Consider the following 493,518-nt stretch of genomic DNA (forward strand, 5'->3'; position numbering starts at 1 on the left):
AATTTTTGATAAAGTACAAAACTGCAGATGTTTACAAAGGACAAACAAAGCACAACTCCGTAGTGCACGAATGTCAATTGTAAACTGACTGGCAAAAACCTGCGACGCACCGCTGGTGCAGACGCCTGACGCCTCAGGATCAAACAAGTATCAAACGTGTATTGAACAGTTAAGGAATGACTGCAGAACAAAAGTCCTTCTTTCCTAGTTTGACTCATTGAACATTTTTTAATTGAAAACAGATTAATGTGAAAGAAGATAACATTCACCAAAAGATGTGCACAAAATAATAAAATTGCTAAAAATAATTGCTAAGTTTTAGATTTATTCTCAGTAAAACCTATTTCTAGCTCTAAGCTACTTGAATTCCTGTCAGAGATTTTTTTTCTACAAATACCGTAGATTCCGGACTACAGAGCGCACCTGATTAAAAGCCGCTGGCTCTAATTTTACAAATAAAATCAATTTTTTACTTGTAAAGGCCGCACCGGATTTTAGGCCGCACCGGATTTTCGGCCGCAGGTGTCCCACGTTGTAATATGAGATATTTACACAGAAAGATATTACACGTGAGGATTTTTTAACTTTTAATTAAATCCATATGGTAACAAAAACAAATACATATTGCAAATGCTTTTTTTCGAACCGTGCCCGTAACGCGGCTACTTTTAAATATATGTTGCGTATACTTCTTTACTGAACAACATTCCAATATCTCCTAACGACTGGTAAAAAATATATATACTGCAGCCTACCAGGAAAAGTTATTGATCGCCTTTAACTTAAAAGCAGCGTTTTCGCTCCGCCGCTCGACCCCCTCCTTCCCGTTTATCGCAAACTGGTATCCCACAAGACGCGGCAAAACCGGGTGTGACGTCATAGCATCCCGCGATGTAGTACAGAAAACAAATATAGTTAAAACTCTTCTAACTTTAACTAGAAAATGAATTACTAAGCGAAAATATTATAAACTAAATAACTGCCATAAAGGCAGCACAATGCTTTTCTTCGAGTGTTTTCCATGTTGATGAGGGTGAGTACAAATGACTGATTTACAATAATTTAATTGTGAAAGTGCGCTTGATTTATCGTAAAATTTCATTGGGCCTCTGTGAACTACTCATCAATTTTATTGGTCTACTGTTACGAGGCAAAATGTTTACAAGGCGGCATGAAAAAAAATAATACATTAGCCGCTCTGTATTAAAGGCCGCAGAGTTCAAAGCTGTTCAAAATGTGGGAAAAAAGTAGCGACTTAAAATCAGGAATCTACGGTAGGTTTTTGGTTATGCATGAGTAGGCTTACTTTTTTATTATTATCACTGGGGGGCAATGCACCACTTCTAATCATCCAATGTGCCACTTTTGGCGCATGCGCCATAGGTTGGTCATCTTTTGATGCCCTGACCGATCAGGAAACTAACAACTTCTGCCTTAAGTATACCTATGCATTGCCTCTTCCGCCATCTGTGGCAGAGCATTCCATGGATACGTACGTTACTGAAACAACACTAAGTGGTTAAGGAAGCATACAGTGCATTGGCCTTCATCATTCATGAGATTGAGTTTAGGAGCCAAGAGGTAATGTTGCAGCTATATAGGACCCTGGTCAGATGCTACTTGGAGTACTGTGCTCAGTTCTGGTCACCTCACTAGTGGAAGGATGTGGAAACAATAGAAAGGGTGCAGAGGATATTTACAAGGATGTTGCCTGGATTGGGGAGCATGCTTTGTGAGAATAGGTTGAGTGAACTCGGCCTTTTTTCCTTGGAGCGACGGAGGATGAGAGGTGAACTGATAGGGGTGTACAAGACGATGAGACATTGATTGTGTGGATTATCCACAGGACTGAAGTGGCTAGCACGAGAGGGCACAGTTTTAAGGTGCTTGAAAGTAGGTACAGAGAAGATGTCGGGTAAGTTTTTTATGCAGAGAGTGGTGAGCGTGTGGAATGGGCTGCCAATGACAGTGGTGGAGGTGGATACGATAGGGTCTTTTAAGAGACTCCTGGACATGTACAGGTACATGGAGCTTAGCAAAATAGAGGGCTATGGGTAATCCTAGGTAATTTCTAAGGTAAGGAAATGTTCAGCACAGCTTTGTGTTCTATGTTTTCTATGTTTCTATGTTTTCTATGTATTTTCCACATATCAAAGATCTTACAGAAGTGTATAGTAACTACATCAATGTACTCCCTTCATCAATATATTTTGTTACCTCTCATTCAAGTAAATGGTGAATGTTCCATTGCATTCTTGTTTTGCATTTTGTGGATAGTGGAAGGGTTTGGAAATGAGAATCACACCCCTGCTCGTGTAAGTTCCGTGTATCAGTAATGGCTTCAGTTAAGTTTCTGATACATGGTGAGCCCAAGCACATTTATGGTACTAGTTACGTTGTGGGTCATGTGATTAAATTTAAAGGATAGTTGATCACATCTTGTAGCATGTGAAAACAGGCTGCTTTACTGAGAATCCGGGAATGGGATTGAACTGTGCGATCATCAGCATACATCCATTTTTCTGACCTTTCCCCGGGATACTTGGAAAAGGCCAGGGCTAGTGCACTGCCATGTGTTTAAAGAAGGCCTGGAAGATCATCGGGCACACCAGTCACCCCAACCATAAACTCTTCCGGCTGCTTCTGCCTGGCATTAAAGCCAGAACCAACAGACTATGGGACAGCTTCTTTCTACAAGCCATTAGACTTTTAAGTTCACCTGTCTGTACATTGCAATGGAGTCATTACACAAAGATTTTTACCCTCTCACGTTGTGGGACGGATGTAAGATTTTAATAAATTCAAATTCAAATACCTCAGTCATGAATTAAAGCTGAGACTATTGGCTTCCATCAAGCATAATCATCTTTACATGAGGCATGACAAGTCCTTAGAGAAAGTCCAGTCGGTTTTCTGCTGGCTCTGTTTTAATGGGGCTCTTTGATGCTCAGTCAAATGTTGCTTTGGATTTACATCAAGCCACCCTCAACTCAGCTCCTTCGTCCACTTGTAAAGCAAGAGCAAGAGCCAGGTGTCCCAGGCTCCTGTACCTCCTCCCTGATGGCAGTGTCGAGAAGAGGGTATGTCTCAGATTCAGAGAATCCTTAATGATGGATGCCATTTTCTTGAGGCACCACCACTCGAAGATGTCCTCAATGGAGGAGGGCGTGGGGAGGGAGGCTTGTGCTCAAGAGAAAGCTGGCTGAGACAATAATCCTCTATGGCTTCTCGTGGTCATGTACCTTAGAGTCTCCACACCACTCAACCAGCCAATCTATCTCGCTCCTGTACAGCTCCTCCTCATCGCCTGCGATTCTGCCAATAGCAGTGGTGTCAATGGAGAATTTGCAGACAACATTTGAACTGTGCCAAGATACATAGTAATGAGTGTAGAGAGAGTAGAGTTAACTACACATTCTTGAGGTGCCTCTGTGCTGATAGCCAGTGAGGAGGAGATGCTATCATCAATCACTACTGACTGTCTCTCTGAAGGATCCAATTGCAGAGGGAGGTAGAGAGGCCCATCTTTGAGCTTGGTTATTGGTACAGAGGGAGTGATGGTGTTGAACACCGAGCATCAATAAACATTAGCCTGACATAGGCCTTGTGGTTGTCTAGGTGCTCCGAAGCAGAATAGAGAGTCAGTGAGACCTGTTGCCGTGGTAGGCAAATTTTAGTGGGGCAAAATCCTTACTCAGGCAAGAGTTAATTCAAGGCATAACCAACTTCTTGAAGCTTTTCGTTATGGTAGAGGTGAACACGACTGGGCAATAGTCATTGAGGCAGCTCACCCTGCTCTTCTTGGGCTCTGAAGTGAGCCGAATTGGATATATGTTCCAGGCTGTTCCCAACATAAAACTCAGAGTCAAATTACATTTAATAGCAATTATAATTTGATTATTCAAACAATGTGATTCACGCTTTAAAAATAATCCCATTTAACATTAGCCTTATAACCACGCTAAGGGGTATAGATTACTTAATCGGGCTTTTTGATGCCACATGCTATTGATGCAGAGAAATATTTGGCATAATGTCTCAAGAAAATGGGTTGGGAACTAGCCCAAAGACTGAATAATGCAATGTGGATTGCAAATTTTACTCCTGAAATATGTCTTACATTAGCAGTATTTTCAAGGAAGTCCACAGGCAATATTTTAATATATTTTACAAATTATGTCCCATGATCAAGACTTGTGGCTGCCTCGACAATTGGTTCTCCCTTGTCTTCTGTTGTTCATACGCCTCTTTCAAAATCTTCACTCGGTTCTGTAAGAAAGAAGAGCCAAAAGCAGATTGAACTCGGCACTCACAAGTCACGACTGGGCATCTATCCCCAGGGCCACATCAGGAAAGAGTGGGATATTCACCCTCTTTAACCAATTATTCCATGTAATACATCCATTCCATAATGTACTGCAACTCTACTTATTCACTTCTGCTTTACTTTCTTGATCATTTTATACAATAACATCACTTCATGTCCTGGAAGCTCTCAGCCTTGGCAATTTAAGAGAGAGTTTTCCAGGTTTTCCAATATTTCTGAGCTGAAAAACTGTTCCCTAATGTTTCCCTTTGGTCAACAAAATTAGATTCAACTCTAGTTTTAAGAGTAAATGTCTACATTTTGGGCTTCCTCCACCAGAGAAAATAATTTCTCTGAATCAATAGACAATAGACAGTAGGTGCAGGAGTAGGCCATTTGGCCCTTCTAGCCAGCACCTCCATTCACTGTGATCATGGCTGATCATACACAATCAGTACCCCGTTCCTGCCCTCTCCCCATATCCCTTGACCCCGCTATCTATAAGAGCTCTATCTAACACTCTCTTGAATGCATCCAGAGACTTGGCCTCCACTGCCTTCTGGGGCAGAGCATTCTACATATCCACCACTCTCTGGGTGAAAAAGTTTTTCCGCATCTCTGTTCTAAATGGCCTACCCCTTATTCTTAAACTGTGGCCTCTAGTTCCGGACTCACCCATCAGCGGGAACATACTTCCTGCCTCCAGTGTGTCCAATCCCTTAATAATCTTATATGCTTCAATCAGAACCCCTCTCATCCTTCTAAATTCCAGTGTATACAAGCCCAGTCGCTCCAATCTTTCAACATATGACAGTCCTGCCATTCCGGGAATTAACCTTGTGAACTTACGCTGCACTCCCTCAATAGCAAGAATGTCCTTCCTCAAATTTGGAGACCAAAACTGCACACAGTACTCCAGATGGGGTCTCACCAGAGCCCTATACAGCTGCAGAAGGACCTCTTTACTCCTATACTCAATTCCTCTTGTTATAAAGGCCAGCATGCCATTAGCTTTCTTCACTGCCTGTTGTACCTGCATGCTTGCTTTCATTGACTGATGTACAAGAACACCTAGATCTCGTTATATACATGTTGATTCATCAGAATTATTTTGGAGACTAAAACGTTAGATTATGAAATCATGTCCCATAAATTTGTCCGGTATTTAAGTACGGAGGTTAAAGGGCACTTAAGTTGGGCATTGAAGATGTTAAAATGATTTAATCAAGTATGATTCCAAGAATTTTGCTGAATTGGATTTAAAGGCATAGAGTTTGCTTCAAAGTTTCACTGCTCCAACCAAACCAGCAAAAGTTAACATTGCTGATATCGTGAAAGTAATGCAGGAACACATAGAACTAGAAGTGTAAAATTATGTTAAATGAAAATGCCACACCCATGTTTTGCAAAGCCCCTCCAGTTCCTTATACCACCTGTGATAAGGGAGCCAGTGAGCTAGATCACACAGAGACTGAAGGAATTCTCTCTAAGGTTGCATGGAGCTCATGGGAAATGCCAATGGTCCCAGTAGCCAAGAAGAATGTGTCTGTCAGCATCTGTGGTGATTTTGAGGTCACCATCAACCCAGTACTGAAAGTAAATCAACACCCTCTGCTCAGGATAGAGGATACTTCTGTAAACCTTTCTGGAAGAAAACATTTCAGCAAGGTGGACTTCGCTGACCTATAGATGGAGATGGAAGATCTCACAATCCAAATGCTCACCAGAGGGTTTATCGCTATAATAGGCTTATTTTTGGACTTGCATCTGCACCTGCACTCCGTTAGAAAGCAGAAAGTGCTGCAAGCCTGTCCAGGTGTTCAGTTTTACCTGGATGGCATCATTGTTACCAGTGAGGTTGACAGGGAACATGTCCAGAATCTCAAGATAGCATTAAAAAGATTCGAAGATTATGAATTCAGGGCATGACTCAACAAGTATGAATTCTTTAAACCAGTGATTCCCAACGGGTGGGGTGACATGCCCTAATGGGGTATTAGGGGAAATAGTAATCATCGGAGGGCGTTCAAGCTTCTTGTGGAGCCAGTAAGTAGCACTCTAACTTGAAGCATGAGACCTAACTGACTGTTAGTAGAGCAAAAGGACAAGGCACTGGAACACAGGAAGATCCCATACCTCTGCAGACGGTGAACTCTCTCGTCACAACACATCTGAAACTCGGCAATCTCATCTAACTGAATGCACATTATTGGAGGTGCATGAATTAGCAACCAGGGTGCACAACAGTTCCTCTTGAGTCAAGGCACAGAACAAGTTCATGCAATTTAACTGTTGGTAAGTCAAGTACACCCTCTCAACTTTCTCTGCAGGTCTATGGAAAACAGATTGCACAAGATACAGCACTGGTCGAAACCAAACGGTGAAAGAGAGACAATCAGTGAGCCTGCCAATCCCGAGGGTTCCTCTTGAAGCATTCAAAGAAACATCAGCTTTATCTGTGCAGACAAGAACCATCTTTGGGGATTATGAGATCTTAAGTGATGGATCAATCATGCTAACTGGAATAATATAAAGGTAGCTTACTGAACACTAGCTCTATCCTGCCTAACATTTAGATTCCAATCTGAATCCTTGTCAATGTAACTTTCACTGTTGCGATTGTCTTCATCTTCACCTTGCTGTTCTTTTGCATGCCGCTACCATCATTCCATCCATGTCAACTTGCTGTCATCATCAAAATCCAATAGGCATTCTGCATTTGTGTTAATTTTTTCATTTTAATTTAGCCCCATTAACGATGGGTAAATACGTATGGTGTGACCTTTATGGGTCTGAATTCTAATCCTACTAAGAAACAGAAACTACAGAAATTGCATCAATATAATATTGTATACCTGGAATACGGTTTTATTCCATTCCCATCAGATCAGCAATGCCCCATATATCTTACTTGAATTACTGTACTGTCTAATGAAGCCATGAAACCATCAAGATTACAAAAACACTTCCATAAAAGACACCCTGAAAAGGCTATTTATGGTATTACTCAGTTCCAGAAGATGAGAGAAACATTTGAAAAGTGTTGCACACTCAAGTCATTTGCCAAGGAAGCTAGAATTGACCTTGATGGTGGTCTCATTGCTACTTATAACATTTCCAAAATGATAGCAAAGTATGGAAAATCTCATACAAATGCTGAAAGATTAATAATGCCTGCTGTATCAGAAGTGCTCACCACTATTCTCAAAAAAGATACCAGTATCTTAAAATCAATGCCTCTGAGTAATAACTCTGCAGCTCGTCGTATTGACAAAATGAATGAAGGCATTGAATATCAACTATGCACAGAGCTAAAAACAGAGTTTGGGATACAACTGGATGAGTCAACTGTGCAAGACAATGAGGCATTGCTAATGGCATATGTACGGATTATCAAAAATGGACAAGTTTATGAAGAGATTCTCTTCTGTAAAAAGTTGAAAGCAAATATCAATGGAGAATCAATCTATGATGAGCTCAGAACATATATTGAGAATAAAAGTATTCCGATTAAGAACGTGATTTCTTGTGCAACAGATGGAGCACCGTATATGACAGGTCACCGTGCTGGTTTAGTGCCATTTATGTAAAAAGAAATTCCAAGTCTGTTTGCAATCCATTCATCGTCAACATTTCGCAGCCAAAAACCTCAGCCAGCAACTTTTTTCAAGCAAGACTCTTGCAATATCTGCTATCAACAACATTAAAGCTCATCCATTAAATAGCAGAATATTTCATCAGTTATACCACGATAACAATGAAGAGTTTGAACACTTGCTTCTTCACACTAAAGTGCATTGCCTGTCAAAAGGCTGCTGCTTAAAACGTTTTTTTGATCTTTTTGACACTGTGGTTAAATTTTGCTCAAAGTGGTCAAGTGTTTGGGAAACATGACTGAACTTCTACATGGAGATGTGGCAAACCTAGCCGATCTATATAACAAAATGAACTTTCTATATATGCAACTGCAGGGTGAGAAATTCAATTTAATCCAGGCAAAAAGTGCAGTGTCCACTTTTATCAGAAAATTGGAAGTATATAAATAATACATTGGAAGAAGAATATTCTCAGTTTCCCTGCATGGAGAGTATGGCGCTCTCTTTCACAGACTGTGATTTGCAAGAGTACTGCTGACGCCTGCAGTCTCTGAAGAAGGATTTTCAGAATCAATTCAAGGACTTGAACGATCTAGAAATTCTGAACTGAGTAATTACCCGTGTCTTTGCAAGGTGGAAGAACAGGAAGAGAGCTTGCAGGAAGAAATAATCAAAATTTAGAATTATGAAGAAGCAAGCATGCTTTTCAAAAATGTCAGCTTTTGTGGTATGTGGCTATGCTGCCATAAGAAGTTTCCTGGTGTTTGGAGAAGAGCCAAACTGCTCTTCATTGTCTTTCCATCCTCCTACCCTGTTGAAAAAGGCTTCAGTGTTGTGAACCACATACTCACAAAAAAACAGAAGCTGCTTGGATATTGTTACACGTGGGGACTTAATAGCTTTTGCTGTCACAACTTGAACCAAATATTTCAACTTGTTGGCCAGAAGAAAGTGCAGTCTAATCAAGGACAAGGGAAACAGACCAACCAGTTGCCTTGTTTCCCCCCCCATTTTGTGGGCTCTGAACTGCTCTGGGACAGGCTAATCAGAGCAATTGAATGTCGACACAAGGAACTTCAGATAATGACCTGCTAAATCTGAGCCCACTCTCAGAGGAGTAGCTACTTATTGTGTAAAATGCCAGACCTACCAGAGAAGCGATCTGCAATCTCATTAGACTCTGTCTGGGTTGCCTCATTTAACTAGTTTGGACCAGTCAGAATTGAAAGACACAAATACACAAGGCTGGGGTGGACAGAACCATGAAACAATGTTGGTTGTAGTCCTGTAGAATGGCCAGTAAGAAGGTGACCCAGGTAGGTCAGGTGACCTTGAGCCAATACGATGGAGATCCAATGGTTCAATTGATGAGGAACAGTATAACAGTCAAGAGCTCCAAGTACACAGGGGAGTTAACTCTCCAGCAACCATTGCAGAAAAGGAGGACCACCACGGACATGTGGAGATCAGGACCAGGAGGAATAGACTCCTTCCCCAAGTTATACCTTTTCTCTTCATTGACTGTTCATGGAGGGTCAGGGATTCTAGTAGGGTGCACACAGATAGTTAGTTTGTGAACCCACATGCTTTTTAGTTGAGACAATTGAAGTCATTTGTCGGTACATACAGATTCTCTGGGCCTCACTGATCATCATTACAAGGGGTGATTCTTGCAACAAACTCCTGCTAAAAGCCATCAAGCTCAAGGATCATATTGATATCGAGCGTACAGATACTGTGCGAGCTAGGTTTAAGGACAAATAAAAATTCAAAGCAGAATCATTTTTCTCATGTTAGCATATGGTAGATATGTCTTTGCCTGATATTAACTAAGTCTGGTCTTTCAATTCATTGCCCTCTCTTTGAAGCACTAACAACTAATGATTACTATCTCCAAGCTAAGAAGTTACATTTGGTTTGTCCAATCAGCATCCCTTTACGTACACCATTGATTTGTAGCCATCTCTAGTGAAGTCATCATGGAAAAAATTCTTACCTATGTGCAAGTGACCGAAGTTCTTACTGGTCTTGGGACATTGTATTGAATTGTAATCTCTGCATTACAGGTCAGTGCCGTCTGTTGGGAAATTGGAATGATAAATGGAATAAATAGTTACATTTTCAATTTTCAGAATCTGTTCATACCTAGAGGCATGTTACGTTCATTACAAAAGGTTTGGAATGAAAAGGCCTTTCGACTTCTGTCCAGAAGACCAACCCTACATTAAGTTAGCTTGTCTCATCCTAACAGCATCCCAGCCTTGGCTTTGTCGTTGGAACTTTCCTCTTCCTGAACAATTTAAGCTGCCCTTCCTCCAAGCCAACACCCTCTAAGATTGAACCAAAAATTTCAAATGCAAACTATACGGAGCTTTTAACAACCTTTGTGTTCCAATCCACTTTAGTTAAAGACTATTAAAGAAATATTTCAGCTCTATTTAAATGATCTTTTGCAAATGATCAATGGGATTCACTTATTTTTGTATATGGACCTTTAAGTGCCTTGCTCATAAGAACTACAGGAACTGTGATTTTGTAATCAATGTAAAGATACTGACAAATATTCCTGTTTCAGGAATTTGCTGTTGGGTATCTGAATGACGTGCCTTGCCCAGCAGAGGTGACTGAGTGTAACTAGTGCCCCAGTACTGGAGATGTTGACCTGGGACAGGATGCAGACATTAGTTTACATCACTCCAATGATCTTGAGGGATCCTGTGGTATCTGGGTTGGTATCGTTTTTCCGGTCTCTTGAGATGCTTGTTGTAGGTAATCCAATTCATAGAAGCTCAAAGGAGAGCAAAGATCACTGACGAGAGTTAGAACAGTGCACCACACACAAAGTTCTGGAAGAACTCAGCAGGCCAGGCAGCATCTGAGCATAATGAGGTGGCCTACAGGAAGAAGTCATCTCTTTGACACAGTGGTGTCAAGAAATGTCAGAAAAGCAAAGGAGCTGGCTGTGGATTACAGGAAGAATGGAGATGGGCTAACCCCTATTGACATCAAAGAGTAAACAGCTTTAAGTTCCTCGCCATCCACATCACCGAGGACCTCACGTGGTCTGTACACACCAGCTGTGTGGTGAAAAAGGCACAACAGCACCTCTTTCACCTCAGACGGTTGAGGAAGTTTGGTATGGGCCCCCAAATCGTAAGAACTTTCTACAGGGGCACAATTAAGAGCATCCTGATAGGCTGCATCACTGCCTGATATGGGAACGACACCTCCCTTAATCGCAGGACTCTGCAGAGAGTGGTGCAGACAGCCCAGCACATCTGTAATTGGGAACTTCCCATAATTCAGGACATTTACAAGGACAGGCGTGTAAAAAGGGCCTGTAGGATAATTGGGGACTCAAGTCATCCCAACCACAATCCATTCCAGCTGCTATCATCCGGGAAACGGTACCACAGCATAAAAGTCAGGACCAGCAGGCTCTGGGACAGCTTCTTCCACTAGGCCATCAGACTGATGAACTCACGCTGATTTGGGTGCACTTTATATTACATTGACTGTTCTATTTATTATAAATTACTATGATTGCAGATGGCACATTTAGATGGAGACGTAACATAAAGATTTTTACTCCTCATGTATGTGAAGAATGTAAGAAATAAAGTTAATTCAATTCAATCTATGGAAAAAAGTACAGTCGACATTTCGAGCTGAAACCTTCAGCAGGACTGCTGCCTGCCCTGCTGAGTTCCTCCACCATTTTGTGTGTGTTGCTCGGATATCCAGCATCTGCAAATTTTCTCTTGTTAGAGGTAGAACAGTGTTCTTTGACAGGTGTGATGTCTTTATCTTAAATTAGTTTCTTCATTTAAGAGCAATCTAGACATCCCAATGATTAATTCCGTAAAAGTCTAATCAGGCTACAAAATGGCCAAGGGTATTTAAGGGTTAGTAAAGAGGAAATGAATATAACAGAAAATGTTAAAAACACTTAACAGGTCAGGCAGAATCTGTAGGGAAAAAAATCAGGGTAAATCTTTCAAGCTGAGGGCCCTACATAAGAATTTGGTATGAGAGAAATTAAAGGATGGATGGAAAAGCTAAAGGAAATATTGGTAATATAGTAAGGCCAAATTTGCCATGGGGATAGGCACTAGAGGTCATCGGTCAATGGGTAAATGGTGGTGGGGATGGCGGGGGGGAGGGGTGGAACTGAGAATATAACCAGAGGAATGTGGAAAGTTGCAAATTTCCGTACCTGGACGTTCCCAGCAGTCAGTCAGTGCTAAGGCAGAGAAAACAATTGAAGCAGTATTACAGTTGGAATACTTACTGAAGAGGCAGCCCGTTCTGGTACCAGCAGTGAAAACCAGTTATCTGAAATCTCTTAATCTCTTCAGATACAGAAGTGAAGGAGTCATACTAAGTGTTGCACTGTTGGTCCCTTGACAGTTAATAACAAATTCATTTTTGTCTGCACTGCTATAGAAAAGAGAAAACAAGGCTCTTCAAGGGGATGCCAGAGGTCAGAAAACCTAACTGCAGTCGAGATGAGATACCATTTCCCCTGGAGCATGATAGATTAGGGGAGATTTAATGCAGGTGTTTTGATACAGTCTGATGGAATGCTTTTACCTCTGATTGCACAGCCATGGACACCATTTTAATACTGACATTTAAACAACAAGGAGAACATTATTTTAAAGTTCGACACACAGAGCCTGGAAGTACCCAGAGAATTGCTGAAGTAGATACCATTACTTAAGAGAAAATTAAATATTTAAAGCTAATGCAGTAGGAAGACATTAGAGCAACAGATGGAGAATGCTATAGAAAAGATCAAACAGAACTAATGGGCTGACAGGCCTCCTGGTTGGCTAACATGCATTTAAAATGGTATAGATAAGTTAGAGACACAAACGACTGCAAATGTTGGAATCCGGAGCAACAAACAATCTGCAGACAAACTCAACAGTTCAAGTAAAATCAGTGAACGTCACAGGAATTGTCAACATTTTGGGTTGAGACTCTGTGTCAGAACTGGGCCTGAGGCAAGGTATAGGATAACCTACATGGGAAAGATGTAACACAGACAGTAGAAAGGGGTTCAATGCATTTTTATAAATCAACACAGGAACCACCAGGGTTCTCAACCTTTTTATGCCATGGGCCCTTACCATTAACTGAGGGATCAGTAGACCCTAGGCGGGGAACCTCTGGTTCAGACAGTCCCTCTCTCCCATCTGTAATTTGCAAGATTTTCCATATTGAAGACAAAAGACAATCCCTAGAGCAAGGGTGATTGGATGCATGAACCTCCATTTGCTACACTTGCTTGGTTCCCAGTGGGAGACTCCTGGATTCCATGAGGAGGTTTAGAATCAACAATATTCATCACTGCGGCAAAGTGGATAGACTACCCACTGGCCTAGAACCAGGGTCTCTCCACCCTCTGTCACCCGAAGTTAAAAGGGGAAATTTGTGAATACAGTAATCCCATCAGGTCGCCATTGTCAATGAGACACTGACACAGTGAGAGCAGATGCCACTTACCCCATTCTCTATAAATGCACACTGTTGCATTCTGTCCTCCATTCCTTTAGTGCATACAGTCTCCATGAGGGAAAATCCAATCTCATATTCCCTGCCTTGTGTTAGTTCCTACGGAAAGAAGAGATTGTGAAGTCATTGCATACTGCCAGCAGTGCCCCTCCCCCAGTGAATCAAGTTTGTTAATAAACGTTTGCTTTATTTTCTTCAATGGACTGATCTGTTCACCAGCTGAGATTTTTTTCCAGAGGAACAGTATTTTTAAAAATCTAATAACTTTATTCCACAACATGAGCTTCCACACTACGGAGGGTAAAATTCCCTCCACATTTCTTCATCAGATATTTCCAAGGCAGGCATAGCACAGGTCAGATTTGGAGTAAAGGTCCCCATGCTTCCCTTCCAAACACGACAAATAAAGCAGGGAAAAACACAGGGTGAAGTTCCAACTACAGTATGTTGCTTATCAAATAGTTCTGGGGCAGATGCTGCAGATACAAACTAATACTGTCCCGGCAGCTCCACGTCCATTAAAAGCAGACCATTGGTCCTTTTGCTCTATTCCATCACTGTACTTTCCCATCAGTATCTCCATTAATAGCCTTCTTGGCATTATACTGGTCCACATACAATGCCAGGATCTGGCCCATGGTAGGTCTGTTGCCCACTGCCCCCCACTCCACTTTCCATGAGCTTCTATTATCCTTCGTCTCCAGAATCTTCAGGGTAGATCTTTCACTTATGTAGCTGAAAGGTGTTCTGACCAATGAGCCAGTTGATCTGCACTTTGATGGTCTTGCTTGATGAGGAATGTTGTTCACCCCAGGCTGTTCTCAAGTAAAGAAACAGGTCCTGTTTCTCCAGATGTCCACAAATCAATTCTGTCTGTAAGTCAGAAAGTACATAAGTATCATTTGATAAGGTAACCATACCTCCATTGTTAGTGGAGAGTGAGAGAGAAAATTCACACTGCCATTTGTAGGAACTAGGAATGTGTACATACATTGGTCTTGTGAATTTAATAATATTATAGGAGTTCATCAGTTAAGTTCTCATGACCTGTACAAGAGAGTATGCATGCTCTTCCTCTGTAACAAGTACCACTGTATCATTGATATTTGCCTGAACGTGCCTCGTTTTGACATTGAATCATGAGCAAGGCATCTGTATGGTCCAGTCATCCCATAGTACCGCTCCAGTTTCAGAAATGGTGGAGGTGTTATCCTTTCCTCCCACTGCGCACAACCCCCCATGCTATCCTCAGCACTGGGAGGCTTTCATCCAAAATGCTGACAACTTCTTGTTGTAGCATAATTGCCCTCTCTTACATTCTATTCCCCAGCTAATGAAGACCGGCATCCAACATGCTTTCATTACGACACTATCTACTCTTACTGCCACCTTAAGGAGATCATTAGATTTGTTCACCATAGCCTCTGGACTTGTTTGGCAAAACTACCCTGTGCACTTTGTACAGGGGCAGTGGAGACATTGTCTCAGATCATTATGGCCTGGGTTAAAGAGCAGGTGCCTATTCTGTTTGGATTTAGCATATCTGCTGACCTGTAGTGTTAAACAAACTCATTTCTGAGTCCTTAAAGGTACAGCATCCTGCCCGATGCCAACACCCAAGGCCTGAGTCGACGTGGTAGTAGTATCCTGCAGTAAGATACAGCCCAACTCAAGAACAGTGTTTTGGGTTTTCTGGTATAGAAATAGAAAAGAGGCAGTGGTGGGTGACACAGGGAGGGGAAGGACTGCATTAGACTATGCCCCACCACCATTATTCTCAGATACGTGCTTGTCCAGAATGATGTCCATTAGAAATCCTTCGGAGATTCTGCTCCATGGGGAAATCAGTATTGCTCCTTGCATTCACTGGGAGAATAGAGTTTCACCCTATTACTGTGTTTCTGTAAGAGTTTTCAGGCCTGTGCCACGGGCTTCAAACTGATATGTTGACAAATTTACAAATAACAAATTTAAATGCACCAGAAGACATTCAAAATAAAAACAGAACCTCTGAACAGAAAAGTAGCAATTCTGAATAAAAATAGAAACCAGCCGAAAGCAGATTTACATTTGAAATTGAACTTCATCCATTGTCACACTGCATAAAACAGAAACGACATTTCCCCAGCTCCCAGCCCCTCCATCTGCCTGGACCAAATTTGTCCCTGGATGTGTGAAAGTTTATAAAACTTGATTTCTCACCAGAGTGCTGAAGGAAAAGCAAACCAGTTTAGTGAACAACTCTTTATTACTGCTCTATAGTTAACACTGGGGAGTGACTGTAACTAAATCTGGGAAGTACAAGTTCATACTTGTTTCTGATGTCCTTGAAGGCTGATTAGTTTCTGAAAGAAGCAGCTGATACACCTGACTGGGTAGAAGCTTCTCAATTGTGTCAGGGCTGCCATCAGCAGGGTATATTCTGGCTGAATGGATTTAGAGGTTGGGGCTACATTTGTGACTAATAAAAGCTTATTTAGAGTTAACTGAACATTTTCCTTTTGGTCCCCTCTTCAGTTGAAAAAGACCAGGAATTATTTGGATTGTGCTCAGAACAGGTTACAAATTAAGTAATAATCAGTGCCCTGTTTACATCACATGACTCCAGTGCCCATTTTAAACAGGCCAATGGCACAAAACAGGCATGAACTTTAAACACCTGACCAAAGAGCATTTCATCTTTGGGCAGGCCACATCCTCGCTGATAATTAGGTGGGAGTGGTACCAACTCTAACGTGAAGCTTTCACTACCATGAGCAGCCAGGGAACCTGGCTTCACGGCTTTCCCTTGCCTCTGGCCAGGTACAAGAGAACACCATGGCCTGCTGACTTGAACCCAGCCGCCAATCCCGAAGCTTTAAAAATCTTTGTGAATCCAGTTTCACAATCCAGTTAGTTCAATGGCATTTCTATACCTTCATCGCGATGCAGTACGTTCTCATGAGCTTATAGAGGTTCTCCTGGCCAGACCCTGCATTGTATTTGTGGATGGCAGCTTGCAGAGCATCCTTGGATGTTGGTGTCCTTTGGATCGGGCTGCCGTGCCCCACTGCAGCCACAGCGATGCACACAAGGGCAGAAAACCAGGATCTCATCCTGTCAGAGGCCTCCTGTGTAAAAGCCCAGTCAAAACTGCTGCGACACACCAGCAAAGGCTTCCTTCTACTAAGTTACATATTGGTTGCTGAGGTTAATTATTATCCCTGACCTTGAATATCTCTTTGATGGCAAGGATGACCAGCTCTGTTTGCTTTTCAGATTGATTCTGTGTTCTAGTCCTGGATGGCTCTCAACCAAAACAAACTCCTGTTGGTGTCTGCCCTAACAATCTTTTTCTTAATCTATTTGTGTTTAGAAACTTACAAACAGGGAATAAAGGTAAGCAGAAAAGCTCAGCAATGAATATTAATGATCAATCACTAACTGGGAGTTGCTATTTTACCACTTGGGCTTTTCAGCTCTAGCGTCCATAATTTTAACCTGTTGTGAATCCACTTTCACGGTTCCAGCCATTCAGTGATCTCCTCACTCTTCTAACTGATGACTTTCTGAAGTCAGTTTTGATCGAGCATTAAGTACTTTGCTGTAGACTACAGTTTAACTGCACATGATCCAAAGAAATCCTCCACTAACTTCAATGGCAGCCATGACATCCAAACCTTGGGGAAAGGTAGACTTGTTTCTCTACTGGGGTTCTAACGTTTCTGTCATTTATTCTTTTGGGTTTTTTTTTCTGTTTCGTGGATGTTTGTGAAGAGTAAGAATTTCAGCCTGTGTATTGTATACATTCACCAATATTAAATTGAACTGTTTAACACTTCGTGTCTGTTGTTTTCTATTATGGCTACCAAACTGCAGAGAGTTTGTATAGATAATCAAAAGAACTGCAGGCACTGGAAATACACAAAAAAGCAGGAAACACTGAAAATGCACAGCAGGTCAGGCAGCATCTGTGGGAAATGAAACAGAGTTGGTGTTTCAGGTTAAAGTCTCAGCGGGGAAGGTGATCACTAGAAAGTGGGCTGACCATTTTGTATTGAAATTGAGAGGGTTCCCATTTTCAAGAATTTGGAATTTTTCATCTTAGTGATCCGTGGATAGTAACGGTAAAGTCCTGGTTATCCAGCACTTCATTGTTTGGCACATTCTTCCAACCAGTACTTTAAACCTCCAGGCAGTAGGGAGGGAGTTCATGGATTGGGATCAGGACAGTGCTGAGTGAAACCCTGGGCTGTGCTGCTTGTAAACTGATACTGTGTTAGCCAGCATAATGGATCAATCAACACCAGGTAAGTCCAGCAAGTGCTGGACCTTTACTGTAATCCTTTAATTTCATTCAATAACCAACACAGATCTGCAAAACTGTGCAGTAACTGCAGCTCCTATTCACTGCAAGGGGATTGGAATGAAGAACCCTATGAACAGGGAGCAGTGAGCACACCTCACAGCGAGAGGCAAGGCAGCTCATTGCTACGATTTGAAGAGGTTAGTAGTCACGTTCTTAGGTGTCTTTAACTTCATTTAGCTCTTTTCTAGGCCCTCCTCTGAGGACTGGGTTGGCTCCTCTCCTGATATTTATCTTATCCAGGAAAGGATTCAGTAAAGCCATTTTGCCAAGCTCGGTTAAGGTTGTCCCTGGCTAATGTCGTTGCTGAACTCACCGAGGGATGAACATTGTGGAATAGCCTTAAATAATTAAAATCTGGGTTTTTTTCCTGTGAGATTAATAATGCCAATCAATTTTCACAATAATTGTGGAATTCTGACTTGGCCAACCTATTTCTGAAGCTAAGAATTGTGTGTGTTATTTGCTGACCGTTCTCTGAAGTTCTCTGGAAACGTGACATTGCTGAGAAATACATGGGGGTGAAAACACTGAATGGGCATCCTCATTGGTGGGTCAACTGTTGATTATAAATTTGACAAATTATGCAGATGGACAGTTGGATCATATCTCAGGAGTTACAGAATGAGTTGAACTAGGTAAACAAATTGGCAAAACAGTAACAGATGAGATTTAATGCAAACAGCTCCTAAGGTATTGCACTATGAATGAACCCTAGATAGCACAATTTGCAAATTATGTTGAAATAGAAAAAAATTGAAGCTGAAAAAGATCTCGGAGCCCTACAGATCTGATGCTAAATATGTCCAAGAAGTGCAGAGTGACAAAGCAAGTAAAAAGCCAAAAGGAAAGTCCTTGTCAAAAACACAATGATCCAGTCATACAGGGCTTTGATCAGACGTGAATTCATATTGACTGTGCAGAGATTAGAGAGATATGTGACACCAGAGGCAGGGCAAAGCATGCCCTGACCCCTCAAACACAATATCAGTTGTGAATTAGTAAGTCAGATTCCAGGTTTTTAATTTTGGAAATGGATAAATGTTCATTATTGACACCAGATAGCAATGAACCAAATCCTCCCATTTGCTTAGGTCATGGACAATCTAGAATAGAAATCTCAAAGTATTTGGGGAGACACCACCAAAGATATCCCTGCAAAACGCCTCCAATTCCACGAACCAATATCACCTCCGAGACCACATCCTTGCACTGAGGCTTTGATCAAGCCCATCCAGCTCCAGAAGACAACAGACTCCAGAAGCAGGAACTCACTCACAGCATGAGATTTCGAGAAGGATAGAGAAAATGCTTGAGGTCTAATCGAAGACTCTAACACCCTTGCAGGATGACAGGTATCCCTGGCCCACGAGCATCCACAAAGAGAAGGTGCTGAGCATCGTGAATCTCTCTGACAAGAGCATTCAGAGGTCAAATAAAAACTTTCATCGTCCTGAAGGCACTCGCCAACCTGCCTTCGCGAGCAAATCCTCCACTGGAAGAGTTTGTAGATCCCACATAGGTCCCTCAGCCACTTTCGATAGTAATTCCATGTTCGACAGTTAACCACAGTTTGATATTGAGGGTGTGTTTTCAGTAAACTACATCTTGAAGGCTTCCTGCGCTCAATAGCATCCTGCACCATGGGAATCCTGATGGGGCCTTGTCCCACTCACTGTCCTCTGACATTTATTAAACATGGCCAATTCTCTTTAAACAGACATCCTTGGTGACCTTCTTTGCAAACTGTAATGTATTATCTCTAGCTCTATATAATTGCTGATGTTAATATCTCATGTGTTAACTTTTTCCACCTGTATGACACTGAGCATTCTGTGAGACAGACAGTGTAATGGTACTGATTATTTATTACTATTAATACTTATTAATTTATTATTTTTTTAAATATTTATTAACACCAAAAACATTCTCAAGGAAACTTGACTTCTTCTTGTTGGTACCTTACCATCTTTCAGTAATGTCAGCCTTTGTACATCTTCTCTGTATGCTGTTATCTTTCCACCCAAGTTTTAGAGGAGCTTTCACACCATCTGATTCTATTGTGAAGATAGATGCAAAGTTTTCATTTAATACAAGCCCTCTCTTCTGTGTCTACATCTGTGGTTACATATGCTGCTAACTAGTGGGGCAGGCGGAGGGTTGATGCTTGCTGCTGCTTGTGTGTGGGAGGGGGGAGTAAGGGGGCTCTTGGCTTCTAAGGTTTTTGCTGTCACTCATTCTTTAGGGTATGCCTGTTTTCATGGATGTCTGTTGAAGAACAAGAATTTCAGGTTGTATATTGTATACATACTCTGATATTAAATGGAACGATTGAACTAATAACCCTCTATTCCGGTGACTTTCTCTTTGGTCTCCCTTCCTTTCGTTCCCGTTTGGCCAGCAGCAACTTTGTCAGGTTTCACTCAATCCTTTGCTGAAACTGTTTCCCTGACCAAGTAGCTGCTTCTGACACTCTGAGCTCTGTAGGGACTGCTGCACACTATGCACAGCCACCATTAGCTTCTGCCACCCTATTCTCTGTCCTCTTCTCCTAACCCAGCTCTTACTACAGTTGCAGGAGTCCACACCATAGCTGTTGAGAATAAAGGGTGCATAGAGAAAGTACTCTGGAAACTACAAGACACAATTAACCTGCAATATTGGAATCACTGAGTAAGAGACTTCTAGTTCACTCATAGTTTTGCTGCCGAAAGGATCATTTTAACAACTTATCAGAAAAACAACATCGAAGGACTTGAACCAGAAATGTCTTGCCCTAAAGTGTATGCATGAGCAGCTGAATCAGGCTGCCACCAGTGTTATCGTATGACATCGTATTCATGATATGGATGATCATAAGTTGAACTTCCTACTGTCATCGGTAGGAGTCTAGGGGTTTCAATAGGTCTTCAGGAAAGTGTCCCGTTATGATTATGAACACTATGTCCTGCTCTCAAAAAAGTCTATGTACAATAAGTGGTGTCCTTCTTATTCTCCTATCTTCCACCTTTTCTGCATGTAGTTCCTCATCATCAATTATGATAGAATGGCTCTTTTTTAGTTATTGAAGGTCAAAGAAAAAGAGATCTTTATTGAGCTTAGGATTCAAGAAACAGATCCAGAAGACAGGAGCTTAGCAACAACACAGGAAACTTGCATATTTGTGTGTATAGGTGAGTCACTGTTTATGTGATGGGGATCCCTGTAAATGATGCTTCATTCAGCTGAAACTAAAGTTTAACCCGCTAATGACTAGCTCTGCAACCCTTTGCAGAGAAAGAGAATCCCACACCATGAATGTGATGGAATAACAATGACAAATTAAACTTACATTTCAGCTTTAACAAGAGTGGCCTTTACCTTGAAGACAAAGCACTCTATTAATGTGCAATATTGCAGCCCTGTGGATGACCAATTCCAGGCCAGAGTTGCCGCAGGAGATGGAACATCAGGATTTCACTGAGGCAGTTGTATAGACGGAGGTCTCTGTTGTTGAGCAGTCGCACCCTCTCTCTCTTTCTCTGACGATAGTGGGAGAGTTCGCTGCTGATCCTCAAGATGGAGAATCCCGGAATAACAAGCGACGCAGCAGACTGTGACATAGTAACAGTGACTCTCGTTCTCCTCTTTCGCTGTGAAAATGGGTGAAATCACTCTGTCCCTTGATAGTGGGGCACGGTGAACTGTCAGGTAAACAATAATTTTTGTTGATTGCAGGTCATGGTCTCTCTCTGGGTGTTTTGCTGTTGTTTGGTGGGTGGTGTATCCTGATGCTTTTTGCTGAAGTGGGTGGGGGGAAGCTTGATGCATTGATGCTATTTGTGCAGGGGAGGGGGAGAACTTTGGGGTTCTAACATTTGGCTGTTGTTTATTCTTTTGGGGTTCTTCATGGGTGTCTTTGAAGACAAGTATTTCAGGTTGTACACTGTATAAATTCTTTGATAATAAACTAAACCATTTGAACCAATTGTGGTCGGACATGAGACGGAACATGATAGTGAGAAGAGCTTAGGAGACAGTCAGTAATAGGCAAAGTAAGCCAGGAGTTCCCTTTACACACAAGAGATTCCGCAGATGCTGGAAATCCTGAGCCACACACACAAAGTGCTGGAGGAACTCAGCAAATCAGGCAGAATCTATGGAGAGGAAAAAGTAGTCATTATTTCAGGTCAAGACCGTCTGTTAGGACTAGAAAGGAAGGGAAAGAAGCCAGGTTAAGAAGGTGGGGGGAGGGGAAGGAATACAAGCTGGTAGGTGGGAGGTGAAACCAGATGAGTGGGTGGGAGAGTGATGTAAGAAGCTGGGAGGTAAGAGGTGGAAGAGGTAAAGGACTGAAGAAGAAACAAACTGGGAGGATGAAAGGCCATGGAAGAAAGGGAAGGAGGAGGGGCACCAGAAGGAAGTGATGGGTGGGTGAGGAGAAGGGGTGAGAGGGTAAATAGAATGGTAAATGGAAAAAGAGAGAAGGGAGAGCGGGAGGGATTGCCACAAGTAATTACCACAGGGAGTCAATGTTCACGCCATCAGGTTGGAGGACTGCTTTAATCTGGAGTGACAAACAACCTGCTGAGGGAACTCAGTAAGTTGAGCAGCATCCGTGGGAGGAAAGGAATTATCAACATTTAGGATCAAAACCTGCTGCAGTGTTTTTTAGTTAAAGAGAGGTAGTATGAAGAGAAATACAAATGAAAAACCCTCTTTTATGCATTTATCTAGTGAAAATCTACACTGTCAAAACCAGGACATCCGACCACTTTGAAAATCTATGCTTCACTGTAGAAACAAAAACAATCTCCAAGAATATAAATGTTTCCTCTTCTCAGACAAAGCTTATATGAAGTCAATTGAGAAAAAAAAGATCAGGGCTATCTATGCCTAACGTTACAGGGTCACAGAGCTTGGAAACAGGCATTTAGCCCACCACGTCCCCACTGATCAGTAAGCACCTATCAGCATTAATCTTACTTTCCAGCATGTGTCCCATGACCTTCAGTGCCTCAGTGATTCAAGTACTAGTCTGGACACCTCTCAGATATGGGCATGGCACATTAGCTCCTAGTCCAGTTAACCATGCAAAGTCCTCCTAGATTGTAGCCTGGTGCCAAGTTGGGGAAGCCATCTGAAGGCTTAATGTAGTCATACTTTACAGTTCCTTTGTGATCCCTGGGTACCACCTTACAAACCCGTGGTTCGATGCAGGAAGGCTAGATGATGTGAAATGTGGAGTTTCCAAGAGAAATTTGAGAAGATTCTAAATAATAAATCTGCTAGCAAAATTGAACCTATATTAATCATGGCTGAATGTATGGTTGGATAGAACATTTCTCCGGAGGAAGAGAAAGCAGAGAGCGGTTGCCGCTGACAACCAGTTGACACCTGTGACCCCGGAGGTTTAAAGTGATCACTGATCATTTAAGATGACATCGCCTGGATGTTTAAATCAGAACCTAATTCTAAAGGATGCAAATGAAACCAAACTTAGAAAGATGGAACATAATGAGAAGATGGTGACAGATTTCAGGAAGACATGTGAAGTGGGGGGTCATAGAGCAGATAAAAATGCAGAGACTTTTGTATCCTCCTCAGCCACGTGTACATACCGGAAGACTGGAGAACGCTAATGCTTAGGCTTTAACTTTTCTTTAAGAGGTGCTTCAAGGATAAACCATGGAACTATAGGCCAGTGAACCAAACATCAGAGATGGGAAATTCTCTGGACAAGATGCTGGGAGAGTCATCTATCTGTATTAGGAAAGGCAAGGACAGATTAAGGATAGTCACTATTCTTACTGCATGGGAAATTGTGTCACACAGATTTAATTGAGTTTTTTGAAGAAGTGACTAAGGGGTTTGACAAGGGCAAGGCAATAGACATTGTCAACTGGAACTTTAGCAAGGCTTTTGACAAGGTCCCGCGTAGTAGAAGGCAAGGGGTGGTAGCGGAGAATCTTTTCAGTTAGGTGACCTGTGGTGTGCCGCAGGGCCCCTGTTGTGGTGAAGTGTGCTAATCATTTGTATAAGAGTGTAGGTGACATAATATCTAAGCTTTCTGGTGAAAGTGAGATTGTCTAAGATTACAATAGGATCTTCATCAAATGGGAAAGTGGGTAAAGGAACGCTAAATGGGTTTAACTCAGACATGTGCAAAATGATGCATTTTGGAAATTTAACCAGGCCAGCATTTACACAGTAAATGACAGGGCCTAGGAGAATGTTGTAGAACAGAGACCTAAGGATACAAGAGTCATAGTATGTTTATTATTTAAGTATGTATACTATATACAATCCTGAGATTCATCTCCTTACAAAATGTCAACAAAATAGAGAGAGTACAGAGGAGATTTACTAGAATGTTACCTGGGTTTCAGCACCTAAGTTACAGAGAAAGGTTGAACAAGTTAGGTCTTTATTCTTTGGAGCATAGAAGGTTGAGGGGGGTCTTGATAGAAGTTTTTAAAATTATGAGGGGGATAGATAGAGTTGACATGGATAGGCTTTTTCCATTGAGAGTAGGGGAGATTCAAACAAGAGGACATGAGTTGAGAGTTAAGGGCCAAAAGTTTAAGGGTAACATGAGGGAGAACTTCTTTACTCAGAGAGTGGTAGCTGTGTGGAATGAGCTTCCAGTAGAAGTGGTAGAGGCAGGTTCGATTTTGTCATTTAAAAAAAAATTGGATAGGTATATGGACAGGAAAGGAATGGAGGGTTATGGGCTGAGTGCGGGTCAGTGTGACTAGGTGAGAGTAAGCATTCGACATGGACTAGAAGAGCCGAGATGGCCTGTTTCCGTGCTGTAATTGTTATATGGTTATAAAACAAAAAAACACAGAACAAAGAAACCTAATCGAATTCATTAAAAAAAAGGAAAGTCACCAAACACCCAATGTGCAGGAAAAAAACAAATCATGCAAACAACAAAAGCACCTGGAGTTTACGAAAATGAATCCACAACCATGAAGCAGCCATGTTTGCAGTCTCAGCTCAGCACAGAGACGGGTAAACCTCACACAGCAGTGAACTGAACTGACCCGACCCTCGCCTCCGGCCCCAACACCCTGACCTTTACAATCTGGCCTGGCGCTTAAATCATCCAAACCTAGGGCCATTCCTCACTCTTGGATCCACTTCAATTCACCCTTGAACCTTTATTCACACCTTACCTGATCTTTTCAATTCAGCCTGGCACTTATATCAATTCATCCTTGGTTCTTTCCTTGCTCTTGAGTCCAGGCTTGGTCCCCACCACCTTGACTCTGCCTCACCTCAGTTTTAGAAACATAGAAAACCTACAGCACAATACAGGCCCTTCGGCCCACAAAGCTACCGCATAGAATTGCCTCCATGTCTGCTCCAGCTATGGGCAAATATTGGTTCATTGCCCTCTCTCAGGCCTGGGCCCCATCACCTCAATTCATGCCATGCCACAACCATCCTGCAACTTGGAGACTTCAGTTCACACTGCAAAAATGGCAGGTGTACAGGCGGTTCAAAAGCTCAACTCCAAAAGGGAAGTTACAGGCTATTGATTGCAGTGATTGTTTACCAGAAGAAGTGTGATTAATGAACCAGTTAGTACAGTACAGGCTCTTTATTTTGTTTGCCAGCAGTAAGTAGCCACTGAGCTTCACCAGAACAGATTCGAACCATCAGAATCAGAATTACAATCAGGTTCACCGTCACAGTCATACATCAAGAGATTTGCTGTTTTGCAGTGTATTACATTGCAAGGCATAAAAATCACTGTAAATTTCAAATAAACAGTACAAAAGAGGAATAACGAGGTGGTGTTCATGAGTTTGTGGACGCTCAGAGATCTGATGGCTTGGAAGCAGTGACACAGGTAGACAGTGAGAATAAAAACGAATGGCACACTTGCCTTCAATGGACAGGACATTGAGTACAATAGGTGGGATGAGCTGGACGAGCTGGAACGAAGGGCTATTTCTGTGCTATATGGTGCTGGGACTCCACGAGATGTGCAAAGTGGTTCATTTGATAACAAACAAAAATTGAGAGGTGACATAAAGGGCACAGGATACAATTTCAAAAGGAATTGGAACAGACTCATCAGGCATTTTCTCATAATCTTCAATTCCAACACCTCCTGCAATCTGCTCAACAGGCTTGCAGGCAAATATGTCCAAAAGATACAGAACGTGATCTCCAGTGGTAGATGCTTAACTTTCCCTCAGGACCCCGGCCCTGTGGCGGTCTGGAAGCAGAGGATACAATGGAGGAAGCTTGTCTCCATGATGCCAGGTCTGCCTGTAGGCGGGCAGAGTGTGTGTTATTCACAGGGGTGAAGAAACAGCAAGCAGATGTAATCCTGTTTGCTTCTCATCTCCTCTCAACAAATAAAGAGCCATAACGAAAGCACTGTAGGAAAGAACTGTACGCAGTGTTGGAAACCACTTTTTTTAAAGAATACTTTTTAACAAATTCATGTATTTTCCCACAATATCTGGTGCTACAGCGCCACTCATTGGCCGAAAGCGGTACAGCAGTTAATGGTTTCTCACCTTCCTCATTTTTCATTGGCTAAGTATTAGCACATTATCCATGTGATGTCATTGTTTTAATTATGTAGACTATAGCTAGTTCATTGTCCATCTAAAGAATTTTCCTTAACTTATCTATGAAAGTGATGGATTTTTCAGAGGTGCCATCTTGGCTTCTTTGCTTCTATATCCTCTTGTTTCAGCTCTTTATTTAGTTTGCTTAGTATTTGTATGTTTAATTGTGCTCTATAAAAACCCAAAATCTTGGAATTAAGACTGCTCGTCATTCCTGACTCCCAGAAGAATCCTAAGGATCAGAAAATAGACAGAGATCCAACAGCAGAGTGACTCCTATACCTGAGCTCTCCACTTTCCAGGACTCAGCAGTGGGATGTACAACACACCTCGCCATCCACTTCACTTCCAATCCTCATCGCACCTGCCCCAGTGAGGCACTGGGAAATACTGGCACTAAAAGTATACGTATGGCACAGTATCATCATCAGCTCATTGCCAGACGACAGGGTGATAAAATAATTAAGAATTATGATTATATAAAGCTCTGGGTGTGAAAATGATAAACATGAGGATTTCTGCAGATGCTGGAAATCCAAAGCAACACACACACACACACACACACACACACACACACACACACACACACACACACACACACACACACACACACACACACACACACACACACACACACACACACACACACACACACACACACACTTGGAGAAACTCAGCAGGCCAGGCAGCATCCATGGAAATGAATAAGCAGTTGACGTTTTGGGCTGAGACCCTTCTTCAGGACTGGAAAGGAAGGGTGAAAGTGCCAGAATAAAATGTTGGGGGGTGGGTGGGGAGGAATGAGGATATCTAGAAGGTTATAGGTGAAACCAGGTGGGTAGCAAAGATAAAGGGCTGGGGAGGAAGGAATCAGATAAGAGAGGAGAGTGGACCATAGGAGAAAGGGAAGGAGGAGAGGACTCAGGGGGAGTTGATAGGCAGGTGAGAAGAGGCATGAGGCCAGAGTGGGGAATTGATGAAGAGGAGTGGGAAGGATTTTTTTTAACCACAAGGAGAAATCAATATTTATGTCATCAGGTTGGAGGCTACCCAGATGGAATATAAGGTGCTGCTCTTCCACCTAGAGGGTAGCCTCATCGTGGCACAAGAGGAGGCCATGGACCAACATGTTGGAACAGGAATGGGAATTGGAATTAAAATGTTTGGCCACCGGGACGTTCCATTTTTGGCGATAGAGCGAAGATACTCGACGAAGCCATCTCCCAGTTTATGACGGGTCTCGCCAACGTACAGGAGGCCGCATTGGGAGATGATAGCAGTAGATTTGCAGGTGAAGTATTGTCGCACCTGGAAGGACTGTTTGGGGCCCTGAATGGAGGTGAGGGAGGAGGTGAATTGGCAGGTATGGCACTTGGGCCGCTTGCATGGTGTGTATCTCTCTAATCACCTTTTATTATTGTTAATGATTTTTAAACACTCTGAATCGCAAGGGGTTTGAGATTGCAGCCCTGGTTACGGATAATGGATAATAAATAATTGACATACAAGTCAGGGTTTGCAGGCGATTGTGCTTCCAAAGTTGTTTAAAGCGGTATTTTATCAAGAGGAGATACTGCTGAAACGTTGCCATTCTCAGTCTTTCTCAGTGTTTCTCTCTTGCAATTTCTGTATGCTTACATAAAATCTCACAGCCAGAAGGAGATGATTCACTTCATCACAACCGTACTGCAAAGAGCTCGCCAATTCCCTTGTTTGGAAGTTACTCTTGAATCTAATTTTATCAATCTTTCTGCACTCCAAATCATAACTCATGCCATCAAAAATGTTGCAGATTACTTTAAACTTGTGTCTTCTTGTACGATCCACAGTTAATCTCTACTTCAAAACCCTTTAGCTTCTTAGGTAACTTCTTAGTCATGCCAGTTAGACCATAAGACAATAAGATATAGGAGCAGAAGTAGGCCATTCAGCCCATTGAGTCTGCTCCACCATTCAATCATGGGTTGATCTAATTCTTCCAGTCACCCCCACTCCCCTGCCTTCACCCCATACCCTTTAATGCCCTGGCTAATCAAGAACCTATCTATCTCTGCCTTAAATGCACCCAATGACTTGGCCTCCACAGTCACTCATGGCAACAAATTCCACAGATTTACCACCCTCTGACTAAAGTAATTTCTCCACATCTCTGTTCTAAACAGACATCCTTCAATCCTGAACTCATGCCCTCTTGTCCTAGACTCTCCTACCACCGGAAATAACTTTGCCAAGTCTAATCTGTTCAGGCCGTTTAACATTCAGAATGTTTCTATGAGATCCCCTCTCATTCTCCTGAACTCCAGGGAATACAGCGCAAGAGCTCCTATGTGTTCCTCATACAGTAACCCTCAGTAACTCAGGAGAACAATCCTAGTCATTCCATACGACTGCAGCTTCTCGTTCTTCAGTAAAATTCTGGTCAACTTTCCCATTGATGGTTCTTGCAGAAAGTCATGAAGCTTGAGACCCAGGGAAGCATGGCAGTAGATGGAGTGTATTCTGTGTCCTGTCCGCTATCAGCAGTGTTCCACAGGGATCTGTTCTGACAGCCCTGCTGTTCCTGATTTTCATAAGTGACTTGGATGAGGAAGTGGGCAGGTGGGTCAGTAAGTTTGCAGATGACATGAAGGTTGGTGGTTAGTGCAGGAAGTTGTCAGAAGTTTACAGAGTTGGGCAGAGAAGTGGTAGGTAGAGTTCAATCCAGGAAGTATAAAGTGATACACTTCCAAAGGTTGAACTTGAAGTTCGTGTATAAGGTCCAGTACTGGTTACTGGAGTCCAAGTCCATAGATCCCTCAAAAATGCTGCACAAGTTAAAAAGGCATATAATGTGCTGACCTTCATTAGCAGGGAGATTGAGTTCAAGAGCTGTGAGGTAATGTTGCAGCTCCATAAAACCCTGGTTAGAGTATTGTGTTCATTTCTGGTCACCTCATTATAGAAAGGATGTGGAAACTTTAGAGAGGGTGCAGAGGAATTTACCAGGGTTGTACCTGGTATTAGAGAACGTGTCATATGAAGATAGTTTGCATGAGCTAATGCTTTTTTCTTTGCAGCCACAGAGGATGGGAGGCTACTTGATAAGATTATGAGAAGCATAGATAGAGTGGACAGTCAGCACCTTTATCCCAGTGTGGCAGTCATCAATACCAGAGGGCATGTATTTAAGGTGAGTGGTGGAAAGTTTAGGGGAGATTCAGAGGTAGGTTTTTTTAATAACAGAAAGTGGTAGGGATGCACTGCTGGGAGTAGTGGTAGAGGCTGGTACAGCAGGACAATTGAGAGACTCTTAGGCAGGTACATAGATGTAAGAAAAATGGAGAGCTATGGGCTGTGAAGGAGAGATTCTGGAGAAGGTTTATATGACAGCACAACATTGTGAGTCGAAGGACTCATACTGTTCCATGCTCTATGTTCCCATATCCTTTTGATCACAACAGACTCAATGTAGTAGAAATATATAAATATGAATAAAAAGCCATAACTCCAGCAATAATTGTACAAATGTGATGCCTTTATTTTTGGGAAAAGACCGTTTAACTTTTTAAATTTATATCTGAGCAGAGTAATAGCTGATCAAATTTTACATGATAAGATAAGCTACAGTACAGTTAAATTTGCTTGAAATATCAAAGTGAGTATCAAAAGGAAAAAGCAAAGGGAAATAAAATCATCTCCCTAATCTCTCCCATCTCGCGTATGCTGTGACGTTGTCTCTGCCCCAGATTTTATATAGAGTGACGAATATTTGGAGACAGAAGGGGCCTCAGGCAGTTGCATTGGAAACACAAAGTACCAGAGCATTTCAAATAATGCAGGGAAGAAAAGCAAATGGCTGCATGTGGAGCAGATGATAAAGCAAGGATCATTTACTTGGACAGTTTACAAATTGCTGTAAAGAAAAGAGAAAGCAGTAATTGGCCATCTGTTTTATCTGTCTAAATTTAAAAAATACCCTTCAAATTTATGATACATTCCAAAATCGATGGCATCTTGGTGATTTAAGGTCACTGTAGTAGTGCAATGTAGTAATCAGAGCTAATTACCACAAAACTACAAAGTAAATGATTACATGGTACCTTTTTGTGATATTAATTGAGAGGGGGATATTGGCCAAGGAAACCAGGCAGTTGTCCTTTAATTGTTCTGTAAGATCTCTTGATTGTAAGATGGTGCTCTGACAAAGCAGCACACCTGCAGTACTGCACTGGATTGTCAAATTAAACACATCTATTAATTACTCAAACCTTGGAAGTGAAGCTTGAGCCCTAACCTACTAATTCAACAGCTAGTGTTGCTTAAGCTTACACTTTTCATTAACCCTTTAATCCTCCTTCCATTAAATTTCTTGGAGGGTTTGACCCATAGGCTCATTAAGTAATCTCTGCATTCCAGGAGTTAAAGAGATTTGCATTCCCTGGAACGTAGATGCTTGAAGGTCGATTTGATCATCTTCCAAGAGGAGACAGAAGGTGGTTCCACTAATTGGATGGTATCAGACAAGTGAAAGTCATCTAAAAATTAAAGCCAGTGCCTTTTAGGAGTGAAGCAAGATGCAATGTTGCAGGCAGATGGGGAAGATATTTGCAACTCTTCCAAGAATGTGAATCAATGTCAGGTCAATTATTTAAACCTGACAGCATATCTAATTTGCCAAAGAGATTACAGAATACGGCAAAAAGTATATTTATGAAAATCAGTCATCCCTCACAAAATAATACAAGCTGCTGTGCTGGATTTATACTTCACACTGCAGACAACTGGCAGAAGTATATTTAGCTTATTCAAACTCTTATTTGCAAAACCCGTGTCCAGGCACCCACAGCATACTACACAAGGTGATTAGTTTCAATCGGGTTAGTGTCTCCCCTTTGGTCTTTGAATCCCAGACTCAGGGTCATCCTCACCTGTAGGTCCTGGGGTCTCACTGCAATCCCAGCTTCTCCTGCAGTTCCAGGTGTCCTGTTTAATGTCATAAGAACCATTTCTAAGACCTGTTTCTAAGACCCAGCTCCCTGCTTTTCCTTCTGTTCTCCAATGGGACGATACCACATCAAAATTCTGGTCTTGGTCTGAACCCTTTCAGCCTCCTCACCCCATTAAACCATAAGGCATTAGATATAGAAGCTCTCAAGCCTGATCTATTTCCCTCTCAGCCCCAGTCTCCTGCCTTCTCCCCGTATCCTCTCACACATTAACTAATAAAGAATCTATCAAACTCCGCAATAAATATACCCAATGATGTGGCCTCCATTGGCATTGAATTCCACAGGCCGAGAGCCATCAAACGTTTTTCATATGACAAGCCTTTCAATCCTGGAATCATTTTCAGGAACCTCCTTTGAATCCCCTCCAACGTCAGCACATCCTTTCTTAGATAAGGGGCCTAAAACTGCTCACAATACTCCAAGTGAGGCCTCACCAGTGCTTTATAAAGTCTCAACATTACATCCTTGCTTTTATATTCTAGTCCTCATGAAATGAATGCTAACATCGCACTTGCCTTCCTCGCCACAGACTCAACCTACAAATTACTATTTAGGGAATCCCACACAATCCTGCTCCCTTTGCACATCAAATTTTTGAATTTTCATTCCATTTGAAAATAGTCTCTACTTTTTATTTCTCCTACCGAAGTGCATGACCATACACTTCCATACATTGTATTCCATCTGCCACTTCTTTGCCCATTCTCCTAATCTGTCTAAATCCTTCAGTAGCCTTTCTACTGCTAACTCAAAACTACCTGCCCGTCCACCTATCTTCAGATCATCCACAAACTTGGCCACAAAGCCAAGTCCTTCCATCATCCAAGTCCTTGACATATAACGTAAAAAGTAACAGTCTCACAGGCCCCTGTGGAACACCACTAGTCACTGGCAGTCAAATAGAAAAGGATCCGTTTATTCCCACTATTTGTCTCCTGCCAATCAGCCACTGCTTTATCCATTACCTTTCCTGTAATACCATAGTCTCTTAATTTGTTAAGCAGACTTTTGTGTAACACCTTGTCAAAGGCCTTCTGAAAATCCAAGTGCACAACATCCACTAATTATCTGTCGTCTATCCTGCTTGTTATTTCTTCAAAGGATTCCAATAGAGTTGTCAGGCTAGATTTCCCCTGGAGGAATCCATGCTGACTTTGGCCTATTTTATCATGTTCCTCCAAGTACCCTGAAGCCACATCCTTAACAATCAACTCCAACATCTTCCCAACCACTGAGGTCAAACTAACTGCTTGTAGTTTCCATTCATCTGCCTCTCCCCTCCATTGCAGATGGATTATACACTGCTACAGTATCTCCTACATTTTCACCATGATCAATAGTGTAGTGTCCCAGTTAGTGGGAATGAACCATTCAGATGCAGAGAGGCATGGAACTGATTACTCCCGATAGTTCATGCAAAGGTCTACTTCTCCATGTGAATATCATGGCCCGACTTTATCATTTAGATATTTGTCTGTCTTAATGCTAGGCCTTTGGTTATTAACATAGAAACTGCTAGCTCTTCTGCCTGTTGTTGGGACCCAAATGCCTTTGGAGATGCTTTAGAGTAGAACCACTGTTTCTTATCTTACTACAGACTTCTCAGGCCTCTGAGGCTTTGAGTCCGAGTAAGGTGAACCAAGGTTCCAATTTACGGCTCTGCTTAGTAAAGCTGAGAAAATGCTACATTAGGGTTTTATTTCATAAATCATAACAAATGTAGTTCCATCCAAAAGTCATGCTTATTTGACAGAATCATGATTGTTATCAATGGCTTCTGAAAACAATTTTGGATTCAGAATCCTAAGGTCAACCAACCTTGGAATTACACTCAGTGGCTGCTCTATTAGGTACACCTGTCCACCTGCTCGTTAATGCAAATATCTAAGCAGCCAGTCATGCGGCAGCCACTCAATGCATAAAAGCATGCAGAAATGGTCAAGAGGTGCAGTTGTTGTTCTGGAATGGGAGAGGAAATGTGATCTAAGTGACTTTGACCGCGGAATGATTGTTGGTGCCGGATGGAGGTGGTTTGAGTATCTCAGAAACTGCTGATCTAGGATTTTCACGCACAACAGTCTCTGGAAGTTACAGAGAATGGTGTGATAAACAAAACATCATAGTAAGCAGCAGTTCTGTGGGTGAAAATGTCTTGTTAATGAGAAAGGTCAGAGGAGAATGGCCAAACTGGTTCAAGCTGACAGTAACCCATGTGTTCCAAAGGTGATGTGCAGAAGAGAATCTCTGAACACACTACATGTTGAACCTTGAGTCAGATGGACTACAGAAGCAGAAGACCACAAATATACACTCAGCGACCTCTTTATCAGGTACCCCCGTAACTAATAATGTGGCCCTGAGTGTACACTCCGTTAAGTAAGTAGCTGTCAATCTCCTTGCTTAGAAGTTCCTAAATGTTCTACAGAACTCTGCAGCTTATTAACTATCTTTGTATGTGATGATCTTAAATGCTGGTCGCGGCTGTCCACGGTGTATTCTTCAATAGCTGTTTTAACCCTTTCACTACCATAAAGCATGAGATGATAAATAGTCTATACTTGTTTCTGTTTCTAAACAAAAGCACAAATGCTCTACTGACTGTACCACTGGACTGCCCTCTGCCTTACATTGGTGACTATTTAGGTTTGAACAGCAATCCCTAGTTGCAGATTCTGCCACATGAAGAAACGTCCTCTCCTCACCCGTTCTATCAAAACTGTTTATAAAGCTCCAGCACATACATAAAAGCTTTCCGTATACAGAAACTGGCCATCTAGCCATTACAGGCTTTGGTCTAGTAAAACTTTGCTGAAGTCCTTCCAATGATTTAACATCATTCCTTAAATTCCCAGAAACAATGATGTGGTACATCTTACACCAGATATGATCAGTATGGAGAACACTCATTGCTGCCTTCCCAGAAACTGAAGCATAATGTCCAACCTACAGCCTTTGTTCATAATCTCAGAATCAAGTTTACTATCGCTAATATACACCTTGATATTTGTTCTTTTGCGGCAACAGTACAGTGCAACGCATATAAATGACAATAAGAATACTTTAAAAAATAGTGCAAATAGAGCAAAATAGTGAGGTAGGCTTCATGAACTGCTCAGAAATCTGATAGCATAAGGGAAGAAGTTGTTCCTAAAACGTTGAGTGTGTGTCTTCTCCTGACCCTCCTCTCTGACGGGAGTAATACGAAAAGGGCATGTCCTGGGTGGTGAGGCCTTCATGATGGATACTGCCTTCTTGAGGCATCACCCTTTGAAGATGTCCTCAACGCTGGTCCAGTGAAACAAGGACCAAACTCCAGAGCAAGTTATCTGGTAAATTTAATTAACAATAACTAATGTGCACCTATTCCTGCCTGACTATTCAGTGCTATGAATATCTGCCGGATCACACTGCAGACCTTTAGGATTCGCAACACAGCTGTACTGCTATTTCTGCTTGACTGCTAAGCTTATACCTTTTCATGGCATGGAGCCCCTCACAGAATGAGTGTGAAGACACCAGAGTGTGTGTGGCCACACATATTGAAGATATGCTCTACCTCACCCCTGCCTTTCTTCCTCACTTCTGTGGCTGCCGTGGAGTGCACAGTTGCAGGCTGGTACCTTTGTGCCACAGCACCCAGCAGCAACAGAGTGCAGGCAGCTGTTGTCGGAAACCGTGAAGTTTGTTTTAATGTAGCAATCAATCACATTAAAGTTCTGACAAATTTTAAAAGGCAATTTTCCCCAAATTTGCATGCCTTAATTGTCATTTAGCTGTAAATACTGCACACATTTAGCATACCAAGTAAGGATGAACTTTAAAGCAAATCTCTATGACAAGCCAAGGAAACAAACTAAAACAAATTTAGGTATTTATTTTATTTATTGAAATACAGCGTGGAATAGAACCTCCCAGCCCTTCCATCCACGCTGCCCAGCAACTCGCAATTCAACCCTAGCCTAATCACAGGACAATTTACAATGACCTATCATTGTAGGGAACTGGAACACCAGGGCAATTCCACGAGTTCACGGGGAAAATGTACAAGCTCTTTACAGACAGCGGTGGGAATCTCCTCATAAAAACAAAGATATTTATCCAGAAAATGAAATGAGTGAAGGATTTTATATATAAATTATATGTATAAAATCAATTTCAATCAGGTATCCAGGTAATCACCAAATTTCATTGGCTGGGAGTTCTCCTTACCTAGTCCATTTTTGCTGGCTTTAATATTGTCACCATATGCAGCCTAAAAACATTATTTGACTTGGCAGTAACACTAGTTATCCACTACATTTCCTCCAGCTTATTTCCATGCTAATTTATGAGAAAGATCACATTCTTAGCTGTTAACAATATTGATTATTATAACCATTATAATTAATGGCAGTATTCTGGAGTTATGTGAACATAGCAGATATTAATGCAAACAAGAACCAGTATTCATGTCTTAATGTGGATAATAAATTGCAAGCAGTAAATTGAAGTTAAAAGCATGCCTTTGCATGCTCACAGACTAAGAGATACGGTTTGGAAAATGGTGACCATGAGATGTTCACATATGTATCAGCCAAACATTAACACAATGGAGTTATGTTAATTGGCTTACATCAAACCAGGCAACATGCCCTGATGAAAGGCCAGGGCCCAAAACATCAACTGTACTCTTTTTCATAAATGCTGCCTGGTGAGTTCCTCAGCATTTAGCATGTATTACATGGTTAAGTTATTTGCTCCATTATGTCTTGAGTTCAAGCTGTTACACCAGGCTGATGTTGTCACAGATATAGTTGCAATTAATAGCTGTTCTCAGTGTCAGCCCTGACAACGCTAACCTCAGGCACCGGGCTCTGTGTCTTAAGAAGTTTTTAGAATACCTGTGCTAGTTAATTTGTCCCAGCAGGTGTTCGAATGTTCAGAGGTGTCTGCCACTGTAAGTATGTAATTCAAAGGAAGCATCGGCAACCCGAACTATTGAAGTAAACAATGTCATTGTAATTATTGACATTGTATTGTATCACCCACTGTTACCTTTGATCTTAAGGGTATTAAAATGTGAGTTTGTGAGACTCTATTATGAGTGTCTCCACAAGAATGCATGCTTGTTGTGATGAATAAACACTTCTATATCACCAGCTTCAGTGTCTCTCCTGTGACTTTGATCACAGTCACACTGATCATCCCACAAAGCTCATTAGATATTAATTGGGTGCTTTCTATTCAGACAAAGAAGCAGAACTCTCTTTGCGAAGATATGGCTATTTGCTGTTTTCTCTCCCCCAGAACAGAAACCAGAAACATTTTATAGATGATGGCTGGAAAGGGCTGCTGTTTGTAATTGAGAAGCCGGTGGTTGCTGCAAGGACATCTGTGACACTTTAAACAGAACTATGCATATTTAAAGCAACTCCTGGGAACCAGATACGGAAACGTACTGATCTTTTCTCGCTTTAAATTGATTTATTTCTTCCTTATTCCATGATAGCTCCAATTAGCAAGGTAATGTTGAAGTGAACAAAGAATGGTTTATCACACAGCACGAAGGCTTCCAGTCCTCTATCTCCATTGATAATGTTTTGTCATCTCACTTCGAATCGCCAATTTGGGAGTGTAGATGAGGTTAACACCTCAAAGCAGTGCCGAGGGAATGCTGAATTGTCAGTGGTATCACCTTTTAAATGAGGGAATATACCTCATCCTTACCTTTCCAAAATGTGAATTTTCAGTTTCAGGGAAATGTCAGAGATATACTGGAAATGGACAACATTCAATAGAAGTCAAATAACTTTGAGTAACGTCAGGTATAAAATGTTTTAAGTGCAGGCTGAAAGGAACAACTCTCTTAGCCAACTTTCCACCACAGGGATTATCCCTGTGTCACTTCAGAATCTTTGATAGATTAATTGATTGCAATGCAACACACACAAAATGCAGCAAGTTCGGCAGCATTTATGAAAATGAATAGTTAGTCGACGTTTCAGACCAAGGCCCTTTTCATGACAATGATTAGTTAACATTTTCATTATCAGTCAATTTTAATCAGGGGTGCTGAAAAATATGACTTATTTCCAGTGTATTTTTATTTGCTTTTATATTTATACTTACTGCATTTTTAATGCTATATCAGATCCAGAGTAAGAATCATTTTGTTCTCTTGTACACTTGTGTACTGGAGAATGACAGCAACCAGTCTTGAATCTTGAATTTGTGGGATCATCCTGTAGTCTACCCTACAGTAGGTGTTTTTTTCAACTGCCTAACAGGCAGTTCAAACAAAGAAATTCAATGTTTGTCAAGTGCTTCAAACCGGTGCTTTCTCAAGTCTTCCTTTCTAAATATTCCTGGCAATTGAATTCAGGCAAAGAAGAGGTTAAACTCAGTACCAGATTTAGAGGAAAGATTCAGTCATTCCTACTTGTAACAAATAAAAAGGAATCAATTTTCAAGAAAATTCCAGGTTTAAAATAAATATAAAGATGTGTGGTTAAGCTAATTTTTAGCTCCTCCCCTATGCCTGGCTCATGTGATTTTAGATGAACGGGTACCCTGTGCAGTATAAAAGAACAGTGACTAAGGTAAGGAATGTGTTCTTAATCTTAAATACAGAGAGGTCTTAAATGTGTGCCTTCTCAAAGGTAAGCTTTACTAGTCAATTGCAAATGTAAGAGTTGTTTAATTTTCCTGTCTCTAATCTGCTGTCCTATCTGCAGTGAATTCTAACAGATTTAGAACCATGGGGGATGATGAGATTGCAGCCTTGGTTGTAGATAATGGATCTGGGATGTGTAAGGCTGGATTTGCAGGCGATGATGCTCCCAGGGCTGTATTTCCCTCCATCGTGGGACGCCCTCGACATCAGGTAAAGTTTCACTTTGTCTTTTGAGTATAAATTAATTCATTTGTGCTCTGGACCTGAATGTGTGGCTAATAGAGTTTCGGGCACATTAATCTTTCTTTCTCATTTCTGTTATTGATTTAACACTTCAGATGTGTAGATTAACATTCTAGAATCTAAATTTCACTATTATGGTTTTCTAACATTGGTATTAAATGCTAATATTTTTTTAAAGCCTAGAAGCTTAGAAGTGATGCTTTCAAAATGCTGATCTTCTGTGAGAAATGGATCAAGAATAGCATGCTTATTTAATTAGAGAGGAGACTTGAACCTAGACCAATATGCATGACTCTTCACTACTTTTGAAAATGTCCAGAATTTAACAAAAAAAAAATTCAATTGTCAATTGAGCTATTATAGGATTGGGTAATAAATTGCTTCTACACTCCCTCCCACCTTGCCCAAAATCTTATTCATCAGAAGATGTGAAATTCTGGGTTGCTAGGAGACCTGAATGGTGCTTGCTGTCTACAATTAGTACCACATTTCTGGGCCCAGTGTTCCTTAAAGGCCAACTCTTGAAAATGGAGGATCTGAGAATTTAAAATTGTGTTGCTTTTATTCTGGTGCAAGTTGAAATTAAATAAATGTTGATGAAATACATTTTTCTTCGTACTGTATTACATCAGATGGAAAGAATTTTCTTGTCCTGTTTTCAATTGGGTCTTCATATTTCTTGATTATAATTTTTTAAAACTTTTTTTATTGATGGCACAAGATTACCCAAGGTGCTTGCGTTATGAATCTCTCTCATTACCTGCAAATCAATAGATTTTGCTTCCAGCGACTCCTGTGCACCAATATGGTTCTTTATTTCATTTTTTTACATTGTGTTTGTATCAAGAGTTTTGATCTGCACACTCAAACATGTTTGTGTTTACTGGCCTCCAAGGTTCAAATCAAAGTTTGCAATTTATTTTTTTTAAATTTTGGGATGGTGTCTAAACACCTAGGCTATAAACTAGAGGATACAGGAGTTTAAATCTAACATTTAAAATACATTTACTTTTAAACTGTCTACTCCATGCTGGGAGCACCCCTAAACAAAAGAAACCCTGCTTAATTTTAAATGCAATTCTATTTCCCTGACTTTCATTTGCTGATTTGTGAAGTGACAAAGTAAAGAATTTGCCTGTTGCCTTCTCAAGGTAACAATATTTGTGGAAGCTGTCCATTTGACTTTGTACTTAGATTATATATACTAGCCTTATTATTATTATTTATTATTTTCAGGGTGTTATGGTGGGAATGGGTCAGAAAGACAGTTATGTTGGTGATGAAGCCCAAAGCAAGAGAGGAATTCTGACCTTAAAGTATCCAATTGAGCATGGAATTGTGACGAACTGGGATGATATGGAGAAGATCTGGCACCACACCTTCTACAATGAGCTGAGAGTTGCCCCAGAGGAGCATCCTGTTCTCCTCACAGAGGCACCTCTGAACCCCAAGGCCAATCGGGAGAAGATGACCCAAATCATGTTTGAGACATTTAATACACCAGCCATGTATGTCTCCATTCAAGCAGTGCTATCCTTGTATGCTTCTGGGCGCACTACAGGCATTGTATTAGACTCTGGCGATGGGGTTACCCACACAGTGCCCATCTATGAGGGCTATGCCTTGCCCCATGCCATTCTACGGCTAGACCTGGCTGGCAGGGACCTCACCGACTATTTAATGAAAGTTATGACTGAACGTGGATACTCGTTCACAACCACAGCTGAGAGGGAGATTGTACGAGATGTAAAGGAGAAGTTGTGTTATGTGGCTCTTGACTTCGAGGCTGAGATGATGATGGCTGCTGCCTCCTCATCCTTGGAGAAAAGCTACGAGTTGCCTGATGGCCAAGTCATCACCATCGGCAATGAGCGTTTCAGGTGCCCAGAGGCTTTATTCCAACCTTCTTTCCTAGGAATGGAGACAACTGGGATACATGAGACCACCTTTAATAGTATCATGAAATGTGATATAGATATCAGGAAGGATCTATATGCCAACACGGTATTGTCTGGTGGATCCACTATGTACCCAGGCATTGCAGATAGAATGCAGAAGGAGATTACAGCCTTGGCTCCTAGCTCAATGAAGATTAAGATCATTGCTCCGCCCGAGAGGAAATATTCAGTCTGGATTGGAGGTTCCATCTTGGCCTCTCTCTCCACCTTTCAGCAAATGTGGATCACCAAGCAGGAGTATGATGAGTCTGGACCCTCTATAGTCCACCGCAAATGCTTCTGAGTTTAATTGAGCTGTGTTCTATGTAGAACATTTTCTTCAAGCTGCTAACTTTTTTTCTCTCTATGCTGTTTGAAATGTGTATTGATATCTATCTTGTAGGCAGGTTTTCCAGTTTGTGCCTAGAGGTGTCTTGGTTTAGTCCCATCAAAAATTGTATGCACCCTTGCAAATCTTTCTATTATGTGCTGCCCCTGACATGTTTGGCTGATCATTGGCAGTGCAAAATTGTTAAACCAACTCCTTCATAGTGTACACAATTGGAACCAAGGGTTTCTAAGTCACCTTGGGCAACTAACATTTGCTTGAGAGCTTTTTGTAATTAGTCATGATCGCTATGCAGTAAAGTGAGAACTGAATTTTGTTCTTTTGAAAAATGTTAAGTAATGATTTGAAATTGTCCAGTACCAGTTTCATTGTATTTCCTGTTTTAAATGTATACTTTGTTCCTCGCATCTCCATGAGCTTGTTCAAAGTGTACGTTGTTGCTGAGCGCACTTCAAAGTGTGCTCATTGTAGACTTGCATTTTAGGGAAGGGGTTCAGAGGTGAAGTAAATGGGGACAATTTGCATTTGGCTGTCTCAGAGCTTTCGGCACATCGGCTTTCATAAATCAAAGTACTGAGTACAGGAGTTGGGAAGTTTTTTGGTATTGGTGAGGCCTGATTTGGAGTATTGAGTGCAGTTCTGGTCACCTACCACAGGAAATATATCAACGAGCTTGAAAGAAGGCAGAGAACATGGCGAGGAATTTCTTCACTCAGGGATGTGAGTGTAGAATGAGCTGCCAACGCAAGTAGATGCAGGGTCAATTTCAACACTTAAGAGAAATGTGGCTAGGTGCATGGTTGGGAGGGTTTGACACTGTGACATTTATTTTCTACCAGAACTGGTTTTCTTTGCATCCATATTTATTAAATCTTTTAATCAATGGCATAACTTGTATTTACTTTATCCTTCACTTGCCTTGAATCTTACTGAATCTCCTAAAGAAGGGAAGTGCAGTCTGCTTTGTCAACCAAGCTATTGATGTAAATGGTCTAATGAATGTTGTACTCCCGTTAAATATTGTACAAGCTTTGCTCTTCTAGGCTGCCAGTTTTTGACTCTTCTTCCAAATGTGTGTTTTGATGGCCTTTTTGGATGTCCAAATCTGAACTAATCTGTACAAGTTATTATCAAAGTATGGAACTCTATATAACACAGTAAATAAATCTTAAATCACACTTTGCTCTTGTTTATTTTCCTCCTTCCCAAGTCACTACTGGTATGATTGAAACAACAATGGAATTTGTAAAATGGGGTATTTATTTGATCCATTACCCAAATTTGATAGTGTAATGTATTCTGGAGCTGCTTTGTGTAAATGACAACTACTTCTCTCTCAGTTAGACAACAGAGTCCACCTTATCTACTTTGAGTGACTTGCTGAAGATATACAGCAGAATGATGTTAGATCTTCCTATGATGACCATTTATAGCTGACTGAATCCTCTGGACAGTAGACATTCAGGAGCTTGGCTGCAAACTTTCTCCCAACAAATGGCAGGGATTGAACCAGTGGTCCAGGCCACATTTTCCCCATCTGCATGGGACTGGAATCCATGATTTCTGATTCATCTGTAGAGTAACTCAAATTTGCACTAAAATGAAACTGGGATGCTTGATTAGCACTCTTTAATCATTCTTCACTTTAGGGGATATAAGGCTCTTCTTAAAGTTTGAAGAGCACAGAATTTGGCCCATCTTGCCCATGGTCTTCCCTGGAGCATAGAAGAATGAGGGGTGATTTGATAGAGGTGTATAAAATAATGATGGGTATAGATAGAGTGAATGCAAGCAGGCTTTTTCCACTGAGGCCAGGGGAGGGAAAAAAAACAGAGGTCATGGGTTAAGGGTGAAGGGGGAAAAGTTTAAAGGGAACATTGGGGGGGCTTCTTCACACAGAGAGTGGTAGGAGTGTGGAATGAGCTGCCAGATGAAGTGGTGAATGCAGGCTCACTTTTGACATTTAAGGAAAAACTTGGACAGGTACATGGATGAGAGGGGTTTGGAGGGATATGGCCCAGGTGCAGGTCAGTGGGACTAGGCAGAAAAATGGTTTGGCACAGCCAAGAAGGGCCAAAAGGCCTGTTTCTGTGCTGTAATGTTCTATGGTTCTACGTCTATCTACATGAGCCCTGTTTACCTGCAATAAGCCCATATCCTTGCATAGGAAAATTACAAGGTACCTCTCCTAAAGACTTCTGAACATTACAAGTATCTGCCTGCACTACCAGCTCCTGGCAACTTAGCCTAACTGTACATATCCCTTTCCTGGTCTTTTATTTAACCAACTTTACTGGTTGATGGTAGGAATCATATATTTAACATCAAAACAAATGTATTTAACAATCAATTTCCCTTTGCTATCATGGGTAGAAAATTCCAAACGGTTCCTTCTCTCAGTATGAGCAGATTACTTCTGGCGGGCTCTGAATGGCTGCCCCTCTAATGTGGATACCCAGCCCTGTTTCATATCAATGTATCAACCTTTTTTAAAGTACTGTTTTTTTAAAGGAAAATTTAATTGAAACATAAAAGTATCTCTCACTCTTCTAACCTCCCTTCCACAGCAAAACTATTTTCCCCTTCCACTTCTGCATCCACCTCGTCCCCTACAAATTGGGGGACAAACTTTTCATTACACTCTGTCTCAATTATATCATTATTGGGTGGGGCAACTAAATCTGTGCACAATATTCCAAAGGTGGTCTTGTCGTGGCTACTTAACAATGTTCTACTGCAATTATACTCTTGTCCTCAAACGACCTTGTAATTCAAAGCCATAAAGTCCTCTGCCTACCTAATTACTTGTTGTACCTGCATGCCAGCTTCCAGTGATTTGTGTGCCAGGGCATCTTTACCATAGTGGCCTGCCTTTTTATTTGCTGTGTACTCTGTCACTTTGCCTTCTCCTATTCATTTTACCTGTCTGTGGTCTACTGCAGCTACTCTGCACCTTCCTCACAGCTCATATCGGATTTTCTTTGCATCATCAACCTTGGATATATTATCCCTGATCTCACCATCCAAGTCATCAATGAACAGTGTAACCAGCTAGAGCCCTTGGACTGATCCCTGTGTTGCCTCACTGAATACAAAATTGTACCACTCATCACCCTGCGACTTCTGCTTTTGGTATAGACAGCCATCCAAAAAAACATTGCAATCCACTGGAGCAATTGGCAGGTCAAGCGGAGTCAATGGAAGGGAATGGGGGAAGACTATGCTGCCCAGAAAAATAACCTTCTGATCCTTTAGCCTTGTCCTAGTTTTTGTGATGTCTTAAGGATCAAGATTAGATAAACCATACTCAGCATAGTTGAGCGCTCACCTAGCATAGGCAAAAAAAAAAACACAAGATAAATTGGGAGAAATTTCTTGAATGTACCTTTCTGGGTTCCTTAAATGATCAAAGCCAGGATAATGAATTGTCTCAATACTGTTAATATTACCTAGTGTGTTAAAATTAATTATTTATATCCTGGCCAGGAGCTTGTACACCTCCCATTTAAAGGTAGGAAATGACAACACACAAACCTATTCAATAATTTTTTTCTTGATAAAAGTGAGTTTTACACAGCTCAAGCATACGATCCTTGAAGTCTTTTTACACAGGAATAAGTGTTAGGGAATTATTTGTGTAATCCAGCCACAACCACTCAACCTCCAGATGCATGCTGCTGAAGTAAAGATTCGCACTGGCACACACTGTGGCACCCTGAGTTGTTCCTTGGCTAAATAAATGCTTGGATCTGAATAGAGATCTTCTGCTGGAAGAGTAGGTTGAAGAATTAACTGTAAAAGAATTAATCTCTGTGCTCAGATGGATGGGGCGAGATTGAAGCAGACTGTTATACAGGCTGAATAAAGTCATTTAAAAGGATGTCTGGAATCCAATGTTTCCAGTTTATATCCACCCCCCCCCCCCCCTGTAGCACTGTACCTTTTCCCCAAAGTGCATCGGGGTTATTTATAGAAATCGCTGGCTGCATTGTTGTAACATTAGAGGACAAAATGAGAAAAGAATGGGGCTCTGTTTCCTTTTTTCCCCCAAAAAATAAATAGGCTTTCTTGATGTGAGCAAGTGCAAGGACAGAAGCCAGAAGCATCCTCTCTGTTGTGCTGAGTAATTGAGCCTGGCATGACCTTGATCTTGGCAAGCATCACTTCAGTGTAAATAAAATCACATTGGGAGTCAGTCAGCACTTTCTGATGGCAACAAGCACTGGGTACAAATTAATAGTCTGCTCACCATCTGTCCCTCAGTAATTCAACCTGCAAAGTCTATTTTAAAGTGTTGGATTACAGATAAGTTATGCAATGGTATCTGCTCTTTCGTTTGGTTCCTACATTTTACTGCAAAGCAAAGTCATTACAAGGCCATTTGAAAATAAAGCAAACCATTCTCCTTTTTAGCCTCTTCTCTCCTGACGACAAAGGAAATCTAATGTTTCACTCCAGGTTACTACATTTCCTCTCCCAAGCTAACAGCGGATGCTGAGAAGCAAGTTAATAATAACTTATTGTTTATCCTAATGCATAATCTTCTCAACCTTAATGTCTTCTAAACTTTCTCAATTTGTTCTTGGTATTAAGGTGACACAGACAAGGCCACTTCTATTGCTCATATTTTGCATGATGAAACTGAGAGTTAATGATGGATCTCTTGTGTGGGTGAGACCCAGCAAGCCAGGGGTTACCAACCATTTTTATGTCATGGGCTCCATCCATTAACTGGGGGGAGGGGGAGGTGTCCATGGACCCCAGTTTGGGAACCCCTTCAGTAAGGAAATAGGTTCTATTTCTTGAAAGGCGTTATTGAAGCAATCCAGCACTACTCTGCCACATCCTGAACAAGAATTAGCAGTCTCGCAGAACATCTTGAGGTAAGTTCACTTCCTATACAGTTTGTCCTTCATGTTAACAAACTTGGTAACGAACTGACAGCCCAAACAGTTGAACCTGGAACAATATCGAGTTAATTGAGTTCAGCAATTTCACAGGATGACTCTACCTCCCATATTTATACCTCCTCTGTACACATTTTTTATTACTCTTCCCCCAACCATCAACTTTGATCTTGAACGTGCAGATGCTGGAAATCTGAGCAACACACACAAAATGCTGGCCACCTTATAGAAGCCTATAAAATTATGAGAGGGATATATAGGGTGGAGAGCCAGAATCTGCTCACAAGGTAGAAATGTCAGGAACTACAGAATATGGATTTTAAGGTAAGAGCAGGGAAAATTTATTTTACAGAGAGAGTGGCAGGTCCTACAACGGGCTGCCAAGTGTGGTGGTGTTAGATAGACACATAAACATGCAATGAATGGAAGCTTATGAGCTATACTTTATTAGGAGTTTGAAGCGATTTGGCATGTCAACAAATACACTCAAAAACTTCTATAGTTGTACCGTGGAGAGCATTCTGACAGGCTACATCACTTTCTGGTATGGAGGGGCTACTGCACAGGACTGAAAGAAGCTGCAGAAGGTCGTAAATCTGGTCAGCTCCATCTTGGGTACTAGCCTACAAAGTACCCTGAACATTTTTAGGAAGTGGTGTCCCAGAAAGACAGCACCCATTATAAAAGCCCTCCAGCACCCAGGGCATGCCCTTTTCTCACTGTTACCATCAGGTAGGAGATACAGAAGCCTGAAGGCACACACTCAGTGATTCAGGAACAGCTTCTTCCCCTCTGCCAACCAATTCCTAAATGGACATTGAAGCTTTGGACACAACCTCACTTTTTTTATTGTACAGTATTTCTGTTTTTGCACATTTTTTAATCTATTCAATATATGCAATTGATTTACATGTTTATTTATTATTATGTTTTATTTTATTTTTTTTTTCTCTCTCCCTCTGCTAGATTATGTATTGCCTTGAATTGCTGCTGCTAAGTTAACAAATTTCACGTCACATACCAGTGATAATAAACCTGATTCTGATTTTGATTAATGGACAGAAGGAACTGGTTTAATTAGGTGCCATTAGCTTAGTCAGTTCAGCACATCATCGTGTGGTGAAGGGCCTGTTCCTGTTCTGTACTGTTCTACGTTCTATTACCATTGGTCTGCTATAAAATGATCTGCTGTTAGTCTCACTTCATTAGTTAACATGTAACTCCAGTCCAAGATTATATGATGGTTATTAATGTTCAGATGTATAAATTATTTTGTATATCAGCTTTAGAAAGATTATTTCAGAGCTTGACTGAGTAAATGTAGGGATGATGTTTCTCCCAGCTGAGCAGCCTCAAACCAGGGATCACTGTCTCAGGCAAGAGAAAATCTGCAGATGCTGGAAATCCGAGCATCCCCTTTTCCCTCTCTCACCTTATCCCCTTGTCCACCCATCGCTTCCCTTTGGTGCTCCTCCTTCTTCTTTCTTCCATGGCCTTCCGTCTCTTTCACCAATTTACATCCCATCTCTTTAGTTCATCCCTTCCCCTTCAGGTTTCACCTATCATCTTGTGCTTCTCTCTCTCCACTCCCCCACCTTTTAAATCTACTCCTAAGCATCTTTTCTCCAGTCCTGCCAAAGGGTATCAGCCCAAAACATCAACTAAGAAACAGAGAAAACCTACAGCACAATACAGGCCCTTCGGCCCACAAAGCTGTGCCGAACTTGTCCTTACCTTAGAGATTACCTAGGGTTGCCCATAGCTCTCTATTTTTCTAAGCTCCATGTACCTATCCAGGAGTCTTTTAAAAGACCCTATCGTATCTGCCTCCACCACTGTCGCCGGCAGCCCATTCCACACACTCACCACTCTCTACATAATAAACTTACCCCTGACATTTCCTCTGTATCTATTTCCAAGCACCTTAAAACTGTTCTCTCTCATGCTAGACATTTCAGCCCTGGGAAAAAGCCTATGACTATCCACATGATCCATGCCTCTCGTCATCTTATACACCCTCATCCTCCGTCGCTCCAAGGAGAAAAGGCCGAGTTCACTCAACCTGTTCTCATAAGGCATGGTCCCCAATCCAGGCAACTTCCTCGTAAATCTCCTCTGCACCCTTTCTATGGTTTCCACATCCTTCCTGTAGTGAGGCAACCAGAACTGAGCACAGTACTCCAAGTGGGGTCTGACCAGGGTCCTATACAGCTGCAACATTACCTCTTGGCTGTGCTTTTCTCCCCTAGATGCTGCCTGGCCTGCAGGGTTCCTGCAGCATTTTGTGTGTATCACTCTCTCAGAGTAAGTGGCAGAATGCAAAGCAGTGGGTTGTGAATCTTTGGATCTCTCTAACCAACAAGGCTATGTAGACTTGGTACTTGATTTCATTCAGAGCAGAGTATGAATGTTAGGGAATCAAGAACCAGTGCAGGAAAATAGAGCCAAGGCAGAAGATTTGTCAGAGCTTGGTGAAATGTCAGATCAGGTTTAAGGGGTATAAATCTTTGTTCACTTTAGAAGACATTTGGATAAGTATATGGATGTGGTGGGGAGGAGTGGTGTTCGAGTGATATACAGTAGGTCAAAAGCAGGCAAATGGGATTACTTTGGCAGGCACCATGGCTGACATGAATAAGTTGGGCAAAAGGACTGATTTTCATTATGCATTACTCTATTTCTTATGTTGTCATATAGAGAGCTGTGATAAACGACATTTAAAATTAAGGTGACAAATGGAATTTTCTGTCTGACCTTGATTCTGAAAAGGACTCCACACAGACAGCTGTAACCACCTGCTACAGGAACAGAAAATGAAGGCCTTGCTGATGTGTAACAGTGGAGAGAATTCCAAAAGCTAAGGTCAGATGATGCTGGAATAATATTGTATCAAACCTCCTTACCTCTGAAATCTCCACCACACGAAAACTCACTGAGAGGTGTACTCTCCCAGTGCAACTCCTTTAATTGAATCACTCTATCACAGATAGATATCCCTGCAACCATCAAAACCCTAAACTGTGGAATTCCGGCTACCTATCTTTCCACATTTAGGAAGCTCCTTGAAGCCTCCTAGAAGTACCTTGAGTAGATGGGAGTGCAGTGTTGTAATTGCAATCAGATTAACCTTGGAATCTCCGGAGAGCAGAAGCTCTAAACTGAAATGCAAACAGATTGCTGGAGGAGCTCATTAGATCAGGCAGCATCTGCAGAAGCAGAGGGATGGTTAACATTTTAGCTCGAGATCATGCACCAGGGTCTCAACACAATATGTCAGTAATCTCTCTGCCTCCACGGCAGCTTGTCTTGCTGAGTTCCTCCAGTAATTTGTTTTTTGGCTTCAGATCAACCAAGATGCTGTTAAGTAAAAGAACAGGGAGACCAAGGTGCACACTTCTGCTCCTCGTATGCTTGTAAGCACATTTCCTTATCAGCTTGATGCTCTGGTACAATGCTTTAGGACAATTAAGTGCATTAAACCTGCTATGGAGATTTTATTGTTTTAATGGGCAACTCCAAGCTCCTCTGTGCTTTTAGAATATCCCTTGAGACATTGGGAGATGGGGGAGGAGGAAAGAAGCCATTTAGTTGTAATAAATCAGAAGACCATAAAGCCATAAGACAGGATCAGAATTGTCCATTCAGCCCATCAAGTCTTCTCTATGATTTAACTTGGCTGATACTTCCCCCCTCAACCGCATTCTTCTGCCTTCTCCCAGTAACCTTTGAACCCCATACTAATTAAGTACAGATTAACCTTTTATTAAAACAGATTTTAATTATACCCAATAACTTGGCCTCCACTGTCAGGTGTGGTTGTGATTTCTACAGATTCAGCACTCACTAGCTAAAGAAATTCCTCCTCATCTCTGCTCTAAAGGTTTGTCCTTGTACTAGTCCAAGACTCTCCCACGAGTGGAACCATCCTCTCCACTCTGTCTAGGCCTTTCAATATTTGGCAGTGTTCAATGAGATCTCCTTTAATTCTTCTAAACTCTGCAAGTGGAGGCCCAGAGCCATCAACTACACCTCATATTTTCTTTCCCAAGATCATTCTCATAAACCTTCTCAGGACCCTCTCCAATGACAGTAAATCCTTTCTCAGATCCAAAAGGTCCAAAACAGCTCTGAATACTCCAAAGCTGTTCACTATACTCTAGCCAATCCCTTAAAACCCCTCAAAATTACTGTACGTCTTTCTATTCTAGCCCTCTTGAAATGACATTGCATTTGCTTTCCTTACTACTAACTCAAGTTAACATTTAGGGAATCTTGCCCTATGACTTCCAAGTCATTTTGCACTTTTTATTTCTAAATTTGCTCCCCAATTAGAAAATAGACCAGGCCTTTATTCCTTTTACCAAAGTGCATGACCATATTATACCTATACTGTAATCCATCTGCTACTTCTTTGCCCATTCTTCTAATCTGTGAAGTCCTTCTACAGATTCCCTGCTTCCTCAACTATACCTGCCTGTCTGCCTATTTATGTATCATCCAGAAGCTGTCCACAAAGCCATCAATTCTGTCATTAACAAGTAAAGCAAAAAATAGCAAACCCAACACCAATGCCGGCAAAACACCACTAGTCACCAGCAGTCAACTGGAAAAGGTCCCCTTTATTCCCGCCCTTAGTCTTCTGCCAGTCAGCCACTCTTTTGCATGAAACACTGTCGAAGAAAAGCATCTACATGAAACACTGCCGTAGAGAATCAGCATCCATCATCAAAGAACCTCACCACCAAGGCCATTCTCTCTTCTCACTGCTGCCATCAGCTAGAAGGTACAAGAGCCTCAGGATTTGCACCACCAGGTTCAAGGACAATTACTACACTTCAACCATAATGCTCTCAAAAAAAAAGAGGACAACTTTACACTCATCTATTGAGATGTTCTCACAAGCAGTGATCTAGCTTTAATTGTTTTTTAAACCCTCATTATTTATGTTATTTATTTCTATTTGCATTTGCACAGTTATCTGTCTTCCATGCTCTTGCTTTTTCATTGATCCTATTTACAGATACTGTTCTATAGACTTGCCGAGTATGCTGCAGGAAAAAGAACTTCAGGGTTGTATGTGGTGACATGGATACACTCTGAGAATTTTTTTTACATTGACCTTGACTTTATTGCTATGCTAGTATATTTCCTGTAATACCATGGGCCCTTTCCTTGTTTAGCAACTCAAGTTATAAGGCCTTTTGAAAGTCCCTGTAAACAACATCCACTGACTCCTTTGCCTAATCTGCCCGTTATTTCTAAAGAAGTTACAGAGAATTATGTGCTGAATGCAGAGGCTAGTGAGCTGGTAGGCGAGAACAAGAGGAACCCTATCCCTGGTAGGGTGGCGGGAGGATGGGGTAAGGGCATATGTGCACAAAATGGAAAAGATGCAGTTGAGGGCAGCATTGATGATGGAGGAAAGGAAGCCCCTTTGTTTGAAAAAGGAGGACATCTTCTTCATTCTAGAATGAAAAGCCTCATCCTGAGAGCAGATGCAGCAGAGACAGAGGAATTGAGAGAAGGGGATGGTGTTTTTACAAGCAATAGGGTAGGAAGAGTCAGGGTAGCTGTGAGCCTGAGCGTTTATAATAGACATCAGTGGATAATCTGTCTCCAGAGACAGAGACAGAGAGTCAAGAAAGGGGAGGGAGGTGTCAGAAAGAGACCAGGTAAATTTGAGTGCAGGGTGGAAGTTGGAGGCAAAGTGGATGAAGTTGACGAGTTCAGCATGGGTGCAGGAAGTGGCACCAATGCAGTCGTCGATGTAGAGTAGAAAAAGTGTGGGACGGTCACCAGTGTAAGCTTTGAACATAGACTGTTCCACATAGCCGACAAACAGGCAAGCATAACTGGGACCCTTGCAAGTGCCCATGGTGTGGTGAACTAGATATACCTGTCTGACTGCTCCTGTGGCTCCTCCCACAGACCCTGCTGACTGCTCCTGTGGCTCCTCCCACAGACCCCTGTATAAAGGCGACTGTGGTCTGCTGCTCTCCCTCATTTTCCCAGGATGTAGTGTTGTTTGTTCTTCCAGTCAATAAAAGCCAATATCTCACTTCCTAAGTCTCAGCGTGAGTTATTGATGGTGCATCACATGCTACTCCTTTCGTTTAAAGGAATTGGGAGGAGCCAAAGGAGAAATTATTGAGAGTGAAGACAAGTTCTGCTAGGCAGAGGAGAGTGGTGGTGGAGGGGAACAGGTTTGGTCTGGTGTCCAGGAACAAAGCAGAGACCTTTGAGGCCTTCCTGGTGGGGGAATGGAGATGTAAATGGACTGGACATCAATAGTAAAAATAAGGTGATGGGGGCCAGGGAACCTGAATCATTGAAAAGCTCCAGAGTGTGTGAAGTGTCATGGATGTAGGTGGGAAGGGACTGAACCAGTGAAGGATAAAACAGAGTCAGGGTATGCAGATATGAGTTCAGTGAGGCAGGAGCAAGCCAAAACAATGGGTCTACTGGACAAACAGGTTTGTGGATCTTGGATAGGAGGAAGAAACAGGAGGTGCAGGGTGCCAGAACTATAAGGTTGGTGAGGGTGGATGGGAGATCCCTAGAGTTAATGAGGTTGGTGATGGTGTGGGAGACAATGGCCTAGTGTTACTTAGTGGGGTCCTGTTCAAGGGGTGAGTAAGAGGAGGTGTCTGAGAGTTGGTGCTGGGCCTCAGCAAGGTTAGAGGTCAGTACGGCAGACTTCTACAGCACCCATCTTATCTGGAGAAGTTAGGATTGGTGTGGAGGGAGTGGCGAGCCGAGCGTTTGGAAGGAGTGAGGTTGGAATAGGAGAGAGGAGCGTTGAAGTTGATGTCCCATTGGCAGTTGGCAATGACAAGGTTCAAAGCAGGCAGAAGACCAGGGCAGGGTGTCCAGGAAGAGAAGGAGAGTTAAAGATAGGAGAAGTGGTCATCGGTGTGGGGTGGAGAGTCCTTGCCAAAGAAATAGGCTCACAGACGGAAGCGGCGGAAGAAGAGTTCAGCGTCATGGCGGGCGCGGGACTTACTGAGTTGTGGGCACAGAGGGTGAAGCCCTTACTGAGGACAGAACGTTCTGCCTCAGAGAGGGGCAAGGTCAGAGGGAATGGTGAAGAAGCAACACGGATGAGAGTTGGGATCAGAGGGGGGACGAAGTCTGGTAGTATCTGAGGGGAAAGGAGGTTTGGGGTGTTCAAGGATGGTAGGGTGAGAGGAAGACGGAGTTATCCAAAGACTCAAGAGCTGGTGGTGGGACCTGAGGGAGACAGGATTGCGGAGTGGTGGTGAGGGAAGGGTTTCCAGCAGCAGCGGGATCTCCCATTTTAATTCCACTTCCCATTCCGATATGTCTATCCATGGCCTCTTCCAAAGTCATGATGATGCCACACTTCGGTTGGAGGATCAACACCTTATATTCCATCTGGGTTGCCTTCAATCTGATGGCATAAACATTGATTTCTCGAACTTCCATTAGTGACCCCCCCCCCCTTCACCATTTTCCCATCCCCTTTTCCCTCTCTCATCTTATCTTCTTGCCCGCCCATCGCCTCCCTCTGGTCCTCCATCCCCCTTTTCTTTCTTCCATGGCTTTCTGTCTCTTTCACCAATCATCTTCCCAGCTCTTTACTTCATCCCTCCCCCTTCAGGTTTCACTATCACCTTGTGTTTCTCTCTCCCCTCACCACCCCACCCCCATCTTTCAAATCTACTCCTCAGCCTTTTTTTCTCCAGTCCTGCCGAAGGGTTTCGGCCCAAAACATCGACTGTACTCTTTTCCTAAATGGTGCCTGGCCTGCTGAGTTCCTCCAGCATTTTGTGTGTGCTGCTCGGATTTCCAGCATCTGCAGATTTTCTCTCGTTTCCCCTTTGACATCAGCCCATTTTCTCTTGTGCCTCAAAGTATCCCAAAACGTCATCCGTAATAAAGGACTCTTAACATCTTAGCAATGACTCAAGTCAGGCTAACTGGTCTGTTTCATGGAGACATTACTCACTCTGGACACACTGGATAAGTAGGTAAGACCCGAAGGCTTAGCGATTTACAGGATGGACCAAACTCCTGATTTGCAGAGGGTTTTTGAGCCAGATGCATTGAATCTCCAACAGGAATAAAAGAAGCAAGAGGGCACGAGTGCTGCGGAGGCAAAAGCAAGATGAAAAAAGGACTACATCAAGGAGGGTCCGTCAGGGAACGTGGACTTAACTAAGGCACAATAGGACAGAAAACAGTAAAGCAGAGAAACAGGCCCTTTGGCCTATTATGTCCATGTCAGTCATGATGCCAAAATAAGCAATCTCTTCTGCCTGCTTATTAACCAAATTCCTCCATTCGCAGCATACTTACATGTGTATCTACAAGTTCCTTAAATGCCATTATCATATCTGTTTCTATCACTACCGTAAGGCACCAGAAAAAGTCATGCCCTCATATCTCCCTTAAACTTCCCCCTGTCACCCCAAGCGCACATGTTCCAGAATTTGACATTTTTACCCGAGGAAAAAGATTCTGTCTACCCTACCTATGCTTTTCATAATTTTCTAAATTTCTACCAGGTCTTCCCTCAGCATCCGACTTTCCAGAGAAAACAAGTTTGTCCAACCACCACCCCTTATAGTTCATACCCTCTAATCCATGTAGCATCCTGGTACATCTCTTCTGTACCCTTTCCAAAGCCTCCACATCCTTCGTGTAATAGAACAGCCAAATGTCTACAAACTGGCCGAAGTTCTACAAGCAAATGATTCCATAAAATGGTGAAGGGATAATGATCAAATAAAGGATTTTAATTGTGTATTTTAAAGGATAAAATATGCCAGCATGCCACAAATTCTCTTGTTCCTCTTCTATAACTATTGGGGAATATTTATAATTACCTAAGAATGCAAATGATTTAACATCTTACCCTAAAGATAGTGCTTCTGGCAGTCCAATACCCCTTCAGTATGCCAGTCCAGACCAAAGGTTCCCAACTTGTGGTCCACAGACCCCTCAGTTAATGGTAAATGTCCATGACATTAAAAAAAAGTTAGGAACCTCTGCTCTACAGTGTGTGTACAAGTTTCTGGTGAGCTTTCAGCCCATGAAAATCTCTTCTTCGCAGTGATTAAAGAAACACATGCAATCTCTTAGTTTGGTTTCCATAGATTGAGTTTATTAGCAGTATTACAGATGCAAACTTGTATGATTTACAGTTTGGTTATAGTTTATAATGTTGATAATATCCAGCGAATATATATAGAAATAGATCTCCATTTTGCAGTTTACATTGTTAATTCCTAGAAGAGAAAGAAAATAGAATAATTAAACATAATCACTCAGCAGATTGTCTCATCCAAAGAGTTGGTTCCAACTTGCTCAACAGGTAAAATGAACAAGCAGGCAACCCATTCATTGATGAACATTTTAGTAATGATATCTGGAGCTTTCCATATTCAATTTAAAGCTGACTTCCTGAACAGCTATCAAATACGAGAACCAGGTTTAATGTTTAATGAAAGCCCAGCAGAGAATATATCCAGAGGGAATTGGAAGCTAAAGGTGCATTTTTCAGTTTATTCTTTCCTTTGACTCATCATCAAGTAGAGAGACCCTTCTTGTCAGCTCACTTTCTCAACCACAGCCACTGCCACCCCTCCATCCCTTCTCCTGACACCTTACCCCATCTAGTCCTTTCGTGGTTAGCTGCCAAAATTTCCACACTGACTCTAAATATGTAACCATCCTAAACTAGGGATGTCAGCACCATGCTAATAAGGTCTAATCTGAGTCCACCACTCCTGCCAAAGGATAAGATCTCCCTTGGGTTTCTGTTTATTACCCACGCACTGGGGAAAGATATTTCCAATAGTGGGCGATGGAAGCAAAGCCATCTTTTATTGTCAATTCATGGGAAAAACTGAGTATTTAACTAAGGGCAGAGAGAGCTTAAAGAGCAGACCACATATTGTTTGACTAGAGTCAAGCAATCCAGGATGTATTAGATTCCAGTTTCTCACCGCAGAGGTTGATTAATGAATCTGCTGAACTTCCAACAACAACTTAATTATTTAAAGTGACAGTTTTTGCTATTTGCTGCTGTAGCAGTCACAATTTTTAATTTAGAGTTCAATCACGTGGCAAATTTATTTTTCTTTCAGACAATGAAATGGATAGTCACAGACTTTTCTCACTCAAGGCTCTTCCAACCTGCAGGGATGGGAGATTCGCCTGATTGGGTAAGGGCAAACTCAATGTTGGGTCCAGTGGGAATAGTCAGAAAGAGTGTCTGAACCCACTTAAAGTAAGCCACCTTTTTCAAAGGAGGTAAGAAGATAGTTTAAAAGAAAAGGGTAAATATAAAGACAGCTATAAAACAAAACCAGAAGTTCCAGGGTATCTCACCATTATAGCATTAACAATATCATTCTTGTTGTGCCTGAGAGCTCGTACAGCTTTGCCTCTTGAGACATTTGCCTGGGCCATTACCAGCTCTATATCTCTAGCTTCCAGTCCCGTTTCATCCAGCTGAAATTTAAGCACATGGCAAAGGTTATAATGGTCCAATCAGAAAATGTTCAAGTCTGGGCAATATATATAAAAAAAGGCTTAATCATCATCATATTGCTGTTAATTTGATGCAACTACATCAAATTGGTTACAACAGTAGCCATGCCCATAATGCACCTCACTTGTGAAACAGTCATAAAGTTATAGAAAGATGTCTCTTTAGAAGAGGGATTAGGAGGAATTTCTTAAGCCAGAGGATGGTGAATTTGTGGAATTCATTGCTTCATATGACTGTAGAGGCCAAGCCACTGGGTATATTTAAAGTGGAGGTTGATAGGTTCATGATTAGTCAGGGCTTCAAAAGTAAGTGAAGAAGACAGGAGAATGGGGTTGAGAGGGAAAATAACTCAGCCATGATCAAATGGTGGAGCAATTTCAATGGCCTAATTTTTTCTCCTACATTTTATGGTTTTATTATGGTCAATCCTCTTCATTCTTGGGTCCTCCCTAACAAGGATTACTGCCAGGCTGGAATAAGCACCTTCTGTTATTTCCCAATGACCCTGGGGTTCACTTTGTTTGTTGTGCAGCACAGGAAACCACATCATCCAAACTGAGTCCTGTTTCCCCCTCTTACCTTCATCTAAGGGAATCCAAACCAGCAAAATATGCCACAGCAATGAATTCAAGTCCTTTGAGAACTGTATACAAATGGAATGTGAGCTGCAGTCTTTCTCTTTTAACTCTCATCTGACAGCATGACACATTACAGTTCAAGATAAAGAAGGTGGTAGTGTTGGGTCTCTTAAAGAGCATTAAGGAGCATAAATTCCCCCTTCCCAGGTCCTGATGTGATATACCCCAAGTTATCGAGAGAAGCAAGAGAAGGGATTGCGGGGGCCTTAACCAATATCATCTTGTCCACGGGCAAGGTCCTGGAAGACTGGTGAAAAGCTAATGTTGTTCCATTATTCAAGAAGGATCATCCTGGAAAGTATAGACCAATGAGTTTCTTGTCAGTTGTAGGGAAGATATTGGAGAGAATTATTAGGGATAGGATTTATGAGCATTTTGAAAACCATGGTCTCATTAGGGAGAACCAGCATGGTTTTGTGCAGGAAAAGACTGTCTTACTAATTTGATTGAGTTTTTTGATGAGATGACAAGGGTGATTGATGAAGGTAGGAGTTGTGGATGTTGTCTACATGGATCTTAGTAAAGCGTTTGACAAGGTCTCTCATGGGAGGCTCATCCAGAAGATTGAGATACATGGGATCCATGGTGAACTGGCCGTTTAGATTCAGAACTGACTTGCCCACAGAAGACAGTGGGTAGTGGTCAAAGGGACTTTTTCCAGCTGGAGGTCTGTGATTAGTGGCATTCCATAGGGATCTGTACAGGGACCACTGCTCTTTGTGATGTATATCCATTACCTGGACAAAAATTTAGATCAGTGGGTTAGTAAGTTTGCAGGTGATACAAAGATTGGTGGTGTTGTAGATAACGTAGGAGACTGGCAAAGAATGCTGCACGATATAAATCAGTTGCATATTTGGGCAGAGAAATGGCAGATAGAGTTTTACATGGCCAAATATGAAGAGACAGTACACTGTTAAGAGAAAGAGCCCTAACAGTTTTTATGAGCAGAGGGATCTTGGAGTCCAAGATAATAGTGAAATTGGCTACAGAGGTTGATTAGGTGGTTAAGAGGGTATATGGCATGCTTGCCCTTATTAGTAGAGGAATCGAGTTCAAAAGTAATGTTGCAGCTTTATAAAACTCCAGTTAGGCCACATTTGGAGTATTGCATACAGTTCCATCACCCTTTTATAGGAAGGATGTCGAGGCTTTGGAGACAGTGCAGAGGAGGTTTACCAGCATTTTGCCTGGATCAGAGGGCACGTGAAACTTGGGTTGTTTTCTCTGGAATGGCAGAGGGAAGATCTGATAGAGGTTTATAAGATTATGAAAGGCATAGTTAGAGTAGACAGACAATATCTTTACCACAGGGTTGAAGAAGGTCTAATTCAAGAGAGCATGCATTAAAGGTGAGGGGGCAATTTCAAAGGCGATGTGAGGGGTAAGATTTTCTTTTCTTTTTTTTTTAAACACACTGCGAGTGGTGGGTGCCTGGAATGAGCTGTCTGGGTGGTGGTAGAGGCAGAAACTTTGGAATCTTTTAATGAGATGTTTAGATAAACACATGAAAGTGAAGAATATGGAAGGATATGGACATTGTGTAGGCAAATAAGGCTTGTTTAGTTAGCCGTTTGATTACTAATTTAATTGGTTCGGCATAACAATACTCCTGTGCTGTACTGTTCTATAGTCTAAGAATTTATAAGACAGAAAAGGCTGCAGAACCAAGTCATTTATTTTCAATCTCCTGACACCCTTGTGAACTCTATCATTTTCTCCATTTATCTAACTCAAAACAGAAAATACTGGAAACACTCAGCAAGTAAAGTGGTTTGACATTTCTTGGAACAGAAATAAAATTAACATTTCTAGTTGAAGACCCTTCATCAGAATGTTAACCTGAAACTTTTACTCTTTTCTTTCTAGATGTGTCACTTGACCTACTGAGTATTTTCAGCATTTCTATTTTCATTTCAGAATTCCAGTCTCTGCTTTTTTTGATTTTTCCATTGCTTGACTGCCTTGAGTCTACTTGTTCGCATTATGTTGATGTCTTTAAATAGTTAATTAATTTTGCAGTCAAATTTGACAGGGTATTAATCATCCCCATCCTGAGTCCTTTCTTCTTACTCCTAAGTTCCTCAGTTTTAATGAGTCCTTTAAGATTTAACTACCTTTCATAGTCAGCACATTAGAAATGATCAAAGGATAATTATGGGAACCATTTGGTTTCAAAAACTCATTTTAGAATTGCATTTTACATTAGACCTTCAGTTAAGAATATCAAAGTAGAAAGATGCAATTGTGACTGTGAGGTAATAAGGGTAACAATAACAGAGAGTGCTGGACATACTCAGCAGGTCAGGCAACATCCATGGAGGTAGAATCAACACCAAACTGAACTCCTTTCATTAGGAAGAGGAAGGTACATCAACTCCGTTTCTGTTTCTAAAGATGTTGCCTGGCCTTCTGATTATTTCCAGCATTGTATACTTTGACTTCCAACAACTGTAGTACTTTGATTTTAGGTATTATCTGTAGAAGCTCAAAAAGGCTGTCATGTCACAATACTATTCATATGACTATATCTCCATTGTTCATTCTTTCTCATGTGGTACTAAGCTAATTTATGTCATTGCTTACAATCATTCTGCATAGAATCTACCTTTAGTATGCTAAAGTAATAATAATATAGGTAAAAGCTACAATAAAGGTCAGGAGGAGGTTATATAATGGTATTTTTCCCCGAGACACTTGTGATGTGAGATTACTATACATTACAAAAGTGGGAAAGGAAAGAGTGATACTGGTTTGTGTCCTAATGACTGTAATGGTCGACGTTTGAACACAAAATGATGCAGAAGCATTTCACCTCCTCTTCCTCGCTCTCCTCCTTAATACTATGTGTTGGAGTTGTTTCAGGGATCAAAGTTGCGTGTTCAATAGGAACTTTGAACTTTTCAGCAGCAGCTTTATGAGCCTGTTGGGACAGATCTTCAATCTGGAAAAAGAGAAAACAGGAGAAAGACTTGTGTTTACATAGCGCCTATTAGGAACCCAAGATTTCTCCAAGTACTTTTGTAGTTTCGTCAATATAAATAAAACATCAACTTACGCACAACATGGCGATAAAATAAATCTGATTTTGAAGACACAGTTTATAATAATAAGGTTATTGGAGAGGGCACAAACAAACTCTCCATTTTTTAAATTAGCATCTTGGGATCTTTAATGGCCCCTTTGGAGTTCCGATTAATGATTGCAATAGGAATTATTGCACTAAAGTTTAGCCAGAAGGTTCACAGATGCAGTTCGGAAGACTGACGTTGTAATTCTAACTCAGTGATGAATCCGCTACCAACCATTGCACCTCTGCCCTCTACAAAGGTGGACACTGATCCACTTTCTTAGCTTAGTAATTTCTCTGCATCCCATTTCAATACAACAATCACAGGGTTTGATTGTGAAGATACAGAGATGATGCTGGATAGCAGCATCAAAATAAGGGGTTGGCTATTCAGGGCAAATGAGAAGTACTTTCTTTCATCCAGTGGGTAAAGAATCATTGGAATTCACTGACTAGCAGGCCTGTAGAGCTCAGTCACTAAAAGGTTTTGGATACTGAAAGAATCAAAGGATGTAGAACTAATAAAAGGAAAACAGTGCAGAACTGAGAGACTAACCTCGCTCTTATTGAATGGCAAAGCAGTTATAAGAGGCCACTGACCTATTTCTTACTAGATTTATGGGCAATCCCACCCTCAGCACCTCAACCAAACAACCAGAATAAAACAGTCAAGACTGAGGCTGGCGTTTCTTTGATAGATGAAGTTCTTTAGAGTTATGGAACAAAGACTCAGAGAAGTTGACAGTTTGGCCACGTTTTACTCCACTGGCAGCACAAGCTCGAATGAATGAAAAGTGCAGCTGTATACCCAGGTTCTCCCCCATTTCACTGAAGTTCCCAGGACAGTTACAAAACAGAGCTCGTACAAGGTAAGGTTTTCTGTCACAATTTGTGACAAGTCCAAATACAGAGCAGAGCCTCCCGTATATCTAAGCCCCACGTTTTAATTAAACAGTTGGCATTTGATGATACTAAAGGACCCAATTATTCACAGTTACGAATGGATCCTTACCTTTGCTTCCCCAAAGACTATGTAGATGTCAGACACCGGACTCTTGAAAACATCTGGTTTCGTTATAACAAACAAGATGTTTTTAGACTTTCTGATTGTGATCCTTGTTACACCATGTACCTGTCGCAGACCGAGCTTGGACATAGCCTAGGAAAGAATTTGTGGGGTGGGATGGGGTGGGCAAGTAGGAGAGAGGAAATGAGAGTCAGAAACAGAAACAAAAAATAAGCGAAAGAAGGAATAAATAATGGAGTGAAAGAGAAATAACGATGACACATGGGTAGATCATACGTGATCATAGGAGAATATAAAAGGGCAAAAAAGAGAAACAAGAAGCAACAGTGAAGGGCAGTAAGGGGAAGAATTAGATGGAGGCAGTGAGATGGGGCCATTGTAGAGGGAGGCAGAAAAGATGAGGGAGCAGTGAGACAATAAGAGGCATCAAAATGGAAAGCAGCATATCACAGATGGGTGAAAAAAGTGCATAGAAGAGAAAAACAGTGAGAGAAATACAGAGGGACAGAGAAGGGCGAGAGTAAGGAAGAAGTGAAAGATAAGAGGGAAATGATTAATTACAGGTCAAAAAAGAGCAGAGTAAGTCAGAGTGAGAGGTAATATTTATTACAAAACATTTTTTAAATCCATATGCAAATTGTTATTTGTTCAATAACTTTCCTCTTGGCATTTGATATGAAGTATTGGTTGGTGGATTCAAAAGTCATTAAGTTCTGAGACCAACATGCAGCTCAACTTGCATTGATCCATGTATTGTGGGTTATATATTCAGGATGAAATCCTGGCAGAAAACCTCTAGTCTAGACCATCACCCAAAACATTGTATTTTGTTGGTAACTATGAAATTCAAAGAATCCCCTTTATTATCCTAGGTGCTTCTTCCAAGACTATGTTTAGCGTGGAGAAGTAATCACTCAGGAGATGAAGACTAAGAATACCTCATAGCCAGAGAGTTGATGGAGGTACCTGAGCCATCGGCTGACAGTGTAATTCTGTGAGTAAGCCTATCTAACCATATGAAGGTATATCTCATTTCACGTGACTACACTTCCATATCTAGGTTCATGCCAAACAAACCCATGGAAATTCTCAAAAAATGTAAACCTTCTCCTAGGTCTTCCAGTATTAATGACAAGGTATTTAGATAGATAGATAGATAGATAGATAGATAGATACTTTATTCATCCCCATGGGGAAATTCAACTTTTTTTCCAATGTCCCATACACTTGTTGTAGCAAAACTAATTACATACAATACTTAACTCAGTAAAAAATATGATATGCATCTAAATCACTATCTCAAAAAGCATTAATAATAGCTTTTAAAAAGTTCTTAAGTCCTGGCGGTAGAATTGTAAAGCCTAATGGCATTGGGGAGTATTGACCTCTTCATCCTGTCTGAGGAGCATTGTATCGATAGTAACCTGTCGCTGAAACTGCTTCTCTGTCTCTGGATGGTGCTATGTAGAGGATGTTCAGAGTTATCCATAATTGACCGTAGCCTACTCAGCGCCCTTCGCTCAGCTACCAATGTTAAACTCTCCAGTACTTTGCCCACGACAGAGCCCGCCTTCCTTACCAGCTTATTAAGACGTGAGGCGTCCCTCTTCTTAATGCTTCCTCCCCAACACGCCACCACAAAGAAGAGGGCGCTCTCCACAACTGACCTATAGAACATCTTCAGCATCTCACTACAGACATTGAATGACGCCAACCTTCTTAGGAAGTACAGTCGACTCTGTGCCTTCCTGCACAAGGCATCTGTGTTGGCAGTCCAGTCTAGCTTCTCGTCTAACTGTACTCCCAGATACTTGTAGGTCTTAACCTGCTCCACACATTCTCCATTAATGATCACTGGCTCCATATGAGGCCTAGATCTCCTAAAGTCCACCACCATCTCCTTGGTCTTGGTGATATTGAGACGCAGGTAGTTTGAGTTGCACCATATCACAAAGTCCTGTATCAGTTTCCTATACTCCTCCTCCTGTCCATTCCTGACACACCCCACTATGGCCGTGTCATCAGCGAACTTCTGCACATGGCAGGACTCCGAGTTATATTGGAAGTCTGATGTGTACAGGGTGAACAGGACCGGAGAGAGTACGGTTCCCTGCGGCGCTCCTGTGCTGCTGACCACCGTGTCAGACCTACAGTCTCCCAACCGCACATACTGAGGTCTATCTGTCAAGTAGTCCACTATCCAATCCACCATGTGAGAGTCTACTCCCATCTCCGTTAGTTTGTGCCTTAAGATCTTGGGCTGGATGGTGTTAAAGGCACTAGAGAAGTCAAGGAATGTAATCCTCACAGCACAACTGACCCCCTCTAGGTGAGAGAGTGATTTGAGCAGCAAATACGTGATAGCATCCTCCACTCCCACCTTCTCCTTATACGCAAACTGAAGAGGATCCTGGGCGTGCCTGGTTTGTGGCCTCAGATTCTGTATAATCAGCCGCTCCATGGTCTTCATAACGTGCGACGTCAAGGCAACAGGTCTGAAGTCATTCAACTCCTTTGGTTGTGGTTTCTTCGGTACCGGGACAATACAGGATGTTTTCCACTGTCTGGGTACTCTTCTCTGCTCCAGGCTCATGTTGAAGATGCGCTGTAGTGGTTCTCCCAGCTCAGTCGCACAGGCCCTCAGTAATCGTGGGGAAACTCCATCCGGTCCAGCCGCCTTGCTGGTACAGATCTTCCTCAGTTGACCTTCCACCTGTGCAGCCGTAATCCTGGGCGTGGGCAAGGTCTCCTGTGAGTGGCTATTTTCCTGTGAGGGAAGTAAGCCTGGTGTGGATTTCTGCGGTGAGGATGAGATTGAGCTGTCGAACCTGTTGAAGAAGTTGTTCAGCTGGTTCGCTTTCTCCACATCTCCACTTATGTTCGCCCCCCGCTTTGCACTGCATCCGGTGATGATCTTCATCCCATCCCACACCTCCTTCATGCTTTTTTTCTGCAGCTTTTGTTCTAGCTTCCTCCTATACTGCTCCTTTGCCCCCCTTATCTGTACTCTGAGTTCCTTCTGAACTCTTTTAAGCTCCAACCGATCACCATCTTTAAAGGCCCTCTTCTTCTGGTTTAGGAGGCCTTTGATGTGACTAGTGATCCAGGGCTTATTATTGGGATAGCAGCGAACAGTTCTAACAGGGACAACTGCATCCACACAAAAGTTAATATGGCTGTTCACTCCACATACTGATAGGTGCATGTTGACAACAAATCTGAACACTTGTGTCTAACTGCATGCCTATCCACACAGCTACACAACATTGTCTCTGCCATGGCCACTGCCATTAAGCAAGGTGTCAGTGCACCCCGGGTTGGGAACCCCTGGGCTGAGGGCACAGTTTGACTCACCTTTCGTGCCTTCTTTTCGCTGCGGCTCTGTTTAGCTTTACTCACAGGCTCGTCACCAATCCCCACCGCTTGCGCCAACTGTGACTAGAAGTAATGTTTTTCCAAAAAAGAAAAAGAATGAATTATACTTAATTTTCATAGACATTGATTATCATCCCATGGATGTAGACAAAGTAGCTTTGCTGTACCAACACAAACCATTCCTGTTTAGATATAACAGGAATGGGGGTTAAATATAGCAAAAAGTACTGTCCTCCACTGAGGCCATAGTCACTCTCAGGGCAGCTACAACACAGATGAGTCAACCCTGAACCCCATTGTTCCTTCTTGTCTCCCACAGTGATATGGACTGCCATATATTATCGGCAATGTGCACCACAGGAGGAAGAACAGACACATACATATTCACATGTTTAACTTGCCTATTTACAGAGAAAGATCAGAGTGAGTTGGGGATCCCCAAAGACACCAAGAGAAATCGGCAAGACTACTAAACACACATGCGAGATCTTTGGTTTTATTAATGCAATTAAGTCATGATAAACTTTTAGAAATCACCAGTTAAGGCACAGTTGGAATTTTGTAGCCAATAGTCAGCACCACACTCAAAAAAAAGTTATTAAAGATTTGGAACAGAAGTGCAAAGGAAATATATTGAAATGGAGTGATGGATCAATGGCTGTGAATAAGTTTACACAGATATCCTTTAGAAAAGTTCAAATATCCAAATAAATCCAATTGCTGCTCATAAATATATGTGTGTGTCACACTTGGCTTCTGATGTTCAGTTCCATTGATTTTTAATCCGGTTACACGAGGACAAGTTTCTATCCCAAATCTGATTCAGTTACAGGCTCTGCTCATGTATCTGCTTTATTTCCTGCCAGCTTCTTAAAAGATTAATTCATCTTCGGCATCTTGGAGGGATGCTTAGCTCAGTTCAGCAAGGGCAGTTTGGCAGTGATTCCTCCAAGATTTTATCCAATTTCTTTCTGAAAGTTATATTGAATCTACTTGCCGCAGCGATTCAGACAGTACAGGTTAGATCATAGAAGCATTTTATGCAAAATGAAAAATTCTTTTCATTGATTTTCAATCACCTTGTATCTGCACCAGACTATTATTGACACTTCTTGATCTTGGGAATAGTTTCCTCCTGAGTTAGTATTGCAACCTTCTGAAAGTCTAACAGATCTATATCTTTGTATCCTCTTTAGACACAGGCAAAATGCCAGAGGGCTGAAGGGCAGAGGTGCCAGTGTTGTTCCTCTGTATGAGAAGGGCAACTGGGACAAATCGGCCAAGTATAGGCTGGTGAACTTTACATCAGTGGTGGGGAAATTACTGTAGGAGATCTTCAAGGATAGAATTTATTTGTATTTAGCAAAGCATGGACATATAAAGAATAGTCAGCTGGGGTGACGCTGCCTCACAAATTTGATAGAGCTTTTCGAATAAGTGATGAAAATAATTGATGAAATTAAGGCAGTGGAAGAATTCCACATGAAATTTTGTAAATCATTTGACAAGATTCCTCAAATTAGGCTAGTCCAGAACATTAAAGCACATGGAGACTTGATAAATCGGGTTCAAAATTGCTTTGGTCATGGGAGACAGAGTATTGGGCAAAGGGATGTTCTCTGACTTGAAGTCAGTGACTAGTGCTGTTCCTCACGGATCAGTGCTGAGACCTCTGTGGGAACGTGTATCAAAAGTATAAATAAATGTGTGCACTGTCAGATTGGCAAGTTAGAAAGTGACGTGAAAACTTTTGGCATTGTGAATAGCAAGAAAAGTTATAAAAGGATATAGCAAGTTAGACGGTGGTTCAGTGGAAATTTATGCAGAGAAATGGCAGATGGAACTTAATAAGTGGAAAGTGATGCACTTTTGGAGATCAAATACAAAATGAGAATATGGAGTAAATAGCAGAATTCCTCAGAGAAATAAGATGCAGAGGGTATTGAGGTTCAAGTGAATTGCTCCCTGAATGTGACAACACAAGCAGAGACACAAGGTGATAAGGATTATGTTTTGCTTGCTTACATTCATTGATCAGGGCATTGAGTATAAAGGTTGGGAAGTCACATTGTAGCTGTGGTAAACTTTGGTTAGGGCAAATTTAAGACTGTTTTATGTAATTATAGTATTTTGTCACACTGTAGGTAGGATATAGAGGGTTTGGAGATGGTGCAAAAGCAGTTCACAGGATAGTACCAGGACTGGATTGTATTAGCTACAAGGAGAGGATGGACAAACTTGGCTTGTTCTCTTTGGAGCATCAGGGGCTGAGGGAACACCTAATAGAACTTCATAAAATGATGAGAGACTTTGAAAAGGTGGATAGTCCGAATCTTTCTCCCCAGGGTGAACAAATCAAATACCAGAGTGCATAGATATATGGTGAGAAGAAAAGTTTAAAAAAAAAGATTTCCAAAGCATGTTTTCCCACCTCCGCACCCCCCCCCCCCCCACCCCCAAGAAATGTGCCTGGGAGCTGGTAAAAACAGATACAAGAGCAATGTTTAAGAAGCATTTAAACAGACACATGAACAGACAGGAAATTAGGGATATGGACCATGTGCAGGCAAATGGGCAGAGTTTAATTTGACATCATGTTCTGTCAGACACAATGGACCGAAGGGTCTGTTTGTTTGCTGAGTATTTCTATAGTCACACAAATCTCACCTTGATTTTCTCTGCTCTTTAAAAAATAAGCTTTTGTTTTCTCACATTTTTTCCTGTAATAAGAAACTTTAACCACCCTGTATGATTGGACCATAAAACCACAAGACATAGGAGCAGAATTAGGCCTTTCAGCCCATCGAATCTGCTTCACTATTCCACCATGGCTGATTTATTTTCCCTCTCAACCCTATTTTCCTGCCTTCTCCACATAATCTTTGATGCCCTGATTTATCAAGAATCCATCAACCTCTGCCTTAAATATATTCAACAACTAGGCCTGCACAGCCATAGTGGCAATGAATTCCACAGAATCACCACCCACTATCTAAATAAATTCCCACTCATCTCTGTTTTAAAGGGGCATCCCTCTATTCTGAGGCTGTGCCCTCTGGACCTAGATTCCCCCTCCTTAAGAAACATCCTCTATCTAGACCTTTCAATATTCCAATACATTTCAATGAGCTCCTCCCTCATTCTTCTAAACTCCAGCAGGTACAGGCCCAGAGCCATCAAACATTCCTCACATGTTAACTCTTTCATTCCAGGTATCATTCTCGTGAACCACCTCTGGACCGTCTCCAATGCCAGCACATCTTTTCTTAGATAAGGGATTGAAAATTGCTCACAATGCTCCAATTGCAGTCTGACCAGTGCCTTATAAAACCTTGGCATTACATCCTTGCTTTTATATTCATTTTTGTGATGACTAGAATGCTAACATGGCATTTGTCTTCCTTACACTGACTCAACCTGTAAATTAAACTTTAGGGAACCTTGCGCAAGAACATCCAATCCCTTTGCACCGCTGATTTTTGAAATTTCTCCTCATTTAGAAAATAGTCAACTCCTTTATTCCTTGTACCAAAGTGTAAGGCCATGCACTTCCCTACACTGTATTCCATCTGCCATTTCTTTACCAATTCTCCTAATCTGTCCAAGTCCTTCTGCAGACATCCTACCTCCTCAACACTACGTGCCCCTCCACCTACCTTCCTATCGTCCACAAACCTGGCCACAAAGCCATCAATTCCATCATTCAAATCATTAACATTAATGTGAAAAGAAAAGGTCCCAATACCAACCCCTGCAGAACACTGCTAGTCACTGGCAACCATTCAGAACAGACCCCCTTTATTCGCACTCTTTGCCTCCTGTCAATCAGCCAATCTTCTACCCATGCTGATATGCTTCCTGTAATTCCCTGGGCTCTTATCTAGTAAAGCAGACTCAAGTGCAGCGCCTTGTCAAAAGCCCTCTGAAAATCCAAGTAAACAACATCCACAGACTCTCCTTTGTCTATCCTGCCTATTATTTCCTCAAAGAATTCAAACAGATTTGTTAGGCAAGATTTCTCCTTAGGAAATCATGCTGACTTTGGCCTATTTTGTTATGCATCTCCAAGTACCCTGAAACCTCATCCTTAACAATAGATTCCAACTTCTTTCCAGCCACTGAAGTCAGGATAACTGGCCTACGATTTCCTTTCTTCTGCCTCCCTCCCTTCTTAAAGAGTGGAGTGACATTTGGAATTTTCCAGTCCTCCAGACCCATTCCAGAATCTAGTGATTCTTGAAAGATCATTATCTAATGTCTCCACAGTTTCTTCAGCCACCTCTTTCAGATCCCTAGGATATAGGCTCATCTGGTGCAGGTAATTTATCTACTTTCAGGCTTTTCAGCTTCCCAAGCACCTTCTTAATAATAGCAACGAGATTCACTTCAGCACCCTGACACTCTCAAATTTCTGGCATTCTACTAGCGTCTTCCACGGTAAAGACTAATGCAAAATACTTATTAATTTCATCTGCCATTTATTGGTCCTCATTACTACCTTTCCAGCAATATTTTCCAGTAGTCCAATATCCACTCTCATCTCTCTTTTACTCTTTGTGTATCTTAAAAAAAACTTTTGGTATCCTCTTTTATATTATTAGCTAGCTTACCTTCATATTTCATCTTTTCTCTCTTTATAGTTTTTTAGTTGCCTTGTGTTGTTTTTAAAGGCTTCCTAATCCTCTATCTTCTCATTAATTTTTGCTAAATTATTTGCCTTCTCTTTTTCTTTTGTTGCCTTAGAGTTCCTTTTCACCCACAGTTGCCTCACATTCCCTCCGTAATCTTCTTTACTCCACTGTAATACTGATACATCCAATTTTAGCTTCTCCTTCTCAAACTGCAGGATGAATTCTATCACCATTATGATAACTGCCTCCTAAGGATTCCTTTACCTTAAGCTCTCTAATCAAATCTGGGTCATTACATAACACCCAAACCAGAACTGCTGTTCGCCTAGTGGGCTCAACCACAAGCTGCTCTTAAAAGCCAATTTATAGGATCCAGCACCAATCTACCTGCATATTGAAATCCCCCATGATTATTGTAATATTGCCCTTTTTATATACCTTTTCTATCTCCCTTTGTAATTTGTAGCCCATATCCTGGCTACCATTTGAAGGCCAGTATTTAACTTCCATCAGGGAGTTTTTACATTGCATAGAACCCTCATCACCAGTTAATCCTAAGAAATCTTTGGAACAATTAAGTACAAAGTTAATAAATATTGCTATCCTTTGTTTTTTGATCGAGCATTATTCCAATAATGTGAAAAATAAAGAATTCTGCAATTGATAGAAATTAATTTCTGTTTCCAGCCATTTTAATTTATCTTTTTATGGATGTAGATGTCAAGAGGAATATTAACATTTATGTCCATCCTAACTGTTCCTTGTAAAAGCATCTTTACGCCAGCCACACTGATGGTTTGAAATCACATTTAGGCTGGGTTGGTTCAGGCAGATGATTTCCTCCCTGAAGGAGCTTTATAAATCAGGCTGGTTTTCACAGCAATCCAATAGCTTGTTCTTATAACTAATAAGACCAGATTAATTTTCTGTTAAAAGCCTAGCATAAAGGTGGTCAGGTAAAAATTGAAAATTAATTGCAAATATAAGGTGAGGTATGAGTACCTGGATTTAGAACAATAGCACATGGAAACAGGCCCTGTGGTCCAAATGGCTCAGGCCAATCAAGGTGCACCACCCAGGCTAGTCCCATTGTCCAACTGGCACATAATCTTCTAAACCTTTCTAAGCCATGCACATGCCCAAGTGGCTTTAAAAAAAATTATTATTGTACCTTGGCCTTGTCAGTCCACTTCCACTGGAGCCCAGGACCTGAGGTAGGGGGTTCAGCAATGTTGGCCCCCACCCTCCCCAGAGCCAGTTAAATGCAGCAATCTCCCACTCCAAACGTCAAACAATGATTACATCAACATTCACAACGTCTCTGCAGCACATTTCCAAGGTGTTGCATAACAGAGACGTGGAGTAGCCATTTTGTGTAAAACTCTTTAATGGATATTTCCACAAAAATAGTGGATCCCAGATGCTTCCACCATCCAGATCTCATGATTGACCTGTAAGAGTTTCCATGAGATGAACCCAGGCCTCATATCAAAATTCCCTAAGTTTTGGGCAAGGTCTTCATACAATTAGTAATCAAAACAATGCAAGTAAAGCATTCACATTAATGTCTATACCACACACCTGTTCTTGTCCAGCTAGTGGAACGGAAACCTCCGGCTCCTCAAGCTCAGGGACCGAATCGTCACTGTCTGATTCATTGCAAGACCCTAGTAACACAGAATAGCAGCAGTAGTGAAACTAGGTCATTTTAAAAAAAGGTCTTAAGAAAATTAAAGATAATTTTAAATAGTAAATATATCACCAATTTACCCCAGGTAGAGGTAAACCTGAACATTAATTTATGTCTCATTTAATCCATATTGTAAAATTTTGTAACCTTTAACCATTGGGATTGAGGAATACAGGGAGAAGCAACCTCATCATCTGCTTGGAATAGTTAATCGAAATAGCAACATGCTTTATCAAAGCAGAACTTTATTTAAATACAAAATACAAGACGGTATTTCCAGTGTTCTGCCAGCCCTTTGAGAGCCTTGTAAAATGGTTGCCAGTGAATATCTCCAAAAACTAGACAATCTCTATTCTTAACATCACCCCACCCCCCCCCCACCCCCCCATTTGGTCAAAGATACAAATGCCTGAAAGAACATACCACAAGATTCAAGGACAGCTTCTACCCACTGATAGAAGACTATTAAATGATTCCCTAGTCTAATAAAATGACTCTTGACCTCACAGTCTACCTCATTCTGACCGTATATCTTATTGTTTACTTGCACTGCACTTTCTCTGTAGCTGTCACACTTCATTCTGCATTGCTATTGTTTTACCGTGTTCTGCAGCAACGCCCTGTGTAATGAATTGATCTATTGGACAAGATGCAAGACAAGCTTTTCATTGTATCTCAGTACATGTGACAATAATAAACCAATACTAATAACAAATATATTTTTTCCTCTAAGCAAAGCAGATTTGATCTAACCTTGGCCCAGAAGCTACCTGAGGCTTTCTGGTAGTGAATATGATTGGTGCCTTGCTCGGCATCTGGAGGGCTTGTCCTCGATCTCGGGCAATAGAAAATTTCTCTCATTCAGCTGCAATGACCATTCACTTCCAGATGTGAAGAGTGAAAAAAATCCTAATCTCATTGTACCTTCAGTCTGGGAAGAATGATCCTTTCACCTCTGAAGATCAGGTCACCTTGAGCATCCACTTCATCTTTTAGGTGGTAATATGACTTGAGAAAAAGTCAACCCATGTTATCTCTTTTCATCCTGTCTGACCTTCTTGACTTCCTGCATTACTTTCTGAGAGATTAGAAGTTGCTTGTCCCAAATTCAATATAGTTCAAGTAGCTTTTGTCCTTAAAATAGATGTATTGACTACTTGGATATCTTGTCTAGATAGCGTCAAATTTAGAAGCTGTCATATATCCTCATGCATTCTCTGTAACCTTATTGGTGCTGTAATGGGTTTTACTCAGGAGTGCTTTATGATCACTGTGCACACATATGCGTGTTTTCCTGAAAGTGCTCCAGAACAGAGATCACTACACAATAGGTTCCTACACAATGTTTTGCACAATCAGCACAGCTTTCAAAAGAGCTATGTTCTAAGAACTTACAGTTCAATTTTATATTCCTTTCCTCGTATTTTCTACAGGTTCACTTTGCTGAGTTCTAAAGTGTCCCCATTCTTCAGGCATGCTACTTTTTTTTTAATTCTTGTGGATCTAACACTATTCGTACAGCTTTGTTAGCCTTGGTTATAATTAGGTGCACGAGCAGGATATACTGTGGCTGTTGGCTACATCAGAAATGGTCATGCTTGATCTTAGGCCCAGTGCTCAGAGATCAAAGGTTGATGAAGAAGGAAACCTGCACAAACACCCTCAGACCACAGCCCTCAAAAGCAAACTGAATATGTTCTATCTTAAACAATGAGAGCAGAATGTTTTAAGATGTTCTTTTGTTTCAGTAAGCTAATAGGGCTGTACAAATAAAATCACTGTCCATTGGTTTGATTCATGTCTCATGCAACTTGCATATAAATCACTCTCTAAGTGATAGAGTGCGCAGAGTTGGATTAAGGTTGGCTCTGGTGCAGAGGTTCCTCCCAATCAGAAAGCCTGAGCCATGGTCATCCTATAAACTTCAGAAGGTAACCTCCTCATCTGCAATATTGGAATATGGCCTTTATCAACAAGGTCAACATTTATTCCAAGATGATAATACAGCGTGAGCTTGCTGGTACAGGGCATTTATGAATCATAGTGATGTGGAACTGAAGTCGCATTGAAAGTGATAGAATATGGAAAGAGACCATCCACTCTGTCCATATCAACCTTCAAAAACCCATGCACTGTAATACCACTATTTTAATACCTACCCCTCCAGTCCCATCAACTCCTATCTGATTTTACCACCCACCAGCATCCTAGGAGAAATTTAAAGTGGTCAATTAACTGACCAACTTGGTTTTGAGAGGAAACCAGAGTATCTGGGGGAAACTCACATGGTCTCGGGGGGAAATAAGAACTGCATACAGAGAGCATCAGAGGCCAGGATTGAACCTGGGTTTCTGGAGCTGAGAGACAGCAGAGCCACTAGCTGTGGCTCCCGGTAAGAGACTGCATGAGGACTGGAGGCTTCCTTCCCTAAAGCTTCTCTGTTTTACCTCTGTTGACAGCAGTGGTCTCAAAAGCCCGTTGCTTCGATGGAATCTGTGCATCCGTGGATTCCGATTTAACAGGGTCCTCTTGGGGAGGGATTCTTTTCCTAACATCTTCGAGTGGGATCGGGAACGGCAGCTCATTCTCACTGGAGGAACTGGAATCTGATGGACTGAAGGCTTGACGGGTGCGACAGATGGGTTTTGTGTCCAAGGACTTGATCTCTGCTTGGATGGAGTCCAGATGATCAACCCCAGGACACTGCTCCAATTTCTCAGGGATCTGTGGGACTACAAAAATACATCTTGTTAAGTTATTGCTACATCACTTGTTTACATTGTAGTTACATTTCTGTGTTCGGAGCAGACATTGTGGGCTGAAGGGTCTGTTCCTCTGTTTCACTGTTCTGTGTTCTATTGCGAGTTAACTTGATTACTTCTGACTAATCGTAATTGTAACGTATGCCACTAAATGGGATACTACCAAGTGTGAAAACAACAGGAGATAAAGCCTGAAGGAATGGACACCAACGTCTGACTTTGAAAAGTGGCCAAGTTTAGGGTTTAAACTCAGGCATGCAAACAAGTCACTGTTTTTCACGCCCTGGGGATGCCGCATGGACATCTCAGAGTGATTTACAACCAATGAAGTTAAAGCTCTGTTGTAACATGGGGGCACTCTGCAGCAATTAGCATAAAGCAAATTTCCACAAACTAAGCAAAACAGAGCAATATCTTTTAGGTGTTTATTGAGGTAACTATTAAGCAGGCTATTACAAAATCTTTGGTGCTTCTCTATGACTTATGTTCTAGGTCCAAGAGAAAAGGCAGATGGAACTTTACTTTGATGAATTATCTCAAAGAGGAGATCTCCAACCATCACCTCAGTACCTCATTGAACCTCCATCTCAGATGATGTGCTTGAGCACGCAAGTGCCTGAGGTTAACCTCTCAATTCGTGAGAGGCATGAACTGCTTCTGTTTTTGGAGGTGACTTCCAATACCTCAGTGGAACATTTCTTCATGTGTCGGCTGCTTCTAGAGTGCTTTTCATTACTGAGTATAAAATTACTGGGAATTTTCTTGAGGGAAAAGTCCAAAATATCTGAAGCACTCATTCCACGTTCCCTGACAAAGTTTTGAGAAGTAGACATTTAAAAAATTTGCAGCATTTATTCTTTGGACCAAACGCTCACTTCCGTGAGGAATCAATGTATTGAATCATGGTGGGTATTCTGTGACTTTCCTCACGCTAGAAATTTCCTCCAAAACAGTCAGTGCTCTAACTGTTGATTGAAAATTAGGAAAATAAAATAATTTGCATAAAGGGTTCAAGGACTATGGCTTAAAGGTGGTTAAAGTACAGAACAGTCATGATATTACTGAAAGGTAGAACAAGCTTGAGGGAATGAGTAGTATGCCCTTGTTCCCATTATTGACAAATTCAAAAGGTATGCATTGTGGTTTATCTTAGTAACAGCAAGAGAGCATGTATAGTTACAAATCTGATTCTAAAATAAGTGTACACTTTTATAAAACAAATAACAAAAATAGTGAAATACTATGGAAAGGTCTAATAGTTATATGGCATCACATCGCATTGTTCAGACTTGAATTATCTGACATGGTAATTATGTGCTCACGAGAATTCTAATTTAACACAGCAATTTTGGTTGATGGAGCACTAGCTAAAAGGACCAATCAATTGTTCATCAAAAAGTATCATGGAAAATAAAATGGCATTCTGACTTAAGTAACTGGGATCTTAATGATCTTTTTGATGAAGAACAGCTCCAATATCTGCATGAAGGAGCACTGGACCACAATCTTTTGATGTAAGGAAAAAGAGATTTTTAAAGATTAGCTGCTTTTTTACATGTACATCAAAACTTCAAAGTGTACAGTGAAATGCATTGTCTGTGGCAACGACCAACATGGTCCAAAGATTGTGCTGGGGGCAGCCCGCAGGTGTTGTCGTGCTTCCAGCACCAGCATACACAACTCGTTACCCTAACTGTACACTTTTGGAATGAGGAAGGTAACAGGAGCACCCAGGGGAATCCCGTGCAGTCACAGGGAGTACATATACAGTCCATGCAGACAGTGGCAAGAATTGAACCCCGACTGCCAGCACTGTAAAGCATTGCACTAACCTTTGTGCTACCGTGCCACCAATGAAGGGATGAATTACATAACTTTAAGTGTTAGGCAGATAGCAAGTTTGTAATTCTGGCAGATGCAAAGGATATTAGGAATGGTGAGGGTGGAGCCCTGTGGGAGAGGTGTGGGACAGGTGGCAGAGAGGGAACACCAGGGGCAGGGGTGGTGCACCCAGCCTGAGACACTAAGCAATGTAATTTGATTCCAAACAGTTGGATTATTGATCATTACAAAATGTCTCTCTGGTGCATCCCTTTTCCCAGTTATGATTTCCCTCTTCCGACTCCCTTCCCACTCTCCATCCACAACAGAGACCCATATCAGAATCAGCTTTATCATCATCACATATATCATGAAATTATTTTTTGCTTGCAGCAGCAATGTAGTGCAATGCATAGGATGACTACAGTACTGAGCAAAAGACTGAGGCACCCTAGCCATATATATATATATATGCCTAAGACTTTTGCACAGTACTGTATGCAAATCAAGCAAGCAAAATTGAGATAAATGAGAGAACCAAAATGTTGAGAAGGAGAGAGATTCATTTTGGGTTGCAGTCCAAATGGATTAGCTTCATTCTCAGCATTTTAATGCAACAGAAACTTTACCTGGTTGTTTGGCTTCCAGATCCATTGCATCGGACAGCTTAAACTCTTCTTGGCTTTTTTCTTCCCCTGGTGCTCTTTCAGGTGGAGCAGCATGTTTTGAAAAGCTTTCTTGGTCCTGTTGTCCTGATGTCAGTTTATTTGATGAGGAAGATACAACAGCAGAAAAGCCATCATTATCCAGTTCAGAGCAGGTTGCAGGGGAAGCTTTATCTAAGCAGGGAAGGTCTGCAGTGGAATGGATGGGTGCAGAAGCTAAATCAAATTCTGATGTTGAACTTGCTGAAGGAATTTTATTCAGTGTTGCATGAGGACACAAAAGAGGTCTATCTGGAGCTTTGCAAGATGCATTAAGCAATACATTAAATTCTGGTCCCTCTACCAGTGAATGACTAATGCAGGAAAAATTTTCGGAATGATGCAAAGTATCCAATTTTTTATCCTGAGAGCTTTCTCCAGTCACATTTAGTGACATGTGGGGATAAGTATCACCCTTTTCTTCTCTATCACTGCCGACAAAGCAAATAGGTTTTTCATCTTGACATGGAGTCTCCAATGATGCACCATTGCCTTTTTTGTCACAATACAATTGTTCAGTATTTTGTGCGACAACAGGAGTATTAGATTCAGTCTGGTTTATATCCGAACTAGAATGTGAGTCTATTTCTAAATCAGCAACACTTTGGGTGCAGCTCAATTTTTCAGGTTCATAGTATTCACATGAATCTAACATATCACTTGGCACCCCCTTGTCTCCCTTACTTTCTTTTAGGTCAGTGGGCACCTTCTTTGACAACTCTCCTGACACCACCACTTCTTTTAAAGCAACCTCATCTGCCCTACAGTCCTGAAGAACATCTTGCAGTCGTTGACAGACAGGAGAGATGGAAGAAGACATGCAAACAGGCTCTGATGGAAGAATTACATGGTCACAGATCTCAACATCCTCTGACTTGGAAACTTCTGATATTAAGTTATTGGATTCATCAGTGGAAAGGTCAAGTTCAGCTTCAGGTGTAAACTCCGGTACATTAGAGGATGACACTGCCTCATAAACATCCATTTCTGTATTTGGTTCTGCAGCTAAAGTGTGGCTATTAATATCATCTACTTTTTCTGATCCACCCTTTGAAACATCGTGAGTTACTGAAGTCACATCATGATGAGTGATATCTGTGAGATCATCAGGAGTTCCTTGATCAATTATCTCTGTAACATTATTGATGGGGCTTTGAGGACACTTAAGACATTCATCAGTTGATTCTCCTGTGGAGGTAGGAAGACCCACTCCTTCTGCAGAAACTGAGACTCCAAAATTGTGATGAGAAGGTTTTGACACAGGTTCACTGATGTCCTGTTGCTGATCATCCACTATTGGAGCTTGGTCTGGGAGATCAAGTTGATTATTAATGTTCTTTTGTTCAGAGTGCAAATCCTCCAGCTGGCTAACATTGTTATCTGGTGACATTCCTGAGAGATTTGTCTGACAGGGGTCAAGGAGATTTAGCTGACCATCTTTGCTGTTTTGAGGGATATCTGAAATGTCTTTGTGTTCACTTTCTGATGCTGAGTTTATTACTTTCAATGGGCAAACATTATCTTTCAGCTGGGTACCAGCTGGCTCTATGTTTTGATTATTATGATTTGATATTGCCTCTAGAACTTCTAATGTGCTTTCATTATGTCCTTCCAAGTGGGGGAAGGAACCTATTTCATCAGCACTATCTTCTGAACTCTTGCTCATGTTCTCTTCTACATTTGTGTTGTTTGCTGTTGCTGAATCAAATGTATTTGGTTTCCCACTGTCTGCGACTTTTGAATCACCAGTATCTATTGATGTGCCTACTAGATCAGTTTCTTCAGATGCATTGGTAGAGATCTTTGCTTCATTATGTGGTATGATTTGTGCCAAATCATTTATTCTCTGATTTCCACTTAATGACATGTATGTGAATTTGTCATCTTCATCACTATTATCTTCACTTGACAGAGCACCCACAGTCTCCAAATTATGAGCAGCATCTTCCAAAAGAGCGTCAGTGACCTCCGTTTGATCTTTAACATCTTCTAGCCCTGAGTCCTTGGGATCATCCTTCAGTAATATTTCAGAGAACTTGGTTTGACCTTCATCTGTTACTTCATGACAATTATTTTGTAACAGGCTACTGGGCTTCTCTATCTGGGAACTAAGGTCTCCTGAAATCTCTGATACTTTAGTGGAGCTTATTTGTAGAGTATCTGAGATTTTAGCAAAATCGCCATCTAACACTTTGTCTTGGCATAATACTAAACAAGTAGAATCTGATCTACTATCATCTGGTTGAACGTGACTGACTTTTATTTGTTTATCTTCTATTACTTGCAGAGACTCCACATCTTCAACCTGGTTAGTATCACTTCCTATTTTGACATTACCAACCTTTTCTTGACTCTCCTCCTCCAATGGAAGAGTACCCATGCCTTCAAACCAGTCAGATTCCACCACTGGCATTGTGTTGCTGAGTTTCATTATTGCAGCAACATCTTCAATTATTTCTTTGTTGTCCTTACATGATAAACTGACTTCAGAGTTATCATCTTCTCCTGTGCCAGAAACCTCTACCTTGTCAGTGTCAGTGCCACTGCCTGAGTGGCTGCTTAAGACTAGCTCAGTGCACTCTCCGGTTGACATATTGGCAGCATCTGATATACATGCGGCAATCTCACCCGGTAATGTTTCCGATAATTCTACTTCACTTTCACCATCACTGAGTATCGTTTTCACATTTCCTAATTGGTCAGTATCCTCACTTGAGTTGCTGTTGGATAATTCCAGTTGACCAACAGAGTCCTCTTGGAGTTTGTCCAAGGTATGATTTGCACATTCTGTAATGACACCAGAAATGTCCAAATTGCCTGCATCAACATTTTCTGAAATATCTTTCACCATTCCATTAATGGTCTTTGGTTGAAAAGAAACATCTTCTGATACAGCTTTGGAAGTTTCCAGTTGCCCATCCATACAAACATCTGGCACATCGACACCTATAGATCTACTGGCATTATCTTCTGCCGAGAGGTGAGAACCATTTACTTGTTTAATAACATCTATTACACTGTCTGCACCTTCTGGTTTACAAGCACCATCTCCTGAATGGATACTGGCTACTTCCAACTCTCCAACAAAATCCCCAACTTCTGATGTCTGGATCTCTGACATAATGTGATCTTCTGGAAGTGCACTGGGGGCCTCCAGTTTCCCATGTCCATCTCTGAGTGTTGTCTCTATGGTCTGTAACTCAACAGAATCAGGTTTTGATTTACTGCTAGAAATCTCTGTGTGATTACTGTCATCTTTTATCACCTGATTCAAAAAGGTATTGGGAGTATTCTCTAATGACAAGATCACACTATCCACTTGATCTGTGTTGTCAGCTAAGCTTTCTAAGAGCCCTGTTTGGTCATCATTCTCTTTGTCTGTAGAATCAAAATCTTCTGCTTTATCAGCGACATTGTTTTGCAGAATATTAGAGGGTTCTGCTTGCCTATCAATATCTTCAAGAGGTGTAGAGGGAAGCTTGATCTGATTATCACAATTGTCTGAGTTGTTTACTGGATGTGTGCCCTCTTCTAAACTGGAACTCAAGACCTTTAACTGGCTGACAGCAGTTATAGTTTGAACATTCCAGAACCTTACAGGGTCAAAGCATTCTTGTGATAGGGGGGCAGAACACAATATGGGATCATTTCCGAATATAGAGTTTGAACTTAACTCGGGATCTGGCAAATTAGGTTGATCAATGTCAACATTTTGTTCGGGATTAAAATGTTCTTGGCTTTCAACGGTACAAGTTTCATTTCCCTTTTCAATTTCAACCTGTTGATCTTCAGGTTGCTGATTTGATTGATCTGACAATGCATCTGAGTAACTAGATCCCACCTTGGTGGAGAGCAATTGAGGTGAATCTAATGAGGTGATATCCTGTTGCATGCTCACATCTGGCAAAGGACTATTAAGTTCATCTGTAGATTTGGCATCTTTAGCAGGGGTAATAGATTCAGAAATTTCTGGTTCACTGGCCATGTCATAATCATCAGTTTCTGATGAAGATAATTTTTTTAATGATAGAGATATTGGGTTGCTTGTAAAATCTTGATGATCCTCGTATGCTGAATCCCCATTCACTGAAGTGTCCCCAGGAACAATGTTCATCATTTCTGTTGGTGCAATGTTGAAAGTTTCATTATGTTGCTCCTCCAGGTTATTTTCTCCAAGGTTTCTTGTGGGCGTTCCAGCTATTTTCCCTGTACTTGTTAAATCAGAAAGATTATTGAGGCCAGACTTCATTTCAGACTGGCATGCGCCTGGTAAGGAATGAGATACCTCCTGAATTAGTTGTCTGTCACTCACGCTCTCATTAGTGGCTTCACAAGGAGGCAGAGTTACATCTCTAAAGCCCAATGCAATAACATTTTCAGATCCCATCTCTGGTTTGCTTTTAGGTACTATTTCCAGAAACTCTTCAGCATGAAGAGAGACATCACGTTCCTCAACAACACCATCCTCTGAGGAAGCTAGTATAGAACAAGATGACTTTGGTCTGAGATAATCTCCTTCGACGTCTGAAGTTTGTGATTCACTTGGAGGGGAGGACTCAGCTGTGTTTAAAATGGCTGATTCTAACTGGAAATGACTGACATCAGATGATTTTTCAGTTTCTTCAAAAAAAGTAGGCTGATTGTCAATTTTCTTATAGACTGACTCCAAATCCTCACTGATACTATTGATATTTGTGGAATCTATGGATTTCCCAATCAAATACTGACCACCTTCACAGAGTTTTTGTATGGTGAACACAGAATTGTTGTTTTCAGAATTTGATTCACTTGAGCTGATGTTTGGTACATCAGCATCACTAGCCAGGTCAACAGGCACATTCAAGGACATCTCAGAATTGGGTCCTTTGTTCTCATCATCTCCAGACAGTGTGCTGATAATGTCATTGTGGTAATCATCAAATTTATTCATACCTTCAGGTAAATTAGAAGCTAGTTCAACGTCAAGTTCATCTTTATTCGAGTCCTTTTCCAAATGAGATGTGAGACTTGTTGAATTTGATTCTGTGGGTGAATGCTCCTTTACATCCTGAGACAAGGCTAGTGTCTCACTACAACCATCTGATTGAGTCTGTCCAAAGGCGGGCAGAGATTCCAGCTCTGATAGTTGGTCTTCACAAGGTTCCAGCTCACAAGTCATTTCCCCAGTCGCTGAAGAGCTAAGCAACAGATCTTCACTGTGCAAATCAGTTGAACACATCTCATTTTCGTCAGTCTTCACCACTATCTCTGAAAGATTCTCTGGGCTTTCTTTAATAGACTCAGCCAATGGCATTTGCTGCAACTCACCTGGCGCACTGAGAAATGGCAATGACCTGCCTTCTGACAATGTATCTGTGTGTAAGTTGTGTACAGGTAATGGAGATTGGGCCTCATCCTCGCTAGTGGAGTCTATGCCTTCAGGTTCCTTCCTGCAATCCTTTTGCACTTCCGTTACAGAACTTGGTTGTTCTTCACCTTTGCCAAAATTCACAGTCTGCAGCACTGATGCCATGTCACGCAATTTCATACTTGTAGTGCAGTAGGGCCCACATGCTTCAGAGTCTGATGTTGATGTCGCTGAAGACATCTCTACCTCACTATCATTGTCTGAATCAACAGATTCACTTTCTGGTCTTTCAGTGTGTTCTTCATTGGCTCCTGATGGTAGGTCATAGTGCTCTGCAGTGATTCTCTCATCCTCTCCTTCAAGCGATGCAGAAGCCGATGATTCTGACGTGGTGTCTTGAAATGCAAATGATTCATCAACTCCTGCAGTGATAGAGTTTTCAGAAAGTGAGTAAAGGAAGGATACTGAACTGTCTTCATCTTCATCTCCAACGTCACAGTTTACATCAACAGCATGTTCACCTTTATTGACATCACCATAGTCATTTGGTTCATTACAGGGAATAATATCACCATGATCCTGTAAAACGGCCTGTTCTGTTGGGGCCACGGCAGGCAGTGATGTAATTTCAATAGACTCTGCCTCAAAAATAATACTGCCTTGAAAAGATAGCAATGACAAAGGCACCATCCTCTCATTATCAACAGCTTCGTATGGAGATTGGGACATCACACCAGTCTCAACTTCAGGGCCACTTTCTACGTCTGACATTTTAAATTTAATGGATGATTGTTCCCCTGGAATACAATGTGCTGAAGCTAATGGAATAGAACTTTCAATTTCATCTTCTACTTCAAGAAAACTGTCATATACAGAACTAATAAAAGTTTTAGAAATGTCCTTGACTGGGTCATCCAATGCTAAATTGAGTTGACTAGAGGTTACAGGTACAAATTGCATATTAGGTTCTTTCTCTGTTCCTATGCCTCTTTCTTCTTTTAATGAGTCATTGCAATCTTCAGCAAGTTCCTCAGAGGAAGCAAGAGGAGCATTAGTAGTGCAATCATTGTTCTGTTTCCTACAAACATATTGGTCCTTTTCTGTCTTAGAGGTGAGCAAATAGTTATGTTCTGAGTAAGTTGTGCTATCATCCATGTTAGGTGACCCATTATTTACATCCATCTCTTCCACTGAAGTACATTCCAACGCAGAAAACAAATTACTGTCTTTTAATTTCTGACAAGAAAAGTTGCCAGGTAATCCCACTAGTTTTGTGCTTTCTTCCTCAGTTTGAAGATGAACAGGATTAGACTCAAGCTGCCAAGAAACCTCATGAACATTAGCGTTTAATTTGGGTGCACACATTCCTATTGGGTTGTCTTCATTACTAGGTATTGTTGCAATATTTTCACAATTAGATTCATCATCACTGAACTCCTCCTTGCATTTTGACTCTGATTTGTCTTCTTCCTCCTGAGGAATGGATATTGGATGGAAATCATCAGAAGTGATTGTACAATTCTTTTCCTCATTTGTAATATTCTGTGTTGGTGAGTCTGTTAACTCTGTGCCAACATCACAGTTTGTCATATCTGATTGTTGATTCATATTATTAGCCTTAATTAATCTAGGACCTTTACTGGAAATGTCCTGATCTTTAAGAGTTGCATTTTCTTGTCCATTGTCATCACCTTCATCATCAGTATCATCTTCACCATCTTCATCAACACCATATGCATCTTCACCCTCTTCATCAACACCATAATCATCCTCACCATCTACATCAACACCATAATAATCATCATCATCAACATCATCTTCACTAGTTTCAAGATTTTCATTGTCAAATGCTAAAGGAGCAAGGTCATCTTGTGTTTCAGTAAGGCACCTTTCAGTTGACTCCTCTGTGGAGGTCCAAATTTCCTCATCAATGATATTATAAGGAGCATTAGCAAGAGGCAGCACTTCATCAAGCTGCTCTTCATTGAGTTCCTCTGCAAAAGCAGACAATGATTCGACATAGCAAGCAGATACTTCCATTGTTTCAGCTTCCGTTAGTAAGTTTGGGGAGCAAGACAACGGTGTGTTTGGGGTCCCTGATGATGTCCAGCTACCTCCTTCTGCGGTTCTGTATGATCCTGAGGGAGAGGTTGGTGGAGAGCAGATGCCCTCACTTCCTTCACTCTCCAGGGCTTCAACAGGCTCCTCATGTAAGCCAGTTGTCAGATAGGAAAAGAACTTCTGGGCGCCACTTGCTAATTTTACTGGAGTGGATGGTGCAGTGAAGAAAAGATCTGGATCTGTGGCACACATATGGTCCACAGCACTGGAATGCACAGGCAATTCTTTGGTGGGTTCCAAATAACACAAAGGCATATCAGTGAGTCCTGTGGTTGTAACTTGGTCCTGAGTTTGTGAAGGTTCAGTCTTTACATTTTCAGCCCTTGATTGCACAGTCAGTACGTGGAGTGGATCTATAGACACAGGATGTTCACCTCCAGTGTCTGAAAGCTGCTGATGTTCTGGTGCTGGTGAACACTCAGCACTACCACTCATGCTGTTGAGAGGGTAATTGACAAGACAGAGTGTATCATCAGCAAAATCTTTTCCATTATCACCTGCTTTCAGTACATCCTGGTCCATTTCTGCACATGCTGTGTCTTTTGCAATGAAAGACAACTGAACGGATGTGTCTGTTTGTATGCTGGGCAGATCATGATCTCCCTCCACCTCCAAAGTGCCCATCTCTGCCCCCCTGTCTGCTTTGGTATCTATCAGTTGTGTGTCTCCATCTGGTTCTTCCCTGGATATTGTGCCTGTGTCTGGAGTGCTGCTCACCTCTGACACTCCCGAGGACAAGCCCGCACTGGCCTCCAAGCTGGCCCGTGTGGTGGAACTGAGAGAGTCAGTAGAGGCCGATGAACCATCCTGTAAGCCACTGTTAATGTCTCGAGCTTCCTTTTTGGATATCCCTGAGCCAATATCTGCAACGATAAGCTGGGCACTGTCAGAAGTGCTTAGTCCAAACATGTCCACCATTTCTCCAGCCACATCCATATTGTGCTTGGCTCCTTGGCCTTCATTTTCTGAAGGGCTCCCCTTGATGCAAGATGCGTCTGTGGACGACTCAGGATATGAGTGATCAGCGTCCGTATCGCAGCTCGCTCCTTCGGGCTGAGGTCGGGCACCTTCATCAGCGGGGCATTCAACAGGCAGGTTTTCAGCAGCATGATCCAAAACAGGGCTGGCAGTCAGTACCTCGCTTTGTTCTGTTCCCGTGGACCACTTTGAGCTGTCAGCAAACTGCATCAAGTACGATGAGTCCATTGTTGGGGAGTCTTGGGGTGAAGTCAGCTCTTTCGGGGTAATGATGCCATGGGAGGAGCCACAGGAAACATCAGGAGAAAGATCTGCAGATTTGACAAAAGGAAACAAGAAGTGAAGGCAGATGGATTGCATACAGAACAGAGCAGATAAAAGAACTTGCCACACAGCTCCAGAAGTATAGGTTCTGTATTGTACTCTCACCCTGATGGGAGAACATGCAAGTCCACACCATTTACCCCAATCTCCTCCTAAAACCCAAAGAAGGACACTGAATTACCTCAAGTGTAGGTGGGAAGCAGGCAAATCTAGTAACAGGACAGGTTACAGGGAAATAAGTTTGTCAATAGGACTGATGCCAATGTTCTGGAATGTCCTTCTATATCATGAAAAATGTGAACATATGAAAAACATAGAAATCACTGTAACACTTTGTTCTGCATCCTGTTACTTTTTTTCTATTGTACTACCTCAAAGCACACATATGATAAAATTATCTGTATGGATGAAATGCAAAACAAAGTTTTTCACAGTAGCTCTGTACATGTGACAAAATGAACCAATTTTAACATGTAGAGTAAAAATGTTTACAATATTTTTATTAGACTTTTGTTCATTACATTTTATCCTGCATTACCAATCTCCATTTCTCTGCACTTTCATAGGGCACAGATCAGTACACCACAGGAACACTGCTTACAGCTGTGGTAATTTTCACTTTCAAACCCACTCAATTTCTCTCGGAATGTCCCTTTGGGCATGCTTCCATCAGTAGGACTTGATTAGACATCTTTGTTTAAAAAAGTAATAAGAATGAGTCATTTCTTATTCTTATCCATAAGCCTCTAGAATCAACAATCAATAGACTTTCCCCAGGATGCAAACAATTATTAGGCTAATTCACTATAAGATGGGGTTCAGCAATAGTTTTAATAGGCACTACAATTTGCCCCTATCCAGGTAAATAGTAGATTTGGAGTAGAGCTGTTGAGAATAAAATTGAGTTATTGTAGGATGAGATCGAATGGGTGTTGGAAATGAAGGTCCTGGTCTCATCAAGAAGTTAAACCTTGACAAAGCAAGATGGTGCAAATCCAAAATAAAAATGGAAAATACTATAAATTCTCAGCATGTTGGACAGCATCTGTTGAGAGAGAAGCAGAGATAATACTTAAGGTCAATACATTTTCAGGAAAAGGAATGAGAGGGAACGTTCTTAGAACAACATCTTCTGGAGTCAACCAGACAGAAGACATCAGAGGCACTTATTAGAAGACAGAACTTGCAGAGAAAGGTGTGAATGTTTAAAAGCAGTAATCTTGGAACTTGCTAGTGAGTTTCATTTAACTTGGCCTTAAAAGAGGCACATTTTCAAATTGTTAATAATTGATTGACTAATTAGGTAATTTAAAACAGTCAATTTAAAGAAGGTAGGTTCAAGTGGAGTGGGGGAGTAGAAATAACAGTATGGAGATATGCTCAGGTAAGGTTTTATTTTATTATTGACCCTAAGTCCTTGATTCAGTGTTGGTGGGATGGTTGGTCAGTAGAAAGTTTTATCTACAGATTGTGGGAAGTCAGGGAACCTTTTGGTCTCACTAATGATGCTGCCAGTAGGAAGTGCATGCAGATGCAGCTCTTGGCAGTCTGGGTCAAGGAAGTGGAGCTGGAGCTTATCAACTAGAAAAACTGTGAAATATTGTAAATTAAACTTTTGCTGAGGTGGTCACACCTAATGTATAGATGTCATACAGGTGGGTGACCACCAGGAGTGGTAAGACAAATCAGCGCAGGGCTCTGTCATCATTCCTGTCAGCAAAAACTATGGAGTCTTTTAAAGAAGTAATACAAGATGTAAACATAGGGGAACCAATGTCAGTTCTGTATTTAGTTTTCAGAAGGCCTTTGCTGCTGCAATGAAAGATTGTGCTGGAAGCTAAAATTCACTCTTTTGGAATTGCATACCAGATTTGAATGGGTTAGAAGGCAAGATGCCTACCAAGAAACAGAGCACTGATGGAATGGTAAATATAGGGAAGAAAACCTTTCTCCCTATCTACTTTCCATTGATGAATAATTCCAGTCTTTCCACAAAAGTGACATACTTTATGCCTGACCTCATCTCACTCCAATTATGTAATTGACTGCAACTAAAATCTATTTAGATTTTTTTCACCATTCAATAAGGTCATGGCTAATTTGTATCTTAACACCATCACCCAAATTCCATTCCATGTAAGAACCAGGCTAAAAATGTGCCCATCTCATTTTGAATATTTTGCCTTTGCCTGGTTTGTTCAGGGGGGCACTTCACACAAAACTGAGAGACGAGCTCTCCTGAGCAATCCAGTTCTAATTTTAAGAATATGCTACTTGGCCTTAGAAACAAATGGTCCTCTCTACCTACCTTGTCAAATCCTTTGGTTCAATTTAAGCATGGCTATGAGATAACCCTACAACATTATACGAACTTAATATATGAATAATTTAATGTCACAATTTAACACTTAGTCCCCACAGATTTCATTCTGTTCCAGTTAATTCTTGCTAAGATGAGGAGCCCTGAAGTGTATACAACTTCAAAGCTAATCACAAAGAAGTTCCTTGGGTATGGTGCACAGAGTTTATCAGAGTGGTATCAGGGACAAGAATACCATCGAACAGAGGATAAAAAACAAGCTGTTAAGAAAGTGTCAAGAAAGAGAATTTATTTTACTTTTCGATATTTTACTTTTAAATAAATTATCATGTTTTGAATTTGCACCGCAATTATCCAATATTAACTTCCTGCTTTAGTGAACTAATCACTTATCTTTACATCCACTAATATTATTAACCCATTGAAAATCTGTCTTTTGGCCCGGATCAGTCCCTCTCTGGCACTGTAACATCCTGTTACAAAAAAAGGCAAGTCCTTCAATTTTAGAAAAAGGAATATATAATATAAATGAGAAAGTCTGCAGATGCTGGAGATCTAAAGATGCTCCAGGTCTGGCAGCATCTACGGAAATGAATAAACAGTCAACATTTCAAGCCAAGACCCTTCTTCAGGACTTTGGGAATGTAATATATTTTTTTGTTTGGAAATTAGTTGCAAGGAACAATCAATTTAAAATGGTTATTTAGGAAGAGGGGGGAAGGAGATTGGAGGAAACGTCTTGGCCTCCCTCAGCTTGGAGTGACTTCCTAATGAATCTTAGATTTGTAGAACCATAGAACAGTACAGTACAAAAGATGGGCATGCAGAAAATTGTGCTAATTTGCTGGAAAGGATTTTTTTTTCTTTGTCCCATGGTTTGTTTCACAATAAAGCATATTTCTTAAATAAATCCTAGACAAAAATTTAAATGTGTAATACCTGAACCTAAAAGAGAAATAAAACTCCTTTATATATGCTGGCAAGTTACCCACAGTTCTGCTAGTAGCACATCAAATAAGACCATAAAGACATAGGAGCAGAATTAGGCCATTCAGCCCATCGAGTCTGCTATGCCATTTCATCATGGCTGATCCCGGATCCCATTCAACCCTATACACCTGCCCTCTCACCATATCCCTTAATCCTGACCAATCAGGAATCTTAAAAAGACCATGACATGGGGAAAGTTCTATTTGTATGTGTATTTATTACAAGCCCATTACAGAAGAATGTTGTGTGATTACTAAATAAAAATCCAAAATCAGTTGGACAGAACAATTTTAAACCAGGAACAAAGCAGCAATCCTTAACTGGACAGTCAAATAGTCACATCTTCATGAAGTTTGAATACAGATACAATTGAAATACTCATCCTAGCGAGATAGGCTCTCGCGTCCATTTTCCACGTTGCTTCTACATTGACACCACCCTTTATTTAGTTGTGGAGACTTTGGGCTCCTGACCTTCATTCAGGTGTGGACCAATGGGTCCCATATCAACCAATCGATGTCTGCATCATTAAGTATGTGCTATGTATGCCACGCGTTGTACAATGTATTAGTTTTAATCATTTCTGGGATTCTGGTAGTTCTCAACACAAGTCTTTATTGGTTGTCCCACTGAGAGGATTGTACTGAGAAGTCTCCTTGACCTACTGTTGCTTTTTACTGTAAAGACTCCTACTGTGAGGAAGTTGCAGGATTTACAATATACTAAATCCTAATCAATATATATATGATTTAGAAATGTATCATTCCAATATTATTGGATATATATTTACAAGTCCTACAGTATATTTACAGGTAATATATTTCCAAGTCATGATGTGTGGTGGTGTTCCCAGAGAAACATAAAAAAATGGAAGTAGGACTAATCCATTTGACCCCTCAAGTCAGCTCTGCCCAACAAACATGATTATTGCTGATCTGACTCGGCACATAATGGTCTTGATCTTCTCAAAGGTGGAGACCAGGGTTTGAGAATTTTTGTCAGGGTAGTTTGAAAAGTAACTCAATTGCATCGTGCTGATGGTGTTTACTGCAGTGGAACAAATCATTAAAGTGGTAAATGGCTACCTTATTCTGGGCAATGCCACACTCCCTGAGCATTGTAGGATATACAGTACACTTCTGCAAGTGGAGTATTGCTTCATACTCCTGACTTGCAGATGGTGGAAAAGCACTAGTGAATCTCTCCCTATAGTGCTGACCTGCTCCTGCACCCTGTGTATGTATGTGCAACTGAAGTTCTGATCAATGGTCATCCCCAAAATACTACACGGAGGGGATTCAGTGATGCTATTGTCATTGAATGTGAAGTGTAGGTGTTGAGAATCTTCTTTGTTGGAGATGGTCCTTCCCTGATGCACTTGTAACATGAATATTAATAGTTGTGCTACTAAAATATAAGAGCATGCAGGGGCATCCTTTAAAGATACAAACTCATAATGTTCTTCTTCAGTACACACACTTGGTGAGGTATTTCAGATATTTACCAATTAGCTCATAACAGACCCAATGTCAAGCCAAGGAAAATCCAGCACTTAGAGACCATTGGTCAAAAGTCACCTGCACTTCACATTTTACTGTGTTAAAAGGTGCATGTACTTTATCCTAAAATATAACATTCAGGAAGAAATCTATCCAATTTGATTAAATTTATATTATCGTCTTAGAGTCATAGAGAAGTACAACACTGAAACAAGCCCTTCAGCCCACCTCGTCCATGCTGAAACCATTTGACCTGCCTACTCCCATCGACCTGCACTGGACCCATAGCCCTCCATACCTATCCAAACTTCTCTTAAACATTGAAATCAAGCTCGCATGCACCACTTGTGCTTGCAGCTCATTCCACACTCTTGCAACCCTCTGAGTGAATAGCTTCCCCTTGTGCTCCTATTAAACTTCTCACCTTTCACCCTCAACCCATGACCTCTGGTTGTAGACCCACCCAACCTCAGTGGAAAAAGCCTGCTTGCATTTACTCTATCTATACCCCGTGTAATTTTGTATACCTCAATCACATCTCTTTGTAATCTTCTACATTCTAATTTGAATACAGTCCTAACCTATTGAATTTTTCCTCATAACTAAGGTCCTCCAGAGCTGGTAACAGCCTTGCAAAATTTTTCTTCACTCTTTCAACCTTGTTTACATCTTTCCTGTAGGTAGGTAACCAAAACTGCACACAATCCTGCAAATAAGGCCTCACCACCATCTGATACAACTTCAACATAGCATCCCACCTCCTGTACGCAATACATTGATTTATGAAGGACAATGTGCCGAAAGCTTGCTTTATGTCCCAATCGACCTGCGACACAACTTCCAATGAATTATGGGCCTATATTCCCAGATCCCTTTGTTTTATCACATGCCTCAGTGCCCTACCGTTCGCTGTGAACGACCTATCTGGGTTGGTCCTGCCTAAGTTCAAAATGTTGTACTTGTCTGAATTAAATTCCATCTTCCATTTTTCCAGTTGATGCAGATCCCTCTGTAGGACGTGATAAACTTCCTCACTGCTCACTTCCCCCCCCAAACTTGGCGTCATCCACAAATTTGCTGATTCAGTTAACTGTATTATCATCCAGATCATTGATATAGATGACAAACAACAAAGGGCCCAGCCCCGATCCCTGCAGCGCACCACCAGTCATAGGCCTCCAGTCAGAGAGGCAACCATCTACTACCGCTCTGTCTTCTCCCACCGACTCAATGTCTAATCCAATTTACTACCTCATCCTGAATGCCAAGTGACTGACCCACCTTGACCAGTCTCCCAAGCGGGACCTTGTCAAATGCCTTAAAGTCCATGTAGACAACATCCAAGTAGTCACCCGTTTTCCTGGTAACTTCTTGAACTATCTTGCAAAATAACACATTCCATGGATCTAACTAGTTATCCACTGAAACATTTTCTTCTGCAGGTGAGTTTTGATTTTGCCTACCTTTAAGCACTGGCTACGTCCTCAGCTTTGACTAGTCACAAAAATGTGTCAGGGGAAACAAGGAATACAGGAAACAAGCAGAGTAACTCCATTATAGATATCCTCGGTTCAGCATAAACTCAGTTACATAAATCCATCCTTTACCTCCTTCTATCATAGTTGATGATTAACGTACAACTTTGATCCTCCCCTTTTTGCAGCAAGGACAGATGGCTGGCTAATTAGAGGATGAGTGGAACGCTATCTGTTTGCATTATCAGATAATGCAGCCATGCCAATTCCGTTCAGCAGTCTGGGTTCAGAAAGAGCTACTGCAGTGTGTTGGCTGCAGCGCGAGGAGGTAAGGGGCGGAGCTCCAGATGGCACCTTCGTCATCGACAGACCTCAGGGTATAAACAGATGGCACTGCCTCTGCAGCCAGGCCTGCCGATTGTCTGTGAGCTGATTCAAACAATGCATTGGGTGCAAAGAGCCATTCAAAAAGGAGCAAATGTCTCCAAGGACTGAATATATATTGAAAAATAACGATCTGTTCGGGAAAAACTCACAAGCGAGTATAGTGAGGCAAATACGTCATAATAGTAAAGGGTTCTGTAGGATTTTAAAGTGATTTCTTCCTGGTTCAGATTGTATGCCACACTGACAAGGTTATATGAAGGCAAAATGCTGCAGATGCTGAGAATTTAAAAGAAAAACACAGGGTACGCAGCTAATCAGGCCGCAGAACTTCCAAGGCATTTTGTAATTTATTTATTTATTATCATTATTATTTTTATTTTTTCTCTCTGCTAAATTATGTATTGCATTGAACTGCTGCTGCTAAGTTAACAAATTTCACGTCACATGCTGGTGATAATAAACCAGATTCTGTTTCTCAGCATTTCTGTTTATTACTGGCAAGGTTCATTTTTGTTTTCTTCTCTCCCTGATTAACGGTGGGCTTTTCTAATCACAAAATGCTCTGACCCATTGCTTGAAAGATTATCAAGACTCTGCTGTATAGCATGAGCTGCAATCACGTCTAGGCCCAGACTATCGTGGCAAGACGCTTCATCAACATGAGGTCAGACCAGCGGCTGCAAGAGGTTTTTTTCAGGAGATCTCACAAACTACTCCTTTTATCAGACAAGTAGATTTTGCTGGCCTGCCAGGAGTACTGGCAGAAGCAGATACAAAAGAAGCATTTAAGAGGCTTTCGAATGGGCATATGGATATACTGGGAATGGAGGGATATGGATCATGTGGAGCCAGAATGGATTTAGTTTATTGGCATTGTGTTCAGCACAGACATCCCAGTGCAGAGGGCCCGGTTCCTATAGCTTACATTGCACCAATTATTTACGCTATTATGTGTGCTTTTTTTTTATTAATACTTTTCTTCCTATCCCTCTGTTTCTCTGTCCATTCCTCTCTCCTTCATGTCAGCATCAAGCCTCCCCTCAAATATTCCATTGCTAACTGCTCAGCCACTCCACGTGGCAGCCCGTTCCTCATTCTAACACCCTCTGTAAGAAGAACAGCCAGCTGCATTCTCAAAGTAAATTTATTTTCAAAGTACATATATGTTACCGTATACAACGCTGAGATTTATTTTCTTGCAGGCATACTCAGTAAATCCAATTACCTTAATAGGGCAACAACCAGTGTGCAAAAGACAACAAACTGCAAATACAAATAAAAAGAAATAATAATAATAATAATAACAAAAAAGCAATAAATATCAAAAACATGAAATGATGTCTTTGAAAGTGAATCCATAGATTGTGGGAACAGTTCAGTGACGAGGCAAGTGAAGTTAACCCCTTTGCTTCAAGAGACTGATTGGTGAGGGGTAATAACTGTTCCTGAGCCTGATGATGTGAGTTCTGAGGCTCCTGTACCTTCTTCCTGATGTTTCTTCTCACTCACACCCATGTGTTGGGGGGTGGGGGGGGGGTCCCTGATAATGGTTGCTGCTTTCCTGCGACAGCGCTCCATGTAGATGTGCTCAATGATGGGGAGGGCTTTACCCATGATAGACTGGGCCATATCCACTAACTTTTGTAGGACTTTCCATTCAAGAGCATTGGTGTTTCCATACCAGGCTGTGATGTAGCCAGTCAATAAGTCCACCACACATCTATAGAAGTTTGTCAAAGTTATAGATGACATGCTGGATCTTCACTAACTCCTAAGGAAGTAGAGGCACTGTGTGTTTTCTTCATAACTGGATGTGTGCTGGGCCCAGGATAGATCCTCCAAAATGATATCTCCAAAGACTTTAAAGTTGGTGACCCTCTCCACCTCTGATCCCCCATTGAGGAATGACTCATGGACTTCTGATTTCCTCCTGCTGAAGTCAATAATCAGTTCCATGGTTATTGATTCATCACCAGCTCCTATATGCTGAGTCATCACCACCTTTGATTCAGCCAAAGACAGTGGTATTGTCAGCAAACTTAAATATAGCACTGGAGCTGTGCTTAGCCACGCAGTCATAAGTGTAAAGTAAGTTGAGCAAGGGACGAAGCACAGTCTTGCAGTGCACCTGTGCTGATGGAGATTGTGGAGGAGATGTCATTGCCAATCCAAACTGTTTGGGGTCTACAAGTGAGGAAATCGAGGATCGAGTTGCACAAGGAGGTATTGAGGCCAAGGTCTTGAAGCTCATTGATTAGTTTTGTGAGGATGTTGGTATTGAATGCTAAGCTGTAGTCGATAAAGAGCATCCTGATGTAAGCATCTTTGCTGTCCAAATGTTCCAGGGTTGAGTGAACATCTGATATGCTGATGGTTATCTAATATTTATGCCTTCTTGTTTTGCTCTCATGCATAAATGGAAACATTTTCTCACATCAATTTCCAACTCCACGGTGGATGTGTTTGAACTCATCCAACCTGCCAGTCAGATACTGTTTTCCTGATATTCACATTGAAATATAATTGTACAGATTCCATAAATCTAAAATGTTTAATGTGAGTGAGAGCTGCTGAAGGCTTTGGAGACTTCCTGTGATCATTACCACACAGTCTTTCTGTAGTAAATCAGCCACAGGCTGACTGTGGGCTAACATCGACATATCACGTGCAGTTTTCTGTAAGGTGTTTTATATCTACAGTATAGACAAGATTGGTCGTCCTTCATGTCAAAAATTCTGTGGTATCGTACTCTTTCTGGGAAATAAACTTTGCATGGTTTCTCCACTCTTCCAAGTCCATTGTGAGTAAATATTAAATAATATCAAAAAGTGCTTGAAGTTATCTCAATGAGGCCCAAGGTAGATTGGCAGACACCTTCACTAAGCACCTACGTACCAACTGCCAGAGAAAGCGAGATCTCCCACCCATTTTAATTCCCATTCTGACATGCCAATCCATGGCCTCCTCTACTGTCGTGATGAGGCCATGCTCAGGTTGGAGGAGCAACACCTTGTATTCCATCTGGGTAACCTCCAACCTGATGGCATGAACAATGATTTCTCAAACTTCCGGTAATTGCCCATTTCCCCCTTCACCATTCCCCATTCCCATTTCCCTCTCTCACCTTATCTCTTTACCTGCCCATTACTACCCTCAGATTCTCCTTCCCCTTCCCTTTCTTCCATGTCTTTCTCTCCTCGCCTATCATATTCCCCTTTCTCCATCCCTTTATCTTTCACCAATTGACTTCTCAGCTCTTTACTTCACCCCTCCCCTCTCCTGGTTTCACATATCACCTACTACCTTGTACTTCTGCTGAAGGGCCTCAGCCCGAAATGTCAACTGTTTACTCTTTTCCATAGATGCTGCCAAGCCTGCTGAGTTCCTCCAGCATTTTGTGTGTTGGTTGGATTTCCAGCAACTGCAGATTTTCTCTAGTGTGTGAAGTTATGGTAGCTCATCAGCCTGAAGTATTGACCCTGTTTATCACTTCATGGATCCTGCCTGATCCAACACTTCCTGTTTTTACAAACAAGAGAAAATCTACAGATGCTGGAAATGCTATTTTTATTTTGGATTGCAAGCATTCTCGCTGAATGTTATCTCTTTCGTCACGGATTCGAGCCCTGCCCAGAGAAGTGAGCACAAATTCCCAGCACTTCAGTGTAGGAATTCCCATGCAGGCAGAGGTGTGGTCTTTTAACTGTCATGTCATCTACACAGCTCCTTGGTGAATCACTTTCAAACACCAAAGGACTCTGACCACGATGATGGACACCATCCCAAGGTGAAGGTCAAAGTTGAGGCTCTGCCCCAGACTGAAGGATTTTGACGTACATGACAGGAATCTATCCCAAGGAAAAGGTCAAAGGTTAAGTGAGAGCATCATTCAAAGATAGTGATGTATTTTGGTAGGACTAATAAAACTAGTGTAGTTACAATGAGTGGTAGAGCCCAGAGCATATTGAGCAGAGGAAACTTTGTATATATTTTCAAGGTGGCAGTACAGACAGATAAAGTGGGGAAGATGGTATATAGGATTCATTATTTTCATGGCATATAAATTGAGAGCGGGAGGTTATGGTTCCACTTTATAGAACAGATTATAAGATTAGCTTTATGTGTCAAATCCGATCAGACCAGATCCAACATTGAACATTGGTTAAGCCACAGCTGAAGCACTGCATGCAACCCTGGTGGCCACACTACTGGAAGGACACAATTGTCCTGGAGGGGGATCATAGGAGATCCACCAGGATTGTGCCTGGGGTGGTGCATTTCTTGAATGAGGAGAGATTGGGTAACTTGGGTTTGTTTTCTTGTAGCGCAGGAGATTGAAGGGAGACCGGAGTGAGGTATTCAAAATTACAAGGGCATAGAAAGGGTAAAGAATGAGAAATTTTTTAGAAGTGCCCAGGACTAAACTGCACTATATAAGGCAAAGGGTAGCAGGTTTAGAGAGGATATGAGAAAGATTTTCTATTTCTATCAGAGGGTGCTGGAATCTGAAATGCACTATTTGACTGGGCAGTGATTCCATGTACTTTCACAACACTTAAAAGCACCCAGACAAACCCTTGATTTGCTAATGCTTGAAGGCTTTGGGCCAAATGATGGAAGACTGGATTAATGAAGTTAGGGATTTGGTGGTGAGCTAAGCCTCTACAACACTTGGGGTGAATGCAGCAGGAAAAGAAATAAATTGGAGTCAAAAAAAGAAACATAGTTAAGAAATTTGCAAATTCAACCTTTCACCTGAAGATACTAACCAGCTGCAGTGCAGTCTGATTTCATCAGTAACACGTCTATGGGAAGAAACAGCAGCAACTTGTCATCATTGTAAAGCAAGCAATGAGTGGTGATATTGTGCGAGCGGGAAGCTGACTTGCGATCGTCTCAGAGAGCTTGTTTTCAAGCCGCCCGGAAGGTAGCACTGTTCCAGTGTGTGTCACAACATGTGCTGAGTCCCCACCTTATTGAAATGCATTGCCACCTCTCAGAGATTTAATTAGCTCTGTGTTCTCGTGCAAGGAACATTCTGGAACAATCACAAAGAGAACTCCTGGATCACGCCATAATAGCTTGAGACATTATTGTTTGCCTACTTTTCGAAGAAAACAATTGAAAGGCACATCAGTTAAAATTGCACAGCCATTAGATTGGAGATACCCTCCAGCTGGGGGGGTTTAGCATAATCATCAGAGTGCATTGCTGGGGCAAATCATTGCCAATCGATGTGTCACTCATTCAGTGCAATATAAAATAAACAATAAGATTTATAACCACAAGCAAGAGAAAATCTGCAGATGCTGGGAATCTGAGCAACACACACAAAATGCTGGAGGAACTCAGCAGGCCAGGCAGCATCTATGGAAACAAGTACAGTCGATGTTTCAGGTCGAAACCCTTCGGCAGGACAGCCACACTTTTTTTTTCTCGGGCAGAGATTTGCTGTTTTCATCTGGTTTGTATGTGCATAGGAATTCAACATTACATATTGATATTACAATAGCAGGCTGGGCGAAACATTCCCCTTGCCCAGCAGGTACCCTACACAGAGGAGCTGACATTGAGATGCACACAAGTAAAGTGGCACCAGAGGGGAATGAATCATAAGGAAGGTGCAAACATCTGCACATTACCTGAGAGTGAATCACATCCCCAGAGCACGGCGTACATTGAGGGATGACACAGCAATACATGAACCATACCTCACCAGATGTGAGCAAACCACTCCCATCATCGTCTGCAGCTTGTACATTTACAGGAGCTGACGCTGCAACACATTTCTGGGCTGCAGCAACTTCGCTTTTCTCCAGTGTGTAATCAGAACTCTGCATCTGCAGGGGCCTCAGAGTTGAAATAGAAACCTTTCTATTGATTAACTGATGCACATTAAGCTTCTCTACTGCACTCAGAGAGGAAAAGCTTTTAACCCAATTACTGATTCTGCCTTGATGCGCTGATCTCACTGCCATTCCTGTCTATGATGACTGAAGGTGCAGAAATCATCCTGATGTTTAAAAAAGGCTTCTCTCACCAGGTTTCATCAGTGGAAGCATAGTGGGTAGAAGGAAACCATTTTGGCCCCTACTTTTCTGCCACATCTTTTCAAGTTATTTGGAAAAGGTTCCTTTCCACTATTTCCTTTTTTACGTGGAGCTTCAAATTTACCTTCCCAATTATCTAGCCAATTTTCTTTTAGTAGTTACTTTAGAATCAGCTGCTTACCCTGCTTTCCACCTATGCACCGCACCGAATAATCATTAAATAAACCCTGATCTCACCTGAATTTCTTTCATCAATTACCTTGTCTGGGTTCTCTGGTTATTGGCCAGCATGCCAGTGGAAATGGTTTGGACTTGTAAGCATTTCCAATGTATCTTCAATGCTTTGAGGACAATCTCGGATTGTTTCTTCTCCTCTGTCTTCCCTGGTGACATTCTAGTGATCTCTTTAGCATCCTTTCCAAGATATTGACATACATTCAGTGTCCACTTTATTAGGTACACCTGCTCATTAATGCAAATATCTAATCAAATAATCATGTGGCAGCAACTCAATGGATAGAAGAATGCAGAAGTGGTCAAGAGGTTTAACGGTTCAGACCTAATATCAGACTAGGAAAGAAATGTGACCTAAGTGACTTTAACCATGGAATAATTATTAGTGCCAGACAGGGTGGTTGGAGTATATCAGAAACTGCGGATCTCCTGGAATTTTCACACACAACATTCTCTAAAATTTACAGAGAATGGTACTAAAAACACCCAGTGAGTGGCAGTTCTCTGGATGAAAACATATTGTTAATGAGAGAGATCAGAGGATATTGTTAATGAGAGAGACAGGTTCAAGCTGACTGGAAGGTGACAGTAACTCAAATAAACACACATTATAATAATGATGTGCAGAAGAGCATCTCTGAAGACACAACATGGCAAACCTTGAAGTGGATGGGCTACAGCAGCACAAGACCATGAACATGCATAAATACTTTATTAGGTACCTCCTCTACCTGATGGATGGATGGTTATTTTATTGATCCTAAAGGAATTTACAGTGTCATAGTAGCATTACAAGTGCACAGATATACAAATATTAGAAGAGAAGTAAGAAAGAATAAAAAAATAAGTTGCCTCAAACAGTCTAACAGGAGGGGGTCACCACTTCCCCAGCTATTGGTTGACTCATCATAGAGCCTAATGGCCGAGGGTAAGAATTTTTCCTATTTGATTCATTTAAAAGATGGCATCCTTGCTCTAAGATCACAGGAACTATTAGTTCTCTGCAATCCCTTGTAAATGTGGCCATTCCTAACTTGTAGGCCTCAGCAAATACTGTTCTGAGATCCTGTCGGAGCTTCTCTGTCAGGACCCGATTTAGATGAGGGAGCCTCCTTGCAAAGCCAACCTCACCATTGGGACAACTTTGAAAGAAAGAGCTCCGCCATTGCCCTCATAAACACACAAAACAGTTGTGGGGTTGTCAAGCTGAAACATTTACTCTTTTGTTTCTCACAGGTGTGGCCTGACCAGCAGGGAATTCTCCAGCATTTTCGGTTTTATGTCAGGTTGTTGACTTTTTCAAAATATTAGTAGTTAAGGCAAAAAAAATGACTTTGGTAATTACAATTACGATTCAGTAGCTAGATGAGTGAAGTGAGTGAAGAGATGGAGAAACACAGTATTCAAATATGATTAAAGCTATTAATTTTCACACAAGATAACTACCAGTGCAGAATGATTAGGCCAAAAATTGTTCCCCTCACTTGTCTCTAAGTATGTTCTTTTGCTCATCAAAATAAAGGATGCAGAAAGATGTTTAGGGAAGGGATTGCGTGTTCTGACACAATGCTGGGCCCTCAACCTTTTACAATTTACTGAACATCCTGGATCAAGGCAGTGAAGGTTTGCTTTTGAAATTTGCTGATGTCACACAAATAGGTCAGAAAGTGAGTTGTGAAGAAGGCCTGAGGAGGCCACAACGGGATATAGATAGTTTAGCTGAAAAAGCAAATAGATGAGGAGAGAAATGCATTTGAGCAGAAAAAGTGAAAAAGGCATATCATCCAAATGCAGAGCTCTAGGATGTGAAGCGGCGGGGATGTCATTGTGCACAATTCATAAATCTTTAGTTTTCAGGTACTGCAAGACACTAGGCAAGGTAACAGAATGTCATTGCTCTTTGCTGGCTGAACTGAATTCAAAAGGAGGCTATACTTCAATTATATTGGGTACTGGTTGAATTCTAGAACACAGAGCAATGCAGGATTTGGCCCACAATTTTGCAGCCATGCCTAGAATACTGAATACAGTATTTGTCTCCTATTTAAACACATGCATAGGAAGCTATTCAGAAGGTTATCAGTACAGAAATACAAGGATGAGGGGCCTGTTCCAGCACAGCACTGTACTAGACTAATATGTGAGCAGACTGCCTTGTGAAGAGATGTCAGACAGGCCAGCCTTATATTCAGTAGATGTTAGAAAAGTGAAGGGGAACGAATGAAAAAGTAAGATCCTGAGAGATTTGGGAAAGTGAAGAGGATGTTGTGCAAGCATTTGGAATAAAGGGTCCCTGTTTAAAAATGACATGCTGCCTATTATGCAAAATTTCAGTGTTTTTTAAACTCACTCCCTCAAAGATCAATGGAAACAGTCTTTCAGTAATTCTGAAGCAGACAAGGATGCATTCTTGATGAACATGGAAATAAAAGGTTGCAGTGATTTGACTTAATTAGATCAGCAGTGATCTTATTAACTGGCAGAGTAGAACTGAGGGGCTGAATGGTCTAAAGCTACTCCTGATTTATATGTTTATATGTAGTACAATCAACTAGTTTCAAATTTCTCTGCAATATCTTTGTTTTTGGGAATTGCAACATTTGTTCAGTCATTAATTCAATTATTCATTACTCTTTCCTGCTACAAACTAAATATTCTAACATTTCCTGGAATATTGTTCAGATTATTTTAGCATCTTTGTTATAATGCCAATTTCATGTTTAATTCCTTGTTTTTGTAATTAGAAATGAAGCACAGCGCAGGCATGCTGTCACATGACAAGATTCAATGACATTGTGTTAAAGTCATTCTAAGTAAGCAGTTTGATCACTGTTCTATTTGAAGTCTAAGGTAATCATCCTCTGCTATAGTTTAAATGGACTGAGCATCTCCAGGGGATAATACCTTGTAAGCTGAACCTGACCTTATATCAATAACACAACCAAAGAAGATAAAGACTCTGCCAGACCAAATAGTTAAAACTTCTGAAAATTTCAGATGTACCTTTTCAAAAACAGCAGTAGGTCATCAGGTAATGTCTAATGTTCTTACCCCACTCTTTTGCTTAGTGCCCACACACTTTAAGTAACAGCTAAACTTTAGTATCACTCGCTCTAATCTTATTCTCTTGATTGCTTAACTTATTTTGTGGGAAAGGGTAATAGTGGAAATAAATTAGAACCATAGAACATTACAGCACAGAAACAGGCCCTTTGGCCCTTCTTGGCTGTCCTGAACCATTTTTCTGCCTAGTCCTACTGACCTGCACCTGGACCATATCCCTCCATACACCTCTCATTCATGTTCCTGTCCAAGTTTTTCTGAAATGTTAAAAGTGAGCCTGCATTTACCACTTCATCTGGCAGTTCATTCCACACTCCCACCACTCTCTGTGTGAAGAAACCCCCACTAAGGTTCCCTTTAAACTTTTCCCCCTTCACCCTTAACCATGGCCTCTTTTTTTTTTTCTTCCCTAGCCTCAGTGGAAAAAGCCTGCTTGCATTCACTCTATCGGTACCCATCATAATTTTATACACTTCTATCAAATCTCCCCTCATTCTTCTATGCTCCGGGAATAATGTCCTAACCTATTCAACCTTTCTCTGTAACTCAGTTTCTGAAGTCCTGACAACATCCTTGTAAACCTTCTCTGCACTCTTTTAACCTTAATATCCTTCCTGTAATTTGGTGACCAAAACTGTACACAATACTCCAAATTCGGCCTCACCAATGCCTTGAACAACCTCACTATAACATTCCAATTCTTATACTCAATACTTTGATTTATAAACGCCAATGTACCAAAAGCTCTCTTTATGACCCTATCTACCTGTGATGCCACTTTTAGGGAATTTTGTATCTGTATTCCCAGATCCCTCTGTTCAACTGCACTCCTCAGTGCCCTACCATTTACCTTGTATGTTCTACCTTGGTTTGTCCTTCCAAAATGCAATACCTCACACTTGTCTGTATTAAACTCCATCTGCCATTTTTCAGACCATTTTTCCAGCTGGTCCAAATCCCTTTGCAAGCTTTGGAAATCTTCCTCACTGTCCACTACACCTCCAATCTTTTATCATCAGCAAATTTGCTTATCCAATTTACCACATTATCATCCAGATCATTGATATAGATGACAAATAACAATAGACCCAGCACTGATCCCTGTGGCACACCACTAGTCACAGGCCTCCACTCAGAGAAGCAATCCTCCACTACCACTCTCTGGCTTCTTCCATTGAGCCAATATCTAATCAAATTTACTACCTCTCCATGTATACCTAGCGACTGAATCTTCCTAACTGACCTCCTATGCGGGACCTTGTCAAAGGCTTTACTGAAGTCCATGTAGACAACATCCACTGCCTTCCCTTCATCCACTTTCCTGGTAACCTCCTCAAAACTCTAATAGATTGGTTATACATGACCTACCACACACAAAGCATGTTGACTCTCCCTAATAAGTCCCTGTCTATCCAAATACTTGTAGATCCTATCTCTTAGTACTCCTTCCAATAATTTACCTACTACCAAAATCAAACTTACTGGCCTATAATTTCCTGGATTACTTTCAGAGCCTTTTTTTGAACAACGGAACAACATGAGCTATCCTCCAGTCCTCCGGCACCTCACCAGTAGATACCGACATTTAAAATATATCTGCCAGGGCCCCTGCAATTTCAACACTAGTCTCCTTCAAGGTCAGAGGGAATACCCTGTCAGGTCCTGGGGATTTATCTACTCTGATTTGCCTCAAGATAACAAGCACCTCCTCCTCTTCAATCCATATAGGTTCCATGACCTCACTACTTGTTTGCCTTGTTTCTATTGACTCCATTGCCAGTTTTCTTAGTAAATACAGATGCAAAAAACCCATTTAAGGAATCGCCCATTTCTTTTGGTTCCATACATAGCTAACCACTCTGATCTTCAAGAGGACCAATTTTATCCTTTTGCTCTTTATATACCTGTAGAAGCTCTTTGCATTATCCTTCACCTTGACTGCCAAAGCAACGTCATGTCTTCTTTTAACCCCCCGGATTTCTTAAGTATTTTTTGCACTTTTTATACTCAAGCACCTTATTTGCTCCCTGTTTCCTATACATGTCATACATCTCTCTCTTTATCAGAGTTCCAATATCCCTTGAGAACCAAGGTTCCTTATTCTTATTCACTTTGCCTTTAATCCTGACAGGAACATACAAACTCTGCACTGTCAAAATTTCTCCTTTGAAGGCCTCCCACTTACCAATCACATCCTTGCCAGAGAACAACCTGCCCCAATCCACACTTTTTAGATCCTTTCTCATTTCTTCAATTTTGGCCTTTTTCCAGTTTAGAACCTCAACCCGAGGACCAGATCTATCTTTATCTGGTAAAGATCAAGTTGAAACTAATGGTGTTGTGATCGCTGGAACCAAAGTGTTCCCCTACACACACTTCCGTCACCTGTCCTAACTCGTTTCCTAATAGGAGATCTACTATTGCATCCTCTCTAGTCGGTACCTCTATATATCGATTTAGAAAACTTTACTGAACACATTTTACAAACTCTAACCCATCTAAGCCTTTAACAGTATGGGAGTCCCAGTCAATATCTGGAAAATTAAAATCCCCTACTATCACAACTTTGTTTCCTGCAGTTGTCTGCTATCTCTCTGCAGATTTGCTCCTCCAATTTTCACTGACTATTAGGTGGTCTATAATACAACCCCACTAATGTGGTCATACCTTTCCTGTTTCTCAGCTCCATCCATATGGCCTCGGTAGACAAGCCCTCTAATCTGTCCTGCCTGAGCACTGCTGTAACATTTTCCCTGACTAGCAATGCCACCCCTCCACCCTTCATCCCTCTGCCTCTATCACATCTGAAACATCGGAACCCTGGAACATTGAGCTGCCAGTCCTGCCCCTCCTGTTGCCAAGTTTCACTAATGGCTATAACGTCATAATTCCACGTAGCAATCCACGCCCTCAGCTCGTCAGCCTTCCCCACAATACTCCTGGCATTGAAATAGACACACCACAGGTTATTACCACCACACATAACCCTTCTATTAGTGACTTTGCATGAACTTTTAGCATCATTTATTTTCACCTCCATTCCACTATCTGCTCTTGGCACTCTGGTTCCTATCCCCCTGCAAATCAAGTTTAAACCCTCCCCAATAGCACTAACAAACCTCCCTGCAAGGATATTGGTCCTGTTGTAGTTCAGGTGTAACCCATCTCTCTTGTACAGGTCCCACCTGCCACAGAAGAGGTTCCAATGATCCTGAAATCTGAAACCTGAAAACCTGCCCCCTACATCAGTCCCTCAGCCACGTGTTCATCCTCCAGAGTATCCTATTCTTACCCTCACTGGTGTGTGGCACAGGTTGCAATCTTGAGATTACCTCTCTCAAGGTCCTGCTTTTTAACTTCCTACCAAGCTCTCTATCCTCACTCTTCAGGACCTCCTCACTTTCTTCCTACATCATTGGTGCCGATGTGTACCATGACATCTGGCTGATCACCTTCCCACTTCAGAATGCTGTGCACGCGATCAGAGACATCCCTGACCCTGGTACCCGGGAGGCAACAAACCATCTGGGAGTCTCTGTCATGACCACAGAACCTCCTGTCTGTACCTCTAACTATCGAGTCTCCTATCACTACCGCTCTCCTCTTCTTCCACCCTCCCTTCTGCACTGCAGAACCAGACTCGGTGCCAGAGATCCGGCTGCCACAGCTTGCCCCAGGTAAGTCATCTCCCCACCCCCACCAGCATTCAAATAGGTATACTTGTTGTTGAGGGGAATGGCCACAGGGGAACCCTGCTCTGCCTGCCCTTTTCCCCTCCCCTCGCCTGACGGTAACCCAATTACCTGTGCGCTGCTCCTTTTACACGGTTAGGGAATTGGAGACAAAGGGAGCAAATTATCAATATGGTTAAAGTTCTGGATATTTATATATGTTCAGGGAATTCGGGAAATTGCTAAAATGGAGCTAAGGGGTGGGGGCATAGTGCAGCAATGTAAAATGGCAGTGTTGGTGCAAAACAGCTAGTAGTGTCAGTGAGAAACTGAATCACTGGGAGGCAAATGTGTTTTGGCTTTTGGAATTTTCTAAGTTCAATTGCAGGTATTTCTCATTTATCCAAAAATAGCATCTCTGACTGAATTAAAGTACTCATGGAAAAGAATCAGCGAATTTTAGATAAGTATGGCAACAGAAAGTAGGGCACTTGGCAATAATTTTAGATCAACAAGGATTATTCCACTTTCAAGCTCACTGCCCATATCCTCATGCATTACAGCTTCAAATTCTCATTTACAATTACCACCTGAGAATTTCTGCCTTTAACAGCCTCACTGAGTTCCGTTCCCTAGTCTTCCTTGGTGAAAAATGTTTTCCTCAATTCCACTCTAATTCCATACCAATTATCTTGATCTATGTTCCCCAGTTATTGACCCCCTCAACTTGTTGTACACTCTTATCCCTCTTATAATTACGTTTGTAAATCTCCCCTCTGTCATCTTTCTTGTAAAGAAGTTCATTCCAGCATGAACGATTTGCTACTCCAGCACCCCGTGTATAGTACTGTGCAAAAGTCCTGGACACAAGTTTTAAGAAAAAAATGTCAAGCAAAGATTCTCCCAAAAGTAATGAATTGAAAAGTTTCTAAATATCAAAAAAATCACTATAAAGAGCAGTAAACAGTAAAACTAAGAGTTTAACTAAACAAATAAACCAAATCAAACCTTGAATAATACAAGGACACAGAACAGAAAACCTTGGTCAGAGCAGTCCAAACTAGGATCAATAATGACTGAGCACTGGGGGGGGCAGTATTGCCCCTTTAATACATCTCAGGGCATGAAAGAATTCATGCCATGCTAACTACCCCCAAAAAAGCAGACAAAACAATCAACCCAAAAAGTCAAACAAGTGTGCAAGTTAATGAGGGTCCAGTGCCAGACTAACGTCCCCTGACCAAATTCAAATTACACAAAGACATTAGAACATCAACCAAAAGCTATTAAATTTAACACCTGCAAGGTCATGGCGAGCTTTCGTGGAAATCAGAGACCGTTACAAAAACAGCCACTGTCTGAAGCAAAACAATCATTATATCCTGATTAGAGAATTAAAAACAATGAAACTGTAAAAAAAAACCACGATCTGTCAGAAACTATGATTAATGGCGGAGCAGACTCGATGTGCCAAATGGCCTAATTCTGCCCCTATGTCTTATGGCTTTACGTACACCTAATATTAGACAACTAAGTTCATAACACTGATCCACATCAACTAGCAATGGAGCTAGGTAACCTATAGCATATTCCTGATTCTAAAACCATGTTGTCTACTGTCCTTTAATCTAAGTTGGCACACTTTTGTGGATGCAGTAAGCTTTTAATTTTCTGATCAATCTCCCAATTGCTTATAAAGAGAAAAGTGGGGCTTTATCAAATCCCTTACTAAAAACAGCATGTGAAGAACAAACAGGTGACACCGTGGTAACGGATTGGCACTGATTGCCCTGGTCAAGGGTGTCTCAGCTTTGTGGGCTGTGACTGAAATATGACGAAATGGGTTTTACAGGGGATTCATGGAGGAAGGTGCAATACACATCCAGAGTCCCTCAGTAAGTAACAGTGGCACAGCTTCATACAGGTACTGGAGGGCATAACTTGCCCATAAAAATGTGTCCTTGCCCCAGCAACAGTCAATTTTCCCAAGAGGTGATGGATTTTGGCCTAGTGATAAAAGTCTAGAAGCTAAGAGTTCAAGCATTATTGCAGCAGTTTATGAATGTGAAATGGTGCCCAAGAGTACAGAATATGAGTGAAATCTTACCATAAAAACACTCACAACTATTCTTAAAACACATGAACCTCTCAGTCTTCTATGATGTGGAATAAAGTGTGGCTCCACTCTCACTGTTTGTGGTTGACTACATGTAAAAGCAAACCAAAAGAGCATTTTGATTTCTTTTGGCATATGAGGCAGTTTGAGAGGCTAAGTGAGAACAAGCATCTCCGGGAAGCCATTGCTCAGCATTATCTAAGCACTATCTGGATCATGTTTGCTGAAATATAATGTGCTATCTTGAAATGTTAAATCAATCAAACTGAACAGCTTTTTTACATTCATTCACCTAATAGGGAAATCTTATTCTCCTTAATTGTTGTATAAAGCAAAATGGGCATTTTGTGTGTATTTTTTTCTGTTTGCTGCTTTCAGTTAACGATATGAAAATGAGTGTTATTATGAATGAAGGTGCATTCCAATACATATATCATTCCAGCACTGTATTCCATCTGCCACTTCTTTGCTCATTTTTTTAATCTCACTAGACTCCCTTTTTCAATACTACCCACCCTCTCTCACCGATCTTTATATCATCCATAAACTTGGCCACAAAGCCATCAATTCCACTTTCCAAATCATTGACGTATAATACGTTAAGAAGCAGTCCTATCACCGATTCCTGTGGAACACCATTGGTCACCAACAGCCAACCAGCAAAGGCACTCTTTAGTCCCACTCATTGCCACCCGCCAGTCAGCCAATCCCCTATAATGCTTGTATATTTCATTTAATACCATGGGTTCTGATCTTGTTTAGCAGCCTCGTGTGGCACCTTGTCAAAGGCCTTCTGAATATCCAAGTAAACAACATCCACTGATTCTCCTTTATCTATCCTGCTTGTTATTTTTCAAAGAATTCCAACAGGTCTGTCAGGCAGAGGTTTCCATGCTCACTCTGGTCTATCTTATCATGTGTCTCACAGTACCCCCAAACCTCTTAATAATGGACTCCATTTTGGACTTAGTGGCCATTTCTGGACCACAGACCCAGCACACTTGCAGATTGACAACCTGCCTTATTGGGTTTTCTTTAAGAGTTTTGAATATGAGGTTCTGGATGAATTTGGATTTTGGTATAATCTTTAATATGATTCCTCTGGAAATGTTTGCATTGATGTTAAATGATTAAATAGCTTGTTCTATTACATTGTCTGAGTGATAAATATTGGCTAGAACTCCCACTCAGTGGAATAGTGAAGCTAGCAGTAAAGCACTGGTAATCATTAATGTACAGATCTGTAGTCTCCTCGGATTGAAAATGTGTGCTTAGTCAGTATATTGGGCTCTGTAAGGAGTACCTGAGTGTAGTACGATGAAATGGGCTAAGTGAAAGTATTACTAGGCTGGAGTATACGAAACAGTATTTAGTGAGGCCCTACTGCTTGTTATTGCCTATGTATTATTGCCTGTATAAAGGCCTTCGAATAGTATTTCAGTGAATAAGCTGATAATTTGGTGAGGTGTGTTGAAAATATGCAGCTATTTTTTCCAAAATGCAAAGGTAGCACTTAACTACCCAGCACTCTCCCATATGTGGTAATGGATGCCACGATGCTGGCCAAGGTGTGTATTTCCCCTCCTTGTCTTTGTATCTGCCACCTCTTCCACTGTTTCTCTCCTCTACCTCTGCAGCTTCCTTTTCTCTCTCATATTCTCATCTCCTAATCTGTACCGGCTCTTTCTCATCCACTATCCCTCCCCTTTTATCTCCTCTTTCTCACTGTCTTACTCCATTACTTTTCTCCTTTGCTTGTCTGATATGATTCTTTATCCTCTAGTATGATCTCTGCTTCAATTACTGTTCTTGCTCTTCCTGCCATTCTCCATCAAGACCTCGCCACTGTGTATGAACTTGATTTCCAATATCCATTATCCCTATAAATTTGCTTTTGGATCATCATGGTTAATGTGCAATTCAACATAGATAAAGCCCCTTCGGCCAAACAGGTCTGTGCTGATCAGGTGTCTTCCCAGCTAGTCCCAACTTCCTGCGATCAACCCACATCCTTCCAAGCCCTGACCCTGTCTGTACTTGTTCAAGTGCTTCTTAAATTGATACTATTGTACCATCTTCAACCACTACCTCTGGCAGCTCATTCCATATACTCACCACCCTCTGCATGAATGAACTGCCCCTTGGATCCATTTCACATCTTTCCCCTCTCATCCTAAACCTATCCCCTCATTTTGGGCTCCCTTTCCCTGGGGAAAAGACTGGCCCCGTCCACCTTGTCTCTGCCTCACATAATTTTTTAAAAAATCTGTAAGCTTGCTGCTCAGTCTCCTTTGTTCTGAGGAATGTGAAGACCCATCCTCATCAACCTCTTCCCTATGACTCAGATCGTCTAGTCCTGACAAAATCCACGTAAATCTTTTCAGCACTATTTCCAATTTAACCGTATCTTTCCTATGTGTGATGGACAGTTTGCAGAAATCCACCATGCCATGCAAAGCACTAAGTGCAGTCCTTATGCAGCTGTTCTGAAAAGTGAAGCTCACCTGAAACTCAACATGGACACCCACCATCCCCTGTGAACTTGCTGCGGTCACTCACTATCTCCTGGGAGCTTACCATGGGAATATTCACTATTTCTATTGTGATTCGCTCCAGCTATCCACCATTTCTGTGTGAGAGAGACACTCCCACAACTGTTATGCTGCTACCTCTTGGCCCCAGAGGCTCAGGTTCGATCTTGACCTTGGGAGTAACCTGTGAAGAGTTTTTGATTGCTTTCCATGATTGTATGTGTTTTTTCCAGGTACTCCAACTTATGCTCACGTCCCAAAGATCCATTGGTAGGTTAATAGGATACTCTAAGTTACCACTTAGTGCAGGTTAACAGTAAAAAGATTCAAAAGGAAGTTGAAAGGCATGTGTGAGCGAGAATAAGTTACAGGAGTTTGGGAAATAAAGAGAGAGGTATGGGATGAATGAGATTGCTCCCACGGATTCAATAGTCTAATGTTGTTTTAAGCTAGGATCTCCTGCATAACTCACTCCCAACACTCATTATCCCCCATGTAACTCACTCCTGACATTCACTATCTCCACGTCAATCATTCCTGACTCTCAATATCTCGCAATTCTCATTGTCTCCGGCGTAACTCACTCCTGACACTCCCTTAACACTTGAGTAATTTACTCCAGGTACTCGCACTCCTCATAAGTGGCCAAGTGAGGGGGAAAGTGGATGGTTTGTGGGAGGGGGTATAGGTCATCAATTTCTCCAACATCTCTTCCCCCCCCCCCTTTCAGTTCCCCATCCTGTTTACCCTCAGTCCTTTTCACCTCGCCTACACATTCACTTCTCTCTAGTTCTGCTGCTCCTTCCCATAATGTCTTCTACAAGATTCCTCCTCCCTCAGCCCTTTCTCTTTCATCTGTCCATCCCCAGCTTTTATTTCATCCCCCTCCACCATCTGCACACCTCTTCCCTCAACTGACCTCTCCTATCACCTGCCAGCTTGTACTCCTTCCCCTCCCCTCATCTTGTTCTGTCTTCTGCCCCCCTCCTTTCCGGTCCTAATGGAGTGTCTCAGCCAAAATGTTGGCTGTTTTTACCCTCCATAGATATGCCTGACTTGCTGAATTTTTCTGGGATTTTGTGTGTATTGCTCACTAGATCAATAGATACTTTATTGATCCCAAAGGAAATTTCAGTGTCACTGTAGCATTACAAGTGCACAGATATACAAATATCCAAACATTGGAAGAGAAGTAAGTAATAATAAAAAATTAAGTTACCTTAAACAGTCTAACAAGAGGAGGTTATCACTTTCCTTGCTATAGGTTGACTCTTTATAGAGCCTAACGGCAGAGGGTGAGAATTACCTCATATAGCACTCTTTGGAGCAGCTGCAGTTATCTGAGTCTATTACTGAAAGTGCTCCTCTGTTCAGCCAAGGTGGCATGCAGAGGGTGAGAAACATTGTCCAGAATTGCCAGAATTTTCCATAGGGTCCTTTGTTCTACCACAGCCTCTAGTGTGTCCAGTTTGACTCTGACAACAGCCAGTCTTTCTAATCAGTTTATTGAACCTGTTGGCATCAGTGCATCACACCACTGCATTGAAGATTGTACAGGTGACAACAGACAAGTAGAACATGTGACAGAGGCCTACATACTCCAAAGGACCTCAAACTCCTCAGGAAGTAGAGGTGACTCTGGTCCTTCTTGTACACAGACTGTGTGTTGGTGCTCCACTCCAGTCTGTCATCCAGGTGCACCCCCAGGTACTTGAAGATCCTCACAACATCCACGTCCTCATCATCAATAGCAACAGGGATCAGTACAGATTTAGTCTTCCTAAAGTCCATCACCATCAGCTTGTACCATTTGACAAAGTCCTCCACCAGGGCTCTGTAATCATTGTCCCGTACTCCCTTTATACACCTAACTATTGCTGAGTCATCAGAGAATTTCTGCAGATGACATGGCTCAGTCTTGTATCTAAAGTCCAAGCTTTAGAAACATAGAAACATAGAAAATAGGTGCAGGAGTAGGCCATTCAGCCCTTCGAGCCTGCACCGCCATTCAGTATGATCATGGCTGATCATCCAACTCAGAACCCTGTACCTGCTTTCTCTCCATACCCCCGATCCCTTTAGCCACAAGGGCCATATCTAACTTCCTCTTAAATATAGCCAATGAACCAGCCTCAACTGTTTCCTGTGGCAGAGAATTCCACAGATTCACCACTCTCTGTGTGAAGAAGTTTTTCCTCATCTCGGTCCTAAAAGGCTTCCCCTTTATCCTTAAACTGTGACCCCTCATTCTGGACTTCCCCAATATCGGAAACAATCTTCCTGCATCTAGCCTGTCCAATCCCTTTAGAATTTTATATGTTTCAATAAGATCCCCCCTCAATCTTCTAAATTCCAGTGAGTATAAGCCTAGTCGATCCAGTCTTTCTTCATATGAAAGTCCTGCCATCCCAGGAATCAATCTGGTGAACCTTCTCTGTACTCCCTCTATGGCAAGAATGTCTTTCCTCAGATTAGGGGACCAAAACTGCACACAATATTCTAGGTGCAGTCTCACCAAGGCCTTGTACAACTGCAGTAGAACCTCCCTGCTCCTGTACTCGAATCCTCTTGCTATGAATGCCAACATACCATTTCCCTTTTTTACCGCCTGCTGTACTTGCATGCCCACCTTCAATGACTGGTGTACAATGACACCCAGGTCTCGTTGCATCTCCCCTTTTCCTAATTGGCCACAATTCAGATAATAATCTGTTTTCCTATTCTTGCAACCAAAGTGGATAACCTCACATTTATCCACATTAAGCTGCATCTGCCATGAATTTGCCCACTCACCCTGCATCCTCTTAGCATCCTCCTCACAGCTAACACCACCGCCTAGCTTCGTGTCATCTGCAAACTTGGAGATGCTGCATTTAATTCCCTCGTCTAAATCATTAATATATATTGTAAACAACTGGGGTCCCAGCACTGAGCCTTGCGGTACCCCACTAGTCACTGCCTGCCATTCTGAAAAGGTCCCGTTTACTCCCACTCTTTGCTTCCTGTCTGCCAACCAATTCTCTATCCACATCAATACCATACCCCCAATACCATGTGCTTTAAGTTTGCACATTAATCTCCTGTGTGGGACCTTGTCAAAAGCCTTTTGAAACTCTACTAGTTACATCTTCAAAAAATTCTATAAGATTCGTCAGACATGATTTTCCTTTCACAAATCCATGCTGACTTTGTCCAATGATTTCACCTCTTTCCAAATGTGCTGTTATTACATCTTTGATAACCGACTCTAGCATTTTCCCCACCACCGATGTCAGATTAACCGGTCTATAATTCCTTGGTTTCTCTCTCCCTCCTTTTTTAAAAAGTGGGGTTACATTAGCCACCCTCCAATCCTCAGGAACTAATCCAGAATCTAAGGAGTTTTGAAAAATTATCACTAATACATCCACTATTTCTTAGGCTACTTCCTTAAGCACTCTGGGATGCAGACCATCTGGCCCTGGGGCTTTATCTGCCTTTAATCCCTTCAATTTACCTAACACCACTTCCCTACTAACATGTATTTCCCTCAGTTCCTCCATCTCACTAGATCCTCGGTCCCTTACTATTTCTGGAAGATTATTTATGTCCTCCTTAGTGAAGACAGAACCAAAGTAGTTATTCAATGGTCTGCCATGTCTTTGTTCCCTATGATCAATTCACCTGTTTCTGACTGTAAAGGACCTACATTTGTCTTGACCAATCTTTTTCTTTTCACATATCTATAAAAGCTTTTACAGCCAGCGTTCTCTCATAATCTTTTTTCCCTTTCCTAATTAAGCCCTTTGTCCTCCTCTGCTGGTCTCTGAATTTCTCCCAGTCCTCAGGTGTGCCGCTTTTTTTTTTGCTAATTTATGTTTCTTCTTTGGACTTGATACTATCCCTAATTTCCCTTGTCAGCCAGGGGTGCACTACCTTCCCTGGTTTATTCTTTTGCCAAACTGGGATGAACAATTGTTGTAGTTCAACCATGCGATCTTTAAATGCTTGCCATTGCATATCCACCGTCAACCCTTGAAGTATCATTTGCCAGTCTATCTTAGCTAATTCACGTCTCATACCTTCAAAGTTACCCTTCTTTAAGTACAGAACCTTTGTTTCTGAATTAACTATGTCACTCTCCATCTTAATGAAGAATTCCACCATATTATGGTCACTCTTACCCAAGGGGCCTCGCACAAGATTGCTAACTAACCCTTCCTCATTGCTCAATACCCAATCTAGAATGGCCTGCTCTCTAGTTGGTTCCTCGACATGTTGGTTCAGGAAACCATCCCGCATACATTCCAAGAAATCCTCTTCCTCAGCACCCTTACCAATTTGGTTCACCCAATCTATATGTAGATTGAAGTCACCCATTATAACTACTGTTCCTTTATTGCACGCATTTCTAATTTCCTGTTTAATGCCATCTCCAACCTCACTACTACTGTTAGGTGGCCTGTACACAACTCCCACCAGCGTTTTCTGCCCCTTAGTGTTATGCAGCTCTACCCATATCGATTCCACATCCTCCAGGCTAATGTCCTTCCTTTCTATTGTGTTAATCTCCTCTCTAACCAGCAATGCTACCCCACTTCCTTTTCTTTCCTGTCTATCCCTCCTGAATATTGAATATCCCTGGATGTTGAGCTCCCATCCTTGGTCACCCTGGAGCCATGTCTCTGTGATCCTAACTATATCATATTCATTAATAACTATCTGCACATTCAATTCATCCACCTTGTTACGAATGCTCCTCGCACTGACACACAAAGCCTTCAGGCTTGTTTTTACAATACTCTTATCCCTTATACAATTATGTTGAAAAGTGGCTCTTTTTGCTTTTTGCCCTGGATTTGCCTGCCTGCCACTTTTACTTTTCACCTTACTACTTTTTGCTTCTACCCTAATTTTACACCCCTCTGTCTCTCTGCACTTGTTCCCATCCCTTTACAGGGTATGGTCAGGGCCACTGGACGGTGGTCATTAAAGACTTTCAGTTAACCCTTCTCGGGTACTGGGACCCTCTCCAGTCTGAGACTCGGATTGAAGATGTGCTGGAGAACTCCACTCAGCTCTCAACCCACTCCCTGAGGAGATTGGGGTCCACACCATCTGGTCCCAATGCTTTGCCATGTGTGAGCTTCCCCAGAGCCCTTCTCGCCTGCTCAGTAGTGAAGATAAGTCCATGACAACTCAAGGAGTTGGCTGAAATTGGGGGCCAGGGTGGGGGGTGAAGATCGGGATAATAGCAGTTGGTATGTGGAGGTGTGGATGGTGGATGCAGGGCAAGGAAGGGGTGTAGACAATGATAGCCTGAGTTTTTCATCCACGTGTTGAACTGGCAGGGGGAGGAGGGACAAGGGGAGGCGTTGGTGCTGAGGGAGCATTGGGTGCCTCGGCATCTGGACTGGTGAGGGGAATGTGGTCAGGAGGGCAGTTATCAAACCGATTGAAGAATTGGTTTAACTCATTCACGGCTGCATTACGAGGCTCTACAGCCACCTCTTTAGCCACCTTCCTTTACCTCCCTCTGCACATTTCAATTTCTCCCCGTCCCCTGATCTATAGGCTCTCTTTTTGTGATTAAAAGGAGCCTTTAGATCACTGGTGATCCATGGTTTGTTGTGAGAGAAATAGCAAACAGCCCTTGATGGTATTAGATTTCACAGAAACGAATGTAGCCTGTGATGCAATCAGTAAGAACACTGTTTCTAGCATCTGCAGAATCCCTTGTGTTTATCATTTCTGTCCAAAACAGGTGACCACTTATTTTTAATGGTAAACCTTTGTTCTAGATTTAGCCACAAGAGGAAAGATCCTCTCCACAAACACTTTGTCAGGACCTCTCAGGATCTTATATGATTCAGTCAGGTCACCATTCACTCTTCTGAAGTCCAGCAAGTCTAACCTGCCCAGACTTTCACATAAGCAACTTAGCCAAGATAGGAGTTCCTGTCCTCCATTGGACCAATTACTATTACCATTTTAAATCCTGAACTGTGATTTAATGGTTTGACTTCTTTAAAATTTAAAGCTTGTCCTGGTTTTACTTTCTATTGCATACTCAAATTGCAAGATTTTTATGTACATTTATCTTGCCATTGACAATCGACTTCAGTGAATATAATACTACTTTGTTTAGTCTTTCAACATAAGACTATGGGTCCATTCCAGAGATTATTCCAGTAACTTAAAAATTATTGACAATACATTAACATTCTTCCTTAAATAGGGAAAACAGTTCTACATCCAGAACTCCAAAGATGATCTCTTCAGGCCTGTACCTCAATCACACCTTTTTAATTTTATTTCACTATTCATAACTCGTTCAGGCCCTTCTCCTGTACAACTCACTCTAGACTGCCACACTCTTCTGTATGCCTATTCCAGACACACCCTATTCCCCGAGTTCCTTCAGATAGGAACAGAGTGACTTGTTCACTAAGTGAATTGCTGTAGTTTCAGCAATGCTGAGAATGGCAGTAACAGTGCATGAACTTCCGTGCCCAAGAAGTTAGTAAATTTCCTGCTCTGCGTTGCAGTGGACGTGCAGCACTTGGAGAAACCGCAGTCAGTGAGCAGACTTCATTCTTCAATGTTGTGTGTGCTCCTCCATGTAAATCGTATGTTCACATCCTTCTCACTACGTCCTTGCAATTGAAACTTAATCATTTCACTTAAAATCCAACATACTACTCCAGCATTTTACAACCATAAAATTTCTTATTCCACTCAGTATTTCCACTCTACTATCAACAGACTTCTAAATTCTGAACTATACGCCCTCTAACTGTTCTCTGTTCCAAATGAATCTTTCCTACAAACTTTCCAAGGTCTAGCAATGTTTTATATTCTGAGCTGCAACCCACCAGCTTAGCTGCTCAATGGTAAGTTTCTTAAAGAAGTATTCTTAATGTTGTGAACACATGCCCAGTGCAGTTTATAAGGACTAGCAGCCATTTTGTGCCAAGAATATTCATAAACACTGCAGATCCAATTTCAATCAGTGATTCACTGAATGTGGACAACAGCTCTTGCAAGTCACACTGAACTCTAGCACTGAGGATTACACCAAGTGTCTGGAAGACATTGTCCTCTACTAGTCTCCAACTACAGGAGAACCCACTTCTTAACTAACAAGATCCATGGAAACACCCTGGAAAACTTCCCATATCACAGGAGCTGCTCTTCAATGAAGACAGACGTTTGTGATGTAATGCAGATCTCCAGCACAGCCTCCGGCTGCCTGAATACCACTGCACTTCTGTCTCCTACAGGGATGACTGAAGAAAAGCAATCACTGCAATTTCCACTAGCTCCTCCAACTCCACTGACAGTAAAGGCCAACCATGGGCAGCGTCCTCTGAGCTTAATACCCTCAGCATCGAGATTCTGATGACACTCAGCCAGCTTCGGTGGCGGGCCATTATTGGTGTTTGGCATGCAGACGGATTTCCAAAACTAAGCACTCTCCTCTTGGCTCTGAGCATGACAAGCCATTTCCTAGAGGTCAGAGAAAAAAACTTCAAGGACACTTTCAAAGCCTCCTTGTAGAAATGGAAGACTGTCATGAATTGGTGGAAGTCCCTGGCTCATAACCAGTTGGAAAGGCACTGGCTGTCTTAAGTCCCTTCCACAGGAGAATGTGGAGGCTTCGTGCAAGCAGTAAAAGATGCACATAACGTCCCAAGCTAACCAACCAAGTGGTAACTTCACCACGTGTGGCCAAGGCCTACACAAGGTTCTTTAGCCTCTTCACAACCCACAGAACTATAACAAAACCAAGTTTTTCCAATGCCCTCAGGGACTTCCTATGAAGAAGATACATTTCGTTATTTCTGGGCTCTTTCTGCCATCTGCTTGTGCAGTGACTGCAGTACAATAGGTATTCGCTTTCCAGGGCCTGAGAGCCTTGTGCTAACCTTAGCTTTTTAGTACAGCAATATGACATTTCCATTGGGGCATATTTGTTTGTGACAAAATTAAACTTCTAACTAATATCCCTTGCTCAGCCTCTTGTAAACAAGAACCAGTCTTCAGTTCTTAATGTAAATTGCAAGCATCAGTTAGTTTTGAAGTTAAAAGCACAGCTTTGCAAACAATGCTGTTCACACAGCACAGGCTGCAGGCCCACAGCAGCTGAATGGCTGCTCAAGAGATACGATTTGCAAAGTGAGGTGACCACCAGGCTTCTTGTCTGTATTAGCAAAATGCAAGACAATAGGATTATGTCTCTTAGCACATCAAGCATGGACACAGACATAGCTTATCTATTAATAGTTGGGATATTTGTATATTCAGAGAGCCAGCCACCATGGCATTGAATTTGGGTGTCTTGAATCTCTGTCCCCAGAATCTTTTAGACCATCCATGTGAATTACTTTATCCCAGCAAACAAATCTTAGAAACATCACATGCAAATAATGTCAACTAGTAGCAAAACAATATAAATATTAGAAAGCATTGGGGATGGTTAGGAACGACAAGGGAAATGACAAAGGTGGAGTGACAGAAAGAAGAACTAAAATTCATTCCTCAGCCTGCACTGGATGACTCCATCTGTACTCATTGGTATGTTCTTTTAGTTTGTAAAATTTGTACCTTGGAAATAATTTGTACGTAGTTTATAGCTCTTCTGTAATTCAGAAATGTTTTATAAATCAGAAATCCCCTGTGAGTATTAAATGTTTGTTAAGAACTAAATTTAAATTTAAATGTGTACCATTAGAAATAAAATAAACTGTTTAAACTACTTCATTAACTGGAAGTAACCACTCCTTGGTAGGAAGGGTAGCCTAGCACCGGGTAGCAGTGTGTATTGACAGATAGACCTTGCCCAAGAGGCGGAACAGGGAAATAAGCAAGTCCTTAAATAGTAGGTGGGTACAGTATAATCTCCCTGTTGTGAGGGTACCCATAGATACCTGTATCAGATAGAGCTTAAAATCTTCTTTTGAATTTAGGACTTTGCAGATGGTGAACCCAATAACATCACAGTAGAAGGAAACATGGTAGATACTTTACGCCAGTAGCAGCCAAAAATGGCTGCTCCCTGGTTTTGTTCATCTCCATGAGATATTTTTCTGCTCGAGGAGGGCTACAGGAGCATTCTATTGTTTTCTAATGAAGGATCAATTATCCTTTCCATATTTACAGTGACATTGTTGAAGTAATAAGTGTTTGAATAGTTCTACAAACACTTTTACATTCATCTGAATTGAATGGCTTGGTGTTGACGTGGCTTTTTTTTGAAGGCTGGTACTTCTGAAAAGGCAGTACTCCCTCAGGCTTCTGAACACTACAGGCCAAGCTCTTGCGCATCCATGCCGATGGTTACCTATCAGATAAACTCTGTAGCAAAAATACCGATAAACTATTGCTTTTTTACTGATCTGAAATTGTTTAGAGCCAATAAAGGAATTTTAAAACTGCAGCCTGTATTGTAGCATGGGAAATATGGCAGCCAATAAACTTCATAAAACATCAAAGAGCAAATCTCCTTCAGTGGTTCTGTGAGAGACAGAACAGGACTGGGCATCTGTTCCCGTTTTGTCCCTCTGATTGCTGCAGGATATTTTACATCTTCCTCAGAGATCAGATCGATCCCTGCTCTGTCCTTATCCAAAGCTTGCACGTCCAAAAGTGTAGCACTCGCTCTGCATTACACGGAAATGTCGGCCTAGACAGAGTGCTCAATTCGCATGATTCATCCCGGCTTGGTGAGCCCTGAGATGAGAACATTACCTTCAAGCCAGGATGAAACGGCATGGAAAGGCATCTTTAAACCTTAGTCTGTTGGCTGTGGGCTCAGTTGTTTGGTCTGATTACGGCCTTGTATATTCAAAGACATTTGTGATCATCCTCGCTTTGTTTTACCATTCATTTTGCTCAGATTTCTGCCAGCTGCGTCAAACTAGAATTTCATTTTACCTAAGCTCCGTAAACAGTATTTGGCCTTCACTTCCACTGGGCTTCAGTATGTGCACTGTATTCTAAAATAGGCAGCCTTGAGTGTGTATTTACGAAGCTTATAAGTGTTACATAATCTGACACCACCACCTAGCAACCTTATACCAGAACCCACAGATTGAAGCTGTTCTATGTATAACTGTGGAAGCTGGCAGAGATTTATTTTTAATATTAATGATAAATGATTAAACCTAATTGTAGAAAGGCTCTGCATTTCAGTTTTAGTTGTTATTTGTATTCTAATAGTGATTTCAAAACCATTAAAAGCAGACTTCAATGAAGACAGATTTGTGTTTTTACCCTCCCCTTTAATAAAATGTCTATCACACGGTGCCCTGTTCAAAAAAAAATCTGCATTTCTACATCAGAAGGCAGGGGTGCAACGTTAAGATTGTTAAACAGCAATCCTCTTAGACTTTCTTATATATATTAAACCGGATCAAATCCTCACCCCCTCCACCGATTCACCCCACTGACTCACCTGGGCTTCTTTGCTTGGGTTGGAACTCCTGATGTACATTTGCTGCATCTTTCGTTGCATCCCCAGGCATTGTTGAGCTGGATCTCAGGATTAATGCCGTGGATTTGTTTAGGTAGAGCAGCCAGCTTGTGTCGTTTGATAGCTCTCCACCTCTTTACCAATGCTGTTGAGCTGGGGGAGGGGGAAGCAAGGAAGGTGGGGGAGAGAGAGAGAGACCGAAAGAGAGCAAATGTGTGCTGGATCCTGCGTGTGTATTTATGTGTGTGTGCTTGGGGCTGAGAGTGCTCTGCACCAGCATCCCTTCTGACAGTGCACTCTACTGTACTTAGCTGTGTCATGCTAGATGATGTCAGCAGGATTCAGAAGAAAATCAGGGTGTGTACCAGGCACTGCAGAATTGTAGAGAGAGAGAGAGAGAGAGAGAGAGAGAGAGGAAAAAGAGACAGCTTGCTTGTAATCAATACTGCAGAAAATAAAGCTACTTCTCAGGACTTGCATCCTATTGCATCAGTCTGATCTTTTCAAAAGTTAAAAGATAAAGCATATTTTGCTGTAATTTCTCCAGTGTCAGTCTTTGTTGAGCCTTTCATTCTTCGCCCCTCATTAAGGATTCATTTAGATTCAAGCAGTGTCTTTTTAAGAACCAGCAGGGGTGTCACTCGCAATAATCACCAAGGCACAAAGACCATCAGTGAGACAGCTGGGGAGGTTGGCATTTGGTGAAACGGGGATGGGGGTGGGGAAAGGTGCTGAAGATCTGGGGCCTGTGGAGAGAGACACGGTAATCTACAGGAGGGAGCTTTCCCTTCTCAAAGTGAAAACCCATAATTAATTTCTGCTCAGATAATAACTAAAAGGGATGATTTAGTTCAAAGGAAAGCTGAATGTTAGAAATCAGAAGAATGTATTTCTTTAAATACTGTAAGTAGGTAGTGGGCCTGTCAATAGTGGGAAAGAGGTGAGATGGTTTAATGTTTTAAGAAGGCATCCTCCACCAGACACACAGAAAAAAAATCTATTAAACTGTTAATACTTAACACCTTAAGACTATAAAGGGTAAATTTCACAAATGTGAGAGCAATCATGGAGGACAATTCATGAGGGACAAGATGTTAAATTGGGCCTGCTCCTGTTGTACGAGTTATACCTGTTCACCTGAGAGCAAGGATTCATAATTGTCGACATTGTCAAAAACATCCTGCAGATTTGGAACATTCATCGTATAGCCAAATATCCCAAACATATATAAAAACAAACGGTATCAAACAAAATGTGATTATTAATTCATACAGGGGAATTCTTTCTCATATACATGCCAATACTTATCCCTCAATTGGATCATTGAAACAGATTTAATGGTCACTTACTGCAGCTTCTTGTACATTATTATGCACAAATATTTCAAGAAAGACATGTTTAGAAAATTATGGTAATTAGCTATAAGGTACTACATCCTGAAAGGTGCTATGTGATTACAAATTCTTCAGAGCAAAATGGCTTTTGTTTACCAGCCTCTCACACCCCAACACTTCCCTCCATATTTCTTTTCCCTCATTTTCTGCCCTTCTCTCTGGATTGTAACCAAGCTGGCACAGCAGACAGAGCTGCTGCCACACACTTCCCATAACCCAGGGTCGTTCCTGGAAGTGTTCATTCCTAGCTGAAAGCAGTACGTCTAATTTAGAATTCACTCGCGATGTGGGCATTGTCGGAAGGCTATTTTTACTGTCCATTCTTTCTAGAGAATGTGAGAAGGCCTTTTGAATTGCAGCCATCCACTGGATGAGGATGGTTTAATTAAACTGCTGGGTTAAGAGTTGCTGGATTTTGATCTATTGATGATTAGGGAATGCAATCAGGCTGGTGTGTGACATGGAGAAAGTGTTTTCTTCAGCCTGTTGCCCTTCACAATCATATCATAGCCATAAAGAATCATGCAGTGTATTCAGACCCTTCAGCCTATCATCATAGCATGTAGGGTTGGCTGGTTTGATTCTCTAATGTTCATTGCAGAATAGTTATCTTTTTCATGACAAAACAACATATTGATACTCACATTACTGACAGCTGGTTCTTAAGACAGAATTCAGCTTTGAGGTGTGATCTAACCCCATATTCTACAGATTAGTAATAGTAAAAATACTACACAGATGGATTCTTATGCCTATGTCAGTACAATATAGTTTATATAGGAACAACCCCTTTACATTGTCTATTAACTGAGGGTAGTCCGTCGCGTCCAATGATGGCAGGCAGAGTTTTTAAAGTGGAAAAGCACTTGCGCTGGGAAAGTTCCACTCTCTCAACTTCAGAAATACGAGTCCAGTGGTATGAACAAGCGTCACAACTGGGGCCTTCCTTGGTTACAGTGGATGACCATGACGTCTTGTGTGCCTTGTCATGCCCTTCATTCTCTCTGGAGCACTGCAGTACCGCCTTCCAGGCCACTGGATCTCACTGAAGATCTTACTTGCCCTATCTGCTGGAGCTGACTTCGCGTGTTAGGATAGACATGTCCCTATCTCACTGGGGTATGAGGCTGCCGGCTACCCTCACCTGATTTAGACACCCCCCCCCCCCCCCACCACCCTTGTCGAAGCAGAGTACCAGGGTGTGGACGCTGCCACCCCAAACAGCTACTCAGCTACCTGGAGCCACAGGTGAGAGATGAATGTCCGGTGGGGACCACAGTTGAGTAAATGGACACAATAATCCCCTTCACTAGAGGGGCTTTCACCAAGTGCAACTAGAGTCCAATTGAAGTACAGCTGCCCTGTAACTCTAGCAATGTTAAAGTTGATGTTTTTCTTCTTCAGGCTAGATTTGTTGGGATTCCAAGATAACTTATTAAATTCTACAAGTCATGGTAAAGGTAGCCTTTTTGTCACATTACACTGAAGCTGGGATTTGAATCTTAGTTATAATGTGTTCTGCAAAGAAGTTTTTCTGACAGGACGTGAGTATAGTTCATTTTACTTTTGGGGTGGAGACTGATCAGTTAACGTCTTTAGCTATCCCAACAATGATCTTTGATGAGACAGCTGTCTGAGGATCCATTTCTACTGTACAGGAAAGTTCTTAGTGATGTGCTGGGGTAAACTGCATCCCTCAATGAATATCAACAAAAATATTTATTTTATTTGATTTCTAGATACTTAGCATGCAGAAGTTGTTTGTTTTATTTTGGATATTACAACTACAAGCACTGCTACAAAATCCCAATGCACTTTGAAATGAAGAACTCTAAGATCTCAAACTTTTCCACCCCATTTCAAAAAAAAAGTAGGAGTGGAACTTTTAACATGGAACATCTCTGTTCATTTCCTGATAGAAAATATCAATAGTCTTCAATGGCAAATGCTATTAATAACATCATTACCCTGAGGGTCATATTAACTTGAAGGTTAACAAGAAGGTTCATAGCAACTATATATTAACAAACACTGCGTGTGGCTTAGGTAGTCCAAAATGTTTTGTGCATCTCTTAACTCCTTTAAGGTGCCTGCATCATCTTCAAAACAGATCTGAATACAACTATTGAATATTGAGAAAGTAGAAACTGAGGAAAAATAAACAGTATTGTTAGTATTGTAATTGGTTCTGCATGTATGTTAGGAGAAGCAGCTTGCAAAAGATAAAGGTGGGTCAATTGAAAGCCAGTATTATATCAACAATAAGGAATTTCAGAAACTTAAAGAAATAATGTTAATCTGTCCTCATTGTAGAAGACAAATGAAAACTACTGAAAACATGGGGTAAACAGAATGAGGAATTTAAATAAGTTAATAGTAGCAAAGGAGAAATGAATGAACATGATAAATCCCCTGTATATGGGATTCAGAATGAAGAAAGACACAATCATGGTCTTCCACTCATTCTAGAGCAGGACTTTACTTTTGACTCCAGTCAATGTGTTTTTGTGCTGAGTCATGCCCCTGAATCCCTAGAGTTCATTTTGAAAATTAGTTATTTGAGACATAATATTCCTTTCTTTCTCTAAAGTGCCACTTCAGGATACAGTTTTCCACTTGTAGTTTTTACATGTATTGGGCACGGGGCATCATTACCAAGGTAACCATTTATTGTCTGTACCTGGTTACCCCCACCGCACCCCTGCCCCTGAGAGGAAACTGGCCTGTCATTCTTGCTGCTGCCCTAATGAAGGCTTTGCCATGAAGCTGTGTGATAGGGAAAGCCAGGGCTTACACTCACTGCCAATGAGGGAGTGGCAATATATTTCCAGGCAGTCCAGGAGGGGAACCTGAACGTGGTGTGCTTACTAGCTTTATCATTCTTGGTTTAGAGGCTGCAGACTTGGGTGGTGCTGAACAAGAAACTGCAGGTGCTTCCTGCCTTGCTGAATTTTTGAGTAGTTTGTATTTGTGTTTCATACTTCCAGCATCTGCAGCGATTCTGAAGTATGAGTGACAATGGTGCATGTGTTGGATGGTAGGTGTGGCAGCTGCACTGTACTATTAGTGAAAGGAAGGCATGCTTGGGGGCTCTGTCATGGGAACCTACTGAGTGTTGGAGCAACACTCCTTCAGACCTGTGTAAGCAATGGGAGGAGTCCACCACCTCACAAAGCAAACGGCCATCCTCCTCAACTGTTCCTTCTTGCCCCGTTCATGGACTTATTGGCCTTACAATATTATAAAGCCTTTTTCATTTATCTGATAATGCCTTTAACTCGTTAGCCATGATAGGACCACTTACCTTGTTTGGTTTTTGAGCATTTAAAAGGGGTAAAAATCTTTTAAACTATGTAGCAGTGTTTTAACTCTTTAAATGTTAGCTATTGTTTGTCCACTACCCTGTCTTAATGTAGTTTCCCAGTCTAACACAGCCCCCAATGCTTTTGAATCTTAGATTAGATTTAAACTAAATAATTTTCAATGTTCATGGAAAATTCTATCATGATGTGACCACTCATCCTAAAAGGTTAATTAGGAAGTTAGAAAGTTACTAATTGAGCTTTCCTTATTGTGTTATTTACATTCTTATATAGCCTCTTCCCAGTGTTGTTCCATGATATACTGATTTTGAAAATTGCATTTTATACTCCACGCTATTGTTAATTTCTTTACCAGATTAAAGTGTTTTATTATTTTAAAAAACCATAAGGCATAGGAGCAGAATTAGGTCATTCAGTCCATCGAGTCTGCTCCAGCATGGCTGATTTATTATCCCTCTCAAACTCATTCTCCTGCCTTCTCACCATAACCTTTGACACCCTTACTAATCAAAAACCTCTCAAAATCCACTTTAAGTACACCCAATGACTTGGCCTCTGCAGTGGTTCGTGGCAATGAATTCCATAGATTCACCACCGCCTGGCTAAAGAAATCCTCCTTATCTCTGTTCTAAAGGGACATTGTTCTATTCTGAGGCTGTGCCCTCTGGTCCTTGACTCCCCCATCCTCTCCACATCCACTATTCAATGAGAATCCCCCCTCAGTCTTCTGAACTCCAGCAAGTACAGGCTCAAAGCCATTAAGTGCTCCTCATATATTAACCCTTTCATTCGCAGGATCATTCTCGTGAATCTCCTCTGGAGTGTCTACAATACCAGCACATCCTTTCTTAGATAATAGGCTCAAATCTGCTCACAACATTCTAATCGCAGTCTGACCAATGCATTATAAACCCTCAGTTTATTATTCTTATTATTAATTATATTTTTATTTATTATGTTTACCTCTAATTCTGTAATTTATCAGATGCCCACAATGGTTTCAGGACTTATAAACAATTCCCTTGTTTTTTTTGTAGCATCACCCAATTATTTTCTAAACAGAGTTCTATTAATTTAACTGCCTTTGTCCATTTTCAGGACTGTCCATCATCCATTTCCATTCCGTCCATCGTCTCGAACAATCGAGTTTCATGAAATTCTTTATTCACAAGCATGGTTATTTTGAAATTGTGACTTGCAATAGACATTTACTGAAACATTAGTTTCTATCTGTTATGCACATTCAGAAGCAGTGCCTTTTAAGTATGACTTGATTTTATTTTCCCTAGGTGCCACAGTAGATAGTATTGTCCAATTACCTTTGTCATACTTTCTGTCTCTTCCAGACGTGCCACACAAAGCTGTTGTAGCTATTTGACATTCCACTTGTGGGTTTTAAAACTAACTTTCCTGAATACTTCCACCCTCTCCCCCATGTTATCGGTTTAAAGCCTTGACTATATAATTCACTAGTTTATTCTAAACCTGCTGTACAATCTGTTCACTATGACAGTTCGCCAATGACCCAACAGCGGTGGGCCTCATCACCAATAACAACGAGAAGGCCTACATTGAGGAGGTGGAAGAATTCAAGACCTGGTGCAAGCAAATAACTTCCTCAATGTCAACAAGACATAGGAGATGGTTATCGTCTTCAGAAGAACTCTCACCACTCACGCCCTCTTTACATTGGTAGCACAGCGGTGGAAACTGCGAGAAGTTTTAAACTCCTGGGAGTGCACATCTCACACAATCTCTCATGGTCGCAGAACACATCCTCCATAATCAAGAAAGCTCATCAATGCCTTTACCTTTTGAGAATGCTGAAGCTTGCTGGACTATGCACATCAACACTCATGACCTTCTACAGATGTGTAGTACACAGCATCCTAACACGCTGCATCATAGTATTGCGGCAGACAGTAAGGCTCTACAATAGGCAAATGCAACTGCCCAACATGTCATGGTCACAAGCCTACCCACCATAAAGGACATATACAGAAAAAGGCCAGCAATATCATGAAGGATCCCACCCACCCTGCTCAAGGACTGTTTGTCCTACACCCATCAGGGAGGAGACTATGTAGCATGCACACCAGGACCACCAAGCAATGAGGCTGTGAAACGGAGATACCTCTTTTCCCCTTATTAGGGAGAGAGAGAGCCTGTGGTATGTTGAATTACTGGGTGAACGAGTAGTCTTTGGAGTACTGTAAGTCTGTCTTTATTGATGCCTTGCTGCACACTTGAGTGCTGGGTGGGGGGGTGCTGATGCTTTCTTTTGCTGGTGGGGGAGAGGGGATCATTGTTTTACTACTGCTTACGCATGGGGGGGGTAGCTTTGGAGTTCTAACATTTAACTGTCATTCATTCTTTGGGGCACCTCTCTGTTTTTGTGGATGGTTGTGAAAGAAAAGAATTTCAGGATGTATGTTGTATACATTTCTCTGACAGTAGATGTACCTTTGAAACTTTTGATCAACACGTCCACCCACTAACTCATCCCATACCCCACCAGTCATAGTAGTGCCTGCTGCATATACGATCTATCTATATAAGCTAACTTATCTATTTATATTTATTGTATTGTTGAGCTGCATCTGATCCAGAGTAACGATCATTTTGTTCTCCTTTATACTTGTGTACTGGAAATATCATTAATCAATCCTGAATCTTGAACTCAAAAGCCATCTATAAATCAGTTGACAACACCGCTGTTGTTGGCAGAATCTAAGACGGCCACATGGATGCGTACAGAAATAGATAAGCTGGTTGAGTGGTGTTACAACAACAACCTCGCAAGACTAAGGAATTAATTATGGGCTTCATGAAGGGGAAGTTGGGAGAACACACACCAGTCCTTATTGAGGAGTCAGCAGTGGAAACAGGGAGTGGCTTCAAGTTACTCAGAGCATCTATCTTGGGCCTAACACATTGATACAATCATGAAGGTGGCATGCCAGTGACTATACTTTAGAAATTTTGGGCTATTTGGTAAGACTCTTGCAAACTTCTACAGACCTATAGCATAGAGCATTCTGACAGACGCAACACTGTCTGGTATGGAGACTCCTATGACCAGGGTTGAAAAAGCTGCAGCGGGTTCTAGACTTAGCCAGTTCCATCACAGGTATAAGCCTCCCCACTAATGACAACATCTTCAAAAGGTGTATCTCAATAAGGTAGTGTTCTTCTTTGGGACTCACACCATCTGGAAAATGCTTCTTCATATTAATTCCATCGGGGAGGAGGTGGGTCTGAGGACCCACACTCAGCATTTTAGGACAGCTTCTTTCCCTCCGTGAAATGTCTGAAATGGTCCACGTTATTCCTCTTTTTCACTATTTATTTTTGTAACTTGTAGTATATTTTATGTCTTGCACTGTACTGCCACAAAACAACAAATCTCATGATGTATGATAATGAACCTGATTGATATTTTTAATTTTCTTTAGTCATTATCACATTCAGTTTGCTAGTTACTAATTCTGTTCCTCTTAGTGTTTTAATCATACTATTTGTAACTTTGACATTATATTTGACCAGGAAATAAACATCAGACCACATCTTAATACAGAACCATGATGTCACCTCATAACACCACCTTCACCTGAGTGTGGTAAGTACCTGAAATGTACTGATAGTCGTTGAAGCAAGGTTGCTGACGGGATTTCAGGAATGTCTAAATGAGCACAGTATGGACCATATGCTGGGTGGTGGGATGAGTACAGGCGGGTGCCCACCTGTGGTGAATATGGACGAGTTGGGCTAAACGGCCTGTTTTTCTGCTAAGGGATTCTATTATTCTAATATGTCCCAACTCAGTACACACCTCAATTCCTCTGTTGTAAACTCTTAACATACATTTCTACAATGCAGATGGGGGAATTCCAGGTGGTTATTCTGAACTCCATAAGCATTAGGGCACTCAAGACTTTCCCTAACTACTCATCAGTCCTGTGCTCAAAATCCTCAGAAGGAACTGGCTTAACCAACTTAATGATTTTATAATTCTTGTCCTTGTCTTCAGTTCCCCATCTTAATTCTGTCATTTCTTCCCACCTTGCTACTCTCTGAGATGTCCGTCCACTTCCATGTCTGGCTTCTGATTATTCAAAATACAATTGCACCAAAACTGTGACCGATGCTTTCAGTTAACAGAGCTCAGGAATTCTCTGCCTAAATCTTTCCACCAACTTTCATCATTTCAAGCAATCCTTAAAACGTTCCTCTCCAACAAAGGTTCTGATCATCTATTCAAGTCGCTTCTTGTATCTCTGTCAAATTTTGTGTATCTGTCATTCACTTATCTGAAAAAAAATAAAGGAATTGGGGTAGGGGAGTGGTCCTGCTTCTGTGCTGCAGGAAATCAAGTCAATAAGAAATAAAGAATTAACATGACATACATTTCACTAAACAAGCTGCTTCTCTTTGGATACTAGCCTGCAAGTATTTGGTTGTTAACACTTAATTCAACCAGTGTTCTTACTTCAGATAAGATAATCAACCCGATCCTGCCTTCACCTGATGTTCAAATGTTTAAATGCACCTTTAAGTGGTTGAAAGGACATTGTAGCAGTGTGCTACACACAGCGCTGGAATAATGACACGCAGACGGTGAGTTACAGTTGCATAAAAGATTTATTCAAACTTCGCGACCTCGCTTTTAAGCCTTCCCGTTTCTGCCCTCCCCGGGCGGGAATGCATATTCACAGTCCCTTCCCGCGTGCGGGCTTTTCCCCTTGCTGGTGAAGAAGCCCTGGCGCCCTTTTTGGGGCCGGCTTCTCTGCTGGAGCGCGCCATTTTGTGAGCCGGTTCGAGTGCGCTGGGAAGTGGGTCACCACGTAACTCCCCCCAGAACTGGCAATACACCCCCCCAATGTCCACAGTCTGAGTCGGCCTCTGTTTGGGAGGTCTGCCTCTGCGCCGTGGTGCCTGAGCTCCGACTGGCTGCACCAAGTCCACATGGGCCAGTTTGAGTCGGTCCACTGTGAAAACCTCCTCTTTCCCCCCAATGCTCAGCATGAACGTGGACCCGTTGTTCCTGATCACCTTAAACGGCCCCTCATAGGGCCGCTGTAGCGGTGCCCGATGTCCGCCCCGTCGTACAAAAACAAACTTACAGTGCTGCAGGTCTTTGGGTACGCAGGTCGGGTTCTGCCAATGCTGTGAAGTGGGTATGGGGGCTAGGTTACCAAGCCTCTCACATAGTCTGTCCAAGACTGCTGTGGGTTCTTCCTCTTGCCCCCTTGGGGCTGGTATGAACTCTCCTGGGACGACCAGGGGTGCGCCGTACACCAACTCGGCCGACGAGGCGTGCAGATCCTCTTTGGGCGCCGTGTGGATGCCGAGCAGGACCCAGGGAAGTTCGTCCGCCCAGTTAGGCCCTTTCAGATGGGCCATGAGAGCCGATTTCAGGTGACGGTGGAAACGCTCTACTAGTCCGTTCAATTGTAGGTGGTAGGCAGTTGTGTGGTGTAGCTGTGTTCCCAAAAGGCTGGCCATAGCTGACCACAGGCTGGAGGTGAACTGGGCACCTCTGTCGGAGGTAATTTGGGCCGGTACACCCAAGCGAGATACCCAGATTGCACTCAGTGCTTGGGCGCAGGATTCGGAGGTGGTGTTGGTGAGCGGGACTGCCTCTGGCCATCTTGTGAACCGGTCTACAATAGTTAGGTGGTGCCGCGCTCCTCGTGACACTGGCAGGGGCACCACGATATCCACATGGATGTGGTTGAAACGCCGGTGGGTGGGGTGGAACTGCTGCGGAAGGGCATTGGTGTGCCTCTGCACCTTGGCTGTTTGGCACCGCATGCACGTTTTGGCCCATTCACTGACCTGCTTGCGGAGTCCGTGCCAAACAAAACTGTTGGAGACCATCCAGACGGCTGTCTTGATGGAGGGGTGCGCTAAGTTGTGAATGGAGTCGAAAACTTGCCGCTGCCGGGACGATGGGGCGAGGTTGGCCGGTAGCTACGTCACACAGTAGGGTCCTCTCACCTGGGCCTACGGGGAAGTCTTGGAGCTGCAAACCAGAGACTGCAGTTCCATAACTAGAAATCTCATCATCTGCCTGCTGCGCCTCCGCCAGCGCTGCATAGTCCACACCCTGGGTCAGGGCCTGGATGGTAGGTCTGGATAGTGCGTCCGCCACGACGTTGTCCTTTCCCGAGACATGCTGGATGTCCGTCGTGTATTCGGAGATGTAGGACAGATGTCGCTGCTGGCGGGACGACCAGGGGTTGGATGCTTTCGTGAACGCAAAGGTAAGCGGTTTGTGGTCCGTGAACGCAGTGAAGGGCCTACTTTCTAAGAAGTACCTGAAATGCCGGATTGCCAGGTATAGGGCCAACAGCTCCCGGTCAAAAGCACTGTATTTGAGTTTGGGTGGTCGTAGGTGTTCACTAAAGAATGCCAGAGGTTGCCAGCGACCCTCGATGAGTTGTTCCAGCACTCCACCGACAGCTGTGTTGGATGCGTCCACTGTGAGGGTGGTAGGGACGTCTGTTCTGGGGTGCACTAGCATCACGGCGTTTGCCAAGGCTTCTTTGGTTTTGACGAAAGTGGCTGCGGCCTCTTCGTCCCAGGTAATGTCCTTGCCCTTATCCAACATCAGGGTGAACAGGGGGCGCATGATTTGGGCTGCTGAGGGGAGGAAGCGGTGGTAGAAATTCACCATACCCACGAATTCCTGCAGGCCTTTGAGTGTGTTGGGTCGGGGGAAGTGGCAGACCGCGGGGTTGCCCCATCTTTAGTAATCCTGTGACCCAGGAAGTCGATGGCGTCGAGCCCGAACTGGCATTTGGCCGGGTTGATTGTTAGACCGTATTCACTCAGTCGGGCGTAGAGTTGACAGAGGTGGGACAGACGCTCCTGGTGACTACTGCTGGCTATGAGGATGTCATCCAAATAGATGAATGCAAAGTCCAGGTCACGTTCATGAGCCGCTGGAACGTCTGTGCGGCATTCTTTAGGCCGAACGGCATTCAGAGGAATTCGAAAAGGTCGAACAGAGTGATGAGTGCTGTTTTGGGGATGTCGTCCGCATGTATTGGGATTTGATGGTATCCCGGAACAAGGTCTACCTTGGAAAAGATCCTTGCGCCGTGCAGGTTTGCTGCAAAGTCCTGAATGTGCGGCACAGGGTAGCGGTCCGGTGTTGTAGCCTTGTTCAGTCTGCAGTAGTTGCCGCATGGTCTCCAGCCCCCTGTTGCTTTGGGCACCAGGGGGCACCATGTGCAGCTGAGAGTCCTCCTTTTGAGCAGGGCTTTGAATGCTGTGTATTTGCTGTCCTCCAGGGGTGACTGTATAAACTCCTGCACCTGGGCGGCTGTCTCCTGGTCGAGGGAGCTCACCACGTAGTAGTAATGTGTGGAATCCGAGGTTATCTGCCGAATGTGGAATTGGGCTTCTGCTTGTTGGAACCATAGGTGAGGTCGCAGCGTCCAGAAGCTTGGCAGTTTTAACGAAACTGCATGAACAGATGCACTGTGGTTCATCTTCGGTCTAAATAGCATTTGGGCTGTCGGGGTCACCAATTGTAGCGGTGTGCTACACACAGCGCTGGAATAACAACACGCAGATGGTGAGTTACAGTTGCATAAAAGATTTATTCAAACTTCGGCCTCACTTTTAAGCCTTCCCGTTTCCGTCCTCCCCGGGCAGGAATGCTGTAAGAGGCACATATTCACAGTCCCTTCCCGCGTGTGGGCTTTTCCCCTTGCTGGTGAAGAAGGCCTGGCACCCTTTTTGGGGCCAGCTTCTCTGTCAGCGCGCGCCATTTTGTGAGCCGGTTCGAGTGGGCTGGAAAGTGGGTCACCACAACATCACCATGACCAAAAGAGAGAACTCCAAGCCAGACTAAACATTTCTCTACCCGGCATCTTGTTAGAAAATGTATAGTCACTGAAGACCAAGACTGAGGACCTAAGGGCAAGATTGTTGTATTGGAGGGAAATGAGGAATTGCAATGTTTCACAGAGACATGGTTCACTCTGGACACACCAGATACATGGTACAACGCAAGAGCTTCTTGATACACCAGATGGAACGGACACGTAATTCAGAGAAGGCAAAAGGTGGGGCCCTGTGTTTCATGATAAATGCTTTCTGGAAGTAGCAGTCTCGTCGCACTCTTGTTCCCCCAATCTGGAACATTTGATGACCATTCTACTGACCAAGAAAGTTCTCCTCTGTGATCCTGACCAGTTTATATACCACCAAAGGCAGATGTTAAACAGAGTGATCGATGTATTGACTGCTGAGATTAGCAAACAAGGAACAGCCTAAACTGATGTCTTTCACATCTTTGTCAGGGACTTCAATCTGGATTGGTTGAAGAAATCTTTGCTCAATTATCATCAATCTATCACCTGCAATGCCAGGGGTTCCAACACACTCAACCACTGTAACATTATGATTAGGAATGCCAACTGTTCCTTGCCTTGACTGCATTTCAGGAAATCTGATCACTTAGCTGTCCTACCCTACCTGCATACAGGCAGAGGCTAAAGAGATAAAGACAACAAAGCAGTGGTTGTGGGAAGCTGAGGAACAGCTGTGGGATTGCTTTGAGTCAGCATACTGGACCATGTTCAAGGACTCAGAGGATCTGAACGAATACACCACAGTTGTTACAGACCTCATACAAACAGTCATAGATGAGGGTGTCCCCAAAAATAATTCAGTCTTTCCTAACCAGAAGCCCTACTACCAGTATTTCCACTATCAAAGTGTATGACCATGCATTTTCCAACATTGTACTTAATCTGCCACTTTCTTACCCATTCTCCTAAGTCCTTCTGCATCCTACCTGTTTCCGCAACATTACCTGCTCCTCCACCAATCTTCATATCATCTGCAAACTTGAAAACAAAGCCATCTATTCCATCATCTAAATCTTTAGAGACAGCATAAAAAGTGGTCCCAACACCAATTCCTGCGGAACAGCCAGCCAGAAGAGGATCCTTTTATTCCCACTTGCTGCCTCTTACCAATCAGCCAATGCTCTAACCAGGTTAGTAACTTTCCTGTAATACCATGGGCTCTTAACTTGGTGAACAGCCTCATGTGTGCACCTTGTCAAAGGCCTTCTGAAAGTCCAAATATACAACATCCACTGCATCCCCTTTATCTAACCTACTTGTAATCTCCTCAAAGAATTCCAACAGGTTCATCCGGCAGGATTTTCCCTGAAGGAAACCATGCTGACTTTGTACTATCTTGTCCTGTGTCATCCTTAACAATTGACTCTTCAACATCTTTCCAACCACTGAGGTCAGGCTAACTGGTCTACAATTTCCTTTCTGCTGCCTTCTTCATTTCTTAAAGAGTGGAGTGACACTTGCAATTTTCCAGTCCTCTGGCACCATGCCAGAGTCCAATTATTTTTGAAAGATCCTTTCTAATACCACCACAATCTCTAACGCTACTTCTTTCAGAACCCCAGGGTGCAGTTCATCTGGTCCAGGTGACTTGTGTACCTTTAGGTCTTTCAGCTTTTTGAGCACCTTCTCTCTTGTAATAGTAACTGCACCCACTTATTTTCCTTCACTCTACATCATCAGGCATACTGCTAATGACAGCATCCTTCAGGAGGGTGAATCCACAGATAGTATCCAGCCCAGATGGTGTACCTGACCGAGTACTAAAGACCTGTGCTGATCAACTGGCTGGAGTGTTCACTGAGGTCTTTAACTTCTCACTTCGGCAATTTGAGGTACCAACCTGTTTCAAGTAGACTTCAATTATACCACTACTTAACATGGAAACCTATCCCGTTGCACTTACATCCACTGTGAAGTGCTTTGAGAGGATGGTGATGAAGCCCATCAACTCTAATTCAGCTACTGTCACAACAGGTCAACAACAGATGCCATTCGTTGGTTCTTCACTCCATCCTGGATCAGCTGGACAGCAAAGATGCATTCATCAGGATGCTCTTCATTGACTACAGATCAGCATTCCATACTATCATCCCCTCAAAACTAATCAATAAGCTTCAAGTAATCAATACCTCCATGTGCAACTGGATCCTCGATCTCCTCACTTTCAGACTCTATTCAGTTCAGATTGGCAACATCCCCTCCACAATCTCCCTCAGCACAAGTGCACCACATGGCTGTGTGCTTAACCCCCTGCTCTACTCACTTTATACTTAGAACTGTGAGGCTAAGCACAGCTCCAATGACATTTATGTTTGCTGATGATACCACTGTCATTGGCCAAAACAAAGGTGGTGACTAATTAGCATATAGGAGGGAAACAAACTCTGGCTGAGTGGTGCCACAACAGCAATCTCACTCAATGCCAACAAGACCAAAATGATTATTGATTTCAGGAGGAGGAAACCAGAGGTCCTTGAGCCAGTGCCCATTGGGGAAAATCAGAGGTGGAGAGGCTCAGTAACTTTAAATTGTTCGGTGTTATCATTTCAGAGAATCTGACCTGGGTCCAGCACGTAAGTGCAAATATGAATAAAGCACATCAGTGTCTCTACTTTCAATTAGCCATGCTATCTAAAACTTTGAACTTCTATAAATTTGGGGTAGAGAGTATATTAACTGGTTTCATCATTGTCAAGTATGGAAACACTAATGCCCTTGTACAGAAAAGCTGGCAAAAAGATGATGGATATGGTCCAGTAAAGCCCTTCCCACCATTGAGCACATCTACACGGAGTGCTGTTGCAGGAAAGCAGCATCCATCATCAAGGATCCCCACCATTCAGGCCACGCTTTCTTCTCGCTGCTGCTATCAGGGAGATGATACAGGAGCCTCAGGACTCTCACGACCAGGTTCAGGAATAGTTATTACCCTTCAACAAGCAGGCTCTTGAACCAAAGGGAATAACTTCACTCAACTTCACTTGCCCCAATCATTGAAATTTTCCCACAACCTATTCAACACTTTTAAGATTCCTCATCTCATGTTCTTGATATTTATTGCTTACTTATTATTTTTTTCCTTCTGTATTTGCAGTTTGTTGTTTGTTTTGCACATTGGTTGTTGTCCATCCTATTGGGTGTAGTCTTTCATTGATCCTACTGTATTTCTTGAATTTATAGTGATTGCCCACAAGAAAATAAATCTCAGGGTTGTATATCATTATGTATATGTACTTTGAACCCAGACTAGGTAGAAGCTCAGTACATGTCTTGACTGAATGGAGATTTGAAGGTGTAAAAGGAATGAGGGAAACAAAGCAATAGAATTACTGGTCTGATAAATCTAAACAAAGGAATTTTTTTATTGCTCCAAAATACAAAAAAAAAATTCAAACTTCAGTCTTTAAAGTGTAGTTGACTTCTAATGATTTGGTCTTTTGAGTCTTAAGTACTGGTCAGCATTACTCATTATGTATAGAATTGGATAAAACAAAGGATTTTTGCTTCCACGCAAAGGGATTAAAAAGGTGAAATTGGAAATTATAGGGAGCTGGGTGCTCCAAAGCTAAACAGGACTGCATATGATAATGTAAACCTAGCAAATAAAATCTCTGCACCTCTCAAATATAAACTGCAGAACCAATGGACTCTTTTAATTTAAAATATAGTATGTACAATGAAAATCATTGACTCTACTGGTCTTTATCACATGCAATCCAGAAGGAACTTCTGTCTTCACAACCTAGCTTCAAGCAAGATTCACAGTGGAGAGACACTGATCCTTGTGCTTCACTGTGCCATTTCTTCAGCTATGGCTTTGCTTATTCTGTCCTTCAAGTATGCAACCTTCTGCCACTCTGACTTTAGTTCAAGCCAGTCATAATATGGCACCTGCGAAGAAAGACAGAACCAAAACATAACGAACACACATTATTTTCTCAACACCCAAGTATCATGCACAGAAGAAATTGTTTATCCATGGATTATTTGTATTCAACTTGAGGACTTTGTGCAGTTAATATATTAAATAATAGATACCTGATAGTTTTTTAAGCAAACAATTGGTGTAATAGAAACATAGAAAACCTACAGCACAATACCGGCTCTTCAGCCCACAAAGTTGTGTCGAACATGTCCCTACCTTAGAACTACCTAGGCTTTACCCATAGCCCTCTATTTTTCTAACCTTCACGTAGCCATCCAGGAGTCTCTTAAAAGACCCTATCGTTCCTGCCTCCATCACCGCTGCCGGCAGCCCATTCCACACACTCACCACTCTCTGCGTTTAAAAAAAAAACACCTACCCCTGACATCTCCTCTGTACCTACTTCCAAGCACCTTAAAACTATGCCCTCTCGTGCTAGCCATTTCGTGCTGGGGAAAAGCCTCTGACTATCCACACGATCAATGCCTCTCATCATCTTGTACAGCTCTATCAGGTCACCTCTCATCCCGCGTCACTCCAAGGAGAAAAGCCCAAGTTCACTCAACCTATTCTCATAAGGCATGCTCCCCAATCCAGGCAACATCCTCGTAAAGCTCCTCTGCACCCTTTCTATAGCTTCCACATCCTTCCTGTGGTGAGGCAACCAGAACTGAGCACAGAACTCCAAGTGGGGTCTGACCAGGGTCCTATATAGCTGCAACATTACCTCTCAGCCCACGATTAATGAAGGCCAAATTAAAGCACTGTAATAATTTATACAGTGATTAATATCTATATAAAAGCAAAATCCAGATCAGAACTAAATAAGGAGCTCAGATGAAACATTAAAAAAAAGATGCTGATAACCAGTTGCATTCAATAACTTACAAATAAAGGCAAGAATCTAAGAGAATGAATCACATTATTTACATTTACAACAAATAGGTGATTTACGTATTGGAACTCAAAGAAAAAGATCAAATCTAAAAGAACAACAAAAAAAAAAAAATCCTGGAAACATCGGTGGCCTGTAATTCTGAGAGACAACAGACAAGGTAACAATATGGCAGTAAATGTGCTTAACAACCAAGAAGAAGCAGTACTTAAAGTGGATCAGAAGCCACAGAAGAGGTGTCAAGTATAAAATAAAGTGCAGAAATGAGGATGAAGTGCTGAGAAAAAGACTAAAATAAACTAATTGTTAAATTGCTTAATATTTAAATATTCAATTATAAGTAGAAATGTTACAGAAAAAATTAAGAACTTAAAGAGAAAAAAGAGACTAGAAGGACAAATGTGGTCTGAAACCTTTACCACAGAAACTGACAAATATGAATTCATAGAGAAGACAGGAGACAAACAGAATGCCGCTGTTATAGTAGAGGGTGAGAAATTATTTTTAAAAAAGCAAAATTGTTTACTGTGTAGTATTAAGAGTCTGGGACTCACTATTTGAACTCTCCATTTGAGATTCATTAGATCTTTTAGCACCTGATTCCTGCCAGATAATATTAAGTTGTTCTAATACTTGAATTATCAATATTGATTCAGCCTTCCCTCATAATAAAAAAAGCCATAGTTAAGGTACAAAACCATTAGAAGCAATGTTAAAGCCCAAGAACCTGTAGAGTGTTAAAATATGTGCAAAGAGGACCCTTGATTGTTTTGATCCCATTTTAATACAGATAGCTCCTGTAATTCTGTTTGTGGCCAGTCTTTGTTTTCAAGGCATTTGTGGACATTATCCTTGCCAAACTTAAGCAACAGTTAATATTCTCCAATGCTTTTTTGATACCTCTCTCATGAATTATCGGCTAAATATTTTTGATTTTCCTCCTGTGCATTTTAGGAACTTTTAGAAAGATGGTTCACTCTCACTTCAGAGTTGGAGACTTACATCCACAACCAAGAATCCAGCAACATTCAAGTGCCGACGAGCCATTGTGAACCGTCCCAACAAATCTCGGCTTCGTGACATGTAATTTGGATATTCCCTAGCCATGAGCGCCAGTCTGTGAATTTAAAGAGATGTTCAGATAGAGACTGGAACTGCAAAACTTGCATGGAAACAACAATAAAGTAAATCCCCACAGAATGTATCACAAGTTGTCACAAACTATTCCACAATAACTTGTGCATTTGCTGATGTCTTTTACAGCATACTTACACACTGCTTAATTGTAGGCACAGCAGATTCCATGTTTGCTCCAATATTCAAGTCAGCATCACCTATGAGTACTGGGAAAATATAGAGCCAGTACTAACCTGAGATACATTGATTCCAACTGAACGGCGGGGGGGGGGGGGGGGGGCGCAGAGGACTCTAGGTGAGGTCTTATCAATACCCGATGCAACTTCAGCATAATCTTCCTACTTTTATATTCAATTCCACCAAGCAGTAAACAATAACAACAGGGACGGGTTGCACCTTAATAGGCAGGGGACCAGCATTCTGGCAGACAGGTTTGCCACTGCAACACGGATGTGTTTAAACTAAGCAGTGGGGAGAGGGGATGAACTGGAAATACAAGGATGGAGTTAAAGGGAAAGTGAAAATAAGAAAAGTTAAAAAGGACAACAGAATCAATGGAGTAGAAAGCTCAAGAAAAGATCATACAGTATGGCCAAGTGAAATAGGAATTGATATGAAAGGAGAGGGCAGTACCGAATTAAAAGTATTATATATGAATGCACGAAGTATAAGGAATAAAGTAGATGAGCTTGAGGTTCAGTTGGAAATTGGCAAGTACGATGTTGTGGGAATAACAGAGACGTGGCTTCAAGCGGACAGGGCCTGGGAAATGAATATTCAAGGTATACATCTTATCAAAAGGACAGACTGACTGGCAGAGGGGGTGGGGTGGCTCTGTTGCTGAGGAATGATATTCAGTCCCTTGCGAGGGGGGGGGGGGACATAGAATCTGGGGATGTAGAGTCAGTATGGATAGAACTGAGAAATTCTAAGGGTAGAAAAACCCTAATGGGAGTTATCTACAGGCCCCCAAACAGCAGTCTGGATGTAGGGTGTAAGTTGAATGAAGAGTTAAAATTGGCATGTCGCAAAGGTAATGATACAGTTGTCATGGGGGATTTCAACATGCAGGTAGACTGGGAGAATCAGAATGGTACTGGACCCCAAAAAGGGAGTTTGTGGAGTGCCTCCGAGATGGACTCTTAGAACAGCTTGTACTGGAGCCTACCAGGGAGAAGGCAATTCTAGATTTAGTGTTGTGCAATGAACCGGATTTGATCAGGGACCTCGAGGTAAAGGAACCATTAGGAGGTAGTGACCATAATATGATATGTTTTAACCTACAATTTGAGAAGGAGAAAGGAAAATCAGATGTGTCAGTATTACAGTTGAACAAAGGGAACTATGGAGCTATGAGGGAGGAGTTGGCCAAAGTTCAATGGAACAATACCCTAGCAGGGAAGACAGTGGAACAACAATGGCAGGTATTTCTGGGAATAATGCAGAAGGTGCAGGATCGGTTCATTCCAAAGAGGAAGAAAGATCCTCAGGGGAGTAAGGGGCGGCCGTGGCTGACAAGGGAAGTAAAGGGCAGTATAAAAATAAAAGAGGAGAAGTATAACATATCAAAGATGAGCGGGAAACCAGAGGACTGGGAAGCTTTTAAAGAGCAACAGAAGATAACAAAAAAGGCAATACGCCAAGAAAAAATGAGGTATGAAGGTAAACTAGCCAAGAATATAAAGGAGGATAGTAAAAGCTTCTTTAGGTATGTGAATAGCAAAAAAATAGTTAAGACCAAAATTGGGCCATTGAAGACAGAAACGGGTGAATTTATTATGGGGAACAAGGAAATGGCAGATGAGTTGAACAGGTACTTTGGATCTGTCTTCACTAGGGAAGACACAAACAATCTCCCAGATGTAATAGTGGCCAAAGGAACTAGGGTAAAGGATGAACTGAAGGAAATTTATATTAGGCAAGAAACAGTGTTGGATAGACTGTTGAGTCTGAAGGCTGATAAGTCCCCGGGACCTGATGGTCTGCATCCTAGGGTAATTAAAGAGGTGGCTCTAGAAATCGTGGACGCATTGGTAATCATTTTCCAATGTTCTATAGATTCAGGAACAGTTCCTGCTGATTAGAGGGTGGCTAATGTTGTCCCACTTTTCAAGAAAGGAGGGAGAGAGAAAACAGGGAATTATAGACCAGTTAGCCTGACATCAGTGGTGGGAAAGATGCTGGAGTCAATTATAAAAGAGAAAATTACGACACATTTGGATAGCAGTAGAAGGATCAGTCTGAGTCAGCATGGATTTATGAAGGGAAAATCATGCTTGACTAATCTTCTGGAATTTTTTGAGGATATAACTATGAAAATGGACAAGGGAGAGCCAGTGGATGTAGTGTACCTGGACTTCCAGAAAGCTTTTGATAAAGTCCCACATAGGAGATTAGTGGGCAAAATTAGGGCAAATGGTATTGGGGGCAGAGTACTGACATGGATTGAAAATTGGCTGGCAGACAGGAAACAAAGAGTAGTGATTAACGGGTCCCTTTTGGAATGGCAGGCTGTGACCAGTGGGGTACCGCAAGGTTTGATGCTGAGACCGCAGCTGTTTACAATATACATTAATGATTTAGATGAAGGGATTAAAAGTAACATTAGCAAATTTGCTGATGACACAAAGCTGGGTGGCAGTGTGAAATGTCAGGAGGATGTTATGAGAATGCAGGGTGACTTGGACAGGTTGGGTGAGTGGGCAAATGTATGGCAGATGCAGTTTAATGTGGATAAATGTGAGGTTATCCACTTTGGTGGCAAGAACAGGAAGGCAGATTACTATCTAAATGGAGTCAAGTTAGGAAAAGGGGAAGTACAACGAGATCTAGGTGTTCTTGTACATCAGTCAATGAAAGCAAGCATGCAGGTACAGCAGGCAGTGAAGAAAGCTAATGGCATGCTGGCTTTTATAACAAGAGGAATTGAGTATAGGAGTAAAGAGGTCCTTCTGCAGCTGTATAGGGCCCTGGTGAGACCCCATCTGGAGTACTGTGTGCAGTTTTGGTCTCCAAATTTGAGGAAGGACATTCTTGCTATTGAAGGAGTGCAGCGTAAGTTCACAAGGTTAATTCCCGGAATGGCGGGACTGTCATATGTTGAAAGATTGGAGCGACTGGGCTTGTATACACTGGAATTTAGAAGGATGATAGGGGATCTGATTGAAACATATAAGATTATTAAGGGATTGGACACCCTGGAGGCAGGAAGCATGTTCCCGCTGATGGGTGAGTCCAGAACTACAGGCCACAGTTTAAGAATAAGGGGTAGGCCATTTAGAACAGAGATGCGGAAAAACTTTTTCACCCAGAGTGGTGGATATGTGGAATGCTCTGCCCCAGAAGGCAGTGGAGGCCAAGTCTCTGGATGCATTCAAGAGAGTGTTAGATAGAGCTCTTATAGATAGCGGGGTCAAAGGATATGGGGAGAGGGCAGGAACGGGGTACTGATTGTGTATGATCAGCCATGATCACAGTGAATGGTGGTGCTGGCCAGAAGGGCCGAATGGCCTACTCCTGCACCTACTGTCTATTGGCTAATAACATTTGATTCACTTTCCCAATTACTTGTTGCACTTCCTCTCTGGACTTCTGCAAATTATGCACTAAGACACCCATATACTTCCTAATCTCAGTGTTCTGTAATCTCTCAACAGTTAAAAATAGTTAAAAATTTTCCCACTAAAATGGACAATTTCAGGTTTCCTTCGTCCGCTTACTTAATCCGTATTTATTCCTTGCTAACTCCCTCAAATCCTCATCACAGCTTACCTTCCACCAATCCTCATGTCATCAACAATTTTAGCCACAATGTTTTCATCCAAATTATTTATATAAAACATAAAATTGTAAAAAGTTGAAGCCTCAACACCAATTCTCCTGGCATATCACAGATTATATCTGACCAATCAGAAAAAGAACCACTTGATATTTATTAGCAACCAACTTTTACATCATGAGCTTCTATCTTCCTTAAAGATCTTTGAATCAGCACCATATCAAATGCTACTGGTCAAGAACAAATGGGCATCAATTTAAAGCAACTGGCAGAAGGGCTAGAGGATACATGAAGAAAACCATTTCTCATAGCAAGTATTCATCACCTGGTCTGCATGACCAATTGGAAATAAATTCAATTGTCAATTTCAAAGGAAAACTAGATAAATTATTGAGAGGAAGTGTTGAGAAGTGGGATTGAACAGACTGGTTTGCGGAGAGATAACATGGGGTGAATAGGTTGAGTAGCCTCCATCATTACAGCAACATTCTATTATTTTGGGGAACACTAAATTCCAATCAATATGCAGCTATTTACTGTCTCAGTGTATGCTCACTCTTTACCTCTTGGCTCCAGAAGGAAGGCTCATTGTCCCCACAGGTTGAAGTATGTGCAAGGCTGTGTACTCCTGGAGGGCAAGAGGCTTACTCTCAGAATCCATCAGAACTTCTCCATCTGCGGCCAAAGAAACCATAATTTTTTAATAGTAATAGTATTCCAATCAAGCTGACATGAAACCACAGCAGGATGGCATTCTGCTGGTAAAACCCTACTTAGGATTACAGGCAAAGGAGTTTCCTGCCATATTAACGCCTTTCATACTACTAAAGAAAGGAAGAAAGGATGTCAAAAAGAAAACAAGTCTAAAATCAAACATGAAATCTGACATTCAGTGTATTTGATCAATGGGCATCTCTATCAGCTATATTTAGTCACTATGTGAAAGGAAATATGGGTGACCATTGCATTACGACTGTTGGGATTATGGAAATTTACCCTTAAAAATTCACAAATTGCTACCCAAAAAATTTGATATACAGTGTAAAATTTAGTCTTACAAAATTTATGTTGGAAAAAGTAAACATAAAATGCAAGAGAAACAACAAATGTTGTCACTTTGTATTTTTATTCCCTCAAGACTCTGGACTCAAAGATTTGAAGATGACATCATCGCATTGATTGGGTTGACAGTCTCAGCAAAACCCCCTCCTTTACCACTCTCTGTCCAGTCTGAGGACACCTGATCAGATATCTCAGAGGGCAGTGTGCTGCACTCTTCATCTTGAAGCAATTTCTCTGATTACATTGTGGAGAGCCAAGACCCATGGCTGTCTAAAGTAATCCCTCAGCCTATACTCCACTTAAAACTAAGTCACCATACTTTAACCTATTAGCCCCTTGAACTCCTCTTATGCCCCCTTTCTCCCATGGGCCCTGATTTTTGAATTACATCCTGATATCCTCATTTGCTAAATATTTTCCTAATTCACAAGCCAAATGTTGGCTCAGTTGTTAAATTAGGTGGCGAGTCGCTTTGTTATCACTGAAGAAATGGTTTAATGAGAGACAAACTTCTCATAGGAATGCATTATGAACCAGAGTTCCATGAGAAAAGAGGTCTCACATTTCAGAAAATTACAAAGCAGCTTCTTTTAAGGGATGAAAGTACCTGTTATGTATAGGTTGCCTGTGTTTAAATAGGATGTTATTATGTTAGAAGGTGTAAAAAGCACAGGATGATTGTTAGGTTTAAGTTTCAGCAAAGTTTCACAAACTGCAACAGTCAAGTAAATATTATGTTGAGAAACGGGGCACACCAATTTATCAGGAGAATTTATAAGGTACCCCATGCAAGGCTTACTGAGAAGGTAAGGAGGCATGGGATCCAAGGGGATATTGCTTTGTGGATCCAGAACTGGCTTGTCCACAGAAGGCAAAGAGTGGTTGTAGACGGGTTATATTCTGCATGGAGGCTGGTGACCAGTGGTGTGCCTCAGGGATCTGTTCTGGGACCCTTACTCTTCGTGATTTTTATAAATGACCTGGATGAGGAAGTGGAGGGATGGGTTAGTAAGTTTGCTGATGACACAAAGATTGGAGGTGTTGTGGATAGTGTGGAGGGCTGTCAGAGGTTACAGTGGGACATTGATAGGATACAAAACTGGGCAGAGAAGTGACAGATGGAGTTCAACCAAGATAACTGTGAAGTGGTTCATTTTGGTAGGTCAAATATGATGACAAAATATAGTATTAATGGTAAGATTCTTGGCAGTGTGGAGGATCAGAGGGATCTTGGGGTCCGAGTCCATAGGACACTCAAAGCAGCTGCACAGGTTGACTCTGTGGTTAAGAAGGTGTATGGTATATTGACCTTCATCAATCGTGGAATTGAATTGAATTGAGAGGTAATGTTGCAGCTATATAGGACCCTGGTTAGACCTTGGAGTACTGTGCTCAGTTCTGGTCGCCTCACTACAGGAAGGATGTAGAAGCCATAGAAAGGGTGTAGAGGAGATTTACAGGGATGTTGCCTGGATTGGGGAGCATGCCTTATGAGAATAGGTTGAGTGAACTCGGCCTTTTCTCCTTGGAGCGAAGGAGGACGAGAGGTGACTTGATAGAGGTGTACAAGATGATGAGAGGCATTGATCGTATGGATAGTCAGAAGCTTTTTCCCAGGGCTGAAATGGTTGCCACAAGAGGACACAGGTTCAAGGTGCTTGGGAGTAGGTACAGAGGAGATGTCAGGGGTAAGTTTTTAACTCAGAGAGTGGTGAGTGTGTGGAATGGGCTGCTGGCAATGGTGGTGGAGGCGGATGCGATAGGGTCTTTTAAGAGGCTTTTAGATAGGTACATTGAGCTTAAAACAGAGGGCTATAGGTTAGCCTAGTAACTTCTAAGGTAGGGACATGTTCTGCACAACTTTGTGGGCCAAAGGGCCTGTATTGTGCTGTAGGTTTTCTATGTTTCTATGTAACAACTGGTTCACAACTAAATATTGCCTAGGGATTTCTTTAAGTGTTTGCACCTATCTTTAACAACTTTAAAAAAACAAATCAATTGCTAAATCTCTCAAAAGTAATCCATTTTGTTCTACCCTCTATTTATTTTTACTTCCTCATTGCAGGTATTTATTGTTCTCTTTTAAGATCCCAAACAAGCACCCTGTACCAAACTGCTCCAGACCTCTCCGCTTAGTGTTGTGATACTGTTCTTAAAATGAAGCCTCTCTATTCTTACGTATCTGAACTGGGAATAGGGCTTTGATTTAACAGCCTCTAATACATCCCTTGGTCCTGCATCATAATGTCAGACTAAGCTTGAGTTTAAATAGAAAAAGGGTTTTCGATCTGAAATGTTAAGTATGTTTCTCTTTCCAAAGGTCAGCTTTAAGGAGTTAAAATTATGTGTGTGGTGTGGTGGGGCGGGGTAGAGAGTAAAAGAAAAAACAATTTTACCAACTCACCAATAACCCAACCATACAATGTGCTGACATCACAGCGATATTTGGTCTGGTCTCCAAAGGCAGATTGCAAAGCTTCACATACACCACTACTTAGTGGGCTTGGCTTCTTCCTGGCTCTTGAGGTCCAGGCATCCAGGCACTGACTTGGCAAAAAGGGACCACTATAGTCAGAACATTCAAGTTGAGCTGTGGCATTGATATGTACCAACTTCAGTTTATAGTTCTCCCCTTTCTGTGGCCTGGTCCCTTCTGGTACCAACAGAAATACAAACAAATTAGCAAGTCAACAGGTTGCAATCCGACTGGAAACTGTTCCTCTAAGATATGATTGCAATCCACAGCTGATGCACACAACAAATTACTGTTGGCATCTATGGAGGGAAATGGACAAGAGAGTCCTGATGAAAGGTCCTGACCTGAAAAATCACCTGTCCATTGTCCTCCACAGGTGCTGCTTGACCCAATGAGCTCCTCCAACTCATTCATATGATGTTCCAATAGTTTCACTTCTGATAGTTGCAGGAAGAGTATTACTCTAGACACCAAGAAAGCTTTTTCTCTTGCAAAGGCGGCTACAACTCATTTACTGAATGATTTAATGCCCCATCTGAAGGTACCTTTGGTAATTTAAACACACCTGGCTGGCACTAGGAGCCTGCGTAGAACACAGACTCAATCTATTTTTAGCAAAAGGGAGAAACAACCTTTAATTTTCTTGGAATAGGAGAATTACTGTGAAGATTGTAAAAATCTATTAATGTAAAGGTTACACACTTTGCTTAGCCAATTCAACTGATGGTTTAAATTCTGTTACATCCATTTGCCACTTTTCACATATTTAATGAAGCGTTTTACAGCAAATGAATTACAATGGGTTGATACATTAACGAACAATTACTAAAAATGGGGAGGGGAGCAGGAAGATGGGGGAGAGGGAGAGGGTGGGTAATGGGTATTAGTCAGTTCAAAAGTCATAGGTCAGACTTTGGAACTGAATAACATTATGAGAATTAATTTGTACCTACAGTGCCTTTAAAAAGTATTCAGCCCCCAATCCTTTGTTCACACAAATAAGTATAACAACCAAGGATTTTGATCAATTTAATTGAAAGCTTTTAATTTTGAATCACATGTACAGTGAAACCCCAATCTTACGTGCCCCGATTTAACGCAAATTCGGTAAACACGATGAGTCATTGGACTCCATGTCCATCCATGTCAATCCATACTCTCCCTTCTCCAGCCTTGTATCTCTTTTTCCAATCAACTTCCCAGCTCCTGGCTTCATCCCTCCCCCTCCTGTCTTCTCCTATCATTTTGGGTCTTTCCCACCCCCTCCCACTTTCAAATCTCTTACTACTTCTTTTTTCCATTAGTCCTGATGAAGAGTCTCGACCAGATGTTGTCTGGCCTGCTGCGTTCCACCAGCATTTTGTGAGAGTCAGTGGACCTTCTTTTTTTGCTCAAAATGGAACAAACTACTAGAAACAGAAAATCTTTTCTGTGAAAGATAAGCTTCACGCACTTGATGCAATCAAGACTAAAAGTCAAACTCAAGTTGCACGAGACCTCGGGATACCGGAATCAACACTTCGTGTTTTGTGTATTAAAAAGCTTTACTAAAAATTAATTTGTGTTTTAATCTCTACAGTAACAAAAACGATTTATTCGCGGAATTCTTTAATTCAAAGGTAATTTACTTGCCAGAAGGTAAATGTGCAAAAAACGGGTCAAATAGGGTGAAAATTGGCGTATTTAAGGCTGTTAGGTCAACATTGGGTCAGTTTGAACGCTGATTTTCTTGAACCCTGATTTAGCACGACCCTGCCCAAACGATCACGTTTGAACGGGGTTTCACTGTATGATTGTAAAGCATGAAAAAATAAATTTTCAAAAACTGAAATGTCAACAGTTCAAAAGTATTCATCCCGTTTGCGCAGTATTTAGTTGAACCATCTTTGTAGCTATTATAGCCAGTAGTCTTTTTGAATGAGTCTCTATTAGCTTTGCACAATGTGGTGGACCAAGATTTGCCCATTCCTCCTTGCAAAATTGGTCAAGCTGTGCCATGTTATTTGGGGAGTGGCGGTGGAAGCAATCTTAGGGTCTTGCCAGAGATATTCGATTGGGTTAAGGTCAGGTCTGATTGGGCCACTCAATGTCATCAACTTCCTTCAATTAAAGCCAGTCCATCGTTGCTCTAGCAGCATGCTTTGGGTTGTTGCTCTGCTGAAATACGAACTTCCTCCCCAATTTAATCTTTCTGGCAGAAGCTCGCAGGTTGTTATCCAGAATCTCTCTGTATTTAGCAGCATTCATATTATCATCAATCCTGACCAGATATCCAGTCCCTGCTGCTGTAAAGCATTCCCATAGCATGATGCTACCTCCACCATACCATGGTGTTAACTGGTTGATGCACAGTATTAGAATTACACCATACATACCACTAAAAAAGCATATCTCTGCCCATAAAGATATGGAAGAAGGTTTTGTGGTCAGATGAAACTAAAGTGGGACTTTATGGCCTCAACATAAAGTGGTACATGTGACATAAACCTAATACTGCGCATCAACCAGGTGACACCATTCCTAATGTAAGGTATAGTGGAGGCGGCATTATGCTATAGAATGCTTTTCAGCAGCAGGGTCAGGATTGATAGGAAGATGAATACAGAGAGATCCTGGTTAAAAACCTGCTAGCCTCGGCCAGAAAGCTTAAACTGGGGAGGTCTTTTAGCAGGAAAATCGATCCCAAAGTATACTGCCAAAGCAACCACAGAGTGGTTTCAAATGAAAAAAAAATTGATGACCTTGAGTGTCTCAAGTCAGAATCCTGACCTTAACATGATCGAACATCTCTGGCAAGACCTCAAGATTGCTGTCCACTGTCACTCCCAAACTAATCTGATACAACTTGAGCAATTTTGGAAGGAGGAATGGGAAAATCATACTCCATTACATTGTGCAATGCCAACAAACTTATCCAAAAAGACTACTGGCTGTGATAGCTGTGAGAGCTAAGTACTGAGGAAAGGGGGATGAATTCTTCTGAACTGCTGGCATTTCAGTTTTTGAGTTTTTAGTATTTCATGCATTACAATTCTCCCTGTTTTGGGGGCTGTGCTGTGAAAACAGGAGCATGTGATCCACAAATAAAAATTCTCAGTTAAATTGATCAAAATCCCTGGTTGTAATACTCATTTATGTGAACTAAGTGTTGGGGGCTGAATACTTTTCAAGACACTGTACAGGTGTCCATAAGTCAGGCGCTCATAACCCAGTGACATCCTGTATTGGCACACTTCACGTGCCTACAACAACGATGAGCAATTAATCTGTTTTCCTACAATTATCTGAGATTAGGGTTATACGCAAATATAGATTAGGTGAGGATGGCAAGATCCTAACCCTAAATACACTGGTTAATAAGCAGCAATTAAAAGACAAATTCTAGCCTTTTCATTCTTTTCTCTGTTGTTTGTCTATAAGTGCATAGACATTCAAATGTACAATATTCAAACACAAGTTCTGAACTTGGGCCTTCAAGATATTCAACAAGAAGAATTTTAAACAAACGACTGAAGTGCAAGACTCACCTGTAATTCTTTGGTAGAAATGCGGTTGAAGTACATGATGGAGGTAAAGAGGATTAACCTGTTGTAATATACAAAGTGACCATACCAAATCAACCAGCAGGAATGGATCCATCTCCAACAGGGCACTGTTAAGTTTATTGTGAATCTGGAGACAAAAATAAAATTAGATCTTATTGAAAGTATCCTGTCTTCCACTGGTCCTGCCAACTGTTTCTAATGTAATGCTACTACTTCACAAAAAAATTTTAAAAGAATATTAACAAAATTACAATATACTTTCAACTTTTTGCTCACATTCTCCTGGATGCCAATAGCCATCGATACAGTGAACCAATCCGCATGTTTCTTTAGAAATCAGACTATCAGTGGATGTGGGCTTAGTGCAGACAAGTGCAGCTGAGGTAGAAGATCAGACATTACCTGATGGAATGGCAGGGCAAGCACAAAAGGACAAATGGTCTACTCCTGCTTTTATTTCTTATGGTGATACTAAACCATAATGGTGATCAATTAAGCTATATTCTGGCCCTGTTGATAACAGACAGAGTAGAGAGCAAACAAGAGCCAATTTTGTCCCTCATAGCCAAAGAAACCAAGAGTAAAGAGATCCGCTTTGGATCAAGAAATATTGAAGATTAAATAGTGAGGAGTTGGGAATAGCAAAGGAACACCATTATTTCGAAGTCACCCACCATTTTGACCCAGAAATTCATAACAATTCCTTCATTATTACTGGTTTTAAATCCTGGAACACCCTACCCAACAAGACTATGCAAAGAGCTTCACCAAGACTGCAATAGTTCAAGAATGTCATTCACCACCACCTTATCAAAAGGAATTATGCATGGACAATAAATATTTATCTTCTTATAATGCCTATATCCAGTAAATGAATAAATTAAAACTAAATTAGGTATCCAGCTGCAAAAATATCATTTTAAAGTTACAAATACAAAAGGCAAGGACAGCAATTAAGACAGCACTTCAGTTGTACAGAGCAATGTGGATAGATTGGCATTGGAAGAAATAGAGGCAACATTCACCAAAGTAGTGATAAGGCTCAGATGTTTATTTTATAAAGGCATTGCAAGCACAAAGTGGTGAAATCTTTTAATAGGAAACTATTCTTCTGGTGAGAGAATTATAAACACAGGGACATACAGTAAATTAAATTCAGAACTTGATCATGAAGAAATTATTTTAACACAAAGGGTAAATGAAATTCAGCATTCCTCCACCATCCAAGTTCCTACAACTGGATTGCAAGTCCTGAAATGCTGAATTTTTTTTTCAAAGAGACTAAATACAGCCATCACTGCTGAAAACAAGAACAATTTTACACAAGCGCACCTTCCACACTTCACTATAATACCAATCCCAGCTTTCTCACTCTGAGTAAAGTAAGCTACCACTGAGATACAGTTGTCCTAAAGATAATACATTCTCTCTCACCATCCCTACCTTAGCAAAGAAGGTCTCTCCAGTGGCTGGTTGATAATTAAGACGAGCGAAGGCCATGATGATGTTACAGAGCTGCACTTCAGTCATCTCGTCACAGTGCTCGTATACATACTGAATACAATAATGCAATACATTAATTTATCTGCACCTTTTCCAAACTTCAAAAGTCAAAAGCACAGAAATCAACAAACCTAGTCTCTAGAATGGTATTAGGTATTCTCCTTAATCTTCTTAAATACTTACTTTTCTACGTACACACCATGTCCATAACTCACTTTCAGGTATAATACTCTGTTATAAACCATCTGAATTTGATCGTAGCTCCCAAATAATTGAGTATTCCCTCCCAGAAATCCACTACTGTATACATAAACAAGTTGTATTTCTCAATTACGGTAGATACCAACCTCTAACTGCCTTTTCTTTGCATATACCATCCTTGTACAAATTTTCTAATTTACCAATCAAGACGGATTATATGACATTCTGTGCTTTTATCAAATAAAACAGTCAATAGAGAGGTAAACAAGATGTATGACATGTTTGCCTTCATTGGTCAGGGCACTGAGTGTTACAGTCAGAAAGTCATGTTGCCAAAATAAGCTGAACTTAGAGATTCTGGGAAGGGTACAGAAGAAATTTACATGCACATTGGCCAGATTAGAGGGTTTGCGCTATAGGAGAGATTGGACAAACTTGGAAAAGCCAGTTGTTTTCTCTGGAGTGTCAAGAAGCTGAGGTGAGGCCTGATAAAAGAATAACAGAGTGCAGATTAGTGTTACAGTACAGAGAAAGTGCAATATATGTAGACAGTAAGGTGCAAGGTCACAGCGAGGTAGATTGTGTGATCAAGAGTCCATCTTATTATACTAAAGAACCATTCACTAATCTTATAACAGTGGTACAGCTGTCCTTGAGATTGATGGTATGTACTTTCAATCTTCTGCTCAATGGGAGAGGGGAGCAAAGAGAATTTCCAGGGTGGGTGGGATCCTTGATTATACTGGCTAGCTTAACAAGGCAGCAAGAAAACACATTCCAAGGAGGGAAGGCTGGTTTTCATGATGTGCTGAGCTGTGTCTATAACTCTCTGTATGTTCTTGAGGTCATGGACAGAGAATTTGTTATACCAAGCTGATGTACATCTGGATAAGATGCTTTCCATGGAACAAGCCAAGGCACCAGCAAGCCTTCTTGGTAGTGACCTCAATTTAGTTGACAAGCACAAGTCTAATAGTGTCCTTCACCCTTAGGAACTTGAAACTCTCAATTTCTCTACCTCAGCACCATTGATGACGACAGGATCGTGCACTGGTGCATCTTGCTGAAGTCAATGACCTCATTTTTATTTATCTGACACTGGGAGAAAATTTGTTGTCATGACACCATGTGACAAGGCTTTGCATCTCCTTCCTGTATTGTGATTCATATGAAGAGACCAGAGAGGTATGGATCATGCGTAGGCAGAAGAGATTGAGTTTAATTTGACATCATGCTCATAACAGACATCGTAGGCTGAAGCAGTAGTGAATTAAAAAACACAAACACGAGGAAATCTGCAGATGTCCTGATGAAAGGTCTCGGCCCAAAACGTCTACAGTGCTTCTTCCTATAGATGCTGCCTGGCCTGCTGCGTTCCACCAGCATTTGATGTGTGTTGCTCGTAGGCTGAAGAGCTTGTTTCTAAACTATACTGTTTTACGTTCTAAAGGAGAAACCAGGAATCTCCATACAGGATTATGAAGCACATTGTCTTCAAGAGAGTCAATTTACATTTTACTTTCTCAGTTTAATTTTGGAAGATATGAATTAGCATCTAAAATGAGGGCTATGGGTAAGCCTAGTAATTTCTAAGGTAGGGACTTGTTCGGCACAACTTTGAGGGCCGAAGGGCCTGTATTGTGCTGTAGGTTTTCTATGGTTCTAAAATCGATAATTTTATTATGGCACCTGGCAAAGGGATGAATGCTCTCCAATCGAATTACGTACCTAAATTAAAATCTCAAAAGTTTATTGGTCACAGCAAGACATTGAAGAATATTATGCAAGGTAATATGTAACACATTATTAGCTGCTAAGTGTTAGGCAGACCCAACGAAGACTTTTAAGAGAACAGAAGATCAGGGTAAAGTAGGAAAATGGAAATGATCAAACTAGCTCCAATTTCAAAGTTAATAATTGCAACTTCACCTGTGCTAGAGCTTCAAACAAAGGTAGGTTGAGCCACTTCAGGTAAGCAAATGACTTTGTGCATCGCATGACATCAAGGGGACTCAACTCTGGTACTCTGGGGAGAAGTTCAGAGGCCAGCCGCTGGAAAACCTGCGTCTGTTGGAAATTCAGCTTTCCTGTGGAAATATAAGAAGCCAATATTAAACTTTGAGCAGCTATTATTTTTATTAAACTACTTTGTTTCTAAAAAGCAGACACTTTATTTTTTAAATGTTGCAATATGTCATGGTATTATGGGATGAACCCTTCCCCTTCCTCTTGTCAAAATAGAGTTTGAGTAGAATGTCGGTTCATGAATCTGGCGCTAGGCTTGCAAGCTTAATTACCTAGCAATCAGAGCTAAACACAGATTGCAAAGACCCACACAACGGACATTTCACTTGCATTTGGTTAAGTTTATATGATTTGGTCATTGATTTGCACTTACCATAAGCAAAAGCCATGTCAATCAGTAATTCAGTCTTGAGATCAAAGTACTTTTGCATGAAGTGGTATGACAGGGCACGTAGCAAGGGAACAGACCGCCGATTTTGAATTGCCAAGGCCAGCATCACTTTTCTTGTGTCATCAGGAGTGAAATGTTCAGCCAGTTCCAAGCACTGAAACATGAAGTTGACAAATGCACAGTGAAATTGCATATTCCATGTCGACTCAGAAGACTAAAACTTTTATAAACTTAGAATGATATAGCACCTTTCACAATCCCATGATACTCCAAAGAGATTTAAAAATGAAGTCTGCTTTATGAAGACAAGTGTTTTCGGTTGGAATCAAGTAAATAATGTGATTAACTGGTATTAAGCAATGGCCTACAAATAGCACTAAAACAAAGTCCAGATTAGCTTCTTTAGCTGGTCCAAGCATTGGGATAGTCTTTGTGTGTGGGAGATCATACAACCATATAACCATTACAGCACGGAAAAAAACTATCTCGGCCCTTCTAGTCTGTGCCGAACGCTTACTCTCACCTAGTCCCACTGACCGGCACTCAGCCCGTAACCCTCCATTCCTTTCCTGTGCATATACCTATCCAATTTTACTTTAAATGACAATACCGAACCTGCCTCTACCACTTCTACCGGAAGCTCGTTCCACACAGCTACCACTCTCTGAATAAAGAAATTCCCCCTCGTGTTACCCTTAAACTTTTGCCCCCTAACTCTCAACTTATGTCCTCGTTTGAATCTCCCCTACTCTCAATGAAAAAAGCCTATCCACGTCAACTCTATCTATGCCCCTCATAATTTTAAATACCTCTATCAAGTCCCCCCCTCAACCTTCTATGCTCCAAAGAATAAAGACCTAACTTGTTCAACCTTTCCCTGTAACTTAGGTGCTGAAACCCAGGTAACATTCTAGTAAATCTTCTCTGTACTCTCTCTATTTTGTTGACATCTTTCCTATAATTCGATGACCAGAACTGTACACAATACTCCCAATTTGGCCTCACCAATGCCTTGTACAATTTTAACATTTCATCCCAACTCCTATACTCAATGCTCTGATTTATAAAGGCCAACATACCAAAGGCTTTCTTCACCACCCTATCACATGAGATTCCACCTTCAGGGAACTATGCACCATTATTCCTAGATCACTCTGTTCTACTGCATTCTTCAATGCCCTACCATTTACCATATATGTCATATTTGGATATTTGGATTATTCCTACCAAAATGTAGCACCTCATACTTATCAGCATTAAACTCCATCTGCCATCGTTCAGCCCACTCTTCTAACTGGCCTAAATCTCTCTGCAAACTTTGAAAACCTACTTCATTATCCACAATACTACCTTAGTATCATCTGCATACTTACTAATCCAATTTACCACCCCATCATCCAGATCATTAATGTATATGACAAACAACATTGGACCCAGTACATATCCCTGAGGCGCACCACTAGTCATCGGCCTCCAACCTGACAAACAGTTATCCACCACTACATCTGGCATCTCCCATCCAGCCACTGCTGAATCCATTTTACTACTTTACTATTAATACCTAACGATTGAACCTTCCTAACTAACCTTCCGTGCGGAACCTTGTCAAAGGCCTTACTGAAGTCCATATAGACAACATCCACTGCTTTACCCTCGTCAACTTTCCTTGTAACCTCTTCAAAAAATTCAATAAGATCTGTCAAACATGACCTTCCACGCACAAATCCATGCTGACTGTTCCTAATCAGACCCTGTTTATCCAAATAATTATATATACCATCTCTAAGAATACTTTCCATTAATTTACCCACCACTGATGTCAAACTGACAGGCCTGTAATTGCTAGGCATATCTCCTGAGTTCTTTGAAGAAGCAAGCAAGAAGGTTGATATGGCAGGGTGGTAGATGTGGTATACAGTTGCAAGGAAAGGTTGGTGAACCCATTGCAATTACCTGTCTTTCTGCAGTAATTACTCATAAAATATGGTCTGATCTTCGTCTAAGTCACAATAATAGACAAACACAATCAGTTTAAACCAATAACACATGAATAATTGTATTTTTCATGTCTTTATTGTACACTTTGTATTATTTATAGTCCAGGCTGGAAAAAGTACAGTATGTGAACCCCTCTATTTAGTAACTGGTAGAACATCCTTTAACAGCAATAACCTCTACCAAGCGTTTACTGTGGCTGCTGATCAGATTTGCACAATGACCAGGAGAGAGTTTAGACCATTCCTCCATACAAAACTGTTTTAGTTCATCAATATTTCTGGGATACCTTGCATGAACAGCGTCTTCAGGTCATTCCATAGCATCTCAACTGGGTGGCACAAAATGCTGGAGCAACTCAGGACCCACAGCATCTATGGAAAAGAATACTGTTGACGTTTCAGGCCAAGTCCCTTCAGCAGGACTGGGTAAAAGGATAAATGCCAGGGGGGAGATCAGTGGGGAGGAACGAACTGACAAGGGAGTCGCATAGGGAGCAATGCCTGCGGAAAGCAGAAAGTGGGGGATGGGAGAGGAAAAGATGAGCCTGGTGGTGGGATCCTGCTGGAGATGGCGGAAGTTATGCAGAATTATATGCTGGACAAAGAGGCTGGTGGGATGGTAGTTCAGAGCAAGAGGAACCCTATTTTTGGTGGGTGGCGGGAGGATTAGGTGAGGACCCATCTTCACTTATCCTTGCAAGCAGAACAAGTGCTACAGCTGGCCCTACACCTTCTCCCTCACTATCATTCAGGGACCCAAACAATCCTTCTAGTTGAGCCAACACTTCACCTGCAAGTCTGTTAGGGTCACCTACTCTATCCAGTTCCCTGTATATTGGTAAAACCCAATGCAGATAAGGAGAATGCTTCATCAAGCACCTATGTTCCATTTGCCAGAAAAAGCAGGATCTCCAAGTGGTCACCCACTTTAACTCCCCTTCCCATTCAGACATCTCAGTCCATGGCCACCTCAACTGTCACAATGAGGCCACACTCAGGTTGGAGGAGCAACACCTTAAATTCCACTTGGGTAGCTTCCAACCTGATGGCATAAACATCAATCTCTCAAACTTCTAGTAATGCCTACCGCACCCTTCGCTATTCCCCATTCCCCTCACACACCTTATCTCCTTACCTACTTGTCAACTTCCTCTGGTGCTACTCCCCCTTTTCTTTCTTCCATGTCTTCTGTCCTCTCCTATCAGATACCCACTTCTGCAGCCTGTATCTCTTTCATCAATCAACGGCAGACAGAGCGGAGGTGCTCGACGAAGCGGTCCCCCAATTTGCGTCGGGTCTCGCCAATGTTGAGGAGGCCGCACCAGGAGCCTCGACAAAGCGGTCCCCCAATCTGCGTCAGGTCTCACCGATGTAGAGGACAGGATCTCCCGGTTGCCACCCACTTCAACCACCTCCACTCTGTCCGCCACAACAGACAGGATCTCCCGGTTGCCACCCACTTCAACTCTGCTTCACATTCCCATTCAGATATGTCCATAGATGGCCTCCTCTACTGCCATGATGAGGCCAAACTCAGGTTGGAGAAGCAACACCTCATATACTGTCTGGGTAGTCTCCAGCCACTTGGCATGAACATTGAATTCTCCAACTTTCGGTAATTCCCTCCCTCTCCTTCCCCCATCCCAGTTTCACTCTGCCTCCTCCTCCAGCTGCCTATCACCTCTCTCATGATTCTGCCTTCTTCTACTACACAGTGCTTTCCCCTTACATTCCTTCTTCACCTTTCCTGCCTATCCCCTCCCCCACCCCTTGATCTTTCCTCTGACTGGTTTTTCACCTGGCACCTACCAGCCTTCTCCTTCCCACCCTCTCCCCACCTTCTTTATAGGGCCCCTGCCCCCTCCCTCTTCAGTCCTGACGAAGGGTCTCGGCCCAAAACATTGACTGTTCATTTCCACGGATGCTGCCCGACCTGCTGAGTTCCTCCAGTGTGTTGTACGTGTTGCTTTGACCACAGCATCTGCAGTGCACTTTGTGTTTTCTGTCAGTAACCTGACTTCATGTGTCTTTTTTACAGGGCAGGGCATCTCCAATCCCAGCTCACTGATGGGAACACCTGACTCCAGATAGTTTTTGTAGAAGGCATTATCCCAAAGGATCACGTACTTTTTTGAACCTAGATCGTGATTGTTTAAATAGTGCAGTCAGTATCAATGAGAAGTAGTACACTTGTTTGTGTGTTATTAGTTTAGGCAGATTGTCTATTATTGTGACTTCATGAAGATCAGACCACATTTTATGAGTAATTAATGCAAAAAACTATGTAATTGCCAAAGGTTCATCAACTTTTTCTTGCAACTGTATATACACTTCAGTAAGACCTTTAATAAGCGTCTGCTTGGTAGACTGTTTCTGACAGTTAGATCAATGGGAATCCAGCAAGAGCTAATTGGCTGCACAATTGGCTTTATGGTAGGAAGCAGAGCGTGATGGTGAAAGATTGCTTTTCAGACTGAAGGTCAATGACCAGTGGTGGGCCGATTGTTATTTTTCACGTATATCAATAAATTGGATGACAATGTAGAGACACTTTTAGTAAATTTGCAAATGTCACTAAAATAGGTGTTGTATACACTGAAGATGCTCATTAAGAATTATCAAGAATCATCAAGTGCAGATGAAGGCAAATGGACTTTAATTCAGTTAAGGATGAGGTGTTTTATTCTGGAAAGACAAATCAGGATAGGGCTTTCACAGTAATCGGTAAGGTCCTAGAGAATTTTGCAGAATAAGGGGATTGAGGAGAACAAGTACATAGCTCCCTAAAAGTGAGGCCGTAAGTAGAGAGTGTGGTGAAAAAGGCTTTTTGCCCACTGGCCTTCAACAGCCAGGATGCTGAGTATGCTGCATTTGGAATATCGTGTTCAGCTTTGAACACTCTGCTATAGGAATGGTGCCATTAAGCTGGGAAGAATGCAGAAAAGATTTACAAAGATGTTTGCCAGGTCTCAAGGGACTGTGTAATGGAAAGAAAGCTGAGCAGGCTAGGATTTTATTCATTGGAGCATAGGAGAATTAGGGATGATCTTTTAGAGATGTACAAAATCATGTGGAGCATAGAGGATGTGAATGCACAGTGTTTCTTCCCCTAGGCTGGGGAATCAAGAACTAGAGGGCATAAGTTTAAATGAGGAGGCAAAGGTTTAGTAAGAACCTGAGGGGGCAACTTTTTTTTTAAACCCAGAGGGTGATCCTTGTATAAAATGAACTGCTAGAAGTGGTTGAGAAGGTACATTGCCAAAATTTAAAAGGCACTTGGACAGGCACATGGGTGGAAAAGGTTTAGAGGAATAAGGGCCAATGAGATTAGCTTAGATGGACACTGTTCAGCATGGATTGGTTGAGCTTAAGGGTCTGTTTCTGTGCTATATGACTAAGACACTGGGACAACTACATTTTTTGTCTTCCTTTGGTGCCATGGGATCCTTTACAACCAGAAGAGGGAGCAGACTGGGCAAGTTTCATTCTGAAAGCAGCAACCTCAACAGTGCTGTTTCCACAGCATTGTAGAAGTGAATTAAACACTTAAATCTCTGGGGTGGGACTTGCCAACACTGAGACAATGCTGACAGCACAACCAAGAACAAGGTCAATCTTGTACAAGGATGCTAGTTATTCCTATGTTGTTTATAACATACATTGAGTGAGTCCTGTATACCTTATCTTCCAGTTTGTCCATCAGTGCATCCGACAGGCGTCCAACCTTCGTCATTAACAAGGCCACAGTCTTTGCATCCGTGATCTCTGCCCACCTCAATTCCACATGTTTTATTATATCACTTAGCAACACCTTCTGTTGCTCTGACTGTGCAAAACTGGTGTAGTAGTCAAGAAGCGAAGTGAGATGTTTAAAAGTTAGCCGTCTCAGCCGCCAGTGGACCTCGTTTTCAATAGACTGAAGGACTGGGTTTTTAGCATCAATTCCGATGAAAAAGAGGCTCCTTAGCAAGCTGATCAAGTTCCCATTCCATACAATTGAAACCTGAAAAGAAAAAAAAGCAACATATAGACTGGCCTTGATTTGTTTTCCAGCATTTATGGTGGAAATATTCTCACTTAATTTGCGCTTGGCATACAATGTAGTTCAGTAACCCCACTCGGTACAATGGAAAAACAGGTGGGACACAGGAAGATGAAGATTCAGGTAAATTATACTTTTGGATAATTGACACAATCCTAGATGTGCAAGAACTTTTAAGCATGTTCACAGCTACGAAGTGTGATTATGACTGGAGACAAAAGAGATTGCAGATACTGGATTTGGCAGCAACAAACAACATGCTAGAGGAATTCAGTGGGTCAGACAGCATCTATGTAAGGAAATGAATGGGTAACATTATGGGTTAAACCCCTCATTTGAACTTGTCAAAATATTTCTAGGGTCAGGTTCAGCAGGAAGGGCCCAAGCCCCACAGAGCCTTACCAATCAGTACCCAAAAGCATTAAGAACACTCAAAGGATTGGCAAGCATAGGTAACTGTCTGCTTACTGTAATGGGCCAGATGAACAGAAACATTCTGTGGTCCATTTATATTGTACTTTGTTGATCAAGAGTAGGTTGACAGAATCATACCTTGGGTTGATAGAAGATCTGGAATCATCACTCACATTCAGAGCAGGTTGAGAAATTTCTAAGTCCTGACAACACAAGGGAATCATATGGGCCTGGGTCATACCCCTTTGTAGATCTTCCTCAAACCAGCAGTGCAAAAATAATTGATTATTGCCTGTGGCCACGTTACTAATTTGCTTCTCCACACCACTTTGTGGAGCAGTCTAGCAAGGGGAAATGCAGAGGGTCTGCAACCAAATGTTTCTACAAGTGAGAGAAAGAAATATTAACAGAGGAGGAAAAAAGGTTATGAAAAATCGTTCACAACCATTGTGTTGGTGCTAACTGCCTGCAAAATATTCAAAGTACATGTGGACCTTAAAAGTAGAGATTGGAGGAAAAATGCAGAAAAAATATGTAGCTGAGGTAATACAGAAGACAAAAATATAAGACATACACTCAGACCCTGCATAGCACTGATTTACATAGCTCTCCACCTCTGAGGAATGCATCCTCTGCATTAAATGGGGTCTGAGTGTGTTGAGGGAAACAAAGGAGAAGTAGTGGAGAAATTAAAGGTAGCAAAAGTTAATAAATCCCCTTGATCCGGTAACCAAATCATTTTAGGCTATCTGAACAGACTTACTGAGAAGCACACGGTTGTGATCTAAGATCCTAGGCCAGACAGAACAATGATGGTAAATTTCCCTCCCTTAGGGAAGGAAACCATATTTTTAAGATAACCCACTGGATTCATGATCTCCATTAATGATAATAAACTTTATTAGTCCACATTTATTAAATTAAAATTCTAATTTCTGTTCCCAGATCAACAATACATGCCTTAGTATACAGGTCCAGTGCAACCACTGCACTACTATGAAGGTGTTGTGCACATACATGAGAAAAAGTGAGGGACCAAGTGAACACAACTGAACAATGGTGAGAGTGAAAGTCAGTTTGGTGGAGTATGAAACTGTCCATCAGAGTGACTATTCACAGAATTCTTCAACCACAGACAGATCAGATTTCCATGAGTATTTACATTCCTAAAGCAAAAGCAATGTATGAAGATGAAGGAAAGGACAATAGAAAATGCTGGAAACACTCAGTAGGTTGGGCTGCATTTCTGGATAAAGAAGCAGGATTAGCAATTCAGTTAACAACATTTTAATATAACTCGAAATAATGAAGATAAAAAAGAATGACTTTTGCAGAGGGAAAAAAAATGTGGAGACCAAGAGAGTCTGAATGATGCAAGTGGTGGTGGTGTCAGGTGAAAGGTGGTGGTACAGGCTTATGAATATAAAAAGGGACATCTGAGGGAAAGATATGAATTAAATCTGAAATTACCAAGAGGACAAAAGAAAGCATGTTCACAATGTGGAAGACAAGGGAATATTGAAGAACAGCCAATATTGTTCCTTTATTTAAGAAGGGCAGCAAGGATAAGCCCAATAAAGACAAGCTAGTGAGTTTACTTCTGAGGTAGGAAAGTTCTGGAGAAAATTCTAAAGGATAGAATTTATGTAAATTTGTCAGTGTAGGCAGTAATCAGAGATAGTATGTTTTGTGTAAAAAAAAATATTGTATTTCGCTAATTAGGTAGATTTTTTTGATGAGATAACCAAGGTTATTGAAGGTAGGGCAACAGGCATTGACATGTGGATTTCCATCAGGCATCTGACAAGGTCCCACATGGTGTAATGTCTAGAAACATGAGATCCAAGGTCTGCTCTCTCACCTCTTCCTATCCCATCATCCAGAACCTCAAACTCTTTCCATTTAAGTTTGACCAATTTATGACGTGGACTGAAAAAGGCAAACATAGGTTGTGCAGCTGTTCTGCACATTGTTTTATTTATTATGCAAGGCAGACAATAAGCTTCCAGTTGCTTTTCACTATAATTCCCAATCTCACTCTAGCTTCATACAAACCCGAAGGACAGCTTCTCACATTCCAACTACTCATATTAAAATGTTCTGCACCTAAGACAATCTCAGATATTCTTATATTTCTAACATTAAGGTTTTTTATTCATCCCTCTTCTGGTTATTTCATATTTCATCCATCTTCTACTTACATCAACAGTCTTTATTACTCTTTCAGCTGGCACAAACACCACTCTGTCTTTCAACTACTCCAGGTCTGCAACACAGGCCTACTCTTTGGTTCTTTCCAACCCCACCATTATATAAAAAAACATTTTTTTCAATTCTGATTAAAATATCAACTCAAAAACTCAATTCTCTTTCTCAAGCACGTATGCTTCCTTACCTGCTGAGTGCTTTCATTATTTTCTATTTTTATTTTGTTCATTTTTGGATACTCTAGGAAGGACAAAGTTTATTGCCCACCTCTGGTTACCTTACTACAACAGAGTGACTTAATAAGCCAAAAGCACAAGAGATTCTGCAATTGCCAGAAGTCCAGAGCAACACACAAAACGCTGGAGGAAATCAGCAACTATGGAGAGGAATAAATAGCCGACTTTTCAGGCCAAGACACTTCATCAGAACTGGAAAGGAAGAGGGAAACCACCAGAATAAGGTGGTGAGGGGAAGGAGTACAAGCTGGTGAGTGACGGGGGAAACCAAGTGAGGAGGATAGTGGGGGGTGGGGGGGGGAGGAGGCAATTTAGGATTAATCATAAACACAAGCAATATAAAAGACAAAGCAAGTATGAACATCAGGTTCCCAGTATTCATGAAGAATATTTGACACCTTCATGCTCACTTTTTACTACTGGCTACATATACATTCTAGATTCGTATAAATTGGATGTAAATTCTTAAAACTATCATGCTTTAATTTCACCATGCCTGGATTATAATTCTGACAGTATATTACCCAAAAATTATTATTCCAGCTGGTGATACACTGACAACACAGTATTTCACTACATATAGCATCCCTGATGAGCCAAGTTTCTCACAAAATGAAAGTCACCAACCTGTCTGTCAATGGTGTTCAAAAGATGCTTGAAGCGCTCGTCCCCCATAATATCCTGTGAGTCCAGCTTCTGGCTTATCTTCAGGCCACAAATACGAATAAGCACTGAAGCTGCTTGGTTGCCAGTGATTTTCTGGTTACTGGGAATCTGTAGCAGCTCCTCTACAGTCTGGGCTAACTCAATCAGCTCCTTCATCTTTGTGTCCTCTGGATGCTGGATGAAGGGTTTTTCAGCAGCAGGAGACAAGTCAGTTTGGTGGCAAACAGCAGACCTGTGCACACCAGCAAACGGCACAGACGACCAGCACTGTTCAGGCATGATTCGCCTGCAGGTAGTTAGCACAGTAGCAGAGACTGGAACAGTGAGGAACGAAGCACTCAGGTGCCGGATGCACCTGGGTATGAGACGGGCTGTCATTGCCATTGCAAAGTGAACAGGTAAAAGCTCTTCAAACTTTATATCTCATGATACCTAAAGTTTAAAAAAAAGAAATTATGATGCTCATATTAAATACTTCTGTCTTCAGCAATGATTCATCCAGCTAAACATCGAACTCTGAAGCTAGTTACATCATTCAAGGAGAAACGGTACTCCAACAATGGCTTAACCAATGTGTTATAAAATTGTACCAAGACTTTAAAAAAAATCTCTAATATTCTAATATAGGTGGGCTATGATTCCACTGGAGGTGGTGCAGTGATTTACCAGGACATTATCTTGGTATAATGTCCTGATCATTCTCCACTGCACCACCTCCAATGGAATGATGTTTTCCTATATTAGTAATAATACATATACAGAAAACGCTACTCCAACAATGGCTTAACCAATGCATTCTAAAATTATACCAAGACTTTAAAAACTCTTGTATTCTGTGCCTTGACTAGTGAAAGCAAATGTCATGCATGTCTTCTTCACCACCTCATCCATCTGTATTGCTATCTTCAGGGTTCTTTGGACTTGCATACAAAGGGCCCTCTGGTCCTCAGTACCCTGTATGTGCCTTCCATTCATTGTGTAGACACTACCCTTGTTAATTCTTCCAAAGAGGATCACTTTGCACTTGTCAGGTTTAAATCCTATCTGCCATTGCTCTGCTAATCTTAGCAACTCATTATATATATTGCTGCTGTAGCCTACAACTTTCCTCCCCGCAATCAATATTACCATTTTGTCACCTGAAAACTTACTAATTAAACTTCCTAATTCATATTCGAGTCTCTACCGAAGGAGATACAAGGTGCTTCTTTCCTCTGCTACTCTGCAGGTCACCCTTGGGCAAGGTGTAGCATCTTCATAGTACCCCAATCAGGGTCACTTGAAGCCATGGGAGCAGGCAGTGGATGGTCATATCAGCAGTTGGTCCATATCACAAGTCCTGGTTATGCGACCACTGACACCAGGCAGACAGTTTCTGAGGGGTATTGATAACGGCTGGGGTCACTAATCTCGTAAAGACACTGTATAGAAGGCAGCAATGGTAAGTCATGTCTGTAGAAAAATTTGCCAAGAACTTTCATTGTCATGACACCATGATCACCCACTTCATAAGATGTGGCATATAATGATGATGAATTCATATCCATATTGTTATATATTTTAAGTGTTCCAGCAATGATCTCATTTATTTAGTATGGAATACTCACATACTAACAAAGGTTTCTAAGAATATTAAGATTTTTTAATTGAATTTGATGAACTGGTTCAGTTAGATTTTCATATATTTCATAAAAACATAAGGAATCTATCCAAAAGGGCTTGTCAGCCTAAATCTCCTTCAACTTCTACTCAAAAATGTTCCACTGAACTTGATGAAATTCCACTAATATCCAGAGCATGGCAAATAATCCTAAATTTCAGAAGGACACTGCAACTTAAAGAGTGATTTTAGTTTAAGCAATAGCCTAGCCCAGGAAAAAGTAGCCGAGAGGTCAGGATATTGAGAAACAGTTTACAGCCACAGGGGGAAACTGATGAAGTTGAAACCTACGCTCAATTAGTTTCCACTTTCCAAATTCTGGAATAAAGTCACTGCATAAAGCCCATAAGGTTGTTTTATTTTTATGAAAATAACATCAAACTGAAATTTCAAGTGCTATCAAAGAATGAAAAGTTGTTTTCAGCTCATCTACATTTATTGCATGATAATTAGCAGCAAGGTTCACATTGAAGATGTGGCACTTTATGTGATGATGAGTACAATCATTCGTTTGGTTTATCTTTGCTACATTTTACCATTGTGACTCAATAGATAGAACTGATCTGTAAAATTTTACCGTGTAAAAGGGTAAGGAGATGACACTGAATTTATTTAACACTAGAAAACTAGTGTCATTATACAGTAATTTTTTCCCCCAGTAATTGTCACAGAACCAACATATTCCACCGCCTTCCCCACATCTACCTTCCATGCTCCACGGATGCTGAATAGCTTTGAGCATATTCTAGTCTGGTCAGCTGGAAAGAAAGTGGTAAATGGAAATGGGTAAAGTTATCCGACTGGAAAAGGGGAGGGGGACAGGGTCCAAAACAAGATAAAGAATATACAATAACTGGAACCTTGGAGCATATGTGCACAGATGTGTAAAGTTCACCAGGCAGGTCAGTAAGGTGTTGAAAAGGTATTCAAGGTTACCCAAGCTATTGAATATGTAATCAAGAAGGGCGTGTTAGAACGATATATGACACTAGTCAGACAACAACACAACAGCCAAATTACAGGACAAATTGGGATTGTGCAAGAGACAACACCAGGAAGGCTCATGAGGATGTTGTCAGGATTGGAAAATTCTAATGTAGAAAGACAGGATGAGTTAGCTCTATACACTTTGGAAGAGAGGATGCAGAATGGAAATTCATGGCACAGTATGGTGAGCTTAATAGGAAGAATCTACTTTCCTTCATGAGAAGATCAAAAATGAGGGGACACAGATTTGAGGTAATTGAAACCTGGATTGGATTGTATTAGGTTTAAGGAGAGGTTGAATAAGCTTGGACTGTTTTCACCAGTGTCAGTAGCCAAGAGGCGAATTGATAGAAGTATATCTATTATGTCATGGTAGCATAAGGGTTAGTGCAACACTATTACAACTTGGAGCATTCTGGAGTGCGGTGTGTTACGCCTGTGCCCAACTCTGAGGGGCCGAGGCCCCCTCCTTTTTGAGAATCGCCAGATCGCTATTAATTCAGGTCAGGAGACCCAGGAAATGAGAGAGAGACGTTTGGAATGTCTTGGCCCCTCGGCGATACAAAGCTACGGGAAACGGCCATTGTCTCTTGGAGACGGAATTGTGTATTGAGTACTGTACTTCATGGAGGCCCTCAGGCAACGTGGGCTGGTTGGGGGGTGGCATCATTCCACCCTGATCGACATCTGAGACCTCGTGAGTGGGGATAAAAGAGGGTCTGTGGGAACAGCCCCTCAGACGCACCAGAAGAAACGCTAGAAATCCTGTAACAGCGTAATAGCGAAAGCCGGTGGAAAGCCACGTGCGTCCTTTTCCATTTGCCTCGGAATTGGTGGGCCTTGCCACAGAAGAACGGCTTTAGCTAACAACAAAGGAGAAATCAGCCCCAACGACTCTCGAAGGATTGACATCAAAAAGGGAATGGGCAAGTTTTAATCCGTCTCTCTCTCCAACCAAAAGCCGCAGCTTGAATGAACTTGAGTGACTTTTATATTTCCATCGGACAATACAATATCCCCTAGACAACGATAGAGTTATTTCTTATTGATTATTATTATACCTGCGCTTTTAGATTTAGTATTGATGACATATATTATCTGTATGGTTGCATTGATATTATTTTTGTGTATTTTTACCAATAAATACTGTTAAAAATAGTACCATCAGACTTCAACGGACCTCTCTATCTTTGCTGGTAAGTGACCCAGTTACGGGGTACGTAACAGGTGTTAAAAAGATTAGTTCTCCCCACGATCTCATGGGCTTTCTTTGGGTTCTCCAGTTTCCTCCCACAGTCCAAAAACGTACCATGAATTACAGAGCCATCAAGGTGGCAAAACAGCAACATGGGGACAAAATCCAGTCACAACTCTGCCACAATAACACATGCAGCATATGGCAAGGACTGCACACCATTGCTTACTTCAAGAGGAAATGCAACAGTACAGCCAACGTTGCCATCTCGCTACCGAACAAGCTAAATGTTTTATTACTCTCGATTCGAGGTTGATAGGACTCAACCCCCGAGGAGAGCCACCAACGAGGTACGTAGAACATTCCAATGTGTCAACAGCCACAAGACAGCTGCACCCCAGGGCATGTCCTCAAAGTGTGTGCTGAGCAGCTGGCTGGTGTGTGTTTATGAACATTTTTAATCTCTCCCTCTCCCAGTGTGTAGTGCCCTCCTGTTTCAAGTTGTCCATCATTGTTCCTGTGCCTAAGAAAGCGAGAGTAGCATGCCTGAATGATTGGCACCCTGTCGCACTCACTACAATTATAAGCAAATGCTTTGAGAGGCTAGTTAAAAATTATATCTGCAGCATGCTACCACCCACACTGGACCCCTACAATTCGCCTACCAAAGAAACTGGTCTGCCGATGATGCCATAGCCACAGCACTACACACTGTTCTCACTCACCTGGTGAAGAGGGATGCACATGTTAGAATGCTGTTCCTGGACTAGTTTAACACCATACTTACCTCCAGACTTGACAGGAAGCTGAGAGACCTTGACCCGCACCCTGCCTTGTGCAGCTGGATCCTAGACCCATTGGATTGCCAACAGGTGGGAAGGATGGACTCCCTCACCTCTGCCCCTCGACAAAGGTGCCCCCTCCCCCCGGTTGTGTCCTGAGTCTCCTCCTCTACTCCCTTTACACCCATGACTGTGCTGCCACACGCAGCTCCAGTCTCATCACATTCGTAGATTACACGACTTGAGCAGCTTTATTTCTAGTAGTGATGAGACAGCCTACAGACGAGAGTTTGACACCCTGACACAGTGGTGTCAGGATAACAACCTCTCCCTCAATGTCCAAAAAACAAAAGAGCTGATCGTGGATTACAGGAGGAACTGAGACAGACTCGCCCTGATCAACAGTTCAGTTCAGAGGGTGAGTAGCTTCAAGTTCCTTGGTATACACATCACCAAAGATCTCACCTGGACTGTAAACACCAGCTGTATGGCAAAAAAAAAGCACAAGAGTATCTTCCACCTCAAGCAAGTGAAGTAGTTTGGCATGAGCCCCCAAATCCTCAAGAACTTCTACAGGGGCACCATGGAGAGCAACTTGACTGGCTGTGTCACCACCTGGTTCGAGAAATGCATCGACCTTGATCAATGGGTACTGTAGAGAGTGGTACAGGCAGCCCAGCGCATCTGTGGATGTAAACTTCCCTCCATCAAGGACATTTACAGCATCAGGTGCAGACAGAACACCTGGAGGATCGTCAGGGAAACCAATCATGCCAACCATAAACTGCTTCAGCTGCTTCTATCCGGCAAACTGTACCACAGCATTAAAGCCAGGACCAACAAACTACGGGACAGCTTCTTTCTACAAGCCATTAGATTCATAAATTCATGTCTGTACATTGCAACGAAGCCATAATGCAAAGGTTTTTACTCCCTCACGTTGTGGGATGGATGTAAGATTTAAATATATTTAATTCAATTAGTAAGTCAATTAGCTATATAAATTGTCCTGTGTTGAATAGCTGTGCTGCTGGGCAGCATAGCTCATTGGGCCAGAAGGTCCTGTTCCGTTTTGTAGCTCCAAATAAATGAATAATAAGTAATGAGAGACACAAACAGGATAGACAGATTCTTTTTCCACAGGGCTGAAATGTCAAATACTAGAAGGCATATATTTAACCTGAGAGGAGATGTGCAAGGCAGTTTAATTTTACCGAGTGGCAGATGCCCAAAATCATGCTAGGAGGGGAGGTATAAGCAAATATGATAGTGATATTTAGGAGGCATTTAGACATATGTATGAATACACAGGGAACAGAGATATGGACTACATGCAGGCAGATGGGTTTAGTTTAGATTGGCATCCTGATCGGTGCAAATATGGCGGCCTGTAATAAATTATGGACACAAGAGATCCTGCAGATGCTGGAAATCTTGAGGAACACACACAAAATGCTGGTGGAACTCAGGTCAAGCAGCATTTATGGACGGGAATAGTCAATGTTCTGGGTCAAGACCTTTTATGAGGTTTGGAACGTAAGGGGCAGAAGCCAGAATAAGGTGGACAGAAAGGGAGGAGTACAAGCTTTCAGGAGACCAGAAGAGGGGATGATCACCCAAAACATCAAATATTTATTTCCCTCTATAGATGCTGCTTGACCTGCTGAGTTCCTCCAACATTTTGTGTTGCTCATATACTGAATTATTCTATCACCTCTATCAAATCTCTGTTTCTTCAGTTTAAAATTGCAACTGAAATTCCTTATCCCTGAACCACTTTGGTAATTTATTATTTTTACAATCTCTTAAGACTTTCACGTTTGATTATGTGAATTATACACAATATTTCGCCGTAGTCTGATTGGAGTAATGCTCCTTTTTGTTTCCAATATTTCGAAAGTGGCAACTAATTGAAGAGCGTGGGTTCCATTTTATTAGTTTCTCTCTTTAACACCCGGCTGTTGCTTAACACCCTGACCTCCTAGCCGCTCCTTCAGGCATTCCAGTTCAGAGGTTGAACCTGCCGTCTGAAACGCATAGTATCGCTCACGTCTTCACAATGGAACAGGACGCGGATATTACCAGAGAAGAACGGCGACCCTGGGGGAAATCGTGGGGGTGGAAAGGATGGGCCAGATCTCCAGAAAGAGGGTGGAAGTGGAGCTGGCAGATGCCATTGCGCCAGGGCTGCAGTGTCCCCGGGAGAAATGAGACTGTGGTGCTTTTTCTGACCGGTTAAAATGGCCAAGCTCCTCCACTTGCTGCCAAGCCCTGTGAACCACCCCCAGGTTTAATTCACTGAGGGTCAAAGCACCCAGATACTCACCCTCTTCCCCGAGTCCGGCATGGCCGTCCTTCAACGTCTCACGTCATCCGACGTGCGCACGGCCCTTACGCGCGGCGCCATGACGTAACCGGGAGAAGCACCGGGAATACATCACCGGAGCGGAAATGCAGAAGTAAATCGATATCACATTTGAAATAATAAACAAAAGATTCCGCAGAAGCTGCAAAATTCCAGCAACACACACAAACTGCTGGAGGCAAGTCAGGCAGCATCTGATTAAGGGTCTCGGCTTGGAACGTCGACTGTCTACTCCCCTCCACAAATACTACCCGATCTGCTGAGTTCCTTCAGCATTTTCTGTGAGATAGTTGAAATATTGCTGGCTTCTTCCCCAAGGCTTCATTTCGAATTTTCCAATTCTCTGAATGTGCTCATTAAACTAACTCCTCCCCAACCCTTCCCGGATATTCGCCGGTACAGAAATGCCTCAGTTCCGGCGGGCTAGCTTGTCTCCAGGTGGTCGAAAGATCATGGAATTTGAAAGGGGAAGTCAACTGCAGGAAGAACGCTACTGAACTAACAGTATACTTTGAGGTGAAAGAACAGTCCACGTTTTGTTCGAGACCCTGGTTCAGTGCTGACCGCTGAGCTTATCAGTTTGTTTAAAGGTTAAGCACCTCCCTGATGCAGGAATTCGACCCTCTCTCAACTTCCGCTGATGCAGCCCGAATCCATGACCACCACATACAGCTAGCTCTCTTGTAATAACGGAAACTTAAGCATAACATCAGTGTTACTGTTCTAGCCGCAAAAATGCATCTTCTGTGTCAGAGATTGTATAATCTTCTCGAATTGGACAATTTCTTATTCCTTTATAAATATTGTTAAACAGTCCTGATGAAAGGACTCAGCCCGAAATCTCGATCGTTCACCTCCCTTCTATGGACGTTGCCTGACCTGCTGAGTTCTCCCAGCATTTTGTTGTTGCTTTGGATTTCCAGCATTTGCAGATTTTCTCATAAGACCGTAAGAGGGTGTTGGTGAGCTGTCTTTTGAATCACTACACGTACAATGTGCAGGAGGAAATGAATGTTTAGGGTGTAGATCTAGTGGCAATCACACTGAGTTGCCTTTTCCGGAATATCAACTTTAAAGCAATTCGAATTGCTCTCTACAGCTAAAGTGGGGGGGGGGGGGGAAAGAAGGGGTCACACACACACAAACCTTCAAATATTGAGATAAACCACATAGAAGATATTTTGGTCTGTAGGATAAGAAATGCTTAGCTTTTTAAAAGAAAACATTCTTGAACATAATCATTTGACACATTACCTGAAAGGCATATTTCACTCATCTCTGGTCATTCAGACACTACTTTTCTATGACTCTGTGCCTTACCAGCAGAGCACAGCAACAGGCCCTTTGGCCCAAGTAGTCCATTCTAAACCATTTGAACTGCTTACTCCCATCGACCTGCACCCGGACCATGACCCCCACCATCCACATACCTATCCAAACTTCTCTTAACAACATTGAAATCAAGCTTGCATGCACAACTTGTGCTGGCAGCTCAGTCCATGCACTCACCACCCTTTGACTTAGGTTTCCCCTCATGTTCCCCTTACATGTTTCACCTTTCATCCTTAAGTCATGAACCTCAGAGGGAAAAGCCTGCTTGCATTTACCCCATCTATACCCCTCATAATTTTGTATGCCTCTATCAAATCTCCCCTCAATTTCCTACGTTCCAAGGAATAAAGTCCTAACCTATTCAATCTTTTCTTACAACCCAAGTCCTCCAGTCCTGGCAACATCCTAGTAAATTTTCTCCGTACTCTTTCAACCTTAATTACTTCATTCCTACAAGTAGGTGATCTAAACAACACATAATTTTCCATATTAGGCCTCACCAATGTCTTATACAACTTCAACATAACATCCCATTTCCTGTACTCAATTCTTTTGATTTATAAAGGCCAATATGCCAATTTTCAATCCCATCAATCTGTGCCACCACTTTGAATGAATTGTGGACCTGTCTTCCCAGATCCCTTTGTTCTATGGCACTCTTCAGTGCCCTAGTGTTCACTATGCAAGCCCTACCCTGGTAGGTCCTACTGAATTGCAACACCTGACACTTGTCTATATTAAATTCCAGCTGCCATTTTTCCAGCTGGTCTAGATACCACTGCAAGCTCTGATAGTCTTCCTTAGTGTCCACTACATCCCTAATCTTGGTGTCATCTGCTTATTTGCTGATCCAGTTAACCACATTATCATCTAGATCATTGATATAGATAACAAACTATAACAAACCCAGCAGCAATCCCTGCAGCACTTCTCTAGTCACAGGCCTCCAAGTCAGAGAGGCAACCATCTACTACCACACCCTGTCTTCTCCCACAAAGCCCAATGTCTCGTCAAATTTACTACCTCATCTTGAATGCCGAGTACTTACAATATACATTTCATACAGGTTATGATGCTTTGCAAACTTACATTTTATTAACACTTATTGAACAAGTCTAGATTTAGGTTTGAAGCCTGTGGAGAGAATGACACTTTACAATTATTGAGCTTTAACCTCATACTGACAGTCCTCTTAAATCTTAATCACAACTCTGGTCTCTGCTTCTATACAACCTTACAGCCACACTTTTTCCTCCAAATTCACCTATTCACACCAAATCACAGCAATTTAATGGAATTCCCTAAAGGATGAAGTGAGCCAAAGCAGAGATTGTGAGAAAGTGAATACATTTGACAAATTGTTTTAGGGAGCCCCAGGTCTGAGCACTTTTGGTTCCTTCCTTTAAAGCCAACTCTAGGCAATTCTCCAGTCTGTGATGAAAGACATGAGGCACCACTCCAAAAACAACTGCATAATGATAAATACGAGAGATTCTGCAATGCTGGAAATCCAGATTAAAACACACAAAGTGTCCTGGTGCAGCCTCCTCTTCATCAGTGAGACTCGACAGATTGTGAACTGCATTGTCAAACACATTTGGATGTGTTGTCTTTGGAAAGAGTCCAGAGGAGGTTCACGAGGATTATTCCAGGAATGAAGGGGTATTGAGGGGTGACCCTTTAGCGTAGAGGTAAGGAGGAATATTTTCAGCAAGAGTAGTAAATCTGTGGAATGCTCTGCCACAGACTGTGGTGGAGGTCACGTCCTTGGGTATATTTAAGGTGGAAGTTGATAGTTTCCTGATTGATCAGGGCATCAAAGACATGGCAAGAAGTGTATGGGGTTGAGTGGGATCCAGGATCAGCCATAATGGAACGGCAGAGCAGACTCCATGGGCTCAATGGCCTAATTCCACTCCCATGTCTATGGTCTAACCCACTGGTCCCCAACCATTTTAATTTCACTGCCCCTTCCCATTCTGACAACCAATGGTGGCCGCCTCTGCTGCCATGATGAGGCCACTGTCAAGTTGGAGCTACACCTCACATTCCATCTGGGTATCCTCCAACTTGACAGCACGAACATTGATTTATCTAACTTCTGGTAGTTTTACACCCTCTCCTCTCTTTTTCCAATCCGCATTCTGGCTCCCCACTTATCCCATTCTCTTCTCCACACCCACCCATCACCTCTCTCTGGGGCCCCTCCTCCCCTTTCTCCCATGGTCCATTTTCCTTGACCAGATTCCTTCTTCAGCCCTTTACCTTTTCCACCCATCAAGCCCTCTGTTTCTCCATTCATCACCTCCCCCACCCACCCCTTTTTCTCATCTGGCTTCACCTATCACTTGCCAGCTTGCACTCCTTCTTACCACCCCATTTTCTTCTTCTTGCTCTTCTTCCCCCTTCTGGTCCAGTCCTGATGAAGGGCCTCAGCCTGAAGAATCAACTGTTCCTTCCACTCCATAGATGCTGCTGGACCTGCTGAGTTCCTCCCAGCATTGTATGTGCTAACTGCACAATGAGCTACTTAGACAATACTGAACACTGCAATCAATGTTTAAACATTAAGGCAAAGCAAATGAGTCAAAACAATGACCTTTATTTCAGAAGGGCTGATTTTTAAAGAACAAATCTGGGCTCTGACCTGGAAATGAAATGACAGGAGATCTAGTGAAGGTGTATCAATCAATATCATAGAAAAATATACATCCATCATTAAATTTAAAATTAGCACAATAACGAGACATTTGAATTGAAGATGGAAATTTGTCGCAGATCAGTGGCAACAGAGACAATGGGATCATTACATCAGCAGCCAGATGTCAATGTAGAGAGCAGAGTCTTGCCTGTAAGGTGGAATGAAGGCCACCTTTTCATGTGCTTCAACCTTGATCTGATATATTGGCATTTTCTTTTCAAAGAGAAGGTGAGCAGAGGACACAAAATGACGTGCATGTACCTATACCCTGAAGTTAACTAGCTTGTGGCTGACCCAAAGCCATTGTCCACCGGAGGACCAGGAGTCACTCAGAGTCATAATCCTCCTGTTTTACTGCTCCAACTGCAGATGCTAGGTCATCTTCATTGCCTTTTAGTTTCTCACCTGTGGGAAATAAATTATCTAAATTAACACTCAATAATATATCCAAATCCAAGAATTAGCTTAAGGCAAACTAACTTATTAGCCAGCTGATGGTGTAGTGGCATTCGCACCAGACCTCGAGGCAAGTGGTCTTGGGTTCGAATCTGGCCAGATCTTTGCACATTTTCATCTGTGCTGATTTGAGCATCAAGCAGGCAACTCGGCCTCATAATAAACGGACAAATGCTAAGGAAACAGCAAGGTTGCAACCCAATATGCACCACAAGCCACAGAGAGAAATAATCAATCAAAACAAAATTATAACCTGCTTAATGGCATTTATACTCTTTACTAGTAGTTAAGCTGCCAGACTGGTAATATAAATCACCAGACTAGTAATTCAGAGACCTGGACAATTCAAAGATTCACGTTCAGTTCCCTGCAAAGCAGATGTGGAATTTAATTTCAGTCAAATAGGGGGAAAAAACTGGTTTCAACAGTGATGATCTGGATTTCCTCCATCAATTAGAAAAGGGCCCTGCTATCCTTACAAGCTCTGGCCAATATAGACCTACCCATGCAGTTGATTATTAAATACCCTCTTGAAGCAGCCAAGCATGTCACTCAATTGCAGCAACAGCTCTATGTACAAAAAGAAAAAGAATAAAACTGGACTGATCACTTGCCATGAATATAGCAATGTGCTGTCCAGGCAACCTTTCAAAGTCCTCCTTGCAAACATCTGGGGATTGATGGCCTGAACTGGGAAAGCTGTCCCTCAGACCTGTCAAGTACAAGCCATTCGCAGTTCTCAGAATTATATCCAACAATATGCCAGACCCGATTGTCATAATTCTCAGGTACATATTGTTCTACAGCAGAATGGACATACCAAATGTGATAGCCCAGTGGTATACTGGTGGGAAGAAATATGCCCGACAGTACTCAACGTTGATTCCAGATCCCTTGGCACAAGGTTAAAGAAATCACTCATTACCACCTAACACACCCCACTAAGCCAATAATTTAGCACAATGAAAGTAGCAAAAGCACAGAACGTGCTCTTGGTGGACAACTTCAGCCTCAGTGTGGCTTGGTAACACCACTATTGACCACTTTTGCCAAAACAATAGTTGCCAGACTGGACTTGGTTAGAAGTACAGCTAGCTCTGGAATGCAGTTCTTTTGTCCAAGACTCTACAGTGCTATTAAACCACTGGTATCAACCCGACAAAGTAGAACATAGTTCACATATAACTTGTTCATGAAAAGCAAGACAAATTCAGTCTGACTAAATGACTGTCCAGATAGTCTACATTCAGAGACAGAAGGTGCAATTATGACTGTTGCTCATCAATAACCTACCACTTGTCCAGTTTGGTTTCCACAAGGATCATTTTGCTCTGCATTAATCAAAACATCAACTGAAGGCCTGAATTCTAGTGGTAATGTAATAGTGACTCCCCATGACAGCAAATAAATTTTTGAGTGTGGCATCATTGTCTTGATAAAATGGATAAGTGAAAATATTTCAGTGGCTGGAATTATAAGGAAGATGATGTGGCTGAGGGGCCAAATATTCTTTCCTTAACTGGAGAAGTTCCTCAGGACAATGTCCGAAGCAACCACCTTGAGTTGCTTCATGAATGACTTTCCTTCAACAAGATTAAAAGTGGGGATATTTACTGATAATTGTACAATTCAAATGCAATTTGGTAAATTGGGTTATTTTTATCACATGTACCAAGATACTGTGGAAAAACTTGTCTTGTATGCTGTTGGAACAGATCAGTTCATACTACAGTATACAAGGTAGTACCAAAACGAAGTGCAGAATAAAACGTTTTTCAATCAAATTAATAAGATATGCCATGTACAAAACCATGCTGATTGTCCATAATTAGGCCATGACTTTCCAAAATGTTCCTATCCTATGCCCAGATCTCCTCTCCAATAGCATCCCTACCATTAACTTGAGACTCACAGTATGATGACCATTTCCCTTCTTGAAAGACAAAACACGAGCAACTCACCAGCGCTTTGGAACCCCACTTGTGGCTAGAAAGGACAACGATGTTGATCATAGTCTCTCAATAACCTGGGGTATATATCCCCAAGAGGCACTGGGGGCTTACCCACCTTAATGTTCTTTAAGAGGCCCAACACTGAACCATTCCACAACCTATGGTCTCATTCAAGGACTCTTCATCTTTTGTTCTCGATATTTGCTGTTTATTTACTTTATATTACTATATTTTTCTCCTTTGTATTTGCACAGTTTGTTGTCTTTTACATATTAATTGTTTGTTCACTCTGTTGGGTGAAGTCTTTCATTGATTCTATTATGGTTCTTCGATTTATTGACTGCCTGCAAGAAAACAAATCTCAGGATTTTACATGATGATATACAGTGGCATGCAAAAGTTTGGGCACCCCTGGTCAAAATTTCTGCTACTGTGAATAGTTAAGTGAGTAGAAGATGAACTGATCTCCAAAAGTCATAAAGTTAAAGATGAAACACTCTTTTCAACATTTTAAGCAAGATTAATGTATTATTTTTATTTTGTACAATTTTAGAGTGGAAAAAAAAGGAAAGGAGCACAATGCAAAAGTTTGGGCACAAGAAGAGATCTGAGCTCTCAGATAACTTTTACCAAGGTCTCAAACCTTAATTAGCTTATTAGGGCTATGGCTTGTTCACAGTCATTGTTAGGAAAGGCCAGGTGATGCAAATTTCAAAGCTTTATAAATGCCCTGACTCCTCAAACCTTGTCCCAACAATCAGCAGCCATGGGCTCCTCTAAGCAGTTGTCTAGCACTCTGAAAATTAAAATAAATGATGCCCACAAAGCAGAAGGCTATAGAAAGATAGCAAACGTTTTCAGGTAGCCGTTTCCTTAGTTCGTAATGTAATTAAGAAATGGCAGTTTAACAGGAACAGTGGAAGTCAAGTTGTGCTCTGGAAGACCAAGAAAACTTTCTGAGAGAACTGCTCATAGGATCGCTAGAAAGGCAAATCAAAACCCCCATCTGACTGCAAAAGACCTTCAGGAAGATTTAGCAGACTCTGGAGTGGTGGTGGACTGTTCTACTGTGCAGCAACACTTGCACAAATATGACCTTCTTGGAAGAGTCATCAGAAGAAAACCTTTCCTGCATCCTCACCACAAAATTCAGCGTCAGAAGTTTGCAAAGGAACATCTAAACAAGCCTGATGAATTTTGGAAATAAGTATAGTGGACTGATGAAGTTAAAATAGAACTTTTTGGCCGCAATGAGCAATGTTATGTTGGCAGAAAAATGGGTACAGAATTTCATGAAAAGAATACCTCTCCAACTGTTAAGCATGGGGGTGGATCGATCATGCTTTGGGCTTGTGTTGCAGCCAGTAGCACGGGGAATGTTTCACTGGTAGAGGGAAAAATGAATTCGATTAAATACTAGCAAATTCTGGAAGCAAACATCACACCGTCTGTAAAAAAGCTGAAGGTGAAAAGAGGATGGCTTCTACAACAGGATAATGGTCCTAAACACACCTCAAAATCCACAATGGACTACCTCAAGAGGCGCAAGCTGAAGGTTTTACCATGGCCCTCACATTCCCTGACCTAAACATAATCGAAAATCTGTGGATAGACCTCAAAAAAGCAGTGCATGTAAGACGGCCCAAGAATCTCACAGAACTAGAAGCCTTTTGCAAGGAAGAATGGGTGAAAATCCCCCAAACAAGAACTGAAAGACACTTAGCTGGCTCCAGAAAGCATTTACAAGCTGTGATACTTGCCAAAGGGGGTGTTACTAAGTACTGACCATGCAGGGTGCCCAAACTTTTGCTTCAGGCCCTTTTCCTTTTTTTGTAATTTTGAAACTGTAAAAGATGGAAATAAAAAAGTAACCTTGCTTAAAATATTAAAAGGATGTGTCATCTTTAACTTTATGCCTTTTGGAAATTAGGTCATCTTTTACTTGCTTAGCTATTCACAGTAACAGAAGTTTTGACTGGGGTGCCCAAACCTTTGCATACCACTGTATATGTACTTTGATAATAAGTTTATTTTGAACTTTGAACACTACCTCATACATTTTGCAACCTTAAAAAGTAAACAGTATAATGCTACTGTTGCTTCATACATTATGAGGCCATACGAGGCAATTCATATGTGGTGGCAGGGAGTTCAGTAATCTTACAATCTGGAGGGGGGGGGGGGGTGGAGAGATAAGAATCTGCTTCCCATCCTAACACAGTTCTTGTCCTAATGCTACATACCTCCTGCCTGGTGGTAGAGAGTCAAATAGATTGTTGGATAGATGTGAGAAATCACTGACAATGCTAAGGGCCTTGCATACACAGCGCTCCTGCTAAATATCTATAATGGGTGAAAGAGAGACCCTGATGATCCTCTCAGCAGTCCTTGTAATCCTTTGTAGCGACTTGTGGTCAGATAGCACATGTAGGACCTCACTCACATTCTGACTCCAAGTGGATATTCCTTTCTTTATCTTTGACTGGATTTACCCAATCCCCTAGTTATCCTCTTGCTCTTGACGTATAGAATGCTTTGGGATTTAGTTTAATCCTTCCTGCAAGATCTTCTCATGGACCCTCCTGGCTTTCCTAATTCCCTGAGTCCATTTCTCTATAATCTTCAAGAACTGTCTAATTTTAAATTCCTAAATCTTCAAATGCTTTCTTTTTCTTCTCAACTAAATTAAGCAATTCTCTCAATATCCAAGGTTCCCTTACCTTACCATCCTTGTCCTTCCTTCTTATTGTGGTCCTGTCCTCCATGCAAGTTAAACACCCTCCTCCACATGTCAATTGTGAACGCCCAAAAACAGATGCTCCTAATTCTCCCTAGTTCCTGCCTAATAATCTTACAATTTGCCCTGCTCCAATTTTTTTTTCTCCTTCAAGGTCCGTGATCATCTTTACCTAAAGCAATCTTAAAACTTTAAGAATTGTGATTACTATTTCCTTATTGTTCTCCCACTGAGAAGTCAGTCACATGACCAGGCTCAATTACCCACACCAGATCAGCTCCTCCTCCCATTGGGACGACTTAAGAATCCTTCTGGATGCACCAACAAATTCTTCTCCATCTAACCTCTTGCATTAAGGAGGTTGCAGGCAATAATAAGCAAGTTTGAAATCACCCATGGCAACACCTGTTGTTTATACATCTGTAAACTGCCTGCATCTGTTCTTTAATGCTCCCGTGGCTTTTGGCATGGGGGAGAGGGAAGGGGAAGGTTCTGAAATATAGCTCCGAAGTGTTTTGTACTTCTCCTATTTTTGAGTTCTACAGATATGCTCAGTGAATAAGCCCTCCATTGTGTCTCCCGAGTGCAAATGGGCAATTTCCCTTGATTAATGGTACAACTCACCCCTCTCTTTTACCTCCCTATCTTTTTGGAAAATTCAAACATTGAGCAACCAGTCCTCCCTCTCCCTTCCCGCCCCCTTACTTTTAAAACACCTAGCATTAAAATAAACACACTTAAACCCTTGCAAACCATGTCTATTACTCTGTTCTGCCTGTCCTTCCTTAGATTTACTGGTCATGATATCTTTATTAATTACCTCCTATACCTAATAAAGGCCGGCTGGTGGCGTAATGGCATCAGCGCCAGACTTCGGAGAAAAGGCTCCTGAGTTCGAATCCAGCTGGCTCCAAGAACCTGGAGAAGGATGGTCTCCGCCAGGTTTCAGATGCCTAAGACACGCTGTACGATGAGCAATCACCAAAAAGATCGGTGCGAAAAGCTTGTCATGACGGCACCCCGACAACTCCACCAGGAGTTAAGGGCGTATACACACACACACATACCTAATAAAGTGGACACTGTGTATGCTCATGGTCTTCTGCTGCTGTAGCATGTGTTCCGTGTGCATGTGTTCAGATATGCTCTCTGCAAGCCACCGTTGTAATATGCGCTTACTTGAGTCACTATCACCTTCCTGTTGACTTGACTAGTCTGGCCTTTCTCCTTTGACCCTTTTCATTAACAACGCGTTTTTCCCCACAGAACTGCCGCTCACTGGATGTTTTTTTGTTTATTGCACCATTCTCTGTAAACTCTAGAGACTGTTGTGCATAAAAATCCCAGTAGATCATCAGTTTCTGAGATACTCAAACCACCATGCCTGACACTAACATTGTTCCACAGATGAAGTCACTTAGATCACAGTCTTCCCCATTTGGTTTGAACAACAACTGAACCTCTTGACCATGCCTGCATGCTTTTATGCATTAAGTTTTGCCACTTGATTGATCAGACATTTGCATCAAGGTGTACAGATACAATAAATTAAGTGGCCACTGTATCTTCTTTTCGATCTCTCCACTTTATGTCCTGGTATCTTTGACAGCCAACTTCCAATGCTCAGTGTGGGAGTTTAAAAAAAGAGGGTGAAAAGCAGGACCTCTTCTACCCATGTCACTGGTGCTAATGTGCACCACAACCTCTAGCTGCTCACCCTCCACCTTGAGGATGTTCTGCGGCTGCTCAGACATCCTCAATCTCGGCACTCAGGAGGCAACACACCATCTTGGCAGCTCTTTTGCAGCCACAGAATCTCCAGCTGTATCCAAAGGAACATACATTGCTCAGAGGAATGGCCACAGATGAATCCTCTACTGTCTGCCTGCATCTGATGTGTAACAACCTCACTAAAACTCTCCGTGAAAACAAGAATGGGAATGAGATGTATTTGACTGTCATGGCTAAGATACCCTTCTCTCCAATGAACTATTTCATTGTATTGCATTATCAATCCATTGCCTTTATTTAGTTTTATATAAATGTCAAACAATTCCTGAGATATGCTAAAGGAGATAGGTCTCAAGTTTGCTGCACTAACTCAGATCATAACCACAACTGGTCCCAATCTTCATTCAAAGTCTTTGACTATTTCTCTTTGAGTGACAGTGTTGTTATGGACTGCCCTTCGTACGTAGAACTTGCTGATTTTTAATTTGTTTGAAGCTGTTACCATGGAAAACTAATAACCTCAGTTCTATTAATTTCCTTTTGTAATTGCCATCACTTTACTTGAACACCTTCAAACATCACACTGTTAGTTAATTTACTCAATTTTTTTTAACGTCAAAGTTCCTGCAATTTCCCTTCAGTAATTACTTACGGATTAGTTCTGCTATTGCTCTCTGTGTTCTCTTCTCCAGCTTTTCTAGTTTCTTTGCCACATCCCTTTTCAGATCCCTGAAATAAAAAACATTCTTTAGCATTCCAAAATCTTTCTTGGCAATTGCAGAAAGATTGGCATCAACAAGGAAGTGGTAGAATAAACAGACAAAATTAGAAACAAATCGAATAAATTTCTTTGCAAATAACATCTTGATTTACTAAAGTTAGTCACATACCAGTCAGGCTTCCTGGGGGCAAGGTTCACCAAGTCCTAGAGAGTTAAAAAAAAATAAAACATTAATCAGATTACAATGTGTTAATTAATCAGATTAGTATGTGGGAATTCTGTAATCATGCTGAAAAGTAGAGGGAAAGACAGTCTGTCAACTGTCTTTCTACATTATCCCTTTAGATGACAAGGTAGTAAATATTCAAGAAAGGTGGTGAAAAAACAGGGAAATGGATTGCTGTGAGTAGTAAGGAAAATAATAGAATATTTTATAAATGTAGTGACAAACACTGAATACCAATATGATTTTTCAAAGGAATGTTGAAATATATGGAGGACTGATTATGGAGCAAATACAAAATAGAGTAAGTAATTTTAATAGTTAAGTAAGATTGGTCCTATACAGTGAATGGTTGGTAAAGGAGTCTAAAGGAGAGACAGAGTGTAACATTGTAAAATGGCTGTAATTCTCAAAGGTTCATCAATCCAGACCCAGAATATTACTGCACAAGTTCCCCAGGGTACTATCCTAATTCACTCATATTCAAGCACCACACACAAAATGCTGGAGGAACTCAGCAGGCCAAGCAGCATCCAGGGAAAAAAAGTAAACAGTTGATGTTTCAGGCCAAGACCCTTCATCAGAAATGGAGAAAAAAAGATGAGAGTAAGGTGAACGGAAGTAAGGAAGAAATACAAAGAGGCAGGTGATAGGTGAAACCACAGGGCAGGGGTGAGAAGGGCTCTGGGGAAACTCAGACACGGTAAAGCATTGGAACCAGATGGTGTGAACCCCAAGGTGCTGAAGGAATGTGTTGAGCAGCTGTATGGAGTTCTCCAGCATATTTTCAATCTGAGTCTCAGTTTGGAAAGGGCCCCGGCTGTGTGGAAAACACCATGTGTGGACCCAGTACCCAAAGAGGGCCAACCAAAAACCTTGAATGACTACCGTTCAGTGGCCCTGACCTCTCACACATGAAGACCCACGAGAGGTTGGTCCTGGCTCACCTCCGACCCCTGGTCAGATCAACCCTCGATCCCATGCAGTCTGCCTACCATAATCACATTGGAGTTGACGATGCTGTCATCTACCTGCTGAACAGAACCTGAATAAGCCATGGCAGCACTGTGAGGATCATGTTTTTCAATTTCTCAAGTACCTTCAATACCATACAGCCCCCATTGCTGGGGGAAAGCTCTGTTCAATGCAGGTTGGCACTTCCATTGTATCCTGGATAATGGGACTGATTGTCTGACTGGCAGACCACAGTTTGTGCAGCTTCAGAGCTGTGATTCAGACATGGTTATAAGCAGCACTGGGGCCCCACAGGGGCCTGTATTGACTCCTTTTCTGTTAATCCCATATACCCCAGACTTTAGATACAACACTGACTCATGTCATCTACAGAAATTTTCTAACTACTCAGCCATAGTTGGGAATATAAAGGGAGAATGGGAGAATGAATACAAGGAATAGTGGAGGACTTCGACAAATGATGCAAGCTAAATCATCTGCAGCTCAATATCAGTAGGACAAAGGAGATGGTGAGGACATGGATGTGGTTAGAACCTACAAGTACCTGGGGGTTGCACCTGGATGACAGACTTGAGTGGAGCACCAACACTAGAGGCTGTAACAAGGGCCAGGGTCAGCTCCACTTCCTGAAGAGACTGAGGTCCTTTGGAGTGTGCAGGCCTCTCCTTCACAAGTTCTGCCAATACAATCTTCTATGTGGTGGAGTGCTGGGGCAGTAGCATCAACACAGTGATGCCAACAGGCTCAATAAACTGATCAGAAAGGCTAGCTGCTATAGGAGTCAAACTAGACACACTGGAGGCTGTGGTAGAACAAAATCCTGGCAATTCTGGACAATGTTTCGCACCCTCTGCATGCCACCTTGTCTGAACAGAGGAGCGCTTTTAGTAATAGACTAAGACAGTTGGGAGGCGGAGCAAAGTTAAGATGGCACTAAATGGTGACTCCTTTGCTTGCATCTTCGGAAACAGCTCTATTTCCATCTTTAATATTTTTATTTTCCCCTTTTAGGGTGCTTTTGAAGACCCTAACCTGGAGTTACACGCTGACTTCGGTTCTTTGCCGGAATGGACCCATTCTCGGGGTTTCAGGACTGGTCATTGTTCGGCACGCCAAGGGTTCGGCCTGAGAGTCCAGCTCGGATTCAGAAGCCCAAGATCTCGGGGCTCTGGAGACGAGCAGATTGAGGGTTGGTGTCACGGCAGGAGACCCGTATGTCGTCGTCAGGGGAGTTGGGATATCTGCTGTGGGCCCGAAGACCCGGGATCTTTGCTATCTTCAGGCACACAGCTGGAAAAAAAGCAACGTAACATTGCAAACCAGTGAGTTGTTTGTTATGTCTCCCTGCTCGCTGGGGAAAAAATAGAGACACCTCCTTCTCCCTTATTAGGGAGAGAGAGAATCTGCGGTATGTCGAATGCCGGATGAAACGCTAAGTCTTTGGGGTAACTGCAAGTCTGTGTTTTTGCTATAGTTTTGCTCATGCTGAGTGCTCAGTGGAGGTACCGAGGGGGGGACTGCTGCTCGCTGCTGCTTACGTGCAGGAGGGAGGGGAGCTGGGGGGGGCCTTTGGGGTTCTTACATTTATCTGTCATTCATTCTTTGAGGCACTTCTGTTTTCGTGGATGTTTGCGAAGAAAAAGCATTTCAGGATGTATATTGTATATATTTCTCTGACATTAAATTGGACCTTTGAACTGTGCTGCTCCAAAGAGCACTATAGGAGGCAATGTTTACTCTCTACCATTAGGCGCTATAATGAGTCAACCTATATTCAGGGAAGTGATGACCCCCTCCTGTTAAACTGGTGGAGGTAATATTTTTTACTCTTTCTTCTCTTCTAACATTTGTATGTCTATGCAATTGTAATGCTACTATGATATTAATTTCCTTTGGGAACAATAAAGTATCTATCTATCTAGAGCTAGGAATTTGATCAGGCCTCAAAACGCTCCGTTTCTTTCTGGACACCACAGCCAACCAGTTCCCCTCCACCACCACTCTCCTCCATCTGGCAGAACCGGTTCTCACTCTCAATAATTTCTCCTTTGGTTACTCCCACTTCCTTCAAACAAAAGGTGTAGCCATGAGCACTCACATGGGTCCCAGCTATGCCTGCCTTTTTTATGGCTATATGGAACAGCCTACACTGGTATCATTGCAATTGCCTATTGTCACAGCAGACGCAATCTCAATGGCTCTCCACACAGCTTTAGACCACCTGGACAACACAAACACCTATGTCAGGATGCTGTTCATCGACTATAGCTCAGCATTTAATACCATCATTCCCACAATCCTGATTAAAAATTTGCAGAACCTGGGCCTCTCTACCTCCCTCTGTAATTGGATCCTCAACTTTCTAACCAGAAGACTAGATATGGTGATAACATATCCTCCTGACAATCAACACTGGTGCACCTCAGGGATGTGTGCTTAGCCCACTGCTCTACTCTCTATATACACATGACTGTGTGACTATAGTTCAAATACCATCTATAAACTGGCTGAAGATACAACCATAGTTGGTAGAATCTCAGGTGGTGACGAGAGGGCGTACAGGAGTGAGATATGCCAACTAGTGGAGTGGTACCACAGCAACAACCTGACACTCAACATCAGTAAGACGAAAGAGCTGACTGTGGACTTCAGGAAGGGTAGGACAAAGGAACACATACCAATCCTCATAGAGGGATCAGAAGTGGAGAGAGTGATCAGCTTTAAGTTCCTGGGTGTCAAGACCTCGGAGGATCAAACCTGGTCCCAGCATATCAATGTAGTTATAAAGAAGGCAAGACAGCGGCTATACTTTATTAGGAGTTTGAAGAGATTTGGCATGTCAATAAATACACTCAAAAACTTGTATAGTTGTACCGTGGAGAGCATTCTGACAGGCTGCATCACTGTCTGGCTTGGAGGGGCTACTGCGCAGGACCAAAAGAAGCTGCAGAAGATTGTAAATCTAGTCAGCTCCAATTTGGGTACTAGCCTACTAAGTACCCAGGACATCTTTAGGGAGCGATGTCTCAGAAAGACAGTGCCCATTATTAAGGACCTCCAGAACTCAGGGCATGCCCTTTTCTCACTGTTACCATCAGGTAGGAGGTACAGAAGCCTGAAGGCACACACTCAGTGATTCAGGAACAGCTTCTTCCCCTCTGCCATCCGATTCCTAAATGGACACTGAATCTTTGGACACTAGCTCACTTTTTTAAAAAATATATAGTTCTGCTTTTGCAGTTTTTAAAAAAATCCATTCAATGTAAGTAATTTATTTATTTTTTAAAAATTTTATTTATTATTTTTTCTCTGCTAAATTATGTATTGCATTGAACTGCTGCTGCTAAATTAACAAATTTCACACCACATGCCAGTGATAATAAACCTGATTCTGATTACTTCCCGATTTTGCTATGCTACATCGACGATTGCATTGGTGCCATTTCCTACGAAGCTCATCAACTTCGCCTCCAACTTCCTCAAATTTACCTGGCCCATTTCCGACACCTCCCTCCCCTTTCTCAATCTCTGTCCATCTCTAGAGACCGCTGATCTACTGATATCTTTTATAAACCCACTGACTCTCACAGCTACCTGGAATATACCTCTTCCTGCCCTGTTACTTATAAAAATGCTATCTCCTTCTCTGAATTCCTCCGGCCCCACCACATCTGCTCTCAGGATGAGGCTTTTCATTCCAGAACTAAACAGATGCCCTCCTTCTACAAAGAAAGCAGCTTCCCTTCCTCCACCCTTAACGCTGCCCTCAACCGCTTCTCTTCCATTTTGCACACATCTGCCCTCAACCCCATCCTCCTGCCACCCCACCAGGGATAGGGTTCCTTTTGTCCTCACCTACCACCCCACCAGCCTCATTGTCCAGCACGTAACTCTCCATAATTTCCGCCATCTCCAACGGGATCCCACCTCCAAGCACGTCTTTCCCTCCCACTCCCCACTTTCTGCTTGTCACAGGACTCCCTTGTCCATTCGTCCCTCCCCACTGAACCCCTTCCTGGCACTTATCCTTGCAAGCGGAACAAGTGCCACACCTGCCCCTCCACCTCCTCCCTAACTACCATTTAGGGCCCCAAACTGTCCTTCCAGGTGAGACAACACTTCACCTGCGAGTCTGTTGGGGTTATTAACTGTATCCAGTGCTTCTGATGCGACCTCCTGTATATCAGTGAGACCCGATGCAGATTGGGAGGCCACTTCACTGAGCACCTGCACTCCATCCGCCAGAAAAAGCAGGATCTCCCAGTGGCCACCCATTTTCATTCCACTTCCCATCCCTATTCCAGTTCATGGCCTCATCTACTGCCACAATGAGGCCACACTCAGGTTGGAGGAGCAACACTTGTATTCTGTCTGGGTAAACTCTAATCTGGTGGTATGAACATCGATTACTCAAACTTTTGGTAATGCCCCCTCCCCCACAACCTCCTTCACCATTCCTATTCTCATTTCCCTCTCTCAAATCTTCTTAACTGACCATCACCTCCCTCTGGTGCTCCTTCCCCCTTTTTTTTGTCTTCTGTCCTCTCCTATCAGATTCCTCCTTCATTAGCCCTTTATCTTTCACTAATTGACTTCCCTGCTCTTTACTTCAACCCTCTGCCCACCCAGTTTCACCTATCACCTTGTATTTCTTCCTCCCTTCTCATTCTGAATCCTCTTATTTTTTTCTCCAGTTCTGCTGAAGGCTCTTGACCCAAAACATCAACTGTTTACTCTCTTCCATAGATGTTGCTTGGCCTGCTGAATTCCTCCTGCATTTTGTGCGTTTTGCTTGATTATCCAGCATCTGCAGGTTTTCTCATTTGAGATTCACTTATGTTCAGCTGTTTTAATGACCTACCATTTATCAAGTCAGAAGTGGGGTGTTGATGAAAGAGTGTTCAATTCCATTTTCAGTAAAGATGCTTTCTATCGTCAGATAGAACACGAGAACACAAGAGAAAGGAGCAGAAACTGACCTTTTAGCCCACTGACAAACATGAGAAAATCTGCAGATGCTGGAAATCCAAAGCAACACAAACAAAATGCTGGAGGAACTCAGCTGGCCAGGCAGCATCTATGCAGAAGAGTAAACAGTCAATACCTCAGTATGAACCATGTAAGAGAACTGGGAATAAATGCTGCAAATGCTACCATGGGTGGTGGGATGGAGAAACATTTCTACCAAAGGAGGTGCAAGGCTCTCCTTCCCTCCACTAGCCTGCAGGTGACTCTCGGGCAAGGTTAGCTCCCCCGAATAGGGTCACGTGAAGACTGGTGCTCATCACAAGTCCTGGTTATGCGACCGCTGATGCCACGCAGACAACCTCTGAGGAGTATTGATAATAGCTGGGGTCACCTGTATTGTAAAGGCGTTGCCCAGAAGGCAACAGCAAACTATTTCTGTAGAGAAACTTGCCAAGAACAATCATGGTCAAGAGACCATGATCTCCCACATCATACGACAAGGCACATGATGATGATGAGGATGATGAATGCTACCAGTCCTGAAAAAACAAGTCAAAAAATAAAATCCAAGCTATGAAATTCGGAAGAAAAGTGAGTGATAAGGGCATAAAATCAAGGGCATCTGTAAATAATTACAGATCATTTAATTATCAGTAAGCAGGTTGAGGTGGGGATTTTTGGAATTAATTTACTGTATTTATTTTCATGGAGGGAGATGATACATCAATACTTAAGAAGAATAATACGGAATATTGGAAATGACAGACATGATAAAACCATAAGATATAAGGAGTAGAATTAGGTAATTTGGCCCTTCAAGTCTGATAGTCAAAGCAAAGTTTTTTTTGTTGTTGTTCCTCTCCATACACTGTGGTGTATCAGGCGGCAATCTTGACATTTCCTTTGCATTTGGTTGTGTTTTTTTTAATGAGGCCGAATTGTTAGCACAATCTCAACCCAGCCTGGATGCAAAACGTGCAAGAGACTGGCCAGATTCGAACCCGGGACCACTCATCTCGAAGTCTGATGCTGATGCCACTACATCACCAGGCAGCTCAGCAAAAAAAAAAGGCAAAACTGACCATGTGGTTGACAGTGAGGTACCAATAGATTAGTTTAGAGAGAATTAATAAGTCACAAATGATATTCAATCTGAAGCAGCATGACTCAATATGAGACAATGTGAGATTAAAATTAGAAAAGTACAGAAGAACAGAAGGATCTTGCAATCTACATCTACAAATCCTCAAAGAAGACAACACAGGAAACAAAATAGTGGCTTTCAGATGCTTACCTTTTTTTTAAAAAACTTTTTTAAATTGTTTTCAAATAGTTACAGAATAAATGTGTATGAAAAAAAAAGTGTTACCCAGCCCCCCTCCCCTTATCCCCTCCCCCCTAACATCCCTATTAAACAAAATAAGAAAGAAAAAAAAAGGGAAATGCCTGGATGTTGGAAGATCCCCACATGCTCCACAGAGTTCTCATTTTTTTTAATATATGTTAAAATTCTTTTTCTTTTTACTGGCCCATTAAGCCCATTAACATTAAAACTTAAAAAATTTAGTAGATTAGTCATTATTTTTTTTATTATATTACTCCAATCTATAATAATACCTAATCTTTCCACTTTCGTGGTATCTTGGGAAATCTTTATAAAAATCTCCATGTTGCTATGTGTGTCCCCACCAATCATCCAGGCAAAAAGATAGAAAAAAATTAAAATATAAAGAAAAAAAAACAAAATACCCCCCTACTAATGTTGTGGAAAAAAAAACACAACATTACCCCCCTCTGCTGTACGGGTCATGGCAACCGCCATGATTACACACGTGAATCCCGCAGTAACCGATCCACAGCCTCCCAGCCCCCCCGCAACATAAAAAAGTATATGTATAAGAAGAGAAAAAAAAATACTATTCTCATTTAGTATTTCTAAAATTTTGCTTTTCTCTTCTATAATATCCATAAATGTCCATCACTTCTGTTCCTTGGGTCTATCTTCATCTTTAATCCATTACGTTTGGAAGCCTCTATGTGTAATTAGCGAATAGATGGAAGTTCTTGTACAAACTCCTCCGCTTTTCGATAATCGGAAAAAAAAAATTTTCCCTCCTCCAAGAAAATTATCAGTGTTGCTGGATGATACATTGTAAATTTATAACCCTTTTCCCATAAGGCTTTTTTCGCTGGGTTAAATTCCTTCTTTCTCTTCAAAAGGTTGTAACTTATATCAGGATAAAAAAGAACTGGTTTCCCTGCTATCATCAGTGGCCCGTTTCTACTTTTGGCACTTTGGGCAGCGGCCTTCAGGATCTTTTCTTTGTCTTGGTATCGTAAGCATTTTATCAAAATTGATCGTGGATTTTGATCAGCTTGAGGTCTTGACCTTAAAGATCTATGCACCCTTTCAATCTCAATTGGAGTTTCTCTTTCCATTTCCAATTTTTCAGGGATCCATTTTTGAAAAAAATTTATTGGATCTTCTCCTTCTATATCTTCTTTAAGTCCAACAATTTTAATATTATTTCGTCTACTGAGATTTTCAAGCTTATTAATTTTTTCCATAAATTGTTTTCTTTCTGATGTCCAAGCAGTATTTTCCTTTTCCATTTTGTCCATTCTTTCAACCATGTCCTCCGATGTAGTTTCCAAGTCCGTAATTCTTTTTTCCATTTTTTCCTGTCTCTTTGTCATTTTATCAAGCATAATCTCCATATTGGTCATTTTTTTTTCAAGTATTTTTTGATTATTTTTAATTACTTTTAATGTGTCTAATTTACACATTATTTGCCTCAAAGTCTTTTCTATATTTCTAGAAGGACTTTTAACTCCTTCTTCATCTGATCCTTCCGAGAGATTTGACTCTCCCTCCGATTCGCTATCACTTTCAGTTGCAGTGGTAGCTGGGCTTTGTAGTTCTCGTTGCTCCCGTTTGCGCATGCTCCATCCTTCGCGTTTGCGCAGTTCACGATGGTCTTTTCCTTTGGAAGTGGCCAATGTTGCCACAGTCTCCTGTTCCGTATCGCTGGTGATATAATGTACCTGAGACCGCGGTTCCTCGGTAGACGTGGGCCTTGTTCTTGTTCCAACTTGCGTAGTCTTCCCGGTATTAGTTTTCTTCATCTTCCTTCCTTGAGGCATAGCTTGACACAGTCCGGAGTCGTTTATAAGTAACTTTTAGAAAGTATTGACTAACTTTTCTTCATTTAAACATTAATTTATTAACTTTTTACGGGAGAGCTGGGTCCCTGCGTCTCGATCCTACGTCATCACGTGATGTCCCCCATGCTTACCTTTAAAGGCCAAGACAGAATGCAAAAACAAGGGGATCATGTTGTAACTGTATAAACTACGTTAAGGCCTCGGGTAGATTATTATGCACATTTCAAGAAGACTTAACATGAGGGATGCAACAAAAATGATTTATATTTAAGCTGCTAGGCTGGTAATTTCTGGTTGAGGGTTATAGGGACAAAGGGCAGTGGTTTTCTTTCAAACAGAGGCACAGCCAATTTAATTCACATGCACAACCTACATGGAGTCAGCAATCTACAGGTTTTTGTTCAATTATAGGAATAAAGGTTAGTTAAAAAACTCTTCCTCTCAAATAGTAATGTGAACATGGAACTTAATGCCTCACAGAGCATGAAGGAAAAAGCTTTCATTAGATTTAAAATACATTTGGACGAGCACTTGAAGAGCAATGACATACAAGACAATCCCATTTGGCTTATGGGTGTAACCCAAGCTACTCAATTTTTGCCTGGCGTAGCACAGTGAGTTAATTGGCATTACCTTATGCAACAGGTCAAGAATGGAAATGCAAAATAACTTCTGAAAAAGTGAAACTGGACCTGATATAGAACTTCAGTCACAATATGAAATGCATATCTGAGTTGAACAGCCTTGTGGTCCCTCTTTCTCAATAATCTGAAGCTGTTTTCTGTTAATTATTGACCAACAGGTTGACCATACATGGACATTAATTAGACCTAAGTCTGGTTCTATTAAGTAAAGAGAGGGCCTTAATTCTTCTGTGATATATTCCAAGAAGGCAATGCACATGACAGGGCAATCATAACCATGGAAATCTTACCAATACTCTTGTTGGCAATTTGTGTTAATATGGCATTTAATTTTTTCATTACCTCTTGAATAATTGAGGATAAATCTAACAATTAGATCTTGCTAATCAAATGCAGGAAATTGAAGGTGAAGTTCAATCACAATACAAAATAGTAGAACAGACTCAAAGGGGCATATGGACTACAACTAGTCTAATGTATTTTCTCTCCACAACAAGATGTTAAGAGACCAAGCTCCCTGTTTTAATTACACTTTTTGTGGTTAAAATAATCGAGGAAGACTCCAATAATCCACTACCCAATATTCAGAAATTCATTAGCTCAGCATCAATGACTGGGTGCCATTTGCAGTGTTCCATTGAAAATGCCCTACTTTTCTTCCTTGCTTTTAACTTCCTTGAAACCAGCCAGTGGCCCAATTCCCATGTTCCCTTTCAGTTCAGTTCAATGCAATATTTAATGTTATTGTGTAACACCTTAAAAAGTGTTTTTGGGGTATCAACAGGAATAACATCCAACAATCTGGAAAATCAGCCACTCCAAAGTTCTAACATAATGGATTATCAAAGACCTACTGCTCTAATTTTAGAACTTAACAGTCAATCTGAAACATGTATCTCTGCAGATGCTGTCTGCCCCTTCTGAAATATTTCCAGATTTCCCTCAGGATTTTTACTTCAACTACATCACCTGTCAATCTTTTAAACTCATTTCTGCATCTCATAAAACACTGTCATCAGGTAAATTCCTGGTGTTAACTTGTCTGTTAGTTTACAATTGTTGCTCCTTAATTACTAACAGTAACTTGTTCCAACAATGGAACTTCTGTGGCATTTTGACCATTGTTGGCCTACATGTAGGCCTACACAGTGTATCAGCACAGTAGTGAACTACACTAAATGCTAATCTAATCTTGACTTTCTGTTATGCAATGTATTTAGTTATTTACTGCTTCTGCTATCAGGTGATTTTTCTTTTCCCAAGTCCTGGAGCACCGATACTTTAGATCAGCATGGTCTTATGATCATATTTTGAGCTACTTTAATACAGAGCTAGTGAAGTACTATCTAGTTTTCCCTGTTACCGGCTTTTGCATAGGGTTAAGTTTAAAGTGAGATCCCAATTTACTGTAAAAGAAATGACGTACCACTTCTTCAATGACAGGTTCAGGCTTCCCTGCTTCAAGCTGGTCTTTCACCTTATCCTCAACTGTGAACACAAAAATTACAGCAAATAGCCATGAATAGATGAAAAATTGAATTCAGTGCTCTATAAGTCACATGGTTAAAGCAACCACCTCAGGAGGACAAGCAAGTGAGTGAAAACAACTCACTGCCCTCGTGCCAGTAAACAAGCAGCTGCACATTTGCAAATGTTAGATGAAGTTATGTCTAGCTAGAATAGGATGAAGACCTGAACTAAGCACTCAACGTGTAATATTTCCATTGGAAAACAGAAAGAAAGGGAGCATTTTCTGGAACTCCTTATCCAAACATGGGATGGTACAAGAACCAATTTACACAAGTTGGGGTTGAGTTCAAGACTCAGAGAACATGCCTTTGTGGGAAGTATACTGTTCAAGCTAGAATGCTTGAACTTTCTCTTTATGATTAGAAGTTCAAATAAAGGAAAATACTATTTTGCACCAGTTAACAAGTACAAATTCAGCACACAGAACTAAACGTTGTCAAAATCACAAAGCAATCTATCCATTCAAGATCAAGGTGCCATATTTATATTTGAAGGCACCACCGCTGTTGGCCGAATCAAAGATGGTGACAATTCAGTATATTGCAGAGAGACAGAAATCCAGCTGAGTGGTGCCACAACATCCACTACCTCTCACCCAATGTCAGCAAGATCAAGGAAATTGTTATTGACTTCAGGAGGAAACTGAAGGTTTGTCAGCCAGTCCACATCGGGAGATCAGAGGTGAAGAGGGTCAGCAACTTTAAATTCCTCAATGTTATTACTTCAGGAGCTCTGTCCTGAGCCCAACACACAAGTGCAATTATGAAGAAAGCACAGCAGTACCTTTACTTCCTTAGAAGTTAGCAAAGATTTAGCATGACATCTAAAAGTTTGACAAACTTCTATAGATGTGTGGTAGAGAGCAACACTGGTTGCATCAGAACCTGGCAGGGAAACACCAATGCTGTTGAATGGAAAAATCATACAAAAAGTAGTGGATATGGCCCAGTCCATCACAGGTTACCCACCATTGAGCACATCTACATGAAGCGCTGTTGCAGGAAACCAACATCCATCATCAAGAACTCCCACCACTCAGGCCATACTCTTTTCTCATTGCTGCCACCAGGAAGGTGATACAGGAGCCTCAAGACCCACACCACCAGGTTCAGGAAAAGTTATTATCCCTCAAACATTAGGCTCTTGAACCAGAAAGGATAACTTCACTTACCTCATCACTGAATTGTTCCCACAAACCATGGACTCAATTACAAGAACTCATCTCATGTTCTCCATATTTATTTATTATTATCTCTTGTACTTGCACAGTTTGTTGTCCTTTGCACATTGGTTGTTTGTCTGTCCAGTTGGGTATGGTTTTTCATTAATTCTATTGCGTTTCTTGGATTTACTTTGTATGCCCACAAGAAAATGAATCTCGGGGTTGTATATGGTGACATATATACTTTAATAATAAATTTACTTTGAAATGTGAACTCCTGAGATTACTACATTTCATACTTGATGTACATAATTGTGTTTACTAAATAAAGCCTATAGCTATAAATGCTTCCATTTCTCTTTCATTTTACCAACAAAAAAAGGGTCCTTAAAATTCTTTCCTGTCATAAACTGTCCACAGCAGTAACAAATTATTAAAACTGCCTGAACATAATGAATTGGAGAGTGGAATATCTTCCATTAAACCTGTTATTTCATTCTTAAATAGATTTTTTGATCCAACAGTGATATCTTGAAATGACATACCTGTGAGAGAGCTACATAGAGGACCTGGACATGGGCTGCATCTCACATGATACTAACCTGAGACTGGTTTGACATTGGGCACTAGACGTTCCTTCAATTCTTTGTCTTCTGGGACATAGTTGCGCAACTTTAATTCTCTGGAAGAAAATCAAAGACAGTTCAAAAATGCAAAATAAGTTGATATAAAATTAGTTGTTTAAAATATGCATCAGGAATGATCAAGATGTTACCCTGGCTTAACAGCAAATTTTTGCCACTGGATCAGAAGTTTGTGGGATTGAGTCCCACTCTGGAGATTTGAACACATTATCCAGAATATAGCAAGGCAGAACTGACAGAATCATACAAACTGCAGTTTTGTCCATGTTTTCAAGTGTCTTTTTAAAAAATGTATTTTTCTACACACTTCCTAAATTATTTCCTTATTGTACTGCAAATTGGTGCATAAATACAATGCACAGGATCGCAAGAGGTTGCAGAAGGTTGTAGACTTGACCAGTTTTTTCATGACCACAACCCTCCCTGTCATTGAGGACATCTTCAAGAGGGATTGCCTCAAGGCGGCAGCATCCATAAAGGCCTTAACCGTCTGGGAAATGACCTCTTCACATTACTACCATCAGGAAAGAGTTACAGGAATATTTCTTTAGTTTTGTAACTTCATAATTTGTCATACTTAGTACTGCTGCCACAAACTAATCCATTTCATCACATACATCAGTGATAATCAACCCAATTCTGTCATTTAAAAGCAGCAAATGTCACTTCAATATTAAATGTTTCGAAGTTAAGCCAAAGTGATAACACAACAAACAAGAGGTCTGAAATGCAGGGATCAGTTTCTGAAGGCAGAACAGTAAAGATCTCCAGTACTGTTTTGTCAAAAAGTTGAAGAAAATAGGAATAGGATTAGATATTCTCTTCTAATCATCGCTCAAATTTAATTTCTCAATCATCCTGTCACCCCTCCATCTACCAAGACACCATCTAGAATTCTCTAGTGGTTTCTTTCAAACAAACCGAAAGTGCTCAGAGGCTAAGCATCGATGTTTGACACTGTATGACACGCTCTCCAAAAATAAGATGCAAGTCAAGAAGTACATATGCTCAATCCCTCACCGAGAAACCAGTAAAATCACTGTCTTGAAATAATAAAAAGAATGAAACTAAGACTACCAATACAATGAAATAAACAGTCTAAGCATATTCAAAAGTACTTAAGCCAAGCGGTCTTAAGTGTATTTAAACAATAAGAGAAGTGGTCAATGAAAAAATATTTCCGGCTGCCTCTAACCAGCCTAAAACTTGAACTAAAAACAAAGCATGAATATGTAGCTATACTCTTCACTTCTAAAACACCCCAACCCACATAACAAATTACCCATTAATAAACACGCAACACAATATACAATACAGACACAAAATAGAAAACCCATCTGCCTTTCAACCTATTTACTCCTTGAAATGTTTCACTTTTACCCAGTATTTAGTCAACTAGCTTTACATAACTGCAGATTTTAGTTTTGATAAGTCTGTGAAATGCTTTGGGATTGTTTAGCTATGCTGATGTTTCATAAATGGAAGTTTTATCTTTGACTGAATTCATACATATACAGTGGCATGCAAAAGTTTGGGCACCCCGGTCAAAATTTCTGTTACTGTGAATAGTTAAGTGAGTATAAGATGAACTGATCTCCAAAAGTCATCAAGTTAAAAATGAAACATTCTTTTCAAAGTTTTAAGCAAGATTAGTGTATTATTTTTGTTTTGTACAACTTTAGAGTGAAGAAAAGGAAAGCAGCACCAAGCAAAAGTTTGGGCATCCCAAGAGATTTCAGCTCTCAGATAACTTCTACCAAGGTCTCAGACCTTAATTAGCTTGTTAGGGCTATGGCTTGTTCACAGTCATCATTAGGAAAGGCCAGGTGATGCAAATTTCAAAGCTTTATGAATACCCTGGCTCCTCAAACCTTGTCCCAACAATCAGCAGCCATGGGCTCCTCTAAGCAGCTGCCTAGCACTCTAAAAATCACAATAAATGATGCCCACAAAGTAGAAGGCTTTAAGAAGATAGCAAAGCGTTTTCAGGTAGCCGTTTCCTCAGTTCATAATGTAATTAAGCAATGGCAGTTAACAGGAACGGTGGAGGTCAAGTTGAGGTCTGGAAGACCAAGAAAACTTTCTGAAAGAACTGCTCGTAGGATTGCTAGAAAGGCAAATCAAAACCTTTGTTTGACTGCAAAAGACCTTCAGGAAGATTTAGCAGACTCTGGAGTGGTGGTGCACTGTTCTACTCTGCAGCGACACCTGCACAAATATGACCTTTGTGGAAGAGTCATCAGAAGAAAACCTTTCCTGCATTTTCCACAAAATTCAGCGTCAGCAGTTTGCAAAGGAACACCTGAACAAGCCTGATGAATTTTGGAAACAAGTCCTGTGGACTGATGAAGTTAAAATATAACTTTTTGGCCGCAAAGAGCAATGTTATGTTTGGAGAAAAAAGGGTGCAGAATTTCATGAAAAGAACACCCCTCCAACTGTTAAGCACCAGGGTGGATCAATCATGCTTTGGGCTTGTGTTGTAGCCAGTGGCACGGGGAATGTTTCACTGGTAGAGGGAAGAATGAATTCAATTAAATACCAGCAAATTCTGGAAGCAAACATCACACCGTCTGTAAAAAAGCTGAAAATGAAAAGAGGATGGCTTCTACAACAGGATAATGGTCCTAAACACACCTCAAAATCCACAATGGACTACCTCAAGAGGAGCAAGCTGAAGGTTTTGCCATGGCCCTTACAGAGATCTAGGCCTCATATGGAGCCAGTGATTATTAATGGAGAATGTGTGGAGCAGGTTAAGACCTACAAGTATCTGGGAGTACAGTTAGATGAGAAGCTAGACTGGACTGCCAACACAGATGCCTTGTGCAGGAAGGCACAGAGTCGACTGTACTTCCTTAGGAGGTTGGCGTCATTCAATGTTTGTAGTGAGATGCTGAAGATGTTCTATAGGTCAGTTGTGGAGAGCGCCCTCTTCTTTGTGGTGGCGTGTTGGGGAGGCAGCATTAAGAAGAGGGATGCCTCATGTCTTAATAAGCTGGTAAGGAAGGCGGGCTCTGTCGTGGGCAAAGTACTGGAGAGTATAACATCGGTAGCAGAGCAAAGGGCGCTGAGTAGGCTACGGTCAATTATGGAAAACCCTGAACATCCTCTACATAGCACCATCCAGAGACAGAGAAGCAGTTTCAGCGACAGGTTGCTATTGATGCAATGCTCCTCAGACAGGATGAAGAGATCAATACTCCCCAATTCCATTCGGCTTTACAATTCAACCGCCAGGAGTAAGATATGTTAAAGTGCCGGGGTTAGGACTCAATGTATTTAACTACTTAAGAACTTTTTAAAAGCTATTTATTAATGCTTTTTGAGAGGGTGATTTTAGATGCATATCATATTTTTACTGAGTTAAGTATTGTATGTAATTAGTTTTGCTACAATAAGTGTATGGGACATTGGAAAAAATGTTGAATTTCCCCATGGGGATGAATAAAGTATCTATCTATCTATCTTACAGTCCCTGACCTAAACATCATCAAAAATCTGTGGATAGACGTCAAAAGAGCAGTGCATGCAAGACGGCCCAAGAATCTCACAGAACTAGAAGCTTTTTGCAAGGAAGAATGGGCGAAAATACCCCAAACAAGAATTGAAAGACTCTTAGAAAGCATTTTCAAGCTGTGATACTTGGCAAAGGGGGGTGTTACTAAGTACTGACCATGCAGGGTGCCCAAACTTTTGCTTTGGGCCCTTTTCCTTTTTTAAAAAATTTTGAAACTGTATAAGATGGAAATAAAAAAGTAACCTTGCTTAAAATATTAAAGAAGTGTGTTATATTTAACTTTATGCCTTTTGAAAATCAGGTCATCTTTTACTCACTTAGCTATTCACAGTAACAGCAATTTTGACCGGGGTGCCCAAACTTTTGCATGCCACTGTATACATCACAGAAACAGCTCAACACGTCACCTATGCCAACCAAGAAGCCTAATCCCACTTCCATGTAAAACTTCCCTATTCACATACCTCCCCAATTATCTTACATATTGTAACTGTACTGTAGCTGTCTCTACCATCAATTCCAGCAGGTCATTCCATGTCCCTCCCAGCAAAAGGAATTTGGCCAAAGATGTCTTTCAATTTCAAAAAGACAGAAAACGAATGAATACAAGTAAGGAGTTGCATGCAGATGACACTAATAGGTGTGTCATAGACAATGAAGGTTGACAAATGTTACAAGGGAATCTTGATCAACTAGGCACATAGTTGCAAAATGTCAAGTAGTATTCAATCCAGATAAATGCGAGGTGATGCATTTTGGCAAGTCAGACCAAGGTAGGACTTCCATAATTAAAAGGTAGAGCTCCAGATACAGTGTTAAAGAACAGAGGAATGCAAGAGTACAAATACATAGTCATGTGAAAGTGACATCACAGGTCAATAGAGTGGTGAAAGAAGCATTTGGCACTCAGCCTTCATGAATCAGCACTCCAAGTGGTGGAATGTTGTGGGGCAGTTGCACAAGATGCTGGTGGGGCCACACATAGACTGTGTACACCTTTGGTCATCTTGCTACAGGAAGCTGAAAAGAGTGGAATGATTCACAAGAACATTACCAGGACCTTTGGGCCCAAGTTATAGGGGAGGGTACAAGCTGGTGAAGACTTCATTCCTTGGAACACAGGAGATTAAGGGTCGACCTTGGAGGTGTTTAAAATCATGACAGATATAGATGGGGAAATGAACAGCTTCTTCCTCCTCCCCCACCCACGCCCCCCACTCCCAGTAAAGGATCAACTGAAGGCATAGAATTAAGGTAAAAGACAGAAGAATTAAAAGGAAACAGCCAATCAACAATTCAGGGGCATGAGAATATGTATCTCACTTGAGGACATAAAGTGCATTGATTCACAGTGGTTTGGTATTTGAAGAGTGGCCAATCAGTGATTTGGATTGATTAGCAAGAACAAATTAAAAGAAGGTAGGGACAAGCTGAGCAGCAATTGTTGGAGTAAGGAATGTTAGGGTGGTTATTTGCAGCTTTAGCTCTTTGAGGCTTCAGCGAGGACAGCCTTGAGGGAGCAAAGACAAAAAAGCTGCAGGTATACACTTTTCCCCTACCATACCAAGACAAACCCAATTGTCTAACTTAGCAATGTTGTGTCAGCCAAAGTGGCTCCTCATCTTTAGCCAAAGCACTCTTACTGACAGGATAAACTGCTATTGCAGAAAACTGTAAAAATAAAAATACCTCATATCCAAGCAGTGGAAATCTTCTTTTTCAATCTTTTTATTATTATTATTATCAACAAAATAAAATTGATACATAGATAATGGGATTACAAACATACACATTTCAACTGAACATGAAAGAATACATAAGCAATGGTTACAGTATAAATGAGTATTCCCAAATCATAGACGATACAATTTACAAATAAACAAGGCAAACCTAGGTATATCATAATATATATATTTTAAAAAACAGAAAGAAAAAGAAAAAAAACAAAAAAACTAATCTAATAATCTAATAACTAATAAGGGGGAAAAACAAAAAAGAAAAAAGAGAAAAAGAAAAAATGGAAAAAAAATGGCTGTTTATAATATCTCACAAAAATACAAAATCATCAGTCTCGTCAACTCCGATCCTCTCAACATATATAAAATCGAAACTGGAAAAACAAATAGGCTTGGAACAGGGTCATATTACATCATATGAAAATATTGAATAAATGGTCTCCATATCTTTTCAAGTTTAATAGAAGTATCAAATACAACACTTCGAATTTTTTCTAAATTTAGACATAACATAGTTTGAGAAAACCAATGAAATACGGTAAGAGGATTAATTGCTTTCCAATTCAACAAAATAGATCTTCTAGCCATTAATGTAAGAAATGCAATCATTCGACAAGCGGAAGAGGATAAATGGAGTGAGTCCATCATTGGTAAACCAAAAATGAGGTTGTAAATCAATGTTCAATACCGTAGAAATAATATCAAAAATGTCTTTCCAATATTTTTTCAAAAGTGGACACGACCAGAACATATGAGTTAAAGACGCTATCTCAGAATGACATCTGTCACAAATAGGATTTATATAGGAATAAAAATGAGCCAATTTATCCTTGGACATATGAGCCCTATGCACAACCTTAAACTGTATTAATGAATGTTTAGTACATATAGATGATGTATTAACTAATTGAAGAATTTTATCCCAATTCTCAATAGGGATAGTAAGGTTAAGTTCTCTTTCCCAATCATTTTTAATCTTATAGAAGGGCTCTGAACGTATCTTCATAATTATATTGTAAAGTTTTGATATTAGCCCTTTCTGAGAAGGATTTAGTTCAAACAAATTCTCCAAAATACCTGAAGACACAAAATTTGGAAAAGTAGGAAGTACAGTATTTAAGAAATTCCTAATCTGTAAATATCTAAAAAAATGAAATCTAGGCAAATTATATTTATTAGATAATTGTTCAAAAGACATAAAACAATTATCCAAAAATAAATCGGAAAATCATAGTAATCCTTTAGTCTTCCAAGCTGAATAAGCTTGGTCTATAATAGAAGGATAAAAAAAGCAATTGGATACAATAGGAATATTTAAAACAAACTGAGTCAACCCAAAACATTTCCGAAATTGAAACCATATACGTAAAGTATGTTTAACTATCGGGTTGTCAATTCGCTTCGGCAATTTAGAAAGAGCAAAGGGAAGAGAAGTCCCTAAAATAGAACCCAGTGCAAATCCTTGTACAGATTTAATTTCCAGGTTCACCCAATGAGGGCTAAAAGATATATCCCAATCCTTTAACCAACATATCAAATATCAGATATTAACTGCCCAATAATAAAATCTAAAATTAGGCAATGCCAATCCACCTTCCTTCCTTGCCTTCTGTAAATATTTTTTACCTAATCTAGGATTTTTATTCTGCCATATATATGAGGAAATTTTTGAATCAACATTAGCAAAAAAGGATTTCGGAATAAAAATTGGTACCGCTTGAAATATATATAAAAACTTGGGTAAAATAACCATCTTAATAGCATTAATCCGACCTATCAGAGATAGATACTGAAGCAGTGGAAATCTTAAGCAGGGCATTATATCTATATCAATGAGCTGGATGATAATGTGGTTAACTGGATCAGCAAATTTGTGGATAACACCAAGATTCAGGAAGTAGTGGACAGCGAGGAAGATTATCAGAGCTTGCAGTGGGATTGGAACCAGCAGAAAAATTTACTGAAAAATGACAGATGGAACTTAATGTGGATAAGTGTGAGGTGTTGCTCTTTGGTAGGATCAAGCTGTCAGGATATGATTGAGGCAGGTGTAAAATTATTTAAAGGAAACTGTGACAGAGGTCTGGAGAGTTCTGGGTCAAATGTGGGCAAATAAGGTTAGCTTAAATAGGCATCTGGTTGACATGGGCACATTGGACTGAAGGACCCATTTCTGCAGTGTACCACTCTATGGCTCTGGTTCAGAGGGCATTGACAAATGTACCCAAACGAAAACTGGCAAATGAGATGTGGTGATGAAGAAATGTATACAAGAGGTCTTAAGAGGCAGAAGCACTAAGAATTATAGTTCAGGTGGCTGGTGAGAATGGCCAGAAAGTCTGAAATAAAATGCACAATGTGCTAGTCAAGTAGTTTTCAATTGTTTATTTCAGATATGGTTTATTTTCATCCGTATCAATAGTATCAGAAGGGATACAAATTGGAGATGAAGTCAAATTATGAGGGAATGAAAAATGACTATGGAAGGTACTATTCAGAGTCATTGATTAAATTTTACATATTTTTAACAATTCCAATTCAATGTTGTTTTTTTTTTCCTGAAACTTGTGGGAACAGAGAAAGGGAAAAAGAAGTTTGTGATACTGAATGCAAGCTGTATTAGCTTACTAAACAGAGCCACACATTGCATTACAAAACTGGGGAATATTAAGACATTACAGTGAGATGTGACGGAACATTTTAGTTTACTTCTTTGGTTGCAAAGTGATTTATGATTCAGATGTGGTGAAAAATGCTCTATTAAATGAAAATATTTTCCTATAAAAGTAAGTGAATGTCAGCCAAAAGCTACAGAGAAAAGAAACGATGGGCAGAAGAGTTAGGGTAGGGCAAGGCAAGGCACATTAGTCAGACTTCTTTTGTTTTAATTTCCTTCTCTTTTCATTCAATTATGACAAATCACAAATATGTTGCAAGAATACACCAAGAGCCATTTAATTAAATTTCTATGATTATAAAGGCCAAGCGTGAGCATTTTAATTTTGCCCTTGGATGACTAACTAACAAGGAAGTCACTAAATGTTAACATATCAGGAACATCTTCTAAGCTTCCAATTGACTGAAGCAGCCTGGGAACAAAAGCAGCATCAACTTGTCTTAGCTCATTGAGAAATCTGTTCATTTCTAAACAAGAATTTTTCAAATATGCCCCACCCTTCCTTCCAAACTAAATAATAGAGACAGAACAGGTTATTATTATAGGTCTTGTCATTGATGGATAACTACCTTTGCACCTGCCTTTTCACTGACATACAGCAAGTCTGATAGGCCTGTACAGTGAAGAAGAATGCTAAGTGATCTGGGCTGACAGACTTTCCAAATGGACATTATGCTGAATTCCAGCCAATCATACACTGTTCCATCAGGAAATATTCTTTGTATAACAGTCAGCATTCCTCTTTCAAAGAATACCACCCAAATACAGATTAAAAGCTCATCACAGTTGCTTGAATGATTATCAGTAACATACTTAATATATTAAACACATCTTTGGAGAATTCATCAGCATGCAAAATTCTAAAAAGTCTTGTTTCATTGCGTTGGCTTGTCTGCCTTTATTATTTTGTTTTTATTTCAATTTTCAAACACACTAGGCTCCTGATGTGCTTCCTTTCCTAGTATAACCCACTTTAAAATTAGATGTGGTTATGTAGTGATTTTTAAAATTTGTCTTTAATGCACTTTCCTACACATCAAGTGACTATTGTACTGTAGACATCTTAAGCTGCTATGAATTAATTCTGATTCCACAACTCTTTTCTGAAGAACGGTTATTTACCCAAAGCATTAGCTTATCTTTTTCAGCCATTTGACCTGCTGGGCATTTCCAGCACTGTTTTGTTCCGATTCCAGCATTTAACCAAAAGCAATTTTAAGTGTATAGTTTCTACCTGGAAGAAATTTTTTACCGACATGAAATATCTTTACCCATTAAGAAACATAATCAAATGACCAGGAACACTTTGGACTTGATCATATCCTGACCCTTTTCACAAGTTAAGGGAAAGGATAGAATGAATAGTTCTGAAGTTACTAGCTTCAGGATTTTATCTCTCACCTACTAATGCTCAATGGTTACGGGATGTTATGTCATGCTTAAATTTAGAGAAGATCCGATGTTCAGTTTTTGAATCTAGCCAAGACTTTTATACATTGTGGGGACCATTTTTGAGTTATTTTCAATTTTTTGATTTGTTGTAAAAGTACAGATGGCGGCTAATAATATATTTTATTATATGATAAGGGTTTCTTTCCCCCTTTTTTCTTGCTTTTCTCAACAGCTCTGACTTTGGTAATGGGGTTAGATTTTTTTCTGTATAACAAAATTATTATATTTCAGTATTATGATTTAATATAATTTTTATGTATACAGGGTTTTGTGATTGTAACTGTATTTTTAATACAATGTATTTGGTACTATTTTATTTTTTTCTTTTGACTTATAATATATATCTTCTTGTACTCTGTATTCCTCTTTGCAGAAACTAATAAAAATACTGAAAGAGAAGAGAGGATTTTATCTTGTGCCAGAATAAGGCCCTGATTGTTGGTGATTTATGCTTTCACAGTTAAAATAATCCTTAGTACCTTAAGATAAAATTCTCTACTCCATGCAACGAAGTTCTAAGGATAAGATGATCTCAGTTCAGAGGTTCCCAACCTGGGGTCCATGGCCCCTTGCTTAATGGTAATGGAATAAAAAAGGTTGGGAACCCCTAATCTAAATGAACAGCACTGATTTGGACACTTTTCTATGAAAGAAACACCCACAAAATAGGGAGCAGCTGAGATTAATCTAATAAGCAAATAGTTTTGATGAGGTGAGTGATCTTTACATCTGACTAAATTATTGAAAAATATCAGATTGTTTGCAGGCAACCTCGACTGTAGCAAAAAGCAGAAGTGAAGATAAATACAAAGGAAAGGTGTGGCTGAAGATAATTTAATTTCACCAGATCTTCCCAAATTACTCCATACGTGGAACATCATGCAGTCACGATGCACAGGGCTGAAGAATGAGGAAATCACAGGACTGAAATTCTATTCCCACGATCCAATGTTGATTAACAAAACACATCACTTGTGTTTCGCATTGACAATTAGAAAGATTCCAATATGCAGTACAACAGATCATAGCTTGACAATTGCTTTAGTTTTGTTAAAAAACTTAAATTAGTGACTTAACCAAACTAAAGAGACTTTGCTAAATCTAGTACAATACAAGGCCACAAAACCATGGAATTCTCCTTTTTAAACCCCATCACTGCTCGCCAGTCCCGATTCCATCCAATAATCAGGGTGTTAATCTCAGTGCCTCTCAGTTTGCGATGAAAAAGACTATAAGACATAGGAACAGAATTAAGCCATTTGGCCCATCAAGTCTGCTCCACCATTCAATCATGGCTGATCCATTATTCTCCCCATAACCTTTGATGCTGTGGACAATCAAGAACTTATCAATCTCTGCCTGAAATACACCAAACGACCTGGCCTCCACAGCTGCCTGTGGAAACAAATTCACCACCCTTTGGCTGAAGAAATTTCTCTGCACCTCTTTCAGTTCAATGCCTCTCTATCCTGAGGCTCTGCTCTCTTAACCTAGACTTCCCCACCATGGGAAATAGCCTTTCCATATCTACTCAATCTAGGCTTTCAACATTCAAAAAGGTTTCAATGAGAACCACCCCCATCCTTCAAAATTCCAGTAAGTATAGACCTAGAGCCATCAAACATTCCTCATATGATAACCCCTTCATTCCCAAATTCATCCTTGTGAACCTCCTCTGAACCCTCTCCAATTCCAGAACATTTTTTCTTAGATAAGGAGTCAAAAACTGTTCACAATACTCAAGGTGAGGCCTTATCACTGTCTTATAAAGACTCAACATTACATTGCTGCTCTTGTATTCTGAACCTCTTGAAATGAATGCTAACATTGCATTTGCCTTCCTCACTACTTACTCCAAATGCAAGTTAAACCTTAAGATGTTCTGCACAAGGACTCAGATCTTTGGATTTTCTCCCCGTTTACTGAAGAGTCTGCATATTAATTTCTTCTACAAAAGTGCATGATCATGCATTTTCCAACATTGTATTTCATTTGCCACTTTCTTCGCCATTCTCTTACTCTAAGTCCCTCTGCAGTCTACCTGTTTTGTCACCACTACCTCCCCTCCACCAATCTTCATATCAGCTGCAAATTTGGCAACAAAGCCATTGATTCCATTGTCTAAATCATTTATATACAGCATAAAAAGCAGTTCCAACACTGACCTCTGCAGTCACCGACAGCCAACGATCCATTATCAACCTGATTTTCCCCAATCTAATTGCATGTTAAAATCTCCCATGACTGTCATAACATTGCCCTTTTGACACACCTTTTCTGATTCCCAATGAAATCTGTAGTCCACATCCCACATTTTTTTTGAAGCCTGTATATAGCTGTCATCAGGGTACTTTTATCCTTGCAGTTTCTTAACTCAACCCACAAGGATTCAATATCTTCTATGTCACATCTTTCTAATGATTTGATGTTATTCTTTACCAGCAGAGCCATGCCACCCCTCAGCCTACCTTCCTAACCCTCCAATACAATGGGTAACCTTGGACATTCAGCTCCCAACTACAACCATCCTTCAGCCACGATTCAGTGACAGCCACAACATTATACCCAACAATCTGTAAAAGTGCAACAAGAGCATCCACCTTATTTCTTATAGTCCACGCACTGGGATAATACAGAATACTGTATCTGCTACCCTTTTTGATTCTGCATCCTTAATGAACTGATACTCACTTTGCTGGCTGCAATTTTGTCCTATAATAGTGAAAGTATTCCACACATGATCCTCTCCTACGCAGTTGATTGTAAAATGACAGTGGACAATACATCAGAAAAAGTTAAACCATATGAACAAGTGGTCAAAATCAGGTTTAACTTCACTGGCATTTGGTGTGAAGCAGTACATTACAATACATAATAATAAAAACTAAGTACATATATCTTTAAAAGTTAAGTTAAATAAGTAGTGCAAAGAGAAAACAAAGTAGTAAGGTAGTGTTATTAGGATCAATGTCCATTCAGAAATAGGATGGCAAAGGGCAGGAAGCTATTCCTGAATCATTAAGTGTGTGCCTTTCAGGGTCCTGTACTGCCTCCCTGATGGTAGCAATGAGAAGAGTGGCATGCCCTGGGTGATGGGGGTCCTTAATGATGGATGCTACATTTTTGAGGCATCGCTCCTTGAAGATGTCCTGGATGCTGTGGAGGCTCATGCCCATGTTGGAGCTGACTGAGTTCACAACTTTCTGTGCCCCCCCCATACTAGATGGTGATGTAGCCAATTAGAAAGCTCTCCACAGTACAATCTCTCCATCTATTGTTTCAACTCAAATTTACACTGGAGCTACAACATAAGCTGCTGCGAAAAGGACAAAAGAGTTTAAAATTAACCTTGAGATGATTGATATTCCTCTCACCTATGTTTTACTTCTTCTTCATCATCGTCCTCTTTGAACTGCTTATTTGCTGGCTCTTTTTCATCTTTGTCTCTGTTCTGTGAATTAAAAATGTATAAGTTAAATTGCTTTGTGACAGCTCTATTACTGATACCTCCCACCAGATCAGTTATTTATCCACTTACATGTTTGTTTTTGTTACAAGGTTAGCTCAAGACCTACACTTACAGTCTGAGTATGTACATGATTGGCCCATAGGATTTCTAGTCAAAGGAAGACCCAAGATGTTAACAGAGGCAGAGCAATGGCAATCCTTTGAATATCAAAGGAAGGCTGACTTATGTGGTACAACAGTTTAGCACCTGTCAGCCCATGCTTGAATACTGTCTTGGTCCCACTGTGCATGAACAAGGATCACTTCATTTGCTAAGAACCTGTAAATGGAATTGAGCATTGTGAAATCAACAAACATCCAGATTTCTGACACATGAGGAGGGGAGGTCATTCATGAAGCTGTGAAATGTTAAGATAACACACACAAAATGCTGGTGGAACACAACAGGCCAGGCAGCATCTATAGGGAGAAACACTGTCGACGTTTCGGGCCGAGCCCCTTCGTCAGGACAAATGTTAAGATGGTTGAATTGATAAAACAGACCTAAGAGCTCCTGTAGTGATATGCTGGGGCTATAGTATGATTGACCTCCAATGGTCAGGAACATCTTCCTGCAGGCAGGGTATGATTCTAAGAACTGAAGCACACTGACTTCAGTTTTATGAGCATTCCTTGATGCTACTAAATGCTAGCAGCAGACACCCACCTCCTCTCATATTTGGCATCACAGTCTCAGTGAAAAGCTGTGATGAGGCCTCAGGGACGAGCTTAGGGCCAAGTAGATGGCATCCGCCCTTTCAGCAGTAGGTGAATTGCAGTGGGATAAGGCTGCATGGGAGATAGGAACTGTTATTTCCTGTGAACAGCTTCTCGAAGATCATTGTGGTAATGGATGGTAATCCACCAAACAACAATCATTAAGACATGTTATCTTAGTTTTCTTTGGTACTGGGATGATAATGGTCTTCTTAAGGCAAGTGGAAACCTCTGAATAAAATAGTGATAGGTTACAGATGTCTGCAATTACCCCTACCAGCAGATTTGCACAGGAACTAAGAACACATACGAGGACTTCATTTGGGACAGATGCTTTCTGCAGGTTCACTCTCCGCAATACTGATTAGACATCTACAACAGTGACTGTGAGTAAAGGTACACTGGAGATGATCCGGACAGGTGGTGATATTCCATCCCCCTTCTATTCAAAACACACAGTAAGGAGTGGATCTCCCAGTTCATACATGGTTTCTGTTTTGGGAACACTTTCGTACAAAATACACTACATACACAATTTATGATTTAAGTCTATGCCAAACTTAATTATCTTGATCATCCACTGAGCCTTTGAACATGAGTGAACCAGTCTACCAACTTAAACTACTTGTATAAAACCTCCTGCACTTCCTCAGACGAGCACTATCTGACTTTATACCTGATCCTCACATTTTAGCTTGGATTTGTACACAGGGAGAAGCACAGACTGGTGGTCCGACTTACCCAAGTGTAGGTGGGGATGGATCAGTAGGTGTTTTTGATGGCTGTGTAGCAGTAATCAAGGTTTCCTGAGCCAGTGGTGGAAAGAATCAAATTGTCATCTATGTGAAAAAGAAACTGCTGGAGTGACGCAGCAGGTCCAAGAGTGTCTATGCAGTCAACATTTCCAGTGGAGATCGCATAGCTGCAGTTGCAATTTGGAAAACAAGCAATGATACTGACAGAAAGAAAATTTCTGCCTCCAACAGTTAAAAAAAACCTATTTATTTTATCCAGGACGAAGGACGTTGTATCACAAATTATCTTCTTTATCACATCTGCTTTTGAAGGTAGAAATTACAAAGATGACCACTTGAGTTACATTCATCCTAAACATTAGAACTTTTGGAGGCAAAAATTACCTTTTGTCAGTAACACTGCTTTTTGCCCTCTTTGTAATATCAATACACTTCAGCGGTGAGTACAGGTAGCAGACTCCAGTCAGTAAAATCCTAGGCAATGTTCCAAAAGCTTCTTGAATAGGTACCATCCATAACCATTTCCATTATATGCTCCTGATTTAACTTTATGATGTTGATCAACATTTTCTCTACCAGTCAAAGCTCTAATTCTAATTCTTTTGCACCAAGTTAAAACTAGTGTGCTCCAAGTCTCACTTTCAGAGGCTTAATGCCTGGTTTGTTTTTTCACCCTCGTACAGTATTGAAAAGTTAATGAGGCTGTTTTTAAAGACAACAAATTTGCCTTCTCAGACTGAGGGCATACATCCTTGAACTAAATATCATAACCGATAAACTTTCGGTGGTGTTCCAATGTGGCGGTTTTGTCAAACTTGTGTTCCCCAACTTTGAGATCTCCGTCATAATTTTGATCATCATTTACATACCAGCAGCAGACTATAATCAAGAACCTGAGGTAGTGCATTTTGCCATCTCCAAACAAGAAAGAGTCCAACCCAACACATTTCAAATCAGGGACTTCAACCTGGCTTGTTTAAAGAAATTCCTGTCCAGATAACTATCAGCATATAACCTGTAGCCGGAAGTTGCAACACACTACACCACTGTTATACTAAGATAAAAGAATGCCTACTGTTTCATGCTGATACCACATTTCCATATATCTGATCACATGACTGTCATTCTACCTACATACAGGCAGAGGCTAAAGATCAAAGAGTTGGTCATGGGAGGCAGAGGATTGCTTCAATTTGGTGGACTGGGCCATGCTCTATGGATCAAATTTATTGATGACACTGCTGTCTTAGGCCGCAAAGGTGGTGACAAATCAGCAAATAGGAGAGAGAATGAAAATCCAGCTGAGTGGTGCCATAACCACAATTCCTTACTCAACATCAGCAAGACCAAGGAGCTGATTATTGACCTCAGGAGGAAACCAGAGGCTCATAAGCCAGTCCTCGGAGGATCAGAATTAGAGAGGGTCAGCAACTATAAACTTCTTAGTGTTATTATTTTGCATGAATTGTCCTGGGCCCACCATACAAGTGCAATTATGAAGAAAGTATGGCAGTGCCTCTACTTCTTTGGAGATTTGGGGAAATTCAGCATGACATCTAAAAAACTGACAAACTTCTATATGTGTGTAGTGGAAAGTATATTGACTGGCTGCATTACGGCCTAGCATGGAAACATCAATGCCTTTGAGAGGAAAATCCTACAAAAGCTAATGGTGCGGCCCAGTCCATTATGTGTAATAAAGCCTTCTCTACCATTGAGCACATCTACACAAAGATTGTTGCAGGAAAACAGCATTCATCATCAGGGACCCCACTACCCAGGACAAGCGTACCTCTCACTTCTGCCATCAAGATGGTAGTACAGGAGCTTCAGGAATCACACCACTAGGTTCAGGAATACTTATCCCCATTAGTTCAAGAGCCTGATGGTTGAGGGTGATAACTTCTTTGCCCCATCTTTGATATGTTTCCACAGCCAATGGACTCACTTTTAAGGACTCTGTATCTCATGTTCTTGATATTTACTGCTTATTTATTATGTTTTCTTTCTTTTGCACTTGCACAGTTTATTGTCTTAAACACTGGTTAAAACCCAGCCGGTGCAGTCTTCAATTGATGCTATTTTGGATTTATTGTGCATGCCCGCAAGAAAATGAATCTCAGGATTGTATGTGGTATTGTATATGTACTTTGATAATAAATTTACTTTGAACTGGATATTTGGTTGTTTATCTTAATGCCAAATGTAAGACTTCAGTTAAATGGATAGAAGCACAGTTACTGCAGCTCAAAATACTTCATTAACTGAAATCCTTCAGGATATCTACAGATATAAAGGATGTAATACGAGTTCCAACATTTTTCTTGTTTGATACTTTTTGATTACTTTGGAGTAACTTCAATTTTACTCCATTTTTCATTTTTCACATGGCCTGCTCCACCAAGAAGTTAATTTAAAATTTCTTGTCCATCAGTTCATTTCCCAGCCTCTCGAATGCACATCATGTTAACTACAATTCAGTAAGTAACAGCTTCTTTGCACCTCATCTGAAGAGCAAATATGAGTGAAAAACTAGATACTGTTTATCAGTGAGTGGGCTGCTTTCTTCAAATATACACATCAATATATTATGTTAGATAAACAGAACAGCAAAAAAAAAGTGAGGGCTTCCTGTTGGTTCAATGTGCTGTTGATCTGGTTAAGATGAGTCAGCTCAAAATGTGTCAGGTATCATACTGAGGACAAGTTTTACAAGGTGAATTTACTTGTTATAACTTGCAGAATTATTTAGCTTCCTCTAAAATCATAATATGCCCTTCAGCTTTTCTAACCCTACCTCGACTTTGGCTGGAAAAATCCAATTTATACGATCACTGCTGCTCAGCAAGTTCTTACTTACTTGGCTCCATGTCTTTAGGCTCCTGTTCCCTATACTCTGGCACATGGTCTCCAACCCTAATTTAAGTGCAGTCTCACACACACCCCAGATCTCACCACTACTCACTCCTATCCTTCCACTTCCTTTCCAGTTTTTGCTATTCTTTGCTTCTAAATTATAACCTTCAAGTTTAAGTTTGACTTCCAGTGCAGTGTGTCTCTCCTGTTTTTACGAACAAGTAGCTGGTACTTCAAGTCTAAGTAGGAAAATGCTCACAAAATAGAAATTGACTTCTAGAACATAAAGCCTGAAAATTAAAGTATACGTCACAATGTTCATTCCCACTCAAAAGTCAACCTTTTTGCAGGTTAACTGTTTTAAAAAAAATGATGATCTGATCGTCATCTTTCCAGTAAGGTGGCAATGTGCTCAGATGCAGCGACATCAATGGTGTTATTGTCTTTTTTTTTTAAAAAAGCCTTTTTGGTTTAAGATTGCAAGACACCACTGGATATGAAGAACTTCAGGTACTATAGGTCTAACCCACTAGAGAGTTGCTTTTGGCAAAGGAGCTGGACTTAGTGCAATCCACTAGAGAGTTGCTTTTAGCAAAGGAGCTGGACTTAGTGCAATCTATGTTACTGCCTGCTATAGAGGCGTATCATAATCAACGCACGAAGCTAGTATGTAGTCTAACAGTGTGATTGTCTTAGTTGTTTTTCTTGTGATCACAAGACCCTGCTGGGCATTGGTAATGCGGAATGTTGTAAGTCCAGTTTACTGGTTTCTTGGTGGGACTGGCGACAGGGGAGCTGCTTGACTTTGGTTGTAGCATGGGCCAGGCTTCATGCCACGGTGTTGCCTATTGCAACCACCCCGTAGAAGTGAACCCAGAGGCAGAGCTGCATCCATGCTCTTGTCGGTACTGCCATCCAGTGCTTGTCTGTTGGAAGACAAGCTGGATTGTGTTTGTCTACAAACTGATGCAGTTTATTCTTGCCAACAACATCCATGGACTCAGGGATTTGGACTATATTATATTTTTTGTGTGACCGCGATCTTGTATGTGCCTTGTGACTGTTAGTACCGTGTTTTGAACTTTTGCCTTGGGGAAAAACCATTCCCTTTGGTTATATTCATCGGTATTCATGCATGGTTGAATGACAATTAAACTTAAAGTGAAAAGTAGGGAACAAATCTAAGATTTGAAAAGCGGTTACAGTTGATGACTGATGGTAGGCTTTGGCCACTGAATCATCTACATGTTCCTTCTTTATATGCTATCAGGAACATTCAAGAGATGCCATAACAGAAGCTTGTAATATTTACTGCAGAACTCTGTCCGCATTTCACTCGCTTGCCCACAGACACTTAAAAGCTACCCAACCTTCCAAAGGCTTATGTTCCAGCCCGTCACTCCTACCTTCATGAATACACCGACAGGTTAAATTATTGACACCCACATGAACTATTTTTACAGCCTTAGCAGGTTATAACCACTCTCCAACCTACTTCCATCCCCAATGAAATATAGGTGTGTCACAGACATTACTCTGAGTGTCTCCATACCTCATCACATTGGAAGTATTAGATGCCTGAAAGAACAGACAATGCAACCATCATCATGTAGTCAGCTACTGACATGAGGGTCTGTGTGAAATAGTCAATCAATACCTACGCTATGAACTGTGAAAAAATTGCCAAATTGTATAATTTTGCAGTGTCTTTCTGTACCTGGAACGCAGCAGGCCAGGCAGCATCTATAACACACAAAATGCTGGTGGAACGCAGGGTATAGATGCTGCCTGACCTACTGCGTTCCACCAGCATTTTGTGTGTACTGCAGTTTATTAGCTTGTTTTTGGGCTCATCCCAGGTTACTGTTACAGGCGCTTACAAGTAATGAATTGTAACCTGGTAAATTAAAATGCTCTGAAGCCTATCCAAAGTTCACAGGCTTCCAGAAAGGCTGAAAATTGAATGCACTTCCACCATTTAACATATTTTGTGACCATTTCACATTTTAAAAATAGCTAAAGCAAAAACAGATCTAAAAGCAATATTAATGTTCTATATTCTGAGGAGTGTTAGAGTGTAACTGGTATTCATTATCAAGAAATGTGAATAACCAGAGTAAAATCCCAACATATAGATGAACCTATTAGAATGTTAAAATGGACCACTTCAGACCATAAGACATAGGATCAGAATTAGGCCAATCAGGACTGATCTATTATTCCTCTCAACCCTATTTTCCTGCCTTCTCCTTGTAACCTTTGACACTCTACAAATCAAGAACCGGCCAATCTTAGCTTTAAATATACTGTACCTAATGACTTGGCCTCCTCAGCTATCGTATGACAATCAATTTGACAGATTCACCACTCTCTGGCTAAAGAAATTCCTCATCGCCATTCTAAAGGGGCATCCTTCTATTCTAAGGCTGTGTCCTCTGGTCCTAGAATCCTCCATATTGGAAACATCCACTACATCCAATCTATTTCAATATGTGAAATGTTTTAATAAGCTTCCTCTCCCCCATTTTTCTAAACTCCAGCAAGTGCAGACCTAGAGCCAAACATCCCTACATTAACCCTTTCATTCCCAGGAATATTTTCATGAACCACCTCTGCATCCACTTCAGTGCCAGTACATTCTTTCTTAGACAAGAGTCCCAAAGCTGCAAGTGTGATCCCACCAATATCTTATAAAGCCTCGGTATTGCATGATGCTTTTATATTCTAGTCCTCCTAAAATGAATGCTAACACTGCATTTGCCTTCCTTACTACCAACTTAACCTGCAAGTTAACCCTTAGGAGTCACAAGTCCCTTTGCACCTCTGATTTCTGAATTCCCATCCTCTATATTATCTGCAGTGGAGAAGAACCATTTCTTTGGGAGATCCATCATAAAAAGAGACTATACTATTAATGACAGGATCCTCAACAGTGCTGATGAACAGGAATCTAGGGGTCCAGGTATACAGCTCCCCAAAAAGGGCTGCACAGGTTGAAACATCCAGTGTTTGAGGGATTTTTTTTTCAGCTGAGAAGGGGAAGGTCAGAATCAGAATCCAGTTTTAATATCACCGGCATACGTCATGAAATGTGTCAACTTTACGGCATCAGTACAAGTTTTGGGGAGCTTGTGTGATGGTGCGTGATGTGATGGCCTTCATCAACAGTGGGATTGAGTTCAAGAGTCATGAGGTAATGTGTTCAGTTCTGGTCACTTCACTACAGGAAGGATGTGGATACCATAGAGTGCAGAGATTTACAAGGATGTTGCCCGGATTGGGGAGCATGCCTTATGAGAATAGGTTAGTGAACTTGGCCTTTTCTCCTTGGAGCAACAGAGGACGAGAGGTGACCTGATAGAGATGTATAAGATGATGAGAGGCCTTGATCGTGTGGATAGTCAGAGGTTTCTTCCCAGAGCTGAAATGGCTAATACCAGGGGGCACAGTTTTAAGGTGCTTGGAAGTAGGTACAAGGGTGTTGTCAGATACAAGTTTTTTTTTTAAAACAGTGGCAATGTGGTGGAATGCACTGCCAGCGACAGTGGTAGAGGCGGATACAACAGGTCTTTTAAGGGACTCTTAGATAGGTACATGGAGCTTTGAAAAATAGAGGGCTATGCAGTAGGGAAATTCTAGCCAGCTTCTAGAGTTGGTTACATGGTCAGCACAACACTGTGGGCCGAAGGGCCTGTAATGTGCTGTAGATTTCTATGATTCTACATCTCCCTCTCTAGCCTTGCAGCAGCTTTGAGTGTCCTCTGGACATGGACCCCAAGATCTCACTGAACATAATAACATAAGAGATAGGAGCAGGAGTAGGCCAATCGGCCCCTCAAGCCTGCTCCGCCATTCAACAAGATCATGGCTGATCCAATCTTAACTCTAGTTTTCACCGAATCCCACAAGGCAACAGTGCCAACCAACAGGGCACCATGCCGCCCATTTTATTTTATTATTCATCCCGCCCAAACCCATGTGATCACCCGGGGTAAAAAAAACGAGTTGCCAATTGAGGAGAAAAAATCTGGAAAATTCCTCTCCGACCCATCCAGGCTATCGAAAACTGGTCCAGGAGATCACATGGCTGATCTAAACCTAGCCTCATGTCCACTTACCTGCTCGCTCACCGTATCCCCTAATGCCATTTTTATCCAGGAAAATGTCTATCTCCGTTTTGAATTTATTGAGTGTAGTAGCTTCCACAGCTCTCTGGGGCAGTAAATTCCACAGCCCCACTACCCTCTGAGTGAAGAAATTTCTCCGCATCTCAGTCCTGGAACGGCATCCCCTTATTTTAAGATTATGCCCCCTAGTCCTAGTTACACCCATCATTGGGAACATTCTCCCCGCATCCACCCGATCAAGCCCCTTCACAATCTTATATGTTTCAATAAGATCGCCTCTCATTCTTCGGAACTCCAATGAGTAGAGTCCCAATCTACTCAACCTCTCATCATACATCAACCCACCCATCCCCGGAATTAACCTAGTGAACCTTCTCTGCACTGCCTCGAGAGCCAGTATGTCCTTTCTTAAATATGGACACCAGAACTGCACGCAGTACTCCAGGTGTGGTCTCACCAATACCCGGTACAACTGCAGTAAGACCTCCCTGTTCTTATACTCCATCCCCCTAGCAATAAAAGCCAGCATTCCATTGGCCTTCTTGACCACCTGCTGCACTTGCATACTAACTTTTTGTGTTTCCTGCACCAGGACCCCCAGATCCCTTTGCACAGAAGCACTTTCCAGTTTCTCTCCATTTAGATAATAACTTGCTCTATTATTTTTCCTGCTAAAGTGCAAGATCTCACACTTGTCAGTATCATATTTCATCTGCCAAATGTCTGCCCAATCACTCAGCCTATCTATGTCCCCCTGCAGGGTTTCAATGTCCTCCGCACTCATTACACTCCCTCCCATCTTTGTGTCATCAGCACAAAGATCCTCCAAGAGTCTTACTACTAATATTATATTCCGTCTTCAAATTTGACCTACCAAAATGAACCACTTCACACTTATCTTGGTTGAACTCCATCTGCCACTTCTCAGCCCAGTTTTGCATCCTATCAATGTCCTGCTGTAACCTCTGACAGTGCTCGAGACTATCCACATCACCCCCAACTTCAGTGTCATCAACAAACTTACTAACACACCCTTCTACTTCCTCATCCAGGTCATTTATAAAAATCACAAAGAGGGATCCCAGAACAGATCCCTGCGGAACACCACTGGTGATTGACCTCCATGCAGAATACGAACCACCTACAACCACCCTTTGCCTTCTGTGGGCAAGCCAATTCTGGATCCACAAAGCAAGGTCTCCTTGGATCCCATAACTCATTGCATACACACACACACACTTATTTAAGTTAAAATAAGTAGTGCAAAAAAAACCCCACAAGTACAAGAATGTGGTGAAGTAGTGTTCATGAGTTTCAGATGGCAAATGGACAGCAGCTGTTCCTGAATCGCTGAGTGTGTGCCTTCAGGCTTCTGTACCTCCTTCCTGATGGTAACAATGAGAAGAGGTGGAGTGCCACCTTCCTAAGGCATCACTCCTTGGAGATGTCTTGGATACTACGGAGGCTAGTACACATAATGGAGCAAGATATTTTCACAGTTGTGGGGAGGGCAGAGGAAGAGGGGACTCTTAGATACTACAGTAGTCTACACTTCTCGCACACATTCAAATTTAATTATGCAAAACTAATTGCACTATATCTGGAAATTTAAAGGCTGCAAAATAACCATAAAGGAATCCCAAATATCCTCTTTAAAAGTTATTAATTTTTCTGCAAGAAATAGACTTGCTGTTTCCACCTAATCTGGGCTAAATACTACATGTGGATAATGCCTCATCTATCACAAGAAATTCCTTCCTCATGAAGTATCCAAGTTAGTCCTACACTAACTTACAGGCAACCCCTCCAGAACAAAGGTCAAGACAAGAGTTTATAAATGAAACTGGTAAATATCAACTGCTGGTTAAACAGGTTTGCAGGGCATAGACTTCCTTATCCCAATTTGTTGCAAAGACAATATACTGCTGTTCAAAATGTGTCATAGTCACATTAACTATCCATCTACTGATACCAATGAGAAATATTTATGAAGCACTATGTGCAGAAGGACACAATTTCTGCATGCAAAATATGCTCCTTGAAGAACACCATTAGCTGACAGCCAAAAGGCAATCCCACCAAAAGACCTCAAAAACAAAAATAAAACTCCACATTCCAATCTGAAATTGTGCAGCCACTACAAATTTCAAATTCAATAAACTGAAGAGTGGCTCCAGCAACCCAAATTCTGACAATGGCCACCTAGATCAATCATCACCCACATTAAGAACTCTTATTCCATAAGAGTTTTTGTTTGTGTCATTGCCATCACAGTGCCTCATCTAGTGCCAATGAATTATTTGCTGCTTTTGACAATCTTTGCTTAGCCGTAAGATCAGAATCAGGTTCTGACATGTGAAATTTGCTGTTTTACAGCAGCAGTAATAGTGCAAGACATAAAAGTTACAAGTTACAAAATAATATAAACTGAAAAGATAAATGTTGTAGTGCTCATTGTATCACGGACTGTTCAGAAATCTGATGGTGAGGGAGAAGTAGCTGTTCTTAAAACAGTGAGTCTGGGTCTTCAGGCTTCTGTCCCTCTTCCCTGATGGTAGGTATGTGAAGAGAGCACGTCCTGGATAATGAAGATATTTTAATGGATGCTGCCTTTTTGAAGCATTCCCCCCTTGAAGATGCCCTCGTTGTCAAGGAGGGTTGCGTCCATGATGGAATTTGTTGAGTCTACAATTTTCTGCAGCCTTTTGCTATCCTGTGCATTTGAGGCTTCATACCAGGTTGTGATGCAACCTGTCAGAAAGCTCTCTACCTTACACCTGTAGAAATTTACAAGGTGATGTACCAGACCCCTTCTCAAACCCCTAATGAAGGAGAGCTGCTGGCATGTCTCTGTGATTGCATCTGTGTTGGGCCCTGGATAGATCCTCTGAGATGTTGGCACCCAGGAACTTGCTCACCTTCTCCCCGCAACAAAGAATGGTATGTGTTCACCAGACTTCCTCCTCCTGAAGACTGCAAATCAATTGCTTGCTCTTGCTGATAATGAATGCAAGGCTATTGTTATGGCTCAACCAGCAGATCTATTTCACTCTTTTGGAGGAGAGTTTAAAAGACGATTGAGGCAAGTTCTTTTTAAACTTTTGTTTTACATACAAAAGGATGATAGATGTCTGGAACGCACTGCCAGAGGAGGTGATAGAAGCAGATAATGTAGCCATGTTTCAAAAAAATTTAGATAGACATGAACAGGCTGGAAACAGAAGGATACCTATCAATTGTAGGCAGATGGAATTACCGTAGTTTAATGATAGTTGGCACAGTCCTAACAGACAAAGGGCCTGTTCCTGTGTACTTTTCTATATTCCAAGCTCCATACTAGTGTTTCCATACAAAAAATAAAAGCTTCAAATTGTAGCAACCTTATCACAATACAGCTTTTCACTGAGATCAAATAAATAAGATTGCATTAAAGGTTTTCTTTTAACAGAAAGATTCGATAATTGCTGTGGAATTGTAACCAAGCACAGATCAATCTGAGTTGAATTGCTGTTATATCTATGGCATCTTCTGTCTCAATAGATATCCAAAGCGCTTCACCTAAAATTAATTTGATGTGCAGTGGATGTTATTATGTAGATAAACATATCAACTATTTTGCAGATGGCAAATACCCTCAGTGTTAAAACAAATGGCTGGTTAATTCACTTTTTTTGGCAGTAAGCCAAGTGAAAGAGTCCTGGCCATGACCCAAACAGATCTCTGGTCTATATCAATGCTTTCCAACATCACAACAGAAACTATACTTCAAAAGGCACTTAATTGGCTGCAAAATACTCCAGGATATCCAACGGCCATGAAAGGCCCTCTGCAAATAAGTTATTTCCCCCCTTAAATAGTGTGTTGGGAACTTCGACAGTGAATCCACTAAAAAATGCAACTGTCACTATTGCCTGATTGAGTCACCCGAGAACTTAAACTGTTTTTCAGCACTTCTGATAAACATTATGAATTTCCCTATTCCATAAACCAAGCGAAACATCTGTTAAGAATCTTTTTTTTATTTTAATTATCTGAAAAAAAATCTATGGGAAGGGCCAGTAAAAGCAAGTATTTTAGATTGAAGACAATGATAGGAAGCAACTACATTCCTGGCAACATGCAAATTATACACTGAGGTAAATACTGGAACAATTTAACCTGCAGTACTCTACAGGAAAAGATTTTTTTTTAAATTTCAGAACAAAACAAGGTGGCGTTAAAGGGCCTTCTTCAATGCTAGTGTCATCAGCATAACTCTTTTTTAAAAAATCACCCAACAACCAAAGTTCAATCTCTGGTACGCATCAAACCATTACCACCGGCCTCAGATCAGTTAGGAAAAATAAAATCACAAATGACCTCAAAGTTCGGGGTTCGTGGGTGAAGTGCACAGAGTAGGGCATCCAAAGTTTCAGTTATTTAATGAGACTTCCTACCACTGCCGATGCAGTTAATTGTTACCGCTGACCTGTCCACCTTAGTTGAACACTCACTAACCAAAATCTTCCATAAAGAGTCCAGATATACAAGAGGGTGGCTATTTGTGGATAGATACAAAGACAATGGAATTCACATTACAGAAGAGGAATGAGAAGCTTAAGTATCATAGAAATGGAACTGGGGAACACAAAAAGTGCCAATCTTCTCTCCGCCCTTCAGAATTCATCCAATTATACCTTTATTTTATTGCAGCAAATAAATTTGGAATATATTTTCAAACTCAGCAACAGCAAAGGACAGTTATTAAAAGTGCACTATGCAAAGAGCCATTTTCCTTTTACTGGAACCAGACAATCGACACAATGACTCTTGGAAAAAAGCTAACTCCTCCTCCTCTCTCCCCCCCCCCCCCCCACCCCGCAATAACCAGACTTCTGAGTTTGCTGTCCTATTTTAACTGCTACAGCTCTTGGAATGTTTCTGCAGACACTCAGTGAGCCAAGGATGGCAAGAATTTTAATGCTTTCTGTAGATGCAGCAACTAAAGTTTCTCCACTTTCTGATGCCTTTGGATACTGTTAGGACACAATGCTGTTGATACCAACAGACCAAACTTGCCAACTCCAGGCTTAGGTTTCATCAAGACTACTCAGCTCCAGACCTCATCACAGTGTTTGTCCAGAACAGATACAAAAGCTGAACTCCAGAGGTGACATTAGAGAAGAATTTTAGAGTTGTATACTTTGATAATAAATGTACCTTTGAACAAGAGTGACAACCCATAATATCAATCTAGACAACACCCACCAGTGATATTTTCCCTTTACTATTCTTAATCTCTACCCAGATGGACTCAACATTTTGCTCCGTAGATCTTATATCCTCTCTCACAATCGCCCTGATCTCATCCTTAATTAAGAGCGCCACCCCACCGCCTTTGCCTTCCTGCCTATCTTTCTGTATTGCCTGATACTCTTGGACATTTAATTCCTAGTAATCTACACCTTGCAACCAGGTTTCTGTAATGGCCACTAAATCATATGCCTTTGTACTGATCTGTGCCACAAGTTCACTAACCTTGTTTCTAATACTACGGGCATGTAGATAATTTGATAATTAGATAGATCATTGTCCTTTTAGAATCTAGTGAACTATGCAATTTTTGCTTTTTACTTTTATGCACTCTACTCTTACTTTCTTCTTCACTAACTCCAGCTTTGGTCTCTGCATCACTTCCCTCTTCTTTCCTGTGTGGGTTCCCATACTCTTGCCAGATTAGTTTAAAGCCTCCCCAACAGCACTAGCAAACAATTTCCCTAGGACATTGATCCCAGCTCCCTAGGACATTGATCCCAGCCCTGCCAAGATGTAGACTGTCAGGACAGTACTGGTCCCACCTCCCCCAGGAGCGGTTCCAATGCCCCAAGAATCTGAAACCCTCCCTCCTGCACCACTGCTCAAGCCACATATTCATTCTAGCTATCCTGCTATTCCAACTCTGGCTAGCAAGTGGCACCGGTAATAATCCTGAGATTATTACCTTTGAGGTCCTACTCTTTAATTTATCTCCTAGTTCGCTAAATTCAGCTTGTAGGACCTCATCCCACTTTCTTCCTATATTGTTAGTACCTACATGCACCACGACAGCCGGCTGCTCACCCTCCCCTTTCAGAATGCCCTGCAGCCTCTCCGAGACATCTCTGACCCTTGCACCCAGGAGGCAACACTGCATATGGGAGTCCCGTTTGTAGCCACAGAAGCTCCTCTCTCATGGAATCCCCTACCACAACAGCTCTGCCACTCTTTTTCTTGCCCTCATGTACAGCAGAGCCACCCACGGTGCCATGATCCTGGCTACTGCTGTCTTCACCTGATAAGCCATCTTCCCCCAACAGATTCCAAGCGGTATATCTGTTTTAGAGGGAGATGACCTCAGGAGACTCCTGTACTACCTTCCTGCTAATACTCTCCCTGTTGGTCACCCATTCCCTATCTTTCCTTAGATCCTTAAACTGCGGTGTGACCAACTCACTAAATGTGCTATCCACAACATTCTCAGTATCAAGGATGCTCTGACGTGAGTCCATGCGCAGCTCCAGTGCCGCCATGCGGTCTATCAGGAGCTGCAGTTTGACACACTTCCTGCACACGTAGTCTTCAGGGACACTGTCAGCCTTCCTGAGTTCACACACGTCACAGGAGGAGCATGGCATGGGTCTGAGCTCACTTGTCATGACAGAGCGACGGATGTTAGCGGAAGAGGACCACAGGAGAAAGGGAAGAGTCCCCTGGGGAAGTCAAAGGCTGTTATCTGTGAATCTCTGCAAATCAGTTCTTTGCCTTGACCCTTCTTCGTCGAAGCCCCGCTTGAGCAAAGCCCTATCACTCTGCTACCTTCTCACTCCGCTGCCTGCTGTATATGGCAGTCTTCTTTTTAAACTCTTTCTGTTCTCTACTTGCTGACGTCATGTGCCTGCGCAGTCTTGCATCTCTTTACCCCGAGTAGTAAAATGCCTTCTCTCCGAAAATCCTGTCAGACGTTCCACTTGCACCCTTCTTGCTTCGAATCTTACCCCTGACATCTTCTCTGTACCCAATTCCAAGTACCTTAAAACTGTGCCCTTTCATGTTAGCCATTTCAGCCTTGGGAAAAAGCCTCTGACTTTCCACACAATCATGAAAATTGTTGAGAAAAACATCAAACTTACCCACCTATCCTCCCCTGCAAAAAAAGGGGATCCCAATCAAACTCCCAAACACCCTCCCCTACACAAAATGTAACAAGAACTTAGAATCCAAACCCCTCCCCACTCAAAATAACTAAAAGAATGCAATAAGAACATCAAACCCCAAACCCCTTCCCTCTCAGAACAAAATGAAAAGGAATGGGTGAAAAACACAAAATATAAAAACCACAAGTCTAAGAAAGTCCAGTCCATAAATGCAATAGTCCAATGGATAACACAGAAACATTGTAACATCCTCCATCAAAAGAAAACGACACCACACGAAAGCACACAGTGATAGGCCGCTCACAAATTCCTTCTCTGGCAACAATCAAAAGGCAGTCAGTCAGCACTGAACTCTAGCTCGCCTTCTGCATTAGTCTTGATGTCTCAATTTAGCTCAATGCTTTCATCGGCAATTAATAAACATTTCAACCGGCAAAATGGAGTTGAACATCGACTTGAGGCCATCCTAGCGTGCTCTCACTTCACAGAATCTTCTTGGAGACAACGAAGTGCTGGATCATTCAGTTGATCTCTAGACTGAAAATCACACGCTCTACCAGTTACAGAAACACACAAGATGAAAAACAGGCATAAAAGTAGTAAAATAGACTTTATCATGGGCTATCTAACTTTTACTGTAGATTTGAGAGGGTCCATCTTACACCTGTCCCTCCCCCCTCTTCGGTCTCTCTTCCTATCTTCCCTCGACCATCACTCACTGGCACTCATCCCCCAATCACTGCAATCACCTCCCCACCATCTCTGCCCAGCCCCCCTGGATCACAGCTTAGAATCAGCGAAGGAGAAGTATGTCGACTGTTCCAGCGACTTAAGACCCGAAAATCTCCAGGCCCAGATGGGGTCTCCCCCTCCTGTCTACGAGCCTGTGCTGATCAGCTGGCTCCCATCTTCACTCAGCTCTTTAACAGATCTCTGGAGCTGAGTGAGGTTCCGACTTGCTTCAAGCGCTCTATCATCATCTCGGTCCCCAAGAAACCCACCATCACAGGACTGAACGACTACAGACCTGTCGCACTGACATCTATAGTCATGAAATCCTTTGAACGCTTGGTGTTGAACCACCTGAAGACCCTCACCAGCAGCCTGCTAGATCCCCTGCAGTTTGCCTACCGGGCAAATAGGTCAGTAGACGATGCAGTCAACCTGGGACTGCACTATATCCTGCAACATCTGGATCGTCCTGGGACCTATGCTCGGATGCTGTTTGTGGATTTCAGTTCAGCGTTTAACACCATCGTCCCTCATACCCTCTGCTCCAAATTGTCTCACCTTACTGTGCCACCTGACCTCTGTGATTGGATTTACAGCTTCCTGACCAACAGAAGTCAGCAGGTAAGGATGGGACAGGTCACCTCGGATATTCGAATCACCAACACCGGCGCCCCCCAGGGGTGTGTCCTCTCTCCACTGCTGTTCTCCCTCTACACCAATGACTGCACCTCCTCCAACCCCTATGTGAAGCTTTTGAAGTTTGCAGACGACACTACCGTCATCGGACTCATCCAGAATAGTGATGTGTCTGCATATCGACAGCAAGTGGACCAACTGGCGCTCTGGTGCAGTCGGAACAATCTGGAGCTGAACACGCTCAAGACAAAGGAGATGATAGTGGATTTCAGGAGACATCCCCCCGCTATGTCTCCCCTCACAGTCCTCAGCAGCCCTGTGTCCACCGTGGAGAACTTCAGGTTCCTGGGAACCACCATCTCTCAGGATCTGAAGTGGGAGCAGAACATCAGCTCCATCCTGAAGAAGGCCCAGCAGCGGATGTATTTCCTGCGGCTCTTGAGGAAATACGGTCTGCCTCAGGAATTGCTGCTGCAGTTCTACACTGCAGTCATTGAGTCTGTCCTGTGCACCTCCATCATTGTGTGGTTTGGAGCCGCCACCAAGCAGGATAGAACCAGACTACAGCGCACAGTGAGGACTGCTGAGCGCATCATTGGAGCCTCCCTGCCCTCTATTGTGGACCTGTACTCTTCCAAGTTGAAGAAGAGGGCTGGGAACATCATAAAGGACTCCTCCCATCCTGCCACGGACTGTTTGATCTGCTTCCGTCTGGTAGGCGCTTCAGATCCCTCCAGACTAAGACTAATAGGCACTGGAGAAGTTTTTTCCCTACTGCGGTCACTTTGCTGAACAGTTAACTGCCGGTTAACTGTCGGCTAACTATTACTTGGATTGCACTACCTGTATGTATAATCTATATTTTCATTTATATTTATCATTATTATTGTTATGAGCAGAGAGACAACATCTGCCGGAAGTAAATTCCTTGTATGTGCATAGGTACTTGGCGATTAAAGTCTGATTCTGATTCTGATCTGGAAGATGTCAACCAAGGGAACACTGTACACTGGCGCCATCTTGACTGGAAAAGCTCCATTAGCTCCTCAAAATACTGATCTGGAGAAGCATCTTAAATGCATTCTATGACTTCATCTTCCAGTGCTATCAACACATAATTTATAATTATTCCATAATTACTCTACTGCCAGGGTACACATCTAATTTCATCATTTTTGCCACACCCACTGTTACAACTACCAGTTCTTGGCCAAGGAGTAACTCCATCAATAGCTTCACCCCGAACTTTTTAAAAAAATATATAAAGCTTAACCCAAAATGTTTCAAGTTTTAGCATCATGACCTGTCTTGTCAAGATAACTTATCACACCCTTTTCCTTTTTGTTTGCCTAAATATAGAATAGTGGAATATTAAGCTTCTAAATTTAGCCATGTGCAATAAGATCATATCTGTTTACTTCTATTTGCGCTGCTTTATTACGAAAGCAGTGAGCATTTAGATATAATACTTATAATTTTCTATTGCAGCATCTTTTAGCACTTTAACCCCCTTTATTGCTCAACTTTTTTTTGTAATTTAATACTTCAACATCCAATTCTTGCTTTGCCTGTCTCCTTTCCAAATCTGAAGTTCCTATTCTCTTAGCAAGCCAGCTTAACCCCTCCTCTTTAGCCCAGCTAACACAAAAAATGCTGCAGGAACACAGCTGGCCAGGCAGCGTCTATGGAACAAAGTACAGTCAACATTTCGGACCGACATCCGAGTCCTGAAGGGTCTCAGCCCGAAATGTTGACTGTACTTTTTTCCATAGATGCTGCCCAGCCTGCTGAGTTCTTCCAGCATTGTGTGTGTTGCTTGGATTTCTAGCATCAGCAGATTTTCTCATTTGTGACTACCCAGCTGATCACTGCCTCTTATGATCACCCCTCTGCTTGCTTTGCTCCAGGGTAAACAACCCCAGCCTGAGAGTCATAGCTCAGCCTCTTCATAACTCAAGCCCTCTAAACCATAGGTGTCAAACACAAGGCCCGCGGGCCATATCCGGCCCGGCGTACAATTATATCCGGCCCGCGAGATCATTTTAGATAGATCTATTATTTTAATTATTAATGGCCCGGCGATATGAAGCGCTGATAACACGCAAACTACAGATCCCATAATGCAGTGCAACAGCTGCCGATAGGCTACCCGGGAACCTATTCTGAAGTCAAAGCTGCAGTGTAATGGGACACTAAAGGCAAAGTACGACACTGCAGGGCCTGTACAGTTTATTCACTCCGTTCCTGAAGCAATGCCTCAGCTCCATCTACATGCGGCTCGAACCTTGTGCATGTTTGGTAGCACATATCTGTGTGAGAAGCTTTTCTCAGTGATGAAGATTAACAAAACATCACACAGGAGTCATCTCACTGATGAACACCTGCAGTCCATCCTGAGAATCTCCACAACACAGAACCTTACACCAAACCTAAACAAACTTATTGCCAAGAAAAGATGCCAAGCATCCAGCTCTGACAAAACGGCATAAGAGCAAAGAAAACTAAGTGTTTTGATTTGTTGTTGTTTTAACTTTTGCTGAAAAGCACAAATTTTATTTATATTTTCAGGGTTTTTTTGCAGCATGCTCATATTTCTAACTTGTATAATACTGACAGGAGATATTTTTATGGAGAGCAAAATATTTAAGTTATTTAAAGTTTTAGTTTATTTTTTGTGGAGTAATATTCCTGTCTGTTTTTATTCATATTTATGTTCAAAAAATGTTTAGTTTTAGTGTGTTCAATAAATGTTTATCCTGTTCGGCCCGCGACCTAAAGTGTGCTTTGAGTTTTGGCCCCATGTGCAATTGAGTTCGACACCTCTGCTCTAAACCCAGTAACATCATTTAAACCTTGCTGCACTTAAGAGTTCAATCACTTTTTTTTGAGTCACAAGTCAAACTGAGGACAACAAACATTCACAGACACCAATGGAACCAAAGATCCAATCAAGCTAGTTTACAGTAAAAGCACTGGTAGATGGTCAACGTGGTTTAGAAAACTCAGCAAATATGGTTTTGTTTCAAATAGCCCCAAGAGGCCTTTAGCCAGATAGCAGGGAAAAATTCCATTAACTGGTTAAATGAAAATCGCACCTGAATCGATGCGTGTGAAGAGGAAGAAAATGAACCGTAGAGAGGAAGGAGGAAGGGAAAAATAGGGAATGCTGATGAGACAGGCAGAAAGGGAAATAAATAGTAAAAGGAAACAAAATAAAAGAGCTGATCAAGCAAAAATATCCATCACCTCCTACATAAAATTATCTGAGGATACTGTATACATTCAAGACTATCTACTGCCAAAAAGCTGCTGACAATTACTGTATACATTATTTAACACTGCCTAACTGAAAGTAATTTAAACTGATGTTTGAAAAGCATATGTTTATCGATTACAACTCAGCATTCAATACCATCATAGGAAAGGAAGAGGAAACCAGAGGTCCATGAACCAGCCATTCATCATCAGAGAATCTGAGGTGGAGAGGGTCAGCAACTTTAAATTCCTCGGTGTTATCATTTCAGAGGATCTGTCCTGGGCCCAGCACACAAGCGCAATTATGAAGAAAGCACGGTAACACCTCTTCTTCCTTAGAAGTCTGTGAACAATTGGAATGACATCTAAACCTTTGACAAACCTCTTGTGTGGTGGAGAGTATATTAACTAGTTGCTTCATGACCTGGCATGGAGTTGCTTCAGGACCAATGACCTTGAATGGAAAATCCTACAAAAAGTAGTGGGTACAGTTCAGTTCATCACAGGCAAAGTCCTCCCTGCCACTGAGCACTGTCATAAGAAAGTAGCATCCATCATCAAGAACCCCCACCACCCAGGTCATGCTCTCTTCTTACTGCTGCCATCAGGAAGGTGGTACTGGATCATCAGGACCCAACACCACCTGGTTATTACCTCTCAACCGTCTGGCTCGTGAACCAGAAGGAATAACTACACTCACCCCATCATTGAACTGCTTCCACAACCTATGGACTCACTTTCAAGGATGCTTGATCTCATGTCCCTGGTATTTACTGCTTATATATTATTTTTTCTTTTTTTCTTTTTCTACTTGCACAGCTCATTATCTTTTGCACATTGGCTATTTGTCTGTCTTGTTGGGTCCTTCTTTGGACTGTGTGCACTTTGCTTCTGAGAAGCATGGCTCATCCCCATAATTTCACTCCAAATGGCTTCAACATTCTCTGCAAAGACAGGATAACCAGGTCATTTAAAGGTTGAGGTGGAGTATTAACTCACTGTGGCACAAAAACGTGGCAGTTCAGTCACAATCCTGCTCATCCAATCTGGAACATCTAGCAGGGAACATCTAGCAGTCAAGTCACATCTATTCTATCTGCGAAGACAGTTTTCCACCATCATTCTGATAGCAGTAGACATTCCATATTTGGCCAACGTCATTCACTGGAGGAGCTGAGCATCATGAGCAGCAGTTAAGAAACAATACACCCAGGAGGTTTCAACCAGGCCAGCTTGAAGAAGTCTGACAACTACCACCAACATATCACCTGTGAAACCAGAGATGCCAACATACTTTATCACCGTTACACAACCATCAAGGATGCTTACCGTACCATCACATGCCCACACTTTGGAAAGTCCACCCACCTGGCTGCATTTCTACTCCTAGTGGACAATCAGAGGCTTAAGACCTCAGCAGCAGAGATGAGAACCAAGGTTGGTCAAGGGAGATGGAGAAGTGCTTACAAGACTGCTCAAGTCTGTGGACTGGATAATATTCAGGGATTCATCTTTGAATTTGAATGAATACACCACAGTTGTCACCAACTTCAAGACCTGTGTGGATGAGTGTGCGCCCTCGAGAACATACCAGACATAGCCAAACCAAAAGCTGTGGATGAACCAGGTTAGTCTACTGAGGGCTAGATCTGTGGTATCAAAATCAGTGACCCACACCTATACAAGAAATTCAGGTACAACATACGGATACACATTTTAAAGTTTGAAGAAAACAATTCCAATTGAAGTTAGAGACAGAATTGGATGCATTACTTCCCAAAACTTCCTACAAGGTATAACCTAACATCATGAATCACTGATGCTTCACTCCCGGATGAGCTCAAAGCCTTTTATGTATTCTTTGAAAGGGAGGATAAACTACACCTGTGTGAATCTCTGCAACATCTTGTGATCTTATGATCTGTCTCGGAGATCGATGTCAGGATATCTTTCAAGAGGGTGAACCCTCACAAAGCATTAGGCTCTGATGTGTACCTGGTAGGGCGCTGAAAACCTGTGCCAACCAGCTGATGGGAACATTCAAAGATTTCTTCATTCTCCACTGCTAGTTGGAAGTTACTACCTGCTTCAAAAGGCAACAATCATACTAGAGCCCAAAAAGAGGAGGATGTCCTGCCTCAATGACCATCAACTAGTTGCACTCGCATCTACTATGTAGCCCCCTTTGCAACCGGATCCTTGACTTCCTCACCAGATCACAATCAATGCAAATCAGAAATAACATCTCCATCTCACTGAAAATCAACACTGGCACACCTTATGTGTGCTTCGCCCACTGCTATACTCTTTCTACACTCCAACTGTGTGGCTAAGGACAGCTCGAACACCATCTATAAAACTGCCAATTACACAACTATTGTTGGCAGAACTTCAGATGGTGACGAGGCAGCTTACAGGAGCAAGCTGTTTGAGTGGCGTCGCAACAACAACCTTGCACTCATTGTCAGTAAGATGAAGGAATTGATTGTGGGCTTCAGGAAGGGAAAGTTGAGGGACACCAGTCTTCATCGGTGGAAAGGGTGAGCTGTTTCAAGTTCCTGCATGTCAACATCACTGAAAATCTTTCATGGCCCAACATATTGATGCAACTAGAAAGGCACAACAGCAGCTATATTTCATTAGGAGTTTTAGGAGATTTGGTATGTCACCAAAGAGAGCATTCTAACTGGATGTGTTACCATCTGGTATAGAGGAGTCACTGCATAGGGTTGGGAAAAAGCTGCAGAAAGTTGTAAACTCAGTCAGCTCCATCATGAGCACTCGCCTCCCTAGCATCAAGGACACCTTCAAAAGGCAATGCCTCGTAAAAGCCAGCATCCATTATTAAGGATTCCCATCACTCAAGACATAGCCTCTTCCCACTGCTACCACCAAGGTGGTAATACAAGAGCCTCAAGGCACACAGTGTTTCAGACACAACTTTCTCCCCTCAGTCATCAGATTTCTGAATGGACAATGAACACCACCTCACTACTGTTTTTGTTCTCTTTTTGCACTACTTAATTTATTTATATACACAAATATACTTCTTCAGAATCAGGTTTATTATCTCTGGTATGGGCCGTGAAATTTGCTAACTTAGCAGCAGCAGTTCAATGCAATACATAACCTAGCAGAGAGGGAAAATAATAATAAAAAACATAGTAAATACGACATATATTGAATACATCTTAAAAAATGTGCAAAAACAGAAATACTGTATATTAAAAAAAGTGAGGTTGTGTCCAAAGCTTCAATGTCCATTTAGGAATCGGATGGCAGAGAGGAAGAAGCTGTTCCTGAATCGCTGAGTGTGTGCCTTCAGGCCTCTGTATCTCCTACCTGATGGCAACAGTGAGAGAAGGGCATGCCCTGGGTGCTGGACTTCCTTAATAATGATGCTGCCTTTCTGAGACACCGCTTCCTAAATATGTCCTGGGTACTTTGTAGGCTAGTGCCCAAGATGGAGCTGACTAGAATTACAACTTTCTGCAGCTTCTTTTGGTCCTGTGCAGTAGCCCCTCCATACCAGACAGTGATGCAGCCTGTCAGGATGCTCTCCACGGTACAACTATAGAAGCTGTAGTTTTGAGTGTATTTGTTGACATGCCAAATCTCTTCAAACTCCTAATAAAGTATAGCCACTGTCTTGCCTTCTTTATGACTACATCAGTATGTTGGGACCAGGTTAGATCCTCAGATCTTGAAACCCAGGAACTTGAAGCTGCTCAGTCTCTCCACTTCTGATCCCACTATGAGGATTGGTATGTGTTCTTTCATCTTACCCTTCCTGAAGTCCACAATCAGCTCTTTTGTCTTACTGACGTTGAGTGCCAGGTTGTTGCCGCGGCACCCTTCCACTAGTTGGCATAACTATGTATTACAATGTACTGCTGCCACAAAGAAACAAATTTCACAACATATAACAGTGATATTAAACCCAATTCTGATCTCTATCAAAATCAGATAAGAAACAGACTCAATATGTTAAAACAGATACTTTTTCTGGTGGATTGGAACAATACAGAGAAGTCAATGTTAGTATGTACTCATACAAATAGGGAGCAAGGTAGTGGGCTGTCAAAACATTAAAGTGATCATTTAAGTAATGTTCAGATTTGTGATCATTAACAGACACTCACATTTATGGTATGCTGCATGCCCAGTGACAGGTTCTAATTGTGCTCAACTCCAACTTAACTGATTTTCAATACCATGAATTTGGCACAGTTAAGGAAAAACTGTTTCCTTGTTAGGTTCCATTTCCTAAATCAACCCAGAATGTAATCACAGATGTCTAACCATCTGGACGGATTTATCATACTTTTCCCTTCATTGTTCGAGTAAATATGCTCTGACATGAGAAATGTATTCTGTAAATAAAAATATCAAAGCCAGATCTAAGTCCATTACAGCATAGATGGGGTAGCTAAACGCAGTGGAGGAAGATTAGGACTGTTACTGTGATTGCTAATTCCACTGACCAATGAGAATAAATTTAATATATTTAGGAAAGGTGAGTGGGGTGAGGATTTATTAAAAAATGGGACCTGAACATAAAAATCTAACTTTCATTAGCAGTGGAACCAAAATAATAGCACATAAATGGAAATTATTTTTATAGGTGTACAAGCCTAAGCAGATAATTCTTTCATAGATAAGGTGGGCTGAATAAAGCACTCCAATAGTGTATAGTTTTGTTTTATAATTCCCAGACTAATTGTAATACTGTATAGTTAAAAGATGAAGCCAATTACATTTCCCTGCTAAAGTCAACTACTGGGATTGCAGACAGAAGACCTGAAGCAAACAGCAACACAGTAGGTGAATAAAGCAAAGGAGCCTTTTTGTTGTTTTTCAACACAAACAATAATTTGAATGATACATTGTACTCTGAGCTGGTGACAAGAATACTGAGCTCGTGTGCTGTCTCTACAAGACCACAAGCCAAAAGCAGGAAAATGAGTTTTGTCTGGCAAATGTTTTCAAATCAACATCCATGCAATCAGCTAAATGGTCCTAGTACACATCAAACTTCTACAGTTGTATAATTCTTCATTTATTGATTGAGGATCCGCGCAGAGTAGGACCTCACAGCCCTTTAAGACACACTGCCCAGCAAATCCCAAGTTGAACCTTAGCCTAATCACAGGACAATTTACAATGACCAATTAATCTAACAACCAGTACGTCTTTGGGCTATGGGAGGAAATTAGAGCACTCAGAGGAAAGCCACACAATCATGGGAAAACATACAACCTCCTTACAGGTAGTGGCAGAATTGAACCTAGGTCGCCTGTACTGTAAAGTGCTGTGCTATGCGACCATGCCACCCATTCAGAAAGTCACAAAATTATACATCCAATGTGCCATTCAAAGTTAGTGCTTCAGGCTGAAAAGGAAAAAGATGCTTGTTATGCTACAGAGAAGTAAGGTAGAGTGTCATGATGTCTATGACAGTAAAGCTATGTGACCATGGAGTTAAAGATAAGTAAAATCCAGAGTACAGCTCAAAGATGTGGCCTGATCTGCTAAGTATTTTGAACATTTGATTTTATTTCAAATGACTAACACCTACAATTTTATTCTTGATGGGCATACTATATCATTCAATTGTGATTCCTTGAACCATTTCATGATTAATTCAAATCATGGTTGCCCAGTATTTTAATTCCATTTCATTAACAATGTACATGGCAAGTAAAAAATATCTGATAGAGACTTATAATAATTTCAAACTACTTTACATATTACGGCTGTCAAATACAAAAGTTGATTCTGTGGTGAATAGAGGGGTATAAATGTACGACACTTTTGAATCAAATCTCAAAAAAAGCAGAAGCAGGCCAGTCAACACTTTTAATCTGCTCTGCTCTTCAATACCATGGCTTATCCAAACTTTTCCTCAACGGTCAATTTCTCCCAGTCACTTAATCTTCTCTAAGCGTAGGCTGAAAAGAAAATTGAAAGCCTCATATACAGTAGATTGTCATTAATTTTTTTTTAATCTCTTTCAATCCAAAATTAGTTCAGCAAAGGCAACGGATGCTCAGTAACTTTAAGCTGGAATTTATTTTCCATATCTTTCTTTCCAAAGTGCAAGAACATCTTTCACTGCAGTGTCTCCCTGTCCCAATCACTAATTGGAAAACCATTAAAGTCAGTGCAGCGTGACACGATTCCAGGTTGTAACATTTTCCAATAAAAGTGAACTAATTTTAATAAACAAGACAGCCCTATTTTATTAGGGTCTAATGCTAGCATTAGTTAAGCAAATTCCCTGAAATACAGTGAAATTTATTTGAAGAATTGGTGGATTTGGTGGGAATTAAATAAGTTCAGCTTTTCTGGGAAATCAATGGAGAAACATTCCCATCTCAGTCCCTCTAAAAGTATAAAAACAAAGTGAACTTTGACATAGAACCATAGAACATTAGAGCACAGAAACAGGCCTTTTGGCCCTTCTTGGCTGTGCCCAACCATTTTTCTGCCTAGTCCCACTGACCTGCACCTAGACCATAACTCTCCATACCCCTCTCATCCATGTACCTGTCCAAGTTTTTCTTAAATGTTAAACATGAGCCTGCATTCACCACTTCAACTGGCAGCTCATTCCACACTCTCACTACTCTCTGGATAAAGGGTCTCAGCCCAAAACAGCGACTATACATTTTTCCCCATTACTCCTGGGGGTGCACCTGGATGGCAGACTTGTGTGGAGCACCAACAGAGGCTGTGTACAAGAAGGGCCACTGTTGTTTCTACTTCCTGAGGAGACTGAGGTCCTTTGGAGAATGCAAGCCTCTGTTGTCACCAGTACAATCTTCTATGCAGTGGTGTGCTGGGGAAATGGCATCAATATGGGTGATATTAAACTGATTAGAAAGGCTGGCTCTACTAAAGGAGTCAAACTGGACACACTGGAGGCTGTGGTAGAACAAAGGGCCTTACAGAAACTCCTGGCTACTCTGGACAATGTTTCTCACCCTCTGCATGCCACCTTGGCTGAACAGAGGAGCACTTTCAGTAACAGACTAAGATAACTGCAGCTGCTCCAAAGAGTGCTATATGAGGTAATTCTCACCCTTTGCCATTAGGCTCTATAAGAGTCAACCCAAAACCAGGGATCTGATGACCCGTTGCCCCCCTCCCCCCCCACCGTTAGCCAGCTTAAGGCAACTTTTTTTTATTCTTTCTTACTTCTCTTCTAATATCTTTATATTTGTATATCTGTGCACTAGTAATGCTACTGTGACACTTTAATTTCCTTTGGGGTTAATAGAGGATCTTTCTTTATCTGAAGTGCTCCGATTTGTCTCTTGAACATCCACCATTAACAGCTTTGCTTTCAGTTGCAAATTATGCTCTAGAGTTTTCTCCCTGAACTTTTCCATCTCTTCCTTTTTCTTCAAATTCCTCCTTAAAGTTACAATGTCCATGTCGGACCTCAAGGTTTAAGCAAATTATAAATACAAGTTGTTGCTCTACTTGCTTGTGTGTCTTGAAGTTGTGCCTTTTAAATATTCTCAAAATACTGGAGTTCAAAAAGGCATCTTAAAGCTTCAATATTCAGAAAGTTCGGAATTAACTGGGAATAAAAGTAATAGCCTTCCTGCTACCATCAAAAATAATAAGTTGTTTAAGTTTATACAAGATAATGAAAAAAAATAAACGGTGCATTAGGGTTTTTAAATGATAAGCAAAAGCAAACACATTTTACATTATGTTAACAGATATTTTAGATCACTCTAAACACTGACTTGACGCTGAAACCACATTTCCTCCATACCCTATATAAGTGAACCTTCTTGCATTATACTATATGACTTGCAATATTGTCTCACAGAAACTTTGGTTTTTGAAAGGAATACTATTTAAAGCCAGATATATAGGCCACTTCATTAAGTTTCTCTTAACATAAAAAAAGGTTTACTTTTAAATGGGAAAGGGTTTGTTTAAAAAAATTTTTTAAATCACTTGTTTGATACTATGAATATTCTTAAAGCCGAACACTTGCCCCAACGTGTAAAGTGTACTAAAAGCTTTGAGATGAATTTGGTTGAGAGATAATGATGCCCATAAAAACTAGAATAAAACACTACTTCCACTCAAATAGCCCCAGGATGACTTGGATAGTGATGGTAGATTAATTCAGATCTGAAAACACAGCCTCAATTCAGCATCATTACTAAATGGTATCAGCCCAAATACAAGTTCAATTGGGCTCTGACAATCATTTAACCTAGACACAAGATACTACTAGAAGAAATATGACCCAAACACTCACATAAAAATAATTCCCACAATTCTCAAAGGATTCTTTACACTTACAGCAAGAACACAGTGCTTCCCTAATACGCTCCCACCCAATTTTTAGCCATCCTGATCTATAATTAGGACCAAGCACACTAAACATAGTTAACTGCCTCTGAAATGGCTCAACAACCACTCAGTTATACGACAGTGGGCTTAGAACATAAGAAAATATGGGCAATCTTACAGTACTGTTTAAAATTATGAGAGGTGTAAATGAGGTGGATAGTAACATTTATCCTCTCAGGGTGGAGGGGTACAAAATTAGGAGGCATAGGTATATGGTGAGGTTTAAAAAGGACCTGAGGTGCAACTTTTTCCACCCAGAAAGTCGAGAGCATATGGAATGAGCTACTAGAGGACATGACAGAGGCAGGGATTAGCTTTAAATGAATATGGGCCAAACACAGGAAATTGGGACTAACAGGGTTGGCACACGGTTGGCATGGAGTCAATGGGCCAAAGATCCTGTGTCCATGTTGCGTTACTCTATGGTTTTAAGTGTAAGGGGCATTCTGAGATCAAAAATGGAATGAAGGGATACTTCCCCACAGAAGGATGAGATTTATTTCAAGTTATCATGGGAAATGAGGAGACTACTGGAGACCTGGCATAGAGGTCGGCATGAATTGGTTGCACTGAAGGACCTGTTTCCGTGTTATATCGCTGTGACTCTTAACAATTTCTGGACGCACAAAATTCCCATGCTGGAAGTATCCAATTGTGAATATCAGAAATATAGCTAATGTTCATATTTTTCTGGGGACTTCCAATCTGACAGAGTTCACCAGATCATAGTCTGAACAACATGACACGAGTCTGCTGCTTCTTACTTCCAAACCAAACTGATACAAACTAGATCAAACTCCCACAAGAACAAAGATCATACTCTACATCATAAACTGTTGTCCCATGGAGAAAAGAAACATTTACAAGTATTGTTTGCATAGAGACAAGTAGCACTGCTCTCTGAGAGTTGAGTTAAGTAATAACAACAAGCATCCAGACTAAGTTGCATTCGCTCAAGTATAAAAAAAGGGAGATGTGATCAGAAGCTTTTTAAAATGAATATACCTCTAAAATTAAAGGTAGGTCACCGGGGAGAAAGAGAGAGGGGGGGGGGAGGAGGAGGAGGAGGAAAGAAAGACACACACACACACACACACACACACACACACACACACACACACACACACACACACACACACACACACACACACACACACACACACACACACACACACACACACACACACACACACACACAGTCCATCAGGACTGGAAAAAAAGATGAGGAGTCAGTTATAAGGTGTGGGGAGAGGAAAAAGAAACAAGGTGTTAGGTGAAGGTGTTTCTTCCACTCCTCCCCCACTTTCCAACTGCACATCTTTTTTCTCCAGCCTTGATGAAGGGTCTCAGACCAAAACATCAACTATACTCTTTGCCACAACTGCTGCCTGGCCTGCTGAGTTCCTCCTGCATTTTCTGTGTTGTCTGGATTTCCAGCATCTGCATATTTTCTTGTTTGTGATGTCAGGAAACATTTCTTTAAATAAAAGGACAGTGAAAACTTTGAACTCCCTTTATTAAATGAAAACTACTGAGAAAAAAAGCCAACTCAAAACACATGGCATTATTCTTACTAACAAAGTATATTAAGTAACTTAGAGTCATTACAGGTAAATGGAGTGAAAATGCAAATTAGTCATAATCCATTAAATGAATTTAACTGTAAAGGGGAAAGGAGGCTTGAAGAACTGTAGAGTTGAAAGGCCTACTTCTGTTTATCTGTGCTAAAATAACAACAGACATAAGCCTGGCAAAGAAGAGTGTACATGCTTCACATGACAGATCTCAAGAGCACATAATTGAAAAATGTGATTGTTTGGAAAAGATTTGCTCACAAAAGATGAACTTTGAATTGAAAATTCATCAAGTTAAGTTTGACAGGAAAGCATAGCTAAATTTATGTTCAGCATGCCAAACACAATGTTGTCTTCAAGTGTCAAATCAACAAGTTGAATGCATCTACAATATTTTATGAATAATCTTGGAAGCATAACACCCTTTATCCAAATGCTGCCAAACAAATATAGATAGCCTTGAAATTCTGATTTAGAGTTAACTTGCTCATGTCATCCTCATTCTTTATTGGCATTTCACCAAGACAAATGATAATTTGCTTCTGCTCCAGTTTTGTGAGCACTGAGGTGACTGAGGCCAGGTGGGAACTAGAGATTCTTCCACACATTGGGACAGGAGTGCTCAATGTGGCACAAGTGTAGCTTATGAAGTGATGCACTCATTCTGCTTTTGTGCAGGGCTTCTGCATGCTCCCAATACAAGGGCTGATGGTTTTCAATACCATCCTGAATGTTGCCTGTTTTGAGCAGTCATCGGCCAGGAATTTTATGAGTACATTAAATCATTTCATCTGGCCGTTTGGTGATTTCTCAAGACAGAACTCAGAGTTTAGTGTCCATTTTGGAAGTCTTGTGCCCAAGGGATGCAATTTACACTGTCTAATAGAGCCAACTGAATATAATTAGAAATAAAAATAAAAGCTGCAAATACTCATCATATGAGGCAGCAACTGTGGAAAGAGAAGCAGTCAAAGACGGGTGAAATTTGGATTTTGGAACTGGGATAGCAACATTGGTTCTCTTATTCCAGTGGCTTTATGGTTTTTCAGAAATAGCATTGATGGCATCTTTTAAATGATTTGAGATGCCTAATGCAGGCAACCCAAGGCTCATTATCCCCATTAAGTCCAGGAATTTAGTACTATTTCTTAAGTCTTTATTGCTATTCTGATGCATTGGTGAAATTCAACAGCACCTTCATCAGTATCTGCCTTTGACAGTTGGCTGCCAAAATATTGGAAGTGATCTATATTTTCTAGGGTCTTACCATGAACCCAAATTGTTAGAGGGCAGTGTTGTGCAGCAAAAGCAAGTTGCTACAGTTTTGTCTCATGGACATTGAGCAGAAGACCCATCTCTTGTGTTTCAATGAATCAGCGCAAATGCAAGCCTTATCTGCATACAAGTAGTTCAATCACTGAGGCTCTCAAGTGTACTCACCATTGACTGAACAACTTCCAACCCCATTGGAAATTTGCTGGCAACAAGGTACAGTGTTATAGTGAAAGATTAAAAGAAGTGTCATTGACAATGAAATAGCCATGTTTAACTGGAGTATTACCATTGGCTCTGCAATAGATCCATTCATTACGATCATTGATTACAAGTCATCATGAAGCCAATATAAAATGAATTTGTGTGTGACTGAATTTGGAAAGGATTTTGCCTGTTGCTTCCAACTGGAGCCAAAGACTAGCAAGGTTCAAGACCGTGGAGAAAGATTTATATTTCTTTTAAAGTTGTCACAGTGAAGATCATGTCTTGCTAGGTCACTAGATAGATAGACTCCATACTGCAATTTGCAGAACAGCTGTTTAACTACTGGGAGGTCATGGTTGAGGAGAATCCAAGGAATGGCATTCCTTATGGCAGAAAACATCTCTGTAATTCCCCCACTGAACTTTTCTCTCTTCTTGAAGACAATCATGACTGTGGCATCTCCAAATGCCTTGACACACCTTCCTTATACTAAATGTGGAAATAAGACTGCAGATTCATGAATTAATCCTTTTATTGTCAAGCTTTATAACTTGCAAGGACAGCTTGCCCCAGAGACCATATTTGTTCAGCCAAATTATGCCTTGATGGGCAGCATGAACTCAGTGGACCCAAGAGATCACTTCCATGCTTGTGCAACTCTGACTTTTGAATTTTCAGACAGTCTGGAAAGGCAACAAGGCTGAACTAAGTTCCGTTGCTATAGGATGTTGCAAAGGGCACTTGAGGGAAACACAGTGGTGCAACAGTTACTGTTGCACAGTTCCAATGACCCATAGTAGATCCTGACTGATCTATATGAAATTTATATGTCCCCCCTGTGACCATGCAGGTCTTCTTCCCTGGCTATTCCAGATGCCTGCCATATCCAAAAGACACAGAGAGGCTCATTAGCAACTGCACATACTGGAGCCTGGATACAACAGGTAAATCACATGACATGTAAAAATATGGAGTTTAAAGCTTTGACAAACTTCTGTAGATGTGTATTGGATAATACAATGATTGGCTGCATCACAGCTTGGTATGGAAACACCAACACTCTTGAATGGAAATTCTACAAAAAGCAGTGAATATGGCCCAGTCCATCACAGGTAAAGCCCTCCTCACCATTGAGCACATCTATACAGAGCACTGACACAAGAAAGCAACATCCATCATCAGGGATCCCACCACCCAGGTCATGTTCCCTTCTCATGGCTGCGAACAGGAACGTGGTACAGGAGCCTTAGGACTCACACCAGCAGGTTCAGGAACAATTATTATCCCTCAACCATCAGGGTCTTGAACCAAAGGAAATAACTTCACTCTCCCTATAACTGAAATGTTGCCACAACCTATGGACTCATATTCAAGCCTGTTTCTTCTCGGGTGCTTGACAGCCTTTCTGTTGCTGTGTGTTCATCCTAAGGCAGGAAGAAAATGCCCACTAAAACCAATCCCTTAAAAACTCAATTCCAGACTCCAACTTCTTCCATAAGTTCCAAGCCTCATTCCATTAACTTTTGGCTCGAATTTTATTCGGCCTTGTACATGCCATGCTCTGTATGGCTTCATTACTTCCCCTCAAAATAGTTTGCATTACTGACCATCCTGAGAAATTCTCCCTTTGCTTCAGTGACTGTTTTTCCTCAGCTTAGGCCTTTTCTACAGTACATGTGTTACACAAACTCTTTCATCTATTCAGATGCAGTAGTTCATTAGATGACATGATAAAAGGTGGAAATGAGAAGAGTTGCAGATATTAAGCCCAAAGTGCAAATGAAATCAATACACAAAATTGCTATCTACAGACCGAAGAATTCTACCCTACCTCCTTATTCTAGCATCTTCCCCTTCTTTTCCAGTCCTGACGAAGGGTCTCAGCCCAAAACATGGACAGTTTGTTCATTTCCACAGATGCTGCCTGATCTGCTGAGCTCCTCCAGCATTTTTGGTGTATTGGTCTAGATTTCCAGCTTCTGCTGAACCTCATGTTTACATCTGCTGTACAGTATGTTGCTTTACTGCTGAATGGAAGAAATTATATAATGGGCAGAATTTGCTTGAGTTCCAAAGTAAAACACAACTTAACTTTGAATCTGTCTCTGGTCCTTTGGCTTTCATTCATCATGCATCAAGATGAAAGGAGGAAAGTTTAAAAGGGGATATGCATGGCAATTTTTTTTGACAAAGAATGATAGGTGCCTGGAACCCACCAACTTCACTTTATCCCTCGTAGTTCAAACGGCTTTGAGCTTTCAGGAATGAAGGGATATGGATCACGTACTGGCAAAATGGATTAGTTAAATTTGGTTTCATGCAGTTTTTGTCCTATGCCATCAGAATTGCTTGCAGCTCCATAAATTATATTTATATCCACACCACTATAAATTGGGAATGGTGATCAGAATTCAATCCTCAGTTTCAATGCAGCAAATTTCATAAAACGGAATATCACCGCTAATTTTACATCAGGCACTTATCACATGCAAAAAAAGGACAAATTTCCTTGTCCACCATCCCAGTATTTGCTACAAGTATCAGAAGCAATCCATCCCAATATATGCATGGTAAAAATTGACTGTTACACTGTAGTTCTTTGCCTCTAGAAATCACTTGAGCAAATTAATTTAACAACCTATACAAAATGATCAACAAGTCATCAGTTAAAATACTAACGTAAAACTTTGTCCAATGACTAGCCCAACAACCTCACATATTCCATCCACTGCAAATTCTAGGTTAGTTTCAGCTTCAGTTTGACCACAAGTCACAATCATTCATCATTTGTTAATTTTTATTCTAGCAATACTGCACAGAGCAAGCCTTTCCGGCCCTCCAAGCCAAGCCTCCCCAGCAACCCAACAAACCCAATTCACCCGAAGCTATCACAGAACAATTTACAATGACCAATTAACCTATCCAGTACATTTTTGGTCAGTGGAAGGAAACAGGAGTACCCATGGAAAACACACATTCCACAGGGAGGACATACAGAGACTCCTTACAGAAGAGTGCCAGAATTGAACTCTATTAGCATCATGCTAACTGCTACACCACTTAAAATGAGAGCTCTTAACAGCATCAAAAATCTCTTAAATCTATTCAGTTTTGACTATTCCAATAATCTCATCTCCTCCCTTGGTCAAAAGATTCCCCATCCCAGAAAACCTTGGTGAATATAAACTACTTTCTCAAAGAATTAAAAATTGTATTCTTAAACTAATGGGAAGCCTTAAAATGCTTTACAGAATTCAAAATGTAGTCAAGCCTATATTTATATATATATACACACTAGCTTCAAAACTTTCTATAAAACAAGATTCTCTAGTCCTTTATGACAACATCTATGTGGACATTATGTATTTGATTCCTCTAGCTTGTACACAAATCTTGTAGGCTCTCATTTTCCTCCTATATGTAGGACCTATCACATCTACCCATTCTATTAACCTATTTAAGTCTTCAATAGTCCTCCATACTATAAAACTACTACAAGCATTTTCATAACCTATTCTACATACAGCTCCATCAAGTATTCCTCTGGTGCTGGTCCATTGTTCCCAACAGCACATAAACCAGTTTCAAAATATTTACCATCTCTATCATGCCTTTGTCCTCCACAATTACACTTAAATTTTTAACCACCAGAGGTCTTAAACTTTAAACAGTTTTTTTAAGAATACATTTTTATTTTAAAAAGCTATTATTTCACTATTACCACCTATAGAACAAAGGCAAGCTGGTAGAGTGGCTGCCTCCAGCCAACCAGATTCAATCAGCAGCTGTGCAGAAATTGCATATTCCCCCACGTGACTACCTGAGTTTCTGCTATGCACCTCAGCTTTCTCCCACAACCCAAAACAGAGGGGTTGGTAAATTAACTGCCCAGAGGAAATTGTCCCTTGTATATAGGCTAGAGGTATATTGAGGGAATTGATGGGAATATGTGGAGAATTTAAAAAAATATTAATGGGTACAAACTCAATGTGCTCTGTGACTTTCTTCAGCATTTTATCATATTTTTTTGTTTAGCCCTTCTACAAAATGTACCACTGTACTTGCCTAAGCAACTTCTAAAGTATCTTTGCCATTAAGGAAATGAGCAACAGGTTTCCCTCAAAGTCACCTATCACCCTAGTTAGGAAGTCTTGGATCAAAACTTTGAAATGCCAAATTAATGGCATTGTGTAAGTACATTCACCCAAAGGAATGCAGCTGTCCACTTCTTTAAGGTTAAAGAATGCTGCTCTTGAAAGAAAGACCCATCCAAGTGCTGTGTCACTACTTTCTAATGACATTCTGCAGCCGAAAAGTGCTCTGATTTAACTCATACTCAGTGATCAATGTTTTGGAAAATCTCTCAATATAACCTTCTTAAAGCTGATCCATGGCTATCACTTGGAACAAAGGATAAAATTTCAAACTATACCTGATCCTAGAGAATCTCCCCAGGATCAACATATTGAGAACAAAAAATATTCATAGGAAAGTAACCATGGCAATCAACACTAAAGCACTGTAGTTACTAAACTCCTATGTCCTCTCACAAACATGAGAACATCTGCAGATGCTGGAAATCCAAGCAACACACACAATATGCTGGAGGAACTCAGCAGGCCCGGCAGCATCTTTGGAAAAGAACACAGTCAATGTTTTGGACCGAGACCCTTCATCAGGAGAGGATCAAAAAAGATTAAAAGTTAGAGTGAGAAGGTGGCGGGAGTGGAGGAAGAAACATAAGGTGATAGGTGAAACCAGAGGCGGTAAGGAGGTGAGGTGAAAGAGGGAAATGGGAATGAGGAATGGTGAAGGGGGAGCATTATCAGATTCTCCCTTCTGCAGCCCTGTATCTCTTTCACCAATCAACTTCTCAGCTCTTTACTTCACCCCTCCTGGTTTCACCTATCACCTTGTGTTGCTTCATCCCCTCCCCCACCTTGCTCTGACTCATCTTTTTTTCCTCCAGTCTCGATAAAGGGCTTCAGCACAAAACATCGACTGTTTACTCTTTTTTTGTGGGGGGGGGGGGGGGGGTGGTGTGTGTGTGTGTGTGTGTGTGTGTGTGTGTGTGTGTGTGTGTGTGTGTGTGTTCGTTCCCATGTCCTTTGGAGGTGTATACATGTTGATTTGGACTAACAGTTTCCTTGCTATGTCTGCTCAACAAGGGCAGTAATGGATCCAAACAGGTTTTTTTAAAACATGTTTTATACATTTTCTGCTACAGTTTTTAAACATCATTAAGAATCCACATTTCCAAATCAATTCTCTTGAACTATACTATTTCAAATATTTTGGACTTTTCAAAAAAAACTCTAGATGTCAGATGAAAATTTTGTTTACAGGGTCTGAATTCACTACAGTGAAGATGCATAACAACTTCTATATTTAACCAGCTTCCAAAATCAATCTTATCACAAGCAGCAGCAACACAATAACAATTTCCTTTTCACCCACGCTTCTGGAGAAGCTGTTAACTGAATTATCATTTAGTCGCCTTGCCTCATTTGGTAGTACTCAGTCAGCAAACAGTGGATTCAAGTAAGTTTCTGCAAAACAATGCTTAAGATGTTGATGCTGGCTGACACGACTGTGCAGCACTGAGGAGCAACTGCTGCACTTAGAGTTGGTAACTTACATGTGTGGTGCAAAGTCATGTACTGAAATAAACATACAGATATTGCAACCTGATGACACAGCAAAAATGAAAACACTTTAATTTAGTAGCCTTAGAATAATATTAAGGAAAAAGGAAAGCATCCTATTGTCACAATACAAACCCTGTTGTCATTGTCTTTGCTTCAAGCCAATGATGCCACTTACGTCTGCCCAACAACAATACATTAATCTTTCAAAGACTGTACAGGTCCACAATTCCACTTCATCTTTAACCACATCTCATGTTTTTGAAAAACACTACAGTGCAATCTGGTTAATTGGGACACATCAAGACCAGTACTTTTGGGCCCAATTAGCCAACGTTGCATGGAAATTGTACAAAATAGATAAACTACCATTTAACTGAGTAACACAAATACATAATGAAATATCTACTGAACAATTACGAAACTATAAACAGCACTACAGTACTATAAAACAGTATTAGTTCCTACTAGTTGGATTGGTAGTTATCGGTTGTATCTGCCACTGACAGGAAACCTCTACCCTTTCAACCTCAGAAGTCTGGGTCCAGTGATACAAATGTCTTCACAACTGAGCTCTTCCTTGCTTCCAGTGGTTGACCATGAGGTCTTCTGTGCCTCATTATGTATTGCAGAACTGCCTTCCAGGCCATTGGATCTCACCCACCCAGTCCGCCGGAGCTGACTTTGCATGCTAGGACAGGCATGCCCTAAACTCACTGGGTAAAAGCCTGCTGCCTGCCCTCACCTGATTTAGCATGCCTGTTACAACAGCATACCAGGGAGTGGCCAGTGTCATCTACTTGGAATCCATGTTAGAGCTGAGTATATGCTGCTATGTTCCTTAGATTAACTGTAAATGAACAAAATCAGTGCCAGAAAGAGGATTGTCTTCATACAATTTTCAACAAATACATTCTCAGAATCTTGATTTTCATTGTAATATTAAAGATGATTGTTGATACCAAATTCTTTGTAGTTCCTAACTCTTTGAAGTATCAAAACAGTTTCATTTTAACTTTGATGTTTAAAACAGAAGGAGGTAAAAGAGAGGGAAGGGGTGCACGACTCATCAGGGACAATATACAGCTGCACACAGAGGGACAAAATGGAGGGCTCGTCAATTGAGTCTATATAGTTATAACTCAAAAATATGAAAAGGGGCCATCAGTCTGATGGGTTTATACTGTAGACCCCAAAATAGTCATAGAGACCGAGGAGCAGATATGCAGGCAGATTGTGAAAAGGAGCAAAAACAACAGGGTTATTAAAGTAGGAGATTTCAACATTCCCAACATGAACTAAGAACTCTTTAGTGCAAAAGATTTAATGGATAGCATTTGTTAGCCATGTCCAAGAAGTTTCTTGAAGCAGTAAGAGGTTAATCCAACTAGAGGAGAGGGTATACTAGACCTCTTAATGGGAAATGAACAAGCCAGGTGACAGACCTTTTAGTGGGTGAAAACTAGAGAAACAGTGATCATAATTCCTCAAGCTTTAAGATAACCATGAATAAGAATAAGAGTGGAACTTGCAACAAAGTGTTAAATTAAAGCAGGACAGATTACTTGGGCTTAAGATAGGAGCTAGGGGGAATTAATTAGGAAAAGATGTTTCCGAGCAAATCCATATCTGACATGTGGAGTTTAAAAACAAATTACAGAGTTTAAGACCAATTCATTCCGGAAAGAGGGAAGGCCAAGTTTGGCAAGGTACAGGAACTGTGGATGATGAAAAGGGTAGTTAATTCAGTCAAGAGAGAAGGGGAAGCATACACAAGGCTCAGGAAGCTAGAATCAAGGTGCTAGAGGACTATAAAGGAGCCCAAAGGAATTAGGAGAGCTAAAAAATGTCATGAAAATTTACTGGGCAGTAGGATTTTTAAAAAATCAAGGCATTATACACGTATTTCAAAGGCAAGAGGATAACTAGGAAGAGAGCAAGACCCATACACTGGCAACTCGCTACGAGCTGTAGGAAATTGTACCAGTTTTCCTCTTAAATATGCTCCTTTTGAACGACTTTCACTGCAATCTACAGCATAAAAATTTATTTTTAACAATAGACTATGAAATTACATCAATGACCTTCTAATCTCACGTTGGGTGGTTAAATGCAGAGCAGTTGAGCACGACACCTTTAAGGGTCAATGCCAAGGCCACGGCCAAAAACGCGGCAGGAGAGGTGAGGTTCAAACCAGGCTGAAGTGCAGGGGGTCGAGGCCTCCTGTCGACCGAGCTTCTCGTTGGCAAACGTAGTCACTTGAAAATAGGATTGACAATCTCAGGGCAAGACTGCTGAATCAGAGTCAGATCTCAATTGTTTGGTGCATTGAGACTTCGGTTAACAGCAAACATGCCAGAGCAGCTATCCAACCAGGTTTTTTGATTTTCAGAATGGATCGAACCTCAAACTCTGGTAAGGAAAAAGGTGGCAGAGGATGCTTTTTAGTCAATTCTAGTTGGTGCACAGACATTGGCATTATATCACAAGACAAAGGAGCAGAAATAGGCCATTTGGCCCATCGAGTCTGCTCCGCCACTCCACCATGAGCTAAACTATTCTCCCATCTAGTTCCAATCTCCGGCTTTTCCCCATAACCCTTGATACCCTGACTAATTAGATACCTATCAATCTCCTCCTTAAACACCCTCAATGATTGGGCCTCCACAGCTGTATGTGGCAACGAATTCCGTAAATCCACAACCCTCTGGCTAAAAAAATTTCTCCTCATCTCTGTTTTAAATGGGTACCCTCTAATTCTAAGACTCTGGCCTCTTGTCCTGGACTCACCCACCAAGGAAAACAGCCTTTCCACGTTTACTCTATCCAACCCTTTCAACATTCGAAATGTTTCTATTAAATCCCCTCTCATTCTTCTATACCCTAATGAATACAGTCCAAGAGCCGACAAATGCTCCTCTTATTTTAGCCCCTGCATTCCAGGAATCATCCTCGAAAATCTTCTCTGAACTCACTCCAACATCAGTACATCCCTTCTAAGATAAGGGACCCAAAACTGCACACGGTATTCCAAATGAGGTCTCACCAGTGCCCCATAGAGCCTCATCAACACCTCCTTACTCTTATACACTATTCCTCTTGAAATGAATGCCAACATAGTATTTGCTTTCCTTACTGCCGATCCAACCTGGTGGTTAACCTTTAGGGTATCCTGCATGGGGACCCCCAAGTCCCTTTGCACTTCCGATTTTTGAATTTTCTCCCCACCTAAATAATAATCTGCCCCATTACTACTTCTTCCAAAATGTACAACTGTACATTTCTCAACATTGTATCTCATCTGCCATTTCTTTGCCCACTCTCCTAAACTGACCAAGTCTCTCTGCAGCCTTTCCCTTTCTTCAACACTTCCTGCTTCTCCACCTATCTTGGTGCCATCCACAAACTTAGCCACAAAACCATTTAAGCCATAATCTAAATCATTGATATACAGTGTACAAAGAAGCAGCCCCACCAATGACCCCTGCGGAACACCACTAGTAACCAGCAACCAACCAGAATAGGATCCCTTTATTCCCACCCTTTGCTTTCTGCCTATCAGCCAATGCTCCACCCATTCCAATATCTTGCCTGTAACTCCATGGGCTCTCATCTTATTAAGCAGCCTCTTATGCGGCATCTTATCGAAGGCCTTTTGAAAATCCAAATACACAACATCCACAGCCTCTCCCTTGTCAATCTTATTTGAGATTATCTCAAAAACTTCCAATAGGTTGGTGAGACAGGATCTTCCCTTCATGAAACCATGCTGGCGTGGGCCTATCTTGTCATGCACCTCGAGGTATTTCATCACCTCGTCCTTGAGAATCGACTCCAACAACTTTTCAACTACTGATGTCAGATGAATAGGTCTGTAATTTTCTTTTTGCTGCCTCCCTCCTTTCTTAAACAGCACAACTACATTTGCGCCCTTCTAGTCCTCCAGAACCATGCCAGAGTCTACTGATTCCTGGAAGATCATTTCCAATACCTCCACAATCTCCAAAGTCGCCTCCTTCAGAACCACTGGGTGCACCTCATCCGGTCCAGGAGACTTATCTATCCTTAGTCCATTTAGCTTCCCAAGCACTTTCTCTCTAAAGATTCAAGATGGTGGCGCGACACAGCTTGTAGCGGCCACTCCGGAGCTGATTATCTGTTATTTGTGAAGCGGGGTGCCGTGCGCAATCATAATCGGTTGAAAACTGACGTGGGAGCACGGAGGAACATCTGGAAATCTCTAGGAAGACCTTCTTCGTTGCTGCTGCTGCTGTGAGGTCCGGGTCTCTGCTGGGAAGAACAGGCCCCCAGTCCTCGGGGTCGCATAGCTGATGGCAGTTGGCGGAGGCATCTTAATATGCTCGGCAGAGGATGGTGCTCGGAGAAGCTGTGCCGGAGGGGATGATCGGAGGTTCGACAAACTCGGAATCCGCTGCGGTCAGGTTGCTTTCACTGTGTGCTGCGTCTGCAAGGCTGGGTTCGACGGAGCTTTCATTGTGTGCTGCGTCTGCAAGGCTGAGTCGGGCGCCGCCGTGGAAGTCCATAGCGGGGGTATTCCCTTCTGCCGCCGGCATGGGATGAAGAGTCAATCGGGACCCTGAGGACTTGTGAAAACTGTGTGATGGTTTCTTTCAAACTTATAGTCTTTTAACATCTTTGGACTATTTTCACTGTGCCCATGGTCTGTTTTTTTAATCAATTATGCTATTGTTTGCACTGTTGTAACTATGTGACTTTGTGCAGGTCTTGTAGCTTTAGTTTTTGGTCTTGTTTGTCTGGTGGATTTGGAGCTCCTTTCTGGGGAACGCGCTAAGATGGTAGCGCGATATTAATCTGCAGCAGCCTCTCCGGACTCTGGACTGGGGATTGCCAAACGTTATGTGGATTTTCTGGTGTAGTCTGTTTTGTCATATGCTTTTGTGATATCATTCTGGAGGAACGTTGTCTCATTTTTTAAACTGCATTGCATTTGTGATTTCTAAATGACAATAAACTGAATCTGATCTGATCTAGTAATCTTGACTGTACCTAATTCTATTCCCTGAGACCTCTGGCTATTAGGTATGTTACTTAAGTCTTCCACTGTGAAGACTGATGCAAAATACCCATTTAGTTCCTCTGCCATCTCTGTTACCCATTATAATTTCACCGGCATCATTTCCAATTGGTCCTATATCTACCTGTGTCATCCTTTACTCTTCATATATTTTTAAAAACTCTTAGTCTCTTTTTTTAAGTTAACTGCCAACTTCCTTTCACAATTCATCTTTTCTTTCCTAATGATTTTCTTAGTTTCCTTCTGTAAGTTTTTAAAAGTTGTCCAGTCCTCAGTTTTCCCACTAATTTTTGCTTCCTTGTACGTCATCTCTTTTGCTTTTATTTTAGCCTTAACCTCTCTCGTTAGCCACATTTGTGCCATTTTTCCAGTCATAATTTTCTTTTTTCTTGGAATATATTTTTCCTGCACTCTCCTTATTTCTTGTAGGAATTTAATCCAATTCTGCTCTACCGTCCCTCCATCTAGCTTACTTTTCCAATCAACTTGGGCCAGTTCCTCTCTCTTACCACTGTAATTTCCTTTGTTCCACTGAAATATCGATACACCTGATACCAGTTTCTCCTTTTCAAATTTGAAACTGAACTCAATCATATTATGATCACTACTTCCCATGGGTTCATATTAAAATCCCCCATAATTATCTTGACATTATCCTTCTGACACGCTTTTTCTACTTACAGCTGTAACTTGTAGTCCACATCCCGGCTGCTGTTTGGAGGCCTGTATATAACTGCTATTAGTGTCTTTTTACCCTTGCCATTTTTTAACTCGACCCATAAGGATTCTACCTCTTCTGATCCTATGTTCCTTCTTTCTAGTAATTTGATACATTGCTTACCATCAGGGCCACGCCACCCCCTTTACCTCCCTTCCTATCTTTTCTGTACACTGTGTATCCCTGGACATTCAGTTCCCAATCACATCCATTACTTAGCCATGACTCGGTGATGGCAACAATGTCATATCTTTTAACCTGTAGCTGTACAACAAGGTCATCCACTTTATTTTTAATGCTGCATACATTAAGTACAGTACATTTAGATCAGTATCTGTTACCGATTTTGCTATATTTCTATCGCACAGCAGATTATCCTGTCTATTCACCTGCCTGTCCCTCTTGCCATCTTTGCTGCGCAGTATCGACTTATTTCTATTTTCCTCTTCCTTGACCCTAACACCCTGGTTTCCTTCCCCTTGCCAAATTAGTTTAAACCCTCCCTAACAGCTATATTAAACAACCCCGCCAGGATATTAGTACCCTTTGAGTTCAGGTGTAACCCATCGTTTTTGTATAAGTCATACCTCCCCCAAAATAGATCCCAATGATCCAAGAATTTGAAGCCCTGCCCCAACTTCTTGTTCTTCTGACTTAGAACAATTAAATGTAAACCATTCTACTTGCCTCTGGCGCTCTCATCCCGGATCCTGACTACAATTCACACACCACCAGTGGCCAATTATAAGCAAGCACTGATGAAACTGCACAATGCTGTGTGTAAACAAGAAATGGCTTAACCCAACACATTTCAAATTTTAACTCTGCTCAATTATCACCAGCATGCAACCTGTTGCACCAGAGGTCCCAACACACCAGACCACTGCTACACTGCTATCATTCCTTCCCGAGACCACATTTTGGCAAGTCAGGTCATTTGGCTGTGCACCTGCTACCTGCAAACAAACAGAGCCTAAACAGCAAGGCTCCAAAGATTAAGACAACTAAGAGGTTGAGGAACAGTTACAGGATTGCCTCCAGTCAGTGGACTGGGCAGCGTTCAAGAACTTATTCGAGGACCATCAGGGTCATTGCAGACTATATTAAAACAGCTGTGAATGAAGATGTCCACACAAAATTGTGGAGTGTTTTCCCCCAATTGGAAGCCCTGGATGAACAATGAAATATGGAATACTCTGAGAACCAGATCGAAAGCATTCAAATTTGGAGATCAAGAATGCCACAAGAGGTACCGGTACGATCTCCTGTAAGCCATCTTTCAGGTGAAGTGGAGATTCCAGACTAGACTGGAATCAGCGAGGGATGCTTGATAGCTGTGCCAGGGTTTGAATACCATAACCCCTTACAAAGTTAAATCTGGTGACATAGGGGATAACAGAGCTTTGTTTCCAGATGAGCTTAACACCTTCTATGCTTGCTTTGGCCACCAGGACAGGGAGGAACCATCATGCACCCCAGTGTCTCTCGATGATGCTTTGGTCTCAGTATCTGATGACGATGTTCAGGCTTTACACCTACGACCGTGTGACTGAGTACAACTCCAACACGATATAGAAGTTTGCTGATGATTCCACTGTTGCAGGCTGTATCAAAGGGGGTGACGAATCAGCATACAGGAATGAGATTGAAAACTTGGCTGAGTGGTGTCACGACAACAATCTCTCACCAAGGAACTGATTGTAGACTTCAGGAGAGTAAACCCAGAGGTCCTTGAGCCGGTACTCATCGGAGGATCAGAGGTGGAGAGGATCAGTAACACTAAGTTCCTGGGTGTCACTATCTCAGAAGACCATCGTAAGTATAATCGCGAAGGAAGCACAATAGTGCCCCTACTTCCTCAGGAATCTAAGGAGGTTCGGCACATAATTGACATCCTTGGCAAACTTCTATCAAAGTGTGCTGACTGGCCGCACTATGGCCTGGTATGGGAACAGCGATGCCTTTGAGCAGAAAATCCTATAAAAGGTAGCGGATTCAGCCCAGTACATCACAAGTAAAGCCCTCCCAACCATTGAACACATCTACATGAAACACTGCCATAGAAAAACAGCATTATCATCAAAGATCCTCACTACCCAGGCCATGCTCATTTCTTGCTGCTCCCATCAGTTCAAAGGTCAGGTGCATCAGGACTCACATCACCAGGTTCAAGAATAGTTACTACCCCTCAACCATCAGGTTCTTGAACAAAAGGGGATAGTTACACTTACTAAAGGACTCATTCTTATTTATTGCTATTTATTTATATCTGCGTTGCACAGTTTATTTACAGTTACTGTTCTGTAGATTTGCTCAGCGTGCCCAAAGAAAAAGAATCTCACGGTTGTATGTGGTGACATGTATGTACTCTGATAATAAATTTTACTTTGAATTTTGAATGATGGAGAATAAAGGAACTTGTGCTTGAAGGTGTGTGGGTGAGATCCTAAGTAAGAATTTCGCATTGGTATTTAGCAAGAAGGATGTAGAAAATAGTGAGATCAGAGAGGAGCATGGCAAGATGTGAGGGCATTTCAAGATTAGGAAGGGCGTGATGTGAGGTGTCTTGAAAAATATTAGGGTAGATATATCCACTGGGCCTGATGATATACACCATGTAATTAAGAGAGGCAAGAAATGTGATCGGTGATGTGTTGATCAAAATCTTTGATTCTCAATAGCCACCAGTGTGGTGCTAGAGGACTGGCAGGTAGCTAATATTGTTCCTTTATTCAAGGAGAAAAATAGGGATAATCCTGGAAACTATAATTTCATGTCAACAGCAGGGAAACTAATGGAGAGGATTCCAGGGATAGGATGTATAAGCATTTGCAAAAGGTGTTCTAATTAGGGACAGTAGCCAAGGCTTTGAGTAGGGCAGGTCCAACTGATCTGATTGAGTTTCTCAAGAAGTTAGCAAAGGTATTTGATGAAGCTAAAGCAGTGTATGGTGTATACATGAATTTTAGTAAAACATTCAATAAGGTCTCATACAGAAAAAATTTGGATAAACTGGGATCCATGTGACTTCGCTGACTGGATTCAAAATTGGCTTGCCCATAGAAAACAGTAGGTAGTGGTGGATGGGTCTTATTTTAGATGAAGGTCTCTAACTAGCAATGAAGGGATTGGTACCGGGACTTTCATTGTCATGTACAGATAACTTGGATGAAAATATAGTAGTATGGGTAAGGCTAAGTTTGCAGATGGCACAAAGATTGGTGGCAGTGTGAATTGCATAGAAGAATGCCAAAAGATTCAGCAAGATACAGATATGGGCCAAGAAGTGGCAAATGGATTTTGAATCAGGCAAGTGTGAAGTGCTACACCATAGGCGACCCAACACAAATTGAGAGCACACTATTAATGGTAAAATCTTTAGCAATGCTGATAAACAGAGGGATCTTAGGATCCAGGTAAATGGCTCTGTATAAGTGGCCACAAATTTTGATAGTGTAAAGAATGTGCAAGGCATACTTTAGTAGAGGTACGGAGTTCAAAAGGCAGAAAGTTATGTTACAGCTTTGTAAGGTTCTGGTTAGGCCACATTTTTAGTATTTTGTTAAATTCTGGTTATCTCACTATAGGAAGGATGTGGTGGCTTTGGAAAGGTTGGTGCTTAGTTTGGAAGACTTGCTGTGAAAAGTTGGACAAGCTCGGGACATTTTCTCTGGAGCAAAGATTCCCAACCTTTTTATGTATGGACCAATACTATTAAGCAAGTGGTCCCTGGACCCCAAGTTAGGAACCCCTCCTCAACAGCGACTGAGGCTGAGGGAGGTGTTCATAAAATCATGAAGCAGAGATAAACAGCTCAGGATTGAAATGTCTTTTATTGGTGTGGATTTATTTAAAGGTGAGAGAAGAAAAGTACAAAGGAGGTGTGCAAGACAGAACAATTTCTATAAACACTGATTGGTGGGGGCCTGGAGTGAACTGTGATTTCCCAGCTACCTGCTGGATTAATTCGCCATCACATTCTCACTCTAACTTCGATAGCTTTGGCATCTAACACTGTTCCAATTAAACCTTAATGCATGGTCAAGAATTAGTGCATCACCTTCTAAAGCGACACTGGACAGTTCACAGAACTTAACAAGGAAAGCAAGTTTCAAGCAATCAGCCCTTCCAGGTTGTATAAGAATTGGCAAGCTCAACAAACATGACAACTTTGTGTCTCTTTCTACAGATGGTGCTTGACATGCTTGCCAAGTTTTTCCAGCATTTTGTTTTTCCCAGGATTTTCTTTATACTGTTCTACCAAGGCTCCAAAGAAAGTGAGTATAAATTACAACAATGGTAATCCGAATTTAGCTTTTTCCCCCCAAAAACAGCTTACACGTAAAACTCACATGATCTCAAACCTGATGGATTGACATAAAATCAGCTGGCAAAGGAGCAATGTGCTGACCAGCCAGGGTTATGCTTTACTCCAGTCTCGCACAATGATGTGATTGATACTTAACTGCCCTCAGCTTCATCATTTCTATCCATGAACACTGGGAAAGCTAATAAGTGTAAACAGAAAATGCTGGAAATACTCAGCAAATCAGGACACATCAATGTTAAAAGAAACTAAGTTACAATGAGACCCAACACAAGTTTAAGGAAAATCACCTGATGCCCAGTCACTCTCCACCTCCCCCACCACTGATCACTCTACCCCCTCCAACTCCCCCACTCCACTGCTCACTCTACTCCCCCCCCCCCTTCCAATTCCCTCACTCCACGGGTCACTTTATTCCCTACTCCCCCGTTCACACTCTCCATCCTCATCCCTCCCCCACTCCCCTGGTCACACTCTCCATCCTCATCCCTCCCCTGTTCACACTCTCCATCCCCATCCCCCCCTCCAATCCCCTGGGTCGCACTCTCCATCCCCTTCCCGTCTACTCCCCCGGTCCTTCCACTCCCCCAGTCACTCTCTACCCACCAACACCCCCCCCCCCAGACCATCAAGCGTTCCTCCAGAATTAAATATTCACAAATTATATTGCGTGGCATTAGAGCTCCAGAATGACGAGGAGGGGGCGAAGCAGGCAGCCCTTCGGGTTTCCTTACCTGCAGCTGCCGCTCCCTCAGTGCCCGGAGCCGTTCCCTCCTCTTCAGCGCCTGCTCCTGCAGCCTCCCAGCCTCTTCCGCCATCTTCCCGAAAACTGTTTAATACTCCAAATCCCGATAGCCCTCACGGCAGGCATAGCCAACGTCTCACGGAGCAATCGAGCAGAGCCAAGGCGCATTCTCCGAGCATATCGATTCATCCAAGACGTCACAGCAGCGCGGAACGGTCGGAACAAGCAGACAAAGAAAATTGAAGCCTTGAAACAGAAGAGAAAGTAGAGAAGCAACGTGGGTCATCATTACACATAACGTTGTCTAATAATAGCCACTTCAATTGCAAAGTTAACATTTTTTACTCGCATCAAAATCTGAAATATAAACATTTGAAACCAGCGGGTAGTCAGTAATGAAGAAAGCAGAAGACACGTTAGCTTTTATTACTACAGGTTAGAATGTTAAAATGTAAACTTATTGTTACAATTATATCTAGGTGAGGCACGCCTACGGTAATGTGTACAGTTTCAATCTAATTTTTCCAAAGGATGTACTCTTAATTAAAGAATGCTCAGAAGAGAATCACATAGTGAATTTATGGGACGATCTGGTTGACATATCATCTGTGTCAGACCAGCGATTTTTTTGAAGTTTTGAAAAATGTGGAGTGATCTTATTGAAATATGTAAGATCCTATAAAAAAAAAGGTACAGTTTTCCCTAGTGGAAGAGTATCAGACTTGAAGATATAGGAGCAGAATTAGGCCATTTTGTCCACCAAATCTGTTGCGCCATTTCATCATGACAGATCCAATTTTCCTCTCAGTCCCAATTTCCTGCCTTCTCCCTGTATCCCTCATGCCCTGACTAATCAACAATCTATTATGTTCTGACATAAATATACATAAAGACTTAGCTTCCACAACCATTAGTGGCAACAAATTCCACAGTTTCGCCACTGGCTAGAGAAATTCCTCCTCATCTCCATTCTAAAAGGACCTCTATTTTCTGAGGCTGCGTCCTCTGGTCTTGAACTCCCCCACCATAGGAAGCATCCTCTCCACATCCACACTATCAAAGCCTTTCAACATACGAAAGGTCACCCCTCATTCTGCTGAATTCCAGTGAGTAGAAGCTCAGAGCCATCAAACACTTCTCATATGACAAGCCTTTCAATCCCAGAATCATTTTCGTGACCCTCCTTTGAACCCTCTCTAATGTCAACACATTGTTACTTTGATAAAGGGCCCTCCCAAAACTGCTCACAATACTCCAAGTGAGGCCTCACCTCTGCTTTATAAAGCCCCAACATTATATTCTTGTTTTTATATTCTAGTTCTCTCAAAAATGAATGCTAATATCGCATTTGCCTTCCTCACCACTGATCCAACCTCCAAATTAACCTTTGGATTCCCTAAATCCTGTATGAAGATTCCCAACTCACTTTGCACTTCAGATTTTTTCAAGTTTTCTCTCCATTTAGGAAACAGTCTACAGTTACATTTCTTCTACCGAAGTGCATGACCAAACACTTCCCTGCATTATATTCCTTCTGTCTCTTCTTTGCCCATTCTCCTACTCCAATAAATGTCCTTCTGTAGCCTCTCTGCTTCCTCAAACAACCTGCCCCTCCACCTATCCTTGTCTGCAGACTTAACCACAAAGCTATTAATTTAGCTATTAAGCTATTTAAACAAAGCTATTAATTCCATCATCCAAATTATTGACATATAACATAAAAAGAGGCGGTCCCTATACAGACCCCTGTGCAACACCACCAGTCACTGGCAGCCAACTAGAAAAGGCTCCCTTTATTCCCATTCCTACCAATCAGGCAATGCTCTATCCAAGCTAGCATCTTTCCTGTAATACCATAGGCTCTTAACTTGTTAAGCAGCCTCATGTGGCACCTTGTCAGATTCCTTCTGAAAATCCAAGTACGCAGCATCAACTGATTCTTCTTTGTCCATCCTGCTCGTTATTTCTTTGAAAAAATTCCAGCAGGTTTTTCAGGCAAGATTTAACCTTAAGGAAACCATGCTGACTTTGTCCTATCATGTGCCTCTAAGTACTCCAAAACCACATCCTTCACAATCGACTCCAATATCTTTCCAACCATTGAGGTCAGATTAACAGGTCTATAATTTCCTTTCTTTTGCCTCTGTCCCTTGAACAGTGGAGTGACACTTGCAATTTTCCAGTCCTCCAGAACCATGCCAGAATCAATTGATTCTTGAAAGATGATTACTAATATCTCCACAATCTCTTCAGCCACCTCTTTAAGAACTCTGGGGTGTAGACCATCTGGTCCTAGTGACTTATCTACTTTCAGACCTTTCAGTTTCCCAAGAAGCTTTTCCCTAGTAATGGCAACTTCACACAATTCTGCCCCCTGACAGTCTTGAACTTCCAGCACACTGCTAGTGTCTTCCACAGTGAAGAATGATGCAAAATACTTATTCAGTTCATCTGCCATTTCCTTGTCCCCCATTACTACCTCTCCAGCATCATTTTCCAGCAGTCCAATATCTACTCTCACCTCTCTTTTACACTTTATATATCTGAAGAAACTTTTGGTATCCACTTTAATATTATAACCATATATAACCATATAACAATCACAGCACGGAAACAGGCCATTCCGGCCCTCCTAGTCCGTGCCGAACTCTTAATCTCACCTAGTCCCACCTACCCGCACTCAGCCCATAACCCTCCACTCCTTTCCTATCCATATACCTATCCAATTTTACCTTAAATGACACAACTGAACTGGCCTCTACTACTTCTACAGGAAGCTCATTCCACACAGCTATCACTCTCTGAGTAAAGAAATACCCCCTCGTGTTTCCCTTAAACTTTTGCCCCCTAACTCTCAAATCATGTCCTCTCGTTTGAATCTCCCCTACTCTCAATGGAAACAGCCTATTCACGTCAACTCTATCTATCCCTCTCAACATTTTAAATACCTCGATCAAATCCCCCCTCAACCTTCTACGCTCCAATGAATAGAGACCTAACTTGTTCAACCTTTCTCTGTAACTTAAGTGCTGAAACCCAGGTAACATCCTAGTAAATCGTCTCTGCACTCTCTCTAATTTATTGATATCTTTCCTATAATTCGGTGACCAGAACTGTACACAATATTCCAAATTTGGCCTTACCAATGCCTTGTACAATTTTAACATTACATCCCAACTTCTGTACTCAATGCTCTGATTTATAAAGGCCAGCGTTCCAAAAGCCTTCTTCACCACCCTATCTACATGAGACTCCACCTTCAGGGAACTATGCACTGTTATTCCTAGATCTCTCTGTTCCACTGCATTCCTCAATGCCCTACCATTTACCCTGTATGTTCTATTTGGATTATTCCTGCCAAAATGTAGAACCTCACACTTCTCAGCATTAAACTCCATCTGCCAACGTTCAGCCCATTCTTCTAACCGGCATAAATCTCCCTGCAAGCTTTGAAAACCCACCTCATTATCCACAACACCTCCTACCTTAGTATCATCAGCATACTTACTAATCCAATTTACCACCCCATCATCCAGATCATTTATGTATATTACAAACAACATTGGGCCCAAAACAGATCCCTGAGGCACCCCGCTAGTCACCGGCCTCCATCCCGATAAACAATTATCCACCACTACTCTCTGGCATCTCCCATCTAGCCACTGTTGAATCATGATTATTGGCTAGCTTATCTTCCTATTCCATCTTTTCTTTCTTTATGACATTTTAGTTGCCTTCTGTTTGTTTTTAAAAGCTTCTCAATGCTCTAACTTCCCACTAATTTGTGTTCTATTATATGCCCTCACTTTGGCTTTTTTTGTTGGCTTTGACTTCACTTGCCATCCATAGTTGTATTATCCTGCCTTTAGAATACTTCTTCTTTGGGATGTATATATCCTGCACCTTCCAAATTGCTTCCAGAAACTCCAACCATTTCTGCTCTGCCTTCATCCCTGCTAGTGTGTCCTTCCAATCAATTTTGGCCAGCTCTTCTCTCATGCCTCCGTAATCCTCTTTACTCCACTGTAATACTGATACATCTGACTTTAGTTTAGCCTTCTCAAATTGCAGGGTGAATTCTACCATATCATGATCACTGACCCCTGAGGGTTCCTTTACCTTAAGCTCTCTAATCAATTCCATTTCATTGCACAACACCCAATCCAGAATAGTTGAGTTCTTCATGGACTCAACCGTGCTGCTTCAAAAAGTCAGCTCATAGGCATTATAGAAATTCCTCTTCTTGGGATCCAGCACCGACCTGATCTTTCCAATCTACCTCCATATTGAAATCCCTCATGACTATCATAACATTGCCTTTTTGACATGCACTTTCTATCTCCCATCGTCATTTGTAGCCCACATCTTGCTACTGTTCAGAGCCCTGCCTACTTTTCATGATCATTTTCTCAGGATGTTGGGAATAATGATCATGAAAAGTAGGTAGGGCTCCGAACAGGACCAAAGACATGGGCTACAAATTACAACGGGAAATAGAAAGTGCAAGTCAGAAAAGCAATGTTACTGGCAACACTTCATTAGGAGTTTGAGGAGAATTGGTACGTCACAAAGACATTCACAAATTTCTACAGATTTACCGTGGAGAGCATTCTAACTGGTCGCATCGCCTTCTGGTGTGGAGGGGCCACTATACAGAATCAGAAAAAGATACAGTAAATTTTATACTCGGCTATCTCCATTATGGCCACTGGCCACCCCAGTATTGAGGACATCTTCAAAAGGTGATGCCTCAAAACAGCGGCATCCATCATTAAGGACCCCCATCACCCAGTACGTGGCCTCTTTTCATTGCTACCATCAAGGAGGATATCCGTGAGCCTGAAAATACTGACTCAACATTTCAGAAGCAGCTTCTTCCTCTCTGCCATTAGATTTCTGAAAGGATAATGAACCTATGAACACTTCTTCAGTACTTTTCCCCCTTTCAGCTCAACTTACTGAATTTGTTTTTATATATACCTATTGTAATTTATAGTTTTCATTTCTATGTATTGCAATGTACTGCTGCCACAAAACAACAAATTTCACGACATATGTCAGTGATATTAAACCTGATTCTGATTTTGCTTGCTTCTGTCTCCAGTAAAATGTTATACAGTTATCTTCTGACTGGCCTAAAAATGCAAATCAATCTAACAAAAAAACAACCCAGGCCATGATCCTACTCATGGAAATATGCAATACTAGGAAACAACTCAGACTGTTTCGGATGGCATTAGCTGAAGGATGAATGTTGGCCTGGGAAGCACGATGGTGCTGCTAGAAGAGTTGCTGCCTCAGAGTTTCAGCGGTCAAAGATCAAGTGTGATCTCCAGTGTTGTCTGTAACTCATGGGTGCTTTAGTATCCTTCCACATCAAGAAGAATATCAGGATGATAAGTGAAGTAGCCATTATAAATGGATCACTAGAATCCAAGGTGTGGAATTAATATGAATATGGGGAGAAAATGGGTTTGAGTAAGGTCAGTAAAAGGGAGTTGATGGGCCAAGGGGTTGTTTCCAAACTGTATCACGTTATGCAGACAGTCCCAAGAGAATTATTAAGTTCATGCAATATATCAGGACTGATGAAATATCTCAACTCAGAACATTGTGCCCATTTCCTTCCACAGAAGCTGCCTGACCCATTGAGTTGCTCCAACATCTGCAATCTCTTGTGTCACAAATCTGATGGCTCTTCACTGCTATCCCATTTTAGCAGATATACTCTGTATGTACGAACAACACTGCACACAAAGCACAGGTCAGTAAAATGCCTTTACTCTCGTACTCAAGCCTTCTCGCCCTCCGAGTGACCCACTCCACTTGCAAAATCAACTTTGAGGGAACATCCAGGTAACCTTTGAATATCAATGCTCACAACCTCCCACTATTTAATAGTTCTGCTTTCTCTACTAGAGTGAGTAAGCTGTGTATTTCCAAGTTATGCACCACTTGTCCTATTTCTGCCCATTTATAAGCCCCCTAAATGCGGGTTTTCATTGATTCTATTGTGTTTCTTTGTATTTACTGTGAATGCCCACAAGAAAAATTGAGCTCTGGATAGTATATGGTGACATACCTATATTTTGATAATAAATTTACTTTGAATTTTGCCTCTATTCCATTAAAGCCTCTTTGCGTCTTTAATGTGACTCATTCCTGCATAGTTTCCCCATGCTCGATCTTTGTTGACCTCCTCCTGTGTAGGACCTTATCAAAAGCCTTCCAAAACTCCTCCCTCCACCTGTGTTGTAGGTACCAACATGGAGCACAACTTCCTTCATCTTCCACCCTGTTGTTTCATCGTGACCTGCAATTGTTCAGTGAAATCCTGAACCCTCACAGAAGTCTTCAGTTCCACCCCGCTCCACCTCTCTATCTCCGTCTCTTTCGCTCTCATCTGTCCATCTCTTCCATTTGTCCCTTTCTTTCTCGCCTACCTCGCTCATCTGTCTCCCCTTTTCTCAGTCTGTCTCTCTTTCTTTCCCATCAGTCTCTCTCTCTATCTCTTGTCTGTTTCATCTGTCTGTCTCTCCCTCTGTCTCCTTTGTCTCTTTCGTCTGTTTCTCTTGCTTTTGTCCTCCCTCTCACGTGAATCTCTCTCTTTCTCTCTCACACACGCACACACCTGGCCCCTCCCTTTGTCTCTCAGCCCCTGCACACCTAGCTGCGGATCTCATCTCATCTGACGTCCTTGTGTTCAGTTTGCTGAAGCGCGGGCACGTAGTGCGAGTTGGGAACGGAAGCGAGCATTTCATTGGTAGGGAGGCGTATTTCCAGCATTTCTTCCAATTGTGCAGCCTGCGAGTAGACGCTTTAAACCCCACTCCCGTAATACAGGCGCTGCGGCGGGAGGCGCGCCTCCGGCAGAGGGCTCGCCTGCAGTACGCGTGCATTGAGTCACAGAGGAGCAAACACTGAGTTTACCCCCCAAAATAATCAACTGAAGTCACAACATCAAAGAAACAGAGCCTGGAACCGAGATGGCGGAAGAGCTCAGTGTGTGAAAGGGACAGAGAGAGATACTGAAGCCGGAGCAACTTTTAACTTGAAGGTTTTATTCCACAATACCAAATAAAGAGTTCAGCTTGCTAGGAAGAAAATAAGTGAAGAAGGTCTTCACTGATGCTCAATTTTAAGCAACTATCTTTTTATTGCAACAAGTGAATAATTTCACGTCCCTCTTTGACAACAACGGGGGAAGGAGAGGAGAGCAAAGATGAAGAGTGGCGAGGAAAAAGCTGTCTGTGTGAGAGAGGGGAGTTAATAATAGGAAGAACGCTCGGTTTATTGCCAGTCGAGGAATGGCTTCGAAGGAGAGACTGTACGAGCTGTGGATGTTGTACTTCACCAAGGTGAGCGAAGGCACACCTGTAACACGGCGCCGGGCCCGCCTGTCCCGTCACACTCTTACCGCCCGCTCTTCCTACTTTCGCTTGTTAAAAAATACAAATATATATCGGCAGTCAGTGCGCAATGACAGTGATAGAATTTTGTATGTGGCGTGTACATCTTGTGATGCTAAGTCTGAAATACCGTGCTTGATATAAAATGCATTTTAATAGAGTTTGAAATACCGTGCTTGATACAAATTGTATTTTAATGTCGTCCTTTAAATTATACATGCGATTATCTTTTGGTGATATTGTCGCCTGATGGTGCAGGTTGACACCTGGCTTTCCATTGACTTAGGAAATGTTTATTGGCCCCGTGTTTACTTTGTTTGATGGTAAGAAAGTTATAGATACTCTTTAATTTCCCCCCGACAATTTATGATATACAATTTCTAAATTACAGTTCAATTCAACGATATATTTCGGGCAGATTGCGTCAAGTGTATTGTGTTTGGCCAGTTTAATGTTTAATAAAGATTTTAAAATAAATCGGAGAGCTCCTCAAATGAGAGGTGGGAGGGCGTGTTCCCGACAGATACGCTGTCCAAATACAGTACTAAACTTATTCTTTCTTCATTCTGCCAAGGTGCGTTTACTGATAAAATGTAAATAACTTGGTACTTGTGTCAGGGCGAGATTCAACGTAACCGAAATGGCACAAATTTGTCTAATTCATTGACGATCTAATCGGTTTGTGATATGTGATCTCTAAATCAGGTTGCTCAAAGTTTTAAGTTGTATCTCTTAACTATTTTGTATTCATGTGATTTCACTGTTGTAGCGGAATATTTTTAGCGATGGGTTTGATGTAGTTCGGGCGAGATGTTACATGTACATTGTGCCAGAAACAGTAATCCTGGCGGTAAGGTATGCAAGAAGATTCAATTGGCCTGGTTTCTGTGTCAGGGGTTTGTTGTGTTAAATGTATTGTTTCATTTCCGGACAATCAGCTTCTGGTCGTGTAAACTTGGGTGGGATTCAACGCCCCAAACCCACTCATTCATGAGCATCACATTGGTACTTTGTAATATAAAATTTGGGACATCAGATTGGCTTTGCTTTGCGCTGTTTCATTTCTTACCCTGCACTCCTCATCAGCATGTAAAGTTAACTGAGCTTCTGATATAACACAGGTGCAGGCCTCAACTCTTCCTTCCTGTCTGAGACTTCCTGCTTCATTCAGGCACTGGTATACTGGCTTGTTTTCAATGTCTCAACCAGGGAAGAGTTCTACAACTATGAACAGAAGATGGATTGATTATTGGTGGTCACTTGGCTCTGTGAGGCATCTGAACCACCAGACATGGCCTTACACAGTGACCAAGAAGTGAAAGGCTAGACAGACATTTTCCTTTAATAAGCTTTGAGGCATTGACAATAAATTTTATTTTGCTGTATGATTTGTCAATCATGAGTGGGAAAACAATGACTTTGATTTAAAGGATTAAAGAACAAACAAAATCCAAGAGGAATTCGGCAGATCAGGCGACATCTATGTCGGGGGTTCCCAATGACCCCAACCATTAAACAAGGGGTCCGTGGGCCCTGGGTTGGGAACATCTGATCAATGGAGAGAAATAAACTGTTGATATTTTGTGCTGAGACCCTCTTGGCATTTCGATTTTGTTGCTCTGGATTTCCAGCATCTGCAAAATCTCCTATGTTTATGCTACATAATTAATCAGTTTTCTTGTGTTAAGGACTGACTGTATAATAACTGTGCTTTCAATTTAAGCATTTTTAAAGAGTTTACATGATGTATTAACATCTTTTCAGGCCCTAGAGATTAAATCTGTTGTTAGTTTTAAGGATCCAACATAAAGTGGGTTTTGGGACAATGTGCAACACTGAGGAGGTGGGGGATTATTGGCCAAATGCAAGACATGGGTGTCGGGCACAAGTTCATTCTTCTTGTTCTGTGGACAATGTTCTCTTAAGAGCAAGTGTTGGTGAAAGGGTTAATTTCAGAATCTCCAGACTTGGCATTTGGCTGCTGTTAGAGCTGAGTAAATGGTCGACAAAGAGTGGATGAGAGCAGTTCTGTGGAGAGGCCAAGTAGAGCATGTGCATACATGCTTTGTACTCAGTAAACTCATGTGACAACGAGCAAACAGGGATTCTTGCATAGCTTGTATAGAAAGTGTTAGTGCATTGCAAGAACAACAGCTTACATTTAAATGGTGCTTTTCACAACATCAAGATGCCTCAAAGCACACTACAACCAATGAAATAGTTTTTCAAATTGCAGTAGTAATGCAGAAAATATTGCTCATATACACTTGTCTATGCTTATGTACTTATGACACTGAAGGTGGCAATTCAGCCTATTAAGTGTGTGTGCCTTATTTACCTCTAGCCCTACAGCTTATGCTCTTTCCTACATATCTATAAACTACCCTCTGATATTTGTTTGTGCGACCTCCCTAACTAAAGGGTAAGTTACAGCAGCCTATTAACACATCTTTGGGATGTGTGAGCAAACCAGAAGGTCCAGTACCCCATTTAGTTAGAAAATAATGACCGGATTCAATAATTTTGTTTATTCTCAAAATGTGAAAATCAGTAAATAGGATCAGCCAATCAGGAATCTCAATGGTCTGAGTGCAGAATTTTTTTTTGTAGTCCATTTTGGATATGTCCACTCTTTTTTTTCCTTCTGGAAGTGACTCCCCTGACTAAGAAATTGGTCACATAGTCAACATCTTCCTGTATTGACTCGGTCCTTTTTGCCTCCAGTGAGGTCTTTATTTTTAATTAGGTCAAATGTGCTCTATAAACCAAGTTGGCTAGTGAAGCAGATCAGTGACTTTGTGGTTTCTAAGTTTATGTTCAAGTCATTATGGTGTTTGGCTTTCACGTAAGAGGGAAGAAAAAAATGATGTATGCGTCAACATGAGCTGTGATGGATAATGCCTTTTGAGATCACCTTTTTAGGTGCTTGCCACTGTGTAAATGTCTAAACTGCTTTCCTCAGAAGAACAGCTCTTCCTTCTGGATGTCTATCTAAAGATACAATCCAAATGTTCAACCAAACCATCCTTGCACCATTTCAGCCCTTCCATTATAGCTTAGATGAATTTGTTCCCTGTATTGAGTTTAATTGACTGAACAATTGGCTTACATTCTATTAAGGAAACATAATTGTTTTTTAGACTTAAAATTGGAAAGGAAAGCTCACATTTCTAGTCCCACAAGCAATTCATTGACCTTCTCACCTTCTTGCTGAAAACATTGTTTCTTGCCGGAATACAGTTCATGGTTTCAACTACCCTCTGCTTTTCACGTGATTTTTAGAAACTAAGCATCATCAACTATTACAAGTGGGGAAGAGATCGCAGTTTCATACATGTCCATGAGAATAGCATCAGAATTGACTTTCATTATCCCAAGGAGACTTGAGGCCAATTTTAGCACCACAATTGCATCCCTCTGTTGTTCTAATTTATTAGAGATTTAGAGGTAGAGGGTACGGTCAAAGTAAGACATCCTGCTATATATGAACAGGCATCTCATTAGGCAACACTTCCCATAAATAAAATATATTAAAATCAAATTCTAACAGATACCTCAGCTGCGGAATGAAAATAGTGGTACCCTTTTAGGTAAGGGTACAGCATTTTCAGCCACACAGTATCTAAAATATTTATGCAGGATAATTTAAAAACTTGATTGTCCTAATTTTTTCATTAAAATCCAAGTGCCTACAAAACTTAAACAGAGTGCCAAGGGAAAACTGAGTTGAATAGCACTAAATTGGATGGTCTGGTCTGTATAGTAGGTAGTTAGGAACACTAACAATATTGACATTCATTGCTGGAGGAATTGAGTTCAAGAGTAAAATAGTCAGGCTTCATTTATATAAAAGGATATATAAATGATGAAACCACATCTGGATTGCTATATACAGTATTAGTCTCTTAGGGAAGGATGTTATTGCATTCAAAACAAATCAGAGAGGTTTACTAGTCTCATACCTGGATGGATGGGTTAAGACTAAGATTCTATCATTGGAGTTCATAAGTGTAGAAGTGACTTAATTAAATCACAATAAGTCCCTGAGGGACTTGACAGAGGAAATGTGTAGAGGACGCTTCTTAAAGGTTAGGCCTGTCTGGTTAGGCCACACTTGGAGTACTGTGTCCGGTTCTGGTCGCCTCACTACAGGAAGGATGTGGAAGCATTGGAAAGGGTTCAGAGGAGATTTACCAGGATGCTGCCTGGTTTAGAGAGTATGCATTATGATCAGAGATTAAGGGAGCTAGGGCTTTACTCTTTGGAGAGAAGGATGAGAGGAGACATGATAGAGGTATACAAGATATTAAGAGGAATAGAGTAGACAGCCAGCGCCTCTTCCCCAGGGCACCACTGCTCAATACAAGAGGACATGGCTTTAAGGTAAGGAGTGGGAAGTTCAAGGGGGATATTAGAGGAAGGTTTTTTACTCAGAGAGTGGCTGGTGCATGGAATGCACTGCCTGAGTCAGTGGTGGAGGCAGACACAATAGTGAAGTTTAAGAGACTACTAGACAGGTATATGGAGGAATTTAAGGTGGGGGGATATATGGGAGGCAGGTTTTAAGGGTTGGTACAACATTTTGGGCCAAAGGGCCTGTACTGTGCTGTACTATTCTATGTTCTATTAAAGGGAGAATCTAGAATGAGAAATCACTGTATTAAAATGGACCGCCCATTTAAATAGTTTAGTTCAAATGGTTCAATTTAATAGCAGAGAATATATACAGTATACAACCTGGAATTCTTACTCTTCACAGACGACCAAGAAACAAGAACCCGCACAGAATGAATGATAGAAGGAATAAATAATATATTTCTTTTTTCCCTTTAAGAGCTGAGTCATTTGAACTCTCTACCTCAAAAAGTGGTGGAAGCAGTCACTAACTTTTTTAAGGAGGAGATAGATTTTTTAAGAGTCTTATAGGACACCTTTGATGTTTAAGAAATCCTTAATATCAGTGTATTTGTTGAATTTTAAGGCTTTAATAATTTTTCTGGCTCTAATCCAGAGTCTATCAGATTTATTAAGTTCCCCTTTAGTGATTTATCTTTAAATTAATAATGCACCTTTTCTGTGGTTTTTAATATACCATTGCCTTTCCTAATGTATCTTGCCCTATAGAATGATACTGGCGAAAGATGGGTTGTGATGCAATTGAGCAACCTCCCTTTTAAGGCGTGGGATTTATCCAAGAGCATAGATTAGAGGTTAACGAATGTTTGTAGAACAGATTCATGACAAGAATGAGCAAGTTTGTGATTAACCTGGAGAAAACTGGCTGCCAGAAAGGAGAAAAGAACAGGAATGGTGGCTTGTCATAGAAGCTGAACAATTTTTTTTTAAAAGCCTCTCTTCTGAAAGTGTGCTATGTTGTAAAGAATAGTATAAAACTGTTTTGTTAGTATCTGAACTTAGTGTTTAAATAAAAATATCATAAAAGTGGAAATAAAAACAAAAAAATAGATGCATGGGGTGAGGCTATGGTGGATGAAGGTCAAGCAAATGTCTTTGGAGGAATTGATTGAAGGGAAAGCCATTGAGCTTGGGTAGAAATGTGTCCTCCTGATGTTTACACAAAACACATAAATGTGCTTTCCTCTGTTTCTGATCTGACTTCTTTGAAACTGAATTTTGCAAGCAAAGAACAATATTCTTTTGTGCTACCCTATTGCGTGCTTAGGGTGTGTAACTAACGACAAACTTCTACCCCATCTACCTATGTGCCTTTCATCTCTCAAAACACTTCACAACTTTTGAAGCAATACTGAACTCACATGGTTAGTTTAATGGAGGAAGTATAGTGGCCAGCTTGAAAGGCCATACAGATGGTTAAGAAGTAATGATCAAAAAAGCTGGTATGGTAATGGTGGAACAAATGACATCATGGAATCATCCCGTCTGTTTGAAATGCTGCCGCAGAATTCTTCAATTTCTGCTCCTGCAGAAGTTTCAGTGTTCTCTCTTCCTGTCAAAGTGAATCTTGTATGTTAAGGTTTCGTTAAGTCAGCCCGAGACCAAATGTCTTCGTTCTCAGTTTCTCTCTGTTAAGGGTGGCACAGTACTTGGTGCAGCTGCCTCTTGGTTTTGGACACTCTCTATTTGGTCCTTGTATGTTATGTCCAGGCCCTCTAGGTTCCTTTCACATCTTAAACATGTGCTAAGTTAATCTTCTGTAACTTGCACTCAGAGCAGGTTATTGTCTAAAAGATTCAAATAATCTATTGTCAAAGAGAATATGTTGCAGAGATACTGGGATGTAAAAGGAATTGGGGTGGGGAATAATACTTAAAGGATTGCATAATCCAGCTGAGCCCAATGGTTTCCTATGTCATAATAAGTTGGTAATTTCTAACTTGCCTCCTGCCTCCACCTTTCTAGTGCCACCTTCTTGTGCTTAAATTCGTGGAGTGGGGTTTGAATGGCCTTTTGGAGGTAAGAGTGCTTCTACTGAGCCACAGTGACACCTAGAGTAGTGTTGGAAAGATAATATTAGCAAGCAGATTTGTTATGTTAGGAAGGTAAAGCAGCTTATGAAGGGAAAGATGGGCTAATCAAAGCTAATCTGGATTTTAGGGAGCAGAAGTCAATGACTGCTTGGAAAATTGTTCTAAAATATTTATTAGAAGAAAGGATCAGAGAAGATCATTAAATGTGTGAAAGTATAATGAAGGAAATGAACTCTGAGTACCCCGTCACAAGAAGTCTAAATGTAACAAGACAATTTTGTCACAAAGCCAGTAAAACTGATTGGTGATCAGAAAGCCTTGGCTAGTATTGCACAAAATAGGTTGTGATTCCTTTCATTTTCAACTTTTTTCAGCTCTAAAGATGAATTATATTTTGATTTTAGTTTACTTTATTTTCTTTTTGAACTTTAATAATTACTGTGAGGACTCCAGCTGTTTATCTGAATAACTGCTCTTGTATTACTGAGATTCTTTGAATTTCCTGTGGCCAGTAGATGAATGTACACTTTGTCTTAAATACAAAAGCACATACACAAATATTTATTTTTTTAGCGATGCCATGCAGAGTAGGACTTCCTGATCCTTTGAGCCATGCTACCCCACAATCCTGATTAATGCTAATTTAATCACGGGACAATTTACAATGACCAATGAATCTACCTGGCATGCCTTTGGACTGTGGGAGGGAATACCCATGCATTGGTCAGGGAGGACTACAGAGGCTCCTTATAAAACACTGCCGATATTGAACTCCGAACTCTGGAACACCCTTGATCATCTGAGGAAAAGAGTATTCAGAAACCAAGGCCTCAAACACAGCACGGAGCTCATGGTCTGCTAGACAGCAAAGGTTCCTACCCTGCTATATGCTTCAAAGACACAGAGAACCTACTACTGGCACTGAAGATACACCAGCAATGCTATGTTGCATGAATCTGCAGATCTAGATAAAACAAGTAGATGAAAATCGACCTCCTCTCCCAGGTCAATAGTTCTGTCTGTAACTAGGTGCAGTCAGTTTTAATGACTTGGCCACATTATTTGCATATGCCCAGCATCAAACTCTTGTAACAGGCAATGCACTCTGAGTTCTCACAGGGCAAGACAGTATCTGAAGGACAAAGTTCTGAAAGACACCTTGAAGAAAGTACAATATCCTCACTCTCTCTTGGGAATCTCTAACATAAGACTGCTGCGATACAGGACCCAGCGGTCCACTTGGTAAGCATCCCATCTACAACCATTTATTTACTCACTCCATTGAAAATCTAGTTGAATGGTACCACAACAGCAACCTTTCACTCAACGTCAGCAAAGTCAAAGAGCTGACTACAGGAGGAAGAAACCAGAGGTCAATGAGCCAGTCCTAATTAGGAGATTGGAGGTAGACAGAATCAGTAAGATTTGAGTTTGAATCCGACCAGCTCCCTCGCACGCTCTCCATCCATGCCTGGGTTGAGTGTCGAGCTAGCAACTCAGCCTCGTTTTAAAAAAAACTGGAGAGGGATGGGCTCCGCCGAGTTTCAGATGCCCAAGATGAGCAATCACCAAAAAGTTCGGTGCAAAAAGCTTGTCCTGACGGCGCCCCGACAACTCCACCAGGAGTTAAGGGTGCGCGTGCGCACACACACATATACACACACACACAATCAGTAACTTTAAATTCCTTAATATTATCAGAGAATTGGGCCTGAGATCAGCAAGTAAATGCTATTACAAAGATGTGACAATGCCTCTAGTTTATTGGATGTTTTCACAGATTTAGTATGTAATCTGAAACTTTAACAAACTTCTATAGATGCACAGTGTAGACTATCCTGACTGATTGCATCACAGCCTGTTGTACAAACTCCAATGTCCAAGAACACAAAAACCGACAAAAAGTGATGGATTCTGCCCAGTCCATCACAGGCAAAGCCTTCCCTACCATTGAGCATACAACTCTACAACTCATGTTCTCAATATTTAATATTCATTTATTCATGTATTTGCTCAGTTTGTCTTCTTTTGCACATTGGATGTTTATCAGTTTTTGTTTGTGTAGTTTTTCATTGATTCTATTAAATTTATTTGTTCCACTGTGAATATCTGCAAGAGAACGAATCTCAGTACATATGGTGATATATACATACTTTGATAATAACTTTACTTTGAACTTTGGGTGGGAATACAGTGGATTCTCGTTAATTGGGCTTTTGGTTAATTGGGGCAGCCACTTATTTAGGACAAGTCTGAAAGAACAAAAGCAAATTGAAAAATAGACAGGATTTCCTTTATTTATTTCAGATGCAATATCGCTCTTACTAGGACAGGGGAACATTGCTGAACAGTTTCAAACTAGCATCAGTCATGTGTACTCGTGTGGCCATTTAAAAACTACACTCTGTTAGGAGTGAACATTTTATAGATTGCATCAGTTGTGTATGCTTGTGTTATGTTCTCCATTTGGGCTGACAGACCCAATTCAAAAAGCAGTGATTTTTGATCATTCTTTTTTATTGTGACTTTTAAAAAAAATTCAGACCCTTGCCAAGATGCCACAAAAATACTTGACAGTAGCTGAAAATAATTACCCTACTGGACTAAATTTTAGGCCATCTTCATTTTACCACTCATTGTCAGCTGGCAGAAAATACGGAGTGACAAAACCTTACACGAGTGCAAGGGTTAACCTTTTACAGTCAGTAGAGTTTGTCAATGATGGTTTGTTAATTACAAACATGTTACTCATCTAAACAACAGTTTCTTTTTTTCATACCCTTTTAACTATTTCTATGAAACTTCGGCCAATTTTGATAGCTGCTTGAATAGGTGGTATGGGATCAGTAGTGGATTAAGGAATTACAAAGATCCTGGAATGAGGTACACAGTACACAGTGAAATTAACTTGTTAGTTGGTATGCTCCCCAAACAGATAAAGTTTGCGTGCTTATACATCGGTGAAATTGTTTAAATAGGTAGGTATACTATGTATTACATGGAGTATACAAGACCTAGTGACTGAGCCAAAGTCCTGGAAAACTAGGCAAAGGTGATCTGTGCCCTCCTATTTGTTTCTAAAACCAAGGCTACCTATAGCAGACAACTGGTAAAACACCATCAATGCACCAGATAATCCTTCAAAGTGACTGGAAGGCAAATGATCCCCAATATTGTTCCCCAAGTCAACATCCCTGAATAATTTTTGCACATTGGTAATTTGTGTGTAGCTTTTCATTGATCCTGTTGATTAAACTAGGTAGGCCATGTTGCTTGGATACCTGACACCAGACTTCAATGGGGCCACTCCTTGCTAATCTCTATCGTGCGAGGGACAACCTGCCAGACAGACGAAGAGAAAATCAAGGATTTGTTGTTCAATGGCCTTCTTGCAGAAGTTCAACATCCGCACTGAAAATCACCGGATGTCCATTCCAAGTGGCAAAGGAGCATTCAAGATGCTGCTGAAAACCTGAAAGCCATGCATCAGGAAAGCACAGAGGCACAGCATCTGCGGCCTACATACCTGCCCCATCTACGGTTCCCAAATTGGTCTTGGAACCCATAAAATCAGAGTGGAATTAAAATATCCCCAATCCCAAAGGGCTGCTTTAGAAGGAAATCTTGTCCTTGAACATTGCTTGAAAGGGCAGGTATAGCCTGTGACAGGTGGAGCGTACGTGATCTGTGAAAGGAGTGGGTTTGATGGGGCAAAGTGGCTGTTGCTGTTTTGTAAGCTCCATGATGAAATACCCAGCTGAGCTTTGACTGAATATGGATTAGTATTCTATTGTACCTTCTACTCTGCTTTACTGTGCACACATTGTTATAAGTGACTCATGTTTATTCGTGTTGGTTGTGTAAACAGGATAGTGGAAGCCTTGCTGGAACAGGATACAGGTTTGTTCTGTCTTATGGCAGTAGGTTGGATGATGTCATCTGTTGGTTGCAACATAGGTTATGAGCGTGAAGACAAATTGAGAGCAAGAGCAATAGATTACGCAGGTCTCTGATAGTACACCTCTTCATTTGAAGGTTTTCAATTAAGGAATTTATAAATGGAGCTGAATTTTTTTTATTCTTAAGCATCTCTCTCTCTCTCCCTCTTTTTTTCTCTCTCATCTCATCCGCTGAGCACATCCAAGAGCCTTGTATTTTGAAGTTATTATATGGCTTTATGTGTATTTCTACCTTCTAACTGCTGTCAATTCATAGGTTTATTCATTTGCTTTTCCGCCCTTAAATTTAGGTAGATGGGAATAACATGCCGAAACAATTTTATTGGAAGTTGGGTCATGTGAAAGGAAATCCTAGGGAGGATAAACCAGGTTGGTGAAAATGGCTCCTCCATCCATCTCCTCTTGTCCCCATCTGCTAAGTGCACAAGTCAAAATGTCCGTCTCACCACTCCCTCTGTCCTCTTTACACTGGCCATTTCTCCTCTCTACTGCTAGTCCCAATACAGGGCTTGAACCAAAAACATTAAAGGTTCCTTTAGCCACACAAATGCTTCTTAATCCACTGAGTTTCATCCAGCAGATTGTTTGTACCAGATTGCAATGTCTGCTGTAACCCTGTGTCTCTGTGTTGTCCAATTGGCATAGTGCAGGGTTCCCAATCCTTTTTATGCTATGGACCAATACCATTAAGCAAGGGCTCTGTGGACCCCAGGTTGGGGACCCCTGGTATGGTAGATATTTAGGAACCAACAGTGTTGAAGATGCTTAAGAAAAGAACTTCAGCCAGCCAGGGAGCCGAATGATTTTATTCCACTGCATGGACAACAAAGCATTTTCTAAATTTTCTAATGGACTTGCAAATTATGAAGATGACTTTGTAAGTGAGAAGGAATGAGTCAGGCCAGAAGGCAATTAGGTCTACTTGGGAACTTGGAGTAAACGACTGGCATCTGTGTTGCATATGGGTAGGTTGACATGAAATCCAGTTAAAAAGGAATATTTGTTGGTCTTGAGGGATTTACTTCTATTAGTCATAACTCATGGGCTGAACATTTTGGACCCAGCTCCAGGTGTCCATCCACTTGGCTTGACGTGGAGAGTTGGCCTCACTGGGTTTCCATGCCCGGGGTGAGGGGTTAATTTCCAGACGGAAGAGGCTCCAAGTGCCAGTGTTCTGAAGCCCAGCCATGCACTATGCCTGGCAGAGTGTGCAGCTGGGGGAAGCACTTTACCATCTGTGACAATCAGACATCTGTAAACTAGTAACGTTAATACAAATTTAAAAAAAAAATCTTTTGGATTCAAAACAAAAGGTTTATTAAACATAAATTCTAAGAAATAACTAAACATATAAAATTGAAGTTCTACTGTGAATGCAACTAGCTGTCCTCATTTTTTCAACCCAAGCATCCCAAGTGATATGGGATCTCCAATCCTATACAAGGTATGAATGACAGCTGGGAAGTACTTTTTTGCAGTCAGCTTGGCTGCATGTGGAGTCCTGTATTGGAGCATAAGCCCCAGAACTAAAACAGGTTCATGAAAGTCCAATACTCGTTTTATTCAATTGGCTGATTGCTAGCACTTCCCTTCAGAACTGCCACCCACAGCTAAGAAGATCATCCCTTTTGTATCTTGGTTGAAAAAGTTCTGATGACCAATGTGAAGACATACACCACTGAAAATCATTGAACGTTCATGGGATCTAAGGTGTAAAGTAAAGAGACAATAGGAATCCAATATTAATTGCCAATGGAACTTGTTCCAATTAGGCAGCTGTGATCTAATGCCTACAGAGAAAATTATTTTGGCTGAATAGCTGCTGATATTTGACCATGAAATGTGTTTCAGAAAAACCTATTTGCAATTCTAATGATGTTGGCTTTAACCTTCACAGCATTACTTGACTGGTTCTGGCTCAGCTCATCTTTTGTTGAAATCTATGCTATGTTAATTTTGAAGTCATAGGAACACAGCACAGGAACAAACCTTTCAACTCACAAAGTTTGTGCCAAATATCAAACAACTATTTATACTAATCCCATTTTATTCTATCTATGTGACTGTTCCAACTCATTCCAGCTAACCTCCCTTGTTCAATGCTCTTTAAACTTGAGGACATTCAAACCTTTGCTGTCTTTGACTCTTCTCCCACAATATCTTTACGCCCTTCATTTTAAAGCTTCCACTACTCCAATTGTGAGTATCATCACTCCATCAAGGGTAGTAGCTGCCAAGATCCAAGCTATAGAACTTCCTCCCTTTTTAAAATCCTGGGTGTTATCATATCACAGATCTGTGCTGAGACTTGCAGGTGTGTGCCATTTCAAAGAAAGCACGGCAGCACTTCTACTTTCGAAGAAACTTGCAAACTCGGCATGTAACCTGAAACTTTGACAAAATTCTATAGGTGCACAGTGGACTGGTTGCATCACAGCCAGTGCTCAAGAACAGAAAAACCTACAAAAAATGGTGGATGCAGCCCAGTTCATCACAGAAAAAACCCTCCCCACCATTGAGTACATCTACAAAGAGTGCTGTCACAAGAAGGCAGCGTCCATCATCAAGGACCTCCACCATCCAGGTCACGCTCTCTTCTTGCAGCTACTATCAGGAAGGAGGTAAGGGAGCCTTAGATCCCACACCACCAGGTTCAGGAACACCATCAGGCTCCTGGACCAGCATGGACAACTTCACTCACCTCAACTCTGAAATTATCACAGAGCACTACCCGTGGACTCCCTTTCAAGGTCTCTACAACTCATGTTCCCAGTGTTATTTATTTATTCGTTTGTTTTATATTTCCGCAATTTGTCATCTTTTGCACATTGGTTTTTTGTCACTCTTTGTAGTGCTTCATTAGTTGAGTTTTATTTCTTAGTTCTATTGTGAATGAATCTCAGGGTAGTATTTGGTGACATATATGTACTATGATAATAACTTTACTTTGAACTTTTAAACTTCCACATTGCTTAAAATCTACCTGATTAACCAAACTGTCATCAAGGACAAGATCACCTTGGGCAACTTTGCCTCAAATGTTGTTTTGCTAACACTCCCGTTAAGCACGTTAGGAAGCTTTGCCACATTAAAGGTGCTGAGTACTTATTATAATTGTTGGTCCTTGCCAGGACCTTTTGATAAGAGTATTCAAAGTGTACATTCAAGTGAATGATACACAGTTCAAAAGACCTTGAGGAAATGCTTGCTGTAGATTCAGGATTGTTTTATGTCATTTCCTGTACACAACCATAGAGGAGAACGAGATAGTTGTTACTCCAGATCTGATGTAGCACAAGAGATAAAAAACACAATAATAATGATAAAAATCACAATAGATAGAAATACATATGATAGCTTAAAGATGTACATCGATTGTACGTCCATAAAGTGAAGCTAGGCACAGGAGTGTCTATACATAAGGTGACTGACAGGAAATGGTAAAGTAGTGGTGGTTGGGGGTGGAGGAGTTGATCAGCCTTGCATCTTGGGGAAAGTAACTTGTTGAGTCTGGTGGTCCTGGCTTGGATACTACGGAGCCTCCTCCCTGATGGGAGTAGGACAAACAGTCCAAAAGCAGAGTAAATAAGGTAAATAATAGTTTCTGATAAAGAATACAAAACAAGTAAATAGGTGAGATTACATAAGGAGGGGTAAATTCTTAAAGTAAGATGCAGTGGGTTTGCTGTGAAATTTAACATTATAACTTGACACATTGCAGAACAGAATTGCTAAGGTGAATTAAGCATGTTGTATTTCCCTAAATGTAGTCTAAGGAAATTCAATGCCCCTTTCCATCTAGCAGTGATGAATCCACACTCCAGACTCCACACTCCAGTAAATTTGAAGAATGTTTTTATTTTAGGCAATCACAACGTTTATTGTGGTGGGTGACAATCTTCTTTGGTTATATACTGTACTCATTTGAAAACAGTAAGTCTATACACCAATTCAAACTACATCATTATTGGCATTTGATACATCCAAAATACTACTGGACATTTTGCCATACTGTTTGGGCATTTAGTTTATTATTGTTACTTGCACTGAGATACAGTGAAAAGCTTTTGATTTCATGGCATCCAGAGAGATCATTTCATATATAAAGGGAGCACTAAAGGAAAATATACAGGATGTATAATGTTGAAGGCAGTGCAAGTTGTTGCTTGTAATAACTTCCTTTACAGGATCATCTGTATTTATTATTGTGGGGCAGTGCCACTAAGATCAGGAATTTCATCTGATAATTCTTGATATGAAGTTGAGTGAGAAAAGATTTTGGACTGAGCTGCAAAGCCTTGGGTGATTCCCTTTGGCTTAGCTTGCATGTGAAAAATGGTTGCATAATCCCTTGCAGACAGCCATTGGAATTTGAACAAGAGATATCCCAGACTGAGAGAGTAAAAATATGGAATTATCAGTGACTGGTTTTAGCTGCATAGCGGATCCAGGTTATCAGTCATTTTCTGTGGCACAATTGCACAGTGTTGAATCAACAGTGTGTGCTGCCCTCATTTTCTGAGGTTATGTAAAGGAAAAACCTGCAAGGAAGTTTTGTAACTACTTGTGCTTCTCTTTGCAAACAGAAATTTTGCAACTATTAACATGTGGTTTTTGAGCAGAGAAAGAGAGGTGACAGGCAAAGTTGAAAGGCTTCTGGCTTAGCGTGAGGCCTAAAGCCTATTCCCTGCAGGAGGGCTTACAGATTTCACGACATATGCCAGTGATATTAAACCTGATTCTGATTCTGAGATGGAACCAGAAATGAAAATACCTATTTATTTTCATCCTTCACAAAATGTTTACCTATGCAGTGAAGAAGATTCCTTGGGTTTTGGAAACCCTGCAGATCCTTCAGATGACCAATTCCCTATTTAAAAGCCAGACATCAGGCTCTTTAGATTTTATACAGTGGTAGAACTTTCTTTTCTGCCTTAGACTGTGCAAATTGCACTTCAACTCTAACAGAGTAAACTAGGTTAATACCAGCCCAATGTTCATGGCTCATCAATACTGTATGAAACCAGTCCTGATGAAGGGTCTCAGCCTGAAATATTGCCTGTTTATTTTCATCCATAGATCCTGCCTGATCTGCTGAGTCCTTCCAGCAGTTTATTTGTGTTGTTCTGGATTTCCAATATCTGCAGAATCTCTGGAGTCTGTACGAAACCAGCTTGTGCTTCACTACCACTGGAGAACATTATTCATATGAATATAGAATAGTACAGCACATTACAGGCCCTTCAGCCCACAAGGTTGTGCCGACCCTCAAACCCTGCCTCCCATATAACCCCCCACCTTAAATTCCTCCAAATACCTCCATATATTCCTACACATAATACTGCAAGAATTCCAACACAGAACATAAGTTAATATTTACACCTTAAAGATTACCCTTCTCCACTCCTCACACATTTGTTGATACTAATGTATGCATCTATACCTCATATTGTATGATTCAGAATTCATGTCACTCACGCTTACTATTTGATGTTAGCATTTAGTGTTCTGTATGTCCTTTACTAACTCGATAACGATGACCGAGCAAATAATTATAACATTACTTTTAATAATTGCAATTGATCCACTGTCTAGTTCTCCAGATGAAGAATTACATATTGCACTTTTTGCCGACAGATATAAATGATCTCTGACTTTCTGCCATTTAAATTGCTCTTGAATAGCCCTGTTCAAAATGTGTCTTTCATTCTGGAAGTTTTGATTGAGGAAAAGAGTCTCTGGATCTGATTAATACTTTTATCATTGCAAGCACTTTGATATAGAATCCCCCCAAAAAATCTCAATATGGGATTAAAACCTAGGTGACTGAAAGCTAACCTTGTAATATAACCCTCTGCTCTTCTATTGACCCTGGGAATTCATGCTGCACCTCCTCTAATTATATTTGGTGTGGTGCCAAAACCAGTACTCCAGATGGTCAGTATGGGGTATAGTGCAATTAAATTATTCTAAATACTCCTTTTTCATCCCCCTCCCTTCCATTTGGTTCGGGGCATTTAAACTTCTTCGAACTAATGGTGCTGTAAGAAGTGAATTCCATTTCTACTCACAGTAGCTATGTTTTTTTTTCTCTTGTTCCTCTTTTGCATTTAGTAACTAAACTCTTTAATTACTGCTGCCTGGTGCAATCAGTCTTATCACTTCATTACCGTTAGCCACATCCGGAATGAGAGAGAAAAGGGAAAAACAAAATGTAGTCCTTCCTGCTGACGTGAGCTTGCCTAAAACACTGCTATCTGTTTCCCTTGCTCATGCACCACCACCTTTGCTGCAGGTAATCTATACTGTCCCACAACCCACCTAACATTCAAGTTTAATTCCCACGTCTTTGGTTAAATTCCCATTTTCTCTCCAAGTTTTTCCATTTCCTCTCTTTAGCATTCCTCCATTATTTGTGTGTGTGTGTGTGTGTGTGTGTGTGTGTGTGTGTGTGTGTGTGTGTGTGTGTGTGTGTGTGTGTGTGTGTGTGTGTGTGTGTGTGTGTGTGTGTGTGTGTGTGTGTGTGTGTCTTTGGAATTCTGGTTTCAACACAAATTCACTGCCTTCACCCCAATGTCGTTAACCATTCATCCACAGGCCCAACATCTGCCTTAAACAAATTTGATAATATCTCCCTGTCCCTCCATCTGTCTGCTTCTATTGCCCTCAGAGAGGGTGTTGTCCCTAATCCCTTGTATCCTTGTTGTTTCCTGTAACTCTTTATAACACCTTCCTTTCCTCCCCCCTCCCTCTCTTCCCCCTCCCTCTCTTCCCCCTCCCTCTCTTCCCCCCCTCCCTCTCTTCCCCCCCTCCCTCTCTTCCCCCCCTCCCTCTCTTCCCCCCCTCCCTCTCTTCCCCCCCTCCCTCTCTTCCCACCCTCCCTCTCTTCCCACCCTCCCTCTCTTCCCACCCTCCCTCTCTTCCACCCCTCCCTCCCTCTCTTCCCCCTCCCTTTATGAAACAACTTGCCTCCATTTAACATTTCAGTGCAGGTTGTCAGTCTCGTTCAAATGCACCAGATATGGCTGCTGAAACACTGATGGGCCGATATGAAGTGTAACCAGTTCTCGGTAGTATTGAGTCAGTGCTCTTGCATTTGCTGAAATAAGAATGCAGTTTCTCTACCTTACTGGTTGAACATTGAAGCCTGGTCTTGAGTGCAGAAGTACAAATTGTACAGAATGAACTGAAGGTTAGATGTTAACATTCTGATCTGTGCACTGCAGCGAGGGAACACATCTTTTAGAATCATTAGTGCTGTCTGTAACTATAGGCATGTGTGATGCTCCCCTTGGTGCATGGGGTGGAAATCACTGGCAAGGCTCATTACTAACTGCCTTTGAGAAAATAGCACATCAAGGTGCTTTCCTGAACTGCTATTCTCTTGTCAAAGTTATTTGCACAGTACTGTTGGGTATCCAGAATTATGACCCAGCAGTTTTGAATGAACAGTATATATTTCCAAGTCTGGCTGATCTTTCAGATCTTGGTTCTTTCTACACTATCATCTGCATGGTGGAGGTTACTGTTTGGGAAATACTGCTGAAGAAGTCTTTACAAGTTGCCTCAGTGCATTTTGTTAATGGTCTGCACTGTTGCCCTGTGCTCCATGTGAAGGGAATGAATGTTTAGGTGCCAGTAAAGCTATTTTGACTAGGATGATGTTGAGTATTACAGCAGCTGGGCTCAGCTAGACAAATATGTGGTGTTCCATCATTCTCTTGAAACACTTTGTAAATGGTGTTGTTAGATTAGGCACCTGCTGCAGATATCAAGCTTCTAATCTGATAGGTCTTTAGATATCTGGACCACCAAAGTTTCAGGTCAATAATAAGCTTTTTGATATTTACCATGAGCAATTCAACAATTGTAATGACATTAAATGTCAAGTTTTGATTGTTGGATGTCATTTTGCTGGAGACTGTTATTTCCTGGTACATGTGGCATGTGTGATACTTGACAATGATCTGTGTCTCTGTGTGTGACTCTCTCTCCAGGTCTAGCAGGATGTTTAATTTGCAACTTCTCAGATAATGAAGCAGAGTCATCAACAAACATCTTGCCTTGCCCTGAAGTTGCATCACCACTGATAACATTTTTTCCCCAGTGTGCTTCAGAGGGCAAATGCTGGCTGTTTTGTCTGTCCAGCTGGTACAGAGGTTCTGTGCACACCTGCATGAACTTGGAAGCCCAGAATTTCTTGGAAATGATCACCTGTTTCCCAACTGTGCCAGGAAGTTGTGTCCGGTGTCGTCGCATGAAGTTGAAGTAATTACTGAGCACTTATCTGGGGATCTGCTTAAAGTACATGGGTCAGATTAGATCTAAAGTGTTTTGTCATTTTAAGGATCAATAAATTAGATCAAAAATATTTTAAAATGTTTACTAATTCTGTATTTTAAATACTTTTGAATGTCACAAACTTTCAGTTTTTGAGAATACAGAAAGCCAGGAATGTGTGATTTAATTTACTAGCCATGTTTTCACCCATTTATCGGCCCATTTGACACAGAGAAGCAAGAACAAAATTTTCTAATGACAGTTTATAAAAAAAGCTCTCCCACAGTACTGGGGCCTCACTGCTGAGCATCAAGTTAGTATTTTACAAAAAAGTGTTAATGACAGATACATTGAGCTTCCTTTTCAAAGGACAATGTTCCAAAAGCTTTCTTTATGACCTTATATACCTGTGACTCCACTTTCAATGAATTATGAACCTGAATTCCCAGATCCCTTTGTTCTACAGCATTCCTCAGTGACCTACCATTCACTGTACAAGACCCACCCAGGTTGGTCCTACCGAAGTATAAAACCTTGCACTTGTTTCCATTAAATTCCATCTGTCATTTTTCAGCCTATTTCTCCAACTAATCCAGATCCCTCTGCAAGCTGTGATGGCTTTCTTCACTGTCCACTGCACTCCCCAATCTTGATGTTATCCGCAAATTTGCTAATCCAGTTAAGATTGATAGAATTCTTGGGTTCGTAACAAGATAGGAATACAGAAATCTAAGTGAGATGCCTCTTTATGAAAAGGCCATACTGAGTAAAGAGAGGGTAAGAGAATAGATTGTTGGTAGATTTACTAGGCGCTTATTGCTCTTACTTTTTGTTTCCTATTGCTGAGATTTTGCTATTAAGCAACAAAAAGTTAGTAAACATTTATAGTCAAAGGAAGAATAGTATGTTTTGAAGGTTATTATCGGTGTCGTCTGTGAAAAATCTTCCAAATTTATTGGAAGGCTAAGTGAACTGGCATGAGTGACCATTCCCAACCCATCATCATCAGTAATGATGCCTTAATTACATTCAATCAACTCCTCTGGATGGGCCACATTGTTCACATTGCCTGACATTAGACCCACAACACAGGCACTCTATTCTGAATTCTGTCATGAGCTGAGATTAGCAGGTGGACAGAGGGAATACGACATACCTCCTAACTCTTGGGAATTTCTTACCAATTACACTTAAAATAGAGTCATCGAATTATTCAGTATAGAAGCAAACCCTTTGGCCCACCATGTCAATGCTGACCATCATGCCTATCTATACAAATCCCACTTGCCTGTATTAGTTTCATTGCCCTCTATGCTCTGCTCATTCAAATACCCGTACAGATGCTTCCTAATTGTTTCTGTTCCCTCCCCTGGCAGCTCACTCCTGTTACTGACTGTTCTTTGCATGAAATATTTATCCCTTCTGTCTTCTTCAAACCTCTTTCCTGTTGTATCATCTTCAAACCCCCACGCTCTTGTATCTCCTTCAAACCTCCTCCCTCTCACATTAATTTTTTGCCGTTTAGATTTGGACACTGCCACCAAGGGAAATGAACAATGATTATTTTCCCTACCTGTTGATGTCATAATTTGATATATCTCTATCATATCATTTCTTGACCTCTTTTTGCTTCTGGGAAAACAGACTTGACTATCCATTCTCTCCTGATGATTAAAACTCTCCAGCTCTGGTAACATCCACATGTACCTTTTTCTGTGCCTTCTCCAGTGTAATATCATCTTTCCTACAGTACAGCAACTAGAACTGTGCAAAATGCTCCAAGTATAGCATCACTAGTGTTTTGTACGACTGTTTCATGACAGTCTAATTCTTATTTATTGTCATGGCTGATGAAGGAAAGCATGCCGCATGCCTCCTCAGCACCTTAAGGCAGTAAGGCAACGGAAGTAATAAATGCTTGGCTAACAGGACCATTAACTGAAAACTCCCAAACTTAAAAGCTAAAAGCTAATGCCATCACTGTGGCACTAAAGCAGCAACCTCATACTAAATTAATAATCTTCTTTTTCAAAATGTGGATGGCAATAAGTAGGGAGGTTTGTCATCACTGTGCTTTGGTCAAGACCTGACAAGACTGAAATGAAAGGAAGGGAGTTAAATAAAATTACAAAGAAACCCTAACTGGCTGGAAAGTACATTCTCACGCGCGTGATTGCTACCACCTTCTAGTTGTTTGCCTGCGAGAGCACTTAGACTCTGCAGCGGTGTCAGCGGTTGTGACAACTTGTGTTGCATTTTTCCAGAAACTGTACTTGTGTCTCTGGTCTTTCTCTTGTCATTCATGATGTCCTCTCCTAGAGAGGGACGATGGTGTAGAGAGCCTGAAGTCCGTGTACCAGATGCATACAGAAGCCCTGTGTAAATAGAAGTTTCACAGCATTTCAAAATTCCCTGCTCTTTGTAGAAAAGTCTATGGGTTCCATTTTGGTCTCAGAAGTCACCTTTGAAACTTTTATAGATGATATCACAGGATGGTTACAATGGAAGGAGACCATTTAGTTCCTCACACTCCCCTCTGTCCCAAGGAGAACAAGCCCAGATTCTCCAGTCTGTCCACATATCCAAAGTCCTTCGTCCCTGGAATCAATTTGTCAATCCTTTTGGATAGTCAAAAGAAAAGCTCCAGACACTGGAAACCTTAAAAAAATACTGAAAATGCTTGAAAAACGAGCAGATCAGGCAGCAACCATGGAAAGAGAAACAGAATTAACATTGCAGATTAAAGATCCTTTGTCAGATGTAGAGATAAACTTAGATAGTAACCAACAAGAACAGTCTGACAAACTGATCTGGGTCTTTGTTGAAATAACTGAAAGGATTAATATGGGTGAAACAGTTGGTGAAGTGTCATTAATAAAGGATCAAGCCATTCCTTTCATTAACCACATGCATTCACCTGGCTGAACTCATCCTCACATAAGCAACTTCTCCTTCACCACTCTTTTTCCAGTTCAAATATATGGCTATGGGCACTTGTAAGGTCCCCATCTATTCCTGAATTTCTGTGGGTTATGTGGAACAGCTTTTCTTTCAGTCCAACTGGGGCCCACATCATCAACTCTTTTTCTCCGGTGTATCAATGACTGTTTTGATATAGCTTTCTCCACTCGGTCTAAGTCTCACTTTTACGTTGTCCATTTCTGACTCTTCCTTTCTGGAGCCTTTTTGTGGGTGAGAGCAACACCCACCATAAGCCCACAACTTCTTGATTGTGCTTCCACCCAACATGCCTTCTGTAAGAAAGCAAATTGAATGAAATAACTCATTTAATTTTTGCAGTTTCTCCATCTCAGTTACATTTGCTCTGAAGAAATATTCCACATGGGAATGTCTTCCTTCTCATTTAACTATGACTTCCTCTCTACCACAGTGTATAGAACCATTGAACACATTTATTTCTCTCATCTCTTCATCTCCTGGACAGAGCAAGAACAGAGATTCTCTGGTCCTTCCACCACACCAAAGTAAATTTCTTATCAAAATACATATACGTCATCATTTACAACCTGGAGATTCATTTTCTTTTGGGCATTCACAGTAAAGAGAACAAATGAAAGACCCCACCCAACAGGATGGACAAATAACCAATGTGCAAAAGGGAACAAACTCTGCAAAAACAAAAACAAAGAGGGGGGAAATAATAATAAAAAATAAACAATAAATATCAAGAATATGAGATGGTGTCTTTCAAAGTGGTTCCATAGGTTGTGGGAACTGTTCAGTGATGGGACAAGTAAAGTTCAAGAGCCTGATGGATGAGGGGTAATGACCATTCCTGTACCTAGCAGTGTGAGTCCTGAGGCTCCTATACCACCTTCTTGATGGCAGCAGTGGGAAGAGAGCATGGCCTGGATGGTGGGAATCCTTGATGATGGATGCTGCTTTCTTTCATCAGTGCTCCATGTGGATAGACTCAGTGGTAGGGAGGGATTTACCCATGTTGCACTGGCCATATCCACTACTTTTTGTAGAGTTTCCCATGCAAGGGCATTGGTGTTTCCATACCAGGTCATGATTCAACCGATCAATATACAGTAGCTTATAGAAGTCTGTCAAAGTCTTTGTACTCAACTGATCAGCCTTTGCAATTTCCACTAGCTCCAATTAGATTCCACCACCAGATATGTATTTTCTTCTCCTTCCCTTTGAGCATTTAGAATAAATTGGTTCTTTGATAACTCCCTGCACTTACATCTCATCCACTCATCCTTTGGCAGGTGCAACGCCTGTCCTTTCTCCTATTTCCCCTCCCCTCCATTCAGGCACCCAAAATGTTTGCCTAGAAGAGGCAGCAATTTACTTGCAGTTCTTGCAAGTGTATTGTATTTAGTGTTCATAATGTGCTCTCCTTTGAATTTGAGAAATTGAATGCAAATCAGTGATTACTTTGTGGAGTGCCTGTCCTCCATTCTTAGGACAATCCTGAGCTTTGATTCACCATTCCGCTCCAACATTTTAGCTGTGATTTTTGATACTGTGACAACAAGGTCCTAGGCAAGTTTAAGGAATAACACCTTACCTTCCATCGGGGCACATTGCAGCCCGCAGGGCTCAATATTAAATTTTCAAACTTTAGCTAGCTTGAGTTTTCTGTTTTCATGAGAACTGTCCATTTAGCCTGCAATCTTTTTTTGATTTGTCTCCTTTTTTTGTACATTTAGACTGTGCACTGCTCAGGCAGCACCACAATACTGAAACTGTACGGTATAATGTTAGCAATACATTTACACAAATGAAGCTTAACCTTAGCTTAACTGGCCCAATATTCATTCCATTTGAGAAAAGCCCCTGGTTTCATACTTTGCCCCATCCTTCTCTTCTGTTACCTAGAGTAACTTGTTTCTTTGAATTATTTCTGGTGAAGAGTTTCAGACCTTGCGGTGAACTACATATACCTGTCTGGACACGCCCCTCTGCTGACTGCTCCTGTGGCTCCTCCCACAGACCCCTGTATAAAGGCAATTGGAGGCACTGCTCCTCCCTCAGTCTCCAGGATGTTGTGTGGTGGTCTCTTGCAGCTAATAAAAGCCTATCATTCGCCTCCCGTCTCCGAGAGTTATTGATGGTGCATCAGCCCTGAAATGTTAACTGTTTCTCTTTCTGTGATTGCTGCCTGACCCAAGTTTATTTTTTACATTTTGTGTTTTAGATTTCCAGAATAGCCACAGAAGATAGCAATTGACAAAGTTTAAAGACTCGTCATTAAAGGGAGAGTGGTAATGTGGATGAAAAAAATGAGGTCATTACAGAAAGCAGAAGATTGTAGTAAATGAAACTTTCTCAGAAGAAGGAAGTATGCAAGTACTTAGAACAGTTCTTGTTAGTGTGTGTAAATGACCTTGACGTTGGTAAACAGAGAGTAATCTCAAAGTTTGTAGATGACACTTAACTCAGAACTGTTATAAACAATGAGGACAATGGTAACAGATTTTGGAGGCCGTGGCACTGGTAAAATGTATGTTTGGATAGAAGGTGAAATGTACAAAGTGATGCAATTTGTTAAGAAGAAATAGTGGCATCAATTTGCAATCTACACGGTGCCATTTTAAAGGGAGATAGGAACTGAGAGGCTTCATGGCTTTCATGTGGAATGTTTTCAATATGGCAGGACCATTTGAAAAGCTTTCTTTTTTAAAATAGAAGTCAACATTTCTGAGCTTTATTAATAGTACCATACAATTCTCAACACAAGGTGTAAAGTAATATTTTAAAATGTAAGTCACTAATTGCCTCAGCTGTAGATTTGCTTTCAGCTCAGGATGTCACAATTTTTGAAGGATCCCAAGGCCTTAGGGAGGTGCAGGGTCATAAGGTCATGGAGCTGTCCAGCATGTGTTCAGGCCATTCAGCCCAACCAGTCCATGCTGACATTGGTACTTAAGCTTTTACTAAAATATTTGTGTGAAGATGTGAGAATCTGTTCTCCTTACACTTGAACATATTGGGTTCAAGAGTAAGAAGAGCAGATCCATTACATTTTCACTAAATGTGAATTTTCTTTGTACACAAACTTCTTATTTACAGGTGCCACCAGGAACACCCAACATTTATTACTTATTTCAAATTGCACTTGAATGTGATGACAAACTGCTTTCTTGAATCACTGCTATCCTTTTGGTGAAGGTGTTCCCACAGTACTATCGGATACAGAGTTCCTAGACTTAGATCCGGATACAGAGGGTGAAAGATACTAGATTCTTTCACAGCATTGAACCTGCAAAAGAAGGTCTTCCTTTGGGCCTGTACCCCTTGGCCTTTTTGTCAACAGATGGAATGAGGGATGTATATCTTGGCTTGTTTCTTATAGTTTAATGTCTGTGGGGTCACTATCTTAAACTGTGTCATTTTATTGTAACCTTGAAGATATCATGCTTTAAAGTTCACAAATCCAGACATTTCTTTGGTGTTCCAAGCCTGTGAGTTATGTAATATTCCAGAAGAAAGTGCAAAATAGTGCTACACATCACACTCTTGGCATATGCACATGGTGAAAAGAGTTTGGCAAATTGGAGGGAAAGTGTCCCTGTCAGGATACCCAGCTTCTTACCTGTCCTAGCATTCAGAATTTCCATATTGCTAGTCTGATTGAGTCTCCAGTTATAGACCATCATTTCAGCCGAATAAATTAAAACTGGAGAAACTTGTAATCCTTTTGAATGTGAAGGGCAAGATGGCAGAATGCTATTGAAGGTGATTGTTGTCTGCGTTTTGTGCCGGGTGTCTGCCCATACCTGAATTACTGCCTGAGTGTAAAATAATGCAGCTTCTGAGCTGCAACTGGAAATGAAGAACACAATCATCAGTGGGTGTTTCTACATATGATATGACAAGAAGGAAGGTTCTTAATAAAGCATTGGCAGGTTTCAGTGGATGCTGGAAATGGGAAATAAAATGGAAACGTTTTGCAAATACTTATCAGGTCAGGCAGCATACAAAAGAAAATTAGGTGTTGGTGGCCCTTCATCAGAGCTGGGAAAAGGTAGACATGAAAGTTTTTAATTTGAATGGAAGGGACCTGGTAGATAAGAGGGTAAAGATGGTTGCTGGTGGCGAGGCAGACAATAATTAGTGTCTTTGATAAAATGGATACTTCATTCAACTTGAGAAGCAAATTTATCCCAATCTTGTGTCACCTAATTAATCAATGATGCTCCATTGTAACCAATTTCAAAGGTTGCAGTGTTGCAGAATTTGTTGTGTTTATTTCTATCGGTTACATTGAAATCATACCAAGTTGATATCATACTTTTTCAATTTCAATTTCAGGTGTTAAATTCAACACCTGAGATTCTAGACCACATTAGGTGTTAGGAATTCAATTATCTATTGAGCCACTACCTGGCACAGCTGCAGTCCTTCTGGTTAAAATACTCTTGCAGGACTTTCCAGTATCTTGTAGTGGTGGATCATGAATGCTTCTTCTTGCCTTCCCCCTAGACTATAACTCCCATGACTACAAGGGCATTGTATAAATCAGAGTTAATCACAGCAGGAGATCCCCCTTCCACAGCGTCTGATCTGATACTGCCCTAAACATGCACTGCCAGTTTTTATCTAAGACCCACAGGAGGACTGTCTGGTGGACCTGTTGTTTCTGCCTGTCCTTGCCCCATCAAAGTTATCACTTGAATCTACCCTGTCTTTCCTTGTTCAGTCTCTTCCACTCTCTTCAAGGACATCTCTCATGTCTTCCAACATCTTAACATCTTCCAGTTCCCTCTACTAAATCTCTCATCCACCTCATTAAAATCTCCTTCGATTCCTCCCCCTTTCCACAAATCAAATGTGTAGCCAATAGGCATTGGTATGACCCCAGTTACATCTGTCCTTTTGATGGCTTATAAAGAATGGCCCTCATTCCAAATCTGCTCTGACAAATAGCCCCAAATCTTTCTCTGCTACAGTAATGACTGCATCGGTGTTTCTACCTACACTTGTGCAGAACTTGTCACCTTTACCATTTTATGTACCACTTCCTCTCTGGCCTGAAATTTATCTTGACTACTTCTGCCATCTCAAAAGGCAAGCTACCACTGATATCAACTACAAATCCATAGACTCCCCTTACCTTCTGAAAGAAAGCCATCCCTTTACCTTGGTGCTTCACCTGGTTTCATCTACCCATCCATTCTTCATCTGGTCATTCTGTCACATAACAGCCTCTTTATCAAGCCTCCTCCATCGGTTCTGCATATCTGGAAGATTTTATTTCTTATTTTCCTCTTTGCTGTTGTCACCTACCACCTGTGAATCTCTGTCTCAAAACTTCTTTGTTCCTGTCCTTGCCCCTCACCTGGCTCCAACTACATATCATTCTCCCTCCCCCGCTCCCCACCTCTAGTTCCATCTATCTCTTTCCAGCCTCTGTCTCATTTCTCACTTGTATGTGCATATTGTCTTCTGTCAGTCCTCATGCAGGATCTCGACCCAAACTGTCAATTGTCCCTTTTCCCCTTCAGATGCTTTTTGATCCACTGAATTCTTCTAGCAGTTTGTCTGAAGTGCTTATCTTTGGTGGAGTTGCTGGAATTGGAGGTGACAACACAGTAACCTGAATGAATCACTGCAGTGGATTTTATAACTGGTAGAAATTGTGAACACAAGCAGTAGTGGAAGAAGTGAATATTGATGATGGTGGAAGGGGGATAAAACATCTTGAGAATTCAGGGTAACAGTGTAGTGAAGGTTGTAGAATTATTGTCTCACAGCTTCAACAGCCCAGGGTCAATCCCGGCCTCTGTTAAGTTTGCATGTTCTCATTGCGTCTGTGTGGGTTACCTTAATAAGTTCTGGTTTCCTTCCACATCCCAAAGATGAGGTTTAGTATGTTCATTAAAAACCAAATTGTCCCAGTTTAATGTAAGTGGTAGTTGGAATGTTGGGACAATTTAATGGCCTAGTCTATGTTTAATGCAAATAGGTACCTGATGGTCAGTGTAGACCTTTATAGTCCAAAGGGTCTAATTCTATACAGCAGGCTAGTGGATAGTATATCTGTTACATTCTTGATGTGCCATGTGATATACATGGGCTCTCATGTGGTAAGTCATTGTAACAGTTTACCCAATCTATAACTTGTTCTTGTTATCACAGTATTTGTAGTTGGCCCATTTGAGTCTCTAAGACTGTTAGTGGTGGGTGGCCTAGTAAAGTAGTGCTTTTAAGTATTAAGTCTGGCTGATTAAACACTCCTTGACATGGTTATTGCCTGGCACATATGGCATAAATATTACTTCTCATTTATCAGCTCATTCCTTAATGTTTTCTTGATTTCCTGAGGAGTTGAGAATGACGTCAAACATTAAGTAAATATGAATACCCCTTTCTGATATTTATTTGGTAGGAACATCTTAATGAAGCAGCCTCAAACACTGCCCTAAGGAATTCTTGTGATGTTATTTGAATGCCATCAAGATCTTCCATTGAGTGAGGTTTAACTCCAGCATTGAAGTGTTTTTCTCTTGATACCAATTCACTTAAGCTCTACCAGAGCTTTGTGATGCCACACTTCTTGTATAGAGTGGTGAGTTAATGTTGCCCATGATGTCAAAAGTAGCCAGCTCACTCTTTGAACCAAGACCGTGATGAGGTGCCAGGCGAAGTGTTATGATGAAGCCCGAAACAGATCATTCAGCAAATTATTGGTGATTAAATGCTCATCATACCTATGTAAACTTTGCTGATTGACAGCAGATGGAATGGGTGCTAACTTGCAGGATGGCTTTTGCTCCAAGTTCTGTCACCCAGATACCACAGAACACTTGTGAATACCAGCAGCTATTCCCAAGTAAAATGGTTGTTTCTGGTAATCCAATGAATTCAGATCATAGTTTAAGGTACATTCAGTTCTTAAAAGTGTATGTGTAGACTTCTTCAATGTCAATCAAAAGACTTTTTTTGCCAACATTCAGTATGTGGGATATAAATCCTGATAAAGAGGAAGTGAGATATTCATTGCCTAAGTGTGAGCAGTCTCCATGTGATTAGGCTAGGGTGAAAGCGGTGGGTTGCTGGGCGGCAACACTCAGACGGCAGGAAGGGCATGTTTTGAGCTGTATCTTTAAATAAATGGTTAACTGACTAACTAAGTATATTTGCTTCTCCCAATTATGGTAACCAGCTGAAGCTCTTACTGAAATCTTGCTGTCCTGCATATCCCAGACTTTAATCTTCCTACCAGCTGTTGCTATACTTTCAGGTCCCAAGCCCTAAACTCTGAACTTTCCCTCTCTACGCATTTATCTTTGTCTCTTTCTTAAGATGGTCTTTAAAACGTAACACTTCACCCACATTTCTGGCCTTTTCTGTCCTCGTATGCTGCTACTTGGTATGCAACTTTGTTCAGTTACACTTTTGTGATACGTCTTGAGTAATTTATTGTGTAGACAGTGGGACATAAATGCAAGTTCTGATGATAGTTGTAGATATCTGAAATTACAAAAAATGAGGGAAAATTTGACATTAATGAGTGATGCCAGCTAATTTTCCAGAGCTGAGCAGTTTTATGATGAATGGAGGTGTTTCCCTTGGCTGAGAAGTCACACTACATCCACACTAGACCGGATAAATCTGTAACCGAGGCTTTTTCTCTTCGTTTTGACCCTCTGTCCACACTAAAATGGCATTTTCCTCCCCCGAAAACAGATTTTCTAAAACGCTCTCCAGAGTGCGTAATTTTGAAAATGCTGGATTGGCTGGAGCAGTGTGGACGGGGTAACTGGAGAAATCTAAAAGTGCTGTCATGACGTGCCGGAACAGATGGTGACGGCAGCGCGCCATTTCATTGTTTTCTTGAACGCAACCTAACAATTTCAGAACAGACGGCAACGAGACTGAAGCCAGAAGAGTTAGTAATGTACTGACCAAATACTTTGACCCATAACTTACTGTATAAATAAGTATACTCACTTTGCCCTGTTTTCTGTCCTTGCTCGTATGAAGGTGGTTTACCTATTTATGCAAGTACTTCTCTGACAATAGATGTGTTACAGCCTAATGTAACATTGTATGGAAATACAAGATAATACTGAAGCAGACATGTTCTATACATTTAACAAGGGGATTTATTAATGCAACAGAGTTAGTCAGTTTTTCAATGTTCGTCGTCAGCTGGGTCATACTGTCTGTGAACTCCCTGTCGGTTGCCTCCATACGCTGCAGTATTTGTTTTTTTCAGTTTTAAGTCCTCCTGTGCGAGAGCTAACAGCTGTCCATCGTTTAAGTTTTTCTAGTCTGTAACTGAACAAACGCACACCATCTCTTTCACAGCGAGATTCGACACCAAACATGTCACTTGTTTTTGGTAGATGTGTCCTGCGCATGCCCAGTAGGAGGAGATTCGCCAAAATATCCATTTTAATGTGGACAGAAGTATTTTCAAAAACGCTTAGTGTGGACGCCTATCGTTTTTACGTGAAACTGGCGTCTTCAAAATTATCCGGTCTAGTGGGGACTTAGCCTCAGAGTCTCAGAATAAGAGATAAGTAATTAAGTGCTAATGTGATAAAAGTTTCTTCACTCAGGAGGTGATGAACTTTCAAAGTCTTCACACCCAGGGGACTGTGGAGATGTGGACATTGAGTTTATTTAAAACTGATTTGGATATATTTCTGTATGTTCAGGAATAAAGGGATATGGGATAGTGCAGGAAACAAGGATTGAGGTAGAAGATTAGCCAATGCCTTTGTGAATGGTGGAGCAGGCTCAAAGGATTGGACAACCTTTTCTTGGTCCTGCTTCTTTCATTCTTATAACTGTGTTTATTGATATTGTTAATGTTTGATACATTAGAAATGGATTTCACATTTTGATTTGTCATTTATGGATGAAAATATGCAGTCAACAGCCCATTCAGTTATAACTGCTACATATAAAAAGAAGTAAAGGGAACTCTATTTCATTAAATTGATGTAAAGGATGGTAACTATGATCAGACAAAAATGCACTCTCCAAGATTTCATATGGTCACATCCAAGGTATAGGCTTCAGATAGTTGGGTGACCACCAGGAAAAGTAAGGGGAGAAGATGGTTATTGCAGGGTTACCCTGTGGCAATTCCTCTCACTATATGTAACCCCTTGGATAATATTGAGGGGAATGTTGTTTTAGAGGCTAGCAGCAGTAGCCAGGTCCCTGCACCAGTGAAAGGTGCAGATAGGAGTTTCTGTGGCTGCAGATAAGGTGGTAAGATGGTGTATGCCTCCTGGGTTCCAGAGTGAAGGAAGTTTCTGAGTAGCTATAGAAAGTAGTCAAGGGGGATGGTAAACACTCAGAGGTCATGTTAGTACAAGTGACATAAGTAGAACAAATGATAGGGTGCTGCGGGATGAGTAGAGGGAGTTTTAGTCGAAGTCAATTTATTGTCAAATTACACATGTCACCACATACTACCTTAAGATTCATTTTCTTGCAGACATTTACAGGAAAATAAAGGAGTGGAATAGAGTGTATGAAAAACTAAACATACGCAAAAACTGAAATCAATATGCAAAAGAAGAAAAATTGTGCAAAGGAAAAGATAAACAATACTGAGAATATGAGTTGTAGATCCTTGAAAGTGAGTCTGTAGGTTATGGAATCAGTTGCGAGTTGAGATGAGTGAAGTTGTCCTTGCCAGTTCAGGAGGCCTATGGTTGTAAGGTGATAATTGTTCATGAATTTGGTGGTGTGGAACCTAAGGCTGCTGTATCTCCTGCCCAATGGTAGTAGTGAGAAGAGGATCGTAGGGGTCCTTGATGATGGATACTTCTTTCTTGGAGCAGTGCTGCTCATAAAATTGCTCAGTGGCAGGGAGAGCTTTGCTTTTGATGGACTGGGCTGTATCTACCACTTTATGTAGATGTTTCCATTAGGTGAGACTACAGAACAGAAAATAAAGACTTGGGTAAGAAGTTAAGAAGCAGGATCTTGAGGGTAATAATTTCCAGATGACTCCCAGTGCTATATGCTCACAAGGTCAGAAATTAAAGCATTGTCCAGATGAATTTGTGACTGAGGAGTTGGTGCAGGAGGCAGGGAATCAAGTTCTTGGACCATTGCAATCTCTTCTGGAACAGAAGCAACCATTAGAAGAGACTCAAGTTACACTTGAACCAGAGAGGGACTAATATCCTTGTAGGAAAATTTGACTGTGCTACACAGGAGGATTTAAAGTAAATTGGAAGGGGTATGAGACCTGGAGCAAGAGCAAGTCATTGGATAAAGCAGTAGCCAGTGAGTAATCAGGACAGCCAGGGATACAGTAAAGGCAGAGAAAGGAACTCTGCATTTATTTCAACACTCGCGGTTTAGTAGGTAAGGAGGATGAAGTAGGAGCGTGGGTTGGATCTGAGGACTGGGATATTATACCCATAATAGAAACCTGCCTGAGAGAAAAGCAGGAATGCTCAACATTCCAGGATACAGATGCCGTAGACATGACAGGTGTAGGTCAGTGACGAGAGTGTACCTTTTTTGATCAGGGAGGAATGTTTTGAGATGACATTCTTAGGGGAGTATTCAATGAGGCTCTGAATTAGAAACACAAAGTGGAGGGTCCCTCTAGTGAGCCTGTATTATTGACCTACCCAATAGTCAGTGGAAACTTGAGGTGTGCACATAGTTGCAAGAATAATAGGGTTGTATTAATGGGAAATTTTAATTTCCCCAGTATTGACTGGGCCAAGCAGAGTGTTAAGAGCCTGGATGGGTGGTATTTGTGAAAATTGTCCAGGGAAGTTTCCCCGAGTCAATATATTGAGGGTCTACTCAAGAAGGTGCAATACTGAACCTCCTGTTGGGGAACAAAGTCGGATAAGTAACTGAAGTGGCTGTCAGGAAGCACTTTGACTCCAGTGTCCATCATTCTATTGGTTTTAAGATATTGCTGGAAAAGTATAGGACAGGTCCACAGTAAAAGGTCGTGAACTGGGGTAGAGTTGATTTTGGGGAATTCAATGGGATCTAGCAGAAGTTGATTAGGTGGGTCTGTTTGAAAGGAAAGGAATGAATGACAAGTGGGGAGCTTGAAGCGTTTCATATCAAGAGTCCAGAAACAATGTATTCTTGTTAGAGTGAAGGGTAAAGTTGGCAAGTTTAGGAATAGTGGCTAACACAAGATATTGAAGCTCTGGTCAAGGAAAAGAAGAAACATTCATTGGGTTTTAGGACATTAGGATCAGATGAATCCCTTGACAATTATAAGCTGATTAAGGATACTTAAGAGGGAAATCAGGAGGTCAGAGAGAGGGTATGAGATGAGTCTGACAGTAAAGTTTAGGAAAATATTCAAAAGCTTCCAGAACCTTATTGAGAGTAAAAGGGTGGGTGTGTATTAAGAGTAAAAGTGTGTGTGTGTGTGTGTGTGTGTGTGTGTGTGTGTGTGTGTGTGTGTGTGTGTGTGTGTGTGTGTGTGTGTGTGTGTGTGTGTGTGTGTGTGTGTGTGTGTGTGTGTGTGTGTGTGTGTGTGTGTGTGTGTGTGTGTGTGTCCCTTGACCAAATACAGCCTTGTATTTTGTGGAAAGCTAAAGGGAAATTCTGGATGATCTTGTGGAGATATTTGCTTCATCATTAGCTATCCAGTGAAGTTCCTAAAGACTGGAAGGTGACTGATGTTGTTCTATTATTTAAGAAGGGTAGCAGGGGCAAGCCAGGGAAACACAAGTCAGTCAGCCTGACATCAATAGTGGGGAAGTTCCTGGAGGGAATTCTGTAAGATGGGATCTACCAGCATTTAGATAGATAGAATTGGTTCAGGAACAGTCAGCCTGACTTTGTGCATGGGAAGTTGTGCTTGATGAACTTTTAAAGTTCTTTCAAGAAGTAAAACCCAACAGCTGGATAAGGATAAGATAGTTGGTGCTGTCAATTTGGACTTCAGCAAGGCCTTTGACCAGTATGGTCAGCTAGTCAGAAAAGTTAAGTCTGGGATCCAGGGAATTGGCTACTTGGATTCAAAATTGGCTCAAGTTGGGAAGCAGAGGGTGGTGGTTGAAGTGTTTCTTGGAGTGAAGGCCAGTGACTAGTGTTGTGGTGCAGGGGTCAATGTTAGGACCCTTGCTGTTCCCTATTGATAGAAAAGATCAGGATACAAATGCTGAAGGCTTGATCAGTAAGTTTATGGATGGCACTAAATTAGGAAGTGTTGTTGATAGTGAAAAAGGTTGTCTTGCATTACAGGGACTCTTGATCAGCTGGGGAAGTGGACTGAGGACTGGTAAATGACTTGCAATCCAGATAAATATGAGGTATTGCATTTTGGGAGATCAAACTAGGATAGAACATACAGTGACTGGTAGGGCCTCTAGGAGTGTAATGGGATAGAGGGAATAGGAGTACAAGTCAATAGTTCTTTGAAAGTAGCATCACCAATAGAAGGGGCAATGAAAAAGCATGCTAGTCTTCCTCATTCATGGCACTGACTAAGGATTTAGAATATTATGCTCTTGTTATAGAAGTTATTATTGAGGCTGAATTAAATATAGTTTTGTTTGTCCCATTATGTGAAAGACACAGTAAAACGGGAAAGAAAGCAGCAAAGATTAATGCGGATGTGGCAGGATTAGAGGCCCCAAATTACAGGGAGAAATTTGACAGGCGAGATCTTCATTCCTTGGAACACAGGAGAATGAGGGCCAACCTTGAATGAGGAATGAAATGTTTAAAATTATGAAAGGCATAGTTAAGATGGATGGTAAAAGTCTTTTCCTCAGAGTAGAGGATTCTAAAACTAGGGAGCATAGGTTTAGGGTAAAGAGGAAAGATTTTATAAAAGACCTAAGGGGCAAAAGAGGGTGATGTGTATATGAAGTGAGCTTCCAGAGGAAGTGGTTGAGGCTCGTTGGGCTAAAGGGCCTGTATCTGAGCTGTACTGCTGTATGACTCTATAAAATATTTTTTGTTTAAAAGGTTTGTTCTTCAAACTTGCAAATTATTCCCTCTCTGAATTTTGTTGGGGGGGGGATTATATTATGGGTTTAATTCTCAGGTGCATGCTAAGTATTTGCTTTGAAGAAATATTTTAATGTGAGTGTTACTGATAAGTTTGTCATTCATTGAGAGTCACTCATTTACCTTGGGGAGAAGTTGGTGGACTTTCTCCATTCAATGTGTGTGGAATGGGCTGCCGGCGGCAGTGGTGGAGGCGGAAATGATAGGGTCTTTTAAGAGACTCCTGGATAGCTACATGGAGCTTAGAAAAATAGAGGGCTATGGGTAAAGCCCAGGTAGTTCTAAGGTAGGGACATGTTCGTCACAGCTTTGTGGGCCAAAGGGCCTGTATTGTGCACTATGTTTGTATGTTCTATGAAAAGGAGGCTCTCACATAGATGCCACTTGGAGAACTGGAATACTGGAATGCTTTTACTATTGATTGGATGCATACAAGACAAGATGGTGTGAGACTTTTAAGAAACATTGCCATTGTATTGCTGCTCTCCCCCTGGTGATGGAGATGATAGCTCTGAAATTACTCAGGAGCTATTAAGAGCCAGATCAGAGAAGTGTAAGTGCTGCATTTTGTTGTTGTCTTGTTGTAGTGAAGTAGCCACAAGCAAGGTTGCTCATCAAAGAGAATTGTGATTTGAACCAAAGTGCTAATAGAGATTTTATATTTTGCCTTGTGTCCCTGTGCAAGATTGCACTGGGTTCAACTATAATACTGTCTGTAAGGATACTCTGCAAATTCAGGCCATTCTGGCATGTTAGAATGGTTTCAGAAAGGGAAAAATATATTTATTACTTTTTTTTTGTTTTGTTTGAAGCAAGGGCACAAAATGACTTGCCACATCCTTCATATGCTTGTTGATTCAACAAGATAGAGATTAGCACAGAGAGAGAGAGAGAGGAAGCATGTTTCTGACTTGTCTGTGTAACTTGCCACTTCCTGGCTTGTCTGATCTGCTTGGAGTTCAGTATATCATGGAGTCCTGTGTCGCAGGGAGCCTGTTGAGAGCCCACAGTGCAAACAGCCATCATTCATCACTGTTACCAATTGCCACCCTGTACACACATTCTTCAGGAGAGCTGCTGCAAGTGTGCAGATAATGGACTTATCCATTTCTCAGCCTCTTCTGCCAGCATCCGAGGTAATGAAGTTGTAAATTCACTTGTTTTTATTCTTGTACTTTTTAGGAAGTATTAAAACTTCAATTGTGTGGAGATAAGCCAGTTATTTTTACTGCTCAAGAATGGATCATGAATAGACTTTTTTTAAAGCTGGCCATTTTTATTTTTGGAGTGTATACACAACAGTCTTTAAGCTGAAGCTACTTTTGCTACCTGCTTTTAAACTGTTCTGTTCATAGTGATGTGATCTTTTGATGGTAAATGGCACAAATAATTCTGTATTTGTATTTCCATATGTCCGAGACCTTTTCACTCTTGTCCTGAAGCTTTTCACCTACTGAATAGTTGTTAACAGTTGGTCTATAAGGAAGTACAGCATTTGTTCTCCGTAACAACCAGCAATACGTGACAGACAGTTGACGAGATAATCCGTGGCGCTACATAGATGCTACTATTTGCAAATGCTTTTTCCTGGGATATGGGTGTCCCTGTACACAGGTGCTCTCAGAAGGCAACCTTTCCCTGGAATACAATATAGTTTGGCACTTCAGAGGCCAATTAGACTAGATACAATCAGTCAGTATCCTTCCACAGAAGATGGCACTAAATAAGATGAGTTCTTTTTATCTGACAACTGTCTTTTCATATTGCCAGCTTTTTTCACTTCCTGAGTTTTAAATCTGAATTCATCTTTTAGAACTACAGTTGTAGAATTTCTCTGGTTTAATAGTTCTGGACTACTGAACCACTCATCATGTGGTATAGCCTCTGATATTCACTGTGTCTCTATATCCCGAATGAAGCCACAAGGTCTTTAACATTGACTTGAACTGGCTGATAATGCACTGGTGCTGGCTTATCAAAGGTGCTCCTCAAAGTGCCTGCTCAACGATGCTCTGCAATGCTTGAGATCAGCCATGGAGTGCAGCTATACCACCTTGGGTAGCAGGGACATGAGCTTCACTGCTTGGGCAGTATTTGCATCCAAAATCCTTTTTAAATATCTGATTCTTTTAAACCAATGAAAACCTTGAAAATTTACACCACCTTTATATCCCAAAGATGAGATGCTTCCAATGGAGACACCAGAAACAGCAGATGCTGGAATGTGGAACAAACTAGAAACAAAATAAAACCATCAGAGAAACTTAGTAGGTCAGGTAACTTCTATGGATGCTAAGGGATGATTACTTGATCCAAAATGTCAACCATCCTTTTGCCTCCAACAGACTGATATTTTGAAATACGGTCTAGCTGCTGTTCTTATTTAGCAAAGGCAGCAGCCATTTTGACACAGTAAAGTCTCATAAACAATATTGTGATAATACGCATCTTGTCTTTCTCAGGTGATGCTGATTGACAGTCCGACATATACAGGACAAAATACACTACATTTCCAGTCTGGTGCTAATAATGTGTACATGTAAATATACACATACCGTACAACTAAAAGTCTAATCTCAGTGTATCATCATCCTTCAGTGCTACTCCAGATTATGTTTTTGCTTTTGACTGAGTCATAGCTGACACTGTAATGCACAAAATGGCAGTGATCACAGATAATGCCTTTGGCTGCCAGAGCCTTCAAAATCAGCTGACATGTAAAGTGTTCAGTACCACTTAATGGTGCATTAGGTGAAAAATGCAACCCATTTTATTTTTCCATGGCTTAATTTCTGAGCACCTCTGAGATGCTTTATTTTTGCAACCCCATCCATTGATGCTTTACAAAAATGACTATTGACCATTTTCATAAAAGATTCCAGCCTGTAGATGATAACGTATCACCAAAGTTAATCCTGACTTCAGCACAAGAATTTTTTTTCAATTAGAAAACAAACACTTAGAAGTCAAAATATTGAAAAAGGCCATTTGACTCAGCAGGTATGCAACCTTCATTCAAATTATTTTCTCTTTTCTCAAAATGTAACATTTCATCCATCCATCCAACTCCATATTGAATATGGAGTCCACCAGTGACTAAACTGAGAAGTGAATCCGTAGCGCCTCAATCTCTGTGAAGATTCTCAGGCTTACAGTATTAATCTGAATCACTTGTGTTTACTCTTTATAACAAGGGTCACAGATAAAAGCTAAACCGTTGTTAAAACATCCCAGTCTACCCTGTCACATAAACTTAAATACTTCAGTCGCATTGCACCCTTGACAACAATATCCCATATTTTTCCCAACTAACAGTTGTCTAATCTGGTATACAGTTCAATAGATTGAGCAACCCCACCTTCATTTAAGGATCCATTCTTCGGATTTAAATGTGTATGATAATTATTTGACTATGCTGGGCACTATAGCAAGAATTGATACTAGAAATTCTACATTCTAGAACAAAGAGGAACGGGAAAGATAGCTATTTTTATTTATCTCCCTCTAATTCTGAAGTTACTGAGGATGCTTGCACAACCCCACATTGAGCTAATCACCTGTAGACCTTCACTGATCTGAATGGAGCGATAGTGTACAAAAGGTTGTAGTTAACCTCCAAATCACAAATGAAACCTTCAATCTATTTGCCATCTTGGTTTGCTTGAGTCTATCTTCACTGACACGCGCCTTCACTCTCCTCTGAATCTGATCATTGTTGCATGCTCAGAGATGGAAAGGAGAAATGGTTTTCAATCTCTAAAATGTGATGTCAGACAGGTGAGCCATAAGTAACATAACTTTCACAACAGGCACTTGAGTGGAAGGCGAATCCGGCAGTGCATATATTGGCTGTAGGGCTGAATAAATGTGGACAAATGAAGCTGAGTTAGATAGCGTAAATCGAGAATATTCTTATATGCAGAGAAGTCGAAGGCCAGAGGTCATCTTTAAATTAATTGGAAATCTATCCAATTTATGCAGCAAATAGTTATGATTCAGAATATTAGGTTGCCATTTTCAAAGGGAAATTGATAAACATTGAAGATAAATTTGGCAGAGCTTTGGAGAAAGAGCAAGGAACTGCAACCATGACTGTTTTATTGTACAAGGAGATATCCTGACTTGAAAAAAAAATGGATATGGTTCTACAATCTAGCTTGATACTTAATTGCAGTAATGAGGGAATGCTGTAGTTACTGAGATGCCATCTTCAAGGCGAGATGTTAAAGGAAGTTCAATTGCACTCTTGGGTGGTTATAAAAGCTGCTGTAGCATCATTTGCAGAATGGCATAATGAAGGAGAGAAAGTCAAGTGGAGCTGTTATTCTGAACGGACTATTAGAAGCTTGAGGGGTTCTTGTATCTTAGCCAGCTTACAATCCTTTTCACCCAATGCCATGCCTTTAGTCTTTGATTATTTATCAATACTTTGTATTTGAGATTCTGATCTTGATCATTATCATCTCCTGATTTCCTTAGCCATCTACACTTGTTTTATTAGAACTTCCTCCTCTCTGCATGAATCACCTCCATGAAATCACTGAGCTCCAGTTGTAGCCTTTTATCAATGTGTATTTCCATTTCATGTGACTTTTTCCGTAAAGTGTTTATGGACTTAAGCTCTGGACTTTCTTCCCCAAAATCCTGCTACCTCTCCTTAATGCTGCTCAAAACTTGTCCCCCACCCATCAATATTTCTTCCTTTGGCCTAGTCTCAATTTTTGATATATTACCCTCCTGTGAAATGCCTTCGGATGTGTTAATAGACTTATATAATTAACATTCTGTATATCTGTATTGAGCATGTCTCATTTTCTAACTATATTAGAACTTGAGTAACAGATTACATTTAAATTGCAATCGGTATTTTAGAGGCGAACTTGAGAGTAATCACCTCACAGACCTCCGTTGATACCCCTGCCCCCCCATCCCTATCTATTATTTTAGTCTGATTCTCGTTCTCTCTCTTTTCCCCCCTCACTATAATCTCCCCCCAGCCCTACCTTTCTTTCTTTTTTATTTCCCATAATTCTTCTCCCTAGCCCATTTCCCTTCAGCCTATCACTTCCCAGCTCTTTACTTCATCCCTCCCCCCACTTCTTATCCCCCCTTGACCATCCCATGTTACTTCACTCCTGATGAAGGGTTTCGACCCGAAACGTCGTCACTACCTCCTCCCATAGATGCTGTCTGGCCTGCTGTGTTCTGCCAGCATTTTGTGTTTTTATTGAGAGTAATATTGTTGTTTTCAAAGCAACCTCCTACAAGCAGCTAATAAGTAAGTGACCAGAAATTCTAGACACTATGATGGTGTTGATTCATGGCAGTATTGACCCACATCATTGGAAGAGCTTCCTAGTCTTTGAATGGTGCCGTGGAATATTTTGCGTATCCAAACAGATAGGCAACTTATTCCAAGAGAGAATGGGGTGAAATTGGAGATGGTGAAGACACAGAGATTCTGCAGCTCCTGGAAATCTGGAGCAACACACAAAACACTAGAGATGCTCAGCAGGTTAGACAGCATCTATGGAGAGAAATAAACAGTCAACATTTTGTGCCGAGACGCTGTCATCAGGCCTTGGCCTGACACATCGACTATTCATTTCCTTCCAAAAATGCCACCCTACCTGCTGCATTCCTTCAGCATTTTATGCATGTTGTATCAGTTGGGAAGACGAGTATCCAGAAACGGTAAGGCATACTTCCATACTGCAGGATAGAATAGTAATTGACAGCCAGGAATGATGGGTTAGGTGTTTGAGTGACAAAATATCAATTGTGAGCCTATTCAGTGATGTAAGTAAGACAATGCACAGCGAGGAATGAGAACATTCAGTGCATTCTCTCAAATTATGTTGTGAGAGTGATTTGGGGTCAAATTAGTGAAAGATTAAATAAATATATTTTTCAAAAAGGCAAGATCTGCTATTCTTGAATCTTGGCGGTTAGAATTATTTAATAAATGGATATTGTGAAGAACATTTTTCAGCCTGAGAAGATGAACAGCTGTATCGTTTAAAATCACTGAACTCCCCAGTTTTCTCAAAGCAATTTCTTTGATTGTAACTTTATGGTGACCGATGAAGGCTTCAACAACGTTACAGTGTTCAGTAAATGGAACTGTTGGTTCTTACCTCCAAAAACTATCAAATGTTATCAACAATTTGGTACCAATATCAGGGAGAAACAGAAAAGCAAGTAGGAGGAAAAGGACAGGCCGATGGAGAATGCTGTTTCCATCAACCTCTCCATAAGCACAGCAGAGGTGCCAAAGATTCCTGATTCATTCCAAAGCTGTTTGTCCCTTTCTGTGTTCTGTAAGTTGTTGGTGCAATTATCCCAGGCATCCTGTGAGCACCAATGACATTCAAATGAAATCCACACCATGCAGCAACATTCACTCGGGGATAAGAGTTCAACCATTCTACCAACCCGAACCCTACTTCAAGTGAAAGTCAAAATGTGTGCAGGATGTAGGGAGTCTTGAATTTCTTTCCTATCCAGAAATGCACTCTTGCCATTTCCTTAGCATTTGTCTTTTTTTTAACTAGGCTGAGTTGCTAGCTTGATGCTCAACCTAGTATGGATGGGAAGTGTGCAAGGAGCCGGCCGGATTCGAACCCACAATCATTTGCCTCGAAATCCAGTTCTCATGCAACTGCACCACCAGCCAACTAATTGTCATTGAATTGTGGTAAATTAGTAGACAATAGTTTGAGGTCATGGTCAATGGCTCTTTGCAGTGATTTAACTACTAATTGAAATATGAAAAAAAATTGATTCATCAACTAAATATACGCTACCTCATAGGAATTTTATTTGGTAATGATTAAAGTCCTTACATTTGGTTTACACTTCCTGTAAGCATCTCACATTCTTCCTGTTGAGCTTTGGATGTCACAATATCCTAACTCACATTGAACAATGGCTTGGGAAACATGGAGTGTTTAGAATCTTGTCAAAATTTTCAATAACAAAACAAGGTGAAGGTTTATGTCTATTGAAGTTCTTTTTTTGGCAAAGGTGTTCTTGCTATCATGGTGGAAATCCTGTACAAGGTGAAAATGGTTTTTACTGATATTTATCTGGTTGGAATGGACAATTTTAAAGAATGCAGTCTACTCTGACACCGTTTTTTGATAAATTCTGCCAATTAATCTTTTCCATTATTCCCTGAAAGTGACAAGAAAGGTCAACAGTGATGAGGAAGACTTGTGTATGTTCATCTTGCCTGTCATCCAGCATGGATAGAAGATTGGCTGGCTGACTGACGGAAGGCAAAGAGTGGGAATAAAGAGAGCCTTTTCTGGTTGGCTGCCGGTGACTGGTGCTGTTCTACAGGGGTCGGTGTTGGGATTACGTCCTTTCACATTATATGTGAATGACTTGGATGACAAATATGATAGCTTTGTGGCCAAATTTTCAGATTATTTGAAGATAGGTGAAGGGCCAGGTAGTGTTGAGGAAGCAAGGAATCTGCAGAAGGACAGAGGGAATTAGGGGAATGGGTAAAGAAGTGACAGATGGAATACAGTGTAGTGAAGTGTATGATCATACAGTTTGGTAGAAGGAACAAAAGTGAATCTACACTGGTTGAGCTGCATTCAGTGTCCATATTAAAAGAGAATGTACTGAGAGAGTACAGAGGAGATTGTCCAGGAGTTTTCTGGATTAAAGAACTTTACTTATCAAGAGAGATTAGATTAACTGGCCTTGTTTTCCTTGGAGTATCTAAGGTTATGAGAGGGTGCAGATAGTCAATTTCTTTTCTCATGGTAGTGGTATCAATATCAAGAGGTTTAAAGCGAGAGGTAAGAGATTTAAAGAAGATCTTAGGTGAGTTTTATTCAATTGATATCTGGAACACACTTGCAGAGGGGTAGTGGAATCAGGTACAATTATTATGCTTAAGAGGCATTTGGACACATACAATGTATAGATAAGGCATAGAAGGATACAGTCCAAATGCAGGCAAATAGGCCAAAATAGTCAGCATGGATGTTGCAAGTTGAAAGGCCATGTAGTACATAGTATATATAGGAATTTATGTATTGAACTGTGCTGCTGCAAAACAACAAATTTCATAACATATGTCAGAGATAATTTAAGAACCTTTTATCTGAGTGACCTGTTTTTCTCACATGTACCACATCATCTTTCTTTTCTTCCTCTGCTTACATGTTTCAGATATTACCCTACTGAATGACCAAAGAACTTAATTACATAGTCCTCTTTGTTTGAGTGCTAAAAGATTGAAAATGGTCTTTTTCCAGAACATGATCGGATTTCAATCAGTCAAGAAACAAATGTGTGCTCTTAATGTCACGTGGGCCTCATAGGATCATCAATTAGAGGATGGAAAGACCCTGTTCATTGGTCCTTTTTAGATTGTTGTCATGGAAGTTAGACTTTCATTCCAATATTGACCACTGTTAATCACACCCATAATAGTTCAGTTTAACAGTGCTGTGCACTGGGACCACGCTTAGGCACGTCTGACTTCTTAACTTCAATAATTCTGGCCCTTTGCCACGGAACTTGCCATCAAACTCACTAATCAACAATCTGAATTTGGCACTGGCTTGTGGGAACAGCTGTTTTTTTTCCACTGTCCATCATTTTCAAATGTTCCCAGTAATGGTTTAAAAATACTTTTTATTCAATGCTTTTTGGAAATTTTTTGTAAGGAAGGTTAGTTATTACAGTCTTGGTCACTAAAATGAGAACATACCCATTAGAACACAAGAAGAACACAAGAAAATAGGAACAGGAATAGGCCATTCCCTGCCACTCACTTTGATAATGACTGAATTAAGCCTACCTCAACTGCTCTTCTGTCTATTACATTCCCATTTTTGTTATCAAGGCAAGATGAATTTCAAACCTCATGCCATTTAAGAACTTGATATAGCTTTATTATTGTCATATGTACCAGAGTACAATGTTTTGCATGCCTTACAGAGAGATCATACTATACATAATTACATTTAAGTAGTAAAAATAAGACAGAATGCAAAATGTAGTGCTATACTTAGAACAGAATTGAAGTGAAGGTAGACAAGTGCAAGGGCCACAATGATATGAACTCGGAGGTCAAGAATTCACCTGTTAGCATATGAGACATCCATTTGATAACAGTGGGGTAGAAGATGTTCTTGAGCCCAGTGGTTTGCATTCTCAGGCCTGACAGAAAAGGGAAGAAAATAGAGTGACTGGAATGGGAGAGATCCTTGATTATGTTAGTTGTTTACCTGAGGGATTGGAAAGTGTAGATGGAGTCAGTGGAGGGAAGGTTGAATTTCTTTGTAACAATTTGGAAATTGACATCTTTTATTAGAAATAATGAAGTTGTCAGATTGTGTTAAAACTAAACAATAAAATTGTTGAAGTAAAACACATAAAATGCTGGAGGAACTCAGCTGGTCAGGTCACATCTGTGGAAATGAATGTTGCTCTGGGCTTTCAGCATCTGCACAATCTCGTGTTTGAAGTTTTCGATGTAGTCATGTGCAGCATAGGAAAGGCAGCAGACAAAATCTTACACAATTGTGGTGATTGAAAGCTGAGCATTGGCCTGGGTATAAATGAGGTCACCATTCTTCCTGCCCTCTGTGTGCGCAATATTTTTATTTGTCTTTGAGAGAATTCAAATGGGTTTAAAATGCATTCTAATAATATTCCTTGCACATCTGAGAATATTCCTTCAATACCACATTGGAGTATCAACTAAGATGGTAGCTTGTGTGTGAGCTTTCTCAGCGGGCTCAGAGTTGAGTGCCACCAATACTTCTTCACACATTCCTGGGATTAAGACTGGCCTGCCTCTGGTCTGGTTCTTGGTCCTGAAGGGGCTGAAGAGGGTCCTGTGGGAGGTGCTGGAGAGGACAAGTATTTGGGTCAAATGCAAGATGATGTGCTCATTCCACTGTTTTGTCTGGGCTTTCACATACCCTGGAGCTTTGAGGTCTACAGTGCCTTCTGAGATGTTGCTCCTCCCTTTTGTTTGGTGATGGACCAGCCCACCTTATAGGAGATGTGAGCAACTGGAAATCAGAAGGGAAGGGGGAACTCTAGAAAAATTATAAACAGGTCAGCGATAGTGAGCAAATTTTTGCAGTTGCAGATTGACAAGTCTGAGAACAAGTATCATCCTGAGGCCTTAAGAAAAGTGACTACTTGATTTTCCAAAGGTCTCGCAACTCGGGGATCTTGTTTGAGCCAGGGATATGCTTTTTTTAAGAATCTTGTTTCACATTTGATTTAGTACCCCAGAGGATATGATATCCATCTCAGAACTGGACATCAAATGTTTCTTGGGGTGGGACGGCGCCTTCCCAGGTATCAGCTTTAAATTTGCCCCAGTGGTGACTTCTGCCCATGGTGGTGGATAGGATCCCTCACCTGATTAGGAGTTCTTTCCCTTGACATAGATTTGATTTCAGTGTTTGATGCAATAATAGCAAATGTGGTAAGGTCAAGCCTGGTATGAGAAGTGCTGGTGTTAGGTTTCTGGTTGTGTTACGGTCAGGTCAGGTTTCAGTTTTGTACCTGTGTACACCTTACAGTCAATCACCTTGTATTAAGCAGCAAGTAATTTAAAGTACATTTGTAATTTGAATGAATTTTTTGGAAAACACATTTTCTTTTGTTTGGCCTTGTGTGATTTTGGTGGTTTATTACTGATGCTAAAATAAACCTAAACATGAAAAGATTAGGCCTGATGGGGATTTTGTCATTTACATGTGAAACCAAGAAATCTATAAATATGAAAGGATTAAAGCACTTTAAATGGTGGAAAAATTTGGTGCTTTTTGCCTTGCCTAAAGCTGAATGCCTCACTGTTGATGGCGGTTTGAAGTCAGGTGGGTGTGGGTAGGGATAGCTGTGCAGCAGAGAATTTGGATTTTAATCCCCCAATGTCTGGGTGTATGGTATGTTGAGGATCCTAACCCTGTCTGGAGCCTGAAGAAATAGAACGGCCTATGTTGAGAGGAAGAGTTGAAAGGTACAGAGTGATATGAGGAAACAGGTAAAAGGATTAGATTAGTTGAAGTAAATGGGCCTATTCAGCATTTTGTGTTCTGTCTGTGAAACGTCAATTTAACTTTGGGCATTTTCATAAAGGTGCTTATTTTCCTCGCTTAGTTCTAGGTGCAGCATTTCAACTCAGAAGTTAAGTATTTAATTGTTAAACTTGCTTGTCTTTTGTCTTGACTCCACCCTTTTCTGTCCAGAGATTGAATGTTTTCTTCTCCCCCAGTTCTGTTTCTTGCTTAACAGATTTCACATACCCCACCCCTGCCACCCACAGCTCATTCTTTAAATTTGTTTTAATCGCTTCTTTTGATTTGCATTGTGATAAATTAACCCTCCATTCCTTTGCTGGCAATCTGTCCTTATCCCTTTCCTTCTGCAGAACTTCACTTCATCCCCACTCCTCCCTTCCAGTTTGCAAAGCTTTGCGCCATAGATTGTGCCACAATCTGGGTGCGGATTGTCAGTGACACTCCGCTATGCTATGCAATCATTGTTTCCTTCTCCTGACTCTCTGGCTAGTAAGTCAAACCCCACTCTACTTGACGAATTAGAAGCATGTCAGCTTAGGAACAAAAATAATTACTGAATGGCTCCTGAGATACCGACAAAGTATTAAATTCACAGGAATGATAACAAAACAAGAGAATATTTTTCAGAAAGGTTGACCTTGTGATGGGCTTGAAAACTTTGACAGCAATTGATATAGTAAATAAATAAAAAATGTTTCTCTGCAGAGAAATTAGAACAGGATGTCAATAAATCAATAATTCTTTGTGATTTTTCATGAATTCATGAGAAGCATGTATCACATGTAAAAGCATAAAAGGTTGAGCTGTAAGGATTAAATGAGAAGGGATGAAGGGATAGGTGTGAACCCCTAATATCCCTTAGCATAGAACATTGACGTGTTGGGCCAGTTGATCTATTTCTGCATTGGACTCGATACTCTGAAGAGCCTCTGCAAGTTAATTGTGATTTGCCAGGAGCAGGTTTACAATCAAGTAAAAGTCAAGCGCTACAATGTTTGGATTTAAAGTGTTGTAAGATATAAAGGATGTTGCATTTGTATCAGAGTATTTCAGAAATTATTTCGCAAATCTTGCTGTTTTGCGCATAGCAGAAGGGACATCTTGTTACAGGAGAGGGCACAGCACAGGGACACACTTGGAACAGGTGCCCAATATAGCAAGAAGCATCTCCGGACACTGGGAATGTTCACATCGGGGAAAAGGACACCAATGGGAGATCTTAATGAGGTATTTTAGATTCTAATGGTTTAAGTTAATTGTACTTTACAATGTGTTTGACATAATAGCTGTGCATTTTAGGTTTTGTAATTATAGCTGAGAAAAAGAAAGTCTTTAGCACAAATAAAATGAAATGGGAGTGGATTTCAAGGACTGGTTAGAAGGTTTGAGGTTCAGATGAAGCATGGCCAAACAGAATGATGGGATAAGCAGAGCAGGACAGAACAATCGGCTTCCGTGCCGACCATGCTTAGGAAGGCTGGAACTATTTGACGTTGCAGATGCAAAAGATTAGAGATTTGTCAAAGATGAAAGCTTTGGAAGAAAGAACAGAGTGGAGGCTAACTGAACTGTTAGGAAACAATACGTGCTGGAAAACCTCAAGGGACAAAATACTTCTGTGGAAAAAGCAGCAGTTAATGTGTCAGGTCAGAACCCTTCATTAGAACTGTAAATGAAGGAAACTAGTGAAGGTAGCAGAGGTGAAGAAGGTACTTTTGTAACAAAGGACATTTCTCAGAAAAGGTGAACTGATAGGGCAGTTAAGTTCACTTGTCATTGCAATGTGTTGCTCATAGTGTAAAGTGTGTGCAATCTTGTGCAGTCGGTCCTCTAAGATGTGCCTAGCAGACCAGACAATATGAATGTGGGAGGAGAAAATAATTCTGATAAGTGTGGCCAGCTCTGATACAGGAAAAGTGAGCTAACTAAAGTTGGAAAATTCAGTACTGGATCCTGCTGATGCAGTGTGCTCTGGTGGAAGATGAGGTGTTGTTTGTCAGAGTTATGTTGGAGTTTGTTATAACAGTGCAGTGCAGGAGGACACAGACCAAAGTGTCAGAGTGGGAATGGATCATGAATTCAAGTGTTAGGTGTGTGCATTTAATATTTGAGAAATATTATAAATATATTGTTTGATTAAGCATTCTTGTTTAAATAATTCATTATGGATTATAACATATGAAAAAATAAGTGACTTGCATATGTCATTACACCATCACATGATACATGCGAACTTTGCTTGAAGTAAAACTTAGGAATGTGTACAAGTTATCACCTGGCTCCCTTGTTTTCCTTTTAATTAGTCTAATGCTTTTGAGTTACAAAAAGTGTAAGTGGTGATGAAGTATTTTAAAATGAACCTGAGGTGGCTACCTACCTATTGAAGCACAGCGAGACATTTGAGTTTTCAAAAAACAAAATAAAACAGTTGAGTTTTTTTTAAAAAAAGCAACACAGTACTTTTCTCTTCAGAAAAGGAAACAGAGCTAATTGAGTTTAACAAAAAAGGCAGAAAATGGAAGAATTCACAGGTTCATAAAAAGTGAGTAGCAGGTGATAATAATCATAGAGAATTAGCAGAAATGGCTAGCTACTTCAGAAAGATTGATGTGTTTAATTGCTCAATGGATAACTGGTTCATGTATACTGAGCTAAGTGAGTAGTATTTGAAAGCAAATGTAATAGCCAATCAGAAGCAAGTGCCAATTTTGCTGAATGTATTGGGTTTAAAGGCATACAGATTGCTTAGAAATTTAACTTCTCCAACCAAACCAACTGAAATGAGCTTTGCTGATATCATGAAAGTAATGCAAGAACATTTAAAATGAAGACCATTGTTGTTTGCAGAGTATTTTAGGTTTCATAAATGGAATCAAAATGGGGAGCCCATTTCAGCATATGTAGCTGAATTGAAGAAGTTGTCTGAGCATTGTCAGTTTGGTAATGAACTTAGTAATGCACTAAGGGATTGTTTAGTTTGTGAAATCTTACAAGAAAGCAATCACATTAGGGGTAACTGAAGCACAACTTTCATTTTAAGGAGCAGCTGAAGTAGCTGAATCCATGGAAACAGCAGACAGATGCAATTGAGTTGCAGTCAGGAATGAAAATGAACATGGACAAAATTGCAGCATCTAAACCAAAACCAACATGGCTGAACAAATTGTGTTACCATTGTGGTAGGAGCTCACATACACCAGACTAATGCAGATTTAAAGGTGAAACTTTCAGAAAATGCCCCAGAGAAAGACACAAACAAGGAGTATCTCAGGCAAACAAAAATATATGGACTGACCTGGAAGAGATAAAGATAAAAATTAAATTTGCGGGTTAGTGCTCTTTTTGAATCTACATGCTGTTGATGAAAAATCTGATAATGATGAGAGAAACACAGGACTGGGTAGTCCTGAGACTTACAATTAGAAAACTAACAATAGACAAGCAATATGGCTTAAACCAGAAGTGAACGGTAAATTAATTAAAATGGAATTGGACGCTGGCTCGGTTGTTTCATTCATTACACAAGAACTGCATTTCAAAGATACTAAACTGAAGCCTGTAGATATCCAGCTGAGAACTTATTCTGGAGAAAAGGTAATTCCTTTGAGAATGCCATTCGTAAAAGTAAAATACAACGACCAACAAGCCACATTGAGCTTGTATGTGGTAAAATCAGGAGGCCCATCATTGTGGGGATGTGATTGACTGAGATAACTGCAGCTTGATTGTCGTTTCATCCACCAGTTATGTGCCACATCTCCTGCAAAAGTCAACTGAAAGAGAATGAAGAAGGGTACTGGGTGATGCCACAACGGTCTCCATGTTGTACACCATGAACCGTTGCTCTACAGAAGGCAAAAAGGTGTTGGTGCCAACCTCAGTGCCTCTGGTTAGAAAGTATATTGTAACAAGGAAGGATCATGCTGCACAGAGGAATCATAAAAGAGACAAAAGCAGTGGTCCAACTATAACAATTTTGTAGGCAACATATCTGAGAAAGCTTCTGATATGCTAATCAGGCAATTACTTGCAAAACGTGGCTTGGTTTTAAGCTGGAAGTGATTTCTTGGAGTTTAAGGAAAGTTGCAAGCATTTGGCTTTTGTGAGTATAAAAAAACCAGAATCATCTTAGTTTGTTTAAAGGTTATTGCGTGAACTTCAAGAGGGAGACAGAAAGGTGCTTGTAAAAGTAGATACAAAGAGTACAGCCCAGCTAGATAAATGGAAGGCCAAAAAGATAGGAGTTAATGGAGATATGAAAACAGAGGATATTGAAAATGAAGAAAGCAAGAGGAAAGATCAAATCATAAAGGGAGCAATCGAAGGATTAATGAGAGAATACTCCAGTGAAACTAAATGCACTTTTCTAAGATCAAGATGCATGTCTTAGGAAGGAGAAAAAGGAAGCAAGAAAAAGGAAGACAAGAAGTTGAAAAGGAAAGAAGAGATAGAGAGAAAGAACGTGAACAAGACCATGATACAGATCAAGAAATGGATAGAGAGAGAGGAAGAAGCCTCGACCAGGAGAGAAGCAAGGACTGAAGTAGATCCAAAGCGAAAAGCTGGGAAAAGCAGAACCACTTCCTGCAGTTCCAGAGTCAACTCCTACAACCACCACGGAGGAGCCCCAAAACCTGAGAATGTTTCACAGCCACAAGTCTCACCTGCCAAGCAGAGTGATCCTCCCCTTGTCAGGAAAGGCCCACAGTGATTAAATCTTCAGCACTGAATGAAACAATTTAAAAATTTACTATGCTGTGAATGTCTGTGTAGTAGTTGTATAGTATACAGTGTTTACAGATGAGATACATTCTATATTGAAATGGAGTTTATAGCTAAGCAGGGAGGAAGTGTTGTGTATTTAAAATTTCAGTAGTATTTGAGTAATATCGTAAACTTATTTTGTTTAAATAATTATGGGTTGTATGAAAAATAAGTGAATTGCATACGTCATTATACAACCACGTGGTACGTGGATGGCTTGCTTAAAGAAAATCTAAGTATGTACACAAGTTACCTCCCGGCTCCCTTTGCTTTCCTTTCAATTGGTCTAATGTTTTAGAGTTACAGAACATAACTGTAGGCAATGAGAAGGTTAGAGTTACTGGACGTGGACTGAATGCAGGCATTCTGCAATCTGATCACCCGATCTATTATGTTGCATTTGGTTTTCAAACTGTGACCACCTCAAAATTGGAGAAACAAAACACATTTGGAAATTTGTAACACTGCTCTCACTTCAGCATGGTCCAATTGTTCTTTGATTCCCCAACTCCTCTAGCTTCATCTCAGGGTCAGGGCGAGCAATCAATACTCTCAGCAAGCCCACAGTCTCCCAGTTACCTTGACTACATCTCCTCCGCCCTGTTTACTTGTAAGGACTTTTCTATTCCTTTAGTTTCCCTTGTTCATACATACTCACCTACTTCCACATTCAGTGTATTGCCAGCTATAACTTCTGTCACTGCTAAACAATTCTCTTCTCTCTTTTTGTCGGCTTTCTGTGGGACTGTTTCCATTGCAGCTACATGGTTCACTCTTCCATATCCACTCATATTCACTCCCCCCTTCATAGCACCATCCCCTGCAGCCACAGGAGAGGCAATCCCTGCCATAATGCCTCTTCCCTTTCCATCATCCATAGATCCAAGCATTCCTACCAAGGTGAAGCAGCAATTCGCTTGTACAACTTCCAATGTCGTATACTGCAGTAACTGCTCAGGCTGTGGTTCCCTCCACAGGACACCTCCGTTTTGTCCACGAGTTATCAGCAGCCTGTCACTTCAATTCTCCAGCCCAAGCTAACTCTGCTGCTGTCTATGCAGGTCCTGCCTGAACTGCTGAATAGTCCGTGAACCAAAACAAATCACATTGCTGGATTGTCGCAAAATATCCCTGGGATGTCAATTTGAAAAATAATGCTCTGGTGAAACTGCCCTACAGAATTAATGGCTAAATAAAAAACATTAAATAATTGCTGAAGTTGAAACTGCTTCTTCCCTTCCCCAGAAATGAATATGCCTGTAGCATTTGAAAGTAACCACAAATGACAAAATACAATTTTCCTGCAATTTTGCCCATCTTGCTTATACCTCAGCTGCAGATTTCTGAAGTTCATTGCACTATTTCTATAGGGCTTGGCAACAAGCCTTGAAACTGCCTATTAATGGTTCAACAGGACTAGTGACAGATGGGTGTCCTTTTGAGCCTGCTCTACCGATCAATACATGCAGACTGATCCCCTGTCTTGACAGCATGTTCTTGTCCTCTCTCCTTTCTTTATAATGCTCTTTGTTTTGAAGAATTTATTTAACTCCTCCCTAAATATATTCAGCAATTTATGGGGCAAAATATCTACAGGTTCATCCCCCATACCTGAAAAAGTGGCCATTGAGTGTTTGTTTGTGGTCTTCTGTTTCTGTAGCCCATTCACTTCAAGATTTAATGTGTTGTGCATTTTGTGATGCTTTTCTGTATGTCACTGTTGTAACGCATGATTATTTGAGCTACTGTCACCTTCCTGACAGCTTGGACCAGTCTGGTCATTCTCCTCTGACCTTTCCCATTAACAAGGCATTTTCACCCACAGAACTGCCACTCAATGGATGTTCCTTTTTTTTTGTTTTCACACCATTCTCTGTAAACTTGAGAGATTATTGTGCATGAAAATCCCAGGAGGTCAGCAGTTTCTGAGATACTCAGATCACCCCATCTGACACCACCAACCATTCCACAGTCAAAGTCATTTAGATCACATTTCTTCCTCATCCTGATGCTTGGTCTGAACAACAACTGAACCTCTTAGCCATGTCAGCATGCTTTATGCATTGAGTTGCTGCCACATGATCTGCTGATTAGATATTTGCAATAACGAGCAAGTGTACAGGTGTTCCTAATATAGTGGCCACTGAGTGCATGTTTTAATAGGATCATCCCTCATTCTCCTAAACAGTTTAGCCTAATGTATGAGTCCTGCTGTCCTATGAACATACTGGTGAACTTCTTTCTGTAATCTCATTTTCCTATCAGTCTCCTTGTCATTCATAGCAATCCCCAATGTTTCTGATGTTTATACTATTTTCTACCAGATGACATCACCTGCAGATGTTTTCCAGTTACCTTTGCTGGACAAAGTAACTCACATGGATGGTCTTAAATGCTTCTGGCAATAGAAGTCCCAAACAGAAGTCCCAAGTTTGCCGACAACACTACATTAATTGGCTTTATCTCAAACAATAACAAGGTGACCTACAGGGAAGAAGTTATCTCTCTGACACAGTGGTGTTGAGAAAACAACCTCTCCCTCAATGTCACAAAAACAAAGGAGCTGGTTATGGATACAGGAGGAATGGAGACGGGCTAACCCCTATTGATATCAATGGATCTGGGGTTGAGAGGGTGAACAGCTTTAAGTTCCTCGTCATCCACATCCCCGAGGACCTCACGTGGTCTATACACACCAAATGTGTGGTGAAAAAGGCACAACAGCACCTCTTTCACTTCAGACGGTTGAGTAAGTTTGGTATGGGACCCCAAATCCTGAGAACTTTCTACAAGGGCACAATTGAGAGCATCCTGACTGGCTGTATCACTGCCTGGTATGGGAACTGTACCTCCCTTAATTTCAGAACTCTACAGAGAGTGATGTGGTCAGCCCAGTGCATTTGTAGATGTAAACTTACCATGATTCAGGACATTTACAAAGACAGGTGTGAGAAAAGGGCCCAAAGGTCACATATAAAAGCCAGGACCAACAGGCTCCGGGACAGCTTCTTCCACCAGGTCATCAGACTGATGAACTCACACTGATTTGTGTGTATTTTATGTTACATTGATTGTTCTATTTATTATAAATTACTACAATTGCACATTTAGACGGAGATGTAAAGATATAAGGTAAAGATTTTTACTCATGTATCTGAAGGATGTAAGAAATAAAGTCAATTTAATTCACCCAAACTCAAAGCTATGAGGGCTAACTCTCTGAGCGCATAAACATTGCAACTAGTAACCGTGATTGATGTGCTAAACGACATCACCCCATTGTCTTGTGTTTCTCTAATAGAGACAAGAAGTCTTTCTCTCCCCACCTCCATACCACCCCTAATGCTCCCATCGCTAGTGTTATAAAATTGCAATTTGCTTTTGTTAAAGATGATATTAGAGTAATTTTGCATCAATGCAGAAATTTGTCTACATGTTTCCTCCCTCCTCCGCCCACCCTTCAACGTCCTGAATCTCAGGCCCCCTGAACACATACTTCACTTATTTCATCTCCCCTCCTGATTTCCAACTATAATTCTGGATGTCTCATCTCCCACCCTGACCTCTCTGATCCACAGTACACAGTGGAGTATTTTTATCTGCCCATCCCTACCCAGCTTCAAAGTGGACCCCAGTCAGGTCAACACCACTTTCCCGACCCCTGCTGCTCATTGCTCCCTGAACCTGGGCTGTGCATTCCTGTCAGCAAAATTATGCCGATGAAACAATTATTGTCTCATTGCTGCAGAACAAAGCTTGAGTTCACTCTTTGCTGCACTGGCATTTCTAGCCACTGTCTTATGCAATTGCATAAAGTGCTATCTGCATAGCTACTCCAGTGCTATTCAAATCAACATTTGTTTCTCAGCTGGCAAATGTCTGTAAACACACCTGCAGTGAAATAGTTAGTGAAGTTCCCTGAAAGACTAATAAAAAAACACTTTGGTTGTAGTTTTCTCCACCTCTACTTTGAAGACCTGCAGATAAATCCATTGTTGGCACCCTCTCAGTAGAGAACAGTCAGAAACAGAGCTCAGAGGCTATGAAGCAAATGTCCACAGCTGGTCAAAGCTACCTCATGGACAGTGTTTGTGGGAACTTACCCTCTTTGGTGGAGAGCCACTTTCTGCTGAATTCCATTCTTTAGGCAAGAGATGCAGTGTTGAGTGTCAGCTGTGCGTTCCAGCCATTGATTCTGCTTTGTTGCAGTAGCAATAACTGTCTCAGGATCTTTGAAGAGGCAAATAAGCACAACTGAACATTGGACTGTATCTGTATCTAAGCTGTTGTACTACTAATGATCATGTGTTTGTTGATGAGTAAAATTGTTTTGAGCACTTAAGTTGATACCTTGGTCACCCACAGAATGTGACAGATAACCCACAAAACACTCATCAGTGCAACACCATGACAGAAATGTTAATATGTATGTGGTAAACAACTAGATTTGCTTCACCAGGGATCAAGAAATTATAGATCCAACCTCTGCAGCTGACCTGGTTTCCCAGAGAGTTGCACTACATAGAAATGAGCCCTCCCATCCACCGTATGCTGGCCTTTGTGCCAATCTTCATTAATTCTATTTGCCAGCAATAGGACCATACCTCTGTCTATTTAAATGTCAGTCTAAACACACTTTAAACATAGTAATTGTATCTGATTTCACTCTTTTCTCAGACTGCTTGTTTCAAATATGAACCATTGTAAAAACAAAAACATTTTGATCAAAAAGCATAAACTTGATAGATTGCTTTTGTTCTGAATTTTTAAAAATAATTCATTCAAGAGATTTGGGCTCCCCAGGCTGGTCTAGTATTTAATTGCCCATCAGTACTTGTCTTTGAGAAGTTGGTGGAGAACTACCTGCTGGAAGGTGGGTGGCGTGGAGCGTAATACTTTACAACACCAGCAATTGGGGTTTAATTCCCACTGCTGTTTGTAAGAAGTTTGTACTTTCTCCCCATCAGTGCATGGGTTTCATCTGGGATCTCCAGTATGGGCGAGGGTTAGTTAGTTGTGGGCATGCTGTGTGGGTGCTGGAAGAATGGTGACACTTGCAGGCTGCCCCCACTACATCCTTGGAATGTGTTGATCATTGATGCAAATGTTTCAATGTTTTGATATACATGTGACGAATAAACCTAATCTTTGCCTTCTTGGACCACTCTAGTTTTGGAGGTGAGGTATGCCCCAATGTTGTTGGAGAGACAGTTCCAGGATTTTGACTCGGTGACATTGAAGGAATGTCTATGCATTTCCAAGTCAGGACGGCAGATGGTTTGGAGGGCAAATTCAGACAGTGGTGTTCCCATGTATTTGCTACCCTTGTCCTCCTAGCTGGTGGAGATCATGAGTTTTGATGGTGCTGTCTAAGAAGTCTTGGTGAGCTGTCATAGATGGTACAAAAATACTGCCAGTGTGCATCGATGTGGGAATGAGTAGGCGGTTATGGATGGGGTGTCCTATATGGTAGCAAGTTCCTCGTGTTCTTGTTCTTGCACTGATCGGGATGGCAGAGAGTATTCTAAGGCACTCTGGACTTGAGTCTTGTAGGTGGTAGACAGGGTTTGGAGAGATGTGAGGTAAGTTACTTGTCCAGATATGTTCTAGATTGTGTGAGATTTTTCAAATTTTGAGGCATGCAGCATAAATACAAGTGTTTTCCTCTATGTTTTGTTTAACTTTCTTAACTCTGACTAGGTTCTTTGCAGTTGGCTTTAAATGATATATCTGAGTGTTTTGTGCCAAACCCACAGTACAATTGATTGGTTTTCTGTAAAGCAAAGCCTAACCTTTTAGCCATATGGCTTCTCCAGTTCAGTTTCTGGTCAATAGTAAAACCCAGCATATTGACCCTGTGATGGTATTAGTATTGAAATTTAGGGGGCTGTGGCAGGTTTTTCAGTTGTTGGATATCATCACTGTGTTAATTGTCACACTTTAGCCGAGGTCTGGATGTTGGCCATGTCTTGTAGCATTTGGTTGTGGATTGTTACATTATCTGAGGAGTCTCAAATGGTTCTGAACATGATGCAATCATGAAGGTGGCAGGGCCTCCTGCAGCGACGTGCCAAGGGGCAGCAATGTAGTGCAGCGGTTAGCACAATGCTTTATAGCACCAGCTGTATAGATCCCTACTGCTGTCTGTAAGAAGTTTGTACATTCTTCCCATTACTCCAGGTGCTCCAGTTTCCTCCCACAGTCCAAAGGCCTATGGTTTGGGTTCATGAATTGTGGCCATTTTATGCTGGGGCTGAAATCATGGCGACACTTGCTGGCTGCCCAGCATAATCCTCACTTATTTGATTTGACGCAAACAACTCATTTCACCCTATGTTTTGATATATATGTGACAAATAAAGCTAGTCTTTGTCTCTTTCTTTCTGAGATTATTGACCTCTAATCACCACAACTATCCGAATTAGCGACAACTCCACCCTGTGGAGAGTCCCCATTCCCATTGACTCCAGTTTAGCCAGGACTCCATAATGTCATAATCAATTAAGTGTGTCAATGTTAAAGACAGCTACTCTTGCCTCATCTCTGGAGTTCAGCTCTTTCCTTCATGTTTAGACTGAGGCTAATGGAGTCACGTACAGAGTGTCTTTGTGTGAACCCAAACTGAGCTTCTTCAAGCCTGCTGTTGCTGAGTGAGTGCACCTTATTATTCCCTTCCATCCCTTTGCTGATGATCAAGGATAGATTGAAGATGCTGGAATATGAAACAACAAACAAACAATCTGCTGGAAGAACTCCCCACCAGTGAAAGGAAATGGACAATTGACATTTTGAGTCCGGATCCTTCATCTGGATGAGAATCAACTAATGGGGTGGGGTGGATTTATGGATGGTGTATTTTGAGGAGATGTGTTTACACTGGAACAGTTTGGCCAAGAGGACGGCATGTACTGGAGCATAAGTACGAACGATGCTTTCAAAGCTCATAACCTTTCCTGTATCCAGCGCTTTAGCCATTTCCTGATGTCACATGGAATGAATCAAGTTGGCTAATGTCTGGCATCTGTCATGTTGGGGATCACTGGAGGAGGTTGAGATGGTTTATCCACATAGTACTTCAGTCTGTTGGCTGCCAGTGACTGTGTTCGAATATCTGCACCTGACAGTAAGGGATGCAAAGTCATTAATTGCATTGACAACCTTTGATTTTTCTTAATGTCTTTGTAAGCTAGGAAACATATTTTCATAATTACGTAGAATTGTTGATCAGAAATGTCTAAGATACAAGTGTTTCATCAAATTATGTCCTTCTACATCATAGAACCATGCACTTGCACAGGAAGGTCACAGCACACACTAGGGATGTCAAGGGTAGTTCCACTCACCTGTGAGTTCAGTGCTTTTGTCAGTGTTTGGTTTTATACCCTGTGCTGAAGCCAGGAGTTGGAGGTGTAGAAGCAGTAAGTGGAGCTGGAAGATGGTGGAGACATTAGAGGCCTGTGGTGGGAGACATTGGGACATGGGAGCTGCAATGATAGATGGACAGAAGTAGGTAAAGTAGAGAGACTTTGGGGGTTTGTGTTGTTGCTGGTCAAGGCAGTTGTGAGATTGGGGCACTAAGGTGTGTTAGGGACTTTCCTCGAGGTGTCAGAAGCAAGATTTGGCAGTGAGGTGAGGGCTTTTTAAAGTGGTGGAAAGAGGAGTCAAGGAAACCAGGAGGACACAGTACAAGTGCCCTGCTTCATTACATTCCTCCTACAACACCACAGTGAGGAGATTAGGTTGTTTCTAGAAGGCTTTATTATGGTTACCTCTGGTACAACCTGCTCCACAAGCATTGCACAAGGAAATGTTATTGGCCAAAGCAAACCTGATGTGGAAATTATATCAAAGATGTAAAGGTTAGTCACGCCTAAGGGTGCCAATCAAATTTCTATGGTGAAGTAAAACCAGGGAACGGGGTGCAGCATATTGCCCTCCAGAGAGAAACAATTATAAAAATCTTAATGTTACAATAATAAAGTTATCCAATTGAACATCTAGGAATTTAGATCTAAAACTGTTTATTTTTCACAAATATGTGTGCCTAATGTCACATCTTAAATTAGTCATATTCTGCATTTTAGATCTTTTCCAATCAATATAAGCAACCAGTTTTTGAACATAGAACAATACAGCACAGGAGCAAGTCCTTCAGCCTATGATGTTGCACCAAATTAATTAATCAAAATCAGGTTTATTATCACTGATGTATGTTGTCAGATTGGTTGTTTTGCAGAAGTACAAAAAAAACACTGTGTCCTATTCTAACCTATAAATAAATACTGCAAAAAGAGAGCAAAATCATGAGGTAGTGTTGATGGGTTCATGGACAGTTCAGAAGTCTGATGGTGGAGGGAAAGCAGCTGCTCCAAGAACACCTGGTGTCCATCGTCAGGCTCCTGTACCTCCTCCTGATGGTCGTTATGAGAAGAGGCATGTACTGAAGGGTGGCAGACCTTAACGATAGATTCGTTCCTGAGGTATCAATTTTTGAAGATGTCTTTGATAGTAATTGAACACCTAACCAAACTAGTTTTTTTCTTCTTACACAAGGCCTGTATCCCTCCAATCTCTACATTTTACTTTAAAGACTTAATTCTCAAGGTTACCCATTTTGTTATATCTGACCTCTCAAAGTTGCAGCAATGGAGCTAAAATTGAGCAGATAGGAGCATCCTGACAGAAAAAGAACTAGCTGGTAAAGCATACATTGGGTCTTTATGTGAAAACCCCAAAAGACACCAATTTTAGATTACCTCACCATTAGGATGATAACCAAAGCTACAATGTAACAGTCAATGTGGAGATGAATATTGGAGTTCATACTAAAAAAAAAACTCCTTTGGTCAAAATGTACTGCAAGAGTTGAGAATCGTTCATAATCTCAGCATTTCTGTCTTAATTGGTCCATTAACAGATCACAAACCACACTACTGGGGAACTCAGCAGGTCAAGCAGTATCTGTGGAGGCAAATGAAGAATCGATATTTTGGGTTGAGACCCTGAATTAGGACTGAGAGTGTTCAGTATAAGTGTTGAGGGGTGAAGCAAGGGCTGGAAGGCAAGAGGTTGGCTGTGAGACGACTGAACTCCCAAGGTCTCATCAAGTAGTGTATACTGTTATTGCGTTTTTGGCGTGTCGTGAATGTACCTTATTATTTGTTAATTAATTTGTGGTAATTGAATTCAATTAATGTTATTACTTACATCCTTCACATACATGAGGAGTAAAAATCTTTACGTCTCCGTCTAAATGTGCAATGTGCAATTTATAGCAATTTGTAATAAATAGTATGTACAACAGGACAGTCAATATAACATAGAAATACAGTTGTATCAACATGTATTAAGCAGTCTGATGGCCTGGTGGAAGAAGCTGACCCGGAGCCTGTTGGTCCTGGCTTTTATGCTGCAGTACCATTTCCTGAATGATAGAAGCTGGAACAGTTTGTGGTTGGGGTGACTCGGGTCTCCAGTGATCCTTCGGGCCCTTTTTACACACCTGTCTTTGTAAATGTCCTGAATAGTGTGAAGTTCACAACTACAGACACACTGGGCTGTCAGCAGAGTCCTGCGATTGAGGCAAGTACAGTTCCCATACCAGGCAGTGATGCAGCCAGTCAGGATGCTCTCAATTGTGCCCCTGTAGAAAGTTCTTAGGATTTGGGGGGCCAAATCAAATTTCTTCAACCATCTGAGGTAAAAGATGCGCTGTTGTGTTTTTTTCACCACACAGCTGGTGTGTACAGATCACATGAGGTCTTCAGTGATGTGTATGCTGAGGAATTTAAAGCTGTTCACCCTCTCAACCCCAGATCCATTGATGTCAATAGGGGTTAACCTGTCTCCATTCCTCCTGTAGTCCACAACCAGCTCCTTTGTTTTTGCAACATTGAGGGAGAGGTTGTTTTCTTGACACCACTGTGTCAGGCTGATGACTTCTTCTGTGTAGGCTACCTCGTTATCATTTGAGATTAGGCCAATCAATGTAGTGTCGTCAGCAAATTTAATTAGAAGATTGGAGCTGTGGGTGGCGACACAGTCATGGGTATACAGGGAGTAAAGGAGGGAGCTTAGGACACCCGAGGGGCACCTGTGTTGAGGTGGATGGAGCTCGGTGGGGGAGGGAAGGGTAGAGGTGGGGACAAGAAGCTGGAAGGTGGTAAGTGGAAACAAGATACTGCAGATTATGGAATTTGATAATGAACAAAATATGATACATGGAAGCAATGATGGGCAGATGAAACCATATGGGGGGGGGGGATGAAAATGGTGATTTGGGGCAAGGAGAGACCAGAAAGAGAGAGAAAAGAGCACAGGAGTTGTGGGTTACTGGAAATTGGAAAATTCAGTGTTCATGGGATTAGGTTGCATGGAGGATATGGAGTATTCTTCTAGTTTGTGTTTGCCTCACCATGGCGGTGGAGAAGGCCAAGGATGGACAGGTTAATGTAGGAGTGGAAGGAGGAGTTGACATAGTATGCAACTGGGAGGTCAGGATGGCCACCGTGGGCAGGAAGCAAGTTTTCCATGAAATGGTCATCCAGTCTATGCTTGGTCTTGCCAACACATAAGAGTCCATATCAACAGCGCTGAATGCGGTAGACAACGTGATGCACATGAACTTATGCCTGAGCTGGAGGAGCTGTTTGGGTTTGAGATGGTGGTGAGGGAGGAGATGTAGGTTCAGGGATTGCATTGCCTCAGGGTGCAGGGGAAAGTTTCTAGGGAGGTGGAGGCATGATTGGGAAGGGACAAGTGAACCAGGGAGTGACAGAGAAAGTGGTGGTGAGATGAAGGTGGTGACTGGCTGTGGGATTCTGTTGGAGCTGCCCCACATGGCTCTATCTGCCCCCTTTTATCCTCACTATCAGTTTCTACCTGTCACCCACCCTGCTGCTTCCTGACCCCATCCCTCCCCTCCCCCCTCTTCACTTTGTTCCATTTGTGCATCATCTCCCTCCTCACCTGGTTCCACCTATCACCTGCCAGGCACTTTCTTTCCACCCCATCTCACCTCTTCATACTGCTCTACACTCAGTCCCAATGCAGGATCTTGACCCAAAATGATGATGATTTGCTTCCAGCAATTTGTTTGTTGCTCCAAATTCCAGCATCTGTCGTCTCTTGAGTCTCCAGGTGAACTGGTCGTTCAGTTTGCCAGTGTTTGGGATTTTGCTGTTGCTTTTGCTGTATATTGCCAACATATTAATCAGCAGTTAACACTAAGGTGTGGACCTTCAGCCAGATGATGTGATAAATCAGCATAATATCTAACGTGCCTCATGACTCCGTATAGGTGGAGAAGTACAGAGTTAAGTCACTGAGGGAATCAAACATGAGACATAACTAAAGTATGTCTCTAGTTGTTGGATGTATTTCTTGGCTTTGTTGTAATCCTCTCAATTCTTGAGTTAGAAGTATGTGAGTTCAAGGTTCATTTCAAGACTTGAGTACATGATCTCATCTGACACTTCAGTGCAGGACTTGGGGAGCTTGTTCACTGTGTAAACCCCTGAGGCACTTTAGCTTAATGAAAAGATTAAATCATTATAAATAACCTCATCTTGTTTCTTAAACCTGGGCGTAGGTCCACTGTGCAGTGAAACATCAAGGTTTAACAAATTGGGAAGAACATAAATCTCTACTGTCTCCTCAGATATTAATGTTTGATGCTAAAATTAGCAGTGATGATAATGGAAAAGCTCTTGAAAGCTGACTGTTCGCTCTGAAATAAAAACTTTGTAAGTGAACAATCCAAATAACCATTCTAGTGATGTCCAATATGTAAACATGGCAATAGAAGTTCAATTCCTTTTATTGCACAGAACTTTAGAACTATTGACAGATATTTAGATGTCAGGCTATTTATTTTTCTTTTGTTTTTCTCTGTGAAAACTTGACCAAAGGATCTGTGATATGAAAAGCCGTGGTTGCTCTGAGAGTGCAGAGGGACATAATGTCTCAAGCTGCATTATAAGTTTTACTTAGAAAATCCAAATGCACAAAATATTATTTTATGCTGTTGAATACAAGAACTTGTAATGAGGACTAACATTATCAAGTGCCCTTTTTTCTTTTCTGTGAAGACATTCTGGGATCATACTGCCCCAGGAAATACTTCTGTAATTTTGTCTTTGTTTATCTTATGGGCAGGTTGTCTTTGCCTTGTGTAATGCTATATAAAAAAAATTCACGTATCAGACAGGTTCAGGTTTAATGTCTTGCCTAGAGGATGGTAGTGAATTTATACAGTGCTGTGAGATTGAGATAGGCAAAGAGATTCTTGAATTCAACATAATGAAGATGTGAGGGAGGAGAAGAGTAAAATATTCTGAAATCTAAACCTCCAAAATATGTTGTTGCTGTGAATATATTCTAAAAGTAATAAAAAATTTTCAGGATGTGGGCAGAGGCAAAACTATAAATAAAACAGGTTCCTTCAACTGGTGAATTTATAAGCAAATGGTTTACTTTGAATCACTCATTTATTAATGGAGTTTGGCCACGTAGTATTTAGAGATCTGAACTAATAATGTAGGATATTCTTGTCCGAATTTCATCAAACAATTGATCATCTGAATTGATTTTTTTTAAAAAAAAGTTTATTATCAATAAAAGGACGGCATAGGAGTGTAACAGTTACCTTGTTCAATTCTATCACTGTAAGGAGTTTGGATGTTTTCCCTATTACCACCTGGGTTTCCTCCAGGTGCTCCAATTTCCTCAAATATTCCAAAGATGTACAGGTTAGTAAGTTGATTGGTCACATGGGTGTAATTGGCTGGTGTGGGTTCGCTGGGCCAGAAAGATTTGGCCAGGAAGATTTTAACTTTCCTAATATTGATTGGCATCTCCTTAGCACAAGGGGTTTAGATGGGGTGGAGTTTGCTAAGTGTGGTCAAGAAGGATTCCTGACACAATGTGTAGATAAGCCTACCAGAGGAGAGGCTGTATTTGATCTGGTATTGGGAAATGAACCTGGTCAGGTGTCAGATCTCTCAGTGGGAGGGCATTTTGGAGGTAGTGACCACAATTGTATCTCCTTCACCATAGTGCTGGAGAGGGATAGAAGCAGACAATTTGGGAAAACATTTAATTGGGGAGGGGGAAATAGGATGCTATTAGGCAGGAACTTGGGAGCATAAATTGGGAGCAGATGTTCTCAGGGAAAGGATGGTAGGGTTAAAGAACCATGGTGTACAAAGTACGTAGAAAATCTAGTTAAGAAGAAAAGAAACGCTTACGAAAGTTTCAAGAAACTAGATACTGTTAGAGCTCTAAAAAATTACAAGGTTGATAGGAAGGAGCTTAAGAAAGGAATTAGAAGAGCTAGAAAGGGTATGAGAAGGCCTTGGTGAGCAGGATTAAGGAAATCCCCAAGGCATTCTACAAGTATGTGAAGAGCAAGAGGATGAGCTGTATGAGAATAGGACCAATCAGGTGCTATAGTGGAAATGTGGACATGGAGTCGGAGGAGATAGCAGAGGTACTCAATGAATACTTTGCTTCAGTATTCACCAGGGAAAAGGACATTGGCATTTGTGAGAATGACTTACAGTAGACTGAAATGCTTGAGCATATAGACATTAAGAAAGAGGATGTGCTAGAGCTTTTGAAAAGCATGAAGTTAGATAAGTCACCGGAACTGGATGAGATATACCCCAGGCTACTATGGGAGGTGAGGGAGGAGACTGCTGAGCCTCTTGTGATGATCTTTGTGTCATCAATAGGGATGAGAGAAGTACCGGAGGTTTGGAAGGTTGCAAATGTTGTTCCCTTGTTCAAGAAAGGGAGTAGAGGTAACCCAGGAAATTAGAGACCAGTGAGTCTGACTTCAGTGGTGGGCAAGTTGTTGGAGAAGATCCTGAGAGGCAGCATTTCTGAGCATTTGGAGAGACGTAATCTCATTAGTGATAGTCAGCATAGCTTTGTCAAGGGCAGGTCGTGCCTTACGAGTCGGATTGAATTCTTTGAAGATGTAACAAAACACATTGATGAAGGTAGAGCAGTGGATGTAGTGTATATGGATTTCAGTAAGGTATTTGATAAGGTTTCCCAGCAAGGCTTCTTCAGAAAGTAAGGGGCATAGGATCCAAGGAGACCTTGCTTTGTGGATCCAAAATTGGCTTGCCACAGAAGGCAAAGGGTGGTTGTATATAGTTCGTATTCTGCATGGAGGTTGGTGACTAGTGGTGGTCTGCAGGGATCTGTTCTGGCACCCCTCCTCTTTGTAACTTTTTTTTTTGTAAATTACCTGGATGAAGAATTAGAAGGGTGGGTTAGTAAGCTTGCTGATGGCACAAAGGTTGGAGGTGTTGTGGATAGTGTGGAAGGTTGTCAGAGGTTACAGTGGAACATCAATAGGGTGCAGAACTGGGCTGAGAAGAGGCAGATGGACTTCAACCCAGATAAGTGTGAATTGGTTCATTTCGATAGGTCCAATTTGAAGACAGAATATAATATAAATGTAAGACTCTTGGCAGAGTGGAGGATCAGCAAGATCTTGGAATCTTGAGATCTTGCGAAAGTTGACAGTGTGGTTAAGAAGGCATAAGGTGTGTTGGCATTCATCAACCCTGGATTGAGTTCAAAAGCCATGAGGTAATGTTACAGCTGTATAAGACCTGGATCAGACCCCACTTGGAGTACTGTACTGTATTCAGTTCTGGCCACTTCACTACAGGAGGGATGTGGATACTATAGAGAGGGTGCAGAGGAGATTTACAAGGATGTTGCCTGGATTGGAGGGCATACCTTATGAGAGTAGGTTGAGTGAACTTGGCTTTTTCTCCTTGGAGCGACGGAGGATGAGAGGTGACCTGATAGAGGTGTATAAGATGATGAGGGGCATTGATCATGTGGATAGCCAGAGGCTTTTTCCCAGGGCTGAAATGGCTAAAATGAGGGGGCATAGTTTTAAGGTGCTTGGAAATAGGTATCAAGGGGTCAGGGGTAACTTTTTCCACACACAGTGGTGGATGTGTGGAATGCACATTGGCAGTTGGCAGTGGTAGAAGCAGATACAATAGGGTCTTTTAAGAGCCTCTTAGATGGGTACATGGAGCTTAGAAAAACAGAGGGCTATCTGCTAGGTGATTTCTAGGCAGTCTCTCAAGTAGGTTACATGGTCAGCACAACACTGTGGGCCGAAGAGCCTGTAATGTGCTGTAAGGTTTTATGTTCTAAAGGCCCATTACTGTGCTGTATCTCTAAGCAAAGCAAAAACAAAGCTGTCAGGTTACAAAAACAATACTGACTTTTATAAGTTAAGAAACAATTTTGCTGACATTGCTTCATTTGGCCTACAAATACCAGGTTTCATATCATTGTGGTTGATTCGTAATTGCTTTTTGAAACAACCTAACGTGTCATCCAGTTTGGGCATGAGGGTATGTGTCAAACCAAGGCTGGGTGCACAGCAATGCAGTGTGTTACAAAAATAAGTCACATCCTGAGACAAGTTTATTCTGTCTACTTTTTTGAGTTAGTTTCTCATGGTACCGTGTATTTGGCCCAGGTCATGTCTTCCTCAGTAGGCAGTTCAAGAGCGAGCTTGTTAACACTTTTGCATTGGTTAGTGCATTCACAGTACCGTGCCACATGTTGCAACTTGGAATATGCAACATGCAGGAGATTCTGGGACCACTCGCTCAGAGTCCATTGCAGATGCTACTACATCACTGGCCATCTGGGGTCAACAGAAACACACACAAAATGCTGGAGGAACTTAGCAGGTCAGGCAGCATCTATGGAGAGGAATAAATAGTCAATGTTGTGGGTTGAGACTATTTGTCAGGACCTTTCATCAGATCTCGGCCCAAATTGTCAACTGTGTAATCCTCTCCATAAATTCTGCCTGAACTGCGAAGTTTCTCCAGCAATCTATGTGTGCCACTGTGGATTTCTACCATCTGAAGAATCTCTTACATTTATGATCCTCCACTCTACATCGCCCAGGGTGGAACAATGGTTATGTTGAGTGAAAGGTTCAGTGTACTGTGGATCTGCCCCTTCAAACATGATCGGCATACCTCACAAAATCTGATAAATCAAAATGATGTTCCTGACCTGGATTATTTAATTCCTTATAATGACTTCATCTCTTAATAATAAGTGTATTTAAAATACATTGACATTTTTGACTTAATAATTTTAATTAATTAAAATCTGCCTCAGATTTTAAATGTCTTGATCAAAAGGTTATCAGGTCAGTCTGGAGGCATGTTATTGATAAGGAAGACTAATCAAAGTGGCCCATTCTTAAAGAAGGGGTGCAAAATGGAGAGTTGGGCTCATTCAATGAGGGAACTCTTGAGAATTCTGCAGAGACAGCTCTTACAGACACATGGAATGGTGTTCTCAAAGGGATGAGTTCTTTTTAATGTATGATTGTCTAATTGGTGAGGTTAAAGTTCAACCCTTAGTTCAAGTGAAGAAAGGCTTGGCTTTCAGAAGTCAGATTACGCTAAGTTAGCTGATCCCAATCGGTATCATGGTGAATGTGCTTTCATTGACCTCCTTAACCACAGGACCAAGGAGGACGAGGGAAATAAATCCCCAAGTTATCCTAGACACATGAACATTAGCTGTGCATTGTGCATCTAGCTACATGGTGCCTATATTGTTCAATGTTTAGACTCGTATTTTTAAGTGTCCTTAACTTCCAGCGAGGGCAGGAGTCAGGTAACACCTTTTAGATATTGCTGATTGAAACGTAAATGGAATCCTTCACTTTGTAAGCAGTGATGAGTATGACTTCAGCAACGCACTCACTATGCTGGAGGACCGAATAGGTCAGGTAGCATATATGGAGGAAAGTAAACAGTTGATGTTTCACACTGTGACTCTTCACAGGATCTCCTGATGAAAGGTCTTGGCCTAAAATGTTTACTGTTTATTTCCATCCGTAGATGCTGCCTGACCTTCTGAGTTCCTCCAGCGTTTTGTGTGTGTTCCACAAGATTTCCAGCATCTGCAGAATCTCCTGTGTCTCTGATATAGTGCGAATTCATTGCTTTTCAATTCTAAATCTTTATAGTTCACTGGTTAGTCATCAGCTTGAGTACTGGAGGTGGTGCAGAGGAGGTTTGCCAGAATGAAACTTTGTGGAGAGTTGAGAAACACTGAAATTTTCCATCCTAAAGATGAACAGATTATGAGGAGTTTTGTTAAGACTGAAGTGGGAAAAAAAAGTTCTCTCTACCAGCAGGTAGTTCAATGAAGAGAGATTAAAAGTTTAGAATAACTTTTCTAATGGGCAAAAGGAGAAAAGCTGTTTTTTTAAAAAAAATACAGCATGTTATTAAGATCTGGAGTACACTGTTTGAAAAGGTGGTGAAATCAGATTCAGAAGAGAATTGGAAATACACTTGCAAAAGAAAAAAATGTGGTGTCATGTTGCAAGGAGGAAGTGGGACAAATTAAGTAATCGTGTCAAAGTGCCTGCATGGTTAATGTGAACTGAAAGCTTGTGTGTGTTCATGTTCGTGTTCTGTGTTTCTGGGCTTGACTCTCACTCTGGAAACACACAGCCTCAACTCTAAAGGGAGCTTATATTATTTCCATACACTGACATTAGTTTCTGATTGCATCTGGATTGCAGCTAGTCTGTGCATGTGGCCTAAGTAACTTCCAGACTTCCAGAAATCATTCAGGGAATTGAGAGTTGACTGGGAGCATGGCCAATTCCAGTCTGGGAGAATGCTCTCAGTGATACCACCTGCCCCAGTGTCACCGGCCACACTTCCCACTCTGCGGCTATTCAACTTGCACTGCTAGGTGAGGTGTTTGACCTCGCGTCCTGGGGTCAGCACTGTGGCACAGCAGCTGGAGCTTCTGCCTTGCTCCTCCATCTACCTGGATTCAATACTAATCTCTGCTGCTCTCTGGAATTTGCACTGTGTGGCTTTCCTCTGAGAGCTCTTATTTCCTCCTGCCTTCCAAAGACATGCAACACCCCCCCCCCCAAGTGGAAAGAAACTGAGGGCTGTTAATGGGAATGTGAGGAGAGTAAAGTGGAATTTGTATAAATGAGTGTTCGAAATGAGCACCAACTCAATGTGTTGAACAGCATGTTTGCATGCTGTTTGATGCAATTGCACTTTTGATAAACCATTCATCAATAATAACTTATACCCCACCATTGGGATTTGTACCCTTTAAAGCAAATATTATCACTAGAGCTTGGGCCACTTGTAGGGCATATAAAATGCAATCATCATCTCTGTATACTGATCTGATGGTAGGATTTGGGGAGAGATGGATGTACAAGATTGAAGCAAGGGAGAATGAGTCCAATGGAGGGCAGGAAGACAGAGTGAGGGAGAATACAGTGAACAGCAGTGAACTAGAGATGAGGAAATTAGAGAAGCAGAAATCTACCTCAGAGCAAGGTGGCATCAGCAATAAATTTCTACCATTTTTCATTTTGATTTAAAAACACTAACTTCTCAAAATACTCAGCAAAACAGGCAGCATCTAATGAGAGAAATAAGATTAATCTTTTAGGTCAATATCCTGTCAAACAATAGGCATTTATCTCAAAATTGCAGCAGCAGGGGTTTAGCCAGACCTTTGACAAGATCCTACATTGTTCGGCCACTCTGGAAGATTAGATCATGTGCAATCAAGGGTGAGCTAGCAAACTGGCTTGGCGAAAGGAGATTGAGGGTAGGAGTGGAAGAGGAAAATTGTTATTTAGATAGGAGATCTGTCACCAGTGATGTGCCACAGGAATCAGTGCAGGGTCCAGTGTTGTCTTCTGTCTTAACAATTTGTATGACAATCCTGTAAATATAATTAGTAAGTTTGATATTGCCAAATTTAGGGGCCTAGTGGACAATGAAGAAGATTATCTAAGACTGCAACAGGATCTCGATAACTGCAAAAGTGGGCCAAGGAATAGTAGATAGAATTTAACTCAGACAATTGCAAGGTATGCACTTTGGTAATTTAAACCAGGACATCAAATTCTGAGTAAATAGTACAGCCCAGCATAGCGTTATGGAACAGAGAGACGAAGGGACACAGATGCATAATTCCTTGAAAGGGACAACACAGTTAAAAAGCTGATAAAGAAGGTATCTGTCACACTTGCCTTCATTGGGACAATGTGTTGTAACTGTGTAAGTCATTGGTGAGACCACTCTTGGAGTATTATGTACAGTTCTCATTGCCCAGAAATGGGAAGGATATCCTGGAAAAGGTGAAAAAAAATTCATGAAGATGTTACTAGAGCTAGAGACTTGAGTTACAAGGAAAGTCAGGGACTTCTTACCCTGGAGCATAGGAGGCTGAAAAATGGCCTTACAGAGTAAGGGTTCTCAACCATTTTTAAGCCATGGACCACTATGCAAGGGGACTGTGGACCTTGGGTTGGGAACCCCTGTTATAAAAGGTTGGTAAAGTGGATGTTCCCAATCTTTTCTCTGGATAGGAGAGTCAAAACTAAAAGACAAAGACTTAAGGCATGGGTTTAAGATTTAAAAAGGACCTGAGCAGCAACTTTTCACTCAGGGTGTTGGGTAAATGAAACGTGCTACAGAGGAAGCTGAAGAGACAGATACAATTACAGTGGTTAAAAGGCATTTGGACATGTACGTCAATAAAAAATACCTAGAGGGATGTAGGCCAAATAAAAATAGCTTGCACAGACATCTAGGTCAAAGTAGAAAAGTTGGGTTGAAACAACACACTGTGGCCACGTTATTAGGTACACCTGTACAGCTGCTTATAATGCAAATATCTAACAGCCAATCATGCAGCAGCAACTTAATGCATAAAAAACATGCAAACATGGTTAAGAAGTTCAGTTGTTGTTCAAACCAAACATCAGAATGGGAAAGAAATGTGATTTAAGTGACTATGATTGTTGATGCCAGACAGGGTGATTTGAGTACCTCAAAATCTGCTGATGATCTGGGATTTTCACACACAACAGTCTCTAGAGGTTGTAGAGAATGATGCATAAAACAAAGAAACATCCAGTGAGCGACAGTTCTGTGGGTGAAAACACCTTGTTAATGAGAAAGGTCAGAGGAGAATGGCCAGAATGGTTAAAGCAGACAGGAAGGTGACAGTAACTCAAGTAACCACACCTTACAACCGAAGATCATCTCTGAATGTACAACATGTCAAATCTTGAAGTGGATGGGCTACTGCAGTAGATGACCACAAACATATACTCAGTAGCCGCTTTATAAGGTACAGGAGGTACCTAATAAAGTAGTCACTGAGTATAGGTTATTTTTAAACTTGTGTTTTGAATATTATTCAATCATGGATCACACAACAAATGCAATTTGTTCTGTCATGCATGTCCTGCCTCTTTAGTAGAGCTATATAATTACTTCTACTCTCCTATTCTTTATATCCATTACCCAACATTTTTGTTTACTTCAAGCTTTTATCCTTTTCAGTCGACACTAACACATTAAGTTCTAAGCCACTGAACCTTTAGACCTCCCCCACACTACAGAAAGGTATACAACCTAGAATGTATTGCACAAGGTTGCTGAATAAGGCCAAGAATTTAGAAAATACAATACAAAATTAGTGTTTTCCTCTCACTGAATAACATGAGCCCAGCAGGTTTGGGATCCTTCTCCCTTGTGATGTGAAATTCCACACCTTTGTGTGCTGAAAATACAGGTCTGTTTGTGGTGGAGCTTTGCCAAAATTTGCACTTCCTCATCAGAACCACTAGGAATGAACGTGGAGTGGCAGTTTCACCAGGTGTTGAGTGAGTCTTTGGGAGAACGTCGTAGGAAATATCTCCTGTGACCCTTTGAGGACCTTCATTCAAAGGAAGATATAGCTAAGGCCTATAGTTCCAAGCACTGACAGAAAATCAGAGCTGCTGTACTTCTGACTCTTATTGTCATGCATTCATGTATATTTTGACCCTTGCACGTTGCGGTCGAGCATCCCTGTGTGTTAGGTGCTGAACATAATGTGATAAGGCATTCTGGGTGGATGACTTCAAAATCAGCATCTACCTGTTTGTTCCTCACCTCTGTGTCTCTCGTGTGTGTGCTGTTCACGGCCAGCAGCCTTCCCAAAACCACAGACCTAAAAACGGGCAATGAGATGACAAAACCTCATGTGGTATTTATTGTTTTGTTCCAGTCGGCAAGAAAAGTCTATAGGCAGTGCTGGCGGTACACCACTGTGTAACGGGGGTGAATGAAAAGAAAACAGCCACAAGAAGTGTGGCAAGTGAAGGATCTGAGGGGAGAGAATGAGAAAGTGAAGGTTAAATAGAATAAATGAGAGGGAGAGAAAGACGGATAAATCAGTAACTTTTCTGACGCATGATTCTGTTTGAAAATGGCAACAATGTTTGGAAATATGGGGCTGTGTGACAAAATGATAAAACAATGAAATTCATAAACTGAAAGATTTGTATAGTTTGCACTGGCAAATCAAACTTCAGGTGATATTCAGTTTCCAATTTTTCTGTCCTTCTGTTGGGTGCAAAAAGGTTTGATTTATTATGCAGTCTAGTGCAACCTGCTAATCCTGGCGATAAGCCTTAAGAGGACATAGTTTAAGTTTTAAAAGACCACTATTCATCTAAACGTTTGATTATTCCTGACAAGTTTAGATTTCACAAAAGGAATCAAGAGGAAGGCAAGTCTATTTCACAATTTGTGGCGGTGTTGAAGCAATTGTCTGAACACTGATTTTGGGAAGTCACTGAATAACACATTACATGATAGACTCGCATGTGGTCTGCGTAGTGAGGCAATTTAGAAATGTTTGCTTACAGAAGACAGACTAACATTACAGGAGGCAATAGAGATGACAACTAAAGAAGCACAGCTATTAAGTCTTCCCAAGTTCATAAAGTTTCTACTGACTTTAAGAATAAGACACCTATTGGCAATCAGTGTTGCCATTATGGCAAAACAGGGCATTCAAGTAAAGAATGCTGGTATACTGATTTAGATTGGCAAAAAAGGGACATATTGAACACACTTGTGAAAGTGAAAAGACATGTAATAAAAAAAATGACTTTTGGAAAGCTAAAAAGAAACATGAACAAGATGGAGTGTACTGAAGATGGACTGAGTGACCATCACTCTGTGGTTGAAGAAGCTTTGCATGTTTTATCTGTTTCAGAACACAAAAACAGCTATTGGGTGACCCTGCGGCTAGATGGGGCTCTGGTGAGGATGCAGTTGGAAATGGGCGCTGCAGGATCGCTGGTGTCACAGTTAGTTTACAAGGAGAAATTGTAGCATCTCAGCCCAGAACGGGCAAGGTTGACTTTAAAGAGTTACACTGGTGAGTTTATTCCAGTAAGGGGAGTAGTACATGTTACAGTGAAGATGAACAAACAGAGAAAGAAATTTCCACTGTTATCCAGCTGTTCTACACCGCTCGTGGTTGAAGCAGCTCAAAGTCAACTCGTACGAAGTACACTTGATTATTGCGAGCACTGGTCTACAAGAGGTTTTGCAGAAACGCACAGAAGTATTCAACGGAGATCTGGGCAGAATGAAAGAAAGCTCAATGAATCTGGCTACTAAATCCGACACAACACCCAAATGCCTGCAAGAAAGACCAGTTCCATACACCCTCAAACCAAAGGAAGAGGCTGATTTTGAAAGAGTGGTTCCAATAACTTACTCGGGACCAATGTGTGTAAGCAACCCTGTCCTCAAAAGGGTTGGATCTTTAAGGCTTTGTGGATACTTGAATGTGACCATTAACCCAGTTCTTGTGGTTGAACAATACCCTCTTCCCCCTTATTAATGAACTTTTTGCAGGATTAGCCGGACTTTTAGCAAGATTGACTTGTGTCAAGTGTACTTGCAGAAGCATGTGGAACAAGAGTCACAGGAAATGTTGACCATAGTAACTCACAAAGGAATATTCAGGCAGTGAAGGCTTTAGTTTGGTGTCACCTCAACTCCTGCACTTCTCCAGTGAGCAATGGGCCAGATCCGGAGCAGGTTGATAGGGGTGCAATGTTATTTGGATGTCTTACTCATTACTGGGAAAATGAGCATGAGCACCTACAAAACCTGGGTGCCACACTGCAAAGACTCAAGGAATATGGGCTAAGGGTCCAGATGGACAAGTATGAGTACTTCCAACCTTCATTTGGTCCATCTTCAGTACACTCCATTGACAATGTATAACTTTACAAGGCACCATCAAAGGTGAAGTCAATCATGGAGGCTCCATCACCACAGAATGCAAGTCGATTAAAATCTTTCTTAGAACTACTAACATTCTACACAAAATTGTTCATGAAACCACTTAATGAAATTTTAAATGAATCAATGTGCTGGCAGTGGACGGATCACTGTGAAGAGGCTTTTAAAAAGGCTGAAACAGCTTTGTCAGAATCTGAAGCACCCACACACTTCTTCCTGTCATTGAGCGTACAGCTGGCCTGCGTCACGGCAGTCATCTCACACGTTATACCGTCAGGTGAAGAGCATCCAGTCACTTTTGCATCAAGGACATTAAGCAAGGCAGAAAGCCGCCATGCCCAGATTGAGCAGGAGCACTCGCAATTGTCTTCGGAGTTATGAAATTCCATCAATTCCTCTTCGGTTGATGATCTACGCTACAGACAGATCATTACCCTGGCTACTAGTCAAATGCAACATTGGGCTCTGTTACTATCTGCACATAGGTACGATATAAAGCATGGAGGTCTGAGCACCATTTGAATGCTGTGGACTATCCAGGCTTCCCTTAGCTGTTTCTGCTCCAGAGCCATCCCCAAAAGAGAGCTTTTACTTGAAGGAAATACCTACAGTTCTGATAATTGCAGTGCAAGTCTGGAAGCACGCACATATTGACCCTGTTCCGTCTAAAGTGGGGTACATGGTAATTCGTGAATACATAGGAGAGCCAAGCGTAGAATTCACACCTTATCAGGCTTGATGGAAGGAGCTCACAGTCCAATCAGGCTGTTTGCTATGGGGCTACTGTGTTGTCATTCCTCCACCATTAGGAAGCAAGTGCTTGTCGAGTTACATGCTGGACACTGTGCAGCTACTTATGGTAGCCAGGACTGGATGTAGCCATCGAAGGGAAGACCAAAGCATGCTCACCTTATCAGCAAGTGAGAAATATTCCTTGATTTGTTCCTTTGCATCCATGGGAATGACCTGAAGAAGCATGGCAGAGGATTCACATAGATCTTGCAGGACCTGTAGAAGGCCACTTGTCCGTGGTCTTAGTGGACGCAAACAGGAAATGACCTGAGTTTGCCATCATGAAGAGATTTACATCTGAGAAAAAGTGTTGAGGAACAATGTTCCACCTTTAGCTATTTTGTGCTTCCTCAACAGCTTGGAAGTGACAATGGTGCACAAATACAGTCTGAAGAGTTCAAGGCATTTATAGAAGCTAACGGTATTCAGCACATCAAGTCAGCACCATTTTATCCAGCCACTATAGGCCTTGCTGAACGACTTGTACAAACAATGAAACAATCTCTCAAGATTTTAGTGGGGTGGATCTCTTAAACAGCATTTTTACACTTTCTTGCTAACGTACCACAACATACCTGACGCCACCGCCAAAATTGCTCCAGTCACTGCGCTGATTTGCATCCATCCTGACCTGCTTAGACCCCCAAACACAAAACAGATTTTGCTAAATGAACAGAAAACCCAAGCACAAAGGTGTGCCAAAGCGCAATACAGAAGTCCCACAGCAAGAGAGCGAGTGCTTGCCCTGAAGTGCATCTCTGGAACAAAGTGACACAAACTGGTCCTGTGTCATACACAGTAGAAACTGGTTAGCACAACATTTGGAGAAGGCATGTTGATGAGCTGTTGCCCACTTCTGAGGCGACTGAAAACCAACACAAACTGCCCAACCCTGATCCAGTTGTAGAAATAGGACAGGGTTCTGAAACATCAACTGCAGAATCTCCATTAAGATCAAATGACACAGCCAGTTCTCCCACATGACCTATGTTTTCTGGGGGTGGGGGAGTGCCCCCTATAGCAGTGGAGTACCAAGCCAAGACCTATACATCCACCACCAAAAGATGAAATGACTTTGGCATCCTCCTCAAGTCGTTGGTACCCTCACAGGGACAGGCAGCCTCCAGACAGATTGAATCTCTAGTTTAGTGACTATCCCTTAGCACATGGAGCAGAATAATTCCGCAGAGTGTCTGGGAATAGACACACTCTTTCCTAGTTTAGAAAATAAATGTTGTTTTAATTGTTTGTTGAATTTGATGATTACACCATTGAATATTCATCAGCTGGTCTATGTATGGGAAGGGGGAGAAACATTTAAAATAAGGGAGAAGGAATATGTATATTTTGAACCTTGCATGTTGCTGTCGAGCCTCCCTGTGCATTATGTACTGAACGTAATGGGAGAGAACACTCTGAGTAGGTGACTGACATGTAAACAGCTGTAGCTCAACTCTCCGTCTCTCGTGTGTGTCATTCACAGCCACCCGGCTTCCCAGTACCACAAACATAGCATTCACATTGATTGTGTTTGAAGGGGTGGCTCAGGACTGAGGGGTGGCTCAGGACCAGACAGAAGGTGCACATGAGGTGCAAAATAAGAAATGGGGAGGAGAATGGGGCAAAGCGGAGATTTTCCAAATATCTGCCCAGTGATCATATCGGAAAGAAGAGCAGCTGAAAGCTCAGGATGTCCATGTCTCAGAATTCTCCACAGAGCAACATGGCAATTGAGGTGTTGAATAATTGCCCAAGACCACAGGAGAGGGCAGGAGCCCCATGACCCCCTGCCATTGGAGAAGGTGGAGCCTGTGCCCTCTGCTGTATAGCTTCTGGACTTATCAAGTCTCTGACTTTAGTTAATGCTCTTTCTTTCCATCTGGATCAGAACTGGCCATTTCCACTTATCTTTATTTGAGCTGTTTTTCTATTTCTATGAATATATCTTGGCTTGCAGGACATATCCCACAGCTTTGCTATTAACAACATATCACACAAAGCAGTAGTATGCAACTCAACCTGACTGCTCCTATTAACTCATTTGGTCACAGCCTATCAGAAGTATTCTTTTTGCTCTAATTGTCCCTCCCCCAAATTCTCTGCCACTGAAAACAAATTTATTTTTCTCTCTTACCCAGTTCTGATGAAGGCTCATAGACCTGAAACATGATGTGTTTCTCTTTCCACAGTTGTGATCTGACCTACTGAGGGCTTCTTGCATTTTCTGTTTTTATTTCAGAGATCCAGCATCTGCTAGAATAGCATCATACTCAGTCCAGGGATGTTTCGAACTCTACATCTCTTGTTGGGGTAGATATATTTCTGTTGTTTATAACAGAAACGGTTCAGTGACGGTTAACTGCACAGGGTATCTTGGTTTTTGTGCTTGCTTCCACAGTGGGCACAATGCAGTCAGTGAGGGTAAGTGCATTAAGTAGCAAGTTAATTGATGTTTTGAAGTTAATTTTATAAGAATGTAGAAGTTGATTAATTACCAAGTGCACTAGAACAAGGGGAGGGGATGGTGGTAGCAGTTAGTGGATACAAGGACAAGAAAATGCAGTCAAAATGAAAAATGTGAGTAGAAGAGTGGGCGTGAATATGCTTCGAGCAGTGGAATGAGGTTAAAGAGGTTTTGTACCATAGAATGCAGATGAGTCAAGATATGTACTCACATCTAACTGGTTCAATTTCTTCATTTAAAAACATGGAACGTTTACTTCTATTGCCTTTACAATTGACCAAATCAACCCACAAATGTGATCATTCATGCGGATCAGTGTGAGCAGATGACTAAGGAATTGATCAAGAGGCAGTTTATAAAGAGTTCAGAGCAAAGCAAGAATCATGATGAGGCTTCAGGGAAAATGTGGACACTTCTCCACAAAAGGCCTATTCACCAATTCTGAAGAGTAATTTAAGTGGCCAGATTAAGAGGAGTGCAGGTATCTCAGCAGAATATGGAGATATCTTCTACAGATATACTGTAGAGAACATTCTGCATCACTGTATGGCATGGGGGGGCGGGGCCAGTGGACTTACTGCACAGGATCAAAAGAAGCTACAGAAAGTTGTAAAGTTAGTCAGCTCCATCATGGGTACTAGACTCCATAGTATCGAAGACATCTTCAAGGAGTGGTGCCTCAGAAAGGCAGCATCCATTATCATGGACCCCCATCACCCAGGACGTGCCCTCTTCTCATTGTTACTGTCAGGAAGGAGGTACAGAAGTCTAAAGGCCCACGCTCAGTGATTCAGGAATAACTTCTTCCCCACTGCCATCCGATTCCTAAATGGACATTAAACCCATGTACGCTACCTCGCTTTTTTATCATTTGTTTTTGCAGTATTATTTTTAATGTAACTATATAATATAAGTTTACTTACTGTAATTCATTCATTTTTTTTCTGTATTTATCATATATTGCACTGTACTGCTTCCGCTAAGTTAATGTATTTCACAACATATGCTGGTGACAGTAAACCTGATTCTGATTCTGGAGGTGGTGACAACCCCCTGGTCAGAAGCCAGAGCCAACAGGAAAAGTAAATTTAAGTATAAATGGTGAATAGATATTTGTTTCTCTTCTCAGCTGAATCCAACCTTGGCAAGATGACTGCCAGCAATGCTCTATGACAATTGCTATCCTAGATTTAAATCAAAAATATCTATGTCCAGTGCGAAATCATTATAGGATATCATTTATTCTCTTTTTAAACATATTAAATTGGTTTCCTTAACTACAAAAAATTATTGAATACTGATAAAATTGGCCCAGAAATTCAGAAATAAGAGATTATGGTTAAAGCAAAATAGGCTCTATAATTTAGCTGAAGTGATATTTGGAAATCATGTAAATGGCTAGAATTCACCACAGCGTATTTGTCAGGAAAATGTTACAGATGAGGTTGTAAAAATATCTCCAGCTATTGCAGGCGAGTATGGCCCATTATTGTTAACAAAAATATCCAGAAGGGAATGGTATGGATGACTTTGAAATTCGATAATGGTCTAACAAATAGCTGTAGCACTTTCCTTTTTGTTGTGGGGTAGCATTGTGTGTTCTGCTCTTGAGGACAACAAAAAGAGTTCAAGTGAAGTGTCACTGCATCTGGATGCCGCCTTTGCTCTTTGTGAATCCAGACAGTTCCTTGGCCCAGAAATTCAAGAACATTGTGATTATTCATTCACATGTACCCAAGCCAGCTAAATAGTTTTGATTGAGCAGAATGGCAAATTTAAAATGAGACTCCCGACTACATGGAAAAGGCCTGCAGCACAAAGGCCATTGGGCGAGCAAGATGATGTCAAATGATCAAGTTCCACTGCAAACAAAATCTTGACAGCAACAAAACAGACTGAAGCTAAGAGTCTTCCTCGGGAAGAAAGCATGCAGTTTAGTGACCTGCTTTCTGTATGAGCTCCGCTCAAAATTCTGAGTGAGATTCAAAGCCCTGAGGATTTGCTGGAATTAATAATTCTTCTTCTTTATTTACAGAAGGATCCTCACTATCTTCAGCAATGGCTTGAAGCTTTCGTCACATCATTTGAGCGAATTATTGACATCAGCTCCTTTGAGCCACTTCAGCGAAGGTAAATTCACCACGTGCATTGCATTTCTCCCCATTTCATGAATGCAGCCACATTTTCAACGTAGCAGCCTCTTTCCCCAGAACAGAGTCAGCAACCCAAATACAAAAGGACTATTTAGCTTTAGATTTGATCAAAATGGTATTATCTTCAGAGCCACAGTATAAGTAACCCGCATTTACAATTAATGAATAACAGGATTGATTGCAAGTATTTTCCAGCTTGGAAGCACAATATCTTTCTGTAGAGTGGACTAGCTTTACAATCCAATCTACTTCCTAGAGACCCTTATGAAAAATATATTGCATCTGTACCACACATGACTAAAATGATCTGTGTGCAGTTATGTTGTCATTGTTCTTGCTGCCTGCTCACTGCTCCAATCAAAATCAAGTCACTAGGACTTTACCTGAAGCAAATGTAAACTTCTAAAGGCACCATTCCAAAGCTTTCAGAAAAAAGAATAATACTTTATATTTTGTTTATTTGAAAAAGTTTGCTGTTCACATCTTCCTCTTGATGGGAGGTAAGGAGATCAAAAGTCAGGAAGCTAGATGTTTTTCTTCCCTATACACTGACAGTAGTCACTTTACTTTATCTAGCAATTCCTCAAGCTCAAGTTCTGGCATCTCCCCACCCCACCTTTCTTTCCAGTCCTGATGAGGGGTCTCAGCCCAAAACATCAACTCTTAATTGATTTCCATAGATGCTGCCTGACCTGCAGCGTTCCACCAGCATTTTGTGTGTGGATAGGTTTCTGCCACTAATAAAATTAAAGTTGGAGATGGATGGGGAAAGGATGATCATTCCTCAAATGATAAAAAAAAACCATGAGCCTGTAACAGATCTTTAAAAGAGCACCTTGAAGTTATAGTTAATGCCACTTGCAATAAAATTACTGAAGTGTTATATGGTGTATCACCTGTAATCATAGAATCGAACAGCACATAAACGGTCCCTTTGACCCATCATGTCATGGCCACGCCAGCATTTTTGGCCATTCTGGCACTCTAGGCTCCATATTCTTTTATAACTTGCCTACCTAAATGACTGCCTAGATGTCCTGTATATCTTTCATGTAGTCCAGAGTTGCACAGTGACAGATCGTCATTTGCCACCACTGCATCCTAATGTTATAAGGGTAAACTGGTGCCTATGTGTACTGTACCTCAAAGTTAAGTAGAACCATGCCTACCAATACTGTGGAATCTCTGGGCCAAAAGCCAGATATTAGTGAGCCCTGAGGACCTGGATGGACAAGGATTGCTATGGAGGGAGTGTGTATGGGAACTAAGTCCTGCCTCAGCTCCATAGTCATAGAATTCCAGGTCTCTCATACAGTCGTTCTAACTAAAAATGACAAAGAACAAGCTGCTCAATTTTGAATGATGCTCATAATTCTTCTTGTCCCGGTATTATACACCAGTCCTATAAATTGAAATTCCGTATCTTATTTTGTTCTTGCATTTGCTGCGTTTTGTTTGTCCAGTCCTCTTCTAAAGTTGTGAGAAGGTATGTAAAGGGCACTAAAACCAAGGGAGCATGCTTGCATTAATATCCCTTCTAAAGTATTGGACATTTTCTTCTGGTTTTCCTGGTGTTTTTTTTTGGAAGTTTCTGACCCTCATTTCATTCACAACTTGTCTCCTCTCAACAATTCAATTAAAGTGACTTTTAAATTCACACTCCACCTTTCATTACCTCAGGCCATCCCCAATGAAAAGCCAATGAACTCCTTTGCAGTGTACTCACAGTTGTAATAAAAATGGTGACCAGATTGCACACAGCAAGATCCAATCAGACATATTTATTAATGATAAAAATAGGTGGGGTAGCAGGTATAACTTCATCATTCCATTTCAAAATAAGATGGGAAATTTTTGAATCCAGCTGAGACAGTTGATGGAGGTTTGGTTTGACATCGTGCAGAAAGTATTTCACCCCAATGATGCAGTTCTTCCTCAATACTGCACTTGGGTGCCTTGTTAAATTGTCTTAAATTTTTAGAGAGTGCTAAGAACTAATTTGGGAGAATAAGTGACAAGTGACACAGCTTAATCAATTAAAACAGGTTAGAAGAGATTTGAGGTGACCTTTACAAGGGCTTGTGTATTCCAGTATTTTGAAAAAACACTTAGTTGGAGCTTGCTCTTACTTTTGTATTTATGATTGCAAGAGTAGCTGTGTAGTACGTTTACTTTTTTAAAAACTAAGCAGTTGTGGAACCTCTGAACTGATTTAAAAGAAACACAGTAAATGATATCACGTTTTGCTTCATAGAAGGGGAGGGCAGCACGTTTCTTGCTCAAGGCTTGATCTGATTTATGTTTCGTTACTATGGTTTCAATCCTCTGTATTTTCTTGTCACTTTTAGGCCTGAAGAGATGACTGCTGAGATTCCACTGTTGCCAGGCAATGTGCTGCAAGTTCTGAGCCATCAATTGAGTCAATGTGTACAGAGATTATCGACTGAGGAGGCTGAGGCAGGCCTTGGACAAGCACTCCTCCTGATAAAGTTCCTCATTATAATCTGCAGGTGCATGCTATTATCATCATTTTCTAAATTATCCTTTGCTTTTTTGGATTTTGGTTAATTTGTTTTTCAGCCAAGGATTGAGCTATGAAATATTTTGGCAGTCAAGCAAAAGAAAAGATGAAAATCTGCATCAAAACCTTCTCCATGAATTGAAATGAGGTGAAAGTTGAGCCAAGTATCTCCTCAAACTGCCCTTAAATAGAGGAATGGACCTACATATACAGATGAGATAAAAGACTGATTAAATTGTTCTTTTGGTGTTCGTTAGTAAATACAGTGGATGCCGGTTAATTGGGGCTCATCAGGAGCAGTACATTTTGGCCCAATTAAACGGATACCCCAATTAGCTGAAGTTTCATGAAAATAGTTAAAAAGGTATAAAAAAGACCAACTAAGTAACAAATAATGTTTTTAAATGAAATACAAAACAAATTCGAACACTATCAATGCTATTTCAGTCCTATAAAACTGTGTTATCAGTTCTTAATATTTATGAAGAGAGGAATTCAACTGTGTTGCGTTCTTTTGACTGTAAATGAGCAAAATCATAGCAGACACCTAGTATCTGCCTTCATATAACATTGTCGACAATTGCATCCTCCAAATCTTCATTGTAGCATTCAAGATGATTGCTGATGCCTTTATTCTCCATAGCTTCTAATTTGAAGTAGTGAAACCGTTTTATTTTCACTCCCAGCCATTTCTAACATCCCAAAGTCTGAATGCTTGAAACTTCAATGAGCAAAACAATTCTGAATTCTCTCACTGCTTACTTCTCACCAACTGTCAGTGACAGAAGTCAACTGTCAGTCACTGCTTTTTGAAAACAAACACGCTCAACTGATGCTATTTAAAAACTTATCACTCCAAGCACAGTGCAGTGTCTAATGGTCATGCAAGTGCACGCAGCTGATGCCTGTTTAAAAACTGTTCAACAGCAGTATCCTTTCCCAATTAAGTGGCATAGTGTTCCAAATAAAGGGGAATCCCAGCTATTTTCATGGTTCTTTTTCCTTTAAGCATTGTCCCAAATACGCAGATGCCAGATTAACTGATGGACCAATTAACCAGAATCCACTAATATATATATGAGGCTGGGACAGTACTATTGAATTATACAGAACTCAGAAATTGCTGCTGTGGGACAGAGAAACTGTACTAGATTTGGTAGGCACTGAGACTAGCTCAACAGTCACACATGTTTACCATTACTGAGATTCACTGAATAATAAAATGAACTCTGAGCTTGGATGCAGAACTCTGGAATTAATCTGCAGTTTTATCTATAGTCTGGTTTTAGAGTCACTGCTTGAAATTTACTGCCTATTTTCCTAGTTCCTAAGTGGAGGTGGTAAGGATTACGACTGCAGTCCTCGTGCTGACAATGGGAAGGTTCAGGAACGTTGGATAACAAGAGCTGCTGTAAGTTTAGTCAAAAACAAAGGGAACCATATGTAAAGTTTAGAGAGCTAAAATCAGATAAGGCCCCAAAAGGAAGCTGGAAAGAACTTCAACAGGGAACTATGAGGGCTAAGAGGTGCCTCTGTTCTTAATCTATATAAATGATCTGGATGATCTGTATGTTGATGAAATGCAGGCCCATAGCTCCCTGAAAGTTGCAACCCAAGTAGTTTTTTTAAAAAAGGCATATGGCATAGATAAGGACACTGAGTATGAAACTTGGCAAGTCAGGTTACAGCTGTGTACAAACTTTGTTTCAGCCACATTAGAAGTGTCCAGTTCTGGTTTCAGTATAACCGGAAGGATGTCAAGTGTGAAGGGACACGAGAGGTTTATCAGGATGGTGTCTGGATTGGATAATGTTAATTATATGGAGTGGTAGAATAAACTTAGATGGTTTTCTCTGGAGCATCAGAGGCTGAGAAGCGACCAAACAGCATATATAAAATTATGAGAGGTAAGATGGGGTGGATAGAATATTTTCCCCAAGTGTGTAAATGTCAAATATTGGGGAGGTTGGTTTAACATAAGTGGGTTGGTGGATTTCAGGTGCTTTGTCTGCCAAGAGATGATATTTATTAGTTCTGACTTGGATGTCAAGCTGACACTCGTCTCCTGGCCCTCAATGCTGTCAGGTTCTGCTTTAGGGTGGCATTGGTTGCTTAATTACTGAAGATTGTTTTTTAATGGAGTTCAATGTGAAGATCACTGCAAATTAAAAACAAGCATTTGATCAGATCACAATTTCCCATTGGTTTGGTTGGGTTATCATCATTTCCATTAAGAACAACCCACAAGTATGATTGAAGTTATGCTCAAAAAGGTTTTAAGAGGACTAAAAGGAAAATGTTTTTCATCTCAAGCTTCCTTGTAAGAATTCAATGAAGTAAGCAATCTTATTTGAAGATCCTGCATCCTGTAATGGGTACTGTAAGTACACAAAATATGTCTTGGGTTTTGTTACAGTTGGTGGTGAGATTGGATAAGTTATTTTTTAAAAGTCCATATCTAGTCTCTAAGAGAAGTGATCTTACTTCGTGGACTCTGCATTAGAAAACTGACCCTGAAGGATTGATCTCCCCATCATAAACTTTTATTCATTTTGCTGAGGTCTCCGGGATTAGATCAATTCATTTAGCACTATGCCACTGAACTCAAGACCTGTGATTTCAAAGCCAATAATATACTTGAGATGGTGCTTGAAATGTGTAGCCATTAAATGGGATCTTGATGAAAAGGAAGAAAAGCAACATAACTTAATGAAGTAGACTCTGAAGTGTGTTGCACACTTGCTAACCTAGCAGTTCTGCAGAAAGTGGCAGATATCTCACTTGCAGAGGTAATTCAGAAGTTGAAAGCAGATTTCAACCCACAGCAATTTGAGCTAGCAAAGAGCTATAAATCTGGCACATGCAATTAAAAGCTGAGAGAAACCATCACACATAAAGTCGTATCAAAGTACTGTAACTGTAAGGACTTTTTGGATTGTGCAGCTAGAAACAATCTTATGTGAGCTCTAAGTTGAAAGGATCCAGATGAAGCAGTTAGGCACTAAAATCCTATCGTCTGATATGGAATGCTGAATTATAACTTCCCTGAAGTCAAGGTTTCCAGGGAATTCCATTCTTTGGCTGTTGCAAATGTAACATAACCTGAATCAAAAGACAACTTCAGTCTAGAAACAAGGTGTACCAGCAATCATTTGTAACCCAACTATTCTTTAAGAAGTTTATGTCGTTTATTTCAAAGGAAGAATAAATAGCAGTAGCTCGTAAGCACAACCTAGGCAAGAGGGACGCCACAATATTGTAGCGGTTAGCACGACGCTATTACAGTTTAGGGCAATAGAATTTGGATTTCAGTTCCAGCGTTGTTTAAACATTCTCCCTGTGACTGCGTGGGTTTCCTCCAGATGTTCCAGTTTCCTCACTCAGTTCAGTTAATAGGCTAATTGGTCATTGTAAATTGTCCTGTTATTAGGCTAGTGTTTAAATAGCTGAGTTGCTGTGCAAGGTAGATTGTTGGGCTGGAAGGGCCTGTTTTGCGCTATATCTCCAAATAAATTTAAAAAAAACAAGAGTGTAGTCTTAGGTGCATATCCTATAGAGTAGGAGTCAAAAATGCAGGTGTGAAAATCCAAACTGTAATGCTAGAGGCTTTGGCAAATCAAGTTGCATTAACTGGGAGAGGGGAAATTTTAATGTTTCTCACCAAGATTCCTTCATGGTAACAGCACAGGGAAACACATGTCTTACAAGTTATCAGAAAGTGAATCTGTATAGTCCTACAACCACTGATAACACAAACTTTATCTTCAATAACATCTCTATTGCAAGCAGTAGTGTGAGCCAACAGGCCTCTAAGCTTAGTTATGATTCCTAGAAAAGATGCATATTTATCTAGTAACTGACTGTTCTGTTATGGAAAAGGATAAATATGACATGCAGATCAGTCATTTACCCTTAGGGTGAAACAACATTAGTCTTTAGACTCTTGACAAGTTTGAAAGTCTATGGCAAGCTGCAATCACTTGCTGTCTTGAGCTCCTCCTAGATGGACTACATTGGTGGGTGGTTGGTGATAACAGACAAGAAGGGGAACAAGATCAGAAGTTGATTTTACAGAAGGTTTTACTCCACAGGCTGATGTTCTGCCACATGCTGTAGGTTTTCTATGTTTCTATTAGTAAGTTTTCACACTTGACAGTGTTTTTCAGTGAAAAGCTAATTAGCTTGCAATTCAGAAAAATGCATTTCAGGAAAGTTTATGAATGTCATTTGAAGGATAAACTAGTGACAAATGTCCAATTGAGGTTTTGTAGAAATTCTGAATTGGTAGGCTTGAATTATCAACTAATTAAGGGTGTTTTAAATAGGAACATGGAGTAGTCATTCCATGTACACTTGAGTAAATGATTGACTCACTACCTGCCAGACACTAGAATCAACAACATAAAAATCATCACCAAGGAATCTGTGTGTTGGCCAAATATTGATAAAGGATTGACGCAGAGGTGTCCATGTATGCAGATGGCCAATAGTGTAGAGCAAAATGACCTAATACTGTAGCCCTAAGACATCATTATACTGTAGCCCTGAAAATGGCTGTTGTACAGCACAAACTTAGACCTTTTATGACCTGCTGAGTCTACACTACCATCAACTCGCCACCGCCCCCCACTCCAGCCCAATAAATTCTACCATTCAGCTGCATGCCAGGGGCAATTTGCAATTGCAAACTCACCTACCAAATCCCATGTCTTTTATTTGGAAATCTTACATCACTGTAAATTTTGGAATCTGAAACAGGAAATGCTGGAAAGACTAGACTTGTGCACAAAATCCCTCCGTTACTCAATACTCTTTTGACCCTATCATTCGCAACATCATTAATGCTCCCAATGTTAAACATTAATCAGGATTAAAGTCCATTTCCTCTTCCTATTTCCGCAAGACACTGATATCACCCTTCAGCCTAAAGCTACCCTTCACACTATCCACAGCTCCCATCAATTGTCATGTCTTCCGCCCGACTTACTGAATAACATAACTCTCAAGTTTAAAAAAAATGATGGGAACTATGGCATTTTATCTGCAAATAATTCTATAGAATGCAGAAATCCATCACAATATTTCAGATGGAAACTCCCGCTGTTGGACAACGCCAATATCTGATTTCAATCCATTTTAGTGCACATTGATGAGCCAATTATCAACCAGCATTTGACAAAAAATGACATGGATTTCTTGAAGTGGTGCAAAGCTGGCATTGTGGAACTTGGAACTGAGTCATTGGAGACGCTGCATCTGGTGGATATAAAGGGCTTTATTCAGACACGAATTCTCCTGGAGACCGTCTCAGTGGAATCGCTCGGAACTCCAAAGTGCACCGAGTTTCTACACCCTTTAGAACAAAAATAACGGGATAATTCAATACAATTTCAATAGCTTCAAGACATAATTTACTTTGCTATTTTGAGTCTGACAATGGTTCCATTGAATTATTATATATTTTACAACAGCTGTACTATAACTGTTAAATCTCTTCTGAATGTTACACCTTTGCTGGTATAAAGTAATACAGGTGGATGGTCTAAAAGTTTTTGAGGAAAGGAAACCTGAATAACCAAAATTATTAACACAAGAGATTCTGCAGATGCTGGAAATCCAGAGCAACACACACGATTTTGGAAAAACTCAGCAAGTCAGGCAGCAGCTATTGAAATGAATATATAGTTGATGTTTCAGGCTGACCCTTCTTCAGAACTGGAAATGATGGGGGAAGATGCCAGAATAAAAAGGTGGGTGGAGGGGAAGGAGGACTAGCTAGAAGATGGTAGGTGAAGCCAGGACTGGAGAACAAGGAACCTGGTAGGAAAGGAAAGAGGACCCTGGGTGAAAGGAAAGAAAGAGGAGCACTGAGGAAAGTGATAGGTAAATGAGGAGAAGAGGTAAGAGGAAAATCATTACCAGAAGGAGAAATCAATTTTCGTGCCATCAGTTTGGAGGCTACCCAGGTGGAATATGAAGTATTGCTCCTCCACCCCAGCAATGGCCTCATCATGACAAAAGAGGAGGCCATGGACTGGTATGTCAGAACAGGAATGGGGGGATAGGAATTAAAATGGTTGGCCACCAGAATATTCCGCTTTAAGCAGGTGGAGCGGAGGTGCTCAACAAAGCGGTCCCCCAATTTACGGCGGGTCTCACCAACGTAGTGAAGGCTGCATTGGAAGCACCAGATACAATAGATGATCCCAACAGATTCACAGATGAAGTGTTGTCTCACCTGGAAGGACTGTTGGTGACCCATGAATTGAAGTAGGGGAGGAAGTAAATGGGCAGGTGTAGCATTTCCGTCACAGGAACCAAACTTGGTGTTGTGAGGAACACATAAAATGCTGGAGGAACTCAGCAGACCAGGCAGCATCTATGGAAAAGAGTAAACAGTTGACATTTCAAGCTGAGACCCTTCAGCAGGACTGGCGAAAACAAGATGAGGAGTAGAGTTGAAAGGTGAGGGCTTAATTTTACTCCTCAGATTTCTTTTCTCCAGTCCTGCTGAAGGATCTCGGCCCGAAACGTCGACTGTACTCTTTTCCGTAGATACTGCCTGGTCCGGCCATTGATGCTGCAGATTTCCTTCAGCATTTTGTGTGTGTTGCTTGGATTTCCAGCATCTGCAAATTTTCTCTAACAAGAGACGTTCTCTTGTTAGGTGTTGTGAGGACTGACTCCTAACTATTGATAGAACAAATATGACTAAAACCACACCTGATGTGCCAAGTGACAAAATAACTTGGCTGGTGTCTGATGACTGCTCTAATGCAGGCCTATTAACATAGCCCATTGTCTTATGATTGGCTGATGCAGATGTGAATGTCCCATGGTCACGTCAGTATGGAAACTAAATCTCCTGAGCAGCCTCCATTTGAAGTGTTGTAATGAGTCTCCACTGTGCGTGGAACACCAGAGGAGTCACTTTCATATAAAATGCCATAGTTCACTTTAGTTTTAATTGAGAGATTTTGTATTGTAATTTCATCAAACATCTCCTCTAATAACTTTGCAGATGATACAAAGTTTGGTGGAGATGTTGATGGTGGTGGAGAATAGCCTTGGACTACATCATGATAACAACGTATTGGTGAAATGGGTTAAGAAATGGCAGGTGGAATTTCATCCTGAATAATATGAGGTATAATAATTTTGGGGTTAGGACATGCACCATGAATGGGTCCAAATGAGTTATGAGGAACAGAAGAAAAAGTGCAAAGATCCTTCAAGGTGACTGTGCAGGTAGACAATGTACTGTAGTTCAGAAGGTAAATGCAATGCTAGCTTTCATTAATCAGGGCACTGAATAAAAAAAATAGGGAGATAATTCTCAAACATTATATAGCATGGATGAAGTGTCAGCTGCAGAGCTGTGTGCAGTTCTGGTAACCACACTGTAGGAAGGACGTGATGGTGCTGAAGAGGGTACAGAGGATGTTCAATAGGATTTTGCTGGGGATGGAACATTTTAATTACGTAAAGTAATTGGAGTAGCTAGGCCTACTTTCCCTGGAGACAAGGAGGTTAAAAAGGGACATGATTAAGGTAGAGAAAATTATGAAGGGTAAGATAGGGTGGACTGCGGGGAAATTGTCATCATATTTGACATAGATAAAACTATAGGAATGAAGCTAAGGGGTAAGAGGGGATCTGAGGGGAACCTTTTACACGCAGAGAGTGATGAGTAGCTGGAATACACTGCCTGAGAGAGAGGTGGAAGCAGAGTCACTTTCATTCCTTACAAAGCATGCAAACAGGCACGTGAAGCACTTGGGCCACGCAAGGTGCTGACAGATGGGAGTAATATAGATGGATGTCCACTAGTCGACATAGTGACCATGGGCCTTGTGACCTGTTACTATGCTGTACAACTCTATGATCTATCAATTCTACAAAATCATCCAGCTTATCAAGGGTTCCGCTGAGATCTCTGGGGGAAAAGAGCCCTTGAAGATATAACTGTACCAATATTATTTTAGCTACCTGAAGGTTCAATACCATTTCTCTTCTCACCCTCCAATTAGCTTTGCACCAGCAGGGCTGTTGATGCATCTTCAACTTCATGCTTGACCCACCTCATTGCCGCTTCACTTGGAGGAGAGAGTAGGGAGGCAGCAACTGAAGAAGGGAATGTTTCACAGTAACAAAAAGCCATTTTGACTGAAAGCATTAGTGTTGCTAAACCTGTGAGTGAAAATAAGACTCCACAATGGTACCTTGGAATCGCCCAAATCCACTGGTAAAAGTGATGGTTCTCATCAGAGATGCTCATATGCGAAGGGTCACAGCAAGATACATATAGGCAGACACCTGAAGATTAATCTGATTAATCTGTTCCTGATGAACCTAGTTGCCAGCTGTCAAAGAGTCACAGGAACAAGTCAAATGGTTGTCTGTTGCTCCTATTCTGAAGTGAGCACAATGTCAGAGACAAGTACACAGCTGCAGAGGTCAAACCAACAGAGGAAGCCAATCAGCAAACTGAAATGTACAAAATACACACACTAAAAAATATAGACACACACATCTACCGCACCCTGTGGGGACAAAAACTACTTCTCAAGTCCCTTTTAAATCTTTCCCCTCTCACCATAAACCTTTCCCCTACCCTGGTAAATAGACAGAATATCCACATTTTCTATGCCCCTCATGATTTTATAAATTTCCATTAGGGGCACTGCTCGGCTTTCTTCCCTCCTGGGAAATCAGTCCGATCCTATCCAATCTCTTCTTGTAACTCAAGCCCTTCAGTCACAGCAACATACTTGTGATTTTTTTTTTCTGAACTTCTCCAGCTTAATCCCATTCCTTTTACACCCAGGTGATGGGAAGTGTACATGCAGTGTCCCTGGTGTATTCTCACCAATGTCTTGCACAGTTGTGGTGTGATGTCCCAATTGTCCTGTTTGATGAAGAAAAGGGTGCCATACACCCTCTTCACCACTTTGTCTGCTTTCATCTATAACCTCTGTTCTAACACTAGTCTCCACGGTCCTGTAATGAATTGTGTATCTTCTTCCAGCATTAATTTCCCAAAATGCAAGACTTCACAGCTGTCTGAGTTAATTCCATTTGCCAATCCTTTCCCTATTTTCCCATTTGATCTAAATGCAGTTAGACAACCTTCTTCACTGTCCACTAAACAACCAATTTCAGTGTCATCTGTAAACTTGCTAGTTGTGCATTTACATCTCCATCCAAATTGTTAAGAAATATGACAAAGCAACAGAGGACCCAGCGTCAGTCTCTGTGGCACATCACTGGAGATAGGCCTCCAACCTCCATATCAACTGTCCAATATCACCCTCTGACCTTTCCTATCTCACTGATTTTTGTATCCAATTGGTTAGCTCACCCTGGATCATATATCATTTCATCTTTCAGAGCAGACTACCATGTGGGACCTTGTCAAAGACCTTTTAAGGTACACGAGAATAATGTCTACCACCACTCCCTCATCCTTTTCAAAGAGGGAAGGCAGTGTGATGAGGAAAAACTGTTGCCGTTGTCTTTCCAGATGTTGGAAGTTAGCAGTTTGGAGATTTTTTCAAAAATACTTTGTTAAATTGTGGTGATGTTTTCTGAGATGGTGGAGGAAATGGAATGTTCAAGCAAGCAGTTTTGTTTTGGTTGATGTCGAGTTTTTGTTCACTAATATGTAAGTGGAAAGTTCACTCTCCTGTGTTTTGCCTGTGCCGTTTCAGTGATGGAGGATCCATCGGGGGACAAAAGTGAGTCACTTCCTTAGAATGACAAAGTCTCTGACTTCTGCTGATAGTCTTGGTCTCTGTATAGATGGTATACCAGATTCAGGATAGTTTCAACATCAAAACAGGAAGGTGAGGTATTTGGAGTTGACAACGGCAACATGGAGGGAAGATATGTTGTTTCACACTTGGACATCACACCCCTGGGCAGCCCCTTATTAAAAGTAAAAGCCCCTTGTCCTATTACTACTTTGATTATGAAATACCAACCTTTTTAATTCCTTTATCTAGCCTTTTTCTCTGATCCACGCCAGTTTTCTGAGTACTTCCAAAATTATGGAAGCACACAAAAGGGCATTTAACTTCAGGTTTTCTGGCTTCATTGGCAAAGGCTCTCTGAAAACCGATTTGCCATTCGGGCTTTCTCTGTGTCCGATCTATTTTCCTGTTAGTTTGATCTGACGAGAAATTAATTTGCAATCCCTATCTCAGAATTCTGCAATTGTACTAAAGGGTGAAAGGTGAAATATTGAAGAATTATTTCAGGGGAATCTGAGGCAGAACTTCTTCATTTAAAGCAGTGGTTCCCAACCTTTTTTTGGCCATGCCCTACCTAATCACCTCTAAAATCCTGATGCCCCTTGTGGTGATACATAATTCTTATTATTCAAAAAGTGAACTCCTATTCACCTGGAGGAAGCCTAAAAGACCATTAACTTGGTTTAAACAAGCTTCCAAAGAACATGGCATTCATGAAAGAGAAAAATAAAAGAACCAAAGGACTGTTAAAGTTCTGAGGAAGAAATTACTAAGAAATTGTTAAAAAAAAGAACATTAAGTGATATTAAAATAATAATAATAAATAAATAAAACAATGCTGATTTGTTTCTACAGCATACAAAGACAGATACACCGTTTAAAAGAGATGACGCAATGTACACACCTTCACACCACCAAGAACCGAAAGCTACTGCAAAAAGCAGCATTGGCGCGACCTCGTACGAGTTTCTTACGCGTTTGGACTTGTTCATTCGTTCCTTCCTACATCAGTCAATTCATTAATTTAATTATGAAAGCCATTTGATGGTTGTAATGATGGTGATACACTATATATACAGTACATACGCAATTACACATGTACATACACACAAGTATTTTTATGTATGCATACTGTATATACACATATGTATTAACTCGCACACACACTCATACTCACACAGACTTACTAGAAAAAATTCACTGTTAATAACTCATTCTCGAATTGCCCCCCTTAAAAATCAAATTACCCCCCTGTGGGGCATACGCCCCATGTTGGGAACCACTGATTTAAAGGGTGATGTGAGTGTGAAATGAGCTGCCAGCAGAGATGGTGAAAGCCGTGTCAATTGCAATTTTTAAGAGAATTTTGGATAGATGCATGGATGAGGGGAGTGTGGAGGGCTGCATGTAGATGGGACTAGGCAGAAAATCAGGTCAGCACAGGCAGTCTTCCTTGCACTCAAATAACCTCTTTCAAGAGATTTATTATTTTTCCTATTTTCCTGAACTAGACCAGAAAGCTGAATAGAAAATAATCTGCTCCAGGACTTCTCAAACTATTTTCTAATAAAAACCCCATTTAAATACTTGAACTTTTACAACTCTAGAAACGCACCAGAAAACAGCAATCACACAACGTAACTGGTTCACACAAAGGTCCCAGATATAACAGTATAATGATGACAAGGCTATTTATTACCATTGTGTTTGTGAATGGGTATGAGTTCACCAGAATAACAAAAAGGAATGTTTTCAAAGTATGCCATCTTTATACATCTAAGTGATTTCAATTTACAAATGGCAGCTCTGACGTTGTAGAATGCACAGTATTTAGTACTGCAGTGAGATCTCATTTTAGATTTTTTTTGTGTTCATGCCTCAGAAATACAACATGACCCCTGTACTTTCTGAGTCAGTGACAGGAGACCACTAAGAACATGCTTATTAACAGTTGTATTTAGCTGACTGCACAATGTGTATGCTCAATTTCAACTGAATTAATAAAGCTGAGCCAGATTATCATTCTAATGTGCATCAAGAAAGCTTTTCAAAGTAAAATTGCCTTTGATATTAAGATGCCCAGTTGCAGTGGATCAGGAATGATTTTATGCTTGTGAACAATGAAAGAATTTTAACAGGAACAAATTACTGGTTTGCATCCAAGAGTACTTGCATTCAGCTACACAACATATACCTTGCTCTAGTGTTGCAGGTTACTGTATCTCTATGGTGTCCATCATTCAGCTTGTAAATTATCTGAAACTCTTGATTGGATTCAGTTCTATAATCTACTTCTGTGTGACTGAACCTTGGCCCAAGATATCTAATAACTGGATATGTTTCTTCCTTCAAACAGAAATTTTGAAAATATTGAAGCAAAAATCACTCCAACCTTCATTCTGGAGGTTATTAACCTGTTGGCTGGGTGCACATCTGAGGTGAGCCCTCTTTCTTTGGCTTAAGAAGGGAACTATTTTGCTTCATTTTGAAAACTTGTAATTAATTTTATTTTAGAATCTGAAAAATGATCAAATGCTTGGATTTCCAGCATCTGCAGATGTTCTCTTGTCAATGATCAACTGGGTCTGTGCAGACTCGAACACATATCACTGTAATCATTTCTATTCTTGTCTGCTCAGAGCAGTAGAGTGAGGATAAAGGTGCAGAATTTCCTCCCTGGGAATGGCTACTGGAATATGTAGTGTTGGGATCTGAGTAGTATGCTTTCCTCAGTTTTCTCAGGCAGTAGATGACACAGGAAAATGTTGATTAATTTCCCCAGGCAGTTCTGCATGAAAGGAAAAGTTTTCCAAATAAATCCCAAAGAACTGAAGTTAACACTAACTTTCTTTTACCTTTCTCATACCTTTCTTCATAACAGGAGCCTAATTCGGAGCTTGTCATGTATAATCCATGAGCCAGGAATCAAAATGGATAAAGACAAGTCTGCATTTACTAACTTGCCCATTAAAATTATACCTCAAATGATAGATCCAATAAGAAAAGATCTAGTATCAGAGCACACATAAATAGCTTTGTTTTGTTTCATTTTGTAGATGTTTTGATTCTACAATTATGTGCATCAGTTACTCAGCTTTCCAACCAGTGATCTACAACACATTAACAAGGACAGTTAGAGGAAAATTAACAATTGATTTTGTGCCATTATTTGTCTCAGCATAAATCACTATTTATGCTCATTCCCTGCTCATATTTTATCTCTCCTTATCTGATCCAATTTTCCAATTAATTTCCCCTAATCTTCTATGCTTGAGCAGACATAATAATTCTCATTGTTCCTTCTGACCATTAATATTCATGGAGCAACCGTTGATTTCTTTTGAACAAAAAATGGACTGTTAAAGCAGCCATTTGTGGCAAACCATTCTTCATTATAACAATACCCTTCATCAAGATAATTTTTCTGCTATATATTGCATTTTGTGATTTTCATTTACTTCTTTAATGAAACCATTGTTGTACTCAATCTGAATATTTGCCATATTATGTCTACTTGATCTGCAAGTAAGATCAGCATGAACCCAGCTGTCGTGTGAATTGTTTCTTATTTGGACCTGAATTGGCATTGTCAGCTTAGATGAGTGCATGGTAACTGTTGTAGGAAATAGACAAGACAGATAAACTAAAGCCATATTTTCAGCTTGGAATAGTATTCTACATACACTTCATCAACAAAAGAAATACAAGGCGAGAACCAGGGCCATTGTAAGTTCATCAATAAATACAGGATTGCATCAGAAATATTGTTAATTTGGGAAGGAGTTTAGATGGGTTCAAAATAAAAGGAATGGTGCTGTATTGACATGGTGAATAATCTGATCTTGCAAACAAGAAGCACTATTTGTACATTTATGGATGAGGTCAATTTATGGCTGTGATGAAAGGAAAACTTCAAAATCAAGGAAGTTGTTAATAAAATTGTAGAAAGGATATAAGGATAGAGTAATACAACAGGTGCAGTCTCATTGGCTCTCCACTCACCCGGACAACAGCAAAACCTACATCAAACTGCTGTTCATTGATTACAGCTCAGTGTTCAACACTGTCACCCCCTCAAAACTAATCAACACGTTTCAAAACCTGGGTCTCTATCTCTCTCTGCAACTGGATCCTTGACTTCCTCATTGGGGGACTACGATCAGTGTAAGTTGGAAGTAACATCTCCTCACTGACAATCCACACAACTGCACATCAAGGATGTATGCTTGGCCCACTGCTCTACTTTCTCCTTACTCAAACTCCATCTATAGATTTGCCGATGACACAACTGTTGGCAGAATCTCAGATGATGACAAGGAGGCCTACAGAGTGAGTTAGATCAGCTGGTTGAGTGATGTCACAACATAAAAACTTGCACTCAATGGCAGTAAGGGCTAGGAATTGATTGTGGATTTCAGGAAAGGGAAGTTGGGAGAACACACCTCTTTCCTTATCAAAGGATCAGCAGTGGAAAGGGTGAGCAATTTCAAGTTCCTGAGTGTCAACATCTTTGAAGATCTATCCTGGGCCCAACATATTGATGCAGTTATGTAGCAGGCATGCCAGTGACCATATTTCATTAGGAGTTTGAGAAGATTTGTGATGTTCAAGGTTCAAAGTAAATTTATTATCGAAGTACATAGAGTATATGTCATCATATACAACACTGAGATTTGTTTATACACAGTAAATCCAAGAAACACAATAGAATCGATGAAAGACCTCACCCAAATGGACAGACAAAAAAAAAAACAAAATGCAAAAGACAACAAACTGTGAAAATACAAAGAGAAATAATACATAAATAAGCAATAAATATTGAGAATATGAGATGAAGAGTCCTTGAAAGTGAGTCCATAGGTTGTGGAAATAGTTCAGTGATGTGGTGAGTGAAGTTATGTCCACTGGTTCAAGAGTCTGATGGTTGAGGGTTAATAAGTGTTCTGAAGCTGATGGTGTGGGTCCTGAGGCTCCTGTACCACCTTCCTCAAAGCAGCAGTGAGAAGAGAGCATGGGCTGGGTGGTGGAGGTCTTTGATGATGGATGCTCCTTTCCTATAACAGTTCTCTATGTAGATGTGCTCAATGGTGGCGAGGCTTTTACCTGTGATGGGCTAGGCCATATGCATTACTTTTAGTAGGACTTTTTGTTCCAGGGCATTCCATACCAGGCTGTAATGCAGTCAGTCAATATACTCTCCACCACACATCTGCTGAAGTTTGTCAATGTTATAGATGTCATGCCAAATCTTTGCAAATGTCTAAGGAAGTCGAGGCGATGCTATGCTTTCTTCATAATGGCACTAGCATGCTGAAACCAAGACAGATCCACTGAAGTGATAACACCGAGAAATTTAAAGTTGTGACACTCTCCCTCTTTGTTCCCCCGATGGGAACTGGCTGATGGACCTCTGGCTTCCTCCTCCTGAAGTCAACAAGCATCTCCGTGGTCTTGAGCGAGAGGTTGTTGGTGTGGCACTACTCAGCCAGATTTTCAAACTTACTTCCATATGTGGATTCATTATCATATTTGATTTGGCCTACGACAGTGGTGTTGTCAGCAAACATATACGGCATCGGAGCTGTGCTAAACCTGAAGTATAAAGCAAGTAGAGCAGGGCGCTAAGCACATAGCCTTGTGGTGCACCCGTGCTGATGGAAATTGTGGAGGAGATGTTGTTGCCAATCCAAACTGACTGGGGTTTGCAAGTGAGAAAATTGAGGATCCAGTTGCATAAGATTGAGGCCAAGATATTGAAGAATTGATTCGTTTTGGGGGGGGTTAATAACATTGAATGCCGAGCTATACTCAATAAAGAGCATCCTTGGGAACAGCTTCCTCCCCTTCCTCACCATATTTCTAAAGTCATTGAGCTCATGAACACCACTTCACTATTTTTGCTCTGTTTTTGCACTGTTATTTATTCATTATGTATTGCACTGTGCTGCTGCCAAAGAAGAAGTTTCATGACAACATCAATGATAGTAAATCTGATTCTGGTTCTATGTGCCCACTGAACTTCAGTGTTGGTGAGAGGAAACAATCCGGTATGAAGAATGTACTTAGAAAAAGTATCTAAGAGGGGATGAGCCAAAAGATTTGAGATGGCAATGCACAGATCCTAAGTACCAGTGCAGGGTACTGAGGCTACATAGAAACAAGGGTTTATTTCTAAATTTGGATTCCTAAAATTCAAAAGTAGATGGAAAACAGGTAAAACATATGGGAAAAGAAGGAAAAATCAGAAGTGTGACTGGATAGAATATTCAGGGCTTTACAGTATGGAAACATATCCTGTAGCCCCACTCATCCATGATAACCCTCTATCTTTCTATGATAGTGCTCTTAAGATTATGATAATATTTGATAAAATAAATATAAAAAGGTTTATGCAAGATCAGAGCTAGGATCCATAAATGTAAGATAGTCACCAAGAAATCAAGTAGGGAATTCAAGAGGAACATCTTTACCAGAGAGTGGTTAGAATTCAACGTTCAGCCTCTCTCATTATTTCTCTCTACCTCTGCTAGATTGTGGCCATTGTGTGCATGGCAGTTACTCGTCCAGGTGACTTCAAAAGCACCTCTCAATCTCTCAGGCAGGCATGGTAGATGCATAGAAGCTCCCCTAGTGATTTCTCCTCCAACTTTCCATCCAATCTGAAGCAAGATAGCATTAAGCGGAATTTGGAAGGTCTGTGAAGAGTCTGCAGGTTCTCACTAAGATCCAGTTAGTTTCCATTGGGAGCTCTACTTTCATTCCACATCCCCAAGACATGCTGGTGGGTTAATTGACTACCTTGTGTTTGACCTTGTGTAGGTTAATGGCAAAATCAGTGAAATGTTGATAGTTAATGAGTATCTCAGAAAGAGTGAGTTTTGGAAGGTTGGAGAAAATAAGGAAAGAAGTAATGGGACTAATGATATTGCTCCCTCAGGAGTTGTTGGTTTCCTTCTGTGTCAATATCTGCATTGCCTTTATGATTCTGGTGCAGTAACCCAGGTTCAATCCTGTTCTTCGGTCAGTCTATGTGGAGATTCTTCATTCTCCCAGTATGAGGGCAGTTCCCTCTAGATACTCTGTTATTTTTCCCAGCATCCTAAAATATATTCTGGTGGCTTAGCTAGCTGCTGTGATTTGCCCCTGGTGTAGGTGGGTTAATGGGGTAATTGGAGTGAGCGATGTGTGTTTGTGTGTGAGAGAGAGAGAGACAGAGAGAGAAGATATGTCATGGGAATGTTCTGAGAAACGGTATAGATGAGGGATGGAATGGGCTCCTGTGTCATAAGATAATATGAGAAAGAAATTGAAATATTTTTGATGAAGTTAGATGTGAAATGTCACCCGTTGGATTATAGACACCAGCAGAGTCATTGGGAGCTGTATGACATGTTTTTCATAAATGATAACTGATGTTTATTGCTAGAATGCAAAAACTTACCATGACTATTTGCATGTTCCATAACCCAGTGCAGGCACCCACATCTCTTGAACCTACAATTTTAGGAATGTAATTCTAAAAATACCAATGTAGATGTTTTGTAGAAAGACTTTTGTGAAAGGCCTGCGTGGAGAGGATGTTTCCCATTGTGGCAGAGGCTAGAACCAGGGGGCACAACCTCAGACTGGAGGGATGTTCCTTTAAAACAGGGATGAGGAGGAATTTCTTTAGTCAGAGGGAGATGAGTCTGTGGAATTCATTGCCACTGACAGGCCAAGTCATTTGGTATATTTAAAGCAGAGGTTGATTTGTTCTTTATTGGTTAGGGGGCAAAGGCAGAAGAATAAGAGGGGATAATAAATCTGCCATGATGGAATGGCGGAGCAGACTCAATGGGCCAAATGGCCTAATTCTGCCCCTATGTATTATGGTCTTCTGCTACCAGTTGTTTATTTTTTTTATTTCATTCCTCTCTCTTCCTAGCTAAAGAATGAAACACAAAAGAGACATTTACCAGCCACCTCAGAGGTTGAACAACTGACCGTGTATGCACTGCACTTGTGTGAATGCCTCTTCGATCCATATCAAATCTGGAGGCGACAATTGGGCGGGTAAGTAGGTGCAATGCGGATGCAACTTTCTGTTCATTAATAGATGTTCTCTCATGCTGTGCTTGACAATCTTCCATTTCATTCATACTGTTAATCCAAGTTAGTTTAGAACTCTGACTGCCCAGCCCTTCCAAATAAATGCTTGCTTCCTCTTTTCGTCAGACCTCTCTCTGTGACCCAGTGAAATTCGCTTTGTAATTCCGCTTTCCTTTGATTACTGGCTTTGGAAAGCCACCTTCATGTCCGCTGTGAAATCCTTATTTAATTCATTTGTTTTGCCCATTTATCACCCTTTTCCTTTGGTTTTTCTTGGTACCCTGAATTGAGAGTTGAGACAATCACATGTAACCAATCATTCAAATGCAAAAAGAACTGAACAGTAATTGTTCCTGACTTTGTTGTTTCTTGAGTTTGAAAGGTTGAGGAGGCACAAAATCCAGGACCCTCACTGCAAGTGTTAAACTAAACAACTGAAGTTTTTGAGATTGCCAAATATTCTGTTCCAAGCATGGACTTGGGGCTTGGGGTGACCAGCCACACAATCCATCATCTAGGAGTGGGGTGAAGAGGATCTATGGTTTGGTGAGGAGGAACAGTTAGGGTCAGAATTAGTGGGGAGCTAGTGGTTGGAGTCATGCCAGATGTGTGTTAGAAGGGTGGGCATGGTGGTTCTGCTGAGGGATGACAGAGAAGTAATTGACATCTGGCAGACCACACTAGCCATCACAAAAAAACTTACGTTTTCCTAAGAAATCATGGGCCAAGTTCCTCTGAAATGCACAGGAAATAACTTCATGGCATGCACCATGATAGAGAAATTGTGTGAGGATGCAAGGCATTTCATCCTGGTCAAAGTGACCTGTACAGACTTAGAAGATGGTTGTTATCGTGTTTCAGTTTGGGGGAGAAATTGATTTTTTCAATCAGAGCTCAGTGGGAAAATACATGCAATTGAAGTTCTTTCAAAGATGTTAAAAATAATCAGCAGCTTTGACAGGTTAGTTGTTGGAAAACTAATTCCTCTGGTGTGCAATCCGGAGAAAGGTACCTTGCTTAGTTCTATAAAGCTCTGATTCAGTGCAGCCCTCTTCATTGACTACACTCTGGTGTAGGTACCATCCTATAGTTAAAATTAGCTCAAGCTGCATGCTGCCTGGGGACCAGTTGCTGTTCCAGGAGCCTGACACAGATCATTAACACCTCACAGGCTTCAGCTTTTCAGATCAAGATCTGATAAGGGCCCTGATGAAAGATCTCGACCCGAAATGCAACTATTTATTCCCCTCCATAGATGCTGCCTGACCAGCTCACTGAGTTCTTCCAGCATTGTGTGTGTGTATTACTGCAAATTCTACAGACTCTCTCATCAGCTCTGTTGGAATTGATGGATGCTGCTGTCCGTTTGCATGTTTGCATAGCTCTCTCAAGCCCAGAGACTTCACACTGGTCACCAGCTCAAGAATGCTCAGTTCCATTGCATCCAACAAAGTGGTGAGATAGATGAGAGGCTGCTGGTCTTTCTGCATGTGGTGAGTACTGTCAGCCCACGCTCACCAGGTTGGCCCAGTTGTATCCTGAATTCCAGTCTGCAGTGTGGGCTGGTTGCATGGTTTGCCCCAGCCCTCACAGACAGCTTCTCCACACTGTGTTGTGGGTGATTCATTGTGGTGAGAATGCCAGTGGAGGGTGGGGACTGTGCCTGGCCCCTGACCGAGCAGCACTGACTGGAATGACTATTTATGTACAATGGTACAAAAACTTCTTTTAATGTCAGTTCCAATCGAGCTCTCGTTCCTGGGCTGATAAGTGAGGTACTATTAAGATAGCGAGGCTATTTTAAAGGTTCAAAGGTCCAATTTAATGTCAGAGAAATGTATACAATATACATCCTGAAAAGCTTTTTCTTCACAAACATGAACGTGAAGTTATCCTGATGCATGGAAATCCTGAAATCTTGTTCCTCCTGCTGGAAAGGCTGAGGTCTTTGGAGTGAGATTAATGTTTTGTTTGGTAAGGATATCAGGTGAAGTGTACCAAGGCTGGGTAAATAGTGGGGTGAAAGTCTCTAACCCTAGCAGAACTGCCTCTCTTCCTCCTCCTCTGCTTTTCAGACATGCTTACTAATTGTTGCAAAAGGGAAAGAAAATTCAGGAGATTGAAGGGTTCATTGAAACGTATTTGTTCTTCCCTCACTAAAACAGTGATCTATCAAATCCCCCAATGGGCTGGGAGTGCCACATTGTTGTCCTGTCTCTTGGATTTGATATAAAGTCAGTGCTACAAAGGATTAACTGCCATGCTCTTGTTGATGGAATAGAATATAGTGGCTTTGACGGTTGGTGAGGAGGTGGAATCTTAACCCACAGCCTTCCTTCATCAGCAGGCCTGTGAGCAGGGTCATTGATCTGCCTGCATCGCTTGGCTGTTTATCCAAATTCCTAACTCTGCACTCCTGTTTGGTTCCAGGGAGATTATCAGTATGATGGAAAGGAGTAAATACAAGTTTGCGCCAGCTGTTTTACCTCAGGAATTCAATCCATTCTTCCATGGTAAGTAGAAGAGGTCGTATTGACCGAAGGAAATAGCTGAGAAGGTATTGTTTGGTCAGAATAAGGGTGCTGGGGCTGTGATATACAGTCGTTGTCACAAACAGAAGGAGGTGGCTTCACCAGCTTCAGAATGTTGACTGACCTTATAACCCTGAATCAGGCAGGCCCTTCAGCCCAATGAGCCTGTGCTATCCAATTACACACATATGGCCAACTGACATACTAAAGCAGACTTCTTTGGGATGTGGTAGGAAACCGGAGCACCCAGAGCAAATGCAAAAGTCACGGGGAGGATGTACAGTTTCCTGAAAGACAGCAGCGGAATTGAGCCTGTGTAGTAGCACTGTAATAGCGTTATGTAGATCACTGAAGTGATACAAAACAGACTCTGGATTTTCTAGCAGTATTCACTTAAAATTAACCTGAAATGTTTGTTCTGAAGTGTGTGACATGAGAAAGGAAACCGGAAGATTGGTTACATAAATTGGGAGGTCATGGTGCAGTTGTACTGGATGCTGGTGGGGATGCACTTGGAGCATTATGTTCGGTTTTGGTTGCCCTACTATAGGAAAGACGTTATTAAATTGGAAGGAATGCAGAACAGATTTACAAAAATGCTGCCAGGACTTGAAGGACTGGAAGAGGTTGGCCAGGCGAAGACTCTATTCTGTGGAGCATAGGACACTGAGTGGTGATAGAAGTGAATAATAGCACCAGGGGCATAGATAGAATACACTCACAGACCTTTCCCCAGAATTGGGGAATTGTGGACTCAAAAGCACGGACCACCCTTTGTGTAAAAACAAAAAGAACTCTCTTACATAAAGAGCAAACACGAGGAAATCTGCAGATGCTGGAAATTCTTACATAAAGGGTGTGTCTTTGTGGAATGATCTGCTAGAGGAAGTGGTAGAGGTACTGCAGGTACAAAAACAGTTCGATAGGTACATGGATTGAAAACATTTAGAAATCTCGCAAATGGGACTAACTTGAATGGGGCATCTTGGTCAACATGGATCAGTTGGGCTGAACAGCCTGTTTCTGTGCCTTATGACTTATGGTTTTCTGGCTCTATGGCCATCATCCTTTATACATCTCTTCTGTCCTTTTGTTTTAGTTCCCATTGACTTAAGTGAAGTTGACAATTGAGAGATAATATAAGAGTAATTGAGAGATAATAAGAGTTTGTACAATTTACCCTTCTACCAGTATCAAAATTACCTTCAACTTCTGTACATTCTGCAGAATCTATTTCCTATTGAAGGACTTGTTTGTTCAATAGAAATAGACTATAATTATTGAGGTTAATTTCTCCCATGGTTGTACTTTAAAGCCCTGAATGATATGGGAATATTGTACAAATACAACTTTCCCATTTGGCACTACTCTAACTTAAAAAAATTTTTGTTTTCATGATCTTGTAGAAAGTTTCCAGAACAGTCAGAGCTTGCCAAAGATGATTCAACTGCGGCTGATATATCTTTATGGAGCCATTATCAGTGGGAGTAAGGTAAAACTTGAGCAGTCATTCCAAACTGAAAACTTAACTAATATATAAAAAAAAGTACTTTTTGTTGGTGCTGTGTTCCTCACTCACTTCCTAGAGAGAGGACAAGACCTTTCACTTCTGTATTTTCCCTCTGGTTCCCTGACTTCCTCTCACACCCCAAAGACTCGCAGGTTGGTAGGTTAATAGTCAGCTATAAATAGTGGTTGTAGGGGAATCTGCAGAGTCAATAACCATCTGAGAAAATGGGTTACAGGAAAATACTGTAAGTGAGGGAATGGAATTACTTTGAGAACTGACACAGATTCAATGGGCCGAACGAACTCCTACATGATGGGAAAATATAAGAAACAACACATGATTGTTCTAGTCTGCTGCTAGATTTACCTCCTGGTTCACAATTCCACACTTTCCATCAGTCCCATCAATCTTTCTTATTGCAATGTTCATCACCTCCAACAAGCTTTACACTGAAGCAGAACAACTCTACAATAAAAATGGGAAGCAGTCCAAACTCCTTCACTTCCATTCCAGAACCAAAGTCACTCTGACCTCAGTGATTGAGCACAGGCACTCTTGCATATGTGTGTGTTCAAAAATCAAAGTTTTGCATTGCCCACGACAAAACCCCAGAAAACAGGCCTCGCTTTCCATGTCTTCCTCTCAGCAGAGGTGAATTCTACCCTATCTAGCTCAATCGGTCAGTCATCCTTCAACACTCCCTTGCACCCCCCTCTATCCACTAGCTACCTCAGACCTCTGCCTCACCACTCCCCCTGTCTTTTTATATTAGCTATTTCCTCTCTCCACTCTCACTTCTAATGCACCATTTTGACCTGAAATGTCAACAATCCCTCTCCCACCCCAACCCCACAGATACTGCTCAACCCACTGAGCACCTTTGCTGCTAACAGTTGTCATGTCCTTTCTTGTCGGCTCAGTGACTAAGTATATGCTGCCTGATCAGCCACACAGGGAACGTTGTCTGAGTGGATACCCAAACACATCAAGTGTTGGTGTAAATGCATGGTGGAATGACTGAGTGCATCACTCCACTTAAAGAAATTTATTCAGTTGAATTTAACCTGCCTGATGCATAACTTAAATCTGCATCTGACTCTTCTCGTACAGCAAAATGCACTTCTTGCCATCACCTCCACCTCAGTTGAGGCTCTCATGCTGGTTCTCAGGACCTCGTGTGACACAGGAACTCAGGAGCCGAAGGACACCAGACCACTGCACGTTGCCTTAAAGTGCCTGATTTCAATGATCCACATTCTTCATGCCAGTAGCCTTGACCAGAGGCAAGTGGAGATTAAGACAATTTTGGAAGGTTACTTTAAGTTGTTGAATGCTGACCGGCCCGTGCCCGTGCTGGAGGAGGGAATAAAAACCCGGCTTGAGGATGGGTTCATCACACTACGGATCAACATGCTCAGTAAGTGAAGATGCTTTCACATTTTCATATCTAAAAGGGAAAAATCAAAGCCAATGTTTGGAAGCATTGTTTCAATGTACAAGAAGTTAATTCTTCTTGGAAAGCAGTGGAAGCAAATGGTATTGATGCAAAAATTAAATTTCTTCCAGGAAAAAAAAGTGAGAGTATAGTGCATATGTACACTTAGTACACGTGGTAGTTGTAATTAATGGTTAACTTAAGGTTTCTAAAGCTCTTCATGACTTGTGTCAAATTTGAGCCTGTAATTACATTGATTACTCTAGAGCTGCACTTTTGGTGTATCATTATAGAATCGTGATGTAACATGGATGAATTAGATAGGCCATTTTCTTTTATGGTCAGTTCCAATGTTTTAATTCCAAGCAAAATGGTTGGCAGCTCAGCTGTTGTGGATGTCGTGCTGTCTTTTCATCTGCAGAGGTGACGAAAACCAAACTGAGCTTTTTATATTACAGGTTCTATCTCTGAAATGTTGAACTGTAAGGATCGCCCTGTGCTTCAAGCCATGTTCCTTAATAACAACTGCTTTGAGCACATCATCAGACTCATCCAGAACAGCAAGGTATGGACAGCTTACTGAGCGGGTCTGCCCCGTCGCTTGCTATTGGTGTTCTGTGCTTCTGTCTCCTGGACTCATAAAATTGAAGTTGGGCTGCGGAAAATTTTATTGAATGAATGAAAGGGAAAACTAGAAATGCTTGAATTCCGAAATCAGTATTGAAGATTCAAGAGGGATTGAAACCTAGGGTGAATGTGAGTGGGATCAACTGGATAGCTCTTCCAAAGAGCCGTACAGATACTATGGTCAGAATGACTTTCAGTGTTGCAAGATTCCGTGATTCCTCTCCCCATTTTCAGCCCTGGCTATGATTTGTCACCCGATTCAAGTGTCTATACTTCATGAGTTGGACAAGATGTATTCAGTGGTGACTTTATTAGGTAAACATGTGCACCTGCTCATTGATGCAATTATCTGTCAGCCAATCATGTGGCAGCAATTCAGTGTCTCAGAAACCATTGATCTCTTGGGATTTTCACACACAACAGTCTCTAGAGTTGACAGAGAATGGAGCGAAAGGCAAAAATCATCCAGTGAGCAGCAGTTCTGTAGGTGAAAATGCCCTAATTAATGAGAGAGATCAGAGGATAATAGCCAGACTGGTTCAAGCTGACAGGAAATGAACACAGAACGAAAATAGCCAAGCACCACAACAATGGTTCACAGAAGAGCATCTCTGAATGCACATGTTAAATCTTGAAGTGGATGAGCTACAGCAGTAGAATTCTACAAACATACACTCAGTGGCCACTTTAATATGTACAGGCTATTCTTTCAAGTACAAACTGTCAACAGGTACAAACCTACTTTTCTCAGTTGATACCCAAATTCTTGGGGAGTAGTTTTCAGTGCAGATGGAATGGTTGATTATCAAGCAGAAAGGATTATCTGATTTTATAGAAGCTGCCAGAATTTTAATAATAAAAAGGTTGTGTTTATTTATTTGTGCTTCTTTTAATGAATGTGAGTGCATAAATGTGAGAGTATCTTTTAATGATTATTGGTAGGTAAATTCTGGGGAGTGAATCTGAGATGATCCAACTCAATGTGCGTAAGTGACTAGACGTGAATTAATCTACTGCAATGGGCTGTGCAATTAGCCAGTCAGTGTGAGGACAATACATCTGAGCCAGTCAGTGTGAGGACAATACATCTGAGCCAGTCAGTGTGAGGACAATACATCTGAGCCAGTCAGTGTGCAAACAGCATGTTTTGTGCATTCTTATAAGGAAGAAGGTCAAAGCTGAGTATATTTTCACTGTCAAAAGACATACTTAAAAAGAAAAACAGATGTAATAAACCTTGTTGTTCTCACTGCACATTTCGACATTGACTCTATTAACAGACCCACGAGATGGTGCAGGATCCAAACCAATTACAGAACTGATCCAGGAACACACAGGAGCAGTAGCAGAGCACCACAACCCTCAAGCCTGCTCCTCCATTCAATATGTCCATTGCTCCTCAGTTCCTCCTCCATGTCACTTCCCTACGCTCCTCAATTGTTTGCTCTTTCAAATACTTAACTAACTCCATCTAAAATAATTTGGCCTCCATAGCTCTCAGGGTACAGAATTCCAAATTCATTACCCTCTGAGTAAAGAACATACAAGGGGTGATTGATAAGTTCATGGCCTAAGGTAGAAGGAGTCAATTTTAGAAAACCTAGCACATTTATTTTTCAACATAGTCCCCTCCTACATTTACACACTTAGTCCAGTGGTCTTGGACCTCCAGAAAGTGTCCACAGCAGGGTGATTGATAAGTTCGTGGCCTAAGGTAGAAGGAGATGAGTTATTAACTTCAAACTTCCTGCATCCGTATGCTCCACGACTGCTGGACTAAGTGTGTAAGTGTAGGAGGGGACTATGTTGAAAAATAAAAGTGCTAAGTTTTCTAAAATTGACTCCTTCTACCTTGGGCTACGAACTTATCAATCACCCCTCGTACTGTGAATCTCAGTATTTAATGGCTGGTCCCTTGTCTTTTAACTATGTACTGTCATTTGAAGTTCTGCCACTAATGAAAATGTCTCTTTATCTACCCTGTCAAGCCCCCACAGAATTTTGAACGTTTCAGTAACTTCACCCGCCATTTTGCTAAACTCTAAAGAATCCAGGCCCAAACTATTTAATCACTCTTGATAGGACAGTCCTCATTTCGCAGGAATTTACACAGTGAAGTTTATTTGGACTGTTAAACTGCTTCATTCCTTGGGTACAAAGACCAAAACTGGAACCAGTACTGTAGATGCTCACCAGGATCCTGGATAACTGCAACTAAAATCCCCCTTTTCTAGCTTCAACTCCTTTGCAATAAAAGCTGATGTGCCATTTGATTATTTTAATGAATATGCATCACCCTATGCTTCCCACATTGAGATCCATTTGCCACTGTGACAAACTACAGCACCAAGTGGGCCCACAGTCCCTCAGCCAGTAACATTGTTCCCTGATGACCTTCTACCTTCTGATCAACTCCTATGCCACTTTTCATTTCCATTCCTTAGGACAGAAAGGGCAAACATGGACGACTGAGGACCTTGGAAGTCTTCCCAAGTTTCTGCAGTGAGGACATCTTGTTATGCTCTTTCTCAAGTATCTTCCATCAGAAATAATTTTATGATTAGACAATGAGTAGGAACATTTTATCCATCTGAAAATTAAGAAGTTAATTTGTGTTGCTCTGTTGTGTTTTGTGAGCTTTGTGTGGTTTCCAATGTCATGTATTTTATACATTCTGTTTTCTTTTTGTTGCTTTTCCAACCTCCCCATCAACCCTCCCTTGCCTCTCCTTTCCCTCTCTTTGACAGCTCTATGTAAGCAGTAGATCTAAGGATGACTGCAAGGGTGGGACTGACCTTACCACTCAATTATTGACTGAAATCAATCTCAGTAAGGTACTGCTGCAGCTGCTGATAATCTGAATGAAAATGAATGACCAGGCTTGATGTCAGCACGATGCAGTCATATATTGAAAAACTTTTCCCCATCCCCTTATTGTCCATGCCCCTCTCGTTCTCTCCATCTGCCCAATCATTCTCTCAATCTCATTCTCTGCATCTCCCTCCCTCTCTCATACTCTCCATCACCTTCTCTTTCCTGTACTCCCCATCTCCCTTCCACTCTTGTTCTCTTCATTCCCTCTCGTGCCCTCTACCTCCCCTTCTTGTTCTGCTGCTGTTTCCCCTTCCTGCTCCTGCCTACCCTCATTCTGTTTGCTATCTACAGTCTCTTTCCCCTACCCTTTCACTTAATGTCAAACCTCCTACAGCAGCAGAGAGAAACTTTGTAACCTGAGTATTGGAACAAAAAATTATTTTAAAGAAAAACAAACCTGAAAGCAGGTACTTAATGTATGAAATACAAGGAAGCTGCAGCTTGCTGATACCAGCTGGGGTGCTGATCCTATTTCCTGCTTGTGTGCTTGGCTGTCAATCATTAGTATATCTCTACTAGGCTGATTGAATTTCATGGTTGTGAAATAACTAATGTCATACCACAACAAACGTACACAAACTTGATTTACATAGCCAAACTTGAACAAAAATATACAAACCTCTTGTAATCTTAATCACAATATTTTATTACACTACCAGCATAAGGCAATGAAAATGTCATACAGATTTACAGAAGGTTTAATGTTTTGATCTGTGATCTGCTATATGTTGCCTGTTGATATTCTGCAGGAATGAGCAGCATGTTTAAAAGACCATGGACAATTTAAGCGAGTTTAAACTATGGCAGATAGAGATCAGCTTGAGTATGTGTGGGGTTTCCACTTGATTCCCAGCAAAAAAAAACAAATAAAAGTCTTTGACAAGCAAGGAGTTATGCAAGAGCAAGATTAACTCCCTTTCAACGTATTAACTTTTAGTAATGAGGCACAATGAGGAAAATGACTGCATTTTAGGAAGGTTAGAATATTCAAGATGTTAGAATTCCACTGTCGATGGTTAGCTTCATACAAAGTATTATTCTCATATCTGGAAACTACTGGAGTGAAGACAGTTTCATACAAAATGATTACAGATTTCTGAAACTGTACTTTTGTTCCCTTGAGTATAGAAGATTAAGGTCCAAGTTCATCACAATGCAGAAAGTAGCAAAAGGGATTGAAAAGAATAAATGCAGAGAAGCAATATCTACTGATTGGCAAATTCAAAACAAGATGGCACAATCTTAAATTAGGAGCTTAAGCATTTGGGAGTGAAGTCAGAAAGCACTTTTTTTTTAAAGAACAAGGGAAAGGAAATTCAGACTTTCTCTCTGAAACACTTCATGCTGGATTAGATGAAAATTTCAAAACTGGGATTGATAGTTCTTTTTAGGGATAATAACAGAGATTTGGATGGAAGTCACCAATAAATTTCAATGTCGAACAGGCTTGAGAACTTAAATGGCCTTGTTTATTCTTATCAGAGGAAATAAAGACTGGACAAACTAATTCATTTCACAAAAGGTGAAGTTTGTTGGAGAGAGAGAAATAGACAGAGAATAGAGCTTCATAAAGGCAATCATATAAGGTCACTATGAATCTCAGAATAGTATTTATAGACTACAAATGAAATGACCTTTGCAAATTAGAAGCAGAAACCGATTCCTATTATAGTAATGGACATGAAATGGATCATTGTTGTGGTGTGATGTTCATGTTTCTAATACCACTAAAACAATTTCCTGACTTTTATGGTTTGTGCAATGTAGCATATTGGTGACTTGTATCTGCATTGAAGCCATTGGGTACTACTGTCTGTAACTACAGGGGAAGGATAAGGAGATTCTCATCTGTTGCAGTTATAAAACTTGTTCAAAATGTTTTCCACAAGCACCTTAATTGCTGTGCCTTGGATAAGATTCCAGCAAGCATAAAGAATCACATAGGATGGATCACCATCCACAGATGTACATCGTGTGCAACATGTGAAATTCTGTTCATCAATAACTCTGGTAATTTACAGGCAGCCCTTGAGCACAAAATGACCTTGGGAACTTCTGCCTTTCCTCTAAAACAAAGGATATTTCCTACCTATTCTTTATTAAAGGCCCTCTTTATTCCCACTCTTCGCCTTCTGCAAGTCAACTAATCTTCTGTCTGTGCTAGAACCCTCCGATAATACCATGGGCTCCTATTGTGTTTAGCAAACTCACATGGCATCTTGTCAAAGGTCTTCTGAAAACACAAGAAAATAACACCCACTGTCTCTCCTTTGTCTATCCTGCTTGTTACTTCTCTTAAGAATTCCAACAGATTTGTAAGACAAGATATCCCCTTAAGGAAACCATGTCAACTTCAGCCTTCTTTTGTCATGTTCTTCCAAGTAACCTGAAACCTAATCCTTTGTAATAGACCCTAACATCTTTCCAATCACTGAAGACAAGCTAACTGGCCTATAATTTTCCATCTTCTGTCTCTCTCACTTCTTTAAGGTGGAATGACATTTTCAATTTTCCAGTCCTTCTGAACTATTCCAGAATCTAGTGATTCTTCAAAGATTACTACTAATGCCTCCACAATCTCTTCAACTTGGGCTACATGGGTGTTTCTCTGGTTGGCAAACAGTGGTGAGCGGTGTGCCACAGGGCTCAGTGATGGGCCCGCAACTGATCACGATATACATTAACAATCTGGAAGGGGACTGAGTGTAATGTATCTATGTTTGCTGATGATACTAAATTGAATGGAAAAACAAATTGTGTAGGGGATACAGAGAGTCTGCAAAGGGATATAGATAGGTTAAGTGAGTGGCAAGGGTCTAGCAGTTGGAGTACAATGTTGGGAAATGCAAGGTCATCGACTTTGGAAGGAACAATGGAAGATCAGGTTATTATTTAAATGGTAAAAGATTGCAGTATACTGCTGTGCAGAAGGACTTGGGAGTGCTTGTGCATGAATTGCAAAAGGTTGGTTTGCAGGTGCAGCAGGCTATCAAGAAGGCAAATGGAATGTTGGCCTTCATTGCTAGAGGGATTGAATTTAAGAGTAGGGAGGTTATGCTACAACTTCATAGGGTACTGGTGAGACCACATCTGGAGAACTGCATACAGCTTTGGTCTCCTTACTTGAAGAAGGATATACTGGCTTTGGAGGCAGTGCAGAGGAGTTTCACTAGGTTAATTTCAGAGATGAAAGGATTAGACTATGAGGAGAGATTGAGTTGCCTGGGACTGTACTTGCTGGAATTCAGAAGGATGGGAGGAGATCTTATAGAAACATATAAAATTATGAAAGGGGTAGATGAGATAGAGGCAGGAAAGTTGTTTCCACTGGTAGGTGAGACTAGAACTAGGGGACGTAGACTCAGCATTCAGGGGAGTAAAATTAGGATGGAGGAACTTCTTTTTCTAAAGAGTGGTGAATCTGTGGAATTCTCTTCTCAATGAAGCAGTGGAGGCTACTTCAGTAAATATATTTAAGACAAGGTTGGATAGATCTTTGCATAGTAGGAGAATTAAGGATTATGGGGAAAAGGCAGGTAGGTGGAGATGAGTCCATGTTCAGATCAGCCATGATCATATTGAATGGCGGAGCAGACTTGACAGAACAGATGGCCTCCTCCTGCTTCTATTTCTTATGTTGTTATGTAACTACTTCTTTCAGAACCCTGTGGTATAGTCCATCTGGTCCAAGTGACTTATGTACCTTTAGGCCTTTCAGCTTCCCAAGCACCTTCTCCTTAGTAATAGTGACTACACTCATTTCTGTCCCTTGATACTCTTGAATTTCTGACAACTGCTAGTGTCTTACACAGTGAAGACTGACATAAAATATTTAACTCAGTTCTTATGCCATTTCCTTCATTATTGTTTTTTTACGCCTTCTGTTGGCTTGAATAAGCTTCCTAATCCTCTAGCATCTCACCAATTTTTGCTATATTGTATGCCCTCTCTTTTGCTTTTAGGCTGACTTTGACTTCCCTTGTCAGCCACAGTTGTCTCATCCTCCTTTAGAATGCTTCTTCTTCAGGATGAACTGATCTTATGTCTTCTGAAGTACTCCCAGAAACTCCAAACATTGCTATTCTACCTTCATCCCTGCTGGGGTCCCTTCCAATTAACTTTGACCAACTCCTCTCTCATGCCTCTGTAGTTATCTTTAATCAATTGTAATACCAATGCATCTGATTTTAGCTTCTCCTGCTGAAACTGCGAGGTGAATTCTATCATATTTAATTCACTGCTTCCTATGGATTCCTTTACCTTAAGCTCCATAACCACATTTGGTTCATTGCACAACATCCAATCCTGAATTGCCTTTTCCCTGGTGGGCTCAACCAGAAACTGATCCAAAAAGCCATCTCATAGTCATTTTTCAAATTCCTTCTCTTAGGATCCAATACCAATCTGATTTTCCCAATCTACCTACATATTGAAATCCCCCATGACTATCATAACATTGCCCCCTTTATATGCATTTTCTATCTCCCACTGTAACTTGTATCCCACAACACGGCTATTGCTCAGAGCCATATAACTCCCAACTGGGTCTTTCCACCCTTGCAGTTACTTAATTATATCCATAAGGATTCTATATCTTCTGATCCTATGGCACTGCTTGCCAAGAACTTGATTTCATTTTTTACCAACAATGCCATCCCAACCCCTCTGCCCATCTGCTTGTAATTTTGATAGAATGTGTATCCTTGGAGGTTTAGGACTCAGCTATGATCTTCTTTTATCCATGACTATCAGATGCCCCCAACAATGTTTCTGCCAATTTCTGACTGCACGATAAGCTTATCTACCTTTTTTTTGTATATTGCATACACTCAGATATAATGCCCTCCATCCTGTATTCACCATCCCTCTTCTCAAATTTGTCTCCGTCTTGCCTGAAGTTAAATTCTTAGTTCTTTCTAAACTTTCTGCATTGTTTATTCTGGAGAATTCAGTTACCTCCTCTATTCTCTCCTTCCCTTTTACTTTTTCCACAGTTTTCCCATCTGCCAGTGCCTACATGTCACTGCAATTTGGCACTTGCTTATCATCATTATTTGCCCTCGATGAAATAGAGACAACTTGTTGAATGGCCCAGTCTGGTGCTACTTGCAATGCAAATTCAGATGACTATTCAGAGCCAATCACAATGATATTTTCAAAGGCGACAACCCAATTACAGTCCTGTCTCCTCATCTCCTTCTGCAGTCTGGCTTCATGAGCACATTCACAGTTGGCCTTGCTTCTGAAGTAGGTAGCTGCAGCACCACTTTATTGACTTCTTAAGGAGTTGTTGTAATAATCTGCCCCTTTTGTAGGTATTTGAGAAAGAATCGGATTCCATCACAGTCCACGCTATCAGAGTGCTGACAGCAATCATGAAGAATTCACCCTCTGCCAAGGTATGATATCTGGAGTTCCAGTGTCCTCTCAATTTTACCCTAACCCTCTCTATTACCAAACAGCCTGTTTTAGATCTTTGTCTTTATCTGCATTTCTTGTTATGCAGCCATATTCTCATAGGACAAAGAATTGAAATCAGGCTCTTCATATCAGGGGATGTGTTAAATCATATCATATCTGTGTTAAAATACATTAGCCTGAAATTTCTACTTAGCCGCTGTCTGTTTGTAATCACTTTCCTGTGAAATTTGCTATTCCCTGGAGCAGGTCCCCATTTGGAATGAAGAAGCGGATCAACAATTCCACTGAAATACTTTCAGGTGGAAATTTCTAAAGTATAGTTCTTCCAACCAATTTTTGGTCCTTCACTTCATCATCAGTCCCAACCCTTCAATGAATGACTTTAACTCATGAAAATGCAGATTGATACAACAGCCACTGGTTTTTGTTTCTTTACTGAAATTGCCATTGGGTCAGAATAGCATTATTGCTTTTCCTAAGGATTTTATTTACCATAAAGGAAAAAAATCAAAACAGACCATTACCTCAGTTTCGAAGGAAACTTGATTTGTCCTGATTTCTCAGTCTTTCAATTGAGGTATAATTACTAATTATTTATGATTCTTTCTGTTCAGCATGTTTTATTCGGCTCCACTGCAGAGCTTTTGAACATTTTCTAAAGATGGCATTTTAAGCTTACACAGAATGAGTCTTGCACTGTGCAAAGTGCCATTGTTGGATGAGATGTTAAGCCGAGGCTTTGATTAGCTTCATAGCTGGAGGCAAACCAGCCCTGGGCATTATTTTGAAGAAAGAATGAAGTGTTCTGCCAGCACCTGACCAAAATTTATTGCTCAACTACCACCACCAGAAAGGATTTCCAGCAGATATTTCTTCTTTGTGCTTCCAAGGAGTCCTTTGGCTGTTGTGTTTCCACATATTGCAACAGTGCTTGAAAAGTCCTTCATTGGTGGTAAAGCACAATGTGATGTCCTGAGACTGGGAAAGGCACTGCAAGTCTTTTTCACTCGCTTTTATCAGCTTTCTGATAGAGTTAGCAGATTACATTGTGACTCTTACTGTGTTTGTATATAGAAAAGAATGACCACAGTCCCATGTCCCGGGGTGATTTGTCCTTGCAATATTCATATATCTGCTTTAAACATCACTTGTGTTTTCTTTTGCCAACAGGAGGTGTTTAAGGAGCGGATTGGTTATTCCCACCTGTATGAAGTGTTGAAAAGCCAAGGAGAGCCAACAAGTCGTCTCCTGCAAGAACTCATGAACATGGTAGGTAGGGCTGGACACACCAAGCTGCAAACTAAATTTCAACAAAGCCATAACTGGTAATAAAATCTTACAGTGAAGTGGAAGAGAAGACAGTGGGATCTCACTTGGACTGATCTTCCGCTTGGGCTCTGGGTGTTTTATAGAAACATGAGAAGTAGAAGCAGTGGTAAGCCATTTGCCCCTTTGCACTTGCTTCACCATTCTATCAAAATCTAGGTTTTTCATTTACCCCAGTGATGCTTCTCTATATGAAACCCATAGCCCTTGATTCCTTACTATTCAAATTACTGGAAAACCTACAATCTATCTTTCATTACCAGTTATGTTGAGGATAAAAGTGATGGCCACTGTTGTGCTTCCAGCTTTTCTGAATGGGTTAGTTATGTGAGTGCTTACATCTCGTGATGGTTCCCTTCTGTTTGCAGGCCATTGAAGATGAGAACATGACCGACCTCACAATGATCAACAATGAGCAACCCTTATTAATCTTGGTGCAGTGGATTCCTGATCTGAAGTCCCGTGATCTACAGATCTTTGTCTCTGAGTGGCTAAAGAAAGTCTGTAATGCCACGCTGTGGACGCGTGCGACTTGTGTAAAAGCTGGAATGCTTCCCACTGTGCTGACATCTTTGGGCTGCCACGCACAGCTCGACAGGAAGTGCAGCGAGAACCTTATTGACCTTCTCCAGTCACTAGGCAGTCTCTCCATTCAACCTCCAGAGCTTCGGCAGTTGATAAAGCTTCTTCGGACCGATGACAGCAAAGCACACCCGTACACCACCCGTGTGATTCGGGCCTTGTCAGCGATGGCAAGGAAAGATAACTCAGAAAGTGTGCTGCAGTATTTTGACCTGACTCCCAGCATGGCAGGAATAATGGTTCCCACCATCCATAAGTGGCCTGGTAATGGCTTTGCATTTCATGCATGGCTCTGTCTGAATGAGGAACAAGAGGACTTTTACTTATTACGAAAGAGGCCAAAAAGGAAACAACTGTACAGGTAGGAATTGTAAATGATAATTGCAAATGAGAACTACCAGTTAAGATATTACCAACCTGTATAAATACAAATTGTCAAATGTTATTGACCTGTACTGTCAGGAAATATCAAAAATCAACCACTTGTAAGTGTTAATTGCTAATTATCAAAATCAGTATGTTCCTGGGAAAGCAAAATTATGCTAGTCCAATTTATTTGACTCTTTTAAGAAGTAATATATATTGTGGATAAAGGGTAACAGGCAAATAGACTGTACTACTCCGATTTATAGAAGACATTTAATAAGGTGCAACACACAAGAATTATCGTGGAAGGTAAAAGCTTGTGCTGTACCAGAAGGTACTAAAGCTGTACTAAGGCTTGTGCTGTACTGACAGCAAATTGGGAAATGGCTGGTATAAAGAGGTGGGGGGTGGGGGGGGAGGTGAAGCTGGGGCTGGTAGGAGTTAGGTTGAACCAACTGGGGAAAGAGATGATGGGCAGATGGAGTCATATTGGGGAGAAGGACAGGTAGAATTGAGTGACAGTGGTTGGAAGTAATGTAGTTTGTATTTGGCCATATCCTGGCAATAGAAAGGCCGAGAACAAGCAGGTCGATATGGGAAAGGGAGGGGGAGTTGAAATGACATGCATCCAGAAGGCCAAAGTGGCCTTTGTAGACAGAGCGTACGTCCTCTGCAGAACAGTTACCTCGTCCGTAGAGGGACGCACATTGATATTACAGACTGCAATAAACAAGGTTGGAGAAGATGCTTATGAATCTTTGCCTCACCCAGAAGGCTCTTCAGGTCCTAGATCCAAACAGCATCACTCAGTGGCACATGATATGCCAGCGAGATGAACAGTCAAACAGTAGATGGAATTTAAGACAGAGAAGCATAAAGTGATGAACATCAGCTGAAAGGACTTAAGAGGAAATATAGTTCTAATGACACAGTTCTAAAGTGTGTGTCTGGTGGTTGGAATGCCCAGATTTTCAAGATGGCAGGACATACTGGAAAGCAATCAGCAAGGTTTATGAGATCTTGGGCTTTATAAATAGAAATACAAAAAGCAGTCAAATCATATTGAATTCTAGATAGATCACATTTTAAAACATTCAGAGATTTATAGGAGTATTTTCTGGAATGTGACATTTTAGCAGCAACACAAGGAGTCGTGGGGATAGGTGCAGGAGGTGTACATGATTGTAACAGATAGGTAACGAATATCTGCGCCTCCTAGCAGGTGGAACAAAGAAGAGGGGACACTGATTTAAGGTTTTCAGCAAGAGAAGTGGTTAGGTTGGAAGAGAGGAGAGATGTGAGGAAGAATTTCATTATGCAATAATGGTAACAATCTGGAGCATGTTCCCGGCTATGGTCGTTCAAGTGGAAACAAATAATGATTTCAAAAGGAAGTTAGACAGGCACTTCAGGGAAATAATTTTGCAGTGATATAATAGGGCAGGGAGCTGTCAAAAGCATTGAAATGGCCAAATTGTCACCTTCCGGGGTATCGTGATTCTGATCACTTTCCCACAGCTAGGGAGTGACATGGGTTCAACGTTCAACAGCACTGACTTTGGTGGAGATATCACATTGGGTGGGCTGGAGGCTGGAAAAACTGTCGGATTGTTGCAGCCCCTTTGGAATTGGGGCTGAGCCACTTGGAGAAAGTATAACAAAATTAACCTACAAACGTTTGTATATATACTACTAGACCTGCTCTTCAGCTGTTTGTACTATTCCTTCAGACGCTGTCAGGACAGGAAGAGTAGAGAATGGCTTTAGAATCAAATGGACTGAGCTTCAGAAGCAGGCTTTCTTTGCAGAGCCATATTTGCCAGGGAGAGACACCAGTATCTCACTTGAGAATTCAGAAACAGTCAGATAAATGAAGTTAGCAAATCAGCGCATTCAGAAAATTACAAACAAGAGAAAATCTGCAGATGCTGGAAATCCAAGCAACACATACAGAATGCTGGAGGAACTCAGCAGGTCACATCGCATTGATGGAAAGGAGTGACAGTCGACATTTTAGGCCCAAACCCTTCATTCAGAAAATTGTTCTCTACCTTGAGTATTGGAAAATAACAAACCCAAGCTTTCTGTCCCGCTGAAGGGTCTCGGCCCAAAACATCAACTGTACTCTTTTCTATAGATGCTGCCTGACTTGCTGAGTTCCTCCAGCATTTTGTGTGTGTTTTGCAGTTAGAAACCCAAGTTTTCTAACTGCAAGGCACTCCTGAAATAAGGAAATGGATCCTAAAACTGAAAATGAAGGTGGAGAGTACAGAAGTACTAGGAAGGCCATTTAACAAACTGTTTTTCTTTTTGTGCAGTTTCTTTACAGCCAGTGGCACTGGATTTGAGGCCTTCTTCACCGCAGAGGGGATGCTGGTCGTTGCAGTTTGCACAAAAAGAGAATACATGACTGTAGCTCTCCAAGACTGCTGCTTTAATGACTCAACCTGGGTATGACTCTCCACCATCTCTTGCTGCCACTCCCCATCTGTGCTGGTTCATTTATTGTCAAAGCCTGAATTCTCTGAGAATTTGAAATTCTAGTATGGTTTCCCTGGGCTCCTTTAGAAAGCAGTTAAAAGACAACCACACAGGGAACACAGGCAAAGCCAAGCAAGCAAAAATCTCTCTGAAGTTTCATTTCCTTCAGCTGAATTTTGTGGATCATAACTGTTGTCGGGTTTTTGGTTTGTAGGGAACTGGAGCTGTCCTTGTTACAAGCCAATGGCTGTGGGATGGATGCAAGGGTTCCCCTAGAGTTGCTGCAGCTCAGATACTCAATCGCAGTGCTTCAGAGTACCGTAGCCTTCTTCTGCCTTTGATGCCAACACCACTGCTTTGTTAGAGAAGGTCGATTTATGGGCAACTCCTACAAAATAACATGAATAGCAGTTCTGTCAGACCTGTTTTAAAGATTGGCATATAAAAATGGAAAATAAAGCCAAAATTTGCTGAAAATGCTCATTAGGTCAGGAAGATCCTGAAATGAGAGAAACTGATTTAATGTTTCAGGACAATCACCCATCTTTGAAACAGTTAGTGGCTATATTACAGTAAAAAACGATTTTATATCCTTCCTTACAGAAGATTACATCAATATTAAACTTTTGCACAACATGCTGCTGGAGAGTAATATGTCAAATCTTCGTGTGTGCCAGCATAGATAAAGAAACTTTCAGATAACTGTTGTGTCTATTATGGTACTTGGTTTATTGCTACATTGCCAGAATGTGTGGTAACCATTGCAGGCCGTCCCCAGCAGATCCTTCGGTTGTGTTGGTTTCAAATGCAAATGACGCATTTCATGATCTGGTTTGATGTACACGAGATAAATGAATGAATCTGAATCTTGGTAAAGCATGTGCTTAACCCGTCACTCCCAACTTCACGCCCTCAAAAAGAAATTACGTGATATGGAGAGAAAAACGTTTAATTATCTGTCTCTGGTTTGCAGCACTGCATTGACATTGTCCACATCGCAGGACGCCGACCCTTCGGGCAGAATTTGGTGAATATCTACGTAGACGGCTACCTGAGGAAGACTGCACAGTTACGGTTTCCTTCACTTAACGAGGTAAGAGTGATCTAGATCTTAAACTTATGAATGTTCTCCTTCTTCACTAATATCAATAAAAGTTTTGGAAAAAAATAGAGTCTTACTATGCTTTTTTTTTAATATACTTGGAGTTCATGTTATACTTCAGCATAACCTTAACTAAGCAAATGCCATTCTGAGAAACATGGTGAATAATTTAATTTAGGTTTCTTTACATTTAAATAAGAAAAATTATATGTGTGTATTGTGAAATGTGAAATGAAATTCAAAAGCTGGTTTTCACATTGCAAGATCTGTCTTTGGTTTTGCTTAGATAGTAGATTATTGGTAGAACATTAGGAGATGTCTTCTTGAGAAGCTGAAGGACCTTCTCTTGTTCTGGTGTTCCTGTTCCATGTCTTCTCAATGTTGTAACTATAACACCGCTCTTCAAGAAGTAGAATGAAGCAAGAATGAAAACAAGGAATTATAGGCCAGTTCATCCAGTATTTTGGGAAATTATAACAGAGCATTTCAAGAACAGATTATTTTTTTTTTTAAAAACATGATTAATCTATGTTATCGTGATACATTTATTGAATGGAACAAAGGGGTCAAAATGGAACCAGTGGAGGTAATGTATCTGGAATATAAGTGGCATTTGATAAGGTGCCTCACAGACAATTCAGATTCAGATTATTGTCATTTAGAAACCACAAATGCAATGCAGTTAAAAAATGAGACAACGTTCCCCCAGAATGATATCACAAAAGCATATGACAAAACAGACTACACCAGAAAATCCACATAACGTTTGGCAATCCCCAATCCAGAGTCCGGAGAGGCTGCTGCGTATTAATATCGCGCTACCATCTAGCGCATTCCCCGGAAAGGAGCTCCAAATCCACCAGCCAAACAAGACCAAAAACTAAAGCTACAAGACCTGCACAAAACCACATAATTGCAACATATAGTTACAACAGTGCAAACAATAGCATAATTGATAAAAAAAAAACAGACTATGGGCACAGTAAAAATAGTCCAAGATGTTAAAGGACTGTAAGTTCAAAAGAAATCACCACAGTTTCCACAAGTCCCCAGGGTCCCGACAGTCTCGTCATCCCACGCCGGTGGCAGAAGGGAATACCCCCGCTATGGACTTCCACGGCGCCGCCCGACTCAGCCTCACAGACGCAGCACACAATGTTATAGTTACAGTTATGTTATGTTACAGTTATAGCATATGCTTGGCATAAAAACTTCACATTGATAGAACATACAGTATAGCACACTAAGAGAGGAGATAAATTGGTTATTTTCAGTTTGACAAGTAACTAGTAGACTGCCACGACAAGCCAGCTTGGGCCTCAACTATTTACAATCTATATTCATGATTTAAATGAAAGGTCGAGGTGCAATTATCCAAGTTTGCTAGTATTACAAAGTGAGGTGGAAAGGAGTTTTTGAAGAAGGTTCAAAAATAAGATAGAGAGTGGTTTATGTGAAGCAATCAGGAGTTGGGAGGTGGAGTATAATGTAGGCATGGATGAGATGAGACAAAAAGAAAATTAGAATACTTTTAAAATGAGAGCAGCTATGTTGATGTTCAGAGGGATTTGGATGTCCTTGTAAATTGATCTTAAGATGCGACTAGCTATTCCAATATGTATCTTGTTTTTAAAATGGAGACATGAGAGACTGCAGATGCTGAAATATGAAGCAACAAAAAAGACTGATGAAAGAACTCAATAGTTCAAGCAGAATCCGTGTGGTGCCTCGCCCCCGAAACATTGACAATTCCTTGCCCCCCTCCCCCCCACAGATGCTGCTTGACCTGCTGAGTTCCTCCTGTGGTTTTGTTTTAAAATGAATATTGTGTTTAGCTTCTGCCCTGTACATTTACTTGACGAGTTTGATTCATATGCCGGCAGCTGCTTCTCTCACATCCTTTTTATTTCTTTTAATATTTCATTTATGAAACTGCTGAACTTTTATTTTGTGTATATTTTATCCTCATCAGTCGTTCACATATTGCTGCATTGGCTCAGCGGGTCACAGGACAACTACAACGGTTATTGTATCTCCTTCTCAGTCTCCGGATCTCTCCTTCACCTCCCACCACCCGCTCAACCGCTCTCAGTCCTTCCCCGCCAGCTTTGCCCCTCCCACCAGAGACACCAGCTTGTTGCCAGCGGTCGTCCACACCATCGCAGCCGGCACACAGGATACGGAATGGGGCACACCCACCTCCCTGGAAGGCCAGCTGGGATCTGTGTTTGTGTTTCACGAGGCCTTGCAGCCGATGCACATCAAAGCCCTCTTTACTGGAGGTGAGTGATCTTGTCTCTCTATTATTGTAGAACCCTAATGTTTAAGGCACCATACTTAGTTACTTTTTTTTCCACTAACGTGACTGTGTCTCATTATCAAGCTGTTTTCATGCGCAGCAGTAAAGATGAATGCCTCTCTTCACCTGGCAATGCTCTGCTCACATGTAATTCAGTACTTGTACCACGCCCAAAGAAAAACATCTCGTTCTACCAATGTGTAGGATACACCCCTCTTGATCTTCCACAAGGTGTCCTTAGTATAATGACTTACCACTTCTTTTTACAATAACATGCCACTTACTTCATCCTCAACTCTGTTGTAAGTGATCCCATTCTGTCCATCTCATTCAGTATCTCGCTCAATGTTTGCCTTGGGTCTTGTTTCCAGCAGGCATATGGGAGTGGAATTGTTTTGTGGACAGTTTATGATGTTGGTGCTAGCATGGACATTATGTTTTACTGTACTCCTGTTTATTGTTATGATTATCTGATTCTTATAAAAGTGGACACATAACATTATCTAATACTTAAATGCATTTCTACTGGCTGAACTGTTGGAGATGCCTCTCTGTTTGTTGCCAAGGTGAATAGAGTTAGTCTGGTTGCACTATATCAGGAAACGCAAGCTAGTTCTCTTCCTGTCCTGGCCAACAGTGTTCATCTAGTCATCACCGCCAAAAACTAGTTATCATGTAATCTTACCATGCACTGCTTATCCATATGTTTGCTTATGAAACAAAAACATCTAAACACAAATCCTTTCAGTATTTGGGGATGTGAAAGTGCTGTATCAATGTGACTTGATCTTTCTCTCCTGCAATTACATTCAATCTTTATCTCTATCTCTATCTCATCCTAACACTGTTCTGTTTTAACATCTTTCTGCCTCTCATTATCTCCCCATCTCACTTCTCTGGCTCCCAGCATATATTCTCAGTTGTCTTGCTCCTTATTCAAGTATCCATTGCGCACATCTCAGTCTGTCTCCATAGTCTTTGCTGTTTCCCTCACTCTAATGGTTTGACTGTCTCTGCACTTTTCTCCTGTAGCGTCCATGGGACGTGAGGGTAAGCGGAGACAAAATCCCTGTATGGTGGCCCTTTGCTGGAATTGGGATTGCTGGATTACTGTGTCAGACCCACAGACTAGGAAAAACAGAGAACTAATTTGTGTTCCATTTGTATTTTATTCTTTAGGTCCAAACAATCTGTTACCCTTCAAGCCGGACGGTGAAATATCAGATCTGAGTAGTAAACTACTCCTTTACTACTCTCCCAAGGTGATTATGTTCATCAAGTTTACTCTCAATTTGGAAGTTTCAAATGATGAACAAAAAAATACACATCAAAAATGTGAAAAACTGTTATTCATAACAATAGCTAGCTATTGTTCTGTTGACAAAGCTAAGATTAGATCTGTTTCTGAGCAACTGAGGTGGGTCAAGTCCACCAAGTTTTTGTAGAGGAAAGTTCCGTTTGTAATGACCATATCATCATAAGATTTAGGTTAGCTACAAAACAATAGTATGAGCAATCCAAACCAAAAGTAATTAATTGGAAGGTGGCCATATTCAGCAAGATGACATTGAATCAGGCCCAGCTAAACTAGAAACATAATTTAACTGTGATAGGATAATGGGCTGGCTTTAAAAAAGATATGTTTCACTTATGAGTGAGGCATATTTTACTGTAGAGCAGGAGGAACTATTCAGAGGTCCACATATGACAAAGGAGATGTGGAGAATGATAAAGCAAGAAAGGTTGCATATGGCAAGTTGCAAATTGATCCTCCCAGCAAGAGCTAAGCTGATTTTAAAAGAATAGGAAGAGAAGTGGAAATTAAAATGACAGCAGTAAAGAGGAAGTATGAGGAAAGATTGGCTGCCAACATAAATTGGAACCTAAAAGTTTTCACAGGATAGTTAATAGTAAAATGGTAGTAGATGGATGAGTCCATCTCAGTAAGGACAAAATTGAGAATAGTCTGATGGAAGCTGAGAGCGGTAATTAAAATGCTTATAGAAAAATGTTCATGTCTTCATCAGGAAATAAGGTATTTTCAAAGTAATAGTGAGGGAGATAGTAAAAACACTGGATGTGGCAAAAAATTGACAATATAAAGGTATTAGAAAACCTGGCAGAACTTAAAGTGGCTATGTCACCAGGACCAGATGAAGTGCATCCTGGGATTTTGTGGGAAATACAGGAGGACATCATGGGAACACTGACCACATTCAATGGATGTGGTGATGGTTTTGGAGATCTGGTGAGTGGCAAATGTTTCTCCCTCATTCACAGAAGGGACCAAGGATAAGTCTGACATTTATAGGCCAGTTAGTTGAATCTCACAGGTGGATAAGTTTGGACCTAGGACACTGATTCAGCCTCACTTGGAATATTCTGAACAAGTCTGGTGCCTCATTTTAGGAAGGATGCAAAGCCATTAGAGAGTATCCAGAAAAATAATTGACTTCTGGAATGAGGAACCACAGTTACAAGGATAGATTAGAAAGACTGGGACTAGTTCAGTGAAAAAGGGAAGACTTAGAAGAGGTTTAATGGAAATTTATCAAACAATGAGTTGCTTGAACAGAGCAGAGAATGGAAAAACTGCTGGTTTGTGTTGGTGGTGAGTCAAGAATTAAAGTTCACAAGTATACATTAAAGGGGAGGAGAGCTCATAGAGACAGGAGGAAAATCTTTTAAACATATTGATGTTGGAATGTGGAATCCACTCTCTGCAGATTTGATGGAGGATGGTTCTGCTGTGGCCTTCAAGAATTGGATAAATATACAGGTTTTTGTTGTCCTTGTAATACTATATAGAAGGAGCTGTGATGGTGAACTGAATGTGCTTCATCTCCAGTGTAACATTCTGTAATTGGAGAAGCAGATGAAGTGGGAAGGTTGTGCATATCGAGAGCAATGGTGGTGCTGGTCAGGAGGTGGTTGAAGACATTACATATGGAAATAAATTCAGAATATTTCCTTCCAAGAGTGTAGTCATAGTTTGTGCCTGAGGTTGCCGAATGTGCTTTTAGGGGCTACAAGGATACTTACCTGCTATAATTATTTCTTTTGTTGTTAGGCATGCAGAAATCATATTTGCTTGGACCTCTCTACAAATCATTCTTATGATGGGAGATTGACCGGGCACAACACAATCAACTGGGATATTAAGGTAGGTATCAAAAATATTGTGTAAGCCAACATGTTTGCTCCCATTTCTGTGATTCAGTTCATAATATCAACATCTACCAGAAAGAGTTGTTTATCCAAAAATAAATATGCTTGAGATGCCATAACAATGTATTTCATTTATGTTGGGCCAACCATTGCAACTATCCACACAGTCAATCCTGTACAGACAGTCAACACTCAGGCAGTACATAAACAATTGCCTGCCTTAATCTAGAGACATTTGCAGACTTTCTCGTGTTTATAATTTAGAGGCAGCCCCTGAACAGTTCGTGGTAGTAATCTATAAAATACCTGATTCATTTCCTTTAATGATATAAAAATAATTCTTTAATATAATATTGGTGGCATGCGAAGCTATTTTGCTTTGATGTTTTTCCTGTTTGTGATTAAGGATGTGATCAGCTGCATGGGAGGCATGGGGTCCCTCCTCCTCTTGCTGGAACAAGTGTCATGCAAGGGTGATGATTCAGAGGAGAACCAAGAGACGTCTGACCTTGTGGGACCAGAACTGACATCCTCACAGAACTTCCAGAGCATGGTCCTGCCCTTGGGAAAGTCTTCAGGTAAACTAAATGGACCCGTGAGAGGGAGGAATCGGGAAGAGGTTGCCGGGGTTAATTCACATTCTCCAATTTTGCAGTAAACTGGAGGAAATGAAAATTGTATAGGTCAGAAAATGACAAGCGAGCTGTTCAACAGGATGATGGGGTTCACTTACTGACTGGAGATTATCTCCCCCTTCTAGTAGAGAAGGTTAGGAGGAGACGAGAGGTACGCACTATCAGGAATGGTTTACATCAGGCAGCAGTTGCCTGATATAGTCCCCTTGGACATTTTGTCATATTGATGAAAATATATGGCTGCAAAGCGCCTTTGCTGAGCAGAAGAAATATATAATGGATATCTATACAGGAAGACTTATGTTTATATAGAGACTTCCAGAAATTCCAAAGCTCTCTCAGCAATTGCCAGATAGGCTCAGATCTATCAGGTGTTTATGAGTTTAATTCTCACTCCCAATCTTGGGATTTTGCTCTTTCACCCTCAGGAGAATTATAGACACAACAATAATCCTTTTCCAAATGATTTTTTTATATAAGTGGCTGGAAAATCTTACTGATTTTTGCTTAATTTCATGATGTAGTCTTAAAGCAAATAGAGTTTTTTTTACTATGAAAGTTAGTAATGAACAGTTGGAAGAATTCATTTATTTTAGAGGTTGTCAAATAGCTAGCTTCATGCTAACATTCTTGTGCTTTTTTTTAAGAGAGCAAACTGGAGAGAAACGGTGTTGCTGCTTTCTTGCTGCTTATTAAGAATTTTATTCAAAATCATCCTATAAATCAGGAAAATCTCATCCAGTGCAATGGCCCAGCTATCATCGGTGCCTTGCTGCAAAAGGTAAGGGTTTTATTGCTCTGACCTCCAAATACCAGTGATGGGAAAACGTGTGCTTCATGTAGTTGGAACATCATGTGATGGTTTCCATTTACAAAAGGAAAAGGATTGATCATTGTAGAGGACAGATTGGCTCGGTTTTACATCCATCCCTTTGTCGGCTGAGTACAACCTTGCGTAACACTTTAGTGGAATTGAAGTTAAGGTCAAAATTAGATTCCCAGTGAGTACATATAGCTCCCCATTGAATAGGGATACTCACAATGATATAAAATTTGCCATTCTTGGAATTTGAGACATGAAAGCATGGTAAGATTTCGGCCTCAACACTGTTTAGCTGAAGTTGCTTTGTGGCCATTAATAAAATTGCCCTACAAAGCTCTATCAAACTCATGGTCGATATTTCAGGTCAAGAACCTGCATCAGGACCTGACCTGAAAGGTCAGTATCCCTCTGCCTCCACGATCCATGGAGATCCCCCAGCAGCTTGTTTGCTTCAGATTCCAGCCCTTCTGTTTCAGTCAAACTCAGCTTAAAATAAACTTTAAATGCACCTTTATCTGTCGCTTTTTCAGACTCAGAATTTTGAACTTTGTTTTCCTCTGTGATTGGCAGCATCTGAACTTCTATCATAACTGAATATGCACTCATTTTGAGATGATGACCTGCACAGAAGCAAGCCATTCAGTCCAAGCAGTCTTTGTGGACACATGAGCTCCTGTAAAAACCCCTCTCCATCCTTCCTCATTTAAATTATTTTGAATTATATTTCTTCTCCTTCAAAGAATAATCTAGTCTCCCCTTTGCCATAGCTATATTTTTCACCACAACCCCTGAGGGTAACAAGTTCTATGTTCTTTTCAATCTCAGGATAAAACAAAGTTCTGTTCTAAATTCACTATTTGTTTTCCCAGAAACTATCATATGTTGATAGCCTTAATTTTCTCCCTTGTGTTCTTTCCTGCAACCATTCTGCAAATGTTTTCCCAGCATGTTTATGTATTGAAACCCTTCTTAATTTTCAAAATCCTTATTAGCTCATCCCTCCATCAGCACTTTTACAAGAGAAGATCTATGCTTCCTTATCTGATAGGTATAATTCTGGATATTTCTGTTAATTCCTTTGTAAATATTATTGTATTCTCTCCAGCATCTCTATATGACTTTAAATGTCCTCAAATACAATCTAATGCATATGTTAGAATAGTTCCTGTACTTTAATACTATTCCTCAAGAAATACACCAAAGTGCATAGTTTGTTTGGTTTATGATTTATTAAATGTTAATGCTGTGTGTATCTTAATATTTTTTGTACTAGTCCACTAGATTCTTATTTTTCCTTCCAAAATAGTACAAAGCTCTTTTGCCAATGTTTAAATTAATTTATGAACCATTTGCATATTCTGCATTTTGTTTTAATATCTTCTTGCAATTGGATACATAGTCTCCGTAGATTGCTAACATCAGTCCTTGAGGCACAAGCAGCTCCAAGCAAAATTTCCTCATTGATAAGTTCCCAGCAGAGAGCAAGCATGTGCCAAACTCTTTTAAGATGTAACAACATTAAATCAACAAATATTTTTCACAACTAATATTATAAATGCTATTGTCACTATTGACTATTAGCAACTGCCTTGTCATCACTATATAAATGTCATCGGTGATGAATTAAAAAATCATGTCACTTGATTCCAGAGCCTAATTTGTCAAGTTAAATTTTGACCTCTTGATCCACATTCAGAGGATTTAGTTTTCTCTGTACTTTAATCCTGTGAATTAGTTTAACATTTTAAATTTCAAGGAAATTTACTTCCAGTTTTTACAAAAAGTTTACATGATTTCAGCTTTAAAGCCAGAAATTCTGATGAGTTTGCAAGCTTTGGTTGAACCGGAGGCATTTGCAGGGAGGGAGAGTGAGATGTTTGCAGGGAGATGAAGAAGAGAGACAGAAAGAGAGAAAGAGAAGCTCGAGTGATCAATGGGGAAGTGTAACTGAAATCTATTGCAATTTTATATTTCTGAGAATCTGCACCGTGAGACATCTACTTCTCTTCCAGTTATTCAGTGTCAAATAGGATCTGGGGGTACATGTCCACAGACCCCTGAAAGTTGCCTCACAGGTAGATAGGGTAGTTAAGAAACCTTATGAGGTGTTAGCTTTCATAAGTGGAGGGATGGAGTTTAAGAGTCGTGAGGTAATGATGCAGCTCTATAAAACTCTGGTTAGGCCACACTTGGAGTACTGTGTCCAGTTCTGGTCGCCTCACTCTAGGAAGGATGTGGAAGCATTGGAAAGGGTACAGAGGAGATTTACCAGGATGCTGACTGGTTTAGAGAGTTTGCATTATGATCAGAGATTAAGGGAGCTAGGGCTTTACTCTTTGGAGAGGAGGATGAGAGGAGACATGATAGAGGTAGACAAGATATTAAGAAGAACAGATAGAGTGGACAGCCAGTGTCTCTTCCCCAGGGCACCACTGCTCAGTACAAGAGGACATTGGTTTAAGGTAAGGGGAGGGAAGTTCAAGGGGGATATTAGAGGAAGGTTTTTCACTCAGAGAGTGGTTGGTGCGTGGAATGCACTGCCTGAGTCAGTGGTGGAGGTAGATACACTAGTGAAATTTAAGAGACTACTAGACAGGTATATGGAGGAATTTAAGGTGGGGGGATATATGGGAGGCAGGGTTTAAGGGTCGGCACAACATTGTGGGCCAAAGGGCCTGTAATGTGCTGTACTATTCTGTGTTCTATGTTCAAATCCTGACATTGAAACACAAAATTTACTTTGTATATAACCTATGTTGTACCTGATCTGAGAATGCTTGGAACATTGTAGAAGGAAATGCCCCTCACTTTCGGAAGTGCAGAAAAATAATCTTTTCTTAAAAAAGTGATACTCTGTTTATTATTTCAAATTGCAAACCACTATGGGATCCTTGTCTTAGTACACAAAAAATAAGCAATCTTCCCTTTGCAGGAGCTGGAACTGAAGTGGATGAGAACTCACAGAAAAGTGAAATTTCAATAGAGGATTGCCAGGGGTGTAACTTCCTTTGCTGTTTTTTTAACTTAATCAAGTCTCATTACAGTGAAAAGGTCTCATTAAACTTAATGAGGAGGTTTTGCCAGACACTGGTGTTTTTGAATGAACATTATTCATAAACTTGTTGACTTTTCTCATAAGAAAAACCCTGAATTTGCAGACACTTGATAAATAGCAACACCTGTTTGACTGCAGCAATGGGGCACAAACTGGAATTTATTCCGAAGTTGGGCTGCAGTTTTGGCATGTTAAAAAAGGAAATAAACCTGGTTAGGAGTGCAGGGGAATACGCAAATCTATAGTTAACCAAAGAACTGCAACGTTTAAGCAGCATATGTGCTAGGGCCAAGGCAGAGTTATGAATGGAAGTAGGTCATTTTAGAGATGATATGGAAGTTATGTTTTGGTCAGATACCAACATTGTGAAATGTGGTAATCACATGTATGTGACAAAAAGATGGGTAATAGGGGTAATAGGGGAAGAAAATAGCTTTTGTCTTTCCAATGGTTAGCGGAGGAAATTTCAGCTCAGTCTTATTCAACAACCAAGTTCTAGGGAATGGAGGGGTCAGAAAGCAATTTGTATGAAAGCAAAAGAAAACTGAAGATGCTGGAAATCTGAAATAGAAGCAAAAAAATATTGATTTTAATTAAATATTATTAAAATAGAAAATAGAAGATACTCAAGTCAGACAAGATCAGCGGAGAGAGATACGAGTTAATGTTTTGGAACAATGACCTACCATCAGACTGGTGGTGGAGTAAGCTTACAAGTAGAAACTAATATAATTTTATTTGGACAATGTAGCTAATAAATTAAAAGATAAGAGGGCCAATAATAGATCCTTGGGTACACAAATGTGAAAAGTAGAGAAGGAATTGTAGATTAGGGAAGAACGGGACCAGGCAAGACTGGATGACAGCAATGAGGTACTGGGCCTGCACAGTGTGAAATGATCACCAGTGAAAGGTTGATGATGGGTTGAGAAAGATAATGAGGGATGGAGGATTTCATAAGAGTTTTTTTTGGTGATTGCTTTCCTCTAACGCTCACTAGAGTTCACCTTGATCAGCAAATACAAACTTGTCAAACATCCCTCGCTCCAACTCTAAAACGTCAGTCTCTTTAGTATCCTCTAGAAGGGAAACCACAGGAAAGGGCATTTTCATACATCTGCATTTTGCTTGTTTATTATGCTCTTCCCAAAGCATTACCACACCCTTATTTGGACTGAATTTCAGACTGTTTATTGAGCCCTGCCCAAAGATTACCGCACCTTTCTTTGAACTGAATTTCACTTGCTATATTTATGCCTACCTGAGCTACCCAGTAATATCTTACTGCCATCTAGATCTTCTTTCCTTGTTATGAACTACAAGAGACTTGTCGAACATTAATTCTGCTTCTTGTCACTGAACTAATTTTGCGCCGTTTTCCACTTTGTCTCAGATCAGTTGGGCTTTTACCTTACTTGTCTGGCTACCAAATGGGCCCTTCCCAAATCCATACAGACCACACCAAACATTCTATTGTCCTCAGCACTGCTTAAAACAGTGTCATCATTCATGGGACTTGATCTTCCTTTAGTAAATCGTTGCTGACTATTCTTTGTCAATCAAGCCTTTCTCAATAACAATTCAAAGCATCTCCCAGATTTTCCCCCGGTAATTTGTCCACTACTGAATCTGTAAGTACTTGGTTTATCTCGTCCTCTTTAAACAATGATAGTAGGTGTTCAGTACATCAGCACTACACCTGTAATTGGAGATAGGCTTCTTCCTTCTGTTGTTCCTATACCAATACATTTACCTCTATTTCTCTGTTCCGATCTCTTTTACCACACTCTTGCGAATTTAAAGCATTTATTGGAAACCACAATCAAGATTATTACACCGACATATGTCATGAAATTTACTTTTAATGAGTAAAACTATTAAAAGTTGCAATAAGAATATGTAAAAATGAATAAGTAGTGCAAAAGGAGGGGAAGTTAGTCGGGTAGAGTTCATGGACAGTTCTAAAATCTGATGGTGGAGGAAAGAAACTGGTCCTAAAACGTTAAATGTGCATCACCAAGCTTATGTATTCCCCCCGAGGGTAGTTATGAGAAGAGGGCATAGCTGGGATAGTGAATCCTAAATGGTGAGGGTCTTTCCAATGGATGCCACCACCTTGAGGCATTGCCAATTGAAGACGTCCTCAATGGTGGGGAAGCTTGTGCCCATGATGGAACTGGCTGAGTGTACAACCCTCTGTTGTGCATTGGTGCCTCGATACCTGATGATGCGATCAATCAGAACGTTCTCCATGGTACATTTATAGAAATTCGCTTGACTCCTTGGTGACATCCCAAATTTCCTCAAACCCCCAATGAAGAATTGCCATCCCAAAGCCTTCATTCTTCACAGATTTTGCTTGTTATTTATTCTAAGTAAAGCAACTTTAATTATCATTATTTTATTTGGAAAAATCTTTCAATATCATTTCTTGTAATGTAGTGTTGGAAACTTCATATTTCTGGTATACCACTTGGTTTCTTTGATATGGACATGCAATGCCAAACACTAGTAACCTCTCTATCGACTAGGCTGATACCTTAGTGCTGTACTAAGCAAGTATGCACCATGAGAGGTGTTTTCTTTTATTATAACAGTTAAGCTGAGGCCATACCTGCCTTAAAGGAAGTGGAGTTCTACCTATTAATGTAGTACAAATTAGTGCTACATCTGCTGCTCCAGTAACTTTCAGTTGAATGGATTTCAGAGCAGAAGTTGCTGACAGAAAAGCATGTCACACGTAGTATTAACAACTGGGGCAAAATTCACCTTCAACCAACCTCTTCAAAATAAAAACATTGTTAGTTGTATCTATCTGACACTAATTGGCCCTAATATTTCTTAAAGTGTAAAAGTGGCCACGTTTGAAGAGCTCCTTGTATGCTGCAAAGCTGTTTGGGATTGAAGATAACTGTGTTAATACATGCCTCTCTTTGATGCAGGTTCCAAGTCACAGAGTGGATATGAACGTGCTCATGGCCTGTCAGTTTCTAATGGAGCAAGCAGCTAGTGAAGGCAATAACCTTCTACTCCACTATCTGTACCAATACCTGCTCTTCGACTTCCGCATCTGGAGCCACAGCGACTTTGCTGTTCGATTAGGTAATGCTTCACATTTCACTTATGAAAAAAATGTTTTAATTCTTTAGGGTAGGAGTTGAACACAGGTCACGTCATTAAGTGAAAATAGTCTGCCCAGTGCCCTCTTCCTTCCTAAAATAATGTTCTCTCAAAGTCACCAGCAGTAATGTATTTGAAATTCGGGCTGTTTTTCCGATCTGTGTGTTGCATACTGTACTGCCAAGTCTGGCCACCAGTTTAATTTCTATCTCTGCCTGCAGTGTGTTAAAGTTAAAATTGCCAGATGCATCTAAATTAGGAAATCTTGAATATATTAAACCTCTTAGACTATTACAAAAATAGTTAAATGGGAAGTTTGATTTGCTCTATCAGGACTAATGGCACAAATCACTACTAGTCCTGCTATATTTGATGTTCTTTTGGGAAGAATTCAGCAAGCTTCATTCTTTCACTGGTGCTGTCCATCACTCTTCTGGGCCTTTGTTACTGATCCACTTTCCCTCTTTGAAAACTCATCATTGGAATGTGTTTGTTATCATTTGCAATGCCCTGAGAGCAAGGCTTACTGTTAGTTCATGACGAGTCTAAACCTTTCTAAAGATACCTGGTCTTGGTGATTTGATAAGGTCTGTATCAGAGGTGCAAGTCAATGCTCTATTTGTCTTTACATTCTCAGGGCACATACGGTACTTATCCACGATCACCAAAGATCACAAGCAGCGTATCAGAAAGAAGTATGGGGTGCAATATGTACTGGACTCTATCCGGACTCATTATGGGTGAGTGGAAAAGTTCCTCTTTTGAGGTTTCTGGTTTGAAGGTGGTGAATAAATTTCAGTTTTTGGTTATACAGAGTACTGATTCTAATTGTGAGTTATTCAGAGCTGCTCCCTATACAGCTGTATAACTGCTTTTCACTCAGCAGAGTACAGAGATCTAGAAATGTTTTTTTTATCCTTGGCATCTGTGATTTATCTTTGATTGGCTGAGGGTCATTTCTTTGTAACTGTTAATGCTTTGATACAATTAACTTGCAAAGCTACCTCAGAAAGTAGATTAGTGTTAGCTGTGTTGGTTGCCTGGGCCAGACTAAATAAGAGTAGAAAATTTGCTTATCAAAAGGGGATTAGTTGCTTGCGATTCAAACTACTGAATAAAAATTGTTACAGGGGAATGACCGTAAATGAAGGATGGAGCAGTTTGGCACCCTCTAATATTTGGCCCCTTTATTTTAGCGCACAGAAGGATAACCAGGTCACAGCTGATGTTAAAACAGTCCAGCTATCAATTTTCAGCCTGCTTAAGGATTTCATTTATAAAGCAATCTCAGCGGAGGAGTTGCACAACATCATTTCTTACATGGCAGCGGTGAATGATGAAGATCAGGTAAGGGGGTGTGGGCTTGTACTCTGAATGCATCCAGTGTTTACTGTCATTTGATAGGCTAGACACTGACAGGTAGACTCCTCCTGTTTGGGTTAAAATTGCAAAGTGAAGGGCTATCCACTAAGGACTAAAGGAGAGAATTTCTGCACTCAAAAGATCACAAGTATTTGGGATTCTGTTCCAAGTGGGTTGTAGATACTTGATCATTGTGTGGTCAAGATTGAGGCTGTTATACCAAGAAAATAAAGGGATATGGGGATTGTGCAGGAAGTTGAAACAGAGTTAGAAGAGTAGTGTCAGTGTATTCAATAGTAGAAAAAGTTCAAACGGCTCAATGGCCCATTCCATTTCTTATGATTCCATCAGCATGTGGTCTCTGATTATACATCACAGTAGCAGCCCAACTTCTCCATGCCAACCAAGTTGCCGAACTGGGCCCGCACTATTTGCCTGCGATTGTTCCACATCATCTGAACCCTACCAGTCTATGTCCCTGTCTAAATAAAATGGTGAATTTGATACAAAAAATCATTTTTAACACAAGAGTGAGGAGAACATGGAACTGGCTACCACGATAACCATTACAACTACATAAACAGCCACAAATTACATGCACATTGGTGCACCTGCCAACTTCGCAGATTCTGACTTTATGGATGATATTGTTGAAGGACAGCATTTAGGTAAGCAGAGGCAGGGACCATTGAAGAAAAGCCATTGTACTAATTCTGTGACAAAGATAATTTAGATAAGAATGGATCTAGTTAAGTGCAATCCACCTATATAGACAACAGGATAGAGGCATTAGAGGAGAACAGCATTGCTGACATGTCAAAGGCTACTGGAAGATTGAGGGGAAGCAATGGATTATTTTAGACGCAAGAGGTACTGCAGATGCTGGATATCTAGAGGAATACACAAAGTGTGCTGGAGGAGCTCAGCAGGTCAGGCAGCATCTATTGATGCTTCAGCGAGGTAAGTGGGTAGGTAGACTCATTTTTGGTTTTCCTTTGCTTTTTTTTTGCGGAATAGAGAGCATGTTGGTGGGGTTAGTACTTTGCTCTGGGTGTCGGATGTGGGAATCCTGGGAATCTTCCAGTCTCCCAGATGGCCACATCTGCACCAGGTACACTGAGATGCTGCTCCTGAGAGACGGTGTTAGGGATCTGGAGCTGCATCTCGATGACCTACAGCTTATTAGGGAGAGTGAACAGGAGATAGAGAGGAGCTACAGGGAGTCAGTCACTCCGAGGCTGCAGGAGTGGGTGATGGTCAGGGAAGTGAAGGGAGGAGCTCAGATAGTAGAGAGTGAACAGGAGATAGAGAGGAGCTACAGGGAGTCAGTCACTCCGAGGCTGCAGGAGTGGGTGATGGTCAGGGAAGTGAAGGGAGGAGCTCAGATAGTAGAGAGTGAACAGGAGATAGAGAGGAGCTACAGGAAGTCAGTCACTCCGAGTGGGTGATGGTCAGGGAAGTGAAGGGAGGAGCTCAGATAGTAGAGAGTGAACAGGAGATAGAGAGGAGCTACAGGAAGTCAGTCACTCCGAGGCTGCAGGAGTGGGTGATGGTCAGGGAAGTGAAGGGAGGAGCTCAGATAGTAGAGAGTGCCCCTGTGGCCATCCCCCTCAGTAATCATTACCTTGTTTTGGATGTAGTTGATGGGAATGACCTGACAGAGGACGACCACGGTGATCGGGTCTCTGGCCCTGAGCCTGGTTCCATGGTGCAGAAGGGAAAGAGGAAGATGAGGAATGCGGTAGTCATTGGGGATTCCATAGTGAGGGGAACAGACAGGAGGTTCTGTCAGTCTGACAGAGATACCCGCATGGTATGTTGCCTCCCAGGTGCCGGGGTACAGGATGTCTTGGATCAGACACAAAGTATTCTGAAGGGAGAGGGTGAACAGCCAGAAATCTTGGTACACGTTGGTACCAATGACATAGGTAGGAAAAGGAAGGAGGTCCTGAAGAGAGAATTCAGGGAGTTAGGTAGGAAGCTGAAAAGCAGGACCTCAAGGGCAGTAATCTCAGTATTGCTGCCTGTGCCGCGTGCTGGCAAGTGCAAGAATAGCATGATCAGACGTATTAATGTGTGGCTGAGAGACTGATGTAGGGGGCAGAGCTTCAGATTCCGGAATCATTCAGGCCTCTTCTGGGGGAGATACGACCTGTACAAAAAGGACGGGTTACACCTAAACTCAAAGGGGTCCAAAATCCTAGCGGGCACATTTAATAGAGCTGTAGGAGGGATTTAAACTAATTTGGCAGGGGGATGGGAACCGGAGTGATAGGGCTGAGGAAGAGAAAAACAGAAATAAATCAAAGATAGCATGCAACAGAGATTATAGAAAGAACAGGCAGGAGATGCGGCCTAATCACAGCCAATGGCATAAGTTACAGGGCAAAGCAGCAAATACTGGACTGAAAATGTTATATTTGAATGCACGCAGCATAAGGAATAAAATGGACGAACTTAAAATTCAGCTACAGATTGGCAAATATGACGTTGTGGCCATCTCTGAAACTTGGCTATAGGATGGCTGCCATTGGGAGCTGAATGTCCAAGGATATACGGTGTATTGGAAAGATAGGTTAGTAGGCAGAGGGGGTGATGTGGCTCTGTGTATAAGAAATAATATTATTAGAAAGAGATGACATAGGATTGGAAGGTGTAGAGTCCCTATGGGTTGAGTTAAGAAATGACATGGGTAAAAGGACACTAAAGGCAGTTGTATACAGACCTCTGAACAGCAGCAGGATGTGGATTACAAATTACAGCAGGAGATAGAAAAGGCCTGTCAGAAAGGCAATGTCACGATAATCATTGGGGATTTTAACATAAAACTGGATTGGAAAAACCAGGACAGTACTGAACTTCAAGAGAGAGAATTTATAGAATGTCTAAGGGATGGCTTTTTAGAACAGCTTGTTGCTGAGCCCACTAGGGGATCGGCTGTCCTGGATTGGGTGTTGTGCATTGATCCAGAGGTGATAAGAGAGCTTAAGGTTAAGGAACCCTTAGGGAGCAATGATCACAATATGATCGAGTTCACATTGAAACTTGAGAGGGAAAAAAATCCAATGTGTCAGTATTTCAGTGGAATAAAGGAAATTACAAAGGCATGGAGGGGAACTGGCCGAAGTTGACTGGAAAGGGACATTTGCAGGAAGGACAACAGAGCAGCAATGGCTGGAGTTTCTGCGAAAAATGAGGGAAGTGCGAGATGGATATATTCCAAATAATTTTCAAAGGGAAGAAGGACATTACCGTGGCTGACAAGTGAAGTCAGAGCCAAAGTAAAAGCAAAAGAGAGGGCATACAAGGAAGCCAGAGCTCGTGGGAAGATAGAGGATTGGGAAGCTTTTCAAAATTTGCAGAAGGAAACTTAGAAGGTCATTAGGAAGGAAAAGATGAATTATGAAAGGAAGCTGGTGACTAATATCAAAGAAGATACTAAAAACTTTTTTAAGTATATAAAGGGTAAAAGAGAATCGAGGGTACATATAGGACCAATATAAAATGACGCTGGAGATATTGTAATGAGAGATGCAGAGATGACAGAGGACCTGAATGTGTATTTTGCATCAGTCTTCACAGTGGAAGACGTCTGCAGTATACTGGACATTCAAGAGTGTCAGGGAAGTGAAGTTTGTGCAATGGAAATTACAACTGTGATGGAAGCTTAATGGTCTGAGGGTGGATAAATCTCCAGGACCTAATGGAATGCACCTTCAGGTTCTGAAGGAGGTAGCTGGAGAGATTGTAGAGGAATTAACAATGATGTTTAAAGAATTAATGGATTCTAGCATTGTATGGGATGACTGGAAAATTGCAAATGTTACTCCACTGTTTAAGAAGGGTGGGAGGCATCAGAAAGGAAATTTTAGACCTTGTTAGCCTGACATTGGTGGTTGGGAAGTTGTTGGAATTGATTGTTAAGGATGAGAGGCACATGACAAGATAGGCCAAAGCCAGCATGGTTTCCTGAAAGGAAGATCCTGCCTGATAAACCTACTGCAATTCTTTGAGGAAATTATAAGCAGGCTAGACAAGGGAGATGTAGTAGACATGGTGTACTTGGATTTTCAGAAGGCCTTTGACAAGGTGCTGCACATGAGGCTGTTTAGCAAGATAAGAGCCCATGGAATTACAGAGAAGTTACTAGCATGGGTGGAGCATTGGCTGGTCGGCAGAAAACAGAGAGTGGGAATAAAGGGATCCTATTCTGGCTGGCTGCCGGTTACCAGTGGAGTTCCACAGGGGTCGGTGTTGGGACTGCAGCTTTTTACAATGTATGTCAATGATTTGGACTACAGTATTAATGGATATGTGGCTAAATTTGCCGATGATAACAAAGATAGGTGGAGGAGATGATAGTGTAAAAGAAACAGAGAGCCTGCAGAGAGACTCAGATAGTTTAGGGGAATGGGCAAAGAAGTGGTAAATGAAATACAATGTTGGAAAGTGTATGGCCATGCACTTTGGTGGAAGAAATAAATGGGCAGACTATAGTTTAGATGGGGAGAGAATTCAAAATGCAGAGATGCAAAGGGACTTGGGAGTCCTTGTGCAAGACACCCTAAAGGTTAATCTCAAGGTTGAGTTGGTTGTGAAGAAGGTGAATGCAATGTTGGCATTTATTTCTAGAGGTATAGAGCAATACTCCAACACTTGGAGTATTGTGTGCAGTTTTGGGCTGCTTATTTTAGAAAGGAAATACTGACATTGGAAAGGGTTCAGAGAAGAATCATAAGAATGATTCCAGGAATGAAAGGGTTACCATATGAGGAACGTCTGACAGCTCTTGGGCTGTATTCCCTGGAGTTCAGGAGAATGAGGGGGGACCTCATGGAAACATTCAGAATGTTAAAAGGCCTGAACAGATTAGATATAGTAAAGTTATTTCCCATGGTAGGGGATTGTAGGACAAGAGGGCATGACTTTAGGATTGAAGGATTCCATTTAGAACAGAGATGCAGAGAAATTACTTTAGTTAGAGGGTAGTAAATCTGTGGAATTTGTTGTCATGAGCAGCTGTGGAGGCCAAGTCATTGGGTGCATTTAAGGCAGAGATAGATAGGTTCTTGATTAGCCAGGGCATCAAAGGGTATGGGGTCACAAGACAAGACACAGAAGTAGGCCATTCGGCCCATCGAGTCTACTCCACCACTCTACCATGAGCAAAACTATTCTCCCATCTAATTCCAATTTCCGGCTTTTTCCCCATATCCCTTGATACCCTGACTAATTAGATACCTATCAATCTCCTCCTTAAACACGCTCAATGATCAGGCCTCCGCAGCTGTATATGGCAACGAATTCCATAAATCCACGACCCTCTGGCTAAAAGAAAATTCTCCTCATCTCTGTTTTAAATGGGTACCCTCTAATTCTAAGACTGTGGCCTCTTGTCCTGGACTCACCCACCCAAGGGAAACCGCCTTTCCACATCTACTCTGTCCAACCCTTTCAACATTTGCATGTTTCTATGCAAACTCCTCTCATTCTTCTATACTCTAATGAATACAGTCCAAGAGCTGACAAACGCTCCTCATATGTTAGCCCCTGCATTTCCAGGAATCATCCTCGTAATCTTCTCTGAATTCTCTCCAACATCAGTACATTCTTCCTAAGATAGGGATCCCAAAACTGCACACAGTATTCCAAATGAGGTCTCACCAGTGCCCCATAGAGCCTCATCAACACCTCCTTACTCTTATACACTATTCCTCTTGAAATGAATGCCAACATAGCATTCGCTTTCCTTACTGCCGATCCAACCTGGTGGTTAAGCTTTAGGGTATCCTGCATGAGGACCCCCAAGTCCCTTTGCACTTCCGATTTTTGAATTTTCTCCCCATCTAAATAATAATCTGCCCCATTACTACTTCTTCCAAAATGTACAACTGTACACTTCTCAACATTGTATCTCATCTGCCATTTCTTTGCCCACTCTCCTAAACTGACCAAGTCTCTCTGCAGCCTTTCTGTTTCTTCAACACTTCCTGCTTCTCCACCTATCTTGGTGCCATCCACAAGCTTAGCCACAAAACCATTTCATCCATAATCTAAATCATTGATATACAGTGTACTAAGAAGCAGCCCCACCACTGACCCCTGCGGAACACCACTAGTAACCAGCAACCAGCCAGAATAGGATCCCTTTATTCCCACCCTTTGCTTTCTGCCTATCAGCCAATGCTCCACCCATTCCAATATCTTGCCTGTAACTCCATGAGCTCTCATCTTATTAAGCAGCCTCTTATGTGGCACCTTATCGAAGCCCTTTTGAAAATCCAAATGCACAAAATCCACAGCCTCTCCCTTGACAATCTTATTCGAGATTACCTCAAAAAATTCCGATAGGTTGGTGAGGCAAGATCTTTCCTTTATGAAACCATGCTGGCTTGGGCCTATCTTGTCATGCACCTCGAGGTATTTCATAACCTCATCCTTGAGGATCAACTCCAATAACTTTCCAACTACCGATGTCAGACTAATAGGTCTGTAATTGTTTTTTACTGCCTCCCTCCTTTTTTAAACAGCGGAACTACATTTGCAACTTTCCAGTCCTCCAGAACCATGCCAGAGTCTATTGATTCCTGGAAGATCATTTCCAATGCCTCCACAATCTCCAAAGCCACCTCCTTCAGAATCCGTGGGTGCACCTCATCCGGTCCGGGAGACTTATCTATCCTTAGTCCATTTAGCTTCCCAAGCACTTTCTCTCTAGTAATCTTGACTGTACCTAATTCAATTCCCTGAGACCTCTGGCTATCAGGTATGTTGCTGATGTCTTCCACTGTGAAGACTAATGCAAAATATTCATTTAGTTCCTCTGCCATCTCTTTGTTACCCATTATAATTTCTCCAGCATCATTTTCAGTCGGTCCTATACCTACCTTTGTCACTCTTTTACTCTTCATATATTAAAAAAAACTCTTAGTATCTTTTGTATGTTAATTGCCAACTTCCTTTCATAATTCATCTTTTCTTTCCTAATGACTTTTTTAGTTTCCTTTCTGTAAGTTTTTAAAAGTCGTCCAGTCCTCAGTTTTCCCACTAATTTTTGCTTCCTTGTGCACCGTCTCTTTTGCTTTTATTTTAGCCTTAACCTCTTTTGTTAGCCACATTTTGTGCCATTTTTCCATTCATGATTTTCTTTTTTCTTGGAATATATTTTTCCTGCACTCTCCTTATTTCTTGTAGGAATTTCATCCAATTCTGCTCTACCATCTCTCCATCTAGCTTACTTTTCCAATCAACTTGGGCCAGTTCCTCTCTCATACCACTGTAATTTCCTTTGTTCCACTGAAATATCGATACACCTGATACCAGCTTCGTTTTTTATTTGAAACTGAACTCGATCATATTATGATCACTACTTCCAAGGGGTTCCAGTACCTCTAGCTCCCTAATCGCCTCAGGTTCATTACACAGCACCCAATCCAAAACAGCCGATCCCCTGGTGGGCTTATGGACAAGCTGCTCCAGAAAGCCATCCCGTAGGCATTCTACAAACTCCCGCTCCTGAGATCCAGTACCTTCCTGACTTTCCCAATTCACTTTCATATTAAAATCCCCCATAATTATCTTGACATTATCCTTCTGACATGCCTTTTCTACTTCCAGCTGTAACTTGTAGTCCACAGTAACTTGTAGCTGTTTGGAGGCCTGTATATAACTGCTATTAGTGTCTTTTTACCCTTGCCATTTTTTAACTCGACCCATAAGGATTCTACCTCTTCTGATCCTATGGTCCTTCTTTCTAGTAATTTGATACATTGCTTACCATCAGGGCCACGCCACCCCCTTTACCTCCCTTCCTATCTTTTCTGTACACTGTGTATCCCTGGACATTCAGTTCCCAATCACATCCATTACTTAGCCATGACTCGGTGATGGCAACAATGTCATATCTTTTAACCTGTAGCTGTACAACAAGGTCATCCACTTTATTTTTAATGCTGCATACATTAAGTACAGTACATTTAGATCAGTATCTGTTACCGATTTTGCTATATTTCTATCACACAGCAGATTATCCTGTCTATTCACCTGCCTGTCCCTCTTGCCATCTTTGCTGCGCAGTATCGACTTATTTCTATTTTCCTCTTCCTCGACCCTAACACCCTGGTTTCCTTCCCCTTGCCAAATTAGTTTAAACCCTCCCTAACAGCTACATTAAACAACCCCGCCAGGATATTCATACCCTTTGAGTTCAGGTGTAACCCATCGTTTTTGTATAAGTCATACCTCCCCCAAAATAGATCCCAATGATCCAAGAATTTGAATCATTGATTGAAATGGTGAAGGCAGGGGAGTGGGGATGACTGGAAGAATTGGATCAGCCCTTGATTGAATGGTGGAGCAGACTCGATGGGCTGATTGGCCTTCTGCTCCTATATCTTATGGTCTTATGGATGGAAATAAGCAGTCAACTTTTCAGGCCAAGATCCTTCACTGGGATTTTTTTTGTCATGATCCTCCAAATTACCAATGAAACCACAAGGGCAGAAATTTAATTGTATATTGTATGTTCAAGGGAAAATAGTGGTTGGAGATGGGATGTGTTTCAAAGAGCAGTGAGATCATAGTTTGTTTTTGATTAGAAACATGACAATTGCATATATGAGAAAAGCAGAGGCAAGGTCATCAATAATGATGTCAGATAGCCTGGGGACTGGGAAGAGAAGCTGCGTTGATAGTACCTTAACAGACCAGGCAGGGAAATAGCAGCTAGATCATGCTTCATGTCTCTGTAGTCGGGCTTGGACCACAACCTCCTCACTCAAAGGTGTGCCTGGCATCACCGAACAAGATGGTCACTTAAGTCCTTTCTAATAGAATAACACAAGATTTCAGCATGACCGAATGTTGGCTATTCCTGTTTCATTAAATCCTCAGACCAAGAGAATAAAAGTTCTTTCTTTTCTAGCTCAGTGGCATTTTGGACGTGTTGCTCAGTCTGTTGAAGGGAGCTCCCTGTCGAGAGCAGCTCTATACCTTACTGTTTGAGCCTGGCAACGTGGAAGTGTTTTATTCACTGATCCTTCAGAAGAAATATTCCGATGAAGTGCGTGAAAAAATCTTCAGGGTGAGTTGCTCCTGAATAAACGTGTTTAATTTTAAAATTGGAAGGAAGGACATGCTGGACAAAAGAAGAGTAAAATTTCTCGATTTTCTTCCTTGCCTTTCAGGATAGTTGCACAATACGATAATGGATTGGTTACTAATAATAGATTCAATCTTCGTTAGAGTAGGAAAGAAATCAGATTACTTAGCACAATGTTTTTATGTACCATGTTGTCTGACTTCAAAGAAAATATTCAATGCAAGGAAAGAGGTTTTGCTTCAATTTGTGTGGAGTATGTAATTTTCCTTTAAGGTCCTACATTCACCAGGCATGCTAAGATAAGGAAAACTTGTAGATGCACAGTGGAATCCCACAGTTTGCAGTTCTCACTTTGGGTGACACTAATGGGACTTGTGTCCAATACTGTGTTACCTGTGTGAACTATTCATTCAGAAGCAAGCAAACCTGTGAAGTTTGCTTCAGTGTTCCTTATAGGGGATCTGCCTTACCATTTCTCAGTTCTTGAAGTCCAGCATTGAGAGCCCATTACAGTTAAGTCCTTTCAAGTTATGTTTTTACTCTAGTCCCTTGGAGCTTCCAACCTCAACTAACAGTCTTTCTGATGCATCCACCTACCTAGGCCATCTTTCTCCTGGATCCTCCCCCCTCCCCCAAATTAGCCTCATGATTCTTGGCAGCAAACATCACCCTAACCCTTTCACCAACGTCCCAGCCAAATCCCTTATTACTTTATTCCCCAGCCCTCCCTTTCACAACACATACTGATAGAACAAACAGAGCAGCAGATATACTAGTTTCTTAGAGTAAGGCCTCTTCAGTAGTGTGTACAACATCCTGTGAGTGTGTATTTCTCAATTGTGGGTCTTCGATTATAGTTTTTGTTGGTCTGACTTACACTAGCTGTTTAATGCACTTAAAGAGGGGCCATTTACTTCATAGGCAAATAGATCATCATACCACAGTCATTATTGAATTAATCATGAACCATTGCAGGGAAACAGGCCTGGTCATTTCAACCACTTCTGATTAACTCTCATCAACATAATTTGGTAACTTTGTTTCTCTCTTCCACAAATCCTGATTGATGTTTAATCTTCCCTCTTTTCTGATTGTAAGATGTATCAGATTTCCAGAATCCGCTCTACATTGCCCATGCTGTACAAGATATCCTCTGTGCATGCATACCCAATTTCCACTTCCTAATCTATTCTTAAGTGGTTCTGAGTTTGCAGATCAGAGACCTTCAGTTTAAATCCCACTGTATCAGGCTACAAAATAAAATGCATTAAAATTGCTATTTTGTTGCTTGCCTCAGGAAAGCATGAGAAAATTTGGGGAAGTGTATTTTGGACCAAAAATGTGTTCAAAGAAGGAAACAGCTACAGTACTTAACCACTGGCCGATTTTGGCAGCAGAACCCAGCCACCCATGACTTGATTGATTTCATAGGGAAGATTTTTCACCTTTACAGTCTGGACACAGTTTATTACAAACTGATTACGGTCATTCTGTTCCAAAATGCAGGGTATTGCTACCTCAGGTCACATGGTGTTCTCAGGATAGTTAGAGGTAGATAATTAACAATGTGAATGTTGCCCCCATCTAGTGAATTGTACGAGTATTTATTTTATCTAGCCAGGACCTTCCTCAGAGCTGTTCATACTCCACTGGCAGGGATGTGAGAACTTTTATTCATTTATGTACTGTATCTAATGGATCTTCATTTGGAGATGCAGGTAAACTATGATCTCATTTGATTGGAAGAGAAGGGTTGATCCCACCCCTATCTTGTGCAGATTTACATTCACAAATGGATTATATAGTCATCTTCAAGCCTGTTTAGGTTCCACGTAGGAAATAACTTATGCTGTCTTTTTTAAATTCTCCTCTGGCCAGCTAATGTACAGGATGTTAAAGTATGAGAAAGTCAATGAAAGAAACAAGTTACGGCTGAAGCTAAAGGATATTGGGTACCAGGGTTTGACTTCTTTCCTGAATGACTTTCCTGCCTCAGTGTCACTCATTCGGTGCCTCTCAGAGCAAGTGCTGTGCTCAGGTAAGTACCCAAGTTACCCTGACTCATCTTGAGTGACACAATAATAGTGTTTCTTCAGGGCTGAGCAGGAAAACCACCTCTTCCATTCATTTTTTGCTTTAATGCTTTTTCAAGCTGTTAGAGATGTCTTGTATAATAAACTACAAAATTTCTCACCATCCAAATCTCATCATGAATGAAGGGCCAGTAGTGTGTACTCTTTACTTTCTAACCTGTGTTGTAAACTAACCGTATTATTTGTGGTAGTACTAATTTATGTGTTGTGTACCTTGGTCCAGAGGAAAGTTGTTTAATTTGATGGCATACATGCATATGGAAAAAGTAAAGTTAGTTAGTTTTGTGAACTGAAAGATCCACCTGAAAAGAAAGCTGCTTTAAGATCTCATCCAGAAGACAAAGAACATCTTTCATCACCTCTCTTTAATGTTGATTTTTTTAAATTTAAGATCCTGTTCCAAATTACAAGGACCTGGTTGCTGTGGTTTATCTGTCTCACAAAGCAGACTTGACTGTGCGACTGGATGTCTGTCGAAAGGCAAGTGAAATAACACACCCAACAACCTCAGTTATTACATAACTTTACACAAAGCATTTCCATCATTGGGTATATATTTGCTCAGAATATTCTATATTGCAGCTGAATTAGCCAGGGGTATTTTCTTACATATAGAGGTGTGCTAAACTCAATAATACACAGAATGTTCGTGAATCTCTGAAAGTTATTATTGTATTGGATCATGAATTTAGAAGCTAACAGTTGACATTACACTAGGTTGAATTATAAAATTGAAATTAGTAGATCTGGTGCTTATTAGACTATACTAACTATATCACCCATACATCCTCGTACGTGTATCTTTTCCAGTGAGAGTCACTGGATCATGATCAAGAATAGGCACCATTTTCTCTCTTTCAGGACCAATTTTAACACTTGAGCCACCAGCCATGGGCTATACTTCTTGTTGGCATTATTCTTAACATAGTGGTCAAGTTCAGAATCTTCCCTACCTCCAATTGGCTGAATCTCTGGATGAGTGACTGTCTTTTTAATGTAGAAATAAAATGGGGGTGGGGGGGGGGGGGAATACTCATTAAAAATAAGTAGATAGTCATTTGTCTTTGTGTACGAAAAGAATGGATACCATTGGAATAACAGGAAAATACTTGTTTTGGGGATATGTGTAATGACAGTAAGGCTCACAGATCCCCTGCTACCCTATGTATCTTGATTTGATTTGGTCAGACTCCACAGAGGGTATCACAAGTAATGACGATGAATGAGGAGGGATTGGAAAAGAATTTCATTAGGTTTGAGCACAATCAAACTACTTTTTGATCGGCCTACAAATAAAAATATTTTTAGAATTCTTAAAATTTGCTTTGAAAATATTTGAATTGGGGAAAAAAAGCAATTGGTATTTACTTATCAATTTTAATGTAGTAATATGTCTCACAGAAGATGAATACATTAAGACTGATGTTAGGAAGGGAGAGGGTTTTGAACAGTCCATTAAGAAGAGGAGAAAGGTTTAGAGACAAAGTCTGGTAAGGGAACTTCAATGTTGGGTGCTTGGAGGCATAGGTCACAGCTGACCGAGGAGGGGCAAAGGAATTGGATGATACATGAAAGGTCAAAGCAGAGCAGGGCTTAAGTAGTACCATGGCAATGATTTAAATTAATCTGACAGAGAATGTATACAAAGTTGAAGGATTAGAATGGAAATGCAATGTGCATAGTGTTAGAATAATATTAGAATAAATAGTATGTCAGAAATAGGAAGGGTCAGGCAGGGGGCTAATGCAAGGTCGACTCAAAAGGGATCTGCTTAATATACACAGAGCTCAGCAATTTAGGTTAACGTGCCACAGACAGAAATAACTGCATGGTAATCAATTATAATGCCAGTAATTGAGTCCTGGTTCAAACAAGTGGAGAAATAAACACTTGAAATTCCTAACTGAAGTATATTCCGGAAAGTTACAGAAGGGAAAATGGAGGGGTGGAAGCTTGGCCAACAAAATTGTTGCAACATCAGGAAGGGATTAAGTACTTTAAGGTTCAAAATCAATATACAGTACTTCTAGGTATCAAGAGAAAGGGGAGTTGTGCTGAAAAGTGGTGCTGAGATAAAAGATCCAAAATGATCTTAATGAATGGCAGAGCCTGTTCCAGCTTCAATTTCTAAAGTTTACTTTCATTTGTAAAATAAAAATGTAGTTATTTTGTATTTTTGAGCAATAGGATAATTGCACTGCTGAATGTATATTATAGGATAGTGGGAAGGAAATTAAGAGGTAGAAAGGCAAAGGAACTACAATGATAATCAATTACATTTGTTAATCAACAAGACGTAGGTGTTACTTACAAGAAAATAGTACAATGTCACCACCTTGAAGATTAAGAGATAGTTTGATGGAAGTGTAACAAATATTTTCAATAACAAAGGGGTCAATAAGAAGAATAAAATACAATTAGAAGTATCTGGCATCAAAAACAGAGCCACTATGAGGGGAAAATATTTCCTGCAGTGAGCTATTGTGATCACAAAGGCACTGTCTGCATAAATGCTGGAAAATAATTCCACAGTAACTTGAAAATGGGAATTAAATAAATATTTGAAAAAGAAGTAGTGGACAATGGGGAAGAGCAGGAGAATGGTGCAAATTAGACTACCAAACTAAAAATTCAGTACAGGCACATTGCATCATAATCTTCCTTCAGTGCTGTCTTATCCTGTAATTCTATTTCAGAAATGCGACAGTAAGTTTGAGGTGTAGGAGAGACTGGGCTGAATGCTTTGAACCTAAGAATGAGAAGCATCAAAATGAGATAGAAAGGGACCCACAGTCAATGTAAGTTGATAATGATTTGCCACCTCCAGATTCTGTCCAGATACCGTATTATCAATCAAACAATTTTTAAAGTTTAAAACACCATATCCTGATGAGAGGACAATCATTTTCCCAAAGCAACACCTTAAATCAGTGGATCTGAAGCAGACTGCCATAAAAGGGCAGTCTGATCTGAGATTAATTAACAATATATTGACAAGGCAGTTGTAGGATCATGTTGATATAATCCTGAAATAATAGCGGGGAAGACTGTTCCTTTGAATTACAAGAGGCAAAGATTGGGAAAAGTATATTAAGAACTTCATACCTGAATGTTATAAATGCAGATGGGTTATCTGAGAAAGTAAGTTTTTCTGGACTTCAGACTTAGTCATCTCCTTATAAATTATATTTTCTAGTTATTTCATCTTATTTACTCTCAACAAGACATTGTGCATCAGTTGGCAAAACAAGCTGGATGGCAGGACAACTTGACCAAACTCTACATCAAAGAATCATATGAGTCTCGAGAGGCCAGTCTATCAAGCTCATTTTCCAACTACTCCATAGATTTACTTAAGAACTCTTATCAGAACCAAGAACTTATCCAGGAGCAAGGTAAAGAGAGGAATAATCAGAGAAGCAGTCAGTCGGACTTCCAGGATTGCGAGGTCTTTCTTCCATTCAACATGGATCTCAATGATGACCTTTCAGAAGGACATTCTGATATTTCTATGTCACCTGGTTTCCCTTCTGGCAAGATGAAGGCTTTTGATTCCCTGAATTTCAAGTCATTTGACTCCTTGGAGCACAGTAACACAATAGACAATCCTATCTTAGCTGAAGTTGCCCTACACGACATAGCTGAAGATGCTTTCTACCAGCCCCTGTCACCTTTCACAGTCCCGTCTTTTGACCTGGGAATGGACGTGGGGAGTGCCAGTTCCTTTACTACATTGGAGAGTGGAAATCTAACTCCCGTCAGCAAATCAGAAACACCATCTCCACTGGAGAGTTTCAAACCCTTCCCAGCTGTTCGAACGTGGAAAAGTTCCAGCTTATCCAATGTTCTGGATGACAGCAGTTACCAGGAGAATCTTCCCAGTGATGATGCTTCCAATACCAGCAACCCTCAGGTAACATAATGCCCCACTGGCTTTATTACAGTATTTCTTTTTCTATCTATTCATTTGGTGGGTTTTCATCAGGGCTCAATGTGTGAAATGTTGCACTTGGGAGGTCAAGTGTAAGAGGAAAGTATGCAGTAAATGGCAGGACCCTTAGGAATATTGGTGTACGAGGGGATTTAGGATGCGGGCCCATAGCTCCCTGAAAGTAGCAACACAAGTATGTATAGCCGTGAAGAAGGTGTATGGCATACTTGCCTACATAGTGTGGGGTGTTTAGTATAAAAGTCAGGAAGTTATGTTGCAGCTGTATAAAGCTGGTAAGGCAACGTCAGAAACATTGAGTTCATTTCTGGGTGCCATTTTACAGGAACAGGGTGGAGACTTTGGAGAGGACTGCCAGCCTATTGCCTGCTTTAGAGAGAGTTGGAGGGCTTGGACAGACTTGTATTGATTGTTTTCTCTGGAGCATCAGAGGCTGAGGGGGAAACCTAGTAGAACTATGTTATGACAGCAATGGATAGGGTAACAAGTCAGTGTTTTTCACTGAATGGAAGTTGCAGATACTAAAAGGCAAAGGTTTAAGGTGAGAAGGGAGAAAGTTTAAGGAGCTATACAAAACTACCTCTCAACCATCAGGCTCTTGAATAAAAAGGGAAAATGGCATTCACTTGCCCATCATTGAAACGTTCTTACAACCAGTGGCCTCACTTTAAGAACACTTTATCTCATTATTTCATGTACTCGTTATTATTGCTATTTATTATTTATATTTCTGTTTGTTGTATTCTGCACTCTGGTTAATCTTTCATTGATTCTGCTATAGTTACTATTCTACAGATTTGCTGAGCTTGCCCAGAAGAAGATTAATCTCAGGGTTGTATATGATGACATATACCGCATGTACTCTGATAATAAAATTTACTTTGAACTTTGAGAACAAGTGTTTTACATGGTGTTAGATACCAGGAACACACCACCAGGGAGATGGTAGAAGCAGCTATGATCGTAATGTTTAAGATACATTTGGACAAACACACAAATGAGCAGAGAACAGCAGAATACAGACCTTGCACTGTCAGATGACATTGCTTAGATTCGCACAGACATCGTGAGCAAAGGGCCTGTGCCTGTTCCTGTTCAAAATTACCATATGCTTAAAGCAAATGATCACCCGGTGTGATAATGAGGTAATTGGTAAATAGGTTTATTATTGTCACATTTTGAGTTTCAGTGAAAAAACTTTGTTTTTCATGCCATACATACAGATAATTTCATTGCATCTGTATGTTGAGGTAGAACAATAACAAGATAAAGTGTTGAAGTTACAGGGTAATTTCAGCACAGGCAGACAATAAGATACAAAGCTGTAACAGGGTGGATTGCGAGCTCAAGTCCATCTTATCACACTAGGAGTCAGTTAACTAGTCTAACGGCAATAGAGCCTTGAGTCTGGTGATATGTGTTTTCAGACTTTTATATCTTCTACCCAGGGGGAGGGGAAAGGGATTGGCAGGGCAGGTGGGTTCTTTGATTATAATGACTACTGTACTGAATTAGTGAGAAGTGTAGACAGAGTCCATAGAAAGGAGGCAGTTTTCCATGATTCTGTGTCCACAACTGGAGTTTCTTCCACTCTTGGGCAGAGTAGTTGCCGTCTGGATAGAAAGCCTTCAATGGCATATTGATAAAAGTTGGTAAGGGCCAAATGAGACCTGCCACATTTCTTTAGCCTCCTGAGGAAGTAGGGGTGCACTTTCATGGGCATGGTGTTTACGTGGTTGGACCAGGATAGGCTATTAGTGATGTTCACTCCAAGGAGCTTGAAGCTGTCAACGCTCTCAACCTCAGCTGTAAGCAGGAGAACATGCACCATCGCCTTTCTGAAGACAATAACCTTCTGTAAGCTTGTAGATGGAGTTGAAGCAGATTCTGGCCCATACAGGATTCCACTTCGTTTCTCATCCATGCTATAACCTACTCGGATGTTTGATGGCTCTGTGTAATGGGAATGCTGCACAATATCTAACCTGTGCTGTTGTTTGCCTGAAAAGTAAAAACTACAAATTTTTAAAAAAATGAACATCCTTAGTTTAAAAATGAATAGCACCTCAAGCCCAGCATTAATTATCCTCCCAGCAACAAAGCAGACCATAAAACATTCGAGAAATTGGTTTAAAAAGTACTTAAGTGAATTGAAATGAAACCCATAGTTTCGCTTGGAAAGACTCTGACATAATCTTGATCGCTTTAAATGAGATATTAGAGTTCCTGGAAGCCGAATGTCGATGAGCTCATTTGACTGCTCCTTGATGAAGTAATCATCTTGTTGATTCCTTCAGCTTCCTCTGCCCTTCCCAAGAAGACGGCAGTTCATGTGTGGGCTGTGTTGTATATTCATGCTTTGGTACTTCTAGCATCAGTCTCCTTCCTTTACCACGGTTGTTATAATTCTTTTAAACCTCCCCGTTGCCCTTCACTCATTTTGTGTGTAAGTCTGAAGAGCACCTAGAGTTGTTTGTGACCATCAAAAAGTTTGTAGTAACAATGGAACTGAAAAAATCTGATAACAAAATTAGCTCAATCATTTTATTTCTCCTCCCAGCAAACACCCGAAGAAGAGCTTTGCAACTTGCTGACGAACATCATCTTCTCAGTAACATGGCGAGGGGTGGAAGGTTGTGAAGATGCAGCTTGGAAAGAGCGAGGACAGGTCTTTTCAGTCCTGACCAAACTTGGGGCAGCTTGTGAGCTGGTGCATCCCCCAGATGAAATCAAAAGAAGGTCTGTATTGCACATTAATGTCATTTACAACTCAGTGGCCGCTTTATTAGGTACATGTACATCTGCTCATTAATGCAAATATCTAATCAGCCAATCATGTGGCAGCAAGTCAATGCATAAAAGCCATACAGACATGGTCAAGAGGTTCAGTTGTTATTCAGACCAAATATCACAATGTTGAATAATGTGATCTAAGTGACTTTGACCTTGGAATGATTGTTGGTGCTTGAGTATCTCAGAAATTGCTGATCTCCTGGGATTTTCATGCACGACAGTCTCTGGAGTTTACAGAGGATGGTGGTGCAGTGAGCTGCAGATCTATGGATGAAAACGCCTTGTTAATAAAAGAGATCAGAGGAGAATGGCCAGCCCAGTTCAAGCTGACTGGAAGGTGACAGTAACTAAAATAAACACGTGTTACAATAACGGTGTGGAGAAGAGCATCTCTGAATGCACAACACATCCAACCTTGAAGTATACAAGCAGTAGAAGACCATGAACGTACACCTAGTAGCCTTTTTATTAGGTACAGGAGCTACCTAATAAAGCAGCCACTGAGTATAAACACAGGGTTTGCCTTTTAATCATCCATCCCTCTCCAAAGCCAGTTACTAAACTGAAGGAAACAACTGTGTGTATATATATATATATATATATATATATATATATATATAGATATATTTTAAAATGTGGACTCATTATTTGGAGTGCAGCTCTATTTTGATTGTTTTATGAAAGTAAACAAGAGGAAAAAAAGGTTTAGGGAATAAATTTTCAGATGTTGAAGTATTTGAGTAATGATGCTAGATTGAAGATAAATTATCAGAAATGAAAAAGGAAATTCTGGAATTACTCTGCAGACAAGCAGCATGTGCAGAGTGAAAAATATATTCATGGTCAATAATATTTTCCGTAATTTATTTCAGATTTCTAGTACAACTGACAGCTACAAAGGAAGATCAAACAGTTTAAACTGAATGCAGTCAAATTTGAATTCCCTTGCTTGGGAATAATGGCTTCAGGCAGAGGATTGCTTGTAGCCCTAATTTTGCAGGCTTCATTTTAAAGGAGGGTGCCATAAAATGCCACGTGCTTAAAATGGTAATTGGGACCTCAGGTGTCAACATAAGTAAAATAGATCACAGTAAAAAAATGCAAGTTTTAATCAGTTCCATTCAAAGTAAAATTTGAAATGTTTTTGTAGATCCTGGATCCACAAAATCTTGATTTCAAAGCCCAGCACAATTGACCTTGCAATGGTTTTGCCCAGGTTTTGATGTTCAATTTATTGAATTACATCAAGGAACCCATTTAGAACACTGAATATATTGTGAAAATATTGAGGGTGATGCAGAGGTATGGAGTCAGAAGTGGGTGGCCTTGGCAATCTGCAGGTCAAACACCAATGAGCAAATATCCAGTTACCACCCAGTAAACTTCCCTGCTGAACAACACTGGGAAGAAGCACCAAGTGTAGTAAGTATACAGAATTCACCCTGTGTGGAGAACTTCAATGTCCATTGTCAGGAGGTCTCACTATGATATTCCAGCCCTACGTTCAGAACAAGAGTATAACAGACGGTAAACTAGGGCCGCTTGATCTCATCCTCCCCAGTGCATTTGTTGTAGCAGCATATTTATAGCATTATTGGTACCACACAGTCAATAGATTACCATTCTCAACAGAAGACACCCTTTACCCAGTGGTGTGGAATGCAGTTGTGTTAAATGCATTTGATACAGGACAAGAAATTAGGTGTACTGTAACTGTGGCATTGTGGGCCATGAGCAGCAAAAGAACTGCACTCCACCACAATCTAAGATGTTCATCAGCACCAGCTGCACCTCTATTCCAACTCTTCCAAATATCACCATTGATTTCCACATAATAATGTGGAAAACCACCTCAATATGTCCTATCAGGAAAAATCAGGATAGGTCGAATATAACCAACTATTATCCCATCATTTGCACTCAATCATCAACAAAGTGATGAATGGCATTGTCACTAGTACTATCTCAGCTATAAACTTGTGGGTGTTTGCATTGGGTTTTGCCAGGCCAACTGGGTTTTAGACATCATTACTGCTTTGGTCAAAATCCCAGTCGTCTGGTTTCCTTCTACAGTCCAAATACGTACCAATTAGTAGGTTAATTGGTCTTTGTAATTTGTCCCATGATTAAGTGAAGGTTAAATAGGTGATCAGTGTAGCTGCGCTGTATCAGTGAATAAATAAATGAATAAGTCCAGCTGATTGGCAGCTTATTTATTGGTATTGGTTTATTATTGTCGCATATTCCAAGATACAGTGAAAACCTTGTCTTACATACTGTTTATGCAGATCAAATCATTAAACAGTGCATTGAGCTAGAATAAGGTATAATAACAATACAGAGTAAAGTGTAAAAGTTACTGAAAGAGTGCAGTGAAAGAAAACGATAAAGTGAAAGAGCATAACAAGGTAAATTGTGTGGCCAAGAGTCCATTTTATTGTATAAAAGATCCATTCAGAAGTCTCATAATAGTGGATAGATGCTGTCTTTGAGCCTGGTTGTACAATGCTAAACAATTGTTTTCTCGATTCCTCTGGTTATGGCGTGCACCATCTCCAAAGGCATTGTACTTCGCTCATCAAAGCTAAGCTAACAGTACTTCCCAAACACGTGAACTTGTCTTCAAAGTCAAAATAACTAGGAAAACCACACCCTGCAGTTTTCCTTTCAAATTAGGAAACATCCCAACTTGTTGATATATTACTTTTTTTTCATTATTGGGTCCAAGTAATGGGAATTTAAACCAAACACTGTAGAATACCTTAGCTGGAAGGATGCAGCTGTACAAGGTGACCTTCACAACGGCAATTAAGTGTAGGCAATAAATACCGGTCTTGCAAGTGACACCCACAGCTCATAATTAATAAAGAAATCAATGCGCACATGGAAAGATTCCACAAAACCTAAATCACACATATCTCCATTAGATTGACTGCTTGAGGGTTTAATATTGACATAAACACCAAGCAAACTTTGTTGCTGGTTTTTGAAAAATGACAGCATTTATTGTCACATAAATTTCCTGACTGTTTTCCATTTTGGTCGTAATAATAAATAACCCAGTGAGTATAAGATACCATAAATACTTGAGATTCTGCAGATGCTGAAAATCCAGCACAGCACACACAAAATACTGGAGAAACTCAGCAGATCAGGCAGCATCTATGGAAACAAGTAAACATTTGATGTTTTGGGCCTAGATCCCTCATCAGAGCTGGAAAGGAAGGGGGAAGATTACATAATAAGAAAGTGAAGGGAGGGGAAGGAGTACAAACTAGGAGGTATTAGATGAAGCCAAATGGGTGGGGGAGGGGGGATGAATTTGGAAGCCAGAAGGTAATAAGTGGAAAAGGTAAAGGGTGGAGAAGAAGAAATCTGATAGGAGAGGAGAGTGGAGCATGGGAGAAAGGCAAGGAGTATGGGTACCGGGGGAGGTGATAGGCAGGTGAGGAGAAGAGGTAAGGAGGGAGGGGTAGAGTGGGGAAATGAGGAACAGAGAAGGGGGAAGAGGTAAAGAAATGTAAGATATTATTGTTTTGAAAATTAGATAAATGTAAAAGCAACCCTAACTGTATTCCTAACAATATTATCTACTTCTGTTGAGTAACTTCATGAAATCTCACCTAATATCAATGGGGAAAATAATGTGAAATTTGAATACTTTAAAAGATCTCAAGTTTTCGTATATGTTTCAACCTAGCTTTTAACAAATTCATGGACCAGAAGGAGCTTTGATTTTAAAGTTTCTTCCAAATGGAAGGGCCTCTGGCTATAAAGGGCACTTTCAGCAGTACATTGATGAAGTGGGGCTTTTGAACCAAGCTTCACAAAGCAGAAGATTAATAAAGCAACTACAAAATACCACCAAAAAAATAAAGCAGAATATAAATAGTAGAGAATGGCAGGAAATGGAGGAGGTTTATTTTCCTTAAATAGTTTTACAGGACTGAGGTTGTTGTGGGACGTGAGGTAGCTAATGAGGCCATTGTGAGAACCACACTCTTCAAGAGATTGGGCAGAATGTGACTGTCACGGTGAGTGAGTGGCTAGTTGGTGGAGTGGTCTTCCATTACTTACACAGGCTTCTTTGCATCTGCTTCCTGGACCTGAGGTTCTCAATACCATCCAGAGCGGTCCTTCTCCAATGTGAGGAGTCAGTTGGGCACAGACTCGCTGGAATGGGAATTTATGGTATGCAAAGGTAGCTTTGAACTCACTCATGATCCTTTATCTCTGACCACCCGATTACCTCGCAAGATGGAGCTTAGAATAGACATCCTGTTTCAGAAAACTAGTATTGGCAGTATTGCTGAATGGGATTAAATAGAGCACCAATGCAGTGATGTTGACCTGGGAGAGGACATTAAGCCATTGGTTTTCTTGACCTTCTACTGAAATTGAAGGATTTTTCAAAGTAAGCATTGTGACATTTTTCCAGTGACTGCAATGCCTACTATAATGTCTCTGAAGTGAAATGGATCACTGCAGCCCTGTAGACTGCGAGTTTGGTTCTAGATCCAAGGTTTTATTAATGCTGGATAAATTCTGTTATAGTATTGACAATGTGATTATTTTTTCTCACTCTGAATTACAGCTTGTTGGAGATGATGCTGGAGTCTGCATTCTCTGACATTAAGGATGCCACAAATACTATGCTGACCAGCCATATACAAAACGTTCTGAAGCTGCTCCGGCTGCTTCAAGACTTCCTTTTCTCAGAAGGCCAGAGTAATCAAGTGCTGTGGAGTGAAAAGGTAAATAGTGGCTGTGGGTGTAGAGTAGCAGACGGTGGGGTGATGGTGTTTGTCAGAGATGAATGGAGATTGGGCTTGCTTTAATGACTCTGTGGAACTGAGGAGAGGTGGGGATGTACAGAGGGTAATGTGGTTCTATGCCTTATAAACTTGACCATCCTAGGTTGCACTATTAGCTAAATCTGGTACAGTTCATCTCAACTGAGTGGGGAGACTTTGAAATGGAATTCCTCCACTGAGCAGCAACATTGTCCCACCATGTGAACTGTAGTGTTCAAGAAAGGCCACTGCAAACTGATAATGGCATTTTGCTGGTGGCAACCTTATCCATACATAAGGATCAGAAAAAAATACAACAGTGCACATCTTTGGTTTTGATCAGTATCGTAACTGCTGCAAATGTTTGCAGTTTGTTGTTGGAGGCCAGAAACAAACTGATCTGTAACATCAGTCAATGAATTCTGTTGAGGCTTGAAATATATATATTATGTTAAGAGAATGGCAATAAACATACAGATGCAGAGAGAGATATATGTTCATGTTTAGAGAGAGGGAGATAGAGAGAGAGTGCAATGAAGATAAATCAAGTGATTATTTACTGTGTTTCCTGTTTTCAGATTTTGGAAGGAACCATTAACTTACTGGACAAGCTATCTGTTTGGTACCATTCAGACAATGGAACATCTGATCTGAAGGAAATGGCTCAGATTGGCCTCAGGATTATCCTGGGCTACATTATACAGGATGATATGCAGGTTTGTAAATCAGCACACTTGGCATCTTGACCTCAGCATCTGAGGCTTCAGCTTGTGACAAGGAGACTGCTTGCTTCCCTCATCTCCCTGACATCCTCCAACCCTCTTTAGCATGAGCAAAAGGTAAATTTATGAATCACAGACATGAATATAATAAATGGAAAAAATGGAGTGTCCACCCACCACCCTGAAACAGAGAATTCCAATGACATACAAGCCTCTGCAAAAGAAACTTCTCATCTTAGTTCTAAGGGCTGATCCCTAATCCTTAAATTCTGACTTCTCACTGAGGGTCTCCAGCTAGAAGGACCTTTCAAATCCTTTAAAAGCATTGCTATGTCTCAATGTGATCCCTTACCTTCAAAGGTAAGGGTAAAATGTTGCTTCACAGGACACTCCCTCATATCAGGATTCAATTTGGTGAATCTGTCCAGCACTTCAATCTCCTCATGCATGGAAGGAGACCAAATTTGTGCACAGTTCTCCGAAGTCACTAGAGCCTAACAAAGTGTTTTTCTTTTGTAATCAAACTCTTTTGCAATAAAGTGCAACATAAATTTTATCTTCTAATTGGTTGCAAATTTACTCTCTGCATCTCATGACTCTGCTCATCTAATAACTTGATACATTAACACTTAATAACTTCTCACTGTTTAACAGCTGTCTTCCTATTTTCCCTACCAAATTTTCCCACATTGCGCCACACCTGCCATACTATTGCCAACTTACCTAGCTTGTTTATATCTCTGCATATTCTTTGCATTCAGCCTCCGTGTCTGGTTTTATGTAACCAACAAACTTGCATATAAACATAAGCCCCAAGATAGAGCATTCCAATGCCATGTTTTCCATCATGGGCACTAGCCTCCATAGTATCCAGGATATCTTCAAGGATTGATGCCACAAAAAAGGCGGGGTCCATCATAATGGACCCTCATCACTCGGGTCATGTCTTTTTCTCATTGCTGCCATCAGGAAGGAGGTACAGAAGCCTAAGGAAACCCACTCAATGATTCAGGAACAGCTTCTTCCCTTCTGCCACCTGATTTCTGAAAGGACATTGAACCCATGAACACAACCTCACTACTTTTTTGTTTCTATTTCTTCACTACTTATTTAATTTAGATATATAAATTTAACAATATAAATTTATATATATATTTTCTGTAATTCACAGTATTTTTCTATTAGTATGCCTTGCATTATACCGCTGCCACAAAGACAACAAATTTCATGACGTATGCCGGTGATATTAAAACTAACTCTGATGTGCTCTTTGCCTATTCATCCAATTCCTTAAACAACTGTGACTAACTCAGCTGCCAGTATTGATCCCATTGGTAATAATACACCAGGCTGAAAATGACACATTAATTTTCAACACGCTTTTCTGCTCTTTAATCAATCCTTTATTCGAGGTATAACTCACAGCCATGTGACTCATCAATTTAATTTATGAACTAACCTTTTGTTTGGTATTGTAAATCCACACCTGTTGTCCACTGGTTCCCGTTCCTATCCCTTCATAATCATATCATCAAAAGACTCCTACAGATTAGGCAAATATTTACTTTTCTTCATGAACCCATGTTGATTCTATTTAATAATGATTTCTAAATGAACTGCTGCTGTAAATTTAATAATAAATTCCAATAGTTTGCTAACATCTGATGTCCAGATGACCTGCTTTTTCCTTTCTCTTTTCTTAAACAACTGTTTTGTCACTCCCAAGCTCCTGATTTACTGCAGATGGATCATATATACATTTATAACGAATTCTGAAATATTTCTTCTCAGTTGTAGTGTAGTATTTCTTCTCATTGGCTCGGTGGTGCGGCAAGAAGTGCAGCTCCTAGTTACTTCCAGTGGCCCAGCTTGGAATATGACCTCACTGACAGTCTGTACAAAGTTCAAATGTGGTCTCTCCTAGCTGTAGTTTCCATCTGTGTCTAAAGGGATGTTGGCTTCTGTAAATTGCCCCCAATTAAAGAAGATGGCCGAAGTTCAGGAAGGATTTGATAAGATCAAGAGAGAGAAGGTTGCAGGGAAGTAGGTGGGGGAATGAATCAGGAATGATCTTACAGCCAGGTTTTGATCGCGGCATGACCGTGCAAGCGTGTGGGCCTTGGCGAGTTAGACCCCTAGGAAGAGTTTAAAAGGAGACAGTTTTTTCTTCAGCAGTTTGATCGAGATATGACTGCGCAAGCACGTGGACGTCGAGTTAGACCAGCGGGAAGAGTTTAAAGGGAGATAGTTTTTTCTGCAGCGGTTTGACGACTGCACAAGTACGTGGACGTCAGCGAGTCGGACTGGTGGGAAGGATTTAAAAGGAAGAGAATTTTATAGAGCGGGTGACAGAGTAGAGGGAGACAGAGTATGAGAGCTTTGGCTCAATGGAGCTTCAGCGATAACGGGCCGAGGCAAGATAAGTTGCTTGTGAGGAATGGAAACAGGAAGAATGTCTGTGAGGCCAGTGTTCTGTACTGGGTGTCAGATGTGGGATGTCCAGGGGACTCCCAACCTCCTGGACGGCCACATCTGTGCCAGGTGCATTGAGCTGCAGCTCTTTAGGGACCGGGTTAGGGAACTGGAGATGCAGCTCAATGACTTTCATCTGGTCAGGGAAAGTGAGGAGGTGAAAGAGAGGAGCTATAGGCAGATAGTCACAGCAGGGCCTTGGGAGGCAGATAAGTGGGTCAGGAGAAGGAAGGGCAAGAGTCAAATACTAGAAAGTACCCCAATGGCGGATGCCCTTAACAATACGTACTCCTGTTTGAGTACTTTTGGGGGGCACAGCCTACCTGGGGGAAGCAACAGTGGCTGTACCTCTGGCACAGAGTCTGGCCCTGTGGCTCAGAAGGGTAGGGAAAGGAAGAGGATAGCAGTAGTGATAGGGGACTATAGTTAGGGGGTCAGACAGGCGATTCTGTGGACGCAGGAAAGAAACTGAGATGGTAGTTTGCCTCCTAGGTGCCAGGGTCCGGGATGTTTCAGATCACATCCACAATATCCTGAAGTGGGAAGGAGAACAGTCAAAGGTCGTGGTATATCTTGGTACCAACGACATAGGCAGGAAAAAGGAGGATGTTCTGAAAGCAGACTACAGGGAGTTAGGAAGGAAATTGAGAAGCAGGACCTCAAAGGTAGTAATCTTGGGATTACTGTCTGTGCCGCACAACAATGAGAATAGGAATAGAATGAGGTGGAGGATAAATGCATGGCTGAGGGATTGGAGCAGGGGACAGGGATTCAGATTTCTGGATCATTGAGACCTCTTTTGAGGCAGGTGTGACCTGTACAAAAAGGATGGGTTGCACTTGAATCCAAGGAGGACCAATATCCTGGCGGGGAGATTTGCTAAGGCTACTGGGGAGAGTTTAAACTAGAATTGTTGGGGGTTGGGAAACGAACTGAAGAGACAGAGGAAGGAGCAGTTGGCTCACAAACAGAGAAAGCTTGTAGACAGTGCAAGAGGGAGGATAAGCAGGTGATAGAGAAGGGACGTGCTCAGATCGATGGTTTGAGATGTGTCTATTTTAATGCAAGGAGTATTATGAACAAAGCAGATGAGCTTAGATCGTGGATCAGTACTTGGAGCTATGATATTGTGGCCATTACAGAGACTTGAAAGGTTCAGGGGCAGGAATGGTTACTTAGAGTGCAAAGTTTTAGATGTTTCAAAAAGGACAGGGAGGGAGGCAAAAGACGTGAGGGCATGGCACTGCTAATCAGAGATAGAAAAGGAGGAAGTCATGGAGGGATTGTCTATGGAGTCTCTGTGGGTGGAAGATAGAAACAGGAAGGGGTCAGTAACTCTACTGGGTGTTTTTTATAGACCACCCAATAGTAATAGGGACATTGAGGAGCAGATAGGGAGACAGATTCTGGAAAGGAGTAATAATAACAGGGTTGTTGTGGTGGGAGATTTTAGTTTCCCAAATGTTGATTGGCATCTGCCTAGAGCAAGGGGTTTAGATGTGGTGGAGTTTGTTAGGTGTGTTCAGGAAGGTTTCCTCACACAATATGTTGATAAGCCTACAAGAGGAGAGGCTGTACTTGATCTGGTATTGGGAAATGAACCTGGTCAGGTATCAGATCTCTTAGTGAGAGAGCATTTTGGAGATAGTGATCACAATTCTATCTCCTTTATCATAGCATTGGAGAGGGATAGGAACAGACAAGTTAGGAAAGCATTTAATTGGAGTAAGGGGAAATATGAAGCTATCAGGCATGAACTTGGAAGCATAAATTGGGAACAGATGTTCTCAGGGAAATGTACGGCAGAAATGTGGCAAATGTTCAGGGGATATTTTTGTGGTGTCCTGTATAGGTACATTCCAATGAGACAGGGAAAGGATGGTGTACAAAGGCTGTTGTAAATCTAGTCAAGAAGAAAAGAAAAGTTTACGAAAGATTCAAAAAACTAGGTAATGATAGAGATCTAGAAGATTATAAGGCTAGCAAGAAGGAACTTAAGAATGAAATTAGGAGAGCCAGAAGGGGCCATGGCGGGCAGCATTAAGGAAAATCCCAAGGTGTACTACAAGTATGTGAAGAGCAAGAGGATAAGATGTGAGAGAATAGGACCAATCAAGTGTGACAGTGGAAAAGTGTGTATGGAACTGGAGGAGATGGCAGAGGTACTTAATAAATACTTCGCTTCAGTATTCACTATGGAAAAGGATCTTGGCAATTGTAGGGATGACTTACAGTGGACTGAAAAGCTTGAGTATATAGATATTAAGAAAGAAGATGTGCTGAAGTTTTTGGAAAGCATCAAGTTGGATAAGTCACTCGGAACCGGACGAGATATACCCCAGGCTACTGTGGGAGGCAAGGGATGAGATTGCTGAGCCTTTCAGAGTGATCTGTGCATCATTAATGGGGATGTGAGAGGGTCCAGAGGATTGGAGGGTTGCAGATGTTCTTCTCTTATTCAAGAAAGGGAGTAGAGATAGCCCAGGAAATTATAGACCAGTGAGTCTTACTTGAGTGGTTGGTAAATTGATGGAAAAGATCCTGAGAGGCAGGATTTATAAACATTTAGAGAGGCATAATATGATTAGGAATAGTCAGCATGGCTTTGTATAGGGCAGGTCACCTTATGAGTCTGATTGAATTTTTTGAGAAAGTGACTAAACACATTGATGAATGTAGAGCAGTGGATGTAGTGTGTATAGATTTCAGCAAGGCATTTGATAAGGTACCCCATGCAAGGCTTATTGAGAAAGTAAGGAAGTAAAATTTGCTGATGACACTAAGGTTGGAGGTGTTGTGGATAGTGTGGAGAGCTGTCAAAGGTTACAGCGGGACATCGATAGGATGCAAAACTGGGCTGAGAAGTAGCAGATGGAGTTTAACACAGGTAAGTGTGAGGTGGTTTATTTTGATAGGTCAAATATGATGGCAGAATATAGTATTAATGGTAAGACTCTTGGCAGTGTGGAGGATCGGAGGGATCTTGGGGTCCAAGTCCATAGGACACTCAAAGCTGCTGCACAGGTTGGCTCTGTGGTTAAGAAGGCATATGATGTATTGGCCTTCATCAACCATAGGATTGAGTTTAAGAACCAAGAGGTAATGTTACAGCTATATAGGACCCTGGTCAAACCCCACTTGGAGTACTGTGCAAATACAAGCAAATCTGCAGATGCTGGAAATTGAAGCAACACACACAAAATGCTGGTAGAACGCAGCAGGCCAGGCAGCATCTATAGGGAGAAGCACTGTCGACGTTTCAGGCCAAGACCCTTCGTCAGGAACCCTTGGCCCGAAACGTCGACAGTGCCTCTCCCTATAGATGCTGCCTGGCCTGCTGCGTTCCACCAGCATTTTGTGTGTGTTGGAGTACTGTGCTCAGTTCTGGTCACATCACTACATATTTACAAGGATGTTGCCTAGATTGGGGAGCATGCCATATGAGAATAGGCTGAGTGAACTCAGCCTTTTACCTTGGAGTGGCAGAGGATAAGAGGTGACCTGATAAAGGTGTATAAGATGATGAGAGTCATTGATCATGTGGATAATCAGAGGCTTTTTCCCAGGGCTGAAATGGCTATCACAAGAGGGCACAGTTTTAAGGTGCTTAGAAGTAGGTACGGAGGAGATGTCAGGGGTAAGTTTATTACGCAAAGAGTAGTGAGTGCGTGGAATGGGCAGCCAGCAACGATGCTGGAAGCGGATACGATAGGATCTTTTAAGAGACTGGGATAGGTACATGGAGCTTAGAAAAATAGTACTGTGGGTGACCCTAGGTAATTTCTAAAGTAAATACATATTCGGCACAGCTTTGGGCCTGTATTGTGCTGTAGGTTTTCTATGTTCAATGTTTCTATAGATGGGCCAAGTGGTTGCTTTCCCTATTGTAAGAGAATGGGAAATACCTTTAAAACTTTTCTACAATTTTCACTATACTTTATCTAGTTTATCCCTGGTGCATGTACTCTATGATCAGCTAAACTCAAGGCTCTAGTTTCCAGCCAGTCTCCATCTTCCTGCCACACAAAATTCTAATGTAATTGTGATCACAGGAATTTAGAGGGTGCAGGTCTTTTGGATATGTTAGATTCCAAGTTTGTTCAACTTATTTCTGCTGTTGACAGTTTTAATGGCAAATACAACCGGGAGGTTATACTTAAACAGCCCCCCGATTCAATGTGGTCTCACTTTGTCAATGATGTTGGGACTGTCTGATTCTGGAAGATTAGTCTGATGAATCTTTATCTGTCTTTGCAAAATATCTACTTTTCCCAATGTTTGTAAACAGTAAAACTGATTTTCTGTTCTCAGCTGCTTACATGCAATCTGCTGACATATTTGCCATCTCCATTTAATAAGACATTAAATTGAAGCTTTTCTAAATGCAGGGAACATCCCTCTTCATTGTAGGACTCACAATGAGCTATTTTTAATTAACTGAGGAAAATTGTTTGTTTTTAATAATGCAACTCCTTGAAAGGCTGGTCTTTGGTTAATTTTACTCTTTTCTGTAACAGTCTTCTTGCATCTCTAATAACCCTTATACCCCTTTGAGTTACCATTCAATCAACTACAGGGATTAAATTGGGGAATTCCAGGCCATCATATCTCATTGTCTGAAACTATATCTTTCTTTTCATTGTTTTCTGATTGTCTTAAGTACACGTGCTTGGTAAACCAATATTCAGTTCAGGAAGTTTCCTCTCCCTTTTCATTCTAATTAAAACCCTCATGAAATTTAACATTTTCATTAAAACTTCCCCAAGCCTTTGCTGTAACAAGAACAATTTCAGTTTCTGTCATCACTTCTCATAATAAAACATCCTATCCATAACATTGTTATAATAAATCTCCTCTGCACCTTTTAAGGCCTTGTTATCATTTCTGGTGTGGTGCCCAGACATGAAAGCAGTAAAACAGATGGCAGTGATCCACTAACATTTAACACATTGTCCTTGACATTGTTGTTGGTGTCTTTATTTAAAATCATGATTGAGCATGCTTTAATACGCTTTCCATCTTCTACCATCTTCAAAAATTTTCAAGCCTGTCAGGCTCTTTTATTCCATTGTTTTAGATTGTTTCAAAATTTATGGCCTCACTGTTATGATACTTTAGTTGCATCATACTTGGACAAATGTGCAGAGTTCTGATCTCCGATGATACAAAAGACTGCTCAGAAGCACTGGAGAAAGGAGTACAAATATTTATTGCAATTATAATAAAACTCAGAGATTCTAACAAATAGAAAATTGGCTGGGCAATTTGTCTTTTTTACTGGGAATAAAAACAGGCAATAAAGTAAAGTTATTTAAAATTATGAATGTGTTGATATCTTAGATATAGGAAGATGTTTCCACTTGAATATTCAAAGTTGATGCTGCCACTAAAAGATAGTCCCTGATAAATAAATAAGGAACTCAGGCAACAGCATACCCAGTACATGGACCTTTCACCATAGGTGTATCTGAGGCAAATTGAATTAAAGAATTTGAGAGAAACCCATGAAGAATAAAGAAGTAAAAAGAAGCAACTTTAAAGTTCTATGGAGCAGGGATTCCCAAACTTCTTTATGCCATGGATCCCTACCATTAACCAGGGGGTGCATGGACCCCAGGTTGGGAACCCCTGATGTACAGCATAAACACAGGCATTGACAGGTTTGGGCAATCTTTTCCACATTACGAATTTATTAAGTTCACATGTCACTGCATTCATTAAATCTGGATAGATCTTCCTTTTGCTTTGCCTGATATCAAGTACATACTGAATCAAATGGAGCCGATTCTCAAGGACAATCCCCTTCTTGGTTGAGCTAGATTATTCTTCATTCAACACAATGTTTGGCATTTGAATAGGACCATTGGTTATCACTTATTGAATTTAAATGTGTCATCAGCTCCTTACCTCCATCAGTGCCCATTAATTACCTACAGTACATAAGCAGACTAGACATTTTTTCAGTTTGAATTCATCTATGTTCTGCTCTACTCAGGTGTGTGCAATGGCCTGTGTCAAGCTACACAGCCTCCTTCAAACCATGCCGATACGGAAGGAAGAGGCCTGTTTCTTGTTGGGAAAGCTAGAAGAGCCTCTCTCCCGATCTATCAAAGACAAGTCAGACATCTTCTCGTACCTGATGCCAATCACCCGCACTCTAATGGACCAATGCTACCAGCTACTTGAGCTCCAGTATCAGTTGCCGTCCCTGCCTCCCACCAACGGCAGTCCGACATTCTACGAGGATTTCCAGCATTTCTGTGTCACCTCGGAGTGGAAATCATTCATGGAAAGAAATGTGAGTATTTTAAGCATCTCTGTGTACTATTTGATCACAGTGTGACATGCACGGAAGGGTGACATGGAAGTGCTGTTAGCATAATCCTCACTCTTCTGGGCTTTCAGAATTCATCTTCACTATTTAAATACTGTGCTTCCTCATATTCACAGCATCGTTTTCTTCTAGAACATGTAAAATTTTAATACACGTTCTTGGTGTCGATCAAATAGTTTGTCATGATTTATTTTGTGTTTTATCCCATCATATAGTTTGATTGTTTGATTCTTCACATTTCACTTACTGAGAAAGTAGGTAGTCGATGCACATCCTCACAACCTGTTCTCCTTGTTGCCTTTTTACATCCTGCTGTTACCCAAATAGCCTGCTTCTTTCTTAATCTTTTTCCCAGTTTCTTCAGTGCAATGTGGCCCATACATCTCCAATATTAAATCCTCAGTTAAGCATTAATGTGTGGTGGTGGGGTAGGGAGGTAACCAATGTTCTTGTAGACACTATAAACTAGATTAATAATAATAGGTTGGAGGATGTTTGTAAATGAATTCATAATAGCTTTTCAGATACATTGTTGAGCTATCCAGGGAAGGAGCTGTCTTGTATCTAGCATTACACACTGGAACTGAGTTAATTTATAATATTATGATAAATTATTTTCTAGGGTTCATAATATTTGGATGGTGATGTTATTAATTATAACTACATGGTCTTGAATTTCACCAAAACAATTTACATGGATATGAAAGATGGCTAAAGTAGACACAGAACTTAGTTTAAAAAAAATGACCACATTTTGTGTCAATGACCTTTCATTAAAGTTCTAATGAAAGGCATTAACCTAGATTGATGCTTGTTGTTTGTTCTCTAAGGTTAACATTCCCAGCAATTTATGTTCTTATTTCAGGAGTCTCACATCTGCATCATTTTGGGTTTTTTTTCATTCAAGGGATGTGGGCTTTGCAAGCAGAGCCAAAATTTAATTGAGAAGGTGGTGGTGAGCTGCTGCCTGGAACCACTGCAGTCCCTGACATGTAGGCATAATCAAGGGGGGAAGTTCCAGGATTTTGACCCAGCAACAGGGAAGGAATGACAATGTATTTCCAAGTCAGGATGGTGTGTGGCTTGGAGAGGCAACTTCCAGATAATGGTTTCCCATGTTTTTGTGACTTCTGTCCTTCTTATCGAGTAGAGGTGATAGGTTTGGAAGGTGCTACCCAAGGATTCTTGGTGAGTTGTTGCAGTACATCCTGAAGATGGTACAAATTGCTGCTACCGTGATGATAGCGGAGTGAGTGGAAGTTCATGAGTGGGGTGCCGACCAAGTGGGATGCTACGTCCTGAATGGTGTCAAGCTTCTTGAGTGTAGTGAAGCTGCACTCATCCAGGCAGGTAGAGTGTTCCATCACACTCCTCACTTGAGTCTTGTAGGTAGTGGACAGGCTTTGGGGAATTAAGAGGTGAGTTACTTCCCACAGGATTCCTAGCCCCTGATCTACTCTTGTTGCCATATGTTTGTGGCTATGCCAGTGCAGTTTCTGGTTAGTGGTAATGCCCAGAATATTGACAATAGGAGATTCAGTGATGGTAATACCATTAAATGTCATGGGGTGATATCTGGATCTTCTTTTGTTGAATATCGTTGTTGCCTGGCATGCATGGTGCAAATGTTACTTGTCAACTAACAGTCCAAGACAGGATATCATCCAGGTTTGTTGCATTTTATGTGAACTGCTCCATTATCTAAGGAATCACAAATTGTGCTGAATGTTCTGCAATCTTCAGTGAACACCCCTACTTATGATGAAGCAGCTGAAGATGGTTGGGGCTGGGACATCTCCCTGAGGTTCTCCTGAAGAGGTATCCAGTGACTGAAACGATAGACCTCCAACCACCACAACAATCTTCCTTTGTGCCTACTACGATTCCAACTAGTGGAAGACTTTCCCTCAATTCTCATTCACTACAATTTGGCTGGGGCACATTGATGTCTTATTCAATCAAATGTTTCTTTGGTAAACCTATTTTCACTTTACCTGAGGATTTCAGTTCTTTTGTCCGAGCCTGGACCTAGGCTTTAATAAGGGTAGAAGCTGAGTGACTTTGGCAGAACCTGACCTGAGCTTTTGAGAGCAGATTTTCCCTAAGCCAGTGCTACTTGTGGGCACTATCACCTATCTCTTTCAGCACTTTGCTGATGTTCGAAAGAAAACTATAATGAGGTGGTAATTAGCTGGATTGGAGTTATCCTGCTTCTTGTGGACAGGAAATACCTGAGCAGTTTCCAGCATTGTCAGGTAGATGCCACTGTTGTAGCTATACAGGAACAGCTTGTATATTAAAATATATGATGGTAGATAAGCAATGGCAAATTTTTTAAAAATTATAATTTGCAAAGATAATATATTGATTATTTTTAAAAACTGGAGGGATAAGACTAACTGTGACTATTAAGAGAAGTTGAAGATCTGCTTCCCAGACAATACCTTAGAGTTGAAACTGTCTTTTTTCTCCTCCAACTTGGAGAAGGGAACTTGCCTGTATGTGTATTTTTTCACTCTGGGGATGGCCATTGCTTCATAGTTGCTATGCAGGGGTGTCAAACTCATTTTAGGTCACGGGCCGGATTGAGCAAAATGCAGCTTCATGCGGACCGGATCAGTCGGACGCGTGCGAACGCAGCTTTCGTTGCCTCCGTTTTTTCAGCCTGCTCTCATGTGTCTCAGTCTCTGCTATAACTACAAAGTGTTTCACTTTACAAGTTCCGTTTCTTATGAAGAAGACTGCCGAGCAAGACTGCCGAATAAACACTAAAAACCCTGAAAACCTGGTACCTGAATAAACTCAGCATTAGCCATATCATACGCCATAGGCGCTTCGATTACTGGGGCCAGCTTTAAGAGTAATTAGATATTATCTCACGGGCCAAAGATAATTCCACCGCGGGCCTTGAGTTTGACATATATGCTATACAGGATTGATGGAGCAAGTACTTAATCCAATGATGAACAAGTCCAAAACAAGGAATCAAGAGGTATGGAGACTAAGAGGGAGTTGAAGTGGGAGGACAGCTAAAGCCTTTTTGCATAGATGAACACGCTCAAAGGACCATTTTATTTTGTACATGAACAACAACGTCACTAGCAAAACCAGCACTGTACTTTCCATGCCTACACACTCGTTAAGTTGAGTGGTTTGCAGCCATTTCAAAGTTTACCACATTGGTAGATCTGGAATCAAAGAAGTCATACCCTAACAATGGTAGATTTTCTTTCCACTGAAGATCACTGTGAACTAGATAGGACTTTGCAACAATCTGCTGATTTCATATTTACCATTACCACTATGAGCTTTATTATTAAAAATTTAATTCAGCACATGAATTTGAATTCCCAAAAGCAGTAGTAAGATTTAATTTTGTCTTTCTTAAATTCAACTCCAGTAACAATCACAATGCTCCATACCTGCAACTTCTGCCTTTATTTTGTTCTCTATACCTTGTGTAAGATACATTTTCCAGTCTTGCCTCTACAGTCGGCCCCCCTTATCCGCAAGGGATTGGTTCCGGGACCCCTCACAGGTACCAAATAACGCGGATGCTCAAGTCCCTTATTCAACCTGTCTCAATGCGATGGATCTTGGGACCCAGCGGAACCCCAGACCTTATTTAACCTGTCTCAGTCCGTTAGACATTAGGGCCTGGCGGTCGAGTTCTGAATCCACAGTGTTTCTGTTCACGAAAATAATTGTGATTGAAAATAAAGTGGAAATAATAAAGCAATCGGAAAGAGGTGAAACACCATCAGTCATTGGAAAAGCATTAGGTTACAGTTGGTCAACAATCGGAACAATTTTAAAGGATAAAGTGAGAAAGGCCCTGCCCCGATGAAAGCTACAATTATTACTAAGCAACACAGTGGTTTAATTATTGGGTTTTGGGGTTTTTGGTTTTTGATCCTCCACATCAACCCGGCACAGAAGGAGAGTGCGCTCGGAAGTGGTCTGTCACTGGATCGATCTTGGGAACTTCCCGAGCCCGGTGCTGAAACATACGTTCTTAAGTGTTTTACGTGCATAGAAAGGTAAAATATATGCTATATACTAAGACAAACATTTGACTAACTGACGGATAATACCGGATGTACATGTTCCGACTTACTTAGTAAGAGAACTTATGATTTTTTTCCATTCCGATCCACGATAACCCATGCACATCCTCCCGTATACTTTAAATCATCTCTAGATTACTTATAATACCTAATACAATGTAAATGCTATGTAAACTAGTTGTTATACTGCATAGTTTAGGGAATAATGACAAGAAAAAAAAGTCTGTACATGCTCGAACAACAAGTGCTGGAAGAGCACTTCCGGGTTTTCGCGATTCGCGGTTGGTTGAATTCACGCATGCGGAACTCGTGGATAAGGAGGGCCGGCTGTACTTCTGTTTCTTCTAGTATGTTCCACTCTGACCCAGAATACTTCTTCCATCATATTATATCCAGTCTTACTTTTAGGCCCTACCTTACACTGCATTACTTCACCTTGCCTGGCTGTGATCTTTCTATCTACTATTTGTTTCAATGGGTTTTTATTTGGTATGATTGTTTGCATAACCACATATGTTTTTGCAGGTTTTAAAAGCCATGGCTCAATATGAATCGGACACATTCGACACAAGTCACAAACAGATGTCCAGCTTCTGGAATTCCTGTTATGACTCACTAATGAGCAGTGCTCTACGTCGGGAGCATGAGCGTGGGGAGAGTCGTTCCAAGTTCCAGGTAACTAAAGCAACTAGTGAACACTGAAGCCAAGTTGACCCATTAAGCACTTTTGTATCCTATTGATACTGCTGAGGGCTCCACGCATAATCTCCTATCACAGATTCTTTTGCTCCATTTTAATGCAGTCTCTGCCTGTTTTATCTCCTTCCACAGTAATATGAATCTTATTCCATCATGGACTTTACTTCACCAATTTCCTGAATGAATGTATTGATTCTTTCAGATCCCCAACTATCAGCAGCTCCTTCATCTTCCCTTTCATCATCACGTCGGAAGTGGGAATGCTTGCTGATGGTTGTGCAGGGTTCATTTCTATTCACAATCTTCAGCAAATAAAACGATGCATGACTGCGTACAGCTAGACCTAGACAAAAGGCATGGACTGGTAAATAGCAAATGACATCTGTACCACCAAAGTGGCAAATAATGACCATCTCCTGGAAAAGAGACAGTCCAAACACCCACCCTTGACAGTCGGTGGCATTACCATCACCAAGTCCTCCACCATCCATTTCCTGGGAGTCACTGCTGACCAGAAACTCAATTGGACCAGGCACATAAGTTTGGTTTTTAGGTAGCTTGAAGCAGGTTGGAGAATGGGTGGCCCTTGGTGAGTGACTCTTTTCCTGCCACCCAAGACTTCATAGTCTATTTTTGCCTTGCTGGGATGAGTGCAGCTCCAACAACTCTAACGGAGCTAAACACCATAGAGGACAAAGCATTCCAGCCACCAGCCTGAACGTTCGCTCCATATCCCACTAGTACCCAATGGCTGCAAGTGAACTGAATTTGCTCACTCAGACTACCTTAATAAGTCCTCCCAAAGAAAGATGAGGGAAGTACATCCATGGGAGTACCACCACCAGCAAGTTACCTTCCATGTCACACACCGTGCTAATTCAGAAGTATATCACCGGTCCTTCTAAATGCTAGAATTTCTGTCCAGCAGCACTGTGAGCCTCCCATCACCAGAAGGATTGCAATGATTAGGAAGGCAATTGGAACAGGACATTAAATGCTGTTGGCATTGCACAAAATCAGTTTTAATAAAATTAATAGTACTTCCAGGAAATATATTCTTTTATAGCAGAACATAATAAGTTTAGCATGTTTAGGAGGAATAGGTACCTTGGGACCTCAAAATATTCCTGGCCAAGGTGGGATTCCTCATGTTATTTCTCAGGTTTTGGGAGATTCTTTAAGATCCTAATCATCATTCTCGATATCATGTCTTAAACTGGGATGCCACTAGGCAAACTTGCCCTCAATGGCCACTTTATTAGGCACAGCCGTACATATATTGGTTAATGAAATCTGATCAGTTCATCACATAGCAGCATTTCATTGCCTAAAAGCATGCAGGTATGGTCAAAAGGTTCAGTTGTTGTTCAGTCCAAACAGCAAAATGGGGAAGAAATGTGATCTCAGTGACTTTGATCGAGGAATGATTGTTGGTGCCAGACAGGGTGGTTTGAGTATCTCTTGGGATTTTCATGCACAACAGTCCCTAGAGTTTACAGAGGATGGTGTGAAAAACAAAAAAAATACATCCAGTGCACTGCAGTTCTGTGGGCAAAAACGCCTTGTTAATGAGAGAGGTCAGAGGAGTATGGCCAGACTGGTTCAAGATGACAGGAAGGCATCAGTAACTCAAATAACAACGTTATAACAGTGGTGTGCAGAAGAGTGTCACTGAACACATTACACTTTGAACCTTGAAGTGGATGGGCTATAGCAGCAGAAGACCTTGAACATGCACTAATTAGGTGTTGGAGGTATCCATAAAGTGGCCACTGAGTGTATATGCTCTGGCCTTTTCTTTCACATAGTAATTCCAATATTTCTATCATTATAACCAGACTTAAAAACATAAGTCAATTAAACAGATCATCGTTAGTTTTAAAGGACTTGAGTTTTCTTTTTTGCAGCCAAGTTTTTGTTCTGTGTTTCTGCCGAGAATAATTTCTGACTCTTGCTATTAGGTTTAGTGTTATAGTAAAGATTGTACATCAATTGATGGCCCAATCAAATGGCAACAGGTCTTCTCTTTGAATGACAAATATTGTGGTGATGTGTGTACATTAGTGATAAATGGCTAACATAAAGATTTTGACTCTGCAATGAATGAATAACAAATGTGTTGAAGGTTAGAAAGTGTATGAATGAAGAATCCCTTTGTGGCTGTGGTTCTTCCTCATCTTGGTGCCAGTTAATGTAATTAGAAAGTCACAATTGGCTTAATGACCTGTTGTAGAATACCTTGTAGTTCACCTTGTAGGTCCCCCATTCACCTATACACTGTCCGTTCGTCTACAACTGCAAAACAGACACTGATGTGTAAGTACAAGCAGAGGAATGAGGCAAAAAGTCTTATAACTGCAGTGAAACTTGGAAGCTGATTAGAATTTGTTTGGCTAAATTGTTATTTCCATTGTGAAAAATGATTTATGATTATGGAAGAACAAAACACTGCATAAGAATGTCTTGTCCTTATGCTAGGAGTTGATACTGGAGCCCTTCTGGAAACGCGTGAGGAGTGAGAATGCTCGATACAGCAACACGCTGAAACAGATTAACAGCCACCACAGAGCAGTACTTCGCCAGTGGAGCTCACTGAGGCGACTCCTAACCTGCCCTCGTGGAGCCTGGGCAGAACGGTAAGTCATAATCAATAAATATGAGAATTCACAGCCACCTTCACAGAAATTTGAAGATGCTAAGTTTTTTTTCAAACAATAAAACTTCCTCGTAACTTTTACTGGTACACCAGCTTTTAAAACTTCTAAGAACATGCTTGGACTACTGGCCCACCATTGTACTAAATAAATAATATAGTAGTTTTGTAGCAAAACTCTTCCAGCATTAACCAAGGTCTTCTGGTTAATTCTAATTCAAATCTGTTTCAGCATTCTCAACTCCAGTCCTATTGAACTTGGACTCTTTTCCATATCACTCATGGTACAGTTTATTAGGAATGATATTTAAACTACTTATCACCTAATTGCAAAGTCAAAGTTGGGGTATCAGTGGTGAGAAGTGGAGAGCTTGCTGTAGAAAATGGTCGAAGCTGATCCACGTGGTTGGTGAAGTGTTGCATATGTTATGCACATGACTGGGGAATATTTGGTGTTAGTGAATCTACAAGGAGAAAATATTCCATTCTTTGGCAGTGAAACTTGTCTTGACAAGAACCCTGAATTAATATGATTACAGAGTTCTTCATTACTTCAAATTAAATATTTGCACTTAAGTAGCACCTTCCAAGAAATAGATCCTAGCCAATGAAATTCCTTTGAACTTGTGTTGAAGGAACCACTGTAACCAATTACCCTGCGGCAATATCTCAAAATCATCGGTGGAGTTGTTAGGGTTTGGTTAAAGGATTGATGTTTGATTTTGGACACCACCTGGCTCTTCTTTGAATATTGCCATGGGAGTATTTACATTCTGGAAAGACAGTTCTGATGATCCAAGAGCCCTTGGGAAGTGCAGTGCTCTGTGCTGCACTTAGCCATAAGCTTGGAGTTTGTGGTTAAGTTAATGGGCTTTCAACACTTTGCTTTCTGATCCTATTCTCAAGACTCATAACTTTTTGTGCCTCAGAGTTGTTGCACTTCAGTATGACGACATCAGTTGATGAAAGCACTTGTTATTAAATCAAACCATTTGACTGTGCCATTTTCCTGCTTACCTGGGTTTACCTTCCCTGGAGTGAAGAAGGCTGAGGGGTTACCTGATAGAAGTATATATATGATAGTGAGAGGCATAGATAGGCAGCTAGTCAAAACCTGTGCCCCATGAGGGGCATCAGAAACATGGGGGAGACACACAAAATGCTGGAGGAACTCAGCAGTTCAGGCAGCATCTACAGTTGACGTTTCAGACTGAGAATCTTCTTCAGGACTGGAAAGGAAGGAGAAAAACGCCAGGACAAAAAGAAGGTGGGAGGGGAAGGAGGACTAGCTAGAAGGTGATAGGTGAAGCCACTTGGGTGGGGAAGATAAGGGTTGGAGAAGTCAGAATCTCATAGGACCATGGGAGAAAGGGAAGAAGGAGGGGCTCCAGAGGAGGGTGATTAGCAGGTGAGGAGATAGGGCAAGACGCCAGAGTGGCAAATAGAAAAAAAGGAAAGTGGAAAGGAAAAGAAGTTACCAGAAAAAGAAACTAATGTTTATGCTATCAAGTTGGAGGTTGCCTAGATGTAATATGAAGTGTTGCTCCTCCCTGAGAGTGGTCTCATTGTGGCAAAAGAGGAGGCCATGGACTGACATGTTGAAATGAGAATGGAGTTGGGAATTAAAATGTTTGGCCACCGGGAGTACTGCTTTTGGGGGATGGAGTGGAGGTGCTCATCCAAGCAGTACTCCAATTTATGTCGGGTCTCACCAATGTATCAGAGGCTGCATCGGATACAATAGACCCTAACATAGTCTCAGGTGAAGTGTTACCTCATCTGGAAGGACTGTTTGGGGCCCTGAATGGAGGTAAGGCAGGCGGTGAATGGGCAGGTGTAGCATTTCAGTGGCTTGTAGGGACTGTGCCAGCAGGGAGACTAGAGGGAAGGGATGAATGGACAAGGGAATCGTGGAGGGAGCAATCCCTACAGAAAGTGGAGAGTGGTGGGGGGAAGGTGAAAATGTGTTTGGTGGTAGGATACCATTGAAGATGACAGAAGTTGCAGAGAATGATGTGCTGGATGCCAAGGCTCATGGGATTGTGGTTAAGGACAAGAGGGACTTTATCCCTGTTAAGGCAGCAAGAAGATGGGGTGAGCACGGATATCTGGGAAATGGAAAAGATATGGGTGAGGGCAGCATCAATGATGGAGGAACAGAAGCCCCATTCTTTGAAGAAAGAGGATATCTGTGATGTCCTGGAAAGGAAAGTCTCATCTTGGGAACAGTTGCAGCAGAGACAAAGAAACTGAATTTTTACAGGAGACAGGTGGGATGAGGTATAGTCAAGACTGCCATGGAATTTGGTAGGTTTATAAAAGTTTTTGGTCGATAGTTTGTCTCTGGAGCTGGAGACTGGGAGATCAGGTAAGGGGAAAGAGGTGTTAGAAATGGACCATTTGAATTTAGGCATAAGCAACACACAGAAAATGCTGGAGGAACTCAGCTGGCCAGGCAGCACCTAGGAAAAGAGTACAGCTGACGTTTTGGGCTGAAATCCTGAGGAAGTGTTTTGGCCCGAAACATCGATTGTACTCTTTTCCTAGATGCTGCCTGGCCTGCTGAGTTCCTCCAGCATTTTGTGTATGTTGCTTGGATTTTCAGCATCTGCAGATTTTCTCTTGTTTGCAAGTGCATTTAAGAGCAGGGTGCAAGTTGGAGGCAAAGATGAAGAAATTGTTGAGGTCAGCATGGGTGCGTGAAGCAGCAGCAGCACCAATGCAATCGTCAATGTTGTGCAGGAAGATTTGGGGAGTATTACCAGGGAAGTCTTGGAAAATGTAGCCAACAAAAAGGCAGGCATAACTGGGGCCCATGCAGGTGCTCTTGGCTATCCTTTGAATTTGGAGAAAGTGGGGGGGCTAAAGGAGAAATTGTTGAGAGTGAGGATCAGTTCTGCCAGATGGAGGAGGGTGGTGGTGGAGGGGAATTGGTTGGTTCCTTTGTTGAGAAAGAAGTGGAGAGCTTTAAGGCCTTCTTGATGAGGGATGGAAGTATAGACTAGACATCTGTGGTGAAAATAAGTTAGCCAAAGCCAGGGAGTTGAATGTTGCTGAGGAGGTTGAGAGAATGTGAAGTGTCATGAATGTAGGTGGAAAGGGACTGAATCAAGGGGGTAGAATGGAGTTAATGGAGTAGGCAGAGACAATGGGCCTACCTAGACAGCCAGGTTTGTGGATCTCGGGTAGGAGATAGAAATGAGCAGTGTGGGGGAATGGAACTATGAGCATGGTGGCAGTGGATGGGAGATCTCCAGAGTTGATGACGTAAGTGATGGTGTCAGAGACAATATTCTGATGGTTTGGAGTGGGTTCCTTCTCAGGAGGTAAGGAAGAGGAGGTGTCTGAGAGTTGTCACTTGGCCTGATCAAGATAGATGTCAGTCCACCGCACTACAAAAGCACCTCCTTTTCTCTGTGGGTTTGATGGTAAGGTTGGAATTTGTGCAGAGAGAGTGGAGGGAAGGATGTTCAGTGGAGGTAAGGTTTGAAGAGTGAGGAGGAGTGCTGACATCGAGCCAGTTGAGGTCTTATCAGCAATTGAAGAGATCCAGAGCAGGCAGAGAACCAAAAAGAGGAGGAGGGTTGGAGATGGAGAAGGTGTCATTAGTGCAAGGTGGAGAATCCTTGTCAAAGATGTGAACTTGGAGATGGGGGCAATGGAAGAAGAGCTCAAAGTCATGGTGGGAGTAGTACTCACCGAGATGCAGGTGAAGAAGAACAAAGGTAAGTCCCTTGCTGGAGACAGAATGTTCTACTTCAGAGAGGGGAATGTCAGACAGAATGGTGAAGACATGGCAGGGATTAGAGCTGGGATCATAGAGGGGAGGATATTTGATGGCATCAGAGGAAGTGGGGGGAGGGTTGAGGTGTCCATGGAAGCTGGGGTGGGAAGACAATGGGGGCTCTGAGAACCCAAGAGGTGATAGGGGAACCTGAGAGACGTGGGGTTGGAGAGTGGTGGTAAACATGAAGGCATAATTTCAAAGTAAGGTGTAGTAGTTTTAATGGATGTCTCGGGTTTTTTTTTAAGCATGGTGAGTGGACTCAGATACAATTACTACATTTAATAGGCATCTGGACAGACAGTTAAATAGGAAAATGTAGAAAAAATATGACACTACACTGGGAAAATGGAATTAGTGTGGACATGGCGAGCTGAAGAGCCTATTAATGTACTGCACAACACTATGATTCAATATTTAATGCCTCACTTGATTAGATACTTTCTGTACCTATAAAATGACCACGGACTCTATGTTCATGGTCTTCTGTTGCTGTCTCCATCCTCTTCAAGGTTCGACATGTTGTATGTTCAGAGATGCTCTTCTGCACACTAGTATTATAACACATTGTTATTTGAGTTACTGTGTCCTTCCTGTCAGCTTGAACCCAGTCTGGCCATTCTCCTCCAACCTCTCTCATTAACAAAGTGCTTTCATCCATAGAACTGCTGCTCACTGATTTTTTTGTTTTTGCACCATTCCCTGTAAACTCTAGAGACTGTTGTGTGTGAAAATCCCAGGAGATCAGCAGTTTCTGAGATACTGAACCCACCCCATCTGGCACCAACAATCATTCCATGATCAAAGACTCTCAGATCACATCTTCCCCATTCTGATGTTTGGTCTTGATCATTTCTGCTTGGTTTTATGCATTGAGTTGCTGCCACATGATTGGCTGGTTAGATTATTTACATGAACAGACAGGTGTGCAGGTGTATCTAATAAAGTGGCCACTGGGTGTACATATACATAGATGATTTTTTTTTTAGACAACAAACCAATACGAATTACAAGTATTCTTGTTACTCTACAGGAATCCATCTGAAATAAAATGGAAGCTATCAAGTGCGGAGACTTACTCAAGGATGAGGCTCAAATTGGTTCCAAACTACAACTTTGACAAACATTTGGATGCCAGTGCCTTGCGAGATAATCTTGGTAATTTTGTTTTGTCTTTAGACTAGCAGTAATGTTCTTTTTAAAACATTTAAAATTTTTTAGCACCTTCCAAAAATGTCTTGCTAACTGCTGTGAAGTAATTTTTAACTATAATCTTCATTTCAGAGAAGAAGAAGCATTCTAAAGGGAGGATGAGGCAACAATGGCTGACTAGAGAAATAATAAGCAACATCAAAGCAAAAGGGGTAGCATAGATATCACAAAAATTAGTGGGAAGCTGGAGGATTGAGCTGCTTTTAAAAACCAAGAAAAGGCAACATAAAAAGCAATAAGGGAAGAAAAGATGAAATATGAAGGGAAGCTGGCCCATAATATAAAAGAGGATAGCAGAAGTTTGTGTCAGATATGCAGTAAAAGAGAGGCAAGAGTAGATAGTGGACTGCTGGAAAATGATGCTGGAGAGGTAGTAATGGAGGACAAGGAAATGGTGAACAAATTGAATAAGTATTTTGCATCAGTCTTCACTGTGGAAGACACCAGCAGCATGTCAGAGAGTCAAGAATGTCAGAAGGCAGAAAAAAGTGTAGTTGCTATTATGAAGGAGAAGGTCTAGAAGGTAGTTAAGTCACTTGGACCAGATGGACTGCATTTTGAAAGAGGTAGCTGAAGAGATTTATGGAGACATTAGTAATGATCTTTCAAGAATCACTAGATTCTGGAATGGTTGCAGAGGACTAGAAAATTGCAAATGTCACTCCACTCTTGAATAAGGGAGGGAGGCAAAAGGATGAAAGTTATAGGACAGCTAGCCTAGCTTCTGTGGAATGCAATATGTTAGAGTGCATTATTAAAGATGAAGTTTCAGTGTACTTGGAGGCACATCATTAGTGTGGTGGTTAGCACCTACTTTACTGTACCAGCCACTGCTTGTAAGAAGTTTGTACTTTCTCTCCGTGACCACGCAGGTTTCCTCTGGGTGCTCCGGTTTCCTCCCGCAGTCCTAAGATATACTGGTTGATAGGCTAATTGGTCATTGTATATTGTCCCGTGATTAGGCTGGGATTAAATTGGGGGACAGTCGGCATGGTTTTCTTAAGGGGAAATCTTGCCTGACAAATCTGTTGGAATTCTTTGAGGAAATAACAGGCAGGATAGACAAAGGAGAGTCTGTGGATGTTGTTTACTTGGATTTTCAGATGGCTTTCAGAAGGTGCTGCACATGAGAATGTTAAACAAGGTTAGAGCTCGTGGTTTACAAGAAAGATACTAGCGTGAATGAAGATTGGCTGACTGGTAGGAAGCATAGAGTAGGAATAAAGGGAACTTTTTCTGTTTGGCTACCAGTGACTAGTGGCGTTCCACAGGACCTGATGTTGGACTGCTTCTTTTCAAGTTTTACGTCAATTGTTTGGATGATTGAATTGGTGGCTTTGTAGCCAAGTTGCAGACAATACAAAGATAGTTGGGAAGGCAAGTAGTGTTGAGGAAGTAGGAAATTTGCTGAAGGACTTGGACAAATTAGGAGAATGGGCAAAGATGTAGCAGATGGAATGCTGTGTTTGGTCATGCACTTTTGCAGAAGGAATAAAGGCAAAGACTATTTTATAAATGGGGGTGAATTCAAAACTTGGAGGTGCAAAAGGACATAGGAGTCCCCATATAGGATTCCCTAAAGATTTACTTGCAGGTTGAGTTAGTAATAAAGAAGGCAAATGCAATGTTAGCATTCATTACAAGAGGGCTAGATTATAATTGCAGGGATGTAATGTTGAAAATTTATAAGACATTGTTTAGACCACACTTGGAATATTGTGAGCAGTTTGGGACCTCTTATCTGAGAAAGAATGTGCTGACATTGGGAAGGGTCCAATGGAGATTAATGAAAATGATCCTAGGTATGAAAGGGTTAATGTATCAGGAGTTTTTGATGGCTTTGGGCCTGTACTCATTGGAGTTTCAAAGAAGGATGGGGGACTTCATTGAAACCTATAGAACACTGAAAGGCCTGGATGGAGTGGACATAGAGAAAATGTTTCCAATTTGGGAGGCGGGGGTAAGGTGTGGTGGTCTAAGACCAGGGAGCACAGACTCAGAGTGCAAGTGCATCCCTTTAGAACAAAGGTGAGGAGGAATTTCTTTAGCTAGAGAGTGGCAAATCTATGGAATTGATTGCCACAGAAGGCTGTTGAAGCCAAGCCCTAGGTCCCCCGCCACCAGGTTTAGCAGTAGATATTTTCTTTTAACCATCAGATTCTTCAACCAGCATGGATACTTCACTCGCCTCAACTTTGAACTGATTCCAAAATCTATTGGCTCACTTTCATTGTCTCTGCAACTCGTGCTTTCAGTGATATTTATTTACTTACTTAAGTTTCTTATTATTTGCACAGTTCGTCTTCTTTTGCACTTTGGTTGTTTGTCAGTCTTTGCTTGTGTGTGGTTTTTCAGTGATTTTATTGTATTTCTCTGTTCTACCGTGAACGTCTGCAAAAATGAATCTCAAGGTGGGATATGGTGGTGAAATGTATGTACTTTGATAATATATTTGAATTTTGAATTCATTGGGTACATTTAACTAAGAGCTTGATAGGTTCTTGATTAGTAAAGGAGTCAAAGGTTACGGGAGAAGGCAAGAGAATGGTGTTGAGAGGAATAATAAATCATTGATGAGTGAATGGTGGGAAATCCTAATTCTGCTCTTATGTCTCGCTGTCATATGGTCTAACAACCGACTATTGCAAGAAACATAGCAACCGTTTTTAAACTCATGACATTATATTTCAAGTTTGCCCCAGCATCAGAATCTCAGAAATAATGAAATTGTCAATTTAGAAAGATAACTAATTATTTTAAGAAATAAAACCTACAGACCTCATCTGGTCTGGTCTGATTTTAACTCTGGCCAACCAGCTAATTGACTCCACATTGCCTACTTTGGTCTCAGCAAGCTCTGCAGTGAATCACACTGCTCAAAGACTTTTAATGACATCTGTCCTGAAGTGATTAAAGTAGAAGGAAAGCATCTACAACACAAGCAGAAGCACCCAAGTCCTTAATTGCAACAGAATTGAAGTGTTGCATTTGATATATGTTGCAATGTTGGTGAATTCTAAATTGAATGATTCTTTTTGATTCTTCATAGGTAGTGATCAGGCAAGAACCCCACCAGAATCTCTACCGCTGGCTGTTGCAAAGGAGGCGAAAGTTAGTGAGCTGGAAGATGATCAGCTTGGAGATGAAGACCTGGTTTTCCTTAACAACCAGTAAGTGTTTGATTAGTGAAACAGTTGTGTTCAGAGGCTCTATCCAAAATGCTGAAACCCAATGTAGTCTAATGGGATTGGTTAGGTGGATTCAGTAGATTATATGGCCTCTTTTCACATTGTAGTAAGTAAATAAAGAATACACCAAATATCCAATTAAAATCTAAGATCTTGGGACATAAGGGCAAAAAGGATTGGACTGTGGAACTCTGGAACAAAAAGGATCGAACTCTTGATACAGGCAAGGATGTTAAAGGAGATTTGGAATTTTGAAATTTTTAATAATTTCAGGATATCACAAACTATATAAAGCTGGCTGGTGGCGTAGTGGCATCAGCGCCGGACTTTGGACCGAAGGTTCTGGAGTTCGAATCCAGCTGGCTCCCTTGCATGCTTTCCATCCGTGCTGGGTCAAGCGTCGAGCTTGTAACTCGGCCTTGTAAAAAATAAGAAAGCCTGCTGAAAAAAAACGACGTCACAACAGCGTCCCGATGACTCCACTTGGAGTTAAGGGCTTTCTTTTTCTTCACAACACAATAAAGTAATTCAGATGTCAGTTGGCACATGACAAGAGGTCACAAGCAGCACTGAAACAATGACCAGATTATTTTTCTTTTCAAGGCGGAGATTCTAATGGTTATTTTTAGTTTGCTTTCTCTGTCTGCAAAATGGCCTCTAATCTATCAGTCTGTACAATGACACTGGCATTGCATGAAAGTCAGTAGAAATGATGCTTAAACCAAAGTCTACTTTTCACATACAACAAATGACCTATGAATGAGACGGTTTAGTTCACCATTCTGGCGCTGATCCAGGATTGGCTGTTGCCAACTGTATTAACCTTGGCCTCTGTCCAATAGGGTCAAAGATAAATATTACAGTATCTCCTTTCAGTTTAAGAGCAGATTTTTTTCCTGGAGGGGTAGAGAAAGATTGGGGGGGGGGGGCAGTTAAGTTAAATGGAAATTCAGTTCAGCTACTGCAACACAGTGCTAATAATAGAGGGATAAACTTTCAACATCTTAGATTGCAATGCAAAATTACAAGGCAGGTTTGCTGGTCATTTAGGGAACTTGGTCCAATTCTTCAAGATGCCCTTTTTATTTTCTCTTATATAATATTTATGTGTTCTTGTAAAGGTTATGATAACTGGTAATCAACTTCAGTTTTTGACCAATGCCGGAAATCAGCCAAGCTTTTCCACAGTTGTCAGCAGTTTCTGATTTTGATCTTGATTTTTAAAATCCTGAAATAAACAGCCCAGCTTTTTGGAGCTTGAGGTTGTCAGATAGTCATGAAAAAACCCAGATGATTTTTCATGCTGATTTATCACTGATCTGACCAAATAACTGACTGCTCACACAACAATCTGTAACTTTAGCTTCACTTGTGGTGACTTGAAAACTACTTCATAACGTCAGACTGCTTCACAGCGCTATTTATCATTCAACCTCAGAAATAACTTCACGTCTTACCGGAGACATGCACACCCTGAGAATGATTTGAAAAAAACACCCTAGAACAGTGCTTGCTGAAGTTTAGCAGAATGAGCAGGATCTCATTTAAACCTGTTGAATATTGAAAGGCCTAGATAGAGTGGATGTGGGGAAGATGTTTCCTGTAGTCTAGGACCAGACGTCATAGTACCAGAAAAGGGGTATGTCCCTTTAGAACAGAGGTGAAGAGGTATTTCTTTAGCTAGATGGTGGGTGAATTGTGGAATTCATTACCACAGGTGGCTATGGAGGCCAGGTCATTTGGTATATTTAAAGAAGAGATTGATCGATTTTTTTGATTTGTAAGTGTGTCAAAGATTACAGGAAGAAGGCAGGAAAATGGGGTGGAGAGGAATAATAATTCGGCCATGATGGAATTGTGGAGCAGGCTCAATGGGCTGAATGGCCTAATTTTGCTCCTATGTCTAATGGTCTTATGGAATGATACCCAGATGTCTAGAATAATATTGCTGCTATCAACCAGTAAGCAAACTAAACTTCATAGTGGATATCTCCATTTCCTGTATCATTTCTTTCTAACATGGCATAACATTTTCAGCATACAGGTATTTCCTTTTTACTGACTTCTTTATAAGATGTTGGTGCTCTTAATCCTCCCTTTCAATTTTAAAGAACTATCGTCCAATGCATCTTTAAAATATAAAAGCACAGGAAACTGCTGGCATATAGGAACAAGAGTGAATATGAGTGCTCTGTGTCATATTTTGATACTGTTTCATTGACATGCAGAAATTGATCAAAATGCAGTTGATTTATAACATGGCCTTAGCAGCAGCTTGCTTGGGATAAAGGTAGAGTTTGCACAATTTTAACTTTAGGGTCCAGTGTTTTGATGATGTGCTACTGCTAACCTGGATTGATTTACTAGCCAATTTCCAATTTTATTTTTGTAGGGTTGAACCTGAGGAACCCAGTCAGAAGGAGAAACTAGTGATTTCTGAAGAGTGCGAGCTGATCACAATTGTTGCAGTGATCCCTGGACGTCTAGAGATCACCACACAGCACATTTATTTCTATGATGGCAGCTCAGAGAAAGAAGAGACAGAAGAGGGTGAGAGTCCTGAAACTGCTCTGCAGCTAGGTTGATATTTCAATAGTAACTAATTGTTCCAATTCTCATTCCCATTCCAGTGATTTTGATTTGAATGCTTTCTCCAGGCTAGCATTTCAAAGCCGTGCTTCACCTGAATCAAGATTCAGTAAGGACGACATAGGATTATAGACTCCTATTCATTAAGGTTGTAGCTGATCTACACTTAAACTCTATTGATCTCTATTTATCAAAAAAAAACAACTTTGATTGATCAGCCTTCTGAGGAAGAATTTTTCTGACTTCTCTAATTTTTTGTGTCAGGAAAGTGTTTCTTGTTTACACTTGAGAATACTTGATTTCTATTTTAAGATTTGTGATTTCCTGCCCTGGATTTCCCCAACAGAAGAAATATTTTCTCCATATCATTTTAACTACTTTTACTTTCAGATAATAAGTTTCAGGGTATGCAAGCTGTATCTGCAGATCTGTCTTTGCAATTTATCCATTTAAAATATTACTCTGATGAATCTGCACTGCCAATATATCATCTCTAAGGTGCAGCCTCTTAAACTGATTGCATTTCTCTAGACGGAATCTAATCAAAGCTTTGGACATTAAAGCATTACTTCCTCACTTGGACCCAAAGATCTCACATTTTCAAGTTGAACTCCACTTGCTATTATTTTTCCCTTGCACTTGATCTGTTTAAGATTTATAAATCCTATTGTCCCCATGCACCTGATGTATTTTGTGCCTTTGACAAAGAGAGCCTTCGCAAGTTTTTATATTCCGCATTCTTTATCTGAGTCATTTTGATATTTATGTATTTTGGAGCCACAACGTAGATACCTGGGGGTAGTATCCCATCAATCAGAACCTATGTCACAAAGTTAGATCTGATCCCATTCTTTGAATAATATTGAAAAGAATTTTATAAGATGCCTACTGCATGGACCACCAGACACAAGGACAGCTTCTATCCCACTGTTACCACACTCTTGATGACTGCCTGATGAAAAGAGAACTCCCTCTCCCCGCCCCTCTCTCCCCGCCCTTCTCTCCCCTACATTATTCTCCCTTTCTCTCTTTCTCGCTCTCCATTTCTCCCTTTGTCTCCCTCTCTTCCTCTCACTCCTCAGTCTCCCTTTATTTCTCACTTTTCCTTTCTTGCTCTCCCTTCATCGTATTCTCTCTCCCTCCTTTTCGCTCTCCCTCTCTTTCCTTAAATAATGCCCAATATGAACAATTCCTGAACCCAGTTTCAGAAATCACTGATCTCTTTTCAAGCCAGGCCAATGTTCCTGAATTATAACACATTCTTGGGGAAAATTAATCATTACCGCAGTGATGATACTCCTCAAAAACAGAAGAAGTTTGTGAATATTGGGATCTCAGAAAGCAACGTGGTTAGCACCTGACAGTGGATCTTTTGGATGAATTTAAGATTACAGAAGACGGTTGATGGATGAATACCAGATGGAACCACCCTGTTGCTCTTCAAAGCGGTACTTTTGAAACATTTATATCTCCTGACAGAGAATTCAATCTTAGTTAATTGATCATTACCAACATCAGGATAAAAATTTGTGCAGTAACACAGGCTAAATGCAAAAAGAAGCGAAGATTGCACCCTGTGTTCTTTCCAGAAAATCTGTTCTGTTGACCTCAATGAACTACGCTCAGTTTTTTTTAAAAGAATTAGTGTATAGCTGCCTGGGCCAGGATTCAACACCCATCCTTAATTGCCCTTGAAAGGATGACGATACATTCTAAAGTGCTGTAGTCCCATTGATGATCATATTCCCAGTATTCTTCAGGAACAATTGTTGATGAAGGATTGGATTGGCAGTCTATTTCCAAATCAGGATGTCATACCAGTTGAAGGAGAACCTGGAGGTGGTGGTGCATCCATGCACTTGCTGCCTTTGTCCTTCACGGCTGCAGATTTATGGGTTTTGAGAGTGAATCATGGTCATCGAGTGAGAAAGGTACAAGGTAAACTGAATTGTTGTGTTGCTCTTTCAGGTATTGGGTATGACTTCAAGCGTCCACTCTCCCAACTCCGGGAAGTGCATCTGAGGCGCTATAACTTAAGGAGATCTGCTCTGGAGTTCTTCTTCATTGATCAATCGAACTACTTTGTCAATTTCAAGAAAAAGGTATATCTTTTTTTAAGCAATGTCTTTCCTATAATTAATTGGGCTGTGGTTTGGGATATTTTTAGGTTTCAGTTTTTGAAATGTGACTTATTTCTGGTAAAGCTGAAGGTTACTATCAATCTCGAATTGCCGTGAGGACATAGTACCAGGTCATCTTCAAGCCATTGTAGGAAGTGGTTTAATACAATTTAACCTTTACCAAGGATATTAACCATTCTGGTGTCGAACTGTGATAAAAGGGTGGGGCCTGGGCACAGGCCCGAGAACCTATCAAAACAGCAGGGCTCTGGTCTGAGAGCATGGAAGAACCTGGGATTTGGTCAATTTGAGTTACGGGCCAACTTGAAAAGGTCAAGATGTAGGGAGGGGAAGGGCTGGTCGGTTCGGCTTTCTGCTCTGCAACATTTACTCTTCTCTGCGCTGAACTGAGGATGTGGGCTAACAGGCTCCTGAATTAACTGCACTGATGACTGGCTTTGTGATTGTGACTCACCTTTGTGAGCTTCAGTTCTGAATGCTATTTGCTTACTCTTATTGTTGGCGCGATTTGGTTTTTTCCTGCATATTGGGTGTTTGATGGTGTTTTCTTTTTCTCTTGGGTTCTACAGGGTTTCTTTGTTTTGGGCCTGCCTGTAAGGAGACAAAACTCAAGGTTTTATATGGTATACAAAAGATAGCTTATCGGTTCTGACCTGAAGCACCAACTGTTTCTTTTTCCATGGATGCTTTCCGACCTGCTCAGTGTTTCCAGCATATTTGTGTTTATTTTCGAATCAGAAACAGCTGCTTCAGCAACATCTATCATGAGATATATATTGGGTAATACAAATGAGAGAGAGATCCTCTATGCTACGTCCAAAAAATGCAGATTCTTTTACATCTAAATACAGTGAAGAGAGGAGTTTAATGTGTTTGTTGTCCTTTAGTTGTTTTATAAATACTATTCCCCTATTAATGACTGAAATGTCAACCCACATTCTGTCTGCAAGTCTTGGTTTTGAACTATAAACCCACAACCTCCTATTTGAATGAGTATATTATCACAGCTGAACAAAAAAAAAGGATGTTGAATTTTCCTGCCTCAAAACTGCCCCTGTTCCTTTTTATTCAGTACTGTTCTCTTAAGTTTGAATAATTAACATCAGCAGAGTGACGTCAAAATTTGTCCATATATCACAGTCTGTTTCCCACAATAGCTGTGATTCTAAAGACAAGCAATGGCTTGGATGATATGTTGCAGGTATATTGTATATGAGTGCGAATGTACCTTTAAGAGCTGATTGAAATAAGATATGATCTTGATACATTGTGGTATGACCTCAATACATTGAACTTGTTTTTTTCTTAACTTGAAAATGGCTATCTACCATGAAGGATATTCTGTTGTTAGCACAGCCTTGCCTAGGTGATGACATCTGCAGCAATACTAAAGAAAACCTACTGACGATGTAGAAAGTAGGAAGGAGAGGTAGTACTGTATATGTGAACACTCTGAGATATTTATCACTGCAAAAATCTGACTGGACTGCACCCATGTCACTTGTGTGAACATATTGAGCAAGATAATTCCTGTTTAGATCTGAACTAAAGCAAAACTTTTTTTTCTTGTAGCATCTTTCAGGATCTTAAGATGTGCAAAATCAGACATGTAGTCCTTGATATAGCACTTATGGCAGAGAAAATTTGTTCCAGCAACCCTTACTAGTTTCAGTGGTAAATGTGCCTTGTGTAAATAAGCAAGGAAATAAAACACTCACTCTACTGTGTCCATTCATGCTCTCCTTTTCACCTGACCAATTAATGCATAAAGAAAGTTCACATAATAATATTGTGCAAATAAAGGTACCGAGATCACCTACCTTACTCTCTTGTTTTTACACAGGTCCGAAACAAAGTGTACTCGCGCATCCTGGCAGCACGACCCCCCAACCTCTTCTACTTCGATAGCCGCTCTCCGCAAGAACTGCTAAAAGCATCTGGATTAACTCAGGTAAGGCGCTGTGCCTCTGTGTGAATTGGGATGTCAATGACTGTCACATTTTGCTCATTGAGCCAATGCAGGCTCTGTGGGGAAAAAAACTGCCAAATGAATCCCACTGCTGTGCCCTTTCCCCAAATCCCTGAAAATCATTCCTTTGAAGTATTTATCCACTTTAAAGTTTATACTTGATTTCCGAATGGACAATGAACCCATGAACACTTCCTCTTATTTTCTCCTCCCTTTTTGCACTAATTTAATGTAAATATATACTTATTGTAATTTATGGTTTTACTACAATGAAATATCCTTAGAGATGTGCAGAGCAGAAATTTGTTCTGGCTTTCTAGCTCTAAACAGGCAATCGAGTTTCAGTTCCATGCTTGTACTCTGATTTCAAAATTTGGTAAACGAAATTTTAAAAACTAATTTCAGAAATAGTGTATGACATAAGCCAGTGGTGTGTTGCACATTTAGACCACGTGACTGTTATTCTGTCTGTACTCCTTAACCAGGAAATGTAATTTCATTAAGAGTACTTCTGCATCTTTCAACCCAACTGGTCCATGCCAGCCACAGCATTCCCCCTGCCAGTTGCCTGCATTCAGCTCCTAACCTTACAAGCCTCATCTCTCCTCTACCTATCCAAACACTTCTTAAATGTTGCAATCTTGTACTCACTCTCCTCCATGAAAAGAAATTAACTCTCGGGTCTTTTTTTTAATTCTCTCAACTTTTATTAGTGGCTTCTAGTATTGGCTTAAAAGCCCCCTCATGATTTTATAAACTTTTATGAGGTTTCTCCTTGTTCTCCTGTACTGCAGGGAATAAAGATCTACTGCAGCTGATCTTTCCCAAAAGTCAGACCCTTCTGTACCCTCTCTATCTTTTCTATAACAGAGTAACCAGAACTGCACACAGTACTCCATGTGCACCCTCACCAGTGACTGTACAACTGCAGCATGCTGTCCCTACTCTGAAACTCGGTGCCCGGGCTGTTGTGGGCCAGCATGCTAAATGCCGTCCTCACCACACTGTCTATTTGTGCGGCCACTTTCAGTGTACCGTGCAATATTCCTCCCAGGTCCATCTGCGCCCTGCCATTCACTATATGGTTGACTGTCCAAACTGTATCACTTCATACTTGATAAGTTGAAGTCTAACTCCCTAACTGACCAAGATCTCTTCATAGTTCTTTGTAACCTACTTCACTATCAACAACAACCTTTAATTTAGTATCATCAGTAAGCTTGCTAAAAATGGCATGTACATTCATATTCAAATTGTATACATCAATATTGAATAACACTGATCACTGGAGCACTCCACTAGTCACAGGTGCCCAGTCACAGAATCGACCTTCAACCATTACCCTCTGCTTCCAGTCACTGAGCTATTTCCAAATCGATCACAGCAACTCCCCCGAATCCGATGTGACCTAATCTTCCAGATTAGCCTGCCATGCGAGATCTTGTCAAAGGCTTTACTAAAGTCGATACAGATAACATCCTCTGCCCTGCATTCATCTATCCCCTTAGTTACCTATTTGAATATCTCCAAAAGATTTGTCAAACCACCTCCCATATGCAAAACCTCACCGACTATTCCTAAGCAGGCTTTGATTATTAAAGTGATGGTAGATCTTGTCCCTGAGAATTCCCTCCAGTACCTTCCCTACAATTGAAGTCAGGCTCACTGCCCTTTAGTTCCCTGGCCTGTCCTTTGTACATCCCAATTTTATATTATTGCACATTTGTTGAACTCCATGGCAGGCTGTTGGTTTATTGGAGACTTACAAAGTGAAGAGCAGCTCCAAAAGTGATTTATTTCTGTCCTTAATTATTAATGTGCAGGTATTGGAAGTTAAACTTTAACTCTCTGTTTGATAATGGAAAGGTTTCCAGTATTTATTATAATTCTTGTCTCGGAAATTAGGTTGATACTTCAAGTAATATTTCATCAGTCACTTAACAAAGATGTAATAAAACTTTCTAATTGTTGTGCGGTACACCACCATTCCAAAAAGTAGGGTGCTGTTGTGACTGTGGACTGTGTAGTAAATGTCACTATTCTCTTTCAGAAATGGGTTCAGAGAAAGATATCCAACTTTGAGTATTTAATGCAACTTAACACCATTGCAGGAAGAACCTATAATGATCTATCCCAATATCCAGTGGTAAGTTTGCTCCTAAAGGAGTGATGAGTTCTGACCCTTCCACTTCAGCTCCCTGTCAGATCAAGGAAGTTCAAATCTTCATGAGCTCGCAAAACAGTTGAAAATGTACACATATCAATATCAAACTTACAAAGCAGGGATACAACATAGTCAGAGTAAATCTCCTCCTACATTTCCCCAAAGCAAGTTTTCTCAGTTTGTGTTCCTAAGTGATACCAGTATTTCATATTAAATTCTGCAGAGTTTACAGGTTCAAATTCTGACTATTAAAATGTAGGCACAAGACTACGTAAAATTCATTTCACATAATGACCGGAAACAATCAACAAAATTGTTTTTTTTTACATTGATTATTTGACCATGATTTTATGTTTTTAAAAAAACACCAAGTATCTAGAAGAGAGAATGTTTTGTTTTGATAACTGAACTTTATTCTATTTAACTCAGTTTCCATGGATTATCTGTGACTACACATCCGAAAAGTTGGATTTGAACAATCCAAGTGTCTTCCGAGATCTGTCTCGCCCAATTGGTGTGGTGAATGATAAACATGCAAAGGATGTAAAGGAGAAGTGAGTTGAGTTGTACTTGCCTCTGTATTTGTTTGGATGGTGGTATTTTCTGTATGATAAAGAATGGTTCACGTCTCCAGCCATTTTGTCACCATCATCAGATGAGGAAAATCCAGAGTACTAAATGATGATTACTACCAAATGGCCTTATTAAAAAGGGATTGTCCAAAGACAACAAACGATGACAAAAACCAGCTTGAAGTGATCAGTTAAAAAGCCTGTTCCTTTTAGCCACATGGATGTACTGTAGGCTGATCACTTGGATGTGGCACTGGTTACCAAAGTACCTCAGATTGGCACTTTTAGGAAGGGGAAAAACACACTTAGAAAACATGCCATTGACATTTGGTACCATAAGACCATAAGATATACGAGTAGCATTAAGCCATTTCGCCCATCGAGTCTGCTCCGCCATTTATCATGGCTGATCCACTTTTCCTTTCAACCCAATCTGCTGCCTTCTCCCCATATCCCTTCATTCCCTGACCAATCAAGAATCTATCAACCTCTGCCTGTAATTAATCAATCAATTAATTGATTGATAGATAAATAAATAAATATATATATAAATAAATAAAGACTCAGCGATCTCTAGCCAAAGAAATTCCTCTTCATCTCTGTTCGACTAGGATTCCCAAGTATTCTGAGGCACTGTTAGGTAATGGTCTCTCACATAACAAGTTCAGGGGCAATCTGATCATGGTCTTTGAAATTATTAAGGAATTTAAAACAGTAACTTACATAGAATGTCTTTGGTCAGAAAACTAAAATTAGAGTTGGACAGTTAGAGAGGTGACCTGATAGAGGTGTATAAGATGATGAGAGGCATTGATCGTGTGGATAGTCAGAAGCTTTTTCCCAGGGCTGAAATGGTTGACACAAGGCACAGCTTTAAGGTGCTTGGAAGTAGGTAGAGAGGAGATGTTAGGGGTAAGTTTTTACGCAGAGAGTAGTGAGTGTGTGGAATGGGCTGCCAGCGACGGTGGTGGAGGCAGATACGATAGGGTCTTTTAAGAGACTCCTTGATAGGTACATGGAGCTTAGAAAAATAGAGGGCTATGGGTAACCCTAGGTAATTTCTAAAGTAAGTACATGTTTGGCATAGCTTTGTGGGCCAAAGGGCCTCTATTGTGCTGCAGGTTTTCTATGTTTCTATGAATCTAATTCAAGAGCGAGATCAGGAATTTTTCTCTATAATTGGTAAAGTGATGAAGTGTTTTGAGAGGTTGGTGTTGAAACAATGTATCAAATCCTACCTGAGAAGCAACTTGGATCTGCTTCAACTTGCCTACCAGCACCACTGTCGTAGACCAAATCAAAGGTGATAATGAATCTGCATTTAGGAGGGAGATTGAAAATCTGGCTGAGTGGTGCCACAACAGCAATCTCTTACTCAATACCAGCAAGACCAAGCACTGATTATTGACCTAGAGGAGGAAACCAGAGGTCCGTGAGCCAGTCCTCATTGAGGGGTCAGAGGTGGAGAGGGTCAGCAACTTTAAATTCTTCAATGTTACCATCTCAGAGGTCCAGTCTTGGGCCCAGCACATAAGTGTAATTACAGAGAAAGCACAGCAGCTCCTCTGCTTCCTGAGAAGTTTGTGAAGATTCAGCATGACATCTAAAACTTCAACAAGCTTCCATAGATATGTAGTGGAGATTATATTGACTGGCTGCATCTCTGCCTGGTATGGAAACACTAATGCCCTTGAATGGAAAACACTGCAAGAAGTTGTGGATTCAGGCTAGTCCATCATGAGTAAAGCCGTCCAACCACTATGCACATCTACATGAACGTTACGATTAGCTGATGTTTTGAGTACGCCCGCAAGAAAATGACTGTTAGCGTTGTATAATTGTATACAACCATACAGTATATGTACCCTGATAATAAATTTACTTTGAACTCTGAATGGTAGTGGAAAAACCTGGATCGATTAGAGCTTTCAAAGCTGAGATCAACAATTTTTGTTGGGTTAATTTATCAAGTTATGTTGGAAAGTAGGTATATGACTTCCATATGGTATAGATCAACTCCACTATCACCTTAGATATTCCTTCTGTGTCAGTTCCGGTTCCAGTTCTGTTGGCTCTAAGCTTGTTTTTATAGTTAATATGGAATCCACAAACAGCCACAACTGGAAGAGGAGGTACCGAAGGGGCAAGGATGTTCTAGAATGAGAGGTGGTGTGCTCCTTCCTCATTATTTGCTGAGGTTCTGATGCCATCCCATCTTCTCTTTTCCTGCTTTGAATGGTCACAGGTGAGGGGTTTCTACAAATTGCTGAGTGTCATATAGCCTTGAGAGTATCCTTGAATTCTTTCCTGTGTCCTCAAGTAATTTCCTGCCATGGCAGAACAAGGAGGAGAGTATCTGGGTTGGGAGCCTGGTATCACACATACAAATGAGGTAGCCTGCTCATTGGAGCTGGATAAATATAACTACAGTCTCTTCTGGGGATCTAGATTAAGGTGAAGATGACAATGTTGGTTTTGGTACCTTGCCAGGAAATTTATGAAAGTTGTACCTTTGATACCCCCTTAGAGCCTTGGGGTCCCTGCTGTAGGAAATCCATGCCTCTAATATACAACAGCAGTGAGCTAAAGGTGTTTAACAGCAGAATGTACTCCTTCAATAAAAGGAAAGGAACGCACTCTGTGATAGTTCAAGAAAGTGGTAAAAAATCAATTCTTGGAAACTGAGGTAAGTAATATGTGGGAATAGTCGGTGATCTAACTCTTTCTAATTCATCACTCAGGTATGAAAGCTTTGAAGATCCTACAGGAAACATTGACAAATTCCACTACGGTACACACTATTCCAATGCAGCTGGAGTCATGCACTACATGATCCGGATCGAACCTTTCACTACGTTGCACATCCAGCTACAAAGCGGCAGGTCAGGATTTTTTCATTAAGTTGGAGGATCTTCACCTTAGCTTCAGACGATTGCACAGAATTGCAAGAATATGCATTGTAGTAGTCTGAGGGATCTCTGTTCCAATTTAATATATCTAAGAGGATGAGAATTTTTGCATGTTAAGTCTGTTCGAAAAGCTAAAGGATATATATTTTTAAAAAAAGAAACTGAATTCCCCACCTGGAAAGGGGATGAGGAAAAGGTTCACTTTTTACTTTGATAAACAGTGGAACTGAAGTGAAGGACCACATCATCTACTGATGCTGCTGCTCGATATGTTCTCATATTCTTAATCCAACAGAAAAGGCAGAATCTAAAATCAAAATCAAGCTCTTTGGGGGTAAAATCTGGAAAAGCTTTTTCCACACAGAAGGTAATGGAAGGTTACAAATACTTGGTCATTGGAGCTTGCATGAAGAGGTAGACTGCCAACGTGTGAGAGTGCTGAAGGGTGTTAAAAGACATTGACCAAAAATGGAAAACTGGAATTGTGATATGGGATAGACACAATAAAGTCCAATCTGCTACTGAGGGGTGCTGTATGGTGAACTTGAACAACCTCTTAGTGTGGAGATTCACAAGAGCAAGGTTGTTTTCAAATTAGCTTCAAAATGATACCTAGACTTGAATTGTACCTGTGGGTGTTTAATGAGACAGAAGAAATGAACTCTGTTTTGAATTGAATTTGTCCCGGGTACTTAATTACAATTTAGAGCTCTGTTTTATATATACATATTGTGCTGTACTTCATCTGAGTTTAGTTATTGGAACAGTGTAATGGGTGGTTAAATCTATATTTAATCAAGGCAAGAGCCTAAAATGGAATGCACTCAATTCAGATAGTAAGAGTTTATTTTGATGAGCATGAATTCTGAATAAAAAATAACATCTATTTTTTATAATATAATAACATCATTTCAACTACTGTTGACAGAATCATTTTGAAGATTACATCTAATAATAAAGACAGATGCTTCCGTGTTGAGATTATTGGGCCCCAATGATCCTGGCTTTCTATTCATTAAGACGATGCAGCTGCCATGTTTTTGACACAGTACCACAATGATCAGGAACCGTACAATAAGAGAAACATCTTAAAGCCCTTCTTGATACAAGGGGAAATGTTTAATCAATGAATAGTGTGCCTTCTCAAGATGTGGACTGCAGCATGGCTACTCACTAACACCATGTCACATTCCATAACTGCTAAATATTTGTGATCCACAGGTTTGATTGTGCAGACCGCCAGTTCCACTCAATTCCTGCAGCCTGGCAGGTTCGGATAGACAACCCTGTTGACGTGAAAGAGCTAACTCCAGAATTCTTTTACTTCCCAGAATTTCTGGAGAACCAGAATGGTAAGCAGAGCTCTGGCTTCTTTCCTTAAAATCAAGCAGGTTCTCATTTTTAATGTTGGCATGGTTTTACTGTTAAATGCGATAAAACCATGAAAAATATTTTTTAAGAAATGCATTAGGACACACATTTTATAAAATACTTTTCATGGCTTTATGGAACAGCAAAGTGCCTTAAACTGTTTAAATATTTTTATGCATAGGTGCTGATATAATGAGGGTAAAATTATTCACCCAAGTCACAATATTCAAAAAGACCAAGATCAATGAGTAATAGATTAATTTGACAATAGTTCTGAGATAAGTAATAGTCAGGATGCTGATAGAACTTCCAGAGTGGCTTGAGATGTTTAAAATCCATCTGAAAGGACAGGCAAAGCCTAATTTTAACATCTTGTCTAACTGAGACTACAATTAATATTACTGGATTCTCTTAGTACTGTATTGAACTGTTGTCTGGAGTTGCATCCCAGTATTCAGACCTGAGGCCAAAGTACTACCACTGATCCACAGCTGTCATCACTTGAAGTGGGCAAACAGATAGTTGGCTTTAGAAACACCAGGAGGAATTAAAATTAAAGCTACAAGTGTACCTCAGCATTACAACTGGTTTTCTGCACTCTTTGCACAAGCAAACAGAAAATCAATCATAATTCCTCTCCCTAATTGTTATATTACTAACCCTGTTGAGAAGTGGGCCTAGGTACATATCACCTAGAATTAAAATTGGCCGTGATAGCTTCTACAGTCAAATGGTCTGCATAATCTAAGGAGGTGGTAACGTTAGCTATTTTAGAACAGCATTGCACTTTCTGCTAGGTCACTAGTGAGTATGGGGAAGGGGAATGCTCCAACGCTTGCATGTCCTATGACAGCATTTAATAGTGGCTTAATGAGAGGAAGAGAAAACTAAGGGAAGAAATCCTTGATGAAAACTCATTTTCATTTTCTTCTGTGCAGACAGGGGTTGCTTTCCTGGAAAACAATTCTTCATGTGATTAATGCAGGGTCACTTGTATATGTTTCTGTTTCTCTTCATCTTTCTATGTTCACCTTTCTCTGACGCTATCACTTCACTTCTTCCTTTCGCTTATTTTCACATCCCTTTTCCCACCACCCACTTCTTCACTTGTGTCTGTATCTGTCTCTTTAAGCTTTACTCTCTCAATATCTTTGCCTCTAACATCCTAATTCTGTGTCCCTCCCTTTCCCTAGGGTTTGATCTTGGTTGCCTGCAGATGACCAGTGAAAATGTGGCTGATATCGTCCTGCCCAAGTGGGCAAGATCTCCTGAAGACTTCATTTATAAGCACAGGAAAGCACTGGTAACTAAGAAGAAAAAAAATTTGATTTTTTTTTTGGTGAATTCTTGAGCTTTTCTTTAAGAACCTTTTCCAAGTTCCCTTGAGAGCAATAAAATGCCATATTGGCAGATTAAAATTCAATTTCAATACTGTGTTATGCCCTCTTTCCCATCCATCTGAACAGCAAGGTACGACACCAGTCTCAATGTGAAATCAGATGTGAGAGGTGTGACATTTATTATGTTTTAATCTCCAGCTTTGTAGAAAACTTGCTTCTTCACATTTCCCATCGATTGCGACTCCTCCACCTGCCTTTATTATGGTACTGGATTGGGTAAATAGGTGATACAGCAAATCCAATGCAAGAGTGTATCCCAAACATGCATCATTTCTTTCTTTTCCCAATATGTTTACTACTTTGAATGTTAGTATTCCACAGATCAGTCTCCAATATACTCAGATAACGATCGTTCTACACCTAAAACCCCCGGATCCTAATTAAATTCTAGTCAATAATGGAGGATGTTTACAACTGGGGAAAATTGAAGTACTGTTAATTATCATCTATAACATTCTCTAGGCAAAACTAGCCCATTCAGGACAATAATCTCACTCCATTGTAAAACTATAATGTTTTTGGAGACACAAGAAACTACAGATGCTGGAAGATGGTGCAACATACAAGATGCTGGAGGACCTCAGCAGGTCAAGAAGGATCTATGGAGGGAAGTGAACAGTTGACAGTTTGGATCCAGATCCATCATATGGAATGCCTGAATTCCCACCGCCTCATTTTCACAATGAATGTCCTGTCCGTGTACGCTTCTGTCCCCCAACTGGAAGGCCATGGGGGCTCTCTGTTTCTTCCTGGAACATAGAGCTAATCAATCCCCTCTTTAAGCACCCTCCTCTGCCTGACAAAACTTGTGCTTATCCTTACCAAATTACCTTTTGAAGTTTTCCAATTTCTCTAAATCAGAGGTGTAACCATGGGCTCTCAGATGGGCCTCAGCTATGCCTACAGATTTTATTGGCTACAGGGAGCAGTCCATGTCAAAATCTACTCTGGCACCATTCCTCAATACTTTCTCTCAGCCTAGAATAAGGGTCTCAATTCAAATCACTTACTCTTCAAAGTTCAAAATAAATATATTATTAAAATATACAAATTTGTCACAATATACAACCCTGAAATTCATTTTCTTGTGGACATATTCAATAAATCCAATAATCATAATAGAATCAATTGAAGACCACACCAACAGGGTGGATAAATCATTGTGAAAAAGGTAACTAACTGTGTAAAAGAAAGAATAATAAATAAATAAATAAATGAGCAATAAATATGAAAACATGAAATGAAGAGTTCATGAAAGTAAGTTCATAGGTTGTGGGAACAGTTCAGTGGGCAAGTGAATTTGAGTGAAGTTATTCCCTCTGGTTCAAGAGTGTAATGCTTGAGGGGTAAATAGCTGTTCCTGAACCTGGTGGTGTGAGTCCTGAGGCTCCTGTACCTTCTTCCTGATGGCAGTAGAGAGAAGAGAGCATGACCTGGGTGGTGGGGGTCTCTGATGATGAATGCTGCTTTCCTGCAACAATGTTCCATGTAGATGTGCTCAATGGTGGCAAGGGCTTTACCATGATGTACTGGGCCATATCCACTACTCCTTGTAGGATTTGCCATTCAAAGGCATTGTGTACCAGGCTGTGATGCAAATGTCTCCACCACACATCTATAGAAGTTAGTCAAAATTTTATCAAAACTAGTCAAAGTTTAGTCAAATGCCGCCATGCTTTCTTTGTAATCGTATTTACATGCTGGTCCCAGGATAGATCCTCTGAAATGATAACACCAGGCAATTTAAAGTTGCTGACCCTCTCCACCTCTGATCCCCTGATGGACCTCTGGTTTCCTTCTCCTGAAGTCAACTTTCCATTTCCCTTCACTGATGCTGCCTGACCCATTGACATTACGTGTGAACTCAAGCGCCTATGTCATTATAGTTAGTGGCAAAAATATGTACTATAGTTCACTCATTATTTATTTAACCTGATAGAATTCACTGTTGCAGGTTGGTGTTCACCTGCAATGTTCATAGTACCTTCCCAATACTCCTGGGTATTCCACTTAACCCATTCCACTCTAATCCTCTTATCTGCTTTGCACTTTATTTTCATTGTTTTTCTCAATTACGTGACTGTGTTTTGTTTACTTTGCATGCAGGAGTCAGAGCATGTCTCTACAAACCTCCATGATTGGATTGACCTGATCTTTGGTTACAAGCAGAGGGGACCGGCAGCTGTTGAAGCACTGAATGTCTTTTATTACTGTACATATGAAGGTATGGCAACTCCACAGGTGTCAACCAAGTAGTTTAAGTACGAGTTTGTAAAATAGAGTTCATCAGATCATGAGATGTTAATTTGTCTCAAGTTTTTCTATATTCTTGGTTCTCAAGCTGAAAAGTCATCTTCTTCTTCGAGCCTTAGCTCCAATGGAGCATCAGTCATTGATGATTTCCCATCTCTATTGTCCTCTGAAGTCCATGGTATGGCTGGAGTTCATCAATGTATCTGCAATCCATTGCATCCACTGTACAGGGGATTGGCCTATACAGCAAGCTTAAAAATCAATTCACTGTAATTGCTCAGGGTCTTAGGATTGATTTCAATGGCACAAAACTATTGTGATGTACCAATGGCTTTTGGGACCGTGTGGTGAAGGGAGCCATTGAAATTAAACTAGAGAAAAAGTATTTTAACAACAACGAAGGCCTTGCTCTAAGTACTGGAATTCGATTGCAAACAAAATGAGACAGCATAAACCTGATTGTATGAGGGCTAACCAATCAGGAGGGGCAGATGATGGGGATATATATATATATATATATATATATACACACACACATACATACATACACCACCGGACTAGATATGCCCAGGCATAATCCCTGATGAAGATGACAGAGTTTGTCATCGAAATGTCAGTTAAAATGGATACCTGTACCCCGCTGGAAGCCCAAGAGGAGGATTTGTCATTTACACCAGGAAGGCACAAGATCCTTTTTCTCTCAGGGTTTGCTTTAAAGCTGTCAAATTCTGGGGTTAATTAGAGGAGAGTCAAGGTGCAATAAATACTTGTAGCAATCCTACATCCTGTACAGATAGATGAATCAGTGACCATGCTTTCTAGATGTGATTACAATTCAAAAGAAATTTTTAAACTGTGAAATCAAACTTGTTAGTTTCAAATTCATTGCATACTAATGTAACAGTATTTTGACTTGATCTGTTGTTATGGGCCATGCAGGTACCATCTCCTGTTAAATTCTGAGCCTTGGTGATGGTTTGGAATTGAAGCTGTAAGACTCAATTTGTCTCCCAGCATTAATTCGATGCTTTTTGCACAGGTGCTGTGGATCTGGATGCAATTGCTGATGAGACAGAAAGGAAGGCATTAGAAGGGATCATTAGTAACTTTGGACAAACCCCATGCCAACTCCTGAAGGTGAACTTAAATTGGATTGTTACCTTCTTCTGCAAACAATCATGTTAAAACATTCACTCACTTTCATTGACTTGTCTTTTTAGTTCTGTCATATTTCCTGTTTCATTTTTTACTTTAGTTACTTGCAAATTAGGAACTCTCCTAATATTGAAATGTTTTGAAGATGGTTTTCCCATGAAATATTTTCCAGTTGAAGTCAGGGAATCCCGAGCAGTTAAGATCAATATTTTCTGGTCAGTGTGAACAAGTGAACTTAATTCCTCAACGTAGCTTGCTGCAAAACAATGAATTTAAGAAGAATTACTAATCCTGCAATAATGATATAATAGCACAGTAACCACTTATCCAGATTTAAATGCCAGGATCTAAATGTGAGAATTTAAATTTAGTATAAATTACAGAAGTTAATGTTGGTATTTGGTCATTAAACTGGTGAATTGTTGTACCTAATCTGGACTGTATCTAACACAAGTCACACAAAAGCATAATTTATTTGACTGTCCTTTGAATTGCATTCATTCATGAAGACATTTCATAGCTGAACTATACTGTATCACAGTATACACATCACAGGCACATTTCCCACCTTAGTTTTCAGCTCTACAGCCAATCTTTATTCCTTTCCCAAACTCAGGTAGCCATCTGCCAGTATTTTAGCTCACAATCAATTGTCCAAATGTTTATCTCGGTCTTGAAAGTACCTGACATTATCCACATTTCCCTGCAGAAGAGAATTCTAAAATTCTCTGAGTGAAGAAGTTCTTGCTCAGATTAACCTTAAATAGATAACCTCTCATCCCAGGAGGAATAGAGTTTAGATGTTGGAAAGAGTAGATAAAACAGAAAAAGATTGTCTACAGGAAAGAAATGCCAATTCCTGTAATTATTGACTTGATTCATCTTTTGTTCCAGGAGCCACATCCTCCACGTCTTACTGCAGAGAATGCCGAAAGACGATCAGCGCGATTTGACAGCTATACAGCAAATGTCTTTGATCAGCTGGGCCAACTTAAGTCATTCTTCATTGAGGTAAGTGGTTCATAATGCTCGGGAGAAGGTACTTATGGATTGGAGAATGCCTTTCCTCTCTATGTAGAGTTGCATTAATTAGAAACTGGCCATTAGATTCAGTTGATTTATGCCATTGTCTGTGTTTCACAGGAGGTTCTTCTCACTATTGTATCATTCACCGTAATCTTCATTCACTTGCTCAATGCATATTTATTCAGGTTCCCTCTGAGACCTGACAATAAATGTTTGCTTTGCCAGAGGTATTTAAATTTGATCAATGAATAAAAATGAGAAACTTTGCATCAATGGCATTAGCCTTAAATGCTCCATGTAACATTGTATTCCACATTTTAAGCACTCTCTGGGTAAATAACTTCTATTTTGCTCTATCAGAATTCCCCAAAATGATGTATATGTCTATAATATCCCCCTCCCCCATCTTCTATCAGGAGAACAATACCAGCTTTTCTGGTGTCCCATCTGGCATCATTCCAGTAAGCCTGAACCCTCTTTGGTATCTTTCCATTTGTTGATTTTTTTTTGAGGTTATCTTCCTCCTTTCTCACCACCATCAGCCCCTGACAAAATAAATATTATTCTACAAAAATCCACAGCTGAGTGAAAGGCCAAACTTAAAGGGGTTATACTTAGGTGCAACCTTTCATCAGCAGCTAGGTGGATGAATTGATAGCAAAGAATTTGGAAAGGCTATTATGAAAACATGACAGCGAGTGACCTAAGCTGGGAACAAATCATCTCAGGATATAGAACATTTAGGATGCATGGGCACAGGGAAAAGCCGATTGGCGGCGCTTGTTAATAAAGGCTGACATGATTACAACAGATAGAAAGGGCTTTGATTTTTGAATGCTTAAACAAAAAAAATCGTATATCTTTATGTATAAGGATGTAATGATAAAGTGGAAGGTCATCCAAAATGCTGTGAATCCTGATTAATGAAAATGTTCTACACTGCGTCTGTGCATATGTGCACTTGTGCATATGACAGTAAACTCAACTTTGACATTAACTTTAGGGTAAATGCATCAAGTGATATGGAACAAAGGGTATGGAAATGGAGATGAGGAAGTGATCAGCCATGATTGATTCAATGGAAGAAGAGGCTTGAAGAACTTTCCTTATAGTGAAATATATCAGAGGCAATTCTTTCACAATTCTGTTGGCAGTTATGCATGAGATGAAGGTTTATAACTTGGTTACATTGTGTGTACAGAAGATTTGGAGGTTATTGATGAAAGTGGAGTAGAACTAAGAACAAAAGTCATAGGTTCTTGGCCCAAATGGCCTGGGAGTTTCAAAGGGTTCCCTGCAGTTCACATCTCTCCAAAAACATTATATATCAATAGTAGAATGTATAATTTGACTTATATGACATATCTTTTCTTCAGGGTATCAGTGATGATATTCCATTGGTACAGGCTGTGGTGCCAAAAAACCAAGCACACACGTTTATCACACAGGGATCTCCAGATGTTCTGGTGAGTAGAAAGTGTTAAGAAAGACAAAAATCATCTGGTTCTTTTATTGCATTAAAAACATACTTTGAAAATAATAAGGATTTAACCAATGCCCAAATAAGTTTGGTGACCAGAAGTATTTACTTTGAAGAACTTATGCAATGTTCAATAGGAGAAGAACTGAAGAAAACAATGTGAGCCAAACTTTGACTTGGACATATGTTTGAAACAATCAGTTCAAAACAACAAAGAAACAAAATGTCTGGTCTTGAAACTTTGACCTCCCAAGATGATGATGATGATGGATGACATTTTAAGGCTCCCATGTAAAGCAAGGTTCAATCATATACCCATCTTTCTTGTAACAACACTGTAATCCGATGCACTATCCAACTGATTGTAACTACCCAACCATTGGAAAAGTTTAATTTAAATTGTCCCCTGTTGTCTCTCGGCTAACAGCAAATGAAACACAGAGTTCAAGTTGCATGACCTGATGAATGGCACTGTCACTATTAGTAAAAACTCAACGAATGTTAATCTCTCCAGATCAACCATTTGCAACTGTCTAGAAAGTTTGATTTCATGAGAAACTACCTAATGATGGTTGCTGAAAAAAAATTAGTTGCATTTTTTGATCTTGAGGTTGTATGAAAATACGGGATGTACAATCTGCTAGATGAGGATGTGTCAAAGATGCCTATTCAATTTTGTCTTGTGTGCTCCACTGTGTGAACTTGCTTTACATTTGCTTGTGTGCCATCCAACAGGTTTTAGGTTGGTTTTGATAGATTATTGTTCTTGGATCACTAAATCAGAACAGCGCATTGCCCTTCACCAGCTGTGGAATCTGTACCGGTTCTTTGTAGAGTAATCTAGTCAGATCATTCCTCTGGTCCTTCTCTGCAACCCCTTAAGGTATTTTTTTCTGAAGGTGCCTTCGTTCCCTTATGAAGGCTCTAATTACCTTTGTTTACATCACATTTGGAGACCAGATCATAGTCAATTAACTAGTAAAATACCTTTCCTCATATCTCCCATGTTTCTTTTGCATATCACTGAAGATATCTATGCCTGATGCTTGAACTAACCATTTCTCATTATTTACCATATTAAATCTAGTCTATATTTATCAAATCTCTATTCAAATTCATATGTTACAAAATACCCAAGCTTCTACAATCTAGACTTACTGTTGAAACTTCCTGAATCCACACCTACTCGGTTAAATTTCTTTAGTACCTTCTCTACGATCTTTACACCCTTCTTAAAATATGGTGAGCAGAAATGAACACAAATACACTTATGTCCACCCCATGTTTTATGAAGGCCCAACATAATCTCCAAACCTTTATACTCAATACTTCTGTTAATGAAGTACAGGATCTTTGCAACGTGCTTTGCCACAGTCAAAGATCTTTGTACATACCTGTGTACACTTGGGCAACTCTGTTCCAGTGCACTCCTTACAATTTTGTCAGTTGATCAAGATTGTCTCTTATTCTTTCCATAAAAATGTAGCATTTCTTATTTTTCTGACATTTTGATGGGCCTGGCTCATTTACTTTTTTGTTTCTCTCAGGTAACAGTGAGTATGAATGGTTTGATAGGAACTCATGGCTGGTTGCCATATGACAAAAATATTTCAAATTACTTCACTTTTACCAAGGACCCGATCATTTCCAGTGTCAAGTAAGTTTACTTGTTTTCCGCAGTTTATAAAACTCCACCATAATTCTGAGTTAAAGTCTTCTTCAAGGTTTACATGGAAGCAATTAAATCACTATCTTCTTTAAAACTCGTAGAGTAATGTAACATTTAAACAGGCCACTTGATCCTACACATCCACATTGGCCAGTGGGCACACATCTGTACTAATCCCACCTTCCAGTACTTGGCCTGTAGCCTTTGGCACCCAGGTGATTCCTCATTGAGAAACATCTTGAAAGTTGCAAAAGACCCAGACTCCACCATTCTCCCAGGCAGTGTATTCCCAATATTTACCACTCTATGTGTGAAAAGGTCCCCCACAAACACCTCTAAATCTCATTCCTTATTCTAAATCTATGGGTCCTCTAGTATTATCTACCTCTGATATGGAGAAACATTTCCTGCAGTCTACCCTATTTATACACCTCGTAGTTTTATATACCTGAATCATGTCTCCATGTATCCTTCTCTGCTCCAGAGAAAATAGAGCTCACCTCATAACTGAAAACCTCATTCCAGGCATCGTCCTGGCGACTCTTAATCATGTTATCTGCCTGTGCTACCACCTTCAAGGATCTTTGGACTTGAAACCCAAGTTCCCCTGTTTCTCAATACTCCCTAAGTGTATATTCCAGCCTTATTAGTACTCCCAAAACAAATAACCACACATTATTCAGGATTAAACCCCATCTGCAATTTCTCAGCTCATTTCACCAAGGCATCGCTATCACCTGTAACCTAAGACTCTGCTCAACACTGTTAACATCCCACCAATCTTAGTGTCATTTGCCAGCTAACTAAACGTGCCTCTTGCACTCACAGACAAATTATTCATGTATATTTCAAACAGCAAAACTCCCAGCAGCACCGATCCATGTCGAATACCACTAGTCACAGACAGTCAGTCACAAAAACAAAAACTCAGATATTGTGTTTCCTTTAACACCCACACACAAACTCTTAAGTTACTATCACCTTTCAAACTTAAATGGAATGGATTTTCTTTTATCCTGTTGCTATTTTGGCAGGACTCAACGCTTCCTGTCTGGCCCACTTGCTCCTGGCATCGATTTATCACCAAAGATCCTAGTCATTTCCCACGATGGAAAGCTCCTCTTCAGTGGTGGTCACTGGGACAACAGTCTCCGGGTTACATCCTTGAGCAAGGGCAAAGTCATAGGACACATCATGAGGCACATAGGTTAGTACTGACCTAACTTCATCACCATGTAATTATTTATACTATGTTCATCAGGAAAGAGAAAAAAATACTGCACCCAGCATCGAGATTTATTCACTCAGATACAGGTCATTCCTTGTGGCTCAAATGACCGATCTAAAACCACTGCAGCCATCTTTATATGAAGTGTGGTTCTGACCATTGAAACATTTTCTCCTCGATGCCCACTGACCTCATTTTTACTAGGGGTCATTGATGCCACACTGAGTCGACTGCTCCTTTGAAATCTGGAATTCAGCTGTCTGGTCCATGTTTGGATCAAGGCTGTGGCAAGATTTGGAGCCAAGTAGTCCTGGGGGACCCCAATCTAACCATAAATGAGTAGGTTATTGGTGAGTAAATGTTGCTTGATAGCACAGTTAATAAGCTTTTCATCACTTTACAGGAGTAAACCTCATCAAATGCATTAATTACAAACTGTGAAATGTTTGGCATAGTACATCAGAAATGTGCTCCTCATGTGAACCCTGCTCAGTTGACCTCAAATTGTTTTGATGCCAACGACGGGAGTTTGGAAATTTCTCACCCTTGCTTTAATAAGCAGCAAGGGTTCTAGTTAATTGGCCGTGTATTTTTCTTACTGAATTACAAATTTTCTCCCTACAGATATTGTAACTTGTTTAGCACTGGACCTCTGTGGCATTTATCTGATTTCTGGATCAAGAGACACCACCTGCATGGTGTGGCAAATCATCCAGCAGGTAAAATACCTTCCATTGATACATTAGGAAAAATGACATTGTGAGCCGGTGAAAATATTGTCATGTATTCAGAAGAATATACTAACTTGCAATGTGTGCAGTGCAGGTTCACTAAATATAGCCAATGTTCATTTTATCAAGATAATAGAAAGTTGATGCATTATGTGATTTGAAATTCTTGGCAGGTAGGATAGAGAGAGTGTTAATTTAAACTGATGAGGTCTGGACAATGAGATAAAACCATAAATTCGGAGAAGTTAGGAAGTATATTTCATCCACAGAAGGATGAAATGTCTACAAAAGTAGTAAATGATGGCTCGATTACCAATTTTAATAGCTTTTTGCTGTATGAGAGAATGATTATGGAGCACCAGAATCTCACCGCTGAACAACCAGCCCGTTTCCAAGAGGTAATTTCCTGATTTCCATTCATATAAGTAAGAGGTGAACAGTGGCTATGTATTTGAATGGAAAGCTTAAAGATGTCAGACTGTTGTCAGTCATGTGAATGTTAAATTAGAGAATTGACACTGTATTTTATTTATGGATATAGCTTTTTTTATACTCTGAACTAGTACACAATGTGTATTGTGGATAGCAGGGTCTTGCTGTTGGTCTTTCAAAGAACTCCACACTTACAGAGGATTTCTGTGGTGCCTTTCCAGATATTCTTCCCAATAAAGTGTAAGCTGTGTTTAAGGAAGTGTGGTACACAGCAAGATTACACAAATAGACCTGTTTCTTTGGGGAAAAAAATAGGAAGTGCGAGAAATACTTGGCAGGCCTGTGGAGAGCAAAATGGAAAAAATGTTTCAGACCCTTCATCAAAACTGGGAAACGGGAAACAAAACAAGTGTGTTGAATTTGCCGTTGGGGGGGGGGGTGCGGAGTGGAATGAATAAAGGGAAAGTCTGTGATATGGTGTAAACCCAATATTTTCAGAGCCATTTATTAACAGTTGTCTGGGAGACGTTAAAGAATTGGAACTGTAAGATGCAATACACAGCATTTGCTGTGCCTTTGAAATGTACAAGGATGCTGAAAACACCCATGAAAACAGAGAGCATCTGTGGAAAGAGAAAATCTGAATGCTTCTCCAGATGGGCGATCTTGAATCAGAATTATAAATTGGAAAACTGGTTTATACAAAATTGTTGAACTTAGTGTTAAATCCTGTGGATTGCAACAATCCTGGAGAGAAGGTGAAGTGCTATTCCTTGAGCTCACACCGTTGGAATGGTGTAGGAGATCAAAGACAGAGAAGTCACAGTGGGAGTAAGATGGAGAATTAAAGTAACTGGAAGCTTTTGGTAGTCCTGTAGACTGAACTGAGCTGTTTGCAAAGCTATAAATGATACTGTTGAGAAGTAAATATTGGTTAGGCCTAAGGTAGAACTCCCCTGTTATTTTGCTAAGAACTTTTCAAAAACACAGTCTAAATTTAAAATCTCATCTAAACTTCAGTACATCTGACAATCCAGCAATGGTGTTCCGGAGCTTGGACTTTACATTTCACAGCTTGGGGATCCCCAGAAGTTCATTAGGTACTTTGGATTGTAGCCACTGTTACAGAAATGTAGCAGCCAATATGCATACAGTGGGCATTTACAAATAAATGTGAAAATGTCTAATCAGTTTGTTTTTAGTGCTGTTAACTAAAAGATTAATATTAGCAGGGACACCACAGTTAATAACCTTAATTGAAAAAATTTAATTAAATCTTTCAATTGTAATTGAGTAAGACTATGTAATCTTGTTTTAATATCACATCCCAAAGCAAACAGCTGTCACACTACAGCAATCCCATAGTAATGCACTTGAGTGGGAAGCCCAGTATTTTGTGTTCAAATCTCAAGTGTGCTGTAAATGAATTGTAATTGATACATTCAGAATTCCTTCTGTTAGAACAGTTTAAGGAGCTATTGTATTTTTAATAAAATGTTTAATTTTGTTTATGTTTTATGCATGTATTCTCAGGGTGGCTTTGCTTGTGGATTGGCCCAGAAGCCAGTACAAGTGCTTTACGGACATGATGATGCTGTCACCTGTGTGGCCATAAGCACAGAGCTTGACATGGCAGTATCGGGCTCAAAGGTAGATCACGCTTAACCTGATTATTTAAGTAAAAAGGATTGGGCTAGATAATGAGAATAGTTTGCATTTAGTACCCTTGAAGTTGAGTAGGATCAATCTGGTATCAACCACCTATAGCCATCTGTACCAGGGTTCACATCATTTTTATGCTATGGACTGCTACTATTAACCGAGGTCTCTGTGGACTCCGGATTGTGAACCCCTGATCTGCATCTACTCTCCATCCATCCTGAAACCCACAGAGAATTTGTCATCGCTATTTTTTTATATAATTCCCCACTTCTTTAGTCCGAATGACAATTGTGGTGCCACCTTTTATTTCAAAAATAAACTTTGGTCATTATAAAATATGGAACATAGAAAACCTACAGCACAATGCAGGCCCCTTGGCCTGCAATGCTGTGCCCAACATGTACTTACTTTAGAAATTACCTAGAGTTACTCATAGCCCTCTATATATGTGAAAAGAAAACCAGTGCAAAATCCTTAATGTCAGTACATCCAGTCACATTAACATTAAAAATAATAACATTATTGCCATTTATGTGGCTCCATGGGACAATGGTGGTGCTTTCTAAATTCAGAAATTATCTCCTTTCTTCTAAAACCCTCCTTAACTTACTCTTAATGGCACAGAAGATGGTCAGTCCACAATTGGGTCTTTGATGCCTCCTGGCAGAGATACAATCAATCTCATTCCCTCTTATATTTTTTTCACTGTATTCCTTTGACATAGTTGTCTCTTGCAGGTCCATCAATTCCCCTTGGACCTCTTGCCACTCACCTCATTAGTAGTCATTTATAGTGGCCGATTAATCTTCAGCCTGTCTCTGGGATGTTAGAGGAAATCACAGCCCTCAGCAGATACACACACAGTGAACATACACATCCCACACAGACAATATCCACATTTGGGACAGAACCTGGATCCCCGTAATTGCACACAAGAGAGAAAAAACTGTCTTGCTTTTAATGGGAAATGAGGGGGTAAAGCTAATTTAATTTTAAAGTACTGTGTGGTGCTGGAGTTGGGAAGTTTCCCCCAACTTCATAATGGGGAAGTGTATTCATTTGTTTTTAGTTCTGGATATTTTCCCAGTTTGGACTGCTTTTATTTGTGGAATCTAGAGGGTGCTGCAGTATTATTGCTTCATCCCTGTGATATTTGCCTCACTGACAACACTGGCATTTCCATGTTGTCACAACTTGCTCTGTGTATGTGCCAGAGGACCATCTTCTATAAATGCTACAACACACCTTGAAGTATTTTTAAAACCAATCACATTGCTGTGGGTCAGGTGCTACGCAGGCCTGTGAGCAATTCAGGTTTCAATACCTGGAAGATATTAGAGAACTGGATTGCTTTTTATGACAATCCAGCAGCATCTCTGTCACTTTTATATTTGGGTTCTTGGCTTTGAATTCAAATTCTTAAACTGCCAAAGCCAGGAAAAATTAAACTTTGTTTTTTTTCCTTCCACAGGATGGTACAGTCATTGTGCACACCATCCGCCGTGGTCAATTCATGCGTTCACTGCGGCCCCCCTGTGAAAGCACACTACCCATGACCATCAACAACCTTGTCATCGGATATGAGGGCCAGATGGTCATCCAGAGCAGCATAGGAAGCAGGGCTTCCTCGAAGGTAACAGCATGAATGGAACTGTTTCATTTGAGCAGCAGTGATACTTGCAGTAAAACTAGGGGAGTAATACCCACTGGACAGGAAGCTCACTCACAGAAAGGTTAGGTGAATAAAACTAGATTAATGGAAAACAATTTTTTATGGATAACTCTAACTTTTAACTTCCAATACCCCTCAATTATATCTTCTGCTTTATTTCATCAATCTTTTAGAGAGGAGTTCCTTCTCTTCTGTTCTTCCCAATACATCCCTAAAAGCGTCTCTTTATATACTCTTCACTTTACAGTCCCGAGGGTTAAACCAAAATATTCAAGTACATTACTGATGTTTGTTTCAATTTGACCACACCTACAGAATATCCTTGCATACCATCTTTAAAGAGACATTCCACAAACAAAAGGCAGCTTGGCTTTTCTTTCTAGAGGTCCTGAATGATCACGTATTTCCAAATTGTGGAAATTGTGACTGCGGTAGCACCCAATGCTTTGTATAAGTATAGACATCCCGCCAGGTTGATATTACGGTGTCATCTGGTCAGAATACTAACATTGGCCTGTTGGGCATGTCCCATAGCCTCAGTATTAGCAAGACATTACATAGACAGAGAAGCACAATTCTCCCCTGCTTCTTTAACTGTCCCTATCAATGCATTTGGACTGCCTTATCAAAGGTATTCCCTTTCAGACCTAAAATTAATTGTTTCTCTTTCTACGATCCTATCTAAGAAGGGATAGGGACTAGCAGGGAGAATTAGCATGGGGAATATCTTAGAAAAGAAGGGATACCATGGTCACAGTGCATCTGAGAAGTAAGGAGAAACATTGTAGAAAAGACCCACGGAAGTCATGCATGGTGTAGAGATTACATGGATGAGAATCCAGTTGCTGAGAAAATAGTAGATTTGGACGATGGGAGGGGTGGGGGGGGGGTAAAAGCCTAAACCCACCATTGAAAGAAACTCCTTAATCTGTGCAATTCTCCAATCCTCATTCATACTTACCTACCAAAATCCTAAAGCCCCAAGATATCTGGCTGGTGCACAATAAAGTTCTTAGAAATTAAACAAAATAGGCAATGCATAGCCAAGTTAAAATGTATAAGTTAGCAAACTGCACTCTAAGATAAAAGCTCATGGCAAAGTTAATGTTCCATTTGAAATCTTTGCATCTACTTCCATCATCTTCTCCATTTATGAATGTACTTATCCTGCTCTCCCTTGGATGCATCTTAGTTTAGTCATTAGTTTCCCTTTTGAAATTCATGGTGTCTACACATCATTATATATTTTTCATATTTTTTTAATTAGAGTTTTATTAATTTTCCTGTCAATGACTTTAAGCTAACTGGCCTAAAGTTCTGTGGATTCTTTCTATTTACCTTTTTACATCATATTAGACATCAGTATAGACCCCTCCACTCCCACCCCAAAGTACATCATTCATTAGTTCCTGCCAGTTTGAATAATTACAGATTGTTTTCACTGTTGCTGTCCTACTTCCTTAATAATTTATCAGTCTTTAAGCCCACTTGTTTTTCACTTTTATACACTTTTAAATTTAGTTTAATTTTCTCATAACTTTATGCCCTTCTACTATGAAGATTACCAGTGCTAAGAATTTGGACCACATTGACCTTTGTTGCTTGAATGTCACCTCAATGTCAATTTAAGTAGTCTTTTGTGGGATTTAATGTCCCATATCAGTCATCACCTTTCATCATTATGCCTGCATTTTATTTTTAATCCAGGATAAAATCTTCTTGCACCTTTATTCTGTGAATGGCAAGCATTTAGCATCTGTAAGCATGGACGAGCAGGTGTCTGCAATGAGTATCGTTGAAGAGTTTGTGGTGTTGGGTACTGAGCAGTGCTCTCTGCATATCCGTGATCTCCAAAGGTAGGGTGCTCTGATTTCTAACCCATTGTATAGCAAGTAGAGAACAACAGCTTGTCATCAAACTCTGAGGAGGCTTGGAGGAGTGTTATCAACTCAAAATTCTGTTTCCTGGCTTTCTGCCTACAATTTATCAGCAACCCCAGCTCAGCTACCATACTGACGAAGATGGTCCCAGATCCGACTAGCGAGTGAAACCAGTTATTCTGATAATATTGTTGATACAACATAGTGAAGCCATACTCTGTATCAGGAACCATCCCATACCCACAGAGAGAGTTTTGGGATCAGTACAAGATGATGGGTTGTAAGGTTCTTTGAATTACCATCCTAGCAGCGCCTTCTTTCCAGATTTTGCTTTAGAGGTGGGTGCATGTTTGTGAACATGAGGATTTCTGGATAGAGCTGAAACCGTGAAGTTAAATGGTTCTTGACAGAGGACACAGAGAAAGTGTTTAGAGCTTCCTCACTTAAGAAAGTGAGAAAATATTCTTCCCTGTGAACAGCTAACCTTATAAAAACTTAGCTAGTTAGTATTTTCTTCTGAATTATCTGGAATGTTGTTTTTAGTTACCTCTAAAAATAATCAAATTGAGGTTGTCAATATTTTATTCTAACACTTGAGGACAAGTTGTGTGTGGGACATGGTGCAGCTGGAATTAGTGGCATTGCCTCTATATTACAGGTAATCACAGGCTTAACAGAGGTTCACTAAGCCAAAGTGTGATCTGTAAACTTGAACATTGTGTGAAATGATATAAGAAAAAGAAGAAAAATAAAATAATACACATCAGTCAGTTACCCATTCCTGAATTCTGATCTTTTTTATAACATTTTTGTTTTCTGCATTTTATGCAGAGGTAATTCAGTGCCAGGATATTTAGAAAAAAGCACAAACCACCTGAGTTCTTTTTTTTTTAAGGTTAACAGATCATGAGGGACAAAACAAATCCCACATAAATCAGGAAGCTGCACATATTTTCTCTGTGTTCTCTGTCAATATCCACTGAATTTTATAGCACTGGATTTATCTGGACTTACTTAAAGTTCATGAATAACGTGAAAAATCTGAATTGGAGGCCATGCTAAGAATGGTATTTCAAAGAATTTTACAGCGATTATCCTTATATGATCTCTTTGAAATTGCAAAAAGTGCCCCAACAGACTTATACTCACCAGTACTGTAATCCACTGCTGACAGTGATGGACATATACTCCAACGTTACTTAGTTCAGATCTGTATCCTCCTGTACAGTACTGACATCAAACTGATGTACACAGATTGTACTTACCAGTTCTGTGCCTGGCTATTACAGAAACAGGCTTGCACCCAGCCATGTTGCACCCTATGTTACAGGAGCTGCGGCTGTTTCTGATGTCAGGTGCAGTTTAGAACCTGAAAGTAAACTCTGCATTGGATAGGGTTCCAGGGCCATACCCTCAGAGGAGGGGAAATGATTCAAGTCCAACTTCAGATCCACGGCTGCAGTCTCGTCAGTCCTGCAGGGCATTTCATGCTTATAGCTGCACAATAGTGTCACCAGTTTCCTCTTTTGAAGAGCTAGAGTTATTCTGGTGAAATCTAGATGCTCTTCAGCAGCCTTTATTGGTTTGATGAAAAGAATGGTATCCCATTATAAATATCCATAAACATTACTTTAATTTTCCTGCAGAAAATCTTGGACTGTATGGACTGTTGACCACCCTACCCGTGTGTCATTTGCCCTGACAGATTTTGATGGAAGATTGTAGAGGGAATGTTACCCCATACCTAACCTATAACACTTGTTCCATTCACTTACCTCTAACATAAGTCTAATGCCTGGCCTGTCCTGGAGTTGGAGGAAAGGGGCTTGTTTTGCTGTTGTTGTATTATTGCTTGTGGTGTTCTCTTTTAATGTGTTCTGTGTTGTTTGCCTGGTATTGTGGGCATGCTATATTGGTACCAGGAGGTGTGGCAACACTTGCAGGCTGCCCCCAGCACATCCTTGGGTATGTTGCTTGCTAATGCAAACAACGATTTTACTGTATGTTTCCACATACATGTGACAAATAAATCTGAATCTGAATGTGTGTCCTTTTGTTTTCTTCACCATGAAAGGACTGATCTTCAATTCTGGAGGCAGAAAACTTCCATTTCATTATGGATCTCATGAACTCAGCTACATTTTTTACTACCTGGCGGCAAAGTAAAGACCTTTACATGGCCCGGTACAATGATGCTGAGTTTATACATCCAAAATCCAGGCAGGAAATAGGGTTGAGTATTGACTTTTGGGCAACAGGAGGAATTAAATTGAGGGTGGGTTCCATAAACTTGGGTTAATGTTTCTTTTTTGAATATTGAGGGTAATCTAATTAAGGTATTTAAAATTATTTAGGGATTCATTGGAAGAGACACAGAGAATAGTTGATTTCCATTGCGGGAGAACTCAGAAGACGAAACAACATTTTTAAAAAACTAGAACACCGCCTCTTAGAAAACTAGTTGACAATAATATTTTTTTTTGAAACATGCATACAAGATTGCAGAAATTTGTAATCATAGAGCCATACATCATAGAAACTGGTACTTCAGCCCAACTCATCCATGCCAACTCTCTTGTCCAACAAGCTAGTCCCATCCGTCCATGTTTGGCCCAGAAGCCTCTAAATCCCTCCTCCTCATCTAGATGGATTTTAAATGTCGCTGATTTGCCCATCCCAACCATTATTTGTAGCAGCTCATTCCAAATACACACCACTCTTTGCATAAAGAAGCAGCCTCTGATGTCCCTTTTAAAATCTCTCACACCTGATTTTAAACCTGTGCCCTCTTGTTTTTAGTCTCTGTAGGAAGACTATGCTTTCACTCTGTCTATGCTTGTATATCTCTATCAAGTCACCCCTCAGCTTCCTAGATCCCAGGGAATTAAGTCATAATCTCTACCACCTCTCCTTGTAATTCAGGTCTCTAAGTTCAAGCAATATCCTGGTAAATCTTTTCTGAATTCTCTCTAGTAACATCTTTCCCATAACAGGGCGACCAAAACTGTATACAATACTCCAAGTGCAGCATCAACAATGTCTTGTAGATTTGTAAAATAACTTCCTAATTCCTATACCCAAAACCATGATCGGTGAAGGCCAGTGTGCCAAACACCTTCTTCACTCCCCCATCATCTATGATACTGCTTTCGGAAACTATGCACTTACACTCCTAGAAACCCACTGTTCTACAGCGCTGCCCCCGGCTCTACCATTCACTATATAAGTCCTACCTTGGTTTGATATTCTAAAATGCACTACCTCACAGTTATCTGGATTGAAAGCCAATTGCTAATCCTCAACCCACATACCTAGTTGGTCAAGCTCCCCCTGTAATTTTTCATAAACTTCTACGTTATTTACTATACCATCTACTGTAGTATCATCCACAGTCTTACTAACCATGCCATGTACATTCACAGCCAAATCACTTATATAAATTATAAATAACTAATGACCCACCAGACACAGGACACCAGTCCAAGAAACAACGGTCGAATGTCACCCTCCGCTTACTACCACTGAGCTAAATATGAATCCAATCCCCTATCTCCCCTGGAGTCTGAGCAATTTAATCTTCCAGACTATCCTGCCATGAGGGGCCTTGTCAAAGGCCTTCCTAAAGTCCAGATAGACAACATCCACTGCCCTATCCTCTTCTATTCTCTTGGTTATCCCTTCAAAAAACTCCAAGACATTTGCTAACTGTTCCGAGTCAGACCCTTCTCTTCAAGTATTCCTGGATCCTATCTGTCAGAATCCACACCCACCTACCCTTCCCACCCCCCCCCCAACAATTTACCCACCATTCATGTCAGACTTATTCCAGCAGTTATCTGGCTTTTTTTTCTCTTCTAGCGATTTCTTATAATTTTTCTTACAAATTCTTGCAAGTTTTGTTCTTGTAATTTTCTTCCTCAAAAGTCTCTGGATTCTTTTTCAAAATGAGTTTCCACATTGAGGCTCAAGGGATTTTGTTCAAGGACATGGACTAAAGCTGAGGAAATGGAACTGAGCTACAAATCAGTCATGATCTAGCTGAATGTCAATATAGGATTTAGGGAATGAATTGCTTGTCTAATCCTGCTCTTAAGAACATAAACAAAACTTGAATGACATTCTCTGCGGCCAGATATATTAATTTGTTACAATTTTGTTTTCAGTTTGAAGAGTGCAATGCAACCAATGATCATGAAGGTTCCCATCCACTGTGTCTCTGTTACCAAAGATAACAGCCATATTCTCGTTGGTTTGAATGACGGGAAACTGATTGTGGTGGCATCAGGACGGCCTTCTACGGTGAGGACAGAAATGAAAAATGTACAGGAAAGTGGGTGGGATACCAGTAATTAATCAACTTGCATTTATTTAGCTTTTTTTTAATGTCAGAAAACATCCAAAATGCACTTTCTAGCTATAAAAGTTAACCTCAGGCTTAAAATAAACTAATTAGGTGACCTGATTTAAAACCTACTCAAAGAGGTAGATTTTCAAGAGAGTTTAAAAATAGAGGGGTGGAAACATCTTAACTTCAAATGCTTAGTCTTTGTTTATCTGATCTGTGTCAATGGGAATCGTGGGCAAACTGAGGTAGTGGGTTCAAGACACACACTGAAAATATAATCTAGGCTAAAAAAAAACAGGCGCAATATTGAGGGATGGTGCTACATTGGAAGTTACCAAAATATAACTTTTTTTTAGAAAGTTTGAAGAGAAGTAAGTCATCCCTGCCAACTTTTATACAGCATCACTGAACACAAACAAGAAGTTATTACTTTAGAAATTCCTTTTATACTTATAACTTTCCATTACTATTTTACATTGCAAAATTTACAAAACTGCAATGTCAGAACTCCCACGTGAAACAACTGTTTCAATTTTAGTAAACGCTATTCCATTCATCTATTGACAAATGGTGGCACGTAATCTTGCAGCTGCAAACTCGCAAACTCTTCTTTAAAGGGGCACAATACCAGCAGTACTTTACCAGCTACAGTGCAGATTCAAAATTAGCATTTATAATGATGGGAAAGAGTGTTTCCAAGCTCTCAGGGTCTGGATAGTTGGTGGAGAACACTGGCCAAAAGATGCATCTCTTCTTTGCTGGGGTCCATGTAAACCCACCAGGCCAGATACTCCAGGGAGGATAGATAGATAGATACTTTATTCATCCCCATGGGGAAATTCATGGGTGTCTGTAAAGAGAAAGATGATATGGGTGCAGTGTATGAAAACCTGCAATTTGTGGAAATCTTTAGTTATAGCCAATTAAAGTGCCATTTCTACTTCCTTCTGAAGACCTAAAGGAAAATAGATGATGTTTTCTGTCCATGAGCATGGAGCTCGGATGACTTTCTTAATATGACAGTAACACACAGACTGTCAGATGGGACACAGATCAGCAGCGGCAGCCAAGAATGATCCTGAGGTGTTTCCATGAACTTGACATTGATTGAGAGAGCGGTATGATTGAGGATGTACTTGTGGGAGGCCTGAGTTTTAAGTGAAGGCTAACCTGTTAAGATAGTGTCTCACAGAGAAGTCTAGCTGTGAACATGAGACCCTTTAAACTGGCTGGAAAGGTCTCAGACCATAATACCTTCATTATATCTTCTTCAGTGGCAGACAAAATTGACTCAAGCACCTGCATTTAATATAAGATCTAACTGAATGATAAAATGGTTTCAATAGGCTTGAATCACCTCCTACTGAGCTTGAGTTCCAGTTTCTTTAATTTCATGATGTGGGTTCAAACACATTAAGGACAAGATTGAACTTATTTCCTTCTAGTTGTAATTGAGTTGGTGTGTAATGTCCTGAACCTGAATCAAACATTCTGTTCTGATTAAATATGAAACAGCTCTCACCCCCTTCCCCAACAGTCTTCTTTTGAAGGAATGCTTCAGTTATTTCTAATGGAATCCTGGCACTTTTTAGGGATTAAAAAAAAAACCGTTTAAAACTTGACCTTTGTTGACTTGGGGTACTCTTAAGATTATTGAAAGAGCCCTCCAGCTTCCAGCATCCTGACTCAGGTCTGTCTTGTGTATTGAATGGTCAGGAGACAGATCATACTGCTGGTTTGCTGTATACAAAGACCAAATGGTTTAGTAATGGCCAGCACCTTTAGGAAAGAGGGGTAAGGAGCTGAAAGCAATATCTCTTATTTCAGTGTATTACCTTGTTTCAGATGCGTTCAGGTCAGTTCACCAGGCGGTTGTGGGGTTCCACCAAACGGATGTCTCAATTGTCATTTGGAGAAACAGAGTACAACAAAGACTGACATAAACACAAAGTAAAACTCAAATACGATGAGCTGAATTCCACCAAGTGTCTACTTCCTGTTACATTCATCAAAAAAAACTTTATTTATTTAAAAGGAAATAAATGAAAACTGAGCAGAGCTTGAAGGCGGGAGAGGTGACAGGTTGTGTGTCTTCGTCAGCAACGTGATGAGCTGCTTTCAGCAACCAAAGCACCTATTTGAACCTAAGAGATTTAAAGGGTTCATTGTTTACAAGAAAAGTGGAAAAGGATCTGATGCCTTAAATAATTCAAGGATTTTTAAACCTTTTTCCACCTGGAATTGTCGACCTTTGGCAATTTCTATCTGCACAGTGCAAACTACTGTAATTTGTAGTATGATTTGTTCAGAGGGGTTAACTCGATTTTTTGAGGGATGGAAATTTTATTTTATAATTCATCTGTATCTTTGACTTTTTTAATCACATTGGGAAAGTTATAAACACAGTATGACATATCACTCAGATTTAAAACATTTGTGCTGAATTATCTTTACCTATTAAGTTGCTCCCTGTAACAAGTTGCCTTTTGTTACATAACAATTGTTTTTGCATTATTTACTTTTCTACTGTAAATTTGCCCATTGTGAATGTCTACTGTTGATATTGAATGTTAGATTAAGGACTCTTGAATCCGGGGCTGCTTCAAGCACCCTTTCCTATTGATAGAACTGCAGTATGAACTGAAAGATAGTAGTAGAGAGGAAATTGGTGTAATGGTGTAGTTGCTCTTGTGTTTGATTGCAGCATTTTCTTTTGACATCGCACTTCTACCAAAGAGACCAAACTGCGGGCTATGACTTTCTTCCAGTTGGATTATGTTAAAATTCCCTCATTGAAAGGATGAATTGCCGATATTATCCTCTGTCAATTTATGTTTTACAAAGAATAATAACCAGTATCAATATTCAGAGTTATTCATTGTAGATAACTATTACTACAACAGTGCCTTTTCCAATTTGCGATCAGGGCGGCAATTCATTTCTTCCATTTAAGGTCCAGCTCCTCTCCCTACAATTTTCCCTGTGCTTCAAAATTTTAATCTAACATCACACGATTTCCTCTCGTGTTCTTAAAATGTTTACATTGTATCTTAAGATACTGATTGTTATTTTTTGTCCAATGTGTTTCTTACAAGGCTGTAGCACTCTGAAAGTTTGACACTTCCAATCATTCTGCAATCTATCAACTTTCAAATTAAACCTTTCAGTCATTATTTTGTGATATTTTCCCTTTCTCTATTCTCAATTTTACAACTATGCTGTAGTATAAATTTTCACTATTCTTTTATAGAGTATAAAGTTAATTTCCTAAACTGAAAACAAAAACAGATTTAAGTATTTGGATCTGGTTTCAGAATCTAAATGGAATTGTTTTGAGTGGTAAATAATATACAGGAAGTCATTTGAATCACCTTAGACCAAGTACAATTAAATTGGACATCTACAATTCATCTCTACCAACTTGAATGGTAAAGGAAACAAGGGGAGATTCAGCTGGATTTCCATCTCCTAATACAGAGCCACTTGAGGATAGGCTTGAGCAAATGTGCCAGTCCTTGAGTTTAAACAATCTCTTGATGCTCACTCATTCAGCTCGGGTTTTATGAATGGGCATTTGGCTAAAATTAGTGTCACAAGATGCTGGAATTAAATTACATGCTCAGGATGGAAATGGAAGGGTGAAAGGTCCCAGATATTGAAAGATCTGATTTGAGCTGCCTGAATGTGTTTTAGTTTTGCACATTAATTTGGTTATAAATGCTACTGAAATGGAAGTGGAGAATTGTTCTCCTGCCATTAATCTAAATGAGGTCCTCATTTCATTTCTCATAGACAGTGGCTACTATTTAAATATCCTCCTCTAGCTTAATTATTTTCTATGGCCTAGTGACTCTATATCTGTACCCTACAATAAGATTTGGCACACCTTCAAAACATTTTCATTTTATTCTTTAATGAACATGTAATTTTAATGGGAAATGGATTTAAGTCTGCATGCCTTTTATTAGGTTTTATAGTTTCATCAACAGCACCCATCACTCCCTCCCCCAACCTTCCCCAAATTAAAATTTTCAACATCTACAACAGTGATTCCCACCTTTTTTTTGTGTCAAGGACCAATACCATTAAGCAAGGGGTCCATGGACCCCAAGTGGGGAGCCCCTGCTCTAGAAGGACAGGGATTTATGCATTTGGAAACATCATCATCTCTAACATTTTATCAGAATTGCATGCATTGATTTGTACATATAATATTGTTTCATCATTGCTGCTGGGTTAAAATATTGGACATCTGTCTAATAGCATTGTAATGAATAGCTTAACTATATGTCATAGAAGGTTGCCCACCAATAACTTTTAAGAAGGACTGAAGACCAATGGTGGGCCTCAGAACTACCATCCTCAATAGCCTGTACATCACTGATGGCTGTTAATCTCCAGACATCTGCTTTCCTTATCAGATAAGTGGGAATACCTGATCTTTGATATCATTGCTTTGTAGGTAGAGGGGCCAGCACCAAAAATGAAAGCTCTTGTATGTGCTGATGTTCCCCGTAATGTGTAGAACTCCTTTCACGCTGCTGGTGGAGTGTTATTGCCTTTAGACTCGTGAACTTTTAAGACAACAGTTGAGATAAAGGGTTTGGAATGGAAGCTAACAGTGAGCACAGTGACCCAAATTTATGCACACATTTTGGTTTTATCAATTCTCTCAACCAAGACCCCCCCCCCCCCATACTTTGAGTCTGTTTCCAAAATTGCTATTCCAATTGCTTATTAACATAATTTAGTAAAATCTAACTTAAGAAAAAGGGAACAATTTACCAGCATTCTTCACCTAAACCTTATCGTCACTGCTGTAGTGCACATACAAGGTTAACACTGACTCCCAAAAAGGGCACTCTAAGCACTATGGTGGCAAGAGACTGCAAATTAAATAAGCTAGTTTTTACCCCTGAAGTATTCCTTTCAGCTAAAGTGAGAAGTGACTAAAACTGACCTCATTACTCTAGCATTAGGAGTTGGGAAAGGTTCATGTTAACTACTCCTGACCACTAATAACATCAAGTTATCATTGCTATGAAGTCCCCTTGCATAAGTGGACACTGGGTTCTGCTGTCACCACAGGAGAAAGTGTCCAAGCTTATACAAATAAGCAATGAGACAGTGGCAAGCCTGAACCATATAGTCAGATGACTCAAGGCAGTTATGAAACTACACTTCACCAAGGAAGGAGAAGATGGAGGTGGGAATAAGCTTTCGTACTGGTGTTTTTGGTGGGGTGGGGGGCGCTGGTGGAAAAGTGTGAAATCTGTCTATTTGACAGCAACAATTATCAAGGTATTTAGCTGTAGGACAATTTTCAGTCCAAGTTACATCTGAAATTAGGTGAGATAAATCAGCAATATGGGTTTCAAGTTTCTGAGTTTACTCCACTGCCTGACTGGAAACAAGACTTTTACTGAGTACATTCCAGAGACATCAAGTTTTTTAAATCTCAATAAATCTGTGTAGAAGTGAAACAATTTCTTTATTTTATGTCGTGTGTGTGTGTGTGTGTGTGTGTGAGAGAGAGAGAGAGAGAGAGAGCGCAAGAGAGAGAAATAAATTCTTTTTTAAAAAAAGGAGAACGTGCCTTAAATTTATAAATTGATGGCCTTCTATTGACCTGCATCTGATCTCTTATTGCTTGTGACTTGAACTTTTGCTTTGAAAAACACTGAAAATATATAAAAATGTATTTTAAATCTTCCATTTGATTCCCTTTGTATTTGTTGAGAAGTTATCCTGCAAAGTTTTAAGGTTTGGAAAGATTTCTAAAGCTGTCAATACTCACATTCATTTGCTGCTCCTAATTCCTCATTCTTAATGTTTCATTTCCTCTTTCATTGTCATTTATTATTACTACTCCAGTTGCTCCTCTCATTTCCTCCTTTAAATAAAAACATGAAAAAATATATGGAGAAGAACTTTCTGTTAAGTACAGTATGGTTTGAGATAAATTCTCTCCACTTCTGTAGGATTAGCTGTTCAACTGTAGCAGATAATGCTCCCAACTGAAAACCAGAGGCCTGACTACTACTAATACATTTCGAGAATTTGAATTCTGAAAATATAATGCTGGTGTCAGTAAAAGTGTCAGGGATAGTTTTAAACTGCCATATAATCCCAAGTGGTTCACAAATATACCTCCTCAAAGGAATTTTTCAATACATGATCAAATTCAATTCAACTGTATGCAAGACATATCCACTCATATTCTCAAATTCACAACACAATTTAATATATGCCTTTGACATTGAAAACCATCTCAGGGCATTTTTATAAAGGAAACCACTCGAAAGATGAGTAAGAATATCCCGTAAAATGGTCAATCAAAACATTGGCTTAAGTAACAAAACACATTGGTTATGCTATTACTTCTCTATTTCATGTTGCAGCTGTACAAAACCTCGGCTTGGCCACATTTGTGTATTTATTGTAAGTCCTGCCGAAAGGTTGTGGCCCTAAACGTCGACTGTACTTTATTCTACAGGTGCTGCCTGGCCTGCTGAGTTCCTACAGCATTTTGAGCATGTTGCTCATGTAACACACTGTAGGGTTTCACCTAGAAAACTAGTAGGTTTGGCATCTGACTCTCCACCACATGGGGTGTAGCCATCCAGTGGTCCAGTAGCCCCAAATTCCTTATGAGGACTCAGTTTCCCAGCAGGATCAAGCAATGGGTCAATTGGGAGCTTCTTATGATGCTATTCCCCAGGTTTACTGTAACCTGACTGCTCTGAAGACAAATCAGCTGCCAGAATTAACTTCTGGGGAAGTGGCAGCTGCTCAGCAAGGGCATTGGTATCATCTGGGCGACAGTCGGAAAGAGAGACGTGGCTCAGGCTGAGAAGACAAAACGTGCATCAGTGCCTCCATTACTGCGAGAATGGCCTAGGTTGGAGTTGAAGAACTAGGTCACGTCACCCCCAGACTGACCTTTGAGTTGCCAGCTGGTTCTGCCTGAGAAGTATTGGACAATTGCGTTGAAGTCACTTCATGATGATTCTGGACATCTGGAGGTGGAAAAGACTTGTGGATTGCTCATAGACCGGTTTTACTGGCCCCGGATGAAGTCAGAGGTTGAAGAATACTGCAAGTCGTGCATTTGATGCATACGGCGGGAGACACTGCCTACACGGGCAGCTCCCTTGTCCCACTTGCAGAGTGCGGGGCCTCTGGACCTGGTGTGTATGGATTTCCTGTCAATAGAACCCAATGCCAGCAACACGGTGAATGTCTTAGTCATCACAGACCACGACACCAGATATATTCAGGCTTTTCCTAATAAGGACAAGAGGGCTTCTACAGTGGCCAAAGTGTTATGGGACAAGTATTTATCTTATTGCCTTCCCAGGCGGATACATAGTTATCAGGGACGGAATTTCGAGAGCAGACTCATCCATGAGTTACTGGGCAAGCTTGGAGTCGAGAAGTCGAGTACCACACCCTATCACCTGCAGGATGATCCCCAGCCATAGAGGTTTAATTGGACCTTGCTAGACATGCTTGGGACCCTGGAGGTCAGCCGGAAGTTCTGGCCAGGAAGCAGGAACATTGATGCTGATGCTTTATCCCGGATGAGCCCCCACAATTGTAATTCTCACTTCGGCTAGTGGCTTAATATATGGAATGATAGTACCCCCTCCCCACCACCGGCCCGACCAAACTTAAGAAATCTCATTTAGATGGCTTCTCTGTAATGTTCCACTGCTAAGGTAATGGTTTCTCTGTAGCAGCAATGTTTGGGTCATGACTAGAGATAACGGGGCATGTTAGCCAATGAGTGGGATGTTGTTCTTTCTTGTGTGTCTGAGAGCTGGGAATTTGCGGTCTTTTGTCGGGGAGCGATGAGGAGAGAGAACGCAAATGGAGAGAGTTGGTAGTCCACCGGATGGAGTGGACTTGGAGCAAGGGCCCAAAGGTCAGCGACAATTGGAGGAGGTCAATGGTGGATGAACGGCCATATCAGTGAGCTCCACCATTGCGCATTAGACTGTTTCATGAGAATGGGCCCTTTTTCTTGTTTTGTTTTCTTTACTAACCATAGAGTCAAAATAAGAATTATAAAGTTCAATCGTTTAATCGCATATTGCGTACTGTTTGTTATTTCGGGGTAACTAATTTGTAACGGGTCAGATCACACAGCATCCACCCAAACAAGATTTCTTAAATTTGAACGGGCCGGGGGGCTGTCGCCACTATTAAGCCACTAGCCGAACCAAGAGTTACACTTAGATTTCCAGCATCTGCAGATTTTCTCTTGTTTGTGTATTTATTGCAGGCTGGATGCCATATTATGAGAGGAAAGTGGAGGCTTTGAGAGGAGGGACACGGGGAGATTGTACAAGTCTGGATTGTTTTCCCTGCAGCATCAAGAGCCGAAGGAATGACTTGACTGAGATATATAAAATAATGTGAGGCATAGATGGGTAGATAGTCAGAGTCAGGGTGGAAGCATAGGTTTAATATGAGAGGAGGAAAGTTTAAAAGAGATGTGCGAGCAATAAAGTAGTAGGTAAGGGGGCTTTCATTGAAACCTATCAAATATTGAAAGCAGTGGTTGATAGGTTATTCAGGGCATCAAAGGTTACAAGAAGGCAAGAGAATGGGGTTGAGAGGGATAATAAAGCAGCCATGATGGAATGGCAAAACGAACTCAATGGACTAAATGGCCTAATTCTGCTTCTTTGTCTTATGGTCTTATGGACTGGAATGTGCTTCTATGGAAGTGATGGAAGCAGATAGGATAGCAGTGTTTCTGAGGCATTGAGACAGACACGTCTGAGGCAGGGAATAGAAGGATATGGACCATGTGCCAGAAAATGGGATTTATTTAATTTGGAATCATAGTCAGTGCAAGCTCTTTGGCCAGATGACCTATTTTTGTTCTGCACTGTTCCTATGTTTCTACATTATACTTCCCCGTGAGATGTTCTGTTAAGGATTAGAGGTGAAAAGGAATGTGTCAGCTTCAAATTAGAAAGGTAAAGAAGCAAAGTGTTCAACAATAAGCATCATGTAGTGGTCACACAAACATCCCCATCAAAATAAAAATATTTGTGTCTTTTATCATCACTATCAAGTGCTCTGCAACTAGTTTTTAAGAGCAGTCAATGTTGACGAAGGGAACAGAGTAAATGTTTGACAAGGTCCCAAATGGCTGGTTTATCCAGAAAATTAAGACACATGGGCTCCTCAGTAACTTCGCAAACACGAGGAAATCTGCAGAGGAACACAGCAGGTCAGGCAGCATCTATAGCAAGAATCTTCCTATAGATGCTGCCTGGCCTGCTGCATTTCACCAGCATTTTGTGTGTGTCCACAGTAAGTTGGCCACTTTGGTTGAGAATTGGCTTGCCCATAAAGGACTGAAGTATAGCTGATGGCACTTACTCTGGTTGGAGGTCTGTGACTAGTGGTGTTCTGCAGAGATCCATACTGAGATCTCTGCTGTTTGTGTTAGCTATAAATGGTTTGGATGAAAACGTATATGGGTGTTTTTTTTAAACTTTGCAGACAATACTACGATAGTGTAATTGTGAATAATGTAAAAAATTGCCAAAATATACAACAGGATATAGATCATTTGCAGATACGCGCAGTGAAATAGCACATGGAGTTTAATCTGGCTAAGTGTGAGGTGTTGCACTTTGGAAGATCAAATGTCAAAGGACAGTATGCAGTTAATAGCAAAGCTCTTAACTGCAATTGGCTGTGCAACTTGATAGGGTGGCAAAGAAGACATGTTAGTTTGGACGTCAAGAGTCAGGAAGTTATGTTTCAAAGGTACATTTAATGTCAGAGAAATGGATACAATGCACATCCTGAAATTCTTCGCAACCATCCACGAAAACAGAGGAGTGGCCCCAAAGAATGAACAACAGTTAAATGTTAGAACCCCCAAAGCTCCCCTCCCTCCCGCGCATAAGCTGCAGCAAGCAACAATCCCTCCTACCCCACCAGCAAAAAAAAATCGGCACCCGCCACCGAGCACTCAAGCTTGAGCAAAGCAATAGCAAAGACACAGACTTGCAGTACTCCAAAGATCACTTGTTCACCCGGCATTCAACATAGCGCAGGCTCTCTCTCTCCCTAATAAGGGAGAAAGAGGTGCTCTGTTGCAGCTTTATAAAACTCTGGTTAGGCCATATCTGGTGCACTGCATTCCCTTCTGGTCACCCTTTTATAGAAAAGATGTGGAGGCTTTGGAGAGGGCACAGAAGTAATTTACTAGGATGCTGCCTGGATTAAAGGAATGTGCTGAGAGGAGTGTTTGGACAAACTTGGGTCATTTTCTCTGGAGTGACTGAGACTGAGTGGGCACCATTAGAAGTTTATTGGATTTTGAGAGGCGTAAATAGACAGCCAGTATCTTTTTCCCCGCCACGGCCAAAATGTATAATACTGGGGAGTTTGCAGTTAGGGCAAGAGGGGGCAAGTTCAATAGGTTGTCTATTGACTTATTAGTTTAATTAGTTCAGCAAAACATCATAGGCCATTTGCTGTGTTTTACAATATGTTTTATGTCTTAAATCCTTCCAAATAACTGTTTCGACCAAAGTCACACACAAGACTCTAGTTAGAAAAATTAAATCACATGAAATAAAAGGGTCAGTAGCAGTACTGATAAATCATTGGCATAATGAAAGAAAGCAGGAAGTTGTAGACACAGTGAATTTTCAGACTGGAGGATGTTGGTATGCGGAGTTTCCCAGGGTCAGCGCTGGGATGCCTGTACTGATGACTTGGATATGGACATTGAGAAGGATAATAATGGATTTGAAGAGGCCACAGAAAGGCAGTCAGAATGGGGGACCAAGTGGCTGATGAAACTTAATTTAGAGTTTAAAATGATAATCATGAAATATAAACAGATTGTGAGGATTTTACTTTATATTGAGTGTGGCTATGATGTGGACCCCGCTGCCTATAATGAGTGGCAGAAACAGAATTAATCATGGCTTTTAAAAGAGAATTGGGTGGGAATTTAAGGGGAAATAATTTACAGTCAGAGTAAACAGTGTTGTTAAAGAACTGACTGGATTATTCTGCGAAAAGCCAACAAGATCTCATTAAATGTCATCACATCCCATTCATTTCAACTGTACTAGTACTGAGAAGTCAATTCACGCACACCCTACTTAATTAAAATGCTGTACTGACAAACGAGCATTTACCCCAAATGCTAATTAACTTTTTTCCACCACTTTTTCCTGGCTTGCTCAGTATTTCAGCATTTTGTTTCATTTTCCTACTAACTTATTTTAAAGCAACTCCTCACTATGCCTCTCCTCATCATTTCCTTCTCCTGTAGTGCCCAAGCTCAACCTGTTTTCCTTTTGCACACTCTGAAGTGCTATACCATAAAATATACGAGCAAAATTAGGCCAGTTAGTCCATTGAGTCTACTCCGTCATTTCATCATGGCTGATCCATTTTCTCAGCCCTGATCTCCAGCCTTCTCCATATCACTTCATGCCCTGACTAATCAAGAATCTACCAACCTCTGCCTTAAATATACCCAAAGACTTGACCTCCACAGCTGCCCGTACTTTCCTTTCGTACTGTTAATCTGATAGCACCTAATGAAAATTGATTTGCAAAAATAGTAGGCTCAGGCCAAAATGACTAGTAGCATGGAATGTAATAACCAATTAGTATTGTTCTCCAATGCTTGTTGAACTTGAATGAACCTCCAGGCCACTTTGTTTTAATGAAGATGGCTGAGGAACAAATCTTGGATTGGATATCTCAGCTCTGAGAATACTTGAGAGACAGGCTGTCAGCTTGAAGACCTTTAAAGAGATTGCATGTTTGGCAGTGCAGCAACTACTTCCTGCACCACAGCATCAATCCAGCTAACAGAGTTATACAGCATAGAAACAGGCTCTTCAGCTGAACTGTTCCAGGTCAACCAAGATTTCAATCTGAGCTATTTCCATTTCCATGTTTAGCCCATATCCCTCTAAACCTTTCCTATCTGTGTATCTGTCCAATTACATTTCAAATGTTGTTAATGTATCTGCCTCAACCAATTCCTTCTGGCCACTCATTCCATATAACAATCACCCTTTCCATGTAATAACACTGAGTTCAGTGCTAACTGTCTGCCTTTTGATCACAGCCGGAGAAAGAATCTGAGAGCAGCTTATTGCTGCATGGCTCGCTGTGGAAGGCAGGTAGACCTCTGCTTTGTGTGGTGTCCCTCCCTTCTGATGAATGTTGGAGGATGTTTCGTGGTTCTGCATTTATGGATCGGACTATTGCATTTAAGGGCTGTGGACTTTTTCAGACCTACAGTTTTTATGTCCATGCTTTTTCACCCGTTCCTTTTCTGGTTTGGTGATTGATATTCTTGTTGTGTTGTCTTTTTTTGTGTGGAGGAGGGGTTGTTTGGTGGCCGATGTTCTTGCTCCGTTTTGTGCGGAGGGAAGGGGTTTGAGGGTTGAAGATTGGGATGCCGTTCCTTTTTGTGCAGGTTCGGGGTGTGTTTGACATTTCTCGCTGCACGATTTTCATGTTCTTTCTTTTGTCGTGGCTATCTGCAGAAGACGAATTTCAGAGTTGTATATGGATACATGCTTTGATAATAAATAAACCTTTAACCATTAAGCTTGAATTAAGAAAACAATGACATATTATTCTTTATTGGTGTTGACCTTTGAACCCTCTGAGTGGAAAAAGTTGCCCCTCTGGTTCTTATTAAATAGTCTCCCCTCTAACCTTATACCAATACCTTCCAGTGCTTGATTCCCCAACCACAGGAAAAAAGTCTATGAAGATTCAACCTGTCTATGGCTCTCATAATTTTATACACCTCTATAATATCACCCCTCATTTTACAATACTCCAGTGAAAAAAATCCCAAACTGCTCCATTTTTCTCCATAACTCAGATCCTGGAAACCCAGAAACATCTTGCAAATGTCTTCTGCACTCTCTCTAGGCATTTCAAAGCAGGATGACCAAAACCAAACAAGATATTCCAAATGTGGCCTTGGCAATGTCTTGTACAACTGCAACATAACATACCAACTTCTACTCTCAGTGTTCTGATTGATGAAGGTCAACATGTGTAAAGCCTTCTTCACCACTCTACAACACCACTTTCATGAAACCCTATGTTTGTCCTGCTTGGTGTTTCTGTTCTACAACACTCCACAGGGTCCTACAATTCACTGTGAAACTCCTAACTTGATTTGTCTTCCCAAACACCTTGCACTTACCTGAATTAAACTCTATATCCCATTCCTCAACTCACTTAACCGGTCGATCAAGATCCACCTGTAATTTCTATCAGATTACAGAACAGTCCATGAACACTGCCTCATTATTCCTCGTTTGCCCAGCTTTTGTAACTTAGAATAATTCTTATCTCTTGCACCATAATGCTGCCTCAAAACAACAATTTCACAACAAATGTCAGAGATAATAAACTTGACCCTGTCTCTGAAAATAGGACCACAAATTCGCTAATGGACGAGTTCTGGGAAGAAGTGCCAAACATTGACCTTGGCAGCCAAATACATGTGAAATTGAACCTCAAACTTTATTCCAATAGTGTGTAATCCAAGCCCCCTAATCGTCCAGATTTATGAGTAAAATCTTAGAAACCTGAACCAACAGTTCTCTTCCTCTCCCCACAGATAAGACCTGGCACGCTGAGCATTTCCAGTATTTTCTGGTTTTATTTTCTTGCAGGCCACATCCCCGCCACCTGCGGTATCTTCCTGCTGGTATCAAGCGATTCGGATGCAGTGGGGAACATTACTGCCCTCCGGCATTCCAACTTAAACACGGGTGCACTGTGGATGTCTTGCTCCCAGAACCACACCCCCACATCCACCACCACCACTAGTTAACCAGTTTATTGAGATACGAGAGTTCTTAATAGACTTATAAATGCTTCTATATGCACATAGAGTTCAGCAACTCAGCGCAATGATAAATCCCGCCCAATTTGTGGTTAGCGAAACAGCGCTTATTCCTAATGCAGGACCTTAACCTCTCCCCCAACTCCTTCTGCCTCCACAGACGCCGCCTGACTCGCAAAAAAATCTCCAGCAATTCGTATTTTGTTCTTGTTTACTGAAGATCGAGGTTTCCAGGCAGGCTAAACTCCCCCACCTAAAACTAGTTAAATAACATTACCGGAACGA

At 41.0% G+C, this 493,518-nt stretch overlaps 6 protein-coding genes across 12 annotated transcripts; 2 read left to right on the top strand and 4 right to left on the bottom strand.

Annotated features, from left to right (window-relative positions):
* Positions 1–3,870: 3,870 nt before the first annotated feature.
* Positions 3,871–16,587, bottom strand: LOC140729419 (cathelicidin-related antimicrobial peptide Na_CRAMP-like). Of its 2 annotated transcripts, XM_073049145.1 has the most exons (4): positions 16,338–16,587; positions 13,414–13,521; positions 9,899–9,979; positions 3,871–4,269 (listed from the first exon to the last, which is right to left on the bottom strand). In XM_073049145.1, the coding sequence occupies exons 1-3, from the start codon at positions 16,515–16,517 to the stop codon at positions 9,899–9,901; spliced, it is 369 nt and encodes a 122-aa protein (XP_072905246.1). In that variant the 5' UTR covers positions 16,518–16,587; the 3' UTR covers positions 3,871–4,269. The 2 variants fall into 2 exon arrangements, with proteins under 2 accessions (XP_072905246.1, XP_072905239.1); XM_073049138.1 differs by lacking the exon at positions 9,899–9,979.
* A 21,191-nt stretch (positions 16,588–37,778) lies between these two features.
* Positions 37,779–41,687, top strand: LOC140729430 (actin, cytoplasmic 2-like). 2 transcript variants are annotated; one of them, XM_073049158.1, is made up of 3 exons: positions 37,779–37,906; positions 38,042–38,190; positions 39,460–41,687. In XM_073049158.1, the coding sequence occupies exons 2-3, from the start codon at positions 38,065–38,067 to the stop codon at positions 40,462–40,464; spliced, it is 1,131 nt and encodes a 376-aa protein (XP_072905259.1). In that variant the 5' UTR covers positions 37,779–37,906; positions 38,042–38,064; the 3' UTR covers positions 40,465–41,687. The 2 variants fall into 2 exon arrangements, with proteins under 2 accessions (XP_072905259.1, XP_072905268.1); XM_073049167.1 differs by lacking the exon at positions 37,779–37,906 and adding an exon at positions 37,917–37,966.
* Positions 41,688–54,521: 12,834 nt separating this feature from the next.
* Positions 54,522–119,508, bottom strand: LOC140729440 (uncharacterized). 3 transcript variants are annotated; one of them, XM_073049190.1, is made up of 9 exons: positions 119,195–119,508; positions 75,579–84,410; positions 72,814–73,098; positions 70,258–70,343; positions 64,025–64,102; positions 60,656–60,802; positions 59,389–59,517; positions 55,773–55,895; positions 54,522–54,667 (listed from the first exon to the last, which is right to left on the bottom strand). In XM_073049190.1, exons 1-9 carry the CDS (start codon positions 119,262–119,264, stop codon positions 54,653–54,655), a joined length of 9,765 nt encoding a protein of 3,254 aa, XP_072905291.1. In that variant the 5' UTR covers positions 119,265–119,508; the 3' UTR covers positions 54,522–54,652. The 3 variants fall into 3 exon arrangements, with proteins under 3 accessions (XP_072905291.1, XP_072905282.1, XP_072905301.1); XM_073049181.1 differs by having other exon boundaries at positions 64,025–64,108; XM_073049200.1 differs by lacking the exon at positions 119,195–119,508 and adding an exon at positions 90,840–90,954 and having other exon boundaries at positions 64,025–64,108.
* Positions 119,509–135,153: 15,645 nt separating this feature from the next.
* tbrg4 (transforming growth factor beta regulator 4) lies at positions 135,154–169,907 on the bottom strand. Its single transcript, XM_073049212.1, has 11 exons — positions 169,267–169,907; positions 162,278–162,748; positions 158,430–158,753; positions 152,736–152,907; positions 152,267–152,424; positions 150,077–150,187; positions 148,616–148,760; positions 145,017–145,265; positions 142,114–142,225; positions 137,638–137,752; positions 135,154–135,706 (listed from the first exon to the last, which is right to left on the bottom strand). The coding sequence occupies exons 2-11, from the start codon at positions 162,698–162,700 to the stop codon at positions 135,605–135,607; spliced, it is 1,911 nt and encodes a 636-aa protein (XP_072905313.1). The 5' UTR covers positions 162,701–162,748; positions 169,267–169,907; the 3' UTR covers positions 135,154–135,604.
* A 3,312-nt stretch (positions 169,908–173,219) lies between these two features.
* Positions 173,220–255,431, bottom strand: ccdc12 (coiled-coil domain containing 12). Its single transcript, XM_073049226.1, has 7 exons — positions 255,304–255,431; positions 207,006–207,082; positions 194,205–194,284; positions 192,337–192,398; positions 181,105–181,139; positions 180,867–180,943; positions 173,220–173,743 (listed from the first exon to the last, which is right to left on the bottom strand). Exons 1-7 carry the CDS (start codon positions 255,385–255,387, stop codon positions 173,664–173,666), a joined length of 495 nt encoding a protein of 164 aa, XP_072905327.1. The 5' UTR covers positions 255,388–255,431; the 3' UTR covers positions 173,220–173,663.
* A 6,689-nt stretch (positions 255,432–262,120) lies between these two features.
* Positions 262,121–485,272, top strand: nbeal2 (neurobeachin-like 2). 3 transcript variants are annotated; one of them, XM_073049239.1, is made up of 55 exons: positions 262,121–262,672; positions 341,652–341,746; positions 344,118–344,279; positions 356,399–356,480; positions 361,967–362,094; positions 364,561–364,643; positions 366,068–366,153; positions 367,282–367,588; positions 368,065–368,171; positions 370,981–371,067; positions 376,423–376,506; positions 377,699–377,797; positions 378,223–378,797; positions 381,121–381,253; positions 382,257–382,376; positions 384,358–384,667; positions 385,864–385,946; positions 387,755–387,847; positions 388,259–388,430; positions 389,135–389,268; positions 395,308–395,467; positions 396,123–396,225; positions 396,682–396,832; positions 405,771–405,929; positions 407,826–407,985; positions 408,432–408,520; positions 411,237–411,953; positions 414,550–414,728; positions 419,377–419,536; positions 420,154–420,291; positions 428,765–429,067; positions 433,696–433,845; positions 436,348–436,505; positions 441,340–441,464; positions 444,568–444,688; positions 447,099–447,256; positions 449,264–449,397; positions 451,280–451,387; positions 453,456–453,551; positions 453,999–454,123; positions 456,883–457,023; positions 458,272–458,402; positions 459,615–459,724; positions 461,928–462,045; positions 463,114–463,211; positions 464,124–464,240; positions 465,632–465,721; positions 467,283–467,392; positions 468,439–468,611; positions 469,257–469,351; positions 471,329–471,445; positions 472,929–473,090; positions 474,837–474,985; positions 479,173–479,308; positions 481,200–485,272. In XM_073049239.1, the coding sequence occupies exons 1-55, from the start codon at positions 262,622–262,624 to the stop codon at positions 481,290–481,292; spliced, it is 8,325 nt and encodes a 2,774-aa protein (XP_072905340.1). In that variant the 5' UTR covers positions 262,121–262,621; the 3' UTR covers positions 481,293–485,272. The 3 variants fall into 3 exon arrangements, with proteins under 3 accessions (XP_072905340.1, XP_072905355.1, XP_072905346.1); XM_073049245.1 differs by lacking the exon at positions 262,121–262,672 and adding an exon at positions 309,535–309,655; XM_073049254.1 differs by lacking the exon at positions 370,981–371,067.
* Positions 485,273–493,518: the final 8,246 nt, after the last annotated feature.

Source organism: Hemitrygon akajei, chromosome 1, assembly GCF_048418815.1.
Source record: "Hemitrygon akajei chromosome 1, sHemAka1.3, whole genome shotgun sequence".
Lineage (NCBI taxonomy): Eukaryota > Metazoa > Chordata > Chondrichthyes > Myliobatiformes > Dasyatidae > Hemitrygon > Hemitrygon akajei.

What these genes read in the sequence shown, in the direction of transcription:
- LOC140729419 (XM_073049138.1), bottom strand. Translation starts at nt 16,517, where the DNA reads ATGAGATCCTGGTTTTCTGCCCTTGTGTGCATCGCTGTGGCTGCAGTG. An exon ending in CGTACTGCATCGCGATGAAG is followed by an intron (nt 13,522 to 16,337) that starts GTATAGAAATGC and finishes TTCTTTCCGTAG; the next exon opens with GAACTAACACAAGGCAGGGA. An exon ending in GTGCATTTATAGAGAATGGG is followed by an intron (nt 4,270 to 13,413) that starts GTAAGTGGCATC and finishes TCTTTCTTACAG; the next exon opens with AACCGAGTGAAGATTTTGAA.
- LOC140729430 (XM_073049158.1), top strand. Translation starts at nt 38,065, where the DNA reads ATGGGGGATGATGAGATTGCAGCCTTGGTTGTAGATAATGGATCTGGG. An exon ending in TGGGACGCCCTCGACATCAG is followed by an intron (nt 38,191 to 39,459) that starts GTAAAGTTTCAC and finishes TATTATTTTCAG; the next exon opens with GGTGTTATGGTGGGAATGGG.
- LOC140729440 (XM_073049181.1), bottom strand. Translation starts at nt 119,264, where the DNA reads ATGCCTGGGGATGCAACGAAAGATGCAGCAAATGTACATCAGGAGTTC. An exon ending in ACCCAAGCAAAGAAGCCCAG is followed by an intron (nt 84,411 to 119,194) that starts GTGAGTCAGTGG and finishes TCAAATCTGCAG; the next exon opens with ATCTTTCTCCTGATGTTTCC. An exon ending in GACCACTGCTGTCAACAGAG is followed by an intron (nt 70,344 to 72,813) that starts GTAAAACAGAGA and finishes CTGTGTTACTAG; the next exon opens with GGTCTTGCAATGAATCAGAC.
- tbrg4 (XM_073049212.1), bottom strand. Translation starts at nt 162,700, where the DNA reads ATGGCAATGACAGCCCGTCTCATACCCAGGTGCATCCGGCACCTGAGT. An exon ending in GAGAGACCTTCTTTGCTAAG is followed by an intron (nt 148,761 to 150,076) that starts GTAGGGATGGTG and finishes TTTTGTCTCCAG; the next exon opens with ATTCACAATAAACTTAACAG. An exon ending in CTTCCTTCTGGAGCCAAGAG is followed by an intron (nt 137,753 to 142,113) that starts GTAAAGAGTGAG and finishes TTAAATTCACAG; the next exon opens with ACTGGCGCTCATGGCTAGGG.
- ccdc12 (XM_073049226.1), bottom strand. Translation starts at nt 255,387, where the DNA reads ATGGCGGAAGAGGCTGGGAGGCTGCAGGAGCAGGCGCTGAAGAGGAGG. An exon ending in AACCTGTCATTGAAGAAGTG is followed by an intron (nt 181,140 to 192,336) that starts GTACGTCATTTC and finishes TTAACTCTCTAG; the next exon opens with GACTTGGTGAACCTTGCCCC. An exon ending in AGCAATAGCAGAACTAATCC is followed by an intron (nt 173,744 to 180,866) that starts GTAAGTAATTAC and finishes TATTTCCCACAG; the next exon opens with GTGAGAAACTAAAAGGCAAT.
- nbeal2 (XM_073049239.1), top strand. Translation starts at nt 262,622, where the DNA reads ATGGCTTCGAAGGAGAGACTGTACGAGCTGTGGATGTTGTACTTCACC. An exon ending in GAAAGAAGAGACAGAAGAGG is followed by an intron (nt 447,257 to 449,263) that starts GTGAGAGTCCTG and finishes TTGCTCTTTCAG; the next exon opens with GTATTGGGTATGACTTCAAG. An exon ending in TTAAGTCATTCTTCATTGAG is followed by an intron (nt 464,241 to 465,631) that starts GTAAGTGGTTCA and finishes TCTTTTCTTCAG; the next exon opens with GGTATCAGTGATGATATTCC.